Genomic DNA, 576,716 nt, shown 5'->3' on the forward strand with positions numbered 1-576,716 from the left:
CATAGCATGCATGTGGACATAGAGGATAAAGTTGTGAGAGTTAGTGCTCTCTTCCTACCATGTGGATTTCAGGATCCAACTCAGGCCTTCAGGCTTGGCACAACGTATCTTTACCTGGGGAGCCATCTTTCTGGCCCCTGTAATTATTTTTAAGTGCTAGGGTTGAACCAAGGCCTTATGTCTACTAGATAATCAATCACTCTACCACTGAGCTGTACCTTCAGTTTCCTAAATAATAATCTTTTTTCCCTGGTGCTCAGGATGGAACCTAGGGCCTTGAGTAAGCTAGGCAATAACTGTGACACTGAGCTGTAGTATTAACACCATTAGTTAAGACATTGACTGCATTTGTGTATTTACTCACCCAAACCAGCACACTTGGATTCACTCCCAAACCTGTTGATTTATGTATGCATTTGCCATTTTCTCATTTACTCCCTCAGATATTCCATTTATCTCTTCACTTTCATACTTACTCATGCCCTGTTTTATTTTCCTTTCTACATTTGGGTATGGTGTGATGTGCATGCGAATGTATGTTATTTTTGAATGAGTGGGGGGAAGTATGTGTGTGGTGGCCCAAGGGCATGTTGGGTATCATTTTCCATAGCTCTTATACCATGGCAACTCTTATAAAGGAAAAAATTTAATTAGGGCTGGTTTCCATAGCTCTTATTCATTAAGGAAGGATCCCTCAGTCAAATCTGGAGCTCAAGGAAGTGGCTCATCTTGCTAGCCAAATTGACCTGACTCCCCTTCTGAGGCTGGGTTGGCCTAGCCTATCAAGCATTACATAGGTTTTGGAGGGTCTACACTCTGGTCCTCATGCTTACATGATAAGTGTTTTAACCACTACTCCATCTTCCAACACCCATGTCCCCTTTTCACATTAATTTTTTTCAAAATTATTTCACTCTTCACTAGCTCATTCGTCTAGCAGACAGTTTCCCAGGCTTGAGACACAGTGATACACTGAAGTCATACTTTATCTTGAAGAAGTTTGTAAAATCCATGGGGAGACAGATGTAGACCACTATGTGTAACACAAAGCCATAGGTGCCATAGCAAAGCTCCAGCAGTGGTGGATGGACCCATATACAGTGGATGCTCCCTGGGAAGATGAGGAGTGAGCCATACATCTGGGCTTGAAAGGAGAGTAAGAACCTAACTAGATGTGAAGAGGAGAGAGGTACATCACCAACAAGGGAGAGAACAGGCAAAGCCTGAGAAACGCCGAGTGACTGGACAAGAAGGACTCTAGTTTCATTTTGGTTGCTGTGATAAAATTCTGACATAAAGAGCAAATGATTATTTATAGCCTCACATTTCTAGGTTACAGTCCATTATTATAGAGAAGACAAAACAGGAACTTCAAACATCACATCACAGTGAAGAGTAGAGAGAATCAACACATGAATCCCTGCTTGCTTGCTTGCTTGCTTAGTTTCAGCCAGCTTCTTCTATTATTACGCAGTCCAGGGCCAAGCCCATTAAATAGTGCTGCCCACAGTGGACTATCTCTTTCTACAACAATTTGCAATTAAGAGAGTCTCCCAAGCACATTCCCATAAGCCAACCTACTCTAGATAATTCCTCATTGAAACTGTCTTCTCAGGTGATTTTAGGTTGTGTCAAGTTGAAACTTCAAACTAACTAGCACAAAAAGCAATTTGTGGAAATTTAGAAGGCCAGAGATAGGGGATGTTTTAGTGTCTTGGTTAGGGTTTCTATAGCTATGAAGAGACACCATGAGCATGGCAACTCTTATAAAGGAAAACATTTAATTAGGGCTGTTTTACAGTTCAGTGATTTAGTTCATTAATTTCATGGTAGGAAGTGTGGTGGCATGCAAGCAGGCATGGTGCTAGAGAAGGAGCAAAGAGTTCTACATCTGGACCTGCAGGCAGCCGAAAGAGAGAAACACACTGGGCCTGGCTCGAGCATCTGAAACATCAAAGCCTGCCCCCAATAACACACTTCCTCCAACAATACCACATGTAGTCCAATGAGGCCATACCTCCCAAAAGTGCCACTCCTTATGAGCCTAGGGGTACCATTTTCATTCAAACTGCCATACTTAGTAATTAATGCCTAAGGACCGAATTCTGAAGGGAATAGTCATCTGGAGTTGAGCTGAAAGGGGCTTGAATGAGAGAATGAGATAAAGATTCCAGAAGGCTCAATGCTGATGTTGTAGGAACTTTTCTGCTTATCAGATGAGCAGTGAGTAACCAATGTGAGGTGGTACATTCATAGAATCCAATTGCATTAATTAGCTTTTCTGTTGCTATGACAAAATGCCCGGGAAAACCAATTTAAAGAGGGAAGGTTTATTTTTGCCTCACAGGTTTGCAGGAAACAGTGCATGGTTGGCTGGCTCCATTGCGTTTGGGCCATGATGGTGAATGGATATAGCCAATGCAGCTGCTAACTTCACTGCATCTAGGAAAAAGAGAGGGAGAGAGGGAGAGACTGCGGAGAAGACATGTCCTTCAAGGGTATACCCCCAATGATCTACTGCCTTTTACGAGGCCTTTCCTATAGTTTGCTCCCAATAGCTCATTCAGCTATGATTCCATCAATTGATAACCCATAGCAGAGATTGGAACTCTCATGAACAGTTAGCTTCTACAGGTCCCACCTCAGAGCACTGGCCTTCAACATATGAGCCTCTGGGGAAATATTTTGGGAGAAAACCCTAACAACAATGCTATTAAAATATTTTATTTTATATATGTGTGTGGATGTGTAAGTGGGTGTGCAGGTGTTTCTGTGGGTACCCATAGAGACCAGAAAGTGGTGCCATATCCCTTGAGCTGGAGTTAGAAGTGTTTTTGAGCTGTCCAGTGTGGATGATGTGTCTAAAATGAGAATTTCATCATTGAACAGCAAGTACTCCTAACCACAGGGCCATTTCCCCTGTGTCCCAGTGCTGGCTTTGATACTCAGGAAAGGTTGGGGTGGAGTTGTGGTTTCATGGTAGGTACTGTCTGGCTCCTTGAATCTATTTGGGCAAAGTTTGGGGAATGCCAGCTCCAGACCTGTGAGGAAGATCATCCTAATACATATGTGCCTTGCCCAGGTATGCACCTGTGGGCATCCTGTTCCTGATTGCTGGGAAGATTCTGGAAATGAAAGACATGGCTGCCCTTGGAGGTCAGCTGGGCATGTATACTCTGACTGTCATCATTGGATTGTTCCTCCGTGCTGGTGGTGTTTTGCCCCTCATCTGCCTTCTTGTCACCCATCAGAACCCCCTCCCATTCATTGGGGGCCCGCTACAGGCCCTCATCACAGCCATAGGTACCTCTTCCAGGTATGGCCTTTCCCGGAACTCTCCCTGAGTCCATTCTTCATCTTTCATAGGTTCTTTTAGGTACTCTCCTCTCCACCTCTCCAAACACCTCTTCTGGTTATACAATAGTATTGGGTAACTCTTGAAGCTTTCTACCGGTGGCCTATACTTGGGGATATAGTCTTTGTCTTGTGATGACTCTCATAACCTCCTTGTCTCTTTTGTTTCTCTAGGTTATAAGGAGGAGAGACAGATGCCAGTTCTTTGTTTAAGGTGGTACTGGGGGTGAAACACAAGCTCAGAGAGTCTTGGCTTCTTAGGCTTTCCTCTCCTGTTTGTGCTTTTAGGGGCTTAAAAAAGTGATCCTTATCTCTCACCATCCAAATTTAAAACAGCTTGACAAAGTATCCCAAGATCCAAACAGATAGGAGAAAATATTTTTTATTGTCCTCATGATGATTGGAGAATGTGCCTTTTGATCTTTGATCTGGGGCTAAATAGGATTGATACTATTGTACATAGAATTAAACCAATCAGATCAGTATGGAGCTAATCAGCCCCTGCTCCCACCTCCAGTGCTGTTTCTGATGCTTGGCAAAGGTTGAAATTGAATTGGGTGCTTTGCAGTAGGCAATGTCTTGTTCTAGGGCCAAAGACTTGAGTCCAAGCTTTAAGTTTCATAGCATAAAGCTGACCACACAGGGGTCAGTTCTTGCAGACAACCTGACCCCAAATGAGCTGCCTACTCTTTCTACTAAGTTGCCAGTCAAATGAAAGTATACTCTGTGAAGTAGTTGGGGAGAGCCCTAGCTGCTGTAGATTGGGTTGTTTCTTGTGCAGAAAAACACTCTGTCTTTTACTGTTCTACTTTCATTTCTGTTGCTGTGACAAAATACCCTGATGAAGGGTAGTTTAGTGTGTGAGGAAGAAATTTATTTGGCTTACAATTACAGGTTATAGCCCATTTCTGTGGGGAAATCTAAACAGGAACTTGAGGCAGCTAGTCACATCACACTCAGGCACAGAGAATAAATGCATGTTTGCTGCTTTCTTGCATATGCTCAGCTTGGTTTCTCCACTGTTAAATAGTTCAGGACCCCCTGCCTAGGGAATAGCACCACTCATCGTTGGCTGGGTTTTCTCATATGAATTAGTTAAGACAATCCCACATAGATGATTCCCATAGGATGACCAAACATAGTGACCCATGGAGACTCTCTTCTTAGGTAGTTCCTGGTTCAGTTCTTGATAATTGAAGTTAGCCATCATCTTTAGGCTTCGGTGTGGAAGTCAGCAATCTGGAATAGACTGTCATAAAATCTTGGTGTGAATGGGTCAAGAGACATTCCTCTGGGAATGTCTACCTCTGAGTTCTCTCTGCATTAGGAGTCCCACTCCCCCATGCACAACTGTAATTCCCACTTTCTACTCCTTGCTCACATTCCAACCTGTTCTCCATGTGCTAGAGGGGAGCCCTCCTTTGGCCCTTTGCTGCTACTGCCCTCTCCCCATCCTTCAACTCCCTATTCTCAGCCTCCAGAGCTCTCTTCCCCCAGCTCTGCAACCCTGCCTATCACTTTCTGATGCCTGGAGGAGGGTCTGGGTGTGGACTGACCCATCACCAGGTTCCTGCTGCCTGTGGATCCACTGTCAACATGGATGGCACTGTACTCTATGAGGCCTTGGCAGCCATCTTTTTTGCTCAAGTCAACAACTATGAGCTCAACCTGGGCCAGATTACCACAATCAGGTGAGACGATGAATATCAACTGAATAGGACAGGCTGGGTGAACAAGGTCTACTGACAAATTTCCTGTTTATAGTTGCATCTCATTCCTAACTAAGATATAAAATTATGTATATGCAAATATCAAAAAATCTGAAAAACAACAAAGCAACATGTGCAATATTTCTGATTTCCAGTATTTTGGATGAAGGATGTAGGATGCTCCACAGCATTTGTATCCATGGGGGATTTTTTACTCATCCATGTTACTTATTGTCTGCCTATCATACAAGAATGAAAATGTAAACACTGTGAAGGAAAGTATTTTCTTCGTTGGAAATTTCTTCCATAGACACATCCTGACTTAAGATGGTTTGACTTATGATCTTTCTTTCCCTCCCTCCCTCCCTCCCTCCCTCTCTCCCTCCCTCCCTCTCTCCCTCTCTCCCTCTCTCCCTTTCTCCCTCCTCCTCTCTCTCTGACCTGGCTAATTGGGACTGTAGGCATGTGCCATCATTCCTGGTAATGGAATAATATTTTGGCTTATAAGGATGTGAGTGTTATACATGGTCAGTAGAAACTACACTTCACATTTTTTTCTATTTTGTATGTGTCTCCCTGAGTCTGTGTTCACCTCTTGTGTGAAGGTGTTTTCTAAGATGAGAAGAGGGCTTCAAGTTCCCTGGAACTGGAGTTATAGGCAGCTGCCTGATACGGGTTCCAGGAATAGAGCTTGGGTCCTCTGCAAGAGCTGTAAGTGCTCCTAGCTGCTGAACTATCTCCAGCCACTTGGTTTAAAAGAGCTTAAAAATTACATTTGTGCCTGTGCACCTGCACGTGTGTGTGCTCTTGTGTGTGTGTGTGTGTGTGTGTGTGTGTGTGTGTGTGTGTGTGTGTGTCACAGTGCACATGTGGAGGTCCGAGGACCACTCACAGGATTCAGTTTTCCTCTTCTGCTATGCGGGTCCTGGGGACTGAACTCAGTTTGTCAGAACTGGCAGCACAGCATCTTTACCCACTGAGCCATCTCTCAGGGCCCTACACTTCTTTTTCTAATGGAATCTTTTCCTCCACTAGTGATGTGGTGGTTTGTTTTAATTGTACATTTGGCAGAATCTGGAATCACCTGAGGAGATAATCTCAAGAAGGGCCCATTGTCCTTTGGGTATGTTTGTTGGAGATCAACGTGGGAAGGTTCAGCCTAAAAGTGGGCAGTACTTCTTCCCTTGATTTGGTTCCTGAGTTGTTTAAAAGTTGAGAGAGACCAGACCCATAGGTATGCACACATTTTCTCTGCTCTTGACTGCGGATGTGTTGTGGCTAACGGCTTCAAGTTCCTTCCTTGACTTCTCTACAATGATGGACTATAACCTGGAATTGTGAGCTAAAATAAAACCCTTTCTCCCCAAGTTTCTTCTGGGCACATTTTTTTAAATCTGAGTAACAGAGGAGAAGCCTAGACAGGCACTGTCCTTGGCTCTTTTCTGTCACAATGAGAAGATAGGCATGTGTCTGCCATTCTCCTGATGAGGCAGGATAGGCTCTGAGTTCATGTCAAGGTATAAAGCTCATGAATGGAGTCTTCTCCCTTGAAGTCCCATTCTTCAATACCAGTCTGAGTATTTGCTCAACCACCATTCTGATAGAGTTGTCCTCTGTGCTAATCATCTCCCCTTGTTCTGTGTGTATGGCTATAGAAGCTAGAAAGGGGTTTCCTCAACTACTGAGGAGAGAGCTGGCATCTCGAGGGCACTACTGCCTTTGCTGGGAAACTCAGGGGCCTTCACAATACATATTACATTTTTTGGGGGGGGTAATTGGAGTTAATTCTGGAGTTTTAACATAGGCCACCTGTGACCCCATAGATCCTACTTTCAATTTCATATTAATTTGCGGGACTAGAAGTGGAAACAAGGATTTATACCTGCTAGACAAGTATTCTACCACTGACATAGATCGTTAGCTTTTTAATTTTTAAAAAAGATTACCTGAGCAAGAAATGGTCTTCCGTGGGCCAGAGAGATGGCTCAGGAGTTAAGAGAACTTGCTGCTCTTACAGAGGACCTAGTTTTGTTCCCACTACTTACATAACTGATGTTTATCACCCCAATTCCAGGAGACCCAATGTTCTTTTATGGACTCCATGACCACCAGGCACACATGCAGTATACAACATACATGCAGGTAAACATTTATACATATGAGAATAAAAAAACAAAACAAACAACTTAAATCAAGAAAGAAATAGGCTTCAAACCCAAGAGGGGCCGGAATGTCCTGGCCTTCAACGTAGTGAGCTCTATGTGCCTTTTTTTCCCTTTTATTTTATTTTACAATACAATTCAGTTCTACATATCAGCCACGGATTCTCTTGTTCTCCCCCCTCCTGCATCCCTCTCCTTCCCCCCAGCCCATCCCCTATTCCCACCTCCTCCAGGGCAAATCCTCCCCAGAGCCCCCAGGACTGAGATCAACCTGGTAGACTCAGTCCAGACAGGTCCAGTCCCCTCCTCCCAGACTGAGCCAAGTGTCCCTGCATAAGCCCTAGGTTTCAAACAGCCAACTCATGCAATGAGCACAGGACCCAGTACCACTGCCTGGATGCCTGCCAAACAGACCAAGCTAATCAACTGTCTCACCTATTCAGAGGGCCTGATCCAGTTGGGGGCCCCTCAGCCTTTGGTTCATAGTTCATGTGTTTCCATTCATTTGGCTATTTGTCCCTGTGCTTTATCCAACCTTGGTTTCAACAATTCTCACTCATATAAACCCTCCTCTTTCTCACTAATTAGAATCCCGGAACTCCACGCGGGGCCTAGCCATGGATCTCTGCATCCAGATCCGTCAGTCGTTGGATGGGGTTTCTGGCACGACTATTAGGGTATTTGGCCATCCCATCACCAGAGTAGGTCAGTTCCGGCTGTCTCTCAACCATTGCCAGCAGTCTATTGTGGGGGTATCTTTGTGGATTTCTTTGGGCCTCTCTAGCACTTTGTTTCTTCCTATTCTCATGTGGTCTTCATTTACCATGGTCTCTTACTCCTTGTTTTCCCTCTCTGTTCTTGATTCAGGTGGGATCTCCCATTCCCACAGGCTCTCTTTCCCTTGACCCTTTCCCTTCATCACTCACACTCATGTCCAGGTTGTTCATTTAGATCTCAGCCATTTCTCTGTAATTGGGTGATTCTCGTGTCTTTCTTAGGGCCCTGTTTTCCAGGTAGCCTCCCTGGTGATGTAAGCAGCAGTCCAGTCATCCTTGTTCCACATTTAGGATCCTCCTATGAGTGAGTACATACCATATTTGTCTTTCTGAGTCTGGGTTACCTCACTCAGGATGATTTTTTCTAGATCCATCAATTTGCCTGCAAACCTCAGGATGTCATTGTTTTTCTCTGCTGAGTAGTATTCCATTGTGTATATGTGCCACAATTTATTTATCCATTCTTTAGTTGAAGTACACCTAGGTTATGTCCAGGTTCTGGCTATTACAAACAATGCTGATATGAAAATAGATGAGCAGGTGCTCTTTTGGTATGATTGAGCATTTCTTGGGTATATGCCCAAGAGTGGTATAGCTGGATCTTGGGGGAGATTGATTCCCAATTTTCTAAGAAAGTGCCATATTGATTTCCAAAGTGGTTGTACAAGCTTGCATTCCCACCCGCAGTGTAGGAGAGTTCCACTGGTTCCACATCCTCTCCAACATAAGGTGTCTTCAGTGTTTTTGATCTTAGCCATTCTGACAGGCGTAAGGTGGTATCTCAGAGTTGTTTTGATTTGCATTTCTCTGATGATTAGGGATGTTGAGCATTTCTTTAAATGTCTTTCAGCCATTTGAGATTCCTCTGTTGAGAATTCTCTGTTTAGTTCTATAGACCATTTCTTAATTGGACTGTTGGTTGTTTGGATGCCTAATTTCTTGAGTTCCTTATATATTCTGGATATCAGTGCTCTGTCAGATGTGGGGTTGGTTAAGACCTTTTCCCATTCTGTAGGCTGTTGCTTTGCTTTGTTGACCGTATCCTTTGCTCTACAAAAGCTTCTCAGTTTCATGAGGTCCCATTGATTGCTTGTTTCTTTCATTGTCTGTTCTACTGGTGTTATATTTAGGAAGTGATCTCCTATGCCAATGTGTTCAAGACTACTTCCTACTTTCTCTTCTAGCAGGTTCAGAGCAGCTGGATTTATGTTGAGGTCCTTGATCCACTTGGACTTAAGTTTTGTGCACAGTGACAGATATGGATCTATTTGCAGCCTTCTACACGTTGATATCCTGTTATGCCAGCACCATTTGTTGAAGATGCTTTCTTTGTTCCATTGTATACTTTTGGCTTCTTTGTCAAAAATTATATGTTCATAGGTGTGCGGATTAATGTCAGGGTCTTCAATTCGATTCCATTGGTCCACATGTAGGTTTTTGTGCCAATACCAAGCTGATTTTATTACTGTAGCTCTATAGTAGAGCTCGACGTCAGGGATCGTGATGCCTCCAGAGGTTGTTTTATTGTACAGGATTATGTTGGCTATCCTGGGTTTTTTGTTTTTCCATATGAAGTTGAGTATTATTTTTTCCAGGTCTGTGAAGAATTGTGTTGATATTTTCATTGGGATTGCATTGAATCTGTAGATTTCTTTTGGTAAAATTGCCATTTTTACTATGTTGGTCCTGCCTATCCATGAGCATGGGAGATCTTTCCCTTTTCTGAGATCTTCTTCAATTTCTTTTTTCAGGGACTTAAAGTTCTTGTCATATAGGTCCTTCACTTGCTTGGTTAGTGTTACCCCAAGGTATTTTATGTCATTTGTGGCTATTGTAAAGGGTGATGTTTCCCTGATTTCCTTCTCAGCTTCTTTGTCCATTGTTTATAGGAGGGATATTGATGTTTTTGAGTTGATCTTGTATCTTGCTATGTTGCTGAAGGTGTTTATAAGCTGTATCAGTTCCTTGGTGGAATTTTTGGCGTCACCTAAGTATAGTATCATGTCATCTGCAAATAGGGAAAGCTTGAGTTCTTCCTTTCCAATTTGTATCCCCTTAATCTCCTTATGTTGTCTTATTGCTCTGGCTAGAACTTCAAGAATTATATTGAATAAGTATGGGGAAAGCGGACAGACATGACTCGTTCCTGAATTTAGTGGAATTGCGTTGAGTTTCTCTCCATTTGCCTATGGTCATACCACCCTGAATGCACCGTATCTCATCTGTATTTGCCTTCTTAATAAACAACTCTCCTTTTCCAGCCGCAGCTTTCTTGAATGACAGCTGACAAAAGTTGTGTGTATTTGAAGATGTGTTTCATGATGATTTGCTACCTGTGCACTCTGCAGATGATCAAAACAGTCAGGCTGATTATTTCATTTGTCTCCTATGGTTTCCTTCCTTCCCCCACACCCTCTTCTGCTGCCTGTGTCTCCTCTCTCCTCTTATTTTCTCATCTCCTCCTTATTTTCCCCTCCCTTCCTCTCTCCTTTCTTCCCTTCCTTCTCTTTTTCTCTCTCTGTCAGTCCTCCTCTTCTCCTCTCCCTTTCTCGGTTCTCTTTCTCTTTGCTGATAGTGAGAAGAGACTTCAGGTTTATTCTCTTTGAAATACAAACACGGCATCATTAGCCACACCCTCCACACCATACATTAGATTTCTGGAAGCCATTCATGTGGTATCTAGACATCTTGTACCCTTTGAGAGACATTTCCCCAACTCCCAGCCCATCTGCCCAGCATCACAGTTTCTTCTTTTTGCTTCTGTGACTTCAACTTTTTAAATTTAGTTTCACATCCAAAGAGAGCTCATGGAATATTTTTCTTTCTGTGTTGGCTTGGGAATTTAACTTAAGGTGCCCTTCCCTTCCCGATCTTCCAATCTTCTGTTCTCTCTTTCCTCCTGAATTCCCGCAACATCACAGCCACAACTGCTAGTGTAGGAGCACCTGGCATCCCCCAGGCAGGACTGGTCACCATGGTGATTGTGTTCACATCCATCAGCCTGCCCACAGACGACATCATGCTGATCATAGCTGTGGATTGGTTCCTGTGAGTGTGACTTGGCTTTGACCCTGGGCTCTTCTCATAACTTTTATGAAGGATTCTGCAAGGACATGGTTGTAGGATTTGAGGGGTTTAGGGAGGCATTGGGATGGTATGTTAGTGATGGCTTTGGACTCCAAGCCCATAGATTTATTATCTTTGGGACACAGGGTGAGGAGAATTCTGAAAAGGTGGTCTCCATCTATCAGCCCCTCCCCCACTCCTTGTCAGACCATTTCATACAAAAATCATACAAAAGTGTTCAAATATTTTTTAACTCAAAAATTTTAAACGGTTTTTTCCTTAGTGAAATCTTACTTCTGAAGAATTTTAGAAGTGAAAAGAAAACACAAGTTACCTGCTGCGTTAAATAGTGAAGAATTTTGACTTATACGATCACCTGTGATGATGGACAAAAGAATTTTGGTGGATTTTTGCACTGAACCCTATGAATGCATATGTTCTCTCTCTTCTCTCCTTCCTGTCTTTCCTCTGTTCTTTTTCACTAATTAAATTTGTTCTTTGACAGGTCAGGCATGTATGCAATGCTTTCTGGTTACTTTGCACTCTCTCTAACTCCTTCCCACCCGGTCAGCTTTCCTCCCTACAACTCTGCTCCCCACATTCATGTCTTCTGTTTGTGATCCACTGAGCACAGCAGAGCCATTTGTGTGTCTTGCTGTGAGACTGTGCCATGGAGCTTAGTAGGCTTGTGGGAGGGCGCACACCTGAAGACAGTGACTCCTAATCTATAAGCAGGGAGGAGCCACCCCTACCCTGTTCCTCCCCCTCCTCTCTTGCTTTCTTTCCTTCCTCCCTTTGTTTCCTTCCTTCTCCTCCCTCTGTCCTTTTCTTCTCTTCCATTCTCCCTCCCTTTTCTCCACCTGTCTCATTCCCTCCCTTCTTTTCTCCCTCCCTGCCTCCCTCCCTCTCTTCTTTCCTGCCTTCCTTCCTTCCTTCACTCCCTCCCTCCTCCCTCCTCCCCCTCTCCCTCTTTCTTTTTTCCTTCTTTCTTTCTCTCCTCTCTCTTTCTTCCTCTTTATACTTCCTACATCACTACCCCCTTTCACCATTTTTCCCTCTCTCATTTCTTTTCTTATAACATGGAATTTACATAAAATGCTAATTTTCATTCCAATGTAGGTACTGTGAGCAAGACTAAGTCCCATTTGTACAGAAGGACTAAAGTTCCATTTGAACAATCCCAGCCTGCTCCACACCTACATAGATTCATGTCAAACAGTCTGTATCAAACAGTCATATCTAATAGTCTGCACCAGACACTTGTACCTAATAAGCCTACACCAGATGCTCATGTTAAATACTCTGCATCAGATGCTCATGTTTAATACACTGCATCAGATGCTCATGTTTAATAATCAGTGTCAGATGCTCATGTTTAATAATCTGCAAGAGATGCTTATGGTGATATTTTATTTGTACTGAAATGTGATTTTATTTGTATGTTAATAAATAAAGTTGCCCAAGAGTCAGAGCTATTAGAGCCATAGCAAAAGCCGGGCAGTAGTGGCACACACCTTTAATCCTAGCACTTGGTAGGCAGAGCTAGGTAGATCTCTGTGTGTTCAAGGATACATCCAGCATTGGAGACACACGCCTTTCATCTCAATACCAACCATAGAAGACCTGGAGTTCTGTACAGACAGGCAGTGACTAGGAGGTCATGTGGTTGTGTTTACAACCAATGAGAAGGCAGAACAAAAACTCTATAAAAAAAGACAGACATAGGAAGTAGGTCTCTTTTGGAGAGGTAGGACCACTGCGAGAGGAAGGGTAAGGTTTTTAGCTCTTAGCTCTGACCTCTTGACTTTCTTCTTTGCATTGGTTCTGTGTTTCTTATTTAATAAGACTGTTGGTTACATCTACAGATGCTCATGTTTAATACTTTACATTAGATGCACATGTATAACAGTCTGAATCAGATCCGAATGTCTAACACTCTAGATCAGATTCTAATCTCTAACCATCTACATCAGGCTCTCATATCTAATCATTTTTAGGTTAGTCATATTTAGAAACACGAGTCACAAATTAAAGAAGAGTTCTGAGGATATAAGGAATGATGTTGTTAGGAAGGAAATCTGAGGAAGAGCAGGGCCTGTTCTAGATCATGTGGTTGTGAATTAGCCTAGAAGCCCTTCTAGTCTACTCTGGGTTCTTGAAGGAGCCTTTCACCCCCTCCCATTAATCTATTTTTCCTCCACCAGTGACTGGCTGCATACTATGACCAATGTACTAGGAGACTCAATTGAAGTGGCCGTCATTGAGCATTTGTACCAACAGGAGCTGGAGCTGAACAAGGCTGAGCTGACCCTTCCCAGCCTGGGGAAGCCCTACAAGTCACTCATGGCACAAGAAAAGGGGGCATCAAGGGGTCGGGGAGGTAATGAGAGTGTCATGTGAGAAGCTTCCAGCTCCGCCCAGGGAGGAGAGAAGGGACTGGGAGGGGGGTCCTGGGGACAATTTGTTGCCTAACTGACTGTGGGATGAACATACATGTTCTGTGTGGTTTCTCGAGGGGCTGCTGAGATAAAAGAGAAGGAATGAAAGGTCTCCAAGGTGTACTCATCACTGTTGCATTTGTGTGCTTCAAATGCAAGAACAACCTAAGGGAGGGAAGAATTACTTGGGATATGGTTCTAAAGGGCTTTAGTTCTCTATAGTGGGAAGGCATGGAAGAGCAGAGCAGCTCACTTCATGGTGGTCAGTAAACAGAGTCATGAGAAATGGGAAGTTACTAGGACGGGACACAGCTCTCCAAGACACACTACTTGTGACTACTTCCTTCAACTATCCCCTGCCTCCTCCTTTTGACCACTTTCCAATACAGCCGTCATAGTAGGAACCGTCAAGGGACTGATGCATTCATTAGGTTAGGGTCCTCATGATGGAATTATCTCTGAAAATGTGCTCACAGACACACAGAGGTGTGCTGTATACATTTTCTAGGCACTTGTTTCAGTCCAGTCAAGTTGACAAAGACAGTCTGTTATCACAAAGGTCTCTCTCTGTCCATTTCTGAGTATGGTGAGAACTTGAAGGATGGTGTGAGGATTTGGAATTAGGGGAAGGGAAATCTTCAAATTCAATAAGAAAGATCAACTGACATTCTTTTGTTGTGTGTTCAAGACAGGGTTTCTCCATGTAGTTCTGGTGCCTGTCCTGGATCTCGCTCTGTGGACCAGGCTTGCCCCGAACTCACAGAGATCTGTCTGGCTCTGCCTCCAGAGTGTTGGGAGTAAAGGCGTGAACCACCACCACCTGGCTCAACTCACATTCTTTGTGTTCTCCAGGAGAGGTTGAACTGACAAGAAAAATACCTATTATTTCTTGTGATTAAGTGATCTGTGGCTTTTGTGTTGAGGTCCCAAAGACCACCTTCAGATTTAATGATTCTTATTAAGACACACAAAACTCCAGAAAGCCATTCTCCTCTCAGATATGGTTCATTACGTGAAGGGCACTGATTGAAATGAACAAAGGCAAACTCGTTGGGACTGGGCTGTGCCAGACCAGATGTGCTCTCAGCTTTTGAGCCCTCGCTCCAGCTACTATTTTTTTTAAAGATTTAAAAAATTTCATTCTTCAAGAATTTTGTATATTTATTCAATGTATCTTGAACATAACCACTCTCTACTCCCCTTCCAATCCTTCTTAGAACTACCCCTACAAAACCCCTTCTCAAGTTCTTGTCCTCTTTTCGCATCCCACTCTGTCCAATCAATGCTTTCTTGGGTGCATTGATTTGGGATGTTCCACTGGATCATAGTCAACGTACCAGGTGCCAATTTCCTGAAAAACACTGACCTCCCATGTCAGCAGCCTTCAGATGCTAGGCTTTTCAGCTAGGGATGAGGCCACGAGTCTCTCTTCCATATATGCTGGAATTTGACTGGATTGATGTTGTACAGGTATTGTGCAAACAACCACAATGCCTTTCAGCCATTTGAAATACTTCTATTGAGAATTTCTGTTTAGCTCTATAGCCCATGTTTAAATTAGATTATTTGATATTTTGCAGGCTAGTTTCTTGAGTTCTGTATATATTTTGGAGATCAGCCCTCTGTCAGATGTGGGGTTGGTATAGATCTTTTCCCATTCTGTAGGTGCCTTTTATCTTATTGTCTATGTCCTTTGCCTTACAGAAGCTTCTCAGTTTCAGGAAGTCCTATTTATTAATTGTTGCTCTCAGTGTCTGTGCTACTGGTGTTATATTTAGGAAGTTGTCTGTAGCAGAATCTTAAAGGGTCTTATTAATAAAAAACAAACTTGAGGCCAGTTATTGGGTGAATGCTGGATGCCAGAGAAGCAGAACAAGTCACAGCTACCTCACTTCACCAATTTCTCAGCTGATCCTGTTTCCTCAGACTGGAAGCCTGTCAGTCCTCATCCCAAATGAATCTCAGCTGAACTGCTGCTAGAAGCCTAAAAGCTAAACCAGCCAAATGTGTATAGTTTCTGGTCCTCGAGCCTTATATATCTTTCTGTTTTCTGCCATCACTCCCTGGAATAAAGATGTGTGTCACCATGCCTGGCTGTGTCCAATGTGGCCTTGAACTCACAGAAATCCAGAGGGATTTCTGCCTCTGGAATGTTAGGGTTAAAGGCGTGTGCTACCATTGCCTATCCTCTATGTTTGATATTGTTGCTGTCCTGTTCTCTGACCACAGATAAGTTTATTAGCGTGCACAATATTTTGGGGAATACAGTACCACCACATTTGTCTCCGGTGCCAATGCATTCCCACTTTCTCTTCTATCAGGTTCAGAGTAAATGGATTTATGTTGAGGTCTTTGATCTACTTGGACTTGAATTTTGTGTATGGTGACAGATATGGATCTATTTATAATCTTCTGTATGTTGACATCCAGTTTTGGGTGGGATTTGATTGTGTGTGTGGGGGGGTTAGTCACTTTTCATCTGATTGGATTTTTTTGTTTGTTTTGATTACTGGTTTTTTGATGTAGGGATTTTAAAGTTTTAAAAAGAAACAGAAAAAAAAGACTATGAATGGATAGGGAGGTGGAGATGGCCAAAGAAAAGTAAGAGGATGTGCAAAACATTTCATATGAAAAAGTAATTAATAAAAATTTTTAGGTTGTGATTATGTTCTCTCATGATTCACCTTTAAATTTTCCTCCAAATAAACTTCCTCTTCCACTTCATAATGTTAATTTTTTATATATTGTACTAATCTGGCAATTTTTTATTCTCTATATTTCCACTGAGATTCAGTTGTAATGCAATATATTAATTCTTTGAGAATGCCATCTAGTATATTTTCATCATAACCACTCCCAGACCCTACCAAATCCAGCTTCTACCTCTTCTGTCTTCTCCACAAGTCTGTGTCCTCTGTTTCTTAAATAGGATACAAGGCAACAATTGTACTACCCTTACACTCATAGTTGTAGGGTGTGATGGTTTGAATGAGAATAGCCCCAATTGGCTCATGTATTTACATTCTTGCTCATCAGGAAGTATAACTCTTCAAGAAGGATTAGAAGGCATAGCCATGTTGACATAGTATTGACCTTATTGGAAGAAGTGTGTTATTTCTGGTAGGTCTTGAGAGGTCAAATGCCATGCCAGGGCCAGTATTTCTGTCTCTCTGTTTGTCTGTCTCTCTCTGTCTCTGTTTGTTTTTCTTTCTCTCTCCTCTTTCTCTCTCTGTCTCTCTCCCCACCCTCCCACACATATCTCTATCTCTCTCATCCTCCCCAACGCCCAATGCCTGTGGATCTGGATGTAAATCTATCCACTACAGTTCCAATGCCATGTCTGTCTGCTTTCTGCCATGATGAACATGGACTAACCCTCTAAAACTCTAAGCAATCTCCTAATTAAATGATTTCTTTTATAAGAATTGCCTTAGTTATAGTGTCTCTTTATTGCAATAGAATAGTAACTAAGGCAGAAGTTGGTACCAGGAGAGGGTATTGCTATGTTAAGTCTCATCATGCTGTGAGGGGATCCTGCAAGCATCATGGCAGACAGAGAAAAGAACTGCAGAGAGATGAGAATGAAAACTTGGCTCAGGTTGACTTAATCAGTTTTGATCAAACTTTGGAGTCTAATGTCAGGTGGTTTATTGCCTGCATGTTTAAACAGCACAATTTGGGGACAAAATATTTGCCCAATGTAATACTATCCCTGGTGTATAATGAGGCATAATTACATTGAAACTCAACTTAAAGTAAATGTCATTTCATCCAAGAAGACGAGTTCCAGAGATAGGCTACCTGTATTAGCTTAAGGTCTAGGGAAGGATCTGGCCTGTTCTTGGTCATAAAGGTAATGTTGAAGTCATTTGCGCTATTAGGTATCTCAGGTCCTGGTTGTAGAAGCTTGATATGGATTGGACCAATAGATAATGCAGACCACTAGGCTGTTAATTGCCTCCAATTCCCAGATTTCTGGATGGAAGAACTGGAATCAATCCTGTCTTTTGAGAGGACAATCTTGTGGGCTTAACGTTCCTGGTTACCCTAGAGATCTGTGGGTGCAAAAACCTTCAATGTTACTTGTTGGAAGAATATGAAAGACTTTGGGATTTCAGAGTACAAAAACAGTTCAGTTCTTTAAATGGGGCTTAATGGGCCATTCTAGTAAGAGCATGGAAGACAGAAGTGCTAAGGGCAATTTTGACTGTGGTGTCCAAGCTCCAAAGTTTAGGAGGAAAATATTATAGGCTATCCTAGAGACCATTCTTGGGATACTTTGCTAAAGAATGTGGCTGCTTTTTGTCCTTGTCCTAAGTAACAGATTTTCTGCCCCCTCCCCATAATAGGTTTCTCTGCCAACATAGAAAGTCAGATCAAGCCAAATTGAAAAATTATAAGATGTTTTCTTGAGCAAAGCAACATCTGGGCAAGTTCTCCAGTTCCAGACATTGAGGCCAGAGGAAGCACATCTACATACAAAAGCAGGGAAACTTTATAGGTTGTAGGCAAGGGGTGATGACATGTCTGCCACAAATGGAATTTGTGCCTAAATGTGGCAGGGACTTTGGCAGCTGGCAGAAATAAGGGAGGAAGTTGCAGTAGTCACTAAGAAAGCAGAACTGGGCTTTTTGGGCACTTTATTTGTTAGAGACTCAATGAGGGGGTAGAGTTTGAAGGGAGAGAGAGAGACAGAGAGAGGAGGGACAGAGAGAGAGACAGAGAGAGACACAGAGAGAGACACAGAGAGAGATAGATAGGGAACTTTCCAGATCATATGGTTATTAGTTATCATTCTAATGTAGATCCACAATTAAAAAGTAGCAAACAGGATAAGGAGAAATACAAAATGTACCATTTGAGGAGAAAAGAAGTACCAGAAAAATGTAATGTTGGGGCCAAGTCTTGTGCTCAAGGAGATTAAATGTTAAAAGTAAAGCACAGTGTTAAATGGAAGAAAGGGAGTGGTAACCTCAGGGCAAGACGTTATTCAGCTAATCCTGAAACCTGTGAAAGGAAAAGGACTGAGGGCTTTCCTAGACCTAAACAAGAGAAAGCTTATGCAAATTGAATTCAAGGAAAAGGCAATATTTCAGCCCCAGCAAGCAGAAGAACCTGGAAGCGTTAGCCATGAGGATTTGGCTTTCAACTCGAGAAGGATACAAAAAGGGGGTTATAGCCTCTTCTTCTGTGGTTAAGTGATGGGCCAACCTGACTTCATCTTAAGATTAAAAGCTATCTTGTAGCAAGGTCAAAATAAGCTCATTCTTGTTTTGTGGGGTGGTCTTTCTATATGTTGTGAATATGTGTTGCTACCATTGGTTAACAAAGAAGCTGCTATGTCTTATGGCAAGGCAGCATAGTGCTGTGGATATCCCTCTGTATAAATAAACACTGATTGGTGAGTAGCTAGACAGAAAGTATAGGCAGGACTAACAGAGAGGAGAATTGAAGAAACAAGAAGGGAAGGGAGAGACTGCCTGGAGCCCCCTCCATGACAAGAAAAATATATGGTACTAATAAGCCATGAGCCACGTGGCAAAGGATAGATTAATAGAAATGGCTAAATATAAGAGTAAGAATGATAGGCCTAAGCTAATGGCCAAGCAGTTTAAATAATGTAAGAGTCTGTGTGTATATTTTATAAGTGGGCTCTGGAACTGGCTGGATTTGGTGGGAGCTGGAGAGAAATTCTCAAGCTACAAATGGTGCCCAATGGGTTGGCAAGAGTTTCCACCTAAAACCTGAGTAAAAAGATTCCAAAACAGAGCTAAAAACTGTTTCTAGTTGTCTCTTTCAAGGTAGAGGCAACCTGCGTGTTTGAGCTACTATCTACTATGTCGGGTTCCTGGTGTGCACTCTCCACCTGCAGTATGGTGGGAATGAGGCCTCTGCAAGTGGCACATTAAGCTGCGTGGCAGATTTAGCCTTTGCTAGTACAAAACAAAAAGAGGTTTCTGGGCTACACACTGCTTTGATAGAAGCATAGACCCACTATTTCTGAGAGTTGATGGCTCTCAGAGCTGGTGGAAAATGTACCACCCCCATGTTGGGAAGCTGAATTGGGCAGAGCAAGCAGCAATAATGCTGTTTCAGTCTTGGAATGCTGCAGTTTCAAGCAATAGGTTCACCATAAGACTGATGTAGGTAGGCTTGAAAGAGTGAGAAAAAGGATTATACAGAGTTACATAAACAAACAGTTTAAAAAATAGTCTTTAAAGAAACAGAAAAGGTAATAAGCCACATAAAGCTGACTATCACACAGAGAATCTGGATTATGTTGTCTTTGATATTGGTAACTAAAGAAAAACATTTTATTGTAAAAGCTGTTGATTTATGCCAAAATGTATACTTTAATGGTACCTTGAATTCAAAATTTGGATGTAAGGATATGTTGCATTGGAAAGGAGTATCTGCTTTTGTTTCCACAGAAAGCCAGAGGCTATGAATTTGTTTCAGATTAAGATATAACAGGTTTGACCAGCCAAGATTACCTGAATTTTCTCTGATGACACCATGGCCCAGATGATCCAACATCCAGAACCATTTCAAGGCAACTGGCTCAGATGACACACCCTCATGGACTACCCATAATCCTAAAATTTTCTGCTGTGGGATGTTCTGTATGGCAAATGTGTTGCTCTGATTGGTTAGTAAATAAAACACTGATTGTCCTGTAGTCAGGCAGGAGGAAGTATAAGTGGGACAAGGAGGAGAAGAATTCTGGGAAGTGGAAGGCTGAGTCAGAGACACTGCCAGCCGCCACCATGACAAGCCGCATGTGAAGATGCTGGTAAGCCACGAACCATGTAGCAAGCATAGATTTATAGAAATGGGTTAAGATATAAGAACAGTTAGCAAGAAGCCTGCCACGGCCATACAGTTTGTAAGCAATATAAGTCTCTGTGTTTACTTGGTTGGGTCTGAGTGGCTGTGGGACTGGCGGGTGAGAGAGATTTGTCCTGACTGTGGGCCAGGCAGGAAAACTCTAGCTACAATTTACTACAACTCTAGCAGGAAGTAGTAAGAGAAGCAACGTCCCCAAATTCTCAAATATACCATGACCCCTTTGGAGATGGAATTGGCTCATTCCTTCTCTAAACCCAAACATATTTCTAAAATAAAAGGTTAAAAGATTCTTTTGTCCCATATCAGAAGAGCCCTCTGGTGTGGGACAGGAAAAAATCAATATTTTTATTTAAATCAGGTTTATTATAAATGTGATCTCTTTCTAAAGAAGAAAAGGAGATATGATATAGATATGATAGGATGAAAGGGTAGATTAATGAACCTAATTTTAAAGAGCAACTTGTTTGAAATGTTTTACATTGGTATAGATTTTAGCTCATTGATAAAATTTTAAAGTTAATTTTGTTATACTGTATATATATATTTCTATTCTCGTTTGAGGTATTATGTTTATGTAACTCATTTAGGTAGTAATGGATAGTTTAGACAAACAGATTAATAGTTAGTCATCTATGATAATCATACTTATAGCCATGTTAGCTAAGTCTTCTAGGTATACATAGATATATTTCAGAGAGACAGGTAATCTTCAAATACGTCAAAGACCTACAGAATATGGCATTTAAATTTTTTTTTAAAATGTGAACTTTCTGGACAGTGAGACATGTCTGCTCCTGACAGCACCAGATTTACTTCAGAGAGGAGGATGGGATTTGAAAACACTCCATATGGAATTTATATTCACCTTGGCAAAAATAGCCATTTGGGCAAGAAACTGTTCTTGCCTGGACTGCTTGATCGACTGGACCTACAGGACCCATAGAAAGATGACCACTGAACTTTGCTTGACAAAATGGTCCTTCAGGTGCCTGCTTCACAGAGAAAACTCCTAGAAATTTTACAGGACACTGAAAAAAATGACCAAGAGACTCCAGGCCTGTGGACTAAATACAGATGCCCAAACTTAACAAAGGAACATGAAGTGACTGTCTAGGCTGTCAGCTGTCTCTGTCTACACTGCAAGACTCCTGAAAGTTGCTTGCATCCTCCCATCTCTCAGGTAATATTATATCCTTCTGAGGTCTTTGATATAGTTGAAGCTAGAGAGTTACACATTTCCTTAGTTATGATAAAAGATAAGTTAGATATAAAACCTTAACCTCACAAATATATGGTAGGTAGAATATTTTCTTTAATATTGTAACTGCAATTCTTGCTTGATAATTGTTTTGTTATTTGCAATTTTACTATGTTAATGTCAAAAACTTCCTTTTTGAAAATGAAGAAAAGGGGAAGTGTGGTGGATATCACTCTGTATAAATAAAAAGTGATTGGCCGGTAGCCAGACAGAAAGTATAGGCAGGACTAACAGAGAGGAGAATTGAGGAAACAGGAAGGGAAGGAAGAGACTGCCTGGAGCCCCCTCCAGGACCAGAAAAATATATGGTACTAATAAGCCACAAAGCACGCGGCAAAGTATAGATTAATAGAAATGGGCTAAATATAAGAATAAGAGCTAGACAATGATAGGCCTGAGCTAATGGCCAAGCAGTTCAAATAATGTAAGAGTCTGTGTGTTTATTTTATAAGTGGGCTCAGGGACTGACGGGACTTGCTGGGAGCTGGAGAGAAATTCTCCATCTACAGCATGGAGCCAGATGGGGAATCCAAGCAGAAAGACAAGGAGAAGAAAAGTGGAGTCAGAGGGATGATGAGCACTGCCAGGGGAGCAAGATGTAATGGAACACAGGTAATGCCACAAAGACACATGGCAAACAGCTTAATTTGAATGGGTTGAGTTAAGTTGTAAGAGTTAGCTAGCAAGAAGCCTGAGCCATAGGCCATTTGATTTGTAATTAATATTAAGCCTCTGACTGGTTATTTGGGTATTGAGGGGCAGGAAAGATTATTCTGTTTACGAATGGCACCTACTATCTGTCGTGAATTCACACAGACCTGAGAAAGCTTAAAATAGATTCTGAATACACAAAAACAAAGCCACACTGGGCTTCCTAGTCTTACAATCTAATGCCATCAGCAGCTCAGAAATGGACCTGTCCACCAGCTGCCATAGGCTAAGCAGCATGGTGGATTTTTACAGTCTCTCCCACAGGTCATGATAGAGAGAGGATTCTCCTAGCCTCTCCCTGTGGGCTTGAGAGCACAGCTGCAGACTTAAGGACACAGCTCTACACATACTGCTTCCCAGAATTGGGGAGGTAAGCTTAACTCATTGTCGTGCCTTGTTGAAAAGATGAATGGGGCAGAACCAGCAGTCAAAGATGTGCAGCTTAGCAATTTAAAAACTCTTCCAGTAAGGAAAGAATTAAAGGTGCAAAATAAAACAGATTCAGATGGGAAAATCCTCTAAGTAGGTAACAGTGTGTTTAAAAATATAGGTAAGCTTGGGAGAGAAAAAAAAACGGTAGAAAAAGTCCTTTGAAACATTTTTTAAAAAAGCCATGTAAAGATGGAAATTATACAGAGAGTCTGCATACTGTATAATATTGCATTGTCTTTGGGATTTTTTTTAACTGCAAAGAGTCATTTGATTGTAGAGGTTACAAAGTTAAACCAATATGTGTACTTTAAAGGTATCTTGACTTAAAAATTTGGGTCTAAGGATATGTTGCTTTGGAAAAGAGCTCTGCTTTTGTTTCCACAGAAGATGAGGAGCTGTGAATTTTTTCCAAGTTAATATGGTTCCATAAGGGAAGACCCCTTGAGAGGTCTTCAGATGATTCAATATCCAGAACAGCTTCAAGGCAACTGGCTGAGATGATGAAGACTCACAGACTATTCCACTCAGGACTTGACTATAATTCTAAATTGTCTCAGGAGCCACATAAGGTTACCAGTGGCCCCAATCAGCAGGATGTAGTATAGAAAACTATGGCCAAATTACAAAACTATGCCCAAATATTACAAAAATTGTAAATATTTATTTTCATTTAAGGGGAGTTGGTTACAAACTGTTATTGGTCATAGGTAAAAAAAAGACTAAACAAAGGAGTTAAATTGAGAGATCTCTTTCTAAAAGGAGAAGAGAGGATATGATAGAGAAATGATAAAAGAGTAGATTATTGAATCTACTTTAATACAAAAAACCCAGAACTATTCTTAGATATTTTTCATTAGTATGAATTTTGGCTTATTGATGTAAATTTAATGTTAGTTTTGTTATATTATATGTATATTTCTACTCTTGCTTAAGGTTATGATTTTAGAGTTCATTTAAAAATATAATGTATAGTTAAGAAATATAAATTAATAGTCATTTATAATAATCAAACTTATATTCATGTTAGTTAGGTTTGATAGATATGCAAACATATTTCAATCACATAGGTAATCTTCAAACACTTCAAAACTTACAAAACATGGCATTTAAAATATTTTAAGAACTTAGACTTTTGAGGACAGTGAGACATGTCTGTTCTTGGCAGCATCAATTACTTCAAAGAGGATGATGGGCATTGTTAAGAAACTCATTATGGAGTTTGCTTATAATATGGAAAAGATTGGGGCAAGAAACTGCTCTTGCCTGAAGTGCTTGAGAGTATATTGTATAAACTGCACATGCAGGACCCATAGGAATGTGACCACTGAACTTTGCCAAAACAAGGAGGGATGATCCTCCAGGACCATGCTTTGCAGAAGAAACTGTGAGACATTCTGCAGAACACAGGAAAGTGACTGATGAACTTTGCAATTAGGCAGACAAGTCCTTGAAATTTCCTGCTTCACTGAAAAATATGCCAGAGACTCTTAGGCCTGTGGGCTGAAGATACATTCCCCAATGATACAGAGGAACTTTGGGTGACTGTCCAGACAGCCAGATGTCTCTGTTATTTCTAGAATTTTGGAACTTGCTTACAATATACTTCCCATTTACTCAGATAATATTATATTCTTCTGAGGTCTTTGAGGGAGTTTTTAAAGACTAGATAGTTATAATAACAGTTTTCCTTGTTTAGGATAAAAGGAAAATTAGATATGAAACTTTACACTCACAAATATAGGATAAATGATGCCAGGGTAGCAAGATGTAACGGAAGACAGGTAATGCCACAATGACACATGGCAAACAGCTCAATTAGAATGGGTTGAGTTAAGTTGTAAGAGTTAGCTAGCAAGAAGCCTGAGCCATAGGCCATTTGGTTTGTAATTAATATAAGCCTCTGTGTGTTTACTTAGGACCTAGTGGATGCAAGACTGGGCAGAATACAGGAAAACTTCAGGCTACATTCCCTTCTTCTTTAAAACTTGAAATTGACCAGGTTTTGACACATTTTCTGAAATGTATCATTTTCCACACCTTGTACCCTGTTCCAGTCAATCCTGGTATACTCCCCCCACTGCCTCTCAGACATTATGAGGCACCCCTCTCTCATTCTCTTTGGACAATCACAGGTCCAAATCTTTCACTTACTGTTTCTAGACCCCCCCAGTTATATTGACCTTCATCCTTGCCCTAAACGCTGCAAGCCTCCTTTCTGTTGCTTCTTCCTTTGGTACTTCCTCTCACTCCTGCTCAGAGGCTGTAGAGGTCTTATGTTTATCCTGGCCTGGTCTCTTACACCAACCCCTTGCAAACACCCAACTTACCATCTTTGTTGAGGGAAGCTCTCTTATAGACAGATCAAGAAACCACCAGTCAGCATATGCAGTGATCACTTCCACTAAAACATTTGAAGTGACCCACCAAGGGTCAATGGGCTAACATATATACTGACTCTAAATATGCCTTTTTAATAGCCCATGCCCATCTGTCCTTTGGAGGGAAAGTGACTTCCTCACTACCAAGGGCACTCCCATAGTTAATGGTCCCCTTATTGCCAAGCTAACTGGAGAAGTAGCCATAATTCACTGCAGGGGAAACCAGTCCTCTAAGGACCCAGTGGCCTTAGTCAATGCCAAGGCAAACTCATTAGCCCACCGACAGGCCTCCAGCACCTCTGGATCAACAGAATATATTTTGTTTTTGGTACTCTCCTACCAGCCCTGTTATCAACCAGAGGAGAATGACAAACTCCTGAAAATTGGGGTCATGCAGACAAAGGATGGATGGTTTTACTTCAATAACTGCCTCATCCTCCCTCAGGTGCTGGCATTGTCCATCATTTCAGACATTCACCAGACTTTATATGTAGGCCCAAAACACTGTTCCATTTCTTAGAGCCCCTCTTTGACCCCACCCATCTTTAAGCTTGTATTTCACAGATTCATTCCTCCTGCCAGACTTTTGGCACGGCCAACCTGCAGGGGTCTTCCAGACATATCATTGTCTACAGCAACTTTGAGGACACCAATGAAGTGACAACTGGCAGATTGATTTCAGCCAAACGCCATTATCTCCTAACTCTCGTTGAGACCTTCACAGGATGGATAGAAGCCTTCTTCACATCCAGGGAAACAGCAGATGTGGTAGCTCAAGTACTCCTGGAACACATCATCCCTTGAATTGGCGTGCCAAGACCATACAAATGGACAATAGGCCAGCCTTCTCTTCCAGGGTCATGGAGCTCATGTTGTAAGCTCTCAACATTTCCTGGAACATCCGCATCCCCTATTATCCAAAATCCTCATGAAATGTGGAGGGGGCCCATGGATTCACCAAATAACCCCTCACCAAGCTCTCCAATGAACTCAGGTTATCTTGGCTTTGACAAGGGCATCTCCTCATTGCCTTTACCTTCCTCTGAGCCACCCCATGCTCTCCTACAGGTCTAAGCCCTTCTGAGCTCCTTTTATGGAAGATCCATCCTCCCCAATCACCGACCTTCCAGCCCAAACTCCTTCACTGGCTGGGTACCTCCCTTACCTTGTCCTTCTAAGGTCCCTTCCCATTCACATGCTGGTAGCTATCTCCTTGCCCCCATACCAATAGATCTAACTGCCCCTGAGCCTGCCCCATGCACCCTGGGGGAACCAAGTACTCCTCAAACTCCTAGCACTTAAGTCTCTTGAGACCAGGTGGACAAAATCCTACACTGTGATCCTCAGCATCCCTTTGATTGCCAGGCTCCTAGGACAACAAAGCTGGTACCATCTCTTCAGGCTCAAGCAGCCACCTATGCAGGATACATGATCTGTTCAGCAGTGGGGACTCTCCACCCTCCAGTTTCCCAAGATGTCCAATTGAAGGGTGTATCTGTTCTTCTGCCTTGTGCATTCTACTTTGTCAGTACAACCAAGATTTTTTCTGGCAGTCACAGTGCAGGTGTTAATAATCTATTTTTTCCTTGCAACTTGCCTTCTCTGCTCCCTCAAGAAACAGATGCCTGGGGGCTCCAGAATGGCAGTAAACCAGATGCTTCTTTCCCCACACCTCCCACTGACTGTGAGCCCTACTGTGTACACAAACTGATCGCTAAACCCACTTTTAAGAGAACGATGTAACAATCACCTTTACTTTCCTTGGACTTCCCACATAATCAACTTTTACAACCTAAACTAATACTTAACTGCAATCCTATTATGTTCTCTTCTATGGCCCAATCCAGAACAATTCATGTGTGTCATTTGCGGGATATAGCAAACATAGAGGTTGAAAACACTCTTCTTCAATGAATATCCACCCAAACTATTGAACACAGCAGCATTGCTGGTTAAACATTGGAGTTTAAAATACTGCTTGTTGTCTGGGTGAGTTGCTGTCAGTTGAAGTTATTGGCTTAATCCCTTGTAAGACTCCATGATTTCTGTAAAGTATCCCACTCCTTCCCAATGTGATTCTTCCTGGGAAGTCAATAAAAGAGAGCACAACAAAAGGGGCACTCACATTCACACACAGGGACAGCCACAGGGACAGATGGACACAGACATAGGGCAGGCACAGACTCAGATTAAAAAAAAAAAACAGAGACAGCAACAGACAGATTTCTTCACACAGGCACAGACTGAGAGTCATGCACCAGACAGATGGGAGAAGATAGGGAGCATGAAGTAGAAAATCCAAACCTGGACTTGCTCTTGGTTGAAGGACTCCAAGTAGAAGTGCTTTTATTTCTTTCCTTAATGCAGCCCTGATACAGTATTGTGACTCTGAGTTAATGGCTGATGTGTTGATTCCACACAATAGGCTCCATTGTTTTGTCAAAACTACATGGCATCAAGCTGCCTTCTAAATATTCAGGCTTGTACCTGTCCATTAGGACAACTATCATCCCTCATCAGAGACATTTATTTATGCAATGGGCTGTGGTGAATGCGCAGACTCACACCTGGCCAAACTTTAGAGAATGCATAACTATGAATTGCTCAGACCTCAACAGGATGTCTGAATCACTCCCTCCAAGGCTCAGGGCCTACTTTGGAAGACAGAGGCAGAGGTTGTAGATGATTACTGTAAAAATGTGTCCAGGACACCTTCATACACAGTGAGGAACTCATAAGCCCCACCCCTCAGTGAGGGATTTTGTGCAGTTAATGTGTGCTGGGGATGGGATGTCATAAAATTTCTTGTATAACATTAGAGGGACCAGCCTTAATATTATATACCCCAGGGGCTCAGGAGAGAGAACTATGAATGGCAAGGGTTATTTTTGAAAACAGAATCGTAGCACACAGAGCTCTTAGTCCAGTCTTTTATTCTTCCATATCTTCTCCTTGGTCTTCCTGTGCCCTGGGAGTCCCAGTATATATACACTTACAGGCAGTAATCTTTTGGCACTGCAAAGCCAGGCTTCCAGGGTCAAATGGAGGGGTGATAAGAATCACATAGAGGGGCAGTAATTGTTAATAATCATTTGCAACCCAAAAAGAAAGTGACTAATGGGGAACTTAATTAACTAAGGGCTTAATTCAGGTAATGTCTAAGAAGAGGGATTTAATGTGCTCAATTATAATCTTAAACATGATTGGTAGAAAATATAAAGAATCTATAAGTTGCTAGGTCAATGGGAGAAAATAAAACTGTCTTCTTTTTTCCTGTAGCTCCTATCTGTCCAAGCTATCTGCTGTTTTATTTTTTTTCTGCAGGGCGGGGGAAAGTATGCTTGGTTGCTAGGCAACCTGTGATTCCTCTGGTGATAGTTAAAGGGAGATCTGGAATTAGAAGTAAGTTTTGGGAAAGGAGGAAGTTAAGCTTAATTGGCACATCTGCCAGGCCTTCACATATGGGCAGTCTGGATGCTTAAGTCTGTTCTTAGAGAGTACAGAGGTATCTCTGATAAGGTACTTTCCTCCATCTGTGGATGGACCTGGCCAGATGTTGCCAGTGATGATAATTACAGACAGGCTTAAACTGGGGTTCTGGCTGTGCATAGCTGTCAGTGCATGAGGTTATCTAAATATTCCTTTAGGAGAGGGGAAATGGTGTGCAATAAATGATGGAAAAGCTACAATAGCACACAAGAAACTCATAGCAGGAAAAGGCTGATAAGCAAAAGCCAAATATTACCATGGCTCCTTGAGCCTCTCGAAGGCCCTTGGCTTCTTCCATGTATTAGCTTTGTCATCATCAGCTGAAATCCTCCTTTGTATATTTTTGCAGCTTGTAGCATCAAATTAAAGGAAAAGGAAATGCAGGTAAGCAACCACACATGAACTCTATGGATGTTAAGGACAATATGGCATTTTGGTGGTGTTTACTTGTGTTTGAGCAGTTTGAGTATGTAAACCTCAACAAGGCTGATTTGTGACTTGCAAAATCCACTAAAATTCATTGATGCCTGTTATGTCCAAAGAAAACTGCAATTCCCAAAACTCCAACGGCAGGCCCAGATATCCGGAAATGGGCTCAACCTGGACTTTAGGAGGATTTCTGGAAGGTAGATAGAAGTCAACATTCCTCAAAAACTTGTGAATCTCTACCCAAAGGTGTCATTTCCCTTATGACTGGCAGTAGAGAAAATGGCTGCCTGTGGTGCATATTACCATAATGAGGCCCATGCTAGCCTCCAGGCTGCTTCAGGGTCACAAGTACTTGTTATGCATTTCAAAGTCTATGCTAGTGTCCTAGGTCCTCTCCCCTCCTCCCCTACCCTAAACTCCCTCTAGTTCAGAAGCATCCCTTCTCACACCTTCTCAATCTCTTTATAAATCTCTCTCTTTGTGTCTCTCTCTCCTCCTGTCTCCATGTTCCTCTCCCTCTCTCTGTCTCCTCCTCTGTCTCATTCTCTCTCTCTCTCTGCCTCTCTGGCTGTTTCTGCTTCTATCATTAGCCAGGTCCAGTTGGCTGACTATGTTCAGCCAACATCTCCTTCTGCTTTGAACATTCCAGATCACTCTATCTGTTCAAACTCTGGTATCTATAATAAAAATCCTTCCCCTTAAACATATCACTGAGTGGTCAGGTGATCAGTTTGTACAATACCAAGAAACAACTTAAAATATTTGCATAATGCATTTTAATGGGAAAATATTTCAAACATATACAGAATTCAATATATACTATGTCTTCTGCCAGAAAATAGTTAACCACGTCTATTTTTTATAAAATCTTCCTGACAGATTGTCATTTGTTGTGTTCTTTCAGAGAATTATCAGCTTCGGTAGCAACTAAAAAGAAAAGAAAGAACTATCAGTTGCATCATCAAGAACATCACTGGTGACATACATCTCAGGATCAGGAGTAGCAGTGGCATCATCAGTAGAATCTTATGGAGTGACATTAGTATCATTGTGTTTGAAAAGGTGTGAGAATGTGGAGCCTCATTTTGTTGGTTCTATTCTCAGATGTTGCTTCTTCTGAAATATTTGTTTCTAAGAAGATGCTATACTCATAAGTCACAATGTATGCACACAGAAAAATAGAAACTAATATTTAACAGTTATATATCTCTGCTTAGCCATTCAGAAAAACACAAGGTTCACATTAGGAGTGAAAGAAATTCCGTTGTTCCAGAATAGGAGACAACTGTGAACCTACCAGCTTTACTTGGGCACTTTCGTTGGACTAAACTGTTATTTTTATGTGATATATTTTTAATATTATTGGGAAAAAAAGAATCAAATTTTTTCTGGTGCTAGGAAATGCCCAAAAGTTCTATATAAAGCATGAAATTTATTAATCTTACATACTAGTGCCCAAAAAATTAGATTTCTACTACAAAAATCTTCATCTATTTTAAACCATTTCTGTGGTCTCACCTTGTCCAACGTTTTGGTTCCTGTAATCTCTCAAATTACTTCGTCTGCGGAATATTATATTGCTTATGTATCTTATCATCATCATAATCGAAACCAGGAACCACATTGCTGGAGTTATAAGGAGTAGCAGCATGTCTTCTGCCAGAGGAGGAATAGATTTAATAGAGGTGTTCATTGTATAGCTGGTGTGGTCAGCTGTATTTACAGAACCAAAAATTTTGTTGCTACCCTGTGTAGGTTCTGGAGTGTCACATGGCACATGAACAAGAGAAGATTCCCGATCAGTAGTGAATCTACTACACTTGTGTTCTGCTCTAAGACACGCTTCAAGAACTGGGTCAGTGTTTGAAAAGGGTCCAAGGTGTCATTAGTGTGGTGACCAAGAGCAGGCTCAGGGTCAGTATATGGTCTCCCCCTTGCATGCCCAGTGCAAATACCTAAATAATTGTGGGATCCAGAACAGTGTCCTGGGCTGAATGCGCACCTTTTTTATTATCAACCGGGTCAACTCCTTCTCCATCCCATGTAGGTGGTAAATGGACCAAATTGTGCCGAACGGTAATATGGGGATCACAAGGTGCCTTCTTTTCAACCTTTAAGGAAAATGTGAGACGTTAGTTTTCATTAACATTTTCACTGATTTTATTCATTTTAAGACTTATCTGTTATGTCAGGGTCTTGATTTATAGCCCCCAAATGTCTCTTTTCTCAGTCTAATTTTATCACAACAGCCATTGATATTCAGTACTTTCTGCTTCCTTTCTGTTTGAGTAAAAGGCCCAGAGTTTTGAGAAATTTAAAAGGGGACCTGCTCAGCTTTATGCCTTCTTTCCTTCTTTTCTTTACTACCTGACACTGTCATTCTCTGTATAATGGGAAGTTGTAAAAGGAAAAGGACAAAATGTGTCCTTTCCTGTCTGTATGACTGGGATTTTGCATTCTGGCCAGATTAAGAAAATGTGACAATGAGGAGCTTTTGGAACAAAAGGAACCTCTCTCCTCTGCACTGCATTAATGCTTTCCCCACAACCTTTCACAATTGCCATTAAGTTCCTTGGATAGTAGAACAGTGAGGGTGATTTTGATATGCATGAGCAGAGGGGAGCTGTGGAGCTGCAAGTTAGGATTCTGGGAGATGCCTTCCAAGTTCTTACTACTTAACTATGACTATTGTCATACATGGAGGATAGCTATAATGGCCTGCCCCAGCACCTCTCTGGAGACTTGAGTGAGAACAGCCCCCATGGGCTCATATATTTGAATGCTTGGCCACCAGTTGGTGGAACTATCTAGGGGAGGATTAGGAGGTGTGGCCTTTTCAGAGGAGTTGTGTCATTATTGGTTCACCTTGAGGTTTCAGAAGACTTGTGCTATTTTCAGAGAGCTCTCCGTTTCTTGTGTGAGTCAGTGTAGCTCTAAGCTGCTGCTTCAGTGCCATGCCTGCCTGCCTGAATTATGATGGTGATGGAAGTGTATGCATCCCATTGGAACCATAAAACCCACTCCAAACAAACCCTTCCTTCTAGAAGTTGCCTTGGGCATGGCAATAGAAAGTAATAGAACTAACATCTAAATACAGTACAAGTGACATGAACAAAGCCTGAAGGATATATTGGAGTCACTGAAGGGGTGTTACCAAGAGTAATATGGCAAAAACAGATGAAGTAATTCTATAATGTTGGCTTAGATAGCATACAAAGAAGACCAGATTATTTAATAAGGTACATTTATGAAATATGAGTTTTGAAAATGTATTTGATGATGCTTGGCAGATGAAAAACCTCACTGAATTTTATTCCACAACAAATAATGACTCCAGGTCTTTGTCATTCAAGACATGTCAGTGACATGCCTAACTTAGCAGTCTCATTGTTTATACTAAGGACATATTGATCTTTGCTTATGAACAGGTGCATAAGAAACATATTGATTCTGGGGTCTGGAAAGATGACTCAGCAGGGTTTACCACTTTTTGCTGGGGCAGAGGCTCTGGCTTTGATTCACAGAACCAACATCTTGACTGAGAACCTTCTGGAACTGCAGTGCCAGGGGATCCAAAGTGCCCCTGGATGTCAGTGGGCAGACCACAAACAGAGTGCACAGAAAGAATGCATTCAAAACATTTCCACCCCTAAAATAAATCCACTGAAGTCATACAAGAGTGTTTGGTAGGTTCCTGTTGACATTATCTACTGCATGATTCTCTAACGTTTACTCACTTTATTTGTGTGTGGTTGTAACTTTCTGATTCAAAGAGCTCCCTTTCTGATTTTTGTCTCCATAGTCTAATTTACTATCACATACCCATGAAAAGAGTGGTTCTCAACAGGTGGTTAGTGACCCATTTGGAAAACCTAAGACTGTCTTTCACAGGGTTCACCTAACACCTTCTGAAAACATAGATATAGACATGATAATTCATAAGACGTGAAAAATGACAGTTATTAAATAGCAAGGGAAAAAATTTTCCTGTGAAGGATCACCACATCATGAGATAGGTCATCAGATGGCCACAGCCCTAGGAAGGTTGAGAACTAGTGCCTTACAGGGTGATTAGATTGTGGGCTCCCAGAAGGGAGGATATGAAGGAGGAGAAGAAATGGGCCAGGCTGGCTTCCTCTTCTCTGACACTATTTGAAATACTGCAGACATAGGAACACAGAGACATCGTTCCTCTCACAAACAAATATATTACATGTCAAATTAGTGAGAATTAAAGGTAAATATATTTCTTTTTCTTTGCAGCTATCAGTTATTACCTCATCTAGCGGAGACAGTTCAAGGTCCCCCAAGATGGTATTGACACTGGAGGACCTTATTCCAGAGCCAATATGTTCCTCGCTCTTCTGCAAAGGAAAGGTAGAGGATGAACCTTCTCAGTTAAGGAAATTAAGTCTTTTGTTTGGTGTGTAAGTGAAGTCTGTGTGAGACCAAAAACTGTTATTGGCTTCATTTTCAAATAAAGCCGTCTTCTGACACAAAAGAGGCTTGCTGGGTACCTTTAAATTATGAACATCAAAATTCAAAACAGAACAGGAGAAAAGTGTTTCACTCTCTTTTGCTCAGTTTCATTGAGGTCGCCTGAGTTCTGGCATGTGATAGGTGGATCTGAGTTTCATTGCTGGAGGTAAAATGGGAACCATGTCTAATGATCTTTAACGGAGTATTTTCCACACATGGTTGGTAGTCAAGCAGTTTGCGGTAATTGTGTTTTCTGGGATGGATCCCGTGTAATAATGCCTGCATGCAGAGTGATATGATGGCATTGGTGTGCTAGTGTATTGTATCAATTTCTTTTGTATTTTGTGGAGTGTGTGTGTGTGTGAGTGTGTGTGTGTGTGTGTGTGTGTGTGTGTGTATATATTAATGCTGATATATTTACATTCAAAGCATATATATTAAGGCCACCAAATGGCTAATGTCATAAAGGCACTTGCCAGCATGTCTGACACTTCCAATTGAACCCTGAGATTGAAATGGTGAGAGGATAGAAACAACTCCTAAAAATTATCCTTGCACCTGCACACTTCTGCTGTGGCAAACAGTTTCTTGCCTTTTCCCATTCACCAAATAAATTGAGAACAGGTAATCCTTGAACTCAAATAGACCAGTGTCCTCTGAATTATGAGTACACAGATAAGAGGAGTGTACCAACAAGACCACCTCCTATTCATGTTCTTCCTGCCTATAAGTTCTCTGCATTTCAATGTTTCATACCAGCAGGCTGATGAGGCCTAGGGTATAAAATTTTGGCAACCACCCTGAAAGCTGACTCATCGTTTATACAAAGGACATATTGGTCTTTGCTTATGAACAGGTGCATGAGAAACATATTGATTCTGGGGTCTGGAAAGATGACTCAGCAGGGTTTACCACTTTTTGCTGGGGCAGAGGCTCTGGCTTTGATTCACAGAACCAACATCTTGGCTGAGAACCTTCTGGAACTGCAGTGCCAGGGGATCCAAAGCGCCCCTGGATGTCAGTGGGCAGACCACAAACAGAGTGCACAGAAAGAATGCATTCAAAACATTTCCACCCCTAAAATAAATCCACTGAAGTCATACAAGAGTGTTTTGTAGGTTCCTGTTGACATTATCTACTGCATGATTCTCTAACGTTTACTCTCTTTATTTGTGTGTGGTTTCTTTTCTGATTCAAAGAGCTCCCTTTCTGATTTTTGTCTCCATAGTCTCATTTACTATCACATACCCATGAAATTAGTGGTTCTCAACAGGCTGTTAGTGACCCATTTGGAAAACCTAAGACTGTCTTTCACGGTGTTCACCTAACACCTTCTGAAAACATAGATATAGACATGATAATTCATAAGACGTGAAAAATGACAGTTATCAAATAGCAAGGGAAAAAATTTCCTGTGCAGGTTCACCACAACATGAGATAGGTCATCAGATGGCCACACCCTTACGAAGGTTGAGAACTAGTGCCTTACAGGGTGATTAGATTGTGGGCTCCCAGAAGGGAGGATATGAAGGAGGTGAAGAAATGGGCCAGGCTGGCTTCCTCTTCTCTGACACGATTTGAAATACTGCAGACATAGGAACACAGAGACATCGTTCCTTACACAAACAAATATATTACATGTCAAATTAGTGGGAATTAAAGGTAAATATATTTCTTTTTCTTTGCAGCTATCAGTTATTACCTCATCTAGCGGAGACAGTTCCGGGTCCCCCGAGATGGTCTCAACGCTGGAGGACCTTATTGCACAGCCAATATGTTCCTCGCTCTTCTGCAAAGGAAAGGTAGAGGATGAACCTTCTCAGTTAAGGAAATCAATTCTTTTGTTTGGTCTGTATGTGAAGTGTGTGTGAGACCCAAAACCGTTATTTGCTTCGTTTTCAAATGAAGCCGTCTTCTGACACAAAAGAGGCTGTGCTGGGTTCCTTTTAATTATATATACCAAAATTCAAAACAGAACAGGGGAAAAGTGTTTCACTCTCTTTTGCTCAGTTTCTTTGAGGTCGCCGGAGTTCTGGCATGTGATAGGTGGATCTGAGTTTCATTGCTGGAAGTAAAATGCGAAAAATGTCTAATGATCTTTAACCGAGTATTTTCAACACATGGTTCGTAGTCAAGCAGTTTGCTGGTAATTGTGTTTTCTGGGATGGATCCCGGGTCATTATGCCTGCATGCAGAGTGATCTGCTGGCATTGGTGTGCTAGTGTATTGTATCAATTTCTTTTGTATTTTGTGGAGTGTGTATTAATGCTGATATATTTACATTCAAAGCATATATATTAAGGCCACCAAATGGCTAATGTCATAAAGGCACTTGCCAGCATGACTGACACTTCCAATTGAACCCTGAGATTGAAATGGTGAGAGGATAGAAACAACTCCTAAAAATTATCCTTGCACCTGCACACTTCTGCTGTGGCAAACAGTTTCTTGCCTTTTCCCATTCACCAAATAAATTGAGAACAGGTAATCCTTGAACTCAAAGAGACCAGTGTCCTCTGCATTATGAGTGCACAGATTAGAGCAGTGTACCAACAAGACCACCTCCTATTCATGTTCTTCCTGCCTATAAGTTCTCTGCATTTCAATGTTTCATACCAGCAGGCTGATGAGGCCTAGGGTATAAAATTTTGGCAACCACCCTGAAAGCTGACTCATCGTTTATACAAAGGACATATTGGTCTTTGCTTATGAACAGGTTCATAAGAAACATATTGATTCTGGGGTCTGGAAAGATGACTCAGCAGGGTTTACCACTTTTTGCTGGGGCAGAGGCTCTGGCTTTGATTCACAGAACCAACATCTTGGCTGAGAACCTTCTGGAACTGCAGTGCCAGGGGATCCAAAGCGCCCCTGGATGTCAGTGGGCAGACCACAAACAGAGTGCACAGAAAGAATGCATTCAAAACATTTCCACCCCTAAAATAAATCCACTGAAGTCATACAAGAGTGTTTGGTAGGTTCCTGTTGACATTATCTACTGCATGATTCTCTAACATATACTCTCTTTATTTGTGTGTGGTTTCTTTTCTGATTCAAAGAGCTCCCTTTCTGATTTTTGTCTCCATAGTCTAATTTACTATCACATACCCATGAAAATAGTGGTTCTCAACAGGTGGTTAGTGACCCATTTGGAAAACCTAAGACTGTCTTTCACGGGGTTCACCTAACACCTTCTGAAAACATAGATATAGACATGATAATTCATAAGACGTGAAAAATGACAGTTATCAAATAGCAAGGGAAATAATTTCCTGTGCAGGTTCACCACAACATGAGATAGGTCATCAGATGGCCACACCCTTAGGAAGGTTGAGAACTAGTGCCTTACAGGGTGATTAGATTGTGGGCTCCCAGAAGGGAGGATATGAAGGAGGTGAAGAAATGGGCCAGGCTGGCTTCCTCTTCTCTGACACTCTTTGAAATACTGCAGACATAGGAACACAGAGACATCGTTCCTTACACAAACAAATATATTACATGTCAAATTAGTGGGGATTAAAGGTAAATATATTTCTTTTTCTTTGCAGCTATCAGTTATTACCTCAACTAGCGGAGACAGCTCCGGGTCCCCAGAGATGGTCTCAAAGCTGGAGGACCTTATTGCAGAGCCAATATGTTCCTCGCTCTTCTGCAAAGGAAAGGTAGAGGAAATCAATTCTTTTGTTTGGTCTGTATGTGAAGTGTGTGTGAGACCCAAAACCGTTATTTGCTTCGTTTTCAAATGAAGCCGTCTTCTGACACAAAAGAGGCTGTGCTGGGTTCCTTTAAATTATGAATACCAAAATTCAAAACAGAACAGAAGAAAAGTGTTTCACTCTCTTTTGCTCAGTTTCTTTGAGGTCGCCGGAGTTCTGGCATGTGATAGGTGGATCTGAGTTTCATTGCTGGAAGTAAAATGCGAAAAATGTCTAATGATCTTTTACCGTGTATTTTCAACACATCGTTCGTAGTCAAGCAATTTGCTGGTAATTGTGTTTTCTGGGATGGATCCCGGGTCATTATGCCTGCATGCAGAGTGATCTGCTGGCATTGGTGTGCTCGTGTATTGTATCAATTTCTTTTGTATTTTGTGGAGTGTGTATTAATGCTGATATATTTACATTCAAAGCATATATATTAAGGCCACCAAATGGCTAATGTCATAAAGGCACTTGCCAGCATGACTGACACTTCCAATTGAACCCTGAGATTGAAATGGTGAGAGGATAGAAACAACTCCTAAAAATTATCCTTGCACCTGCACACTTCTGCTGTGGCAAACAGTTTCTTGCCTTTTCCCATTCACCAAATAAATTGAGAACAGGTAATCCTTGAACTCAAAGAGACCAGTGTCCTCTGCGTTATGAGTGCACAGATTAGAGGAGTGTACCAACAAGACCACCTCCTATTCATGTTCTTCCTGCCTATAAGTTCTCTGCATTTCAATGTTTCATACCAGCAGGCTGATGAGGCCTAGGGTATAAAATTTTGGCAACCACCCTGAAAGCTGACTCATCGTTTATACAAAGGACATATTGGTCTTTGCTTATGAACAGGTGCATAAGAAACATATTGATTCTGGGGTCTGGAAAGATGACTCAGCAGGGTTTACCACTTTTTGCTGGGGCAGAGGCTCTGGCTTTGATTCACAGAACCAACATCTTGGCTGAGAACCTTCTGGAACTGCAGTGCCAGGGGATCCAAAGCGCCCCTGGATGTCAGTGGGCAGACCACAAACAGAGTGCACAGAAAGAATGCATTCAAAACATTTCCACCCCTAAAATAAATCCACTGAAGTCATACAAGAGTGTTTGGTAGGTTTCTGTTGACATTATCTACTGCATGATTCTCTAACATATACTCTCTTTATTTGTGTGTGGTTTCTTTTCTGATTCAAAGAGCTCCCTTTCTGATTTTTGTCTCCATAGTCTAATTTACTATCACATACCCATGAAAATAGTGGTTCTCAACAGGTGGTTAGTGACCCATTTGGAAAACCTAAGACTGTCTTTCACGGGGTTCACCTAACACCTTCTGAAAACATAGATATAGACATGATAATTCATAAGACGTGAAAAATGACAGTTATCAAATAGCAAGGGAAATAATTTCCTGTGCAGGTTCACCACAACATGAGATAGGTCATCAGATGGCCACACCCTTACGAAGGTTGAGAACTAGTGCCTTACAGGGTGAATAGATTGTGGGCTCCCAGAAGGGAGGATATGAAGGAGGTGAAGAAATGGGCCAGGCTGGCTTCCTCTTCTCTGACACTCTTTGAAATACTGCAGACATAGGAACACAGAGACATCGTTCCTTACACAAACAAATATATTACATGTCAAATTAGTGGGGATTAAAGGTAAATATATTTCTTTTTCTTTGCAGCTATCAGTTATTACCTCATCTAGCAGAGACAGCTCCCGGTCCCCAGAGATGGTCTCAAAGCTGGAGGACCTTATTGCAGAGCCAATATGTTCCTCGCTCTTCTGCAAAGGAAAGGTAGAGGATGAACCTTCTCAGTTAAGGAAATCAATTCTTTTGTTTGGTCTGTATGTGAAGTGTGTGTGAGACCCAAAACCGTTATTTGCTTCGTTTTCAAATGAAGCCGTCTTCTGACACAAAAGAGGCTGTGCTGGGTTCCTTTAAATTATGAATACCAAAATTCAAAACAGAACAGAAGAAAAGTGTTTCACTCTCTTTTGCTCAGTTTCTTTGAGGTCGCCGGAGTTCTAGCATGTGATAGGTGGATCTGAGTTTCATTGCTGGAAGTAAAATGGGAACCATGTCTAATGATCTTTAACCGTGTATTTTCAACACATCGTTCGTAGTCAAGCAATTTGCTGGTAATTGTGTTTTCTGGGATGGATCCCGGGTCATTATGCCTGCATGCAGAGTGATCTGCTGGCATTGGTGTGCTAGTGTATTGTATCAATTTCTTTTGTATTTTGTGGAGTGTGTATTAATGCTGATATATTTACATTCAAAGCATATATATTAAGGCCACCAAATGGCTAATGTCATAAAGGCACTTGCCAGCATGACTGACACTTCCAATTGAACCCTGAGATTGAAATGGTGAGAGGATAGAAACAACTCCTAAAAATTATCCTTGCACCTGCACACTTCTGCTGTGGCAAACAGTTTCTTGCCTTTTCCCATTCACCAAATAAAATGAGAACAGGTAATCCTTGAACTCAAAGAGACCAGTGTCCTCTGCGTTATGAGTGCACAGATTAGAGGAGTGTACCAACAAGACCACCTCCTATTCATGTTCTTCCTGCCTATAAGTTCTCTGCATTTCAATGTTTCATACCAGCAGGCTGATGAGGCCTAGGGTATAAAATTTTGGCAACCACCCTGAAAGCTGACTCATCGTTTATACAAAGGACATATTGGTCTTTGCTTATGAACAGGTTCATAAGAAACATATTGATTCTGGGGTCTGGAAAGATGACTCAGCAGGGTTTACCACTTTTTGCTGGGGCAGAGGCTCTGGCTTTGATTCACAGAACCAACATCTTGGCTGAGAACCTTCTGGAACTGCAGTGCCAGGGGATCCAAAGCGCCCCTGGATGTCAGTGGGCAGACCACAAACAGAGTGCACAGAAAGAATGCATTCAAAACATTTCCACCCCTAAAATAAATCCACTGAAGTCATACAAGAGTGTTTGGTAGGTTTCTGTTGACATTATCTACTGCATGATTCTCTAACATATACTCTCTTTATTTGTGTGTGGTTTCTTTTCTGATTCAAAGAGCTCCCTTTCTGATTTTTGTCTCCATAGTCTAATTTACTATCACATACCCATGAAAATAGTGGTTCTCAACAGGTGGTTAGTGACCCATTTGGAAAACCTAAGACTGTCTTTCACGGGGTTCACCTAACACCTTCTGAAAACATAGATATAGACATGATAATTCATAAGACGTGAAAAATGACAGTTATCAAATAGCAAGGGAAATAATTTCCTGTGCAGGTTCACCACAACATGAGATAGGTCATCAGATGGCCACACCCTTAGGAAGGTTGAGAACTAGTGCCTTACAGGGTGATTAGATTGTGGGCTCCCAGAAGGGAGGATATGAAGGAGGTGAAGAAATGGGCCAGGCTGGCTTCCTCTTCTCTGACACTATTTGAAATACTGCAGACATAGGAACACAGAGACATCGTTCCTTACACAAACAAATATATTACATGTCAAATTAGTGGGGATTAAAGGTAAATATATTTCTTTTTCTTTGCAGCTATCAGTTATTACCTCATCTAGCGGAGACAGCTCCGGGTCCCCAGAGATGGTCTCAAAGCTGGAGGACCTTATTGCAGAGCCAATATGTTCCTCGCTCTTCTGCAAAGGAAAGGTAGAGGATGAACCTTCTCAGTTAAGGAAATCAATTCTTTTGTTTGGTCTGTTTGTGAAGTGTGTGTGAGACCAAAACCGTTATTTGCTTCGTTTTCAAATGAAGCCGTCTTCTGACACAAAAGAGGCTGTGCCTGGTTCCTTTAAATTATGAATACCAAAATTCAAAAGAGAACAGGAGAAAAGCGTTTCACTCTCTTTTGCTCAGTTTATTTGAGGTCGCTTTTGTTCTGGCATATGATAGGTGGATCTGAGTTTCATTGCTGGAAGTAAAATGGGAACCATGTCTAATGATCTTTAACCGAGTATTTTCAACACATGGTTTGTAGTCAAGCAGTTTGCTGGTAATTGTGTTTTCTGGGATGGATGCCGGGTCATTATGCCTGCATGCAGAGTGATCTGCTGGCATTGGTGTGCTAGTGTATTGTATCAATTTCTTTTGTATTTTGTGGAGTGTGTGTGAGTGTGTATTAATGCTGATATATTTACATTCAAAGGATATATATTAAGGCCACCAAATGGCTAATGTCATAAAGGCACTTGCCAGCATGACTGACACTTCCAATTGAACCCTGATTTGAAATGGTGAGAGGATAGAAACAACTCCTAAAAATTATCCTTGCACCTGCACACTTCTGCTGTGGCAAACAGTTTCTTGCCTTTTCCCATTCAACAAATAAATTGAGAACAGGTTATCCTTGAACTCAAAGAGACCAGTGTCCTCTGCATTATGAGTGCACAGATTAGAGGAGTGTACCAACAAGACCACCTCCTATTCATGTTCTTCCTGCCTATAAGTTCTCTGCATTTCAATGTTTCATACCAGCAGGCTGATGAGGCCTAGGGTATAAAATTTTGGCAACCACCCGAAAGTAGACTCATCGTTTATACAAAGGACATATTGGTCTTTGCTTATGAACAGGTGCATGAGAAACATATTGATTCTGGGGTCTGGAAAGATGACTCAGCAGGGTTTACCACTTTTTGCTGGGGCAGAGGCTCTGGCTTTGATTCACAGAACCAACATCTTGCCTGAGAACCTTCTGGAACTGCAGTGCCAGGGGATCCAAAGCGCCCCTGGATGTCAGTGGGCAGACCACAAACAGAGTGCACAGAAAGAATGCATTCAAAACATTTCCACCCCTAAAATAAATCCACTGAAGTCATACAAGAGTGTTTGGTAGGTTCCTGTTGACATTATCTACTGCATGATTCTCTAACATATACTCTCTTTATTTGTGTGTGGTTTCTTTTCTGATTCAAAGAGCTCCCTTTCTGATTTTTGTCTCCATAGTCTAATTTACTATCACATACCCATGAAAATAGTGGTTCTCAACAGGCTGTTAGTGACCCATTTGGAAAACCTAAGACTGTCTTTCACGGGGTTCACCTAACACCTTCTGAAAACATAGATATAGACATGATAATTCATAAGACGTGAAAAATGACAGTTATCAAATAGCAAGGGAAAAAATTTCCTGTGCAGGTTCACCACAACATGAGATAGGTCATCAGATGGCCACACCCTTAGGAAGGTTGAGAACTAGTGCCTTACCGGGTGATTATATTGTGGGCTCCCAGAAGGGAGGATATGAAGGAGGTGAAGAAATGGGCCAGGCTGGCTTCCTCTTCTCTGACACTCTTTGAAATACTGCAGACATAGGAACACAGAGACATCGTTCCTTACACAAACAAATATATTACATGTCAAATTAGTGAGAATTAAAGGTAAATATATTTCTTTTTCTTTGCAGCTATCAGTTATTACCTCATCTAGCAGAGACACCTCCGGGTCCCCAGAGATGGTCTCAAAGCTGGAGGACCTTATTGCAGAGCCAATATGTTCCTCGCTCTTCTGCAAAGGAAAGGTAGAGGATGAACCTTCTCAGTTAAGGAAATCAATTCTTTTGTTTGGTCTGTATGTGAAGTGTGTGTGAGACCCAAAACCGTTATTTGCTTCGTTTTCAAATGAAGCCGTCTTCTGACACAAAAGAGGCTGTGCTGGGTTCTTTAAATTATGAATACCAAAATTCAAAACAGAACAGGAGAAAAGTGTTTCACTCTCTTTTGCTCAGTTTATTTGAGGTCGCCTGAGGTCTGGCATGTGATAGGTGGATCTGAGTTTCATTGCTGGAAGTAAAATGGGAACCATGTCTAATGATCTTTAACCGAGTATTTTCAACACATGGTTTGTAGTCAAGCAGTTTCCTGGTAATTGTGTTTTCTTGGATGGATCCCGGGTCATTATGCCTGCATGCAGAGTGATCTGCTGGCATTGGTGTGCTAGTGTATTGTATCAATTTCTTTTGTATTTTGTGGAGTGTGTGTGAGTGTGTATTAATGCTGATATATTTACATTCAAAGCATATATATTAAGGCCACCAAATGGCTAATGTCATAAAGGCACTTGCCAGCATGACTGACACTTCCAATTGAACCCTGAGATTGAAATGGTGAGAGGATAGAAACAACTCCTAAAAATTATCCTTGCACCTGCACACTTCTGCTGTGGCAAACAGTTTCTTGCCTTTTCCCATTCAACAAACAAATTGAGAACAGGTTATCCTTGAACTCAAAGAGACCAGTGTCCTCTGCATTATGAGTGCACAGATTAGAGGAGTGTACCAACAAGACCACCTCCTATTCATGTTCTTCCTGCCTATAAGTTCTCTGCATTTCAATGTTTCATACCAGCAGGCTGATGAGGCCTAGGGTATAAAATTTTGGCAACCACCCTGAAAGCTGACTCATCGTTTATACAAAGGACATATTGGTCTTTGCTTATGAACAGGTGCATAAGAAACATATTGATTCTGGGGTCTGGAAAGATGACTCAGCAGGGTTTACCACTTTTTGCTGGGGCAGAGGCTCTGGCTTTGATTCACAGAACCAATATCTTGGCTGAGGACCTTCTGGAACTCCAGTGCCAGGGGATCCAAAGCGCCCCTGGATGTCAGTGGGCAGACCACAAACATAGTGCACAGAAAGAATGCATTCAAAACATTTCCACCCCTAAAATAAATCCACTGAAGTCATACAAGAGTGTTTGGTAGGTTCCTGTTGACATTATCTACTGCATGATTCTCTAAAGTTTACTCTCTTTATTTGTGTGTGGTTTCTTTTCTGATTCAAAGAGCTCCCTTTCTGATTTTTGTCTCCATAGTCTAATTTACTATCTCATACCCATGAAAATAGTGGATCTCAACAGGTGGTTAGTGACCCATTTGGAAAACCTAAGACTGTCCTTCATGGGATTCACCTAACACCTTCTGAAAACATAGATATAGACATGATAATTCATAAGACGTGAAAAATGACAGTTATCAAATAGCAAGGGAAAAAATGTCCTGTGCAGGTTCACCACAACATGAGATAGGTCATCAGATGGCCACACCCTTAGGAAGGTTGAGAACTAGTGCCTTACAGGGTGATTAGATTGTGGGCTCCCAGAAGGGAGGATATGAAGGAGGTGAAGAAATGGGCCAGGCTGGCTTCCTCTTCTCTGACACTCTTTGAAATACTGCAGACATAGGAACACAGAAACATCGTTCCTTACACAAACAAATATATTACATGTCAAATTAGTGGGAATTAAAGGTAAATATATTTCTTTTTCTTTGCAGCTATCAGTTATTACCTCATCTAGCGGAGACAGTTCCGGGTCCTCCGAGATGGTCTCAACGCTGGACGACCTTATTGCACAGCCAATATGTTCCTCGCTCTTCTGCAAAGGAAAGGTAGAGGATGAACCTTCTCAGTTAAGGAAATCAATTCTTTTGTTTGGTCTGTATGTGAAGTGTGTGTGAGAACCAAAACCGTTATTTGCTTTTTTTTCAAATGAAGCCGTCTTCTGACACAAAAGAGGCTGTGCTGGGTTCCTTTAAATTATGAATACCAAAATTCAAAACAGAACAGAAGAAAAGTGTTTCACTCTCTTTTGCTCAGTTTCTTTGAGGTCGCTTTTGTTCTGGCATGTGATAGGTGGATCTGAGTTTCATTGCTGGAAGTAAAATGCGAAAAATGTCTAATGATCTTTTACCGTGTATTTTCAACACATCGTTCGTAGTCAAGCAATTTGCTGGTAATTGTGTTTTCTGGGATGGATCCCGGGTCATTATGCCTGCATGCAGAGTGATCTGCTGGCATTGGTGTGCTAGTGTATTGTATCAATTTCTTTTGTATTTTGTGGAGTGTGTATTAATGCTGATATATTTACATTCAAAGCATATATATTAAGGCCACCAAATGGCTAATGTCATAAAGGCACTTGCCAGCATGACTGACACTTCCAATTGAACCCTGATTTGAAATGGTGAGAGGATAGAAACAACTCCTAAAAATTATCCTTGCACCTGCACACTTCTGCTGTGGCAAACAGTTTCTTGCCTTTTCCCATTCAACAAATAAATTGAGAACAGGTTATCCTTGAACTCAAAGAGACCAGTGTCCTCTGCATTATGAGTGCACAGATTAGAGGAGTGTACCAACAAGACCACCTCCTATTCATGTTCTTCCTGCCTATAAGTTCTCTGCATTTCAATGTTTCATACCAGCAGGCTGATGAGGCCTAGGGTATAAAATTTTGGCAACCACCCTGAAAGCAGACTCATCGTTTATACAAAGGACATATTGGTCTTTGCTTATGAACAGGTGCATGAGAAACATATTGATTCTGGGGTCTGGAAAGATGACTCAGCAGGGTTTACCACTTTTTGCTGGGGCAGAGGCTCTGGCTTTGATTCACAGAACCAACATCTTGGCTGAGAACCTTCTGGAACTGCAGTGCCAGGGGATCCAAAGCGCCCCTGGATGTCAGTGGGCAGACCACAAACAGAGTGCACAGAAAGAATGCATTCAAAACATTTCCACCCCTAAAATAAATCCACTGAAGTCATACAAGAGTGTTTGGTAGGTTCCTGTTGACATTATCTACTGCATGATTCTCTAACATATACTCTCTTTATTTGTGTGTGGTTTCTTTTCTGATTCAAAGAGCTCCCTTTCTGATTTTTGTCTCCATAGTCTAATTTACTATCACATACCCATGAAAATAGTGGTTCTCAACAGGCTGTTAGTGACCCATTTGGAAAACCTAAGACTGTCTTTCACGGGGTTCACCTAACACCTTCTGAAAACATAGATATAGACATGATAATTCATAAGACGTGAAAAATGACAGTTATCAAATAGCAAGGGAAAAAATTTCCTGTGCAGGTTCACCACAACATGAGATAGGTCATCAGATGGCCACACCCTTAGGAAGGTTGAGAACTAGTGCCTTACCGGGTGATTATATTGTGGGCTCCCAGAAGGGAGGATATGAAGGAGGTGAAGAAATGGGCCAGGCTGGCTTCCTCTTCTCTGACACTCTTTGAAATACTGCAGACATAGGAACACAGAGACATCGTTCCTTACACAAACAAATATATTACATGTCAAATTAGTGAGAATTAAAGGTAAATATATTTCTTTTTCTTTGCAGCTATCAGTTATTACCTCATCTAGCAGAGACACCTCCGGGTCCCCAGAGATGGTCTCAAAGCTGGAGGACCTTATTGCAGAGCCAATATGTTCCTCGCTCTTCTGCAAAGGAAAGGTAGAGGATGAACCTTCTCAGTTAAGGAAATCAATTCTTTTGTTTGGTCTGTATGTGAAGTGTGTGTGAGACCCAAAACCGTTATTTGCTTCGTTTTCAAATGAAGCCGTCTTCTGACACAAAAGAGGCTGTGCTGGGTTCTTTAAATTATGAATACCAAAATTCAAAACAGAACAGGAGAAAAGTGTTTCACTCTCTTTTGCTCAGTTTATTTGAGGTCGCCTGAGGTCTGGCATGTGATAGGTGGATCTGAGTTTCATTGCTGGAAGTAAAATGGGAACCATGTCTAATGATCTTTAACCGAGTATTTTCAACACATGGTTTGTAGTCAAGCAGTTTCCTGGTAATTGTGTTTTCTTGGATGGATCCCGGGTCATTATGCCTGCATGCAGAGTGATCTGCTGGCATTGGTGTGCTAGTGTATTGTATCAATTTCTTTTGTATTTTGTGGAGTGTGTGTGAGTGTGTATTAATGCTGATATATTTACATTCAAAGCATATATATTAAGGCGACCAAATGGCTAATGTCATAAAGGCACTTGCCAGCATGACTGACACTTCCAATTGAACCCTGAGATTGAAATGGTGAGAGGATAGAAACAACTCCTAAAAATTATCCTTGCACCTGCACACTTCTGCTGTGGCAAACAGTTTCTTGCCTTTTCCCATTCAACAAACAAATTGAGAACAGGTTATCCTTGAACTCAAAGAGACCAGTGTCCTCTGCATTATGAGTGCACAGATTAGAGGAGTGTACCAACAAGACCACCTCCTATTCATGTTCTTCCTGCCTATAAGTTCTCTGCATTTCAATGTTTCATACCAGCAGGCTGATGAGGCCTAGGGTACAAAATTTTGGCAACCACCCTGAAAGCTGACTCATCGTTTATACAAAGGACATATTGGTCTTTGCTTATGAACAGGTGCATAAGAAACATATTGATTCTGGGGTCTGGAAAGATGACTCAGCAGGGTTTACCACTTTTTGCTGGGGCAGAGGCTCTGGCTTTGATTCACAGAACCAATATCTTGGCTGAGGACCTTCTGGAACTCCAGTGCCAGGGGATCAAAAGCGCCCCTGGATGTCAGTGGGCAGACCACAAACATAGTGCACAGAAAGAATGCATTCAAAACATTTCCACCCCTAAAATAAATCCACTGAAGTCATACAAGAGTGTTTGGTAGGTTCCTGTTGACATTATCTACTGCATGATTCTCTAAAGTTTACTCTCTTTATTTGTGTGTGGTTTCTTTTCTGATTCAAAGAGCTCCCTTTCTGATTTTTGTCTCCATAGTCTAATTTACTATCTCATACCCATGAAAATAGTGGATCTCAACAGGTGGTTAGTGACCCATTTGGAAAACCTAAGACTGTCCTTCATGGGATTCACCTAACACCTTCTGAAAACATAGATATAGACATGATAATTCATAAGACGTGAAAAATGACAGTTATCAAATAGCAAGGGAAAAAATGTCCTGTGCAGGTTCACCACAACATGAGATAGGTCATCAGATGGCCACACCCTTAGGAAGGTTGAGAACTAGTGCCTTACAGGGTGATTAGTTTGTGGGCTCCCAGAAGGGAGGATATGAAGGAGGTGAAGAAATGGGCCAGGCTGGCTTCCTCTTCTCTGACACTCTTTGAAATACTGCAGACATAGGAACACAGAGACATCGTTCCTTACACAAACAAATATATTACATGTCAAATTAGTGGGAATTAAAGGTAAATATATTTCTTTTTCTTTGCAGCTATCAGTTATTACCTCATCTAGCAGAGACAGCTCCGGGTCCCCAGAGATGGTCTCAAAGCTGGAGGACCTTATTGCAGAGCCAATATCTTCCTCGCTCTTCTGCAAAGGAAAGGTAGAGGATGAACCTTCTCAGTTAAGGAAATCAATTCTTTTGTTTGGTCTGTATGTGAAGTGTGTGTGAGAACCAAAACCGTTATTTGCTTTTTTTTTCAAATGAAGCCGTCTTCTGACACAAAAGAGGCTGTGCTGGGTTCCTTTAAATTATGAATACCAAAATTCAAAACAGAACATAAGAAAAGTGTTTCACTCTCTTTTGCTCAGTTTCTTTGAGGTCGCTTTTGTTCTGGCATGTGATAGGTGGATCTGAGTTTCATTGCTGGAAGTAAAATGCGAAAAATGTCTAATGATCTTTTACCGTGTATTTTCAACACATCGTTCGTAGCCAAGCAATTTGCTGGTAATTGTGTTTTCTGGGATGGATCCCGGGTCATTATGCCTGCATGCAGAGTGATCTGCTGGCATTGGTGTGCTAGTGTATTGTATCAATTTCTTTTGTATTTTGTGGAGTGTGTATTAATGCTGATATATTTACATTCAAAGCATATATATTAAGGCCACCAAATGGCTAATGTCATAAAGGCACTTGCCAGCATGACTGACACTTCCAATTGAACCCTGATTTGAAATGGTGAGAGGATAGAAACAACTCCTAAAAATTATCCTTGCACCTGCACACTTCTGCTGTGGCAAACAGTTTCTTGCCTTTTCCCATTCAACAAATAAATTGAGAACAGGTTATCCTTGAACTCAAAGAGACCAGTGTCCTCTGCATTATGAGTGCACAGATTAGAGGAGTGTACCAACAAGACCACCTCCTATTCATGTTCTTCCTGCCTATAAGTTCTCTGCATTTCAATGTTTCATACCAGCAGGCTGATGAGGCCTAGGGTATAAAATTTTGGCAACCACCCTGAAAGCAGACTCATCGTTTATACAAAGGACATATTGGTCTTTGCTTATGAACAGGTGCATGAGAAACATATTGATTCTGGGGTCTGGAAAGATGACTCAGCAGGGTTTACCACTTTTTGCTGGGGCAGAGGCTCTGGCTTTGATTCACAGAACCAACATCTTGGCTGAGAACCTTCTGGAACTGCAGTGCCAGGGGATCCAAAGCGCCCCTGGATGTCAGTGGGCAGACCACAAACAGAGTGCACAGAAAGAATGCATTCAAAACATTTCCACCCCTAAAATAAATCCACTGAAGTCATACAAGAGTGTTTGGTAGGTTCCTGTTGACATTATCTACTGCATGATTCTCTAACATATACTCTCTTTATTTGTGTGTGGTTTCTTTTCTGATTCAAAGAGCTCCCTTTCTGATTTTTGTCTCCATAGTCTAATTTACTATCACATACCCATGAAAATAGTGGTTCTCAACAGGCTGTTAGTGACCCATTTGGAAAACCTAAGACTGTCTTTCACGGGGTTCACCTAACACCTTCTGAAAACATAGATATAGACATGATAATTCATAAGACGTGAAAAATGACAGTTATCAAATAGCAAGGGAAAAAATGTCCTGTGCAGGTTCACCACAACATGAGATAGGTCATCAGATGGCCACACCCTTAGGAAGGTTGAGAACTAGTGCCTTACAGGGTGATTAGATTGTGGGCTCCCAGAAGGGAGGATATGAAGGAGGTGAAGAAATGGGCCAGGCTGGCTTCCTCTTCTCTGACACTCTTTGAAATACTGCAGACATAGGAACACAGAAACATCGTTCCTTACACAAACAAATATATTACATGTCAAATTAGTGGGAATTAAAGGTAAATATATTTTTTTTTCTTTGCAGCTCTCAGTTATTACCTCATCTAGCGGAGACAGTTCCGGGTCCCCAGAGATGGTCTCAACGCTGGAGGACCTTATTGCACAGCCAATATGTTCCTCGCTCTTCTGCAAAGGAAAGGTAGAGGATGAACCTTCTCAGTTAAGGAAATCAATTCTTTTGTTTGGTCTGTATGTGAAGTGTGTGTGAGAACCAAAACCGTTATTTGCTTTTTTTTCAAATGAAGCCGTCTTCTGACACAAAAGAGGCTGTGCTGTGTTCCTTTAAATTATGAATACCAAAATTCAAAACAGAACAGAAGAAAAGTGTTTCACTCTCTTTTGCTCAGTTTCTTTGAGGTCGCTTTTGTTCTGGCATGTGATAGGTGGATCTGAGTTTCATTGCTGGAAGTAAAATGCGAAAAATGTCTAATGATCTTTTACCGTGTATTTTCAACACATCGTTCGTAGTCAAGCAGTTTGCTGGTAATTGTGTTTTCTGGGATGGATCCCGGGTCATTTTGCCTGCATGCAGAGTGATCTGCTGGCATTGGTGTGCTAGTGTATTGTATCAATTTCTTTTGTATTTTGTGGAGTGTGTGTGAGTGTGTATTAATGCTGATATATTTACATTCAAAGCATATATATTAAGGCCACCAAATGGCTAATGTCATAAAGGCACTTGCCAGCATGACTGACACTTCCAATTGAACCCTGATTTGAAATGGTGAGAGGATAGAAACAACTCCTAAAAATTATCCTTGCACCCGCACACTTCTGCTGTGGCAAACAGTTTCTTGCCTTTTCCCATTCAACAAATAAATTGAGAACAGGTTATCCTTGAACTCAAAGAGACCAGTGTCCTCTGCATTATGAGTGCACAGATTAGAGGAGTGTACCAACAAGACCACCTCCTATTCATGTTCTTCCTGCCTATAAGTTCTCTGCATTTCAATGTTTCATACCAGCAGGCTGATGAGGCCTAGGGTATAAAATTTTGGCAACCACCCTGAAAGCTGACTCATCGTTTATACAAAGGACATATTGGTCTTTGCTTATGAACAGGTGCATAAGAAACATATTGATTCTGGGGTCTGGAAAGATGACTCAGCAGGGTTTACCACTTTTTGCTGGGGCAGAGGCTCTGGCTTTGATTCACAGAACCAACATCTTGGCTGAGAACCTTCTGGAACTGCAGTGCCAGGGGATCCAAAGCGCCCCTGTATGTCAGTGGGCAGTCCACAAACAGAGTGCACAGAAAGAATGCATTCAAAACATTTCCACCCCTAAAATAAATCCACTGAAGTCATACAAGAGTGTTTGGTAGGTTCCTGTTGACATTATCTACTGCATGATTCTCTAACATATACTCTCTTTATTTGTGTGTGGTTTCTTTTCTGATTCAAAGAGCTCCCTTTCTGATTTTTGTCTCCATAGTCTAATTTACTATCACATACCCATGAAAATAGTGGTTCTCAACAGGCTGTTAGTGACCCATTTGGAAAACCTAAGACTGTCTTTCACGGGGTTCACCTAACACCTTCTGAAAACATAGATATAGACATGATAATTCATAAGACGTGAAAAATGACAGTTATCAAATAGCAAGGGAAAAAATGTCCTGTGCAGGTTCACCACAACATGAGATAGGTCATCAGATGGCCACACCCTTAGGAAGGTTGAGAACTAGTGCCTTACAGGGTGATTAGATTGTGGGCTCCCAGAAGGGAGGATATGAAGGAGGTGAAGAAATGGGCCAGGCTGGCTTCCTCTTCTCTGACACTCTTTGAAATACTGCAGACATAGGAACACAGAAACATCGTTCCTTACACAAACAAATATATTACATGTCAAATTAGTGGGAATTAAAGGTAAATATATTTCTTTTTCTTTGCAGCTATCAGTTATTACCTCATCTAGCGGAGACAGTTCCGGGTCCTCCGAGATGGTCTCAACGCTGGACGACCTTATTGCACAGCCAATATGTTCCTCGCTCTTCTGCAAAGGAAAGGTAGAGGATGAACCTTCTCAGTTAAGGAAATCAATTCTTTTGTTTGGTCTGTATGTGAAGTGTGTGTGAGAACCAAAACCGTTATTTGCTTTTTTTTCAAATGAAGCCGTCTTCTGACACAAAAGAGGCTGTGCTGGGTTCCTTTAAATTATGAATACCAAAATTCAAAACAGAACAGAAGAAAAGTGTTTCACTCTCTTTTGCTCAGTTTCTTTGAGGTCGCTTTTGTTCTGGCATGTGATAGGTGGATCTGAGTTTCATTGCTGGAAGTAAAATGCGAAAAATGTCTAATGATCTTTTACCGTGTATTTTCAACACATCGTTCGTAGTCAAGCAATTTGCTGGTAATTGTGTTTTCTGGGATGGATCCCGGGTCATTATGCCTGCATGCAGAGTGATCTGCTGGCATTGGTGTGCTAGTGTATTGTATCAATTTCTTTTGTATTTTGTGGAGTGTGTGTGAGTGTGTATTAATGCTGATATATTTACATTCAAAGCATATATATTAAGGCCACCAAATGGCTAATGTCATAAAGGCACTTGCCAGCATGACTGACACTTCCAATTGAACCCTGATTTGAAATGGTGAGAGGATAGAAACAACTCCTAAAAATTATCCTTGCACCTGCACACTTCTGCTGTGGCAAACAGTTTCTTGCCTTTTCCCATTCAACAAATAAATTGAGAACAGGTTATCCTTGAACTCAAAGAGACCAGTGTCCTCTGCATTATGAGTGCACAGATTAGAGGAGTGTACCAACAAGACCACCTCCTATTCATGTTCTTCCTGCCTATAAGTTCTCTGCATTTCAATGTTTCATACCAGCAGGCTGATGAGGCCTAGGGTATAAAATTTTGGCAACCACCCTGAAAGCAGACTCATCGTTTATACAAAGGACATATTGGTCTTTGCTTATGAACAGGTGCATGAGAAACATATTGATTCTGGGGTCTGGAAAGATGACTCAGCAGGGTTTACCACTTTTTGCTGGGGCAGAGGCTCTGGCTTTGATTCACAGAACCAACATCTTGGCTGAGAACCTTCTGGAACTGCAGTGCCAGGGGATCCAAAGCGCCCCTGGATGTCAGTGGGCAGACCACAAACAGAGTGCACAGAAAGAATGCATTCAAAACATTTCCACCCCTAAAATAAATCCACTGAAGTCATACAAGAGTGTTTGGTAGGTTCCTGTTGACATTATCTACTGCATGATTCTCTAACATATACTCTCTTTATTTGTGTGTGGTTTCTTTTCTGATTCAAAGAGCTCCCTTTCTGATTTTTGTCTCCATAGTCTAATTTACTATCACATACCCATGAAAATAGTGGTTCTCAACAGGCTGTTAGTGACCCATTTGGAAAACCTAAGACTGTCTTTCACGGGGTTCACCTAACACCTTCTGAAAACATAGATATAGACATGATAATTCATAAGACGTGAAAAATGACAGTTATCAAATAGCAAGGGAAAAAATGTCCTGTGCAGGTTCACCACAACATGAGATAGGTCATCAGATGGCCACACCCTTAGGAAGGTTGAGAACTAGTGCCTTACAGGGTGATTAGATTGTGGGCTCCCAGAAGGGAGGATATGAAGGAGGTGAAGAAATGGGCCAGGCTGGCTTCCTCTTCTCTGACACTCTTTGAAATACTGCAGACATAGGAACACAGAAACATCGTTCCTTACACAAACAAATATATTACATGTCAAATTAGTGGGAATTAAAGGTAAATATATTTTTTTTTCTTTGCAGCTATCAGTTATTACCTCATCTAGCGGAGACAGTTCCGGGTCCCCCGAGATGGTCTCAACGCTGGAGGACCTTATTGCACAGCCAATATGTTCCTCGCTCTTCTGCAAAGGAAAGGTAGAGGATGAACCTTCTCAGTTAAGGAAATCAATTCTTTTGTTTGGTCTGTATGTGAAGTGTGTGTGAGAACCAAAACCGTTATTTGCTTTTTTTTCAAATGAAGCCGTCTTCTGACACAAAAGAGGCTGTGCTGTGTTCCTTTAAATTATGAATACCAAAATTCAAAACAGAACAGAAGAAAAGTGTTTCACTCTCTTTTGCTCAGTTTCTTTGAGGTCGCTTTTGTTCTGGCATGTGATAGGTGGATCTGAGTTTCATTGCTGGAAGTAATATGCGAAAAATTTCTAATGATCTTTTACCGTGTATTTTCAACACATCGTTCGTAGTCAAGCAATTTGCTGGTAATTGTGTCTTCTGGGATGGATCCCGGGTCATTATGCCTGCATGCAGAGTGATCTGCTGGCATTGGTGTGCTAGTGTATTGTATCAATTTCTTTTGTATTTTGTGGAGTGTGTATTAATGCTGATATATTTACATTCAAAGCATATATATTAAGGCCACCAAATGGCTAATGTCATAAAGGCACTTGCCAGCATGACTGACACTTCCAATTGAACCCTGAGATTGAAATGGTGAGAGGATAGAAACAACTCCTAAAAATTATCCTTGCACCTGCACACTTCTGCTGTGGCAAACAGTTTCTTGCCTTTTCCCATTCACCAAATAAATTGAGAACAGGTTATCCTTGAACTCAAAGAGACCAGTGTCCTCTGTGTTATGAGTGCACAGATTAGAGGAGTGTACCAACAAGACCACCTCCTATTCATGTTCTTCCTGCCTATAAGTTCTCTGCATTTCAATGTTTCATACCAGCAGGCTGATGAGGCCTAGGGTATAAAATTTTGGCAACCACCCTGAAAGCTGACTCATCGTTTATACAAAGGACATATTGGTCTTTGCTTATGAACAGGTGCATAAGAAACATATTGATTCTGGGGTCTGGAAAGATGACTCAGCAGGGTTTACCACTTTTTGCTGGGGCAGAGGCTCTGGCTTTGATTCACAGAACCAACATCTTGGCTGAGAACCTTCTGGAACTGCAGTGCCAGGGGATCCAAAGCGCCCCTGGATGTCAGTGGGCAGACCACAAACAGAGTGCACAGAAAGAATGCATTCAAAACATTTCCACCCCTAAAATAAATCCACTGAAGTCATACAAGAGTGTTTGGTAGGTTCCTGTTGACATTATCTACTGCATGATTCTCTAACGTTTACTCTCTTTATTTGTGTGTGGTTTCTTTTCTGATTCAAAGAGCTCCCTTTCTGATTTTTGTCTCCAGAGTCTAATTTACTATCACATACCCATGAAAATAGTGGTTCTCAACAGGTGGTTAGTGACCCATTTGGAAAACCTAAGACTGTCTTTCACGGGGTTCACCTAACACCTTCTGAAAACATAGATATAGACATGATAATTCATAAGACGTGAAAAATGACAGTTATCAAATAGCAAGGGAAAAAATGTCCTGTGCAGGTTCACCACAACATGAGATAGGTCATCAGATGGCCACACCCTTAGGAAGGTTGAGAACTAGTGCCTTACAGGGTGATTAGATTGTGGGCTCCCAGAAGGGAGGATATGAAGGAGGTGAAGAAATGGGCCAGGCTGGCTTCCTCTTCTCTGACACTCTTTGAAATACTGCAGACATAGGAACACAGAAACATCGTTCCTTACACAAACAAATATATTACATGTCAAATTAGTGGGAATTAAAGGTAAATATATTTCTTTTTCTTTGCAGCTATCAGTTATTACCTCATCTAGCGGAGACAGTTCCGGGTCCTCCGAGATGGTCTCAACGCTGGACGACCTTATTGCACAGCCAATATGTTCCTCGCTCTTCTGCAAAGGAAAGGTAGAGGATGAACCTTCTCAGTTAAGGAAATCAATTCTTTTGTTTGGTCTGTATGTGAAGTGTGTGTGAGAACCAAAACCGTTATTTGCTTTTTTTTCAAATGAAGCCGTCTTCTGACACAAAAGAGGCTGTGCTGTGTTCCTTTAAATTATGAATACCAAAATTCAAAACAGAACAGAAGAAAAGTGTTTCACTCTCTTTTGCTCAGTTTCTTTGAGGTCGCTTTTGTTCTGGCATGTGATAGGTGGATCTGAGTTTCATTGCTGGAAGTAATATGCGAAAAATTTCTAATGATCTTTTACCGTGTATTTTCAACACATCGTTCGTAGTCAAGCAATTTGCTGGTAATTGTGTCTTCTGGGATGGATCCCGGGTCATTATGCCTGCATGCAGAGTGATCTGCTGGCATTGGTGTGCTAGTGTATTGTATCAATTTCTTTTGTATTTTGTGGAGTGTGTATTAATGCTGATATATTTACATTCAAAGCATATATATTAAGGCCACCAAATGGCTAATGTCATAAAGGCACTTGCCAGCATGACTGACACTTCCAATTGAACCCTGAGATTGAAATGGTGAGAGGATAGAAACAACTCCTAAAAATTATCCTTGCACCTGCACACTTCTGCTGTGGCAAACAGTTTCTTGCCTTTTCCCATTCACCAAATAAATTGAGAACAGGTTATCCTTGAACTCAAAGAGACCAGTGTCCTCTGTGTTATGAGTGCACAGATTAGAGGAGTGTACCAACAAGACCACCTCCTATTCATGTTCTTCCTGCCTATAAGTTCTCTGCATTTCAATGTTTCATACCAGCAGGCTGATGAGGCCTAGGGTATAAAATTTTGGCAACCACCCTGAAAGCTGACTCATCGTTTATACAAAGGACATATTGGTCTTTGCTTATGAACAGGTGCATAAGAAACATATTGATTCTGGGGTCTGGAAAGATGACTCAGCAGGGTTTACCACTTTTTGCTGGGGCAGAGGCTCTGGCTTTGATTCACAGAACCAACATCTTGGCTGAGAACCTTCTGGAACTGCAGTGCCAGGGGATCCAAAGCGCCCCTGGATGTCAGTGGGCAGACCACAAACAGAGTGCACAGAAAGAATGCATTCAAAACATTTCCACCCCTAAAATAAATCCACTGAAGTCATACAAGAGTGTTTGGTAGGTTCCTGTTGACATTATCTACTGCATGATTCTCTAACGTTTACTCTCTTTATTTGTGTGTGGTTTCTTTTCTGATTCAAAGAGCTCCCTTTCTGATTTTTGTCTCCAGAGTCTAATTTACTATCACATACCCATGAAAATAGTGGTTCTCAACAGGTGGTTAGTGACCCATTTGGAAAACCTAAGACTGTCTTTCACGGGGTTCACCTAACACCTTCTGAAAACATAGATATAGACATGATAATTCATAAGACGTGAAAAATGACAGTTATCAAATAGCAAGGGAAAAAATGTCCTGTGCAGGTTCACCACAACATGAGATAGGTCATCAGATGGCCACACCCTTAGGAAGGTTGAGAACTAGTGCCTTACAGGGTGATTAGATTGTGGGCTCCCAGAAGGGAGGATATGAAGGAGGTGAAGAAATGGGCCAGGCTGGCTTCCTCTTCTCTGACACGCTTTGAAATACTGCAGACATAGGAACACAGAGACATCGTTCCTTACACAAACAAATATATTACATGTCAAATTAGTGGGAATTAAAGGTAAATATATTTCTTTTTCTTTGCAGCTATCAGTTATTACCTCATCTAGCAGAGACAGCTCCGGGTCCCCAGAGATGGTCTCAAAGCTGGAGGACCTTATTGCAGAGCCAATATCTTCCTCGCTCTTCTGCAAAGGAAAGGTAGAGGATGAACCTTCTCAGTTAAGGAAATCAATTCTTTTGTTTGGTCTGTATGTGAAATGTGTGTGAGAACCAAAACCGTTATTTGCTTTTTTTTCAAATGAAGCCGTCTTCTGACACAAAAGAGGCTGTGCTGGGTTCCTTTAAATTATGAATACCAAAATTCAAAACAGAACAGAAGAAAAGTGTTTCACTCTCTTTTGCTCAGTTTCTTTGAGGTCGCTTTTGTTCTGGCATGTGTTAGGTGGATCTGAGTTTCATTGCTGGAAGTATAATGCGAAAAATGTCTAATGATCTTTTACCGTGTATTTTCAACACATCGTTCGTAGTCAAGCAATTTGTTGGTAATTGTGTTTTCTGGGATGGATCCCGGGTCATTATGCCTGCATGCAGAGTGATCTGCTGGCATTGGTGTGCTAGTGTATTGTATCAATTTCTTTTGTATTTTGTGGAGTGTGTATTAATGCTGATATATTTACATTCAAAGCATATATATTAAGGCCACCAAATGGCTAATGTCATAAAGGCACTTGCCAGCATGACTGACACTTCCAATTGAACCCCGAGATTGAAATGGTGAGAGGATAGAAACAACTCCTAAAAATTATCCTTGCACCTGCACACTTCTGCTGTGGCAAACAGTTTCTTGCCTTTTCCCATTCACCAAATAAATTGAGAACAGGTTATCCTTGAACTCAAAGAGACCAGTGTCCTCTGCGTTATGAGTGCACAGATTAGAGGAGTGTACCAACAAGACCACCTCCTATTCATGTTCTTCCTGCCTATAAGTTCTCTGCATTTCAATGTTTCATACCAGCAGGCTGATGAGGCCTAGGGTATAAAATTTTGGCAACCACCCTGAAAGCTGACTCATCGTTTATACAAAGGACATATTGGTCTTTGCTTATGAACAGGTGCATAAGAAACATATTGATTCTGGGGTCTGGAAAGATGACTCAGCAGGGTTTACCACTTTTTGCTGGGGCAGAGGCTCTGGCTTTGATTCACAGAACCAACATCTTGGCTGAGAACCTTCTGGAACTGCAGTGCCAGGGGATCCAAAGCGCCCCTGGATGTCAGTGGGCAGACCACAAACAGAGTGCACAGAAAGAATGCATTCAAAACATTTCCACCCCTAAAATAAATCCACTGAAGTCATACAAGAGTGTTTGGTAGGTTCCTGTTGACATTATCTACTGCATGATTCTCTTACGTTTACTCTCTTTATTTGTGTGTGGTTTCTTTTCTGATTCAAAGAGCTCCCTTTCTGATTTTTGTCTCCATAGTCTAATTTACTATCACATACCCATGAAAATAGTGGTTCTCAACAGGTGGTTAGTGACCCATTTGGAAAACCTAAGACTGTCTTTCACGGGGTTCACCTAACACCTTCTGAAAACATAGATATAGACATGATAATTCATAAGACGTGAAAAATGACAGTTATCAAATAGCAAGGGAAAAAATGTCCTGTGCAGGTTCACCACAACATGAGATAGGTCATCAGATGGCCACACCCTTAGGAAGGTTGAGAACTAGTGCCTTACAGGGTGATTAGATTGTGGGCTCCCAGAAGGGAGGATATGAAGGAGGTGAAGAAATGGGCCAGGCTGGCTTCCTCTTCTCTGACACTCTTTGAAATACTGCAGACATAGGAACACAGAGACATCGTTCCTTACACAAACAAATATATTACATGTCAAATTAGTGGGAATTAAAGGTAAATATATTTCTTTTTCTTTGCAGCTATCAGTTATTACCTCATCTAGCAGAGACAGCTCCGGGTCCCCAGAGATGGTCTCAAAGCTGGAGGACCTTATTGCAGAGCCAATATCTTCCTCGCTCTTCTGCAAAGGAAAGGTAGAGGATGAACCTTCTCAGTTAAGGAAATCAATTTTTTTGTTTGGTCTGTATGTGAAGTGTGTGTGAGAACCAAAACCGTTATTTGCTTTTTTTTTCAAATGAAGCCGTCTTCTGACACAAAAGAGGCTGTGCTGGGTTCCTTTAAATTATGAATACCAAAATTCAAAACAGAACAGAAGAAAAGTGTTTCACTCTCTTTTGCTCAGTTTCTTTGAGGTCGCTTTTGTTCTGGCATGTGATAGGTGGATCTGAGTTTCATTGCTGGAAGTAAAATGCGAAAAATGTCTAATGATCTTTTACCGTGTATTTTCAACACATCGTTCGTAGTCAAGCAGTTTGCTGGTAATTGTGTTTTCTGGGATGGATCCCGGGTCATTATGCCTGCATGCAGAGTGATCTGCTGGCATTGGTGTGCTAGTGTATTGTATCAATTTCTTTTGTATTTTGTGGAGTGTGTGTGAGTGTGTATTAATGCTGATATATTTACATTCAGAGCATATATATTAAGGCCACCAAATGGCTAATGTCATAAAGGCACTTGCCAGCATGACTGACACTTCCAATTGAACCCTGAGATTGAAATGGTGAGAGGATAGAAACAACTCCTAAAAATTATCCTTGCACCTACACACTTCAGCTGTGGCAAACAGTTTCTTGCCTTTTCCCATTCACCATATAAATTGAGAACAGGTTATCCTTGAACTCAAAGAGACCAGTGTCCTCTGCATTATGAGTGCACAGATTAGAGGAGTGTACCAACAAGACCACCTCCTATTCATGTTCTTCCTGCCTATTAGTTCTCTGCATTTCAATGTTTCATACCAGCAGTCTGATGAGGCCTAGGGTATAAAATTTTGGCAACCACCCTGAAAGCTGACTCATCGTTTATACTAAGGACATATTGGTCTTTGCTTATGAACAGGTGCATAAGAAACATATTGATTCTGGGGTCTGGAAAGATGACTCAGCAGGGTTTACCACTTTTTTCTGGGGCAGAGGCTCTGGCTTTGATTCACAGAACCAACATCTTGCCTGAGAACCTTCTGGAACTGCAGTGCCAGGGGATCCAAAGCGCCCCTGGATGTCAGTGGGCAGACCACAAACAGAGTGCACAGAAAGAATGCATTCAAAACATTTCCACCCCTAAAATAAATCCACTGAAGTCATACAAGAGTGTTTGGTAGGTTCCTGTTGACATTATCTACTGCATGATTCTCTAACGTTTACTCTCTTTATTTGTGTGTGGTTTCTTTTCTGATTCAAAGAGATCCCTTTCTGATTTTTGTCTCCATAGTCTAATTTACTATCACATACCCATGAAAATAGTGGTTCTCAACAGGTGGTTAGTGACCCATTTGGAAAACCTAAGACTGTCTTTCACGGGGTTCACCTAACACCTTCTGAAAACATAGATATAGACATGATAATTCATAAGACGTGAAAAATGACAGTTATCAAATAGCAAGGGAAAAAATTTCCTGTGCAGGTTCACCACAACATGAGATAGGTCATCAGATGGACACACCCTTAGGTAGGTTGAGAACTAGAGGGTGAAATGCTTGTGTGTTTCCAGAAATGAGGGTATCAAGGTGGTGAAGAACATTTTATTTATTTGTTTGTTTGTTTGTTTGTTTTTATGTTTTGGTTTTTTCGAGACAGGGTTTCTTTGTGTAGCTTTGTGACCTTTCCTGGAAATCGCTTGCTAGTCCAGGCTGTCCTCGAACTCACAGAGATCTGCCTGGCTCTTCATTCCGAGTGCTGGGATTAAAGGCTTGGGCCACCACTGCCCGGTGGTGAAGGACATTTTAAAATCTTGGTTTCTCTCTCTGACACTATTTGCAATACTGCAGACATGGCGATGCAGCGGCATCATTCCTCTCACAAGCAAATATGTTACTTTTCATATTAGGTGCAATTATCAGTTAATAAATATTTTTCTTTGTAATTGTCAGTTATTACCTTTTCCAGTGATGACAGGTTTATTTCAGTCTTCATCTTTTTCAAATTACAGATGTTAGTAAAGTAAAATAGTTGTTTTTTGCTTTTCTGTAATAGAAATTTAGAGGTTTCACTTTCTTTGTTTTTTTCTGAATTTAATTCTTTTTTTTGTGTGTGTGTCCTCACAAATTAAAACTACTTTATTCCTGAAAGGTTCAGTGTATTGAATCATAAAATGTAGAAACTCTTACTTAAACCTGAAATATCTCAAAATATGCTCATCTATTTACAAATTACTACTTTGTCATCAAGTACTAACCTGTATTTATGCTAGCCAAGTATAAGAGAACATCATGAACTGAGAAACTTGACCTTGCCCTGTGGCTGAGACTACACTGAATTCCCAGTGTTTCAAAATTTCTGATCTTATATGAGATGATTATTAATTTTAATTGACCTCCTTTCATCAGTGTTTCTCTATCCTGGTGGGGATTCCAAGGTGTGTATTATTTTTCATTTGTAAATAAACACTGATTTAATCACTAATGTGTGTTCTCCATATCATAGTACCCATGAAACAGCTTTTGTCCATTGATTCACATTCAGAAGTCATTAATATGCAACTTATGATTCACTCTAAGGCTCCAGGATACAATTAAACCAGTTTCCTTACCTCCAGCAGCTCACAGTGATAAAGTCGCTTTAATATGAATAGATCAATATCTAATTAAAACCCACCACTATTTTAAATGTTCAAATGTGGCACAGAGAATGTAAGGGTCTATTATTTTAAAACACAAAACAAAAATTCCAGACATTAAAATGTTACTATATGGTAATTGAATCTTCGCTTCTAGAACTGCTGGCTAATTGGGGAATACAAACCTATTATGTAACTAAAGGAAGACTTTTCCACATACTCCTAGGGAATCAAAGAAAAAAACATGCTATAATCTCTTCATAATGAACAATTTGGATGAACAGATTACAAGTGGCTAAATTTCCACAAGTTCCTGCTAGTGTAAATAAGAAGCAAAGATAGAAAAGAGGAGATGCTCTCACATGTGATCCTGAAGTAGGAGTGTCCATAGGAAGATAAAAGCTGCCTGCACTTATGCCAAAGGTAAAGGCACCTGGGCAATTCCTAGAAACTGAAATCACTGGACCTATTAAAATGTATTCAGGTGTATTAACACAGACATGTTTTAAAATCACTCTAAGGTGTATTTGTATCTGCAAACCATCCTTGGTCAAACATGAAGCATGTATTATGTGAGGACTGTTCTCAATCTTCCACTCACTGTGTTTCCAGTCCATTCCTTTATTGGGCCACCACTATCTGCAAGGACTTATTACTCACTTACAATTTATAGAAATGACAATTCACACCAACAGAATGTTTTTCTCTGGCCAAATTTCCATGCAAAACTGTGATAGGTAAACTATTGCTGCATTTTAACAAAATTCATATGAAAATGAATTTCACAAAGGATCACTTTACCGTAATAACATACGTAGTGTCTTCTTTCCCTGGTGTGGATGCAGGGCCATCAGGTTTTTCAGAGACCCTTCAGAATAAAAACATGCTATAATGAGTTGGTTTGGTCCTTTGATCAACTCTGTTGAAAGATTGGTTACCTGTATATTAAGTGACATTTTTGCATTTATGTAATGCAACCTTGACCTGTGTTTTATGGAGTTTTTTTTCTGGTTGCTTTTGGGAGTTTCAACTTAATCTATAAAACATTCAGTTAAGACTTACTTCTATTTGCCCCGACGACTTCCCTTCTGGACCAGAGGTGAGTGCCTGGGTCCAGCCCGGACCCCATCCCTGGCCACCAACCACTCCTGAGAGGCCTGCCCAACTTGGCACCAGGTTCTGGCCACCGGGCAGCTCCCCTTCTAGCCCCACCGGGAGGGATCCCCATTTCCAAGCCCCCGGCAGCCCCTGCAGTCTCCACGCCCTGCCCCCACGCCCATCTGCCCAAGACCCCACCCACTTCCTGAGACTTAGAGACCGGCCCCCAGCTCCCAGCCTGCCCCCGAAGACTTCCCTTCTGGACCAGAGGTGAGTACCCGGGTCCAACCCGGACCCCATCCCTGGCCACCATTCACCCCGGGAGGACCTGCCCAGCTTGGCGCCGGGTTCTGGCCACCGGGCAGCTCCCCTTCTAGCCCCACCGGGAGGGATCCCCATTTCCAAGCCCCCGGCAGCCCCTGCAGTCTCCGCGCCCTGCCCCCACGCCCATCTGCCCAAGACCCCACCCACTTCCTGAGACTTAGAGACGGGCCCCCAGCTCCCAGCCTGCCCCCGACGACTTCCCTTCTGGACCAGAGGTGAGTGCCTGGGTCCAGCCCGGACCCCATCCCTGGCCACCAACCACTCCTGAGAGGCCTGCCCAACTTGGCACCAGGTTCTGGCCACCGGGCAGCTCCCCTTCTAGCCCCACCGGGAGGGATCCCCATTTCCAAGCCCCCGGCAGCCCCTGCAGTCTCCGCGCCCTGCCCCCACGCCCATCTGCCCAAGACCCCACCCACTTCCTGAGACTTAGAGACCGGCCCCCAGCTCCCAGCCTGCCCCCGAAGACTTCCCTTCTGGACCAGAGGTGAGTACCCGGGTCCAACCCGGACCCCATCCTTGGCCAACATTCACCCCGGGAGGACCTGCCCAGCTTGGCGCCGGGTTCTGGCCACCGGGCAGCTCCCCTTCTAGCCCCACCGGGAGGGATCCCCATTTCCAAGCCCCCGGCAGCCCCTGCAGTCTCCGCGCCCTGCCCCCACGCCCATCTGCCCAAGACCCCACCCACTTCCTGAGACTTAGAGACCGGCCCCCAGCTCCCAGCCTGCCCCCGACGACTTCCCTTCTGGACCAGAGGTGAGTGCCTGGGTCCAGCCCGGACCCCATCCCTGGCCACCAACCACTCCTGAGAGGCCTGCCCAACTTGGCACCAGGTTCTGGCCACCGGGCAGCTCCCCTTCTAGCCCCACCGGGAGGGATCCCCATTTCCAAGCCCCCGGCAGCCCCTGCAGTCTCCTCGCCCTGCCCCCACGCCCATCTGCCCAAGACCCCACCCACTTCCTGAGACTTAGAGACCGGCCCCCAGCTCCCAGCCTGCCCCCGACGACTTCCCTTCTGGACCAGAGGTGAGTGCCTGGGTCCAGCCCGGACCCCATCCCTGGCCACCAACCACTCCTGAGAGGCCTGCCCAACTTGGCACCAGGTTCTGGCCACCGGGCAGCTCCCCTTCTAGCCCCACCGGGAGGGATCCCCATTTCCAAGCCCCTGGCAGCCCCTGCAGTCTCCGCGCCCTGCCCCCACACCCATCTGCCCAAGACCCCACCTACTTCCTGAGACTTAGAGACCGGCCCCCAGCTCCCAGCCTGTCCCCGACTGCCATTCTGGACCAGAGCTTGCCCCTGACTTCCCTTCTGGACCAAAGAGTTGGACAAGAGAACTCCCTTTTGGACAAGAGAGAGAGTCTTCCTGAGTCTGTCAGATCTTTGTGAAACAAGTCCACTGATAAGACCAAGAAGGAATCACAAGGAGATGGGCAGACGTCAAAGCAGAAGTACATACAACAAAATGAAGAGCAATACAGCATCACCAGAACCTAGCTCGCCTCCAACATCTAGACCTGAACACCAAAAATTGGAAGAAGCAGAAGAAAGTAGCCTTATGAGTAACTTCATGAAGAAGGTAGAGGCTTGTGTAGAGGAAAAGACAAGAAAATTGGAAGAACGCTGTAAACAACTAGAGGAAAGGGCAAACAAATTAGAAGAAAACAATAAAGCCCTCCAAGAAAACAATAAAGTCCTGGAAGAAAACATTAAAATCCTGGAAGAAAACAATAAAGCACTGAAAGAAAATCATGAAAAAGCAATGAAACAAACAAAGGAAACAGTCCAAGATCTGAAAAGGGAAATTGAAAAAATGAAAAAGACACAAACAGAGGGAATGCTGGAAATAGAAAACCTGAGTAAAAGATCAGGAACTTCAGATGCAAGTATAACCAACAGAATGCAAGAGATGGAAGAGAGGATTTCTGGCATTGAAGATACAGTAGAAGAAATAGTTCCATCAGTCGAAGGAAACACTAAAGCCAACAAAGTCATGAACCAAAATGTCCAAGAAATCTGGGACACCATAAAAAGACCAAACTTACGAATTATAGGGATAGAAGAAGGTGAAGAATACCAACTCAAAGGCACAGAAAATATATTCAACAAAATTATAGAAGAAAACTTTCCCAACTTAAAGAAGGAAATGCCTATGAAGATACAAGAAGCCTATAGAACACCAAACAGACTAGACCCCCAAAAAAAGTCCCCTCGACACATAATAATTAAACAACTAAATGTACAGAATAAAGAAAGAATATTAAGAGCAGCCAAGGAAAAAGGCCAAGTGACTTATAAAGGTAAGCCCATCAGAATAACACCCGATTTCTCAATGGAGACTTTGAAAGCCAGAAGGACCTGGACAGATGTAATGCAGACACTAAGAGACCATGGATGTCAGCCCAGACTAATATACCCAGCAAAACTTTCAATCATCATAGACGGAAGGAACAAGACATTCGAAGACAAAGCCAGATTTAAACAATACCTATCCACAAACCCAGCCCTACAGAAAGCACTAGAAGGAAAATTCCAACCGAGGGAAGTCAGATACACACTTGAAAACACAGGCAGTAGATAAAGCCACAACAGTAAACCCCAAAGAAGAGAAGTACACACACACTACCACCAAAAATAACAGAGATGAAGAATCACTGGTCATTAATATCCCTTAATATCAACGGACTTAATTCACCTATAAAAAGACATAGACTTACAGAATGGATATGAAAGCAGGACCCATCCTTCTGCTGCATACAAGAAACACATCTCAAATTCAAAGATAGACACTACCTAAGAATAAAAGGCTGGGAAAAGACTTTTCAATCAAATGGTCTTAAGAAACAAGCAGGGGTAGCCATCCTGATATCCAACAAAATAGACTTCAAACTAAAATCAATCAAAAGAGATCAAGAAGGACATTACATCCTCGTCACAGGAAAGATCGACCAAGATGAAGTTTCAATTCTGAACATATATGCCCCAAACATAAGGGCACCCACATATGTAAAAGAAACATTACTAAAGCTTAAACCACATATAAAACCCCACACATTAATAGTGGGAGATCTCAACACCCCACTTTCACCACTGGACAGATCTCCCAAATCGAAACTTAACAGAGAAATAAAGGACTTAACCGATGTCATGACCCAATTGGACCTAATAGATATCTACAGAACATTCCATCCTAACAAGAAAGAATATACTTTCTTCTCAGCACCCCATGGAACTTTCTCTAAAATCGACCACATACTTGGCCACAAAGCAAATCTCAACAGATACAAAACAATCAGAATAACCTCCTGTGTTCTATCAGATCACCATGGTTTAAAGCTAGATTTCAACAACAACAAAAACTACAGAAAACCTACAACCTCATGGAAACTGAATAATGCTCAACTGAATCACCAATGGGTTAAGGAAGAAATAAAGAAAGAAATTAAAGACTTCCTAGAGATCAATGAAAATGAAGACACCACATACCCAAACTTATGGGACACTATGAAAGCAGTGCTAAGAGGGAAATTCATAGCACTAAATGCCCACATAAAGAAGTTGGAGAAATCGCACACTAGTGAATTAACAGCACATCTGAAAGCTCTAGAACAAGAAGAAGCAAAGTCTCCCAGGAAGAATAGACGCCAGGAAATTATCAAAGTGAGAGGTGAAATTAATAAATTAGAAACTAAGAGAATAATACAAAAAATTAATGAAACAAAGAGTTGGTTCTTTGAGAAAATCAACAAGATAGACAAGCCCTTATCCAAACTAACCAAAAGACAGAGAGAGAGAATCCAATTCAACAAAATCAGAAATGAAAAGGGGGACATAACAACAGACATTGAGGAAATCCAGAGAATTATAAGGTCATATTTCAAAAACCTCTACTCCACAAAACTGGAAAACCTAAAAGAAATGGACATTTTTCTGGATAGATACCACATACCTAAGTTTAATCAAGACCAGATAAACTATTTAAATAGTCCAATAACCCCTAAGGAAATAGAAACAGTCATTAAAGGTCTCCCAACCAAAAAAAGCCCAGGACCAGATGGTTTCAGCGCAGAATTCTACCAGATCTTCAAAGAAGAGTTAATACCAATACTCTCTAAATTGTTCCACATAATAGAAACAGAAGGAACATTACCAAACTCCTTCTACGAGGCTACAATTACCCTGATTCCTAAACCAAACAAGGATGCAACAAAGAAAGAGAACTACAGACCGATCTCCCTCATGAACATTGATGCAAAAATACTCAATAAAATACTGGCAAACAGACTCCAAGAACACATCAGAACAATTATCCACCATGATCAAGTAGGCTTCATCCCAGGGATGCAAGGGTGGTTCAACATACGAAAGTCCATTAATGTAATACACCATATAAACAAACTCAAAGAAAAAAACCACATGATCATCTCACTAGATGCAGAAAAGGCATTTGACAAAATCCAACACCCCTTCATGATAAAAGTCTTGGAGCGATCAGGAATACAGGGAACATACCTAAACATAATAAAGGCAATATATAGCAAACCAACAGCCAACATCAAATTAAATGGAGAGAAACTCAAAGCAATTCCACTAAAATCAGGAACAAGACAAGGCTGTCCACTCTCCCCATACTTATTCAATATAGTACTTGAAGTTCTAGCCAGAGCAATAAGACAACATAAGGAGATTAAGGGGATTCAAATTGGAAAGGAAGAAGTCAAGCTTTCCCTATTTGCAGACGACATGATAGTATACTTGAGTGACCCCAAAGATTCCACCCAGGAATTGATAAAGCTTATAAACACCTTCAGCAACATAGCAGGATACAAAATCAACTCAAAAAAATCAGTAGCCCTCCTATATACAATGGACAAAGAAGCTGAGAAGGCAATTAGAGATACATCACCCTTTACAATAGCCAAAAATGACATAAAATACCTTGGGGTAACACTAACCAAGCAAGTGAAGGACCTATATGACAAGAACTTTAAGTCCCTGAAAAAAGAAATTGAAGAAGATCTCAGAAAATGGAAAGATCTTCCATGCTCATGGATAGGCAGGACCAACATAGTAAAAATGGCAATCTTACCAAAAGCAATTTACAGATTCAATGCAATCCCCATCAAAATACCAACACAATTCTTCACAGATCTGGAAAGAACAATACTCAACTTCATATGGAAAAACAAAAAACCCAGGATAGCTAAAAGAAACCTGTACAATAAAACAACTTCTGGAGGCATCACAATCCCCGACTTCAAGCTCTACTATAGAGCTACAGTAATAAAAACAGCCTGGTATTGGCATAAAAACCGACATGTGGACCAATGGAATCGAATTGAAGACCCTGACATTAACCCACACACCTATGGACATATAATTTTTGACAAAGAAGCCAAAAGTGTACAATGGAAAAAAGAAAGCATCTTCAACAAATGGTGCTGGCATAACTGGATATCAGCGTGTAGAAGGCTGCAAATAGATCCATATCTGTCACCGTGCACAAAACTTAAGTCCAAGTGGATCAAAGACCTCAACATAAATCCAGCTACTCTGAACCTGCTAGAAGAGAAAGTAGGAAATAGTCTTGAACGCCTTGGCATAGTAGATCACTTCCTAAATATAACACCAGTAGCGCAGACACTGAGACAAACAATCAATCAATGGGACCTCTTGAAACTGAGAAGCTTTTGTAGAGCAAAGGATACGGTCAACAAGGCAAAGCGACAGCCTACAGAATGGGAAAAGATCTTCACCAACCCCACATCTGACAGAGGACTGATATCCAGAATATATAAGGAACTCAAGAAATTAGACATCAAAAGGACCAACAGTCCAATTGAGAAATGGGCTTTAGAACTAAACAGAGAATTCTCAACAGAGGAATCCCAAATGGCTGAAAGACATTTAAGGAATTGCTCAACCTCCCTAATCATCAGGGAAATGCAAATCAAGACAACTCTGAGATACCACCTTACGCCTGTCAGAGTGGCTAAGATCAAAAACACTGAAGACACTTTATGCTGGAGAGGATGTGGAACTAGGGGAACTCTCCTCCACTGCTGGTGGGAATGCAAGCTTGTACAACCACTTTTGAAATCAATATGGCGCTTTCTTAGAAAATTGGGAATCAATCTCCCCCAAGATCCAGCTATACCACTCCTGGGCATATACCCAAGAAATGCTCAATCATACCACAAGAGCACTTGCTCAGCTATGTTCATATCAGCATTGTTTGTAATAGCCAAAACCTGGAAACAACCTAGATGCCCTTCAACTGAAGAATGGATAAATAAATTGTGGCACATATACACAATGGAATACTACTCAGCAGAGAAAAACAACGACATCACACGGTTTGCAGGCAAATGGATGGATCTAGAAAAAATCATCCTGAGTGAGGTAACCCAGACTCAGAAAGACAAATATGGTATGTACTCACTCATAGGAAGATGCTAGATGTGGAACAAGGATGACTAGACTGCTACTCACATCACCAGTGAGGCTACCTGGAAAACGGGACCCCAAAAAAAGACACGGAGAAATGGACAAGATCTACATGAATAGCCTGGTCATGAGTGGGAACAATGAAGGGCGACAGTCGAGGGAAAGAGTGGGAGATCCTAGCTGGATCAAGAAAAGAGAGGGAGAACAAGGAATAGGAGACCATGGTAAATGAAGACCACATGAGAAAGTGAGAAGGGGAGGAAGCAGAGAGCTAGGGAGGCCCACGGAGATCCACAAAGATACCCCCTCAAAAGACTGCTGGCAATGGTCGCGAGACGGCAGGAACTGACCTACTCTGGTGATGGGATGGCCAGACACCCAAATAGTGGTGCCATAAACCCCATCCAAGGACTGAGGAATCTGAAGGCAGACATCCACGGCTGGCCCCTGGTAGAGCACTGGGAGTCTAATTAGTGAGTAAGAAGAGGATTTATATGAGCGAGAATTGTTGAAGCCAAGGTTGGATAAAGCACCGGGACAAATAACCAAATGAATGGAAGCACAGGATCTATGAACCAAAGGCTGAGGGGCCCCCAACTGGATCAGGCCACCTGAACGGGTGAGACAGTCAGTTGGCTTGATCTGTTTGGGAGGCAGCTGTGCATTGGTGCCAGGTCCTGGACTCGTTGCATGAGTTGGCTGTTTGAATCCTGGGACTTATGCAGGGACACTTGGCTCGGTCTGGGAGGGGGGAATGGACCTGCCTGGACTGAGTCTACCAGGTCAACCCCGGTCCTCGGGGGAGACCTTGATCTGGAGGAGGTGGGAATGGGGGGTGGGCTGGGGGGAGGGGTGGGCGAGAGGGGGAGAACAGGGGATTCTGTGGCTATTATGTTGAACTGAATGGTGTTGTAAAATAATAATAATAATAATAATAATAAAACCAAAAAAAAAAAAAAAAGACTTACTTCTATTTAAAAATAAAAGTTAAAACAGTCGATGGCTTGGGAGATAGCTCAGTCAATAAGAGTGTTTGCTGCCCACACACAACAGCCGGAGTTTGAATCTTCAGCAACCACATAAAAGTCTTGGCATGGACGTATGCACTTGTAACCCCAGTACTGTGGGTGGGATTTACAGGGTATCATTTGGGCTTGGTGGCTGCTAGCTGCTCCAGGTTAAGTCACAGACCTTATGTCAAGTAGATAAGCTAGAGAATGACACAAAACACTGATATCCTCCTCTTCCCTTCATGACTGCACAGACACATGCATCACATGCAACATCCACATATTCAGACACACTAGAGGGAGGATGGTGGTTTTTGCACACACTTTGTTCTGATGGTTGCAGTAACTGATGGCTTTGTGTTTGTGTGCTCAAAGCACCTAGTGCTCCTATTTCATTCTTCTTCCTCTACCCCTAAGGCACCATGACCCCTTTCTTGTCAAGAAAATTTTTAGGCAGCTCCTTGAGTCTCATGCTCTCTCCCAAGAAGTGGGTTTGGTAGAACACGAAATATACCCTATCTCTAAGCATCAAGCTGCCAACAATCGCAGAAGTCACTGCATTTGGGGTGCTTTGAAGTTGTTTTTTCACCACCACCACCACCACCACCACCACCACCACCACACAGGCATGCACACAGGGACAAGGAAGAGGGCTTCTTCCACATCCTTTGCTTTAATGGCTGCTGTAAGTATATTTTACAGTTGCACATGTATATGACCAGTTCAATTATTACTCCTGGTTCATCCCTCCTCTCCTGAACCTCTAGCACACAGTCTCTTCTCTGTTCTCCCAAGAGATGGACATGGTGGAACAGGAAAGCAACCCTTGTCTTTACTCTCTCCAGCCAACATATTTTTGACAGTCTATAGATGGCATTGTATTTGTTGTTGTTGTAGTTACCTGTTTTCTAGTAGACACCAAACCATCACCAAATATTGCCTTGTAATGTTAAGTCACAGCCTGTTCTAAAACTCATGGGAGGCGAGCACCGTCTCTCCATCTCCTTTCTTTACTGGCTATGGCTAAGCTCTAGGTGCCTGGGGTTTGTAGTTGGTGAATGCTGATGCAATAGCTGTGTTTTTCTTGCTTCTATGTTGGGCTTCATTCAGTTGTGGGAAACTTCTCTACAGAACCATGTTCAAAGGCTACTGCTGATAGGAACCCAGCAAAGCCCAAAAACTTGAGTCTCAGTTCTTTATACTCATTGTGGATAACTGTCTCTAACAATGATAGCTGTTTCAGGAGTGTGGGTGAACAGACTCACATCTGACCAACACAGCATGAAGACATTTCAGACAGGACAGGAAAAAAAAATAAAAGAATAGGGCCGGGCCTTGGTGGCGCACGCCTTTAATCCCAGCACTCGGGAGGCAGAGCCAGGCGGATCTCTGTGAGTTCGAGGCCAGCCTGGGCTACCAAGTGAGCTCCAGGAAAGGCGCAAAGCTACACAGAGAAACCCTGTCTCAAAAAATCAAAAAAAAAAAAAAAGAATAGGATCTGGTAATAGAATTTCATTGTCATGATTTCCCAAAAGCCATTTAAAGCAGAATGAGTGATCAAAGAGTCAACATGATTTTCAAAAACTATGCTGAACATAGCATTTTAAAGGAAAACATATAAGAAACAATAAAAATACTGGAATGTTTACCAATTTCACACAGAATTCTACCTACTCTGAAGACACAATTTTTTATTCAAATATGTTTACAATATTTTAAAACTATATTCCCCAAGATGGGCTTGAACTTGGTAATCCTCCCAGTAGGCAGGATTGCAGGTCAGTGTCACTGCCTACCTTACTCTTTATTTCACATTTTAGCATTGCTAAAATCTCTGCCATGATATTTTATGACTATAATAGGCAATATTTTTAACTTTGCCACTATACAAAATAAAAGGTTATCATGCAGTCCACTGTGCCTTACATAAAATGATATATGATACAATCCACAGGCCCATGGCAATTCTACAGGTCACATGTATCTATGTAAATTTTAGCTCTTAAAACTATGAAAGGCAAACAAGATGAAAATAGCAGTAACAAAAATCTAAATCCTCAGTCATTGATACTTTGATTTTTTTCACTTCTCAATGCCCAAAAGTAATATTTCTATATTTGCTGCCAACAGGCACACAGCCTAGTCCTCAGACAATAGACATAGTGTCCCTGATAATCCAGACACCAAATGGTAGCAAAGCAAGCCATAGTGCTTTGCCTTGAACCCCCAATGTGTCCAACACATCAAAATTGAGCAAATATCTCTATAAGGAGATAACCCACTGTATCATAGCTCCCTTGCTTTGATTTTCATAAAGCTTTAAGCCAAAAGAAAAGCAGGATTCAAATGAGCATGGGTCTTTGTATTCACTATTTAAATGTATAGAATGTAAGGAAAGCTGACTGGGCAGATAAACATAAACATTTTAAGAATGAGAGGGTCTTGAGAGATAGTAGAATGTGTATGCTGTATAGGAGATGTCTAAGTTCCATGTGGGGAATAAATGGATTGACAGAATGGATAAATACAGTTGGAAAGTTCAGTGTTTTAAAAGAATGTGTTTGTTAAGCAAAGCATATTTTGAAAATATAATTTATTGTTCTATTATTTGTATAAAGCTCACATTTTGAAGACTAAGTAACCACTCAGAACTACAGAGATTACCAAGAAGCATACGGGCTATGGAAAAATATACTGTTGAGTGTCCCTGGTTCCCCTTTAGAACATAGTGTGAAATAAGAAATAGAAAACAAGGGCTGGGGATGATTGGAAGAGCTCAGTTGGTAAAGTACTTGCCAGGCAAGCCTGAGGGCTTGAGTTCAGAACTCCCAACAGCTTGAAAATCTAGTGCTGGGGATGTGGATACAGGAGGATCCCCAAAGCTTGTTTGCCTGCAAGTTAAGCTGAATCAGTATACTGCAAGACAATAAATCACACCTAGTAGGGATTTGAGTGAGAGAACCTGCCTCAAAAAATGAGGAGTAGGGACCACAAGGTGGTTCATCAGGTGGTGGGACCTGCCAGCAGACCTGATGGCCTGAGTGCAACCCCCAGAACCCACAATATGGCAGAATACAACTCTCAAATATAGCTTTCTTCTGACCTTCACATACTTAACTGCAGGTGTATGGGATATATGTGCACACACACATACCACTCTGTTAATGAGATGAAAAGCAACTGAGGAAGATAATGTCAACCTATAGCCTTCACATATGTACCAACACACATACAACATGTACTCAAAGGAGTGGGGGTCAGAGTCATAGTTCCAACTGAAAATTTCCTTATATGATCCCTCAGCAAACAGGGATCCCACTAATGTACGATTTCTTAGTGATTCTTTGGGGGGGGGGCTTAAAGTTGACATTTTATGTAAAAATTTATCTCATGTTACAGTTTTTTGTGTTGTATATAACATAGTATTAAAAAATATCCGTTATGGGCTGGAGAGACGGCTTTGTGTTTACAAACTCTAGTTTTGCTTGTAGAGGACCTGGGTTTGATTTCTAGCACTGACAACTGTCCGTAACTCCCGTTCCAGGGAATCCAACACGTTCTTTTGCACGTGGTGCATTGGAAATACATGCAGGCAAAACACTCATATACATAAATCTAAAAAAAATTAAGTATACACATAAAAATAAAATGTATGTAGTTTCATTAGCTAAATCACTTTAAAGCACCCAATAAAGTGCTCTAAAAGAGACAATGTAAAAGGATTTGTAAACTAACTGAAGTTCTTTGTTTTGCTTCTCTTAAAAAAGGCCTAGGAGCTGCCCTTCCAAGTTGGGCAGGTCCCAGATGCCTGGAAGGCTAAAGCAGGCACAAACCCCACTGGGCTCAGTGAAAGAAGAGCCTAAGCATGACCTCTCCCCTCCCTCAGGTTACAGTCCTGGAAGGTGTGTTTCTCCTTAGTTGCCTTGACTGTCACCAACAGTTCCTGTCCCTCCTGTCCCTCTCCCCTCCCCAGGTCCCATTACCTGCTCCTTGTGTCCTGGCCATTCACGAGGGGAAATTTGCTTCGTCGTTTGCGACAACAGCACCCATGACCCAGGCATGAGGGCCACAGGCAGGTGTACCAGCGAGCCCGCTTTGGGGCTTGAATACTAAGGGCATCTGGGTCAATGTCTTCCTGCATGTTCAGCCCTAAGGCTGTGCAGGCCCTCCCTGCCTCCCCCCCCCCCGCCCCGCCCTTTTACCCACCCGCACCCTCACAAACCCTACAGTAAAAAATAGAACACTGGTAGAATACAAATTTAAAACACTGGTAAATTTTCGCCACTGACACACGGGACCGTCCTGCAAGCGCAGATCCTTGGTTCAGTGTGAGCCAAACTCGGCTTTACCCTTAGCAACACAGCTACCCTGGCATTGTGATGCGCTGTGAGCACACAATGGTGCTCAGCAGTTGTGAACCCCGTGCACGTGCTCTGCGCATGCCCATGTCAGACTCCAGTGACGAAAGCCTACCATGCTCAGAGCATGTGCAAAGCACTGTCAATTGGAATTTTGGAGTAGAGCTACCTGCAGAGCTTCCAAGGCAAAACACTGGGGGAGTTGGTTGGTGGGTCAGGTCCTTATAGTCCTGCAGCCATGAGAAAATACTTCCCTAAGACTGGCCTGATGGAGATAGAAAAAAATCCATCAGGATTGGGCCAAACCAGATCCAAAAAGACAAATACTGGTTTTGATTTTTTTTTCTTTTAAAAGTTCTGATATGAGAACTACAATCTGAATAACCACAGAGGTTTGGTACTTGGTAAGGGAGAAGAAGGGAGGAGAGTATCTCTCAAGGAAGGGAATAGTCTATAGTGTTATGAAAATATAAGTGAACACTAGATTAGGAAGGTTTAATTAGAGGAAGATGGGAGAGAAGGATAAAGGAGGGAATATGAGCAGGGACAATCAACACTGCAGACCCTTTGAAAAACTATATGGGAACTGACTACCCCAGAAGCTTCCTATACATAAGTGAAAGGAATCTAAACGGGCTCAAAACATAATAGGTTTGACAAGGCTCCAATTAGACATCTTATGCCGCTATCTTAAACCTCCTGTGCCAGGAACAATGTACAGCCTGTTGAGTCCTTAACCAAAGCGACCCACAGAACCCTCCAAATAGCACAGGGTATTTCCAAGTCTGTTGGTGTCTCTGCACAACCTGATGTTAAGGTCTTGTTTCTGAAGGTAACACTTCTGTCATTGAACATGGAGAAATTCAGCTGACGTCTAACTAGATTCTTCACCTACTAACCAGAGTTCCTGGTACTGGAAGGCAGTCTGTACTGGAGAGAAAGGTAATCCTCAATATCTCTCAGCTACAAACCCTGGGACCCACAACAGCACCCACATGGAGCTCACAACCATCTGTAAATGCAGTTCTAGGGAATCCACCATCCTCTTGTATCTTCACAGGCAGCAGACATACATACAATGTACAATATGCATGCAGGCAAACATAGTACACATGAAATAAATATAATCTTTAAATAATAATGTAATGCACTTATCTAGTAAGTTCACTCTATTAAAGTATACAATCCAGTAGGGTTTTCTTAGTATGTTCTTAAAAGTATGCATTCATCACCCTGTTTGATTTTAAAATATTTTTGTCATTGGAGAAGAAACCATTTATTCACTAGTAGTTACTCTTCACTCCTCCAGACTCTACCCCCTATCAGCTACCAATCTAACTTTCTGCTTCAGGTTTCTCACTCTGGGTGTTTAATAGAAATCAAACCAGCTAATAGGGAACTATCCCATTCTTCTGTCATTTTGCTTCTTTCACTGAGTTTAATGTCTGTGATGTTTATTCATGTTATAGGATGTAGCAGTACTCTACCCCTTTTCAGGGCTAGATACTTGACCATTGTATTAACACAGCACCCTTTGTTTACCCATTCATCAAGCAGTAGTTATCTGGGGTTTCTACCTTTTCTCTATTATAAATGCTGTGCATACTCTGGTGCTAGTGGCTGCATCATTGTATAGCTATACTTCCAGCAGTTATGTAGCAGGTTCCTGTACCTTGGTTCCTCCACTCTCTCTTATGAGCCCCAGCACCTGTACATGCTAGACAAGTGCACTACCCCTAACCTCGATCCTCAGCATGCAACATGTACACTTCAAAGTTTCCTTTTTTCCCATTATTTTACAGTGATTACATGTTGAAGAGACAAATTAAATGAAAGCAAAATGCTAGCAAAATTAATTTCACTTGCTTAGTTTTACATTTAAGGTAATTTGTAAAGGTATTCAAAATTCAGAATATGCAGCCAGAAGTGGTGATACATTTCCTATAATCCTAGCATTCAGTGGGTGGATGCAGGAGCATCTGTCCAAGGCCATCTTCACTTAAATGAGACCAGCCAGGGACACATGAGATCCTGCCCTAAAAAACAAAATAATAACAAAAAAAACAAACAAACAAAAAAAAACCCACAAATTAACCCACCAATGAGCATATAGTTGACTTTGTATCTCTAATAATTAGAGGTGGCATGCAGTTTTGTAGTATAGAGAATGCTTAAGATTCCAGCTTAGAGAGATGTTGAGACCATGGTTGGAGGAAGCACAGAAACAAATAGCCAAACTAGAGGAAATGCATGAACGGAGAACCAATGTTGGAGGAACCCCCATGGAACTGGACCAGGCCCTCTGGATAAGTGAGACAGTTGATTAGCTTGATCTGTTTGGGAGGGCCCCAGGCAGTAGAGCCAGGACCTGTCCTTGGTGCATGGGTTGACTTTTTGGAGCCTGGGGCCTATGCTGAGGCACTTTGCTCAGCCTTGGTGTAAGGGGAGGAGGGGACTGGACCTGCCTTGGCTGAGTCTGCCAGGCTGGGCTGACTCACCAGGGGAGACCTTGCCTTGGAGGAGGTGGGAGTGTGGAGTCAATTGGGAGGGGAGGACTGAGAGGTGGGAGGAGGGAAGATGGGGGAATCCGTGGCTGATATGTGAAATTAAGTTAATTATAAAATAAAAATACTATAAAAAAGATTCACGCTTACTCTGAGTCACAACAGAACCCACCCTACTTTTAACCACCCCCTGGCATTTATCTATCCAGAGGCTGCTTTTTGCCTCTGCTTGGCTTCAAACTGGGGGTGAGAGTATAATGAGATGTCTGAAAGGCCCACCCTATGCAAAAAGTAAATCAGGCAAAGAATTTGTATGTGTGGCAAGCCTATTTTCTGAGGCCCTCACACTGTCTCCCCACCCACTCACAACCCTTTCCAGGAAAAGATCAAACATCACCATGTATAGCTTCTCAGTGAGTATTTAGTTTGGCGATCTGTATTATCTTGGACATTTTTGATGGATTCACCACAACAATCCCCCATGGTTGGGCATGTTTACACAAACCTGGCAGACCTAGACACTTCTGCCTAGCCAGTTCCAGGTCAAAATAGCCATTTCCGGGTCAAGGCGTCTCCCGTGACCAGGATCCTGTGACTTTTCATGGTTGCATAAGAGCACACAATGCCCATGCATGGAGTAGTTACATTGACCTGAGTACGCACATGAGCCACCCAGCCTTTATGAGCCTACGCCATATTCCCAGCTCCTCCTCCTCCTCCTCCTCCTCCTCCTCCTCCTCCTCCTCCTCTTCTTCTTTTCTCCATACAGGTGTCTCTTCCACAAGCCTGAGCACTTGTCTGTCCCTTTTATCTTAATAAAAGTCTTGTTAGTGGATTCTGTCGTGTTTAGTGACATTTCCTCGCAGGGTAGGAGCACTGCAAAATAACTAACATCTGGTGCTGAAACCCGGGACTGCTTCACACAAACCAGGGACTCTGCTCTGTTCATGACAGACCACTCTCTATTTTGCCTGGCCGCACTAAACTACATCCAACACTGCTTCTCTGATTGGAGAGCCCCCCTCTTTTTGGCCAGTGTAAATGGTTTCCTGAATCTGTAAGAATGACTGTTGAGCATCCAGCAGCTCACTAAGTATTCTTGAAACCGGGTGAACCCCTGGCCATGGTCTTTATTGGCTACAGTGGGCCCCCTATCACAGGCCTAAATTTCTAGCCATCTCCCATGTCTGCAGCCTGAGATATTCCTCACAGTGGGACCACCGCCACTGGGTGCGTCCTGGGGACCGCATGAAGGAGACATGTTCTTCCGGCTTGATGAAGCGGTAGATGCTGTCCAGATTCCTGGGGAATCCTTGCCTCACGTGGTGGTACCCCACTTCTCTGGCTGACCAGCCAATTAGCGGCCTGTGCCTGGTATCCGTCCTTGGCTTTGGGGACACCTGGGGCCTTGGCTCTGGATCACGTTTGTTTTTTTTTATTTTATTTTTTTTTATTTTCCTGGCTCTCTGCTGCAGACATGGCAAACAAGGCTTTCAACCCTATAAGTCCTTCCTCTCCATTAGGCTGTCTTCTTGAAGCTTTAAAACCTCTCAGGTTAATGCCTTACACAAAGATTCCTAAGCTGATCCGTCTCTGTACTAAGAAATGGCCCAAATATACTTTAAAAAACAAGAAAAAGTGGCCGCCGAGCAGCTCCTTAGATCCTGATATTTTGTTTGTTTGTTTGTTTTTGTTTTTTCGAGACAGGGTTTCTCTGTGTAGCTTTGTGCCTTTTCCTGGAACTCACTTGGTAGTCCAGGCTGACCTCGAACTCACAGAGATCCGCCTGCCTCTGCCTCCCGAGTGCTGGGATTAAAGGCGTGCGCCACCACCGCCCAGCTAGATCCTGATATTTTAAGGGAGTTATCTAATTTCTGTCAGGAAGCAGACAAATGGAAAGAGTTGCTTTCTTCTTTCTCAATGCTAAACCGTCTTTTCTGGATTCCTTCTCTCCTGCTCATATATTCCTAGCTATGCCTAAAACGGTAAGAGCACCACAAAATAACTAACAATTTTTGTTCTCTATTTAATTTCAAGGGCCACAATGAAAAATGGAGAGTGGCGCCCCGGAAGGAGGCAAAAGGCCATATAGGAATTCAAGTTTACAACCCAGACCCAACACCCTGGTTCCATCCCAGATTTTCCCACAAGCCCTGTTTCTGTTTCTGGAAGAACTGACACTGTGGTCCTTTTCCATCTTCTACTTGCCTTTGGGTGGAAAAGGTGACCTGGGTGTGATGGGCTTGGCGAGGTCAAGAGGACCAATGGGCACTGAGTTCAGTGTGTGGTCCAGAGGGACATTCCCAGGCCCTCTCACTAAGACTGGGGAGCAGCAGTTGTCCACAAAGATGGGGAGGGCAGGACTGGAGGACTGTCACCCTGTGCTGGGGAGTCAGGCCTTTGGGGGACATCATGCCCTGGGCTACAGGGACACAGGGATCATGTTCCTGTTGTTCTCTTTGGCTATCAGGGTTTTGCCTCTGGATTAGGCTTTTGAGGGCTGAGAAAAGCTACATTGTTTTTAAGCCTTGTATAAACACAAACCCCCAGGACATCTTCCTGTTTACTACTGCATGCCCCTTAAAACTCACAGTAGAGTCCAGAGACCTAAGCAGCACATTCAGGAGTCCTTCCATTCTTACTGCACACCCAGCTGTCTTGGAGGCTGATTATAAGCAGTCTGATTTCTTTTAGGGCTTCCCAGGATCCAGAGTAGAAAAGGTCAATCCTTGTCTCTCCTGCCAGACCAGATCCTAGAGTTGGTGGTGGGTAGCATCCCAGATTTTGGTCTGGGTACATTACTGGAGTTGGAGGTGAGTAGAAGACAGGCCCAGCTCTCTCTTGAGATATCAACTGCAGCCATCATTCCTGGCTACTCCTCTGTCTTTCCAGAGACTGATTTTTGGGCTGAGAGAGAAGAGCAGGTCTCCTGAGGCAGGGCAATTCTGGTATAAAGGACCTCCCAGTGAGGTTCCTGTTCCTCACAGGGAGTAGGGAAACAAATGAGAGCCAGGTAGGGAGTCATCCTCAGTCATCATAGGGGTGCAGGAAGAGAGGACTTAGGCTAAGGCCAGGTTTCTATCACACAGCCTTCTCTTCTACCAAAATAAAACAAACACCAACAAGCACCTGCAGACACATGCCCTGTGTGATGAGGGGATCTGAGAGTCAGGACTTTCTTTGTTTCCTTTTACTACCTAACTTGAAGAGATCTTAGGGGTGCCAGGCAGTGGTGGTGTACACCTTTAATCCCAGCACAAGGGAGGCAGAGCCAGTCAGATTTCTGTGAGTTCCAGGCCAGCCTGGACTACACAGCAAAAGTCAGGACAGGCACCAAAACTACATGGAGAAACCCTGTCTTGAAAAACAAAACAAACAAACAAACAAAACAACAACAAAAATCAAAAGAAAAAAAAAGACTTAGTGGGTCTAACCAGAAAGCAAGCTACATAATATCTGAGCCTGGAGCTTTGCAAAAATGAGGGAGTTGGCCTAGGATATATCAGTTTGACATGCTCCTCCCTAACTACCCCTCACCACACACACAGAGAAGTACAATATTAGTGCATTGACCCTCTCTGTTGGTTTTCTCCTAGGGATCCAGAGGTGAAAGGGGTGACTAGGATCACAAAGGAGAAAAGTTAATGGCAAATCTGTACAAGTGATGTGCTGCAATAGAAGTGGGAGCTCCCCCACCTGTGGATTGAGGGATAGTCATCATAAAAATGGCTGACCAAATGTATCCACAGCCAGTTCCAAGTGGCATTTCAAAACAGTCACAGTATTTGTTGTTCTTTCACAGGGTTTCCCTGGATTTCCTGGAATGCTGGGGCAGAAAGTAAGTGTCTAGAAGTAGAGATGACAGACTTAGGTCCACCAAACAGCAAATGGAGCCTCCTTTTGGTCCTTCAGGCAGAATCATTGATTTTAACTAGAAATTAAAGTTTAAGTGGAAACTATTTAATGCTATCCATTTCAAATCCATAGGAGGAAAAATATTCTAATGAAAGTGATTTTTTGAATAATATTAAGATTGTCTTACCTTTGAGGCCACCATTAATGAACAAGAAATTTAAGGAATATCATGTGATAACATATCCATTTTGAAATTGACAAAATTTTTTTTAGAAGTAATATCAGGAACAAATTTATTTTTTCTTTTTATTTATTATTCTTTCATACAACTCATACCAACATAATTTTCCCTCCCTCCATTCCCACTCTCATGCTCCTATACCTCTGTTCTTCCCACTTCCTCACCACATCCCCCTTTTCTCCCAGATCTGTTACTCCTCTGTTTCCCTTCAGAAAATAGAAGGCTACTCAGGTATATCAACCAAACATTTCATAACAAATGCAATAAGACTAGGCGCAAGCCCTAAAGTTCAGGCTAGACAAGGCAACTGAGTAGGAGGAAAGGGGGCCCCAAAACAGTTGAAAGAATCAGGCACACTAACATGCACACTGTTAGGAGTTCCACAAAAGTGCCCAAGCCAAAAACTCATAGCATATATGCAGAGGACTTAGCAGAGATCCATGCAGGCTTTGCGATTGCTGCTTCAGTTTCTGTGAACCACTATGACTCCTCCTTAGTTGATTTTGTGGGCCATGTTCTCCTGGTGTCCTTGACCCTCTCGTTCCTGGGATCCTTTCTCTACCTGTTCTTCAGGGTTCCATGAGCTCTGCCTAATGATTTGGCATGGAAATCTGCATCTGCATCCATCAGCTGAGTGGGATAGGCACTGACCTATGAGTATAGCAGAATGTTGTGAGGAAGAATTTCACATTTTTGTTCTATTCTAGGTCTCTGAGTGACCCAGCTTCTGGTTCCAGGTCATGCCTGCCTGAAGACCAGACAAACACCCCCTGTCCAACCCTAGGCCATACCTGCCAGAAGACCAGGTGGGCCAGCTGCCTGTGGATCTCCCTCTGTAATTAATTTTGAACTCTAATTTGATAATCTCTTATATAAATTGCTACAATACTACAAAAGGTACAGCGCATATTCCAGTAGAAACACAATAAAAACATAAAATATTTTATTATATGCCAGGAAAAGCAAAGGAAACAATGGTGGCTGTGTCCTGACTGTTTTTTTTTTAAATCAACTTGACACAAGTTAGAGATACATATGACCGGGGAATCCATGACTGAGAAAATCCCTCCCAAGTCTGGCCTGTAGTAAAGCATATAAGACATTTCTTTAATTAGTGATTAATGTGCACAAGGTTATGCAGGTTTCTGTGAATGTTTGAAGCTGACTATGCTAAGAGCATGTCCAACAGGAGAGCTTCCTCCTCCTATTAGTTCAACACCACATTGGTTTGTTTTCTCTAGCCTTTTATGAATGCTTGAGGAAAAGAACAGGAACCTTCTTACCTTCCTTCAACCTGTAGGATATCTGAGAACAATTTCAACTTAGCTTTAACCTTTGCCTCTCTGTTTGTTTACAATTGAGACATTTTTTCTCTGTGGGACAATCCTGGCTGTTCTGGAATTTGTTTTGTAGACCAGGCTGGCCTTGAACACACAGACATCCACCTGCCTCTGCCTCCCAAGTGCTAGATTGAAGGTGTGTGACACTAAGGCTTCATGCACCTTAGCCTCTTTAGGACTTTCTGTAACAGAATAAAGAAAAGATCCCCTCTCCTAAGCTTCATGAGCGTGCTTTGAATTGAGAGTAAGATTTTGAGAGGGAGCTGCCTCGTCCCTGGTAGAGAATTCCTCATTCTATTTAGCCTTGTGGGCAGTGAGGAAGTAATTAATCATATCCTCATCTAATACTCTATTTTTTATTTTCTATTCTTTTGAACTTTTGTTGATTCTTTGTGGATTTCATTTCATACATTCAGAGCCTACATTTTTCCACATCTCCTCACATCTGCCCTCTGCTTTTGCAAACTCCCTCACAAATCATAACCAAATTTAAAATTAAAAAACAAAACAAAACAAAACAAAAAACCCAAACAAACAAAACAAAGAAACAAGACAAAACAAAAGCAAAATCAGCCAAAAAAGAAAAATCTGGTGGAAGTTGTAGTGTGGTCCTTTGAGGCACAGTTTACCCTTTAGTCCATTTATGTTTACTTGCAAGTGTTCATTGCCATGAGTCATTGTTCTAGCTCCAGGCCAATGGTTTCTGCTACACCATGGATAATGAGGCTCAGTGGGGCTCCTCATGTATATACTGTTATCCTGTGTCGTGGAGATCCTGCTATTTTGGGTCTCTATGTTCATCCTCTTCACATGCTCCAACAGTTCATAAATGATTTGGATGTCGGGTTGGGTTAACTCATAGCCCTGATTCTGGGCCTGGATGGTAGCTGGGTTAATCAGTTCTCTAGCTTTCCCTCATCATCTCTACCTGGAAGAGCTACCCAGCACTGTCTTGCCTAGCTCACCAAAGGCACCTGTAGCAAGGAGCAGGGCCAGTTCTCCTGTTCAAGGCCCTGACACTGAAGTCTCCCTCATTCATTTTGCCAGGGCCAGCTCTATTTTTTTTTTTGGCCAGGGCAAGGTGCAGGGCCCTGTTTCCTGATTGCTGTAGGGGGCATGAAAAGGGGTGCTGGGTCCACACTCATGCTCTTATGCACTCAGGACTGGGTTACCTGTGACCTCAATAACATGGTCATCTCTAGTGTGCTGCCCAAGTGGAGTGGAGGTCCCACTCCCCTGTGTGCTATTTCTGGTGTAGGGAAGGGCTAGTTTTCTCACTCTTGCATTCCCAGGGCCAGCTCTCTCACTTGCCATTGGTAGCAAGGGACAAAGGGGAAGGACATCTTTCCCTTCCCCATGCCAACACATGGAAGATGGGGGTGGGGAAGGGGCCAGCTCTGTTGCTCTCATATCTTAGGCCTGACTCACCTGCATCTACAACAGAGGCAGCTCTATTGTGCTTCACAGATGGGAAGCAGAAGCTGCTTTGTCAAATTCCACATCTGGTGAGGGTTTAGCCAAGCTATCGTACACTTGTGATCTCAGTGCCATTACACTCACCTGTCACAGGTAGTAATGGATGAAGGAGGGAGGACATCTTTCCCTCACCATGGCTGATCGGGGAGCAAGGTGGAGTCTCCTGTTCTCATGCCTTCAGTGTCAGCCTACCTGACAACTGAGTCAGCTGTAGTCTGCTTCTCAGGTGAGGTATATGCCTAGAGTGAGTTGTGGGGCCATCTTTCCCAAGTCTAGCAGCAAGCTCTCCCTTTCATAAGGCCAGCTTACCTGCTACAGTATTCAGCAAGGGGCAGGGCCAGCCATCCCAGTGCCAGTGAAAAGTGGGACTGACTCGGTACAAACTATTTCCAATGACCCCCTTGCTAACACAGGCCATAGACATCACCGCAGATCCCAGCTGTAATAGTACTATGAACCCAGACATGATCCTTGGCAGCAGCTTGGGCCCAGGCACCATCACAACTCCAGTGGCAGAACAGGCCACTCAAATTGGTGGCTGACTCGGTCACAGCAATGGCTCCTGGGCACTACCATCTACAGAGCCCTTTGTGGCAACTAGATTCACAGACACCACTACAGACCCCAGCCTGAACATGGACATGGACTTAGACATGACCCTACACAGAGGTCCATGCTAGGACATGTCCTTGGATCTAGGTAGCAGCACCAACCACCCAGATCAGCATGGCCTGGGCATACCATGGTCCTCAGACACCAACATGTTCTGAGGTAGCAGATCATACCCTATGGCACTCAGTGATAATTATACTTTCATTGATTTGTGAGCTATCATGTTGACTTTATTTTCAGTTTGACTATTCTTTACTGGTTTTGTTTAGTTAAATTCTGTAATTATTATTTCATTCAACTGTTTCTTTTGTTCTGTCTTTAATAAATCATTTATTTGTATCTCTAATGTCCTTGATCATATCTCTACCTAATATTAGGAACTCCTTGGCTTATGTTTCATCTAAATTGCCTTTCTTGGGGCATATTACAATACAGTTTCTCGCTTCAAGAGGAGGCATATTGTCTTAGTTTTTCATGTTTGTGTATGTTCCCAGTGGTCTGGACAACTAGGGTTTTGAATTGTTTATTAGATGAGATATCTGTTCTCATCTTTGATGTATGGTATTCCTATCATGAGTTACTCTTGCCCCAGTCTGGTGGCAGACACTGGTTCTCTGAGAGGAAAAAGTTCTGTGGAACAATGGATAGCCCCATGGAATAGAGATGGATTTGAATCCTTACCTGGGACCAAACTGTATTTGGTGACACTAGGTCCCTAGTACACAGTGGTTCTATGGATCAGTGGGAAGTAATAAATATATGGATATTGGATAGAAGGAATGGGATAAAAGTGGGGGAAAGAGTGTGATGTTCATTTGTTTCCTGCTTTGAGGTAAGGTCTTCTTCAGTGGTACCAGCTGGCCAAGAACTCACTTTGTAGACCAGCCTAGCCTTGAACTCAGAGATCTGCCTCACTCTGCCTTGAAGTGCAGGGATGAAATGAAGTTTAAATGTCTATGACACAACGTTTGGCTCTCTTTTTGAGTTTTTACTTAGTTTAGTTTTTATATTTGGGATAATAATGCTCTGTCAGATGTACGTCTGGCAAGGATCTTCCCCTACTCTGTCATATTACTTTCCATGGGTTTGATCATTTCCTTATGTATACGACAGCTTAGTAGTTTCATAAGGGCACAATTATTAGTTGTTGGTCTTGATTTCTGAAAAATTAGAGTCATGTTAGCCATACTTCCATACACCTACACAATACAGGATAGTCTGTTTCCTTCCAGCAGAGTCATAATTTAAGGTTTTATATTAAGGAATTTTATCTATTTGGATTTTACTTATGCAGAGTAATAGAGATGAGTTTAACTTATTTCCTCTGCATTAGAATAACCACTTTCACACACTATCTTGTGAATAGAGTATCTATTCTCAAGTGTTTGTTCTGGCATCTCATCTTTGTTCAATATGAGATGTCTTTACTTGTGGTATCCATCATTGGTTCTATTTCCTGGGGTGTGTCATACTAGGCTAACCATTCCTTTCCTATTTCACAGATTCTTGGTGTACCTTATTATTTCTTGGCAAGATCACTAATTTCAATGACAACAATTAGAGGTACAATATTTCCCCATATCACTGCTATTCAAGTGTCCCTGTGGTTTCTGTAGGCTGTGTTCTCATTCATGTAAGGAAACTTTATTTTCCTCTCTAATTTCTCAAATTCCCTTCTGCTTGTTAGAAAAACACACTGAGGGCATGAAGTGAGGTCTTAACTTTTCAGATTGCATAAATTTCTGGCAGAGGACTTCAGTTCCATTTTCAGTATTAACTTTCAGTAACTCATTTTCAATTGTAACTTCAGTGCTGTGGCATCCAATGCTCTCCTCTTCCCGAAACGGGCATGGCATGCATAAATATAAACTCACACAAACACAGACACATAATTTTTAAAAATGGATTTTGAGATATTTTTACATATTTACTCAGTTCCTGATGTTTTACTTATCATTAATTTGTATTTTAATATAATTTTAAATTATGTATGTTGGTGTGTGTGTAGAGCATGTTTTTGTTGGAGTATATTATTATGAACATAGATGCCCTTGGAGGAAAAACAGGCCTGATCTTTATATAATTAGAGTTGCTGGGTTTGGGAGACACAGGACATTGGAAAGGTACTAGGCTTTTTCTCAGCCTGTTCTATGCTTCTCAGCTTGTCTGAAAGTGTCTGTCAGATATTTTTAGAATAATGAATGTGCTCAGGTTCAAGAATTCCTGAAACTAATATGAGTGTTTCCTTACTGAGTGAGCTTAAAGAAGTTCTCTGGGTGATAGGATGTTTCCTTTCCCTTTAGAACAAATTGTTTATCTTTCTTTAAACATTCTGTGTCTTAATGGGTCCCATTTACATAGAAGGGTTTAACCTCAGAGGAAATAATTAAATAAAGAATGTTTGAAGATGACATAAACAGATCTACTGCTCTGAAAACGAATTGAAATGTACATAAATTTAGAAAATGTGTGTGAGTGGAGTTTTCCCTATTTCCAATCATTTGAGTATGTGAGCTGAGGGATAAAGTAATAGGTTCATAAATGGAATCATCTCACATTGTTAGTACATGACTAAACACCATATTTTCACCCTTATATATTCATATTGAATACATATATTATTTTGTCAAAAACAAATAAACTGAATTAAAATAAATAAAGCCTTAAAAAATAAAAGATCATGCAAATGTTCAGTAAACCTGTGAGACTAAGGTGGGATCACATTCTGGCTCCATCACAGGAACAAACTGAACTGTCCCAATTCTACTTCCCCAGTTCCACTACATCTGGGTTTACAATTTCTATGAACCACACTATGGATGTTGTGTGTTTCGTTTATGTATTAAAATGATGATACCTGCAGAATTTCTGGCTGAGAGGTATTCAGTTTTTAATCAAAATTAGTATAAAATTTATTCTGAAAGTCTAATAGTTTCATGTATTTCTATGGTTTCATATATTTATTGCCAATTCTAGTAACCAAGGCCCAGTACTGAGCTGTAATGATGCAAGCCCAGTGGTACAGTAGTGTTCAAGGGTAAAATAAATATCTGGCTAAAAGCATCTCTCTTACTTCAACAGACAGTGATTCCTGTAAGTCAGGACAACCTCAGGTTCACTAAGTGACTAATGATATTCTTAAATTGATCATCATTTTATGTGCATTTCCACATCTAGTGTAGCACAGTTTATGCAATGATGGGAAAAAACTCATGCCTTGAATATACCAGGCAGGTGCCCTACTATCTTAGCTATAATCTCACTCATGTCACTATCACCATAAAGGAAATCAACCACATAATATGAGTGTACTACGTAATTTATAGAATAGATTTTAATAACAACTGTAGTGGCCACCTGGAAAACTAGAATCATATAAAAAAACCATATTTGAACTGAACAAGAGCAAATTCAATGGACCTGTGAACGTGGACAGGAAAAATCCCATGAAGCATAAATCCTACACAATGAAGTATAGAGAACTGAAGAAAATGGGTGCAGGAGAGGTCTTCCTCACCAAGGAAGAGCACATCAATTGGTTTCCCAATGTTAAATGATAAGGAACAAAAGCATACATACAGGTATTAGTAGACAGAGTGAATATGTTATACTCGTGAATATATATGTATTTACATATGTAAATGCAATAACAATTAGTGAAAAAGAGGTCACAAATATGAAGGAAAGCAGGGAGGGTTTAAGGAAAGTTTAGAGAAAACTGAACAGAGGAAGAAATGTTTTAATTGTATTAAAATCTCAGAAATAAAAATAAAAGCATCAAAAAGTGTTATACCATGTATATATGCATATTTGTCATTTTGATTGCAAGATTAATATAACTTAAATGATTTCCATGATTTCCCATAGTATTTAGAAATTCAGTACAAATGAAAGAAAATATCAAGGCACTTTAAAGAGATAGAAGCTGAATATTCAATCATTAGATCATGAAGCATTCAAAAAATCATATAATTTCTTTACTTTTAAATTTAGTGCTGGGCAATGAAAGAGATACCATGATAGAGGGAGACTTCATGTGGATAGGGAGAAACCTGGTGCTAGGGAAGTTCCCAGGAATCTACAGGTTGACCCCAGCTTAGACTACTAGCAATAGTGGAGAGGGCACCTGAACTGAACTGGCTTACCCAAGTAATCAGATTGGTGAATACCCTAACTGTCGTCATAGAACCTTTCTTCAGTAATTGATGGAGGAAGATGCAGAGATCCACAACCAAACACCAGGCTGAGCTCTAGGAGTTCAGTCAGAGAGAGAGAGAGAGAGAGAGAGGAGAGAGAGAGAGAGAGAGAGAGAGAGAGAGAGAAGAAAGATTCAATGAGCAAAGAGCATCAAGATCATGATGAGCAACCCTACAGACAACCAAACCAAACTAGTGGGAACTCATGACATTTAGACCAACACCTGTGGAGCCTCCATGGTACTGAGCTAGGCCCTCTGCATAATTCAGACAGTTGTATAGCTTGATTTGCTTAAGGGGACCCCTGGCAGTAGGATCAAGATCCATCGCTGGTAAATGAACTGGCTTTTTGGAGCCCACTCCTTATGGTGGGACACTTTGCACAACCTTTAGCCAGGGAGAAGGGCTTGGACCTGCCTCTACTGAATGCAACCAGGCTCTGCTGACTCTACATGGGGGGCCTTACCTTATTGTAGGAGGGAATGGAGGGGGAAGGAGGAGGGAAGAGAGAGATCTCTAATTGGTATGTAAAATGAATAAAACATTTCTTAAGAAAAGAAAGTAAATAAAAAATAAATTTGGTGCTGTGTAAATGTACCAAAACATTTGCAAATATAATTAGCAATTTATGAAAATAAAGGAATGCTTGAAACACTAAAAATAAATCTACTATATGACCCAGCTGCACCCCAACTGGCATATGTTCAAATGAATCAACATCCTACTTCAGAGATACTGGTTCCAAAGTCTTCATAGACTCCCTTTTCACAAGAACTAGGATATTGAAATAACCTAAATATCCATTGAAAATATTATAGCTCTGAGTTCAGAGGCTTCAGCAAAGTGTTATAAATCTGAAAATCAAGGAATGCTGGCAGTCAGGAGGCAGGGAATACCAGAAAATCGTACTATGCAATGCTCATACAAGAGATTTATTTGAAGGGAAAAATCTAGAAGGGTGTCTGCCTCTGCTCTTATGAGAAGCAGCAGAGAACTTTGCAGAATATAGGGCTTACATAGTGTTTCCTGCGAGTCAGAGTGTCCCATAGTAGGGACTGGTGGGAATTCATGTTCAGATCTTGGGGTGAACTCAGAGATTGGTGGTATTTCAAGTTCTGAGCATTGGCACTTTATTCTTTAGAGCAGAGATTGGATCCAACCTTCAGAGCACTTAGAGTGTTCTGTGTGTGGACCCTGGTGGTTAGAGGTCCTCAGGGGAGGGGCCTGACCACTCATTTGCCTCAAGGGGCTTGCATCATTGAGCAGATCAATGTACCAATGATAATGTGGCACATAAACATTATACAACACTATCAAGCTATAAAGAGTAATGAAATATTATAGCAGGCAACTGGATGGGTATTTTTTTAGAAAAAAAATCATATTAAGTGGAAAAACCCAGGCACAGAGAATGCAAACATTGAATGTTCTCTTACACCTGACCCTCTGATTCAAAATCTTCTTTAATGATTACATATCCAGAAGTAACTGCAGAAACCAATAAAGTGAAAAAGGGTTTGGTGTGTATACCACTGTGAAAACACTGTGAAAATGATCTATTCAGGGAAATAACTCTGTAAACTTCACTCTACTGGTTGGTTTAATTGTGTCCCTTAGGTTTGATTATCCTGGTTTCATCTTCAATAAATTCTAGAAGTTTTACAATATCCTTTTCATTTCTTCCTTCACTCAATTTTGTTTGAATTGTATGCTATTTAGCTTCTATGAATTTGAGTATTTTGATATGGTATATACTTTTAATAAATAGTGGTCATATATAATGCAGAATGTAATTTCATTATTTCTGTCTTTGTTGGCATTTGCTTTGTCATAATAAGAATTCACGTTTCAAGAATGCCCCATGTGCTGTCGAGAAAAGTCATGTATTCTTTAATGTTTTATTGGAATATTCTGTACATTTCTGTAAAATCCATTTGTTTGGACAGAATTTAAAAAAAACACATATCATAAAATAGTCATAACTGTTAATAGTAAATATACATAAACAAGAAATTATATGCAAATTTTCAAAAGAGATATTCAAATGCTTTTCAATGGGAGGCTCCTCTAAATAAGAGAACAACTTCAATGAAAATTATGAAAACTAGAAAGGATTTGAGTGATGTTCTACAAGTTGTGAAAGAGAATAGATAGTACCCCCAACCTCAAAAAGTTACCATTCTTACTTGTAGGGAAAAGGGGCTGGTTAGAGAAATCGACCCAGAACCTAGAGCGTAGAATTAGGGAAGGATGGCTCAAATAAAGCCAGTGAGAGAAACACAGTTTAGCTCAAATCAGAACCATTTCTGCCGCTGTCCAACTGACTTGTGAAATCAACCAATCACAGAGCAGGAGAGTAGAATCCTGGCCCTAGGGCCCAGGACCAGGGAAAGAAACACAGCCTGTGTTTGGGACCTGAGCCAGAGAAATGAACACTTTATCCCCAAACCCAGAACCCAGGAAATATGTCCTGACTCTGAGACCAGTACCAAAATAACACTCTTGGACCCTAGAATCAGAGTAAATGAAAGAAATGTGCCCTGGCCTTAGAGGTAGTGTCAAAAAGCCAAGAAAGGACAGTGAAAGAAATACAGTTTAGCCTTGAAATCAGGGCCATCTCTGCCCCTTTCTCACAAAACTGGCCAATCCCTGGGCAGAAAATAAACTAACCAATCACAGTTGACTCTGAGCCCTAGACATCCTATATAAACTGCCCTGCCTGGTCAGTTGCCAGCTGTTCACTCCATCCTGGTAGAGGCAGCTACTCTCCTGGACTCCTCCTTCCCAAATAAACCTCTTTCTCAAAAGAGTATTGGGTGAAGACCTTCATTGACTGGTGAACAGAAGAGCCTTACTGGGACGTCCCATGGTGGACTGAGCAAGGGGGAGCTGAACAGAAGAACCTTGCTGGGAAGTCCCTTACTGGACTAAGCGAGAAAGAGCTGGTAACACTGAGCCAGACATTGTGGCTCTCCAGGAGAGGAGCAGGATTGCTGTTTCCTGTGGGGAAACCATCCCCCATCATACCATCATACCAGGTAAATCCTGACCTTCCCGAAGAGTCAGGATACCCTGACTTTCCCGAAGAGTCAGGGTACCCTTCCTTGCTGAAGCAGTTCCAGTCCTGACTCTCCCGAGAAGTCAGAAAACCTTCCTCTCCAAGGTTGGACTGTTTCTTTGCAGTCCAAGCCATCAGACTGTGCAAAACAGCTCCAGGTGTCCGGGCCACCTTCAGGGCAGAACTCTTGTTCTGAGTAGCTCGAGGTGTCTGGGATACCTCGCCTTCCAGGGCTGAATTGTCTCCTTGCAGTTTCAGCCATCAATTTACTAATATTTTGGTGCCAAAACCCTGGTCACCAAACCCAGAGTTTTTGCACTTTACTTACATTTGGTGCTGAAACCTGGGACACCAAACCCAGAGTTTCTGTGGTTTACTAACATTTGGTGCCAAAACCTGGGTCACCAAACCCAGAGTTTCTGTGGTTTACGGACATTTGGTGCCAAAACCCAGGACACCAAACCCAGAGTTTTTGCGGTTTACTTACATTTGGTGTCGAAACCCGGGATAGACTCCCTTGGTGCCTGTGCTCTCCCCTTATGGTCTGAGCCACACTAAGACTCTATCCCTCATCTCCTGTCCATCTGCAACAGACCAAACTTCCAGCTCACCGATCGCTCAGCATTCCATCCAACAGCGGCAATTAGGTGAGTTCCCCTTTTGGTTGGTGTAAACCTTTTCCTGGGTCTGAGGAAGTGACCTTTGAATGTCCAGCACCCCTCTAGTACTCTTGGAAGTGGAGGTATCCCCAGACAGTGTCTTTAAGGCTAAGGCTGGCCCTCTTCACCTGACCACACCCCCATCCTAAGAGATGCAATCAGGCAGTTATAAGCATCCCTTCCTGTGCTCTCCCATCTTCTCACAAAAGGAGCCACAAAAGTCTACCATTTCAGCCTTTCCTCTGGATGATTCCTTCCCCCTAGAGCTCGGTTTTCTCTCGCCCTCTGGCTTCTACTAAAGCCCTGCTACCAGGCACCTGAGTCTCTCTGTTGGCTTAGCCGGGCTAAGCAGGACCCCAGTTGAGTTGGGTGATGACCCTCTGAATGGCTTGGTCCCTGGCCGGTCCTCCCTGAGTCAGGAGATGCCCATGACTACAGGCTGCAGTGAATGATTCCCTCCCCTCTCATCCATGGGAGCCCTGCACTCCATACCTTCTCACACCCCCTTGGGATGCCTCCTAGAAAATCTCAAGCCTTCACACCTGGCTCCTGATTTGAAAGGCCCTAAACTTGTTCGCTTGTGCAATAAAGTTTGGCCTCATTATCCTTTAGATAATCAATCTAAATGGCCACATAATGGCACACTAGATCCCAATATTATATGGGACCTTTACAACTATTGTGAGTGATCGGGGAAATGGATAGAGACCCTATATGTCAAAGCCTTCTCTTACCTTCTCTCTAAGCCTTCTCTCTGTTCCCCCTGTTCCCCCACCCAGCTATTACTAGCTATGAAGTCAGAACAGGATGAAACATTTTCTTTTGAGCCAGCTAATGAGCAACCACTCTATAAACCAAAGCCAAAGTCCACATCTTCCTCTCTTGCCACACCAACTCCAGTGTCGTCTGTGTGACATGAACAATTATGTCAATTATAGCGTACGGGAGATACGTGTCCCATGGGACTAAGCTCCCTGGAGGTCCCTGCCAGAGTGCCTGTGTTATGTCTCCTTCTCGAAGGACACATACTTCACAGATCATGAGTTCTCAGGGCTATGTGTTCTGTATAACTGCTTTTCTGATAATGTTCTAATTAATCGATAAAACACAGCCAAAATTAATGAATGCTTGGGTTGTGAACTGTGGAGGAAAGGGGAAGCTGGACATGGACCTTAATTAGATATAGCAGAATGAACTATTCCTTAAAAACCTCAAGCCTCAAGCTGCTAGATAATAGAAAGTATAATAGTTCAGGCACTTCTAGGGAATGAACACTCACCCACTAGGAATCCTTTAGGAATCCCAACTAAAGTGATTTATGGCAGAAAACATTATCTCATAGGAGGCAGATGGTGGGCCCCTCTGTTGAGAAAGTTCAGCATGGAAAACTTAAGGACTACAGCAGAACTCCTTCCCCTTACAGGTGTAAAAGTACAAGAGTCCATATTCCAGCAGGTTAAAAGGTTTTATATTAGAAGAGATATGTGGTAAAGAACTGAAGAAAGACTTAGGGAGGATCTGCAGCATCCAAATTGGCTAAATGGGTCATGAGAACCAGAAAAGTAGAAGTACATAATAAACTAGCAAGCGGCTGAGATAAAGATGAAGGACACAGCTGCAAGAAGCCTACACAAGTCTAGGAACTGTACTAAGTTTAAAAAACACAGACTGCTCTTTGGGTCATAAAGTTCTTGTGAGTGAAGGCATATGTCTAGCACCAATTAGTAACTGTGTGCTTGATTTTTTTAAAGATGATGTAATTGAATTATTGCCAAGCTCTTGTTCCTTGTATGACTTGATAGTTTTCTTTTCTGTATATAAACTACTGATTTGCAGAAGTAAAATTGCAGCAGATTCAAACCGCTTTTGAGTGTGTTGTCTGTCTGTCAGTCGCCGAATCCTCGCCTTCCTGACTACCCAAGCCCTGATTCTCCTACGGTCGTGGTACTCCCAGTGGGGCAGTCCGTGGCACTCTCTTCCAGTCCCCTCAGTTTCCCTTTCTCCATCCTCAGAAACAGGTCATCCACCAGGTCAACCCTCCCTGGCATCCACTTTTAATACACAAACAGCCCCTAGTCCTCCTGTTCATTGTTCCTGCTCTACCTTGGGACCTCCTATACCTCCTCAATCTAGACCAGCCCCAGTTCTTCGTTTGTGAGTGGTTGCTGGGGTGGATGGTCTAGTCAGGGTAAATGTCCCCTTTTCATTATCTGAGCTCTCCCAAATATAAAATAGGTTGGGGTCCTATACGGTCAATTCTTCCACTTTTTTATTAAATAATTCCAGTACATTACCCAATCCTATGATCTTACCTTTCATGATGTCTATATGATTGTTTGTACAAACAATCTTGCCCCAGAGGAGCTTAGGTGAGTCTGGGATCAGGCTAGGGTCCATGCAGGCAAACTCCATCCAACAGATAACACCTACCCAGTGGGGGCTAGGGCAGTCCCAGACCAGGAGCCTGGATGGGATTACAATAACCCAGGGGACATTCTAGCTAGAAATAGGTTTGAACCTGCCTCCTAGTTGGCTTCTGCAAGACTGTCCTTAAGTCAATAAATCATGAAAAAGTCCAAGAGGTCATGCAGGGGAAAAATGAAAACTCATCTGAATTCCTTAACTGCTTTACAAAGGCCCTCTCACAATGTATCAACCTGGATCCTGAGACTCCAGATGGAAAGCACCTCCTTATGAAGCCAACCTTTGAGTCACCCATTACTGTCCTTTCTCTTCACCCTCTGTCACACCTTTTAACATATAAGGGCCTTCTAACATTACCTCCCTCTCAAGTTCTCTCCCTTCAGGTGGCACTGGTTGAGAACACAGCACTGACTTTTCAACCATGTCCACCTCTTTACATCTCAAATCTTCTCTCCCAACCAGTCCTGGAATACTCCCCATCACACTCACACATTGAGACCCTAAGAGAGTTACCACCCCATCTGATACATATGCAGAAATGAGCATTACTTCAGGCCACTTATACATGGTATACAGATGGCAGCATCTTCCTATATAAAGGAGTACATGGAGTGGAATATGCAATTGTCTCAGATACCATAGTGGTCAAAACGCAAGCTCTTCCAGCCCATACCACAAATCAGCAGGCTGAACTGGTAGTTCTAACCCATGCTTCTCAAATAGCAGACAACCCTCAAAACTATATACAGACGACCTTAAATAATAACTAAAAGTGTTAATGGTCTTAACTGCCTAAGGAAGAGATAGAGACAAGTAGAATGGGTAAGAAAAGCAGGTCGATGTTTTTTTTGTTTGTTTGTTTGTTTTGCTTCTGTGAAACAGATTTGACTACCAGTGAGAGACATAAACTAAGGGTGACAAGTTGGAAAAATATTTTCCATATAGATGTAAGTAAAAATAAGAAAGCATGGCTATTCTAATATCTCATCATTTTGATTTCAAACCAGACCTAGTCTGAAGAGACTGGAAGAAAATGCTATACTCCTAAAAGAGATACTACAATCCTAACTATATATTCACTCAACACAGAGACACCAGATTTCATAAAATAGTTTTAGTTTAAAACTACAGAACAATGTCAACAAAGTGATATTGTACCTCATTCTCACTGATAGGCAAGTCATCTGGAAAAAGACTAAATAAAGAAATTGTAAAGTAAAATTATGTAGAATGTTAATTCTACTTCTATATTTAGCAAAATTGAGCATGTCTGAATTTCTAGATAGATTACATGTTTACATTAAGGAGAGGTGGTTCAGTATGAAAAAAGCAACTTTCAGTAAACTGTGCTCATATAAAAATAACTTTAAGAGCCGGGCGGTGGTGGCACACGCCTTTAATCCCAGCACTCGGGAGGCAGAGCCAGGAGGATCTCTGTGAGTTCGAGGCCAGCCTGGGCTACCAAGTGAGTCCCAGGAAAGGCGCAAAGCTACACAGAGAAACCCTGTCTCGAAAAACCAAAAAAAAAAAAAATAACTTTAAAATTTCTTCAAAATATGAGCATCATGGTCAAGAATTCATTTGTTTCCTAACAACTAGTGGCCTATAATGCTCAAAACTTTGACAAGACAATCATTTTTATGAATTTTAATACAAAATATACAAAAACTAGAACAATTCTGGTAATTCTTTTGTCACACACTGACAAGACCTTCCATGTCTATGGAGACAAGGTGATGTAACTTAAGACTCATTTGTCCTCAAAATGCAAAGTCCATACAGCAATGAAAAACAACATTGGATATTGGTCTTCTTCAAAACTCTGAGCACATAGACTTACAGCCTGCATTTCCTTCTCTGAGAATCAGGACATAAAAAATTATGGGGACATCATAGAGGGTCTAGCTATCCTCCAAAACTGATACTTCATTTGAATTTTGGAAAAAGTTAATGACACAGTATGCTAATTTACTAATTCTACTTATTAAGCCCATTGTAACTTTAGAATATCTGGAAAGTCTAGACGTCTCTACCAATGAATGTAGTCTCACTATGTATATCTGTGTAGAGTAGAACTGTCTTTGTAGACCAGGCTGGCCTTGAACTGAGACATATCTGACAGCTTCTGCCTCCCAAGTGCTGGGATTGTATCTGTGCCTGTTCTACACATGTGCCAAAATACCTGTTTTCAGAAAAAAGTCAAATCACTGTAAGAACTAATTTTTGCTAAAGGAGGGTTCTAAAGTATGGTGGTATTTTATTTGTACTGAAATGTGATTTTATTTGTATGTTAATAAATAAAGTTGCCCGAGGGACAGAGCTAATAGCAAGCCATAGCAGAGCTAGGCATTCGTGGTGCACGCCTTTAATCCCAGCACTTGGTAGAAGAGCTAGGCAGATCTCCGTGTGGTCAAGGATACAGTCAGTGTTGGAGACACATGCCTGTAATCTCAATACCATAGAAGACCTGGAGGGCTGTACATACAGGCAGTGATGAGGCAGTCATGTGTTTGGGTTTACAACCAATGAGAAGGCAGAACAGAAAGACTATATAAAGACAGACACACAGGAAGTAGGTCTCTTTCAGAGAGGTAGGACCACCACAGGAGGAAGGGTAAGGTTTTAGCTCTGAGCTCTGACCTCTTGGCTTTCTTCTTTACATTGGTTCTGTGTTTCTTATTTAATAAGATGGTTGGTTACATCTACACTAAAGTATTAAGTATAAGTATATTTTCTATAATTTAAATTGATGACACATGGAAAGAAGGAAGAATAAATAAAACTTCACAGATTTGAACAAGCCAAAGTTCATGTTATATTATACCTTCAACATGAACTATCAAAATCATCTAAGGTACACAAACATGTATCACATAGTATCATGTTTTCAAACTACTGTGAGAAATATTTTGTCATTTAATGTGAAAGATACTAATTAAAAGGAAAATATGTACATTTGGGCAGTAGTAGTATCAGAAGTAGCACAGAAAACTCTCATGACCCTATGGCTGGCTGGCAAGGAATTATCGGATCTGGTTGATACAGGTGCAGATGTTACCATTATTAGAAAGGAGGAATGGCCCATAACTTGGTCATTAGATGCTACCTTGACCCCTTTGAAGGGAATAGGACAAAGTCAAAACCATGAAAGGAGTTCAAAAATTTTAAATTGGAAAGATCAGGACAGTTATCAAGGTATCATACAACCTTGTGTTATAGCCAGATTACCAATCATCTTCTTGGGTAGAGACTTATCTCAACTTGGAATAATCATGTGCAGTACTAATGATGTTATTACCACTCAAATGTTGAAAAATGGGTACTTACCAGGTAAAAACTTAGGAAAACATGGAACAGGAATACTAAAACCTCTAGAGGCCACCCCTAGTCAAAAAGAGCAGGATTAGACCATTTTTTCCATGGGGGTCATTGATACTCCTGTGACTCATGCAGAAAAAATCAGCCTGTGTGGGTCAATCAATGGCCTGTTACCCATGAAAAATTATTGACTGCACAGCAGCTGGTACAGAAGTAGCTTGAAGCTGGCCATATCACCCCTAGTAATTCTCATTAGAATACTCCTATCTTTGTTATTAAGGAAAAAATCAGGTAAATAGCGGCTATTACAAGTTTTAAGGGCAGTGAATAAAATGATGGTATTGATGGGAGACTTTCAACCTGGCCTCCCTTCACCCATCACCATACCTTTGGGACATTTCAAAGTTATCATAGACTTGAAAGATTGCTTTTTTTTACCATCCCCTTTCACCCAGAGGGTCAAAAATGCTTTGCCATTCAGCCTACCTGCCATCAATTTTAAAGCACCAGTGAGGAGATGTCAATGGCATGTCCTCCCACAGGACATGGCTAATAATCCCACTTTATATAAATCTTATGTTGCTCTTGCAATGTAATCAGTAAGAAATCATTGGCCAGTCATGCTGCACACTAATTTCATTTCCATCATTTTCCTTTTGTTTCTATCTCCCCCACTTCTAAAAGCAAGCAAACAAACAAACAAAGAAACAAACACCACAGTTACAGCTTTGGTCAGATGGCTTAGTGGGTGAAGGTGCTTCCTGCCAAAGCTCATCATATGAGTTAAATTCCTGGGACCCACGTGGAGAAAGGGGTGACCTGACTCTAGCAAGTTCTCATCTGACCCTCACACACGTACCATGGCGTGTCTGTGTATACACGCACATCCCTGCACATACATACATACATACATACATACATACATACATGCAATAGATTGTGCTGAGTGTGAGGACTCCTCAGAAACTTACCTTCAACAACCCAAAAGCTTGACTAAGCACACAAGTATTATAATTCACTATGCAACAGTCTCTAGTTTTATATACATTTAAAGCATTTTGTTAAGAATGTAAAATGAGCAGTTTTTAAAACCATGTTTAGATATAGGCTTGGTAGTGCAGGCCTCTAAGCTTAATTACTTAGGAAACTGGGGCAGAAGAATGCTGAGTTCAAGGCCATCCTGCTATAGAGTGAGTTCAAAACCATCCTGGGCAACTGAATGAGACTCTGTCTCAAAATGAATAAAAATTTAAAAGGTGCTTGAGACCCAGGTGGGTGGTAGAGTACATGCACAGCAGTGGTGAAACCTCAGTCCAGTATCAGTCCAGTCAAACAAACAAACAAACAAACCAGCCAAGGCTTAATAAATCAAATAAATTTATAAATCATTTCCATTCAGATAAAAATTTTAAGTCACAGTAATTCTAAAGCTAGGGAACATTATTTTATTCAAATTGAGGTATTTTATGAAATATCCAACATCTTCAGGAAGTTTTCTTCTAATATGGAAGCTACCTGAAATAATGACAAGGTTAATTAATACCTTAATTTTTACTTATGCCACATTCTGAATGCAGGATATTTAGAAAAGATTATTTTTACCAAACTATTACCTACTGTCTTTTTCCAGTTTATGTAACTCATAATAACTCTGGATTTAGTCACATCCCAAGTGGATTTTGAACAAACTTCTTGTCATCAATTGTCATATGTATCCTGATATGTTCAACAACTGGTAAATGTAGTTTGTTTCATGAAATAAAATTTAGTGAGTCCTTGGTTCAAAATAAATATTTGCGCCGGGCGTGGTGGCACACGCCTTTAATCCCAGCACTCGGGAGGCAGAGCCAGGCGGATTTCTGTGAGTTCAAGGCCAGCCTGGGCTACCAAGTGAGCTCCAGGAAAGGTGCAAAGCTACACAGAGAAACCCTGTCTCGAAAAAACAAAAAAAAAAATTGCTCATATTCTTTAGAAAGTATTATATTGGAGTGGAGAGGCAGGAATGATATAGATGCAGTGGTCATATATAAAGTTCTCAAAAAAAATTTAAAATAAAAAACTACTATCTTGCACTGATGAGGCAACATTTTGCCCTTTGTATAGATTCTCACATATCTTAGTAAAACTATTTGTTAACCTTGTAATACAGTTGTGCTGTGGGATGGTCTGTATGTCAAATCTGTTGCTCTGATTGGTCAATAAAGAAAACACTGATTGTCCAGTGGCCAGGCAGGAGGAAGTATAGGCAGGACAAGGAGGAGAAGAATTCTGGGAAGTGGAAGGCTGAGTCAGAGAAACTGCCAGCCACCACCATGACAAACCGCATGTGAAGACACTGGTAAGCCACAAGCCACGTGGCAAGGTATAGAGTTATAGAAATGGATTAATTTAAGCTATAAGAACAGTTGGCAAGAAGCCTGCCACAGCCATACAGTTTGTAAGTAAAAAAAAAAAAGAAGAAAGAAATCATTGGCCAGAAATGTATATAATCCACTATATGGATGATATTTTGATAGCTGGAAAAGATGGTGGCAAGGTTTTAAAATGTTATGATGAACCTAATAATGCCTTGCAAAGTAAGGGACTGGAGATAGCACTTGATAAAGTTCAGCTAAAGGTTCTATATACTTATCATGGATTCCAAATGATGGCGTCTAAAATTTCCTCTCAGAAATTAGAGTTAAGATTAGGTAAATTTAAAACCTTAAATGATTTTTAAAAACTTCTTGGAGATATTAATTGACTTATCCCATATTTGAATCTCAGTAAGAGTGATGTAAAAACTCTTTATGATATATTACCTGGAAATGCTAGTGCCATGTCTCCCTGTGAGCTTACTCTGGCAGGGAGAAAAGCATTTCAAATCATAGAACAAGCCATACGATCACAAGCTGCCACATTTATGGATTATGATAAACCTTTGAAATTTATTATATGTAGAACAGTTCTTTCATCAACTGCTGTTTTTTGGCAGACTGCACCTTTAATGTGGATGCATCTCCCGGCCACACATAAAAGGGACATTGGACCATATTATGAGGCTGTATCTCATCTTATAATTTTAGGGAGAGAACAAGGAAGGTGCTATTTTGGTAGAGAACCAGATGTTATTATACATACTTATACCAAAGAACAAATTGATTGGCTTATGCAAACTACTGAATTCTGGCTTATTGCTTTGGCCTCATATTTGGGAATCTTAGATAATCATTACCCTCCAGATAAACTTATTGATTTTGCCAATAAGCATGAATTTGTATTTTCTATGTGACATCATTTGTTCCCTTGAGGTATGCCCTATTGATATTCACTGATGGCTCCTCAACAGGCACCAATGCTTTTGCTTATAATTATGAAGTAGTACAATTTACTACAAATGGCTCCTTTGCATAAATAACAGAGCTACATGCTGTCATTGCAGTTTTTCAGCATTTTCTGATCAATTTCTTAATATCCATACAGATAGTGCTTACATTACACACTCTGTGACTTTGCTGGAAACTACCAGTCAAAATAAAAATGTTGCCAACACTGGGGATTTGTTTAGGAAATTACAAACACTTATTCAAAGGAGAACTTGTCCTTTCTTCATAAGGCACTTATGTGCTTATTCTGGACACCCAGGGCCTTTGGCTGAGGGAAATCAGAAAGCTCAACCAGCTGCTTGCCCATGATCCTCTAATGCACCAAAATTGGAAAGTTTTTAAAGATTTATTTGTGTGTGTGTGTGTGTGTGTGTGTGTGTGTGTGTGTGTGTGTATGCCTTTTTCTGATTGTTTAATTGGAACGATTTGGACATTTCACCATATATATGTATTTCATATATATTTATGTATTTTGCATTTATACATGAAATATATGCATTTATCATACATAATGAATCATATATGAATATATATACATGTTTCATATGTGTTTTATATATCATATTTATATGACATATCTGCATGTATATATTTCAAAGTTCCATAAAGACTTATAGCATATTGTCCTGTTGTACAGCAGCTTCCTCTAAATTGAAAAATTCACTCATGTAGGGAGCTGGAAAATTCATGAAATTCAGGAAGTAAACATACTTCCCATTTGAGAAATCTGAAGCTTACAAGATTTGTGAAGTCCCTTCCCTGTCTTTATAAAAACATTAGATAAATGGAGGAGACTCTGACCTGCCAAACTGCCTAGAGGAGATTTTGGACCTGGTGAGCTGCTTGCAAATTGCACAGAGAGCTCATCCAGGAATACAGCTTTCAACACTTGCCACCCACGCTGGGATGGACTTTTCTGGTGATGCAACTGCTTTTGAGTCACGCCTGCTCCTGTAAGTAACCCCTCACCTACACTCCAATTAAAAAGCCTGCCAAGAAGTCATTAGCTCACCAAATTGGTGCAATCATGACTTTGGTCTCTCATTGGGTGACAGACCTGTGTGTTTTATCTTCCCAGAAAAAGTTTAGATACAACTCCTCAACATGTATAAATTCCATGTCCATAGATACAAGCAACCATGGATTGAAAATGCTGGAAAAAACCATTTGTGTAGTGAACACATGCAGACCTTTGGTTGTCATTAGTTTCTAAACCAGCAGTTCTCAACCTGTTGGTCATGGCTGTCAGAAAACACGTATTTCGTATCATCTTAGGAACTGTGACACCACTCAGTGACAAAATTACAGTTACGAAGTAGCAACAATAATACTGTTATAGTTGTGGCTCACCACAACATGAGGAACTGCATTGCAGAGCCACAGCGTTAGGAAGGTTGAGAACCACTGCTCTAAATGGTTCTAATTCAGAACAGCTGTCTGCAGATCATTTACGTGTGTTAGCTGTCCTTCATCACCTAGACGTGATCTAGAGGTCATCTGCAAATTCTACCCTAGATAGAAGAGACTTGAGCAGCAAAGATTTTGTGTACAATCTTTGTTAATGCCAAAGAATAGTACAATTTTTTGTATCTCTATTTTAAATTTCTTAATAAAACTTATAACTAAAGAAATGAATAATTGTGCCAGCAAGACAGCTCACAGCAGGTCAAAGAATTTCCTGAGCACAGGCCTGATGATCTGAGTTAGATCTTCAGACCCATAGTGAGAGGAGAGAACCAAGCCCCAAAAGTTGTCATGTGAGCTCCACACCCACACCTGACATGCATTCACACACACACACACACACACACACACACACACACACACATATACACACACACACATACACACACACACACACACTGAAAATAATATCGATAATGATAATAATAATAATAATAATAATAATAATAATAATAATAATAAAAGAAATTAGTAACTGACATTTGCCTAATATAAACAAGTCCTGGGGTTCATCCTCTTCACCAAAGAAAAGAAATGAGTAACCGAATAGTGAGGCTGTTAAAAACCAAGCATAGAAAATGGATATATAGTCTGCATCTTTATGTCTAGCCATCAATAAAGGGGTTGCTATGCACCCCCTGCTGGCCAAAATCATTCCACTACTTGCTTCTGTAAATACAGTTTTATAGGAAAGTGTAAGTCCTCTTCACATGTTGCCTGTGGCTGCTTTTCTACTATGAACCCCAAGCTGATGCTCAGACAGATTTTTAGCACATCTGTGATCAGAAGTCTCAGAACCTCTACCCCAGCATCCTAGCCTCCATGAGTTCCATAACCTGGCCACCCTTTGCATCACCATCATAGCCATGGGCAGTACACATATTCTCCAAGAATCCTCTCCAAGGTCCCCCGACTCAGGCCCTTCTTCCCACCCTTCTCCTTGGGAAGTAAGCTCCCTCCACCCTCCACCCTCCACCCCTCCTTCATTAAACCATGGGCTTCCTCCTAACCTGTTTGAAGCAGCTCTCCACAAGGTTAGGTGGAAACATATTTCTGCACAAAAACATCAGAGAAGGGAAAGTGGTTAGAGTTTGGGAGTGAGCCAAAGGTCATTCCTGCACTGATAGCCATGGAAACAGTAGCAGCAGGCAATGTAGAAATGCATGGTGTGGGCCCAGTGTTGAGCAAAGTACCTGCCCTCCATCATCTGACATAAATCCTGCAATGACCCTAGAAGTAAACACTGTAAACATCTCTAGCTTCCACAGGAGGTAACCGAAGGCCAGAGGAGATCGCCCAGACCCATAGAGCTGCTCAGAGGTGCAGATATACTTACCATGGATTGATTATAGTTAGGCCGCTCCCAAAGTCATGGAATCTGATTGCCATAACAGTGATGGTGGAGCCTTGGACTAAAGAAGTTTACAGAGTAATAGGAAGTGGCCTTGTTTTTGATATGCTTACTCTGGATAACCATCATGTGCTCTTTGCCTGTTAGGATGCAGCTAGAAGGTCCTCACTAGATGCTTGTGCAAAGATTCTTTTGGGCCCTGTATAACCTTTGTAAATGACTCAGTTTTCTTTCCTGATTCCTCAACTCTGTTCCTTGCATTCAAGGCTGCCATTTGACATAGAATTAAGGGTTGGATATCATATAAACATTGTATTTGTACTACAGCATATTGGCCTTCTCCAACAAGCTGATCCTGGAAGACTTGTATTCCTTTATCCCTCCATTGTTTTTCTATGTTTTTAGCCTCTTCCGTGAACCACATTTGCCACTGGAGCTGTTGACCATGTTCCAGAACAGCCTGTGCCATCTCCTGCCAGTCCTGTGGTATAATCCTATTATATGTTCACCAGGAGTTTAACATTTGCTTTACATATGGGGAATGCATGCCATAAGATACTATTGCTTCCTTAAACCTTCATAAATCTAACATTTCCATTGGAGTCCAAATATTTTGTGTATTCACTTGATCAGGTAACTGCTGTACAGTTACTGTATAAATTAAGGTTGATTGTGTGAAAACAGGCATTCTTTCTGTAACCTTATGATCCAATCTTGAAACAACTTCACTGTTACTTTCTTCTCGCTGAATTTGAATTTCTCTATAATTCATTTTAACAGGTTTAACAGGTTTTTCTAAAACTTTTATCCTGGCACTTAAATTGACTATCTTTTTAAATATTAAAATAGCATAAGAAAAGCAATAAAGTGCATCATTCGATCAATATTAATCTTCTTGTATAGTTGTTCCATTGTCAGACTGCCTAAAATTTCAAACAATGCCCAATTTTCTTCCAGTGTACACATAAAACCCATTTTTTTTTGTGTGTGGAAAAATTGTATAAAGGATTAGAAGACAGGGGTTCAATATTCCAGGCTAATGGGGATGAAAGTGCTAAGAAACTTGATCTGGCATCATGGTTTGCCTTCTTGTTCTGAAAGGTTTCACTGTACTCTGTGAGTGCGAGCAGTTATCACATGTCCAGTGAGACAAAAGGAAAGAATTAACATAGTGAAAATCACAGCTGTATACATTTACAGTGATCTAGGCAGGCATGGTGAAGGTGTGGTACATAGACTTGCATTTGAGTTCAACCCTGTACCTTTTGGATTTCTGCTTATTTATTGAATTGTTTTTAATGGTTAATTACTCCCTGCTGGACCTTCTCTCCCTCTAGTTCTAGGATGGGACTCAGGGCCTCTTGTACACTTGATGAAAGCTCTACTCCTGAGCCATGCCCTCTTACTCCATCACTCATGTATGCTTTTACTAGCCTACAGTCAGCCTTTAAAAAAATCACATTTATTCAGTGTGTGTATGTGTGTGTGTGTGAGAGAGAGAGAGTGTGTGTGTGTGTGAGTGTGTACAAAGCAGTCAGAGGACAGTCTGTGGGAGTTAGTTCTCTCCTTTCACCGTGTGGGACCAGGACTGAACTCAGGCCATCCAGCTTGGCAGCAATCCTCTTTACCCATCAAACCACCTTGTCCTCCCCACCCCCACTTCTGCAAATAGTTTGTTTTGTGAACTCTATTCCAGCAACTCACCTTTGCCACCGCAGCTTGAAAGCACCTGCAGAACTACACAGTGAATAAATGCAGCTGTGTTTTAACACCATGATTAAAAAATGCCAACAACACAGATATCAGGCCATATTTGATTCACAGACTAAAATGTCAACTCCCACACAATCTTGTTGTTTCTGGGTCTTAGAGAATTTGTTCCAGACACACCCTCCATCCTAGGTAGACTCCAAACCCCTTGTATTTCTAAAGTCTTTTACATAAAATGGCATCATATTTGCACAGAACACATTCCTGTCTTCTTTCATTTTTAACTCATCTCTATATTACGTTTAACACCTAGCACAGTGGGTAAAGGAGCTTGTCACCAAACTTGAAGTCCTGTGTTCAATCTCTGGGACTTACATGGTAGAGGAGAGAATGGACGCCAAAAAAGTTGTCCTCTGACCACACACATGCAGTAATAAATACAAGAATAACTCCACCTAGCACAACTTCAATACTCTGCATATACTTGCAATGCTATATTGTTTAGGGAATAAGAAGAAAAGTCTGTTTGTGCCCAGTACAGATGCAAATTGAACAACTTTTTATCAATTGATTGATCGATTTTTGGTGCTGAGAATTAAATCCAATCCTTTGCACATTCTAAACTCACACTACCACTGATTTTTTAAAAAAGATTTATTTTGAGGATGGAGAGATGGCTCAACATTTAAGAGTGCCTGTTGCTCTCACAGAGAACCCAGATTCTGCTCCCAGCACCCACAGGGCTGCTCACAACTCCCTGTAGCTCTTGTTCCAGAGGATCCAAGGCCTCTTTCTGGACTCCATGGTCACAGCACACACAGTGCACATATATACATGGAGTCAAACACTCACACACATAAAATAGAAATTATTTTTATCTTTTTAATTATGTGTATTCACATGTGGCTATGTGCACTTGAGTTCAGGTGACTGCAGAGACAGAAGAAAGAGTTGGACCCTCTGGTTCTGAGCCACCTGACCTGGTCCTTTCAAAGAACAGCAAGCATTGTTAACCTCTGAACCATCTCTCCAGCCTTACCATAGAGTTTTAAAAAGTATTCCTTGGTAGTTTCATATATGAGCACATGTATATTTAGATCATGTCTAACTCTCTTCTTTTTCCTCTTCAACTCTTCTTGACTCCTCCTAACTCCTTTTAACTTCATGTTGCTACCTCCTCCTCTTTATCCACGGAGTCCATTTAGTGCTGCCCACCAACCACTGGAGCATGGGCAACCTATCATGGGCCACACTACTGAAGAAAACTGCCCTTTCTTCCTCCAGAACCCATCAACTGTCAAGAGCTCTTGAAGCTAGATGTGAGCTGATTGATTGACTTTCTGATACGGGGTGTTTCTACTCAACTCAGGCTGGCCTTGAACTCCTGCTTCTTCTGTCTCAGCCTCCTAAATGCTGAGATAATTGGAGTGCAGCTCTAGGCTTGACTAACTGAACACTTTATATCCAGTGTTGGTTTTATTGAGGAGGTTGATTTGTGGATCTGCAGAGCCAGCTGCTGGACTGTAGGAAAGAGACAAATGTTCAGGATCCTGACTGGTTTGGACTCTGTTGAATGCTCTTGGGATTTTAGGTGATTTCAAGTTATCATTTAGTAACTAGGAACTTGATGTCCCAGAGAAGAGAGAGAGACTGCTCATCTTCTGTGCTGTCCTGTGTCTGTGAGTGTTCAGAGCAAAGTGAGAAGCAACACTGAGGCTTCAGAGGACCAGTTCATTTGGAGCAAAATCCTGAAAGGGGCTTCGTTCGCACTGAGAAGGAGTTGCAGGATGCAGGGCATGGAAAGCCTAGTCAGGCAACTTGTCTTTTGGAAGCAGGTGGAGAACTCAGACAGATACAGAGGGCAGCCATCTTAGAAGACAGCCACGTGGGTAGTGGCATCCAAACAATGCTGGAACAGTTCAACATGGTGGTGCATGCCTGCAATCCCAGCTACTTGGGAAGCTGAGGGGATCAGTACTGAGAACTGAACTTGGAGCCTTGAACATAGTAGGCAAGTACTCTACCACTGAGCTATATAGTCTGTCCCTCTTTAAATGAGAATTTTATTTTCGGTTTTGGTGTGTGTGTGTGTGTGTGTGTGTGTGTGTGTGTGTGTGTGTGTGTGTGTGTTTGTACATGTGAGTGCAGGTGCCAATGAGGCCAGCAGGGGGCATAGCAGTTCTGAGCTGCCTGATGTGGGTGCTGGGAATGGAACTCTGGTCCTCTACAGAAGCAATATGCACCCTCAATCACTGAGCCATCTCCCACCCCTTGCCCAGTAGCTCTCTTTTTAACTTTTTATTTTAAGACAGGGTTCTACTAAGTTGCAGGTGCTGGACTTGATCTTGTAAACAGCCTTCCACCACCATCCTCTAGAGTAGCTGATATTACAGGGCTGTCAACGGCTGGGTCAAAAGCCACGGTTTCTAAGCTGTTTGGTAACTTCCAAATGTTTGGCTGCTAAACAGATTGGCAGGTTTTATATTTATGAGCATTTTATTTAATTCATGAAAAACACATCATCCCGTTTTGGTTATCTTAGCAAATAAAGTAAGTTAATAAGAAAAAATAAATACGGACACAGGTAAAAAAAAGGGGGGGGCACAAAGTCTGAGGTCTCACCCCAAAAGAGGGTCATGAACCTCCAGCTGGGACTAGAAGTGTCATCATTTCTTTCCCAGTGACCCCTCCCTTACAGCATTACTGTCCTGGTCACGCACACTGGGCAGCCATATTAGTTGCTTACCACTGTTTCCCAGGCACCTGCTGATTTTGTCCTTGTGAAAAGTCGACTATGGGCGTCTTAGGGCTGGACACCCAACTACTGTGGATAGGGGGACTAGCCTAAAGTGCCCTTTCAAGAGCTCTTATGCAATGGGTATTCAGCAAAGGCCTGGCACTTTAGTTTGAGAGCTGCAGCAGCTCCCAGTTGCTTGAGATGATCTCAGTGAAGGAGGCTGGAGGCAGAAAACCTGAAAGGTGTGCAGTATTTTGTGTGTTTTGTTTGTGTGTGTGTGTTTGTTTGTTTGTTTTTCTACCCTGTCTCTAACCACCCTCTCTAGTGTTTGGGTCCGAAGACCTTAACCTTTTGCTGCTGGGATTAAAAACTGTATCTCATCCAGGGCAGGCTCTCAGTAGTCTCCACATGGGCATCGCCCCTCCCCTGACTTCTGAGCTGCAAGTGCCTGCCCCTCCACCTTACCCTCTCCTTTCCTGGAATCCTCCCTCACCAGACCTGGTCTCCTCTGTCCCCAGAGAGAGGTGATGAGCAGCCATGGCAACAGTCTGTTCCTGAGGCAGAGCAGCCAGCACCTGGGTGGTGTGGGCTCTCCTGGTGACCTCAGGACAGTTGGCAGCAGAGAGCACTGCGCATGCGCATGCGCCTGCAGTCCATGATCAGAGAGCATGTGTGGCGCTTTCTGTGCAGAAATGCCTTCATCTTGCTCACAGTCAGCGCTGTGATCATTGGTGAGCTCTGCTTCTGGGAGGCGGGACTTCTATTAACTACCCACCCTCTCTGGTGCACTCATCGCACAATCCCTTAGCCCATCAGAGGACTCAGGTAGAGAGGGCACATACATGCACAAAAACAGCTGTATGAACACGATGTGATGTCACATGTGTGGGTATGGGCATCCGCAAGTACACTCAACAGACATGCACTTTACGACTACACACAGAGAAGGATAAATATATCTTACATATGAATATATCTTACATATCTTAATTGAGAAGTGCAGTCACATAAACTGTGCTAACGTTCATAAAAATATGCAGCTATCCATCATACCCTTAAGAGATTGGTTCTGCAAACACTACCCCATTTTATTTAAGGAACTTGATTGTCTATTGGTTTGGATGTCCACAAGCATTTGTTATCTGTGGATGCTCAAGTCCCTTAAATAAAATGGGGTAGTGTTTGCCAGATCTGTGGCTATCTTGGTCTCTAGGTTATTTGTAACACCCAAAGCAATGTAACTGCTAGGTAAATAGTTGTTATACTGTATTGTCTAGGAAATATTGATAAGAGAAAAAAATCTCTACACGTTCAACAGACACAACTTAAGGAATTATGAGGTTGTATAAAATAATGGGTTCCTCATGACATCTTCATATCTGTATACAATGTGCTTTGATCATATTCTTTTTCCTTTACCCCCTCTTACCTAGTCACCCTCTGCTGGTTCCTTTTCTCTCCCCAAATAGCCCCTTTTCTGCTTTCCACAGATAATTTCCCCTTAAAAATTTCCATGTGTACTTGATTATTTAGACAGTGTGGATTCCAAGGGTACCACAGCCAGCTGTCTTGGACTTTGTGAATACTTTCACACACTCATCTATGCATTTACATCTACATGCTTAGAAGCCCAATTTCATATGCACTTCCATATTTGAAAGTGGTAGCATAGAGCTGGAGTGATGATTCAGTGGTTAAGAGCACTGGTTGTTCTTCCAGAGGTACTGAGTTCAATTCCCACATAGTGGCTCACAACCATCTGTAATGAGGTCCGGTACCTTCTTCTGGCCCACAGGAGAACACTGTATGCATAATCTGAAAAAAAAAAAGAAAATGATAACACAGACAAAAGAGTCATACTTATAGACACACCCAAGAAATGCATGTGCATATCTTTATATATGATCCAATGTACATATGAATGTGCACACACACCTATGCACACACAAATGCATAAAATGCACACACACATATATATATATATATATCCATGTGCACACAACTACATGCACACATTCATTCACACAAATCCTCATCATGCACACACATATATATGCCCATGCTCACACAAATGTACACATACTTACACACATGCACATACATACCCATATATACATCTTTTTATACATGCCCATTCATTCACAAACACCCACATTTGTCTATAACACAAGCACACACACACACATACACATACCCATGCACAAATGTATCCATGCACACACAAATCCATGTAATACCCATGTACACAAATGCACCTCCTAGAATAGTCACTGCTCACCTTACTATACTCTTTTAGAGATGGATGGACAGTGCTTGGGGTTGAGATTCATAGTTCATTCCATGAACTTTTCCTGGCATTGCCTTGTGCCCACACCAGCTCTTCTACCACCAGATCAAGTACTTCTCTTTTCCTGGTGAGCTGCTCATGAGGATGCTGCAGATGCTGGTGCTCCCCCTCATCGTCTCCAGCCTTGTCCCAGGTGAGACCCCAAGCCACTGTGCATCTACAGGACCCATTCCAAGCCCACACTTGAGAAAAGAGCCAGGGCTTCCTCACCAGTGGGGGCCCTTTCCAAACACATCAACTCAAGCTGTGCCCAGCTCTTGCTTCAGTCTTGCTGTCACAGGATCCTTGTGTCCCAATAACTTCCTTGTACTTGTTGTTGAAGGTAAAATCCCATCCTGCCAGAGCTCTGGTCTCTCCAGGGGGGGAAGAAAGGCTTTGGAGGGTCAGGGGAGTTAGCTTGGATATGGGGTAGATGATAAATGGAATGTGGTTGAACATGGAGGAAGTGAGTGGGATGGAGGTGCCAGGATGGAGGGTGGAGGAAGGAAAGGAGCTTTGATGTGTTATGTAGCACCTTTTCTTCTGGATAGTAGTTGTTTTTGCTTCAGGGCCATCGGATCTTCATTTTATGGTTCACCTTTGATGCTGGAGTAGAAGAGCATGTATAGGCAATATGTCGGCAAGTGTGCATGGCTGTTGCCCTGGTTTCATTTATGTTGTTACAATAAAATATTTGACACAAAACAACTTAGGGGAGAAAGGGTTTATTTTAGCTCACAGTTCCAGGTTAGAGTCTATCACTCAGGGAAGACAACATAGGAACTTGAAGCAGTTCATCATAACCCATCCACAACCAAGAGCAGAGAGAAAATAAATGGACACATGCTTATTTGTATCAAGTTACATCTCTACATGTATACAGTCCAGAATCCCTTTCCTAGGGAATGGTGCTACACACAATGATTGTCCTTCCTCCTTCAATGTAATCTGGACCCCCCAGTCATGCCACAGGTCCACCTGATTTATAAAATTCCCCATTGAGCCTCTCTTCCTAGTGGTACTTGCTCGTGTTGAGTTAACAACTAAAACTACTCACCAGAGTTGTGTTTCAATACAACTTTACAAAAGTAAATAGTGCACCAGATTTAGGCCATAGGTGATGTTTAGTAAGCCTTGGGTTTAGGGACAGAAATAATGATCAAGGCTGGTTTCTTAGGTTGGGCTTCTTTGAAGCCAAGCCTGACATGTAGATCTGGTCACCAGAAACTCACCAAGGGAGAAACACATGAAGAAGTGAAGATAGAAGGACAGGATGGGAAAGGAAGCTAAGCAAAGGCATGTTTTCAGAAGAAGGCTGGTGTCTCAGTGTGCTCCCACTGGGCAGGGGCTCTGAAGTGTGAGCAACATCATGGAGGTGTCTCTCACCACCAATTCTGTCTTCATCTGAATCCCTGCACCAGCAATCATTGACTGTTGCAGAACAATGGGACCTTTCTGGAGGAGGAAGCTCCCATTCTGCTGAGGATCACTCTCAGGAGAAAAGTGCAGATTGTTAGTATCTCAAACTCATAGCAACTGGATGGTTGCATGGCCTGGTAAGAGACATATAGGTACAGCATGAACAGTATCCAGGCTAAATGTAGAAAGGGGTGGGTTCAAGTGAAGTGGGAGTTGTGATGGACCCTGGGATGAAGACTTCAATGATTGTGATATTTATGGTGCAGGATAAGGAGAGGGTTGGGTGGAAGTTGAAAGGTTAACTTAGAGTAAAGGGGAGGTACTGTGATTGGTGCAGTTATTTGTAGTAATAAAATGGAGTGGTATGTGTCCATTTGTTTTTAGCCTAAGAATCAAAAACTGAATCATCCCTGGGTTGAACCACCAGTGGATTGGTTTCAAGATCCGTATAAACACCAATACCTGAGGATGCTGAAGCCCTTTCTGTAAATTGATGTAGTGTTTGCAGATGACCTATGCCTCTCCTCTCGTGTTCTTTCAGATCATCTCTAGGTGGTGGGTATACACTGTACACTGTAAAACTTTATTTCAAAGTGACACAAAACTTTTATTTACTTTTATATACTTATTTTGTTATTATTATTTAATCATGTGTCTATGTGGGTATGTACACATGAATGCATGTGCCCATGGAGGTCAGAAATGGGCATCAGATACCCTGGAGCTGGAATTACAAGTGGTAGTGAGCCACAGAATATTTGTGTTGATACTGGAATTTGGGTTCCCTGTAAGAGCAGTATGTGTTCTTAATACCGAGTAATCTTACCAGCTCCCTTTATTAACTTAATAAACTATAATCAAATTATATTTTGCCTGATAATATATTTATTTGTGATAGCATAAAATTTGTTGTGTAGATAACTCTCAGCATTAGAAGGTGAACCATGTTTTTTGTGGACATCTTCAGTTAAGGGATGTGCAATGAGTTTGAGCTGATGGTATGGAATGGGTGGACCAGATGGAGGCTAAAAGGAATGGGTGCTGTTGCACGAACTGCATTATCTCTTTTCTAGGTATGGCATCCCTGGACAACAAGGCAACAGGGAGGATGGGAATGCGGGCAGCTGTGCACTACATGGTGACCACAGTCATTGTGGTTTTCACTGGGATCCTAATGGTCACCATCATCCATCTTGGGAAAGGCTCCAAGGAGGGGCTGCACCATGAGAGTCAAATTCAGACTGTCCCAACAGCTCATGCATTCATGGACCTGGTCAGGTGACATTCACATTTTGTTGGGACTTCCAGATATGCATGCAGCAATTCTTTTCTATGAGAGACTACAGGAAAAGGTAGATCTAGTTTGGAAAAGGAAGCAACTATTGGTTGCCATTTCTGCCCTGGATCCTTGCATATCCTTAAGAAAGCTAAGTCTAGGTCTGATCTTTGAGCTCTGAGGCTGGAGAGGACACTGTTGTAGTATCCCAGGACGGAGTAAGAGGAGCTGCTGCTGTTCAATAGGTGTTCATAACCTCTTTGGTGAGCAAATGATTCTCTTTTTTTTTCTGGAGCTGAGGACTGAACCCAGGGTCTTTCACTTGCTAGGCAAGTGATCTACCACTGAGCTAAAACCCCAACCCGTGCAAATGATTCTCTTAGTCCAATAAGATTTTGCCTGTCAGAAGTAATGTCAAATCCAGTCATACTGTTCCTATGGTACTGACTTGGCACCGGAAGAGTTTAGGAACTCTTACGGTGTTCTCTGCTGCTATTATACACTAGCTGAGGTCCAATGAGATGGCTTAGTGAATAAAGGTATTTGCTGCCAAGCCTGACCACCCGAGTTCAATCCTCTGGACCATCCTCATGGTGGAAGGAGAGAACAGAGTCCTGTAAGTTGTCCTCCCAACTCCATGTACATGCTGTGGCATATGTGTACACACACACACACACACACACACACACACACACACACACACACACACACACACACACACACACACACACACACACACACACACGCCTAAATAAATAAAAGTTAGGGCCAGTGAAATGATTTAGTGGGTAAAGACACTTATCACCATGCCTGACAACCTGACAGGATCCACATGGTGGAATGAGAGAACCGACTCCTACAAGTTGTCTACCTTTTATCTGTATACCATGGCACTGTGCCTCTGAATAAGTGTATTAAAATTTAAATGAAAAGTATACTTGAAACTGAGTTAGTTGTAAAATGAAAACAAAAGCAAAGAACCAAAAGACAAAGGTTTATTTAGCTCATGTTCAGGGATCTAGGATGCCCAACAACTTTGCACCAGCATCTAGTGAGGATCTTCTAGCTGCATCATAACACGGCAGAGAGCACAAGATGGTTATCAAGAGCAAGCATATCAAAAACAAGGCCACTTCCTATTACTCTGTAAACTTCTTTAGTCCAAGGCTCCACCATCAACTTTATGGCACTCAGATTCCATGACTTTGGGTGGGGCCTAATTATAATCAATCCATGGTAAGTTACATCTGCAACTCTGAGCAGCTCTATGGGTCTGGGCGATCTCCTCTGGCCTTTGGTTACCTCCTGTGGAAGCTAGAGATGTTTACAGTGTTTACTTCTAGGGTCATTGCAGGGTTTATGTCAGATGATGAAGGGCAGGTACTTTGCTCAACCCTGGGCCCACACCATGCATTTCTATATTGTCTGCTGCTACGGTTGCCATGGTTATCAGTGCAGGAATGCCCTTTGGCTCACTCCCAAACTCTAACCACTTTCCCTTCTCTGATGTTTTTGTGCAGAAATATGTTTCCACCTAACTTGTGGAGGCCTGCTTCAAACAGGTTAGGAGAAGCACATGGTTTAATGAAGGAGGGATGGAGGGTGGAGGGAGCTTACTTCCCAAGGAGAAGGGTGGGAAGAAGGGCCTGAGTGGGGGGACCTTGGGGACGATTCTGGGAGAATATGTGTACCACACATGGCTATGTTGGTGATGCAAAGGGTGGCCAGGTTATGGAATTCATGGAGGCTAGGATGCTGGGGTCGAGGTTCTGAGACTTCTGATCACAGATGTGCTAAAATCTGTCTGAGCATGAGCTTGGGGTTCATAGTAGAAAAGCAGCCACAGGCAACATGTGAAGAGGACTTACACTTTCCTGTAAAACTATATTTACAGAAGCAAGTAGTGGACTGAATTTGGCCAGCAGGGGGCGCATAGCAACCCCTTCACTGAAGGCTAGACATAAAGATGTAGACTATATATCCATTTTCTATGCTTGGTTTTTAACATCCTCACTATTTGGTTACTCATTTCTTTTCTTTGGTGAAGAGGATGAAAGCCAGGACTTGTTTATATTAGGCAAATGCCAGTTACTAATTTCTTTTTTTATTATCATTATCGTTATATTTTCAGTGTGTGTGTGTGTGTGTGTGTGTGTGTGTGTGTGTGTGTGTGTGTTCGTGCAAATGAGATGTATGGAACACAGGGCCTCACAGGCCTAACTCCAGTTTTTTTATATTTTTTTTTGTGATATTTATGAAAGAGCTAACCACCATACTGAATCTGGTATCAATTTCTCTGCATTTCAGTTTAAGATGCAGTACAGCACACGAGTGGTAACCAGGATGACTGTAAGGACAGAGAATGGGTCAGAACTGGGGGCCTCCATGTCTCCCCCATCCTCAGTGGAGAATGAAACCAGCATCCTGGAAAATGTCACCCAAGCCTTGGGCACCCTGCAGGAGGTGATAAACTTTGAGGAGACTGTGCCTGTGCCTGGTTCAGCCAGTGGCATCAATACCTTGGGCCTTGTGGTCTTCTCTTGGCCTTCGGGTTGGTCATTGGTGGCATGAAGCACAAAGGCCATGTCCTGAGGGACTTCTTTGACAGCCTCAATGAGGCTATTATGAGGCTGGTGGGCATCAGCATCTGGTGAGTAGTTGGTGGGTGCATGTGCCTGGGTGAGGCAGTGGTGGTGGTTCCTGGGGGTGACGGTGACCAGGCTGATGGGACTGTTGGAGACATTTGGCCCCTCATTCATCTGTGTGTTAGTTAATTTAATCATCAAATCATCAGTTCATTCATATCTTTCTGTAGTGAGTTATTCAGCAGTTCATAACTCCATTAATCTATTTACTCACTCACTCATTTGTGCATTCACTCTGTGATTCATTCACTCATTCATCTATGTTCATCCTCCCACACATTGGGTCACCCACTTTCCTCCCATTTTTGTGTAATAAAAATATGTTCTTAGATAATTTCATACATGTATAAAAAGTGTCTTGATAATACCCATATTCCCATTCTCCCTCGACTTCTCTCAGACTCTCATGTTCCCCTTCCAACTCTATATCATCATATGCATGTATTTGTATATATCTCCCATTGATTCCAATGAGAACTGTCTGTGTGAACATGGATGAGGGCATGGCCACTGATTTGGGCAACCTACAGGATGCCTCATCCAGGAAAAATTTTGGCTTTCCATTCCCCAGAAGCCATTAACTCTCAAAATAGTTTCTCAGCTAGGAGCAGGGCTTGTGAGTCTCTCCTCAGTCCATGTTGGAATATTGACTGGCTTGATCCTGTGTCAATTTGTGCAGACAACTACAGTTGCTGTGAGGTCATTGTGCTGTTTTTGAGACAGGTCTTACTATGTAGCCCGGGATTGTCTGGAACCTGCCAACCTTTTCTGTCAGCCTCCTGATTAGTGGGATTACAGGCATGCACCACCACATTTCTGCATTTGTTAATTCAATCATCAACTCACTGATTCACTTCCTCATTCTTTTCTGCAGTGATTCAATTCAGTAACTTTTTCTTTCATTCATTCCCTCATCTATTTCTTGTATTCACTCATTCATTCTCATTTTTCTAGCACTGGCCCACTCACTTATCTTCTTTTAAAGTCTTTTTCTATTTATCAGTTAAATAATTTCTTCATGTATCTATTCACTGATAAATATGTTCATTAGTTAAATTACTTCACAATTATCACTCTATTACATTTATCTATCTATCTATCTATCTATCTATCTATCTATCTATCTATCTATCTATTGTGTCAGAGTACATGTGTATGGATATGCAAACCATAGCATGCATGTGGACATAGAGGATAAAGTTGTGAGAGTTAGTGCTCTCTTCCTACCATGTGGATTTCAGGATCCAACTCAGGCCTTCAGGCTTGGCACAACGTATCTTTACCTGGGGAGCCATCTTTCTGGCCCCTGTAATTATTTTTAAGTGCTAGGGTTGAACCAAGGCCTTATGTCTACTAGATAATCAATCACTCTACCACTGAGCTGTACCTTCAGTTTCCTAAATAATAATCTTTTTTCCCTGGTGCTCAGGATGGAACCTAGGGCCTTGAGTAAGCTAGGCAATAACTGTGACACTGAGCTGTAGTATTAACACCATTAGTTAAGACATTGACTGCATTTGTGTATTTACTCACCCAAACCAGCACACTTGGATTCACTCCCAAACCTGTTGATTTATGTATGCATTTGCCATTTTCTCATTTACTCCCTCAGATATTCCATTTATCTCTTCACTTTCATACTTACTCATGCCCTGTTTTATTTTCCTTTCTACATTTGGGTATGGTGTGATGTGCATGCGAATGTATGTTATTTTTGAATGAGTGGGGGGAAGTATGTGTGTGGTGGCCCAAGGGCATGTTGGGTATCATTTTCCATAGCTCTTATACCATGGCAACTCTTATAAAGGAAAAAATTTAATTAGGGCTGGTTTCCATAGCTCTTATTCATTAAGGAAGGATCCCTCAGTCAAATCTGGAGCTCAAGGAAGTGGCTCATCTTGCTAGCCAAATTGACCTGACTCCCCTTCTGAGGCTGGGTTGGCCTAGCCTATCAAGCATTACATAGGTTTTGGAGGGTCTACACTCTGGTCCTCATGCTTACATGATAAGTGTTTTAACCACTACTCCATCTTCCAACACCCATGTCCCCTTTTCACATTAATTTTTTTCAAAATTATTTCACTCTTCACTAGCTCATTCGTCTAGCAGACAGTTTCCCAGGCTTGAGACACAGTGATACACTGAAGTCATACTTTATCTTGAAGAAGTTTGTAAAATCCATGGGGAGACAGATGTAGACCACTATGTGTAACACAAAGCCATAGGTGCCATAGCAAAGCTCCAGCAGTGGTGGATGGACCCATATACAGTGGATGCTCCCTGGGAAGATGAGGAGTGAGCCATACATCTGGGCTTGAAAGGAGAGTAAGAACCTAACTAGATGTGAAGAGGAGAGAGGTACATCACCAACAAGGGAGAGAACAGGCAAAGCCTGAGAAACGCCGAGTGACTGGACAAGAAGGACTCTAGTTTCATTTTGGTTGCTGTGATAAAATTCTGACATAAAGAGCAAATGATTATTTATAGCCTCACATTTCTAGGTTACAGTCCATTATTATAGAGAAGACAAAACAGGAACTTCAAACATCACATCACAGTGAAGAGTAGAGAGAATCAACACATGAATCCCTGCTTGCTTGCTTGCTTGCTTAGTTTCAGCCAGCTTCTTCTATTATTACGCAGTCCAGGGCCAAGCCCATTAAATAGTGCTGCCCACAGTGGACTATCTCTTTCTACAACAATTTGCAATTAAGAGAGTCTCCCAAGCACATTCCCATAAGCCAACCTACTCTAGATAATTCCTCATTGAAACTGTCTTCTCAGGTGATTTTAGGTTGTGTCAAGTTGAAACTTCAAACTAACTAGCACAAAAAGCAATTTGTGGAAATTTAGAAGGCCAGAGATAGGGGATGTTTTAGTGTCTTGGTTAGGGTTTCTATAGCTATGAAGAGACACCATGAGCATGGCAACTCTTATAAAGGAAAACATTTAATTAGGGCTGTTTTACAGTTCAGTGATTTAGTTCATTAATTTCATGGTAGGAAGTGTGGTGGCATGCAAGCAGGCATGGTGCTAGAGAAGGAGCAAAGAGTTCTACATCTGGACCTGCAGGCAGCCGAAAGAGAGAAACACACTGGGCCTGGCTCGAGCATCTGAAACATCAAAGCCTGCCCCCAATAACACACTTCCTCCAACAATACCACATGTAGTCCAATGAGGCCATACCTCCCAAAAGTGCCACTCCTTATGAGCCTAGGGGTACCATTTTCATTCAAACTGCCATACTTAGTAATTAATGCCTAAGGACCGAATTCTGAAGGGAATAGTCATCTGGAGTTGAGCTGAAAGGGGCTTGAATGAGAGAATGAGATAAAGATTCCAGAAGGCTCAATGCTGATGTTGTAGGAACTTTTCTGCTTATCAGATGAGCAGTGAGTAACCAATGTGAGGTGGTACATTCATAGAATCCAATTGCATTAATTAGCTTTTCTGTTGCTATGACAAAATGCCCGGGAAAACCAATTTAAAGAGGGAAGGTTTATTTTTGCCTCACAGGTTTGCAGGAAACAGTGCATGGTTGGCTGGCTCCATTGCGTTTGGGCCATGATGGTGAATGGATATAGCCAATGCAGCTGCTAACTTCACTGCATCTAGGAAAAAGAGAGGGAGAGAGGGAGAGACTGCGGAGAAGACATGTCCTTCAAGGGTATACCCCCAATGATCTACTGCCTTTTACGAGGCCTTTCCTATAGTTTGCTCCCAATAGCTCATTCAGCTATGATTCCATCAATTGATAACCCATAGCAGAGATTGGAACTCTCATGAACAGTTAGCTTCTACAGGTCCCACCTCAGAGCACTGGCCTTCAACATATGAGCCTCTGGGGAAATATTTTGGGAGAAAACCCTAACAACAATGCTATTAAAATATTTTATTTTATATATGTGTGTGGATGTGTAAGTGGGTGTGCAGGTGTTTCTGTGGGTACCCATAGAGACCAGAAAGTGGTGCCATATCCCTTGAGCTGGAGTTAGAAGTGTTTTTGAGCTGTCCAGTGTGGATGATGTGTCTAAAATGAGAATTTCATCATTGAACAGCAAGTACTCCTAACCACAGGGCCATTTCCCCTGTGTCCCAGTGCTGGCTTTGATACTCAGGAAAGGTTGGGGTGGAGTTGTGGTTTCATGGTAGGTACTGTCTGGCTCCTTGAATCTATTTGGGCAAAGTTTGGGGAATGCCAGCTCCAGACCTGTGAGGAAGATCATCCTAATACATATGTGCCTTGCCCAGGTATGCACCTGTGGGCATCCTGTTCCTGATTGCTGGGAAGATTCTGGAAATGAAAGACATGGCTGCCCTTGGAGGTCAGCTGGGCATGTATACTCTGACTGTCATCATTGGATTGTTCCTCCGTGCTGGTGGTGTTTTGCCCCTCATCTGCCTTCTTGTCACCCATCAGAACCCCCTCCCATTCATTGGGGGCCCGCTACAGGCCCTCATCACAGCCATAGGTACCTCTTCCAGGTATGGCCTTTCCCGGAACTCTCCCTGAGTCCATTCTTCATCTTTCATAGGTTCTTTTAGGTACTCTCCTCTCCACCTCTCCAAACACCTCTTCTGGTTATACAATAGTATTGGGTAACTCTTGAAGCTTTCTACCGGTGGCCTATACTTGGGGATATAGTCTTTGTCTTGTGATGACTCTCATAACCTCCTTGTCTCTTTTGTTTCTCTAGGTTATAAGGAGGAGAGACAGATGCCAGTTCTTTGTTTAAGGTGGTACTGGGGGTGAAACACAAGCTCAGAGAGTCTTGGCTTCTTAGGCTTTCCTCTCCTGTTTGTGCTTTTAGGGGCTTAAAAAAGTGATCCTTATCTCTCACCATCCAAATTTAAAACAGCTTGACAAAGTATCCCAAGATCCAAACAGATAGGAGAAAATATTTTTTATTGTCCTCATGATGATTGGAGAATGTGCCTTTTGATCTTTGATCTGGGGCTAAATAGGATTGATACTATTGTACATAGAATTAAACCAATCAGATCAGTATGGAGCTAATCAGCCCCTGCTCCCACCTCCAGTGCTGTTTCTGATGCTTGGCAAAGGTTGAAATTGAATTGGGTGCTTTGCAGTAGGCAATGTCTTGTTCTAGGGCCAAAGACTTGAGTCCAAGCTTTAAGTTTCATAGCATAAAGCTGACCGCACAGGGGTCAGTTCTTGCAGACAACCTGACCCCAAATGAGATGCCTACTCTTTCTACTAAGTTGCCAGTCAAATGAAAGTATACTCTGTGAAGTAGTTGGGGAGAGCCCTAGCTGCTGTAGATTGGGTTGTTTCTTGTGCAGAAAAACACTCTGTCTTTTACTGTTCTACTTTCATTTCTGTTGCTGTGACAAAATACCCTGATGAAGGGTAGTTTAGTGTGTGAGGAAGAAATTTATTTGGCTTACAATTACAGGTTATAGCCCATTTCTGTGGGGAAATCTAAACAGGAACTTGAGGCAGCTAGTCACATCACACTCAGGCACAGAGAATAAATGCATGTTTGCTGCTTTCTTGCATATGCTCAGCTTGGTTTCTCCACTGTTAAATAGTTCAGGACCCCCTGCCTAGGGAATAGCACCACTCATCGTTGGCTGGGTTTTCTCATATGAATTAGTTAAGACAATCCCACATAGATGATTCCCATAGGATGACCAAACATAGTGACCCATGGAGACTCTCTTCTTAGGTAGTTCCTGGTTCAGTTCTTGATAATTGAAGTTAGCCATCATCTTTAGGCTTCGGTGTGGAAGTCAGCAATCTGGAATAGACTGTCATAAAATCTTGGTGTGAATGGGTCAAGAGACATTCCTCTGGGAATGTCTACCTCTGAGTTCTCTCTGCATTAGGAGTCCCACTCCCCCATGCACAACTGTAATTCCCACTTTCTACTCCTTGCTCACATTCCAACCTGTTCTCCATGTGCTAGAGGGGAGCCCTCCTTTGGCCCTTTGCTGCTACTGCCCTCTCCCCATCCTTCAACTCCCTATTCTCAGCCTCCAGAGCTCTCTTCCCCCAGCTCTGCAACCCTGCCTATCACTTTCTGATGCCTGGAGGAGGGTCTGGGTGTGGACTGACCCATCACCAGGTTCCTGCTGCCTGTGGATCCACTGTCAACATGGATGGCACTGTACTCTATGAGGCCTTGGCAGCCATCTTTTTTGCTCAAGTCAACAACTATGAGCTCAACCTGGGCCAGATTACCACAATCAGGTGAGACGATGAATATCAACTGAATAGGACAGGCTGGGTGAACAAGGTCTACTGACAAATTTCCTGTTTATAGTTGCATCTCATTCCTAACTAAGATATAAAATTATGTATATGCAAATATCAAAAAATCTGAAAAACAACAAAGCAACATGTGCAATATTTCTGATTTCCAGTATTTTGGATGAAGGATGTAGGATGCTCCACAGCATTTGTATCCATGGGGGATTTTTTACTCATCCATGTTACTTATTGTCTGCCTATCATACAAGAATGAAAATGTAAACACTGTGAAGGAAAGTATTTTCTTCGTTGGAAATTTCTTCCATAGACACATCCTGACTTAAGATGGTTTGACTTATGATCTTTCTTTCCCTCCCTCCCTCCCTCCCTCCCTCCCTCCCTCCCTCCCTCCCTCCCTCTCTCCCTCTCTCCCTCTCTCCCTTTCTCCCTCCTCCTCTCTCTCTGACCTGGCTAATTGGGACTGTAGGCATGTGCCATCATTCCTGGTAATGGAATAATATTTTGGCTTATAAGGATGTGAGTGTTATACATGGTCAGTAGAAACTACACTTCACATTTTTTTCTATTTTGTATGTGTCTCCCTGAGTCTGTGTTCACCTCTTGTGTGAAGGTGTTTTCTAAGATGAGAAGAGGGCTTCAAGTTCCCTGGAACTGGAGTTATAGGCAGCTGCCTGATACGGGTTCCAGGAATAGAGCTTGGGTCCTCTGCAAGAGCTGTAAGTGCTCCTAGCTGCTGAACTATCTCCAGCCACTTGGTTTAAAAGAGCTTAAAAATTACATTTGTGCCTGTGCACCTGCACGTGTGTGTGCTCTTGTGTGTGTGTGTGTGTGTGTGTGTGTGTGTGTGTGTGTGTGTGTGTGTCACAGTGCACATGTGGAGGTCCGAGGACCACTCACAGGATTCAGTTTTCCTCTTCTGCTATGCGGGTCCTGGGGACTGAACTCAGTTTGTCAGAACTGGCAGCACAGCATCTTTACCCACTGAGCCATCTCTCAGGGCCCTACACTTCTTTTTCTAATGGAATCTTTTCCTCCACTAGTGATGTGGTGGTTTGTTTTAATTGTACATTTGGCAGAATCTGGAATCACCTGAGGAGATAATCTCAAGAAGGGCCCATTGTCCTTTGGGTATGTTTGTTGGAGATCAACGTGGGAAGGTTCAGCCTAAAAGTGGGCAGTACTTCTTCCCTTGATTTGGTTCCTGAGTTGTTTAAAAGTTGAGAGAGACCAGACCCATAGGTATGCACACATTTTCTCTGCTCTTGACTGCGGATGTGTTGTGGCTAACGGCTTCAAGTTCCTTCCTTGACTTCTCTACAATGATGGACTATAACCTGGAATTGTGAGCTAAAATAAAACCCTTTCTCCCCAAGTTTCTTCTGGGCACATTTTTTTAAATCTGAGTAACAGAGGAGAAGCCTAGACAGGCACTGTCCTTGGCTCTTTTCTGTCACAATGAGAAGATAGGCATGTGTCTGCCATTCTCCTGATGAGGCAGGATAGGCTCTGAGTTCATGTCAAGGTATAAAGCTCATGAATGGAGTCTTCTCCCTTGAAGTCCCATTCTTCAATACCAGTCTGAGTATTTGCTCAACCACCATTCTGATAGAGTTGTCCTCTGTGCTAATCATCTCCCCTTGTTCTGTGTGTATGGCTATAGAAGCTAGAAAGGGGTTTCCTCAACTACTGAGGAGAGAGCTGGCATCTCGAGGGCACTACTGCCTTTGCTGGGAAACTCAGGGGCCTTCACAATACATATTACATTTTTTGGGGGGGGTAATTGGAGTTAATTCTGGAGTTTTAACATAGGCCACCTGTGACCCCATAGATCCTACTTTCAATTTCATATTAATTTGCGGGACTAGAAGTGGAAACAAGGATTTATACCTGCTAGACAAGTATTCTACCACTGACATAGATCGTTAGCTTTTTAATTTTTAAAAAAGATTACCTGAGCAAGAAATGGTCTTCCGTGGGCCAGAGAGATGGCTCAGGAGTTAAGAGAACTTGCTGCTCTTACAGAGGACCTAGTTTTGTTCCCACTACTTACATAACTGATGTTTATCACCCCAATTCCAGGAGACCCAATGTTCTTTTATGGACTCCATGACCACCAGGCACACATGCAGTATACAACATACATGCAGGTAAACATTTATACATATGAGAATAAAAAAACAAAACAAACAACTTAAATCAAGAAAGAAATAGGCTTCAAACCCAAGAGGGGCCGGAATGTCCTGGCCTTCAACGTAGTGAGCTCTATGTGCCTTTTTTTCCCTTTTATTTTATTTTACAATACAATTCAGTTCTACATATCAGCCACGGATTCTCTTGTTCTCCCCCCTCCTGCATCCCTCTCCTTCCCCCCAGCCCATCCCCTATTCCCACCTCCTCCAGGGCAAATCCTCCCCAGAGCCCCCAGGACTGAGATCAACCTGGTAGACTCAGTCCAGACAGGTCCAGTCCCCTCCTCCCAGACTGAGCCAAGTGTCCCTGCATAAGCCCTAGGTTTCAAACAGCCAACTCATGCAATGAGCACAGGACCCAGTACCACTGCCTGGATGCCTGCCAAACAGACCAAGCTAATCAACTGTCTCACCTATTCAGAGGGCCTGATCCAGTTGGGGGCCCCTCAGCCTTTGGTTCATAGTTCATGTGTTTCCATTCATTTGGCTATTTGTCCCTGTGCTTTATCCAACCTTGGTTTCAACAATTCTCACTCATATAAACCCTCCTCTTTCTCACTAATTAGAATCCCGGAACTCCACGCGGGGCCTAGCCATGGATCTCTGCATCCAGATCCGTCAGTCGTTGGATGGGGTTTCTGGCACGACTATTAGGGTATTTGGCCATCCCATCACCAGAGTAGGTCAGTTCCGGCTGTCTCTCAACCATTGCCAGCAGTCTATTGTGGGGGTATCTTTGTGGATTTCTTTGGGCCTCTCTAGCACTTTGTTTCTTCCTATTCTCATGTGGTCTTCATTTACCATGGTCTCTTACTCCTTGTTTTCCCTCTCTGTTCTTGATTCAGGTGGGATCTCCCATTCCCACAGGCTCTCTTTCCCTTGACCCTTTCCCTTCATCACTCACACTCATGTCCAGGTTGTTCATTTAGATCTCAGCCATTTCTCTGTAATTGGGTGATTCTCGTGTCTTTCTTAGGGCCCTGTTTTCCAGGTAGCCTCCCTGGTGATGTAAGCAGCAGTCCAGTCATCCTTGTTCCACATTTAGGATCCTCCTATGAGTGAGTACATACCATATTTGTCTTTCTGAGTCTGGGTTACCTCACTCAGGATGATTTTTTCTAGATCCATCAATTTGCCTGCAAACCTCAGGATGTCATTGTTTTTCTCTGCTGAGTAGTATTCCATTGTGTATATGTGCCACAATTTATTTATCCATTCTTTAGTTGAAGTACACCTAGGTTATGTCCAGGTTCTGGCTATTACAAACAATGCTGATATGAAAATAGATGAGCAGGTGCTCTTTTGGTATGATTGAGCATTTCTTGGGTATATGCCCAAGAGTGGTATAGCTGGATCTTGGGGGAGATTGATTCCCAATTTTCTAAGAAAGTGCCATATTGATTTCCAAAGTGGTTGTACAAGCTTGCATTCCCACCCGCAGTGTAGGAGAGTTCCACTGGTTCCACATCCTCTCCAACATAAGGTGTCTTCAGTGTTTTTGATCTTAGCCATTCTGACAGGCGTAAGGTGGTATCTCAGAGTTGTTTTGATTTGCATTTCTCTGATGATTAGGGATGTTGAGCATTTCTTTAAATGTCTTTCAGCCATTTGAGATTCCTCTGTTGAGAATTCTCTGTTTAGTTCTATAGACCATTTCTTAATTGGACTGTTGGTTGTTTGGATGCCTAATTTCTTGAGTTCCTTATATATTCTGGATATCAGTGCTCTGTCAGATGTGGGGTTGGTTAAGACCTTTTCCCATTCTGTAGGCTGTTGCTTTGCTTTGTTGACCGTATCCTTTGCTCTACAAAAGCTTCTCAGTTTCATGAGGTCCCATTGATTGCTTGTTTCTTTCATTGTCTGTTCTACTGGTGTTATATTTAGGAAGTGATCTCCTATGCCAATGTGTTCAAGACTACTTCCTACTTTCTCTTCTAGCAGGTTCAGAGCAGCTGGATTTATGTTGAGGTCCTTGATCCACTTGGACTTAAGTTTTGTGCACAGTGACAGATATGGATCTATTTGCAGCCTTCTACACGTTGATATCCTGTTATGCCAGCACCATTTGTTGAAGATGCTTTCTTTGTTCCATTGTATACTTTTGGCTTCTTTGTCAAAAATTATATGTTCATAGGTGTGCGGATTAATGTCAGGGTCTTCAATTCGATTCCATTGGTCCACATGTAGGTTTTTGTGCCAATACCAAGCTGATTTTATTACTGTAGCTCTATAGTAGAGCTCGACGTCAGGGATCGTGATGCCTCCAGAGGTTGTTTTATTGTACAGGATTATGTTGGCTATCCTGGGTTTTTTGTTTTTCCATATGAAGTTGAGTATTATTTTTTCCAGGTCTGTGAAGAATTGTGTTGATATTTTCATTGGGATTGCATTGAATCTGTAGATTTCTTTTGGTAAAATTGCCATTTTTACTATGTTGGTCCTGCCTATCCATGAGCATGGGAGATCTTTCCCTTTTCTGAGATCTTCTTCAATTTCTTTTTTCAGGGACTTAAAGTTCTTGTCATATAGGTCCTTCACTTGCTTGGTTAGTGTTACCCCAAGGTATTTTATGTCATTTGTGGCTATTGTAAAGGGTGATGTTTCCCTGATTTCCTTCTCAGCTTCTTTGTCCATTGTTTATAGGAGGGATATTGATGTTTTTGAGTTGATCTTGTATCTTGCTATGTTGCTGAAGGTGTTTATAAGCTGTATCAGTTCCTTGGTGGAATTTTTGGCGTCACCTAAGTATAGTATCATGTCATCTGCAAATAGGGAAAGCTTGAGTTCTTCCTTTCCAATTTGTATCCCCTTAATCTCCTTATGTTGTCTTATTGCTCTGGCTAGAACTTCAAGAATTATATTGAATAAGTATGGGGAAAGCGGACAGACATGACTCGTTCCTGAATTTAGTGGAATTGCGTTGAGTTTCTCTCCATTTGCCTATGGTCATACCACCCTGAATGCACCGTATCTCATCTGTATTTGCCTTCTTAATAAACAACTCTCCTTTTCCAGCCGCAGCTTTCTTGAATGACAGCTGACAAAAGTTGTGTGTATTTGAAGATGTGTTTCATGATGATTTGCTACCTGTGCACTCTGCAGATGATCAAAACAGTCAGGCTGATTATTTCATTTGTCTCCTATGGTTTCCTTCCTTCCCCCACACCCTCTTCTGCTGCCTGTGTCTCCTCTCTCCTCTTATTTTCTCATCTCCTCCTTATTTTCCCCTCCCTTCCTCTCTCCTTTCTTCCCTTCCTTCTCTTTTTCTCTCTCTGTCAGTCCTCCTCTTCTCCTCTCCCTTTCTCGGTTCTCTTTCTCTTTGCTGATAGTGAGAAGAGACTTCAGGTTTATTCTCTTTGAAATACAAACACGGCATCATTAGCCACACCCTCCACACCATACATTAGATTTCTGGAAGCCATTCATGTGGTATCTAGACATCTTGTACCCTTTGAGAGACATTTCCCCAACTCCCAGCCCATCTGCCCAGCATCACAGTTTCTTCTTTTTGCTTCTGTGACTTCAACTTTTTAAATTTAGTTTCACATCCAAAGAGAGCTCATGGAATATTTTTCTTTCTGTGTTGGCTTGGGAATTTAACTTAAGGTGCCCTTCCCTTCCCGATCTTCCAATCTTCTGTTCTCTCTTTCCTCCTGAATTCCCGCAACATCACAGCCACAACTGCTAGTGTAGGAGCACCTGGCATCCCCCAGGCAGGACTGGTCACCATGGTGATTGTGTTCACATCCATCAGCCTGCCCACAGACGACATCATGCTGATCATAGCTGTGGATTGGTTCCTGTGAGTGTGACTTGGCTTTGACCCTGGGCTCTTCTCATAACTTTTATGAAGGATTCTGCAAGGACATGGTTGTAGGATTTGAGGGGTTTAGGGAGGCATTGGGATGGTATGTTAGTGATGGCTTTGGACTCCAAGCCCATAGATTTATTATCTTTGGGACACAGGGTGAGGAGAATTCTGAAAAGGTGGTCTCCATCTATCAGCCCCTCCCCCACTCCTTGTCAGACCATTTCATACAAAAATCATACAAAAGTGTTCAAATATTTTTTAACTCAAAAATTTTAAACGGTTTTTTCCTTAGTGAAATCTTACTTCTGAAGAATTTTAGAAGTGAAAAGAAAACACAAGTTACCTGCTGCGTTAAATAGTGAAGAATTTTGACTTATACGATCACCTGTGATGATGGACAAAAGAATTTTGGTGGATTTTTGCACTGAACCCTATGAATGCATATGTTCTCTCTCTTCTCTCCTTCCTGTCTTTCCTCTGTTCTTTTTCACTAATTAAATTTGTTCTTTGACAGGTCAGGCATGTATGCAATGCTTTCTGGTTACTTTGCACTCTCTCTAACTCCTTCCCACCCGGTCAGCTTTCCTCCCTACAACTCTGCTCCCCACATTCATGTCTTCTGTTTGTGATCCACTGAGCACAGCAGAGCCATTTGTGTGTCTTGCTGTGAGACTGTGCCATGGAGCTTAGTAGGCTTGTGGGAGGGCGCACACCTGAAGACAGTGACTCCTAATCTATAAGCAGGGAGGAGCCACCCCTACCCTGTTCCTCCCCCTCCTCTCTTGCTTTCTTTCCTTCCTCCCTTTGTTTCCTTCCTTCTCCTCCCTCTGTCCTTTTCTTCTCTTCCATTCTCCCTCCCTTTTCTCCACCTGTCTCATTCCCTCCCTTCTTTTCTCCCTCCCTGCCTCCCTCCCTCTCTTCTTTCCTGCCTTCCTTCCTTCCTTCACTCCCTCCCTCCTCCCTCCTCCCCCTCTCCCTCTTTCTTTTTTCCTTCTTTCTTTCTCTCCTCTCTCTTTCTTCCTCTTTATACTTCCTACATCACTACCCCCTTTCACCATTTTTCCCTCTCTCATTTCTTTTCTTATAACATGGAATTTACATAAAATGCTAATTTTCATTCCAATGTAGGTACTGTGAGCAAGACTAAGTCCCATTTGTACAGAAGGACTAAAGTTCCATTTGAACAATCCCAGCCTGCTCCACACCTACATAGATTCATGTCAAACAGTCTGTATCAAACAGTCATATCTAATAGTCTGCACCAGACACTTGTACCTAATAAGCCTACACCAGATGCTCATGTTAAATACTCTGCATCAGATGCTCATGTTTAATACACTGCATCAGATGCTCATGTTTAATAATCAGTGTCAGATGCTCATGTTTAATAATCTGCAAGAGATGCTTATGGTGATATTTTATTTGTACTGAAATGTGATTTTATTTGTATGTTAATAAATAAAGTTGCCCAAGAGTCAGAGCTATTAGAGCCATAGCAAAAGCCGGGCAGTAGTGGCACACACCTTTAATCCTAGCACTTGGTAGGCAGAGCTAGGTAGATCTCTGTGTGTTCAAGGATACATCCAGCATTGGAGACACACGCCTTTCATCTCAATACCAACCATAGAAGACCTGGAGTTCTGTACAGACAGGCAGTGACTAGGAGGTCATGTGGTTGTGTTTACAACCAATGAGAAGGCAGAACAAAAACTCTATAAAAAAAGACAGACATAGGAAGTAGGTCTCTTTTGGAGAGGTAGGACCACTGCGAGAGGAAGGGTAAGGTTTTTAGCTCTTAGCTCTGACCTCTTGACTTTCTTCTTTGCATTGGTTCTGTGTTTCTTATTTAATAAGACTGTTGGTTACATCTACAGATGCTCATGTTTAATACTTTACATTAGATGCACATGTATAACAGTCTGAATCAGATCCGAATGTCTAACACTCTAGATCAGATTCTAATCTCTAACCATCTACATCAGGCTCTCATATCTAATCATTTTTAGGTTAGTCATATTTAGAAACACGAGTCACAAATTAAAGAAGAGTTCTGAGGATATAAGGAATGATGTTGTTAGGAAGGAAATCTGAGGAAGAGCAGGGCCTGTTCTAGATCATGTGGTTGTGAATTAGCCTAGAAGCCCTTCTAGTCTACTCTGGGTTCTTGAAGGAGCCTTTCACCCCCTCCCATTAATCTATTTTTCCTCCACCAGTGACTGGCTGCATACTATGACCAATGTACTAGGAGACTCAATTGAAGTGGCCGTCATTGAGCATTTGTACCAACAGGAGCTGGAGCTGAACAAGGCTGAGCTGACCCTTCCCAGCCTGGGGAAGCCCTACAAGTCACTCATGGCACAAGAAAAGGGGGCATCAAGGGGTTGGGGAGGTAATGAGAGTGTCATGTGAGAAGCTTCCAGCTCCGCCCAGGGAGGAGAGAAGGGACTGGGAGGGGGGTCCTGGGGACAATTTGTTGCCTAACTGACTGTGGGATGAACATACATGTTCTGTGTGGTTTCTCGAGGGGCTGCTGAGATAAAAGAGAAGGAATGAAAGGTCTCCAAGGTGTACTCATCACTGTTGCATTTGTGTGCTTCAAATGCAAGAACAACCTAAGGGAGGGAAGAATTACTTGGGATATGGTTCTAAAGGGCTTTAGTTCTCTATAGTGGGAAGGCATGGAAGAGCAGAGCAGCTCACTTCATGGTGGTCAGTAAACAGAGTCATGAGAAATGGGAAGTTACTAGGACGGGACACAGCTCTCCAAGACACACTACTTGTGACTACTTCCTTCAACTATCCCCTGCCTCCTCCTTTTGACCACTTTCCAATACAGCCGTCATAGTAGGAACCGTCAAGGGACTGATGCATTCATTAGGTTAGGGTCCTCATGATGGAATTATCTCTGAAAATGTGCTCACAGACACACAGAGGTGTGCTGTATACATTTTCTAGGCACTTGTTTCAGTCCAGTCAAGTTGACAAAGACAGTCTGTTATCACAAAGGTCTCTCTCTGTCCATTTCTGAGTATGGTGAGAACTTGAAGGATGGTGTGAGGATTTGGAATTAGGGGAAGGGAAATCTTCAAATTCAATAAGAAAGATCAACTGACATTCTTTTGTTGTGTGTTCAAGACAGGGTTTCTCCATGTAGTTCTGGTGCCTGTCCTGGATCTCGCTCTGTGGACCAGGCTTGCCCCGAACTCACAGAGATCTGTCTGGCTCTGCCTCCAGAGTGTTGGGAGTAAAGGCGTGAACCACCACCACCTGGCTCAACTCACATTCTTTGTGTTCTCCAGGAGAGGTTGAACTGACAAGAAAAATACCTATTATTTCTTGTGATTAAGTGATCTGTGGCTTTTGTGTTGAGGTCCCAAAGACCACCTTCAGATTTAATGATTCTTATTAAGACACACAAAACTCCAGAAAGCCATTCTCCTCTCAGATATGGTTCATTATGTGAAGGGCACTGATTGAAATGAACAAAGGCAAACTCGTTGGGACTGGGCTGTGCCAGACCAGATGTGCTCTCAGCTTTTGAGCCCTCGCTCCAGCTACTATTTTTTTTAAAGATTTAAAAAATTTCATTCTTCAAGAATTTTGTATATTTATTCAATGTATCTTGAACATAACCACTCTCTACTCCCCTTCCAATCCTTCTTAGAACTACCCCTACAAAACCCCTTCTCAAGTTCTTGTCCTCTTTTCGCATCCCACTCTGTCCAATCAATGCTTTCTTGGGTGCATTGATTTGGGATGTTCCACTGGATCATAGTCAACGTACCAGGTGCCAATTTCCTGAAAAACACTGACCTCCCATGTCAGCAGCCTTCAGATGCTAGGCTTTTCAGCTAGGGATGAGGCCACGAGTCTCTCTTCCATATATGCTGGAATTTGACTGGATTGATGTTGTACAGGTATTGTGCAAACAACCACAATGCCTTTCAGCCATTTGAAATACTTCTATTGAGAATTTCTGTTTAGCTCTGTAGCCCATGTTTAAATTAGATTATTTGATATTTTGCAGGCTAGTTTCTTGAGTTCTGTATATATTTTGGAGATCAGCCCTCTGTCAGATGTGGGGTTGGTATAGATCTTTTCCCATTCTGTAGGTGCCTTTTATCTTATTGTCTATGTCCTTTGCCTTACAGAAGCTTCTCAGTTTCAGGAAGTCCTATTTATTAATTGTTGCTCTCAGTGTCTGTGCTACTGGTGTTATATTTAGGAAGTTGTCTGTAGCAGAATCTTAAAGGGTCTTATTAATAAAAAACAAACTTGAGGCCAGTTATTGGGTGAATGCTGGATGCCAGAGAAGCAGAACAAGTCACAGCTACCTCACTTCACCAATTTCTCAGCTGATCCTGTTTCCTCAGACTGGAAGCCTGTCAGTCCTCATCCCAAATGAATCTCAGCTGAACTGCTGCTAGAAGCCTAAAAGCTAAACCAGCCAAATGTGTATAGTTTCTGGTCCTCGAGCCTTATATATCTTTCTGTTTTCTGCCATCACTCCCTGGAATAAAGATGTGTGTCACCATGCCTGGCTGTGTCCAATGTGGCCTTGAACTCACAGAAATCCAGAGGGATTTCTGCCTCTGGAATGTTAGGGTTAAAGGCGTGTGCTACCATTGCCTATCCTCTATGTTTGATATTGTTGCTGTCCTGTTCTCTGACCACAGATAAGTTTATTAGCGTGCACAATATTTTGGGGAATACAGTACCACCACATTTGTCTCCGGTGCCAATGCATTCCCACTTTCTCTTCTATCAGGTTCAGAGTAAATGGATTTATGTTGAGGTCTTTGATCTACTTGGACTTGAATTTTGTGTATGGTGACAGATATGGATCTATTTATAATCTTCTGTATGTTGACATCCAGTTTTGGGTGGGATTTGATTGTGTGTGTGGGGGGGTTAGTCACTTTTCATCTGATTGGATTTTTTTGTTTGTTTTGATTACTGGTTTTTTGATGTAGGGATTTTAAAGTTTTAAAAAGAAACAGAAAAAAAAGACTATGAATGGATAGGGAGGTGGAGATGGCCAAAGAAAAGTAAGAGGATGTGCAAAACATTTCATATGAAAAAGTAATTAATAAAAATTTTTAGGTTGTGATTATGTTCTCTCATGATTCACCTTTAAATTTTCCTCCAAATAAACTTCCTCTTCCACTTCATAATGTTAATTTTTTATATATTGTACTAATCTGGCAATTTTTTATTCTCTATATTTCCACTGAGATTCAGTTGTAATGCAATATATTAATTCTTTGAGAATGCCATCTAGTATATTTTCATCATAACCACTCCCAGACCCTACCAAATCCAGCTTCTACCTCTTCTGTCTTCTCCACAAGTCTGTGTCCTCTGTTTCTTAAATAGGATACAAGGCAACAATTGTACTACCCTTACACTCATAGTTGTAGGGTGTGATGGTTTGAATGAGAATAGCCCCAATTGGCTCATGTATTTACATTCTTGCTCATCAGGAAGTATAACTCTTCAAGAAGGATTAGAAGGCATAGCCATGTTGACATAGTATTGACCTTATTGGAAGAAGTGTGTTATTTCTGGTAGGTCTTGAGAGGTCAAATGCCATGCCAGGGCCAGTATTTCTGTCTCTCTGTTTGTCTGTCTCTCTCTGTCTCTGTTTGTTTTTCTTTCTCTCTCCTCTTTCTCTCTCTGTCTCTCTCCCCACCCTCCCACACATATCTCTATCTCTCTCATCCTCCCCAACGCCCAATGCCTGTGGATCTGGATGTAAATCTATCCACTACAGTTCCAATGCCATGTCTGTCTGCTTTCTGCCATGATGAACATGGACTAACCCTCTAAAACTCTAAGCAATCTCCTAATTAAATGATTTCTTTTATAAGAATTGCCTTAGTTATAGTGTCTCTTTATTGCAATAGAATAGTAACTAAGGCAGAAGTTGGTACCAGGAGAGGGTATTGCTATGTTAAGTCTCATCATGCTGTGAGGGGATCCTGCAAGCATCATGGCAGACAGAGAAAAGAACTGCAGAGAGATGAGAATGAAAACTTGGCTCAGGTTGACTTAATCAGTTTTGATCAAACTTTGGAGTCTAATGTCAGGTGGTTTATTGCCTGCATGTTTAAACAGCACAATTTGGGGACAAAATATTTGCCCAATGTAATACTATCCCTGGTGTATAATGAGGCATAATTACATTGAAACTCAACTTAAAGTAAATGTCATTTCATCCAAGAAGACGAGTTCCAGAGATAGGCTACCTGTATTAGCTTAAGGTCTAGGGAAGGATCTGGCCTGTTCTTGGTCATAAAGGTAATGTTGAAGTCATTTGCGCTATTAGGTATCTCAGGTCCTGGTTGTAGAAGCTTGATATGGATTGGACCAATAGATAATGCAGACCACTAGGCTGTTAATTGCCTCCAATTCCCAGATTTCTGGATGGAAGAACTGGAATCAATCCTGTCTTTTGAGAGGACAATCTTGTGGGCTTAACGTTCCTGGTTACCCTAGAGATCTGTGGGTGCAAAAACCTTCAATGTTACTTGTTGGAAGAATATGAAAGACTTTGGGATTTCAGAGTACAAAAACAGTTCAGTTCTTTAAATGGGGCTTAATGGGCCATTCTAGTAAGAGCATGGAAGACAGAAGTGCTAAGGGCAATTTTGACTGTGGTGTCCAAGCTCCAAAGTTTAGGAGGAAAATATTATAGGCTATCCTAGAGACCATTCTTGGGATACTTTGCTAAAGAATGTGGCTGCTTTTTGTCCTTGTCCTAAGTAACAGATTTTCTGCCCCCTCCCCATAATAGGTTTCTCTGCCAACATAGAAAGTCAGATCAAGCCAAATTGAAAAATTATAACATGTTTTCTTGAGCAAAGCAACATCTGGGCAAGTTCTCCAGTTCCAGACATTGAGGCCAGAGGAAGCACATCTACATACAAAAGCAGGGAAACTTTATAGGTTGTAGGCAAGGGGTGATGACATGTCTGCCACAAATGGAATTTGTGCCTAAATGTGGCAGGGACTTTGGCAGCTGGCAGAAATAAGGGAGGAAGTTGCAGTAGTCACTAAGAAAGCAGAACTGGGCTTTTTGGGCACTTTATTTGTTAGAGACTCAATGAGGGGGTAGAGTTTGAAGGGAGAGAGAGAGACAGAGAGAGGAGGGACAGAGAGAGAGACAGAGAGAGACACAGAGAGAGACACAGAGAGAGATAGATAGGGAACTTTCCAGATCATATGGTTATTAGTTATCATTCTAATGTAGATCCACAATTAAAAAGTAGCAAACAGGATAAGGAGAAATACAAAATGTACCATTTGAGGAGAAAAGAAGTACCAGAAAAATGTAATGTTGGGGCCAAGTCTTGTGCTCAAGGAGATTAAATGTTAAAAGTAAAGCACAGTGTTAAATGGAAGAAAGGGAGTGGTAACCTCAGGGCAAGACGTTATTCAGCTAATCCTGAAACCTGTGAAAGGAAAAGGACTGAGGGCTTTCCTAGACCTAAACAAGAGAAAGCTTATGCAAATTGAATTCAAGGAAAAGGCAATATTTCAGCCCCAGCAAGCAGAAGAACCTGGAAGCGTTAGCCATGAGGATTTGGCTTTCAACTCGAGAAGGATACAAAAAGGGGGTTATAGCCTCTTCTTCTGTGGTTAAGTGATGGGCCAACCTGACTTCATCTTAAGATTAAAAGCTATCTTGTAGCAAGGTCAAAATAAGCTCATTCTTGTTTTGTGGGGTGGTCTTTCTATATGTTGTGAATATGTGTTGCTACCATTGGTTAACAAAGAAGCTGCTATGTCTTATGGCAAGGCAGCATAGTGCTGTGGATATCCCTCTGTATAAATAAACACTGATTGGTGAGTAGCTAGACAGAAAGTATAGGCAGGACTAACAGAGAGGAGAATTGAAGAAACAAGAAGGGAAGGGAGAGACTGCCTGGAGCCCCCTCCATGACAAGAAAAATATATGGTACTAATAAGCCATGAGCCACGTGGCAAAGGATAGATTAATAGAAATGGCTAAATATAAGAGTAAGAATGATAGGCCTAAGCTAATGGCCAAGCAGTTTAAATAATGTAAGAGTCTGTGTGTATATTTTATAAGTGGGCTCTGGAACTGGCTGGATTTGGTGGGAGCTGGAGAGAAATTCTCAAGCTACAAATGGTGCCCAATGGGTTGGCAAGAGTTTCCACCTAAAACCTGAGTAAAAAGATTCCAAAACAGAGCTAAAAACTGTTTCTAGTTGTCTCTTTCAAGGTAGAGGCAACCTGCGTGTTTGAGCTACTATCTACTATGTCGGGTTCCTGGTGTGCACTCTCCACCTGCAGTATGGTGGGAATGAGGCCTCTGCAAGTGGCACATTAAGCTGCGTGGCAGATTTAGCCTTTGCTAGTACAAAACAAAAAGAGGTTTCTGGGCTACACACTGCTTTGATAGAAGCATAGACCCACTATTTCTGAGAGTTGATGGCTCTCAGAGCTGGTGGAAAATGTACCACCCCCATGTTGGGAAGCTGAATTGGGCAGAGCAAGCAGCAATAATGCTGTTTCAGTCTTGGAATGCTGCAGTTTCAAGCAATAGGTTCACCATAAGACTGATGTAGGTAGGCTTGAAAGAGTGAGAAAAAGGATTATACAGAGTTACATAAACAAACAGTTTAAAAAATAGTCTTTAAAGAAACAGAAAAGGTAATAAGCCACATAAAGCTGACTATCACACAGAGAATCTGGATTATGTTGTCTTTGATATTGGTAACTAAAGAAAAACATTTTATTGTAAAAGCTGTTGATTTATGCCAAAATGTATACTTTAATGGTACCTTGAATTCAAAATTTGGATGTAAGGATATGTTGCATTGGAAAGGAGTATCTGCTTTTGTTTCCACAGAAAGCCAGAGGCTATGAATTTGTTTCAGATTAAGATATAACAGGTTTGACCAGCCAAGATTACCTGAATTTTCTCTGATGACACCATGGCCCAGATGATCCAACATCCAGAACCATTTCAAGGCAACTGGCTCAGATGACACACCCTCATGGACTACCCATAATCCTAAAATTTTCTGCTGTGGGATGTTCTGTATGGCAAATGTGTTGCTCTGATTGGTTAGTAAATAAAACACTGATTGTCCTGTAGTCAGGCAGGAGGAAGTATAAGTGGGACAAGGAGGAGAAGAATTCTGGGAAGTGGAAGGCTGAGTCAGAGACACTGCCAGCCGCCACCATGACAAGCCGCATGTGAAGATGCTGGTAAGCCACGAACCATGTAGCAAGCATAGATTTATAGAAATGGGTTAAGATATAAGAACAGTTAGCAAGAAGCCTGCCACGGCCATACAGTTTGTAAGCAATATAAGTCTCTGTGTTTACTTGGTTGGGTCTGAGTGGCTGTGGGACTGGCGGGTGAGAGAGATTTGTCCTGACTGTGGGCCAGGCAGGAAAACTCTAGCTACAATTTACTACAACTCTAGCAGGAAGTAGTAAGAGAAGCAACGTCCCCAAATTCTCAAATATACCATGACCCCTTTGGAGATGGAATTGGCTCATTCCTTCTCTAAACCCAAACATATTTCTAAAATAAAAGGTTAAAAGATTCTTTTGTCCCATATCAGAAGAGCCCTCTGGTGTGGGACAGGAAAAAATCAATATTTTTATTTAAATCAGGTTTATTATAAATGTGATCTCTTTCTAAAGAAGAAAAGGAGATATGATATAGATATGATAGGATGAAAGGGTAGATTAATGAACCTAATTTTAAAGAGCAACTTGTTTGAAATGTTTTACATTGGTATAGATTTTAGCTCATTGATAAAATTTTAAAGTTAATTTTGTTATACTGTATATATATATTTCTATTCTCGTTTGAGGTATTATGTTTATGTAACTCATTTAGGTAGTAATGGATAGTTTAGACAAACAGATTAATAGTTAGTCATCTATGATAATCATACTTATAGCCATGTTAGCTAAGTCTTCTAGGTATACATAGATATATTTCAGAGAGACAGGTAATCTTCAAATACGTCAAAGACCTACAGAATATGGCATTTAAATTTTTTTTTAAAATGTGAACTTTCTGGACAGTGAGACATGTCTGCTCCTGACAGCACCAGATTTACTTCAGAGAGGAGGATGGGATTTGAAAACACTCCATATGGAATTTATATTCACCTTGGCAAAAATAGCCATTTGGGCAAGAAACTGTTCTTGCCTGGACTGCTTGATCGACTGGACCTACAGGACCCATAGAAAGATGACCACTGAACTTTGCTTGACAAAATGGTCCTTCAGGTGCCTGCTTCACAGAGAAAACTCCTAGAAATTTTACAGGACACTGAAAAAAATGACCAAGAGACTCCAGGCCTGTGGACTAAATACAGATGCCCAAACTTAACAAAGGAACATGAAGTGACTGTCTAGGCTGTCAGCTGTCTCTGTCTACACTGCAAGACTCCTGAAAGTTGCTTGCATCCTCCCATCTCTCAGGTAATATTATATCCTTCTGAGGTCTTTGATATAGTTGAAGCTAGAGAGTTACACATTTCCTTAGTTATGATAAAAGATAAGTTAGATATAAAACCTTAACCTCACAAATATATGGTAGGTAGAATATTTTCTTTAATATTGTAACTGCAATTCTTGCTTGATAATTGTTTTGTTATTTGCAATTTTACTATGTTAATGTCAAAAACTTCCTTTTTGAAAATGAAGAAAAGGGGAAGTGTGGTGGATATCACTCTGTATAAATAAAAAGTGATTGGCCGGTAGCCAGACAGAAAGTATAGGCAGGACTAACAGAGAGGAGAATTGAGGAAACAGGAAGGGAAGGAAGAGACTGCCTGGAGCCCCCTCCAGGACCAGAAAAATATATGGTACTAATAAGCCACAAAGCACGCGGCAAAGTATAGATTAATAGAAATGGGCTAAATATAAGAATAAGAGCTAGACAATGATAGGCCTGAGCTAATGGCCAAGCAGTTCAAATAATGTAAGAGTCTGTGTGTTTATTTTATAAGTGGGCTCAGGGACTGACGGGACTTGCTGGGAGCTGGAGAGAAATTCTCCATCTACAGCATGGAGCCAGATGGGGAATCCAAGCAGAAAGACAAGGAGAAGAAAAGTGGAGTCAGAGGGATGATGAGCACTGCCAGGGGAGCAAGATGTAATGGAACACAGGTAATGCCACAAAGACACATGGCAAACAGCTTAATTTGAATGGGTTGAGTTAAGTTGTAAGAGTTAGCTAGCAAGAAGCCTGAGCCATAGGCCATTTGATTTGTAATTAATATTAAGCCTCTGACTGGTTATTTGGGTATTGAGGGGCAGGAAAGATTATTCTGTTTACGAATGGCACCTACTATCTGTCGTGAATTCACACAGACCTGAGAAAGCTTAAAATAGATTCTGAATACACAAAAACAAAGCCACACTGGGCTTCCTAGTCTTACAATCTAATGCCATCAGCAGCTCAGAAATGGACCTGTCCACCAGCTGCCATAGGCTAAGCAGCATGGTGGATTTTTACAGTCTCTCCCACAGGTCATGATAGAGAGAGGATTCTCCTAGCCTCTCCCTGTGGGCTTGAGAGCACAGCTGCAGACTTAAGGACACAGCTCTACACATACTGCTTCCCAGAATTGGGGAGGTAAGCTTAACTCATTGTCGTGCCTTGTTGAAAAGATGAATGGGGCAGAACCAGCAGTCAAAGATGTGCAGCTTAGCAATTTAAAAACTCTTCCAGTAAGGAAAGAATTAAAGGTGCAAAATAAAACAGATTCAGATGGGAAAATCCTCTAAGTAGGTAACAGTGTGTTTAAAAATATAGGTAAGCTTGGGAGAGAAAAAAAAACGGTAGAAAAAGTCCTTTGAAACATTTTTTAAAAAAGCCATGTAAAGATGGAAATTATACAGAGAGTCTGCATACTGTATAATATTGCATTGTCTTTGGGATTTTTTTTAACTGCAAAGAGTCATTTGATTGTAGAGGTTACAAAGTTAAACCAATATGTGTACTTTAAAGGTATCTTGACTTAAAAATTTGGGTCTAAGGATATGTTGCTTTGGAAAAGAGCTCTGCTTTTGTTTCCACAGAAGATGAGGAGCTGTGAATTTTTTCCAAGTTAATATGGTTCCATAAGGGAAGACCCCTTGAGAGGTCTTCAGATGATTCAATATCCAGAACAGCTTCAAGGCAACTGGCTGAGATGATGAAGACTCACAGACTATTCCACTCAGGACTTGACTATAATTCTAAATTGTCTCAGGAGCCACATAAGGTTACCAGTGGCCCCAATCAGCAGGATGTAGTATAGAAAACTATGGCCAAATTACAAAACTATGCCCAAATATTACAAAAATTGTAAATATTTATTTTCATTTAAGGGGAGTTGGTTACAAACTGTTATTGGTCATAGGTAAAAAAAAGACTAAACAAAGGAGTTAAATTGAGAGATCTCTTTCTAAAAGGAGAAGAGAGGATATGATAGAGAAATGATAAAAGAGTAGATTATTGAATCTACTTTAATACAAAAAACCCAGAACTATTCTTAGATATTTTTCATTAGTATGAATTTTGGCTTATTGATGTAAATTTAATGTTAGTTTTGTTATATTATATGTATATTTCTACTCTTGCTTAAGGTTATGATTTTAGAGTTCATTTAAAAATATAATGTATAGTTAAGAAATATAAATTAATAGTCATTTATAATAATCAAACTTATATTCATGTTAGTTAGGTTTGATAGATATGCAAACATATTTCAATCACATAGGTAATCTTCAAACACTTCAAAACTTACAAAACATGGCATTTAAAATATTTTAAGAACTTAGACTTTTGAGGACAGTGAGACATGTCTGTTCTTGGCAGCATCAATTACTTCAAAGAGGATGATGGGCATTGTTAAGAAACTCATTATGGAGTTTGCTTATAATATGGAAAAGATTGGGGCAAGAAACTGCTCTTGCCTGAAGTGCTTGAGAGTATATTGTATAAACTGCACATGCAGGACCCATAGGAATGTGACCACTGAACTTTGCCAAAACAAGGAGGGATGATCCTCCAGGACCATGCTTTGCAGAAGAAACTGTGAGACATTCTGCAGAACACAGGAAAGTGACTGATGAACTTTGCAATTAGGCAGACAAGTCCTTGAAATTTCCTGCTTCACTGAAAAATATGCCAGAGACTCTTAGGCCTGTGGGCTGAAGATACATTCCCCAATGATACAGAGGAACTTTGGGTGACTGTCCAGACAGCCAGATGTCTCTGTTATTTCTAGAATTTTGGAACTTGCTTACAATATACTTCCCATTTACTCAGATAATATTATATTCTTCTGAGGTCTTTGAGGGAGTTTTTAAAGACTAGATAGTTATAATAACAGTTTTCCTTGTTTAGGATAAAAGGAAAATTAGATATGAAACTTTACACTCACAAATATAGGATAAATGATGCCAGGGTAGCAAGATGTAACGGAAGACAGGTAATGCCACAATGACACATGGCAAACAGCTCAATTAGAATGGGTTGAGTTAAGTTGTAAGAGTTAGCTAGCAAGAAGCCTGAGCCATAGGCCATTTGGTTTGTAATTAATATAAGCCTCTGTGTGTTTACTTAGGACCTAGTGGATGCAAGACTGGGCAGAATACAGGAAAACTTCAGGCTACATTCCCTTCTTCTTTAAAACTTGAAATTGACCAGGTTTTGACACATTTTCTGAAATGTATCATTTTCCACACCTTGTACCCTGTTCCAGTCAATCCTGGTATACTCCCCCCACTGCCTCTCAGACATTATGAGGCACCCCTCTCTCATTCTCTTTGGACAATCACAGGTCCAAATCTTTCACTTACTGTTTCTAGACCCCCCCAGTTATATTGACCTTCATCCTTGCCCTAAACGCTGCAAGCCTCCTTTCTGTTGCTTCTTCCTTTGGTACTTCCTCTCACTCCTGCTCAGAGGCTGTAGAGGTCTTATGTTTATCCTGGCCTGGTCTCTTACACCAACCCCTTGCAAACACCCAACTTACCATCTTTGTTGAGGGAAGCTCTCTTATAGACAGATCAAGAAACCACCAGTCAGCATATGCAGTGATCACTTCCACTAAAACATTTGAAGTGACCCACCAAGGGTCAATGGGCTAACATATATACTGACTCTAAATATGCCTTTTTAATAGCCCATGCCCATCTGTCCTTTGGAGGGAAAGTGACTTCCTCACTACCAAGGGCACTCCCATAGTTAATGGTCCCCTTATTGCCAAGCTAACTGGAGAAGTAGCCATAATTCACTGCAGGGGAAACCAGTCCTCTAAGGACCCAGTGGCCTTAGTCAATGCCAAGGCAAACTCATTAGCCCACCGACAGGCCTCCAGCACCTCTGGATCAACAGAATATATTTTGTTTTTGGTACTCTCCTACCAGCCCTGTTATCAACCAGAGGAGAATGACAAACTCCTGAAAATTGGGGTCATGCAGACAAAGGATGGATGGTTTTACTTCAATAACTGCCTCATCCTCCCTCAGGTGCTGGCATTGTCCATCATTTCAGACATTCACCAGACTTTATATGTAGGCCCAAAACACTGTTCCATTTCTTAGAGCCCCTCTTTGACCCCACCCATCTTTAAGCTTGTATTTCACAGATTCATTCCTCCTGCCAGACTTTTGGCACGGCCAACCTGCAGGGGTCTTCCAGACACATCATTGTCTACAGCAACTTTGAGGACACCAATGAAGTGACAACTGGCAGATTGATTTCAGCCAAACGCCATTATCTCCTAACTCTCGTTGAGACCTTCACAGGATGGATAGAAGCCTTCTTCACATCCAGGGAAACAGCAGATGTGGTAGCTCAAGTACTCCTGGAACACATCATCCCTTGAATTGGCGTGCCAAGACCATACAAATGGACAATAGGCCAGCCTTCTCTTCCAGGGTCATGGAGCTCATGTTGTAAGCTCTCAACATTTCCTGGAACATCCGCATCCCCTATTATCCAAAATCCTCATGAAATGTGGAGGGGGCCCATGGATTCACCAAATAACCCCTCACCAAGCTCTCCAATGAACTCAGGTTATCTTGGCTTTGACAAGGGCATCTCCTCATTGCCTTTACCTTCCTCTGAGCCACCCCATGCTCTCCTACAGGTCTAAGCCCTTCTGAGCTCCTTTTATGGAAGATCCATCCTCCCCAATCACCGACCTTCCAGCCCAAACTCCTTCACTGGCTGGGTACCTCCCTTACCTTGTCCTTCTAAGGTCCCTTCCCATTCACATGCTGGTAGCTATCTCCTTGCCCCCATACCAATAGATCTAACTGCCCCTGAGCCTGCCCCATGCACCCTGGGGGAACCAAGTACTCCTCAAACTCCTAGCACTTAAGTCTCTTGAGACCAGGTGGACAAAATCCTACACTGTGATCCTCAGCATCCCTTTGATTGCCAGGCTCCTAGGACAACAAAGCTGGTACCATCTCTTCAGGCTCAAGCAGCCACCTATGCAGGATACATGATCTGTTCAGCAGTGGGGACTCTCCACCCTCCAGTTTCCCAAGATGTCCAATTGAAGGGTGTATCTGTTCTTCTGCCTTGTGCATTCTACTTTGTCAGTACAACCAAGATTTTTTCTGGCAGTCACAGTGCAGGTGTTAATAATCTATTTTTTCCTTGCAACTTGCCTTCTCTGCTCCCTCAAGAAACAGATGCCTGGGGGCTCCAGAATGGCAGTAAACCAGATGCTTCTTTCCCCACACCTCCCACTGACTGTGAGCCCTACTGTGTACACAAACTGATCGCTAAACCCACTTTTAAGAGAACGATGTAACAATCACCTTTACTTTCCTTGGACTTCCCACATAATCAACTTTTACAACCTAAACTAATACTTAACTGCAATCCTATTATGTTCTCTTCTATGGCCCAATCCAGAACAATTCATGTGTGTCATTTGCGGGATATAGCAAACATAGAGGTTGAAAACACTCTTCTTCAATGAATATCCACCCAAACTATTGAACACAGCAGCATTGCTGGTTAAACATTGGAGTTTAAAATACTGCTTGTTGTCTGGGTGAGTTGCTGTCAGTTGAAGTTATTGGCTTAATCCCTTGTAAGACTCCATGATTTCTGTAAAGTATCCCACTCCTTCCCAATGTGATTCTTCCTGGGAAGTCAATAAAAGAGAGCACAACAAAAGGGGCACTCACATTCACACACAGGGACAGCCACAGGGACAGATGGACACAGACATAGGGCAGGCACAGACTCAGATTAAAAAAAAAAAACAGAGACAGCAACAGACAGATTTCTTCACACAGGCACAGACTGAGAGTCATGCACCAGACAGATGGGAGAAGATAGGGAGCATGAAGTAGAAAATCCAAACCTGGACTTGCTCTTGGTTGAAGGACTCCAAGTAGAAGTGCTTTTATTTCTTTCCTTAATGCAGCCCTGATACAGTATTGTGACTCTGAGTTAATGGCTGATGTGTTGATTCCACACAATAGGCTCCATTGTTTTGTCAAAACTACATGGCATCAAGCTGCCTTCTAAATATTCAGGCTTGTACCTGTCCATTAGGACAACTATCATCCCTCATCAGAGACATTTATTTATGCAATGGGCTGTGGTGAATGCGCAGACTCACACCTGGCCAAACTTTAGAGAATGCATAACTATGAATTGCTCAGACCTCAACAGGATGTCTGAATCACTCCCTCCAAGGCTCAGGGCCTACTTTGGAAGACAGAGGCAGAGGTTGTAGATGATTACTGTAAAAATGTGTCCAGGACACCTTCATACACAGTGAGGAACTCATAAGCCCCACCCCTCAGTGAGGGATTTTGTGCAGTTAATGTGTGCTGGGGATGGGATGTCATAAAATTTCTTGTATAACATTAGAGGGACCAGCCTTAATATTATATACCCCAGGGGCTCAGGAGAGAGAACTATGAATGGCAAGGGTTATTTTTGAAAACAGAATCGTAGCACACAGAGCTCTTAGTCCAGTCTTTTATTCTTCCATATCTTCTCCTTGGTCTTCCTGTGCCCTGGGAGTCCCAGTATATATACACTTACAGGCAGTAATCTTTTGGCACTGCAAAGCCAGGCTTCCAGGGTCAAATGGAGGGGTGATAAGAATCACATAGAGGGGCAGTAATTGTTAATAATCATTTGCAACCCAAAAAGAAAGTGACTAATGGGGAACTTAATTAACTAAGGGCTTAATTCAGGTAATGTCTAAGAAGAGGGATTTAATGTGCTCAATTATAATCTTAAACATGATTGGTAGAAAATATAAAGAATCTATAAGTTGCTAGGTCAATGGGAGAAAATAAAACTGTCTTCTTTTTTCCTGTAGCTCCTATCTGTCCAAGCTATCTGCTGTTTTATTTTTTTTCTGCAGGGCGGGGGAAAGTATGCTTGGTTGCTAGGCAACCTGTGATTCCTCTGGTGATAGTTAAAGGGAGATCTGGAATTAGAAGTAAGTTTTGGGAAAGGAGGAAGTTAAGCTTAATTGGCACATCTGCCAGGCCTTCACATATGGGCAGTCTGGATGCTTAAGTCTGTTCTTAGAGAGTACAGAGGTATCTCTGATAAGGTACTTTCCTCCATCTGTGGATGGACCTGGCCAGATGTTGCCAGTGATGATAATTACAGACAGGCTTAAACTGGGGTTCTGGCTGTGCATAGCTGTCAGTGCATGAGGTTATCTAAATATTCCTTTAGGAGAGGGGAAATGGTGTGCAATAAATGATGGAAAAGCTACAATAGCACACAAGAAACTCATAGCAGGAAAAGGCTGATAAGCAAAAGCCAAATATTACCATGGCTCCTTGAGCCTCTCGAAGGCCCTTGGCTTCTTCCATGTATTAGCTTTGTCATCATCAGCTGAAATCCTCCTTTGTATATTTTTGCAGCTTGTAGCATCAAATTAAAGGAAAAGGAAATGCAGGTAAGCAACCACACATGAACTCTATGGATGTTAAGGACAATATGGCATTTTGGTGGTGTTTACTTGTGTTTGAGCAGTTTGAGTATGTAAACCTCAACAAGGCTGATTTGTGACTTGCAAAATCCACTAAAATTCATTGATGCCTGTTATGTCCAAAGAAAACTGCAATTCCCAAAACTCCAACGGCAGGCCCAGATATCCGGAAATGGGCTCAACCTGGACTTTAGGAGGATTTCTGGAAGGTAGATAGAAGTCAACATTCCTCAAAAACTTGTGAATCTCTACCCAAAGGTGTCATTTCCCTTATGACTGGCAGTAGAGAAAATGGCTGCCTGTGGTGCATATTACCATAATGAGGCCCATGCTAGCCTCCAGGCTGCTTCAGGGTCACAAGTACTTGTTATGCATTTCAAAGTCTATGCTAGTGTCCTAGGTCCTCTCCCCTCCTCCCCTACCCTAAACTCCCTCTAGTTCAGAAGCATCCCTTCTCACACCTTCTCAGTCTCTTTATAAATCTCTCTCTTTGTGTCTCTCTCTCCTCCTGTCTCCATGTTCCTCTCCCTCTCTCTGTCTCCTCCTCTGTCTCATTCTCTCTCTCTCTCTGCCTCTCTGGCTGTTTCTGCTTCTATCATTAGCCAGGTCCAGTTGGCTGACTATGTTCAGCCAACATCTCCTTCTGCTTTGAACATTCCAGATCACTCTATCTGTTCAAACTCTGGTATCTATAATAAAAATCCTTCCCCTTAAACATATCACTGAGTGGTCAGGTGATCAGTTTGTACAATACCAAGAAACAACTTAAAATATTTGCATAATGCATTTTAATGGGAAAATATTTCAAACATATACAGAATTCAATATATACTATGTCTTCTGCCAGAAAATAGTTAACCACGTCTATTTTTTATAAAATCTTCCTGACAGATTGTCATTTGTTGTGTTCTTTCAGAGAATTATCAGCTTCGGTAGCAACTAAAAAGAAAAGAAAGAACTATCAGTTGCATCATCAAGAACATCACTGGTGACATACATCTCAGGATCAGGAGTAGCAGTGGCATCATCAGTAGAATCTTATGGAGTGACATTAGTATCATTGTGTTTGAAAAGGTGTGAGAATGTGGAGCCTCATTTTGTTGGTTCTATTCTCAGATGTTGCTTCTTCTGAAATATTTGTTTCTAAGAAGATGCTATACTCATAAGTCACAATGTATGCACACAGAAAAATAGAAACTAATATTTAACAGTTATATATCTCTGCTTAGCCATTCAGAAAAACACAAGGTTCACATTAGGAGTGAAAGAAATTCCGTTGTTCCAGAATAGGAGACAACTGTGAACCTACCAGCTTTACTTGGGCACTTTCGTTGGACTAAACTGTTATTTTTATGTGATATATTTTTAATATTATTGGGAAAAAAAGAATCAAATTTTTTCTGGTGCTAGGAAATGCCCAAAAGTTCTATATAAAGCATGAAATTTATTAATCTTACATACTAGTGCCCAAAAAATTAGATTTCTACTACAAAAATCTTCATCTATTTTAAACCATTTCTGTGGTCTCACCTTGTCCAACGTTTTGGTTCCTGTAATCTCTCAAATTACTTCGTCTGCGGAATATTATATTGCTTATGTATCTTATCATCATCATAATCGAAACCAGGAACCACATTGCTGGAGTTATAAGGAGTAGCAGCATGTCTTCTGCCAGAGGAGGAATAGATTTAATAGAGGTGTTCATTGTATAGCTGGTGTGGTCAGCTGTATTTACAGAACCAAAAATTTTGTTGCTACCCTGTGTAGGTTCTGGAGTGTCACATGGCACATGAACAAGAGAAGATTCCCGATCAGTAGTGAATCTACTACACTTGTGTTCTGCTCTAAGACACGCTTCAAGAACTGGGTCAGTGTTTGAAAAGGGTCCATGGTGTCATTAGTGTGGTGACCAAGAGCAGGCTCAGGGTCAGTATATGGTCTCCCCCTTGCATGCCCAGTGCAAATACCTAAATAATTGTGGGATCCAGAACAGTGTCCTGGGCTGAATGCGCACCTTTTTTATTATCAACCGGGTCAACTCCTTCTCCATCCCATGTAGGTGGTAAATGGACCAAATTGTGCCGAACGGTAATATGGGGATCACAAGGTGCCTTCTTTTCAACCTTTAAGGAAAATGTGAGACGTTAGTTTTCATTAACATTTTCACTGATTTTATTCATTTTAAGACTTATCTGTTATGTCAGGGTCTTGATTTATAGCCCCCAAATGTCTCTTTTCTCAGTCTAATTTTATCACAACAGCCATTGATATTCAGTACTTTCTGCTTCCTTTCTGTTTGAGTAAAAGGCCCAGAGTTTTGAGAAATTTAAAAGGGGACCTGCTCAGCTTTATGCCTTCTTTCCTTCTTTTCTTTACTACCTGACACTGTCATTCTCTGTATAATGGGAAGTTGTAAAAGGAAAAGGACAAAATGTGTCCTTTCCTGTCTGTATGACTGGGATTTTGCATTCTGGCCAGATTAAGAAAATGTGACAATGAGGAGCTTTTGGAACAAAAGGAACCTCTCTCCTCTGCACTGCATTAATGCTTTCCCCACAACCTTTCACAATTGCCATTAAGTTCCTTGGATAGTAGAACAGTGAGGGTGATTTTGATATGCATGAGCAGAGGGGAGCTGTGGAGCTGCAAGTTAGGATTCTGGGAGATGCCTTCCAAGTTCTTACTACTTAACTATGACTATTGTCATACATGGAGGATAGCTATAATGGCCTGCCCCAGCACCTCTCTGGAGACTTGAGTGAGAACAGCCCCCATGGGCTCATATATTTGAATGCTTGGCCACCAGTTGGTGGAACTATCTAGGGGAGGATTAGGAGGTGTGGCCTTTTCAGAGGAGTTGTGTCATTATTGGTTCACCTTGAGGTTTCAGAAGACTTGTGCTATTTTCAGAGAGCTCTCCGTTTCTTGTGTGAGTCAGTGTAGCTCTAAGCTGCTGCTTCAGTGCCATGCCTGCCTGCCTGAATTATGATGGTGATGGAAGTGTATGCATCCCATTGGAACCATAAAACCCACTCCAAACAAACCCTTCCTTCTAGAAGTTGCCTTGGGCATGGCAATAGAAAGTAATAGAACTAACATCTAAATACAGTACAAGTGACATGAACAAAGCCTGAAGGATATATTGGAGTCACTGAAGGGGTGTTACCAAGAGTAATATGGCAAAAACAGATGAAGTAATTCTATAATGTTGGCTTAGATAGCATACAAAGAAGACCAGATTATTTAATAAGGTACATTTATGAAATATGAGTTTTGAAAATGTATTTGATGATGCTTGGCAGATGAAAAACCTCACTGAATTTTATTCCACAACAAATAATGACTCCAGGTCTTTGTCATTCAAGACATGTCAGTGACATGCCTAACTTAGCAGTCTCATTGTTTATACTAAGGACATATTGATCTTTGCTTATGAACAGGTGCATAAGAAACATATTGATTCTGGGGTCTGGAAAGATGACTCAGCAGGGTTTACCACTTTTTGCTGGGGCAGAGGCTCTGGCTTTGATTCACAGAACCAACATCTTGACTGAGAACCTTCTGGAACTGCAGTGCCAGGGGATCCAAAGTGCCCCTGGATGTCAGTGGGCAGACCACAAACAGAGTGCACAGAAAGAATGCATTCAAAACATTTCCACCCCTAAAATAAATCCACTGAAGTCATACAAGAGTGTTTGGTAGGTTCCTGTTGACATTATCTACTGCATGATTCTCTAACGTTTACTCACTTTATTTGTGTGTGGTTGTAACTTTCTGATTCAAAGAGCTCCCTTTCTGATTTTTGTCTCCATAGTCTAATTTACTATCACATACCCATGAAAAGAGTGGTTCTCAACAGGTGGTTAGTGACCCATTTGGAAAACCTAAGACTGTCTTTCACAGGGTTCACCTAACACCTTCTGAAAACATAGATATAGACATGATAATTCATAAGACGTGAAAAATGACAGTTATTAAATAGCAAGGGAAAAAATTTTCCTGTGAAGGATCACCACATCATGAGATAGGTCATCAGATGGCCACAGCCCTAGGAAGGTTGAGAACTAGTGCCTTACAGGGTGATTAGATTGTGGGCTCCCAGAAGGGAGGATATGAAGGAGGAGAAGAAATGGGCCAGGCTGGCTTCCTCTTCTCTGACACTATTTGAAATACTGCAGACATAGGAACACAGAGACATCGTTCCTCTCACAAACAAATATATTACATGTCAAATTAGTGAGAATTAAAGGTAAATATATTTCTTTTTCTTTGCAGCTATCAGTTATTACCTCATCTAGCGGAGACAGTTCAAGGTCCCCCAAGATGGTATTGACACTGGAGGACCTTATTCCAGAGCCAATATGTTCCTCGCTCTTCTGCAAAGGAAAGGTAGAGGATGAACCTTCTCAGTTAAGGAAATTAAGTCTTTTGTTTGGTGTGTAAGTGAAGTCTGTGTGAGACCAAAAACTGTTATTGGCTTCATTTTCAAATAAAGCCGTCTTCTGACACAAAAGAGGCTTGCTGGGTACCTTTAAATTATGAACATCAAAATTCAAAACAGAACAGGAGAAACGTGTTTCACTCTCTTTTGCTCAGTTTCATTGAGGTCGCCTGAGTTCTGGCATGTGATAGGTGGATCTGAGTTTCATTGCTGGAGGTAAAATGGGAACCATGTCTAATGATCTTTAACGGAGTATTTTCCACACATGGTTGGTAGTCAAGCAGTTTGCGGTAATTGTGTTTTCTGGGATGGATCCCGTGTAATAATGCCTGCATGCAGAGTGATATGATGGCATTGGTGTGCTAGTGTATTGTATCAATTTCTTTTGTATTTTGTGGAGTGTGTGTGTGTGTGAGTGTGTGTGTGTGTGTGTGTGTGTGTGTGTATATATTAATGCTGATATATTTACATTCAAAGCATATATATTAAGGCCACCAAATGGCTAATGTCATAAAGGCACTTGCCAGCATGTCTGACACTTCCAATTGAACCCTGAGATTGAAATGGTGAGAGGATAGAAACAACTCCTAAAAATTATCCTTGCACCTGCACACTTCTGCTGTGGCAAACAGTTTCTTGCCTTTTCCCATTCACCAAATAAATTGAGAACAGGTAATCCTTGAACTCAAATAGACCAGTGTCCTCTGAATTATGAGTACACAGATAAGAGGAGTGTACCAACAAGACCACCTCCTATTCATGTTCTTCCTGCCTATAAGTTCTCTGCATTTCAATGTTTCATACCAGCAGGCTGATGAGGCCTAGGGTATAAAATTTTGGCAACCACCCTGAAAGCTGACTCATCGTTTATACAAAGGACATATTGGTCTTTGCTTATGAACAGGTGCATGAGAAACATATTGATTCTGGGGTCTGGAAAGATGACTCAGCAGGGTTTACCACTTTTTGCTGGGGCAGAGGCTCTGGCTTTGATTCACAGAACCAACATCTTGGCTGAGAACCTTCTGGAACTGCAGTGCCAGGGGATCCAAAGCGCCCCTGGATGTCAGTGGGCAGACCACAAACAGAGTGCACAGAAAGAATGCATTCAAAACATTTCCACCCCTAAAATAAATCCACTGAAGTCATACAAGAGTGTTTGGTAGGTTCCTGTTGACATTATCTACTGCATGATTCTCTAACGTTTACTCTCTTTATTTGTGTGTGGTTTCTTTTCTGATTCAAAGAGCTCCCTTTCTGATTTTTGTCTCCATAGTCTCATTTACTATCACATACCCATGAAATTAGTGGTTCTCAACAGGCTGTTAGTGACCCATTTGGAAAACCTAAGACTGTCTTTCACGGTGTTCACCTAACACCTTCTGAAAACATAGATATAGACATGATAATTCATAAGACGTGAAAAATGACAGTTATCAAATAGCAAGGGAAAAAATTTCCTGTGCAGGTTCACCACAACATGAGATAGGTCATCAGATGGCCACACCCTTACGAAGGTTGAGAACTAGTGCCTTACAGGGTGATTAGATTGTGGGCTCCCAGAAGGGAGGATATGAAGGAGGTGAAGAAATGGGCCAGGCTGGCTTCCTCTTCTCTGACACGATTTGAAATACTGCAGACATAGGAACACAGAGACATCGTTCCTTACACAAACAAATATATTACATGTCAAATTAGTGGGAATTAAAGGTAAATATATTTCTTTTTCTTTGCAGCTATCAGTTATTACCTCATCTAGCGGAGACAGTTCCGGGTCCCCCGAGATGGTCTCAACGCTGGAGGACCTTATTGCACAGCCAATATGATCCTCGCTCTTCTGCAAAGGAAAGGTAGAGGATGAACCTTCTCAGTTAAGGAAATCAATTCTTTTGTTTGGTCTGTATGTGAAGTGTGTGTGAGACCCAAAACCGTTATTTGCTTCGTTTTCAAATGAAGCCGTCTTCTGACACAAAAGAGGCTGTGCTGGGTTCCTTTTAATTATATATACCAAAATTCAAAACAGAACAGGGGAAAAGTGTTTCACTCTCTTTTGCTCAGTTTCTTTGAGGTCGCCGGAGTTCTGGCATGTGATAGGTGGATCTGAGTTTCATTGCTGGAAGTAAAATGCGAAAAATGTCTAATGATCTTTAACCGAGTATTTTCAACACATGGTTCGTAGTCAAGCAGTTTGCTGGTAATTGTGTTTTCTGGGATGGATCCCGGGTCATTATGCCTGCATGCAGAGTGATCTGCTGGCATTGGTGTGCTAGTGTATTGTATCAATTTCTTTTGTATTTTGTGGAGTGTGTATTAATGCTGATATATTTACATTCAAAGCATATATATTAAGGCCACCAAATGGCTAATGTCATAAAGGCACTTGCCAGCATGACTGACACTTCCAATTGAACCCTGAGATTGAAATGGTGAGAGGATAGAAACAACTCCTAAAAATTATCCTTGCACCTGCACACTTCTGCTGTGGCAAACAGTTTCTTGCCTTTTCCCATTCACCAAATAAATTGAGAACAGGTAATCCTTGAACTCAAAGAGACCAGTGTCCTCTGCATTATGAGTGCACAGATTAGAGCAGTGTACCAACAAGACCACCTCCTATTCATGTTCTTCCTGCCTATAAGTTCTCTGCATTTCAATGTTTCATACCAGCAGGCTGATGAGGCCTAGGGTATAAAATTTTGGCAACCACCCTGAAAGCTGACTCATCGTTTATACAAAGGACATATTGGTCTTTGCTTATGAACAGGTTCATAAGAAACATATTGATTCTGGGGTCTGGAAAGATGACTCAGCAGGGTTTACCACTTTTTGCTGGGGCAGAGGCTCTGGCTTTGATTCACAGAACCAACATCTTGGCTGAGAACCTTCTGGAACTGCAGTGCCAGGGGATCCAAAGCGCCCCTGGATGTCAGTGGGCAGACCACAAACAGAGTGCACAGAAAGAATGCATTCAAAACATTTCCACCCCTAAAATAAATCCACTGAAGTCATACAAGAGTGTTTGGTAGGTTCCTGTTGACATTATCTACTGCATGATTCTCTAACATATACTCTCTTTATTTGTGTGTGGTTTCTTTTCTGATTCAAAGAGCTCCCTTTCTGATTTTTGTCTCCATAGTCTAATTTACTATCACATACCCATGAAAATAGTGGTTCTCAACAGGTGGTTAGTGACCCATTTGGAAAACCTAAGACTGTCTTTCACGGGGTTCACCTAACACCTTCTGAAAACATAGATATAGACATGATAATTCATAAGACGTGAAAAATGACAGTTATCAAATAGCAAGGGAAATAATTTCCTGTGCAGGTTCACCACAACATGAGATAGGTCATCAGATGGCCACACCCTTAGGAAGGTTGAGAACTAGTGCCTTACAGGGTGATTAGATTGTGGGCTCCCAGAAGGGAGGATATGAAGGAGGTGAAGAAATGGGCCAGGCTGGCTTCCTCTTCTCTGACACTCTTTGAAATACTGCAGACATAGGAACACAGAGACATCGTTCCTTACACAAACAAATATATTACATGTCAAATTAGTGGGGATTAAAGGTAAATATATTTCTTTTTCTTTGCAGCTATCAGTTATTACCTCAACTAGCGGAGACAGCTCCGGGTCCCCAGAGATGGTCTCAAAGCTGGAGGACCTTATTGCAGAGCCAATATGTTCCTCGCTCTTCTGCAAAGGAAAGGTAGAGGAAATCAATTCTTTTGTTTGGTCTGTATGTGAAGTGTGTGTGAGACCCAAAACCGTTATTTGCTTCGTTTTCAAATGAAGCCGTCTTCTGACACAAAAGAGGCTGTGCTGGGTTCCTTTAAATTATGAATACCAAAATTCAAAACAGAACAGAAGAAAAGTGTTTCACTCTCTTTTGCTCAGTTTCTTTGAGGTCGCCGGAGTTCTGGCATGTGATAGGTGGATCTGAGTTTCATTGCTGGAAGTAAAATGCGAAAAATGTCTAATGATCTTTTACCGTGTATTTTCAACACATCGTTCGTAGTCAAGCAATTTGCTGGTAATTTTGTTTTCTGGGATGGATCCCGGGTCATTATGCCTGCATGCAGAGTGATCTGCTGGCATTGGTGTGCTAGTGTATTGTATCAATTTCTTTTGTATTTTGTGGAGTGTGTATTAATGCTGATATATTTACATTCAAAGCATATATATTAAGGCCACCAAATGGCTAATGTCATAAAGGCACTTGCCAGCATGACTGACACTTCCAATTGAACCCTGAGATTGAAATGGTGAGAGGATAGAAACAACTCCTAAAAATTATCCTTGCACCTGCACACTTCTGCTGTGGCAAACAGTTTCTTGCCTTTTCCCATTCACCAAATAAATTGAGAACAGGTAATCCTTGAACTCAAAGAGACCAGTGTCCTCTGCGTTATGAGTGCACAGATTAGAGGAGTGTACCAACAAGACCACCTCCTATTCATGTTCTTCCTGCCTATAAGTTCTCTGCATTTCAATGTTTCATACCAGCAGGCTGATGAGGCCTAGGGTATAAAATTTTGGCAACCACCCTGAAAGCTGACTCATCGTTTATACAAAGGACATATTGGTCTTTGCTTATGAACAGGTGCATAAGAAACATATTGATTCTGGGGTCTGGAAAGATGACTCAGCAGGGTTTACCACTTTTTGCTGGGGCAGAGGCTCTGGCTTTGATTCACAGAACCAACATCTTGGCTGAGAACCTTCTGGAACTGCAGTGCCAGGGGATCCAAAGCGCCCCTGGATGTCAGTGGGCAGACCACAAACAGAGTGCACAGAAAGAATGCATTCAAAACATTTCCACCCCTAAAATAAATCCACTGAAGTCATACAAGAGTGTTTGGTAGGTTTCTGTTGACATTATCTACTGCATGATTCTCTAACATATACTCTCTTTATTTGTGTGTGGTTTCTTTTCTGATTCAAAGAGCTCCCTTTCTGATTTTTGTCTCCATAGTCTAATTTACTATCACATACCCATGAAAATAGTGGTTCTCAACAGGTGGTTAGTGACCCATTTGGAAAACCTAAGACTGTCTTTCACGGGGTTCACCTAACACCTTCTGAAAACATAGATATAGACATGATAATTCATAAGACGTGAAAAATGACAGTTATCAAATAGCAAGGGAAATAATTTCCTGTGCAGGTTCACCACAACATGAGATAGGTCATCAGATGGCCACACCCTTACGAAGGTTGAGAACTAGTGCCTTACAGGGTGAATAGATTGTGGGCTCCCAGAAGGGAGGATATGAAGGAGGTGAAGAAATGGGCCAGGCTGGCTTCCTCTTCTCTGACACTCTTTGAAATACTGCAGACATAGGAACACAGAGACATCGTTCCTTACACAAACAAATATATTACATGTCAAATTAGTGGGGATTAAAGGTAAATATATTTCTTTTTCTTTGCAGCTATCAGTTATTACCTCATCTAGCAGAGACAGCTCCCGGTCCCCAGAGATGGTCTCAAAGCTGGAGGACCTTATTGCAGAGCCAATATGTTCCTCGCTCTTCTGCAAAGGAAAGGTAGAGGATGAACCTTCTCAGTTAAGGAAATCAATTCTTTTGTTTGGTCTGTATGTGAAGTGTGTGTGAGACCCAAAACCGTTATTTGCTTCGTTTTCAAATGAAGCCGTCTTCTGACACAAAAGAGGCTGTGCTGGGTTCCTTTAAATTATGAATACCAAAATTCAAAACAGAACAGAAGAAAAGTGTTTCACTCTCTTTTGCTCAGTTTCTTTGAGGTCGCCGGAGTTCTGGCATGTGATAGGTGGATCTGAGTTTCATTGCTGGAAGTAAAATGGGAACCATGTCTAATGATCTTTAACCGTGTATTTTCAACACATCGTTCGTAGTCAAGCAATTTGCTGGTAATTGTGTTTTCTGGGATGGATCCCGGGTCATTATGCCTGCATGCAGAGTGATCTGCTGGCATTGGTGTGCTAGTGTATTGTATCAATTTCTTTTGTATTTTGTGGAGTGTGTATTAATGCTGATATATTTACATTCAAAGCATATATATTAAGGCCACCAAATGGCTAATGTCATAAAGGCACTTGCCAGCATGACTGACACTTCCAATTGAACCCTGATTTGAAATGGTGAGAGGATAGAAACAACTCCTAAAAATTATCCTTGCACCTGCACACTTCTGCTGTGGCAAACAGTTTCTTGCCTTTTCCCATTCAACAAATAAATTGAGAACAGGTTATCCTTGAACTCAAAGAGACCAGTGTCCTCTGCATTATGAGTGCACAGATTAGAGGAGTGTACCAACAAGACCACCTCCTATTCATGTTCTTCCTGCCTATAAGTTCTCTGCATTTCAATGTTTCATACCAGCAGGCTGATGAGGCCTAGGGTATAAAATTTTGGCAACCACCCGAAAGTAGACTCATCGTTTATACAAAGGACATATTGGTCTTTGCTTATGAACAGGTGCATGAGAAACATATTGATTCTGGGGTCTGGAAAGATGACTCAGCAGGGTTTACCACTTTTTGCTGGGGCAGAGGCTCTGGCTTTGATTCACAGAACCAACATCTTGCCTGAGAACCTTCTGGAACTGCAGTGCCAGGGGATCCAAAGCGCCCCTGGATGTCAGTGGGCAGACCACAAACAGAGTGCACAGAAAGAATGCATTCAAAACATTTCCACCCCTAAAATAAATCCACTGAAGTCATACAAGAGTGTTTGGTAGGTTCCTGTTGACATTATCTACTGCATGATTCTCTAACATATACTCTCTTTATTTGTGTGTGGTTTCTTTTCTGATTCAAAGAGCTCCCTTTCTGATTTTTGTCTCCATAGTCTAATTTACTATCACATACCCATGAAAATAGTGGTTCTCAACAGGCTGTTAGTGACCCATTTGGAAAACCTAAGACTGTCTTTCACGGGGTTCACCTAACACCTTCTGAAAACATAGATATAGACATGATAATTCATAAGACGTGAAAAATGACAGTTATCAAATAGCAAGGGAAAAAATTTCCTGTGCAGGTTCACCACAACATGAGATAGGTCATCAGATGGCCACACCCTTAGGAAGGTTGAGAACTAGTGCCTTACCGGGTGATTATATTGTGGGCTCCCAGAAGGGAGGATATGAAGGAGGTGAAGAAATGGGCCAGGCTGGCTTCCTCTTCTCTGACACTCTTTGAAATACTGCAGACATAGGAACACAGAGACATCGTTCCTTACACAAACAAATATATTACATGTCAAATTAGTGAGAATTAAAGGTAAATATATTTCTTTTTCTTTGCAGCTATCAGTTATTACCTCATCTAGCAGAGACACCTCCGGGTCCCCAGAGATGGTCTCAAAGCTGGAGGACCTTATTGCAGAGCCAATATGTTCCTCGCTCTTCTGCAAAGGAAAGGTAGAGGATGAACCTTCTCAGTTAAGGAAATCAATTCTTTTGTTTGGTCTGTATGTGAAGTGTGTGTGAGACCCAAAACCGTTATTTGCTTCGTTTTCAAATGAAGCCGTCTTCTGACACAAAAGAGGCTGTGCTGGGTTCTTTAAATTATGAATACCAAAATTCAAAACAGAACAGGAGAAAAGTGTTTCACTCTCTTTTGCTCAGTTTATTTGAGGTCGCCTGAGGTCTGGCATGTGATAGGTGGATCTGAGTTTCATTGCTGGAAGTAAAATGGGAACCATGTCTAATGATCTTTAACCGAGTATTTTCAACACATGGTTTGTAGTCAAGCAGTTTCCTGGTAATTGTGTTTTCTTGGATGGATCCCGGGTCATTATGCCTGCATGCAGAGTGATCTGCTGGCATTGGTGTGCTAGTGTATTGTATCAATTTCTTTTGTATTTTGTGGAGTGTGTGTGAGTGTGTATTAATGCTGATATATTTACATTCAAAGCATATATATTAAGGCCACCAAATGGCTAATGTCATAAAGGCACTTGCCAGCATGACTGACACTTCCAATTGAACCCTGAGATTGAAATGGTGAGAGGATAGAAACAACTCCTAAAAATTATCCTTGCACCTGCACACTTCTGCTGTGGCAAACAGTTTCTTGCCTTTTCCCATTCAACAAACAAATTGAGAACAGGTTATCCTTGAACTCAAAGAGACCAGTGTCCTCTGCATTATGAGTGCACAGATTAGAGGAGTGTACCAACAAGACCACCTCCTATTCATGTTCTTCCTGCCTATAAGTTCTCTGCATTTCAATGTTTCATACCAGCAGGCTGATGAGGCCTAGGGTATAAAATTTTGGCAACCACCCTGAAAGCTGACTCATCGTTTATACAAAGGACATATTGGTCTTTGCTTATGAACAGGTGCATAAGAAACATATTGATTCTGGGGTCTGGAAAGATGACTCAGCAGGGTTTACCACTTTTTGCTGGGGCAGAGGCTCTGGCTTTGATTCACAGAACCAATATCTTGGCTGAGGACCTTCTGGAACTCCAGTGCCAGGGGATCCAAAGCGCCCCTGGATGTCAGTGGGCAGACCACAAACATAGTGCACAGAAAGAATGCATTCAAAACATTTCCACCCCTAAAATAAATCCACTGAAGTCATACAAGAGTGTTTGGTAGGTTCCTGTTGACATTATCTACTGCATGATTCTCTAAAGTTTACTCTCTTTATTTGTGTGTGGTTTCTTTTCTGATTCAAAGAGCTCCCTTTCTGATTTTTGTCTCCATAGTCTAATTTACTATCTCATACCCATGAAAATAGTGGATCTCAACAGGTGGTTAGTGACCCATTTGGAAAACCTAAGACTGTCCTTCATGGGATTCACCTAACACCTTCTGAAAACATAGATATAGACATGATAATTCATAAGACGTGAAAAATGACAGTTATCAAATAGCAAGGGAAAAAATGTCCTGTGCAGGTTCACCACAACATGAGATAGGTCATCAGATGGCCACACCCTTAGGAAGGTTGAGAACTAGTGCCTTACAGGGTGATTAGTTTGTGGGCTCCCAGAAGGGAGGATATGAAGGAGGTGAAGAAATGGGCCAGGCTGGCTTCCTCTTCTCTGACACTCTTTGAAATACTGCAGACATAGGAACACAGAGACATCGTTCCTTACACAAACAAATATATTACATGTCAAATTAGTGGGAATTAAAGGTAAATATATTTCTTTTTCTTTGCAGCTATCAGTTATTACCTCATCTAGCAGAGACAGCTCCGGGTCCCCCGAGATGGTCTCAAAGCTGGAGGACCTTATTGCAGAGCCAATATCTTCCTCGCTCTTCTGCAAAGGAAAGGTAGAGGATGAACCTTCTCAGTTAAGGAAATCAATTCTTTTGTTTGGTCTGTATGTGAAGTGTGTGTGAGAACCAAAACCGTTATTTGCTTTTTTTTTCAAATGAAGCCGTCTTCTGACACAAAAGAGGCTGTGCTGGGTTCCTTTAAATTATGAATACCAAAATTCAAAACAGAACATAAGAAAAGTGTTTCACTCTCTTTTGCTCAGTTTCTTTGAGGTCGCTTTTGTTCTGGCATGTGATAGGTGGATCTGAGTTTCATTGCTGGAAGTAAAATGCGAAAAATGTCTAATGATCTTTTACCGTGTATTTTCAACACATCGTTCGTAGCCAAGCAATTTGCTGGTAATTGTGTTTTCTGGGATGGATCCCGGGTCATTATGCCTGCATGCAGAGTGATCTGCTGGCATTGGTGTGCTAGTGTATTGTATCAATTTCTTTTGTATTTTGTGGAGTGTGTATTAATGCTGATATATTTACATTCAAAGCATATATATTAAGGCCACCAAATGGCTAATGTCATAAAGGCACTTGCCAGCATGACTGACACTTCCAATTGAACCCTGATTTGAAAGGGTGAGAGGATAGAAACAACTCCTAAAAATTATCCTTGCACCTGCACACTTCTGCTGTGGCAAACAGTTTCTTGCCTTTTCCCATTCAACAAATAAATTGAGAACAGGTTATCCTTGAACTCAAAGAGACCAGTGTCCTCTGCATTATGAGTGCACAGATTAGAGGAGTGTACCAACAAGACCACCTCCTATTCATGTTCTTCCTGCCTATAAGTTCTCTGCATTTCAATGTTTCATACCAGCAGGCTGATGAGGCCTAGGGTATAAAATTTTGGCAACCACCCTGAAAGCAGACTCATCGTTTATACAAAGGACATATTGGTCTTTGCTTATGAACAGGTGCATGAGAAACATATTGATTCTGGGGTCTGGAAAGATGACTCAGCAGGGTTTACCACTTTTTGCTGGGGCAGAGGCTCTGGCTTTGATTCACAGAACCAACATCTTGGCTGAGAACCTTCTGGAACTGCAGTGCCAGGGGATCCAAAGCGCCCCTGGATGTCAGTGGGCAGACCACAAACAGAGTGCACAGAAAGAATGCATTCAAAACATTTCCACCCCTAAAATAAATCCACTGAAGTCATACAAGAGTGTTTGGTAGGTTCCTGTTGACATTATCTACTGCATGATTCTCTAACATATACTCTCTTTATTTGTGTGTGGTTTCTTTTCTGATTCAAAGAGCTCCCTTTCTGATTTTTGTCTCCATAGTCTAATTTACTATCACATACCCATGAAAATAGTGGTTCTCAACAGGCTGTTAGTGACCCATTTGGAAAACCTAAGACTGTCTTTCACGGGGTTCACCTAACACCTTCTGAAAACATAGATATAGACATGATAATTCATAAGACGTGAAAAATGACAGTTATCAAATAGCAAGGGAAAAAATTTCCTGTGCAGGTTCACCACAACATGAGATAGGTCATCAGATGGCCACACCCTTAGGAAGGTTGAGAACTAGTGCCTTACAGGGTGATTAGATTGTGGGCTCCCAGAAGGGAGGATATGAAGGAGGTGAAGAAATGGGCCAGGCTGGCTTCCTCTTCTCTGACACTCTTTGAAATACTGCAGACATAGGAACACAGAGACATCGTTCCTTACACAAACAAATATATTACATGTCAAATTAGTGAGAATTAAAGGTAAATATATTTCTTTTTCTTTGCAGCTATCAGTTATTACCTCATCTAGCAGAGACACCTCCGGGTCCCCAGAGATGGTCTCAAAGCTGGAGGACCTTATTGCAGAGCCAATATGTTCCTCGCTCTTCTGCAAAGGAAAGGTAGAGGATGAACCTTCTCAGTTAAGGAAATCAATTCTTTTGTTTGGTCTGTATGTGAAGTGTGTGTGAGACCCAAAACCGTTATTTGCTTCGTTTTCAAATGAAGCCGTCTTCTGACACAAAAGAGGCTGTGCTGGGTTCTTTAAATTATGAATACCAAAATTCAAAACAGAACAGGAGAAAAGTGTTTCACTCTCTTTTGCTCAGTTTATTTGAGGTCGCCTGAGGTCTGGCATGTGATAGGTGGATCTGAGTTTCATTGCTGGAAGTAAAATGGGAACCATGTCTAATGATCTTTAACCGAGTATTTTCAACACATGGTTTGTAGTCAAGCAGTTTCCTGGTAATTGTGTTTTCTTGGATGGATCCCGGGTCATTATGCCTGCATGCAGAGTGATCTGCTGGCATTGGTGTGCTAGTGTATTGTATCAATTTCTTTTGTATTTTGTGGAGTGTGTGTGAGTGTGTATTAATGCTGATATATTTACATTCAAAGCATATATATTAAGGCCACCAAATGGCTAATGTCATAAAGGCACTTGCCAGCATGACTGACACTTCCAATTGAACCCTGAGATTGAAATGGTGAGAGGATAGAAACAACTCCTAAAAATTATCCTTGCACCTGCACACTTCTGCTGTGGCAAACAGTTTCTTGCCTTTTCCCATTCAACAAACAAATTGAGAACAGGTTATCCTTGAACTCAAAGAGACCAGTGTCCTCTGCATTATGAGTGCACAGATTAGAGGAGTGTACCAACAAGACCACCTCCTATTCATGTTCTTCCTGCCTATAAGTTCTCTGCATTTCAATGTTTCATACCAGCAGGCTGATGAGGCCTAGGGTACAAAATTTTGGCAACCACCCTGAAAGCTGACTCATCGTTTATACAAAGGACATATTGGTCTTTGCTTATGAACAGGTGCATAAGAAACATATTGATTCTGGGGTCTGGAAAGATGACTCAGCAGGGTTTACCACTTTTTGCTGGGGCAGAGGCTCTGGCTTTGATTCACAGAACCAATATCTTGGCTGAGGACCTTCTGGAACTCCAGTGCCAGGGGATCCAAAGCGCCCCTGGATGTCAGTGGGCAGACCACAAACATAGTGCACAGAAAGAATGCATTCAAAACATTTCCACCCCTAAAATAAATCCACTGAAGTCATACAAGAGTGTTTGGTAGGTTCCTGTTGACATTATCTACTGCATGATTCTCTAAAGTTTACTCTCTTTATTTGTGTGTGGTTTCTTTTCTGATTCAAAGAGCTCCCTTTCTGATTTTTGTCTCCATAGTCTAATTTACTATCTCATACCCATGAAAATAGTGGATCTCAACAGGTGGTTAGTGACCCATTTGGAAAACCTAAGACTGTCCTTCATGGGATTCACCTAACACCTTCTGAAAACATAGATATAGACATGATAATTCATAAGACGTGAAAAATGACAGTTATCAAATAGCAAGGGAAAAAATGTCCTGTGCAGGTTCACCACAACATGAGATAGGTCATCAGATGGCCACACCCTTAGGAAGGTTGAGAACTAGTGCCTTACAGGGTGATTAGTTTGTGGGCTCCCAGAAGGGAGGATATGAAGGAGGTGAAGAAATGGGCCAGGCTGGCTTCCTCTTCTCTGACACTCTTTGAAATACTGCAGACATAGGAACACAGAGACATCGTTCCTTACACAAACAAATATATTACATGTCAAATTAGTGGGAATTAAAGGTAAATATATTTCTTTTTCTTTGCAGCTATCAGTTATTACCTCATCTAGCAGAGACAGCTCCGGGTCCCCCGAGATGGTCTCAAAGCTGGAGGACCTTATTGCAGAGCCAATATCTTCCTCGCTCTTCTGCAAAGGAAAGGTAGAGGATGAACCTTCTCAGTTAAGGAAATCAATTCTTTTGTTTGGTCTGTATGTGAAGTGTGTGTGAGAACCAAAACCGTTATTTGCTTTTTTTTTCAAATGAAGCCGTCTTCTGACACAAAAGAGGCTGTGCTGGGTTCCTTTAAATTATGAATACCAAAATTCAAAACAGAACATAAGAAAAGTGTTTCACTCTCTTTTGCTCAGTTTCTTTGAGGTCGCTTTTGTTCTGGCATGTGATAGGTGGATCTGAGTTTCATTGCTGGAAGTAAAATGCGAAAAATGTCTAATGATCTTTTACCGTGTATTTTCAACACATCGTTCGTAGCCAAGCAATTTGCTGGTAATTGTGTTTTCTGGGATGGATCCCGGGTCATTATGCCTGCATGCAGAGTGATCTGCTGGCATTGGTGTGCTAGTGTATTGTATCAATTTCTTTTGTATTTTGTGGAGTGTGTATTAATGCTGATATATTTACATTCAAAGCATATATATTAAGGCCACCAAATGGCTAATGTCATAAAGGCACTTGCCAGCATGACTGACACTTCCAATTGAACCCTGATTTGAAATGGTGAGAGGATAGAAACAACTCCTAAAAATTATCCTTGCACCTGCACACTTCTGCTGTGGCAAACAGTTTCTTGCCTTTTCCCATTCAACAAATAAATTGAGAACAGGTTATCCTTGAACTCAAAGAGACCAGTGTCCTCTGCATTATGAGTGCACAGATTAGAGGAGTGTACCAACAAGACCACCTCCTATTCATGTTCTTCCTGCCTATAAGTTCTCTGCATTTCAATGTTTCATACCAGCAGGCTGATGAGGCCTAGGGTATAAAATTTTGGCAACCACCCTGAAAGCAGACTCATCGTTTATACAAAGGACATATTGGTCTTTGCTTATGAACAGGTGCATGAGAAACATATTGATTCTGGGGTCTGGAAAGATGACTCAGCAGGGTTTACCACTTTTTGCTGGGGCAGAGGCTCTGGCTTTGATTCACAGAACCAACATCTTGGCTGAGAACCTTCTGGAACTGCAGTGCCAGGGGATCCAAAGCGCCCCTGGATGTCAGTGGGCAGACCACAAACAGAGTGCACAGAAAGAATGCATTCAAAACATTTCCACCCCTAAAATAAATCCACTGAAGTCATACAAGAGTGTTTGGTAGGTTCCTGTTGACATTATCTACTGCATGATTCTCTAACATATACTCTCTTTATTTGTGTGTGGTTTCTTTTCTGATTCAAAGAGCTCCCTTTCTGATTTTTGTCTCCATAGTCTAATTTACTATCACATACCCATGAAAATAGTGGTTCTCAACAGGCTGTTAGTGACCCATTTGGAAAACCTAAGACTGTCTTTCACGGGGTTCACCTAACACCTTCTGAAAACATAGATATAGACATGATAATTCATAAGACGTGAAAAATGACAGTTATCAAATAGCAAGGGAAAAAATGTCCTGTGCAGGTTCACCACAACATGAGATAGGTCATCAGATGGCCACACCCTTAGGAAGGTTGAGAACTAGTGCCTTACAGGGTGATTAGATTGTGGGCTCCCAGAAGGGAGGATATGAAGGAGGTGAAGAAATGGGCCAGGCTGGCTTCCTCTTCTCTGACACTCTTTGAAATACTGCAGACATAGGAACACAGAAACATCGTTCCTTACACAAACAAATATATTACATGTCAAATTAGTGGGAATTAAAGGTAAATATATTTTTTTTTCTTTGCAGCTCTCAGTTATTACCTCATCTAGCGGAGACAGTTCCGGGTCCCCAGAGATGGTCTCAACGCTGGAGGACCTTATTGCACAGCCAATATGTTCCTCGCTCTTCTGCAAAGGAAAGGTAGAGGATGAACCTTCTCAGTTAAGGAAATCAATTCTTTTGTTTGGTCTGTATGTGAAGTGTGTGTGAGAACCAAAACCGTTATTTGCTTTTTTTTCAAATGAAGCCGTCTTCTGACACAAAAGAGGCTGTGCTGTGTTCCTTTAAATTATGAATACCAAAATTCAAAACAGAACAGAAGAAAAGTGTTTCACTCTCTTTTGCTCAGTTTCTTTGAGGTCGCTTTTGTTCTGGCATGTGATAGGTGGATCTGAGTTTCATTGCTGGAAGTAAAATGCGAAAAATGTCTAATGATCTTTTACCGTGTATTTTCAACACATCGTTCGTAGTCAAGCAGTTTGCTGGTAATTGTGTTTTCTGGGATGGATCCCGGGTCATTATGCCTGCATGCAGAGTGATCTGCTGGCATTGGTGTGCTAGTGTATTGTATCAATTTCTTTTGTATTTTGTGGAGTGTGTGTGAGTGTGTATTAATGCTGATATATTTACATTCAAAGCATATATATTAAGGCCACCAAATGGCTAATGTCATAAAGGCACTTGCCAGCATGACTGACACTTCCAATTGAACCCTGATTTGAAATGGTGAGAGGATAGAAACAACTCCTAAAAATTATCCTTGCACCCGCACACTTCTGCTGTGGCAAACAGTTTCTTGCCTTTTCCCATTCAACAAATAAATTGAGAACAGGTTATCCTTGAACTCAAAGAGACCAGTGTCCTCTGCATTATGAGTGCACAGATTAGAGGAGTGTACCAACAAGACCACCTCCTATTCATGTTCTTCCTGCCTATAAGTTCTCTGCATTTCAATGTTTCATACCAGCAGGCTGATGAGGCCTAGGGTATAAAATTTTGGCAACCACCCTGAAAGCTGACTCATCGTTTATACAAAGGACATATTCGTCTTTGCTTATGAACAGGTGCATAAGAAACATATTGATTCTGGGGTCTGGAAAGATGACTCAGCAGGGTTTACCACTTTTTGCTGGGGCAGAGGCTCTGGCTTTGATTCACAGAACCAACATCTTGGCTGAGAACCTTCTGGAACTGCAGTGCCAGGGGATCCAAAGCGCCCCTGTATGTCAGTGGGCAGTCCACAAACAGAGTGCACAGAAAGAATGCATTCAAAACATTTCCACCCCTAAAATAAATCCACTGAAGTCATACAAGAGTGTTTGGTAGGTTCCTGTTGACATTATCTACTGCATGATTCTCTAACATATACTCTCTTTATTTGTGTGTGGTTTCTTTTCTGATTCAAAGAGCTCCCTTTCTGATTTTTGTCTCCAGAGTCTAATTTACTATCACATACCCATGAAAATAGTGGTTCTCAACAGGCTGTTAGTGACCCATTTGGAAAACCTAAGACTGTCTTTCACGGGGTTCACCTAACACCTTCTGAAAACATAGATATAGACATGATAATTCATAAGACGTGAAAAATGACAGTTATCAAATAGCAAGGGAAAAAATGTCCTGTGCAGGTTCACCACAACATGAGATAGGTCATCAGATGGCCACACCCTTAGGAAGGTTGAGAACTAGTGCCTTACAGGGTGATTAGATTGTGGGCTCCCAGAAGGGAGGATATGAAGGAGGTGAAGAAATGGGCCAGGCTGGCTTCCTCTTCTCTGACACTCTTTGAAATACTGCAGACATAGGAACACAGAAACATCGTTCCTTACACAAACAAATATATTACATGTCAAATTAGTGGGAATTAAAGGTAAATATATTTCTTTTTCTTTGCAGCTATCAGTTATTACCTCATCTAGCGGAGACAGTTCCGGGTCCTCCGAGATGGTCTCAACGCTGGACGACCTTATTGCACAGCCAATATGTTCCTCGCTCTTCTGCAAAGGAAAGGTAGAGGATGAACCTTCTCAGTTAAGGAAATCAATTCTTTTGTTTGGTCTGTATGTGAAGTGTGTGTGAGAACCAAAACCGTTATTTGCTTTTTTTTCAAATGAAGCCGTCTTCTGACACAAAAGAGGCTGTGCTGGGTTCCTTTAAATTATGAATACCAAAATTCAAAACAGAACAGAAGAAAAGTGTTTCACTCTCTTTTGCTCAGTTTCTTTGAGGTCGCTTTTGTTCTGGCATGTGATAGGTGGATCTGAGTTTCATTGCTGGAAGTAAAATGCGAAAAATGTCTAATGATCTTTTACCGTGTATTTTCAACACATCGTTCGTAGTCAAGCAATTTGCTGGTAATTGTGTTTTCTGGGATGGATCCCGGGTCATTATGCCTGCATGCAGAGTGATCTGCTGGCATTGGTGTGCTAGTGTATTGTATCAATTTCTTTTGTATTTTGTGGAGTGTGTGTGAGTGTGTATTAATGCTGATATATTTACATTCAAAGCATATATATTAAGGCCACCAAATGGCTAATGTCATAAAGGCACTTGCCAGCATGACTGACACTTCCAATTGAACCCTGATTTGAAATGGTGAGAGGATAGAAACAACTCCTAAAAATTATCCTTGCACCTGCACACTTCTGCTGTGGCAAACAGTTTCTTGCCTTTTCCCATTCAACAAATAAATTGAGAACAGGTTATCCTTGAACTCAAAGAGACCAGTGTCCTCTGCATTATGAGTGCACAGATTAGAGGAGTGTACCAACAAGACCACCTCCTATTCATGTTCTTCCTGCCTATAAGTTCTCTGCATTTCAATGTTTCATACCAGCAGGCTGATGAGGCCTAGGGTATAAAATTTTGGCAACCACCCTGAAAGCAGACTCATCGTTTATACAAAGGACATATTGGTCTTTGCTTATGAACAGGTGCATGAGAAACATATTGATTCTGGGGTCTGGAAAGATGACTCAGCAGGGTTTACCACTTTTTGCTGGGGCAGAGGCTCTGGCTTTGATTCACAGAACCAACATCTTGGCTGAGAACCTTCTGGAACTGCAGTGCCAGGGGATCCAAAGCGCCCCTGGATGTCAGTGGGCAGACCACAAACAGAGTGCACAGAAAGAATGCATTCAAAACATTTCCACCCCTAAAATAAATCCACTGAAGTCATACAAGAGTGTTTGGTAGGTTCCTGTTGACATTATCTACTGCATGATTCTCTAACATATACTCTCTTTATTTGTGTGTGGTTTCTTTTCTGATTCAAAGAGCTCCCTTTCTGATTTTTGTCTCCATAGTCTAATTTACTATCACATACCCATGAAAATAGTGGTTCTCAACAGGCTGTTAGTGACCCATTTGGAAAACCTAAGACTGTCTTTCACGGGGTTCACCTAACACCTTCTGAAAACATAGATATAGACATGATAATTCATAAGACGTGAAAAATGACAGTTATCAAATAGCAAGGGAAAAAATGTCCTGTGCAGGTTCACCACAACATGAGATAGGTCATCAGATGGCCACACCCTTAGGAAGGTTGAGAACTAGTGCCTTACAGGGTGATTAGATTGTGGGCTCCCAGAAGGGAGGATATGAAGGAGGTGAAGAAATGGGCCAGGCTGGCTTCCTCTTCTCTGACACTCTTTGAAATACTGCAGACATAGGAACACAGAAACATCGTTCCTTACACAAACAAATATATTACATGTCAAATTAGTGGGAATTAAAGGTAAATATATTTTTTTTTCTTTGCAGCTATCAGTTATTACCTCATCTAGCGGAGACAGTTCCGGGTCCCCCGAGATGGTCTCAACGCTGGAGGACCTTATTGCACAGCCAATATGTTCCTCGCTCTTCTGCAAAGGAAAGGTAGAGGATGAACCTTCTCAGTTAAGGAAATCAATTCTTTTGTTTGGTCTGTATGTGAAGTGTGTGTGAGAACCAAAACCGTTATTTGCTTTTTTTTCAAATGAAGCCGTCTTCTGACACAAAAGAGGCTGTGCTGTGTTCCTTTAAATTATGAATACCAAAATTCAAAACAGAACAGAAGAAAAGTGTTTCACTCTCTTTTGCTCAGTTTCTTTGAGGTCGCTTTTGTTCTGGCATGTGATAGGTGGATCTGAGTTTCATTGCTGGAAGTAATATGCGAAAAATTTCTAATGATCTTTTACCGTGTATTTTCAACACATCGTTCGTAGTCAAGCAATTTGCTGGTAATTGTGTCTTCTGGGATGGATCCCGGGTCATTATGCCTGCATGCAGAGTGATCTGCTGGCATTGGTGTGCTAGTGTATTGTATCAATTTCTTTTGTATTTTGTGGAGTGTGTATTAATGCTGATATATTTACATTCAAAGCATATATATTAAGGCCACCAAATGGCTAATGTCATAAAGGCACTTGCCAGCATGACTGACACTTCCAATTGAACCCTGAGATTGAAATGGTGAGAGGATAGAAACAACTCCTAAAAATTATCCTTGCACCTGCACACTTCTGCTGTGGCAAACAGTTTCTTGCCTTTTCCCATTCACCAAATAAATTGAGAACAGGTTATCCTTGAACTCAAAGAGACCAGTGTCCTCTGTGTTATGAGTGCACAGATTAGAGGAGTGTACCAACAAGACCACCTCCTATTCATGTTCTTCCTGCCTATAAGTTCTCTGCATTTCAATGTTTCATACCAGCAGGCTGATGAGGCCTAGGGTATAAAATTTTGGCAACCACCCTGAAAGCTGACTCATCGTTTATACAAAGGACATATTGGTCTTTGCTTATGAACAGGTGCATAAGAAACATATTGATTCTGGGGTCTGGAAAGATGACTCAGCAGGGTTTACCACTTTTTGCTGGGGCAGAGGCTCTGGCTTTGATTCACAGAACCAACATCTTGGCTGAGAACCTTCTGGAACTGCAGTGCCAGGGGATCCAAAGCGCCCCTGGATGTCAGTGGGCAGACCACAAACAGAGTGCACAGAAAGAATGCATTCAAAACATTTCCACCCCTAAAATAAATCCACTGAAGTCATACAAGAGTGTTTGGTAGGTTCCTGTTGACATTATCTACTGCATGATTCTCTAACGTTTACTCTCTTTATTTGTGTGTGGTTTCTTTTCTGATTCAAAGAGCTCCCTTTCTGATTTTTGTCTCCAGAGTCTAATTTACTATCACATACCCATGAAAATAGTGGTTCTCAACAGGTGGTTAGTGACCCATTTGGAAAACCTAAGACTGTCTTTCACGGGGTTCACCTAACACCTTCTGAAAACATAGATATAGACATGATAATTCATAAGACGTGAAAAATGACAGTTATCAAATAGCAAGGGAAAAAATGTCCTGTGCAGGTTCACCACAACATGAGATAGGTCATCAGATGGCCACACCCTTAGGAAGGTTGAGAACTAGTGCCTTACAGGGTGATTAGATTGTGGGCTCCCAGAAGGGAGGATATGAAGGAGGTGAAGAAATGGGCCAGGCTGGCTTCCTCTTCTCTGACACTCTTTGAAATACTGCAGACATAGGAACACAGAAACATCGTTCCTTACACAAACAAATATATTACATGTCAAATTAGTGGGAATTAAAGGTAAATATATTTCTTTTTCTTTGCAGCTATCAGTTATTACCTCATCTAGCGGAGACAGTTCCGGGTCCTCCGAGATGGTCTCAACGCTGGACGACCTTATTGCACAGCCAATATGTTCCTCGCTCTTCTGCAAAGGAAAGGTAGAGGATGAACCTTCTCAGTTAAGGAAATCAATTCTTTTGTTTGGTCTGTATGTGAAGTGTGTGTGAGAACCAAAACCGTTATTTGCTTTTTTTTCAAATGAAGCCGTCTTCTGACACAAAAGAGGCTGTGCTGGGTTCCTTTAAATTATGAATACCAAAATTCAAAACAGAACAGAAGAAAAGTGTTTCACTCTCTTTTGCTCAGTTTCTTTGAGGTCGCTTTTGTTCTGGCATGTGATAGGTGGATCTGAGTTTCATTGCTGGAAGTAAAATGCGAAAAATGTCTAATGATCTTTTACCGTGTATTTTCAACACATCGTTCGTAGTCAAGCAATTTGCTGGTAATTGTGTTTTCTGGGATGGATCCCGGGTCATTATGCCTGCATGCAGAGTGATCTGCTGGCATTGGTGTGCTAGTGTATTGTATCAATTTCTTTTGTATTTTGTGGAGTGTGTGTGAGTGTGTATTAATGCTGATATATTTACATTCAAAGCATATATATTAAGGCCACCAAATGGCTAATGTCATAAAGGCACTTGCCAGCATGACTGACACTTCCAATTGAACCCTGATTTGAAATGGTGAGAGGATAGAAACAACTCCTAAAAATTATCCTTGCACCTGCACACTTCTGCTGTGGCAAACAGTTTCTTGCCTTTTCCCATTCAACAAATAAATTGAGAACAGGTTATCCTTGAACTCAAAGAGACCAGTGTCCTCTGCATTATGAGTGCACAGATTAGAGGAGTGTACCAACAAGACCACCTCCTATTCATGTTCTTCCTGCCTATAAGTTCTCTGCATTTCAATGTTTCATACCAGCAGGCTGATGAGGCCTAGGGTATAAAATTTTGGCAACCACCCTGAAAGCAGACTCATCGTTTATACAAAGGACATATTGGTCTTTGCTTATGAACAGGTGCATGAGAAACATATTGATTCTGGGGTCTGGAAAGATGACTCAGCAGGGTTTACCACTTTTTGCTGGGGCAGAGGCTCTGGCTTTGATTCACAGAACCAACATCTTGGCTGAGAACCTTCTGGAACTGCAGTGCCAGGGGATCCAAAGCGCCCCTGGATGTCAGTGGGCAGACCACAAACAGAGTGCACAGAAAGAATGCATTCAAAACATTTCCACCCCTAAAATAAATCCACTGAAGTCATACAAGAGTGTTTGGTAGGTTCCTGTTGACATTATCTACTGCATGATTCTCTAACATATACTCTCTTTATTTGTGTGTGGTTTCTTTTCTGATTCAAAGAGCTCCCTTTCTGATTTTTGTCTCCATAGTCTAATTTACTATCACATACCCATGAAAATAGTGGTTCTCAACAGGCTGTTAGTGACCCATTTGGAAAACCTAAGACTGTCTTTCACGGGGTTCACCTAACACCTTCTGAAAACATAGATATAGACATGATAATTCATAAGACGTGAAAAATGACAGTTATCAAATAGCAAGGGAAAAAATGTCCTGTGCAGGTTCACCACAACATGAGATAGGTCATCAGATGGCCACACCCTTAGGAAGGTTGAGAACTAGTGCCTTACAGGGTGATTAGATTGTGGGCTCCCAGAAGGGAGGATATGAAGGAGGTGAAGAAATGAGCCAGGCTGGCTTCCTCTTCTCTGACACTCTTTGAAATACTGCAGACATAGGAACACAGAAACATCGTTCCTTACACAAACAAATATATTACATGTCAAATTAGTGGGAATTAAAGGTAAATATATTTTTTTTTCTTTGCAGCTATCAGTTATTACCTCATCTAGCGGAGACAGTTCCGGGTCCCCCGAGATGGTCTCAACGCTGGAGGACCTTATTGCACAGCCAATATGTTCCTCGCTCTTCTGCAAAGGAAAGGTAGAGGATGAACCTTCTCAGTTAAGGAAATCAATTCTTTTGTTTGGTCTGTATGTGAAGTGTGTGTGAGAACCAAAACCGTTATTTGCTTTTTTTTCAAATGAAGCCGTCTTCTGACACAAAAGAGGCTGTGCTGTGTTCCTTTAAATTATGAATACCAAAATTCAAAACAGAACAGAAGAAAAGTGTTTCACTCTCTTTTGCTCAGTTTCTTTGAGGTCGCTTTTGTTCTGGCATGTGATAGGTGGATCTGAGTTTCATTGCTGGAAGTAATATGCGAAAAATTTCTAATGATCTTTTACCGTGTATTTTCAACACATCGTTCGTAGTCAAGCAATTTGCTGGTAATTGTGTCTTCTGGGATGGATCCCGGGTCATTATGCCTGCATGCAGAGTGATCTGCTGGCATTGGTGTGCTAGTGTATTGTATCAATTTCTTTTGTATTTTGTGGAGTGTGTATTAATGCTGATATATTTACATTCAAAGCATATATATTAAGGCCACCAAATGGCTAATGTCATAAAGGCACTTGCCAGCATGACTGACACTTCCAATTGAACCCTGAGATTGAAATGGTGAGAGGATAGAAACAACTCCTAAAAATTATCCTTGCACCTGCACACTTCTGCTGTGGCAAACAGTTTCTTGCCTTTTCCCATTCACCAAATAAATTGAGAACAGGTTATCCTTGAACTCAAAGAGACCAGTGTCCTCTGTGTTATGAGTGCACAGATTAGAGGAGTGTACCAACAAGACCACCTCCTATTCATGTTCTTCCTGCCTATAAGTTCTCTGCATTTCAATGTTTCATACCAGCAGGCTGATGAGGCCTAGGGTATAAAATTTTGGCAACCACCCTGAAAGCTGACTCATCGTTTATACAAAGGACATATTGGTCTTTGCTTATGAACAGGTGCATAAGAAACATATTGATTCTGGGGTCTGGAAAGATGACTCAGCAGGGTTTACCACTTTTTGCTGGGGCAGAGGCTCTGGCTTTGATTCACAGAACCAACATCTTGGCTGAGAACCTTCTGGAACTGCAGTGCCAGGGGATCCAAAGCGCCCCTGGATGTCAGTGGGCAGACCACAAACAGAGTGCACAGAAAGAATGCATTCAAAACATTTCCACCCCTAAAATAAATCCACTGAAGTCATACAAGAGTGTTTGGTAGGTTCCTGTTGACATTATCTACTGCATGATTCTCTAACGTTTACTCTCTTTATTTGTGTGTGGTTTCTTTTCTGATTCAAAGAGCTCCCTTTCTGATTTTTGTCTCCAGAGTCTAATTTACTATCACATACCCATGAAAATAGTGGTTCTCAACAGGTGGTTAGTGACCCATTTGGAAAACCTAAGACTGTCTTTCACGGGGTTCACCTAACACCTTCTGAAAACATAGATATAGACATGATAATTCATAAGACGTGAAAAATGACAGTTATCAAATAGCAAGGGAAAAAATGTCCTGTGCAGGTTCACCACAACATGAGATAGGTCATCAGATGGCCACACCCTTAGGAAGGTTGAGAACTAGTGCCTTACAGGGTGATTAGATTGTGGGCTCCCAGAAGGGAGGATATGAAGGAGGTGAAGAAATGGGCCAGGCTGGCTTCCTCTTCTCTGACACTCTTTGAAATACTGCAGACATAGGAACACAGAAACATCGTTCCTTACACAAACAAATATATTACATGTCAAATTAGTGGGAATTAAAGGTAAATATATTTTTTTTTCTTTGCAGCTATCAGTTATTACCTCATCTAGCGGAGACAGTTCCGGGTCCCCCGAGATGGTCTCAAAGCTGGAGGACCTTATTGCAGAGCCAATATCTTCCTCGCTCTTCTGCAAAGGAAAGGTAGAGGATGAACCTTCTCAGTTAAGGAAATCAATTCTTTTGTTTGGTCTGTATGTGAAATGTGTGTGAGAACCAAAACCGTTATTTGCTTTTTTTTCAAATGAAGCCGTCTTCTGACACAAAAGAGGCTGTGCTGGGTTCCTTTAAATTATGAATACCAAAATTCAAAACAGAACAGAAGAAAAGTGTTTCACTCTCTTTTGCTCAGTTTCTTTGAGGTCGCTTTTGTTCTGGCATGTGTTAGGTGGATCTGAGTTTCATTGCTGGAAGTATAATGCGAAAAATGTCTAATGATCTTTTACCGTGTATTTTCAACACATCGTTCGTAGTCAAGCAATTTGTTGGTAATTGTGTTTTCTGGGATGGATCCCGGGTCATTATGCCTGCATGCAGAGTGATCTGCTGGCATTGGTGTGCTAGTGTATTGTATCAATTTCTTTTGTATTTTGTGGAGTGTGTATTAATGCTGATATATTTACATTCAAAGCATATATATTAAGGCCACCAAATGGCTAATGTCATAAAGGCACTTGCCAGCATGACTGACACTTCCAATTGAACCCCGAGATTGAAATGGTGAGAGGATAGAAACAACTCCTAAAAATTATCCTTGCACCTGCACACTTCTGCTGTGGCAAACAGTTTCTTGCCTTTTCCCATTCACCAAATAAATTGAGAACAGGTTATCCTTGAACTCAAAGAGACCAGTGTCCTCTGCGTTATGAGTGCACAGATTAGAGGAGTGTACCAACAAGACCACCTCCTATTCATGTTCTTCCTGCCTATAAGTTCTCTGCATTTCAATGTTTCATACCAGCAGGCTGATGAGGCCTAGGGTATAAAATTTTGGCAACCACCCTGAAAGCTGACTCATCGTTTATACAAAGGACATATTGGTCTTTGCTTATGAACAGGTGCATAAGAAACATATTGATTCTGGGGTCTGGAAAGATGACTCAGCAGGGTTTACCACTTTTTGCTGGGGCAGAGGCTCTGGCTTTGATTCACAGAACCAACATCTTGGCTGAGAACCTTCTGGAACTGCAGTGCCAGGGGATCCAAAGCGCCCCTGGATGTCAGTGGGCAGACCACAAACAGAGTGCACAGAAAGAATGCATTCAAAACATTTCCACCCCTAAAATAAATCCACTGAAGTCATACAAGAGTGTTTGGTAGGTTCCTGTTGACATTATCTACTGCATGATTCTCTTACGTTTACTCTCTTTATTTGTGTGTGGTTTCTTTTCTGATTCAAAGAGCTCCCTTTCTGATTTTTGTCTCCATAGTCTAATTTACTATCACATACCCATGAAAATAGTGGTGCTCAACAGGTGGTTAGTGACCCATTTGGAAAACCTAAGACTGTCTTTCACGGGGTTCACCTAACACCTTCTGAAAACATAGATATAGACATGATAATTCATAAGACGTGAAAAATGACAGTTATCAAATAGCAAGGGAAAAAATGTCCTGTGCAGGTTCACCACAACATGAGATAGGTCATCAGATGGCCACACCCTTAGGAAGGTTGAGAACTAGTGCCTTACAGGGTGATTAGATTGTGGGCTCCCAGAAGGGAGGATATGAAGGAGGTGAAGAAATGGGCCAGGCTGGCTTCCTCTTCTCTGACACTCTTTGAAATACTGCAGACATAGGAACACAGAGACATCGTTCCTTACACAAACAAATATATTACATGTCAAATTAGTGGGAATTAAAGGTAAATATATTTCTTTTTCTTTGCAGCTATCAGTTATTACCTCATCTAGCAGAGACAGCTCCGGGTCCCCAGAGATGGTCTCAAAGCTGGAGGACCTTATTGCAGAGCCAATATCTTCCTCGCTCTTCTGCAAAGGAAAGGTAGAGGATGAACCTTCTCAGTTAAGGAAATCAATTTTTTTGTTTGGTCTGTATGTGAAGTGTGTGTGAGAACCAAAACCGTTATTTGCTTTTTTTTTCAAATGAAGCCGTCTTCTGACACAAAAGAGGCTGTGCTGGGTTCCTTTAAATTATGAATACCAAAATTCAAAACAGAACAGAAGAAAAGTGTTTCACTCTCTTTTGCTCAGTTTCTTTGAGGTCGCTTTTGTTCTGGCATGTGATAGGTGGATCTGAGTTTCATTGCTGGAAGTAAAATGCGAAAAATGTCTAATGATCTTTTACCGTGTATTTTCAACACATCGTTCGTAGTCAAGCAGTTTGCTGGTAATTGTGTTTTCTGGGATGGATCCCGGGTCATTATGCCTGCATGCAGAGTGATCTGCTGGCATTGGTGTGCTAGTGTATTGTATCAATTTCTTTTGTATTTTGTGGAGTGTGTGTGAGTGTGTATTAATGCTGATATATTTACATTCAGAGCATATATATTAAGGCCACCAAATGGCTAATGTCATAAAGGCACTTGCCAGCATGACTGACACTTCCAATTGAACCCTGAGATTGAAATGGTGAGAGGATAGAAACAACTCCTAAAAATTATCCTTGCACCTACACACTTCAGCTGTGGCAAACAGTTTCTTGCCTTTTCCCATTCACCATATAAATTGAGAACAGGTTATCCTTGAACTCAAAGAGACCAGTGTCCTCTGCATTATGAGTGCACAGATTAGAGGAGTGTACCAACAAGACCACCTCCTATTCATGTTCTTCCTGCCTATTAGTTCTCTGCATTTCAATGTTTCATACCAGCAGTCTGATGAGGCCTAGGGTATAAAATTTTGGCAACCACCCTGAAAGCTGACTCATCGTTTATACTAAGGACATATTGGTCTTTGCTTATGAACAGGTGCATAAGAAACATATTGATTCTGGGGTCTGGAAAGATGACTCAGCAGGGTTTACCACTTTTTGCTGGGGCAGAGGCTCTGGCTTTGATTCACAGAACCAACATCTTGGTTGAGAACCTTCTGGAACTGCAGTGCCAGGGGATCCAAAGCGCCCCTGGATGTCAGTGGGCAGACCACAAACAGAGTGCACAGAAAGAATGCATTCAAAACATTTCCACCCCTAAAATAAATCCACTGAAGTCATACAAGAGTGTTTGGTAGGTTCCTGTTGACATTATCTACTGCATGATTCTCTAACGTTTACTCTCTTTATTTGTGTGTGGTTTCTTTTCTGATTCAAAGAGATCCCTTTCTGATTTTTGTCTCCATAGTCTAATTTACTATCACATACCCATGAAAATAGTGGTTCTCAACAGGTGGTTAGTGACCCATTTGGAAAACCTAAGACTGTCTTTCACGGGGTTCACCTAACACCTTCTGAAAACATAGATATAGACATGATAATTCATAAGACGTGAAAAATGACAGTTATCAAATAGCAAGGGAAAAAATTTCCTGTGCAGGTTCACCACAACATGAGATAGGTCATCAGATGGACACACCCTTAGGTAGGTTGAGAACTAGAGGGTGAAATGCTTGTGTGTTTCCAGAAATGAGGGTATCAAGGTGGTGAAGAACATTTTATTTATTTGTTTGTTTGTTTGTTTGTTTTTATGTTTTGGTTTTTTCGAGACAGGGTTTCTTTGTGTAGCTTTGTGACCTTTCCTGGAAATCGCTTGCTAGTCCAGGCTGTCCTCGAACTCACAGAGATCTGCCTGGCTCTTCATTCCGAGTGCTGGGATTAAAGGCTTGGGCCACCACTGCCCGGTGGTGAAGGACATTTTAAAATCTTGGTTTCTCTCTCTGACACTATTTGCAATACTGCAGACATGGCGATGCAGCGGCATCATTCCTCTCACAAGCAAATATGTTACTTTTCATATTAGGTGCAATTATCAGTTAATAAATATTTTTCTTTGTAATTGTCAGTTATTACCTTTTCCAGTGATGACAGGTTTATTTCAGTCTTCATCTTTTTCAAATTACAGATGTTAGTAAAGTAAAATAGTTGTTTTTTGCTTTTCTGTAATAGAAATTTAGAGGTTTCACTTTCTTTGTTTTTTTCTGAATTTAATTCTTTTTTTTGTGTGTGTGTCCTCACAAATTAAAACTACTTTATTCCTGAAAGGTTCAGTGTATTGAATCATAAAATGTAGAAACTCTTACTTAAACCTGAAATATCTCAAAATATGCTCATCTATTTACAAATTACTACTTTGTCATCAAGTACTAACCTGTATTTATGCTAGCCAAGTATAAGAGAACATCATGAACTGAGAAACTTGACCTTGCCCTGTGGCTGAGACTACACTGAATTCCCAGTGTTTCAAAATTTCTGATCTTATATGAGATGATTATTAATTTTAATTGACCTCCTTTCATCAGTGTTTCTCTATCCTGGTGGGGATTCCAAGGTGTGTATTATTTTTCATTTGTAAATAAACACTGATTTAATCACTAATGTGTGTTCTCCATATCATAGTACCCATGAAACAGCTTTTGTCCATTGATTCACATTCAGAAGTCATTAATATGCAACTTATGATTCACTCTAAGGCTCCAGGATACAATTAAACCAGTTTCCTTACCTCCAGCAGCTCACAGTGATAAAGTCGCTTTAATATGAATAGATCAATATCTAATTAAAACCCACCACTATTTTAAATGTTCAAATGTGGCACAGAGAATGTAAGGGTCTATTATTTTAAAACACAAAACAAAAATTCCAGACATTAAAATGTTACTATATGGTAATTGAATCTTCGCTTCTAGAACTGCTGGCTAATTGGGGAATACAAACCTATTATGTAACTAAAGGAAGACTTTTCCACATACTCCTAGGGAATCAAAGAAAAAAACATGCTATAATCTCTTCATAATGAACAATTTGGATGAACAGATTACAAGTGGCTAAATTTCCACAAGTTCCTGCTAGTGTAAATAAGAAGCAAAGATAGAAAAGAGGAGATGCTCTCACATGTGATCCTGAAGTAGGAGTGTCCATAGGAAGATAAAAGCTGCCTGCACTTATGCCAAAGGTAAAGGCACCTGGGCAATTCCTAGAAACTGAAATCACTGGACCTATTAAAATGTATTCAGGTGTATTAACACAGACATGTTTTAAAATCACTCTAAGGTGTATTTGTATCTGCAAACCATCCTTGGTCAAACATGAAGCATGTATTATGTGAGGACTGTTCTCAATCTTCCACTCACTGTGTTTCCAGTCCATTCCTTTATTGGGCCACCACTATCTGCAAGGACTTATTACTCACTTACAATTTATAGAAATGACAATTCACACCAACAGAATGTTTTTCTCTGGCCAAATTTCCATGCAAAACTGTGATAGGTAAACTATTGCTGCATTTTAACAAAATTCATATGAAAATGAATTTCACAAAGGATCACTTTACCGTAATAACATACGTAGTGTCTTCTTTCCCTGGTGTGGATGCAGGGCCATCAGGTTTTTCAGAGACCCTTCAGAATAAAAACATGCTATAATGAGTTGGTTTGGTCCTTTGATCAACTCTGTTGAAAGATTGGTTACCTGTATATTAAGTGACATTTTTGCATTTATGTAATGCAACCTTGACCTGTGTTTTATGGAGTTTTTTTTCTGGTTGCTTTTGGGAGTTTCAACTTAATCTATAAAACATTCAGTTAAGACTTACTTCTATTTGCCCCGACGACTTCCCTTCTGGACCAGAGGTGAGTGCCTGGGTCCAGCCCGGACCCCATCCCTGGCCACCAACCACTCCTGAGAGGCCTGCCCAACTTGGCACCAGGTTCTGGCCACCGGGCAGCTCCCCTTCTAGCCCCACCGGGAGGGATCCCCATTTCCAAGCCCCCGGCAGCCCCTGCAGTCTCCACGCCCTGCCCCCACGCCCATCTGCCCAAGACCCCACCCACTTCCTGAGACTTAGAGACCGGCCCCCAGCTCCCAGCCTGCCCCCGAAGACTTCCCTTCTGGACCAGAGGTGAGTACCCGGGTCCAACCCGGACCCCATCCCTGGCCACCATTCACCCCGGGAGGACCTGCCCAGCTTGGCGCCGGGTTCTGGCCACCGGGCAGCTCCCCTTCTAGCCCCACCGGGAGGGATCCCCATTTCCAAGCCCCCGGCAGCCCCTGCAGTCTCCGCGCCCTGCCCCCACGCCCATCTGCCCAAGACCCCACCCACTTCCTGAGACTTAGAGACCGGCCCCCAGCTCCCAGCCTGCCCCCGACGACTTCCCTTCTGGACCAGAGGTGAGTGCCTGGGTCCAGCCCGGACCCCATCCCTGGCCACCAACCACTCCTGAGAGGCCTGCCCAACTTGGCACCAGGTTCTGGCCACCGGGCAGCTCCCCTTCTAGCCCCACCGGGAGGGATCCCCATTTCCAAGCCCCCGGCAGCCCCTGCAGTCTCCGCGCCCTGCCCCCACGCCCATCTGCCCAAGACCCCACCCACTTCCTGAGACTTAGAGACCGGCCCCCAGCTCCCAGCCTGCCCCCGAAGACTTCCCTTCTGGACCAGAGGTGAGTACCCGGGTCCAACCCGGACCCCATCCTTGGCCAACATTCACCCCGGGAGGACCTGCCCAGCTTGGCGCCGGGTTCTGGCCACCGGGCAGCTCCCCTTCTAGCCCCACCGGGAGGGATCCCCATTTCCAAGCCCCCGGCAGCCCCTGCAGTCTCCGCGCCCTGCCCCCACGCCCATCTGCCCAAGACCCCACCCACTTCCTGAGACTTAGAGACCGGCCCCCAGCTCCCAGCCTGCCCCCGACGACTTCCCTTCTGGACCAGAGGTGAGTGCCTGGGTCCAGCCCGGACCCCATCCCTGGCCACCAACCACTCCTGAGAGGCCTGCCCAACTTGGCACCAGGTTCTGGCCACCGGGCAGCTCCCCTTCTAGCCCCACCGGGAGGGATCCCCATTTCCAAGCCCCCGGCAGCCCCTGCAGTCTCCTCGCCCTGCCCCCACGCCCATCTGCCCAAGACCCCACCCACTTCCTGAGACTTAGAGACCGGCCCCCAGCTCCCAGCCTGCCCCCGACGACTTCCCTTCTGGACCAGAGGTGAGTGCCTGGGTCCAGCCCGGACCCCATCCCTGGCCACCAACCACTCCTGAGAGGCCTGCCCAACTTGGCACCAGGTTCTGGCCACCGGGCAGCTCCCCTTCTAGCCCCACCGGGAGGGATCCCCATTTCCAAGCCCCTGGCAGCCCCTGCAGTCTCCGCGCCCTGCCCCCACACCCATCTGCCCAAGACCCCACCTACTTCCTGAGACTTAGAGACCGGCCCCCAGCTCCCAGCCTGTCCCCGACTGCCATTCTGGACCAGAGCTTGCCCCTGACTTCCCTTCTGGACCAAAGAGTTGGACAAGAGAACTCCCTTTTGGACAAGAGAGAGAGTCTTCCTGAGTCTGTCAGATCTTTGTGAAACAAGTCCACTGATAAGACCAAGAAGGAATCACAAGGAGATGGGCAGACGTCAAAGCAGAAGTACATACAACAAAATGAAGAGCAATACAGCATCACCAGAACCTAGCTCGCCTCCAACATCTAGACCTGAACACCAAAAATTGGAAGAAGCAGAAGAAAGTAGCCTTATGAGTAACTTCATGAAGAAGGTAGAGGCTTGTGTAGAGGAAAAGACAAGAAAATTGGAAGAACGCTGTAAACAACTAGAGGAAAGGGCAAACAAATTAGAAGAAAACAATAAAGCCCTCCAAGAAAACAATAAAGTCCTGGAAGAAAACATTAAAATCCTGGAAGAAAACAATAAAGCACTGAAAGAAAATCATGAAAAAGCAATGAAACAAACAAAGGAAACAGTCCAAGATCTGAAAAGGGAAATTGAAAAAATGAAAAAGACACAAACAGAGGGAATGCTGGAAATAGAAAACCTGAGTAAAAGATCAGGAACTTCAGATGCAAGTATAACCAACAGAATGCAAGAGATGGAAGAGAGGATTTCTGGCATTGAAGATACAGTAGAAGAAATAGTTCCATCAGTCGAAGGAAACACTAAAGCCAACAAAGTCATGAACCAAAATGTCCAAGAAATCTGGGACACCATAAAAAGACCAAACTTACGAATTATAGGGATAGAAGAAGGTGAAGAATACCAACTCAAAGGCACAGAAAATATATTCAACAAAATTATAGAAGAAAACTTTCCCAACTTAAAGAAGGAAATGCCTATGAAGATACAAGAAGCCTATAGAACACCAAACAGACTAGACCCCCAAAAAAAGTCCCCTCGACACATAATAATTAAACAACTAAATGTACAGAATAAAGAAAGAATATTAAGAGCAGCCAAGGAAAAAGGCCAAGTGACTTATAAAGGTAAGCCCATCAGAATAACACCCGATTTCTCAATGGAGACTTTGAAAGCCAGAAGGACCTGGACAGATGTAATGCAGACACTAAGAGACCATGGATGTCAGCCCAGACTAATATACCCAGCAAAACTTTCAATCATCATAGACGGAAGGAACAAGACATTCGAAGACAAAGCCAGATTTAAACAATACCTATCCACAAACCCAGCCCTACAGAAAGCACTAGAAGGAAAATTCCAACCGAGGGAAGTCAGATACACACTTGAAAACACAGGCAGTAGATAAAGCCACAACAGTAAACCCCAAAGAAGAGAAGTACACACACACTACCACCAAAAATAACAGAGATGAAGAATCACTGGTCATTAATATCCCTTAATATCAACGGACTTAATTCACCTATAAAAAGACATAGACTTACAGAATGGATATGAAAGCAGGACCCATCCTTCTGCTGCATACAAGAAACACATCTCAAATTCAAAGATAGACACTACCTAAGAATAAAAGGCTGGGAAAAGACTTTTCAATCAAATGGTCTTAAGAAACAAGCAGGGGTAGCCATCCTGATATCCAACAAAATAGACTTCAAACTAAAATCAATCAAAAGAGATCAAGAAGGACATTACATCCTCGTCACAGGAAAGATCGACCAAGATGAAGTTTCAATTCTGAACATATATGCCCCAAACATAAGGGCACCCACATATGTAAAAGAAACATTACTAAAGCTTAAACCACATATAAAACCCCACACATTAATAGTGGGAGATCTCAACACCCCACTTTCACCACTGGACAGATCTCCCAAATCGAAACTTAACAGAGAAATAAAGGACTTAACCGATGTCATGACCCAATTGGACCTAATAGATATCTACAGAACATTCCATCCTAACAAGAAAGAATATACTTTCTTCTCAGCACCCCATGGAACTTTCTCTAAAATCGACCACATACTTGGCCACAAAGCAAATCTCAACAGATACAAAACAATCAGAATAACCTCCTGTGTTCTATCAGATCACCATGGTTTAAAGCTAGATTTCAACAACAACAAAAACTACAGAAAACCTACAACCTCATGGAAACTGAATAATGCTCAACTGAATCACCAATGGGTTAAGGAAGAAATAAAGAAAGAAATTAAAGACTTCCTAGAGATCAATGAAAATGAAGACACCACATACCCAAACTTATGGGACACTATGAAAGCAGTGCTAAGAGGGAAATTCATAGCACTAAATGCCCACATAAAGAAGTTGGAGAAATCGCACACTAGTGAATTAACAGCACATCTGAAAGCTCTAGAACAAGAAGAAGCAAAGTCTCCCAGGAAGAATAGACGCCAGGAAATTATCAAAGTGAGAGGTGAAATTAATAAATTAGAAACTAAGAGAATAATACAAAAAATTAATAAAACAAAGAGTTGGTTCTTTGAGAAAATCAACAAGATAGACAAGCCCTTATCCAAACTAACCAAAAGACAGAGAGAGAGAATCCAATTCAACAAAATCAGAAATGAAAAGGGGGACATAACAACAGACATTGAGGAAATCCAGAGAATTATAAGGTCATATTTCAAAAACCTCTACTCCACAAAACTGGAAAACCTAAAAGAAATGGACATTTTTCTGGATAGATACCACATACCTAAGTTTAATCAAGACCAGATAAACTATTTAAATAGTCCAATAACCCCTAAGGAAATAGAAACAGTCATTAAAGGTCTCCCAACCAAAAAAAGCCCAGGACCAGATGGTTTCAGCGCAGAATTCTACCAGATCTTCAAAGAAGAGTTAATACCAATACTCTCTAAATTGTTCCACATAATAGAAACAGAAGGAACATTACCAAACTCCTTCTACGAGGCTACAATTACCCTGATTCCTAAACCAAACAAGGATGCAACAAAGAAAGAGAACTACAGACCGATCTCCCTCATGAACATTGATGCAAAAATACTCAATAAAATACTGGCAAACAGACTCCAAGAACACATCAGAACAATTATCCACCATGATCAAGTAGGCTTCATCCCAGGGATGCAAGGGTGGTTCAACATACGAAAGTCCATTAATGTAATACACCATATAAACAAACTCAAAGAAAAAAACCACATGATCATCTCACTAGATGCAGAAAAGGCATTTGACAAAATCCAACACCCCTTCATGATAAAAGTCTTGGAGCGATCAGGAATACAGGGAACATACCTAAACATAATAAAGGCAATATATAGCAAACCAACAGCCAACATCAAATTAAATGGAGAGAAACTCAAAGCAATTCCACTAAAATCAGGAACAAGACAAGGCTGTCCACTCTCCCCATACTTATTCAATATAGTACTTGAAGTTCTAGCCAGAGCAATAAGACAACATAAGGAGATTAAGGGGATTCAAATTGGAAAGGAAGAAGTCAAGCTTTCCCTATTTGCAGACGACATGATAGTATACTTGAGTGACCCCAAAGATTCCACCCAGGAATTGATAAAGCTTATAAACACCTTCAGCAACATAGCAGGATACAAAATCAACTCAAAAAAATCAGTAGCCCTCCTATATACAATGGACAAAGAAGCTGAGAAGGCAATTAGAGATACATCACCCTTTACAATAGCCAAAAATGACATAAAATACCTTGGGGTAACACTAACCAAGCAAGTGAAGGACCTATATGACAAGAACTTTAAGTCCCTGAAAAAAGAAATTGAAGAAGATCTCAGAAAATGGAAAGATCTTCCATGCTCATGGATAGGCAGGACCAACATAGTAAAAATGGCAATCTTACCAAAAGCAATTTACAGATTCAATGCAATCCCCATCAAAATACCAACACAATTCTTCACAGATCTGGAAAGAACAATACTCAACTTCATATGGAAAAACAAAAAACCCAGGATAGCTAAAAGAAACCTGTACAATAAAACAACTTCTGGAGGCATCACAATCCCCGACTTCAAGCTCTACTATAGAGCTACAGTAATAAAAACAGCCTGGTATTGGCATAAAAACCGACATGTGGACCAATGGAATCGAATTGAAGACCCTGACATTAACCCACACACCTATGGACATATAATTTTTGACAAAGAAGCCAAAAGTGTACAATGGAAAAAAGAAAGCATCTTCAACAAATGGTGCTGGCATAACTGGATATCAGCGTGTAGAAGGCTGCAAATAGATCCATATCTGTCACCGTGCACAAAACTTAAGTCCAAGTGGATCAAAGACCTCAACATAAATCCAGCTACTCTGAACCTGCTAGAAGAAAAAGTAGGAAATAGTCTTGAACGCCTTGGCATAGTAGATCACTTCCTAAATATAACACCAGTAGCGCAGACACTGAGACAAACAATCAATCAATGGGACCTCTTGAAACTGAGAAGCTTTTGTAGAGCAAAGGATACGGTCAACAAGGCAAAGCGACAGCCTACAGAATGGGAAAAGATCTTCACCAACCCCACATCTGACAGAGGACTGATATCCAGAATATATAAGGAACTCAAGAAATTAGACATCAAAAGGACCAACAGTCCAATTGAGAAATGGGCTTTAGAACTAAACAGAGAATTCTCAACAGAGGAATCCCAAATGGCTGAAAGACATTTAAGGAATTGCTCAACCTCCCTAATCATCAGGGAAATGCAAATCAAGACAACTCTGAGATACCACCTTACGCCTGTCAGAGTGGCTAAGATCAAAAACACTGAAGACACTTTATGCTGGAGAGGATGTGGAACTAGGGGAACTCTCCTCCACTGCTGGTGGGAATGCAAGCTTGTACAACCACTTTTGAAATCAATATGGCGCTTTCTTAGAAAATTGGGAATCAATCTCCCCCAAGATCCAGCTATACCACTCCTGGGCATATACCCAAGAAATGCTCAATCATACCACAAGAGCACTTGCTCAGCTATGTTCATATCAGCATTGTTTGTAATAGCCAAAACCTGGAAACAACCTAGATGCCCTTCAACTGAAGAATGGATAAATAAATTGTGGCACATATACACAATGGAATACTACTCAGCAGAGAAAAACAACGACATCACACGGTTTGCAGGCAAATGGATGGATCTAGAAAAAATCATCCTGAGTGAGGTAACCCAGACTCAGAAAGACAAATATGGTATGTACTCACTCATAGGAAGATGCTAGATGTGGAACAAGGATGACTAGACTGCTACTCACATCACCAGTGAGGCTACCTGGAAAACGGGACCCCAAAAAAAGACACGGAGAAATGGACAAGATCTACATGAATAGCCTGGTCATGAGTGGGAACAATGAAGGGCGACAGTCGAGGGAAAGAGTGGGAGATCCTAGCTGGATCAAGAAAAGAGAGGGAGAACAAGGAATAGGAGACCATGGTAAATGAAGACCACATGAGAAAGTGAGAAGGGGAGGAAGCAGAGAGCTAGGGAGGCCCACGGAGATCCACAAAGATACCCCCTCAAAAGACTGCTGGCAATGGTCGCGAGACGGCAGGAACTGACCTACTCTGGTGATGGGATGGCCAGACACCCAAATAGTGGTGCCATAAACCCCATCCAAGGACTGAGGAATCTGAAGGCAGACATCCACGGCTGGCCCCTGGTAGAGCACTGGGAGTCTAATTAGTGAGTAAGAAGAGGATTTATATGAGCGAGAATTGTTGAAGCCAAGGTTGGATAAAGCACCGGGACAAATAACCAAATGAATGGAAGCACAGGATCTATGAACCAAAGGCTGAGGGGCCCCCAACTGGATCAGGCCACCTGAACGGGTGAGACAGTCAGTTGGCTTGATCTGTTTGGGAGGCAGCTGTGCATTGGTGCCAGGTCCTGGACTCGTTGCATGAGTTGGCTGTTTGAATCCTGGGACTTATGCAGGGACACTTGGCTCGGTCTGGGAGGGGGGAATGGACCTGCCTGGACTGAGTCTACCAGGTCAACCCCGGTCCTCGGGGGAGACCTTGATCTGGAGGAGGTGGGAATGGGGGGTGGGCTGGGGGGAGGGGTGGGCGAGAGGGGGAGAACAGGGGATTCTGTGGCTATTATGTTGAACTGAATGGTGTTGTAAAATAATAATAATAATAATAATAATAAAACCAAAAAAAAAAAAAAGACTTACTTCTATTTAAAAATAAAAGTTAAAACAGTCGATGGCTTGGGAGATAGCTCAGTCAATAAGAGTGTTTGCTGCCCACACACAACAGCCGGAGTTTGAATCTTCAGCAACCACATAAAAGTCTTGGCATGGACGTATGCACTTGTAACCCCAGTACTGTGGGTGGGATTTACAGGGTATCATTTGGGCTTGGTGGCTGCTAGCTGCTCCAGGTTAAGTCACAGACCTTATGTCAAGTAGATAAGCTAGAGAATGACACAAAACACTGATATCCTCCTCTTCCCTTCATGACTGCACAGACACATGCATCACATGCAACATCCACATATTCAGACACACTAGAGGGAGGATGGTGGTTTTTGCACACACTTTGTTCTGATGGTTGCAGTAACTGATGGCTTTGTGTTTGTGTGCTCAAAGCACCTAGTGCTCCTATTTCATTCTTCTTCCTCTACCCCTAAGGCACCATGACCCCTTTCTTGTCAAGAAAATTTTTAGGCAGCTCCTTGAGTCTCATGCTCTCTCCCAAGAAGTGGGTTTGGTAGAACACGAAATATACCCTATCTCTAAGCATCAAGCTGCCAACAATCGCAGAAGTCACTGCATTTGGGGTGCTTTGAAGTTGTTTTTTCACCACCACCACCACCACCACCACCACCACCACCACACAGGCATGCACACAGGGACAAGGAAGAGGGCTTCTTCCACATCCTTTGCTTTAATGGCTGCTGTAAGTATATTTTACAGTTGCACATGTATATGACCAGTTCAATTATTACTCCTGGTTCATCCCTCCTCTCCTGAACCTCTAGCACACAGTCTCTTCTCTGTTCTCCCAAGAGATGGACATGGTGGAACAGGAAAGCAACCCTTGTCTTTACTCTCTCCAGCCAACATATTTTTGACAGTCTATAGATGGCATTGTATTTGTTGTTGTTGTAGTTACCTGTTTTCTAGTAGACACCAAACCATCACCAAATATTGCCTTGTAATGTTAAGTCACAGCCTGTTCTAAAACTCATGGGAGGCGAGCACCGTCTCTCCATCTCCTTTCTTTACTGGCTATGGCTAAGCTCTAGGTGCCTGGGGTTTGTAGTTGGTGAATGCTGATGCAATAGCTGTGTTTTTCTTGCTTCTATGTTGGGCTTCATTCAGTTGTGGGAAACTTCTCTACAGAACCATGTTCAAAGGCTACTGCTGATAGGAACCCAGCAAAGCCCAAAAACTTGAGTCTCAGTTCTTTATACTCATTGTGGATAACTGTCTCTAACAATGATAGCTGTTTCAGGAGTGTGGGTGAACAGACTCACATCTGACCAACACAGCATGAAGACATTTCAGACAGGACAGGAAAAAAAAATAAAAGAATAGGGCCGGGCCTTGGTGGCGCACGCCTTTAATCCCAGCACTCGGGAGGCAGAGCCAGGCGGATCTCTGTGAGTTCGAGGCCAGCCTGGGCTACCAAGTGAGCTCCAGGAAAGGCGCAAAGCTACACAGAGAAACCCTGTCTCAAAAAATCAAAAAAAAAAAAAAGAATAGGATCTGGTAATAGAATTTCATTGTCATGATTTCCCAAAAGCCATTTAAAGCAGAATGAGTGATCAAAGAGTCAACATGATTTTCAAAAACTATGCTGAACATAGCATTTTAAAGGAAAACATATAAGAAACAATAAAAATACTGGAATGTTTACCAATTTCACACAGAATTCTACCTACTCTGAAGACACAATTTTTTATTCAAATATGTTTACAATATTTTAAAACTATATTCCCCAAGATGGGCTTGAACTTGGTAATCCTCCCAGTAGGCAGGATTGCAGGTCAGTGTCACTGCCTACCTTACTCTTTATTTCACATTTTAGCATTGCTAAAATCTCTGCCATGATATTTTATGACTATAATAGGCAATATTTTTAACTTTGCCACTATACAAAATAAAAGGTTATCATGCAGTCCACTGTGCCTTACATAAAATGATATATGATACAATCCACAGGCCCATGGCAATTCTACAGGTCACATGTATCTATGTAAATTTTAGCTCTTAAAACTATGAAAGGCAAACAAGATGAAAATAGCAGTAACAAAAATCTAAATCCTCAGTCATTGATACTTTGATTTTTTTCACTTCTCAATGCCCAAAAGTAATATTTCTATATTTGCTGCCAACAGGCACACAGCCTAGTCCTCAGACAATAGACATAGTGTCCCTGATAATCCAGACACCAAATGGTAGCAAAGCAAGCCATAGTGCTTTGCCTTGAACCCCCAATGTGTCCAACACATCAAAATTGAGCAAATATCTCTATAAGGAGATAACCCACTGTATCATAGCTCCCTTGCTTTGATTTTCATAAAGCTTTAAGCCAAAAGAAAAGCAGGATTCAAATGAGCATGGGTCTTTGTATTCACTATTTAAATGTATAGAATGTAAGGAAAGCTGACTGGGCAGATAAACAAACATTTTAAGAATGAGAGGGTCTTGAGAGATAGTAGAATGTGTATGCTGTATAGGAGATGTCTAAGTTCCATGTGGGGAATAAATGGATTGACAGAATGGATAAATACAGTTGGAAAGTTCAGTGTTTTAAAAGAATGTGTTTGTTAAGCAAAGCATATTTTGAAAATATAATTTATTGTTCTATTATTTGTATAAAGCTCACATTTTGAAGACTAAGTAACCACTCAGAACTACAGAGATTACCAAGAAGCATACGGGCTATGGAAAAATATACTGTTGAGTGTCCCTGGTTCCCCTTTAGAACATAGTGTGAAATAAGAAATAGAAAACAAGGGCTGGGGATGATTGGAAGAGCTCAGTTGGTAAAGTACTTGCCAGGCAAGCCTGAGGGCTTGAGTTCAGAACTCCCAACAGCTTGAAAATCTAGTGCTGGGGATGTGGATACAGGAGGATCCCCAAAGCTTGTTTGCCTGCAAGTTAAGCTGAATCAGTATACTGCAAGACAATAAATCACACCTAGTAGGGATTTGAGTGAGAGAACCTGCCTCAAAAAATGAGGAGTAGGGACCACAAGGTGGTTCATCAGGTGGTGGGACCTGCCAGCAGACCTGATGGCCTGAGTGCAACCCCCAGAACCCACAATATGGCAGAATACAACTCTCAAATATAGCTTTCTTCTGACCTTCACATACTTAACTGCAGGTGTATGGGATATATGTGCACACACACATACCACTCTGTTAATGAGATGAAAAGCAACTGAGGAAGATAATGTCAACCTATAGCCTTCACATATGTACCAACACACATACAACATGTACTCAAAGGAGTGGGGGTCAGAGTCATAGTTCCAACTGAAAATTTCCTTATATGATCCCTCAGCAAACAGGGATCCCACTAATGTACGATTTCTTAGTGATTCTTTGGGGGGGGGGCTTAAAGTTGACATTTTATGTAAAAATTTATCTCATGTTACAGTTTTTTGTGTTGTATATAACATAGTATTAAAAAATATCCGTTATGGGCTGGAGAGACGGCTTTGTGTTTACAAACTCTAGTTTTGCTTGTAGAGGACCTGGGTTTGATTTCTAGCACTGACAACTGTCCGTAACTCCCGTTCCAGGGAATCCAACACGTTCTTTTGCACGTGGTGCATTGGAAATACATGCAGGCAAAACACTCATATACATAAATCTAAAAAAAAATTAAGTATACACATAAAAATAAAATGTATGTAGTTTCATTAGCTAAATCACTTTAAAGCACCCAATAAAGTGCTCTAAAAGAGACAATGTAAAAGGATTTGTAAACTAACTGAAGTTCTTTGTTTTGCTTCTCTTAAAAAAGGCCTAGGAGCTGCCCTTCCAAGTTGGGCAGGTCCCAGATGCCTGGAAGCCTAAAGCAGGCACAAACCCCACTGGGCTCAGTGAATGAAGAGCCTAAGCATGACCTCTCCCCTCCCTCAGGTTACAGTCCTGGAAGGTGTGTTTCTCCTTAGTTGCCTTGACTGTCACCAACAGTTCCTGTCCCTCCTGTCCCTCTCCCCTCTCCAGGTCCCATTACCTGCTCCTTGTGTCCTGGCCATTCACGAGGGGAAATTTGCTTCGTCGTTTGCGACAACAGCACCCATGACCCAGGCATGAGGGCCACAGGCAGGTGTACCAGCGAGCCCGCTTTGGGGCTTGAATACTAAGGGCATCTGGGTCAATGTCTTCCTGCATGTTCAGCCCTAAGGCTGTGCAGGCCCTCCCTGCCTCCCCCCCCCCGCCCTGCCCTTTTACCCACCCGCACCCTCACAAACCCTACAGTAAAAAATAGAACACTGGTAGAATACAAATTTAAAACACTGGTAAATTTTCGCCACTGACACACGGGACCGTCCTGCAAGCGCAGATCCTTGGTTCAGTTTGAGCCAAACTCGGCTTTACCCTTAGCAACACAGCTACCCTGGCATTGTGATGCGCTGTGAGCACACAATGGTGCTCAACAGTTGTGAACCCCGTGCACGTGCTCTGCGCATGCCCATGTCAGACTCCAGTGACGAAAGCCTACCATGCTCAGAGCATGTGCAAAGCACTGTCAATTGGAATTTTGGAGTAGAGCTACCTGCAGAGCTTCCAAGGCAAAACACTGGGGGAGTTGGTTGGTGGGTCAGGTCGTTAGAGTCCTGCAGCCATGAGAAAATACTTCCCTAAGACTGGCCTGATGGAGATAGAAAAAAATCCATCAGGATTGGGCCAAACCAGATCCAAAAAGACAAATACTGGTTTTGATTTTTTTTTCTTTTAAAAGTTCTGATATGAGAACTACAATCTGAATAACCACAGAGGTTTGGTACTTGGTAAGGGAGAAGAAGGGAGGAGAGTATCTCTCAAGGAAGGGAATAGTCTATAGTGTTATGAAAATATAAGTGAACACTAGATTAGGAAGGTTTAATTAGAGGAAGATGGGAGAGAAGGATAAAGGAGGGAATATGAGCAGGGACAATCAACACTGCAGACCCTTTGAAAAACTATATGGGAACTGACTACCCCAGAAGCTTCCTATACATAAGTGAAAGGAATCTAAACGGGCTCAAAACATAATAGGTTTGACAAGGCTCCAATTAGACATCTTATGCCGCTATCTTAAACCTCCTGTGCCAGGAACAATGTACAGCCTGTTGAGTCCTTAACCAAAGCGACCCACAGAACCCTCCAAATAGCACAGGGTATTTCCAAGTCTGTTGGTGTCTCTGCACAACCTGATGTTAAGGTCTTGTTTCTGAAGGTAACACTTCTGTCATTGAACATGGAGAAATTCAGCTGACGTCTAACTAGATTCTTCACCTACTAACCAGAGTTCCTGGTACTGGAAGGCAGTCTGTACTGGAGAGAAAGGTAATCCTCAATATCTCTCAGCTACAAACCCTGTGACCCACAACAGCACCCACATGGAGCTCACAACCATCTGTAAATGCAGTTCTAGGGAATCCACCATCCTCTTGTATCTTCACAGGCAGCAGACATACATACAATGTACAATATGCATGCAGGCAAACATAGTACACATGAAATAAATATAATCTTTAAATAATAATGTATTGCACTTATCTAGTAAGTTCACTCTATTAAAGTATACAATCCAGTAGGGTTTTCTTAGTATGTTCTTAAAAGTATGCATTCATCACCCTGTTTGATTTTAAAATATTTTTGTCATTGGAGAAGAAACCATTTATTCACTAGTAGTTACTCTTCACTCCTCCAGACTCTACCCCCTATCAGCTACCAATCTAACTTTCTGCTTCAGGTTTCTCACTCTGGGTGTTTAATAGAAATCAAACCAGCTAATAGGGAACTATCCCATTCTTCTGTCATTTTGCTTCTTTCACTGAGTTTAATGTCTGTGATGTTTATTCATGTTATAGGATGTAGCAGTACTCTACCCCTTTTCAGGGCTAGATACTTGACCATTGTATTAACACAGCACCCTTTGTTTACCCATTCATCAAGCAGTAGTTATCTGGGGTTTCTACCTTTTCTCTATTATAAATGCTGTGCATACTCTGGTGCTAGTGGCTGCATCATTGTATAGCTATACTTCCAGCAGTTATGTAGCAGGTTCCTGTACCTTGGTTCCTCCACTCTCTCTTATGAGCCCCAGCACCTGTACATGCTAGACAAGTGCACTACCCCTAACCTCGATCCTCAGCATGCAACATGTACACTTCAAAGTTTCCTTTTTTCCCATTATTTTACAGTGATTACATGTTGAAGAGACAAATTAAATGAAAGCAAAATGCTAGCAAAATTAATTTCACTTGCTTAGTTTTACATTTAAGGTAATTTGTAAAGGTATTCAAAATTCAGAATATGCAGCCAGAAGTGGTGATACATTTCCTATAATCCTAGCATTCAGTGGGTGGATGCAGGAGCATCTGTCCAAGGCCATCTTCACTTAAATGAGACCAGCCAGGGACACATGAGATCCTGCCCTAAAAAACAAAATAATAACAAAAAAAAACAAAAACAAACAAAAAAAAACAAAAAACCCACAAATTAACCCACCAATGAGCATATAGTTGACTTTGTATCTCTAATAATTAGAGGTGGCATGCAGTTTTGTAGTATAGAGAATGCTTAAGATTCCAGCTTAGAGAGATGTTGAGACCATGGTTGGAGGAAGCACAGAAACAAATAGCCAAACTAGTGGAAATGCATGAACGGAGAACCAATGTTGGAGGAACCCCCATGGAACTGGACCAGGCCCTCTGGATAAGTGAGACAGTTGATTAGCTTGATCTGTTTGGGAGGGCCCCAGGCAGTAGAGCCAGGACCTGTCCTTGGTGCATGGGTTGACTTTTTGGAGCCTGGGGCCTATGCTGAGGCACTTTGCTCAGCCTTGGTGTAAGGGGAGGAGGGGACTGGACCTGCCTTGGCTGAGTCTGCCAGGCTGGGCTGACTCACCAGGGGAGACCTTGCCTTGGAGGAGGTGGGAGTGTGGAGTCAATTGGGAGGGGAGGACTGAGAGGTGGGAGGAGGGAAGATGGGGGAATCCGTGGCTGATATGTGAAATTAAGTTAATTATAAAATAAAAATACTATAAAAAAGATTCACGCTTACTCTGAGTCACAACAGAACCCACCCTACTTGTTAACCACCCCCTGCCATTTATCTATTCAGAGGCTGCTTTTTGCCTCTGCTTGGCTTCAAACTGGGGGTGAGAGTATAATGAGATGTCTGAAAGGCCCACCCTATGCAAAAAGTAAATCAGGCAAAGAATTTGTATGTGTGGCAAGCCTATTTTCTGAGGCCCTCACACTGTCTCCCCACCCTCTCACAACCCTTTCCAGGAAAAGATCAAACATCACCATGTATAGCTTCTCAGTGAGTATTTAGTTTGGCGATCTGTATTATCTTGGACATTTTTGATGGATTCACCACAACAATCCCCCATGGTTGGGCATGTTTACACAAACCTGGCAGACCTAGACACTTCTGCCTAGCCAGTTCCAGGTCAAAATAGCCATTTCCGGGTCAAGGCGTCTCCCGTGACCAGGATCCTGTGACTTTTCATGGTTGCATAAGAGCACACAATGCCCATGCATGGAGTAGTTACATTGACCTGAGTACGAACATGAGCCACCCAGCCTTTATGAGCCTACGCCATATTCCCAGCTCCTCCTCCTCCTCCTCCTCCTCCTCCTCCTCCTCCTCCTCCTCTTCTTCTTTTCTCCACACAGGTGTCTCTTCCACAAGCCTGAGCACTTGTCTGTCCCTTTTATCTTAATAAAAGTCTTGTTAGTGGATTCTGTCGTGTTTAGTGACATTTCCTCGCAGGGTAGGAGCGCTGCAAAATAACTAACATCTGGTGCTGAAACCTGGGACTGCTTCACACAAACCAGGGACTCTGCTCTGTTCATGACAGACCACTCTCTATTTTGCCTGGCCGCACTAAACTACATCCAACACTGCTTCTCTGATTGGAGAGCCCCCCTCTTTTTGGCCAGCGTAAATGGTTTCCTGAATCTGTAAGAATGACTGTTGAGCATCCAGCAGCTCACTAAGTATTCTTGAAACCGGGTGAACCCCTGGCCATGGTCTTTATTGGCTAGAGTGGGCCCCTATCACAGGCCTAAATTTCTAGCCATCTCCCATGTCTGCAGCCTGAGATATTCCTCACAGTGGGACCACCGCCACTGGGTGCGTCCTGGGGACCGCATGAAGGAGACATGTTCTTCCGGCTTGATGAAGCGGTAGATGCTGTCCAGATTCCTGGGGAATCCTTGCCTCACGTGGTGGTACCCCACTTCTCTGGCTGACCAGCCAATTAGCGGCCTGTGCCTGGTATCCGTCCTTGGCTTTGGGGACACCTGGGGCCTTGGCTCTGGATCACGTTTGTTTTTTTTATTTTATTTTTTTTTATTTTCCTGGCTCTCTGCTGCAGACATGGCAAACAAGGCTTTCAACCCTATAAGTCCTTCCTCTCCATTAGGCTGTCTTCTTGAAGCTTTAAAACCTCTCAGGTTAATGCCTTACACAAAGATTCCTAAGCTGATCCGTCTCTGTACTAAGAAATGGCCCAAATATACTTTAAAAAACAAGAAAAAGTGGCCGCCGAGCAGCTCCTTAGATCCTGATATTTTAAGGGAGTTATCTAATTTCTGTCAGGAAGCAGACAAATGGAAAGAGTTGCTTTCTTCTTGCTCAATGCTAAACCGTCTTTTCTGGATTCCTTCTCTCCTGCTCATATATTCCTAGCTATGCCTAAAACGGTAAGAGCACCACAAAATAACTAACAATTTTTGTTCTCTATTTAATCTCAAGGGCCACAATGAAAAATGGAGAGTGGAGCCCCGGAAGGAGGCAAAAGGCCATATAGGAATTCAAGTTTACAACCCAGACCCAACACCCTGGTTCCATCCCAGATTTTCCCACAAGCCCTGTTTCTGTTTCTGGAAGAACTGACACTGTGGTCCTTTTCCATCTTCTACTTGCCTTAGGGTGGAAAAGGTGACCTGGGTGTGATGGGCTTGGCGGGGTCAAGAGGACCAATGGGCACTGAGTTCAGTGTGTGGTCCAGAGGGACATTCCCAGGCCCTCTCACTAAGACTGGGGAGCAGCAGTTGTCCACAAAGATGGGGAGGGCAGGACTGGAGGACTGTCACCCTGTGCTGGGGAGTCAGGCCTTTGGGGGACATCATGCCCTGGGCTACAGGGACACAGGGATCATGTTCCTGTTGTTCTCTTTGGCTATCAGGGTTTTGCCTCTGGATTAGGCTTTTGAGGGCTGAGAAAAGCTACATTGTTTTTAAGCCTTGTATAAACACAAACCCCCAGGACATCTTCCTGTTTACTACTGCATGCCCCTTAAAACTCACAGTAGAGTCCAGAGACCTAAGCAGCACATTCAGGAGTCCTTCCATTCTTACTGCACACCCAGCTGTCTTGGAGGCTGATTATAAGCAGTCTGATTTCTTTTAGGGCTTCCCAGGATCCAGAGTAGAAAAGGTCAATCCTTGTCTCTCCTGCCAGACCAGATCCTAGAGTTGGTGGTGGGTAGCATCCCAGATTTTGGTCTGGGTACATTACTGGAGTTGGAGGTGAGTAGAAGACAGGCCCAGCTCTCTCTTGAGATATCAACTGCAGCCATCATTCCTGGCTACTCCTCTGTCTTTCCAGAGACTGATTTTTGGGCTGAGAGAGAAGAGCAGGTCTCCTGAGGCAGGGCAATTCTGGTATAAAGGACCTCCCAGTGAGGTTCCTGTTCCTCACAGGGAGTAGGGAAACAAATGAGAGCCAGGTAGGGAGTCATCCTCAGTCATCATAGGGGTGCAGGAAGAGAGGACTTAGCCTAAGGCCAGGTTTCTATCACACAGCCTTCTCTTCTACCAAAATAAAACAAACACCAACAAGCACCTGCAGACACATGCCCTGTGTGATGAGGGGATCTGAGAGTCAGGACTTTCTTTGTTTCCTTTTACTACCTAACTTGAAGAGATCTTAGGGGTGCCAGGCAGTGGTGGTGTACACCTTTAATCCCAGCACAAGGGAGGCAGAGCCAGTCAGATTTCTGTGAGTTCCAGGCCAGCCTGGACTACACAGCAAAAGTCAGGACAGGCACCAAAACTACATGGAGAAACCCTGTCTTGAAAAACAAAACAAACAAACAAACAAAACAACAACAAAAATCAAAAGAAAAAAAAAGACTTAGTGGGTCTAACCAGAAAGCAAGCTACATAATATCTGAGCCTGGAGCTTTGCAAAAATGAGGGAGTTGGCCTAGGATATATCAGTTTGACATGCTCCTCCCTAACTACCCCTCACCACACACACAGAGAAGTACAATATTAGTGCATTGACCCTCTCTTTTGGTTTTCTCCTAGGGATCCAGAGGTGAAAGGGGTGACTAGGATCACAAAGGAGAAAAGTTAATGGCAAATCTGTACAAGTGATGTGCTGCAATAGAAGTGGGAGCTCCCCCACCTGTGGATTGAGGGATAGTCATCATAAAAATGGCTGACCAAATGTATCCACAGCCAGTTCCAAGTGGCATTTCAAAACAGTCACAGTATTTGTTGTTCTTTCACAGGGTTTCCCTGGATTTCCTGGAATGCTGGGGCAGAAAGTAAGTGTCTAGAAGTAGAGATGACAGACTTAGGTCCACCAAACAGCAAATGGAGCCTCCTTTTGGTCCTTCAGGCAGAATCATTGATTTTAACTAGAAATTAAAGTTTAAGTGGAAACTATTTAATGCTATCCATTTCAAATCCATAGGAGGAAAAATATTCTAATGAAAGTGATTTTTTGAATAATATTAAGATTGTCTTACCTTTGAGGCCACCATTAATGAACAAGAAATTTAAGGAATATCATGTGATAACATATCCATTTTGAAATTGACAAAATTTTTTTTAGAAGTAATATCAGGAACAAATTTATTTTTTCTTTTTATTTATTATTCTTTCATACAACTCATCCCAACATAATTTTCCCTCCCTCCATTCCCACTCTCATGCTCCTATACCTCTGTTCTTCCCACTTCCTCACCACATCCCCCTTTTCTCCCAGATCTGTTACTCCTCTGTTTCCCTTCAGAAAATAGAAGGCTACTCAGGTATATCAACCAAACATTTCATAACAAATGCAATAAGACTAGGCGGAAGCCCTAAAGTTCAGGCTGGACAAGGCAACTGAGTAGGAGGAAAGGGGGCCCCAAAACAGTTGAAAGAATCAGGCACACTAACATGCACACTGTTAGGAGTTCCACAAAAGTGCCCAAGCCAAAAACTCATAGCATATATGCAGAGGACTTAGCAGAGATCCATGCAGGCTTTGCGATTGCTGCTTCAGTTTCTGTGAACCACTATGACTCCTCCTTAGTTGATTTTGTGGGCCATGTTCTCCTGGTGTCCTTGACCCTCTCGTTCCTTGGATCCTTTCTCTACCTGTTCTTCAGGTTTCCATGAGCTCTGCCTAATGATTTGGCATGGAAATCTGCATCTGCATCCATCAGCTGCTGGAAAAAGCCACTCCGATGATGAGTGGGATAGGCACTGACCTATGAGTATAGCAGAATGTTGTGAGGAAGAGTTTCACATTTTTGTTCTATTCTAGGTCTCTGAGTGACCCAGCTTCTGGTTCCAGGTCATGCCTGCCTGAAGACCAGACAAACACCCCCTGTCCAACCCTAGGCCATACCTGCCAGAAGACCAGGTGGGCCAGCTGCCTGTGGATCTCCCTCTGTAATTAATTTTGAACTCTAATTTGATAATCTCTTATATAAATTGCTACAATACTACAAAAGGTACAGCACATATTCCAGTAGAAACACAATAAAAACATAAAATATTTTATTATATGCCAGGAAAAGCAATGGAAACAATGGTGGCTGTGTCCTGACTGTTTTTTTTTTAAATCAACTTGACACAAGTTAGAGATACATATGACCGGGGAATCCATGACTGAGAAAATCCCTCCCAAGTCTGGCCTGTGGTAAAGCATATAAGACATTTCTTTAATTAGTGATTAATGTGCACAAGGTTATGCAGGTTTCTGTGAATGTTTGAAGCTGACTATGCTAAGAGCATGTCCAACAGGAGAGCTTCCTCCTCCTATTAGTTCAACACCACAATGGTTTGTTTTTTCTAGCCTTTTATGAATGCTTGAGGAAAAGAACAGGAACCTTCTTACCTTCCTTCAACCTGTAGGATATCTGAGAACAATTTCAACTTAGCTTTAACCTTTGCCTCTCTGTTTGTTTACAATTGAGACATTTTTTCTCTGTGGGACAATCCTGGCTGTTCTGGAATTTGTTTTGTAGACCAGGCTGGCCTTGAACACACAGACATCCACCTGCCTCTGCCTCCCAAGTGCTGAGATTGAAGGTGTGTGACACTAAGGCTTCATGCACCTTAGCCTCTTTAGGACTTTCTATAACAGAATAAAGAAAAGATCCCCTCTCCTAAGCTTCACGAGCGTGCTTTGAATTGAGAGTAAGATTTTGAGAGGGAGCTGCCTCGTCCCTGGTAGAGAATTCCTCATTCTATTTAGCCTTGTGGGCAGTGAGGAAGTAATTAATCATATCCTCATCTAATACTCTATTTTTTATTTTCTATTCTTTTGAACTTTTGTTGATTCTTTGTGGATTTCATTTCATACATTCAGAGCCTACATTTTTCCACATCTCCTCACATCTGCCCTCTGCTTTTGCAACCTCCCTCACAAATCATAACCAAATTTAAAATTAAAAAACAAAACAAAACAAAAAAAAAACCCAAACAAACAAAACAAAGAAACAAGACAAAACAAAAGCAAAATCAGCCAAAAAAGAAAAATCTGGTGGAAGTTGTAGTGTGGTCCTTTGAGGCACAGTTTACCCTTTAGTCCATTCATGTTTACTTGCAAGTGTTCATTGCTATGAGTCATTGTTCTAGATCCAGGCCAATGGTTTCTGCTACACCATGGATAATGAGGCTCAGTGGGGCTCCTCATGTATATACTGTTATCCTGTGTCGTGGAGATCCTGCTATTTTGGATCTCTATGTTCATCCTCTTCAAATGCTCCAACAGTTCATAAATGATTTGGATGTCGGGTTGGGTTAACTCATAGCCCTGATTCTGGGCCTGGATGGTAGCTGGGCTAATCAGTTCTCTAGCTTTCCCTCATCATCTCTACCTGGAAGAGCTACCCAGCACTGTCTTGCCTAGCTCACCAAAGGCACCTGTAGCAAGGAGCAGGGCCAGTTCTCCTGTTCAAGGCCCTGACACTGAAGTCTCCCTCATTCATTTTGCCAGGGCCAGCTCTATTTTTTTTTTGCCAGGGCAAGGTGCAGGGCCCTGTTTCCTGATTGCTGTAGGGGGCATGAAAAGGGGTGCTGGGTCCACACTCATGCTCTTATGCACTCAGGACTGGGTCACCTGTGACCTCAATAACATGGTCATCTCTAGTGTGCTGCCCAAGAGGAGTGTAGGTCCCACTCCCCTGTGTGCTATTTCTGGTGTAGGGAAGGGCTAGTTTTCTCACTCTTGCATTCCCAGGGCCAGCTCTCTCACCTGCCATTGGTAGCAAGGGACAAAGGGGAAGGACATCTTTCCCTTCCCCATGCCAACACATGGAAGATGGGGGTGGGGAAGGGGCCAGCTCTGTTGCTCCCATATCTTAGGCCTGACTCACCTGCATCTACAACAGAGGCAGCTCTATTGTGCTTCACAGATGGGAAGCAGAAGCTGCTTTGTCAAATTCCACATCTGGTGAGGGTTAGGGCAAGCTATCGTACACTTGTGATCTCAGTGCCATTACACTCACCTGTCACAGGTAGTAATGGATGAAGGAGGGAGGACATCTTTCCCTCACCATGGCTGATCGGGGAGCAAGGTGGAGTCTCCTGTTCTCATGCCTTCAGTGTCAGCTTACCTGACAACTGAGTCAGCTGTAGTCTGCTTCTCAGGTGAGGTATATGCCTAGAGTGAGTTGTGGGGCCATCTTTCCCAAGTCTAGCAGCAAGCTCTCCCTTTCATAAGGCCAGCTTACCTGCTACAGTATTCAGCAAGGGGCAGGGCCAGCCATCCCAGTGCCAGTGAAAAGTGGGACTGACTCGGTACAAACTATTTCCAATGACCCCCTTGCTAACACAGGCCATAGACATCACCGCAGATCCCAGCTGTAACAGTACTATGAACCCAGACATGATCCTTGGCAGCAGCTTGGGCCCAGGCACCATCACAACTCCAGTGGCAGAACAGGCCACTCAAATTGGTGGCTGACTCGGTCACAGCAATGGCTCCTGGGCACTACCATCTACAGAGCCCTTTGTGGCAACTAGATTCACAGACACCACTACAGACCCCAGCCTGAACATGGACATGGACTTAGACATGACCCTACACAGAGGTCCATGCTAGGACATGTCCTTGGATCTAGGTAGCAGCACCAACCACCCAGATCAGCATGGCCTGGGCATACCATGGTCCTCAGACACCAACATGTTCTGAGGTAGCAGATCATACCCTATGGCACTCAGTGATAATTATACTTTCATTGATTTGTGAGCTATCATGTTGACTTTATTTTCAGTTTGACTATTCTTTACTGGTTTTGTTTAGTTAAATTCTGTAATTATTATTTCATTCAACTGTTTCTTTTGTTCTGTCTTTAATAAATCATTTATTTGTATCTCTAATGTCCTTGATCATATCTCTACCTAATATTAGGAACTCCTTGGCTTATGTTTCATCTAAATTGCCTTTCTTGGGGCATATTACAATACAGTTTCTCGCTTCAAGAGGAGGCATATTGTCTTAGTTTTTCATGTTTGTGTATGTTCCCAGTGGTCTGGACAACTAGGGTTTTGAATTGTTTATTAGATGAGATATCTGTTCTCATCTTTGATGTATGGTATTCCTATCATGAGTTACTCTTGCCCCAGTCTGGTGGCAGACACTGGTTCTCTGAGAGGAAAAAGTTCTGTGGAACAATGGATAGCCCCATGGAATAGAGATGGATTTGAATCCTTACCTGGGACCAAACTGTATTTGGTGACACTAGGTCCCTAGTACACAGTGGTTCTATGGATCAGTGGGAAGTAATAAATATATGGATATTGGATAGAAGGAATGGGATAAAAGTGGGGGAAAGAGTGTGATGTTCATTTGTTTCCTGCTTTGAGGTAAGGTCTTCTTCAGTGGTACCAGCTGGCCAAGAACTCACTTTGTAGACCAGCCTAGCCTTGAACTCAGAGATCTGCCTCACTCTGCCTTGAAGTGCAGGGATGAAATGAAGTTTAAATGTCTATGACACAACGTTTGGCTCTCTTTTTGAGTTTTTACTTAGTTTAGTTTTTATATTTGGGATAATAATGCTCTGTCAGATGTACGTCTGGCAAGGATCTTCCCCTACTCTGTCATATTACTTTCCATGGGTTTGATCATTTCCTTATGTATACGACAGCTTAGTAGCTTCATAAGGGCACAATTATTAGTTGTTGGTCTTGATTTCTGAAAAATTAGAGTCATGTTAGCCATACTTCCATACACCTACACAATACAGGATAGTCTGTTTCCTTCCAGCAGAGTCATAATTTAAGGTTTTATATTAAGGAATTTTATCTATTTGGATTTTACTTATGCAGAGTAATAGAGATGAGTTTAACTTATTTCCTCTGCATTAGAATAACCACTTTCACACACTATCTTGTGAATAGAGTATCTATTCTCAAGTGTTTGTTCTGGCATCTCATCTTTGTTCAATATGAGATGTCTTTACTTGTGGTATCCATCATTGGTTCTATTTCCTGGGGTGTGTCATACTAGGCTAACCATTCCTTTCCTATTTCACAGATTCTTGGTGTACCTTATTATTTCTTGGCAAGATCACTAATTTCAATGACAACAATTAGAGGTACAATATTTCCCCATATCACTGCTATTCAAGTGTCCCTGTGGTTTCTGTAGGCTGTGTTCTCATTCATGTAAGGAAACTTTATTTTCCTCTCTAATTTCTCAAATTCCCTTCTGCTTGTTAGAAAAACACACTGAGGGCATGAAGTGAGGTCTTAACTTTTCAGATTGCATAAATTTCTGGCAGAGGACTTCAGTTCCATTTTCAGTATTCACTTTCAGTAACTCATTTTCCATTGTAACTTCAGTGCTGTGGCATCCAATGCTCTCCTCTTCCCGAAACGGGCATGGCATGCATAAATATAAACTCACACAAACACAGACACATAATTTTTAAAAATGGATTTTGAGATATTTTTACATATTTACTCAGTTTCTGATGTTTTACTTATCATTAATTTGTATTTTAATATAATTTTAAATTATGTATGTTGGTGTGTGTGTAGAGCATGTTTTTGTTGGCGTATATTATTATGAACATAGATGCCCTTGGAGGAAAAACAGGCCTGATCTTTATATAATTAGAGTTGCTGTGTTTGGGAGACACAGGACATTGGAAAGGTACTAGGCTTTTTCTCAGCCTGTTCTATGCTTCTCAGCTTGTCTGAAAGTGTCTGTCAGATATTTTTAGAATAATGAATGTGCTCAGGTTCAAGAATTCCTGAAACTAATATGAGTGTTTCCTTACTGAGTGAGCTTAAAGAAGTTCTCTGGGTGATAGGATGTTTCCTTTCCCTTTAGAACAAATTGTTTATCTTTCTTTAAACATTCTGTGTCTTAATGGGTCCCATTTACATAGAAGGGTTTAACCTCAGAGGAAATAATTAAATAAAGAATGTTTGAAGATGACATAAACAGATCTACTGCTCTGAAAACGAATTGAAATGTACATAAATTTAGAAAATGTGTGTGAGTGGAGTTTTCCCTAATTCCAATCATTTGAGTATGTGAGCTGAGGGATAAAGTAATAGGTTCATAAATGGAATCATCTCACATTGTTAGTACATGACTAAACACCATATTTTCACCCTTATATATTCATATTGAATACATATATTATTTTGTCAAAAACAAATAAACTGAATTAAAATAAATACAGCCTTAAAAAAAATAAAAGATCATGCAAATGTTCAGTAAACCTGTGAGACTAAGGTGGGATCACATTCTGGCTCCATCACAGGAACAAACTGAACTGTCCCAATTCTACTTCCCCAGTTCCACTACATCTGGGTTCACAATTTCTGTGAACCACACTATGGATGTTGTGTGTTTCGTTTATGTATTAAAATGATGATAACTACAGAATTTCTGGCTGAGAGGTATTCAGTTTTTAATCAAAATTAGTATAAAATTTATTCTGAAAGTCTAATAGTTTCATGTATTTCTATGGTTTCATATATTTACTGCCAATTCTAGTAACCAAGGCCCAGTACTGAGCTGTAATGATGCAAGCCCAGTGGTATAGTAGTGTTCAAGGGTAAAATCAATATCTGGCTAAAAGTATCTTTCTTAATTCAACAGACAGTGATTCCTGTAAGTCAGGACAACCTCAGGTTCACTAAGTGACTAATGATATTCTTAAATTGATCATCATTTTATGTGCATTTCCACATCTAGTGTAGCACAGTTTATGCAATGATGGGAAAAAAAGCTCATGCCTTGAATATGCCAGGCAGGTGCCCTACTATCTTAGCTATAATCTCACTCATGTCACTATCACCATAAAGGAAATCAACCACATAATATGAGTGTACTATGTAATTTATAGAATAGATTTTAATAACAACTGTAGTGGCCACCTGGAAAACTACAATCATATAAAAAAAACCATATTTGAACTGAACAAGAGCAAATTCAATGGACCTGTGAAAGTGGACAGGAAAAATCCCATGAAGCATAAATCCTACACAATGAAGTATAGAGAACTGAAGAAAATGGGTGCAGAAGAGGTCTTCCTCACCAGGGAAGAGCACATCAATTGGTTTCCCAATGTCAAATGATAAGGAACAAAAGCATACATACAGGTATTAGTAGACAGAGGGAATATGTTATATTCGTGAATATATATATGTATTTACATATGTAAATGCAATAACAATTAGTGAAAAAGAGGTCACAGATATGAAGGAAAGCAGGGAGGGTTTAAGGAAAGTTTAGAGAAAACTGAACAGAGGAAGAAATGTTTTAATTGTATTAAAATCTCAGAAATAAAAATAAAAGCATCAAAATATGTTATACCATGTATATATGCATATTTGCCATTTTGATTGCAAGATTAATATAACTTAAATGATTTCCATGATTTCCCATAGTATTTAGAAATTCAGTACAAATGAAAGAAAATATCAAGGCACTTTAAAGAGATAGAAGCTGAATATTCAATCATTAGATCATGAAGCATTCAAAAAATCATATAATTTCTTTACTTTTAAATTTGGTGCTGGGCAATGAAAGAGATACCATGATAGAGGGAGACTTCATGTGGATAGGGAGAAACCTGGTGCTAGGGAAGTTCCCAGGAATCTACAGGTTGACCCCAGCTTAGACTACTAGCAATAGTGGAGAGGGCACCTGAACTGAACTGGCTTACCCAAGTAATCAGATTGGTGAATACCCTAACTGTCGTCATAGAACCTTTCTTCAGTAATTGATGGAGGAAGATGCAGAGATCCACAGCCAAACACCAGGCTGAGCTCCAGGAGTTCAGTCTGAGAGAGAGAGAGAGAGAGAGAGAGAGAGAGAGAGAGAGAGAGAGAGAGAGAGAGATAGAGGGAGAGGGAGAGAAGAGAGATTCAATGAGCAAAGAGCATCAAGATCATGATGAACAAGCCTACAGACAACCAAACAAAACTAGTGGGAACTCATGACATTTAGACCAACACCTGTGGAGCCTCCATGGTACTGAGCTAGGCCCTCTGCATAATTCAGACAGTTGTATAGCTTGATTTGCGTAAGGGGACCCCTGGCAGTAGGATCAAGATCCATCGCTGGTAAATGAACTGGCTTTTTGGAGCCCACTCCTTATGGTTGGACACTTTGCACAACCTTTAGGCAGGGAGAAGGGCTTGGACCTGCCTCTACTGAATGCACCAGGCTCTGCTGACTCTACATTGGGGGTCTTACCTTATTGTAGAAGGGAATGGAGGGGGAAGGAGGAGGGAAGAGAGAGATCTGTAATTGGTATGTAAAATGAATAAAACATTTCTTAAGAAAAGAAAGTAAATACAAAACAAATTTGGTGCTGTGTAAATGTACCAAAACATTTGTAAATATAATTAGTAATTTATGAAAATAAAGTAATGCTTGAAACACTAAAAATAAATCTACTATATGACCCAGCTGCACCCCAACTGGCATATGTTCAAATGAATCAACATCCTACTTCAGAGATACTGGTTCCAAAGTCTTCATAGACTCCTTTTTCACAAGAACTAGGATATTGAAATAACCTAAATATCCATTGAAAATATTATAGCTCTGAGTCCAGAGGCTTCAGCAAAGTGTTATAAATCTGAAAATCAAGGAATGCTGGCAGTCAGGATGCAGGGAATACCAGAAAATCGTACTATGCAATGCTCATACAAGAGATTTATTTGAAGGGAAAAATCTAGAAGGGTGTCTGCCTCTGCTCTTATGAGAAGCAGCAGAGAACTTCGCAGAATATAGGGCTTACATAGTGTTTCCTGCGAGTCAGAGTGTCCCATAGTAGGGACTGGTGGGAATTCATGTTCAGATCTTGGGGTGAACTCAGGGATTGGTGGTATTTCAAGTTATGAGCATTGGCACTTTATTCTTTAGAGCAGAGACTGGACCCAACCTTCAGAGCACTTAGAGTGTTCTGTGTGTGGACCCTGGTGGTTAGAGGTCCTCAGGGGAGGGGCCTGACTACTCATTTGCCTCGAGGGGCTTGCATCATTGAGCAGATTAATGTACCAATGATAATGTGGCACATAAACGTTATACAACACTATCAAGCTATAAAGAGTAATGAAACATTATAGCAGGCAACTGGATGGGTATTTTTTTTAGAAAAAAAATCATATTAAGTGGAACAACCCAGGCACAGAGAATGCAAACATTGAATGTTCTCTTACACCTGACCCTCTGATTCAAAATCTTCTTTTATGATTACATATCCAGAAGTAACTGCAGAAACCAATAACGTAAAAAAGGTTTTGGTGTGTATACCACTGTGAAAATGATCTAATCAGGGAAATAACTCTGTAAACTTCACACTATTGGTTGCTTTAATTGTGTCTCTTAGGTTTGATTATACTGGTTTTCATTTTCAATAAATTCTAGAAGTTTTACAATATCCTTTTCATTTCTTCCTTCACTCAATTTTGTTTGAATTGTATGCTATTTAACTTCTATGAATTTAAGTATTTTGATATGGTATATACATTTAATAAATAGTGGTCATATATAATGCAGAATGTAATTTCATTATTTCTGTCTTTGTTGGCATTTGCTTTGTCATAATAAGAATTCACGTTTCAAGAATGCCCCATGTGCTGTCGAGAAAAGTCATGTATTCTTTAATGTTTTCTTGGAATATTTTGTACATTTCTGTAAAATCCATTTGTTTGGACAGAATTTAAAAAAAAAACACATGTCATAAAATAATCATAACTGTTAATAGTAAATATACATAAACAAGAAACTATGTGCAAAATTTCAAAAGAGATATTCAAATCCCTTTCAATGGGAGGCTCCTCTAAATAAGAGAACCACTTCAATGAAAATTCTGAAAACTAGAAAGGATTTGAGTGATATTCTACAAGTTGTGAAAGAGAATAGATAGTACCCCCAACCTCAAAAAGTTACCATTCTTACTTGTAGGGAAAAGGGGCTGGTTCGAGAAATCCACCCAGAACCTAGATTGCAGAATTAGGGAAGGATGGCTCAGATAAAGCCAGTGAGAGAAACACAGTTTAGCTCAAATCAGAACCATTTCTGCCACTGTCCAACTGATTTGTGAAATCAACCAATCACAGAGCAGGACAGTAGAATCCTGGCCCTAGGGAACAGGACCAGGGAAAGAAACACAGCCTGTGTTTGGGACCTGAGCCAGAGACGTGAACACTTTATCCCCAAACCCAGAACCCAGGAAATATGTCCTGACTCTGAGACCAGTACCAAAATAACACTCTTGGCCCCTAGAATCAGAGTAAATGAAAGAAATGTGCCCTGGCCTTAGAGGTAGTGTCAAAAAGCCAAGAAAGGACAGTGAAAGAAATACAGTTTAGCCTTGAAATCGGGGCCATCTCTGCCCCTTGCTCACAAAACTGGCCAATCCCTGGGCAGAAAATAAACTAACCAATCACAGTTGACTCTGAGCCCTAGACATCCTAAATAAACTGCCCTGCCTGGTCAGTTGTGAGCTGTTCACTCCATCCTGGTAGAGGCAGATACTCTCCTGGACTCCTCCTTCCCAAATAAACCTCTTTCTCAAAAGAGTATTGTGTGAAGACCTTCATTGACTGGTGAACAGAAGAGCCTTACTGGGACGTCCCATGGTGGACTGAGCAAGGGGGAGCTGAACAGAAGAACCTTGCTGGGAAGTCCCTTATTGGACTAAGCGAGAAAGAGCTGGTAACACTGAGCCAGACATTGTGGCTCTCCAGGAGAGGAGCAGGATTGCTGTTTCCTGTGGGGAAACCATCCCCCATCATACCATCATACCAGGTAAATCCTGACCTTCCCGAAGAGTCAGGATACCCTGACTTTCCCGAAGAGTCAGGGTACCCTTCCTTGCTGAAGCAGTTCCAGTCCTGACTCTCCCGAGAAGTCAGAAAACCTTCCTCTCCAAGGTTGGACTGTTTCTTTGCAGTCCAAGCCATCAGACTGTGCAAAACAGCTCCAGGTGTCCGGGCCACCTTCAGGGCAGAACTCTTGTTCTGAGTAGCTCGAGGTGTCTGGGATACCTCACCTTCCAGGGCTGAATTGTCTCCTTGCAGTTTCAGCCATCAATTTACTAATATTTTGGTGCCAAAACCCTGGTCACCAAACCCAGAGTTTTTGCACTTTACTTACATTTGGTGCTGAAACCTGGGACACCAAACCCAGAGTTTCTGTGGTTTACTAACATTTGGTGCCAAAACCCAGGACACCAAACCCAGAGTTTTTGCGGTTTACTTACATTTGGTGTCGAAACCCGGGATAGACTCCCTTGGTGCCTGTGCTCTCCCCTTATGGTCTGAGCCACACTAAGACTCTATCCCTCATCTCCTGTCCATCTGCAACAGACCAAACTTCCAGCTCACCGATCGCTCAGCATTCCATCCAACAGCGGCAATTAGGTGAGTTCCCCTTTTGGTTGGTGTAAACCTTTTCCTGGGTCTGAGGAAGTGACCTTTGAATGTCCAGCACCCCTCTAGTACTCTTGGAAGTGGAGGTATCCCCAGACAGTGTCTTTAAGGCTAAGGCTGGCCCTCTTCACCTGACCACACCCCCATCCTAAGAGATGCAATCAGGCAGTTATAAGCATCCCTTCCTGTGCTCTCCCATCTTCTCACAAAAGGAGCCACAAAAGTCTACCATTTCAGCCTTTCCTCTGGATGATTCCTTCCCCCTAGAGCTCGGTTTTCTCTCGCCCTCTGGCTTCTACTAAAGCCCTGCTACCAGGCACCTGAGTCTCTCTGTTGGCTTAGCCGGGCTAAGCAGGACCCCAGTTGAGTTGGGTGATGACCCTCTGAATGGCTTGGTCCCTGGCCGGTCCTCCCTGAGTCAGGAGATGCCCATGACTACAGGCTGCAGTGAATGATTCCCTCCCCTCTCATCCATGGGAGCCCTGCACTCCATACCTTCTCACACCCCCTTGTGATGCCTCCTAGAAAATCTCAAGCCTTCACACCTGGCTCCTGATTTGAAAGGCCCTAAACTTGTTCGCTTGTGCAATACAGTTTGGCCTCATTATCCTTTAGATAATCAATCTAAATGGCCACATAATGGCACACTAGATCCCAATATTATATGGGACCTTTACAACTATTGTGAGTGATCGGGGAAATGGAAAGAGACCCTATATGTCAAAGCCTTCTCTTACCTTCTCTCTAAGCCTTCTCTCTGTTCCCCCACCCAGCTATTACTAGCTATGAAGTCAGAACAGGATGAAACATTTTCTTTTGAGCCAGCTAATGAGCAACCACTCTATAAACCAAAGCCAAAGTCCACATCTTCTTCTCTTGCCACACCAACTCCAGTGTCATCCGTGTGACATGAACAATTATGTCAATTATAGCATACGGGAGATACGTGTCCCATGGGACTAAGCTCCCTGGAGGTCCCTGCCAGAGTGCCTGTGTTATGTCTCCTTCTCAAAGGACACATACTTCACAGATCATGAGTTCTCAGGGCTATGGGTTCTGTATAACTGCTTTTCTGATAATGTTCTAATTAATCGATAAAACACAGCCAAAATTAATGAATGCTTGGGTTGTGAACTGTGGAGGAAAGGGGAAGCTGGACATGGACCTTAATTAGATATAGCAGAATGAACTATTCCTTAAAAACCTCAAGCCTCGAGGCCTGCGGCAGGGGCCCGTGGAGGTAGACGGGCGCAGTGGCAGCCCGCTGAGGTAGACGTGCCCGGCGGCAGTGGCCGACAGGGACATTCAGGCCCGGTGGCGGCCCCCAGAGGCAGACAGACCCAGCGGCAGCTGACAGGGACATACAGGCCCGGCTGCAGACCGCAGAGGTAAACAGGCCCAGGGACGGAGATAAGCAGCTTGGAACAGGGACGCCCCTAACCCCAACATCTGGGGAAGAAGCTATCTCCGTGGGTCAGAACCAGAACGAATCTGAACACTCCGTCTGAGGACAACCCAGGGCCCAGCTGCTGATCCTGTGAAACCCAACAACTTGGAGGTGTTGGTGACACTACCCTGCTCAGCTGAAACCCATCTGGGAGAGGATTCAGATGCCTACAGTTTAAAGTCTGAAGAAACAAGATCAGCTGAGGAGTTGACAAATGAACAAAAAGTGACCTGAGAACACAGAAGAAGGCGCTACCCAGACACCAAACCAGATCACCAGAATCATAAGTATATAATTCACCGATCGAAATCAGCTGCCCCTGAAGAAATAGCCCAATAGCACCAATTTAACCAAGAACCACGACTAAACCAAGACTAAAAATTAGAACAAGAGAGGCACTCTCAGACACAGACACCACCTGCACCTCACAGAGGAAGAGATGAGTAGACGCCAGTGCAAAAATACAGGCAACAACATAAAGACCTATATGGCAACATCAGAACCTAGTGATTCTACACCTGCAAGACCTAAACATACCATGACAGAAGAAACAGAAGAAATCAACCCTAAAAATGACATTAAGAAGATGATAGAGGCCCTTAAAGAAGAAATAAAACATTCCCTCAATGAGGAAATAAAAACTTTCCTTAAAGAGGAATTGAAAAACTACCTTAAAGAGGAAATAAAAACTTTCCTTAAAGAGGAAATAAAAAACACCCTTAAAGAGGAAATAAAAACTTCCCTTAAAGAGGAAATGAAAACTCCATTAAAGAGGAAATAAAAAACTCCCTTAAAGAAATGGAAGAAAAAACGAACAAAAATGGGAAGAAATCAAAGAAAGCCAAGAAAAAGCAATTAAACAGATGAAAGAAACATTCCAAGATCTGAAAAATGAATTTGAGACAATAAAGAAAACACATGCTGAGGGAATGCTGGAAATAGAAATCCTGACAAAACGAACAGGAACTACAGAAACAAGCATAACCAACCGATTGCAAGAGATGGAACAGAGAATCTCTGACACTGAAGACACGATAGAGAAAATAGATTCGTCAGTCAAAGAAAACAATAAAGACAAAAAAGTCCTAACACAAAACGTCCAGGAAATTTGGGACACCATGAAAAGACCAAACCTAAGAATAATAGGGATAGAAGAAGGAGAAGAATACCAACTCAAAGGCACAGAAAATATATTCAACAAAATCATAGAAGAAAACTTTCCTAACCTAAAGAAAGAAATACCTATGAAGATACAAGAAGCTTACAGAACACCGAATAGGCTGGATCCAAAAAAAAAGTCCCCTCGCCACATAATAATCAAAACACTAAACACACAGAATAAAGAAAAAATATTGAGAGCTGCAAAGGAAAAGGACCAAGTAACATATAAAGGCAAACCCATCAGAATAACACCAGACTACTCAATAGAGACTATGAAAGATAGAAGATCATGGACAAACCTCATGCAGACACTAAGAGACCATGGATGCCAACCCAGACTATTATACCCAGCAAAACTCTTAATCACCATAGGCAGAGTAAACAAAATATTCCAGGATAAAACCAGATTTAATCAATACCTGTCCACAAACCCAGCCCTACAGAAAGCACTAGAAGGGAAAATTCAACCCAAAGAAGCTAAACACATCCATGAAAAATCAAGCAATAGATAATCCTACACCAACATACACCACAGAAGGACAACACAACACAACCAAAAAATAACAGGAATTAACAATCACTGGTCATTAATATCCATCAATATCAATGGTCTCAACTCACCTATAAAAAGACACTGGCTAACAGAATGGATTAGAAAACAGGACCCATCCATATGCTGCATACAAGAAACACACCTTAACTCCAAAGACAGACACTACCTCCGAGTAAAGGGCTGGGAAAAGGTTTTCCAAGCAAATGGACCTAAGAAACAAGCTGGTGTAGCTATCCTAATATCTAATAAAATAGACTTCAAACTAAAATCAATCAAAAGACACCAGGATGGACATTACATATTCATCACAGGAAAAATCCACCAAGATGAAGTCTCGATTCTAAACATTTATGCTCCAAATACAAAAGCACCCACATTCATAAAAGAAACACTACTAAAGTTTAAAACGCACATCAAACCCCACACATTAGTAGTGGGAGATTTTAACACACCACTCTCACCAAAAGATAGATCTACCAGACTGAAACTTAACAAAGAAATAAAGGACCTAACAGATGTTATGACTCAAATGGACCTAACAGATATCTACAGAATATTCCATCCTAACACAAAAGAATATACCTTCTTCTCAGCACCCCATGGAACCTTCTCAAAAATTGACCACATGCTTGGACACAAAACAAATCTCAACAGATACAAAAAAATTGGAATAACCTCCTGTATTTTATCAGACCACCATGCCTTAAAGTTAGAACTCAATAACAACAAAAATTATAGAAAACCCACAAACTCATGGAAACTGAATTATACCCACCTGAAACATCAATGGGTCAAGGAAGAAATAAAGACAGAAATTAAAGAGTTCCTAGAATTCAATGAAAATGAAAGTACAACATACCCAAACTTATGGGACACTATGAAAGCAGTGCTAAGAGGAAAATTCATAGCTCTAAATGCACACATAAAGAAGATGGAGCAATCCCATACCAATGAATTAACAGCACAACTGAAAGCTCTAGAACAAAAAGAAACAAACTCACCCAGGAGAAATAGACGCCAGGAAATAATCAAATTGAGGGCTGAAATAAACGAAATAGAAAACAAGAGAACAATACAAAAAATCAATGAAACAAAGAGTTGGTTCTTTGAAAAAATCAACAAGATAGACAAACCACTAGCCAAATTAACCAAAAGGCAAAGAGAGAACACCCAAATTCACAAAATCAGAAATGAAAAGGGAGACATAACAACAGACAATGAGGAAATCCAGAGAATCATCAGATCATACTTCAAAAACCTGTACTCCACAAAAATGGAAAACCAGGAAGAAATGGACAATTTTCTGGATAAATACCAAATACCAAAATTAAATCAAGACCAGATAAACCATTTAAACAGACCAATAACCCCTAAAGAAATAGAAACAGTCATCAAAAGTCTCCCAACTAAAAAAAGCCCAGGACCAGATGGTTTCAGTGCAGAATTCTACCAGACCTTCAAAGAAGAACTAATACCAATCCTCTTCAAAGTGTTCCACACAATAGAAACAGAAGGAACACTACCAAACTCTTTTTATGAGGCTACAATTACCCTGATACCCAAACCACACAAAGATGCAACAAAGAAAGAGAACTACAGACCAATCTCCCTCATGAACATTGATGCAAAAATACTCAACAAAATATTGGCAAACCGAATCCAAGAATACATCAAAACAATCATCCATCACGACCAAGTAGGATTCATCCCAGGGATGCAAGGATGGTTCAACATACGGAAATCAGTCAATGTAATACACCATATAAACGAACTGAAAGAAAAAAACCACATGATCATCTCCCTAGATGCTGAAAAAGCCTTTGACAAAATCCAACACCCCTTCATGATAAAGGTATTAGAAAGAATAGGAATACAAGGAACATTTCTAAACATAATAAAAGCAATTTATAGCAAGCCAACAGCAAACATCAAATTAAATGGAGAGAAACTCAAAGCGATACCACTAAAGTCAGGAACAAGACAAGGCTGTCCACTCTCCCCATATTTATTCAATATAGTACTAGAAGTTCTAGCTAGAGCAATAAGACAACAAAAGGAGATCAAAGGGATACAAATTGGCAAAGAAGAAGTCAAACTTTCACTATTTGCAGATGATATGATAGTATACATAAGTGACCCCAAAAACTCTACCAGGGAACTTCTACGGCTGATAAACTCCTTCAGTAAAGTGGCAGGATACAAGATCAACTCAAAAAAATCAGTAGCCCTCCTATACACAAATGATAAAAGGGCTGAGAAAGAAGTCAGAGAAACATCACCCTTTACAATAGCCACAAATAATATAAAATACCTTGGGATAACACTAACTAAACAAGTGAAAGACCTTTTTGATAAGAACTTTAAATCTCTAAAGAAAGAAATTGAAGAAGATATCAGAAAATGGAAGGATCTCCCATGCTCATGGATAGGTAGGATTAACATAGTAAAAATGGCAATCTTACCAAAAGCAATCTACAGATTCAATGCAATCCCCATCAAAATCCCAACACAATTCTTCACAGACTTGGAAAGAAAAATACTCAACTTTATATGGAAAAACAAAAGACCCAGGATAGCTAAAAGAATCCTATACGATAAAGCAACCCTTGGAGGCATCACCATCCCGGACCTCAAACTCTACTATAGAGCTATAGTAATAAAAACAGCTTGGTACTGGTATAAAAACCGACATATGGACCAATGGAATCGAATTGAAGACCCTGACATTAATCCATGCACATATGAACACCTGGTTTTTGACAAAGGAGCCAAAACTATACAATGGAACAAAGAAAGTATCTTCAACAAATGGTGCTGGCATAACTGGATGTCAATATGTAAAAGATTACAAATAGATCCATATCTGTCACCATGCACAAAACTCAAGTCCAAGTGGATCAAAGACCTAAACATAAATCCAGTTACACTAAACTTAATAGAAAAGAAGATAGGAAGCACTCTTGAACGCATTGGCACTGGAGACCATTTCCTAAATAAAACACCGACAGCACAGACCCTGAGCACAACCATTAATAAATGGGACCTCTCAAAACTGAGAAGCTTTTGCAGGGCAAAAGACACAGTCAATAAGACAAAAAGACACCCAACAGATTGGGAAAAGATCTTCACCAACCCCACATCTGACAGAGGATTGATCTCCACAATATATAAAGAACTCAAGAAACTAGACATCAAAGCACTGAACAGTCCAATTAAAAAGTGGGCTAAAGAGCTAAACAGAGAATTCACAAAACAAGAACTACAAATGGCTGAAAGACATTTAAAGAAATGCTCAACATCCTTAATCATCAGAGAAATGCAAATCAAAACGACTCTGAGATACCACCTTACACCTGTTAGAATGGCTAAGATCAAAAACACCAATGACAACCAATGTTGGAGAGGATGTGGAGCAAAGGGAACACTCCTCCACTGTTGGTGGGAATGTAAACTTGTACAACCACTATGGAAATCAGTATGGCGGTTTCTCAGAAAATTAGGAATCAAACTACCTCAAGACCCAGCCATCCCACTCTTGGGCATATACCCAAAGAATGCTGATACATACCATAAAGATACATGCTCAGCTATGTTCATAGCAGCACTATTTGTAATAGCCAGAACCTGGAAACAACCTAGATGCCCATCAACGGAAGAATGGATGAAAAAAATGTGGTACATATACACAATGGAGTACTACTCAGCAGAGAAAAACAATGAAAGCATGAAATTTGCAGGCAAATGGATGGAACTAGAAAAAATCATCCTGAGTGAGGTAACCCAAACCCAGAAAGACAGTTATGGTATGTACTCACTCATTGGTGGATTCTAGATATAAAATGAACAATTAGACAACAACCCATAGAACCATAGAGGCTATATATATAGCATGGAGGTCCCTAGGACGACTGTGGCATATAATAAATTTCAGTTTTACTCAATTATTGAAAAAAAATAGGCAAATGAATGGAAACACATGAACTGTAAACCAAAGGCTGAGGGGCTCCCAGCTGGATCAGGCCCTCTGAATAGGTGAGACAGTTGATTGGCTTGATCAGTTTGGGAGGCATCTAGGCAGTGGGACCAAGTCCTGTGCTCATTCCATGAGTTGGCTGTTTGAAACCAGGAACTTATGCAGGGACACTTGGCTTAGTCTGGGAGGAAGGGACTGGACCTCCCTGGACTGAGTCTACCAAGTTGATCACAGTCCTCGGGGGAGGACTTGTCCTGGAGGAGGAGGGAATGGAGGGTGGGCTGGGGGTAAGGGGAGGGCGTGGGAGGGGGGAGAATAGGGGAACCCATGGCTGATATGTAGAACTGAATGGTATTGTAAAGTAAAAAATATATATCACAAAATAAAAGAATAAACGATGTTGTCTTGCCCATCAAAAAAAAAAAAAAAAAAAAAACCTCAAGCCTCAAGCCGCTAGATAATAGAAAGTATAATAGTTCAGGCACTTCTAGGGAATGAACACTCACCCACTAGGAATCCTTTAGGAATCCCAACTAAAGTGATTTATGGCAGAAAACATTATCTCATAGGAGGCAGATGGTGGGCCCCTCTGTTGAGAAAGTTCAGCATGGAAAACTTAAGGACTACAGCAGAACTCCTTCCCCTTACAGGTGTAAAAGTACAAGAGTCCATATTCCAGCAGGTAAAAAGGTTTTATATTAGAAGAGATATGTGGTAAAGAACTGAAGAAAGACTTAGGGAGGATCTGCAGCATCCAAATTGGCTAAATGGGTCATGAGAACCAGAAAAGTAGAAGTACATAATAAACTAGCAAGTGGCTGAGATAAAGATGAAGGACACAGCTGCAAGAAGCCTACACAAGTCTAGGAACTGTACTAAGTTTAAAAAACACAGACTGCTCTTTGGGTCATCAAGTTCTTGTGAGTGAAGGCATACGTCTAGCACCAATTAGTAACTGTGTGCTTGATTTTTTTAAAGATGATGTAATTGAATTATTGCCAAGCTCTTGTTCCTTGTATGACTTGAAGGTTTTCTTTTCTGTATATAAACTACTGATTTGCAGAAGTAAAATTGCAGCAGATTCAAACTGCTTTTGAGTGTGTTGTCTGTCTGTCAGTCGCCGAATCCTTGCCTTCCTGACTACCCAAGCCCTGATTCTCCTACGGTCGTGGTACTCCCAGTGGGGCAGTCCGTGGCACTCTCTTCCAGTCCCCTCAGTTTCCCTTTCTCCATCCTCAGAAACAGGTCATCCACCAGGTCAACCCTCCCTGGCATCCACTTTTAATACACAAACAGCCCCTAGTCCTCCTGTTCATTGTTCCTGCTCTACCTTGGGACCTCCTATACCTCCTCAATCTAGACCAGCCCCAGTTCTTCGTTTGCGAGTGGTTGCTGGGGTGGATGGTCTAGTCAGGGTAAATGTCCCCTTTTCATTATCTGAGCTCTCCCAAATATAAAATAGGTTGGGGTCCTATACGGTCAATTCTTCCACTTTTTTATTAAATAATTCCAGTACATTACCCAATCCTATGATCTTACCTTTCATGATGTCTATATGATTGTTTGTACAAACAATCTTGCCCCAGAGGAGCTTAGGTGAGTCTGGTGATCAGGCTAGGTTCCATGCAGGCAAACTCCATCCAACAGATAACACCTACCCAGTGAGGGCTAGGGCAGTCCCAGACCAGGAGCCGGGATGGGATTACAATAACCCAGGGGACATTCTAGCTAGAAATAGGTTTGAACCTGCCTCCTAGCTGGCTTCTGCAAGACTGTCCTTAAGTCAATAAATCATGAAAAAGTCCAAGAGGTCATACAGGGGAAAAATGAAAACTCATCTGAATTCCTCAACTGCTTTACAAAGGCCCTCTCACAATGTATCAACCTGGATCCTGAGACTCCAGATGGAAAGCACCTCCTTATGAAGCCAACCTTTGAGTCACCCATTACTGTCCTTTCTCTTCACCATCTGTCACACCTTTTAACATATAAGGGCCTTCTAACATTACCTCCCTCTCAAGTTCTCTCCCTTCAGGTGGCACTGGTTGAGAACACAGCACTGACTTTTCAACCATGTCCACCTCTTTACATCTCAAATCTTCTCTCCCAACCAGTCCTGGAATACTCCCCATCACACTCACACGTTGAGACCCTAAGAGAGTTACCACCCCATCTGATACATATGCAGAAATGAGCATTACTTCAGGCCACTTATACATGGTATACAGATGGCAGCATCTTCCTATATAAAGGAGTACATGGAGTGGAATATGCAATTGTCTCAGATACCATAGTGGTCAAAACGCAAGCTCTTCCAGCCCATACCACAAATCAGCAGGCTGAACTGGTAGTTCTAACCCATGCTTCTCAAATAGCAGACAACCCTCAAAACTATATACAGACCACCTTAAATAATAACTAAAAGTGTTAATGGTCTTAACTGCCTAAGGAAGAGATAGAGACAAGTAGAATGGGTAAGAAAAGCAGGTCGATTTTTTTTTGTTTGTTTGTTTGTTTTGCTTCTGTGAAACAGATTTGACTACCAGTGAGAGACATAAACTAAGGTTGACAAGTTGGTTTTTTATGCTTCTGTGAAACAGATTTGACTACCAGTGAGAGACATAAACTAAGGTTGACAAGTTGGAAAAATATTTTCCATATAGATGTAAGTAAAAATAAGAAAGCATGGCTATTCTAATATCTCATCATTTTGATTTCAAACCAGACCTAGTCTGAAGAGACTGGAAGAAAATGCTATACTCCTAAAAGAGATACTACAATCCTAACTATATATTCACTCAACACAGAGACACCAGATTTCATAAAATAGTTTTAGTTTAAAACTACAGAACAATGTCAACAAAGTGATATTGTACCTCATTCTCACTGATAGGCAAGTCATCTGGAAAAAGACTAAATAAAGAAATTGTAAAGTAAAATTATGTAGATTGTTAATTCTACTTCTATATTTAGCAAAATTGAGCATGTCTGAATTTCTAGATAGATTACATGTTTACATTAAGGAGAGGTGGTTCAGTATGAAAAAAGCAACTTTCAGTAAACTGTGCTCATATAAAAATAACTTTAAAATTTCTTCAAAATATGAGCATCATGGTCAAGAATTCATTTGTTTCCTAACAACTAGTGGCCTATAATGCTCAAAACTTTGACAAGACAATCATTTTTATGAATTTTAATACAAAATATACAAAAACTAGAACAATTCTGGTAATTCTTTTGTCACACACTGACAAGACCTTCCATGTCTATGGAGACAAGGTGATGTAACTTAAGACTCATTTGTCCTCTAAATGCAAAGTCCATACAGCAATGAAAAACAACATTGGATATTGGTCTTCTTCAAAACTCTGAGCACATAGACTTACAGCCTGCATTTCCTTCTCTGAGAATCAGGACATAAAAGATTATGGGGACATCATAGAGGGTCTAGCTATCCTCCAAAACTGATATTTCATTTGAATTTTGGAAAAAGTTAATGACACAGTATGCTAATTTACTAATTCTACCTATTAAGCCCATTGTAACTTTAGAATATCTGGAAAGTCTAGATGTCTCTACCAATGAATGTAGTCTCACTATGTATATCTGTGTAGAGTAGAACTGTCTTTGTAGACCAGGCTGGCCTTGAACTGAGACATATCTGACAGCTTCTGCCTCCCAAGTGCTGGGATTGTATCTGTGCCTGTTCTACACATGTGCCAAAATACATGTTTTCAGAAAAAAGTCAAATCACTGTAAGAACTAATTTTTGCTAAAGGAGGGTTCTAAAGTATGGTGGTATTTTATTTGTACTGAAATGTGATTTTATTTGTATGTTAATAAATAAAGTTGCCCGAGGGACAGAGCTAATAGCAAGCCATAGCAGAGCTAGGCATTCGTGGTGCACGCGTTTAATCCCAGCACTTGGTAGAAGAGCTAGGCAGATCTCCGTGTGGTCAAGGATACAGTCAGTGTTGGAGACACATGCCTGTAATCTCAATACCATAGAAGACCTGGAGGGCTGTACATACAGGCAGTGATGAGGCAGTCATGTGTTTAGGTTTACAACCAATGAGAAGGCAGAACAGAAAGACTATATAAAGACAGACACACAGGAAGTAGGTCTCTTTCAGAGAGGTAGGACCACCACAGGAGGAAGGGTAAGGTTTTAGCTCTGAGCTCTGACCTCTTGGCTTTCTTCTTTACATTGGTTCTGTGTTTCTTATTTAATAAGATGGTTGGTTACATCTACACTAAAGTATTAAGTGTAAGTGTATTTTCTATAATTTAAATTGATGACACATGGAAAGAAGGAAGAATAAATAAAACTTCACAAATTTGAACAAGCCAAAGTTCATGTTATATTATACCTTCAACATGAACTATCAAAATCATCTAAGGTACACAAACATGTATCACATAGTATCATGTTTTCAAACTACTGTGAGAAATATTTTGTCATTTAATGTGAAAAATACTAATTAAAAGGAAAATATGTACATTTGGGCAGTAGTAGTATCAGAAGTAGCACAAAAAACTCTCATGACCCTATGGCTGGCTGGCAAGGAATTATCGGATCTGGTTGACACAGGTGCAGATGTTACCATTATTAGAAAGGAGGAATGGCCCATAACTTGGTCATTAGATGCTACCTTGACCCCTTTGAAGGGAATAGGACAAAGTCAAAACCATGAAAGGAGTTCAAAAATTTTAAATTGGAAAGATCAGGACAGTTATCAAGGTATCATACAACCTTGTGTTATAGCCAGATTACCAATCATCTTCTTGGGTAGAGACTTATCTCAACTTGGAATAATCATGTGCAGTACTAATGATGTTATTACCACTCAAATGTTGAAAAATGGGTACTTACCAGGTAAAAACTTAGGAAAACATGGAACAGGAATACTAAAACCTCTAGAGGCCACCCCTAGTCAAAAAGAGCAGGATTAGACCATTTTTTCCATGGGGGTCATTGATACTCCTGTGACTCATGCAGAAAAAATCAGCCTGTGTGGGTCAATCAATGGCCTGTTACCCATGAAAAATTATTGACTGCACAGCAGCTGGTACAGAAGTAGCTTGAAGCTGGCCATATCACCCCTAGTAATTCTCATTAGAATACTCCTATCTTTGTTATTAAGGAAAAAATCAGGTAAATAGCGGCTATTACAAGTTTTAAGGGCAGTGAATAAAATGATGGTATTGATGGGAGACTTTCAACCTGGCCTCCCTTCACCCATCACCATACCTTTGGGACATTTCAAAGTTATCATAGACTTGAAAGATTGCTTTTTTTTACCATCCCCTTTCACCCAGAGGATCAAAAATGCTTTGCCATTCAGCCTACCTGCCATCAATTTTAAAGCACCAGTGAGGAGATGTCAATGGCATGTCCTCCCACAGGACATGGCTAATAATCCCACTTTATATAAATCTTATGTTGCTCTTGCAATGTAATCAGTAAGAAATCATTGGCCAGTCATGCTGCACACTAATTTCATTTCCATCATTTTCCTTTTGTTTCTATCTCCCCCACTTCTAAAAGCAAGCAAACAAACAAACAAAGAAACAAACACCACAGTTACAGCTTTGGTCAGATGGCTTAGTGGGTGAAGGTGCTTCCTGCCAAAGCTCATCATATGAGTTAAATTCCTGGGACCCACGTGGAGAAAGGGGTGACCTGACTCTAGCAAATTCTCATCTGACCCTCACACACGTACCATGGCGTGTCTGTGTATACACGCACATCCCTGCACATATATACATACATACATACATACATACATACATACATGCAATAGATTATGCTGAGTGTGAGGACTCCTCAGAAGCTTACCTTCAACAACCCAAAAGCTTGACTAAGCACACAAGTATTATAATTCACTATGCAACAGTCTCTAGTTTTATATACATTTAAAGCATTTTGTTAAGAATGTAAAATGAGCAGTTTTTAAAACCATGTTTAGATATAGGCTTGGTAGTGCAGGCCTCTAAGCTTAATTACTTAGGAAACTGGGGCAGAAGAATGCTGAGTTCAAGGCCATCCTGCTATAGAGTGAGTTCAAAACCAGCCTGGGCAACTGAATGAGACTCTGTCTCAAAATGAATAAAAACTTAAAAGGTGCTTGAGACCCAGGTGGGTGGTAGAGTACATGCACAGCAGTGGTGAAACCTCAGTCCAGTATCAGTCCAGTCAAACAAACAAACAAACAAACCAGCCAACGCTTAATAAATACAAATAAATTTATAAATCATTTCCATTCAGATAAAAATTTTAAGTCACAGTAATTCTAAAGCTAGGGAACATTATTTTATTCAAATTGAGGTATTTTATGAAATATCCAACATCTTCAGGAAGTTTTCTTCTAATATGGAAGCTACCTGAAATAATGACAAGGTTAATTAATACCTTAATTTTTACTTATGCCACATTCTGAATGCAGGATATTTAGAAAAGATTATTTTTACCAAACTATTACCTACTTTCTTTTTCCAGTTTATGTAACTCACAATAACTCTGGATTTAGTCACATCCCAAGTGGATTTTAAACAAACTTCTTGTCATCAATTGTCATATGTATCCTGATATGTTCAACAACTGGTAAATGTAGTTTGTTTCATGAAATAAAATTTAGTGAGTCCATGGTTCAAAATAAATATTTGCACCGGGCGTGGTGGCACACCCCTTTAATCCCAGCACTCGGGAGGCAGAGCCAGGCAGATTTCTATGAGTTCAAGGCCAGCCTGGGCTACCAAGTGAGCTCCAGGAAAGGTGCAAAGCTACACAGAGAAACCCTGTCTCGAAAAAACCAAAAAAAAAAAAATTTGCTCATATTCTTAAAAAGTATTATATTGGAGTGGAGAGGCAGGAATGGTATAGATGCAGTGGTCATATATGAAGTTCTCAAAAAAATTTAAAATAAAAAACTACTATCTTGCACTGATGAGGCAACATTTTGTCCTTTGTATAGATTCTCACATATCTTAGTAAAACTATATGTTACCTTGTAATACAGTTGTGCTGTGGGATGGTCTGTATGTCAAATCTGTTGCTCTGATTGGTCAATAAATAAAACACTGATTGGCCAGTGGCCAGGCAGGAGGAAGTATAGGCAGGACAAGGAGGAGAAGAATTCTGGGAAGTGGAAGACTGAGTCAGAGAAACTGCCAGCCACCACCATGACAAACCGCATGTGAAGACACTGGTAAGCCACAAGCCACGTGGCAAGGTATAGAGTTATAGAAATGGATTAATTTAAGCTATAAGAACAGTTAGCAAGAAGCCTGCCACAGCCATACAGTTTGTAAGCAAAAAAAAAAAAAAGAAAAGAAATCATTGGCCAGAAATGTAAATAATCCACTATATGGATGATATTTTGATAGCTGGAAAAGATGGTGGCAAGGTTTTAAAATGTTATGATGAACTTAATAATGCCTTGCAAAGTAAGGGACTGGAGGTAGCACTTGATAAAGTTCAGCTAAAGGTTCTATATACTTATCATGGATTCCAAATGATGGCATCTAAAATTTCCTCTCAGAAATTAGAGTTAAGATTAGGTAAATTTAAAACCTTAAATGATTTTTAAAAACTTCTTGGAGATATTAATTGACTTATCCCATATTTGAATCTCAGTAAGAGTGATGTAAAAACTCTTTATGATATATTACCTGGAAATGCTAATGCCATGTCTCCCTGTGAGCTTACTCTGGCAGGGAGAAAAGCATTTCAAATCATAGAACAAGCCATACGATCACAAGCTGCCACATTTATGGATTATGATAAACTTTTGAAATTTATTATATGTAGAACAGTTCTTTCATCAACTGCTGTTTTTTGGCAGACTGCACCTTTAATGTGGATGCATCTCCCGGCCACACATAAAAGGGACATTGGACCATATTATGAGGCTGTATCTCATCTTATAATTTTAGGGAGAGAACAAGGAAGGTGCTATTTTGGTAGAGAACCAGATGTTATTATACAACCTTATACCAAAGAACAAATTGATTGGCTTATGCAAACTACTGAATTCTGGCCTATTGCCTTGGCCTCATATTTGGGAATCTTAGATAATCATTACCCTCCAGATAAACTTATTGATTTTGCCAATAAGCATGAATTTGTATTTTCTATGTGACATCATTTGTTCCCTTGAGGTATGCCCTATTGATATTCACTGATGGCTCCTCAACAGGCACCAATGCTTTTGCTTATAATTATGAAGTAGTACAATTTACTACAAATGGCTCCTTTGCATAAATAACAGAGCTACATGCTGTCATTGCTGTTTTTCAGCATTTTCTGATCAATTTCTTAATATCCATACAGATAGTGCTTACATTACACACTCTGTGACTTTGCTGGAAACTGCCAGTCAAAATAAAAATGTTGCCAACACTGGGGATTTGTTTAGGAAATTACAAACACTTATTGAAAGGAGAACTTGTCCTTTCTTCATAAGGCACTTATGTGCTTATTCTGGACACCCAGGGCCTTTGGCTGAGGGAAATCAGAAAGCTCAACCAGCTGCTTGCCCATGATCCTCTAATGCACCAAAATTGGAAAGTTTTTAAAGATTTATTTGTGTGTGTGTGTGTGTGTGTGTGTGTGTGTGTGTGTGTATGCCTTTTTCTGATTGTTTAATTGGAATGATTTGGACATTTCACCATATATATGTATTTCATATATATTTATGTATTTTGCATTTATACATGAAATATATGCATTTATCGTATATAATGAATCATATATGAATATATATACATGTTTCATATGTGTTTTATATATCATATTTATATGACATATCTGCATGTATATATTTCAAATTTCCATAAAGACTTATAGCATATTGTCCTGTTGTACAGCAGCTTCCTCTAAATTGAAAAATTCACTCATGTAGGGAGCTGGAAAATTCATGAAATTCAGGAAGTAAACATACTTCCCATTTGAGAAATCTGAAGCTTACAAGATTTGTGAAGTCCCTTCCCTGTCTTTATAAAAACATTAGATAAATGGAGGAGACTCTGACCTGCCAAACTGCCTAGAGGAGATTTTGGACCTGGTGAGCTGCTTGCAAATTGCACAGAGAGCTCATCCAGGAATACAGCTTTCAACACTTGCCACCCACGCTGGGATGGACTTTTCTGGTGATGCAACTGCTTTTGAGTCACGCCTGCTCCTGTAAGTAACCCCTCACCTACACTCCAATTAAAAAGCCTGCCAAGAAGTCATTAGCTCACCAAATTGGTGCAATCATGACTTTGGTCTCTCATTGGGTGACAGACCTGTGTGTTTTATCTTCCCAGAAAAAGTTTAGATACAACTCCTCAACATGTATAAATTCCATGTCCATAGATACAAGCAACCATGGATTGAAAATGCTGGAAAAAACCATTTGTGTAGTGAACACATGCAGATCTTTGGTTGTCATTAGTTTCTAAACCAGCAGTTCTCAATCTGTTGGTCATGGCTGTCAGAAAACACGTATTTCGTATCATCTTAGGAACTGTGACACCACTCAGTGGCAAAATTACAGTTACGAAGTAGCAACAATAATACTGTTATAGTTGTGGCTCACCACAACATGAGGAACTGCATTGCAGAGCCACAGCGTTAGGAAGGTTGAGAACCACTGCTCTAAATGGTTCTAATGCAGAACAGCTGTCTGCAGATCATTTACGTGTGTTAGCTGTCCTGCATCACCTAGACGTGATCTAGAGGTCATCTGCAAATTCTACCCTAGATAGAAGAGACTTGAGCAGCAAAGATTTTGTGTACAATCTTTGTTAATGCCAAAGAATAGTACAATTTTTTTGTATCTCTATTTTAAATTTCTTAATAAAACTTATAACTAAAGAAATGAATAATTGTGCCAGCAAGACAGCTCACAGCAGGTCAAAGAATTTCCTGAGCATAGGCCTGATGATCTGAGTTAGATCTTCAGACCCATAGTGGGAGGAGAGAACCAAGCCCCAAAAGTTGTCAAAAGTTGAGCTCCACACCCACACCTGACATGCATTCACACACACACACACACACACACACACACACACACACACATATACACACACACACATATACACACACACACATACACACATACACACACACACTGAAAATAATATCGATAATGATAATAATAATAATAATAAAAGAAATTAGTAACTGACATTTGCCTAATATAAACAAGTCCTGGGGTTCATCCTCTTCACCAAAGAAAAGAAATGAGTAACCGAATAGTGAGGATGTTAAAAACCAAGCATAGAAAATGGATATATAGTCTGCATCTTTATGTCTAGCCATCAATAAAGGGGTTGCTATGCACCTCCTGCTGGCCAAAATCATTCCACTACTTGCTTCTGTAAATACAGTTTTATAGGAAAGTATAAGTCCTCTTCACATGTTGCCTGTGGCTGCTTTTCTACTATGAACCCCAAGCTGATGCTCAGACAGATTTTTAGCACATCTGTGATCAGAAGTCTCAGAACCTCTACCCCAGCATCCTAGCCTCCATGAGTTCCATAACCTGGCCACCCTTTGCATCACCATCATAGCCATGGGCAGTACACATATTCTCCCAGAATCCTCTCCAAGGTCCCCTGACTCAGGCCCTTCTTCCCACCCTTCTCCTTGGGAAGTAAGCTCCCTCCACCCTCCACCCTCCACCCCTCCTTCATTAAACCATGGGCTTCCTCCTAACCTGTTTGAAGCAGCTCTCCACAAGGTTAGGTGGAAACATATTTCTGCACAAAAACATCAGAGAAGGGAAAGTGGTTAGAGTTTGGGAGTGAGCCAAAGGTCATTCCTGCACTGATAGCCATGGAAACAGTAGCAGCAGGCAATGTAGAAATGCATGGTGTGGGCCCAGTGTTGAGCAAAGTACCTGCCCTCCATCATCTGACATAAATCCTGCAATGACCCTAGAAGTAAACACTGTAAACATCTCTAGCTTCCACAGGAGGTAACCGAAGGCCAGAGGAGATCGCCCAGACCCATAGAGCTGCTCAGAGGTGCAGATGTACTTACCATGGATTGATTATAGTTAGGCGGCTCCCAAAGTCATGGAATCTGATTGCCATAACGGTGATGGTGGAGCCTTGGACTAAAGAAGTTTACAGAGTAATAGGAAGTGGCCTTGTTTTTGATATGCTTACTCTGGATAACCATCATGTGCTCTTTGCCTGTTAGGATGCAGCTAGAAGGTCCTCACTAGATGCTTGTGCAAAGATTCTTTTGGGCCCTGTATAACCTTTGTAAATGACTCAGTTTTCTTTCCTGATTCCTCAACTCTGTCCCATGCATTCAAGGCTACCATTTGACATAGAATTAAGGGTTAGATATCATATAAACATTGTGTTTGTACTACAGCATATTGGCCTTCTCCAACAAGCTGATCCTGGAAGACTTGTATTCCTTTATCCCTCCATTGTTTTTCTATGTTTTTAGCCTCTTCCGTGAACCACATTTGCCACTGGAGCCATTGACCAGGTTCCAGAACAGCCTGTGCCATTTCCTGCCAGTCCTGTGGTTTAATCCTATTATATGTTCACCAGGAGTTTAACATTTGCTTTACATATGGGGAATGCATGCCATAAGATACTATTGCTTCCTTAAACCTTCATAAATCTAACATTTCCATTGGAGTCCAAATATTTTGTGTATTCACTTGATCAGGTAACTGCTGTACAGTTACTGTATAAATTAAGGTTGATTGTGTGAAAACAGGCATTCTTTCTGTAACCTTATGATCCAATCTTGAAACAACTTCACTGTTACTTTCTTCTCGCTGAATTTGAATTTCTCTATAATTCATTTTAACAGGTTTAACAGGTTTTTCTAAAACTTTTATCCTGGCACTTAAATTGACTATCTTTTTAAATATTAAAATAGCATAAGAAAAGCAATAAAGTGCATCATTCGATCAATATTAATCTTCTTGTATAGTTGTTCCATTGTCAGACTGCCTAAAATTTCAAACAATGCCCAATTTTCTTCCAGTGTACACATAAAACCCATTTTTTTGTGTGTGTGTGGAAAAATTGTATAAAGGATTAGAAGACAGGGGTTCAATATTCCAGGCTAATGGGGATGAAAGTGCTAAGAAACTTGATCTGGCATCATGGTTTGCCTTCTTGTTCTGAAAGGTTTCACTGTACTCTGTGAGTGTGAGCAGTTATCACATGTCCAGTGAGACAAAAGGAAAGAATTAACATAGTGAAAATCACAGCTGTATACATTTACAGTGATCTAGGCAGGCATGGTGAAGGTGTGGTACATAGACTTGCATTTGAGTTCAACCCTGTACCTTTTGGATTTCTGCTTATTTATTGAATTGTTTTTAATGGTTAATTACTCCCTGCTGGACCTTCTCTCCCTTTAGTTCTAGGATGGGACTCAGGGCCTCTTGTACACTTGATGAAAGCTCTACTCCTGAGCCATGCCCTCTTACTCCATCACTCATGTATGCTTTTACTAGCCTACAGTCAGCCTTTAAAAAAAATCACATTTATTCAGTGTGTGTATGTGTGTGTGTGAGAGAGAGAGTGTGTGTGTGTGTGTGTGAGTGTGTACAAAGTAGTCAGAGGACAATCTGTGGGAGTTAGTTCTCTCCTTTCATCGTGTGGGGCCAGGACTAAATTCAGGCCATCCAGCTTGGCAGCAATCCTCTTTACCCATCAAACCACCTTGTCCTCCCCACCCCCACTTCTGCAAATAGTTTGTTTTGTGAACTCCTTTCCAGCAACTCACCTTTGCCACCGCAGCTTGAAAGCACCTGCAGAACTACACAGTGAATAAATGCAGCTGTGTGCTAACACCATGATTAAAAAATGCCAACAACACAGATATCAGGCCATATTTGATTCACAGACTAAAATGTCAACTCCCACACAATCTTGTTGTTTCTGGGTCTTAGAGAATTTGTTCCAGACACACCCCCCATCCTAGGTAGACTCCAAACCCCTTGTATTTCTAAAGTCTTTTACATAAAATGGCATCATATTTGCACAAAACACATTCCTGTCTTCTTTCATTTTTAACTCATCTCTATATTACGTTTAACACCTAGCACAGTGGGTAAAGGAGCTTGTCACCAAACTTGAAGTCCTGTGTTCAATCTCTGGGACTTACATGGTAGAGGAGAGAATGGACGCCAAAAAAGTTGTCCTCTGACCACACACATGCAGTAATAAATACAAGAATAACTCCACCTACCACAACTCCAATACTCTGCATATACTTGCAATGCTATATTGTTTAGGGAATAAGAAGAAAAGTCTGTTTGTGCCCAGTACAGATGCAAATTGAACAACTTTTTATCAATTGATTGATCGATTTTTGGTGCTGAGAATTAAATCCAAGCCTTTGCACATTCTAAACTCACACTACCACTGATTTTTTTAAAAAAGATTTATTTTGAGGATGGAGAGATGGCTCAACATTTAAGAGTGCCTGTTGCTCTCACAGAGAACCCAGATTCTGCTCCCAGCACCCACAGGGCTGCTCACAACTCCCTGTAGCTCTTGTTCCAGAGGATCCAAGGCCCCTTTCTGGACTCCATGGTCACAGCACACACAGTGCACATATATACATGGAGTCAAACACTCACACACATAAAATAGAAATTATTTTTATCTTTTTAATTATGTGTATTCACATGTGGCTATGTGCACTTGAGTTCAGGTGACTGCAGAGACAGAAGAAAGAGTTGGACCCTCTGGTTCTGAGCCACCTGACCTGGTCCTTTCAAAGAACAGCAAGCATTGTTAACCTCTGAACCATCTCTCCAGCCTTACCATAGAGTTTTAAAAAGTATTCCTTGGTAGTTTCATATATGAGCACATGTATATTTAGATCATGTCTAACTCTCTTCTTTTTTCTCTTCAACTCTTCTTGACTCCTCCTAACTCCTTTTAACTTCATGTTGCTACCTCCTCCTCTTTATCCACGGAGTCCATTTAGTGCTGCCCACCAACCACTGGAGCATGGGCAACCTATCATGGGCCACACTACTGTCAAGAGCTCTTGAAGCTAGATGTGAGCTGATTGATTGACTTTCTGATACGGGGTGTTTCTACTCAACTCAGGCTGGCCTTGAACTCCTGCTTCTTCTGTCTCAGCCTCCTAAATGCCGAGATAATTGGAGTGCAGCTCTAGGCTTGACTAACTGAACACTTTATATCCAGTGTTGGTTTTATTGAGGAGGTTGATTTGTGGATCTGCAGAGCCAGCTGCTGGACTGTAGGAAAGAGACAAGTGTTCAGGATCCTGACTGGTTTGGACTCTGTTGAATGCTCTTGGGATTTTAGGTGATTTCAAGTTATCATTTAGTAACTAGGAACTTGATGTCCCAGAGAAGAGAGAGAGACTGCTCATCTTCTGTGCTGTCCTGTGTCTGTGAGTGTTCAGAGCAAAGTGAGAAGCAACACTGAGGCTTCAGAGGACCAGTTCATTTGGAGCAAAATCCTGAAAGGGGCTTCGCACTGAGAAGGAGTTGCAGGATGCAGGGCATGGAAAGCCTAGTCAGGCAACTTGTCTTTTGGAAGCAGGTGGAGAACTCAGACAGATACAGAGGGCAGCCATCTTAGAAGACAGCCACGTGGGTAGTAGCATCCAAACAATGCTGGAACAGTTCAACATGGTGGTGCATGCCTGCAATCCCAGCTACTTGGGAAGCTGAGGGGATCAGTACTGAGAACTGAACTTGGGGCCTTGAACATAGTAGGCAAGTACTCTACCACTGAGCTATATAGTCTGTCCCTCTTTACATGAGAATTTTATTTTCGGTTTTGGTGTGTGTGTGTGTGTGTGTGTGTGTGTGTGTGTGTGTGTGTGTGTGTGTGTGTTTGTACATGTGAGTGCAGGTGCCAATGAGGCCAGCAGGGCGCATAGCAGTTCTGAGCTGCCTGATGTGGGTGCTGGGAATGGAACTCTGGTCCTCTACAGAAGCAATATGCACCCTCAATCACTGAGCCATCTCCCACCCCTTGCCCAGTAGCTCTCTTTTTAACTTTTTATTTTAAGACAGGGTCCTACTAAGTTGCAGGTGCTGGTCCTGATCTTGTAAACAGCCTTCCACCACCATCCTCTAGAGTAGCTGATATTACAGGGCTGTCAACGGCTGGGTCAAAAGCCACGGTTTCTAAGCTGTTTGGTAACTTCCAAATGTTTGGCTGCTAAACAGATTGGCAGGTTTTATATTCACGAGCATTTTATTTAATTCATGGAAAACACATCATCCCGTTTTGGATATCTTAGCAAAAATAAGTAAGTTAATAAGAAAAAATAAATACGGACATAGGTTAAAAAAAAGGGGGGGGCACAAAGTCTGAGGTCTCACCCCAAAAGAGGGTCATGAACCTCAAGCTGGGACTAGAAGTGTCATCATTTCTTTCCCAGTGACCCCTCCCTTACAGCATTACTGTCCTGGTCACGCACACTGGGCAGCCACATTAGTTGCGTACCACTGTTTCCCAGGCACCTGCTGATTTTGTCCTTGTGAAAAGTCGACTATGGGCGTCTTAGGGCTGGACACCCAACTACTGTGGATAGGGGGACTAGCCTAAAGTGCCCTTTCAAGAGCTCTTATGCAATGGGTATTCAGCAAAGGCCTGGCACTTTAGTTTGAGAGCTGCAGCAGCTCCCAGTTGCTTGAGATGATCTCAGTGAAGGAGGCTGGAGGCAGAAAACCTGAAAGGTGTGCAGTATTTTGTGTGTTTTGTTTGTGTGTGTGTGTTTGTTTGTTTGTTTTTCTACCCTGTCTCTAACCACCCTCTCTAGTGTTTGGGTCCGAAGACCTTAACCTTTTGCTGCTGGGATTAAAAACTGTATCTCATCCAGGGCAGGCTCTCAGTAGTCTCCACATGGGCATCGCCCCTCCCCTGACTTCTGAGCTGCAAGTGCCTGCCCCTCCACCTTACCCACTCCTTTCCTGGAATCCTCCCTCACCAGACCTGGTCTCCTCTGTCCCCAGAGAGAGGTGATGAGCAGCCATGGCAACAGTCTGTTCCTGAGGCAGAGCAGCCAGCACCTGGGTGGTGTGGGCTCTCCTGGTGACCTCAGGACAGTTGGCAGCAGAGAGCACTGCGCATGCGCATGCGCCTGCAGTCCATGATCAGAGAGCATGTGTGGCGCTTTCTGCGCAGAAATGCCTTCATCTTGCTCACGGTCAGCGCTGTGATCATTGGTGAGCTCTGCTTCTGGGAGGCGGGACTTCTATTAACTACCCACCCTCTCTGGTGCACTCATCGCACAATCCCTTAGCCCATCAGAGGACTCAGGTAGAGAGGGCACATACATGCACAAAAACAGCTGTATGAACACGATGTGATGTCACATGTGTGGGTATGGGCATCCGCAAGTACACTGAACAGACATGCACTTTACGACTACACACAGAGAAGGATAAATATATCTTACATATGAATATATCTTACATATCTTAATTGAGAAGTGCAGTCACATAAACTGTGCTAACGTTCATAAAAAGATGCAGCTATCCATCATACTCTTAAGAGACTGGTTCTGCAAACACTACCCCATTTTATTTAAGGAACTTGATTGTCTATTGGTTTGGATGTCCACAAGCATTTGTTATCTGTGGATGCTCAAGTCCCTTAAATAAAATGGGGTAGTGTTTGCCAGATCTGTGGCTATCTTGGTCTCTAGGTTATTTGTAACACCCAAAGCAATGTAACTGCTAGGTAAATAGTTGTTATACTGTATTGTCTAGGAAATATTGATAAGAGAAAAAAATCTCTACACGTTCAACAGACACAACTTAAGGAATTATGAGGTTGTATAAAATAATGGGTTCCTCATGACATCTTCATATCTGTATACAATGTGCTTTGATCATATTCTTTTTCCTTTACCCCCTCTTACCTAGTCACCCTCTGCTGGTTCCTTTTCTCTCCCCAAATAGCCCCTTTTCTGCTTTCCACAGATAATTTCCCCCTAAAAATTTCCATGTGTACTTGATTATTTAGACAGTATGGATTCCAAGGATACCACAGCCAGCTGTCTTGGACTTTGTGAATACTTTCACACACTCATCTATGCATTTACATCTACATGCTTAGAAGCCCAATTTCATATGCACTTCCATATTTGAAAGTGGTAGCATAGAGCTGGAGTGATGATTCAGTGGTTAAGAGCACTGGTTGTTCTTCCAGAGGTACTGAGTTCAATTCCCACATAGTGGCTCACAACCATCTGTAATGAGGTCTGGTACCTTCTTCTGGCCCACAGGAGAACACTGTATGCATAATCTGAAAAAAAAAGAAAATGATAACACAGAAAAAAGAGTCATACTTATAGACACACCCAAGAAATGCATGTGCATATCTTTATATATGATCCTATGTACATATGAATGTGCACACACACCTATGCACACACAAATGCATACAATGCATATATATATATATATATATATATATATATATATATCCATGTGCACACAACTACATGCACACATTCATTCATACAAATTCTCATCATGCACACACATATATATGCCCATGCTCACACAAATGTACACATACTTACACACATGCACATACATACCCATATATACATCTTTTTATACATGCCCATTCATTCACAAACACCCACATTTGTATATAACACAAGCACACACACACACATACACATACCCATGCACAAATGTATCCATGCACACACAAATCCATGTAATACCCATGTACACAAATGCACCTCCTAGAATAGTCACTGCTCACCTTACTATACTCTTTTAGAGATGGATGGACAGTTCTTGGGGTTGAGATTCATAGTTCATTCCATGAACCTTTCCTGGCATTGCCTTGTGCCCACACCAGCTCTTCTACCACCAGATCAAGTACTTCTCTTTTCCTGGTGAGCTGCTCATGAGGATGCTGCAGATGCTGGTACTCCCCCTCATCGTCTCCAGCCTTGTCCCAGGTGAGACCCCAAGCCACTGTGCATCTACAGGACCCATTCCAAGCCCACACTTGAGAAAAGAGCCAGGGCTTCCCCACCAATGGGGGCCCTTTCCAAACACATCAACTCAAGCTGTGCCCAGATCTTGCTTCAGTCTTGCTGTCACAGGATCCTTGTGTCCCAATAACTTCCTTGTACTTGTTGTTGAAGGTAAAATCCCATCCTGCCAGAGCTCTGGTCTCTCCAGGGGGGGAAGAAAGGCTTTGGAGGGTCAGGGGAGTTAGCTTGGATATGGGGTAGATGATAAATGGAATGTGGTTGAACATGGAGGAAGTGAGTGGGATGGAGGTGCCAGGATGGAGGGTGGAGGAAGGAAAGGAGCTTTGATGTGTTATGTAGCACCTTTTCTTCTGGATAGTAGTTGTTTTCGCTTCAGGGCCATCGGATCTTCATTTTATGGTTCACCTTTGATGCTGGAGTAGAAGAGCATGTATAGGCATTATGTCAGCAAGTGTGCATGACTGTTGCCCTGGTTTCATTTATGTTGTTACAATAAAATATTTGACACAAAACAACTTAGGGGAGAAAGGGTTTATTTTAGCTCACAGTTCCAGGTTAGAGTCTATCACTCAGGGAAGACAACATAGGAACTTGAAGCAGTTCATCATAACCCATCCACAACCAAGAGCAGAGAGAAAATAAATGGACACATGCTTATTTGTATCAAGTTACATCTCTACATGTATACAGTCCAGAATCCCTTTCCTAGGGAATGGTGCTACACACAATGATTGTCCTTCCTCCTTCAATGTAATCTGGACCCCCCAGTCATGCCACAGGTCCACCTGATTTATAAAATTCCCCATTGAGCGTCTCTCCCTAGTGGTACTTGCTCGTGTTGAGTTAACAACTAAAACTACTCACCAGAGTTGTGTTTCAATACAACTTTACAAAAGTAAATAGTGCACCAGATTTAGGCCATAGGTGATGTTTAGTAAGCCTTGGGTTTAGGGACAGAAATAATGATCAAGGCTGGTTTCTTAGGTTGGGCTTCTTTGAAGCCAAGCCTGACATGTAGATCTGGTCACCAGAAACTCACCAAGGGAGAAACACATGAAGAAGTGAAGATAGAAGGACAGGATGGGAAAGGAAGCTAAGCAAAGGCATGTGTTCAGAAGAAGGCTGGTGTCTCAGTGTGCTCCCACTGGGCAGGGGCTCTGAAGTGTGAGCAACATCATGGAGGTGTCTCTCACCACCAATTCTGTCTTCATCTGAATCCCTGCACCAGCAATCATTGACTGTTGCAGAACAATGGGACCTTTCTGGAGGAGGAAGCTCCCATTCTGCTGAGGATCACTCTCAGGAGAAAAGTGCAGATTGTTAGTATCTCAAACTCATAGCAACTGGATGGTTGCATGGCCTGGTAAGAGACATATAGGTACAGCATGAACAGTATCCAGGCTAAATGTAGAAAGGGGTGGGTTCAAGTGAGGTGGGAGTTGTGATGGACCCTGGGATGAAGACTACAATGACTGTGATATTTATGGTGCAGGATAAGGAGAGGGTTGGGTGGAAGTTGAAAGGTTAACTTAGAGTAAAGGGGAGGTATTGTGATTGGTGCAGTTATTTGGAGTAATAAAATGGAGTGGTATGTGTCCATTTGTTTTTAGCTTGAGAATCAAAAACTGAATCATCCCTGGGTTGAAACACCAGTGGATTGGTTTCAAGATCCCTATAAACACCAATACCTGAGGATGCTGAAGCCCTTTCTGTAAATTGATGTAGTGTTTGCAGATGACCTATGCCTCTCCTCTCGTGTTCTTTCAGATCATCTCTAGGTGGTGGGTATACACTGTACACTGTAAAACTTTATTTCAAAGTGACACAAAACTTTTATTTACTTTTATATAGTTATTTTGTTATTATTATTTAATCATGTGTCTATGTGGGTATGTACACATGAATGCATGTGCCCATGGAGGTCAGAAATGGGCATCAGATACCCTGGAGCTGGAATTACAAGTGGTAGTGAGCCACAGAATATTTGTGTTGATACTGGAATTTGGGTTCCCTGTAAGAGCAGTATGTGTTCTTAACACTGAGTAATCTTACCAGCTCCCTTTATTAACTTAATAAACTATAATCAAATTATATTTTGCCTGATAATATATTTATTTGTGATAGCATAAAATTTGTTGTGTAGATAACTCTCAGCATTAGAAGGTGAACCATGTTTTTTGTGGACATCTTCAGTTAAGGGATGTGCAATGAGTTTGAGCTGATGGTATGGAATGGGTGGACCAGATGGAGGCTAAAAGGAATGGGTGCTGTTGCACGAAATGCATTATCTCTTTTCTAGGTATGGCATCCCTGGACAAAAAGGCAACAGGGAGGATGGGAATGCGGGCAGCTGTGCACTACATGGTGACCACAGTCATTGTGGTTTTCACTGGGATCCTAATGGTCACCATCATCCATCTTGGGAAAGGCTCCAAGGAGGGGCTGCACCATGAGAGCCAAATTCAGACTGTCCCAACAGCTCATGCATTCATGGACCTGGTCAGGTGACATTCTCATTTTGTTGGGACTTCCAGATATGCATGCAGCAATTCTTTTCTATGAGAGACTACAGGAAAAGGTGGATCTAGTTTGGAAAAGGAAGCAACTATCGGTTGCCATTTCTGCCCTGGATCCTTGCATATCCTTAAGAAAGCTAAGTCTAGGTCTGATCTTTGAGCTCTGAGGCTGGAGAGGACACTGTTGTAGTATCCCAGGACGGAGTAAGAAGAGCTGCTGCTGTTCAATAGTTGTTCATAACCTCTTTGGTGAGCAAATGATTCTCTTTTATTTTTCTGGAGCTGAGGACTGAACCTAGGGTCTTTCACTTGCTAGGCAAGTGATCTACCACTGAGCTAAAACCCCAACCCGTGCAAATGATTCTCTTAGTCCAATAAGATTTTGCCTGTCAGAAGTAATGTCAAATCCAGTCATACTGTTCCTATGGTACTGACTTGGCACCGGAAGAGTTTAGGAACTCTTACGGTGTTCTCTGCTGCTATTATACACTAGCTGAGGTCCAATGAGATGGCTTAGTGAATAAAGGTATTTGCTGCCAAGCCTGACCACCCGAGTTCAATCCTCTGGACCATCCTCGTGGTGGAAGGAGAGAACAGAGTCCTGTAAGTTGTCCTCCCAACTCCATGTACATGCTGTGGCATATGTGTACACACACACACACACACACACACACACACACACACACACACACACGCCTAAATAAATAAAAGTTAGGGCCAGTGAAATGATTTAGTTGGTAAAGACACTTATCACCATGCCTGACAACCTGACAGGATCCACATGGTGGAATGAGAGAACCGACTCCTACAAGTTGTCTACCTTTTATCTGTATACCATGGCACTGTGCCTCCAAATAAGTGTATTAAAATTTAAATGAAAAGTATACTTGAAACTGAGTTAGTTGTAAAATGCAAACAAAACCAAAGAACCAAAAGACAAAGGTTTATTTAGCTCATGTTCAGGGATCTAGGATGCCCAACAACTTTTCACCAGCATCTAGTGAGGATCTTCTAGCTGCATCATAACACGGCAGAGAGCACAAGATGGTTATCAAGAGCAAGCATATCAAAAACAAGGCCACTTCCTATTACTCTGTAAACTTCTTTAGTCCAAGGCTCCACCATCAACTTTATGGCACTCAGATTCCATGACTTTGGGTGGGGCCTAATTATAATCAATCCATGGTAAGTTACATCTGCAACTCTGAGCAGCTCTATGGGTCTGGGCGATCTCCTCTGGCCTTTGGTTACCTCCTGTGGAAGCTAGAGATGTTTACAGTGTTTACTTCTAGGGTCATTGCAGGGTTTATGTCAGATGATGAAGGGCAGGTACTTTGCTCAACCCTGGGCCCACACCATGCATTTCTATATTGTCTGCTGCTACGGTTGCCATGGTTATCAGTGCAGGAATGCCCTTTGGCTCACTCCCAAACTCTAACCACTTTCCCTTCTCTGATGTTTTTGTGCAGAAATATGTTTCCACCTAACTTGTGGAGGCCTGCTTCAAACAGGTTAGGAGAAGCACATGGTTTAATGAAGGAGGGATGGAGGGTGGAGGGAGCTTACTTCCCAAGGAGAAGGGTGGGAAGAAGGGCCTGAGTGGGGGGACCTTGGGGATGATTCTGGGAGAATATGTGTACCACACATGGCTATGTTGGTGATGCAAAGGGTGGCCAGGTTATGGAATTCATGAAGGCTAGGATGCTGGGGTCGAGGTTCTGAGACTTCTGATCACAGATGTGCTAAAATCTGTCTGAGCATGAGCTTGGGGTTCATAGTAGAAAAGCAGACACAGGCAACATGTGAAGAGGACTTACACTTTCCTGTAAAACTATATTTACAGAAGCAAGTAGTGGACTGAATTTGGCCAGCAGGAGGCGCATAGCAACCCCTTTACTGAAGGCTAGACATAAAGATGTAGACTATATATCCATTTTCTATGCTTGGTTTTTAACATCCTCACTATTTGGTTACTCATTTCTTTTCTTTGGTGAAGAGGATGAAAGCCAGGACTTGTTTATATTAGGCAAATGCCAGTTACTAATTTCTTTTTTTATTATCATTATCGTTATATTTTCAGTGTGTGTGTGTGTGTGTGTGTGTGTGTGTGTGTGTGTGTGTGTGTGTGTTCGTGCAAATGAGATGTATGGAACACAGGGCCTCACAGGCCTAACTCCAGTTTTTTTATATTTTTTTTGTGATATTTATGAAAGAGCTAACCACCATACTGAATCTGGTATCAATTTCTCTGCATTTCAGTTTAAGATGCAGTACAGCACACGAGTGGTAACCAGGATGATTGTAAGGACAGAGAATGGGTCAGAACTGAGGGCCTCCATGTCTCCCCCATCCTCAGTGGAGAATGAAACCAGCATCCTGGAAAATGTCACCCAAGCCTTGGGCACCCTGCAGGAGGTGATAAACTTTGAGGAGACTGTGCCTGTGCCTGGTTCAGCCAGTGGCATCAATTCCTTGGGCCTTGTGGTCTTCTCTTGGCCTTCGGGTTGGTCATTGGTGGCATGAAGCACAAAGGCCATGTCCTGAGGGACTTCTTTGACAGCCTCAATGAGGCTATTATGAGGCTGGTGGGCATCAGCATCTGGTGAGTAGTTGGTGGGTGCATGTGCCTGGGTGAGGCAGTGGTGGTGGTTCCTGGGGGTGACGGTGACCAGGCTGATGGGACTGTTGGAGACATTTGGCCCCTCATTCATCTGTGTGTTAGTTAATTTAATCATCAAATCATCAGTTCATTCATATCTTTCTGTAGTGAGTTATTCAGCAGTTCATAACTCCATTAATCTATTTACTCACTCACTCATTTGTGCATTCACTCTGTGATTCATTCACTCATTCATCTATGTTCATCCTCCCACACATTGGGTCACCCACTTTCCTCCCATTTTTGTGTAATAAAAATATGTTCTTAGATAATTTCATACATGTATAAAAAGTGTCTTGATAATACCCTTATTCCCATTCTCCCTCGACTTCTCTCAGACTCTCATGTTCCCCTTCCAACTCTATATCATCATATGCATGTGTTTGTATATATCTCCCATTGATTCCAATGAGAACTGTCTGTGTGAACATGGATGAGGGCATGGCCACTGATTTGGGCAACCTACAGGATGCCTCATCCAGGAAAAATTTTGGCTTTCCATTCCCCAGAAGCCATTAACTCTCAAAATAGTTTCTCAGCTAGGAGCAGGGCTTGTGAGTCTCTCCTCAGTCCATGTTGGAATATTGACTGGCTTGATCCTGTGTCAATTTGTGCAGACAACTACAGTTGCTGTGAGGTCATTGTGCTGTTTTTGAGAAAGGTCTTACTATGTAGCCCGGGATTGTCTGGAACCTGCCAACCTTTTCTGTCAGCCTCCTGATTAGTGGGATTACAGGCATGCACCACCACATTTCTGCATTTGTTAATTCAATCATCAACTCACTGATTCACTTCCTCATTCTTTTCTGCAGTGATTCAATTCAGTAACTTTTTCTTTCATTCATTCCCTCATCTATTTCTTGTATTCACTCATTCATTCTCATTTTTCTAGCACTGGCCCACTCACTTATCTTCTTTTAAAGTCTTTTTCTATTTATCAGTTAAATAATTTCTTCATGTATCTATTCACTGATAAATATGTTCATTAGTTAAATTACTTCACAATTATCACTCTATTACATTTATCTATCTATCTATCTATCTATCTATCTATCTATCTATCTATCTATCTATCTATTGTGTCAGAGTACATGTGTATGGATATGCAAACCACAGCATGCATGTGGACATAGAGGATAAAGTTGTAAGAGTTAGTGCTCTCTTCCTACCATGTGGATTTCAGGATCCAACTCAGGCCTTCAGGCTTGGCACAACGTATCTTCACCTGGGGAGCCATCTTTCTGGCCCCTGTAATTATTTTTAAGTGCTAGGGTTGAACCAAGGCCTTATGTCTACTAGATAATCAATCACTCTACCACTGAGCTGTACCTTCAGTTTCCTAAATAATAATCTTTTTTCCCTGGTGCTCAGGATGGAACCTAGGGCCTTGAGTAAGCTAGGCAATAACTGTGACACTGAGCTGTAGTATTAACACCATTAGTTAAGACATTGACTGCATTTGTGTATTTACTCACCCAAACCAGCACACTTGGATTCACTCCCAAACCTGTTGATTTATGTATGCATTTGCCATTTTCTCATTTATTCCCTCAGATATTCCATTTATCTCTTCACTTTCATACTTACTCATGCCCTGTTTTATTTTCCTTTCTACATTTGGGTATGGTGTGATGTGCATGCGAATGTATGTTATTTTTGAATGAGTGGGGGGAAGTATGTGTGTGGTGGCCCAAGGGCATGTTGGGTATCATTTTCCATAGCTCTTATACCATGGCAACTCTTATAAAGGAAAAAATTTAATTAGGGCTGGTTTCCATAGCTCTTATTCATTAAGGAAGGATCCCTCAGTCAAATCTGGAGCTCAAGGAAGTGGCTCATCTTGCTAGCCAAATTGACCTGACTTCCCTTCTGAGGCTGGGTTGGCCTAGCCTATCAAGCATTACATAGGTTTTGGAGGGTCTACACTCTGGTCCTCATGCTTACATGATAAGTGTTTTAACCACTACTCCATCTTCCAACACCCATGTCCCCTTTTCACATTAATTTTTTTCAAAATTATTTCACTCTTCACTAGCTCATTCGTCTAGCAGACAGTTTCCCAGGCTTGAGACACAGTGATACACTGAAGTCATACTTTATCTTGAAGAAGTTTGTAAAATCCAGGGGGAGACAGATGTAGACCACTATGTGTAACACAAAGCCATAGGTGCCATAGCAAAGCTCCAGCAGTGGTGGATGGACCCATATGCAGTGGATGCTCCCTGGGAAGATGAGGAGTGAGCCATACATCTGGGCTTGAAAGGAGAGTAAGAACCTAACTAGATATGAAGAGGAGATTGGTACATCACCAACAAGGGAGAGAACAGGCAAAGCCTTAAGAAACGCCGAGTGATTGGACAAGAAGGACTCTAGTTTCATTTTGGTTGCTGTGATAAAATTCTGACATAAAGAGCAAATGATTATTTATAGCCTCACATTTCTAGGTTACAGTCCATTATTGTAGAGAAGACAAAACAGGAACTTCAAACATCACATCACAGTGAAGAGTAGAGAGAATCAACACATGAATCCCTGCTTGCTTGCTTGCTTAGTTTCAGCCAGCTTCTTCTATTATTACACAGTCCAGGGCCAAGCCCATTAAATAGTGCTGCCCACAGTGGACTATCTCTTTCTACAACAATTTGCAATTAAGAGAGTCTCCCAAGCACATTCCCATAAGCCAACCTACTCTAGATAATTCCTCATTGAAACTGTCTTCTCAGGTGATTTTAGGTTGTGTCAAGTTGAAACTTCAAACTAACTAGCACAAAAAGCAATTTGTGGAAATTTAGAAGGCCAGAGATAGGGGATGTTTTAGTGTCTTGGTTAGGGTTTCTATAGCTGTGAAGAGACACCATGAGCATGGCAACTCTTATAAAGGAAAACATTTAATTAGGGCTGTTTTACAGTTCAGTGATTTAGTTCATTAATTTCATGGTAGGAAGTGTGGTGGCATGCAAGCAGGCATGGTGCTAGAGAAGGAGCAAAGAGTTCTACATCTGGACCTGCAGGCAGCCGAAAGAGAGAAACACACTGGGCCTGGCTCGAGCATCTGAAACATCAAAGCCTGCCCCCAATAACACACTTCCTCCAACAATACCACATGTAGTCCAATGAGGCCATACCTCCCAAAAGTGCCACTCCTTATGAGCCTAGGGGAACCATTTTCATTCAAACTGCCATACTTAGTAATTAATGCCTAAGGACCGAATTCTGAAGGGAATAGTCATCTGGAGTTGAGCTGAAAGGGGCTTGAATGAGAGAATGAGATAAAGATTCCAGAAGGCTCAATGCTGATGTTGTAGGAACTTTTCTGCTTATCAGATGAGCAGTGAGTAACCAATGTGAGGTGGGTACATTCATAGAATCCAATTGTATTAATTAGCTTTTCTGTTGCTATGACAAATTGCCCGGGAAAACCAATTTAAAGAGGGAAGGTTTATTTTTGCCTCACAGGTTTGCAGGAAACAGTGCGTGGTTGGCTGGCTCCATTGCGTTTGGGCCATGATGGTGAATGGATATAGCCAATGCAGCTGCTAACTTCACTGCATCTAGGAAAAAGAGAGGGAGAGAGGGAGACACTGCGGAGAAGACTTGTCCTTCAAGGGTATACCCCCAATGATCTACTGCCTTTTACGAGGCCTTTCCTCTAGTTTGCTCCCAATAGCTCATTCAGCTATGATTCCATCAATTGATAACCCATAGCAGAGATTGGAACTCTCATGAACAGTTAGCTTCTCTACAGGTCCCACCTCAGAGCACTGGCCTTCAACATATGAGCCTCTGGGGAAATATTTTGGGAGAAAGCCCTAACAACAATGCTATTAAAAATATTTTATTTTATATATGTGTGTGGATGTGTAAGTGGGTGTGCAGGTGTTTCTGTGGGTACCCATAGAGACCAGAAAGTGGTGCCATATCCCTTGAGCTGGAGTTAGAAGTGTTTTTGAGCTGTCCAGTGTGGATGATGTGTCCAAAATGAGAATTTCATCATTGAACAGCAAGTACTCCTAACCACAGGGCCATTTCCCCTGTGTCCCAATGCTGGCTTTGATACTCGGGAAAGGTTGGGGTGGAGTTGTGGTTTCGTGGTAGGTACTGTCTGGCTCCTTGAATCTATTTGGGCAAAGTTTGGGGAATGCCAGCTCCAGACCTGTGAGGAAGATCATCCTAATACATATGTGCCTTGCCCAGGTATGCACCTGTGGGCATCCTGTTCCTGATTGCTGGGAAGATTCTGGAAATGAAAGACATGGCTGCCCTTGGAGGTCAGCTGGGCATGTATACTCTGACTGTCATCATTGGATTGTTCCTCCGTGCTGGTGGTGTTTTGCCCCTCATCTGCCTTCTTGTCACCCATCAGAACCCCCTCCCATTCATTGGGGGCCCGCTACAGGCCCTCATCACAGCCATAGGTACCTCTTCCAGGTATGGCCTTTCCCGGAACTCTCCCTGAGTCCATTCTTCATCTTTCATAGGTTCTTTTAGGTACTCTCCTCTCCACCACTCCAAACACCTCTTCTGGTTATACAATAGTATTGGGTAACTCTTGAAGCTTTTTACCGGTGGCCTATACTTGGGGATATAGTCTTTGTCTTGTGATGACTCTCATAACCTCCTTGTCTCTTTTGTTTCTCTAGGTTATAAGGAGGAGAGACAGATGCCAGTTCTTTGTTTAAGGTGGTACTGGGGGTGAAACACAAGCTCAGAGTGTCTTGGCTTCTTAGGCTTTCCTCTCCTGTTTGTGCTTTTAGGGGCTTAAAAAAGTGATCCTTATCTCTCACCATCCAAATTTAAAACAGCTTGACAAAGTATCCCAAGATCCAAACAGATAGGAGAAAATATTTTTTATTGTCCTCATGATGATTGGAGAATGTGCCTTTTGATCTTTGATCTGGGGCTAAATAGGATTGATACTATTGTACATAGAATTAAACCAATCTGATCAGTATGGAGCTAATCAGCCCCTGCTCCCACCTCCAGTGCTGTTTCTGATCCTTGGCAAAGGTTGAAATTGAATTGGGTGCTTTGCAGTAGGCAATGTCTTGTTCTAGGGCCAAAGACTTGAGTCCAAGCTTTAAGTTTCATAGCATAAAGCTGACCACACAGGGGTCAGTTCTTGCAGACAACCTGACCCCAAATGAGCTGCCTACTCTTTCTACTAAGTTGCCAGTCAAATGAAAGTATACTCTGTGAAGTAGTTGGGGAGAGCCCTAGCTGCTGTAGATTGGGTTGTTTCTTGTGCAGAAAAACACTCTGTCTTTTACTGTTCTACTTTCATTTCTGTTGCTGTGACAAAATACCCTGATGAAGGGTAGTTTAGTGTGTGAGGAAGAAATTTATTTGGCTTACAATTACAGGTTATAGCCCATTACTGTGGGGAAATCTAAACAGGAACTTGAGGTAGCTAGTCACATCACACTCAGGCACAGAGAATAAATGCATGTTTACTGCTTTCTTGCATATGCTCAGCTTGGTTTCTCCACTGTTAAATAGTTCAGGACCCCCTGCCTAGGGAATAGCACCACTCATCGTTGGCTGGGTTTTCTCATATGAATTAGTTAAGACAATCCCACATAGATGATTCCCATAGGATGACCAAACATAGTGACCCATGGAGACTCTCTTCTTAGGTAGTTCCTGGTTCAGTTCTTGATAATTGAAGTTAGCCATCATCTTTAGGCTTCGGTGTGGAAGTCAGCAATCTGGAATAGACTGTCATAAAATCTTGGTGTGAATGGGTCAAGAGACATTCCTCTGGGAATGTCTACCTCTGAGTTCTCTCTGCATTAGGAGTCCCACTCCCCCATGCACAACTGTAATTCCCACTTTCTACTCCTTGCTCACATTCCAACCTGTTCTCCATGTGCTAGAGGGGAGCCCTCCTTTGGCCCTTTGCTGCTACTGCCCTCTCCCCATCCTTCAACTCCCTATTCTCAGCCTCCAGAGCTCTCTTCCCCCAGCTCTGCAACCCTGCCTATCACTTTCTGATGCCTGGAGGAGGGCCTGGGTGTGGACTGACCCATCACCAGGTTCCTGCTGCCTGTGGATCCACTGTCAACATGGATGGCACTGTACTCTATGAGGCCTTGGCAGCCATCTTTTTTGCTCAAGTCAACAACTATGAGCTCAAACTGGGCCAGATTACCACAATCAAGTGAGACGATGAATATCAACTGAATAGGAGAGGCTGGGTGTACAAGGTCTACTGACAAATTTCCTGTTTATAGTTGCATCTCATTCCTAACTAAGATATAAAATTATGTATATGCAAATATCAAAAAATTTGAAAAACAGCAAAGCAACATGTGCAATATTTCTGATTTCCAGTATTTTGGATGAAGGATGTAGGATGCTCCACAGCATTTGTATCCATGGGGGATTTTTTACTCATCCATGTTGCTTATTGTCTGCCTATCATACAAGAATGAAAATGTAAACTCTGTGAAGGAAAGTATTTTCTTCGTTGGAAATTTCTTCCATAGACACATCCTGACTTAAGATGGTTTGACTTATGATCTTTCTTTCCCTCCCTCCCTCCCTCCCTCCCTCCCTCCCTCCCTCCCTCCCTCCCTCCCTCTCTCCCTCTCTCCCTTTCTCCCTCCCCCTCTCTCTCTGACCTGGCTAATTGGGACTGTAGGCATGTGCCATCATTCCTGGTAATGGAATAATATTTTGGCTTATAAGGATGTGAGTGTGATACATGGTCAGTAGAAACTACACTTCACATTTTTTTCTATTTTGTATGTGTCTCCCTGAGTCTGTGTTCACCTCTTGTGTGAAGGTGTTTTCTAAGATGAGAAGAGGGCTTCAAGTTCCCTGGAACTGGAGTTATAGGCAGCTGCCTGATACGGGTTCCAGGAATAGAGCTTGGGTCCTCTGCAAGAGCTGTAAGTGCTCCTAGCTGCTGAACTATCTCCAGCCACTTGGTTTAAAAGAGCTTAAAAATTACATTTGTGCCTGTGCACCTGCACGTGTGTGTGCTCGTGTGTGTGTGTGTGTGTGTGTGTGTGTGTGTGTGTGTGTGTGTGTGTCACAGTGCACATGTGGAGGTCTGAGGACCACTCACAGGATTCAGTTTTCCTCTTCTGCTATGCGGGTCCTGGGGACTGAACTCAGTTTGTCAGACTTGGCAGCACAGCATCTTTACCCACTGAGCCATCTCTCAGGGCCCTACACTTCTTTTTCGAATGGAATCTTTTCCTCCACTAGTAATGTGGTGGTTTGTTTTAATTTTACATTTGGCAGAATCTGGAATCACCTGAGGAGATAATCTCAAGAAGGGCCCATTGTCCTTTGGGTATGTTTGTTGGAGATCAACGTGGGAAGGTTCAGCCTAAAAGTGGGCAGTACTTCTTCCCTTGATTTGGTTCCCGAGTTGTTTAAAAGTTGAGAGAGACCAGACCCATAGGTATGCACACATTTTCTCTGCTCTTGACTGTGGATGTGTTGTGGCTAACGGCTTCAAGTTCCTTCCTTGACTTCTCTACAATGATGGACTATAACCTGGAATTGTGAGCTAAAATAAAACCCTTTCTCCCAAAGTTTCTTCTGGGCACATTTTTTTAAATCTGAGTAACAGAGGAGAAGCCTAGACAGGCACTGTCCTTGGCTCTTTTCTGTCACAATGAGAAGATAGGCATGTGTCTGCCATTCTCCTGATGAGACAGGATAGGATCTGAGTTCATGTCAAGGTATAAAGCTCATGAATGGAGTCTTCTCCCTCGAAGTCCCATTCTTCAATACCAGTCTGAGTATTTGCTCAACCACCATTCTGATAGAGTTGTCCTCTGTGCTAATCATCTCCCCTTGTTCTGTGTGTATGGCTATAGAAGCTAGAAAGGGGTTTCCTCAACTACTGAGGAGAGAGCTGGCATCTCGAGGGCACTACTGCCTTTGCTGGGAAACTCAGGGGCCTTCACAATACATATTACATTTTTGGGGGGGTAATTGGAGTTAATTCTGGAGTTTTAACATAGGCCACCTGTGACCCGATAGATCCTACTTTCAATTTCATATTAATTTGCGGGACTAGAAGTGGAAACAAGGATTTATACCTGCTAGACAGGTATTCTACCACTGACATAGATCATTAGCTTTTTAATTTTTAAAAAAGATTACCTGAGCAAGAAATGGTCTTCCGTGGGCCAGAGAGATGGCTCAGGAGTTAAGAGAACTTGCTGCTCTTACAGAGGACCTAGTTTTGTTCCCACTACTTACATAACTGATGTTTATCACCCCAATTCCAGGAGACCCAATGTTCTTTTATGGACTCCATGACCACCAGGCACACATGCAGTATACAACATACATGCAGGTAAACATTTATACATATGAGAATAAAAAAACAAAACAAACAACTTAAATCAAGAAAGAAATAGGCTTCAAACCCAAGAGGGGCCGGAATGTCCTGGCCTTCAACGTAGTGAGCTCTATGTGCCTTTTTTTCCCTTTTATTTTATTTTACAATACAATTCAGTTCTACATATCAGCCACGGATTCTCTTGTTCTCCCCCCTCCTGCATCCCTCTCCTTCCCCCCAGCCCATCCCCTATTCCCACCTCCTCCAGGGCAAATCCTCCCCAGAGCCCCCAGGACTGAGATCAACCTGGTAGACTCAGTCCAGACAGGTCCAGTCCCCTCCTCCCAGACTGAGCCAAGTGTCCCTGCATAAGCCCTAGGTTTCAAACAGCCAACTCATGCAATGAGCACAGGACCCAGTACCACTGCCTGGATGCCTGCCAAACAGACCAAGCTAATCAACTGTCTCACCTATTCAGAGGGCCTGATCCAGTTGGGGGCCCCTCAGCCTTTGGTTCATAGTTCATGTGTTTCCATTCATTTGGCTATTTGTCCCTGTGCTTTATCCAACCTTGGTTTCAACAATTCTCACTCATATAAACCCTCCTCTTTCTCACTAATTAGAATCCCGGAACTCCACGCGGGGCCTAGCCATGGATCTCTGCATCCAGATCCGTCAGTCGTTGGATGGGGTTTCTGGCACGACTATTAGGGTATTTGGCCATCCCATCACCAGAGTAGGTCAGTTCCGGCTGTCTCTCAACCATTGCCAGCAGTCTATTGTGGGGGTATCTTTGTGGATTTCTTTGGGCCTCTCTAGCACTTTGTTTCTTCCTATTCTCATGTGGTCTTCATTTACCATGGTCTCTTACTCCTTGTTTTCCCTCTCTGTTCTTGATTCAGGTGGGATCTCCCATTCCCACAGGCTCTCTTTCCCTTGACCCTTTCCCTTCATCACTCCCACTCATGTCCAGGTTGTTCATTTAGATCTCAGCCATTTCTCTGTAATTGGGTGATTCTCGTGTCTTTCTTAGGGCCCTGTTTTCCAGGTAGCCTCCCTGGTGATGTAAGCAGCAGTCCAGTCATCCTTGTTCCACATTTAGGATCCTCCTATGAGTGAGTACATACCATATTTGTCTTTCTGAGTCTGGGTTACCTCATTTAGGATGATTTTTTCTAGATCCATCAATTTGCCTGCAAACCTCAGGATGTCATTGTTTTTCTCTGCTGAGTAGTATTCCATTGTGTATATGTGCCACAATTTATTTATCCATTCTTTAGTTGAAGTACACCTAGGTTATGTCCAGGTTCTGGCTATTACAAACAATGCTGATATGAAAATAGATGAGCAGGTGCTCTTGTGGTATGATTGAGCATTTCTTGGGTATATGCCCAAGAGTGGTATAGCTGGATCTTGGGGGAGATTGATTCCCAATTTTCTAAGAAAGTGCCATATTGATTTCCAAAGTGGTTGTACAAGCTTGCATTCCTACCAGCAGTGTAGGAGAGTTCCACTGGTTCCACATCCTCTCCAACATAAGGTGTCTTCAGTGTTTTTGATCTTAGCCATTCTGACAGGCGTAAGGTGGTATCTCAGAGTTGTTTTGATTTGCATTTCTCTGATGATTAGGGATGTTGAGCATTTCTTTAAATGTCTTTCAGCCATTTGAGATTCCTCTGTTGAGAATTCTCTGTTTAGTTCTATAGACCATTTCTTAATTGGACTGTTGGTTGTTTGGATGCCTAATTTCTTGAGTTCCTTATATATTCTGGATATCAGTGCTCTGTCAGATGTGAGGTTGGTTAAGACCTTTTCCCATTCTGTAGGCTGTTGCTTTGCTTTGTTGACCGTATCCTTTGCTCTACAAAAGCTTCTCAGTTTCATGAGGTCCCATTGATTGCTTGTTTCTTTCATTGTCTGTTCTACTGGTGTTATATTTAGGAAGTGATCTCCTATGCCAATGTGTTCAAGACTACTTCCTACTTTCTCTTCTAGCAGGTTCAGAGCAGCTGGATTTATGTTGAGGTCCTTGATCCACTTGGACTTAAGTTTTGTGCACGGTGACAGATATGAATCTATTTGCAGCCTTCTACACGTTGATATCCTGTTATGCCAGCACCATTTGTTGAAGATGCTTTCTTTGTTCCATTGTACACTTTTGGCTTCTTTGTCAAAAATTATATGTTCATAGGTGTGCGGATTAATGTCAGGGTCTTCAATTCGATTCCATTGGTCCACATGTAGGTTTTTGTGCCAATACCAAGCTGTTTTTAGTACTGTAGCTCTATAGTAGAGCTTGAAGTCAGGGATCGTGATGCCTCCAGAGGTTGTTTTATTGTACAGGATTATGTTGGCTATCCTGGGTTTTTTGTTTTTCCATATGAAGTTGAGTATTATTTTTTCCAGGTCTGTGAAGAATTGTGTTGATATTTTCATTGGGATTGCATTGAATCTGTAGATTTCTTTTGGTAAAATTGCCATTTTTACTATGTTGGTCCTGCCTATCCATGAGCATGGGAGATCTTTCCCTTTTCTGACATCTTCTTCAATTTCTTTTTTCAGGGACTTAAAGTTCTTGTCATATAGGTCCTTCACTTGCTTGGTTAGTGTTACCCCAAGGTATTTTATGTCATTTGTGGCTATTGTAAAGGGTGATGTTTCCCTGATTTCCTTCTCAGCTTCTCGGTCCATTGTTTATAGGAGGGATATTGATTTTTTTGAGTTGATCTTGTATCTTGCTATGTTGCTGAAGGTGTTTATAAGCTGTATCAGTTCCTTGGTGGAATTTTTGGCGTCACCTAAGTATAGTATCATGTCATCTGCAAATAGGGAAAGCTTGAGTTCTTCCTTTCCAATTTGTATCCCCTTAATCTCCTTATGTTGTCTTATTGCTCTGGCTAGAACTTCAAGAATTATATTGAATAAGTATGGGGAAAGCGGACAGACATGACTCGTTCCTGAATTTAGTGGAATTGCGTTGAGTTTCTCTCCATTTGCCTATGGTCATACCACCCTGAATGCACCCTATCTCATCTGTATTTGCCTTCTTAATAAACAACTCTCCTTTTCCAGCCGCAGCTTTCTTGAATGACAGCTGACAAAAGTTGTGTGTATTTGAAGATGTGTTTCATGATGATTTGCTACCTGTGCACTCTGTAGATGATCAAAACAGTCAGGCTGATTATTTCATTTGTCTCCTATGTTTTCCTTCCTTCCCCCACACCCTCTTCTGCTGCCTGTGTCTCCTCTCTCCTCTTATTTTCTCATGTCCTCCTTATTTTCCCCTCCCTTCCTCTCTCCTCTCTCCTTTCTTCCCTTCCTTCTCTTTTTCTCTCTCTGTCAGTCCTCCTCTTCTCCTCTCCCTTTCTCGGTTCTCTTTCTCTTTGCTGATAGTGAGAAGAGACTTCAGGTTTATTCTCTTTGAAATACAAACACAGCATCATTAGCCACACCCTCCACACCATACATTAGATTTCCGGAAGCCATTCATGTGGTATCTAGACATCTTGTACCCTTTGAGAGACATTTCCCCTACTCCCAGCCCATCTGCCCAGCATCACGGTTTCTTCTTTTTGCTTCTGTGACTTCAACTTTTTAAATTTAGTTTCACATCCAAAGAGAGTTCATGGAATATTTTTCTTTCTGTGTTGGCTTGGGAATTTAACTTAAGGTGCCCTTCCCTTCCTGATCTTCCAATCTTCTGTTCTCTCTTTCCTCCTGAATTCCCGCAACATCACAGCCACAACTGCTAGTGTAGGAGCACCTGGCATCCCCCAGGCAGGACTGGTCACCATGGTGATTGTGTTCACATCCATCAGCCTGCCCACAGACAACATCATGCTGATCATAGCTGTGGATTGGTTCCTGTGAGTGTGACTTGGCTTTGACCCTGGGCTCTTCTCATAACTTTTATGAAGGATTCTGCAAGGACATGGTTGTAGAATTTGAGGGGTTTAGGGAGGCATTGGGATGGTCTGTTAGTGATGGCTTTGGACTCCAAGCCCATAGATTTATTATCTTTGGGACACAGAGTGAGTAGAATTCTGAAAAGGGGGTCTCCATCTATCAGCCCCTCCCCCACTCCTTGTCAGACCATTTCATACAAAAATCATACAAAAGTGTTCAAATATTTTTTAACTCAAAAATTTTAAACGGTTTTTTCCTTAGTGAAATCTTACTTCTGAAGAATTTTAGAAGTGAAAAGAAAACACAAGTTACCTGCTGCGTTAAATAGTGAAGAATTTTGACTTATACGATCACCTGTGATGATGGACAAAAGAATTTTGGTGGATTTTTGCACTGAACCCTATGAATGCATATGTTCTCTCCTTCTTGTCTTTCCTCTGTTCTTTTTCACTAATTAAATTTGTTCTTTGACAGGTCAGGCATGTATGCAATGCTTTCTGGTTACTTTGCACACTCTCTAACTCCTTCCCACCAGGTCAGCTTTCCTCCCTACAACTCTGCTCCCCACATTCATGTCTTCTGTTTGTGATCCACTGAGCACAGCAGAGCCATTTGTGTGTCTTGCTGTGAGACTGTGCCATGGAGCTTAGTAGGCTTGTGGGAGGGCACACACCTGAAGACAGTGACTCCTAATCTATAGGCAGGGAGGAGCCACCCCTACCCTGTTCCTCCCCCTCCTCTCTTGCTTTCTTTCCTTCCTCCCTTTGTTTACTTCCTTCTCCTTCCTCTGTCCTTTTCTTCTCTTCCATTCTCCCTCCCTTTTCTCCACCTGTCTCATTCCCTCCCTTCTTTTCTCCCTCCCTGCCTCCCTCCCTCCCTTCTTTCCTGCCTTCCTTCCTTCCTTCACTCCCTCCCTCCTCCCTCCTCCCCCTCTCCCTCTTTCTTTTTTCCTTCTTTCTTTCTCTCCTCTCTCTTTCTTCCTCTTTATACTTCCTACATCACTACCTCCTTTCACCATTTTTCCCTCTCTCATTTCTTTTCTTATAACATGGAATTTACATAAAATGCTAATTTTCATTCCGATGTAGGTACTGTGAGCAAGACTAAGTCCCATTTGTACAGAAGGACTAAAGTTCCATTTGAACAATCCCAGCCTGCTCCACACCTACATAGATTCATGTCAAACAGTCTGTATCAAACAGTCATATCTAATAGTCTGCACCAGACACTTGTACCTAATAAGCCTACACCAGATGCTCATGTTAAGTACTCTGCATCAGATGCTCATGTTTAATACACTGCGTCAGATGCTCATGTTTAATAATCAGTGTCAGATGCTCATGTTTAATAATCTGCAACAGATGCTTATGGTGATATTTTATTTGTACTGAAATGTGATTTTATTTGTATGTTAATAAATAAAGTTGCCCAAGAGTCAGAGCTATTAGAGCCATAGCAAAAGCCGGGCAGTAGTGGCACACACCTTTAATCCCAGCACTTGGTAGGCAGAGCTAGGTAGATCTCTGTGTGTTCAAGGATACATCCAGCATTGGAGACACACGCCTTTCATCTCAATACCAACCATAGAAGGCCTGGAATTCTGTACAGACAGGCAGTGACTAGGAGGTCATGTGGTTGGGTTTACAACCAATGAGAAGGCAGAACAAAAACTCTATAAAAAAAGACAGACATAGGGAGTAGGTCTCTTTTGGAGAGGTAGGACCACTGCGAGAGGAAGGGTAAGGTTTTTAGCTCTTAGCTCTGACCTCTTGACTTTCTTCTTTGCATTGGTTCTGTGTTTCTTATTTAACAAGACTGTTGGTTACATCTACAGATGCTCATGTTTAATACTTTGCATTAGATGCACATGTATAACAGTCTGAATCAGATCCGAATGTCTAACACTCTAGATCAGATTCTAATCTCTAACCATCTACATCAGGCTCTCATATCTAATCATTTTTAGGTTAGTCATATTTAGAAACAAGAGTCACAAATTAAAGAAGAGTTCTGAGGATATAAGGAATGATGTTGTTAGGAAGGAAATCTGAGGAAGAGCAGGGCCTGTTCTAGATCATGTGGTTGTGAATTAGCCTGGAAGCCCTTCTAGTCTACTCTGGGTTCTTGAAGGAGCCTTTCACCCCCTCCCATTAATCTATTTTTCCTCCACCAGTGACTGGCTGCATACTCTGACCAATGTACTGGGAGACTCAATTGAAGTGGCCGTCATTGAGCATTTGTACCAACAGGAGCTGGAGCTGAACAAGGCTGAGCTGACCCTTCCCAGCCTGGGGAAGCCCTACAAGTCACTCATGGCACAAGAAAAGGGGGCATCAAGGGGTCGGGGAGGTAATGAGAGTGTCATGTGAGAAGCTTCCAGCTCCGCCCAGGGAGGAGAGAAGGGACTGGGAGGGGGTTCCTGGGGACAATTTGTTGCCTAACTGACTGTGGGATGAACATACATGTTCTGTGTGGTTTCTCGAGGGGCTGCTGAGATAAAAGAGAAGGAATGAAAGGTCTCCAAGGTGTACTCATCACTGTTGCATTTGTGTGCTTCAAATGCAAGAACAACCTAAGGGAGGGAAGAATTACTTGGGATATGGTTCTAAAGGGCTTTAGTTCTCTATAGTGGGAAGGCATGGAAGAGCAGAGCAGCTCACTTCATGGTGGTCAGTAAACAGAGACATGAGAAATGGGAAGTTACTAGGACGGGACACAGCTCTCCAAGACACACTACTTGTGACTACTTCCTTCAACTATCCCCTGCCTCCTCCTTTTGACCACTTTCCAATACAGCTGTCATAGTAGGAACTGTCAAGGGACTGATGCATTCATTAGGTTAGGGTCCTCATGATGGAATTATCTCTGAAAATGCGCTCACAGACACACAGAGGTGTGCTGTATACATTTTCTAGGCACTTGTTTCAGTCCAGTCAAGTTGACAAAGACAGTCTGTTATCACAAAGGTCTCTCTCTGTCCATTTCTGAGTATGGTGAGAACTTGAAGGATGGTGTGAGGATTTGGAATTAGGGGAAGTAAAATCTTCAAATTCAATAAGAAAGATCAACTGACATTCTTTTGTTGTGTGTTCAAGACAGGGTTTCTCCATGTAGTTCTAGTGCCTGTCCTGGATCTCGCTCTGTGGACCAGGCTTGCCCCGAACTCACAGAGATCTGTCTGGCTCTGTCTCCAGAGTGTTGGGATTAAAGGCGTGAACCACCACCACCTGGCTCAACTCACATTCTTTGTGTTCTCCAGGAGAGGTTGAACTGACAAGAAAAATACCTATTATTTCTTGTGATTAAGTGATCTGTGGCTTTTGTGTTGAGGTCCCAAAGACCACCTTCAGATTTAATGATTCTTAATAAGACACACAAAACTCCAGAAAGCCATTCTCCTCTCAGATATGGTTCATTATGTGAAGGGCACTGATTGAAATGAACAAAGGCAAACTCGTTGGGACTGGGCTGTGCCAGACCAGATGTGCTCTCAGCTTTTGAGCCCTCGCTCCAGCTACTATTTTTTTTAAAGATTTAAAAAATTTCATTCTTCAAGAATTTTGTATATTTATTCAATGTATCTTGAACATAACCACTCTCTACTCCCCTTCCAATCCTTCTTAGAACTACCCCTACAAAACCCCTTCTCAAGTTCTTGTCCTCTTTTCGCATCCCACTCTGTCCAATCAATGCTTTCTTGGGTGCATTGATTTGGGATGTTCCACTGGATCATAGTCAACGTACCAGGTGCCAATTTCCTGAAAAACACTGACCTCCCATGTCACCAGCCTTCAGATGCTAGGCTTTTCAGCTAGGGATGAGGCCACGAGTCTCTCTTCCATATATGCTGGAATTTGACTGGATTGATGTTGTACAGGTATTGTGCAAACAACCACAATGCCTTTCAGCCATTTGAAATACTTCTATTGAGAATTTCTGTTTAGCTCTGTAGCCCATTTTTAAATTAGATTATTTGATATTTTGCTGGCTAGTTTCTTGAGTTCTGTATATATTTTGGAGATCAGCCCTCTGTCAGATGTGGGGTTGGTATAGATCTTTTCCCATTCTGTAGGTGCCTTTTATCTTAGTGTCTATGTCCTTTGCCTTACAGAAGCTTCTCAGTTTCAGGAAGTCCTATTTATTAATTGTTGCTCTCAGTGTCTGTGCTACTGGTGTTATATTTAGGAAGTTGTCTGTAGCAGAATCTTAAAGGGTCTTATTAATAAAAAACAAACTTGAGGCCAGTTATTGGGTGAATGCTGGATGCCAGAGAAGCAGAACAAGTCACAGCTACCTCACTTCACCAATTTCTCAGCTGATCCTGTTTCCTCAGACTGGAAGCCTGTCAGTCCTCATCCCAAATGAATCTCAGCTGAACTGCTGCTAGAAGCCTAAAAGCTAAACCAGCCAAATGTGTATAGTTTCTGGTCCTCGAGCCTTATATATCTTTCTGTTTTCTGCCATCACTCCCTGGAATAAAGATGTGTGTCACCATGCCAGGCTGTGTCCAATGTGGCCTTGAACTCACAGAAATCCAGAGGGATTTCTGCCTCTGGAATGTTAGGGTTAAAGGCGTGTGCTACCATTGCCTATCCTCTATGTTTGATATTGTTGCTGTCCTGTTCTAAACAGATAAGTTTATTAGCGTGCACAATATTTTGGGGAATACAGTACCACCACATTTGTCTCCGGTGCCAATGCATTCCCACTTTCTCTTCTATCAGGTTCAGAGTAAATGGATTTATGTTGAGGTCTTTGATCTACTTGGACTTGAATTTTGTGTATGGTGACAGATATGAATCTATTTATAATCTTCTATATGTTGACATCCAGTTTTGGGTGGGATTTGATTGTGTGTGGGGGGGGTTAGTCACTTTTCATCTGATTGGATTTTTTTGTTTGTTTTGATTACTGGTTTTTTGATGTAGGGATTTTAAAGTTTTAAAAAGAAACAGAAAAACATGACTACGAATGGATAGGGAGGTGGAGATGGCCAAAGAAAAGTAAGAGGATGTGCAAAACATTTCATATGAAAAAGTAATTAATAAAAATATTTAGGTTGTGATTATGTTCTCTCATGATTCACCTTTAAATTTTCCTCCAAATAAACTTCCTCTTCCACTTCATAATGTTAATTTTTTATATATTGTACTAATCTGGCAATTTTTTATTCTCTATATTTCCACTGAGATTCAGTTGTAATGCAATATATTAATTCTTTGAGAATGCCATCTAGTATATTTTCATCATAACCACTCCCAGACCCTACCAAATCCAGCTTCTACCTCTTCTGTCTTCTCCACAAGTCTGTGTCCTCTGTTTCTTAAATAGGATACAAGGCAACAATTGTACTACCCTTACACTCATAGTTGTAGGGTGTGATGGTTTGAATGAGAATAGCCCCAATTGGCTCATGTATTTACATTCTTGCTCATCAGGAAGTATAACTCTTCAAGAAGGATTAGAAGGCATAGCCATGTTGACATAGTATTGACCTTATTGGAAGAAGTGTGTTATTTCTGGTAGGTCTTGAGAGGTCAAATGCTATGCCAGGGCCAGTATTTCTGTCTCTCTGTTTGTCTGTCTCTCTCTGTCTCTGTTTGTCTTTCTTTCTCTCTCCTCTTTCTCTCTCTGTCTCTCTCCCCACCCTCCCACACATATCTCTATCTCTCTCATCCTCCCCAACGCCCAATGCCTGTGGATCTGGATGTAAAGCTATCCACTACAGTTCCAATGCCATGTCTGTCTGCTTTCTGCCATGATGAACATGGACTAACCCTCAAAAACTCTAAGCAATCTCCTAATTAAATGATTTCTTTTATAAGAATTGCCTTAGTTATAGTGTCTCTTTATTGCAATAGAATAGTAACTAAGGCAGAAGTTGGTACCAGGAGAGGGTATTGCTATGTTAAGTCTCATCATGCTGTGAGGGGACCCTGCAAGCATCATGGCAGACAGAGAAAAGAACTGCAGAGAGATGAGAAATGAAAACTTGGCTAAGGTTGACTTAATCAGTTTTGATCAAACTTTGGAGTCTAATGTCAGGTGGTTTATTGCCTGCATGTTTAAACAGCGCAATTTGGGGACAAAATATTTTCCCAATGTAATACTATCCCTGGTGTATAATGAGGCATAATTACATTGAAACTCAACTTAAAGTAAATGTCATTTCATCCAAGAAGACGAGTTCCAGAGATAGGCTACCTGTATTAGCTTAAGGTCTAGGGAAGGATCTGGCCTGTTCTTGGTCATAAAGGTAATGTTGGAGTCATTTGCGCTATTAGGTATCTCAGGTCCTGGTTGTAGAAGCTTGATATGGATTGGACCAATAGATAATGCAGACCACTAGGCTGTTAATTGCCTCCAATTCCCAGATTTCTGGATGGAAGAACTGGAATCAATCCTGTCTTTTGAGAGGACAATCTTGTGGGCTTAACGTTCCTGGTTACCCTAGAGATCTGTGGGTGCAAAAACCTTCAATGTTACTTGTTGGAAGAATATGAAAGACTTTGGGATTTCAGAGTACAAAAACAGTTCAGTTCTTTAAATGGGGCTTAATGGGCCATTCTAGTAAGAGCATGGAAGACAGAAGTGCTAAGGGCAATTTTGACTGTGGTGTCCAAACTCCAAAGTTTAGAAGGAAAATATTATAGGCTATCCTAGAGACCATTCTTGGGGTACTTTGCTAAAGAATGTGGCTGCTTTTTGTCCTTGTCCTAAGTAACAGATTTTCTGCCCCCTCCCCATAATAGGTTTCTCTGCCAACATAGAAAGTCAGATCAAGCCAAATTGAAAAAGTATAACATGTTTACTTGAGCAAAGCAACATCTGTGCAAGTTCTCCAGTTCCAGACATTGAGGCCAGAGGAAGCACATCTACATACAAAAGCAGGGAAAGTTTATAGGTTGTAGGCAAGGGGTGATGACATGTCTGCCACAAATGGAATTTGTGCCTAAATGTGGCAGGGACTTTGGCAGCTGGCAGAAATAAGGGAAGAAGTTGCAGTAGTCACTAAGAAAGCATAACTGGGCTTTTTGGGCACTTTATTTGTTAGAGACTCAATGAGGGGGTAGAGTTTGAAGGGAGAGAGAGAGACAGAGAGAGGAGGGACAGAGAGAGAGACACAGAGAGACACAGAGAGACACAGAGAGAGATAGAGAGGGAACTTTCCAGATCATATGGTTATTAGTTATCATTCTAATGTAGATCCACAATTAAAAAGTAGCAAACAGGATAAGGAGAAATACAAAATGTACCATTTGAGGAGAAAAGAAGTACCAGAAAAATGTAATGTTGGGGCCAAGTCTTGTGCTCAAGGAGATTAAAAGTTAAAAGTAAAGCACAGTGTTAAATGGAAGAAAGGGAGTGGTAACCTCAGGGCAAGACGTTATTCAGCTAATCCTGAAACCTGTGAAAGGAAAAGGACTGAGGGCTTTCCTAGACCTAAACAAGAGAAAGCTTATGCAAATTGAATTCAAGGAAAAGGCAATATTTCAGCCCCAGCAAGCAGAAGAACCTGGAAGCGTTAGCCATGAGGATTTGGCTTTCAACTGGAGAAGGATACAAAAAGGGGGTTATAGACTCTTCTTCTGTGGTTAAGTGATGGGCCAACCTGACTTCATCTTAAGATTAAAAGCCATCTTGTAGCAAGGTCAAAATAAGCTCATTCTTGTGTTGTGGGGTGGTCTTTCTATAAGCTGTGAATATGTGTTGCTACCATTGGTTAACAAAGAAGCTGCTATGTCTTATGGCAAGGCAGCATAGTGCTGTGGATATCCCTCTGTATAAATAAACACTGATTGGCGAGCAGCTAGACAGAAAGTATAGGCAGGACTAACAGAGAGGAGAATTGAAGAAACAAGAAGCGAAGGGAGAGACTGCCTGGAGCCCCCTCCATGACAAGAAAAATATATGGTACTAATAAGCCATGAGCCACGTGGCGAAGGATAGATTAATAGAAATGGCTAAATATAAGAGTAAGGGCTAAAGAATGATAGGCCTAAGCTAATGGCCAAGCAGTTTAAATAATGTAAGAGTCTGTGTGTATATTTTATAAGTGGGCTCTGGAACTGGCTGGAATTGGTGGGAGCTGGAGAGAAATTCTCAAGCTACAAATGGTGCCCAATGGGTTGGCAAGAGTTTCCACCTAAAACCTGAGTAAAAAGATTCCAAAACAGAGCTAAAAACTGTTTCTAGTTGTCTCTTTCAAGGTAGAGGCAACCTGCGTGTTTGAGCTACTATCTACTATGTCGGGTTCCTGGTGTGCACTCTCCACCTGCAGTATGGTGGGAATGAGGCCTCTGCAAGTGGCACATTAAGCTGCGTGGCAGATTTAGCCTTTGCTAGTACAAAACAAAAAGAGGTTTCTGGGCTACACACTGCTTTGTTAGAAGCATAGACCCACTATTTCTGAGAGTTGATGGCTCTCAGAGCTGGTGGAAAATGTACCACCCCCATGTTGGGAAGCTGAATTGGGCAGAGCAAGCAGCAATAATGCTGTTTCAGTCTTAGAATGCCGTAGTTTCAAGCAATAGGTTCACCATAAGACTGATGTAGGTAGGCTTGAAAGAGTGAGAAAAAGGATTATACAGAGTTACATAAACAAATAGTTTAAAAAATAGTCTTTAAAGAAACAGAAAAGGTAATAAGCCACATAAAGCTGACTATCACACAGAGAATCTATATTATGTTGTCTTTGATATTGGTAACTAAAGAAAAACATTTGATTGTAAAAGCTGTTGATTTATGCCAAAATGTATACTTTAATGGTACCTTGAATTCAAAATTTGGATGTAAGGATATGTTGCATTGGAAAGGAGTATCTGCTTTTGTTTCCACAGAAAGCCAGAGGCTATGAATTTGTTTCAGATTAAGATATAACAGGTTTGACCAGCCAAGATTACCTGAATTTTCTCTGATGACACCATGGCCCAGATGATCCAACATCCAGAACCATTTCAAGGCAACTGGCTCAGATGACACACCCTCATGGACTACCCATAATCCTAAAATTTTCTGCTGTGGGATGTTCTGTATGGCAAATGTGTTGCTCTGATTGGTTAGTAAATAAAACACTGATTGTCCTGTAGTCAGGCAGGAGGAAGTATAAGTGGGACAAGGAGGAGAAGAATTCTGGGAAGTGGAAGGCTGAGTCAGAGACACTGCCAGCCGCCACCATGACAAGCCGCATGTGAAGATGCTGGTAAGCCACGAGCCATGTAGCAAGCATAGATTTATAGAAATGGGTTAAGATATAAGAACAGTTAGTAAGAAGCCTGCCACGGCCATACAGTTTGTAAGCAATATAAGTCTCTGTGTTTACTTGGTTGGGTCTGAGCGGCTGTGGGACTGCCGTGTGAGAGAGATTTGTCCTGACTGTGGGCCAGGCAGGAAAACTCTAGCTACAATTTACTACAACTCTAGCAGGAAGTAGTAAGAGAAGCAACGTCCCCAAATTCTCAAATATACCATGACCCCTTTGGAGATGGAATTGGCTCATTCCTTCTCTAAACCCAAACATATTTCTAAAATAAAAGGTTAAAAGATTCTTTTGTCCCATATCAGAAGAGCCCTCTGGTGTGGGACAGGAAAAAACCAATATTTTTATTTAAATCAGGTTTATTATAAATGTGATCTCTTTCTAAAGAAGAAAAGGAGATATGATATAGATATGATAGGATGAAAGGGTAGATTAATGAACCTAATTTTAAAGAGCAACTTGTTTGAAATGTTTTACATTGGTATAGATTTTAGTTCATTGATAAAATTTTAAAGTTAATTTTGTTATACTGTATATATATATTTCTATTCTCGTTTGAGGTATTATGTTTATGTAACTCATTTAGGTAGTAATGGATAGTTTAGACAAACAGATTAATAGTTAGTATTCTATGATAATCATACTTGTAGCCATGTTAGCTAAGTCTTCTAGGTATACAAAGATATATTTCAGAGAGACAGGTAATCTTCAAATACGTCAAAGACCTACAGAATATGGCATTTAAAATTTTTTTAAAAAATGTGAACTTTCTGGACAGTGAGACATGTCTGCTCCTGACAGCACCAGATTTACTTCAGAGAGGAGGATGGGATTTGAAAACACTCCATATGGAATTTGTATTCACCTTGGCAAAAATAGCCATTTGGGCAAGAAACTGTTCTTGCCTGGACTGCTTGATCGACTGGACCTACAGGACCCATAGAAAGATGACCACTGAACTTTGCTTGACAAAATGGTCCTTCAGGTGCCTGCTTCACAGAGAAAACTCCTAGAAATTTTACAGGACACTGAAAAAAATGACCAAGAGACTCTAGCCCTGTGGACTAAATACAGATGCCCCAACTTAACAAAGGAACATGAGGTGACTGTCCAGGCTGTCAGCTGTCTCTGTCTACACTGCAAGACTCCTGAAAGTTGCTTGCATCCTCCCATCTCTCAGGTAATATTATATCCTTCTGAGGTCTTTGATATAGTTGAAGCTAGAGAGTTACACATTTCCTTAGTTATGATAAAAGATAAGTTAGATATAAAACCTTAACCTCACAAATATATGATAGGTAGAATATTTTCTTTAATATTATAACTGCTATTCTTGCTTGATAATTGTTTTGTTATTTGCAATTTTACTATGTTAATGTCAAAAACTTCCTTTTTGAAAATGAAGAAAAGGGGAAGTGCGGTGGATATCACTCTGTATAAATAAAAAGTGATTGGCCGATAGCCAGACAGAAAGTATAGGCAGGACTAACAGAGAGGAGAATTGAGGAAACAGGAAGGGAAGGAAGAGACTGCCTGGAGCCCCCTCCAGGACCAGAAAAATATATGGTACTAATAAGCCACAAAGCACGCGGCAAAGTATAGATTAATAGAAATGGGCTAAATATAAGAATAAGAGCTAGACAATGATAGGCCTGAGCTAATGGCCAAGCAGTTCAAATAATGTAAGAGTCTGTGTGTTTATTTTATAAGTGGGCTCAGGGACTGACGGGACTTGCTGGGAGCTGGAGAGAAATTCTCCATCTACAGCATGGAGCCAGATGGGGAATCCAAGCAGAAAGACAAGGAGAAGAAAAGTGGAGTCAGAGGGATGATGAGCACTGCCAGGGGAGCAAGATGTAATGGAACACAGGTAATGCCACAAAGACACATGGCAAACAGCTTAATTTGAATGGGTTGAGCTAAGTTGTAAGAGTTAGCTAGCAAGAAGCCTGAGCCATAGGCCATTTGATTTGTAATTAATATTAAGCCTCTGACTGGTTATTTGGGTATTGAGGGGCAGGAAAGATTATTCTGTTTACAAATGACACCTACTATCTGTCGTGAATTCACACAGACCTGAGAAAGCTTAAAATAGATTCTGAATACACAAAAACAAAGCCACACTGGGCTTCCTAGTCTTACAATCTCATGCCATCAGCAGCTCAGAAATGGACCTGTCCACCAGCTGCCATAGTCTAAGCAGCATGGTGGATTTTTACAGTCTCTCCCACAGGTCATGATAGAGAGAGGATTCTCCTAGCCTCTCCCTGTGGGCTTGAGAGCACAGCTGCAGACTTAAGGACACAGCTCTACACATACTGCTTCCCAGAATTGGGGAGGTAAGCTTAACTCATTGTCGTGCCTTGTTGAAAAGATGAATGGGGCAGAACCAGCAGTCAAAGATGAGCAGCTTAGCAATTTAAAAACTCTTCCAGTAAGGAAAGAATTAAAGGTGCAAAATAAAACAGATTCAGATGGGAAAATCCTCTAAGTAGGTAACAGTGTGTTTAAAAATATAGGTAAGCTTGGGAGAGAAAAAAAAAACGGTAGAAAAAGTCTTTTGAAACATTTTTTAAAAAAGCCATGTAAAGATGGAAATTATACAGAGAGTCTGCATACTGTATAATATTGCATTGTCATTGGGATTTTTTTTAAGTGCAAAGAGTCATTTGATTGTAGAGGTTACAAAGTTAAACCAATATGTGTATTTTAAAGGTATCTTGACTTAAAAATTTGGGTCTAAGGATATGTTGCTTTGGAAAAGAGCTCTGCTTTTGTTTCCACAGAAGATGAGGAGCTGTGAATTTTTTCCAAGTTAATATAGTTCCATAAGGGAAGACCCCTTGAGAGGTCTTCAGATGATTCAATATCCAGAACAGCTTCAAGGCAACTGGCTGAGATGATGAAGACTCACAGACTATTCCACTCAGGACTTGACTATAATTCTAAATTGTCTCAGGAGCCACATAAGGTTACCAGTGGCCCCAATCAGCAGGATGTAGTATAGAAAACTATGGCCAAATTACAAAACTATGCCCAAATATTACAAAAATTGTAAATATTTATTTTCATTTAAGGGGAGTTGGTTACAAACTGTTATTAGTCATAGGTAAAAAAAAAGACTAAACAAAGGAGTTAAATTGAGAGATCTCTTTCTAAAAGGAGAAGAGAGGATATGATAGAGAAATAATAAAAGAGTAGATTATTGAATCTACTTTAATCCAAAAAACCCAGAACTATTCTTAGATATTTTTCATTAGTATGAATTTTGGCTTATTGATGTAAATTTAATGTTAGTTTTGTTATATTATATGTATATTTCTAGTCTTGCTTAAGGTTATGATTTTAGAGTTCATTTAAAAATATAATGTATAGTTAAGAAATATAAATTAATAGTCATTTATAATAATCAAACTTATATTCATGTTAGGTTTGATAGATATGCAAACATATTTCAATCACATAGGTAATCTTCAAACACTTCAAAACTTACAAAACATGGCATTTAAAATATTTTAAGAACTTAGACTTTTGAGGACAGTGAGACATGTCTGTTCTTGGCAGCATCAATTACTTCAAAGAGGATGATGGGCATTGTTAAGAAACTCATTATGGAGTTTGCTTATAATATGGAAAAGATTGGGGCAAGAAACTGCTCTTGCCTGAAGTGCTTGAGAGTATATTGTATAAACTGCACATGCAGGACCCATAGGAAAGTGACCACTGAACTTTGCCAAAACAAGGAGGGATGATCCTCCAGGACCATGCTTTGCAGAAGAAACTGTGAGACATTCTGCAGAACACAGGAAAGTGACTGATGAACTTTGCAATTAGGCAGACAAGTCCTTGAAATTTCCTGCTTCACTGAAAAATATGCCAGAGACTCTTAGGCCTGTGGGCTGAAGATACATTCCCCAATGATACAGAGGAACTTTGGGTGACTGTCCAGACAGCCAGATGTCTCTGTTATTTCTAGAATTTTGGAACTTGCTTACAATATACTTCCCATTTACTCAGATAATATTATATTCTTCTGAGGTCTTTGAGGGAGTTTTTAAAGACTAGATAGTTATAATAACAGTTTTCCTTGTTTAGGATAAAAGGAAAATTAGATATGAAACTTTACACTCACAAATATAGGATAAATGATGCCAGGGTAGCAAGATGTAATGGAAGACAGGTAATGCCAAAATGACACATGGCAAACAGCTCAATTAGAATGGGTTGAGTTAAGTTGTAAGAGTTAGCTAGCAAGAAGCCTGAGCCATAGGCCATTTGGTTTGTAATTAATATAAGCCTCTGTGTGTTTACTTAGGACCTAGTGGATGCAAGACTGGGCAGAACACAGGAAAACTTCAGGCTACATTCCCGTCTTCTGTAAAACTTGAAATTGACCAGGTTTTGACACATTTTCTGAAATGTATCATTTTCCACACCTTGTACCCTGTTCCAGTCAATCCTGGTATACTCCCCCCACTGCCTCTCAGACATTATGAGGCACCCCACTCTCATTCTCTTTGGACAATCACAGGTCCAAATCTTTCACTTACTGTTTCTAGACCCCCCCCCAGTTATATTGACCTTCATCCTTGCCCTAAACGCTGCAAGCCTCCTTTCTGTCACTTCTTCCTTTGGTACTTCCTCTCACTCCTGCTCAGAGGCTGTAGAGGTCTTATGTTTATCCTGGCCTGGTCTCTTACACCAACCCCTTGCAAACACCCAACTTACCATCTTTGTTGAGGGAAGCTCTCTTATAGACAGATCAAGAAACCACCAGTCAGCATATGCAGTGATCACTTCCACTAAAACATTTGAAGTGACCTACCAAGGGTCAATGGGCTAACATATATACTGACTCTAAATATGCCTTTTTAATAGCCCATGCCCATCTGTCCTTTGGAGGGAAAGTAACTTCCTCACTACCAAGGGCACTCCCATAGTTAATGGTCCCCTTATTGCCAAGCTAACTGGAGAAGTAGCCATAATTCACTGCAGGGGAAACCAGTCCTCTAAGGACCCAGTGGCCTTAGTCAATGCCAAGGCAAACTCATTAGCCCACCGACAGGCCTCCAGCACCTCTGGATCAACAGAATATATTTTGTTTTTGGTACTCTCCTACCAGCCCTGTTATCAACCAGAGGAGACTGACAAACTCCTGAAAATTGGGGTCATGCAGACAAAGGATGGATGGTTTTACTTCAATAACTGCCTCATCCTCCCTCAGGAGCTGGCATTGTCCATCATTTCAGACATTCACCAGACTTTATATGTAGGCCCAAAACTTTGTTCCATTTCTTAGAGCCCCTCTTTGACCCCACCCATCTTTAAGCTTGTATTTCACAGGTTCATTCCTCTTGCCAGACTTTTGGCACGGCCAACCTGCAGGGGTCTTTCAGACACATCATTGTCTACAGCAACTTTGAGGACACCAATGAAGTGACAACTGGCAGATTGATTTCAGCCAAACGCCATTATCTCCTAACTCTCGTTGAGACCTTCACAGGATGGATAGAAGCCTTCTTCACATCCAGGGAAACAGCAGATGTGGTAGCTCAAGTACTCCTGGAACACATCATCCCTTGAATTGGCGTGCCAAGACCATACAAATGGACAATAGGCCAGCCTTCTCTTCAAGGGTCATGGAGCTCATGTTGTAAGCTCTCAACATTTCCTGGAACATCCGTATCCCCTATTATCCACAATCCTCATGAAATGTGGAGGGGGCCCATGGATTCACCAAATAACCCCTCACCAAGCTCTCCAATGAACTCAGGTTATCTTGGCTTTGACAAGGGCATCTCCTCATTGCCTTTACCTTCCTCTGAGCCACCCCATGCTCTCCTACAGGTCTAAGCCCTTCTGAGCTCCTTTTATGGAAGATCCATCCTCCCCAATCACCGACCTTCCAGCCCAAACTCCTTCACTGGCTGGGTACCTCCCTTACCTTGTCCTTCTAAGGTCCCTTCCCATTCACATGCTGGTAGCTATCTCCTTGCCCCCATACCAATAGATCTAACTGCCCCTGAGCCTGCCCCATGCACCCTGGGGGAACCAAGTACTCCTCAAACTCCTAGCACTTAAGTCTCTTGAGACCAGGTGGACAAAATCCTACACTGTGATCTTCAGCATCCCTTTGATTGCCAGGCTCCTAGGACAACAAAGCTGGTACCATCTCTTCAGGCTCAAGCAGCCACCTATGCAGGATACATGATCTGTTCAGCTTTGGGGACTCTCCACCCTCCAGTTTCCCAAGATGTCCAATTGAAGGGTGTATCTGTTCTTCTGCCTTGTGCATTCTACTTTGTCAGTACAACCAAGATTTTTTCTGGCAGTCACAGTGCAGGTGTTAATAATCTATTTTTTCCTTGCAACTTGCCTTCTCTGCTCCCTCAAGAAACAGATGCCTGGGGACTCCAGAATGGCAGTAAACCAGATGCTTCTTTCCCCACACCTCCCACTGACTGTGAGCCCTACTGTGTACACAAACTGATCGCTAAACCCACTTTTAAGAGAACGATGTAACAATCACCTTTACTTTCCTTGGACTTCCCACATAATCAACTTTTACAACCTAAACTAATACTTAACTGCAATCCTATTATGTTCTCTTCTATGGCCCAATCCAGAACAATTCATGTGTGTCATTTGTGAGATATAGCAAGCATAGAGGTTGAAAACACTCTTCTTCAATGAATATCCACCCAAACTATTGAACACAGCAGCATTGCTGGGTAAACATTGGAGTTTAAAATACTGCTTGTTGTCTGGGTGAGTTGCTGTCAGTTGAAGTTATTGGCTTAATCCCTTGTAAGACTCCATGATTTCTGTAAAGTATCCCACTCCTTCCCAATGTGATTCTTCCTGGGAAGTCAATAAAAGAGAGCACAACAAAAGGGGCACTCACATTCACACACAGGGACAGCCACAGGGACAGATGGACACAGACATAGGGCAGGCACAGACTCAGATTAAAAAAAATAAACAGAGAGAGCAACAGACAGATTTCTTCACACAGGCACAGACTCAGAGTCATGCACCAGACAGATGGGAGAAGATAGGGAGCATGAAGTAGAAAATCCAAACCTGGACTTGCTCTTGGTTGAAGGACTCCAAGTAGAAGTGCTTTTATTTCTTTCCTTAATGCAGCCCTGATACAGTATTGTGACTCTGAGTTAATGGCTGATGTGTTGATTCCACACAATAGGCTCCATTGTTTTGTCAAAACTACATGGCATCAAGCTGCCTTCTAAATATTCAGGCTTGTACCTGTCCATTAGGACAACTATCATCCCTCATCAGAGACATTTATTTATGCAATGGGCTGTGGTGAATGCGCAGACTCACACCTGGCCAAACTTTAGAGAATGCATAACTATGAATTGCTCAGACCTCAACAGGATGTCTGAATCACTCCCTCCAAGGCTCAGGGACTACTTTGGAAGACAGAGGCAGAGGTTGTAGTTGATTACTGTAAAAGTGTGTCCAGGACACCTTCATACACAGTGAGGAACTCATAAGCCCCACCCCTCAGTGAGGGATTTTGTGCAGTTAATGTGTGCTGGGGATGGGATGTCATAAAATTTCTTGTATAACATTAGAGGGACCAGCCTTAATATTATATACCCCAGGGGCTCAGGAGAGAGAACTATGAATGGCAAGGGTTATTTTTGAAAACAGAATCGTAGCACACAGAGCTCTTAGTCCAGTCTTTTATTCTTCCATATCTTCTCCTTGGTCTTCCTGTGCCCTGGGAGTCCCAGTATATATACACTTACAGGCAGTAATCTTTTGGCACTGCAAAGCCAGGCTTCCAGGGTCAAATGGAGGGGTGATAAGAATCACATAGAGGGGCAGTAATTGTTAATAATCATTTGCAACCCAAAAAGAAAGTGACTAATGGGGAAATGAATTAACTAAGGGCTTAATTCAGGTAATGTCTAAGAAGAGGGATTCAATGTGCTCAATTATAATCTTAAACATGATTGGTAGAAAATATAAAGAATCTATAAGTTACTAGGTCAATGGGAGAAAATAAAACTGTCTTCTTTTTTCCTGTAGCTCCTATCTGTCCAAGCTATCTGCTGTTTTATTTTTTTTCTGCAGGGCGGGGGAAAGAATGCTTGGTTGCTAGGCAACCTGTGATTCCTCTGGTGATAGTTAAAGGGAGATCTGGAATTAGAGGTAAGTTTTGGGAAAGGAGGAAGTTAAGCTTAATTGGCACATCTGCCAGGCCTTCACATATGGGTAGTCTGGATGCTTAAGTCTGTTCTTAGAGAGTACAGAGGTATCTCTGATAAGGTACTTTCCTCCATCTGTGGATGGACCTGGCCAGATGTTGCCAGTGATGATAATTACAGACAGGCTTAAACTGGGGTTCTGGCTGTGCATAGCTGTCAGTGCATGAGGTTATCTAAATATTCCTTTAGGAGAGGGGAAATGGTGTGCAATAAGTGATGGAAAAGCTACAATAGCACACAAGAAACTCATAGCAGGAAAAGGCTGATAATCAAAAGCCAAATATTACCATGGCTCCTTGAGCCTCTCGAAGGCCCTTGGCTTCTTCCAGGTATTAGCTTTGTCATCATCAGCTGAAATCCTCCTTTGTATATTTTTGCAGCTTGTAGCATCAAATTAAAGGAAAAGGAAATGCAGGTAAGCAACCACACTTGAACTCTATGGATGTTAAGGACAATATGGCATTTTGGTGGTGTTTACTTGTGTTTGAGCAGTTTGAGTATGTAAACCTCAACAAGGCTGATTTGTGACTTGCAAAATCCACTAAAATTCATTGATGCCTGTTATGTCCAAAGAAAACTGCAATTCCCAAAACTCCAAGGGCAGGCTCAGATATCCGGAAATGGGCTCAACCTGGACTTTAGGAGGATTTCTGGAAGGTAGATAGAAGTCAACATTCCTCAAAAACTTGTGAATCTCTACCCAAAGGTGTCATTTCCCTTATGACTGGCAGTAGAGAAAATGGCTGCCTGTGGTGCATATTACCATAATGAGGCCCATGCTAGCCTCCAGGCTGCTTCAGGGTCACAAGTACTTGTTATGCATTTCAAAGTCTATGCTAGTGTCCTAGGTCCTCTCCCCTCCTCCCCTACCCTAAACTCCCTCTAGTTCAGAAGCATCCCTTCTCACACCTTCTCAGTCTCTTTATAAATCTCTCTCTTTGTGTCTCTCTCTCCTCCTGTCTCCATGTTCCTCTCCCTCTCTCTGTCTCCTCCTCTGTCTCATTCTCTCTCTCTCTCTGCCTCTCTGGCTGTTTCTGCTTCTATCATTAGCCAGGTCCAGTTGGCTGACTATGTTCAGCCAACATCTCCTTCTGCTTTGAACATTCCAGATCACTCTATCTGTTCAAACTCTGGTATCTATAATAAAAATCCTTCCCCTTAAACATATCACTGAGAGGTCAGGTGATCAGTTTGTACAATACCAAGAAACAGCTTAAAATATTTGCATAATGCATTTTAATGGGAAAATATTTCAAACATATACAGAATTCAATATATACTATGTCTTCTGCCAGAAAATAGTTAACCATGTCTATTTTTGATAAAATCTTCCTGACAGATTGTCATTTGTTGTGTTCTTTCAGAGAATTATCAGCTTCGGTAGCAACTAAAAAGAAAAGAAAGAACTATCAGTTGCATCATCAAGAACATCACTGGTGACATACATCTCAGGATCAGGAGTAGCAGTGGCATCATCAGTAGAATCTTATGGAGTGACATTAGTATCATTGTGTTTGAGAAGGTGTGAGAATGTGGAGCCTCATTTTGTTGGTTCTATTCTCAGATGTTGCTTCTTCTGAAATATTTGTTTCTAAGAAGATGCTATACTCATAAGTCACAATGTATGCACACAGAAAAATAGAAACTAATATTTAACAGTTATATAACTCTGCTTAGCCATTCAGAAAAACACAAGGTTCACATTAGGAGTGAAAGAAATTCCCTTGTTCCAGAATAGGAGACAACTGTGAACCTACCAGCTTTACTTGGGCACTTTCGTTGGACTAAACTGTTATTTTTATGTGATATATTTTTAATATTATTGGAAAAAAAGAATCAAATTTTTTCTGGTGCTAGGAAATGCCCAAAAGTTCTATATAAAGCATGAAATTTATTAATCTTACATACTAGTGCCCAAAAAATTAGATTTCTACTACAAAAATCTTCATCTATTTTAAACCATTTCTGTGGTCTCACCTTGTCCAACGTTTTGGTTCCTGTAATCTCTCAAATTACTTCGTCTGCGGAATATTATATTGCTTATGTGTCTTATCATCATCATAATCGAAACCAGGAACCACATTGCTGGAGTTATAAGGAGCAGCAGCATGTCTTCTGCCAGAGGAGGAATAGATTTAATAGAGGTGTTCATTGTATAGCTGGTGTGGTCAGCTGTATTTACAGAACCAAAAATTTTGTTGCTACCCTGTGTAGGTTCTGGAGTGTCACATGGCACATGAACAAGAGAAGATTCCCGATCAGTAGTGAATCTACTACACTTGTGTTCTGCTCTAAGACACGCTTCAAGAACTGGGTCAGTGTTTGAAAAGGGTCCATGGTGTCATTAGTGTGGTGACCAAGAGCAGGCTCAGGGTCAGTGTATGGTCTCCCCCTTGCATGCCCAGTGCAAATACCTAAATAATTGTGGGATCCAGAACAGTGTCCTGGGCTGAATGCGCACCTTTTTTATTATCAACCGGGTCAACTCCTTCTCCATCCCATGTAGGTGGTAAATGGACCAAATTGTGCCGAACGGTAATATGGGGATCACAAGGTGCCTTCTTTTCAACCTTTAAGGAAAATGTGAGACGTTAGTTTTCATTAACATTTTCACTGATTTTATTCATTTTAAGACTTACCTGTTATGTCAGGGTCTTGATTTATAGCCCCCAAATGTCTCTTTTCTCAGTCTAATTTTATCACAACAGCCATTGATATTCAGTACTTTCTGCTTCCTTTCTGTTTGAGTAAAAGGCCCAGAGTTTTGAGAAATTTAAAAGGGGACCTGCTCAGCTTTATGCCTTCTTTCCTTCTTTTCTTTACTACCTGACACTGTATAATGTATATTCTCTGTATAATGGGAAGTTGTAAAAGGAAAAGGACAAAATGTGTCCTTTCCTGTCTGTATGACTGGGATTTTGCATTCTGGCCAGATTAAGAAAATGTGACAATGAGGAGCTTTTGGAACAAAAGGAACCTCTCTCTTCTGCACTGCATTAATGCTTTCCCCACAACCTTTCACAATTGCCATTAGGTTCCTTGGACAGTAGAACAGTGAGGGTGATTTTGAAATGCATGAGCAGAGGGGAGCTGTGGAGCTGCAAGTTAGGATTCTGGGAGATGCCTTCCAAGTTCTTACTCCTTAACTATGACTATTGTCATACATGGAGGATAGCTATAATGGCCTGACCCAGCACTTCTCTGGAGACTTGAGTGAGAACAGCCCCAATGGGCTCATATATTTGAATGCTTGGCCACCAGTTGGTGGAACTATCTGGGGGAGGATTAGGAGGTGTGGCCTTTTCAGAGGAGTTGTGTCATTATTGGTTCACCTTGAGGTTTCAGAAGACTTGAGCTATTTTCAGGGAGCTCTCTGTTTCTTGTGTGAGTCAGTGTGGCTCTCAGCTGCTGCTTCAGCACCATGCCTGCCTTGTATGTATGTATGTGAAGTGTGTGTGAGACCCAAAACCGTTATTTGCTTCGTTTTCAAATGAAGCCGTCTTCTGACACAAAAGAGGCTGTGCTGGGTTCCTTTAAATTATGAATACCAAAATTCAAAACAGAACAGGAGAAAAGTGTTTCACTCTCTTTTGCTCAGTTTCTTTGAGGTCGCCTGAGTTCTGGCATGTGATAGGTGGATCTGAGTTTCATTGCTGGAAGTAAAATGGGAACCATGTCTAATGATCTTTAAGGGAGTATTTTCAACACATGGTTCGTAGTCAAGCAGTTTGCTGGTAATTGTGTTTTCTGGGATGGATCCCGGGTCATTATGCCTGCATGCAGAGTGATCTGCTGGCATTGGTGTGCTAGTGTATTGTATCAATTTCTTTTGTATTTTGTGGAGTGTGTGTGAGTGTGTATTAATGCTGATATATTTACATTCAAAGCATATATATTAAGGCCACCAAATGGCTAATGTCATAAAGGCACTTGCCAGCATGACTGACACTTCCAATTGAACCCTGAGATTGAAATGGTGAGAGGATAGAAACAACTCCTAAAAATTATCCTTGCACCTGCACACTTCTGCTGTGGCAAACAGTTTCTTGCCTTTTCCCATTCACCAAATAAATTGAGAACGGGTTATCCTTGAACTCAAAGAGACCAGTGTCCTCTGCATTATGAGTGCACAGATTAGAGGAGTGTACCAACAAGACCACCTCCTATTCATGTTCTTCCTGCCTATAAGTTCTCTGCATTTCAATGTTTCATACCAGCAGGCTGATGAGGCCTAGGGTATAAAATTTTGATAACCACCCTGAAAGCTGACTCATCGTTTATACTAAGGACATATTGGTCTTTGCTTATGAACAGGTGCATGAGAAACATATTGATTCTGGGGTCTGGAAAGATGACTCAGCAGGGTTTACCACTTTTTGCTGGGGCAGAGGCTCTGGCTTTGATTCACAGAACCAACATCTTGGCTGAGAACCTTCTGGAACTGCATTGCTAGGGGATCCAAAGGCCCCTGGATGTCAGTGGGCAGACCACAAACAGAGTGCACAGAAAGAATGCATTCAAAACATTTCCACCCCTAAAATAAATCCACTGAAGTCATACAAGAGTGTTTGGTAGGTTCCTGTTGACATTATCTACTGCATGATTCTCTAACGTTTACTCTCTTTATTTGTGTGTGGTTTCTTTTCTGATTCAAAGAGCTCCCTTTCTGATTTCTGTCTCCATAGTCTAATTTACTATCACGTACCAATGAAAAGAGTGGTTCTCAACAGGTGGTTAGTGACCCATTTGGAAAACCTAAGACTGTCTTTCACGGGGTTCACCTAACACCTTCTGAAAACATAGATATAGACATGATAATTCATAAGATGTGAATAATGACAGTTATCAAATAGCAAGGGAAAAAATTTCTTGTGCAGGTTCACCACAACATGCGATAGGTCATCAGATGGCCACACCCTTAGGAAGGTTGAGAACTAGTGCCTTACAGGGTGATTAGATTGTGGGCTCCCAGAAGGGAGGATATGAAGGAGGTGAAGAAATGGGCCAGGCTGGCTTCCTCTTCTCTGACACTATTTGAAATACTGCAGACATAGGAACACAGAGACATCGTTCCTTACACAAACAAATATATTACATGTCAAATTAGTGGGAATTAAAGGTAAATATATTTCTTTTTCTTTGCAGCTATCAGTTATTACCTCATCTAGCGGAGACAGATCCAGGTCCCACAAGATGGTCTTGACGCTGGAGGACCTTATTGCACAGCCAATGTGTTCCTCACTCTTCTGCAAAGGAAAGGTAGAGGATGAACCTTCGCAGTTAAGGAAATCAATTCTTTTGTTTGGTCTGTATGTGAAGTGTGTGTGAGACCCAAAACCGTTATTTGCTTCGTTTTCAAATGAAGCCATCTTCTGACACAAAAGAGGCTGGGCTGGGTTCCTTTAAATTATGAATACCAAAATTCAAACAGAACAGGAGAAAAGTGTTTCACTCTCTTTTGCTCAGTTTCTTTGAGGTCGCCTGAGTTCTGGCATGTGATAGGTGGATCTGAGTTTCATTGCTGGAAGTAAAATGGGAACCATGTCTAATGATCTTTAACCGAGTATTTTCAACACATGGTTCGTAGTCAAGCAGTTTGCTGGTAATTGTGTTTTCTGGGATGGATCCCGGGTCATTATGCCTGCATGCAGAGTGATCTGCTGGCATTGGTGTGCTAGTGTATTGTATCAATTTCTTTTGTATATTGTGGAGTGTGTGTGAGTGTGTATTAATGCTGATATATTTACATTCAAAGCATATATATTAAGGCCACCAAATGGCTAATGTCATAAAGGCACTTGCCAGCATGACTGACACTTCCAATTGAACCCTGAGATTGAAATGGTGAGAGGATAGAAACAACTCCTAAAAATTATCCTTGCACCTGAACACTTCTGCTGTGGCAAACAGTTTCTTGCCTTTTCCCATTCACCAAATAAATTGAAAACGGGTTATCCTTGAACTCAAAGAGACCAGTGTGCTCTGCATTATGAGTGCACAGATTAGAGGAGTGTACCAACAAGACCACCTCCTATTCATGTTCTTCCTGCCTACAAGTTCTCTGCATTTCAATGTTTCATACCAGCAGGCTGACGAGGCCTAGGGTATAAAATTTTGGCAACCACCCTGAAAGCTGACTCATCGTTTATACTAAGGACATATTGGTCTTTGCTTATGAACAGGTGCATGAGAAACATATTGATTCTGGGGTCTGGAAAGATGACTCAGCAGGGTTTACCACTTTTTGCTGGGGCAGAGGCTCTGGCTTTGATTCACAGAACCAACATCTTGGCTGAGAACCTTCTGGAACTGCAGTGCCAAGGGATCCAAAGCGCCCCTGGATGTCAGTGGGCAGACCACAAACAGAGTGCACAGAAAGAATGCATTCAAAACATTTCCACCCCTAAAATAAATCCACTGAAGTCATAATAGGGTGTTTGGTAGGTTCCTGTTGACATTATCTACTGCATGATTCTCTAACGTTTACTCTCTTTATTTGTGTGTGGTTTCTTTTCTGATTCAAAGAGCTCCCTTTCTGATTTTTGTCTCCATAGTCTAATTTACTATCACGTACCCATGAAAAGAGTGGTTCTCAACAGGTGGTTAGTGACCCATTTGGAAAACCTAAGACTGTCTTTCACGGGGTTCACCTAACACCTTCTGAAAACATAGATATAGACATGATAATTCATAAGACGTGAAAAATGACAGTTATCAAATAGCAAGGGAAAAAATTTCCTGTGCAGGTTCACCACAACATGGGATAGGTCATCAGATGGCCACACCCTTAGGAAGGTTGAGAACTAGTGCCTTACAGGGTGATTAGATTGTGGGCTCCCAGAAGGGAGGATATGAAGGAGGTGAAGAAATGGGCCAGGCTGGCTTCCTCTTCTCTGACACTATTTGAAATACTGCAGACATAGGAACACAGAGACATCGTTCCTTACACAAACAAATATATTACATGTCAAATTAGTGGGAAAATATATTTCTTTTTCTTTGCAGCTATGAGTTTTTACCTCATCTAGCGGAGACAGTTCCAGGTCCCCCAAGATGGTCTTGACGCTGGAGGACCTTATTGCACAGCCAATATGTTCCTCGCTCTTCTGCAAAGGAAAGGTAGAGGATGAACCTTCTCAGTTAAGGAAATCAATTCTTTTGTTTGGTCTGTATGTGAAGTGTGTGTGAGACCCAAAACCGTTATTTGCTTCGTTTTCAAATGAAGCCGTCTTCTGACACAAAAGAGGCTGTGCTGGGTTCCTTTAAATTATGAATACCAAAATTCAAAACAGAACAGGAGAAAAGTGTTTCACTCTCTTTTGCTCAGTTTCTTTGAGGTCGCCTGAGTTCTGGCATGTGATAGGTGGATCTGAGTTTCATTGCTGGAAGTAAAATGGGAACCATGTCTAATGATCTTTAACCGAGTATTTTCAACACATGGTTCGTAGTCAAGCAGTTTGCTGGTAATTGTGTTTTCTGGGATGGATCCCGGGTCATTATGCCTGCATGCAGAGTGATCTGCTGGCATTGGTGTGCTAGTGTATTGTATCAATTTCTTTTGTATTTTGTGGAGTGTGTGTGAGTGTGTATTAATGCTGATATATTTACATTCAAAGCATATATATTAAGGCCACCAAATGGCTAATGTCATAAATGCAATTGCCAGCATGACTGACACTTCCAATTGAACCCTGAGATTGAAATGGTGAGAGGATAGAAACAACTAATAAAATTATCCTTGCACCTGCACACTTCTGCTGTGGCAAAGAGTTTCTTGCCTTTTCCCATTCACCAAATAAATTGAGAATGGGTTATCCTTGAACTCAAAGAGACCAGTGTCCTCTGCATTATGAGTGCACAGATTAGAGGAGTGTACCAACAAGACCACCTCCTATTCATGTTCTTCCTGCCTATAAGTTCTCTGCATTTCAATGTTTCATACCAGCAGGCTGATGAGGCCTAGGGTATAAAATTTTGGCAACCACCCTGAAAGCTGACTCATCGTTTATACTAAGGACATATTGGTCTTTGCTTATGAACAGGTGCATGAGAAACATATTGATTCTGGGGTCTGGAAAGATGACTCAGCAGGGTTTACCACTTTTTGCTGGGGCAGAGGCTCTGGCTTTGATTCACAGAACCAACATCTTGGCTGAGAACCTTCTGGAACTGAAGTGCCAGGGGATCCAAAGCGCCCCTGGATGTCAGTGGGCAGACCACAAACAGAGTGCACAGAAAGAATGCATTCAAAACATTTCCACCCCTAAAATAAATCCACTGAAGTCATACAAGAGTGTTTGGTAGGTTCCTGTTGACATTATCTACTGCATGATTCTCTAACGTTTACTCTCTTTATTTGTGTGTGGTTTCTTTTCTGATTCAAAGAGCTCCCTTTCTGATTTTTGTCTCCATAGTCAAATTTACTATCACGTACTCATGAAAAGAGTGGTTCTCAACAGGTGGTTAGTGACCCATTTGGAAAACCTAAGACTGTCTTTCACGGGGTTCACCTAACACCTTCTGAAAACATAGATATAGACATGATAATTCATAAGAGGTGAAAAATGACAGTTACCAAATAGCAAGGGAAAAAATTTCCTGTGCAGGTTCACCACAACATGGGATAGGTCATCAGATGGCCACACTCTTAGGAAGGTTGAGAACTAGTGCCTTACAGGGTGATTAGATTGTGGGCTCCCAGAAGGCAGGATATGAAGGAGGTGAAGAAATGGGCCAGGCTGGCTTCCTCTTCTCTGACACTATTTGAAATACTGCAGACATAGGAACACAGAGACATCGTTCCTTACACAAACAAATATATTACATGTCAAATTAGTGGGACTTAAAGGTGAATATATTTCTTTTTCTTTGCAGCTATCAGTTGTTACCTCATCTAGCGGAGAAAGTTCCAGGTCCCCCAAGATGGTCTTGACGCTGGAGGACCTTATTGCACAGCCAATGTGTTCCTTGCTCTTCTGCAAAGGAAAGGTAGAGGATGAACATTCTCAGTTAAGGAAATCAATTCTTTTGTTTGGTCTGTATGTGAAGTGTGTGTGAGACCCAAAACCGTTATTTGCTTCGTTTTCAAATGAAGCCGTCTTCTGACACAAAAGAGGCTGTGCTGGGTTCCTTTAAATTATGAATACCAATATTCAAAACAGAACAGGAGAAAAGTGTTTCACTCTCTTTTGCTCAGTTTCTTTGAGGTCTCCTGAGTTCTGGCATGTGATAGGTGCATCTGAGTTTCATTGCTGGAAGTAAAATGGGAACCATGTCTAATGATTTTTAACCGAGTATTTTCAACACATGGTTCGTAGTCAAGCAGTTTGCTGGTAATTGTGTTTTCTGGGATGGATCCCGGGTCATTATGCCTGCATGAAGTGTGATCTGCTGGCATTGGTGTGCCAGTGTATTGTATCAATTTCTTTTGTATTTTGTGGAGTGTGTGAGTGTGTATTAATGCTGATATATTTACATTCAAAGCATATATATTAAGGCCACCAAATGGCTAATGTCATAAAGGCACTTGCCAGCATGACTGACACTTCCAATTGAACCCTGAGATTGAAATGGTGAGAGGATAGAAACAACTCCTAAAAATTATCCTTGCACCTGCACACTTCTGCTGTGGCAAACAGTTTCTTGCCTTTTCCCATTCACCAAATAAATTGAGAACGGGTTATCCTTGAACTCAAAGAGACCAGTGTCCTCTGCATTATGAGTGCACAGATTAGAGGAGTGTACCAACAAGACCACCTCCTATTCATGTTCTTCCTGCTTATAAGTTCTCTGCATTTCAATGTTTCATACCAGCAGGCTGATGAGGCCTAGGGTATAAAATTTTGGCAACCACCCTGAAAGCTGACTCATCGTTTATACTAAGGACATATTGGTCTTTGCTTATGGACAGGTGCATGAGAAACATATTGATTCTGGGGTCTGGAAAGATGACTCAGCAGGGTTTACCACTTTTTGCTGGGGCAGAGGCTCTGGCTTTGATTCACAGAACCAACATCTTGGCTGAGAACCTTCTGGAACTGCAGTGCCAGGGGATCCAAAGCGCCCATGGATGTCAGTGGGCAGACCACAAACAGAGTGCACAGAAAGAATGCATTCAAAACATTTCCATCCCTAAAATAAATCCACTGAAGTCATACAAGAGTGTTTGGTAGGTTCTTGTTGACATTATCTACTGCATGATTCTCTAACGTTTACTCTCTTTATTTGTGTGTGGTTTCTTTTCTGATTCAAAGAGCTCCCTTTCTGATTTTTGTCTCCATAGTCTAATTTACTATCACGTACCCATGAAAGTAGTGGTTCTCAACAGGTGGTTAGTGTCCCATTTGGAAAACCTAAGACTGTCTTTCACGGGGTTCACCTAACACCTTCTGAAAACATAGATATAGACATGATAATTAATAAGACGTGAAAAATGACAGTTATCAAATAGCAAGGGAAAAAATTTCCTGTGCAGGTTCACCACAACATGGGATAGGTCATCAGATGGCCACACCCTTAGGAAGGTTGAGAACTAGTGCCTTACAGGATGATTAGATTGTGGGCTCCCAGAAGGGAGGATATGAAGGATGTGAAGAAATGGGCCAGGCTGGCTTCCTCTTCTCTGACACTATTTGAAATACTGCAGACATAGGAACACAGAGACATCGTTCCTTACACAAACAAATATATTACATGTCAAATTAGTGGGACTTAAAGGTAAATGTATTTCTTTTTCTTTGCAGCTATCAGTTATTACCTCATCTAGCGGAGACAGTTCCAGGTCCCCCAAGATGGTCTTGACGCTGGAGGACCTTATTGCACAGCCAATGTGTTCCTCGCTCTTCTGCAAAGGAAAGGTAGAGGATGAACCTTCTCAGTTAAGGAAATCAATTCTTTTGTTTGGTCTGTATGTGAAGTGTGTGTGAGACCCAAAACCGTTATTTGCTTCGTTTTCAAATGAAGCCGTCTTCTGACACAAAAGAGGCTGTGCTGGGTTCCTTTAAATTATGAATACCAAAATTCAAAACAGAACAGGAGAAAAGTGTTTCACTCTCTTTTGCTCAGTTTCTTTGAGGTCGCTTGAGTTCTGGCATGTGATAGGTGGATCTGAGTTTTATTGCTGGAAGTAAAATGGGAACCATGTCTAATGATCTTTAACCGAGTATTTTCAACACATGGTTCGTAGTCAAGCAGTTTGCTGGTAATTGTGTTTTCTGGGATGGATCCCGGGTCATTATGCCTGCATGCAGAGTGATCTGCTGGCATTGGTGTGCTAGTGTATTGTATCAATTTCTTTTGTATTTTGTGGAGTGTGTGTGAGTGTGTATTAATGCTGATATATTTACATTCAAAGCATATATATTAAGGCCACCAAATGGCTAATGTCATAAAGGCACTTGCCAGCATGACTGACACTTCCAATTGAACCCTGAGATTGAAATGGTGAGAGGATAGAAACAACTCCTAAAAATTATCCTTGCACCTGCACACTTCTGCTGTGGCAAACAGTTTCTTGCCTTTTCCCATTCACCAAATAAATTGAGAACGGGTTATCCTTGAACTCAAAGAGACCAGTGTCCTCTGCATTATGAGTGCACAGATTAGAGGAGTGTACCAACAAGACCACCTCCTATTCATGTTCTTCCTGCCTATAAGTTCTCTGCATTTCAATGTTTCATACCAGCAGGCTGATGAGGCCTAGGGTATAAAATTTTGGCAACCACCCTGAAAGCTGACTCATCGTTTATACTAAGGACATATTGGTCTTTGCTTATGAACAGGTGCATGAGAAACATATTGATTCTGGGGTCTGGAAAGATGACTCAGCAGGGTTTACCACTTTTTGCTGGGGCAGAGGCTCTGGCTTTGATTCACAGAACCAACATCTTGGCTGAGAACCTTCTGGAACTGCAGTGCCAGGGGATCCAAAGAGCCCCTGGATGTCAGAGGGCAGACCACAAACAGAGTGCACAGAAAGAATGCATTCAAAACATTTCCACCCATAAAATAAATCCACTGAAGTCATACAAGAGTGTTTGGTAGGTTCCTGTTGACATTATCTACTGCATGATTCTCTAACGTTTACTCTCTTTATTTGTGTGTGGTTTCTTTTCTGATTCAAAGAGCTCCCTTTCTGATTTTTGTCTCCATAGTCTAATTTACTATCACGTACCCATGAAAATAGTGGTTCTCAACAGGTGGTTAGTGACCCATTTGGAAAACCTAAGACTGTCTTTCACGGGGTTCACCTAACACCTTCTGAAAACATAGATATAGACATGATAATTAATAAGACGTGAAAAATGACAGTTATCAAATAGCAAGGGAAAAAATTTCCTGTGCAGGTTCACCACAACATGGGATAGGTCATCAGATGGCCACACCCTTAGGAAGGTTGAGAACTAGTGCCTTACAGGATGACTAGATTGTGGGCTCCCAGAAGGGAGGATATGAAGGATGTGAAGAAATGGGCCAGGCTGGCTTCCTCTTCTCTGACACTATTTGAAATACTGCAGACATAGGAACACAGAGACATCGTTCCTTACACAAACAAATATATTACATGTCAAATTAGTGGGACTTAAAGGTAAATGTATTTCTTTTTCTTTGCAGCTATCAGTTATTACCTCATCTAGCGGAGACAGTTCCAGGTCCCCCAAGATGGTCTTGACGCTGGAGGACCTTATTGCACAGCCAATGTGTTCCTCGCTCTTCTGCAAAGGAAAGGTAGAGGATGAACCTTCTCAGTTAAGGAAATCAATTCTTTTGTTTGGTCTGTATGTGAAGTGTGTGTGAGACCCAAAACCGTTATTTGCTTCGTTTTCAAATGAAGCCGTCTTCTGACACAAAAGAGGCTGTGCTGGGTTCCTTTAAATTATGAATACCAAAATTCAAAACAGAACAGGAGAAAAGTGTTTCACTCTCTTTTGCTCAGTTTCTTTGAGGTCGCTTGAGTTCTGGCATGTGATAGGTGGATCTGAGTTTTATTGCTGGAAGTAAAATGGGAACCATGTCTAATGATCTTTAACCGAGTATTTTCAACACATGGTTCGTAGTCAAGCAGTTTGCTGGTAATTGTGTTTTCTGGGATGGATCCCGGGTCATTATGCCTGCATGCAGAGTGATCTGCTGGCATTGGTGTGCTAGTGTATTGTATCAATTTCTTTTGTATTTTGTGGAGTGTGTGTGAGTGTGTATTAATGCTGATATATTTACATTCAAAGCATATATATTAAGGCCACCAAATGGCTAATGTCATAAAGGCACTTGCCAGCATGACTGACACTTCCAATTGAACCCTGAGATTGAAATGGTGAGAGGATAGAAACAACTCCTAAAAATTATCCTTGCACCTGCACACTTCTGCTGTGGCAAACAGTTTCTTGCCTTTTCACATTCACCAAATAAATTGAGAACGGGTTATCCTTGAACTCAAAGAGACCAGTGTGCTCTGCATTATGAGTGCACAGATTAGAGGAGTGTACCAACAAGACCACCTCCTATTCATGTTCTTCCTGCCTATAAGTTCTCTGCATTTCAATGTTTCATACCAGCAGGCTGATGAGGCCTAGGGTATAAAATTTTGGCAACCACCCTGAAAGCTGACTCATCGTTTATACTAAGGACATATTGGTCTTTGCTTATGAACAGGTGCATGAGAAACATATTGATTCTGGGGTCTGGAAAGATGAATCAGCAGGGTTTACCATTTTTGCTGGGGCACAGGCTCTGGCTTTGATTCACAGAACCAACATCTTGGCTGAGAACCTTCTGGAACTGCAGTGCCAGGGGATCCAAAGCGCCCCTGGATGTCAGTGGGCAGACCACAAACAGAGTGCACAGAAAGAATGCATTCAAAACATTTCCACCCATAAAATAAATCCACTGAAGTCATACAAGAGTGTTTGGTAGGTTCCTGTTGACATTATCTACTGCATGATTCTCTAACGTTTACTCTCTTTATTTGTGTGTGGTTTCTTTTCTGATTCAAAGAGATCCCTTTCTGATTTTTGTCTCCATAGTCTAATTTACTATCACGTACCCATGAAAATAGTGGTTCTCAACAGGTGGTTAGTGACCCATTTGGAAAACCTAAGACTGTCTTTCACGGGGTTCACCTAACACCTTCTGAAAACATAGATATAGACATGATAATTCATAAGACGTGAAAAATGACAGTTATCAAATAGCAAGGGAAAAAATTTCCTGTGCAGGTTCACCACAACATGGGATAGGTCATCAGATGGCCACACCCTTAGGAAGGTTGAGAACTAGTGCCTTACAGGGTGATTAGATTGTGGGCTCCCAGAAGGGAGGATATGAAGGAGGTGAAGAAATGGGCCAGGCTGGCTTCCTCTTCTCTGACACTATTTGAAATACTGCAGACATAGGAACACAGAGACATCGTTCCTTACACAAACAAATATATTACATGTCAAATTAGTGGGAATTAAAGGTAAATATATTTCTTTTTCTTTGCAGCTATCAGTTGTTACCTCATCTAGCAGAGACAGTTCCAGGTCCCCCAAGATGGTCTTGACGCTGGAGGACCTTATTGCACAGCCAATGTGTTCCTCGCTCTTCTGCAAAGGAAAGGTAGAGGATGAACCTTCGCAGTTAAGGAAAGCAATTCTTTTGTTTGGTCTGTATGTGAAGTGTGTGTGAGACCCAAAACCGTTATTTGCTTCGTTTTCAAATGAAGCCGTCTTCTGACACAAAAGAGGCTGTGCTGGGTTCCTTTAAATTATGAATACCAAAATTCAAAACAGAACAGGAGAAAAGTGTTTCACTCTCTTTTGCTCAGTTTCTTTGAGGTCGCCTGAGTTCTGGCATGTGATAGGTGGATCTGAGTTTCATTGCTGGAAGTAAAATGGGAACCATGTCTAATGATCTTTAACCGAGTATTTTCAACACATGGTTCGTAGTCAAGCAGTTTGCTGGTAATTGTGTTTTCTGGGATGGATCCCGGGTCATTATGCCTGCATGCAGAGTGATCTGCTGGCATTGGTGTGCTAGTGTATTGTATCAATTTCTTTTGTATTTTGTGGAGTGTGTGTGAGTGTGTATTAATGCTGATATATTTACATTCAAAGCATATATATTAAGGCCACCAAATGGCTAATGTCATAAAGGCACTTGCCAGCATGACTGACACTTCCAATTGAACCCTGAGATTGAAATGGTGAGAGGATAGTAACAACTCCTAAAAATTATCCTTGCACCTGCACACTTCTGCTGTGGCAAACAGTTTCTTGCCTTTTCCCATTCACCAAATAAATTGAGAACGGGTTATCCTTGAACTCAAAGAGACCAGTGTCCTCTGCATTATGAGTGCACAGATTAGAGGAGTGTACCAACAAGACCACCTCCTATTCATGTTCTTCCTGCCTATAAGTTCTCTGCATTTCAATGTTTCATACCAGCAGGCTGATGAGGCCTAGGGTATAAAATTTTGGCAACCACCCAGAAAGCTGACTCATCGTTTATACTAAGGACATATTGGTCTTTGCTTATGAACAGGTGCATGAGAAACATATTGATTCTGGGGTCTGGAAAGATGACTCAGCAGGGTTTACCACTTTTTGCTGGGGCAGAGGCTCTGGCTTTGATTCACAGAACCAACATCTTGGCTGAGAACCTTCTGGAACTGCAGTGCCAGGGGGTCCAAAGCGCCCCTGGATGTCAGTGGGCAGACCACAAACAGAGTGCACAGAAAGAATGCATTCAAAACATTTCCACCCCTAAAATAAATCCACTGAAGTCATACAAGAGTGTTTGGTAGGTTCCTGTTGACATTATCTACTGCATGATTCTCTAACGTTTACTCTCTTTATTTGTGTGTGGTTTCTTTTCTGATTCAAAGAGCTCCCTTTCTGATTTTTGTCTCCATAGTCTAATTTACTATCACGTACCCATGAAAATAGTGGTTCTCAACAGGTGGTTAGTGACCCATTTGGAAAACCTAAGAGTGTCTTTCACGGGGTTCACCTAACACCTTCTGAAAACATAGATATAGACATGATAATTCATAAGACGTGAAAAATGACAGTTATCAAATAGCAAGGGAAAAAATTTCCTGTGCAGGTTCACCACAACATGGGATAGGTCATCAGATGGCCACACCCTTAGGAAGGTTGAGAACTAGTGCCTTACAGGGTGATTAGATTGTGGGCTCCCAGAAGGGAGGATAAGAAGGAGGTGAAGAAATGGGCCAGGCTGGCTTCCTCTTCTCTGACACTATTTGAAATACTGTAGACATAGGAACACAGAGACATCGTTCCTTACACAAACAAATATATTACATGTCAAATTAGTGGGACTTAAAGGTAAATATATTTCTTTTTCTTTGCAGCTATCAGTTATTACCTCATCTAGCGGAGACAGTTCCAGGTCCCCCAAGATGGTCTTGACGCTGGAGGACCTTATTGCACAGCCAATGTGTTCCTCGCTCTTCTGCAAAGGAAAGGTAGAGGATGAACCTTCGCAGTTAAGGAAATCAATTCTTTTGTTTGGTCTGTATGTGAAGTGTGTGTGAGACCCAAATCCGTTATTTGCTTCGTTTTCAAATGAAGCCGTCTTCTGACACAAAAGAGGCTGTGCTGGGTTCCTTTAAATTATGAATACCAAAATTCAAAACAGAACAGGAGAAAAGTGTTTCACTCTCTTTTGCTCAGTTTCTTTGAGGTCGCCTGAGTTCTGGCATGTGATAGGTGGATCTGAGATTCATTGCTGGAAGTAAAATGGGAACCATGTCTAATGATCTTTAAGGGAGTATTTTCAACACATGGTTCGTAGTCAAGCAGTTTGCTGGTAATTGTGCTTTCTGGGATGGATCCCGGGTCATTATGCCTGCATGCAGAGTGATCTGCTGGCATTGGTGTGCTAGTGTATTGTATCAATTTCTTTTGTATTTTGTGGAGTGTGTGTGAGTGTGTATTAATGCTGATATATTTACATTCAAAGCATATATATTAAGGCCACCAAATGGATAATGTCATAAAGGAACTTGCCAGCATGAATGACACTTCCAATTGAACCCTGAGATTGAAATGGTGAGAGGATAGAAAAAACTCCTAAAAATTATCCTTGCACCTGCACACTTCTGCTGTGGCAAACAGTTTCTTGCCTTTTCCCATTCACCAAATAAATTGAGAACGGGTTATCCTTGAACTCAAAGAGACCAGTGTCCTCTGCATTATGAGTGCACAGATTAGAGGAGTGTACCAACAAGACCACCTCCTATTCATGTTCTTCCTGCCTATAAGTTCTCTGCATTTCAATGTTTCATACCAGCAGGCTGATGAGGCCTAGGGTATAAAATTTTGGCAACCACCCTGAAAGCTGACTCATCGTTTATACTAAGGACATATTGGTCTTTGCTTATGAACAGGTGCATGAGAAACATATTGATTCTGGGGTCTGGAAAGATGACTCAGCAGGGTTTACCACTTTTTGCTGGGGCAGAGGCTCTGGCTTTGATTCACAGAACCAACATCTTGGCTGAGAACCTTCTGGAACTGCAGTGCCAGGGGATCCAAAGCGCCCATGGATGTCAGTGGGCAGACCACAAACAGAGTGCACAGAAAGAATGCATTCAAAACATTTCCACCCCTAAAATAAATCCAGTGAAGTCATACAAGAGTGTTTGGTAGGTTCCTGTTGACATTATCTACTGCATGATTCTCTAACGTTTACTCTCTTTATTTGTGTGTGGTTTCTTTTCTGATTCAAAGAGCTCCCTTTCTGATTTTTGTCTCCATAGTCTAATTTACTATCACGTACCCATGAAAATAGTGGTTCTCAACAGGTGGTTAGTGACCCATTTGGAAAACCTAAGACTGTCTTTCACGGGGTTCACCTAACACCTTCTGAAAACATAGATATAGACATGATAATTCATAAGACGTGAAAAATGACAGTTATCAAATAGCAAGGGAAAAAATTTCCTGTGCAGGTTCACCACAACATGGGATAGGTCATCAGATGGCCACACCCTTAGGAAGGTTGAGAACTAGTGCCTTACAGGGTGATTAGATTGTGGGCTCCCAGAAGGGAGGATATGAAGGAGGTGAAGAAATGGGCCAGGCTGGCTTCCTCTTCTCTGACACTCTTTGAAATACTGCAGACATAGGAACACAGAGACATCGTTCCTTACACAAACAAATATATTACATGTCAAATTAGTGGGAATTAAAGGTAAATATATTTCTTTTTCTTTGCAGCTATCAGTTGTTACCTCATCTAGCAGAGACAGTTCCAGGTCCCCCAAGATGTTCTTGACGCTGGAGGACCTTATTGCACAGCCAATGTGTTCCTCGCTCTTCTGCAAAGGAAAGGTAGAGGATGAACCTTCGCAGTTAAGGAAAGCAATTCTTTTGTTTGGTCTGTATGTGAAGTGTGTGTGAGACCCAAAACCGTTATTTGCTTCGTTTTCAAATGAAGCCGTCTTCTGACACAAAAGAGGCTGTGCTGGGTTCCTTTAAATTATGAATACCAAAATTCAAAACAGAACAGGAGAAAAGTGTTTCACTCTCTTTTGCTCAGTTTCTTTGAGGTCGCCTGAGTTCTGGCATGTGATAGGTGGATCTGAGTTTCATTGCTGGAAGTAAAATGGGAACCATGTCTAATGATCTTTAACCGAGTATTTTCAACACATGGTTCGTAGTCAAGCAGTTTGCTGGTAATTGTGTTTTCTGGGATGGATCCCGGGTCATTATGCCTGCATGCAGAGTGATCTGCTGGCATTGGTGTGCTAGTGTATTGTATCAATTTCTTTTGTATTTTGTGGAGTGTGTGTGAGTGTGTATTAATGCTGATATATTTACATTCAAAGCATATATATTAAGGCCACCAAATGGCTAATGTCATAAAGGCACTTGCCAGCATGACTGACACTTCCAATTGAACCCTGAGATTGAAATGGTGAGAGGATAGAAACAACTCCTAAAAATTATCCTTGCACCTGCACACTTCTGCTGTGGCAAACAGTTTCTTGCCTTTTCCCATTCACCAAATAAATTGAGAACGGGTTATCCTTGAACTCAAAGAGACCAGTGTCCTCTGCATTATGAGTGCACAGATTAGAGGAGTGTACCAACAAGACCACCTCCTATTCATGTTCTTCCTGCCTATAAGTTCTCTGCATTTCAATGTTTCATACCAGCAGGCTGATGAGGCCTAGGGTATAAAATTTTGGCAACCACCCAGAAAGCTGACTCATCGTTTATACTAAGGACATATTGGTCTTTGCTTATGAACAGGTGCATGAGAAACATATTGATTCTGGGGTCTGGAAAGATGACTCAGCAGGGTTTACCACTTTTTGCTGGGGCAGAGGCTCTGGCTTTGATTCACAGAACCAACATCTTGGCTGAGAACCTTCTGGAACTGCAGTGCCAGGGGGTCCAAAGCGCCCCTGGATGTCAGTGGGCAGACCACAAACAGAGTGCACAGAAAGAATGCATTCAAAACATTTCCACCCCTAAAATAAATCCACTGAAGTCATACAAGAGTGTTTGGTAGGTTCCTGTTGACATTATCTACTGCATGATTCTCTAACGTTTACTCTCTTTATTTGTGTGTGGTTTCTTTTCTGATTCAAAGAGCTCCCTTTCTGATTTTTGTCTCCATAGTCTAATTTACTATCACGTACCCATGAAAATAGTGGTTCTCAACAGGTGGTTAGTGACCCATTTGGAAAACCTAAGAGTGTCTTTCACGGGGTTCACCTAACACCTTCTGAAAACATAGATATAGACATGATAATTCATAAGACGTGAAAAATGACAGTTATCAAATAGCAAGGGAAAAAATTTCCTGTGCAGGTTCACCACAACATGGGATAGGTCATCAGATGGCCACACCCTTAGGAAGGTTGAGAACTAGTGCCTTACAGGGTGATTAGATTGTGGGCTCCCAGAAGGGAGGATAAGAAGGAGGTGAAGAAATGGGCCAGGCTGGCTTCCTCTTCTCTGACACTATTTGAAATACTGTAGACATAGGAACACAGAGACATCGTTCCTTACACAAACAAATATATTACATGTCAAATTAGTGGGACTTAAAGGTAAATATATTTCTTTTTCTTTGCAGCTATCAGTTATTACCTCATCTAGCGGAGACAGTTCCAGGTCCCCCAAGATGGTCTTGACGCTGGAGGACCTTATTGCACAGCCAATGTGTTCCTCGCTCTTCTGCAAAGGAAAGGTAGAGGATGAACCTTCGCAGTTAAGGAAATCAATTCTTTTGTTTGGTCTGTATGTGAAGTGTGTGTGAGACCCAAATCCGTTATTTGCTTCGTTTTCAAATGAAGCCGTCTTCTGACACAAAAGAGGCTGTGCTGGGTTCCTTTAAATTATGAATACCAAAATTCAAAACAGAACAGGAGAAAAGTGTTTCACTCTCTTTTGCTCAGTTTCTTTGAGGTCGCCTGAGTTCTGGCATGTGATAGGTGGATCTGAGATTCATTGCTGGAAGTAAAATGGGAACCATGTCTAATGATCTTTAAGGGAGTATTTTCAACACATGGTTCGTAGTCAAGCAGTTTGCTGGTAATTGTGCTTTCTGGGATGGATCCCGGGTCATTATGCCTGCATGCAGAGTGATCTGCTGGCATTGGTGTGCTAGTGTATTGTATCAATTTCTTTTGTATTTTGTGGAGTGTGTGTGAGTGTGTATTAATGCTGATATATTTACATTCAAAGCATATATATTAAGGCCACCAAATGGATAATGTCATAAAGGAACTTGCCAGCATGAATGACACTTCCAATTGAACCCTGAGATTGAAATGGTGAGAGGATAGAAAAAACTCCTAAAAATTATCCTTGCACCTGCACACTTCTGCTGTGGCAAACAGTTTCTTGCCTTTTCCCATTCACCAAATAAATTGAGAACGGGTTATCCTTGAACTCAAAGAGACCAGTGTCCTCTGCATTATGAGTGCACAGATTAGAGGAGTGTACCAACAAGACCACCTCCTATTCATGTTCTTCCTGCCTATAAGTTCTCTGCATTTCAATGTTTCATACCAGCAGGCTGATGAGGCCTAGGGTATAAAATTTTGGCAACCACCCTGAAAGCTGACTCATCGTTTATACTAAGGACATATTGGTCTTTGCTTATGAACAGGTGCATGAGAAACATATTGATTCTGGGGTCTGGAAAGATGACTCAGCAGGGTTTACCACTTTTTGCTGGGGCAGAGGCTCTGGCTTTGATTCACAGAACCAACATCTTGGCTGAGAACCTTCTGGAACTGCAGTGCCAGGGGATCCAAAGCGCCCATGGATGTCAGTGGGCAGACCACAAACAGAGTGCACAGAAAGAATGCATTCAAAACATTTCCACCCCTAAAATAAATCCAGTGAAGTCATACAAGAGTGTTTGGTAGGTTCCTGTTGACATTATCTACTGCATGATTCTCTAACGTTTACTCTCTTTATTTGTGTGTGGTTTCTTTTCTGATTCAAAGAGCTCCCTTTCTGATTTTTGTCTCCATAGTCTAATTTACTATCACGTACCCATGAAAATAGTGGTTCTCAACAGGTGGTTAGTGACCCATTTGGAAAACCTAAGACTGTCTTTCACGGGGTTCACCTAACACCTTCTGAAAACATAGATATAGACATGATAATTCATAAGACGTGAAAAATGACAGTTATCAAATAGCAAGGGAAAAAATTTCCTGTGCAGGTTCACCACAACATGGGATAGGTCATCAGATGGCCACACCCTTAGGAAGGTTGAGAACTAGTGCCTTACAGGGTGATTAGATTGTGGGCTCCCAGAAGGGAGGATATGAAGGAGGTGAAGAAATGGGCCAGGCTGGCTTCCTCTTCTCTGACACTATTTGAAATACTGCAGACATAGGAACACAGAGACATCGTTCCTTACACAAACAAATATATTACATGTCAAATTAGTGGGACTTAAAGGTAAATATATTTCTTTTTCTTTGCAGCTATCAGTTATTACCTCAACTAGCGGAGACAGTTCCAGGTCCCCCAAGATGGTCTTGACGCTGGAGGACCTTATTGCACAGCCAATGTGTTCCTCGCTCTTCTGCAAAGGAAAGGTAGAGGATGAACCTTCTCAGTTAAGGAAATCAATTCTTTTGTTTGGTCTGTATGTGAAGTGTGTGTGAGACCCAAAACCGTTATTTGCTTCGTTTTCAAATGAAGCCGTCTTCTGACACAAAAGAGGCTGTGCTGGGTTCCTTTAAATTATGAATACCAAAATTCAAAACAGAACAGGAGAAAAGTGTTTCACTCTCTTTTGCTCAGTTTCTTTGAGGTCGCCTGAGTTCTGGCATGTGATAGGTGGATCTGAGTTTCATTGCTGGAAGTAAAATGGGAACCATGTCTAATGATCTTTAACCGAGTATTTTCAACACATGGTTCGTAGTCAAGCAGTTTGCTGGTAATTGTGTTTTCTGGGATGGATCCCGGGTCATTATGCCTGCATGCAGAGTGATCTGCTGGCATTGGTGTGCTAGGGTATTGTATCAATTTCTTTTGTATTTTGTGGAGTGTGTGTGAGTGTGTATTAATGCTGATATATTTACATTCAAAGCATATATATTAAGGCCACCAAATGGCTAATGTCATAAAGGCACTTGCCAGCATGACTGACACTTCCAATTGAACCCTGAGATTGAAATGGTGAGAGGATAGAAACAACTCCTAAAAATTATCCTTGCACCTGCACACTTCTGCTGTGGCAAACAGTTTCTTGCCTTTTCCCATTCACCAAATAAATTGAGAACGGGTTATCCTTGAACTCAAAGAGACCAGTGTCCTCTGCATTATGAGTGCACAGATTAGAGGAGTGTACCAACAAGACCACCTCCTATTCATGTTCTTCCTGCCTATAAGTTCTCTGCATTTCAATGTTTCATACCAGCAGGCTGATGAGGCCTAGGGTATAAAATTTTGGCAACCACCCTGAAAGCTGACTCATCGTTTATACTAAGGACATATTGGTCTTTGCTTATGAACAGGTGCATGAGAAACATTGATTCTGGGGTCTGGAAAGATGACTCAGCAGGGTTTACCACTTTTTGCTGGGGCAGAGGCTCTGGCTTTGATTCACAGAACCAACATCTTGGCTGAGAACCTTCTGGAACTGCAGTGCCAGGGGATCCAAAGCGCCCCTGGATGTCAGTGGGCAGACCACAAACAGAGTGCACAGAAAGAATGCATTCAAAACATTTCCACCCCTAAAATAAATCCACTGAAGTCATACAAGAGTGTTTGGTAGGTTCCTGTTGACATTATCTACTGCATGATTCTCTAACGTTTACTCTCTTTATTTGTGTGTGGTTTCTTTTCTGATTCAAAGAGCTCCCTTTCTGATTTTTGTCTCCATAGTCTAATTTACTATCACGTACCCATGAAAATAGTGGTTCTCAACAGGTGGTTAGTGACCCATTTGGAAAACCTAAGACTGTCTTTCACGGGGTTCACCTAACACCTTCTGAAAACATAGATATAGACATGATAATTCATAAGACGTGAAAAATGACAGTTATCAAATAGCAAGGGAAAAAATTTCCTGTGCAGGTTCACCACAACATGGGATAGGTCATCAGATGGCCACACCCTTAGGAAGGTTGAGAACTAGTGCCTTACAGGGTGATTAGATTGTGGGCTCCCAGAAGGGAGGATATGAAGGAGGTGAAGAAATGGGCCAGGCTGGCTTCCTCTTCTCTGACACTATTTGAAATACTGCAGACATAGGAACACAGAGACATCGTTCCTTACACAAACAAATATATTACATGTCAAATTAGTGGGACTTAAAGGTAAATATATTTCTTTTTCTTTGCAGCTATCAGTTATTACCTCATCTAGCGGAGACAGTTCCAGGTCCCCCAAGATGGTCTTGACGCTGGAGGACCTTATTGCACAGCCAATGTGTTCCTCGCTCTTCTGCAAAGGAAAGGTAGAGGATGAACCTTCTCAGTTAAGGAAATCAATTCTTTTGTTTGGTCTGTATGTGAAGTGTGTGTGAGACCCAAAACCGTTATTTGCTTCGTTTTCAAATGAAGCCGTCTTCTGACACAAAAGAGGCTGTGCTGGGTTCCTTTAAATTATGAATACCAAAATTCAAAACAGAACAGGAGAAAAGTGTTTCACTCTCTTTTGCTCAGTTTCTTTGAGGTCGCCTGAGTTCTGGCATGTGATAGGTGGATCTGAGTTTCATTGCTGGAAGTAAAATGGGAACCATGTCTAATGATCTTTAACCGAGTATTTTCAACACATGGTTCGTAGTCAAGCAGTTTGCTGGTAATTGTGCTTTCTGGGATGGATCCCGGGTCATTATGCCTGCATGCAGAGTGATCTGCTGGCATTGGTGTGCTAGGGTATTGTATCAATTTCTTTTGTATTTTGTGGAGTGTGTGTGAGTGTGTATTAATGCTGATATATTTACATTCAAAGCATATATATTAAGGCCACCAAATGGCTAATGTCATAAAGGCACTTGCCAGCATGACTGACACTTCCAATTGAACCCTGAGATTGAAATGGTGAGAGGATAGAAACAACTCCTAAAAATTATCCTTGCACCTGCACACTTCTGCTGTGGCAAACAGTTTCTTGCCTTTTCCCATTCACCAAATAAATTGAGAACGGGTTATCCTTGAACTCAAAGAGACCAGTGTCCTCTGCATTATGAGTGCACAGATTAGAGGAGTGTACCAACAAGACCACCTCCTATTCATGTTCTTCCTGCCTATAAGTTCTCTGCATTTCAATGTTTCATACCAGCAGGCTGATGAGGCCTAGGGTATAAAATTTTGGCAACCACCCTGAAAGCTGACTCATCGTTTATACTAAGGACATATTGGTCTTTGCTTATGAACAGGTGCATGAGAAACATATTGATTCTGGGGTCTGGAAAGATGACTCAGCAGGATACCACTTTTTGCTGGGGCAGAGGCTCTGGCTTTGATTCACAGAACCAACATCTTGGCTGAGAACCTTCTGGAACTGCAGTGCCAGGGGATCCAAAGCGCCCCTGGATGTCAGTGGGCAGACCACAAACAGAGTGCACAGAAAGAATGCATTCAAAACATTTCCACCCCTAAAATAAATCCACTGAAGTCATACAAGAGTGTTTGGTAGTTTCCTGTTGACATTATCTACTGCATGATACTCTAACGTTTACTCTCTTTATTTGTGTGTGGTTTCTTTTCTGATTCAAAGAGCTCCCTTTCTGATTTTTGTCTCCATAGTCTAATTTACTATCATGTACCCATGAAAATAGTGGTTCTCAACAGGTGGTTAGTGACCCATTTGGAAAACCTAAGACTGTCTTTCACGGGGTTCACCTAACACCTTCTGAAAACATAGATATAGACATGATAATTCATAAGACGTGAAAAATGACAGTTATCAAATAGCAAGGGAAAAAATTTCCTGTGCAGGTTCACCACAACATGGGATAGGTCATCAGATGGCCACACCCTTAGGAAGGTTGAGAACTAGTGCCTTACAGGGTGATTAGATTGTGGGCTCCCAGAAGGGAGGATATGAAGGAGGTGAAGAAATGGGCCAGGCTGGCTTCCTCTTCTCTGACACTATTTGAAATACTGCAGACATAGGAACACAGAGACATCGTTCCTTACACAAACAAATATATTACATGTCAAATTAGTGGGACTTAAAGGTAAATATATTTCTTTTTCTTTGCAGCTATCAGTTATTACCTCAACTAGCGGAGACAGTTCCAGGTCCCCCAAGATGGTCTTGACGCTGGAGGACCTTATTGCACAGCCAATGTGTTCCTCGCTCTTCTGCAAAGGAAAGGTAGAGGATGAACCTTCTCAGTTAAGGAAATCAATTCTTTTGTTTGGTCTGTATGTGAAGTGTGTGTGAGACCCAAAACCGTTATTTGCTTCGTTTTCAAATGAAGCCGTCTTCTGACACAAAAGAGGCTGTGCTGGGTTCCTTTAAATTATGAATACCAAAATTCAAAACAGAACAGGAGAAAAGTGTTTCACTCTCTTTTGCTCAGTTTCTTTGAGGTCGCCTGAGTTCTGGCATGTGATAGGTGGATCTGAGTTTCATTGCTGGAAGTAAAATGGGAACCATGTCTAATGATCTTTAACCGAGTATTTTCAACACATGGTTCGTAGTCAAGCAGTTTGCTGGTAATTGTGTTTTCTGGGATGGATCCCGGGTCATTATGCCTGCATGCAGAGTGATCTGCTGGCATTGGTGTGCTAGTGTATTGTATCAATTTCTTTTGTATTTTGTGGAGTGTGTGTGAGTGTGTATTAATGCTGATATATTTACATTCAAAGCATATATATTAAGGCCACCAAATGGCTAATGTCATAAAGGCACTTGCCAGCATGACTGACACTTCCAATTGAACCCTGAGATTGAAATGGTGAGAGGATAGAAACAACTCCTAAAAATTATCCTTGCACCTGCACACTTCTGCTGTGGCAAACAGTTTCTTGCCTTTTCCCATTCACCAAATAAATTGAGAACGGGTTATCCTTGAACTCAAAGAGACCAGTGTCCTCTGCATTATGAGTGCACAGATTAGAGGAGTGTATCAACAAGACCACCTCCTATTCATGTTCTTCCTGCCTATAAGTTCTCTGCATTTCAATGTTTCATACCAGCAGGCTGATGAGGCCTAGGGTATAAAATTTTGGCAACCACCCTGAAAGCTGACTCATCGTTTATACTAAGGACATATTGGTCTTTGCTTATGAACAGGTGCATGAGAAACATATTGATTCTGGGGTCTGGAAAGATGACTCAGCAGTGTTTACCACTTTTTGCTGGGGCAGAGGCTCTGGCTTTGATTCACAGAACCAACATCTTGGCTGAGAACCTTCTGGAACTGCAGTGCCAGGGGATCCAAAGCGCCCATGGATGTCAGTGGGCAGACCACAAACAGAGTGCACAGAAAGAATGCATTCAAAACATTTCCACCCCTAAAATAAATCCACTGAAGTCATACAAGAGTGTTTGGTAGGTTCCTGTTGACATTATCTACTGCATGATTCTCTAACGTTTACTCTCTTTATTTGTGTGTGGTTTCTTTTCTGATTCAAAGAGCTCCCTTTCTGATTTTTGTCTCCATAGTCTAATTTACTATCACGTACCCATGAAAATAGTGGTTCTCAACAGGTGGTTAGTGACCCATTTGGAAAACCTAAGACTGTCTTTCACGGGGTTCACCTAACACCTTCTGAAAACATAGATATAGACATGATAATTCATAAGACGTGAAAAATGACAGTTATCAAATAGCAAGGGAAAAAATTTCCTGTGCAGGTTCACCACAACATGGGATAGGTCATCAGATGGCCACACCCTTAGGAAGGTTGAGAACTAGTGCCTTACAGGGTGATTAGATTGTGGGCTCCCAGAAGGGAGGATATGAAGGAGGTGAAGAAATGGGCCAGGCTGGCTTCCTCTTCTCTGACACTATTTGAAATACTGCAGACATAGGAACACAGAGACATCGTTCCTTACACAAACAAATATATTACATGTCAAATTAGTGGGACTTAAAGGTAAATATATTTCTTTTTCTTTGCAGCTATCAGTTATTACCTCAACTAGCGGAGACAGTTCCAGGTCCCCCAAGATGGTCTTGACGCTGGAGGACCTTATTGCACAGCCAATGTGTTCCTCGCTCTTCTGCAAAGGAAAGGTAGAGGATGAACCTTCTCAGTTAAGGAAATCAATTCTTTTGTTTGGTCTGTATGTGAAGTGTGTGTGAGACCCAAAACCGTTATTTGCTTCGTTTTCAAATGAAGCCGTCTTCTGACACAAAAGAGGCTGTGCTGGGTTCCTTTAAATTATGAATACCAAAATTCAAAACAGAACAGGAGAAAAGTGTTTCACTCTCTTTTGCTCAGTTTCTTTGAGGTCGCCTGAGTTCTGGCATGTGATAGGTGGATCTGAGTTTCATTGCTGGAAGTAAAATGGGAACCATGTCTAATGATCTTTAACCGAGTATTTTCAACACATGGTTCGTAGTCAAGCAGTTTGCTGGTAATTGTGTTTTCTGGGATGGATCCCGGGTCATTATGCCTGCATGCAGAGTGATCTGCTGGCATTGGTGTGCTAGGGTATTGTATCAATTTCTTTTGTATTTTGTGGAGTGTGTGTGAGTGTGTATTAATGCAGATATATTTACATTCAAAGCATATATATTAAGGCCACCAAATGGCTAATGTCATAAAGGCACTTGCCAGCATGACTGACACTTCCAATTGAACCCTGAGATTGAAATGGTGAGAGGATAGAAACAACTCCTAAAAATTATCCTTGCACCTGCACACTTCTGCTGTGGCAAACAGTTTCTTGCCTTTTCCCATTCACCAAATAAATTGAGAACGGGTTATCCTTGAACTCAAAGAGACCAGTGTCCTCTGCATTATGAGTGCACAGATTAGAGGAGTGTACCAACAAGACCACCTCCTATTCATGTTCTTCCTGCCTATAAGTTCTCTGCATTTCAATGTTTCATACCAGCAGGCTGATGAGGCCTAGGGTATAAAATTTTGGCAACCACCCTGAAAGCTGACTCATCGTTTATACTAAGGACATATTGGTCTTTGCTTATGAACAGGTGCATGAGAAACATTGATTCTGGGGTCTGGAAAGATGACTCAGCAGGGTTTACCACTTTTTGCTGGGGCAGAGGCTCTGGCTTTGATTCACAGAACCAACATCTTGGCTGAGAACCTTCTGGAACTGCAGTGCCAGGGGATCCAAAGCGCCCATGGATGTCAGTGGGCAGACCACAAACAGAGTGCACAGAAAGAATGCATTCAAAACATTTCCACCCCTAAAATAAATCCACTGAAGTCATACAAGAGTGTTTGGTAGGTTCCTGTTGACATTATCTACTGCATGATTCTCTAACGTTTACTCTCTTTATTTGTGTGTGGTTTCTTTTCTGATTCAAAGAGCTCCCTTTCTGATTTTTGTCTCCATAGTCTAATTTACTATCACGTACCCATGAAAATAGTGGTTCTCAACAGGTGGTTAGTGACCCATTTGGAAAACCTAAGACTGTCTTTCACGGGGTTCACCTAACACCTTCTGAAAACATAGATATAGACATGATAATTCATAAGACCTGAAAAATGACAGTTATCAAATAGCAAGGGAAAAAATTTCCTGTGCAGGTTCACCACAACATGGGATAGGTCATCAGATGGCCACACCCTTAGGAAGGTTGAGAACTAGTGCCTTACAGGGTGATTAGATTGTGGGCTCCCAGAAGGGAGGATATGAAGGAGGTGAAGAAATGGGCCAGGCTGGCTTCCTCTTCTCTGACACTATTTGAAATACTGCAGACATAGGAACACAGAGACATCGTTCCTTACACAAACAAATATATTACATGTCAAATTAGTGGGACTTAAAGGTAAATATATTTCTTTTTCTTTGCAGCTATCAGTTATTACCTCATCTAGCGGAGACAGTTCCAGGTCCCCCAAGATGGTCTTGACGCTGGAGGACCTTATTGCACAGCCAATGTGTTCCTCGCTCTTCTGCAAAGGAAAGGTAGAGGATGAACCTTCTCAGTTAAGGAAATCAATTCTTTTGTTTGGTCTGTATGTGAAGTGTGTGTGAGACCCAAAACCGTTATTTGCTTCGTTTTCAAATGAAGCCGTCTTCTGACACAAAAGAGGCTGTGCTGGGTTCCTTTAAATTATGAATACCAAAATTCAAAACAGAACAGGAGAAAAGTGTTTCACTCTCTTTTGCTCAGTTTCTTTGAGGTCGCCTGAGTTCTGGCATGTGATAGGTGGATCTGAGTTTCATTGCTGGAAGTAAAATGGGAACCATGTCTAATGATCTTTAACCGAGTATTTTCAACACATGGTTCGTAGTCAAGCAGTTTGCTGGTAATTGTGTTTTCTGGGATGGATCCCGGGTCATTATGCCTGCATGCAGAGTGATCTGCTGGCATTGGTGTGCTAGTGTATTGTATCAATTTCTTTTGTATTTTGTGGAGTGTGTGTGAGTGTGTATTAATGCTGATATATTTACATTCAAAGCATATATATTAAGGCCACCAAATGGCTAATGTCATAAAGGCACTTGCCAGCATGACTGACACTTCCAATTGAACCCTGAGATTGAAATGGTGAGAGGATAGAAACAACTCCTAAAAATTATCCTTGCACCTGCACACTTCTGCTGTGGCAAACAGTTTCTTGCCTTTTCCCATTCACCAAATAAATTGAGAACGGGTTATCCTTGAACTCAAAGAGACCAGTGTCCTCTGCATTATGAGTGCACAGATTAGAGGAGTGTACCAACAAGACCACCTCCTATTCATGTTCTTCCTGCCTATAAGTTCTCTGCATTTCAATGTTTCATACCAGCAGGCTGATGAGGCCTAGGGTATAAAATTTTGGCAACCACCCTGAAAGCTGACTCATCGTTTATACTAAGGACATATTGGTCTTTGCTTATGAACAGGTGCATGAGAAACATATTGATTCTGGGGTCTGGAAAGATGACTCAGCAGTGTTTACCACTTTTTGCTGGGGCAGAGGCTCTGGCTTTGATTCACAGAACCAACATCTTGGCTGAGAACCTTCTGGAACTGCAGTGCCAGGGGATCCAAAGCGCCCATGGATGTCAGTGGGCAGACCACAAACAGAGTGCACAGAAAGAATGCATTCAAAACATTTCCACCCCTAAAATAAATCCACTGAAGTCATACAAGAGTGTTTGGTAGGTTCCTGTTGACATTATCTACTGCATGATTCTCTAACGTTTACTCTCTTTATTTGTGTGTGGTTTCTTTTCTGATTCAAAGAGCTCCCTTTCTGATTTTTGTCTCCATAGTCTAATTTACTATCACGTACCCATGAAAATAGTGGTTCTCAACAGGTGGTTAGTGACCCATTTGGAAAACCTAAGACTGTCTTTCACGGGGTTCACCTAACACCTTCTGAAAACATAGATATAGACATGATAATTCATAAGACGTGAAAAATGACAGTTATCAAATAGCAAGGGAAAAAATTTCCTGTGCAGGTTCACCACAACATGGGATAGGTCATCAGATGGCCACACCCTTAGGAAGGTTGAGAACTAGTGCCTTACAGGGTGATTAGATTGTGGGCTCCCAGAAGGGAGGATATGAAGGAGGTGAAGAAATGGGCCAGGCTGGCTTCCTCTTCTCTGACACTATTTGAAATACTGCAGACATAGGAACACAGAGACATCGTTCCTTACACAAACAAATATATTACATGTCAAATTAGTGGGACTTAAAGGTAAATATATTTCTTTTTCTTTGCAGCTATCAGTTATTACCTCAACTAGCGGAGACAGTTCCAGGTCCCCCAAGATGGTCTTGACGCTGGAGGACCTTATTGCACAGCCAATGTGTTCCTCGCTCTTCTGCAAAGGAAAGGTAGAGGATGAACCTTCTCAGTTAAGGAAATCAATTCTTTTGTTTGGTCTGTATGTGAAGTGTGTGTGAGACCCAAAACCGTTATTTGCTTCGTTTTCAAATGAAGCCGTCTTCTGACACAAAAGAGGCTGTGCTGGGTTCCTTTAAATTATGAATACCAAAATTCAAAACAGAACAGGAGAAAAGTGTTTCACTCTCTTTTGCTCAGTTTCTTTGAGGTCGCCTGAGTTCTGGCATGTGATAGGTGGATCTGAGTTTCATTGCTGGAAGTAAAATGGGAACCATGTCTAATGATCTTTAACCGAGTATTTTCAACACATGGTTCGTAGTCAAGCAGTTTGCTGGTAATTGTGTTTTCTGGGATGGATCCCGGGTCATTATGCCTGCATGCAGAGTGATCTGCTGGCATTGGTGTGCTAGGGTATTGTATCAATTTCTTTTGTATTTTGTGGAGTGTGTGTGAGTGTGTATTAATGCTGATATATTTACATTCAAAGCATATATATTAAGGCCACCAAATGGCTAATGTCATAAAGGCACTTGCCAGCATGACTGACACTTCCAATTGAACCCTGAGATTGAAATGGTGAGAGGATAGAAACAACTCCTAAAAATTATCCTTGCACCTGCACACTTCTGCTGTGGCAAACAGTTTCTTGCCTTTTCCCATTCACCAAATAAATTGAGAACGGGTTATCCTTGAACTCAAAGAGACCAGTGTCCTCTGCATTATGAGTGCACAGATTAGAGGAGTGTACCAACAAGACCACCTCCTATTCATGTTCTTCCTGCCTATAAGTTCTCTGCATTTCAATGTTTCATACCAGCAGGCTGATGAGGCCTAGGGTATAAAATTTTGGCAACCACCCTGAAAGCTGACTCATCGTTTATACTAAGGACATATTGGTCTTTGCTTATGAACAGGTGCATGAGAAACATTGATTCTGGGGTCTGGAAAGATGACTCAGCAGGGTTTACCACTTTTTGCTGGGGCAGAGGCTCTGGCTTTGATTCACAGAACCAACATCTTGGCTGAGAACCTTCTGGAACTGCAGTGCCAGGGGATCCAAAGCGCCCATGGATGTCAGTGGGCAGACCACAAACAGAGTGCACAGAAAGAATGCATTCAAAACATTTCCACCCCTAAAATAAATCCACTGAAGTCATACAAGAGTGTTTGGTAGGTTCCTGTTGACATTATCTACTGCATGATTCTCTAACGTTTACTCTGTTTATTTGTGTGTGGTTTCTTTTCTGATTCAAAGAGCTCCCTTTCTGATTTTTGTCTCCATAGTCTAATTTACTATCACGTACCCATGAAAATAGTGGTTCTCAACAGGTGGTTAGTGACCCATTTGGAAAACCTAAGACTGTCTTTCACGGGGTTCACCTAACACCTTCTGAAAACATAGATATAGACATGATAATTCATAAGACGTGAAAAGTGACAGTTATCAAATAGCAAGGGAAAAAATTTCCTGTGCAGGTTCACCACAACATGGGATAGGTCATCAGATGGCCACACCCTTAGGAAGGTTGAGAACTAGTGCCTTACAGGGTGATTAGATTGTGGGCTCCCAGAAGGGAGGATATGAAGGAGGTGAAGAAATGGGCCAGGCTGGCTTCCTCTTCTCTGACACTATTTGAAATACTGCAGACATAGGAACACAGAGACATCGTTCCTTACACAAACAAATATATTACATGTCAAATTAGTGGGACTTAAAGGTAAATATATTTCTTTTTCTTTGCAGCTATCAGTTATTACCTCATCTAGCGGAGACAGTTCCAGGTCCCCCAAGATGGTCTTGACGCTGGAGGACCTTATTGCACAGCCAATGTGTTCCTCGCTCTTCTGCAAAGGAAAGGTAGAGGATGAACCTTCTCAGTTAAGGAAATCAATTCTTTTGTTTGGTCTGTATGTGAAGTGTGTGTGAGACCCAAAACCGTTATTTGCTTCGTTTTCAAATGAAGCCGTCTTCTGACACAAAAGAGGCTGTGCTGGGTTCCTTTAAATTATGAATACCAAAATTCAAAACAGAACAGGAGAAAAGTGTTTCACTCTCTTTTGCTCAGTTTCTTTGAGGTCGCCTGAGTTCTGGCATGTGATAGGTGGATCTGAGTTTCATTGCTGGAAGTAAAATGGGAACCATGTCTAATGATCTTTAACCGAGTATTTTCAACACATGGTTCGTAGTCAAGCAGTTTGCTGGTAATTGTGTTTTCTGGGATGGATCCCGGGTCATTATGCCTGCATGCAGAGTGATCTGCTGGCATTGGTGTGCTAGGGTATTGTATCAATTTCTTTTGTATTTTGTGGAGTGTGTGTGAGTGTGTATTAATGCTGATATATTTACATTCAAAGCATATATATTAAGGCCACCAAATGGCTAATGTCATAAAGGCACTTGCCAGCATGACTGACACTTCCAATTGAACCCTGAGATTGAAATGGTGAGAGGATAGAAACAACTCCTAAAAATTATCCTTGCACCTGCACACTTCTGCTGTGGCAAACAGTTTCTTGCCTTTTCCCATTCACCAAATAAATTGAGAACGGGTTATCCTTGAACTCAAAAAGACCAGTGTCCTCTGCGTTATGAGTGCACAGATTAGAGGAGAGTACCAACAAGACCACCTCCTATTCATGTTCTTCCTGCCTATAAGTTCTCTGCATTTCAATGTTTCATACCAGCAGGCTGATGAGGCCTAGGGTATAAAATTTTGGCAACCACCCTGAAAGCTGACTCATCGTTTATACTAAGGACATATTGGTCTTTGCTTATGAACAGGTGCATGAGAAACATATTGATTCTGGGGTCTGGAAAGATGACTCAGCCGTGTTTACCACTTTTTGCTGGGGCAGAGGCTCTGGCTTTGATTCACAGAACCAACATCTTGGCTGAGAACCTTCTGGAACTGCAGTGCCAGGGGATCCAAAGCGCCCCTGGATGTCAGTGGGCAGACCACAAACAGAGTGCACAGAAAGAATGCATTCAAAACATTTCAAACCCCTAAAATAAATCCACTGAAGTCATACAAGAGTGTTTGGTAGGTTCCTGTTGACATTATCTACTGCATGATTCTCTAACGTTTACTCTGTTTATTTGTGTGTGGTTTCTTTTCTGATTCAAAGAGCTCCCTTTCTGATTTTTGTCTCCATAGTCTAATTTACTATCACGTACCCATGAAAATAGTGGTTCTCAACAGGTGGTTAGTGACCCATTTGGAAAACCTAAGACTGTCTTTCACGGGGTTCACCTAACACCTTCTGAAAACATAGATATAGACATGATAATTCATAAGACGTGAAAAATGACAGTTATCAAATAGCAAGGGAAAAAATTTCCTGTGCAGGTTCACCACAACATGGGATAGGTCATCAGATGGCCACACCCTTAGGAAGGTTGAGAACTAGTGCCTTACAGGGTGATTAGATTGTGGGCTCCCAGAAGGGAGGATATGAAGGATGTGAAGAAATGGGCCAGGCTGGCTTCCTCTTCTCTGACACTATTTGAAATACTGCAGACATAGGAACACAGAGACATCGTTCCTTACAGAAACAAATATATTACATGTCAAATTAGTGGGAATTAAAGGAAAATATATTTCTTTTTCTTTGCAGCTATCAGTTATTACCTCATGGAGCGGAGACAGTTCCAGGTCCCCCAAGATGGTCTTGATGCTGGAGGACCTTATTGCACAGCCAATATATTCCTCGCTCTTCTGCAAAGGAAAGGTAGAGGATGAACCTTCTCAGTTAAGGAAATCAATTCTTTTGTTTGGTCTGTATGTGAAGTGTGTGTGAGACCCAAAACCGTTATTTGCTTCGTTTTCAAATGAAGCCGTCTTCTGACACAAAAGAGGCTGTGCTGGGTTCCTTTAAATTATGAATACCAAAATTCAAAACAGAACAGGAGAAAAGTGTTTCACTCTCTTTTGCTCAGTTTCTTTGAGGTCGCCTGAGTTCTGGCATGAGATAGGTGGATCTGAGTTTCATTGCTGGAAGTAAAATGGGAACCATGTCTAATGATCTTTAACCGAGTATTCTCAACACATGGTTTTAGTTAAGCAGTTTGCTGGTAATTGTGTTTTCTGGGATGGATCCCGGGTCATTATGCCTGCATGCAGAATGATCTGATGGCATTGGTGTGCTAGTGTATTGTATCAATTTCTTTTGTATTTTGTGGAGTGTGTGTGAGTGTGTATTAATGCTGATATATTTACATTCAAAGCATATGTATTAAGGCCTCCAAATGGCTAATGTCATAAAGGCACTTGCCAGCATGACTGACACTTCCAATTGAACCCTGAGATTGAAATGGTGAGAGGATAGAAACAACTCCTAAAAATTATCCTTGCACCTGCACACTTCTGCTGTGGCAAACAGTTTCTTGCCTTTTCCCATTCACCAAATAAATTGAGAACAGGTTATCCTTGAACTCAAAGAGACCAGTGTCCTCTGCATTATGAGTGCACAGATTAGAGGAGTGTACCAACAAGACCACCTCCTATTCATGTTCTTCCTTCCTATAAGTTCTCTGCATTTCAATGTTTCATACCAGCAGGCTGATGAGGCCTAGGGTATAAAATTTTGGCAACCACCCTGAAAGCTGACTCACCGTTTATACTAAGGACATATTGGTCTTTGCTTATGAACAGGTGCATAAGAAACATATTGATTCTGGGGTCTGGAAAGATGAATCAGCAGGGTTTCCACTTTTTGCTGGGGCAGAGGCTCTGGTTTTGATTCACAGAACCAACATCTTGGCTGAGAACCTTCTGGAACTGCAGTGCCAGGGGATCCAAAGCGCCCCTGGATGTCAGTGGGCAGACCACAATGAGAGTGCACAGAAAGAATGCATTCCAAACATTTAAACCCCTAAAATAAATCCACTGAAGTCATACAAGAGTGTTTGGTAGGTTCCTGTTGACATTATCTACTGCATGATTCTCTAACGTTTACTCTCTTTATTTGTGTGTGGCGTCTTTTCTGATTCAAAGAGCTCCCTTTCTGATTTTTGTCTCCATAGTCTAATTTACTATCACATACCCATGAAAATAGTGGTTCTCAACAGGTGGTTAGTGACCCATTTGGAAAACCTAAGACTGTCTTTCACGGGGTTCACCTAACACCTTCTGAAAACATTGATATAGACATGATAATTCATAAGACGTGAAAAATGACAGTTATCAAATAGCAAGGGAAAAAATTTCCTGTGCAGGTTCACCACAACATGAGATAGGTCATCAGATGGACACACCCTTAGGAAGGTTGAGAACTAGAGGGTGAAATGCTTGTGTGTTTCCAGAAATGAGGGTATCAAGGTGGTGAAGAACATTTTATTTATTTATTTATTTATTTATTTATTTATTTATTTATTTATTTGTTTGTTTGTTTTTTTGTTTTGGTTTTTCGAGACAGGGTTTCTTTGTGTAGCTTTGTGCCTTTTCCTGGAAATCACTTGCTAGTCCAGGCTGGCCTCTAACTCACAGAGATCTGCCTGGCTCTTCCTCCCGAGTGCTGGGATTAAAGGCTTGTGCCACCACTGCCCGGTGGTGAAGGACATTTTAAAAGCTTGGTTTCTCTCTCTGACACTATTTGCAATACTGCAGATATGGCGATGCAGAGGCATCATTCCTCTCACAAGCAAATATGTTACTTTTTATATTAGGTGCAATTATCAGTTAATAAATTTTTTTCTTTGTAATTGTCAGTTATTACCTTTTCCAGTGATGATAGGTTTATTTCAGTCTTCATCTTTTTCAAATTGCAGATGTTAGTAAAGTAAAATAGTTGTTTTTTGCTTTTCTGTAATAGAAATTTAGAGGTTTCACTTTCTTTGTTTTTTTTCTGAATTTAATTCTTTTTTTTGTGTGTGTGTCCACACAAATTAAAACTCCTTTATTCCTGAAAGGTTCAGTGTATTGAATCATAAAATGTAGAAACTCTTACTTAAACCTGAAATATCTCAAAATATGCTCATCTATTTACAAATTACTACTTTGTCATCAAGTACTAACCTGTATTTATGCTAGCCAAGTATAAGAGAACATCATGAACTTAGAAACTTGACCTTGCCCTGTGGCTGAGACTACACTGAATTCCCAGTGTTTCAAAATTTCTGATCTTATATGAGATGATTATTAATTTTAATTGACCTCCTTTCATCAGTGTTTCTCTATCCTCGTGGGGAGTCCAAGGTGTGTATTATTTTTCATTTGTAAATAAACACTGATTTAATCACTAATGTGTGTTCTCCATATCATAGTACCCATGAAACAGCTTTTGTCCATTGATTCACATTCAGAAGTCATTAATATGCAACTTATGATTCACTCTAAGGCTCCAGGATACAATTAAACCAGTTTCCTTACCTCCAGCAGCTCACAGTGATAAAGTCGCTTTAATATGAATAGATCAATATCTAATTAAAACCCACCACTATTTTAAATGTTCAAATGTGGCACAGAGAATGTAAGGGTCTATTATTTTAAAACACAAAACAAAAATTCCAGACATTAAAATGTTACTATATGGTAATTGAATCTTCGCTTCTAGAACTGCTGGCTATTTGAGGAATACAAACCTATTATGTAAGTAAAGGAAGACTTTTCCACATACTCCTAGGGAATCAAAGAAAAAAACATGCTATAATCTCTTCATAATGAACAATTTGGATGAACAGATTACAAGTGGCTAAATTTCCACAAGTTCCTGCTAGTGTAAATAAGAAGCAAAGACAGAAAAGAGGAGATGCTCTCACATGTGATCCTGAAGTAGGAGTGTCCATAGGAAGATAAAAGCTGCCTGCACTTATGCCAAAGGTAAAGGCACCTGGGCAATTCCTAGAAACTGAAATCACTGGACCTATTAAAATGTATTCAGGTGTATTAACACAGTCATGTTTTAAAATCACTCTAAGGTGTATTTGTATCTGCAAACCATCCTTGGTCAAACATGAAGCATGTATTATGTGAGGACTGTTCTCAATCTTCCACTCACTGTGTTTCCAGTCCATTCCTTTATTGGGCCACCACTATCTGCAAGGACTTATTACTCACTTACAATTTATAGAAATGACAATTCACACCAACAGAATGTTTTTCTCTGGCCAAATTTCCATGCAAAACTGTGATAGGTAAACTATTGCTGCATTTTAACAAAATTCATATGAAAATGAATTTCACAAAGGATCACTTTACCGTAACAACATACGTAGTGTCTTCTTTCCCTGGTGTGGATGCAGGGCTGTCAGGTTTTTCAGAGAGCCTTCAGAATAAAAACATGCTATAATGAGTTGGTTTGGTCCTTTGATCAACTCTGTTGAAAGATTGGTTACCTGTATATTGAGTGACATTTTTGCATTTATGTAATGCAACCTTGACCTGTGTTTTATGGAGTTTTTTTTCTGGTTGCTTTTGGGAGTTTCAACTTAATCTATAAAACATTCAGTTAAGACTTACTTCTATTTAAAAATAAAAGTTAAAACAGTCGATGGCTTGGGAGATAGCTCAGTCAATAAGAGTGTTTGCTGCCCACACACAACAGCCGGAGTTTGAATCTTCAGCAACCACATAAAAATCTTGGCATGGACGTATGCACTTGTAACCCCAGTACTGTGGGTGGGATTTACAGGGTATCATTTGGGCTTGGTGGCTGATAGCTGCTCCAGGTTAAGTCACAGACCTTATGTCAAGTAGATAAGCTAGAGAATGACACAAAACACTGATATCCTCCTCTTCCCTTCATGACTGCACAGACACATGCATCACATGCAACATCCACATATTCAGACACACTAGAGGGAGGATGGTGGTTTTTGCACACACTTTGTTCTGATGGTTGCAGTAACTGATGGCTTTGTGTTTGTGTGCTCAAAGCACCTAGTGCTCCTATTTCATTCTTCTTCCTCTACCCCTAAGGCACCATGACCCCTTTCTTGTCAAGAAACTTTTTAGGCAGTTCCTTGAGTCTCATGCTCTCTCCCAAGAAGTTGGTTTGGTAGAACACGAAATATACCCTATCTCTAAGCATCAAGCTGCCAACAATCGCAGAAGTCACTGCATTTGGGGTGCTTTGAAGTTGTTTTTTTCACCACCACCACCACCACCACACAGGCATGCACACAGGGACAAGGAAGAGGGGTTCTTCCACATCCTTTGCTTTAATGGCTGCTGTAAGTATATTTTACAGTTGCACATGTATAAGACCAGTTCAATTATTACTCCTGGTTCATCCCTCCTCTCCTGAACCTATAGCACACAGTCTCTTCTCTGTTCTCCCAAGAGATGGACATGGTGGAACAGGAAAGCAACCCTTGTCTTTACTCTCTCCAGCCAATATATTTTTGACAGTCTATAGATGGCATTGTATTTGTTGTTGTTGTAGTTACCTGTTTGCTAGTAGACACCAAACCATCACCAAATATTGCCTTGTAATGTTAAGTCACAGCCTGTTCTAAAACTCATGGGAGGGGAGCACCGTCTCTCCATCTCCTTTCTTTACTGGCTATGGCTAAGCTCTAGGTGCCTGGGGTTTGTAGTTGGTGAATGCTGGTGCAATAGCTGTGTTTTTCTTGCTTCTATGTTGGGCTTCATTCAGTTGTGGGAAAGTTCTCTACAGAACCATGTTCAAAGGCTACTGCTGATGGGAACCCAGCAAAGCCCAAAAACTTGAGTCTCAGTTCTTTATACTCATTGTGGATAACTGTCTCTAACCATGATAGCTGTTTCAGGAATGTGGGTGAACAGACTCACATCTGACCAACACAGCATGAAGACATTTCAGACAGGACAGGAAAAAAAAAATAAAAGAATAGGGCCGGGCGTTGGTGGCACACGCCTTTAATCCCAGCACTCGGGAGGCAGAGCCAGGCGGATCTCTGTGAGTTCGAGGCCAGCCTGGGCTACCAAGTGAGCTCCAGGAAAGGCGCAAAGCTACACAGAGAAACCCTGTCTCAAAAAATCAAAAAAAAAAAAGAATAGGATCTGGTAATAGAATTTCATTGTCATGATTTCCCAAAAGCCATTTAAAGCAGAATGAGTGATCAAAGAGTCAACATGATTTTCAAAAACTATGCTGAACATAGCATTTTAAAGGAAAACATATAAGAAACAATAAAAATACTGGAATGTTTACCAATTTCACACAGAATTCTACCTACTCCGAAGACACAATTTTTTATTCAAATATGTTTACAATATTTTAAAACTATATTCCCCAAGATGGGCTTGAACTTGGTAATCCTCCCAGTAGGCAGGATTGCAGGTCAGTGTCACTGCCTACCTTACTCTTTATTTCACATTTTAGCATTGCTAAAATCTCTGCCATGATATTTTATGACTATAATAGGCAATATTTTTAACTTTGCCACTATACAAAATAAAAGGTTATCATGCAGTCCACTGTGCCTTACATAAAATGATATATGATACAATCCACAGGCCCATGGCAATTCTACAGGTCACATGTATCTATGTAAATTTTAGCTCTTAAAACTATGAAAGGCAAACAAGATGAAAATAGCAGTAACAAAAATCTAAATCCTCAGTCATTGATACTTTGATTTTTTTCACTTCTCAATGCCCAAAAGTAATATTTCTATATTTGCTGCCAACAGGCACACAGCCTAGTCCTCAGACAATAGACATAGTGTCCCTGATAATCCAGACACCAAATGGTAGCAAAGCAAGCCATAGTGCTTTGCCTTGAACCCCCAATGTGTCCAACACATCAAAATTGAGCAAATATCTCTATAAGGAGATAACCCACTGTATCATAGCTCCCTTGCTTTGATTTTCATAAAGCTTTAAGCCAAAAGAAAAGCAGGATTCAAATGAGCATGGGTCTTTGTATTCACTATTTAAATGTATAGAATGTAAGGAAAGCTGACTGGGCAGATAAACATAAACATTTTAAGAATGAGAGGGTCTTGAGAGATAGTAGAATGTGTATGCTGTATAGGAGATGTCTAAGTTCCATGTGGGGAATAAATGGATTGACAGAATGGATAAATACAGTTGGAAAGTTCAGTGTTTTAAAAGAATGTGTTTGTTAAGCAAAGCATATTTTGAAAATATAATTTATTGTTCTATTATTTGTATAAAGTTCACATTTTGAAGACTAAGTAACCACTCAGAACTACAGAGATTACCAAGAAGCATACGGGCTATGGAAAAATATACTGTTGAGTGTCCCTGGTTCCCCTTTAGAACATAGTGTGAAATAAGAAATAGAAAACAAGGGCTGGGGATGATTGGAAGAGCTCAGTTGGTAAAGTTCTTGCCAGGCAAGCCTGAGGGCCTGAGTTCAGAACTCCCAACACCTTGAAAATCTAGTGCTGGGGATGTGGATACAGGAGGATCCCCAAAGCTTGTTTGCCTGCAAGTTAAGCTGAATCAGTATACTGCAAGACAATAAATCACACCTAGTAGGGATTTGAGTGAGAGAACCTGCCTCAAAAAATGAGGAGTAGGGACCACAAGGTGGTTCATCAGGTGGTGGGACCTGCCAGCAGACCTGATGGCCTGAGTTCAACCCCCAGAACCCACAATATGGCAGAATACAACTCTCAAATATAGCTTTCTTCTGACCTTCACATACTTAACTGCAGGTGTATGGGATATATGTGTACACACACATACCACTCTGTTAATGAGATGAAAAGCAACTGAGGAAGATAATGTCAACCTATAGCCTTCACATATGTACCAACACACATACAACATATACTCAAAGGAGTGGGGGTCAGAGTCATAGTTCCAACTGAAAATTTCCTTATATGATCCCTCAGCAAACAGGGATCCCACTAATGTAAGATTTCTTAGTGATTCTTTGGGGGGGGCTTAAAGTTGACATTTTATGTAAAAATTTATCTCATGTTACAGTTTTCTGTGTTGTATATAACATAGTATTAAAAAATATCCGTTATGGGCTGGAGAGACGGCTTTGTGTTTACAAACTCTAGTTTTGCTTGGAGAGGACCTGGGTTTGATTTCTAGCACTGACAACTGTCCGTAACTCCCGTTCCAGGGGATCCAACACGTTCTTTTGCACGTGGTGCATTGGAAATACATGCAGGCAAAACACTCATATACATAAATCTAAAAAAAAATTAAGTATACACATAAAAATAAAATGTATGTAGTTTCATTAGCTAAATCACTTTAAAGCACCCAATAAAGTGCTCTAAAAGAGACAATGTAAAAGGATTTGTAAACTAACTGAAGTTCTTTGTTTTACTTCTCTTAAAAAAGGCCTAGGAGCTGCCCTTCCAAGTTGGGCAGGTCCCAGATGCCTGGAAGCCTAAAGCAGGCACAAACCCCACTGGGCTCAGTGAAAGAAGAGCCTAAGCATGACCTCTCCCCTCCCTCAGGTTACAGTCCTGGAAGGTGTGTTTCTCCTTAGTTGCCTTGACTGTCACCAACAGTTCCTGTCCCTCCTGTCCCTCTCCCCTCCCCAGGTCCCATTACCTGCTCCTTGTGTCCTGGCCATTCACGAGGGGAAATTTGCTTCGTCGTTTGCGACAACAGCACCCATGACCCAGGCATGAGGGCCACAGGCAGGTGTACCAGCGAGCCCGCTTTGGGGCTTGAATACTAAGGGCATCTGGGTCAATGTCTTCCTGCATGTTCAGCCCTAAGGCTGTGCAGACCCTCCCTGCCTCCCCCCCCCCCCGCCCCGCCCTTTTACCCACCCGCACCCTCACAAACCCTACAGTAAAAAATAGAACACTGGTAGAATACAAATTTAAAACACTGGTAAATTTTCGCCACTGACACACGGGACCGTCCTGCAAGCGCAGATCCTTGGTTCAGTGTGAGCCAAACTCGGCTTTACCCTTAGCAACACAGCTACCCTGGCATTGTGATGCGCTGTGAGCACACAATGGTGCTCAGCAGTTGTGAACCCCGTGCACGTGCTCTGCGCATGCCCATGTCAGACTCCAGTGACGAAAGCCTACCATGCTCAGAGCATGTGCAAAACACTGTCAATTGGAATTTTGGAGTAGAGCTACCTGCAGAGCTTCCAAGGCAAAACACTGGGGGAGTTGGTTGGTGGGTCAGGTCCTTATAGTCCTGCAGCCATGAGAAAATACCTCCCTAAGACTGGCCTGATGGAGATAGAAAAAAATCCATCCGGATTGGGCCAAACCAGATCCAAAAAGACAAATACTGGTTTTGATTTTTTTTTCTTTTAAAAGTTCTGATATGAGAACTACAATCTGAACAACCACAGAGGTTTGGTACTTGGTAAGGGAGAAGAAGGGAGGAGAGTATCTCTCAAGGAAGGGAATAGTCTATAGTGTTAAGAAAATATAAGTGAACACTAGATTAGGAAGGTTTAATTAGAGGAAGATGGGAGAGAAGGATAAAGGAGGGAATATGAGCAGGGACAATCAACACTGCAGACCCTTTGAAAAACTATATGGGAACTGACTACCCCAGAAGCTTCCTATACATAAGTGAAAGGAATCTAAACGGGCTCAAAACATAATAGGTTTGACAAGGCTCCAATTAGACATCTTATGCCGCTATCTTAAACCTCCTGTGCCAGGAACAATGTACAGCCTGTTGAGTCCTTAACCAAAGGGACCCACAGAACCCTCCAAATAGCACAGGGTATTTCCAAGTCTGTTGGTGTCTCTGCACAACCTGATGTTAAGGTCTTGTTTCTGAAGGTAACACTTCTGTCATTGAACATGGAGAAATTCAGCTGAAGTCTAACTAGATTCTTCACCTACTAACCAGAGTTCCTGGTACTGGAAGGCAGTCTGTACTGGAGAGAAAGGTAATCCTCAATATCTCTCAGCTACAAACCCTGGGACCCACAACAGCACCCACATGGAGCTCACAACCATCTGTAAATGCAGTTCTAGGGAATCCACCATCCTCTTGTATCTTCACAGGCAGCAGACATACATACAATGTACAATATGCATGCAGGCAAACATAGTACACATGAAATAAATATAATCTTTAAATAATAATGTAATGCACTTATCTAGTAAGTTCACTCTATTAAAGTATACAATCCAGTAGGGTTTTCTTAGTATGTTCTTAAAAGTATGCATTCATCACCCTGTTTGATTTTAAAATATTTTTGTCATTGGAGAAGAAACCCTTTATTCACTAGTAGTTACTCTTCACTCCTCCAGACTCTACCCCCTATCAGCTACCAATCTAACTTTCTGCTTCAGGTTTCTCACTCTGGGTGTTTAATAGAAATCAAACCAGCTAATAGGGAACTATCCCATTCTTCTGTCATTTTGCTTCTTTCACTGAGTTTAATGTCTGTGATGTTTATTCATGTTATAGGATGTAGCAGTACTCTACCCCTTTTCAGGGCTAGATACTTGACCATTGTATTAACACAGCACCCTTTGTTTACCCATTCATCAAGCAGTAGTTATCTGGGGTTTCTACCTTTTCTCGATTATAAATGCTGTGCATACTCTGGTGCTAGTGGCTGCATCATTGTATAGCTATACTTCCAGCAGTTATGTAGCAGGTTCCTGTACCTTGGTTCCTCCACTCTCTCTTATGAGCCCCAGCACCTGTACATGCTAGACAAGTGCACTACCCCTAACCTCGATCCTCAGCATGCAACATGTACACTTCAAAGTTTCCTTTTTTCCCATAATTTTACAGTGATTACATGTTGAAGAGACAAATTAAATGAAAGCAAAATGCTAGCAAAATTAATTTCACTTGCTTAGTTTTACATTTAAGGTAATTTGTAAAGGTATTCAAAATTCAGAATATGCAGCCAGAAGTGGTGATACATTTCCTATAATCCTAGCATTCAGTGGGTGGATGCAGGAGCATCTGTCCAAGGCCATCTTCACTTAAATGAGACCAGCCAGGGACACATGAGATCCTGCCCTAAAAAACAAAATAATAACAAAAAAAACCAAAACCAAACAAACAAAAACAAAAAACCCACAAATTAACCCACCAATGAGCATATAGTTGACTTTGTATCTCTAATAATTGGAGGTGGCATGCAGTTTTGTAGTATAGAGAATGCTTAAGATTCCAGCTTAGAGAGATGTTGAGACCATGGTTGGAGGAAGCACAGAAACAAATAGCCAAACTAGTGGAAATGCATGAACGGAGAACCAATGGTGGAGGAACCCCCATGGGACTGGACCAGGCCCTCTGGATAAGTGAGACAGTTGATTAGCTTGATCTGTTTGGGAGGGCCCCAGGCAGTAGAGCCAGGACCTGTCCTTGGTGCATGGGTTGACTTTTTGGAGCCTGGGGCCTATGCTGAGGCACTTTGCTCAGCCTTGGTGTAAGGGGAGGAGGGGACTGGACCTGCCTTGGCTGAGTCTGCCAGGCTGGACTGACTCACCAGGGGAGACCTTGCCTTGGAGGAGGTGGGAGTGTGGAGTCAATTGGGAGGGGAGGACTGAGAGGTGGGAGGAGGGAAGATGGGGGAATCCATGGCTGATATGTGAAATTAAGTTAATTATAAAATAAAAATACTATAAAAACAGATTCACGCTTACTCTGAGTCACAACAGAACCCACCCTACTTGTTAACCACCTCCTGCCATTTATCTATCCAGAGGCTGATTTTTGCCTCTGCTTGGCTTCAAACTGGGGGTGAGAGTATAATGAGATGTCTGAAAGGCCCACCCTATGCAAAAAGTAAATCAGGCAAAGAATTTGTATGTGTGGCAAGCCTATTTTCTGAGGCCCTCACACTGTCTCCCCACCCTCTCACAACCCTTTCCAGGAAACGATCAAACATTACCATGTATAGCTTCTTAGTGAGTATTTAGTTTGGTGATCTGTATTATCTTGGACATTTTTGATGGATTCACCACAACAATCCCCCATGGTTGGGCATGTTTACACAAACCTGGCAGACCTAGACACTTCTGCCTAGCCAGTTCCAGGTCAAAATAGCCATTTCCGGGTCAAGGCATCTCCCGTGACCAGGATCCTGTGACTTTTCATGGTTGCATAAGAGCACACAATGCCATGCATGGAGTAGTTACATTGACCTGAGTACGCACATGAGCCACCCAGCCTTTATGAGCCTACGCCATATTCCCGGCTCCTCCTCCTCCTCCTCCTCCTCCTCCTCCTCCTCCTCTTCTTCTTCTTTTCTCCACACAGGTGTCTCTTCCACAAGCCTGAGCACTTGTCTGTCCCTTTTATCTTAATAAAAGTCTTGTTAGTGGATTCTGTCGTGTTTAGTGACATTTCCTCGAAGGGTAAGAGCGCTGCAAAATAACTAACATCTGGTGCTGAAACCCGGGACTGCTTCACACAAACCAGGGACTCTGCTCTGTTCATGACAGACCACTATCTATTTTGCCTGGCCGCACTAAACTACATCCAACACTGCTTCTCTGATTGGAGAGTCCCCCTCTTTTTGGCCAGCGTAAATGGTTTCCTGAATCTGTAAGAATGACTGTTGAGCATCCAGCAGCTCACTAAGTATTCTTGAAACCGGGTGAACCCCTGGCCATGGTCTTTATTGGCTACAGTCGGCCCCTATCACAGGCCTAAATTTCTAGCCATCTCCCACGTCTGCAGCCTGAGATATTCCTCACAGTGGGACCACCGCCATTGGGTGCGTCCTGGGGACCGCATGAAGGCGACATGTTCTTCCGGCTTGATGAAGCAGTAGATGCTGTCCAGATTCCTGGGGAATCCTTGCCTCACGTGGTGGTACCCCACTTCTCTGGCTGACCAGCCAATTAGCGGCCTATGCCTGGTATCCGTCCTTGGCTTTGGGGACACCTGGGGCTTTGGCTCTGGATCACGTTTGTTTTTTTATTTTTTTTTTATTTTCCTGGCTCTCTGCTGCAGACATGGGAAACAAGGCTTTCAACCCTGTAAGTCCTTCCTCTCCATTAGGCTGTCTTCTTGAAGCTTTAAAACCTCTCAGGTTAATGCCTTACACAAAGATTCCTAAGCTGATCCGTCTCTGTACTAAGAAATGGCCCAAATATACTTTAAAAAACAAGAAAAAGTGGCCGCCGAGCAGCTCCTTAGATCCTGATATTTTAAGGGAGTTATCTAATTTCTGTCAGGAAGCAGACAAATGGAAAGAGTTGCTTTCTTCTTTCTCAATGCTAAACCGTCTTTTCTGGATTCCTTCTCTCCTGCTCATATATTCCTAGCTATGCTTAAAACGGTAAGAGCACCACAAAATAACTAACAATTTTTGTTCTCTATTTAATCTCAAGGGCCACAATGAAAAATGGAGAGTGGAGCCCCGGAAGGAGGCAAAAGGCCATATAGGAATTCAAGTTTACAACCCAGACCCAACACCCTGGTTCCATCCCAGATTTTCCCACAAGCCCTGTTTCTGTTTCTGGAAGAACTGACACTGTGGTCCTTTTCCATCTTCTACTTGCCTTAGGGTGGAAAAGGTGACCTGGGTGTGATGGGCTTGGCGGGGTCAAGAGGACCAATGGGCACTGAGTTCAGTGTGTGGTCCAGAGGGACATTCCCAGGCCCTCTCACTAAGACTGGGGAGCAGCAGTTGTCCACAAAGATGGGGAGGGCAGGACTGGAGGACTGTCACCCTGTGCTGGTGAGTCAGGCCTTTGGGGGACATCATGCCTTGGGCTACAGGGACACAGGGATCATGTTCCTGTTGTTCTCTTTGGCTATCAGGGTTTTGCCTCTGGATTAGGCTTTTGAGGGCTGAGAAAAGCTACATTGTTTTTAAGCCTTGTATAAACACAAACCCCCAGGACATCTTCCTGTTTACTACTGCATGCCCCTTAAAACTCACAGTCGAGTCCAGAGACCTAAGCAGCACATTCAGGAGTCCTTCCATTCTTACTGCACACCCAGCTGTCTTGGAGGCTGATGATAAGCAGTCTGCTTTCTTTTAGGGCTTCCCAGGATCCAGAGTAGAAAAGGTCAATCCTTGTCTCTCCTGCCAGACCAGATCCTAGAGTTGGTGGTGGGTAGCATCCCAGATTTTGGTCTGGGTACATTACTGGAGTTGGAGGTGAGTAGAAGACAGGCCCAGCTCTCTCTTGAGATATCAACTGCAGCCATCATTCCTGGCTACTCCTCTGTCTTTCCAGAGACTGATTTTTGGGCTGAGAGAGAAGAGCAGGTCTCCTGAGGCAGGGCAATTCTGGTATAAAGGACCTCCCAGTGAGGTTCCTGTTCCTCACAGGGAGTAGGGAAACAAATGAGAACCAGGTAGGGAGTCATCCTCAGTCATCATAGGGGTGCAGGAAGAGAGGACTTAGCCTAAGGCCAGGTTTCTATCACACAGCCTTCTCTTCTACCAAAATAAAACAAACACCAACAAGCACCTGTAGACACATGCCCTGTGTGATGAGGGGATCTGAGAGTCAGGACTTTCTTTGTTTCCTTTTACTACCTAACTTGAAGAGATCTTAGGGGTGCCAGGCAGTGGTGGTGTATACCTTTAATCCCAGCACAAGGGAGGCAGAGCCAGTCAGATTTCTGTGAGTTCCAGCCAGCCTGGACTACACAGCAAAAGTCAGGACAGGCACCAAAACTACATGGAGAAACCCTGTCTTGAAAAACAAAACAAACAAACAAACAAAACAACAACAAAAATCAAAAGAAAAAAAAAAGACTTAGTGGGTCTAACCAGAAAGCAAACTACATATTATCTGAGCCTGGAGCTTTGCAAAAATGAGGGAGTTGGCCTAGGATATATCAGTTTGACATGCTCCTATCCCTAACTACCCCTCACCACACACACAGAGAAGTACAATATTAGTGCATTGACCCTCTCTTTTGGTTTTCTCCTAGGGATCCAGAGGTGAAAGTGGTGACTAGGGTCACAAAGGAGAAAAGGTAATGGCAAATCTGTACAAGTGATGTGCTGCAATAGAAGTGGGAGCTCCCCCACCTGTGGATTGAGGGATAGTCATCATAAAAATGGCTGACCAAATGTATCCACAACCAGTTCCAAGTGGCATTTCAAAACAGTCACAGTATTTGTTGTTCTTTCACAGGGTTTCCCTGGATTTCCTGGAATGCTGGGGCAGAAAGTAAGTGTCTAGAAGTAGAGATGACAGACTTAGGTCCACCAAACAGCAAATGGAGCCTCCTTTTGGTCCTTCAGGCAGAATCATTGATTTTAACTAGAAATTAAAGTTTAAGTGGAAACTATTTAATGCTATCCATTTCAAATCCATAAGAGGAAAAATATTCTAATGAAAGTGATTTTTTGAATAATATTAAGATTGTCTTACCTTTGAGGCCACCATTAATGAACAAGAAATTTAAGGAATATCATGTGATAATATATCCATTTTGAAATTGACAAAATTTTTTTTAGAAGTAACATTAGGAACAAATTTATTTTTTCTTTTTATTTATTATTCTTTCATACAACTCATCCCAACATAATTTTCCCTCCCTCCATTCCCACTCTCATGCTCCTATACCTCTGTTCTTCCCACTTCCTCACCACATCCCCCTTTTCTCCCAGATCTGTTACTCCTCTGTTTCCCTTCAGAAAATAGAAGGCTACTCAGGTATATCAACCAAACATTTCATAACAAATGCAATAAGACTAGGCGCAAGCCCTAAAGTTCAGGCTGGACAAGGCAACTGAGTAGGAGGAAAGGGGGCCCCAAAGCAGTTGAAAGAATCAGGCACACTAACATGCACACTGTTAGGAGTTCCACAAAAGTGTCCAAGCCAAAAACTCATAGCATATATGCAGAGGACTTAGCAGAGATCCATGCAGGCTTTGAGATTGCTGCTTCAGTTTCTGTGAACCACTATGAGTCCTCCTTAGTTGATTTTGTGGGCCATGTTCTCCTGGTGTCCTTGACCCCTCTGATTCCTGGGATCCTTTCTCTACCTGTTCTTCAGGGTTCCATGAGCTCTGCCTAATGATTTGGCATGGAAATCTGCATCTGCATCCATCAGCTGCTGGAAAAAGCCACTCCGATGATGAGTGGGATAGGCACTGACCTATGAGTATAGCAGAATGTTCTAGGTCTCTGAGTGACCCAGCTTCTGGTTCCAGGTCATGCCTGCCTGAAGACCAGACAAACACCCCCTGTCCAACCCTAGGCCATACCTGCCAGAAGACCAGGTGGGCCAGCTGCCTGTGGATCTCCCTCTGTAATTAATTTTGAACTCTAATTTGATAATCTCTTATATAAATTGCTACAATACTACAAAAGGTACAGCACATATTCCAGTAGAAACACAATAAAAACATAAAATATTTTATTATATGCCAGGAAAAGCAATGGAAACAATGATGGTTGTGTCCTGACTGGTTTTTTTTTAAATCAACTTGACACAAGTTAGAGATACATATGACCGGGGAATCCATGACTGAGAAACCCCCCCCCCAAGTCTGGCCTGTGGTAAAGCATATAAGACATTTCTTTAATTAGTGATTAATGTGCACAAGGTTATGCAGGTTTCTGTGAATGTTTGAAGCTGACTATGCTAAGAGCATGTCCAACAGGAGAGCTTCCTCCTCCTATTAGTTCAATACCACATTGGTTTGTTTTCTCTAGCCTTTTATGAATGCTTGAGGAAAAGAACAGGAACCTTCTTACCTTCCTTCAACCTGTAGGATATCTGAGAACAATTTCAACTTAGCTTTAACCTTTGCCTCTCTGTTTGTTTACAATTGAGACATTTTTTCTCTGTGGGACAATCCTGGCTGTTCTGGAATTTGTTTTGTAGACCAGGCTGGCCTTGAACACACAGAAATCCACCTGCCTCTGCCTCCCAAGTGCTGAGATTGAAGGTGTGTGACACTAAGGCTTCATGCACCTTAGCCTCTTTAGGACTTTCTATAACAGAATAAAGAAAAGATCCCCTCTCCTAAGCTTCAAGAGCGTGCTTTTAATTGAGAGTAAGATTTTGAGAGGGAGCTGCCTCATCCCTGGTAGAGAATTCCTCATTCTATTTAGCCTTGTGGGCAGTGAGGAAGTAATTAATCATATCCTCATCTAATACTCTATTTTTTATTTTCTATTCTTTTTAACTTTTGTTGATTCTTTGTGGATTTCATTTCATACATTCAGAGCCTACATTTTTCCACATCTCCTCACATCTGCCCTCTGCTTTTGCAACCTCCCTCACAAATCATAACCAAATTTAAAATTAAAAAACAAAACAAAACAAAACAAAAAACCCAAACAAACAAAACAAAGAAACAAGACAAAACAAAAGCAAAATCAGCCAAAAAAGAAAAATCTGGTGGAAGTTGTAGTGTGGTCCTTTGAGGCACAGTTTACCCTTTAGTCCATCCATGTTTACTTGCAAGTGTTCATTGCCATGAGTCATTGTTCTAGCTCCAGGCCAATGGTTTCTGCTACACCATGGATAATGAGGCTCAGTGGGGCTCCTCATGTATATACTGTTATCCTGTGTCGTGGAGATCCTGCTATTTTGGATCTCTATGTTCATCCTCTTCACATGCTCCAACAGTTCATAAATGATTTGGATGTCGGGTTGGGTTAACTCATAGCCCTGATTCTGGGCCTGGATGGTAGCTGGGCTAATCAGTTCTCTAGCTTTCCCTCATCATCTCTACCTGGAAGAGCTACCCAGCACTGTCTTGCCTAGCTCACCAAAGGCACCTGTAGCAAGGAGCAGGGCCAGTTCTCCTGTTCAAGGCCCTGACACTGAAGTCTCCCTCATTCATTTTGCCAGGGCCAGCTCTATTTTTTTTTTGCCAGGGCAAGGTGCAGGGCCCTGTTTCCTGATTGCTGTAGGGGGCATGAAAAGGGGTGCTGGGTCCACACTCATGCTCTTATGCACTCAGGACTGGGTCACCTGTGACCTCAATAACATGGTCATCCATCTCTAGTGTGCTGCCCAAGTGGAGTGTAGGTCCCACTCCCCTGTGTGCTATTTCTGGTGTAGGGAAGGGCTAGTTTTCTCACTCTTGCATTCCCAGGGCCAGCTCTCTCACCTGCCATTGGTAGCAAGGGACAGAGGGGAAGGACATCTTTCCCTTCCCCATGCCAACACATGGAAGATGGGGGTGGGGAAGGGGCCAGCTCTGTTGCTCCCATATCTTAGGCCTGACTCACCTGCATCTACAACAGAGGCAGCTCTAGTGTGCTTCACAGATGGGAAGCAGAAGCTGCTTTGTCAAATTCCACATCTGGTGAGGGTTAGGGCAAGCTATCGTACACTTGTGATCTCAGTGCCATTACACTCACCTGTCACAGGTAGTAATGGATGAAGGAGGGAGGACATCTTTCCCTCACCATGGCTGATCGGGGAGCAAGGTGGAGTCTCCTGTTCTCATGCCTTCAGTGTCAGCTTACCTGACAACTGAGTCAGCTGTAGTCTGCTTCTCAGGTGAGGTATATGCCTAGAGTGAGTTGTGGGGCCATCTTTCCCAAGTCTAGCAGCAAGCTCTCCCTTTCATAAGGCCAGCTTACCTGCTACAGTATTCAGCAAGGGGCAGGGCCAGCCATCCCAGTGCCAGTGAAAAGTGGGACTGACTCGGTACAAACTATTTCCAATGACCCCCTTGCTAACACAGGCCATAGACATCACCGCAGATCCCAGCTGTAACAGTACTATGAACCCAGACATGATCCTTGGCAGCAGCTTGGGCCCAGGCACCATCACAACTCCAGTGGCAGAACAGGCCACTCAAATTGGTGGCTGACTCGGTCACAGCAATGGCTCCTGGGCACTACCATCTACAGAGCCCTTTGTGGCAACCAGATTCACAGACACCACTACAGACCCCAGCCTGAACATGGACATGGACTTAGACATGATCCTACACCGAGGTCCATGCTAGGACATGTCCTTGGATCTAGGTAGCAGCACCAACCACCCAGATCAGCATGGCCTGGGCATACCATGGTCCTCAGACACCAACATGTTCTGAGGTAGCAGATCATACCCTATGGCACTCAGTGATACTTATACTTTCATTGATTTGTGAGCTATCATGTTGACTTTATTTTCAGTTTGACTATTCTTTACTGGTTTTGTTTAGTTAAATTCTGTAATTATTATTTCATTCAACTGTTTCTTTTGTTCTGTCTTTAATAAATCATTTATTTGTATCTCTAATGTCCTTGATCATATCTCTACCTAATATTAGGAACTCCTTGGCTTATGTTTCATCTAAATTGCCTTTCTTGGGGCATATTACAATACAGTTTCTCGCTTCAAGAGGAGGCATATTGTCTTAGTTTTTCATGTTTGTGTATGTTCCCAGTGGTCTGGACAACTAGGGTTTTGAATTGTTTATTAGATGAGATATCTGTTCTCATCTTTGATGTATGGTATTCCTATCATGAGTTACTCTTGCCCCAGTCTGGTGGCAGATACTGGTTCTCTGAGAGGAAAAAGTTCTGTGGAACAATGGATAGCCCCATGGAATAGAGATGGATTTGAATCCTTACCTGGGACCAAACTGTATTTGGTGACACTAGGTCCCTAGTACACAGTGGTTCTGTGGATCAGTGGGAAGTAATAAATATATGGATATTGGATAGAAGGAATGGGATAAAAGTGGGGGAAAGAGTGTGATGTTCATTTATTTCCTGGTTTGAGGTAAGGTCTTCTTCAGTTGTACCAGCTGGCCAAGAACTTACTTTGTAGACCAGCCTAGCCTTGAACTCAGAGATCTGCCTCACTCTGCCTTGAAGTGCAGGGATGAAATGAAGTTTAAATGTCTATGACACAACGTTTGGCTCTCTTTTTGAGTTTTTACTTAGTTTAGTTTTTATATTTGGGATAATAATGCTCTGTCAGATGTACGTCTGGCAAGGATCTTCCCCTACTCTGTCATATTACTCTCCATTGGTTTGATCATTTCCTTATGTATACGACAGCTTAGTAGTTTCATAAGGGCACAATTATTAGTTGTTGGTCTTGATTTCTGAAAAATTAGAGTCATGTTAGCCATACTTCCATACACCTACACAATACAGGATAGTCTGTTTCCTTCCAGCAGAGTCATAATTTAAGGTTTTATATTAAGGAATTTTATCTATTTGGATTTTACTTTATGCAGAGTAATAGAGATGAGTTTAACTTATTTCCTCTGCATTAGAATAACCACTTTCACACACTATCTTGTGAATAGAGTATCTATTCTCAAGTGTTTGTTCTGGCATCTTTGTTCAATATGAGATGTCTTTACTTGTGGTATCCATAATTGGTTCTATTTCCTGGGGTGTGTCATACTAGGCTTACCATTCCTTTCCTATTTCACAGATTCTTGGTGTACCTTATTATTTCTTGGCAAGAAAACTAATTTCAATGACAACAATTAGAGGTACAATATTTCCTCATATCACTGCTATTCAAGTGTCCCTGTGGTTTCTGTAGGCTGTGTTCTCATTCATGTAAGGAAACTTTATTTTCCTCTCTAATTTCTCAAATTCCCTTCTGCTTGTTAGAAAAACACACTGAGGGCATGAAGTGAGGTCTTAACTTTTCAGATTGCATAAATTTCTGGCAGAGGACTTCAGTTCCATTTTCAGTATTAACTTTCAGTAACTGATTTTCAATTGTAACTTCAGTGCTGTGGCATCCAATGCTCTCCTCTTCCCAAAACGGGCATGGCATGCATAAATATAAACTCACACAAACACAGACACATAATTTTTAAAAATGGATTTTGAGATATTTTTACACATTTACTCAGTTTCTGATGTTTTACTTATCATTAATTTGTATTTTAATATAATTTTAAATTATGTATGTTGGTGTGTGTGTAGAGCATGTTTTTGTTGGAGTATATTATTATGAACATAGATGCCCTTGGAGGAAAAACAGGCCTGATCTTTATATAATTGGAGTTGCTGGGTTTGGGAGACACAGGACATTGGAAAGGTACTAGGCTTTTTCTCAGCCTGTTCTATGCTTCTCAGCTTGTCTGAAAGTGTCTGTCAGATATTTTTAGAATAATGAATGTGCTCAGGTTCAAGAATTCCTGAAACTAATATGAGTGTTTCCTTACTGAGTGAGCTTAAAGAAGTTCTCTGGGTGATAGGATGTTCCCTTTCCCTTTAGAACAAATTGTTTATCTTTCTTTAAACATTCTGTGTCTTAATGGGTCCCATTTACATAGAAGGGTTTAACCTCAGAGGAAATAATTAAATAAAGAATGTTTGAAGATGACATAAACAGATCTACTGCTCTGAAAACGAATTGAAATGTACATAAATTTAGAAAATGTGTGTGCGTGGAGTTTTCCCTAATTCCAATCATTTGAGTATGTGAGCTGAGGGATAAAGTAATAGGTTCATAAATGGAATCATCTCACATTGTTAGTACATGACTAAACACCATATTTTCACCCTTATATATTCATATTGAATACATATATTATTTTGTCAAAAACAAATAAACTGAATTAAAATAAATAAAGCCTTAAAAAAAATAAAAGATCATGCAAATGTTCAGTAAACCTGTGAGACTAAGGTGGGATCACATTCTGGCTCCATCACAGGTACAAACTGAACTGTCCCAATTCTACTTCCCCAGTTCCACTACATCTGGGTTTACAATTTCTATGAACCACACTATGGATGTTGTGTGTTTCGTTTATGTATTAAAATGATGATACCCGCAGAATTTCTGGCTGAGAGGTATTCAGTTTTTAATCAAAATTAGTATAAAATTTGTTCTGAAGTCTAATAGTTTCATGTATTTCTATGGTTTCATATATTTACTGCCAATTCTAGTAACCAAGGCCCAGTACTGAGCTGTAATGATGCAAGCCCAGTGGTATAGTAGTGTTCAAGGGTAAAATAAATATCTGGCTAAAAGCATCTCTCTTACTTCAACAGACAGTGATACCTGTAAGTCAGGACACCTCAGGTTCACTAAGTGACTAATGATATTCTTAAATTGATCATCATTTTATGTGCATTTCCACATCTAGTGTAGCACAGTTTATGCAATGATGGGAAAAAAACTCATGCCTTGAATATACCAGGCAGGTGCCCTACTATCTTAGCTATAATCTCACTCATGTCACTATCACCATAAAGGAAATCAACCACATAATATGAGTGTACTATGTAATTTATAGAATAGATTTTAATAACAACTGTAGTGGCCACCTGGAAAACTAGAATCATATAAAAAAAAAACCCATATTTGAACTGAACAAGAGCAAATTCAATGGACCTGTGAACGTGGACAGGAAAAGTCCCATGAAGCATAAATCCTACACAATGAAGTATAGAGAACTGAAGAAAATGGGTGCAGGAGAGGTCTTCCTCACCAAGGAAGAGCACATCAATTGGATTCCCAATGTTAAATGATAAGGAACAAAAGCATACATACAGGTATTAGTAGACAGAGTGAATATGTTATACTCGTGAATATATATGTATTTACATATGTAAATGCAATAACAATTAGTGAAAAAGAGGTCACAGATATGAAGGAAAGCAGGGAGGGTTTAAGGAAAGTTTAGAGAAAACTGAACAGAGGAAGAAATGTTTTAATTGTATTAAAATCTCAGAAATAAAAATAAAAGCATCAAAAAGTGTTATACCATGTATATATGCATATTTGCCATTTTGATTGCAAGATTAATATAACTTAAATGATTTCCGTGATTTCCCATAGTATTTAGAAATTCAGTACAAATGAAAGAAAATATCAAGGCACTTTAAAGAGATAGAAGCTGAATATTCAATCATTAGATCATGAAGCATTCAAAAAATCATATAATTTCTTTACTTTTAAATTTGGTGCTGGGCAATGAAAGAGATACCATGATAGAGGGAGACTTCATGTGGATAGGGAGAAACCTGGTGCTAGGGAAGTTCCCAGGAATCTACAGGTTGACCCCAGCTTAGACTACTAGCAATAGTGGAGAGGGCACCTGAACTGAACTGGCTTACCCAAGTAATCAGATTGGTGAATACCCTAACTGTCGTCATAGAACCTTTCTTCAGTAATTGATGGAGGAAGATGCAGAGATCCACAACCAAACACCAGGCTGAGCTCCAGGAGTTCAGTCTGAGAGAGAGAGAGAGAGAGAGAGAGAGAGAGAGAGAGAGAGAGAGAGAGAGAGAAGAAAGATTCAATGAGCAAAGAGCATCAAGATCATGATGAGCAACCCTACAGACAACCAAACCAAACTAGTGGGAACTCATGACATTTAGACCAACACCTGTGGAGCCTCCATGGTACTGAGCTAGGCCCTCTGCATAATTCAGACAGTTGTATAGCTTGATTTGCTTAAGGGGACCCCTGGCAGTAGGATCAAGATCCATCGCTGGTAAATGAACTGGCTTTTTGGAGCCCACTCCTTATGGTTGGACACTTTGCACAACCTTTAGGCAGGGCGAAGGGCTTGGACCTGCCTCTACTGAATGCACCAGGCTCTGCTGACTCTACATGGGGGGTCTTACCTTATTGTAGGAGGGAAAGGAGGGGGAAGGAGGAGGCAAGAGAGAGATCTGTAATTGGTATGTAAAATGAATAAAACATTTCTTAAGAAAAGAAAGTAAATACAAAACAAATTTGGTGCTGTGTAAATGTACCAAAACATTTGCAAATATAATTAGTAATTTATGAAAATAAAGTAATGCTTGAAACACTAAAAATAAATCTACTATATGATCCAGCTGCACCCCAACTGGCATATGTTGAAATGAATCAACATCCTACTTCAGAGATACTGGTTCCAAAGTCTTCATAGACTCCCTTTTCACAAGAACTAGGATATTGAAATAACCTAAATATCCATTGAAAATATTATAGCTCTGAGTCCAGAGGCTTCAGCAAAGTGTTATACATCTGAAAATCAAGGAATGCTGGCAGTCAGGAGGCAGGGAATACCAGAAAATCGTACTATGCAATGCTCATACAAGAGATTTATTTGAAGGGAAAAATCTAGAAGGGTGTCTGCCTCTGCTCTTATGAGAAGCAGCAGAGAACTTAGCAGAATATAGGGCTTACATAGTGTTTCCTGTGAGTCAGAGTGTCCCATAGTAGGGACTGGTGGGAATTCATGTTCAGACCTTGGGGTGAACTCAGAGATTGGTGGTATTTCAAGTTCTGAGCATTGGCACTTTATTCTTTAGAGCAGAGATTGGATCCAACCTTCAGAGCACTTAGAGTGTTCTGTGTGTGGACCCTGGTGGTTAGAGGTCCTCAGGGGAGGGGCCTGACCACTCATTGCCTCGAGGGGCTTGCATCATTGAGCAAATCAATGTACCAATGATAATGTGGCACATAAACATTATAGAACACTATCAAGCTATAAAGAGTAATGAAATATTATAGCAGGCAACTGGATGGGTATTATTTTAGAAAAAAATCATATTAAGTGGAACAACCCAGGCACAGAGAATGCAAACATTGAATGTTATCTTACACCTGACCCTCTGATTCAAAATCTTCTTTAATGATTACATATCCAAAAGTAACTGCAGAAACCAATAAAGTGAAAAAGGGTTTGGTGTGTATACCACTGTGAAAATGATCTAATCAGGGAAATAACTCTGTAAACTTCACTCTACTGGTTGGTTTAATTGTGTCTCTTAGGTTTGATTATCCTGGTTTCATCTTAAATAAATTCTAGAAGTTTTACAATATCCTTTTCATTTCTTCCTTCACTCAATTTTGTTTGAATTGTATGCTATTTAGCTTCTATGAATTTGAGTATTTTGATATGGTATATACTTTTAATAAATAGTGGTCATATATAATGCAGAATGTAATTTCATTATTTCTGTCTTTGTTGGCATTTGCTTTGTCATAATAAAAATTCACGTTTCAAGAATGCCCCATGTGCTGTCGAGAAAAGTCATGTATTCTTTAATGTTTTATTGGAATATTCTGTACATTTCTGTAAAATCCATTTGTTTGGACAGAATTTAAAAAAAAACACATGTCATAAAATAGTCATAACTGTTAATAGTAAATATACATAAACATGAAAGTATATGCAAATTTTCAAATGAGATATTCAAATGCCTTTCAATGGGAGGCTCCTCTAAATAAGAGAACAACTTCAATAAAAATTATGAAAACTAGAAAGGATTTGAGTGATGTTCTACAAGTTGTGAAAGAGAATAGATAGTACCCCCAACCTCAAAAAGTTACCATTCTTACTTGTAGGAAAAAGAGGCTGGTTAGAGAAATCCACCCAGAACCTAGAGCGCAGAATTAGGGAAGGATGGCTCAGATAAAGCCAGTGAGAGAAACACAGTTTAGCTCAAATCAGAACCATTTCTGCCACTGTCCAACTGACTTGTGAAATCAACCAATCACAGAGCAGGACAGTAGAATCCTGGCCCTAGGGCCCAGGACCAGGGAAAGAAACACAGCCTGTGTTTGGGACCTGAGCCAGAGAAGTGAACACTTTATCCCCAAACCCAGAACCCAGGAAATATGTCCTGACTCTGAGACCAGTACCAAAATAACACTCTTGGCCCCTAGAATCAGAGTAAATGAAAGAAATGTGCCCTGGCCTTAGAGGTAGTGTCAAAAAACCAAGAAAGGGCAGTGAAAGAAATACAGTTTAGCCTTGAAATCAGGGCCATCTCTGCCCCTTTCTCATAAAACTGGCCAATCCCTGGGCAGAAAATAAACTAACCAATCACAGTTGAATCTGAGCCCTAGACATCCTATATAAACCGCCCTGCCTGTCAGTTGCCAGCTGTTCACTCCATCCTGGTAGAGGCAGCTACTCTCCTGGACTCCTCCTTCCCAAATAAACCTCTTTCTCAAAAGAGTATTGGGTGAAGACTTTCAATGACTGGTGAACAGAAGAGCCTTACTGGGACGTCCCATGGTGGACTGAGCAAGGGGGAGCTGAACAGAAGAACCTTGCTGGGAAGTCCCTTACTGGACTAAGCGAGAAAGACCTGGTAACACTGAGCCAGACATTGTGGCTCTCCAGGAGAGGAGCAGGATTGCTATTTCCTGTGGGGAAACCATCCCCCATCATACCATCATACCAGGTAAATCCTGACCTTCCCGAAGAGTCAGGATACCCTGACTTTCCCGAAGAGTCAGGGTACCCTTCCTTGCTGAAGCAGTTCCAGTCCTGACTCTCCCGAGAAGTCAGAAAACCTTCCTTTCCAAGGTTGGACTGTTTCTTTGCAGTCCAAGCCATCAGACTGTGCAAAACAGCTCCAGGTGTCCGGGCCACCTTCAGGGCAGAACTCTTATTCTGAGTAGCTCGAGGTGTCTGGGATACCTCGCCTTCCAGGGCTGAATTGTCTCCTTGCAGTTTCAGCCATCAATTTACTAATATTTTGGTGCCAAAACCCTGGTCACCAAACCCAGAGTTTTTGCACTTTACTAACATTTGGTGCCGAAACCCGGGTCACCAAACCCAGAGTTTCTGTGGTTTACTAACATTTGGTGCCAAAACCCAGGACACCAAACCCAGAGTTTTTGCGGTTTACTTACATTTGGTGTCGAAACCCGGGATAGACTCCCTTGGTGCCTGTGCTCTCCCCTTATGGTCTGAGCCACACTAAGACTCTATCCCTCATCTCCTGTCCATCTGCAACAGACCAAACTTCCAGCTCACCGATCGCTCAGCATTCCATCCAACAGCGGCAATTAGGTGAGTTCCCCTTTTGGTTGGTGTAAACCTTTTCCTGGGTCTGAGGAAGTGACCTTTGAATGTCCAGCACCCCTCTAGTACTCTTGGAAGTGGAGGTATCCCCAGACAGTGTCTTTAAGGCTAAGGCTGGCCCTCTTCACCTGACCACACCCCCATCCTCAGAGATGCAATCAGGCAGTTATAAGCATCCCTTCCTGTGCTCTCCCATCTTCTCACAAAAGGAGCCACAAAAGTCTACCATTTCAGCCTTTCCTCTGGATGACTCCTTCCCCCTAGAGCTCGGTTTTCTCTCGCCCTCTGGCTTCTACTAAAGCCCTGCTACCAGGCACCTGAGTCTCTCTGTTGGCTTAGCTGGGCTAAGCAGGACCCCAGTTGAGTTGGGTGATGACCCTCTGAATGGCTTGGTCCCTGGCCGGTCCTCCCTGAGTCAGGGGATGCCCATGACTACAGGCTGCAGTGAAGGATTCCCTCCCCTCTCATCCATGGGAGCCCTGCACTCCATACCTTCTCACACCCCCTTGAGATGCCTCCTAGAAAATCTCAAACCTTCACACCTGGCTCCTGATTTGAAAGGCCCTAAACTTGTTCGCTTAAGCAATAAAGTTTGGCCTCATTATCCTTTAGATAATCAATCTAAATGTCAGCATAGTGACACAGTAGATTCCAATATTATATGGGACCTTTACAACTATTGTGAGTGATCGGGGAAATGGAAAGAGACCCTATATGTCAAAGCCTTCTCTTACCTTCTCTCTAAGCCTTCTCTCTGTTCCCCCTGTTCCCCCACCCAGCTATTACTAGCTATGAAGTCAGAACAGGATGAAACATTTTCTTTTGAGCCAGCTAATGAGCAACCACTCTATAAACCAAAGCCAAAGTCCACATCTTCCTCTCTTGCCACACCAACTCCAGTGTCGTCCATGTGACATGAACAATTATGTCAATTATAGCATACGGGAGATACGTGTCCCATGGGACTAAGCTCCCTGGAGGTCCCTGCCAGAGTGCCTGTGTTATGTCTCCTTCTCGAAGGACACATACTTCACAGATCATGAGTTCTCAGGGCTATGGGTTCTGTATAACAGCTTTTCTGATAATGTTCTAATTAATCGATAAAACACAGCCAAAATTAATGAATGCTTGGGTTGTGAACTGTGGAGGACAGGGGAAGCTGGACATGGACCTTAATTAGATATAGCAGAATGAACTATTCCTTAAAAACCTCAAGCCTCAAGCCGCTAGATAATAGAAAGTATAATAGTTCAGGCACTTCTAGGGAATGAACACTCACCCACTAGGAATCCTTTAGGAATCCCAACTAAAGTGATTTATGGCGAAAACATTATCTCATAGGAGGCAGATGGTGGGCCCCTCTGTTGAGAAAGTTCAGCATGGAAAACTTAAGGACTACAGCAGAACTCCTTCCCCTTACAGGTGTAAAAGTACAAGAGTCCATATTCCAGCAGGTAAAAAGGTTTTATATTAGAAGAGATATGTGGTAAAGAACTGAAGAAAGACTTAGGGAGGATCTGCAGCATCCAAATTGGCTAAATGGGTCATGAGAACCAGAAAAGTAGAAGTACATAATAAACTAGCAAGCGGCTGAGATAAAGATGAAGGACACAGCTGCAAGAAGCCTACACAAGTCTAGGAACTGTACTAAGTTTAAAAAACACAGACTGCTCTTTGGGTTATAAAGTTCTTGTGAGTGAAGGCATACGTCTAGCACCAATTAGTAACTGTGTGCTTGATTTTTTTAAAGATGATGTAATTGAATTATTGCCAAGCTCTTGTTCCTTGTATGACTTGATAGTTTTCTTTTCTGTATATAAACTACTGATTTGCAGAAGTAAAATTGCAGCAGATTCAAACCGGTTTTGAGTGTGTTGTCTGTCTGTCAGTCGCCGAATCCTTGCCTTCCTGACTACCCAAGCCCTGATTCTCCTACGGTCGTGGTACTCCCAGTGGGGCAGTCCGTGGCACTCTCTTCCAGTCCCCTCAGTTTCCCTTTCTCCATCCTCAGAAACAGGTCATCCACCAGGTCAACCCTCCCTGGCATCCACTTTTAATACACAAACAGCCGCTAGTCCTCCTGTTCATTGTTCCTGCTCTACCTTGGGACCTCCTATACCTCCTCAATCTAGACCAGCCCCAGTTCTTCGTTTGCGAGTGGTTGCTGGGGTGGATGGTCTAGTCAGGGTAAATGTCCCCTTTTCATTATCTGAGCTCTCCCAAATATAAAATAGGTTGGGGTCCTATACGGTCAATTCTTCCACTTTTTTATTAAATAATTCCAGTACATTACCCAATCCTATGATTTTACCTTTCATGATGTCTATATGATTGTTTGTACAAACAATCTTGCCCCAGAGGAGCTTAGGTGAGTCTGGGATCAGGCCAGGCAGGTCCATGCAGGCAAACTCCATCCAACAGATAACACCTACCCAGTGAGGGCTAGGGCAGTCCCAGACCAGGAGCCTGGATGGGATTACAATAACCCAGGGGACATTCTAGCTAGAAATAGGTTTGAACCTGCCTCCTAGCTGGCTTCTGCAAGACTGTCCTTAAGTCAGTAAATCATGAAAAAGTCCAAGAGGTCATACAGGGGAAAAATGAAAACTCATCTGAATTCCTCAACTGCTTTACAAAGGCCCTCTCACAATGTATCAACCTGGATCCTGAGACTCCAGATGGAAAGCACCTCCTTATGAAGCCAACCTTTGAGTCACCCATTACTGTCCTTTCTCTTCACCATCTGTCACACCTTTTAACATATAAGGGCCTTCTAACATTACCTCCCTCTCAAGTTCTCTCCCTTCAGGTGGCACTGGTTGAGAACACAGCACTGACTTTTCAACCATGTCCACCTCTTTATATCTCAAATCTTCTCTCCCAACCAGTCCTGGAATACTCCCCATCACACTCACACGTTGAGACCCTAAGAGAGTTACCACCCCATCTGATACATATGCAGAAATGAGCATTACTTCAGGCTACTTATACATGGTATACAGATGGCAGCATCTTCCTATATAAAGGAGTACATGGAGTGGAATATGCAATTGTCTCAGATACCATAGTGGTCAAAACGCAAGCTCTTCCAGCCCATACCACAAATCAGCAGGCTGAACTGGTAGTTCTAACCCATGCTTCTCAAATAGCAGACAACCCTCAAAACTATATACAGACCACCTTAAATAATAACTAAAAGTGTTAATGGTCTTAACTGCCTAAGGAAGAGATAGAGACAAGTAGAATGGGTAAGAAAAGCAGGTCGATGTTTTTTTTTGTTTGTTTGTTTGTTTTGCTTTTGTGAAACAGATTTGACTACCAGTGAGAGACATAAACTAAGGTTGACAAGTTGGAAAAATATTTTCCATATAGATGTAAGTAAAAATAAGAAAGCATGGCTATTCTAATATCTCATCATTTTGATTTCAAACCAGACCTAGTCTGAAGAGACTGGAAGAAAATGCTATACTCCTAAAAGAGATACTACAATCCTAACTATATATTCACTCAACACAGAGACACCAGATTTCAAAAAATAGTTTTAGTTTAAAACTACAGAACAATGTCAACAAAGTGATATTGTACCTCATTCTCACTGATAGGCAAGTCATCTGGAAAAAGACTAAATAAAGAAATTGTAAAGTAAAATTATGTAGAATGTTAATTCTACTTCTATATTTAGCAAAATTGAGCATGTCTGAATTTCTAGATAGATTACATGTTTACATTAAGGAGAGGTGGTTCAGTATGAAAAAAGCAACTTTCAGTAAACTGTGCTCATATAAAAATAACTTTAAAATTTCTTCAAAATATGAGCATCATGGTCAAGAATTCATTTGTTTCCTAACAACTAGTGGCCTATAATGCTCAAAACTTTGACAAGACAATCATTTTTATGAATTTTAATACAAAATATACAAAAACTAGAACAATTCTGGTAATTCTTTTGTCACACACTGACAAGACCTTCCATGTCGATGGAGACAAGGTGATGTAACTTAAGACTCATTTGTCCTCTAAATGCAAAGTCCATACAGCAATGAAAAACACTCTGAGCACATAGACTTACAGCCTGCATTTCCTTCTCTGAGAATCAGGACATAAAAAATTATGGGGACATCATAGAGGGTCTAGCTATCCTCCAAAACTGATATTTCATTTGAATTTTGGAAAAAGTTAATGACACAGTATGCTAATTTACTAATTCTACCTATTAAGCCCATTGTAACTTTAGAATATCTGGAAAGTCTAGATGTCTCTACCAATGAATGTAGTCTCACTATGTATATCTGTGTAGAGTAGAACTGTCTTTGTAGACCAGGCTGGCCTTGAACTGAGACATATCTGACAGCTTCTGCCTCCCAAGTGCTGGGATTGTATCTGTGCCTGTTCTACACATGTGCCAAAATACCTGTTTTCAGAAAAAAGTCAAATCACTGTAAGAACTAATTTTTGCTAAAGGAGGGTTCTAAAGTATGGTGGTATTTTATTTGTACTGAAATGTGATTTTATTTGTATGTTAATAAATAAAGTTGCCCGAGGGACAGAGCTAATAGCAAGCCATAGCAGAGCTAGGCATTCGTGGTGCACGCGTTTAATCCCAGCACTTGGTAGAAGAGCTAGGCAGATCTCCGTGTGGTCAAGGATACAGTCAGTGTTGGAGACACATGCCTGTAATCTCAATACCATAGAAGACCTGGAGGGCTGTACATACAGGCAGTGATGAGGCAGTCATGTGTTTAGGTTTACAACCAATGAGAAGGCAGAACAGAAAGACTATATAAAGACAGACACACAGGAAGTAGGTCTCTTTCAGAGAGGTAGGACCACCACAGGAGGAAGGGTAAGGTTTTAGCTCTGAGCTCTGACCTCTTGGCTTTCTTCTTTACATTGGTTCTGTGTTTCTTATTTAATAAGATGGTTGGTTACATCTACACTAAAGTATTAAGTGTAAGTGTATTTTCTATAATTTAAATTGATGACACATGGAAAGAAGGAAGAATAAATAAAACTTCACAGATTTGAACAAGCCAAAGTTCATGTTATATTATACCTTCAACATGAACTATCAAAATCATCTAAGTTACACAAACATGTATCACATAGTATCATGTTTTCAAACTACTGTGAAAAATATTTTGTCATTTAATGTGAAAAATACTAATTAAAAGGAAAATATGTACATTTGGGCAGTAATAGTATCAGAAGTAGCACAGAAAACTCTCATGACCCTATGGCTGCCTGGCAAGGAATTATCGGATCTGGTTGATGCAAGTGCAGATGTTACCATTATTAGAAAGGAGGAATGGCCCATAACTTGGTCATTAGATGCTACCTTGACCCCTTTGAAGGGAATAGGACAAAGTCAAAACCATGAAAGGAGTTCAAAAATTTTAAATTGGAAAGATCAGGACAGTTATCAAGGTATCATACAACCTTGTGTTATAGCCAGATTACCAATCATCTTCTTGGGTAGAGACTTATCTCAACTTGGAATAATCATGTGCAGTACTAATGATGTTATTACCACTCAAATGTTGAAAAATGGGTACTTACCAGGTAAAAACTTAGGAAAACATGGAACAGGAATACTAAAACCTCTAGAGGCCACCCCTAGTCAAAAAGAGCAGGATTAGACCATTTTTTCCATGGGGGTCAATGATACTCCTGTGACTCATGCAGAAAAATCAGCCTGTGTGGGTCAATCAATGGCCTGTTACCCATGAAAAATTATTGACTGCACAGCAGCTGGTACAGAAGTAGCTTGAAGCTGGCCATATCACCCCTAGTAATTCTCATTAGAATACTCCTATCTTTGTTATTAAGGGAAAAAAATCAGGTAAATAGCGGCTATTACAAGTTTTAAGGGCAGTGAATAAAATGATGGTATTGATGGGAGACTTTCAACCTGGCCTCCCTTCACCCATCACCATACCTTTGGGACATTTCAAAGTTATCATAGACTTGAAAGATTGCTTTTTTTACCATCCCCTTTCACACAGAGGATCAAAACTGTTTTGCCATTCAGCCTACCTGCCATCAATTTTAAAGCCCCAGTGAGGAGATGTCAATGGCATGTCCTCCCACAGGACATGGCTAATAGTCCCACTTTATATAAATCTTATGTTGCTCTTGCAATGTAATCAGTAAGAAATCATTGGCCAGTCATGCTGCACACTAATTTCATTTCCATCATTTTCCTTTTGTTTCTATCTCCCCCACTGCTAAAAGCAAGCAAGCAAACAAACAAACAAACAATCAAACACCACAGTTACAGGGTTGGTCAGATGGCTTAGTGGGTGAAGGTGCTTCCTGCCTAAGCTCATCATATGAGTTAAATTCCTGGGACCCACGTGGAGAAAGGGGTGACCTGACACTAGCAAGTTCTCATCTAACCCTCACACACGTACCATGGCGTGTCTGTGTATACACGCACATCCCTGCACATACATACATACATACATACATACATACATACATGCAATAGACTATGCTGAGTGTGAGGACTCCTCAGAAGCTTACCTTCAACAACCCAAAAGCTTGACTAAGCACACAAGTATTATAATTCACTATGCAACAGTCTCTAGTTTTATATACATTTAAAGCATTTTGTTAAGAATGTAAAATGAGCAGTTTTTAAAACCATGTTTAGATATAGGCTTGGTAGTGCAGGCCTCTAAGCTTAATTACTTAGGAAACTGGGGCAGAAGAATGCTGAGTTCAAGGCCATCCTGCTATAGAGTGAGTTCAAAACCAGCCTGGGCAACTGAATGAGACTCTGTCTCAAAATGAATAAAAATTTAAAAGGTGCTTGAGACCCAGGTGGGTGGTAGAGTACATGCACAGCAGTGGTGAAACCTCAGTCCAGTATCAGTCCAGTCAAACAAACAAACAAACAAACCATCCAAGGCTTAATAAATACAAATAAATTTATAAATCATTTCCATTCAGATAAAAATTTTAAGTCACAGTAATTCTAAAGCTAGGGAACATTATTTTATTCAAATTGAGGTATTTTATGAAATATCCAACATCTTCAGGAAGTTTTCTTCTAATATGGAAGCTACCTGAAATAATGACAAGGTTAATTAATACCTTAATTTTTACTTATGCCACATTCTGAATGCAGGATATTTAGAAAAGATTATTTTTACCAAACTATTACCTACTTTCTTTTTCCAGTTTATGTAACTCATAATAACTCTGGATTTAGTCACATCCCAAGTGGATTTTAAACAAACTTCTTGTCATCAATTGTCATATGTATCCTGATATGTTCAACAACTGGTAAATGTAGTTTGTTTCATGAAATAAAATTTAGTGAGTCCATGGTTCAAAATAAATATTTGCACCGGGCGTGGTGGCACACGCCTTTAATCCCAGCACTCGGGAGGCAGAGCCAGGCGGATTTCTGTGAGTTCAAGGCCAGCCTGGGCTACCAAGTGAGCTCCAGGAAAGGCACAAAGCTACACAGAGAAACCCTGTCTCGAAAAAACCAAAAAAAAAAAAGTTGCTCATATTCTTTAGAAAGTGTTATATTGGAGTGGAGAGGCAGGAATGATATAGATGCAGTGGTCATATATGAAGTTCTCAAAAAAAAATTTAAAATAAAAAACTACTATCTTGCACTGATGAGGCAACATTTTGCCCTTTGTATAGATTCTCACATATCTTAGTAAAACTATATGTTACCTTGTAATACAGTTGTGCTGTGGGATGGTCTGTATGTCAAATCTGTTGCTCTGATTGGTCAATAAATAAAACACTGATTGGCCAGTGGCCAGGCAGGAGGAAGTATAGGCAGGACAAGGAGGAGAAGAATTCTGGGAAGTGGAAGGCTGAGTCAGAGAAACTGCCAGCCACCACCATGACAAACCGCATGTGAAGACACTGGTAAGCCACAAGCCACGTGGCAAGGTATAGAGTTATAGAAATGGATTAATTTAAGCTATAAGAACAGTTAGCAAGAAGCCTGCCACAGCCATACAGTTTGTAAGCAAAAAAAAAAAGAAATCATTGGCCAGAAATGTAAATAATCCACTATATGGATGATATTTTGATAGCTGGAAAAGATGGTGGCAAGGTTTTAAAATGTTATGATGAACTTAATAATGCCTTGCAAAGTAAGGGACTGGAGGTAGCACTTGATAAAGTTCAGCTAAAGGTTCTATATACTTATCATGGATTCCAAATGATGGCATCTAAAATTTCCTCTCAGAAATTAGAGTTAAGATTAGGTAAATTTAAAACCTTAAATGATTTTTAAAAACTTCTTGGAGATATTAATTGACTTATCCCATATTTGAATCTCAGTAAGAGTGATGTAAAAACTCTTTATGATATATTACCTGGAAATGCTAATGCCATGTCTCCCTGTGAGCTTACTCTGGCAGGGAGAAAAGCATTTCAAATCATAGAACAAGCCATACGATCACAAGCTGCCACATTTATGGATTATGATAAACTTTTGAAATTTATTATATGTAGAACAGTTCTTTCATCAACTGCTGTTTTTGGCAGACTGCACCTTTAATGTGGATGCATCTCCTGGCCACACATAAAAGGGACATTCGACCATATTATGAGGCTGTATCTCATCTTATAATTTTAGGGAGAGAACAAGGAAGGTGCTATTTTGGTAGAGAACCAGATGTTATTATACAACCTTATACCAAAGAACAAATTGATTGGTTTATGCAAACTGCTGAATTCTGGCCTATTGCTTTGGCCTCATATTTGGGAATCTTAGATAATCATTACCCTCCAGATAAACTTATTGATTTTGCCAATAAGCATGAATTTGTATTTTCTATGTGACATCATTTGTTCCCTTGAGGTATGCCCTATTGATATTCACTGATGGCTCCTCAACAGGCACCAATGCTTTTGCTTATAATTATGAAGTAGTACAATTTACTACAAATGGCTCCTTTGCATAAATAACAGAGCTACATGCTGTCATTGCAGTTTTTCAGGATTTTCTGATCAATTTCTTAATATCAATACAGATAGTGCTTACATTACACACTCTGTGACTTTGCTGGAAACTACCAGTCAAAATAAAAATGTTGCCAACACTGGGGATTTGTTTAGGAAATTACAAACACTTATTCAAAGGAGAACTTGTCCTTTCTTCATAAGGCACTTATGTGCTTATTCTGGACACTCAGGGCCTTTGGCTGAGGGAAATCAGAAAGCTCAACCAGCTGCTTGCCCATGATCCTCTAATGCACCAAAATTGGAAAGTTTTTAAAGATTTATTTGTGTGTGTGTGTGTGTATGCCTTTTTCTGATTGTTTAATTGGAACGATTTGGACATTTCACCATATATATGTATTTCATATATATTTATGTATTTTGCATTTATACATGAAATATATGCATTTATCATATATAATGAATCATATATGAATATATATACATGTTTCATATGTGTTTTATATATCATATTTATATGACATATCTGCATGTATATATTTCAAAGTTCCATAAAGACTTATAGCATATTGTCCTGTTGTACAGCAGCTTCCTCTAAATTGAAAAATTCACTCATGTAGGGAGCTGGAAAATTCATGAAATTCAGGAAGTAAACATACTTCCCATTTGAGAAATCTGAAGCTTACAAGATTTGTGAAGTCCCTTCCCTGTCTTTATAAAAACATTAGATAAATGGAGGAGACTCTGACCTGCCAAACTGCCGAGAGGAGATTTTGGACCTGGTGAGCTGCTTGCAAATTGCACAGAGAGCTCATCCAGGAATACAGCTTTCAACAGTTGCCACCCACGCTGGGATGGACTTTTCTGGTGATGCAACTGCTTTTGAGTCATGCCTGCTCCTGTAAGTAACCCCTCACCTACACTCCAATTAAAAAGCCTGCCAAGAAGTCATTAGCTCACCAAATTGGTGCAATCATGACTTTAGTCTCTCATTGGGTGACAGACCTGTGTGTTTTATCTTCCCAGAAAAAGTTTAGATACAACTCCTCAACATGTATAAATTCCATGTCCATAGATACAAGCAACCATGGATTGAAAATGCTGGAAAAACCATTTGTGTAGTGAACACATGCAGACCTTTGGTTGTCATTAGTTTCTAAACCAGCAGTTCTCAACCTGTTGGTCATGGCTGTCAGAAAACATGTATTTCGTATCATCTTAGGAACTGTGACACCACTCAGTGGCAAAATTACAGTTACGAAGTAGCAACAATAATACTGTTATAGTTGTGGCTCACCACAACATGAGGAACTGCATTGCAGAGCCACAGCGTCAGGAAGGTTGAGAACCACTGCTCTAAATGGTTCTAATGCAGAACAGCTGTCTGCAGATCATTTACGTGTGTTAGCTGTCCCGCATCACCTAGACGTGATCTAGAGGTCATCTGCAAATTCTACCCTAGATAGAAGAGACTTGAGCAGCAAAGATTTTGTGTACAATCTTTGTTAATGCCAAAGAATAGTACAATTTTTTGTATCTCTATTTTAAATTTCTTAATAAAACTTATAACTAAAGAAATGAATAATTGTGCCAGCAAGACAGCTCACAGCAGGTCAAAGAATTTCCTGAGCACAGGCCTGATGATCTGAGTTAGATCTTCAGACCCATAGTGGGAGGAGAGAACCAAGCCCCAAAAGTTGTCATGTGAGCTCCACACCCACACCTGACATGCATTCACACACACACACACACACACACACACACACACACACACACACACACACACATATACACACACACATACACACATACACACACACATACACACACACACTGAAAATAATATCGATAATGATAATAATAATAATAATAACAAAAGAAATTAGTAACTGACATTTGCCTAATATAAACAAGTCCTGGGGTTCATCCTCTTCACCAAAGAAAAGAAATGAGTAACCGAATAGTGAGGATGTTAAAAACCAAGCATAGAAAATGGATATATAGTCTGCATCTTTATGTCTAGCCTTCAATAAAGGGGTTGCTATGCACCCCCTGCTGGCCAAAATCATTCTACTACTTGCTTCTGTAAATACAGTTTTATAGGAAAGTGTAAGTCCTCTTCACATGTTGCCTGTGGCTGCTTTTCTACTATGAACCCCAAGCTGATGCTCAGACAGATTTTTAGCACATCTGTGATCAGAAGTCTCAGAACCTCGACCCCATCATCCTAGCCTCCATGACTTCCATAACCTGGCCACCCTTTGCATCACCATCATAGCCATGGGCAGTACACATATTCTCCCAGAATCCTCTCCAAGGTCCCCCCACTCAGGCCCTTCTTCCCACCCTTCTCCTTGGGAAGTAAGCTCCCTCCACCCTCCATCCTCCACCCCTCCTTCATTAAACCATGGGCTTCCTCCAAACCTGTTTGAAGCAGCTCTCCACAAGGTTAGGTGGAAACATATTTCTGCACAAAAACATCAGAGAAGGGAAAGTGGTTAGAGTTTGGGAGTGAGCCAAAGGTCATTCCTGCACTGATAGCCATGGAAACAGTAGCAGCAGGCAATGTAGAAATGCATGGTGTGGGCCCAGTGTTGAGCAAAGTACCTGCCCTCCATCATCTGACATAAATCCTGTAATGACCCTAGAAGTAAACACTGTAAACATCTCTAGCTTCCACAGGAGGTAACCGAAGGCCAGAGGAGATCGCCCAGACCCATAGAGCTGCTCAGAGGTGCAGATGTACTTACCATGGATTGATTATAGTTAGGCCGCTCCCAAAGTCATGGAATCTGATTGCCATAACGGTGATGGTGGAGCCTTGGACTAAAGAAGTTTACAGAGTAATAGGAAGTGGCCTTGTTTTTGATATGCTTACTCTGGATAACCATCATGTGCTCTTTGCCATGTTAGGATGCAGCTAGAAGGTCCTCACTAGATGCTTGTGCAAAGATTCTTTTGGGCCCTGTATAACCTTTGTAAATGACTCAGTTTTCTTTCCTGATTCCTCAACTCTGTCCCATGCATTCAAGGCTGCCATTTGACATAGAATTAAGGGTTGGATATCATATAAACATTGTGTTTGTACTACAGCATATTGGCCTTCTCCAACAAGCTGATCCTGGAAGACTTGTATTCCTTTATCCCTCCATTGTTTTTCTATGTTTTTAGCCTCTTCCGTGAACCACATTTGCCACTGGAGCCGTTGACCAGGTTCCAGAACAGCCTGTGCCATCTCCTGCCAGTCCTGTGGTATAATCCTATTATATGTTCACCAGGAGTTTAACATTTGCTTTACATATGGGGAATGCATGCCATAAGATACTATTGCTTCCTTAAACCTTCATAAATCTAACATTTCCATTGGAGTCCAAATATTTTGTGTATTCACTTGATCAGGTAACTGCTGTACAGTTACTGTATAAATTAAGGTTGATTGTGTGAAAACAGGCATTCTTTCTGTAACCTTATGATCCAATCTTGAAACAACTTCACTGTTACTTTCTTCTCGCTGAATTTGAATTTCTCTATAATCCATTTTAACAGGTTTAACAGGTTTTTCTAAAACTTTTATCCTGTCACTTAAATTGACTATCTTTTTAAATAGTAAAATGAGGATAAGAAAAGTAATAAAGTGCATAATTCGATCAATATTAATCTTCTCGTATAGTTGTTCCATTGTCAGACTGCCTAAAATTTCAAACAAAGCCCAATTTTCTTCCAGTGTACACATAAAATCCATTTTTTTAGTGTGGAAAAAATTGTACAAAGGATTAGAAGACAGGGGTTCAATGTTCCAGGCTAATGGGAATGAAAGTGCTAAGAAACTTGATCTGGCATCATGGTTTGCCTTCTTGTTCTGAAAGGTTTCACTGTGCTCTGTGAGTGGGAGCAATTATCACATGTCCAGTGAGACAAAGGGGAAGAATTAACATAGTGAAAATCACAGCTGTATGCGTTTACAGTGATCTAGGCAGGCATGGTGAAGGTGTGGGACATAGCCTTGCATTTGAGTTCAACCCTGTACCTTTTGGATTTCTGCTTATTTATTGAATTGTTTTTAATGGTTAATTACTCCCTGCTGGCCCTTCTCTCCCTCTAGTTCTAGGATGGGACTCAGGGCCTCCTGTACACTTGATGAAAGCTCTACTCCTGAGCCATGCCCTATTAATCCATCACTCATGTATGCTTTTACTAGCCTACAGTCAGCCTTTAAAAAAAATCACAATTAGTCAGCGTGTGTGTGTGTGTGTGTGTGTGTGTGTGTGTGTGTGTGTGTACAAAGCAGTCAGAGGACAGTCTGTGGGAGTTAGTTCTCTCCTTTCACCGTGTGGGGCCAGGACTAAACTCAGGCCATCCAGCTTGGCAGCAATCCTCTTTACCCATCAAACCACCTTGTCCTCCCCACCCCCACTTCTGCAAATAGTTTGCTTTGTGAACTCTATTCCAGCAACTCACCTTTGCCACCACAGCTTGAAAGCACCTGCAGAAATATACAGTGAATAAATGCAGCTGTGTGCCAATACCATGATTAAAAAATGCCAACAACACAGATATCAGGCCATATTTGATTCACAGACTATGATGTCAACTCCCACACTATCTTGTTGTTTGTGGGTCTCAGAGAATTTGTTCCAGACACACCCTCCATCCAAGGTAGACTTCAAACACCTTGTATTTCAAAAGTCTTTTACATAAAATGGCATCATATTTGCACAGAACACATTCCTGTCTTCTTTCATTTTTAACTCATCTCTATATTACGTTTAACACCTAGCACAGTGGGTGAAGGAGCTTGTCACCAAACCTGAAGTCCTGTGTTCAATCTCTGGGACTTACATGGTAGAGGAGAGAATGGATGCCAAAAAAGTTATCCTCTGACCACACACATGCAGTAATAAATATAAGAATAACTCCACCTAGCACAACTTCACTACTCTGCATATACTTGCTATGCTATATTGTTTAGGGAATAAGAGGAAAAGTCTGTTTGTGCCCAGTACAGATGCAAATTGAACAACTTTTTATCAATTGAGAAGTCAGACAGATACAGAGGGCAGCCATCTTAGAAGACAGCCACGTGGGTAGTGGCATCCAAACAATGCTGGAACAGTTCAACATGGTGGTGCATGCCTGCAATCCCAGCTACTTGGGAAGCTGAGGGGATCAGTACTGAGAACTAAACTTGGAGCCTTGAACATAGCAGACAAGCAATATACCACTGAGCTATATAGTCTGGCCCTCTTTAAATGAGAATTTTATTTTCGGTTTTGGTGTGTGTGTGTGTGTGTGTGTGTGTGTGTGTGTGTGTGTGTGTGTGTGTGTGTGTTTGTACGTGTGAGTGCAGGTGCCAATGAGGTCAGCAGGGGGCATAGCAGTTCTGAGCTGCCTGATGTGGGTGCTGGGAATGGAACTCTGGTCCTCTACAGAAGCAATGTGCACCCCGAAATCACTGAGCCATCTCCTACCCCTTGCCCAGTAGCTCTCTTTTTAACTTTTTATTTTAAGACAGGGTCCTACTAAGTTGCAGGTGCTGGTCCTGATCTTGTAAACAGCCTTCCACCACCATCCTCTAGAGTAGCTGATATTACAGGGCTGTCAACGGCTGGGTCAAAAGCCACAGTTTCTACTCTTTTTGGTAACTTCCAAATGTTTGGCTGCTAAACAGATTGGCAGGTTTTATATTTATGTGCATATTATTCTATTCATGAAAAACACATCATCCCGTTTTGGTTATCTTAGAAAAAAAGTAAGTCAATAAGAATAAATAAATATGGACACATGTAAAAATAAAGGGACACAAAGTCTGAGGTTTCACTCCAAAAGAGGGTCATGAACCTCAAGCTGGGACTAGAAGTGTCATCATTTCTTTCCCAGTGACCACTCCCTTATAGCATTACTGTCCTGGTCACGCACACAGAGCAGCCACATTAGTTGGGTGCCACTGTTTCCCAGGCACTGGCTGATTTTGTCCTTCTGAAAAGTCGACTATGTGTGGTGGTATTGTGTTCCCCAAAATATTGTGTACTCTAATAAATTTATCTGGGGTCATAGAACAGACAGCCACTAGATACAAAGGCTAGAAAATGGTGGCACTCACACCTTTAATCCTAGCATTCCAGAGATAGAAATCCCTCTGGATCTCTGTGAGTTCAAGGCCACATTGGAAATAGCCAAGCATGGTGACACATGCCTTTAATCCCAGAAAGCCAGCGTTTAATCCCAAGGAGTGGTGGTAGAAAGCAAAAAGATATATAAGGCATGAGGACCAGAAACTAGAAGATTCAGGCTTTTGAGCAGCAGTTCAGCTGAGAGCCATTGGAATGAGGACACAAGCTTCCAGTCTGTGGAAACAGGACCAGCTGAGGAATTGGCAAGGTGAGATAGCTGTGGCTTGTTCTGTCTCTCTGATCTATCAGCATTGACCCCAATAACTGGCCTCGGATTTGATCTTATTAATAAGAACCTTTAAGATTCATGCTACAACTATGGGCATCTTTGGTCTGGACACCCAACTACTGTGGATAGGGGGACTAGCCTAAAGTGTCCTTTCAAGAGCTCTTATGTAATGGGCATTCAGCAAAAACCTAGCACTTTGGTTTGAGTGTTGCAGCAGCTCCCAGTTGCTTGAGATGATCTCAGTGAAGGAGGCTGGAGGCAGAAAACCTGAAAGGTGTGCAGTATTTTGTGTTTTTTTGTTTGTGTGTATGTTTGTTTGTTTTTCTACCCTGTTTCCAACCACCCTCTCTTGTGTTTGGGTCTGAAGACCTTAACCTTTTGCTGCTGGGATTAAAAACTGTATCCCATCCAGGGCAGGCTCTCAGTAGTCTCCACATGGGCATCACCCCTCCCCTGAATTCTGAGCTACAATTGCCTGGCCCTCCACCTTACCCTCTCCTTTCCCGGATTCCTCCCTCATCAGACCTGGTCTCCTCTGTCCCCAGAGAGAGGCTATGAGCAGCCATGGCAACCTTCTGTTCCTGAGGGAGACCAGCCAGCACCTGGGTGGTGTGGGCTCTCTGCAGGGACCTCAGGACAGTTGGCAGCAGAGAGCACTGCGCATGCGCATGCGCCTGCAGTCCATGATCAGAGAGCATGTGTGGCGCTTTCTGTGCAGAAATGCCTTCATCTTGCTCACAGTCAGCGCTGTGATCATTGGTGAGCTCTGCTTCTGGGAGGCGGGACTTCTATTAACTACCCACCCTCTCTGGTGCACTCATCGCACAATCCCTTAGCCCATCAGAGGACTCAGGTAGAGAGGGCACATACATGCACAAACACAGCTGTATGAACACGATGTGATGTCACATGTGTGGGTATGGGCATCCGCAAGTACACTGAACAGACATGCACTTTACGACTACACACAGAGAAGGATAAATATATCTTACATATGAATATATCTTACATATCTTAATTGAGAAGTGCAGTCACATAAACTGTGCTAACGTTCATAAAAATATGCAGCTATCCATCATACCCTTAAGAGATTGGTTCTGCAAACACTACCCCATTTTATTTAAGAAACTTGATTGTCTATTGATTTGGGTATCCACAAGCATTTGTTATCTGTGGATGCTCAAGTCCCTTAAATAAAGTGGGGTAGTGTTTGCCAGATCTGTGGCTATCTTGCTCTCTAGGTTACTTGTAACAAACAAAGCAATATAACTGCAAGGTAAATAGTTGTTATACTGCATTGTGTAGGAAATATTAATAAGAGAAAAAAATCTCTACACGTTCAACAGACACAACTTAAGGAATTATGAGGTTGTATAAAATAATGGGTTCCTCATGACATCTTCATATCTATATAGAATGGGCTTTGATCATATTCTTTTTCCTTTACCCCCTCTTACCTAGTCACCCTCTGCTGGTTCCTTTTCTCTCCCCAAATAGCCCCTTTTTTGCTTTCCACAGATAATTTCACCCTAAAAATTTTCATGTGTACTTGATTTTTTAGACAGTGTGGATTCCAAGGATACCACAGCCAGCTGTGTTGGACTTTGTGAATACTTTCACACACTCATCTATGCATTTACATCTACATGCTTAGAAGCCCAATTTCATATGCACTTCCATATTTGAAAGTGGTAACATAGAGCTGGAGTGATGACTCAGTGGTTAAGAGCACTGGTTGTTCTTCCAGAGGTACTGAGTTCAGTTCCCACATAGTGGCTCACAACCATCTGTAATGAGGTCTGGTACCTTCTTCTGGCCCACAGGAGAACACTGTATGCATAATCTGAAAAAAAATAAAAAGAAAATGATAACACAGACAAAAGAGTCACACTTATAGACACACCCAAGAAATGCATGTGCATATCTTTGTATGTGATCCTATGTGCATATGAATGTTCACACACTTATGCACACACAAATGCATACAATGCACATAAATATCCATGTGCACACAACTCCATGCACACATTCATTCACACAAATCCTCATCATGCACACATACACATATATACCCATGCTCACACAAATGTACACATACTTACACACATACACACATGCACATACATACCCATGTATACATCTTTTTATACATGCCCATTCATTCACAAACACCCACATCTGTATATACACAAGCACACACACACATACCCATGCAAACACAAATCCACGTAATACCCATGTACACAAATGCAACTCCTAGAATAGTCACTGCTCACCTTACTTTACTCTTTTAGAGATGGATGGACAGTTCTTGGGGTTGAGATTTATAGTTCATTCCATGAACCTTTCCGGGCATTTGCCTTGCGCCCATACCAGCTCTCCTACCACCAGATCAAGTACTTCTCTTTTCCTGGTGAGCTGCTCATAAGGATGCTGCAGATGCTGGTGCTCCCCCTCATCGTCTCCAGCCTTGTCACAGGTGAGACCCCAAGCCCCTGTGCATCACCAGGACCCATTCCGAGCCCACACTTGAGAAAAGAGCCAGGGCTTCCCCACCAATTGGGGCCCTTTCCAAACACATCATCTCAAGCTGTGCCCAGGTCTTGCTTCAGTCTTACTGTCACAGGATCCTTGTGTGCCAATAACTTCCTAGTACTTGTTCTTGAATGTAAAATCCCATCCTGCCAGACCTCTGGGCTATTCAGGGGGAAAGAAATGCTTTGGAGGGTCAGGGGAGGTAGCTTGGATATGGGGTAGATGGTAGATGGAATGTGGTTGAACATGTAGGAGGTGAGTGGGATGGAGGTGACAGGATGGAGGGTGGAGGAAGGAAAGGAGCTTTGATGTGTTATGTAGCACCTTTTCTTCTGAATAGTAGTTGTTTTCCCTTCAGGGCCATCGGATCTTCATTTTATGGTTCACCTCTGATGCTGGAGGAGAAGAGCATGTATAGGCAATATGTCAGCAAGTGTGCATGGCTGTTGCCCTGGTTTCATTTATGTTGTTACAATAAAATATTTGACAAAAAACAACTTAGGTTTATTTTAGCTCACAGTCCAGGTTAGAGTCTATCATTCAGGGAAGTCAACATAGGAACTTGAAGTAGTTCATCATAACCCACCCACAACCAGGAGCAGAGAGAAAATAAATGGACACATGCTTATTTGTATCAAGTTACATCTCTACACGTATACAGTCCAAAATCCCTTGCCTAGGGAATGGTGCTACACACAATGATTGTCCTTTCTCCTTCAATCAATGTAATCTGGACCCCCCCTTCCCCAGTCATGCCACAGGTCCACCTGATCTATAAAATACCCCACTGAGCCTCTCTTCCTAGTGGTACTAGATCGTGTTGAGTTAACAACTAAAACTACTCACCAGAATTGTGTTTCAATACAACTTTACAAAAGTAACTAGTGCACCAGATTTAGGCCATAGGTGATGTTTAGTAACCCTTGGGTTTAGGGACAGAAATAATGATCAAGGCTGGTTTCTTAGGTTGGGCTTCTTTGAAGCCAAGCCTGACATGTAGATCTGGTCACCAGAAACTCACCGAGGGAGAAACACACGACCAAGTGAAGATAGAAGGACAGGATGGGGAAGGAAGCTAAGCAAAGGCATGTGTTCAGAAGAAGGCTGGTGTCTCAGTGTGCTCCCACTGGGCAGGGGCTCTGAAGTGTGAGCAACATCATGGAAGTGTCTCTCACCACCAACTCTGTCTTCATCTGAATCCCTGCACCAGCAATCATTGACTGCTGCTGAACACTGGGGCCTTTCTGGAGGAGGAAGCTCCCATTCTATGGAGGATCACTCTCTGGAGATAAGTGCACATTGTTAGAATCTAAAAATCATAGCAACTGGATGGTTGCATGGCCTGGTAGGAGACATAGAGGTACAGCATGAACAGTATCCAGGCTAAATGTAGAAAGGGGTGGGTTCAAGGGAGGTGGAAGTTGTGGGGAACCCTGGGATGAAGACTTCAATGATTGTGAAATTTATGGTGCAAGATAGGGGGAGTGTTGGGTGGAAGTTGAAATGTTGACTTGGAGTAAAGGGGAGGTACTGTGATTGGTAGAGTTACTTGGAATAATAAAATGGAGTGGTATGTATTCATGTGTGTGTGCTTCCCCACAACAAATCTATGGTAGTGAGCGAACTGGTTTTGAGTCAGTTCCAGGGTGCTGGCCCAGTGCATTCAAGACTACTTCCTACTTTCTCTTCTATCAGGTTCAGAGTATCTGGATTTATGTTGAGGTCCTTGATTCACTTGGACTTAAGTTTTGTGCATGGTGACAGATATGGATCTATTCACAGCCTTCTACACATTGATATCCAGTTATTCCAGCACCATTTGTTGAAGATGCTTTGTTTTCTCCATTGTACACTTTTGGCTTCTTTGTCAAAAATATTATGTTCATAGGTGTGCAGATTAATGTCAGGGCCTTCAATTCGATTCCATTGGTCCACATGTCGATTTCTTTTGGTAAAATTGCCATTTTTACTATGTTGGTCCTGCCTATCCATGAGCATGGGAGATCTTTCCCTTTTCTGACATCTTCATTTTCTTTTTTCAGGGACTTGAAGTTCTTGTCATATAGGTCTTTCACTTGCTTCTTTAGTGTTACCCCAAGGTATTTTATGTCATTTGTGGCTATTGTACAGGGTGATGTATCCCTGATTTCCTTCTCAGCTTCTTTGTCCATTGTATATAGGAGGGATACTGATTTTTTTGAGTTGATCTTGTATTTTGCTGTGTTGCTGAAGGTGTTTATAAGCTGTATCAGTTCTTTGGTGGAATCTTTGGGGTCACTCAAATATACTATCATGTCATCTGCAAATAGGGAAAGCTTGACTTTTTCCTTTCCAATTTGTATCCCCTTAATCTCTTTATGTTATCTTCCTACTTTTTCTTTCTTTTTTTTTTTTTTTTGGTTTATTGAGACAGGGTTTCTCTGTGCAGCTTTTTGCCTTTGCTAGATCTTGCTCTGTAGACCAGGCTGGTCTCGAACTCACAGAGATCCGCCTGCCTCTGCCTCCCGAGTGCTGGGATTAAAGGTGTGCGCCACCACCGCCTGGCCTCTTTATGTTGTCTTATTGCTCTGGCTAGAACTTCAAGTACTATATTGAATAAGTATGGGGAGAGTGGACAGCCTTGCCTCGTTCCTGATTTTAGTGGAATTGCTTTAAGTTTCTCTCCATTTGTCTACTGCCATACCACCCTGAATGCGCCGGATCTCATCTGTATTTGTCTTCTTAATAAACAACTCTCCTTTTCCGGCTGCAGCTTTCTTGAATGATAGATGACAGAAGTTGTGCGTATTTGAACAAATGTTTCATGATGAATTGCTACCTGTGCAATCTGCAGATGATCAACACAGTCAGGCTGATTATTTTATTTGTCTCCTATGGTTTCATTCCTTCCCCCACACCCTCTTCTGCTGCCTGTGTCTCCTCTCTCCTCTCATTTTCTCAGCTCCTCCTTATTTTCCCCTCCCTTCCTCTCTCCTCTCTTCTTTCTTCCCTTCCTTCTCTTTTCCTCTCTCTGTCAGTCCTTCTCTTCTTCTCTCCCTCTCTCCCTTCTCTTTCTCTTTGCTGATAGTGAGAAGAGACTTCAGGTTTATTCTCTTTGAAATACAAACACAGCATCAATAGCCACACCCTCCACACCATACATTAGATTTCCGGAAACCAGTCATCTGGTATCTAGACATCTTGTACCCTTTGAGAGACATTTCCCCAACTCCCAGCCCATCTGCCCAGCATCACGGTTTCTTCTTATTGCTTCTGTGACTTCAACTTTTTAAATTTAGTTTCACATCCAAAGTGAGTTCATGGAATATTTTTCTTTCTGTGTTGGCTTGGGAATTTAACTTAAGGTGCCCTTCCCTTCCTGATCTTCCAATCTTCTGTTCTCTCTTTCCTCCTGAATTCCCACAACATCACAGCCACAACTGCCAGTGTAGGAGCAGCTGGCATCCCCCAGGCAGGACTGGTCACCATGGTGATTGTGCTCACGTCCATCAGCCTGCCCACAGAGGACATCTTGCTGATCATAGCTGTGGATTGGTTCCTGTGAGTGTGACTTGGCTTTGACCCTGGGCTCTTCTCATAACTTTTCCTGAAGGATTCTGCAAGGACATGGTTGTAGGAATTGAGGGGTTTAGGGAGGCATTGGGATGGTCTGTTAGTGATGGCTGTGGACTCCAAGCCCATAGATTTATCATCTTTGGGACACAGAGTGAGGAGAATTCTGAAATGAGGTCTCTATCTATCAGCCCCTCCCCCACTCCTTGTCAGACCATTTCATACAAAAATCATACAAAAGTGTTCAAATATTTTTAACTCAAATATTTTAAACAGTTTTTCCCTTAGTGAAATCTTAGTTCTGAAGAATTTTACAAGTGAAAAGAAAACACAACTTACCTGCTGCATAAAATAGTGAAGAATTTTGACTTATACGATCACCTGTGATGATGGACAAAAGAATTTTGGTGGATTTTTGCACTGGACCCTATGAATGCATATGTTCTCTCTCTTCTCTCCTTCCTTTTCTTCCTCTGTACTTTTTCAGTAATTAAATTTGTTCTTTGACAGGTCAGGCATGTATGCAATGCTTTCTGACTTTGCGCACTCTCTAACTCCTTCCCACCCGGTCAGCTTTCCTCCCTACAACTCTGCTCCCCACATTCATGTCTTCTGTTTGTGATCCACTGAGCATAGCAGAGCCATTTGTGTATCTTGCTGGGAGACTGTGCCATGGAGCTTAGTAGGCTTGTGGGAAGGCACACACCTGAATACAGTGACTCCTAATCTATCAGCAGGGAGGAGCCACCCATACCCTGTTCCTCCCCCTCCTCTGTTGCTCTCTTTCCCTCCTCCCTTTGTTTCCTTCCTTCTGTTCCCTCTGTCCTTTTCTTCTCTTCTATTCTCCCTACCTTTTCTCCACCTGTCTCATTCCCTCCCTTCTTCACTTCCCTCCCTCCCTCCCTCCCTCCCTCCCTTCCTTCCTTCCTTCCTTCACTCCCTCCCTCCTCCCTCCTCCCCCTCTCCCTCTTTCTTTTTTCTTCTTTCTTTCACTCCTCTCTCTTTCTTCCTCTGTATACTTCCTACATCACTACCTCCTTTCACCATTTTTCCCTCTCTCATTTCTTTTCATATAACATGGAATTTACATAAAATGCTAATTTTCATTCCAATGTAGGTGCTGTGAGCAAGACCAAGTCCCATTTGTACAGAAGGACTAAAGTTCCATTTGAACAATACCCAGCCTGCCCCACACCTACATAGACTCATGTCAAACAATCTGTATCAAACATTCATATCTAATAGTCGGAACCAGACACTTGTACCTAACAAGCCTACACCAGATGCTCATGTTTAATACTCTGCATCAGATGCGCATATTTAATACTCTGGATCAGATGCTCATGTTTAATAATCAGTGTCAGATGCTCATGTTTAATAATCTGCATCAGATGCTTATGTTGATATTTTATTTGTACTAAATTGTGATTTTATTGGTATGTTAATAAATAAAGTTGCCCAAGAGTCAGAGCTATTAGAGCCATAGCAAAAGCTGGGCAGTAGTGGCACACACCTTTAATCCCAGCACTTGGTAGGCAGAGCTAGGTAGATCTCTGTGTGTTCAAGGATACAGCCAGCATTGGAGACACACGCCTTTCATCTCAATACCAACCATAGAAGACCTGGAGGTCTGTACAGACAGGCAGTGACTAGGAGGTCATGTGGTTGGGTTTACAACCAATGAGAAGGCAGAACAGAAACTCTATAAAAAAAAAAGACAGACATAGGAAGTAGGTCTCTTTTGGAGAGGTAGGACCACTGCGAGAGGAAGGGTAAGGTTTTTAGCTCTTAGCGCTGACCTCTTGACTTTCTTCTTTGCATTGGTTCTGTGTTTCTTATTTAATAAGACTGTTGGTTACATCTACAGATGCTCATGTTTAATACTTTGTATCAGATGCACATGTATAACAGTCTGAATCAGATCCAAATGTCTAACATTCTATATCAGATCCTAATCTCTAACCATCTGCATCAGGCTCTCATATCTAATCATTTTTAGGTTAGTCATATTTAAGAACAAGAGTCACAAATTAAAGAAGAGATCTGAGGATATAAGGGATAATGTTGTTAGAAAGGAAATCTGAGGAAGAGCAGGGCCTGTTCTAGGTCATGTGGTTGTGAATTAGCCTGGAAGCCCTTCTAGTCTACCCTGGGTTCTTGAAGGAGCCTTTCACCCCCTTCCATTAATCTATTTATCCGACACCAGTGACTGGCTGCATATGATGACCAATGTACTCGGAGCCTCAATTGAAGTGGCCGTCATTGAGAATTTGTACCAACAGGAGCTGGAGCTGGAGAAGGTTGAACTGACCCTTGCCAGCCTGGGGAAGCCCTACAAGTCACTCATGGCACAAGAAAAGGGGGCATCAAGGGGTCAGGGAGGTAATGAGAGTGTCATGAGAGAAGCTTCCAGCTCCGCCCAGGGAGGAGGGAAGGGACTGGGAGGGGGGTCTTGGGGACAATTTGTTGCCTAACTGACTGTGGGATGAACATACATGTTCTGTGTGGTTTCTCGAGGGGCTGCTGAGATAAAAGAGAAGGAATGAAAGGTCTTCAAGGTGTACTCATCACTGTTGCATTTGTGTGCTTCAAATGCAAGAACAACCTAAGGGAGGGAAGAATTATTTGGGATATGGTTCTAAAGGGCTTTAGTTCTCTATAGTGGGAAGGCATGGAAGAGCAGATCAGCTCACTTCATGGTGGTCAGTAAACAGAGACATGAGAAATGGGAAGTTACCAGGATGGGACACAGCTCTCCAAGACACACTACTTGTGAATACTTCCTTCAACTATCCCCTGCCTCCTCCTTTTGACCATTTTCCAATACAGCCGTCATAGTAGGAACCGTCAAGGGACTGATGCATTCATTAGGTCAGGGTCCTCATGATAGAATTATCTCTGAAAAGGCCCTCACAGACACATAGAGGTGCGCTGTATAAATTTTCTAGGCACTTGTTTCAGTCCAGTCAAGTTGACAACGACAGTCTGTCATCACAAAGGGCTGTCTCTGTCCATTTCTGAGTATGGTGAGAACTTGAAGGATGGTGTGAGGATTTGGAATTAGGGGAAGGGAAATCTTCAAATTCAATAAGAAAGATCAACTGACATTCTTTTGTTGTGTGTTCAAGACAGGGCTTCTCCATGTAGTTCTGGTGCCTGTCCTGGATCTCGCTCTGGAGACCAGGCTTGCCCTGAACTCACAGAGATCTGCCTGGCTCTGCCTCTAGAGTGTTGGGATTAAAGGCGTAAACCACCGCCACCTGGCTCAACTCACATTCTTTGTGTTCTCCAGGAGAGGTTGAACTGACAAGAAAAATACCTATTATTTCTTGTGATTAAGTGATCTGTGGCTTTTGTGTTGAGGTCCCAAAGACCACCTTCAGATTTAATGATTCTTAATAAGACACACAAAACTCCAGAAAGCCATTCTCCTCTCAGATATGGTTCATTATGTGAAGGGCACTGATTGAAATGAACAAAGGCAAACTCGTTGGGACTGGGCTGTGCTAGACCAGATGTGCTCTCGGCTGTTGAGCCCTCTCTCCAGCTACTACTTTTTTAAAGATTTAAAAAATTTCATTCTTCAAGAATTTTGTATATTTATTCAGTGTATCTTGAACATAACCACTCTCTACCCCCCTTCCAATCCTTCTTAGAACTACCCCTACAAAACCCCTTCTCAAGTTCATGTCCTCTTTTCGCATCCCACTCTGTCCAATCAATTCTTTCTTGGGTGCATTGATTTGGGATGTTCCACTGGATCATAGTCAACCTACCAGGTGCCAATTTCCTGAAAAACACTGACCTCCCATGTCAGCAGCCTTCAGATGCTAGGCTTTTCAGCTAGGGATGAAGCCACGAGTCTCTCTTCCATATATGCTGGAATTTTGACTGGATTGATGTTGTACAGGTATTGTGTAAACAACCACAATGCCTTTCAGCCATTTGAAATACTTCTATTGAGAATTTCTATTTAGCTCTTTAGCCCATTTTTAAATTAGATTATTTGATATTTTGCTGGCTAGTTTCTTGAGTTCTCTATATATTTTGGAGATCAGCCCTCTGTCAGATGTGGGGTTGGTATAGATCTTTTCCCATTCTGTAGGTGCCTTTTATCTTATTGTCTATGTCCTTTGCCTTACAGAAGCTTCTCAGTTTCAGGAAGTCCTATTTATTAATTGTTGCTCTCAGTGTCTGTGCTACTGGTATTATATTTAGGAAGTTGTCTGTAGCAGAATCTTAAAGGGTCTTATTAATAAAAAACAAACTTGAGGCCAGTTATTGGGTGAATGCTGGATGCCAGAGAAGCAGAACAAGTCACAGCTACCTCACTTCACCAATTTCTCAGCTGATCCTGTTTCCTCAGACTGGAAGCCTCTCAGTCCTCATCCCAAATGAATCTCAGCTGAACTGCTGCTAGAAGCCTAAAAGCTAAACCAGCCAAATGTGTATAGTTTCTGGTCCTTGCGCCTTATATATCTTTCTGTTTTCTGCCATCACTCCCTGGAATAAAGGTGTGTGTCACCATGCCTGGCTGTTTCCAATGTGGCCTTATACTCACAGAAATCTAGAGGGATTTCTGCCTCTGGAATGTTAGGATTAAAGGCGTGTGCTACCATTGCCTATCCTCTATGTTTAATATTGTGGCTGTCCTGTACTCTGACCACAGATAAGTTAATTAGCGTGCTCAATATTTTGAGGAACACAGTACCACCACATTTGTCTCCAGGGCCAATGCATTCCCACTTTCTCTTCTATCAGGTTCAGAGTTGATTTATGTTGAGGTCTTTGATCTACTTGGACTTGAATTTTGTGTATGGTGACAGATATGGATCTATTTATAATCTTCTATATGTTGACATCCAGTTTTGGGTGGGATTTGATTGTGTGGGGGGGTTAGTCACTTTTCATCTAATTGTTTTTTTGTTTGTTTTGATTACTGGTTTTTTGATGTAGGGATTTTAAAGTTTTAAAAAGAAAGAGAAAAACATGACTATGAATGGATAGGGAGGTGGAGATGGCCAAAGAAAAGTAAGAGGATGTGCAAAACATTTCATATGAAAAAGTAATTAAGCCGGGCGTGGTTGCGCTCACCTTTAATCCCAGCACTTGGGAGGTAGAGGCAGGCGGATCTCTGTGAGTTCGAGGCCAGCCTGGGCTACCAAGTGAGCTCCAGGAAAAGGGCAAAGCTACACAGAGAAACCCTGTCTCAGAAAGAAAAAAAAAGAAAGAAAAAGTAATTAATAAAAATATTTAAGTTGTGATTATGTCCTCTCATGATTCACCTTTAAATTTTCCTCCAAATAAACTTCCTCTTCCACTTCATAATGTTAATTTTTTATATATTGTACTAATCTGGCAACTTTTTGTTCTCTATATTTCCACTGAGTTTTAGTTGTAATACAATATATTAATTATTTGAGAATGCCATCTAATACATTTTCATCATAACCACTCCCAGCCCCTACCAAATCCAGCTTCTACCTCTCCTGTCTTCTCCCCAAGTCTGTGTCCTCTGTTTCCTAAATAGCATACAAGCAAGGCAACATTTGTACTACCTTTGCACTCATAGTTGTAGGGTGTGATGGTTTGAATGAGAATAGCCCCAATTGGCTCATGTATTTACATTCTTGCTCATCAGGAAGTATAACTCTTCAAGAAGGATTAGAAGGCATAGCCATGTTGACATAGTATTGACCTTATTGGAAGAAGTGTGTTATTTCTGGTAGGTCTTGAGACTTCAAATGCTATGCCAGGGCCAGTATTTCTGTCTCTCTGTTTGTCTGTCTCTCTCTGTCTCTGTCTCTCTGTCTGTCTTTCTTTCTCTCTCCTCTTTCTCTCTCTCTCGGTCTCTCCACTCCACCATGCCACACATATCTCTATCTCTCTCATCCTCCCCAACTCCCAATGCCTGTGGATCTGGATGTAAATCTATCCACTACAGTTCCAATGCCATGTCTGTCTGCTTTCTGCCATGAGGAACATGAACTAACCCTCTAAAACTCTAAGCAATCCCTAATTAAATGATTTCTTTTATAAGAATTGCCTTAGTTATAGTGTCTCTTTATTGCAATAGAATAGTAACTAAGGCAGAAGTTGGTACCAGGAGAGGGTATTGCTATGTAAAGTCTGACCATGCTGTAAGGGGACCCTGCAAGCATCATGGCAGACAGAGAAAAGAACTGCAGAGAGATGAGAATGAAAACTTGGCTCAGGTTGACTTAATCAGTTTTGATCAAACTTTGGAGTCTAATGCCAGGTGGTTTATTGCCTGCATATTTAAACAGCACAATTTGGGGACAAAATATTTTCCCAATGTAATACTATCCCTGGTGTACAATGAGGCATAATTACATTGAAACTCAACTTAGAGTAAATGTCATTTCATCCAAGAAGATGAGTTCCAGAGATAGGCTACCTGTATTAGCTTAAGGTCTAGGGAAGGATCTGGCCTGTTCTTGGTAATAAAGATAATGTTGAAGTCATTTGACCTATTAGGTATCTCAGGTCCTGGTTGTAGAAGCTTGATATGGATTGGACCAATAGATAATGCAGACCACTAGGCTGTTAATTGCCTCCAATTCCCAGATTGCTGGATGGAAGAACTGGAATCAATCCTGTCTTTTGAGAGGACAATCCTGTGGGCTTAACGTTCCTGGTTACCCTAGAGATCTATGGGTGCAAAAACCTTCAGTGTTACTTGTTGGAAGAATATGAAAGACTTTGGGATTTCAGAGTACAAAAACAGCTCAGTTCTTTAAATGGGGCTTAATGGGCCATTCTAGTAAGAGCATGGAAGACAGAAGTGCTGAGGGCAATTTTGACTGTGGTGCCCAAACTCCAAAGTTTAGGAGGAAAATATTATAGGCTATGCTAGAGACCATTCTTGGGATACTTTGCTAAAGAATGTGGTTGCTTTTTGTCCTTGTCCTAAGTAATAGATTTTCTGCCCCCTCCCCATAATAGGTTTCTCTGCCAACATAGAAAGTCAGATCAAGCCAAATTGAAAAAGTATAACATGTTTACTTGAGCAAAGCAACATCTGGGCAAGTTCTCCAGTTCCAGAGATTGAGGCCAGAGGAAGCACACCTACATACAAAAGCAGGGAAACTTTATAGGTTGTAGGCAAGGGGTGATGACATGTCTGCCACAAATGGAATTTGTGCCCAAGTGTGTCAGGGACTTTGGCATCTGGCAGAAATAAGGGAGGAAGTTGCAGTAGTCATTAAGAAAGCAGAACTGGGCTTTCTGGGCACCTTTATTTGTTAGAGACTCCATGAGGGAGTGGAGTTTGGAGGGAGAGAGAGAGAGACAGAGAGAGGAGACACAGAGAGAGAGAGACAGAGAAAGACAGAAAGAGACACAGAGAGAGACACAGAGAGAGATAGAGAGGGAACTTTCCAGATCATATGGTTATTAGTTATCATTCTAATGTAGATCCACAATTAAAAAGTAGCAAACAGGATAAGGAGAAATACAAAATGTACCATTTGAGGAGAAAAGAAGTACCAGAAAAATGTAATGTTGGGGCCAATTCTTGTGCTCATGGAGATTAAAAGTTAAAAGTAAAGCACAGTGTTAAATGGAAGAAAGGGAGTGGTGACCTCAGCGCAAGATGTTATTCAGCTAATCCTGAAACCTGTGAAATGAAAAGGACTGAGGGCTTTCCTAGACCTAAACAAGAGAAAGCTTATGCAAATTGAATTCAAGGAAAAGGCAATATTTCAGCCCCAGCAAGCAGAAGAACCTGGAAGCATTAGCCATGAGGATTTGTCTTTCAACTCGAGAAAGATACAAAAAGGGGGTAATAGACTCTTCATCTGTGGTTAAGTGATGGGCCAACCTGACTTCATCTTAAGATTAAAAGCCATCTTGTAGCAAGGTCAAAATAAGCTCATTCTCGTGTTGTGGGGTTGTCTTTCTGTATGCTGTGAATATGTGTTGCTACCATTGGTTAACAAAGAAGCTGCTATGTCTTATGGCAAGGCAGCATAGTGCTGTGGATATCGCTCTGTATAAATAAACACTGATTGGCCAGTAGCTAGACAGGAAGTATAGGCAGGACTAAGAGAGCAGAATTGAAGAAACAAGAAGGGAAGGGAGAGACTGCCTGGAGCCCCCTTCAGGACAAGAAAAATATATGGTACTAATAAGCCATGAGCCATGTGGCAAGGGATAGATTAATAGAAATGGCTAAATATACGAGTAAGAGCTAGACAATGATAGGCCTGACCTAATGGCCAAGCAGTTTAAATAATGTAAGAGTCTGTGCGTATATTTTATAAGTGGGCTCTGGAACTGGCTGGATTTGGTGGGAGCTGGAGAGAAATTCTCAAGCTACAAATGGTGCCCAACATGTTGGCAAGAGTTTCCACCTAAAACCTGAGTAAAAAGATTCTAAAACAGAGCTAAAAACTGTTCCTACTTGTCTCTTTCAAGTTAGAGGCAACCTGAGTGTTTGAGCTACTATCTACTAAGTCGGGTTCCTGGTGTGTGCTCTCCACCTGCAGTTTGGTGGGAATGAGGCCTCTTCAGTGGCACATCAAGTTGCGTGGTAGATTTAGCCTTTGCTAGTACAAAACAAAAAGAGGTTTCTAGGCTACACACTGCTTTGATAAAAGCATAGACCCACTATTTCTGAGAGTTGATGGCTCCCAGAGCTGGTGGAAAATGTACCACCCCCATATTGGGAAGCTGAATTGGGCAGAGCAAGCAGCAATAATGCCATTTCTGTCTTAGAATGCTGCAGTTTCAAGCAATAGGTTCACCATAAGACTGATGTAGGTAGGCTTGAAAGAGTGAGAAAAAGGATTATACAGAGTTACATAAACAAATAGTTTAAAATATAAAGTTTTTAATGAAATAGTAACGGTAATAAGCCACATAAAGCTGACTATCACACAGAGAATCTGGATTATGTTGTCGTTGATATTGGTAACTAAAGAAAAACATTTGATTGTAAAAGCTGTTGAGTTATGCAAAAATGTATACTTTAAAGGTACCTTGACTTCAAAATTTGGATGTAAGAATATGTTGCATTGGAAAGGAGGATCTGCTTTTGTTTCCACAGAAAGCCAGAGGCTATGAATTTCTTTCAGATTAAGATATAACAGGTTTGACCAGCCAAGACCACCTGAAAAGTCTCTGATGATGCCATGGCCCAGATGATCCAACATCCAGAACCATTTCAAGGCAACTGGCTCAGATGATACACCCTCATGGACTACCCATAATCCTAAAATTTTCTGCTGTGGGATGTTCTGTATGGCAAATGTGTTGCTCTGATTGGTTAGTAAATAAAACACTGATTGTCCAGTAGTCAGTCAGGAGGAAGTATAGGTGGGACAAGGAGGAGAAGAATTCTGGGAAGTGGATGGCTGAGTCAGAGACACTGCCAGCTGCCACCATGACAAGCCGCATGTGAAGATACCGGTAAGCCATGAGCCATGTAGCAAAGTATAGATTTATAGAAATGGGTTAATTTAAGATATAAGAACAGTTAGCAAGAAGCCTGCCATGGCCATACAATTTGTAAGCAATATAAGTCTCTGTGTTTACTTGGTTGGGTCTGATCGGCTGTGGGACTGGTGGGTGGGAGAGATTTGTCCTGACTGTGGGCCAGGCAGGAAAACTCTAGCTACAATTTACTACAACTCTAGCAGGAAGTAGTAAGAGAACCTATGCCCCCAAATTCTCAAATATACCATGACTACTTTGGAGATGGAATTGGCTCATTCCTTCTCTAAACCCAAACATATTCCTAAAATAAAAGGTTAAAAGATTCTTTTGTCCTATTTCAGAAGAGCCCTCTGGTGTGGGACAGGAGAAAACCAATATTTTTATTTAAATCAGGTTCATTATAAATGTGATCTCTTTCTAAAGAAGAAAAGGAGATATGATATAGATATGATAGGATGAAAGGGTAAATTAATGAACCTAATTTTAAAGAGCAACTTGTTTGAAATATTTTACATTGGTATAGATTTTAGTTCATTGATACAAATTTAAAGTTAATTTTGTTATACTGTATATATATATTTCTATTTTTGTTTGAGGTATTATGTTTATGTAACTCATTTAGGTTGTAATGGATAGTTTAGACAAACAAATTAATAGTCATCTATGATAATCATACTTGTAGCCATGTTAGCTAAGTCTTCTAGGTATACATAGATATATTTCACATAGATAGGTAATCTTCAAATATGTCAAAGACCTACAGAATATGGCGTTTAAAATATTTTTAAAACTGTACACTTTCTGGACAGTGAGACATGTCTGCTCCTGACAGTACTGGATTTACTTCAGAGAGGAGGATGGGCATTGAAAACACTCCATATGGAATTTATCTTCTCCTTGGCAAAAATAGCCATTTGGGCAAGAAACTGTTCTTGCCTGGACTCCTTGATCAACTGGACATAAAGGACCCATAGAAAGATGACCACTGAACTTTGCTTGACAAAATGGTCCTTCAGGTGCCTGCTTCACAGAGAAAACTCCTAGAAATTTTACAGGACACTGAAAAAAATGACCAAGAGATTCTAGCCTGTGGACTAAAGACAGATGCCCCAACTTAACAAAGGAACATGACGTGATTGTCCAGGCTGTCAGCTGTCTCTGTCTACCCTGCAAGATTCCCGATAGTTTCTTCCATCCTCCCATCTCTCAGGTAATATTATATCCTTCTGAGGTCTTTGATGTAGTTGAAGCTAGAGAGTTACAATTTTCCTTAGTTATGATAAAAAATAAGTTAGATATAAAACCTTAACCTCACAAATATAAGATAGGTAGAATATCTTCTTTAATATTGTAACTGTAATTCTTGCTTGATAATTCTTTTGTTATATGCAATTTTACTATGTTAATGTCAAAAACTTCCTTTTTGAAAATGAAGTAAAGGGGAAGTGCTGTGGATATCACTCTGTATAAATAAAAAGTGATTGGCCAGTAGCCAGACAGGAAGTATAGGCAGGACTAACAGAGAGGAGAATTGAGAAAACAGGAAGGGAAGGGAGAGACTGCTTGGAGCTGCCACAAACACAAGAAAAATGTAAGGTACCAATAAGCCACGAGCCACGTGGCAAAGTATAGATTAATAGAAATGGGCTAAATATAAGAATAAGATCTAGACAATGATAGGCCTGAGCTAATGGCCAAGCAGTTCAAATAATGTAAGAGTCTATGTGTTTATTTTATAAGCAGGCTCAGGGACTGACGGGACTTGTTGGGAGCTGGAGAGAAATTCTCCATCTACAGCATGGAGCCAGATGGGGAATCCAAGCAGAAAGACAAGGAGAAGAAAAGTGGAGTCAGAGGGATGATGAGCACTGCCAGGGGAGCAAGATGTAATGGAAGACAGGTAATGCCACAAAGACACATGGCAAACAGCTTAATTTGAATGGGTTGAGTTAAGTTGTAAGAGTTAGCTAGCAAGAAGCCTGAGCCATAGCCCATTTGATTTGTAATTAATATTAAGCCTCTGACTGATTATTTGGGTTTTGGTGGGCAGGAAAGATTATTCTGTTTACAAATGGCACCTACTATCTGTCGTGAATTCACACAGACTTGAGAAAGCTTAAAATAGATTCTGAACACACAAAAACAAAGGCACACTGGGCTTCCTAGTCTTACAATCTCATGCCATCAGCAGCTCAGAAATGGACCTGTCCACCATGCTGCCATAGCATGGTGGATTTCCACAGTCTCTCCCACAGGTCATGATAGAGTGAGGATTCTCCTAGCCCCTCCCTGTGGGCTTGAGAGCACAGCTGCAGACTTAAGGACACAGCTCTACACATACTGCTTCCCGGAATTGGGGAGGTAAGCTTAACTCATTGTCGTGCCTTGTTGAAAAGCTGAATGGGGCAGAACCAGCAGTTAAAGATGTGCAGCTTAGCGATTTAAAAATTCTTCCAGTAAGGAAAGAATTAAAAGTACAAAATAAAACAGATTCAGATGGGAAAATCCTCCAAGTAGGTAACAGTGTGTTTAAAAATATAGGTAAACTTGGGAGAGAAAAAAAAAACGGTAGAAAAAGTCCTTTAAAAAAATTTTAAGCCGGGCAGTGGTGGCGCATGCCTTTAATCCCAGGACTTGGGAGGCAGAGGCAGGCGGATCTCTGTGAGTTCGAGGCCAGCCTGGGCTACCAAGTGACTTCCAGGAAAGGCGCAAAGCTACACAGAGAAACCCTGTCTCGAAAAACCGAAAAAAAAAAATTAAAAAAAAAGCCATGTAAAGATGGAAATTATACAGAGTCTGCATACTGTATAATATTGCATTGTCTTTGGGATGTTTTTTAACTGCAAAGAGTCATTTGATTGTAGAGGTTACAAAGTTAAACCAATATGTGTATTTTAAAGGTATCTTAACTTAAAAATTTGGGTCTAAGGATATGTTGCTTTGGAAAAGAGCTCTGCTTTTGTTTCCACAGAAGATGAGGAGCTGTGAATTCCTTCCAAGTTAATATGGTTCCATAAGGGAAGACCCCTTGAGAGGTCTTCAGATGATTCAATATCCAGAACAGCTTCAAGGCAACTGGCTGAGATGATGAAGACTCACAGACTATTCCACTCAGGACTTGACTATAATTCTAAATTGACTCATGATCCACATAAAGTTACCAGTGGCCCCAATCAGCAGGAAATAGTATAGAAAACTATGCCCAAATTTCAAAACTATGCCCAAATATTACAAAAATTGTAAATATTTATTTTCATTTAAGGGGAGTTGCTTACAAACTGTTATTGGTCATAGTTTAAAAAAAGGCTAAACAAAAGAGTTAAATTGAGAGATCTCTTTCTAAAAGGAGAAGAGAAGATATGATAGAGAAATGATAAGATAAAAGAGTAGATTATAGAATCTACTTTAATCCAAAAAACCAAGAACTAGTCTTAGATATTTTACATTAGTATGAATTTGGGCTTATTGATGTAAATTTAATGTTAATTTTGTTATACTATATGTATATTTCTACTCTTGTTTAAGGTATTATGATTTTAGAGTTCATTTAAAAATATAATGTATTGTTAAGAAATATAAATTAATAGTCATTTATAATAATCAAACTTATATTCATGTTAGGTTTGATAGGTATGCAAACATATTTCAATCACATAGGCAATCTTCAAACACTTCAAAACTTACAAAACATGGCATTTAAAATATTTTAAGAACTTAGACTTTTGAGGACAGTGAGACATGTCTGTTCTTGGCAGCATCAATTACTTCAAAGAGGATGATGGGCATTTTTATGAAACTCATTATGGAATTTGCTTATAATATGGAAAAGACTGGGGCAAGAAACTGCTCTTGCCTGAAGTGCTTGAGAGTATGTTGTATAAATTGCACATGCAGGACCCATAGGAAAGTGACCACTGAACTTTGCCAAAACAAGGAGGGATGATCCTCCAGGATCATGCTTTGCAGAAGAAACTGTGAGACATTCTGCAGAACACAGGAAAGTGAATGATGAACTTTGCAATTAGGCAGACAAGTCCTTGAAATTTCCTGCTTCACTGAAAAGTATGCCAGAGTTTCTTAGGCCTGTGGGCTGAAGACACATTCCCCAATGATACAGAGGAACTTTGGGTGACTGTCCAGACAGCCAGATGTCTCTGTTATTTCTAGAATTTTGGAAGTTGCTTACAATGCACTTCCCATTTACTCAAGATAATATTATATTCTTCTGAGGTCTTTGAGGGAGTTTTTAAAGACTAGATAGTTATAATAACAGTTTTCCTTGTTTAGGATAAAAGGTAAATTAGATATGAAACTTTAAACTCACAAATATAGGATAAATGATAGAATATTTTCTTTAATTTTGCCAAATAGACTAGATATTGTAACTGTAATTCTTGCTTGATAACTGTTTTCTTATATGTAATTTTACTAAGATAAAATGAAAAAAATTTTCCTTTTGATTAGACAGAAAAGGGAAAGGTCTGTGGGGCGGTCTTTCTGTATGCCGTGAATACATGTTGCTGCCATTGGTTAATAAAGAATCCACTATGCCCTATGGCAAAGAAGAATAGACCCAGGTAGGGAATCCAAGCAAAGAAACAAAAAGAAGAAAGGTGGAGTCAGAGGGATGATGAGCATTGCCAGGGGAGCAAGATATAATGGAACACAGGTAATGCCACAAAGACACATGGCAAACAGCTTAATTTGAATGGGTTGAGTTAAGTTGTAAGAGTTAGCTAGCAAGAAGCCTGAGCCATAGGCCATTTGGTTTGTAATTAATATAAGCCTCTGCGTGTTTACTTAGGACCTAGTGGCTGCAAGACTGGGCAGAACACAGGAAAATTTCTGGCTACATTACCGTTTTCTGTAAAACTTGAAATTGACCAGGTTTTGACACATTTTCTGAAATTTGTCATTTTCCACACCCTGTACCCTGTACCAGTCAATCCTGGTATACTCCACCCACTGCCTCTCAGACATTATGAGGCACACCTCTCTCATCCTCTTTGGGCAATCACAGGTCCAAGTCTTTCACTTACTGTTTCTAGAAAGCCCCCTAATTATCTTGACCTTCATCCTTGCCCTAAACGCTGCAAGCCTCCTCTCTGTCCCTTCTTCCTCTGGTAATTCCTCTCACTCCTGCTCAGAGGCTGTAGAGGTCTTATGTTTATCCTGGCCTGATCTCTTACATCAACCCCTTGCAAACACCCAACTTATCATCTTTGTTGAGAGAAGCTCTCTTATAGACAGATCAAGAAACCACCAGTCAGCATATGCAGTGATCACTTCCACTAAAACATTTGAAGTGACCCACCTGCCAAAGGGGACATCTTCACAAAAAGCCAAATTAAGGACTTTCAATAGAGCACTCCAAGAAGCCAAGGGTCAATGAGCTAACATATATGCTGACTCTAAATATGCCTTTTTAATATCCCATACCTGCTGTGGGATGGACTTTTGTGGGGCATTTACCCACCACCCCCACATCTTCCCAGAGTTTTCTTGAGTGCAATCAGCAGGAAATATTAGATAGAAGGATTTATAGCAGAGAATCTTGCGGAGATAAACTGATAGAAAATAAAGGATAGCCTCGAGAGGGCCTGGAACCTATTCCAACAGGCCCCGAATGTCTCTGGCCCAGTGTTTTTATAGAGACGCCAAGGGGTGGAGCAAAAGACCCTCTACCCCAGCACAGCCAAGTGCAGACCATCTCAGACACCTGCACTCAGGCCCGTGGTCCTGATCATCCTCTATTTGGCCCTGCTGGGTAAAGCCACGAGGAACCTGAGAAGGGGCTCCCACAGACTGTATGTCAAATTGCTCTGATTGGTCAATAAGTAAAACACTGATGGCCAGTGGCCAGGCAGGAAGTAGGTGGAACAAGGAGAGAGGAGAATTCTGGGAAGCGGGAGGCTGAGGCAGGGAGACACTGCCAGCCTCCGCCATGACCAGCAGCATGTGAAGACACCGGTAAGCCACCAGGCACGTGGCAAGGTATAGATTTATGGAAATGGATTAATTTAAGCTATAAGAACAGTTAGCAAGAAGCCTGCCATGCCCATACAGTTTGTATGCAATATAAGTCTCTGTGTTTACTTGGTTGGGTCTGAGTGGCTGTGGGACTAGAGGGTGACAAAGATTTGTCCTGACTGTGGGCAAGGCAGGAAAACTCTAGCTACACATTCCCATTTGTCCTTTGGAGGGAAAGGGACTTCCTCACTACCAAGGGCACTCCCATAGTTAATGGTCCCCTTATCGCCAAGCTATCGGAGGCCCTCCAGCTCACTGGAGAAGTAGCCGTAATTCACTGCAGGGGAAACCAGTCCTCTAAGGACCCAGTGGACTTAGTCAATGCTAAGGCAAACTCAGTAGCCCACCGACAGGCCTCCAGCACCTCTGGATCAACAGAATATATTTTGTTTTTGGTACTCTCCTACCAGCCCTGTTATCAACCAGAGGAGACTGACAAGCTCCTGAAAATTGGGGTCATGCAGACAAAGGATGGATGGTTTTACTTCAATAACTGCCTCATCCTCCCTCAGGAGCTGGCACTGTCCATCATTTCAGACATTCACCAGACTTTATATGTAGGCCCAAACTTTGTTCCATGTCTTATAACCCCAGAGGTTGTAGATGATATCTGTAAAAGGGTGTCCAGGACACCTTCATACACAGTGAGGAACTCATAAGCCCCACCCCTCAGTGAGGGATTTTGTGCAGTTAATGTGTGCTGGGGATGGGATGTCATAAAATTTCTTGTATAGTATTAGAGGGACCAGCCTTAATATTATATACCCCAGGGGCTCAGGAGAGAGAAATATTAATGGCAAGGATTATTTGTGAAATAGAATCTCAGCACACAGAGCTCTTAGTCCAGTCATTTATTCTTCCAAATCTTCTCCTTGGTCCTCCTGTGCCCTGGGAGTCCCAGTATATATACACTTACAAGCAGTAATCTTTTGGCACTGCAAAGCCAGGCTTCCTGGGTCAAATGGAGGGGTGATAAGAATCATATAGAGGGGCAGTAATTGTTAATGATCATTTGCAACCCAAAAGGAAAGTGACTAATGGGGAAATGAATTAACTAAGGGCTAAATTCAGGTAACATCTAAGAAGAGGGATTTAATGTGCTCAACTATAATCTTAAACATGATTGGCAGAAAATGTTAAGAATCTATAAGTTGCTAGGTCAATGGGAGAAAATAAAACTGTCTTCTTTTTTCCTGTGGCTCTTATCTGTCCAAGCTATCTCCTGTTTTTTCTGCAGGGTGGGGGAAAGTGTGCTTGGTTACTAGGCAACCTGTGATTCCTCTGGTGATAGTTAAAGGGAGATGTGGAATTAGAGGTAAGTTTTGGGAAAGGAGGAAGTTAAGCTTAATTGGCACATCTGCCAGGCCTTCTCAAAGGGGTAGTCTGGATGCTTAAGTCTGTTCTTAGAGAGTACAGAGGTATCTCTGATAAGGTACTTTCCTCCATCTGGTGATGGACCTGGCCAGATGCTGCCAGTGATGATAATTACAGGGAGACTTGAACTGGGGTTCTGGCTGTGCATAGCTGTCAGTGCATGAGGTTATCTAAATATTTCTTTAGTAGAGGGGAAATGGTGCCCAATAAATGATGGAAAAGCTACAATAGCACACAAGAAACTCATAGCAGGAAAAGGCTGATAATCAAAAGCCAAATATTAGCATGGCTCCTTGAACCTCAGCTTGACCTCTGGAAGGCCCTTGGCTTTTTCCAGGTATTAGCTTTGTCATCATCAGCTGAAATCCTACTTTGTATATTTTTGCAGCTTGTAGCATCAAATTAAAGGAAAAGGAAATGCAAGTAAGCAACCACACTTGACCCCTATGGATGTTAAGGACAATATGACATTTTGTGGGTGTTTTTACTTGTGTTTGAGCAGTTTGAATATGTAAACCTCAACAAGGCTGATTTGTGACTTGGAAAATCCAGTAAAATTCATTGATGCCTGTTATGTCCAAAGAAAACTGCAATTCCCAAAACTCCAAGGCCAGGCCCAGATATCTGGAAATGGGCTCAACCTGGACTTTAAGAGGATTACTGGGAAGGTAGATAGAAGTCCACATTCCTCAAAAACTTGTGAATCTCTACCCAAAGGTGTCATTTCCCTTATGAATGGCTGCCTGTGGTGCATATTACCATAATGCCGCCCATGCTAGCCTCCAGGCTCCTTCAGTGTCACAAATACTTGTTATGCATTTCAAAGTCTATGCTAGTATTTTAGGTCCTCTCCCCTCCTCCCCTACCCTAAACTCCCTCTAGTTCAGAAGCATCCCTTCTCACACCTTCTCAGTCTCTTTATAAATCTCTCTCTTTGTGTCTCTCTCTCCTCCTATCTCCATGTTCCTCTCCCTCTCTCTGTCTCCTCCTCTGTCTCATTCTCTCTCTCTGCCTCTCTGGCTGCTTCTGCTTCTAACATTAGCCAGGTCCAGTTGGCTGACTATGGACTACGGACTATGGACTATGTTCAGCCAACATCTGCTTCTGCTTTGGACATTCCAGATCACTCTGTTCAAACTCTGGTATCTATAATAAAAATCTTTCCCCTTAAACATATCACTGAGAGGTCAGGTGATTAGTTTGTACAATACCAAGAAACAGCTTAAAATATTTGCATAATGCATTTTAATGGGAAAATATTTCAAACATATACAGAATTCAATATATACTATGTCTTCTGTCAGAAAATAGTTAATCATGTCTATTTTATATAAAATCTTCCTGACAGATTGTCATTTGTTGTATTCTTTCAGAGAATTATCAGCTTCCGTAGCAACTAAAAAGAAAAGAAAGAACTATCAGTTGCATCATCAAGAACATCACTGGTGACATCGTCGGGATCAGCAGTAGCAGTGGCATCATCAGTAGAATCTTATGTAGTGACATTAGTATTGTGTTTGAGAAGGTGTGAGAAGGTGGAGCCTCATTTTGTTGGTTCTATTCTCAGATATTGCTTCTTCTGAAATATTTGTTTCTAAGAAGATGCTATACTCATAAGTCAAAATGTATGCACACAGAAAAATAGAAACTAATATTTAACAGTTATATATCTCTGCTTAGCCATTCAGAAAAACACAACGTTCACATTAGGAGTGAAAGAAATTCCCTCGTTCCAGAATAGGAGACAACTGTGAACCTACCAGCTTTACTTGGGCACTTTCGTTGGACTAAACTGTTATTTTTATGTGATATATTTTTAATATTATTGGGAAAAAAAGAATCAATTTTTTTCTGGTGCTAGAAAATGCCTAAAAGTTCTATATAAAGCATGCAATTTATTAATCTTACATACTAGTGCCCAAAAAATTAGATTTCTACTACAAAAATCTTCATCTATTTTAAACCATTTCTGTGGTCTCACCTTGTCCAATGTTTTGGTTCCTATAATCTCTTGAATGACTTTGTCTGCGGAATGCTATATTGCTTATGTGTCTTATCATCATCATAATTGATACCAGGAACCACATTACTGATGTTATCAGGAGCAGCAGCATGTCTTCTGCCAGAGGAGGAATAGATTTAATAGAGGTGTTCATTGTATAGCTGGTGTGGTCAGCTGTATTTACAGAACCAAAAATTTTGTTGCCACCCTGTGTAGGTTCTGGAGTGTCACATGGCACATGAACAAGAGAAGATTCCCGATCAGTAGTGAATCTACTACACTTGTGTTCTGCTCTAAGACACGCTTCAAGAACTGGGTCAGTGTTTGAAAAGGGTCCATGGTGTCACTAGTGTGGTGACCAAGAGCAGGCTCAGGGTCAGCATATCGTCTCCCCTTGCATGCCCAGTGCAAATACCTAAATAATTGTGGGATCCAGAACAGTGTCCTGGGCTGAATGCGCACCTTTTTTATTATCAACCGGGTCAACTCCTTCTCCATCCCATGTAGGTGGTAAATGGACCAAATTGTGCCAAACGGTCATATGGGGATCACAAGGTGCCTTCTTTTCAACCTTTAAGGAAAATGTGAGACGTTAGTTTTCATTAACATTTTCACTGATTTTATTCATTTTAAGACTTATCTGTTAATGTCAGGGTCTTGATTTATAGCCCCCAAATGTTTCTTTTCTCAGTCTAATTTTATCACAACAGCCATTGATATTCAGTACCTTCTGCTTCCTTTCTGTTTGAGTAAAAGGCCCAGAGTTTTGGGAAATTTAAAAGGGGACCTGCTCAGCTTTATGCCTTCTTTCCCTCTTGTCTTTACTACCTGACACTGTCATTCTCTGTATAATGGGAAGTTGTAAAAAGAAAGGACAAAATGTGTCCTTTCCTGTCTGTATGACTGGGATTTTGCATTCTGGCCAGATTAAGAAGATGTGACAATGAGGAGCTTTGGGAACAAAAGGAACCTCTCTCTTCTGCACTGCATTAATGCTTTCCCCACAACCTTTCACAATTGCTCATTAGGTTCCTGGGACAGCAGAACAGTGAGGGTGATTTTGAAATGCATGAGCAAAATGTGTCACTACCCAGAGCAGAGGGGAGCTGTGGAGCTGCAAGTAAGGATTCTGGGAGATGCCTTCCAAGTTCTTACTCCTTAACTATGGCTATTGTTATACATGGAGGATAGCTATAATGGCCTGCCCCAGCACCTCTCTGGAGGCTTGAGTGAGAACAGCCCCCATGGGCTCATATATTTGAATGCTTGGCCACCAGTTGGTGGAACTATCTGGGGGAGGATTAGGAGGTGTGGCCTTTTCAGAGGAGTTGTGTCATTGTTCGTTCACCTTGAGGTTTCAGAAGACTTGTGCTATTTCCAGGGAGCTCTCTGTTTCTTGTGTGAGTCAGCTGTAGCTCTCAGCTGCTGCTCCAGCACCATGCCTGCCTGCCTGAACTATGATGGTGATGGAACTGTATGCATCCCATTGGAACCATAAGCCCCACTCCAAACAAACCCTTCCTTCTAGAAGTTGCCTTGGGCATGGCAATAGAAAGTAATAGAACCATCATCTAATTACAGTATGAGTGACATGAACAAAGCCTGAAGGATACATTAGAAGCACTGAAGGGGTGTTACCCAGAGGATTATGCCAAAAACAGGCGAGGCAATTCCATAGTGTTGGCTTAGATAGTATACAAAGAAGACCAGTTGATTTAATCAGGTACATTTATGAAGTATGAGTTTTGAAAATGTATTTGATGCTGCTTGACAGATGGAAACCCTCACTGACTTTTATTCCACAACAAATAATGACTCCAGGTCTTTGTCATTCATGACATCTCAGTGACATACCTAATTTAGCAGTCTACTTTTACCTTTTGGTATCAGGGTTGAGGAGGTATTTGCTACTTATGTGAAAAACTCACACATTCGAAAACTTACCCAGCATCGTCAACATAACACAGAGACGATTAAAGCTTCAGAAGCATTATTGGTCTAAACATTATATGTCTCAACACTTCAAATGAATCATGTGAAAATTTTTGGTTCAGTGGTTTCATTGAGAATTGGACCCATCAAAGCATGTAATACTTATCAGACTTAGACACATCTTCTTTTTCTTTCTTTTGTTATAATTTATTTATTTATATTTTATTTGCATTGGTGCTTTTGCCTGCATGTATGTCTATGTAAAGGTTCAGATCTTAGAGTTACAGACAGTTGTGAGCTGCCATGTGGGTGCTGGGAATTGAACCCATGTCCTCTGGAAGAGCAGTCAGTGCCCTTTACCACTGAGCCATCTTTCCAGCCCCCAGGACACATTTTCATATGTCACATGTTTCATTCATTGCTTCTTCCTCATTAACTAAGTATGCTTAAGTCAGTTATAAAAAGGGAATGCATAGGCCACATGGTACAAGGATAGTTTTCCGGGACACATGCCACAAGAAAAACAGAAACACTGAAAATGAGTGAGAAGACCCTAAAGGTATTTTCCTGAACTGTTTTACAACAGGAGTACTAATGAGTTTATACAGACCATTTATTTACCAGAGTAGATAATTTCACATGATTCTAAAAATTATTTACCAATAGGGTGTGTGCAGGCTTGTGTGCATGCAGTTCTATGCTTGTTTGTACAATACTAGTGTGTGTATGTGTGTGTGAATGTGTTGTGTGTGTGTGTGTGTGTGTGTGTGTGTGTGTGTGTGTGTGTGTGTGTGTGTTTGTGCATGTGTACATATGTGAAGGCCAAAGTATAACCCCACAGGAGGGATTCTCCCTGTTATTCGGTGAGACAGGGTCTTTTACTGTTTCTGCTGATTTGTGTGTTCTACTCTGGCTGGCTTATAGGATTCACAGTTGTTCTACTCTCAGCCTCCTATATGGATAAAGGTCTGCTGGGATTGTGTACGTGAGATGCTTGCCGTTAGTTATGGATGGGAACCAAGGTACTTAGGCTAGCAAGGGAAGTACTCAGCATGTGATGAAGTGAGTGTGCAGTTTTTTTCTTGTGTGTATTAGTGTAAAAATATTTTTTGTCAAAATATAAGTGAGAGGGCTAAGCTGATAAAGGCCTAATATAATATCACATACACATTAAGACAGTGGTTGTCAACCGGAGGGTAGTGATCCATTAGGCAATCATAAGACTCTCATTCAGAAAGGTCACCTAAGAACTTTGGAGTACATACATACTGACATTATAATTCATAACACTAGGATAATAACAGTTATGAAGTAGAAAGGAAAATAATTTCCTGTTCAGGTTCACCACAACATGAGGAAGGTCATCAGATGGTCACAGCCCTAGGAAGGTTGAGAACTAGTGCCTTAGAGGGTGATTAGCTTGTGGGCTCCCAGAAGGGGGATATGAAGGAGATGAAGAAATGGGCCGGGCTGGCTTCCTCTTCTCTGACACTATTTGAAATACTGCAGACATAGGAACACAGAGACATCATTCCTCTCACAAGCAAATAGGTTACATGTCAAATTAGTGGGAATTACCAGTAAATATTTCTTTTTCTTTGCAGCTATCAGTTATTACCTCAAAAGTAGACAGGTTCATTGCACTTTTGATGTTCTTTAAAGTGGAGATCTCACTATCTGAGAAAAGCTGTTTCTTGCTTTTCTGCAAGAGGAAGAACTTTCTCGGATTTGAAACTTAACTCTTTTGTTTGGTTGTGTATGTGAAGTGTGTGTGAGCACCATACGTACATTTTTTTTTTCAAATGAAGCCGACTTCTGAAACAAAATACCCTGTGCTGTGTTCCTTTAAACTATGTATACCAACATTAAAAACAGACTAGTCTGAAGTATTTATAATTGGTGTTCCAAATGGAAAGAATAGTCATATGGGGGAGGGGAATGTGTGAAAGATATACTAAGACAATATTCCAGAACCCAGGGAAGACATAAATCTCTAGACTGCAAAAAATAAGTAAATACATAAAATTATTCAGTGTACTGACGCTTTGGCAGTGAAAAGTTTCACCAAAATTGTTTTTTTTAATTAACCAAAGCTTAGAAAAACATACCACAATCTCAAAAAGAAATCTTCATTTATTCATTTAAAAAATGTTCTAAGAGTTCAGTATATTGTGTTACTTGTAAAGGAGTTTGTTTATAACCTAATAAGAATTCGGAGAAGGTTCTGGCTTGTCAGAGTGCAGAGAAAGGAGAGGCTGGAAGAGGGCCTCTCTGAAATGAAATGATTGACACATATAAAAAGATGCTAATATTGAACACCAATTATAAATACTTCAGTTGAGAGCTTCTTGCTTGTGCCTCTCCAACTTCATTTCTGTATTCCATACATTCATTTGTCTCATTGCATTCAGGGTGATTTCTCTATATGTTCAAGATAAGCTGTGCTGTAAAAACAAATAAGCCCGGAGAGAACAAGCAAAGTTTACGTTTTGTCTATATCATAGTTTGCTCCAGGTTTTGGAGCTCTGGGCAGAGGACTCCAGACCCTTTGCTCTCTTGTTGCTGCTGCTATGTGGGGACCACAACCTTCAAGGAGGAAGATGGAAACCCAGGGTGTGTAGTGTCCAGGACTAAACATGACTTCTACTCACAGCCTAGTCTGATTTCCCTCAATCTCAGTGCAAAGACATCTAGGAAACAGAGTTTTCTGGTGTGCTCTGGAGAGGAAGATGAAGTGATGAGTGTGTAACCAGATTTTATAATATTTGCTTTATTTGCTTTTCCAATAAACATATTCTCTTTTACCTAACTGAAAAAAAAACAGACTAGGAGAAAAGTGTTTTACTCTGTTTTGCTCAGTTTCATTGGGTCTGCTTGAGTTTTGTCATGTGATCAGTGGATCTGAGTGTCATTGCTGGAAGTACAAAGGGGATGATGTTCAATGATCTTTCCCTGAGTTTTGCTTCAACACATGGGTTGTAGTCAAGCAGTTTACTGGCAGTTGTATTTTCTGGGATGGATCTCGGGTCATTATGCCTGCATGCAGAGTGATCTGCTGGCACTGGTGTGCTTCTGTATGGTTTCAATTTCATTTGTTTGTTTTCTTTCTTTCTTTTTTTTTTTTGGTGTGTGGGCATGTATGTGTTTATATTAATGCTAATATATTTACAGTCAAAGCATACATCTAAGGGCCACTGAGAGGACTAATCTGATAAAGGCACTTGCCAGCATGACTGACAAGTCCAATTGAACCCTGAGATTGAAATGGTGGGAGGATAGAAACAACTCCTATAAATTATCCTTGGACCTCCACACTTCTGCTGTGGCAACCAGTTTCTTGCCTTTCCCCATGCACCAAATAAATTGAGACCAGATTGTCCTTGAACTCACAGAGAGCAGCTGGCCTCTGTGTCATGAGTGCAGGGATTAGAGGAGTGTACCATCATGCCCAGCCTCCTATTCATGTTCTTCCTGCCTATAAGTTCTCTGCATTTCAGTGTGTCAAACTGGCAGTCCAATGAGGCCTAGGGTCCAAGAAGTTAGCAAACACCCTGAGGCTGGCTAATTATTTCTACTAATGATATCTTGGCCTAGGCTTATGGTCATGTGCATAACAAACATATTCTTTCTATGGTTTGAAAAGATGACTCAGCAGTGTATACCACTTTTTCCTCTGGCAGAGAACCTGGGTTCACAGAACCCAATGTATGGAAAAGGGGCTGGCTAGAGAAACCCACCCTGACCCTGGAGCCTAGTATTAGGGAAGGATGGCTCAGATAAAGCCAGTGAGTGAAACCCAGTTTATCTCATATCAGAGCCATCTCTGCCCCTGTCCAACTGACTTGTGAAATCAACCAATCACAGAACAGGACAACAGAATCCTGGCCCTAGGGCCTAGACCAGGGAAAGAAACACAACTTGTGTTTGGGACCTGAGCCAGAGAAATGAACCAAGGAAATATGCCCTGACTCTGAAACCAGTACCAAAGAAACCCTCTTGGTGCCTAGAATCAGAGTCAGTGAATGAAAGGTGCCCTGGCCTTAGAGGTAGTGTCAAAAAGCTAAGTAAGGTCAGTGAGAGAAACACAGTTTAGCTCAGATCAGAGCCATCTCTGCCCCTGTCCAACTGACTTGTGAAATCAACCAATCACAGAGCAGGACATTAGAATCCTGGCTCTAGGGCCCAGGACCAGGGAAAGAAACACAAACTGTGTTTGGGGCCTGAGACAGAGAAATGAACACTTTATCTCCAAACCCAGAACCCATGAAACACGCCCTGACTCTGAAACTAGTACCAAAATAGCACTCTTGGCCCCTAGAATCATAGTCAGTGAAAGAAATGTGCCCTGGCCTTAGAGGTAGTGTCAAAAAGCCAAGAAAGGACAGTGAAAGAAACACAGTTTGGCCTTGAAATCAGGGCCATCTCTGCTCCTTGCTCATACTGGCCAATCCCTGGGCAGAAAATAAACTAACCAATCACAGTTGACTCTGCCCCCTAGACATTCTATATCAACCGCCCTTCCCAGTCAGTTGTGAGCTGTTCTCTCCACTCTGGTAGAGGCAGCTACTCTCCTCAACTCCTCCTTCCCAAATAAACCTCTTTCTCAAAAGAGATTTGGGTGAAGACCTTCAATGACTGGTGAACAGAAGAACCTTGCTGGGGATGTCATATAGTGGAACAGGCAAGTGGGAGCTGAAGAGAAGAACCTTGCAGGGACTTCCAGTAGTGGACTGACAAAGAAAGAGCTGGTAACACTGATCCTGAGATTGTGGCCATCCAGGATAGGAGCAGGATTGCTGTGTCCTGTGGGAAGATTATACCCCATCACACCAGGTATATCCTGACATTCCTGAAGAGACAGGATACCCTTCCTTGCTGAAGTAGTTCCAGGCCAGACTCTCCAGAGAGGTCGGAAAAAATTCCTTTCCAAGGTTGTGTTGTTTCTTTGCAGTCCCAGCCGTTAGAGCTGTGCTATACAGCTTCAGGTGTCTAGGACACCTACAGGGCAGAGCTCTTGTTCAGAGTAGCTCCAGTTATCCTTGATACCTCACCCTCTAGGTCTAAACTGTTTCCTTGCAGTTAAATCCATCGATTTACTAACATTCTGGTGTTAAAACCTGGAACACCAAACCCACAGTTTTTGCAGTTTACTTACACCCACATCTTGGCTCACAACGATCTGGAACTGCAATTCCAGGGGATCCAAAGGCCTCTTGGGAGTCTGTGGCCAGCCTCCACACAAGGTACACAGAAAGAATTCATGCAAAATATTTAAACATCTAAAATAATTAATTGAAGACATGTTGGGTACATTCCTGTTGACATTAGCTACTTCACGATTCTCTACTATTTATTCTCTTGATTTGTTTGTGTTGTTGTCTCTCTGATGCAAGTAGCTCACTTTCTGATTTTTGTCTCCATAGTCTAATTTACTATCACATACACATGAAAACAGTGTTTTTCAACCTGTGGGTAGTGACCCATTTGGTAATCCTAGGACTCTCTTTCACAGAGGTCACCTAAAAAGTTCTGAAAATATAGTTATTGACAGTATAATTTATAACACTCACAAAATGACAGTTATGAAGTAGCAAGGAAAATAATTTTCTGTGCAGGGTCACAACAAGATGAGGAAGTGCACCACATGGTCACAGCCTGAGGAAGGTTGAGAACTAGTGACTTAGAAGGTGATTATCTTGTGTGTTCCCAGACATGAGGGTATGAAGGAGGTGAAGGAATGGGCCAGGCTGGGTTCCACTTCTCTGAAACTATGTAAAATACTGCAGACACAGGAACACAGAGACATTGTTCCTCTCACAAGCAAATATGTTACATGTCAAATTAGTGGGAATTAAAGGTAAATATATTTCTTTTTCTTTGCAGCTATCAGTTATTACGTCAAGAGAATACAGGTCCTTTGCATTTTTGATCTTCTTAAGTAGAGATCTCATTACCAGGAGAAAAGCTGTTTTTCACTTTGCTGCAATGGAAAGGTAGAAGATGAACTTCCAGGTTTGGAAATGAATTCTTTTCTTTGGTGTGTATGTGAAGTGTGTGTGAGCCCCCAAACCTCTACTTGTTTGATTTTCAAATGAAGCTGACTTCTGAAACAAAATAGGCTGTGCTGTGTTCCTTTAAACTATGTATACCAAGATTAACAACAGACTTGGACAAAAGTGTTTTACTCTGAACAGTTTCATTGAGACTGCTTGAGCTTTGATTTGTGATAGGGGGATCTGAGTGTCATTGGTGGAAGTACAATGGGACGATGTTCAATGATCTTTCCCTGGGTTTTGCTTCAACATGTGTGTTGTAGTCAAGATGCTTGCTAGTAATTGTGTTTTCTGCGATGGATCCAAGGTCATTATGCCTGCAAGCAGAGTGATCTGCTGGCACTGAAGTGCTTGGGTATGCTTTCATTTTCATTTGTATTTTGGTGTGTGTGTGTGTGTGGTGTGTGTGTGTGTGTGTGTGTGTGTGTGTGTGTGTGTGTGTATTAATGGTGAAACATTTATAGTCAAAACATAAATAGCAGGACCTACATACTGAGAGGGCTAATGTCGTAAAGGCACTTGCCAGCATGACTGACAACTCCAATTTGATCCCTGAGACTGAAATGGTGAGAGGAGAGAACCAACTCCTATAAAATATCCTTGAACCTCCACTCTTCTGCTTGGCACATATATTTATTGCCTTCCCAGAGACCAGGCTGTCCTTGAACTCACAGAGACCAGCCTGCCTCTTCTTCATGAGTACAGGGAGTAGAGGAGTGTACCAACATGCCCAGCCTCCTATTCATGTTCTTCCTGCCTATAAGCTCTCTGCATTTCAATGTGTCAAACTGGCAGACTGATGAGGCCTAGGGTCCAGGAAGTTAGCAAATACCCTGGTGCTTGCTAATTATCTCTACTAATGATATCTTGGCATGTGCTTATGATCAGGTGCATAACAAAGATATCATTTTGGGGTCAGAAAAGATGACTCAGCAGTGTATACCACTTTTTGCTCTGTCAGAAGACCTGGGATTGAGGCCGGGCGTTGGTGGCGCACGCCTTTAATCCCAGCACTCGGGAGGCGGAGGCAGGCGGATCTCTATGAGTTCGAGGCCAGCCTGGGCTACCAAGTGAGCTCCAGGAAAGGCGCAAAGCTACACAGAGAAACCCTGTCTTGAAAAACCAAAAAAAAAAAAAAAAAAAAAAAAAAAAAAAAAAAAAAAAAAAGAAGACCTGGGATTGACTCACAGCACCCACATCTTAGCTGACATCAATCTGGAACTCCAATCTAGGTTATCAAATGCCCTCTTGAAAGTCTGTGGGCAGGCCACACACAAGGTACACAGAAAGAATTCATGCAAAACATTTAAACACCTAAAATAAATCAATTGAAAACACACAAGCATGTTGGGCACATTCCTGTTAACATTAGCTACTACAGGATTATCTAATATTTATTATCTTCATTTGTATGTGTTCATGTTTTCTGAGGCAAGTAGCTCACTCTCTGATTTTTGTCTCCATAGTCTAATTTACTATCACATACCCAAGAAAACAGTGGTTCTCAACTCTGTGGGTAGTGACCCATTTGGAAACCCTAGGACTCTTTTACAGAAGTCACTTAACACCTTCTGAAAATATAGATATTGACATTATAATTCATAACACTCGCAAAATGACAGTTATGAAGTAGCAAGGAAAATAATTTTATGTGGAGAGTCACCACAACATAAGGAAGTGCATGAGATGGTCACAGCCTGAAGAAGTTGGAGAACTAGTGCCTTAGAAGGTGATTAGCTTGTGGGCTCCCAGATGTGAGGGTATGAAGGAGGTGAAGGAATGTTCCAGGCAGGCTTCCTCTTCTCTGACACTATTTGCAATCCTGCAGACATAGGAACGCAGAGACATTGTTCCTCTCACAAGCAAATATGTTACAATTCATATTAGTTGGCATTACCAGTGAATATATGTTTTTCTTTGCAGCCATCAGTTACTACCTCATCTAGGGAAGACAGGTCCATCTCACATTTGATGTTCTTTAAAGTGGAGACCTCAGTACTGGAGAAAATCAGTTTCTCGCTTTTCTGCAATGGAAAGGTAGAGGATGAACTTTCTTGGTTTAGGAAAATAATTCTTAGGTTTGGTGTGTTTGTCAAGTGTGAGTGGGCCCAAAACCTTTATTTGTTTGATTTTCAAATGAAGCCATCTTCTGAAACACAGGAGGCTGTGCTGTGTCCCTTTAAATTGTGTATGCCATATTAAAAACAGACTTAGAGAAAAGTGTTTCACTGTGAACACTTTCATGGAGATGCTTGAGCTTTGGCATGTGATAGGTGGATCTCAGTCTCACTGCTGGAAATACAATGGGGACGATGGTCAAGGATCTTTCCCTGGGTTTTGCTTCAACATGTCTGTTGTAGTCAAGCAGTTTGCTGGCAATTGTGTTTTCTGGGGTGGATCCCAGGTCATTATGCCTGCAAGCAGAGTGATCTGCTAGCATGGGAGTGTTTTTGTATGGTTTCAATTTCATTTGTGTGTTTTTTACTTTGGTGTGTGTGTGTGTGTGTGTGTGTGTGTGTGTGTGTTAATGCTAATATATTCTCAGTCAAAGCATACATCAGAGGGCCACTGAGAGGGCTAATCTATAAAGGCACTTGCCAGCATGACTGACAACTCCAATTTGATCCCTGAGACCTAAATGGTGAGAAGAGAGAACCGACTCCTATAAATTATCCTTGGACCTCCACACTTCTGCTGTGGCACACATGTTTCTTGCCTTCCCCCATGCACCAAATAATTGAGATCAGAGCCCAGCCTGCCTCTGCTTCATGAGTGCCGGGAGTATAGAAGTGTACCAACATGCCCAGTCTCTCATTCATGTTTTTCTTGCCTATAAGTTCTTTGTGTTTCAACATGTCAGACTGGGAGCCTGATGAGGCCTAGGGTCTAGGAATTTAGCAAACATCCTGAGGCTGGCTAATTATTTCTACTAATGATATCTTGTCCCATGCTTATGGTCATGTGCATAACAAACATATTCATTCTGGGGTATGGAAAGATGATTCAGCAGTATATACCACTTTTTGCCCTGACAGAGGACCTTGGTTTGATTCACAGCATGCAACGAGGGAAAACGGGCTGGCTAGAGAAACCCACCTTGACCCTGGAGCCTAGAATTAGGGAAGGATTGCTCATATAAGGCCAGTGAGAAAAACACAGTTTATCTCAGATCAGAGCCATCCCTGCCCCTGTCCAACTGACATGTGAAATCGACCAATCACAGAGCAGGACATTAGAATTCTGGCCCTATGACCCAGGACCAGGGAAAGAAACAGCCTGTGTTTGGGACCTGAGCCAGAGAAATGAACATTTTATCTCCAAACCCAGAACCCAGGAAATATGTCCTGACTAGGAAACTAGTACCAAAATAACACTCTTGGCCCCTAGAATCATAGTCAGTGAAAGAAATGTGCCCTGGCCTTGGAGGTAGTGTCAAAAAGCCAAGAAAGGACAGTGAAAGAAACACAGTTTGAGCCGGGCAGTGGTGGCGCACGTCTTTAATCCCAGCACTTGGGAGGCAGAGCCAGGAGGATCGCTGTGTGTTCAAGGCCAGCCTGGGCTACCAAGTGAGCTCCAGGAAAGGCGAAAAACTATGCAGAGAAACCCTGTCTCGAAAAAACCAAAAAAAAAAAAAAAAAAAAAAAGCGGTGGTGGCACACGCCTTTAATCCCAGCACTCGGGAGGCAGAGCCAGGCAGATGGATCTCTGTGAGTTTGAGGCCAGCCTGGTCTCCAAAGCGAGTTCCAGGAAAGGCGCAAAGCTACACAGAGAAACCCTGTCTCGAAAAAACCAAAAAAAAAAAGAAAGAAAGAAAGAAAGAAAGAAAGAAAGAAAGAAAGAAAGAAAGAAAGAAAGAAAGAAAGAAAGAAAGAAAGAAAAAGAAACACAGTTTGGCCCTGAAATCAGGGCCATCTCTGCCCCTTACTCACAATACTGGCCAATCCCAGGGCAGAAAATAAACTAACCAATCACAGTTGACTCCTCCCCTTGACATCTTATATAAACAACCCTGCCTGGTCAGTTGTGAGCTGTTCACTCCACCCTGGTGGAGGCAGCTACTCTCCTGAACTCCTCCTTCCCAAATAAACCTCTTTCTCAAAAGAGTTTTGGGTGAAGACCTTCACTGACTGGTGAACAGAAGAACCTTGCTGGTGACCCGTCCAGCAGGTCAGGTTATTAGGTAGGACCCGAGGAGGCACCTCCTGAAAGACCAATGGGGGCGAGAGAGAAAGGAGACCAGGCACATAAAAAGGACAGAGTCAGTCTGAGTCGCATCAAGGTCTCGTTTATTGCAAGGCAAGGCAGGCTTATATGTACTGGGGGATAGGAGAAGTGAATAGGGGAAGGGGGAGTGATGGAAAATGTCTGAAGAATAGGATCAGGGTGAGGTCTCTTTGGTCCAAAGCTTGTGCAACTGACCAACCTGAACATGTTTCAGGAAGTTATTGTAAAAGTACATTTTGTGGTTTTTCCAGGAACAAGTGTTTTTGTAAGTTAGTGATGAACGGGTGTTTTTGTAAGTTAGTGACGATTATCAAGGGTGTAGTCATGCCAGATCATCCATATTTTGGTTCCCAACATGCTGGGACATCCCATGGTGGACTGAGCAAAAGAGAGCTGTTAACACTTAACCTCAGATTGTAGCTCTTCAGGATAGGAGCAGAATTGCTGTGTCCTGTGGGGAGACCATCCCCCATCACACCAGGTATATCCTGACATTCCTGAAGAGTCAGGATACCCTTTCTTGCTAAAGCCGTTTTAGGCCTGACTCTCCGGAGAGATCAGAAAAATTTCCTTTCCAAGGTTAGTCTGTTTCTTTGCAGTCCCAGCCATCACAGCTGTGTTAAACAGCTCCAGGTGTCCGGGACACCTTCAGGGCAGACTTCTTGTTATGAGTAGCTCGAGGCGTCAGAGATCCCTCCCCGTCTAGGGCTGAACTGTCTCCTTGCAGTTTCAGCCATCAGTTTGCTAACATTTTAGTGCTGAAACCTGGGACACCAAACCGAGAGTTTTTGAAGTTTACTTACACCAACATCTTGACTGACAACCATCTGAAACAGCAGTTCCTGGGGATCCAAAGCCTTCTTGGATGTCTGTGGACAGGCCACACACAAAGAACACAGAAAGAAAACATGAAAAACATTTAAACACATAAAATAATCAGTTGAAGACATACAAGTAAGTTGGGTACATTCCTGTTGACGTGAGCTACTGCATGATTCTCTAACATTTATTCTCTTCATTTGTTTGTGTTTGTGTCTCTCTGATTCAAGTAGCTCACTTTCTGATTTTTATCTCCATAGTCTAATTTACTATCACATACCCATGAAAGCAGTGGTTCTCTTCAGGTATGTAGTGACCCATTTGGGAATCCCAGGACTGTCTTTCACAGAGGTCACCTAATACCTTCTGAAAATATAGATATAGACATTATAATTCATAACACTCACAAAATGACAGTTATGAAGTAGCAAGGAAAATAATTTTCTGTGCACTGTCACCACAAGATGAGGAAGTACATCAGATGGGCACAGCCTGAGGAAGGTTGAGAACTAGTGCCTTAGAAGGTGATTATCTTATGTGTTCCCAGATGTGAGGGTATGAAGGAGATGAAGGAATGGGCCAGGCTAGGTTCCACTTCTCTGAAACTATATAAAATACTGCAGACATAGGAACACAGAGACATCGTTCCTCTCACAAACAAATATGTTACATGTCAAATTAGTGGGAATTAAAGGTAAATATATTTCTTTTTCTTTGCAGCTATCAGTTATTACCTCATCTAGGGAAGACAGGTCCATGACACACGGGATGGTCTTGACAGTGGAGAACCTACTTCCAGAGACAATCTGTTCCTCACGCTTCTGCAAAGGAAAGGTAGAGGATGAACTTTCTCGGGTAAGGAAATCAATTCTTTTGTTTGATGTGTATGTGAAGTGTGTGTGAACCCCAAACCTTTATTTGCTTGATTTTCAAATGAAGCCGTCTTCTGACACAAAATAGGCTGTGCTGGGTTCCTTTAAATTATGCAAACCAAGATTTAAAACAGACCAGGAGAAAAGTGTTTCACTCTCTTTTGCTCAGTTTCATTGAGTCCACCTGAGTTCTGGCATATGATAGGTGGATCTGAGTTTCATTGCTGGAAGTAAAATGGGAACCATGTCTAATGATCTTTAACTGAGTATTTTCAACACATGGTTCGTAGTCAAGCAGTTTCCTGGCAATTGTGTTTTCTGGGATGGATCCCGGGTCATTATGCCTGCATGCAGAGGGATCTGCTGGCACTGGAGTGCTGGGGTATGCTTTCATTTTCATTTGTATTTTGTGGAGTGTGTGTGTGTGTGTATTAATGCTGATATATTTACATTCAAAGCATATATATTAAGGCCACCAAATGGCTAATGTCATAAAGGCACTTGCCAGCATGACTGACAAGTCCAATTGAACCCTGAGATTGAAATGGTGAGAGGATAGAAACAACTCCTAAAAATTATCCTTGGATCTCCACACTTCTGCTGTGGCAAACATGTTTCTTGCCTTTTCCCATTCACCAAATAAATTGAGACCAGATTATCCTTGAACTCAAAGAGACCAGCAGGCCTCTACATCATAAGTGCAGCGATTAGAGGAGTGTACCAACATGCCCAGCCTCCTATTCATGTTCTTCCTGCCTATAAGTTCTCTGCATTTCAATGTGCCAAACTGGCAGGCTGATGAGGCCTAGGGTCCAAAATCTTAGCAAACACCCTGAGGCTGACTCATTGTTTCTACTAAGGACATCTTTGCCTTTGCTTATGATCATGTGAATAAGAAACATATTCATTCTGGGGTCTGGAAAGATGACTCAGCTGTGCATAACATTTTTTGCTCTGGCAGAGGCTCTGGGTTTGATTCACAGCACCCACATCTTGGCTGAGAACCATCTGGAACCTCAGTGCCAGGGGATCCAAAGTACACCTAGGTGTCTATGGGTAGGCCACACACAGAGTGCACAGAAAGAATGCATTCAAAACATTTCCACCCCTAAAATAAATCCACTAAAGTCATACAAGTATGTTGGGTAGGTTCCTGTTGACATTAGCTACTGCATGATTCTCTAACATTTATTCTCTTCATTTGTTTGTGTTTGTGTCTCTCTGATTCAAGTAGCTCCTTTTCTGATTTTTGTCTCCATAGTCTAATTTACTATCACATACCCATGAAAACAGTGGTTCTCAACAAGTGGGTAGTGACCCATTTGGGAATCCTAGGACTTTCTTTCACAGGGTTCACCTAACACCTTCTCAAAACATAGATATAAACATTATAGTTCATAAGACACAAAAAATGACAGTTATGAAGTAGCAAGGGAAATAATTTCCTGTGCAGGTTCACCACAACATGAGATAGGTCATCAGATGGTCACTGGCTGAGGAAGGTTGAGAACTAGTGCCTTAGAGGATGATTAGCTTGTGTGTTCCCAGAAGTGAGGATATGAAGGAGGTGAAGTAATGGGCCAGGCTGGGATCCTCTTTTCTGACACTATTTGCAATACTGCAGACATAGGAACACAGAGACATCGTTCCTCTCACAAGCAAATATGTTACATGTCAAATTAGTGGGAATTATCAGTAAATATATTTCTTTTTCTTGGCAGCTATCAGTTATTACCTCATCATGAGAAGACAGGTCCATCTCACTTTTGATGTTCTTTAAAGTGGAGATCTCACTACCAGGAGAAATGCTGTTTTTTACTTTTTTGTTGATATGAGTGTCATTGTTAGAAGTATGATGGAGATGATGTTGAATGATCTTTCCCTGAGTTTTGCTTCAACACGTGGGTTGTAGTCAAGGAGTTTGCTGGAAATTGTGTTTCCTGGGATGGATCCCAGATCATTATGGAAGCAGAGTGATCTGCTGGCACTGGAGTGCTTGCGTACGCTTTCATTTTCATTTGTTTGTTTTCTTTTATTCGTGTGCTGTCAAGTGTGTGTGTGTGCGTATGTTTGTGTATATTAATGCTAATAGATTTTCAGTCAAAACATACATCAGTGGGCCACTGAGAGGGCTAAACTGATAAATATTCTTGCCAGCATGACTGACAACTCCAATTTGATCCCTCAGACTGAAATGGTGAGAGGAGAGAACCGATGTCTATAAATTATCGTTGGTCTTGTCTCCTTTGCCCCAACCCTATCACATGACATCACAGTCAAATTTGATCAAAGCTTGAGCTTTGGCATGTGATAGGTGGATCTGAGCGTCCTATCCTGGAAGTACATTGGGGATGAGGTTGAATGATGTTTACCTCAGTTTTTGCTTCTATGTCAGACTTATATTCTAGCAGTTTGCTGGCAATTTTTGTGTTGTCCCTGGAAACGGTACAGTGCAGGACTGTATTTCCACTTAAATCACTCAGGTGGGAATTAGCACCCTGAATCAGTAATATAGTTATGCATTCTACATTGCCCCTCTGTGTGGCCTGTTGGTATTGTATAAAGAAAGAGACATTCAATTCAAGAAAGTCAAGATAAATATTTCTAAAATTGCATTGAATAGTTACACTTAGATCAGAGAAATTGCTCAGCTTATGCATATTTCCCTCTCTTTTTAAGACAGGGTCTTCTTAAGTACCCTAGTCTTGCCTAAATTCATAATCTCCCCACCAAAGCTTTCCAAGTGACAGAATTTCAGGAGTGTGCCAATACACCTAGATATTAAAGCATCTCATCAGCACTAGTTGGTTGCTGTTATAGTGAGGGAGGTTGCTTGTTCATTTGTTTTGCTAACTTGACACAGGCTGAAGATCCCTGGAAAGAGGGATCCTCACTTGAGGAATTGCCTCTATCAGACTGGGCTGTGGGAAAGTCTGTGGAGCATTTTCTTGATTGAGGTTGATGTGGGAGGGCACCTCTTCCAAGAGGTGGTTGCACAGCTTGGCAGGTAGTCCAGAGTATTCTAAGAAAGCTGCAAGCCTTGGAAAAAGCCATGGAAAAGCAGCATTGCCCCCATGATCTCTGCTTCAGTTCCTGCCTCTGGTTCCTGACTTGAGCTCCTGCCCTGGTTTCCCTTCATGATGGACTGTGATGTGGAATTGTGCACCAAATAAACATTTTCTTTCCCAAGTTGGTTTTGGTCAGGTTTATCATAGCAACATAAAAACAAACAAGGACAAGATCTAATGCAATTCATATTAAAACTGCTGTCTAAGAGCTACCTTAATCAAGGGTGTGTAGCCTTCATCATCCTGGATGTCAATAGAGGCCTTTTTGGATAATAACAATGTTACCATGTCTGGATGATTGTGTGCCCAGGCGTATTGGAGTGACATCCTACAAATTGAAAGGATATTTTAGGAAATTACAGATTATCATATAAAGGCACATTCAACTGTAAGTACTAGATAGCAAACTTCATTTCCTTCTGATGTAAGAGAAGTAACTGGAGTTTTATTATTTACTTATTTCTCTACTCAAGTGTTCATTTGCTGTGCTAGGGATATAGTGCATGGCCATCCCATTTAAGGTAAGTGTTCTATCACAAGTTTCAGTCTTCCTTAGAGCAGCGCATCTGCATAACAGAACACCCAACAGACTGAATTCAGCTTGGATTTAAATCCTACTTTAATTGCTGTTATAAACTAGTTATATATTATATATAGTAGTATTCAATAGGTAGGATTGTAGACCAGAGCCACTGTGCCTACTTTTTCTTTATTTCACGTTTTAGCATCACTGACATCTCTGCCACTTATAATTCATGATATTTTATGACTATTATTGGCAATATTACATGTTATATATTAGGCTTTCTATGAGCTCCATAACTCAATTTTCCCATGCACAGGATGGGGATTCAACACTGTAGCTATCTTACATTGTCCTACTGTGATGCTTCAATTCACATCTTCAAGAGCATGGACAAGTGCTTCCAGCACCTGACATTCAGTGTTTGGTGGATACAATAATGATTAGTCTTCCTACTGACAACAAACACAATATTCCAATAAAGAGAAATAACAGAATTATACCTACTCTTAAGGAACATTTTTTTATTCAAATATGTTTACAATATTTTAAAACAATATTCCCCAAGATGACCTTGAACTTGGTAATCCTCCCAGTAGGCAGGATTGCAGGTCAGTGCCACTGTGCCTACCTTACTCTTTATTTCACATTTTAGCATTGCTAAAATCTCTGCCATGATATTTTATGACTATAATTGGCAATATTTTTAACTCTGCCACTATAAAAAATAAAAGGTTATCTTGCAGTCCACTGTGCCTTATATAAAATGAAATATGATATAGTACACAGGCCCATGGCAATTCTACAGGTCACTTGTATCTATGTAAATTTTAGCTCTTAAAACTATGAAAGGCAAACAAGATGAAAATAGCAGTAACAAAAATCTAAATCCTCAGTCATTGATACTTTGATTTTTTTCACTTCTCAATGCCCAAAAGTAATATTTCTATATTTGCTGCCAACAGGGACACAGCCTAGTCCTCAGACAATAGACAGAGTGTCCCTGATAATCCAGACACCAAATGGTAGCAAAGCAGGCCATAGTGCTTTGCCTTGCAACCTCCAATGAGTTCATAACTCCAAAAATGGCAAATATAAGGAGATAACCCACTGCATCATAGCTCCCTTGCTTTTATTTTCAAAAAGCTTTAAACCAAAAGAAAATTAGGATTCAAATGAGCATGAGTCTTTGTAGTCAATATTTAAATTTATGGAATGTAAGGAAAGCTGACTGGGCTTTATGTGTATGCTGTATAGGAGATACCTAAGTTCCATGTGGGGAATAAATGGATTGACAGAATGGATAAATACAGTTGAGAAATTTAGTATTTTTAAAGAATGTGTTTATTAAGCAAAGACAATTTTGAAAATATAATTTATTGTTCTATTATTTGTATAAAGCAAAGCACTGTCAATTGGAATTTTGGAATATAGGTACCTGCAGGGCCTCCAAAGCAAAACACTGGGGGAGTTGGGTGATGTGTCAGGTCCTTACAGTCCTGCAGCCATGAGAAAATACCTCCCTAAGACTGGCTTGATGGAGATAGAAAAAATCCATCCGGAGTGGGCCAATCCAGACCCAAAAAAGACAAATACTGTTTTTGATTTGTACTTTTTTTCCTTTAAAAGTCTGATATGGGAACTACAATCTAGTAACCACAGAGGTTTGGTACTTGGTAAAGGACCAGAAGGGAGGAGAGTATCTCTCAAGGAAGGGGAAAGTCTATAGTGTGTTGAAGATATACATGAGCACTAGATTAGGAGGGTTTAATTAGAGGAAGATGGGAGCGAAGGATAAAGGAGGGAATATGAGCAGGGACAATCAACACTGCAGACCCTTTGAAAAACTATATGGGAACTGACTACCCCAGAAGCTTCCTATACATAAGTGATAGGAATCTAAACGGGCTCAAAACATAATAGGTTTGACAAGGCTCCAATTAGACATCTTATGCCACTATCTTAAACCTCCTGTGCCAGGGGCAAGGTACAGCCTGTTGAGTCCTTAACCAAAGGGACCCTCAGAAACCCCCAAATAGCACAGGGTATTTCCAAGGCTGTTGGTGTCTCTGCACAACCTGATGTGAAGTCTTGTTTCTGAAAGTAACACTTCTGTCATTGAACATGGAGAAGTTCAGCTGACGTCTAACTAGATTCTTCACCTACTAACCAGAGTTCATGGTACTGGAAGGCAGTCTGTACTGGAGAGAAAGGTAATCCTCAATATCTCTCAGCTACAAACCCTGGGACCCACAACAGCACCCACATGGAGCTCACAACCATCTGTAAATGCAGTTCTAGGGAATCCAGCACCCTCTTTTATCTTCACAGGCACCAGACATGCACACAGTGTACCATATGCATGAAGGCAAAACATAATACACGTGAAATAAATGTAAACTTTAAATAATAATGTAATGCACTTATCTAGTAAGTTCACTCTATTAAAGTATACAATCCAGTATGATTTTCTTAGTATGTTCTTAAAAGTATGCAATCATCATCCTATTTGATTTTAAAATATTTTTGTCATTGGAGAAGAAACCATTTATTCACTAGTAGTTATTCTTCATCCTCCAGACCCCACCCCCTGTCAGCTACCAATCTAACTTTCTGCTTCAGGTTTATCACTCTGGGTGTTTAATAGAATTCAAACCAGCTAATAGGAAACTATCCCATTCTTCTGTCATTTTGCTTCTTTCACTGAGTTTAATGTCTGTGATGTTTATTCATGTTATAGGATGTAGCAGTACTCTACCCCTTTTCAGGGCTAGATACTTGACCATTGTATTAACACAGCACCCTTTGTTTACCCATTCATCAAGCAGTAGTTATCTGGGGTTTCTACCTTTTCTCTATTATAAATGCTGTGCATACTCTGGTGCTAGTGGCTGCATCATTGTATAGCTATACTTCCAGCAGTTATGTAGCAGGTTCCTGTACCTTGGTTCCTCCACTCTCTCTTATGAGCCCCAGCACCAGTACATGCTAGACAAGTGCACTACCCCTAACCTCGATCCTCAGCATGCAACATGTACACTTCAAAGTTTCCTTTTTTTTCATTATTTTATAGTGATTACATGTTGAAGAGACAAATAAAATGAAAGCAAAATGCTAGCAAAATTAATTTCACTTGCTTAGTTTTACATTTAAGGTAATTTATAAAGGTATTCAAAATTCAGAATATGCAGCCAGAAGTGGTGATACATTTCCTATAATCCTAGCATTCAGTGGGTGGATGCAGGAGCATCTTCACTTAAATGAGACCAGCCAGAGATACATGAGATCCTGCCTTAAAAAAAAAACAAAATAATAACAACAAAAAACAAAAACAAACAAAAATAAAAAACCCACAAATTAACCCCCCAATGAGCATATAGTTGACTTTGTATCTCTACAATTAGAGGTGGCATGCAGTTTTGTAGTATAGAGAATGCTTAAGATTCCAGCTTAGAGAGATGTTGAGACCATGGTTGGAGGAAGCACAGGGACAAATAGCCAAACTGGTGGAAATGCATGAACTGAGAACCAATGGTGGAGGAACCCCCATGGAACTGGACCAGGCCCTCTGGATAAGTGAGACAGTTGATTAGCTTGATCTGTTTGGGAGGGCCCCAGGCAGTGGAGCCAGGACCTGTCCTTGGTGCATGGGTTGACTTTTTGGAGCCTGGGGCCTATGCTGAGGCACTTTGCTCAGCCTTGGTGTAGGGAGGAGGGGACTGGACCTGCCTTGGCTGAGTCTTCCAGGCTGGGCTGACTCACCAGGGGAGACCTTGCCATGGAGGAGGTGGGAGTGGGGAGTCAATTGGGAGGGGAGGGCTGAGAGGTGGGAGGAGGGAAGATGGGGGAATCTGTGGCTGATATGTGAAATTAAGTTAATTATAAAATAAAAATATTATAAAAAAAAGATTCACGCTTACTCTGAGTCACAACAGAACCCACCCTACTTGTTAACCACTCCCTGCCATTTATCTATCCGGAGGCTGATTTTTCCCTCTGCTTGGCTTCAAACTGGGGGTGAGAGCATAATGAGATGTCTGAAAGGCCCACCCTATGCAAAAAGTAAATCAGGCAAAGAATTTGTATGTATGGCAAGCCTATTTTCTGAGTCCCTCACACTGTCTCCTCACCCTCTCACAACCCTTTCCAGGAAAAGATGAAACATCACCATTTATAGCTTCTTAGTGAGTATTTAGTTTGGCGATCTGAGTTATCTTGGGCATTTTTGTTCTCTATTTAATCTCAACAACCACCATGAAAGATGGAGAGTGGAGTCCCGGGAGGAGGTAAAGGAGCATATGGAACTCAAGTTTATAACCCAGACCCAACACCCCTGGTTCCATCCCAGTTTTTCCCACAAGCCCTGTTTCTGTTTCTGGAAGAACTGACACTGTGGTCCTTTTCCATCTTCTACTTGCCTTATGGTGGAAAAGGTGACCTGGGTGTGATGGGCTTGGCGGGGTCAAGAGGACCAATGGGCACTGAGTTCAGTGTGTGGTCCAGAGGGACATTCCCAGGCCCTCTCACTAAGACTGGGGAGCAGCAGTTGTCCACAAAGATGGGGAGGGCAGGACTGGAGGACTGTCACCCTGTGCTGGGGAGTCAGGCCTTTGGGGGACATCATGCCCTGGGCTACAGGGACACAGGGATCATGCTCCTGTTGTTCTCTTTGGCTATCAGGGTTTTGCCTCTGGATTAGGCTTTTGAGGGCTGAGAAAAGCTACATTGTTTTTAAGCCTTGTATAAACACAAACCCCCAGGACATCTTCCTGTTTACCTCTGCATGCCACTTAAAACTCACAGTAGACTGCAGAGACCTAAGCAGCACATTCAGGAGTCCTTCCATTCTTACTGTACACCCAGCTGTCTTGGAGGCTGATTATAAGCAGTCTGCTTTCTTTTAGGGCTTCCCAGGATCCAGAGTAGAAAAGGTCAATCCTTGTCTCTCCTGCCAGACCAGATCCTAGAGTTGGTGGTGGGTAGCCTCCCAGGTTTTGGTCTGGGCACATTACTGGAATTGGAGGTGAGTAGAAGACAGGCCCAGCTCTCTCTTTAGATGTCAACTGCAGCCATCATTCCTGGCTACTCCTCTGTCTTTCCAGAGGCTGATTTTTGGGCTGTGAGAGAAGAGCAGGCCTCCTGAGGCAGGGCAATTCTGGTAAAAAGGACCTCCTAGTGAGGTTCCTGATCCCCATGGGTAGTAGTGAAACAAATGAGAGCCAGGTAGGGAGTCATCCTCAGTCATCATAGGGGTGCAGGAAGAGAGGACTTAGCCTAAGGCCAGGTTTCTATCACACAGCCTTCTCTTCTACCAAAATAAAACAAACACCAACAGGCACCTGCGGACACATGCCCTGTGTGATGAGAGGATCTGAGACTCAGGACTTTCTTTGTTTCCTTTTATTACCTAACTTTAAGAGATCTTAGGGGCACCAGGCAGTGGTGGTGCACACCTTTAATCCCAGCACAAGGGATTAAATTAAATCCCAGCACAAGGCAGAGCCAGTTAGATTTCTGTGAGTTCCAGGCCAGCCTGGTCTACACAGCAAAAGTCAGGACAGGCACCAAAACTACATGGAGAAACCCTGGCTTGAAAAACAAAACAAACAAACAAACAAAACAACAACAAAAATCAAAAGAAAAAATAAGATTAGTGGGTCTAACCAGAAAGCAAGCTACATATTATCTGAGCCTGGAGCTTTGCAAAAATAAGGGAGTTGGCCTAGGACTATATCAGTTTGACATGCTCCTATCCCTAACTACCCCTCACCACACACACAGAGAAGTACAATATTAGTGCATTGACCCTCTCTTTTGGTTTTCTCCTAGGGATCCAGAGGTGAAAGGGGTGACTAGGGTCACAAAGGAGAAAAGGTAATGGCAAATCTGTACAAGTGATGTGCTGCAATAGAAGTGGGAGCTCCCCCACCTGTGGATTGAGGGATAGTCATCATAAAAATGGCTGACCAAATGTATCCACAGCCAGTTCCAAGTGGCATTTCAAAACAGTCACAGTATTTGTTGTTCTTTCACAGGGTTTTCCTGGATTTCCTGGAATGCTGGGGCAGAAAGTAAGTGTCTAGAAGTAGAGATGACAGACCTTAGGTCCTCCAAACAGCAAATGGAGCCTCCTTTTGGTCCTTCAGGCAGAATCATTGATTTTAACTAGAAATTAAAGTTTAAGTGGAAACTATTTAATGCTATCCATTTCAAATCCATAGGAGGAAAAATATTCTAATGAAAGTGATTTTTTGAATAATATTAAGATTGTCTTACCTTTGAGGCCACCATTAATGAACAAGAAATTTAAGGAATATCATGTGATAAATTCAACATATCCATTTGGAAATTGACAAAATTTTCTTTAGAAGTAATATCAGGAACAAATTTATTTTTTCTTTTTATTTATTATTCTGTCATACAACACATCCCAACTTAATTTTCCCTCCCTCCACTCCTCCTACTTCCCCCTCTCACTCTCCTATACCTCTGTTCTTCCCACTTCCTCACCACATTGCCCTTTTCTCCCAGATCTGTTACTCCTCTGTTTCCCTTCAGAAAATAGAAGGCCACTCAGGTATATCAACCAAACATGTCATAACAAATGCAATAAGACTAGGCGCAAGCCCTAAAGTTCAGGCTGGACAAGGCAACTGAGTAGGAGGAAAGGCGGCCCCAAAACAGATGAAAGAATCAGGCACACTAACATGCACACTGTTAGGAGTACCACAAAAGTGCCCAAGCCAAAAACTCATAGCATATATGCAGAGGACTTAGCAGAGATCCATGCAGGCTTTGAGATTGCTGCTTCAGTTTCTGTGAACCACTATGACTCCTCCTTAGTTGATTTTGTGGGCCATGTTCTCCTGGTGTCCTTGACCCCTCTGATTCCTGGGATCCTTTCTCTACCTGTTCTTCAGGGTTCCATGAGCTCTGCCTAATGATTGGGCATGAAAATCTGCATCTGCATCCATCAGCCGCTGAAAAAGCCACTACAATGATGAGTGGGATAGGCACTGACCTATGAGTATAGCAGAATGTTGTGAGGAAGAATTTCACATTTTTGTTCTATTCTAGGTCCCTGAGTGACCCAGCTTCTGGTTCCAGGTCATGCCTGCCTGAAGACCAGACAAACACCCCCTGTCGAACCCTAGGCCACACCTGCCAGAAGACCAGGTGGGCCAGCTGCCTGTGGGTCTCCCTCTGTAATTAATTTTGAACTCTAATTTGATAATCTCTTATATAAGTTGCTACAATACTACAAAAGGTACAGCACATATTCCAGTAGAAACACAACAAAAACATAAAATATTTTATTATATGCCAGGAAAAGCAATGGAAACAATGGTGGCTGTGTCCTGATTGTTTTTGTTTTTAATCAACTTGACACAAGTTAGAGATACATATGACAGGAGGAATCCATGACTGAGAACCCCCCCCCCAAGTCTGGCCTGTAGTAAAGCATATAAAACATTTCTTTAATTAGTGATTAATGTGCACAAGCCCAGTACACTGTGAGTGGTGCTGCCTATGGAGAGTTGGTCCTGAGATGTGTAAGGAAGCAAGCTGAGTAAATCAGTAGAGGCAGATCAGTAAGCATCACACATCTGTGGTCTCTGTTGCAGTTCATGTGTTGAAGTTCCTGCTCTGAGTCCTTGCCTGGATCACATCACTGTTGGATTTTGAGCTATAAGGTGAAATATACCCCTTCTTATCCAAGTAACTTTTGTTATTCATGTTTTATCAAGGCACAAAAAACATTAACTTGGAAAACTATTCTGTGTAGACTGCTAAATTATTTGTGCCTCAAATGACAAAGGATGTTATTTCAGACAACAATCCAGTGGTACTGATAACTGGTCTAGGATCAAGGGAAGACATGAGCATGAACTAATAATCATCTGCATTTTTACAAGTTATGGATAATTGTGTTCAGTGCCTAAAAACTCATTATGCAATTGCAGAGAAGAGTCACTGTCTCCAGAAAACTTGGACTTTTCTCTCCAACAATGATTGCTTGGGGAAGAAACTCACAGCCATGTCCCTGGGGATGTCTGGGCTCATAGCTCTTGCTATTGGGGTCTTTGTTGAGCACAGAGAAACTTCTACTGTCAAGGCCCCATATCAGGCTGTCAGTTACATTCTGCTTATTATGCTCACTTTTGCTTACTCTGTCACTTGCTATTCATTGGCTATCCCCACATAGCCCCCTGTATGCTGCTACAGAACACATTTTGATTTCTGTTTACTGTGGCTCTATTCACTGTGTTGTCCAGAATTTCATAAGCTTAAGAATTTCATAAAGGATGAGATCTACATGAACAGCCTGGACATGAGTGGGGGTAATGAAAGGGCAAGGGTCGGGGGAAAGAGAGCTTGGGGGAGCGGGAGATCCCAGCTGGATCAATAACAGAGAGGGAGAACAAGGAATAGGAGACCATGGTAAATGTAGACCACATGAGAATAGGAAGAAACCAAGTGCTAGAGAGGCCCACAGAAATCCACAAAGATACCCCCACAATAGATTGCTGGCAATGGTCGAGAGACAGCCCAAAATGACCTACTCTGGTGATGGGATGGCCAAACACCCTAATTGTTGTGCCAGAAACCCCATCCAATGACTGAGGGATCTGGATGCAGAGATCCACAGCTAGGCCCCGGGTGGAGCTCTGGGAGTCTAATTAGTTAGAAAGAGGAGGGTTTATATGAGCAAGAATTGTTGAAACCAAGGTTGGATAAAGCACAATGACAAATAGACAAAGAATGGAAACACATGAACTATGAACCAATGGCTGAGGGGCTCCCAACTGGATCAGGCCCTCTGAATGGGTGAGACAGTTGATTGGCTTGATCTGTTTGAGATGCATCCAGGCAGTGGTACTGGGTCCTGTGCTCATTGCATGAGTTGGCTGTTTGAAACCTGGGGCTTATGCAGAGTTGCTAGTCTTGGCCTGGGAGGAGGGGACTGGACCTGCTGGGACTGAGTCTACCAGGTTGATCTCAGTCCTCAGGGGAGGCTTCACCCTGGAGGAGGTGGGAATAGGGTATATCCTGGGGAGAAGGGGAGGGGGCAGGAGGGGGGAGAACAAGGGAATCCATGGCTGATATGTAGAAATGAATTGTATTATAAAATAAAGAATTTCATAAAAACACCATGTTAATAGCAAGGGTTTGAAAAATGTTTTTTTAAATTTTATTTATTTTATTTTACAATACCATTCAGTTCTATATATCAGCCACGGGTTCCCCTATTCTCCCCCCTCCCACCCCCTCCCTTTACCCCCAGTACACCCCCCATTCCTACCTCCTCCAGGGCAAATCCTCCCCCGAGGACTGTGATCAACCTGGTAGACTCAGTCCAGTCAGGTCCAGTCCCTTCCTCCCAGACTGAGCCAAGTGTCCCTGCATAAGCTCCAGGTTTCAAACAGCCAACTCATGCAATGAGCACAGGACTTGGTCCCACTGCCTAGTTGCCTCCCAAACTGATCAAGCCAATCAACTGTCACACCTATTCAGAGGGCCTGATCCAGCTGGGAGCCCCTCAGCCTTTGGTTCACAGTTCATGTGTTTCCACTCATTTGGCTAGAAAAATGTCTTTTTTATCACTAGACAACAAGCCCAGTAAATTATCAGGAGAAAAGCTACTTGTTCTTTGTATAACCAAACTCTACTACTTGCAGAAATTAACCCAAAGGGTTCTCAAAGAAATGAAATTCGTCAAATGAATGTGTTTCATTTTGCACAGTTTAAAAAATTAAAATAAGTACAACATACCATAGATTTACATATTAGCTTTTTAATGGGCAAACACTTTGAGTTCTGAAAAGTCTGATTCTCTAATTACACATTTATTAAAAGTTATGGCTCTCATGGGGATACCTGTACAAATTAAGGGTGACAATGCTCCAGCATGTGTCTCTAGTAGAATGAAACATTTTTTAGATATTACAGTGTAAAGCATATTGCAGGTATACAACACAATCCTCTAGGACTAGCAGTTATAGAAAGATCTCATCACACTTTAAAAGTAATATGCAATTAACAGAAAGGGTTTATAATGATCTCTAGAGATAGAATGCACAATGATTTATTAACTTTAAATTTTTTAAATGCTAATGAAATGGGAGCAACAGCTGCAAAGAGACATTGGATAATAGAAAAAATGCTGAACTAAATAAGACTATATACTTTAAAGATGTGTTGGCCTGAGAATGGAAAACATTTTATGTATTATGTTGAGGAAGAGGTTTTGATGTTGTTTCCACAGGAGATGAAAAGCTATGTATGCCATCAAAATTGATAAAAATTAGAATTGAACATGAGAGATTTCTTGATTAGGAGAACACACAGTTCATCAAACAATATGGCAATTCTACCTGGCCAAAAAAAAAAAAAGAACTCCCCAAAATTAGGGTCAGCAGGGTTTTGTTCATGATTTTCCAGGAAAATATAAAATCCAGCTGAGTGATGTAAAGATTTTGGACAAATGAAGCATCAAAAAAAGAAGGGAGACACATCTGGAAAACATATACCAAGAAAATGAGTAATTTAGCCTAATGGTATAAAATATATCCAACAGGGTAAAACTTTCAAGATGTCTGTTTATACTGGTTTCTTCCCCTCCTCCTCCTCCTCCTCCTCCTCCTCCTCCTCCTCCTCCTCCTCCTCCTCCTTCTCCTTGTTCTTCTTCTTCTCCTTCTGGACTTTTGAGACAGGGTTTCTCTGTGTAGCATTGTGCTTCTCCTGGAACCCACTCTGTAGCTCAGAGATCTTGAACTCACAGAGAGTTCTTGAACCCACTTGAACTCACAGAGATCTGCCTGGCTCTGCCTCCTGAGTGCTGGGATTAAAGGCCCATGCCACCACTGCCCGGCTTATGCTGGTTTCTACAGACATGTTAGGCAGGTGGTCTTTATGTAGTTCCAAGTCAATTAAAAACAACAGCTGGCTTTGGAGTTGGAGCAGTGCTCTCTTTGTCTCTAAACCCAAGCATGTCTGTTAAAATTCAGTCTCTGTCTCATATCAGAAGAGCCACGAGGTATGGGACAGAAGAAAAACAAAATTTAGGAACTATGATATTGCCACTAATCTCATATCTCTCAGTTTTATTTTGGCTCTTTAAAACTTTTCTTAATGTCTGAATACTATCTTAATTTTAAACTTTTCATTTTGATATTAATGGTCTCTCTGGTCAAAACTTTCTGTTTTGATACTCATCATTAGGACTAATTTTACACGTAGGTGTTATGTAACTTCCTGTATGTGATTTCAGGCTTGAGGCTGAAACAGGTATTTAGGAAATAAGCCTGTGTGTTCTGCATGTATTTTTATAGATTATGGTCCTTTAATCTGACCAAGATTTGCTGAATGTGACATTTAATATGTTTACACTTTCCATGTTGAATGTTGAACATTCCTAACAGCAACCTCTGAAGTCTCCAAAAGATGATAGGACACCAACAATGACTCCACCTGGATTGTGGGAATGCCACTAAGATGACAAATACCATCTAAAGATCAGCTTTGGATTACAAACTGCTCAGGACAATTTCAAAACAGATATGAAGATGATCTGATCTATTATAGACTACTCCAACCAGGACTTGAGGTAGCCTTACATTTTCCCATCACACCAAGACAGGACAACAGCTGAATTCCCCAGGACTTAACCATTATCTCTGTTTTCTCAGGGTTCCCTAAAGATGCCAGGACCCCATATCAACAGGAACTAGTCTAGAAAACACAACACCCACATTCTCAAGAAATGGGGTGGTGTAGATGTAACCAATCGTATTATTAAAATAAGAAACACAGAGCCAATGTAAAAGAGAAAGCCGAGAGGTCAGAGCTCAGAGATAAAATCTTACCTCCTGCAGTGCTCCTAGCTTCCCCGAGAGAGAGCTACTTCCTGTTTGTCCGTGTTTAAATATTCTTTCTGTTCTGCCTTCTCATTGGTTGTAAACCCAACCACATGACTGCCTCATCACTGCCTGTAAGTACCGCCCTCCAGGTCTTAAAGGCATATGTCTCCAATACTGGCTGTATCCCTGAACACACAGAAATCTACCTAGCTCTTCTAACCACCACGCTTTTGCTATGGCTCTAATAGCTCTGACCCCAGGGCAACTTTATTTATTAATATAAAATTAAAATCACATTTCAGTACAAATAAAATATCACCATATTTCCCCTTTTCTATTTTAATAAAAAGAAAAAAGGCAAAAGGTTATAACTAACAAAAGAAAAACTATATACAAAAGTACAATAACTATATACAAATATATACAAGTAACAAATACCTAAACGATGTCTAGTCCATTTGTATTTGACAAATCAGAGAAAATAATTCCCTTATCTATCCTATTTTAGTAAGTTCAAAATGTATCTAATTCACTTTCTATCCTAATTAATCTTCAACTATAACTAACTAATCTTCAACTCCCTCAGAGACCCAAGAAGGAAATAATATTAGCTAACAAAAATAAAAACAGGAAGTGCACAAAAGCAACTTCCAAAAATTTTGTGAGTTGACAGAAACAGCCAGCTGCCTGGACAGTCACCTGAGGTTTCTCTGCAGTGTTGGGGCATCATCTTCAGCCTATAGGCTTAGCGTATCTGACAGACTCATTTGTGAAGTAGGTTGTACACAAGGTCAACAGTTCAACCTCACATTGGGTGAGAGCAGTCCATGTACCAGAAACACCTGAATTCCACTAGTGTCATGTCATGATTCAGGATTTTAAATTCTGGAAATTGTTGATGGTTTTTGAATTCAGCTGTCCATTCTTCTTGGCTGTGTATATATGGCTTCATCTCAGCATCCTCTTCTTCTCCACATATCTATATTAAATGCCAGTCTACTATTAGGCGTGGGTTTTCAGTTGCTGTTCCATTGCACAACAGAAGCCATCGGCCCACTGCCTGTTCAGCTGCCTTCTAAGAAAAGGACACTGTACCTTTTCCGGATTGTGAAGGCCACTTCAGGGATGGTGCCATATTGTCCTGGCCTCAGAAGATGCCTTCTGATAAAGCCATAACCACACTTGTCTTGGCAGGAATTGGTAGTCCTTTGTTTCGTGTTCTGTCTGTCCATTTTGTCCTGTTGATTTGAGGATACTTTGTTGTCCAGTGGCTAACTTTTGCCACAATGAAAATTAACTCCATATGCAGTTTCTTCAATGCCCATATTTTCTCTGAAGTAGATTGGTACTGCCAGGAGCCGACATGTCTCAAAAAAGAAAAATTTCTAAGTTATTAAAACATTTTAAATGCCATATTCGGTAGATCTCTGAAGGGTTTGAAGATGACCTGTCTAAAACATATCTGCTCAATTTTTAAAATGTATCTAATATGACTACAATTTCTATTGTAATGTCTATACCTACTAACTTTCATTTCTTTATATCCTAATAGTTGATAATAATGTAAAGTATTTAAAACTAGTAACTATCTTTTTCTTTTCTTTTCTTTCTTTCTTTCTTTCTTTTTTTTTAAACAAGAACCTTAAATCTAATCTCCTTTGCTTAGCCTTTTTCCTAACCCTTGACAACAACTTGTAACCAACCCCCCTAAACAATGAAAATTATCCCAGACCCAAAACCCATTAAAAGAACCAAAAAACCACCCGCCCCACACCACTTCTTTGGCAATGTGGGTGTCATATTCTTAAAATTGCTTCCTGCTGGGTATGGGCGAAGTTATCTTTATCCTGAAAGAAAATTTTTTAGGTTAATTGTCAAATTCTAGGAAAGGTAACTATATCCTTCATTATTATCCAGTCTGTGTATAAAGCCAAAGTTCAGGGTTTATCTCAAGTCCTTATTCAAGTAGTCTTTGAGACTGGATCATCTCAGCTAGTCATCTCAAAATTGCTCTGAGCACCTTGTAGTTCAAAGCTGATCTATAGATGATGTTTGTCAGTTCAGTGATATTATTATTGTCCACTTGGAATTGTTGTTGTTGTGTTTGTTGTTGTGGGGCCCCATCTTCTTCCTGGAGATTTCAGTTGATGTTAGGCCTGGCCATGATTTCCTGCAGAAAACTGATAAGAGACTCGAACACAAAGACATATATATGCAGCTAATTGAAGCCTTTTTTCTAGAATTAGTTAGTACTCTATATGACCATTCATATCTTAACAAAGTTTAAAATGTGTATATATATATATATATATCAATCTTGTAAATTTTGATATAAAATTTATACTTTAAGAAAAGTTTAAAGAATCAGAATAGAATCAAAGAGTTGAGATTAGTAATAGAATAGTCCCTTAATTAATTTTGATTTTGTCCTGTCCCATAGCAGAAAATGGCTCTTTCTGGCATGATACAGGGAGTTTGCATTTTCCTTTTAACAACATGCTTGAGTTTAAAGAAGGAGAGAGCCATTCTCCAACTCCAAAGTCAGCTTTAAATTTTAATTGAACTGGGACTATTAGAAAACCAATAGTGTTAAATCTTTAGAGAAAAGCAGAAATGAACATTTAAGAAGACATAAAATTTTTTAGATAATATATACCCATATGCCATATACTCCCATATACTCTGTTTCCTGGGATAGATGATTTGTCCCTTTTCTTCAGTTGTCTCATTTGTCTTGTGTCCTTCAGATTCCTTAACCTTCATTCTCCTAAAAGACAAAAACAAAAACCTTCCCCCAAGACTAATTTTTGGGATGTTCCTTTTTGGCAAGTTAATGTCTGATTAAATGAAAAGACATGTGTTACAGGTACAAGTTAGTTTAAATTGGATGTTCATGCTGATTGATGAACTATCACCTCCTCTAATTAAGAGGTTTCTCTTGTTCAAATCGAACCTTTATCAATTTTGATGGTACCCACAGCTTATCTTCTCCTGTAGAAACAAAAGCAAAACCTCGTCCCCAACGTAATACATACCCTGGCTTCCATTCTGAGGTCAGCACATCCTTAAAGTATATAGGCTGATTTAATTCTGTAGTTTTTTCTATTATCCAATGTCTCTCTGCAGCTGTTGTTCCTTTCTCATTGGCATTCAGAAAATTCAAAGTTAATAGAGCATTATGCAGTCTATTTCTGGGGGTTTTTGTTACTCCTTTCTGTTTATTTAGCATATCCTTTAGAGTTCTGTTTGATCTTTCTATAACTGCTTGACCTGTAGGATTATGTGGTATACCTGTAATATGCTTTATTTTGTAATAAGCAAAAAACTGTTTCATTTTAACAGAGACATATGATGGAGCATTGTCAGTTTTGATTTGTGCAGGTATACCCATGATGGCCATAACTTCTAGCAAATGAGTGATTACAGAATCAGCTTTTTCAGAACTCAAAGCAGTTGCCCATTGAAATCCTGAATAAGTATCAATGGTGTGGTGTACATATTTCAATTTTCCAAATTCTGCAAAGTGAAACACGTCCATCTGCCAGATTTCATTCCTCTGAGTACCCTTTGGGTTACATCCTGCTGGTAATGGCGTTTGATTATAGAAGGAACAAGTAGGACATTTCTTTACTATTTCTTTGGCTTGTTGCCAGGTTATGGAAAAATCCTTTTTTAAACCTTTACTATTGACATGATGTTTTTTATGAAATTCTGAGGCCTCCAGCACATTCCCTATCAATAATTTATCAATCTCATCATTGCCTTGTGCTAAAGGACCTGGCAGACCAGTATGAGATTGGATGTGAGTTATATATAAAGGATGACTCCTTTTCCTGATTGTATCTTGTAATTGAATAAATAGTGAAGTTAATTCTGAAGCATCAGGGATAAATTCTGCAGTCTCAATATGTAATACCACTCTTTCAGCATACTGAGAGTCAGTTACTATGTTGAGAGGTTCTGAAAAATCCATTAATACCAACAGAATAGCATACAATTCTGATTTCTGCACTGAATTATAAGGACTTTGTACCACTTTACTTAAATTTTCTGATTTGTAACCTGCCTTTCCTTGTTTGTTGGCATCTGTATAAAATGTACAAACTCCAGATATGGGTTTTTGCCGTACAATTCGAGGCAAGATCCAATCAGCTCTCTTTATAAAATCAATTCTGTTGCTTTTGGGATATTTGCTGTTAATTTCTCCCAAAAAATTACTGCAAGCTCTTTGCCAAGGTTCACTTTCTGTCCATAATTTTTCAATGTCCTCCTTAGTTAAAGGTACGACAATTTCTGCTGGGTCTATTCCTGCTAATTGACGAAGTCTCAATTTTCCTTTCCAAATCAAGTCAGAGATATTTTCCCCATAAGTTTTTAATTCTTTATTTGGTTTATTTGGTAAAAATATCCATTCCAATATAATATCTTCCCTCTGCATTAATATTCCAGTAGGGGAATGCCTAGAAGGTAAAATAACCAAAATGCAATCCAGCTTTGGATCAATACGATCCACGTGCCCTTCATGTACTTTCTTTTCTACCAAGGCCAATTCTTTCTCAGCTTCAGGTGATAATTCTCTTGGACTGTTTAAGTCCTTGTCACCTTCTAAGGTTTTGAACAAATTAGTCAGTTCATCATTTTTTACCCCAACAATAGTTCATAGATGAGAAATATCTCCAAATAATCTTTGAAAGTCATTAAGAGTCTGTAGTCTATCTCTCCTAATTTGCACCTTTTGTGGTCTAATTTTTTGTAGCTCTATTTTATATCCTAAATAATTAATAGAATCTCCTCTTTGTATTTTTTCAGGAGCAATTTGTAATCCCCAGCAAGGCAAAATTTTCTTTACTTCTTCAAACATTCTTTCTAAAGTATCTGCATTTGAGTCAGCTAGTAAAATATCATCCATATAATGATAAATTATAGATTTAGGAAATTTTTTACGTATCACTTCCAATGGCTGTTGTACAAAATATTGACACAGAGTTGGGCTATTTAACATTCCCTGTGGGAGGACCCTCCATTGAAATCTTTTAACCGGTTGAGAATTATTATAAGTAGGCACTGTGAAAGCAAATCTTTCTTTGTCTTTTTCTTGTAAGGGTATTGAAAAGAAACAGTCTTTTAAATCAATAACTATGAGAGGCCATCCTTTTGGTAACAGAGTAGGCAAAGGAATTCCAGATTGTAGAGAGCCCATCGGCTGAATTACTTTGTTAATTGCTCTAAGGTCTGTTACCATTCTCCATTTACCAGATTTCTTTTTAATAACAAATACAGGAGAATTCCAAGGGCTGGTTGACTGTTCAATATGCTGAGCATTTAGCTGTTCTTCTACCAGCTCTTCTAAAGCCTGGAGTTTCTCTGTTGTTAAAGGCCATTGCTGAACCCATACAGGCTTGTCTGTTAACCATTTTAAAGGTAGAGCTGTTGGTATTTTTGGAGGATTATCAGTTGTTGTGCCCTGTTCTTGTATAATATGGATGGCTGGTGACCACTCAAAATAATGCCTTCTAATATTTCTCTCAGAAACATGTGCTAGTTTATGATTTGTTTCTGAGATTGGAGGGATTTTAATCTGAGTATTCCATTGTTGCAACAAGTCTCGGCCCCACAGGTTCATAGCTATGTTAGCGACATATGGTTTTAATTTTCCTCTCTGTCCTTCTGGACCTATACATTCCAGCCATCTTGCACTCTGTTTCACTCCAGATAATGTCCCAATTCCTAACAGTTGAACGTTTACCTCCTGAAGAGGCCAAGCTGGATGCCAAAATTCTGGTGCAATTATGGTAATGTCCGCACCTGTTTCTTCCAGACCAGACAACAAAACACCATTTATTTTTATCATTAATTTTGGTCTCTGTTCATTAATAGAAGTTTGCCAAAAAATTTTCTTTATGTTTTCTCCTGAATTTTCTATTCTCTCTTTTTCATCATCCTGACCAGCATGATTTATTCCAATAGTCATTTGGTTATTTAATCGCTCAGAGCAGGGATTTCCTCTACAGCTGCAGGAAAGGTTTGAACTGGTTTTGCTATGGGGGCCTGCATGAGGCCCCTCCGGGAGTTTCCCGAAAACTGAGGCAAAGGATTACCCTGTCTGTCGTTTGTTGATCTACATTTGTTGGTCCAGTGTTTTCCCTTACCACACCTTCTGCATACTCCAGAAGGAAGGGGCATTCTGTTGCCATTGTTCCTTGAAGAAACATTGCTTCTAGGAATGACCTGTTTACAGTCCCTTTTAAAATGTCCTTGCTTTCCACACCCAAAACATCTAACACTCCTCAAACCTTTTGAAATTACTTCTCCTACCCACGTATCATCATGCTCATCAGCCTCAACATTAATTGTTTCTCTAATCCAATCTTCCAAAGGTGCAGATCTTGCCCTTAACGGCCTGATTATTCTTTTGCATGCTGCATTCGCATTCTCAAATGCCAAAGCTTCAATTATTGCCTTACTAGCTTCTGATCCTGAGACCATTCTGTTTACTGCTGAAGCCAGTCTTTCTAAAAAAATCTGTGAAAGATTCTTTTGGGCCTTGCATAACCTTTGTGAATGACTCAGGTTTTTTTCCTGGTTCCTCAACTCTGTCCCATGCATTCAAGGCTGCCATTCGACATAAAATTACGGTTTGAACATCATATAAACATTGTGTTTGTATTGAAGCATATTGGCCTTCTCCAATAAGCTGATCCTAACAAACTTGTATTCCTTTATCCGTCCATTGTTTTTCTACATTTCTAGCTTCATCCTTAAACCACGTTAGAAATTGAATTCTCTGGCTGGGTTCCAGAACAGCTTGTGCAAGGTCCCGCCAGTCCTGTGGTATAATCCTATTATATGTTGACCAAGAGTTTAACATTTGCTTTACATATGGGGAATGCATGCCATAAGATACTATTGCCTCCTTAAACCTTTTAAAATCCATCAGTTCAATTGGAGCCCAGATATTTTGTGTAGCCATTTGATCAGGCATCTGCTGTACGGTTACAGGATAAATTAAGGGTGACTGTGTGAAAACAGGCTTTCTTTCTGTAACCTTATGATCCAAACTTGAACCAACTTCACTGTTAAAATTAACAGGTTTTTCTAAAGCTGTTATCCTGGCACTTAAATCGACTATCTTTTTAAATAGTAAAATGAGAATAAGCATGGTGATAAACTGCATAATTCCCATAATACTAATCTTTTCATATAGTTGTTCCATTGTCAGACTGCCTAAAATTTCAAACAAAACCCAATTTTCTTCCAATGTACACAGGAAACCCATTTTTTTTAAATGTGGAAAAAATTTGTCTTTTAAATAGTTTCCTTTATGACTTACCAAATCTGCGTAGAACAGTAGAAATCCGAGCGAATTTCAAAAGAGCCACCTAGTGTCCTAGGTGTGAATCCAGAGAGAGAGAGAGAGAGAGAGAGAGAGAGAGAGAGAGAGAGAGAGAGAGACAGAAACAGAGAGACAGAGAGAAAGCAAGAGAGAAAGCAAAAGCGAAAGCGAAAGTGAAAGTGAAAGCGAAGGGGTAGCTGGCTAAAGCTTAAAGCCAGCCACTTGTTCCCTCTTGAGCCGAGTCAAGGCTTGGCTTTACAGGCAGGGGCCCTGTTTAGCAGGGCAGGCCTGAGCTGTTTGTAGCACTGGCTTTAAGCAAGCAGCTCACAGTCCAGCCTGAGCCCAAGCAGACCTGGGCCGGGGCTAGGGAGCCGGCTGCTCCGGCTAGGGAGCCGGCCCCAAGCAGTTTTTAATGGATTCTTGTCACATTGGGCGCCAGATGGATGGTTTTTAATTGTTCAGTGGATTATAGATGTTTGTTGTTGTTCAGAGGGGGAGGGTTGGTTAAAAATTGTTTCTGGTCATGGTCTAGAAAATACTTTTCAAAGCAGGTTAGATTTGCGGCCTGTCTTCCTAAAAAGAAAAAGAAAGGGGGATATAGGACTGATAAGACAGAAGAGTAAAAATCATTGAATTTACTTTAATTCAAAAAGCAATTATTAATCTCAATAAAATTTACATTTGTATGGATTTTTGTATAGTGATACAAATTTAAAGTTATTTTGTAACACTGGATTTAGGTTTCTATTTTTGTTTAAGATATTATATATTGATACAAATTTAATATTACTTTTGTTATACCATACATATATTTCTATTTTTGTTTAAGGTATTGTACCTATGCAGCTCATATGCAATGTGAAGTATTAGTCCTTGAAAGATATTCAGGATAGTAAAGAAATACAGGTTAATAGTCACCCATAACTATCAAACTTATAGTCAGATTAGTTATGTTTTTAAGGTGAAACAGAGATATATTTAAATAGATAGGTGATCTTCAAACACTTCAGAGACCTACAGAAGATGACATTTAAAATATTTTAATAACATAGGTTTTTCTTGACAATGAGACACATCTGTTCATGGCAGCACTGACTGATCTACTTCACAAAGGATGATGAGCTTTGAAGAAACTCCAAATGGAGTTTGCTTTCTTTTGACAAAAACCATTTGGGCAAGAAACTGCCTTTGCCTTGACTGCTGACAGTATGCTGTCCAAACTGGACAAGAAGGACACAAAGAAAAGTGACTGCTGAATTTTGCCAAGATAGGGTAGGATCACCACTCAAAATATTCTGCTTCACAAAAAAAAGTTTCTCAGATATTCTAGGCCTGTAGTCTGAAGATGGATGCTCCAATGTTGCAGAGGAACTTAGGTGACTGTCCAGGCAGCCAACTGCTTCTGTCATTTCTCTTGGATTTGGAACTCACTTGCTTTGCACTTTCTGCTTGTGCAGGTAATATATCCTTCTCAGCTCTTTGATGAGTTTGAAGACTAGATAGTTATAGTTGCAATCCTTCCAAATCATGATAGAAAGTAAATTGGGTGCTAAATTTTGTACTCTTCAGGAGAGGACAGCTAAAGGAACTACTTTCTCTAATTTTGCTAATTACTCGGAGACTGGACATTGTAAGTGTATTCCTTACTTGATAATTGTTTCTGTTGTATGCAATTTCATTTTTGTTAATGTTGTTACCTTTCTATCCTATCAGACATTACCTGATAATCATTCTAATTTTATATAGTTTTACAATGTTAGAGTTAGAAACTTTTCTTTTTAATTAGACAAAAGGGGGCAAATATTATGGAGATCTTACCTACATCATGTCCTGTTGTCCAATTAGAGTCAGGCATTGGTTCAAGGGGCAGGGTTTACACTTAGCTGGTTTGCATGGGTCATAGTTTCCCTAGACTTGGGAAAGAGCAACCCCCAGAAAAGATGAGGCAGGGCTGGAAGTTTGTATAAATCTTTTTGAGCCAGGAGCAGATGGAGACTGCATATGTAGTAGTCATTATGTTTGTCTCGGGTTCTTATCTATGTATTTTGTTGTCAAATTTTATTTTATAATAAATGGTGTAAGAAATCGCAATACTCTTGTAATATCTGTGAGGAGATGAGTTGTTTGTAGATTGAATGTAATAGAATAATCCAAGACATAGCTGAGACACTGAGTGAAAGGTTCCACCTGTAGTGTGAGGAGTAGAAAGATAATCATATGTATATATATATATATATATATATATATATATATATATATATATATATATATATATACATATATATAATTCACCTTCCATATTATATATTTGTATGTGTATATATATTTATATTTCAACTTAGATTATTCTCAAAATTTTTATCTTTAATTTTTTTAATTTTTAAGTTAACAATGTAATTCTTAATCATCTTTCTTCTTTTCAAATTGTCCCATGGATTCCTCTTTTCTCTCTTTCAAATTCATATCCTCTATATTAATTAATTGTTGGTACAAGCTTATATCTAACTGCATATGCTTATATATTTCTAAACTGTTCATGTTCTGTCTGTATAATGTTACTTGCATGTGTACATTCAGGGCTGGGAATTTGATTTTGGATAAACAATGGGCAAGCTATTCCCAGTGGAGGACTTCTGCTCTCAGCATTTCATGGTCTCCTGTAATTCTTTGTGTAGTGTTGAGGCCTCATATTCTTTTCCCATTCACTTTGCATGTCTATTGTTATTGTCCTCATTCAGTTTATATTTAAGATGCTATTGTGGTGAGCCTCTAATAGAGTAGCTTCTGATATTATTAGGAGACAGAATCTCACCTCAAACTTCTTGATTCTCTGGATCTTAACATTTCCCCATCTTTTCTCCCAGTAGGAACCCTGAAAATGTTCAAGTGTCCCCTAAACTTCCTGTTTTTTTTTCTTTCTAGAACTGATACTCTGTTTGAATCTGATCTGACTGTTTCTGAGGTAGCTGTTGTTGCTATTACAGGACAGGGCAATTTCTTTCCTGGATGATTAGACCCTGAATGCCATCTACACTGAAAGTTCACATTTAATGGTTTCATAATTACTTATCTATATTATCCAACCTATTTTTTATTCTTCTGGTTTTTAATCAACTGGCATGTACTTAATAAGGGTTAGAAAGAGACGTGTACCATTCATTCCTTTCTAGCTTTAAGCGTGGATGTGGTCCTTCACTGTTCATATGGTAGCTGGCAGGCATATACAGCCATATAAGATTCAGACTGCATTAAAATAAAATAAAGAGTATCCATCTCCTCATTCATACTTGCCATATTTGAAGTGCTCAACACTTACATATGGCTAATGTTTGCCGTACATCCAGCCACTGACCAGCCCATGCCTCAACATGTCCTTTGTAGCATGTTCAGGCTGTGGAGCTGAAGCCTGTTCCATGGGACCTTCTAGAAGTTCATTGTCCTTTTCCATCACTAAGCTAAGTTCCCTGTGTCTGAAGTGTTGGGCTTAATTTTATCAGTAAATCTTCAGAGCACTTGATAACCCCTGGCAGATATTTACCTTAGAACAAGGGTCTTGAGTCAGCCTCATGGCGTATTTCTTGGTGTTACCATGTAGGAGTCTGGTTCAGTTTTAAGTTCTTTGTCAGTTAAAGAATTAAAGAAAACAGGTGTGTAAGTGACAGGTAGCAGTAGAGAAATATCAAACGTCCAAAACTGGAGAAAGACTTTGCACCATAAGAAAAGTTTTCTTGGGGTGGAGAAATGTGTGTGTAGTAGAAACAGAGAAAAATGGAATCTGTTATATTCAGAGTTGGTGCTCAGGAAGCTGAGAATTCAATCTCTTATCCAGGGCTCTGTGTTTTGGTTTTTTTTTTTATGTCCATGAGGAGACATCATCACCTAATTTAGTGTTGGGCAGTTTGAGAAAAGATAAGATGTATAATTAGCTCACAATTGTTGTTTATACATGTCCTGATCTGGCCTTGAACCTGCTGAGCCAATCTACCAGTAGTGGCCCTACTGGCCAAAGTCAGACTTCTTAGAAGTTCATCAATTTTGTTATGTAGCCATGGCTCTTATTACTATTTGTTTTCCTACCAGGTAATCTGTCTAACTACTGGTCACTCATTCTTCCCTTTCTGAGGTTACCAAATCTTCTGTTAAATGTATGGGGACACCAACCACTTTTAACTGCTTTGATCTGGAAATTGAGATGATGATGGAGAATCAGTAGTCAAACTGACATAAGGGGGTGTTGTCAATCTAAAGGGCCAATATAAACTTAATTTGTGGTGAAGATTATTGTTACTCCAAGGACTGTCCTTACTAGTATGTTTAAATATTTGCAGGATGGGAAAACCCAAGATCAGCTGGATCCTTTCATATCCTAAGGCTCTGGACCCTGCTAACGGAACAAGTTCTAAGGAGGTAGCATTTATCTTCTAGAGCTGTACCAACTCTCTAGACACATTCCCTGCAAGCCAGAAAGTTGAAGATGAAATCTGTCCCTGAATAAAAACTTCTTTGGCTGGCCCACATAGAAGGAGGTCATCCATATATCAGATGTCTCTAAATATGATAATTATAGCAATGTCGTGGAAAGGCCCAAATCAGATAATTGAGGGTTGTCATGAAACCACTGATAGACAACTATCTATATGACTTATCTAATTTTTATAGCAAGATCCTCAAAAAAAAAGGTGAATTTGAGGTGGAGTGGAATACAAAAGAAAGTAAACTTAAGATTATGCATGGCATCGCTTCTCGGCCTTTTGGCTAAGATCGAGTGAAGATTATGCATGGACCTGCCTCCGGGATGCCTGCCCTGAGCAGGGAGGAGAAAGCACAACTCTGTCCAGGAACATTAGGATTGAGCAACAGAAGGACAATCACAACCACAGGCAAATCTGAAGAGGTAAAGGCAATGAGGAATGGACTGAGGTGGGTGGCTTGCTTGCCACCCAGAGACATAGTGTTTTCTGGGCCAAGACTACTTCCATGTCCCATGTGTCTGGGTCTGGGGCCCTGCTGCAGCTGAGGTCTGTGTTGGTGCCCATGCCTCCCATTGTCTCTGAGGGCAGAGAATGTAGGGCTACACAGAGTTGGTTTTATCCCCTCACTAGCTGCAACACTAGGGAGAACTGGCCCTGCCCCTCACCAGATGCAGCACTCAGGAGAGTGGGTCCTACACCTCACCTGGGCAGCACAACAGACTGAACCTGTTTGCAGAAGCATGTGAAAGCTGGCCCTGAGGGTATGATAATGGGAGAGCTGATTTCACCCCCCTCTTTTGCCATGTGGTGATGATGGGTGAGGTAAGGATGCTCTCTCCCCTTTTATCTCCAACACCTGTGGTAGGCAATGAAGCTGAACTACTCTATTACCAGCTGCAGAACTTGGGAACTCTGGACCTGCATGTCTCTTGAGCAGCACAGTAGAGCTGGCCCTGTGGATGTAGGCCTGAGTGAGCTGGAATTGAGAACGTAAGCATGGGAGATCGGGCCCCACCATTAATCGTCCATAAGGTATTGTGCACAAAGGAGAGATGTCTGCCTTCTCACTTTCTGTGGCAGTTGGGAGAGCTGACCCTGAGGTCATGAGAGATGGAGAACCGGCCCTTGCCCCCTTGCTCCTTGGTGCATAGGGTGAACTAACCAGGACAGTGTTGGAGAACTTACCCTAGTGGTGAGGATGGGGGACATCAGCTGGCCAACCCTGCCATCACCAAGGCCCAGAATCAGGGCAATAAGTTGGCCCACTGCAATATCCACGCCATTTATGATCTGATGGAGAATGTGAAGGAGCTTGTTTTACAGATCCAAAGCTGCAGGATCTCCATGACATGAGGCAAGATCAGGATTTCTAAGAGGAATCTCAGTGATGTTCTCAGTATCTACAGTGTAGCAGAAACCAGAGGCTTTAAACCAGACCAATGACTCCTTGCAGTAAACACTTGCAAGTAAAGATACATGGATAAAAGCTTATACTGCATGCCTCACTGTGTCACAGTACATCACCCATGAGATTTCCCTCTCTTTCTTTTCTTTTCTCCTAAATTTTATTTTAATTTGGAGGAGAAGTTGCAATGGCAGAGGGCTGGTATGAGGGGACTGTGAGATGAACGATATAGAGATGCATGTAAAAGACACAAAAAAATGAATAAATTTAAAAAAAAAATCACAGAGGGGCAAGTGAGGGGAAAGGAGCAAAGAAGGTAGGCTGGCCACCACTCACAAACTCTAACATTGTCAAAATAAAAATACTTTGTGTCTACAGAAAGACAAAGAGAACACAGACAGATAACACCAAGATGAGGAGTTTGTTTTCGGATTTATGTTGACCTTCTTTCAGTTCACACTGGCCTGAAAGAAGGTCACTAAGGAAGCTGCTTGAATTGTCTTAGGCCTGGATGTCAGAACAGTCAAAACCTTCCTGGATGACAAGCAAAACATCAAGATTGGAGACTCTGGGTTAGCCAGGATATTCAAAGATAATATAAGTTTTGAACAAACATCTGTTGGCATACCTTATTACAAGTCTTCTAAACAAATGAACCCTATAAAAATAAAAAGAAAGATTATGGATGGAATATTAATTATAATGGCAGATATCTATGTGAGACTACAAGGATGATGAAGAACCAGGCAAAGGGAGACTACTTCCTCCTTGATAAGATGAAGATCTTGAACTAACTTTTATTTGTTGGGGACGTTTCTAACAACAAGATTAGAGAATTAAATAGGCTACAACATTCAAATAGCAATTTTATTCTATTTGTTTGTTTTTAGGTTTTATTTAAATAATCCCTCTGCAACTTCAGGCCTGAGAGGATATTGTTTCAGATGGAGGAAATTAGTAGTGTCTTTAAGATGTATGACGACAGTAGGAGCTTCTGAGTTTATACTTCCTATCATATCATCATTTGTCCAGTCTGAGACATTTATATTGCTGTCTATGAGAGGCCAACAATGATAGTGACCTGGTAAGAGAAGTAGCTAAACAACTAGTCTAGATGAAAGAACTATTCCCCATAAGGGGTACAAGGTGTGAGGAACTGTGAAAAAAAAAATGACAGACATAAAAGTCTATCCTGCCTGGGACCCAGAACTGGCGAGGAATGTCGAGGTTAAGCAGCAATCAGGACACACTGTGGTTCGTCATTCAAAGAGAGCTCTTTATTGACTATCCATCAGCCTTATATACCCTGCTGCTTCTTACTCTCCATGGGGTCAGGGTACAGTCCTCAGGTTCCCATCCTCGTCCCAGCAGATCAGCCAAACAGGAAGACCCCAAGCAGAGAGCTGATTCTTGAAACAATGTTCCACGAATAGCTATATTGTAAACATCCTGTGACTTACTGGCCACAGGAAAAGAAGAACAAAAGTGCACCTTAGGGCAATATAGGGCAAGCAAACAGGCTATGCACAAGGTTTGTTCAGCGTCTGCTGCCAACACTACCTTATGAAGAGTTAAAGGGAACTATAAAAAGAAACTATATTCTTGCTAAAAAATGCTTCTGCTTGAGCAAAAACCACAGCTCTTGGAGGTGCAAAGCTTGCCCACAGCCCTACCGCCTTGCGCAAATAAGCTGTTCTGCAAAAACCACCCAGACCCCCAAGACTCAGCTAGCCGACTGAACCCTGAGTAACCCCTCTACCCCACCCGTATGAAACTGCCCTATAAAAAGCCTACAAGCTGGAGCTTCGGGGTCTTCAGTCCTCAGCTTGACTGTTGACCCGTGTGCACACGTACAATAAACTGCTTCTGAGTGACTCGATATCAGAGTGAAGCTTCTGTTGTCAGCGCCGACTCTAACATTTTGGAGGTTCCACCGAGATAATCTTCACGTCTGATGGTGAGTCGGCTTGGGAGGGTGAGCAGCTGTCTGGGCTGCCCTTGAGGACACCCGGACAGTGGGGGACAGACGTGTCCAGAACCCACAGGCTGCAACTCTGGAGGACGCTCTAGAGTGTGGGGATCCTGTAAAAGGGACCCCTTCGGATACCCTCTTGCCTAGGAGACTTTTTAAGAGGCCCGGGCCACTAGATCATCTTTTGGTTTCATTTTCTATACCATTTTGCCGGCTTGTCCTGTCTCTGTGTGTTGTGAGTTTGTTCGTGTCATTGGTGTTTTGTTTTGCCTGTTCGGTATGGGCCAGACTGCCTCTACACCCCTCTCTTACCCTCGCCCACTGGTCAGAAGTATCGGCCCGAGCCTCAAACCTGGCGGTTCTAGTGAAGAAAGGAAAGTGGCAGACTTTCTGTTCATCTCAGTGGCCCACCTTTGGTGTTGGATGGCCCGCTGATGGCACTTTTGATTTGAATGTTGTTAGGGCAGTTAAACAGAAGATCTTTGTTCCAGGCTCCCATGGACACCCGGACCAGCAAGCCTACATCTGGGTCTGGGAGGACTTGGTGCTGGACCCACCTGAGTGGGTGCGGTCGCTCCAGGCCAAGCCATCTGCACCACCTACTGACCAAGTCCCCCTCCTTCTAACCAAAACCCCTGAACCGCCTAAGTCTTCTCCGTTAACCCCGACACCTGCACCCCTGCCAGAGTCACAGGCTGACCTCATTTCTCTTGATCTAGATCCCCCGCCACCCTACAGACAGCCGCCACAGCCAGCAGGGGCAGACTCCGGACCGGCTCTGGTCTCCCCCTCGGGGCCGGCACAGGGCACCCAGCAAAGGAGGGCACGCCCTCATGATGAGGCCCCACCGGCAGTCACACTGCCCCTGCGCCCCATTGGAAGAACCATTGAGGATGGTGCTGGGGGAGACATGCCTGCCCTCCAATATTGGCCATTCTCTTCCTCAGATTTATATAATTGGAAAAATAATAATCCACCCTTTTGTGAAGATCCCACCCAACTAACCGGGCTCCTAGAGTCCATCATGTATTCCCACCAGCCTACGTGGGACGATTGCCAGCAACTTCTGGGGGTCCTTTTCACCACAGAAGAAAGGGAACGCATCCTCCTGGAGGCTAGGAAGTTAGTCCCTAGACCAGACGGACGGCCAACCCAGCTCCCCAACCTCATTGATGAGTGTTTCCCCCTGAGACGTCCGACCTGGGACCCGAACACTCCAGAAGGTAGGGAGCATCTGTCCCTCTCTCGCCAGACTCTAATGGCGGGTCTCTGTGCAGCAGCCAGAAGGCCCACTAATTTGGCTAAGGTAGGTGAGGTTCTTCAAGGGCCTGAAGAAACCCCCTCTGCCTTTCTTGAGAGACTCATGGAGGCATATAGAAGGTATACCCCCTTTGACCCACAGTCAGAGGAATTGAGGGGAGCAGTGAGTATGGCCTTTATAGGACAGTCTGCCACAGATATACGGCGGAAGTTGCAGAGATTAGATGGATTGCAAGGGCTGAGCCTGAGAGATCTGGTTAAAGAGGCAGAAAAGGTCTACTATAAACGAGAGACTGTGGAAGAAAAAGAGATTCGACTGGAAAAAGAAAGAGAAGAAAAAGAAAAACAATGACAAAAATGCCAAAATCGGGATTTGACATGGATTCTTGCAGCCGCGGTAAGAGACGGGCCGGGGCCACCAGGGCGAGGAGGAGGAGTAGGAGGCAGGGGAGGCCGCTCTCCTCTGGGACCAAACCAATGTGCCTACTGCAAAGAGGAAGGTCACTGGGCCAGAAAATGCCCAAAGAAGTTAAAAGGGCGAGGTCGACAGGTCCTTGCCCTCGAAGACTGAGGGAGTCAGGGTTCGGATCCCCTCCCCGAGCTCCGGGTAACATTTGAAGTGGAGGGGACGCCAGTGGACTTTGAGGTGGACACAGGGGCAGTCTACTCAGCCATCCAGCATCCGCTGGGGCCTCTATCTACCCAAAAGTCACTGGTACAAGGAGCTAATGGAAGCAGAGAGAGACCCTGGACCACCCAGAGAACAGTCAACTTGGGAAAAGGTACTGTACAGCATTCCTTCCTAGTCCTGCCTGACTGCCCAGCGCCGCTTTTGGGCAGAGACCTCCTGACAAAATTGGGGGCACAAATCTCCTTTACTGCTCGGGGCCCAGAATTAAAATTTGCACACCCGAAAGTGGGGGACCTCCATCTCCTCACATTAGAACTCCCAGCCACTGAGGAGTATCAGTTGTATGGAGCAGCAGTTAAAGCCTCTGTAGCTACTGTCTCCCCGAACAACGAGGAATGGATTCACAGGTTTCCTAATGCGTGGGCAGAGACAGGGGGCCTTGGGCTGGCTAAAGAACAACCTCCGGTGGAAGTCACCCTTAAGCCCACCGGGGTGCCCGTGTGTGTAAGACAATACCCGCTCAGTCGAGAAGCCCGGGAAGGCATAAAACCTCACATCAGGAGGTTTCTGGAACTGGGCATTCTGAAACCATGACAGTCAGAGTGGAACACTCTGCTCCTATCAGTAAAAAAGCCAGGAACAAATGACTGCAGACCGGTCCAGGATCTGAGAGAAGTAAACTCCTGGGTAATAGACATTCACCCTACAGTGCTCAACCCCTACAATCTCCTGAGTACCTTGCCTCCAGAGCGCAATTGGTACACTGTTCTGGATTTGAAAGATGCCTTCTTCTGCCTACCCTTCCACCCAGATTCCAAAAGCTCTTTGCTTTTGAATGGTCAGACCCTGAGGAAGGGAGGACAGGGCAGCTAACATGGACTAGACTTCCACAAGGATTTAAGAACTCCCCAACTATCTTTGATGAGGCCCTACACCGAGATCTTCAGAGGTATCAAGAGACCACCCCTGATGTCACTCTCCTCCAGTATGTAGATGATTTACTCCTGGCAGCTGAAACTCAGGATGCCTGCAAACTTGGGACTGAAAAACTTCTAGATACCCTGGCTAGGCTGGGGTACAGGGCATCTGCCAAAAAGGCGCAGATCTGTAAAAACAAAGTCACCTTCCTCGGTGACTCCTTGGAGGGAGGAAAGAGGTGGCTCACGGATGCCCGAAAGCAAACTGTGGCCAGCATACCAACTCCAACAGATCGACAGCAATTACGCGAATTCCTGGGTGCGGCTGGGTTCTGCAGACTCTGGATTCCAGGGTTCGCTGCCATAACAGAGCCTTTCTCCCCCCTGTTAATAGAAAAGACCCCTTTTGTCTGGCAGAAAGAGCACCAGCTCGCATTTGAGAAACTGAAGAAGACACTCCTGTCAGCCCCGGCACTTGCTCTCCCAGATGTGAGTAAACCCTTCACCCGGTACTTACATGAGAAGGGTGGGGTGGTGGTCGGTGTCCTAGTACAAGCCCTTGGTCCATGGAAAAGACCAACTGCTTATCTATCAAAGCAGCTTGATCCTGTAGCCAGGGGATGGCCGACCTGCCTCCGGGCAGTGGCAGCAGCCACCATGCTAGTGAGGGATGCAGATAAATTAACTCTAGGACAGCATCTGACTATTATAGCTCCCCATGCATTGGAGAGCATTGTCTGCCAGCCGCCGGACCGATGGCTCAGCAATGCTCAAGCCACATACTATCAGACAACTCTCCTGGACCGGGACCGCATCACTTTTGGGCCCCCATCCATCCTTAACCTGTCCACCCTCCTCCCAGTTGACCAACAAGAAGAGGAGGGAGAGCCAGTGCATGACTGTGGTGCCATCCTGGCGGAGGAAACTGGGGTCCGGACAGATTTAACGGACCAACCACTGGCCAACCCGGACCTGATATGGTATACAGATGGCAGCAGTTTCCTAAATGAGGGGCAGCGGAAGGCGGGAGCGGCAGTGGTGGACAAGAATAAGGTCATCTGGTCTAGCAGCCTCCCAGAGGGGACCTGGGCTCAAAAAGCCGAATTGATTGCGCTCACCCAAGCCCTCACCATGGCAGCGGGTAAGCCAGCCACCATCTACACAGATAGCCGGTTTTCATTTCCAATCACGCATGTGCATGGGGCCATATAGAGGGAGAGGGGACTATTAACATCGGCAGGAAAAGAAGTTACAAATAAAAAAGAAATCGAGGCGCTACTAGATGCCGTCATGCTGCCTCGTGAGCTGGCCATCGTACATTGCCCAGGACACCAGAAGGGCGACTCCCCAGTTGCGGTTGGGAACCGGAGGGCTGACCAGGAAGCAAGGGAAGCAGCTCTCCGAGGCATCAGACACCTGACAGTCCACCTGTCACCCCCTAAAAGCCCAGTCTCTGAAGAGCCTCTGGCCCCTGAGACTCTGAAGGACACTCTGGAACGAATCCACAAGTTGACCCATCTGGGTAGCCAGAAGTTAGTCCAACTCACTGCAGAGAATAAAACCCACTCCCCGTCTGAAAGGAAGTGGATGGCAGAGGAAGTGGTTGGCAGGCTGCCAAGACTGCCAGCAGGTTAATGCATACCCTGGTCGGTTGGCTCCTGGAAAGAGACTCTGAGGGAGTCGACCGGGCCAGCACTGGGAAGTGGACTTTACTGAAATATGGCCAGCCAAATACCCGCTCAGTCGAGAAGCCCGGGAAGGCATAAAACCTCACATCAGGAGGTTTCTGGAACTGGGCATTCTGAAACCATGACAGTCAGAGTGGAACACTCTGCTCCTATCAGTAAAAAAGCCAGGAACAAATGACTGCAGACCGGTCCAGGATCTGAGAGAAGTAAACTCCTGGGTAATAGACATTCACCCTACAGTGCTCAACCCCTACAATCTCCTGAGTACCTTGCCTCCAGAGCGCAATTGGTACACTGTTCTGGATTTGAAAGATGCCTTCTTCTGCCTACCCTTCCACCCAGATTCCAAAAGCTCTTTGCTTTTGAATGGTCAGACCCTGAGGAAGGGAGGACAGGGCAGCTAACATGGACTAGACTTCCACAAGGATTTAAGAACTCCCCAACTATCTTTGATGAGGCCCTACACCGAGATCTTCAGAGGTATCAAGAGACCACCCCTGATGTCACTCTCCTCCAGTATGTAGATGATTTACTCCTGGCAGCTGAAACTCAGGATGCCTGCAAACTTGGGACTGAAAAACTTCTAGATACCCTGGCTAGGCTGGGGTACAGGGCATCTGCCAAAAAGGCGCAGATCTGTAAAAACAAAGTCACCTTCCTCGGTGACTCCTTGGAGGGAGGAAAGAGGTGGCTCACGGATGCCCGAAAGCAAACTGTGGCCAGCATACCAACTCCAACAGATCGACAGCAATTACGCGAATTCCTGGGTGCGGCTGGGTTCTGCAGACTCTGGATTCCAGGGTTCGCTGCCATAACAGAGCCTTTCTCCCCCCTGTTAATAGAAAAGACCCCTTTTGTCTGGCAGAAAGAGCACCAGCTCGCATTTGAGAAACTGAAGAAGACACTCCTGTCAGCCCCGGCACTTGCTCTCCCAGATGTGAGTAAACCCTTCACCCGGTACTTACATGAGAAGGGTGGGGTGGTGGTCGGTGTCCTAGTACAAGCCCTTGGTCCATGGAAAAGACCAACTGCTTATCTATCAAAGCAGCTTGATCCTGTAGCCAGGGGATGGCCGACCTGCCTCCGGGCAGTGGCAGCAGCCACCATGCTAGTGAGGGATGCAGATAAATTAACTCTAGGACAGCATCTGACTATTATAGCTCCCCATGCATTGGAGAGCATTGTCTGCCAGCCGCCGGACCGATGGCTCAGCAATGCTCAAGCCACGTACTATCAGACAACTCTCCTGGACCGGGACCGCATCACTTTTGGGCCCCCATCCATCCTTAACCTGTCCACCCTCCTCCCAGTTGACCAACAAGAAGAGGAGGGAGAGCCAGTGCATGACTGTGGTGCCATCCTGGCGGAGGAAACTGGGGTCCGGACAGATTTAACGGACCAACCACTGGCCAACCCGGACCTGATATGGTATACAGATGGCAGCAGTTTCCTAAATGAGGGGCAGCGGAAGGCGGGAGCGGCAGTGGTGGACAAGAATAAGGTCATCTGGTCTAGCAGCCTCCCAGAGGGGACCTGGGCTCAAAAAGCCGAATTGATTGCGCTCACCCAAGCCCTCACCATGGCAGCGGGTAAGCCAGCCACCATCTACACAGATAGCCGGTTTTCATTTCCAATCACGCATGTGCATGGGGCCATATAGAGGGAGAGGGGACTATTAACATCGGCAGGAAAAGAAGTTACAAATAAAAAAGAAATCGAGGCGCTACTAGATGCCGTCATGCTGCCTCGTGAGCTGGCCATCGTACATTGCCCAGGACACCAGAAGGGCGACTCCCCAGTTGCGGTTGGGAACCGGAGGGCTGACCAGGAAGCAAGGGAAGCAGCTCTCCGAGGCATCAGACACCTGACAGTCCACCTGTCACCCCCTAAAAGCCCAGTCTCTGAAGAGCCTCTGGCCCCTGAGACTCTGAAGGACACTCTGGAACGAATCCACAAGTTGACCCATCTGGGTAGCCAGAAGTTAGTCCAACTCACTGCAGAGAATAAAACCCACTCCCCGTCTGAAAGGAAGTGGATGGCAGAGGAAGTGGTTGGCAGGCTGCCAAGACTGCCAGCAGGTTAATGCATACCCTGGTCGGTTGGCTCCTGGAAAGAGACTCTGAGGGAGTCGACCGGGCCAGCACTGGGAAGTGGACTTTACTGAAATATGGCCAGCCAAATACCCGCTCAGTCGAGAAGCCCGGGAAGGCATAAAACCTCACATCAGGAGGTTTCTGGAACTGGGCATTCTGAAACCATGACAGTCAGAGTGGAACACTCTGCTCCTATCAGTAAAAAAGCCAGGAACAAATGACTGCAGACCGGTCCAGGATCTGAGAGAAGTAAACTCCTGGGTAATAGACATTCACCCTACAGTGCTCAACCCCTACAATCTCCTGAGTACCTTGCCTCCAGAGCGCAATTGGTACACTGTTCTGGATTTGAAAGATGCCTTCTTCTGCCTACCCTTCCACCCAGATTCCAAAAGCTCTTTGCTTTTGAATGGTCAGACCCTGAGGAAGGGAGGACAGGGCAGCTAACATGGACTAGACTTCCACAAGGATTTAAGAACTCCCCAACTATCTTTGATGAGGCCCTACACCGAGATCTTCAGAGGTATCAAGAGACCACCCCTGATGTCACTCTCCTCCAGTATGTAGATGATTTACTCCTGGCAGCTGAAACTCAGGATGCCTGCAAACTTGGGACTGAAAAACTTCTAGATACCCTGGCTAGGCTGGGGTACAGGGCATCTGCCAAAAAGGCGCAGATCTGTAAAAACAAAGTCACCTTCCTCGGTGACTCCTTGGAGGGAGGAAAGAGGTGGCTCACGGATGCCCGAAAGCAAACTGTGGCCAGCATACCAACTCCAACAGATCGACAGCAATTACGCGAATTCCTGGGTGCGGCTGGGTTCTGCAGACTCTGGATTCCAGGGTTCGCTGCCATAACAGAGCCTTTCTCCCCCCTGTTAATAGAAAAGACCCCTTTTGTCTGGCAGAAAGAGCACCAGCTCGCATTTGAGAAACTGAAGAAGACACTCCTGTCAGCCCCGGCACTTGCTCTCCCAGATGTGAGTAAACCCTTCACCCGGTACTTACATGAGAAGGGTGGGGTGGTGGTCGGTGTCCTAGTACAAGCCCTTGGTCCATGGAAAAGACCAACTGCTTATCTATCAAAGCAGCTTGATCCTGTAGCCAGGGGATGGCCGACCTGCCTCCGGGCAGTGGCAGCAGCCACCATGCTAGTGAGGGATGCAGATAAATTAACTCTAGGACAGCATCTGACTATTATAGCTCCCCATGCATTGGAGAGCATTGTCTGCCAGCCGCCGGACCGATGGCTCAGCAATGCTCAAGCCACGTACTATCAGACAACTCTCCTGGACCGGGACCGCATCACTTTTGGGCCCCCATCCATCCTTAACCTGTCCACCCTCCTCCCAGTTGACCAACAAGAAGAGGAGGGAGAGCCAGTGCATGACTGTGGTGCCATCCTGGCGGAGGAAACTGGGGTCCGGACAGATTTAACGGACCAACCACTGGCCAACCCGGACCTGATATGGTATACAGATGGCAGCAGTTTCCTAAATGAGGGGCAGCGGAAGGCGGGAGCGGCAGTGGTGGACAAGAATAAGGTCATCTGGTCTAGCAGCCTCCCAGAGGGGACCTGGGCTCAAAAAGCCGAATTGATTGCGCTCACCCAAGCCCTCACCATGGCAGCGGGTAAGCCAGCCACCATCTACACAGATAGCCGGTTTTCATTTCCAATCACGCATGTGCATGGGGCCATATAGAGGGAGAGGGGACTATTAACATCGGCAGGAAAAGAAGTTACAAATAAAAAAGAAATCGAGGCGCTACTAGATGCCGTCATGCTGCCTCGTGAGCTGGCCATCGTACATTGCCCAGGACACCAGAAGGGCGACTCCCCAGTTGCGGTTGGGAACCGGAGGGCTGACCAGGAAGCAAGGGAAGCAGCTCTCCGAGGCATCAGACACCTGACAGTCCACCTGTCACCCCCTAAAAGCCCAGTCTCTGAAGAGCCTCTGGCCCCTGAGACTCTGAAGGACACTCTGGAACGAATCCACAAGTTGACCCATCTGGGTAGCCAGAAGTTAGTCCAACTCACTGCAGAGAATAAAACCCACTCCCCGTCTGAAAGGAAGTGGATGGCAGAGGAAGTGGTTGGCAGGCTGCCAAGACTGCCAGCAGGTTAATGCATACCCTGGTCGGTTGGCTCCTGGAAAGAGACTCTGAGGGAGTCGACCGGGCCAGCACTGGGAAGTGGACTTTACTGAAATATGGCCAGCCAAATACCCGCTCAGTCGAGAAGCCCGGGAAGGCATAAAACCTCACATCAGGAGGTTTCTGGAACTGGGCATTCTGAAACCATGACAGTCAGAGTGGAACACTCTGCTCCTATCAGTAAAAAAGCCAGGAACAAATGACTGCAGACCGGTCCAGGATCTGAGAGAAGTAAACTCCTGGGTAATAGACATTCACCCTACAGTGCTCAACCCCTACAATCTCCTGAGTACCTTGCCTCCAGAGCGCAATTGGTACACTGTTCTGGATTTGAAAGATGCCTTCTTCTGCCTACCCTTCCACCCAGATTCCAAAAGCTCTTTGCTTTTGAATGGTCAGACCCTGAGGAAGGGAGGACAGGGCAGCTAACATGGACTAGACTTCCACAAGGATTTAAGAACTCCCCAACTATCTTTGATGAGGCCCTACACCGAGATCTTCAGAGGTATCAAGAGACCACCCCTGATGTCACTCTCCTCCAGTATGTAGATGATTTACTCCTGGCAGCTGAAACTCAGGATGCCTGCAAACTTGGGACTGAAAAACTTCTAGATACCCTGGCTAGGCTGGGGTACAGGGCATCTGCCAAAAAGGCGCAGATCTGTAAAAACAAAGTCACCTTCCTCGGTGACTCCTTGGAGGGAGGAAAGAGGTGGCTCACGGATGCCCGAAAGCAAACTGTGGCCAGCATACCAACTCCAACAGATCGACAGCAATTACGCGAATTCCTGGGTGCGGCTGGGTTCTGCAGACTCTGGATTCCAGGGTTCGCTGCCATAACAGAGCCTTTCTCCCCCCTGTTAATAGAAAAGACCCCTTTTGTCTGGCAGAAAGAGCACCAGCTCGCATTTGAGAAACTGAAGAAGACACTCCTGTCAGCCCCGGCACTTGCTCTCCCAGATGTGAGTAAACCCTTCACCCGGTACTTACATGAGAAGGGTGGGGTGGTGGTCGGTGTCCTAGTACAAGCCCTTGGTCCATGGAAAAGACCAACTGCTTATCTATCAAAGCAGCTTGATCCTGTAGCCAGGGGATGGCCGACCTGCCTCCGGGCAGTGGCAGCAGCCACCATGCTAGTGAGGGATGCAGATAAATTAACTCTAGGACAGCATCTGACTATTATAGCTCCCCATGCATTGGAGAGCATTGTCTGCCAGCCGCCGGACCGATGGCTCAGCAATGCTCAAGCCACGTACTATCAGACAACTCTCCTGGACCGGGACCGCATCACTTTTGGGCCCCCATCCATCCTTAACCTGTCCACCCTCCTCCCAGTTGACCAACAAGAAGAGGAGGGAGAGCCAGTGCATGACTGTGGTGCCATCCTGGCGGAGGAAACTGGGGTCCGGACAGATTTAACGGACCAACCACTGGCCAACCCGGACCTGATATGGTATACAGATGGCAGCAGTTTCCTAAATGAGGGGCAGCGGAAGGCGGGAGCGGCAGTGGTGGACAAGAATAAGGTCATCTGGTCTAGCAGCCTCCCAGAGGGGACCTGGGCTCAAAAAGCCGAATTGATTGCGCTCACCCAAGCCCTCACCATGGCAGCGGGTAAGCCAGCCACCATCTACACAGATAGCCGGTTTTCATTTCCAATCACGCATGTGCATGGGGCCATATAGAGGGAGAGGGGACTATTAACATCGGCAGGAAAAGAAGTTACAAATAAAAAAGAAATCGAGGCGCTACTAGATGCCGTCATGCTGCCTCGTGAGCTGGCCATCGTACATTGCCCAGGACACCAGAAGGGCGACTCCCCAGTTGCGGTTGGGAACCGGAGGGCTGACCAGGAAGCAAGGGAAGCAGCTCTCCGAGGCATCAGACACCTGACAGTCCACCTGTCACCCCCTAAAAGCCCAGTCTCTGAAGAGCCTCTGGCCCCTGAGACTCTGAAGGACACTCTGGAACGAATCCACAAGTTGACCCATCTGGGTAGCCAGAAGTTAGTCCAACTCACTGCAGAGAATAAAACCCACTCCCCGTCTGAAAGGAAGTGGATGGCAGAGGAAGTGGTTGGCAGGCTGCCAAGACTGCCAGCAGGTTAATGCATACCCTGGTCGGTTGGCTCCTGGAAAGAGACTCTGAGGGAGTCGACCGGGCCAGCACTGGGAAGTGGACTTTACTGAAATATGGCCAGCCAAATACCCGCTCAGTCGAGAAGCCCGGGAAGGCATAAAACCTCACATCAGGAGGTTTCTGGAACTGGGCATTCTGAAACCATGACAGTCAGAGTGGAACACTCTGCTCCTATCAGTAAAAAAGCCAGGAACAAATGACTGCAGACCGGTCCAGGATCTGAGAGAAGTAAACTCCTGGGTAATAGACATTCACCCTACAGTGCTCAACCCCTACAATCTCCTGAGTACCTTGCCTCCAGAGCGCAATTGGTACACTGTTCTGGATTTGAAAGATGCCTTCTTCTGCCTACCCTTCCACCCAGATTCCAAAAGCTCTTTGCTTTTGAATGGTCAGACCCTGAGGAAGGGAGGACAGGGCAGCTAACATGGACTAGACTTCCACAAGGATTTAAGAACTCCCCAACTATCTTTGATGAGGCCCTACACCGAGATCTTCAGAGGTATCAAGAGACCACCCCTGATGTCACTCTCCTCCAGTATGTAGATGATTTACTCCTGGCAGCTGAAACTCAGGATGCCTGCAAACTTGGGACTGAAAAACTTCTAGATACCCTGGCTAGGCTGGGGTACAGGGCATCTGCCAAAAAGGCGCAGATCTGTAAAAACAAAGTCACCTTCCTCGGTGACTCCTTGGAGGGAGGAAAGAGGTGGCTCACGGATGCCCGAAAGCAAACTGTGGCCAGCATACCAACTCCAACAGATCGACAGCAATTACGCGAATTCCTGGGTGCGGCTGGGTTCTGCAGACTCTGGATTCCAGGGTTCGCTGCCATAACAGAGCCTTTCTCCCCCCTGTTAATAGAAAAGACCCCTTTTGTCTGGCAGAAAGAGCACCAGCTCGCATTTGAGAAACTGAAGAAGACACTCCTGTCAGCCCCGGCACTTGCTCTCCCAGATGTGAGTAAACCCTTCACCCGGTACTTACATGAGAAGGGTGGGGTGGTGGTCGGTGTCCTAGTACAAGCCCTTGGTCCATGGAAAAGACCAACTGCTTATCTATCAAAGCAGCTTGATCCTGTAGCCAGGGGATGGCCGACCTGCCTCCGGGCAGTGGCAGCAGCCACCATGCTAGTGAGGGATGCAGATAAATTAACTCTAGGACAGCATCTGACTATTATAGCTCCCCATGCATTGGAGAGCATTGTCTGCCAGCCGCCGGACCGATGGCTCAGCAATGCTCAAGCCACGTACTATCAGACAACTCTCCTGGACCGGGACCGCATCACTTTTGGGCCCCCATCCATCCTTAACCTGTCCACCCTCCTCCCAGTTGACCAACAAGAAGAGGAGGGAGAGCCAGTGCATGACTGTGGTGCCATCCTGGCGGAGGAAACTGGGGTCCGGACAGATTTAACGGACCAACCACTGGCCAACCCGGACCTGATATGGTATACAGATGGCAGCAGTTTCCTAAATGAGGGGCAGCGGAAGGCGGGAGCGGCAGTGGTGGACAAGAATAAGGTCATCTGGTCTAGCAGCCTCCCAGAGGGGACCTGGGCTCAAAAAGCCGAATTGATTGCGCTCACCCAAGCCCTCACCATGGCAGCGGGTAAGCCAGCCACCATCTACACAGATAGCCGGTTTTCATTTCCAATCACGCATGTGCATGGGGCCATATAGAGGGAGAGGGGACTATTAACATCGGCAGGAAAAGAAGTTACAAATAAAAAAGAAATCGAGGCGCTACTAGATGCCGTCATGCTGCCTCGTGAGCTGGCCATCGTACATTGCCCAGGACACCAGAAGGGCGACTCCCCAGTTGCGGTTGGGAACCGGAGGGCTGACCAGGAAGCAAGGGAAGCAGCTCTCCGAGGCATCAGACACCTGACAGTCCACCTGTCACCCCCTAAAAGCCCAGTCTCTGAAGAGCCTCTGGCCCCTGAGACTCTGAAGGACACTCTGGAACGAATCCACAAGTTGACCCATCTGGGTAGCCAGAAGTTAGTCCAACTCACTGCAGAGAATAAAACCCACTCCCCGTCTGAAAGGAAGTGGATGGCAGAGGAAGTGGTTGGCAGGCTGCCAAGACTGCCAGCAGGTTAATGCATACCCTGGTCGGTTGGCTCCTGGAAAGAGACTCTGAGGGAGTCGACCGGGCCAGCACTGGGAAGTGGACTTTACTGAAATATGGCCAGCCAAATACCCGCTCAGTCGAGAAGCCCGGGAAGGCATAAAACCTCACATCAGGAGGTTTCTGGAACTGGGCATTCTGAAACCATGACAGTCAGAGTGGAACACTCTGCTCCTATCAGTAAAAAAGCCAGGAACAAATGACTGCAGACCGGTCCAGGATCTGAGAGAAGTAAACTCCTGGGTAATAGACATTCACCCTACAGTGCTCAACCCCTACAATCTCCTGAGTACCTTGCCTCCAGAGCGCAATTGGTACACTGTTCTGGATTTGAAAGATGCCTTCTTCTGCCTACCCTTCCACCCAGATTCCAAAAGCTCTTTGCTTTTGAATGGTCAGACCCTGAGGAAGGGAGGACAGGGCAGCTAACATGGACTAGACTTCCACAAGGATTTAAGAACTCCCCAACTATCTTTGATGAGGCCCTACACCGAGATCTTCAGAGGTATCAAGAGACCACCCCTGATGTCACTCTCCTCCAGTATGTAGATGATTTACTCCTGGCAGCTGAAACTCAGGATGCCTGCAAACTTGGGACTGAAAAACTTCTAGATACCCTGGCTAGGCTGGGGTACAGGGCATCTGCCAAAAAGGCGCAGATCTGTAAAAACAAAGTCACCTTCCTCGGTGACTCCTTGGAGGGAGGAAAGAGGTGGCTCACGGATGCCCGAAAGCAAACTGTGGCCAGCATACCAACTCCAACAGATCGACAGCAATTACGCGAATTCCTGGGTGCGGCTGGGTTCTGCAGACTCTGGATTCCAGGGTTCGCTGCCATAACAGAGCCTTTCTCCCCCCTGTTAATAGAAAAGACCCCTTTTGTCTGGCAGAAAGAGCACCAGCTCGCATTTGAGAAACTGAAGAAGACACTCCTGTCAGCCCCGGCACTTGCTCTCCCAGATGTGAGTAAACCCTTCACCCGGTACTTACATGAGAAGGGTGGGGTGGTGGTCGGTGTCCTAGTACAAGCCCTTGGTCCATGGAAAAGACCAACTGCTTATCTATCAAAGCAGCTTGATCCTGTAGCCAGGGGATGGCCGACCTGCCTCCGGGCAGTGGCAGCAGCCACCATGCTAGTGAGGGATGCAGATAAATTAACTCTAGGACAGCATCTGACTATTATAGCTCCCCATGCATTGGAGAGCATTGTCTGCCAGCCGCCGGACCGATGGCTCAGCAATGCTCAAGCCACGTACTATCAGACAACTCTCCTGGACCGGGACCGCATCACTTTTGGGCCCCCATCCATCCTTAACCTGTCCACCCTCCTCCCAGTTGACCAACAAGAAGAGGAGGGAGAGCCAGTGCATGACTGTGGTGCCATCCTGGCGGAGGAAACTGGGGTCCGGACAGATTTAACGGACCAACCACTGGCCAACCCGGACCTGATATGGTATACAGATGGCAGCAGTTTCCTAAATGAGGGGCAGCGGAAGGCGGGAGCGGCAGTGGTGGACAAGAATAAGGTCATCTGGTCTAGCAGCCTCCCAGAGGGAACCTGGGCTCAAAAAGCCGAATTGATTGCGCTCACCCAAGCCCTCACCATGGCAGCGGGTAAGCCAGCCACCATCTACACAGATAGCCGGTTTTCATTTCCAATCACGCATGTGCATGGGGCCATATAGAGGGAGAGGGGACTATTAACATCGGCAGGAAAAGAAGTTACAAATAAAAAAGAAATCGAGGCGCTACTAGATGCCGTCATGCTGCCTCGTGAGCTGGCCATCGTACATTGCCCAGGACACCAGAAGGGCGACTCCCCAGTTGCGGTTGGGAACCGGAGGGCTGACCAGGAAGCAAGGGAAGCAGCTCTCCGAGGCATCAGACACCTGACAGTCCACCTGTCACCCCCTAAAAGCCCAGTCTCTGAAGAGCCTCTGGCCCCTGAGACTCTGAAGGACACTCTGGAACGAATCCACAAGTTGACCCATCTGGGTAGCCAGAAGTTAGTCCAACTCACTGCAGAGAATAAAACCCACTCCCCGTCTGAAAGGAAGTGGATGGCAGAGGAAGTGGTTGGCAGGCTGCCAAGACTGCCAGCAGGTTAATGCATACCCTGGTCGGTTGGCTCCTGGAAAGAGACTCTGAGGGAGTCGACCGGGCCAGCACTGGGAAGTGGACTTTACTGAAATATGGCCAGCCAAATACCCGCTCAGTCGAGAAGCCCGGGAAGGCATAAAACCTCACATCAGGAGGTTTCTGGAACTGGGCATTCTGAAACCATGACAGTCAGAGTGGAACACTCTGCTCCTATCAGTAAAAAAGCCAGGAACAAATGACTGCAGACCGGTCCAGGATCTGAGAGAAGTAAACTCCTGGGTAATAGACATTCACCCTACAGTGCTCAACCCCTACAATCTCCTGAGTACCTTGCCTCCAGAGCGCAATTGGTACACTGTTCTGGATTTGAAAGATGCCTTCTTCTGCCTACCCTTCCACCCAGATTCCAAAAGCTCTTTGCTTTTGAATGGTCAGACCCTGAGGAAGGGAGGACAGGGCAGCTAACATGGACTAGACTTCCACAAGGATTTAAGAACTCCCCAACTATCTTTGATGAGGCCCTACACCGAGATCTTCAGAGGTATCAAGAGACCACCCCTGATGTCACTCTCCTCCAGTATGTAGATGATTTACTCCTGGCAGCTGAAACTCAGGATGCCTGCAAACTTGGGACTGAAAAACTTCTAGATACCCTGGCTAGGCTGGGGTACAGGGCATCTGCCAAAAAGGCGCAGATCTGTAAAAACAAAGTCACCTTCCTCGGTGACTCCTTGGAGGGAGGAAAGAGGTGGCTCACGGATGCCCGAAAGCAAACTGTGGCCAGCATACCAACTCCAACAGATCGACAGCAATTACGCGAATTCCTGGGTGCGGCTGGGTTCTGCAGACTCTGGATTCCAGGGTTCGCTGCCATAACAGAGCCTTTCTCCCCCCTGTTAATAGAAAAGACCCCTTTTGTCTGGCAGAAAGAGCACCAGCTCGCATTTGAGAAACTGAAGAAGACACTCCTGTCAGCCCCGGCACTTGCTCTCCCAGATGTGAGTAAACCCTTCACCCGGTACTTACATGAGAAGGGTGGGGTGGTGGTCGGTGTCCTAGTACAAGCCCTTGGTCCATGGAAAAGACCAACTGCTTATCTATCAAAGCAGCTTGATCCTGTAGCCAGGGGATGGCCGACCTGCCTCCGGGCAGTGGCAGCAGCCACCATGCTAGTGAGGGATGCAGATAAATTAACTCTAGGACAGCATCTGACTATTATAGCTCCCCATGCATTGGAGAGCATTGTCTGCCAGCCGCCGGACCGATGGCTCAGCAATGCTCAAGCCACATACTATCAGACAACTCTCCTGGACCGGGACCGCATCACTTTTGGGCCCCCATCCATCCTTAACCTGTCCACCCTCCTCCCAGTTGACCAACAAGAAGAGGAGGGAGAGCCAGTGCATGACTGTGGTGCCATCCTGGCGGAGGAAACTGGGGTCCGGACAGATTTAACGGACCAACCACTGGCCAACCCGGACCTGATATGGTATACAGATGGCAGCAGTTTCCTAAATGAGGGGCAGCGGAAGGCGGGAGCGGCAGTGGTGGACAAGAATAAGGTCATCTGGTCTAGCAGCCTCCCAGAGGGGACCTGGGCTCAAAAAGCCGAATTGATTGCGCTCACCCAAGCCCTCACCATGGCAGCGGGTAAGCCAGCCACCATCTACACAGATAGCCGGTTTTCATTTCCAATCACGCATGTGCATGGGGCCATATAGAGGGAGAGGGGACTATTAACATCGGCAGGAAAAGAAGTTACAAATAAAAAAGAAATCGAGGCGCTACTAGATGCCGTCATGCTGCCTCGTGAGCTGGCCATCGTACATTGCCCAGGACACCAGAAGGGCGACTCCCCAGTTGCGGTTGGGAACCGGAGGGCTGACCAGGAAGCAAGGGAAGCAGCTCTCCGAGGCATCAGACACCTGACAGTCCACCTGTCACCCCCTAAAAGCCCAGTCTCTGAAGAGCCTCTGGCCCCTGAGACTCTGAAGGACACTCTGGAACGAATCCACAAGTTGACCCATCTGGGTAGCCAGAAGTTAGTCCAACTCACTGCAGAGAATAAAACCCACTCCCCGTCTGAAAGGAAGTGGATGGCAGAGGAAGTGGTTGGCAGGCTGCCAAGACTGCCAGCAGGTTAATGCATACCCTGGTCGGTTGGCTCCTGGAAAGAGACTCTGAGGGAGTCGACCGGGCCAGCACTGGGAAGTGGACTTTACTGAAATATGGCCAGCCAAATACCCGCTCAGTCGAGAAGCCCGGGAAGGCATAAAACCTCACATCAGGAGGTTTCTGGAACTGGGCATTCTGAAACCATGACAGTCAGAGTGGAACACTCTGCTCCTATCAGTAAAAAAGCCAGGAACAAATGACTGCAGACCGGTCCAGGATCTGAGAGAAGTAAACTCCTGGGTAATAGACATTCACCCTACAGTGCTCAACCCCTACAATCTCCTGAGTACCTTGCCTCCAGAGCGCAATTGGTACACTGTTCTGGATTTGAAAGATGCCTTCTTCTGCCTACCCTTCCACCCAGATTCCAAAAGCTCTTTGCTTTTGAATGGTCAGACCCTGAGGAAGGGAGGACAGGGCAGCTAACATGGACTAGACTTCCACAAGGATTTAAGAACTCCCCAACTATCTTTGATGAGGCCCTACACCGAGATCTTCAGAGGTATCAAGAGACCACCCCTGATGTCACTCTCCTCCAGTATGTAGATGATTTACTCCTGGCAGCTGAAACTCAGGATGCCTGCAAACTTGGGACTGAAAAACTTCTAGATACCCTGGCTAGGCTGGGGTACAGGGCATCTGCCAAAAAGGCACAGATCTGTAAAAACAAAGTCACCTTCCTCGGTGACTCCTTGGAGGGAGGAAAGAGGTGGCTCACGGATGCCCGAAAGCAAACTGTGGCCAGCATACCAACTCCAACAGATCGACAGCAATTACGCGAATTCCTGGGTGCGGCTGGGTTCTGCAGACTCTGGATTCCAGGGTTCGCTGCCATAACAGAGCCTTTCTCCCCCCTGTTAATAGAAAAGACCCCTTTTGTCTGGCAGAAAGAGCACCAGCTCGCATTTGAGAAACTGAAGAAGACACTCCTGTCAGCCCCGGCACTTGCTCTCCCAGATGTGAGTAAACCCTTCACCCGGTACTTACATGAGAAGGGTGGGGTGGTGGTCGGTGTCCTAGTACAAGCCCTTGGTCCATGGAAAAGACCAACTGCTTATCTATCAAAGCAGCTTGATCCTGTAGCCAGGGGATGGCCGACCTGCCTCCGGGCAGTGGCAGCAGCCACCATGCTAGTGAGGGATGCAGATAAATTAACTCTAGGACAGCATCTGACTATTATAGCTCCCCATGCATTGGAGAGCATTGTCTGCCAGCCGCCGGACCGATGGCTCAGCAATGCTCAAGCCACATACTATCAGACAACTCTCCTGGACCGGGACCGCATCACTTTTGGGCCCCCATCCATCCTTAACCTGTCCACCCTCCTCCCAGTTGACCAACAAGAAGAGGAGGGAGAGCCAGTGCATGACTGTGGTGCCATCCTGGCGGAGGAAACTGGGGTCCGGACAGATTTAACGGACCAACCACTGGCCAACCCGGACCTGATATGGTATACAGATGGCAGCAGTTTCCTAAATGAGGGGCAGCGGAAGGCGGGAGCGGCAGTGGTGGACAAGAATAAGGTCATCTGGTCTAGCAGCCTCCCAGAGGGAACCTGGGCTCAAAAAGCCGAATTGATTGCGCTCACCCAAGCCCTCACCATGGCAGCGGGTAAGCCAGCCACCATCTACACAGATAGCCGGTTTTCATTTCCAATCACGCATGTGCATGGGGCCATATAGAGGGAGAGGGGACTATTAACATCGGCAGGAAAAGAAGTTACAAATAAAAAAGAAATCGAGGCGCTACTAGATGCCGTCATGCTGCCTCGTGAGCTGGCCATCGTACATTGCCCAGGACACCAGAAGGGCGACTCCCCAGTTGCGGTTGGGAACCGGAGGGCTGACCAGGAAGCAAGGGAAGCAGCTCTCCGAGGCATCAGACACCTGACAGTCCACCTGTCACCCCCTAAAAGCCCAGTCTCTGAAGAGCCTCTGGCCCCTGAGACTCTGAAGGACACTCTGGAACGAATCCACAAGTTGACCCATCTGGGTAGCCAGAAGTTAGTCCAACTCACTGCAGAGAATAAAACCCACTCCCCGTCTGAAAGGAAGTGGATGGCAGAGGAAGTGGTTGGCAGGCTGCCAAGACTGCCAGCAGGTTAATGCATACCCTGGTCGGTTGGCTCCTGGAAAGAGACTCTGAGGGAGTCGACCGGGCCAGCACTGGGAAGTGGACTTTACTGAAATATGGCCAGCCAAATACCCGCTCAGTCGAGAAGCCCGGGAAGGCATAAAACCTCACATCAGGAGGTTTCTGGAACTGGGCATTCTGAAACCATGACAGTCAGAGTGGAACACTCTGCTCCTATCAGTAAAAAAGCCAGGAACAAATGACTGCAGACCGGTCCAGGATCTGAGAGAAGTAAACTCCTGGGTAATAGACATTCACCCTACAGTGCTCAACCCCTACAATCTCCTGAGTACCTTGCCTCCAGAGCGCAATTGGTACACTGTTCTGGATTTGAAAGATGCCTTCTTCTGCCTACCCTTCCACCCAGATTCCAAAAGCTCTTTGCTTTTGAATGGTCAGACCCTGAGGAAGGGAGGACAGGGCAGCTAACATGGACTAGACTTCCACAAGGATTTAAGAACTCCCCAACTATCTTTGATGAGGCCCTACACCGAGATCTTCAGAGGTATCAAGAGACCACCCCTGATGTCACTCTCCTCCAGTATGTAGATGATTTACTCCTGGCAGCTGAAACTCAGGATGCCTGCAAACTTGGGACTGAAAAACTTCTAGATACCCTGGCTAGGCTGGGGTACAGGGCATCTGCCAAAAAGGCGCAGATCTGTAAAAACAAAGTCACCTTCCTCGGTGACTCCTTGGAGGGAGGAAAGAGGTGGCTCACGGATGCCCGAAAGCAAACTGTGGCCAGCATACCAACTCCAACAGATCGACAGCAATTACGCGAATTCCTGGGTGCGGCTGGGTTCTGCAGACTCTGGATTCCAGGGTTCGCTGCCATAACAGAGCCTTTCTCCCCCCTGTTAATAGAAAAGACCCCTTTTGTCTGGCAGAAAGAGCACCAGCTCGCATTTGAGAAACTGAAGAAGACACTCCTGTCAGCCCCGGCACTTGCTCTCCCAGATGTTTGTAAACCCTTCACCCGGTACTTACATGAGAAGGGTGGGGTGGTGGTCGGTGTCCTAGTACAAGCCCTTGGTCCATGGAAAAGACCAACTGCTTATCTATCAAAGCAGCTTGATCCTGTAGCCAGGGGATGGCCGACCTGCCTCCGGGCAGTGGCAGCAGCCACCATGCTAGTGAGGGATGCAGATAAATTAACTCTAGGACAGCATCTGACTATTATAGCTCCCCATGCATTGGAGAGCATTGTCTGCCAGCCGCCGGACCGATGGCTCAGCAATGCTCAAGCCACATACTATCAGACAACTCTCCTGGACCGGGACCGCATCACTTTTGGGCCCCCATCCATCCTTAACCTGTCCACCCTCCTCCCAGTTGACCAACAAGAAGAGGAGGGAGAGCCAGTGCATGACTGTGGTGCCATCCTGGCGGAGGAAACTGGGGTCCGGACAGATTTAACGGACCAACCACTGGCCAACCCGGACCTGATATGGTATACAGATGGCAGCAGTTTCCTAAATGAGGGGCAGCGGAAGGCGGGAGCGGCAGTGGTGGACAAGAATAAGGTCATCTGGTCTAGCAGCCTCCCAGAGGGGACCTGGGCTCAAAAAGCCGAATTGATTGCGCTCACCCAAGCCCTCACCATGGCAGCGGGTAAGCCAGCCACCATCTACACAGATAGCCGGTTTTCATTTCCAATCACGCATGTGCATGGGGCCATATAGAGGGAGAGGGGACTATTAACATCGGCAGGAAAAGAAGTTACAAATAAAAAAGAAATCGAGGCGCTACTAGATGCCGTCATGCTGCCTCGTGAGCTGGCCATCGTACATTGCCCAGGACACCAGAAGGGCGACTCCCCAGTTGCGGTTGGGAACCGGAGGGCTGACCAGGAAGCAAGGGAAGCAGCTCTCCGAGGCATCAGACACCTGACAGTCCACCTGTCACCCCCTAAAAGCCCAGTCTCTGAAGAGCCTCTGGCCCCTGAGACTCTGAAGGACACTCTGGAACGAATCCACAAGTTGACCCATCTGGGTAGCCAGAAGTTAGTCCAACTCACTGCAGAGAATAAAACCCACTCCCCGTCTGAAAGGAAGTGGATGGCAGAGGAAGTGGTTGGCAGGCTGCCAAGACTGCCAGCAGGTTAATGCATACCCTGGTCGGTTGGCTCCTGGAAAGAGACTCTGAGGGAGTCGACCGGGCCAGCACTGGGAAGTGGACTTTACTGAAATATGGCCAGCCAAATACCCGCTCAGTCGAGAAGCCCGGGAAGGCATAAAACCTCACATCAGGAGGTTTCTGGAACTGGGCATTCTGAAACCATGACAGTCAGAGTGGAACACTCTGCTCCTATCAGTAAAAAAGCCAGGAACAAATGACTGCAGACCGGTCCAGGATCTGAGAGAAGTAAACTCCTGGGTAATAGACATTCACCCTACAGTGCTCAACCCCTACAATCTCCTGAGTACCTTGCCTCCAGAGCGCAATTGGTACACTGTTCTGGATTTGAAAGATGCCTTCTTCTGCCTACCCTTCCACCCAGATTCCAAAAGCTCTTTGCTTTTGAATGGTCAGACCCTGAGGAAGGGAGGACAGGGCAGCTAACATGGACTAGACTTCCACAAGGATTTAAGAACTCCCCAACTATCTTTGATGAGGCCCTACACCGAGATCTTCAGAGGTATCAAGAGACCACCCCTGATGTCACTCTCCTCCAGTATGTAGATGATTTACTCCTGGCAGCTGAAACTCAGGATGCCTGCAAACTTGGGACTGAAAAACTTCTAGATACCCTGGCTAGGCTGGGGTACAGGGCATCTGCCAAAAAGGCGCAGATCTGTAAAAACAAAGTCACCTTCCTCGGTGACTCCTTGGAGGGAGGAAAGAGGTGGCTCACGGATGCCCGAAAGCAAACTGTGGCCAGCATACCAACTCCAACAGATCGACAGCAATTACGCGAATTCCTGGGTGCGGCTGGGTTCTGCAGACTCTGGATTCCAGGGTTCGCTGCCATAACAGAGCCTTTCTCCCCCCTGTTAATAGAAAAGACCCCTTTTGTCTGGCAGAAAGAGCACCAGCTCGCATTTGAGAAACTGAAGAAGACACTCCTGTCAGCCCCGGCACTTGCTCTCCCAGATGTGAGTAAACCCTTCACCCGGTACTTACATGAGAAGGGTGGGGTGGTGGTCGGTGTCCTAGTACAAGCCCTTGGTCCATGGAAAAGACCAACTGCTTATCTATCAAAGCAGCTTGATCCTGTAGCCAGGGGATGGCCGACCTGCCTCCGGGCAGTGGCAGCAGCCACCATGCTAGTGAGGGATGCAGATAAATTAACTCTAGGACAGCATCTGACTATTATAGCTCCCCATGCATTGGAGAGCATTGTCTGCCAGCCGCCGGACCGATGGCTCAGCAATGCTCAAGCCACATACTATCAGACAACTCTCCTGGACCGGGACCGCATCACTTTTGGGCCCCCATCCATCCTTAACCTGTCCACCCTCCTCCCAGTTGACCAACAAGAAGAGGAGGGAGAGCCAGTGCATGACTGTGGTGCCATCCTGGCGGAGGAAACTGGGGTCCGGACAGATTTAACGGACCAACCACTGGCCAACCCGGACCTGATATGGTATACAGATGGCAGCAGTTTCCTAAATGAGGGGCAGCGGAAGGCGGGAGCGGCAGTGGTGGACAAGAATAAGGTCATCTGGTCTAGCAGCCTCCCAGAGGGGACCTGGGCTCAAAAAGCCGAATTGATTGCGCTCACCCAAGCCCTCACCATGGCAGCGGGTAAGCCAGCCACCATCTACACAGATAGCCGGTTTTCATTTCCAATCACGCATGTGCATGGGGCCATATAGAGGGAGAGGGGACTATTAACATCGGCAGGAAAAGAAGTTACAAATAAAAAAGAAATCGAGGCGCTACTAGATGCCGTCATGCTGCCTCGTGAGCTGGCCATCGTACATTGCCCAGGACACCAGAAGGGCGACTCCCCAGTTGCGGTTGGGAACCGGAGGGCTGACCAGGAAGCAAGGGAAGCAGCTCTCCGAGGCATCAGACACCTGACAGTCCACCTGTCACCCCCTAAAAGCCCAGTCTCTGAAGAGCCTCTGGCCCCTGAGACTCTGAAGGACACTCTGGAACGAATCCACAAGTTGACCCATCTGGGTAGCCAGAAGTTAGTCCAACTCACTGCAGAGAATAAAACCCACTCCCCGTCTGAAAGGAAGTGGATGGCAGAGGAAGTGGTTGGCAGGCTGCCAAGACTGCCAGCAGGTTAATGCATACCCTGGTCGGTTGGCTCCTGGAAAGAGACTCTGAGGGAGTCGACCGGGCCAGCACTGGGAAGTGGACTTTACTGAAATATGGCCAGCCAAATACCCGCTCAGTCGAGAAGCCCGGGAAGGCATAAAACCTCACATCAGGAGGTTTCTGGAACTGGGCATTCTGAAACCATGACAGTCAGAGTGGAACACTCTGCTCCTATCAGTAAAAAAGCCAGGAACAAATGACTGCAGACCGGTCCAGGATCTGAGAGAAGTAAACTCCTGGGTAATAGACATTCACCCTACAGTGCTCAACCCCTACAATCTCCTGAGTACCTTGCCTCCAGAGCGCAATTGGTACACTGTTCTGGATTTGAAAGATGCCTTCTTCTGCCTACCCTTCCACCCAGATTCCAAAAGCTCTTTGCTTTTGAATGGTCAGACCCTGAGGAAGGGAGGACAGGGCAGCTAACATGGACTAGACTTCCACAAGGATTTAAGAACTCCCCAACTATCTTTGATGAGGCCCTACACCGAGATCTTCAGAGGTATCAAGAGACCACCCCTGATGTCACTCTCCTCCAGTATGTAGATGATTTACTCCTGGCAGCTGAAACTCAGGATGCCTGCAAACTTGGGACTGAAAAACTTCTAGATACCCTGGCTAGGCTGGGGTACAGGGCATCTGCCAAAAAGGCGCAGATCTGTAAAAACAAAGTCACCTTCCTCGGTGACTCCTTGGAGGGAGGAAAGAGGTGGCTCACGGATGCCCGAAAGCAAACTGTGGCCAGCATACCAACTCCAACAGATCGACAGCAATTACGCGAATTCCTGGGTGCGGCTGGGTTCTGCAGACTCTGGATTCCAGGGTTCGCTGCCATAACAGAGCCTTTCTCCCCCCTGTTAATAGAAAAGACCCCTTTTGTCTGGCAGAAAGAGCACCAGCTCGCATTTGAGAAACTGAAGAAGACACTCCTGTCAGCCCCGGCACTTGCTCTCCCAGATGTGAGTAAACCCTTCACCCGGTACTTACATGAGAAGGGTGGGGTGGTGGTCGGTGTCCTAGTACAAGCCCTTGGTCCATGGAAAAGACCAACTGCTTATCTATCAAAGCAGCTTGATCCTGTAGCCAGGGGATGGCCGACCTGCCTCCGGGCAGTGGCAGCAGCCACCATGCTAGTGAGGGATGCAGATAAATTAACTCTAGGACAGCATCTGACTATTATAGCTCCCCATGCATTGGAGAGCATTGTCTGCCAGCCGCCGGACCGATGGCTCAGCAATGCTCAAGCCACATACTATCAGACAACTCTCCTGGACCGGGACCGCATCACTTTTGGGCCCCCATCCATCCTTAACCTGTCCACCCTCCTCCCAGTTGACCAACAAGAAGAGGAGGGAGAGCCAGTGCATGACTGTGGTGCCATCCTGGCGGAGGAAACTGGGGTCCGGACAGATTTAACGGACCAACCACTGGCCAACCCGGACCTGATATGGTATACAGATGGCAGCAGTTTCCTAAATGAGGGGCAGCGGAAGGCGGGAGCGGCAGTGGTGGACAAGAATAAGGTCATCTGGTCTAGCAGCCTCCCAGAGGGGACCTGGGCTCAAAAAGCCGAATTGATTGCGCTCACCCAAGCCCTCACCATGGCAGCGGGTAAGCCAGCCACCATCTACACAGATAGCCGGTTTTCATTTCCAATCACGCATGTGCATGGGGCCATATAGAGGGAGAGGGGACTATTAACATCGGCAGGAAAAGAAGTTACAAATAAAAAAGAAATCGAGGCGCTACTAGATGCCGTCATGCTGCCTCGTGAGCTGGCCATCGTACATTGCCCAGGACACCAGAAGGGCGACTCCCCAGTTGCGGTTGGGAACCGGAGGGCTGACCAGGAAGCAAGGGAAGCAGCTCTCCGAGGCATCAGACACCTGACAGTCCACCTGTCACCCCCTAAAAGCCCAGTCTCTGAAGAGCCTCTGGCCCCTGAGACTCTGAAGGACACTCTGGAACGAATCCACAAGTTGACCCATCTGGGTAGCCAGAAGTTAGTCCAACTCACTGCAGAGAATAAAACCCACTCCCCGTCTGAAAGGAAGTGGATGGCAGAGGAAGTGGTTGGCAGGCTGCCAAGACTGCCAGCAGGTTAATGCATACCCTGGTCGGTTGGCTCCTGGAAAGAGACTCTGAGGGAGTCGACCGGGCCAGCACTGGGAAGTGGACTTTACTGAAATATGGCCAGCCAAATACCCGCTCAGTCGAGAAGCCCGGGAAGGCATAAAACCTCACATCAGGAGGTTTCTGGAACTGGGCATTCTGAAACCATGACAGTCAGAGTGGAACACTCTGCTCCTATCAGTAAAAAAGCCAGGAACAAATGACTGCAGACCGGTCCAGGATCTGAGAGAAGTAAACTCCTGGGTAATAGACATTCACCCTACAGTGCTCAACCCCTACAATCTCCTGAGTACCTTGCCTCCAGAGCGCAATTGGTACACTGTTCTGGATTTGAAAGATGCCTTCTTCTGCCTACCCTTCCACCCAGATTCCAAAAGCTCTTTGCTTTTGAATGGTCAGACCCTGAGGAAGGGAGGACAGGGCAGCTAACATGGACTAGACTTCCACAAGGATTTAAGAACTCCCCAACTATCTTTGATGAGGCCCTACACCGAGATCTTCAGAGGTATCAAGAGACCACCCCTGATGTCACTCTCCTCCAGTATGTAGATGATTTACTCCTGGCAGCTGAAACTCAGGATGCCTGCAAACTTGGGACTGAAAAACTTCTAGATACCCTGGCTAGGCTGGGGTACAGGGCATCTGCCAAAAAGGCGCAGATCTGTAAAAACAAAGTCACCTTCCTCGGTGACTCCTTGGAGGGAGGAAAGAGGTGGCTCACGGATGCCCGAAAGCAAACTGTGGCCAGCATACCAACTCCAACAGATCGACAGCAATTACGCGAATTCCTGGGTGCGGCTGGGTTCTGCAGACTCTGGATTCCAGGGTTCGCTGCCATAACAGAGCCTTTCTCCCCCCTGTTAATAGAAAAGACCCCTTTTGTCTGGCAGAAAGAGCACCAGCTCGCATTTGAGAAACTGAAGAAGACACTCCTGTCAGCCCCGGCACTTGCTCTCCCAGATGTGAGTAAACCCTTCACCCGGTACTTACATGAGAAGGGTGGGGTGGTGGTCGGTGTCCTAGTACAAGCCCTTGGTCCATGGAAAAGACCAACTGCTTATCTATCAAAGCAGCTTGATCCTGTAGCCAGGGGATGGCCGACCTGCCTCCGGGCAGTGGCAGCAGCCACCATGCTGAGTGAGGGATGCAGATAAATTAACTCTAGGACAGCATCTGACTATTATAGCTCCCCATGCATTGGAGAGCATTGTCTGCCAGCCGCCGGACCGATGGCTCAGCAATGCTCAAGCCACGTACTATCAGACAACTCTCCTGGACCGGGACCGCATCACTTTTGGGCCCCCATCCATCCTTAACCTGTCCACCCTCCTCCCAGTTGACCAACAAGAAGAGGAGGGAGAGCCAGTGCATGACTGTGGTGCCATCCTGGCGGAGGAAACTGGGGTCCGGACAGATTTAACGGACCAACCACTGGCCAACCCGGACCTGATATGGTATACAGATGGCAGCAGTTTCCTAAATGAGGGGCAGCGGAAGGCGGGAGCGGCAGTGGTGGACAAGAATAAGGTCATCTGGTCTAGCAGCCTCCCAGAGGGGACCTGGGCTCAAAAAGCCGAATTGATTGCGCTCACCCAAGCCCTCACCATGGCAGCGGGTAAGCCAGCCACCATCTACACAGATAGCCGGTTTTCATTTCCAATCACGCATGTGCATGGGGCCATATAGAGGGAGAGGGGACTATTAACATCGGCAGGAAAAGAAGTTACAAATAAAAAAGAAATCGAGGCGCTACTAGATGCCGTCATGCTGCCTCGTGAGCTGGCCATCGTACATTGCCCAGGACACCAGAAGGGCGACTCCCCAGTTGCGGTTGGGAACCGGAGGGCTGACCAGGAAGCAAGGGAAGCAGCTCTCCGAGGCATCAGACACCTGACAGTCCACCTGTCACCCCCTAAAAGCCCAGTCTCTGAAGAGCCTCTGGCCCCTGAGACTCTGAAGGACACTCTGGAACGAATCCACAAGTTGACCCATCTGGGTAGCCAGAAGTTAGTCCAACTCACTGCAGAGAATAAAACCCACTCCCCGTCTGAAAGGAAGTGGATGGCAGAGGAAGTGGTTGGCAGGCTGCCAAGACTGCCAGCAGGTTAATGCATACCCTGGTCGGTTGGCTCCTGGAAAGAGACTCTGAGGGAGTCGACCGGGCCAGCACTGGGAAGTGGACTTTACTGAAATATGGCCAGCCAAATACCCGCTCAGTCGAGAAGCCCGGGAAGGCATAAAACCTCACATCAGGAGGTTTCTGGAACTGGGCATTCTGAAACCATGACAGTCAGAGTGGAACACTCTGCTCCTATCAGTAAAAAAGCCAGGAACAAATGACTGCAGACCGGTCCAGGATCTGAGAGAAGTAAACTCCTGGGTAATAGACATTCACCCTACAGTGCTCAACCCCTACAATCTCCTGAGTACCTTGCCTCCAGAGCGCAATTGGTACACTGTTCTGGATTTGAAAGATGCCTTCTTCTGCCTACCCTTCCACCCAGATTCCAAAAGCTCTTTGCTTTTGAATGGTCAGACCCTGAGGAAGGGAGGACAGGGCAGCTAACATGGACTAGACTTCCACAAGGATTTAAGAACTCCCCAACTATCTTTGATGAGGCCCTACACCGAGATCTTCAGAGGTATCAAGAGACCACCCCTGATGTCACTCTCCTCCAGTATGTAGATGATTTACTCCTGGCAGCTGAAACTCAGGATGCCTGCAAACTTGGGACTGAAAAACTTCTAGATACCCTGGCTAGGCTGGGGTACAGGGCATCTGCCAAAAAGGCGCAGATCTGTAAAAACAAAGTCACCTTCCTCGGTGACTCCTTGGAGGGAGGAAAGAGGTGGCTCACGGATGCCCGAAAGCAAACTGTGGCCAGCATACCAACTCCAACAGATCGACAGCAATTACGCGAATTCCTGGGTGCGGCTGGGTTCTGCAGACTCTGGATTCCAGGGTTCGCTGCCATAACAGAGCCTTTCTCCCCCCTGTTAATAGAAAAGACCCCTTTTGTCTGGCAGAAAGAGCACCAGCTCGCATTTGAGAAACTGAAGAAGACACTCCTGTCAGCCCCGGCACTTGCTCTCCCAGATGTGAGTAAACCCTTCACCCGGTACTTACATGAGAAGGGTGGGGTGGTGGTCGGTGTCCTAGTACAAGCCCTTGGTCCATGGAAAAGACCAACTGCTTATCTATCAAAGCAGCTTGATCCTGTAGCCAGGGGATGGCCGACCTGCCTCCGGGCAGTGGCAGCAGCCACCATGCTAGTGAGGGATGCAGATAAATTAACTCTAGGACAGCATCTGACTATTATAGCTCCCCATGCATTGGAGAGCATTGTCTGCCAGCCGCCGGACCGATGGCTCAGCAATGCTCAAGCCACGTACTATCAGACAACTCTCCTGGACCGGGACCGCATCACTTTTGGGCCCCCATCCATCCTTAACCTGTCCACCCTCCTCCCAGTTGACCAACAAGAAGAGGAGGGAGAGCCAGTGCATGACTGTGGTGCCATCCTGGCGGAGGAAACTGGGGTCCGGACAGATTTAACGGACCAACCACTGGCCAACCCGGACCTGATATGGTATACAGATGGCAGCAGTTTCCTAAATGAGGGGCAGCGGAAGGCGGGAGCGGCAGTGGTGGACAAGAATAAGGTCATCTGGTCTAGCAGCCTCCCAGAGGGGACCTGGGCTCAAAAAGCCGAATTGATTGCGCTCACCCAAGCCCTCACCATGGCAGCGGGTAAGCCAGCCACCATCTACACAGATAGCCGGTTTTCATTTCCAATCACGCATGTGCATGGGGCCATATAGAGGGAGAGGGGACTATTAACATCGGCAGGAAAAGAAGTTACAAATAAAAAAGAAATCGAGGCGCTACTAGATGCCGTCATGCTGCCTCGTGAGCTGGCCATCGTACATTGCCCAGGACACCAGAAGGGCGACTCCCCAGTTGCGGTTGGGAACCGGAGGGCTGACCAGGAAGCAAGGGAAGCAGCTCTCCGAGGCATCAGACACCTGACAGTCCACCTGTCACCCCCTAAAAGCCCAGTCTCTGAAGAGCCTCTGGCCCCTGAGACTCTGAAGGACACTCTGGAACGAATCCACAAGTTGACCCATCTGGGTAGCCAGAAGTTAGTCCAACTCACTGCAGAGAATAAAACCCACTCCCCGTCTGAAAGGAAGTGGATGGCAGAGGAAGTGGTTGGCAGGCTGCCAAGACTGCCAGCAGGTTAATGCATACCCTGGTCGGTTGGCTCCTGGAAAGAGACTCTGAGGGAGTCGACCGGGCCAGCACTGGGAAGTGGACTTTACTGAAATATGGCCAGCCAAATACCCGCTCAGTCGAGAAGCCCGGGAAGGCATAAAACCTCACATCAGGAGGTTTCTGGAACTGGGCATTCTGAAACCATGACAGTCAGAGTGGAACACTCTGCTCCTATCAGTAAAAAAGCCAGGAACAAATGACTGCAGACCGGTCCAGGATCTGAGAGAAGTAAACTCCTGGGTAATAGACATTCACCCTACAGTGCTCAACCCCTACAATCTCCTGAGTACCTTGCCTCCAGAGCGCAATTGGTACACTGTTCTGGATTTGAAAGATGCCTTCTTCTGCCTACCCTTCCACCCAGATTCCAAAAGCTCTTTGCTTTTGAATGGTCAGACCCTGAGGAAGGGAGGACAGGGCAGCTAACATGGACTAGACTTCCACAAGGATTTAAGAACTCCCCAACTATCTTTGATGAGGCCCTACACCGAGATCTTCAGAGGTATCAAGAGACCACCCCTGATGTCACTCTCCTCCAGTATGTAGATGATTTACTCCTGGCAGCTGAAACTCAGGATGCCTGCAAACTTGGGACTGAAAAACTTCTAGATACCCTGGCTAGGCTGGGGTACAGGGCATCTGCCAAAAAGGCGCAGATCTGTAAAAACAAAGTCACCTTCCTCGGTGACTCCTTGGAGGGAGGAAAGAGGTGGCTCACGGATGCCCGAAAGCAAACTGTGGCCAGCATACCAACTCCAACAGATCGACAGCAATTACGCGAATTCCTGGGTGCGGCTGGGTTCTGCAGACTCTGGATTCCAGGGTTCGCTGCCATAACAGAGCCTTTCTCCCCCCTGTTAATAGAAAAGACCCCTTTTGTCTGGCAGAAAGAGCACCAGCTCGCATTTGAGAAACTGAAGAAGACACTCCTGTCAGCCCCGGCACTTGCTCTCCCAGATGTGAGTAAACCCTTCACCCGGTACTTACATGAGAAGGGTGGGGTGGTGGTCGGTGTCCTAGTACAAGCCCTTGGTCCATGGAAAAGACCAACTGCTTATCTATCAAAGCAGCTTGATCCTGTAGCCAGGGGATGGCCGACCTGCCTCCGGGCAGTGGCAGCAGCCACCATGCTAGTGAGGGATGCAGATAAATTAACTCTAGGACAGCATCTGACTATTATAGCTCCCCATGCATTGGAGAGCATTGTCTGCCAGCCGCCGGACCGATGGCTCAGCAATGCTCAAGCCACATACTATCAGACAACTCTCCTGGACCGGGACCGCATCACTTTTGGGCCCCCATCCATCCTTAACCTGTCCACCCTCCTCCCAGTTGACCAACAAGAAGAGGAGGGAGAGCCAGTGCATGACTGTGGTGCCATCCTGGCGGAGGAAACTGGGGTCCGGACAGATTTAACGGACCAACCACTGGCCAACCCGGACCTGATATGGTATACAGATGGCAGCAGTTTCCTAAATGAGGGGCAGCGGAAGGCGGGAGCGGCAGTGGTGGACAAGAATAAGGTCATCTGGTCTAGCAGCCTCCCAGAGGGGACCTGGGCTCAAAAAGCCGAATTGATTGCGCTCACCCAAGCCCTCACCATGGCAGCGGGTAAGCCAGCCACCATCTACACAGATAGCCGGTTTTCATTTCCAATCACGCATGTGCATGGGGCCATATAGAGGGAGAGGGGACTATTAACATCGGCAGGAAAAGAAGTTACAAATAAAAAAGAAATCGAGGCGCTACTAGATGCCGTCATGCTGCCTCGTGAGCTGGCCATCGTACATTGCCCAGGACACCAGAAGGGCGACTCCCCAGTTGCGGTTGGGAACCGGAGGGCTGACCAGGAAGCAAGGGAAGCAGCTCTCCGAGGCATCAGACACCTGACAGTCCACCTGTCACCCCCTAAAAGCCCAGTCTCTGAAGAGCCTCTGGCCCCTGAGACTCTGAAGGACACTCTGGAACGAATCCACAAGTTGACCCATCTGGGTAGCCAGAAGTTAGTCCAACTCACTGCAGAGAATAAAACCCACTCCCCGTCTGAAAGGAAGTGGATGGCAGAGGAAGTGGTTGGCAGGCTGCCAAGACTGCCAGCAGGTTAATGCATACCCTGGTCGGTTGGCTCCTGGAAAGAGACTCTGAGGGAGTCGACCGGGCCAGCACTGGGAAGTGGACTTTACTGAAATATGGCCAGCCAAATACCCGCTCAGTCGAGAAGCCCGGGAAGGCATAAAACCTCACATCAGGAGGTTTCTGGAACTGGGCATTCTGAAACCATGACAGTCAGAGTGGAACACTCTGCTCCTATCAGTAAAAAAGCCAGGAACAAATGACTGCAGACCGGTCCAGGATCTGAGAGAAGTAAACTCCTGGGTAATAGACATTCACCCTACAGTGCTCAACCCCTACAATCTCCTGAGTACCTTGCCTCCAGAGCGCAATTGGTACACTGTTCTGGATTTGAAAGATGCCTTCTTCTGCCTACCCTTCCACCCAGATTCCAAAAGCTCTTTGCTTTTGAATGGTCAGACCCTGAGGAAGGGAGGACAGGGCAGCTAACATGGACTAGACTTCCACAAGGATTTAAGAACTCCCCAACTATCTTTGATGAGGCCCTACACCGAGATCTTCAGAGGTATCAAGAGACCACCCCTGATGTCACTCTCCTCCAGTATGTAGATGATTTACTCCTGGCAGCTGAAACTCAGGATGCCTGCAAACTTGGGACTGAAAAACTTCTAGATACCCTGGCTAGGCTGGGGTACAGGGCATCTGCCAAAAAGGCACAGATCTGTAAAAACAAAGTCACCTTCCTCGGTGACTCCTTGGAGGGAGGAAAGAGGTGGCTCACGGATGCCCGAAAGCAAACTGTGGCCAGCATACCAACTCCAACAGATCGACAGCAATTACGCGAATTCCTGGGTGCGGCTGGGTTCTGCAGACTCTGGATTCCAGGGTTCGCTGCCATAACAGAGCCTTTTTCCCCCCTGTTAATAGAAAAGACCCCTTTTGTCTGGCAGAAAGAGCACCAGCTCGCATTTGAGAAACTGAAGAAGACACTCCTGTCAGTCCCGGCACTTGCTCTCCCAGATGTGAGTAAACCCTTCACCCGGTACTTACATGAGAAGGGTGGGGTGGTGGTCGGTGTCCTAGTACAAGCCCTTGGTCCATGGAAAAGACCAACTGCTTATCTATCAAAGCAGCTTGATCCTGTAGCCAGGGGATGGCCGACCTGCCTCCGGGCAGTGGCAGCAGCCACCATGCTAGTGAGGGATGCAGATAAATTAACTCTAGGACAGCATCTGACTATTATAGCTCCCCATGCATTGGAGAGCATTGTCTGCCAGCCGCCGGACCGATGGCTCAGCAATGCTCAAGCCACATACTATCAGACAACTCTCCTGGACCGGGACCGCATCACTTTTGGGCCCCCATCCATCCTTAACCTGTCCACCCTCCTCCCAGTTGACCAACAAGAAGAGGAGGGAGAGCCAGTGCATGACTGTGGTGCCATCCTGGCGGAGGAAACTGGGGTCCGGACAGATTTAACGGACCAACCACTGGCCAACCCGGACCTGATATGGTATACAGATGGCAGCAGTTTCCTAAATGAGGGGCAGCGGAAGGCGGGAGCGGCAGTGGTGGACAAGAATAAGGTCATCTGGTCTAGCAGCCTCCCAGAGGGAACCTGGGCTCAAAAAGCCGAATTGATTGCGCTCACCCAAGCCCTCACCATGGCAGCGGGTAAGCCAGCCACCATCTACACAGATAGCCGGTTTTCATTTCCAATCACGCATGTGCATGGGGCCATATAGAGGGAGAGGGGACTATTAACATCGGCAGGAAAAGAAGTTACAAATAAAAAAGAAATCGAGGCGCTACTAGATGCCGTCATGCTGCCTCGTGAGCTGGCCATCGTACATTGCCCAGGACACCAGAAGGGCGACTCCCCAGTTGCGGTTGGGAACCGGAGGGCTGACCAGGAAGCAAGGGAAGCAGCTCTCCGAGGCATCAGACACCTGACAGTCCACCTGTCACCCCCTAAAAGCCCAGTCTCTGAAGAGCCTCTGGCCCCTGAGACTCTGAAGGACACTCTGGAACGAATCCACAAGTTGACCCATCTGGGTAGCCAGAAGTTAGTCCAACTCACTGCAGAGAATAAAACCCACTCCCCGTCTGAAAGGAAGTGGATGGCAGAGGAAGTGGTTGGCAGGCTGCCAAGACTGCCAGCAGGTTAATGCATACCCTGGTCGGTTGGCTCCTGGAAAGAGACTCTGAGGGAGTCGACCGGGCCAGCACTGGGAAGTGGACTTTACTGAAATATGGCCAGCCAAATACCCGCTCAGTCGAGAAGCCCGGGAAGGCATAAAACCTCACATCAGGAGGTTTCTGGAACTGGGCATTCTGAAACCATGACAGTCAGAGTGGAACACTCTGCTCCTATCAGTAAAAAAGCCAGGAACAAATGACTGCAGACCGGTCCAGGATCTGAGAGAAGTAAACTCCTGGGTAATAGACATTCACCCTACAGTGCTCAACCCCTACAATCTCCTGAGTACCTTGCCTCCAGAGCGCAATTGGTACACTGTTCTGGATTTGAAAGATGCCTTCTTCTGCCTACCCTTCCACCCAGATTCCAAAAGCTCTTTGCTTTTGAATGGTCAGACCCTGAGGAAGGGAGGACAGGGCAGCTAACATGGACTAGACTTCCACAAGGATTTAAGAACTCCCCAACTATCTTTGATGAGGCCCTACACCGAGATCTTCAGAGGTATCAAGAGACCACCCCTGATGTCACTCTCCTCCAGTATGTAGATGATTTACTCCTGGCAGCTGAAACTCAGGATGCCTGCAAACTTGGGACTGAAAAACTTCTAGATACCCTGGCTAGGCTGGGGTACAGGGCATCTGCCAAAAAGGCGCAGATCTGTAAAAACAAAGTCACCTTCCTCGGTGACTCCTTGGAGGGAGGAAAGAGGTGGCTCACGGATGCCCGAAAGCAAACTGTGGCCAGCATACCAACTCCAACAGATCGACAGCAATTACGCGAATTCCTGGGTGCGGCTGGGTTCTGCAGACTCTGGATTCCAGGGTTCGCTGCCATAACAGAGCCTTTCTCCCCCCTGTTAATAGAAAAGACCCCTTTTGTCTGGCAGAAAGAGCACCAGCTCGCATTTGAGAAACTGAAGAAGACACTCCTGTCAGCCCCGGCACTTGCTCTCCCAGATGTTTGTAAACCCTTCACCCGGTACTTACATGAGAAGGGTGGGGTGGTGGTCGGTGTCCTAGTACAAGCCCTTGGTCCATGGAAAAGACCAACTGCTTATCTATCAAAGCAGCTTGATCCTGTAGCCAGGGGATGGCCGACCTGCCTCCGGGCAGTGGCAGCAGCCACCATGCTAGTGAGGGATGCAGATAAATTAACTCTAGGACAGCATCTGACTATTATAGCTCCCCATGCATTGGAGAGCATTGTCTGCCAGCCGCCGGACCGATGGCTCAGCAATGCTCAAGCCACATACTATCAGACAACTCTCCTGGACCGGGACCGCATCACTTTTGGGCCCCCATCCATCCTTAACCTGTCCACCCTCCTCCCAGTTGACCAACAAGAAGAGGAGGGAGAGCCAGTGCATGACTGTGGTGCCATCCTGGCGGAGGAAACTGGGGTCCGGACAGATTTAACGGACCAACCACTGGCCAACCCGGACCTGATATGGTATACAGATGGCAGCAGTTTCCTAAATGAGGGGCAGCGGAAGGCGGGAGCGGCAGTGGTGGACAAGAATAAGGTCATCTGGTCTAGCAGCCTCCCAGAGGGGACCTGGGCTCAAAAAGCCGAATTGATTGCGCTCACCCAAGCCCTCACCATGGCAGCGGGTAAGCCAGCCACCATCTACACAGATAGCCGGTTTTCATTTCCAATCACGCATGTGCATGGGGCCATATAGAGGGAGAGGGGACTATTAACATCGGCAGGAAAAGAAGTTACAAATAAAAAAGAAATCGAGGCGCTACTAGATGCCGTCATGCTGCCTCGTGAGCTGGCCATCGTACATTGCCCAGGACACCAGAAGGGCGACTCCCCAGTTGCGGTTGGGAACCGGAGGGCTGACCAGGAAGCAAGGGAAGCAGCTCTCCGAGGCATCAGACACCTGACAGTCCACCTGTCACCCCCTAAAAGCCCAGTCTCTGAAGAGCCTCTGGCCCCTGAGACTCTGAAGGACACTCTGGAACGAATCCACAAGTTGACCCATCTGGGTAGCCAGAAGTTAGTCCAACTCACTGCAGAGAATAAAACCCACTCCCCGTCTGAAAGGAAGTGGATGGCAGAGGAAGTGGTTGGCAGGCTGCCAAGACTGCCAGCAGGTTAATGCATACCCTGGTCGGTTGGCTCCTGGAAAGAGACTCTGAGGGAGTCGACCGGGCCAGCACTGGGAAGTGGACTTTACTGAAATATGGCCAGCCAAATACCCGCTCAGTCGAGAAGCCCGGGAAGGCATAAAACCTCACATCAGGAGGTTTCTGGAACTGGGCATTCTGAAACCATGACAGTCAGAGTGGAACACTCTGCTCCTATCAGTAAAAAAGCCAGGAACAAATGACTGCAGACCGGTCCAGGATCTGAGAGAAGTAAACTCCTGGGTAATAGACATTCACCCTACAGTGCTCAACCCCTACAATCTCCTGAGTACCTTGCCTCCAGAGCGCAATTGGTACACTGTTCTGGATTTGAAAGATGCCTTCTTCTGCCTACCCTTCCACCCAGATTCCAAAAGCTCTTTGCTTTTGAATGGTCAGACCCTGAGGAAGGGAGGACAGGGCAGCTAACATGGACTAGACTTCCACAAGGATTTAAGAACTCCCCAACTATCTTTGATGAGGCCCTACACCGAGATCTTCAGAGGTATCAAGAGACCACCCCTGATGTCACTCTCCTCCAGTATGTAGATGATTTACTCCTGGCAGCTGAAACTCAGGATGCCTGCAAACTTGGGACTGAAAAACTTCTAGATACCCTGGCTAGGCTGGGGTACAGGGCATCTGCCAAAAAGGCGCAGATCTGTAAAAACAAAGTCACCTTCCTCGGTGACTCCTTGGAGGGAGGAAAGAGGTGGCTCACGGATGCCCGAAAGCAAACTGTGGCCAGCATACCAACTCCAACAGATCGACAGCAATTACGCGAATTCCTGGGTGCGGCTGGGTTCTGCAGACTCTGGATTCCAGGGTTCGCTGCCATAACAGAGCCTTTCTCCCCCCTGTTAATAGAAAAGACCCCTTTTGTCTGGCAGAAAGAGCACCAGCTCGCATTTGAGAAACTGAAGAAGACACTCCTGTCAGCCCCGGCACTTGCTCTCCCAGATGTGAGTAAACCCTTCACCCGGTACTTACATGAGAAGGGTGGGGTGGTGGTCGGTGTCCTAGTACAAGCCCTTGGTCCATGGAAAAGACCAACTGCTTATCTATCAAAGCAGCTTGATCCTGTAGCCAGGGGATGGCCGACCTGCCTCCGGGCAGTGGCAGCAGCCACCATGCTAGTGAGGGATGCAGATAAATTAACTCTAGGACAGCATCTGACTATTATAGCTCCCCATGCATTGGAGAGCATTGTCTGCCAGCCGCCGGACCGATGGCTCAGCAATGCTCAAGCCACGTACTATCAGACAACTCTCCTGGACCGGGACCGCATCACTTTTGGGCCCCCATCCATCCTTAACCTGTCCACCCTCCTCCCAGTTGACCAACAAGAAGAGGAGGGAGAGCCAGTGCATGACTGTGGTGCCATCCTGGCGGAGGAAACTGGGGTCCGGACAGATTTAACGGACCAACCACTGGCCAACCCGGACCTGATATGGTATACAGATGGCAGCAGTTTCCTAAATGAGGGGCAGCGGAAGGCGGGAGCGGCAGTGGTGGACAAGAATAAGGTCATCTGGTCTAGCAGCCTCCCAGAGGGGACCTGGGCTCAAAAAGCCGAATTGATTGCGCTCACCCAAGCCCTCACCATGGCAGCGGGTAAGCCAGCCACCATCTACACAGATAGCCGGTTTTCATTTCCAATCACGCATGTGCATGGGGCCATATAGAGGGAGAGGGGACTATTAACATCGGCAGGAAAAGAAGTTACAAATAAAAAAGAAATCGAGGCGCTACTAGATGCCGTCATGCTGCCTCGTGAGCTGGCCATCGTACATTGCCCAGGACACCAGAAGGGCGACTCCCCAGTTGCGGTTGGGAACCGGAGGGCTGACCAGGAAGCAAGGGAAGCAGCTCTCCGAGGCATCAGACACCTGACAGTCCACCTGTCACCCCCTAAAAGCCCAGTCTCTGAAGAGCCTCTGGCCCCTGAGACTCTGAAGGACACTCTGGAACGAATCCACAAGTTGACCCATCTGGGTAGCCAGAAGTTAGTCCAACTCACTGCAGAGAATAAAACCCACTCCCCGTCTGAAAGGAAGTGGATGGCAGAGGAAGTGGTTGGCAGGCTGCCAAGACTGCCAGCAGGTTAATGCATACCCTGGTCGGTTGGCTCCTGGAAAGAGACTCTGAGGGAGTCGACCGGGCCAGCACTGGGAAGTGGACTTTACTGAAATATGGCCAGCCAAATACCCGCTCAGTCGAGAAGCCCGGGAAGGCATAAAACCTCACATCAGGAGGTTTCTGGAACTGGGCATTCTGAAACCATGACAGTCAGAGTGGAACACTCTGCTCCTATCAGTAAAAAAGCCAGGAACAAATGACTGCAGACCGGTCCAGGATCTGAGAGAAGTAAACTCCTGGGTAATAGACATTCACCCTACAGTGCTCAACCCCTACAATCTCCTGAGTACCTTGCCTCCAGAGCGCAATTGGTACACTGTTCTGGATTTGAAAGATGCCTTCTTCTGCCTACCCTTCCACCCAGATTCCAAAAGCTCTTTGCTTTTGAATGGTCAGACCCTGAGGAAGGGAGGACAGGGCAGCTAACATGGACTAGACTTCCACAAGGATTTAAGAACTCCCCAACTATCTTTGATGAGGCCCTACACCGAGATCTTCAGAGGTATCAAGAGACCACCCCTGATGTCACTCTCCTCCAGTATGTAGATGATTTACTCCTGGCAGCTGAAACTCAGGATGCCTGCAAACTTGGGACTGAAAAACTTCTAGATACCCTGGCTAGGCTGGGGTACAGGGCATCTGCCAAAAAGGCGCAGATCTGTAAAAACAAAGTCACCTTCCTCGGTGACTCCTTGGAGGGAGGAAAGAGGTGGCTCACGGATGCCCGAAAGCAAACTGTGGCCAGCATACCAACTCCAACAGATCGACAGCAATTACGCGAATTCCTGGGTGCGGCTGGGTTCTGCAGACTCTGGATTCCAGGGTTCGCTGCCATAACAGAGCCTTTCTCCCCCCTGTTAATAGAAAAGACCCCTTTTGTCTGGCAGAAAGAGCACCAGCTCGCATTTGAGAAACTGAAGAAGACACTCCTGTCAGCCCCGGCACTTGCTCTCCCAGATGTGAGTAAACCCTTCACCCGGTACTTACATGAGAAGGGTGGGGTGGTGGTCGGTGTCCTAGTACAAGCCCTTGGTCCATGGAAAAGACCAACTGCTTATCTATCAAAGCAGCTTGATCCTGTAGCCAGGGGATGGCCGACCTGCCTCCGGGCAGTGGCAGCAGCCACCATGCTAGTGAGGGATGCAGATAAATTAACTCTAGGACAGCATCTGACTATTATAGCTCCCCATGCATTGGAGAGCATTGTCTGCCAGCCGCCGGACCGATGGCTCAGCAATGCTCAAGCCACGTACTATCAGACAACTCTCCTGGACCGGGACCGCATCACTTTTGGGCCCCCATCCATCCTTAACCTGTCCACCCTCCTCCCAGTTGACCAACAAGAAGAGGAGGGAGAGCCAGTGCATGACTGTGGTGCCATCCTGGCGGAGGAAACTGGGGTCCGGACAGATTTAACGGACCAACCACTGGCCAACCCGGACCTGATATGGTATACAGATGGCAGCAGTTTCCTAAATGAGGGGCAGCGGAAGGCGGGAGCGGCAGTGGTGGACAAGAATAAGGTCATCTGGTCTAGCAGCCTCCCAGAGGGGACCTGGGCTCAAAAAGCCGAATTGATTGCGCTCACCCAAGCCCTCACCATGGCAGCGGGTAAGCCAGCCACCATCTACACAGATAGCCGGTTTTCATTTCCAATCACGCATGTGCATGGGGCCATATAGAGGGAGAGGGGACTATTAACATCGGCAGGAAAAGAAGTTACAAATAAAAAAGAAATCGAGGCGCTACTAGATGCCGTCATGCTGCCTCGTGAGCTGGCCATCGTACATTGCCCAGGACACCAGAAGGGCGACTCCCCAGTTGCGGTTGGGAACCAGAGGGCTGACCAGGAAGCAAGGGAAGCAGCTCTCCGAGGCATCAGACACCTGACAGTCCACCTGTCACCCCCTAAAAGCCCAGTCTCTGAAGAGCCTCTGGCCCCTGAGACTCTGAAGGACACTCTGGAACGAATCCACAAGTTGACCCATCTGGGTAGCCAGAAGTTAGTCCAACTCACTGCAGAGAATAAAACCCACTCCCCGTCTGAAAGGAAGTGGATGGCAGAGGAAGTGGTTGGCAGGCTGCCAAGACTGCCAGCAGGTTAATGCATACCCTGGTCGGTTGGCTCCTGGAAAGAGACTCTGAGGGAGTCGACCGGGCCAGCACTGGGAAGTGGACTTTACTGAAATATGGCCAGCCAAATACCCGCTCAGTCGAGAAGCCCGGGAAGGCATAAAACCTCACATCAGGAGGTTTCTGGAACTGGGCATTCTGAAACCATGACAGTCAGAGTGGAACACTCTGCTCCTATCAGTAAAAAAGCCAGGAACAAATGACTGCAGACCGGTCCAGGATCTGAGAGAAGTAAACTCCTGGGTAATAGACATTCACCCTACAGTGCTCAACCCCTACAATCTCCTGAGTACCTTGCCTCCAGAGCGCAATTGGTACACTGTTCTGGATTTGAAAGATGCCTTCTTCTGCCTACCCTTCCACCCAGATTCCAAAAGCTCTTTGCTTTTGAATGGTCAGACCCTGAGGAAGGGAGGACAGGGCAGCTAACATGGACTAGACTTCCACAAGGATTTAAGAACTCCCCAACTATCTTTGATGAGGCCCTACACCGAGATCTTCAGAGGTATCAAGAGACCACCCCTGATGTCACTCTCCTCCAGTATGTAGATGATTTACTCCTGGCAGCTGAAACTCAGGATGCCTGCAAACTTGGGACTGAAAAACTTCTAGATACCCTGGCTAGGCTGGGGTACAGGGCATCTGCCAAAAAGGCGCAGATCTGTAAAAACAAAGTCACCTTCCTCGGTGACTCCTTGGAGGGAGGAAAGAGGTGGCTCACGGATGCCCGAAAGCAAACTGTGGCCAGCATACCAACTCCAACAGATCGACAGCAATTACGCGAATTCCTGGGTGCGGCTGGGTTCTGCAGACTCTGGATTCCAGGGTTCGCTGCCATAACAGAGCCTTTCTCCCCCCTGTTAATAGAAAAGACCCCTTTTGTCTGGCAGAAAGAGCACCAGCTCGCATTTGAGAAACTGAAGAAGACACTCCTGTCAGCCCCGGCACTTGCTCTCCCAGATGTGAGTAAACCCTTCACCCGGTACTTACATGAGAAGGGTGGGGTGGTGGTCGGTGTCCTAGTACAAGCCCTTGGTCCATGGAAAAGACCAACTGCTTATCTATCAAAGCAGCTTGATCCTGTAGCCAGGGGATGGCCGACCTGCCTCCGGGCAGTGGCAGCAGCCACCATGCTAGTGAGGGATGCAGATAAATTAACTCTAGGACAGCATCTGACTATTATAGCTCCCCATGCATTGGAGAGCATTGTCTGCCAGCCGCCGGACCGATGGCTCAGCAATGCTCAAGCCACATACTATCAGACAACTCTCCTGGACCGGGACCGCATCACTTTTGGGCCCCCATCCATCCTTAACCTGTCCACCCTCCTCCCAGTTGACCAACAAGAAGAGGAGGGAGAGCCAGTGCATGACTGTGGTGCCATCCTGGCGGAGGAAACTGGGGTCCGGACAGATTTAACGGACCAACCACTGGCCAACCCGGACCTGATATGGTATACAGATGGCAGCAGTTTCCTAAATGAGGGGCAGCGGAAGGCGGGAGCGGCAGTGGTGGACAAGAATAAGGTCATCTGGTCTAGCAGCCTCCCAGAGGGGACCTGGGCTCAAAAAGCCGAATTGATTGCGCTCACCCAAGCCCTCACCATGGCAGCGGGTAAGCCAGCCACCATCTACACAGATAGCCGGTTTTCATTTCCAATCACGCATGTGCATGGGGCCATATAGAGGGAGAGGGGACTATTAACATCGGCAGGAAAAGAAGTTACAAATAAAAAAGAAATCGAGGCGCTACTAGATGCCGTCATGCTGCCTCGTGAGCTGGCCATCGTACATTGCCCAGGACACCAGAAGGGCGACTCCCCAGTTGCGGTTGGGAACCGGAGGGCTGACCAGGAAGCAAGGGAAGCAGCTCTCCGAGGCATCAGACACCTGACAGTCCACCTGTCACCCCCTAAAAGCCCAGTCTCTGAAGAGCCTCTGGCCCCTGAGACTCTGAAGGACACTCTGGAACGAATCCACAAGTTGACCCATCTGGGTAGCCAGAAGTTAGTCCAACTCACTGCAGAGAATAAAACCCACTCCCCGTCTGAAAGGAAGTGGATGGCAGAGGAAGTGGTTGGCAGGCTGCCAAGACTGCCAGCAGGTTAATGCATACCCTGGTCGGTTGGCTCCTGGAAAGAGACTCTGAGGGAGTCGACCGGGCCAGCACTGGGAAGTGGACTTTACTGAAATATGGCCAGCCAAATACCCGCTCAGTCGAGAAGCCCGGGAAGGCATAAAACCTCACATCAGGAGGTTTCTGGAACTGGGCATTCTGAAACCATGACAGTCAGAGTGGAACACTCTGCTCCTATCAGTAAAAAAGCCAGGAACAAATGACTGCAGACCGGTCCAGGATCTGAGAGAAGTAAACTCCTGGGTAATAGACATTCACCCTACAGTGCTCAACCCCTACAATCTCCTGAGTACCTTGCCTCCAGAGCGCAATTGGTACACTGTTCTGGATTTGAAAGATGCCTTCTTCTGCCTACCCTTCCACCCAGATTCCAAAAGCTCTTTGCTTTTGAATGGTCAGACCCTGAGGAAGGGAGGACAGGGCAGCTAACATGGACTAGACTTCCACAAGGATTTAAGAACTCCCCAACTATCTTTGATGAGGCCCTACACCGAGATCTTCAGAGGTATCAAGAGACCACCCCTGATGTCACTCTCCTCCAGTATGTAGATGATTTACTCCTGGCAGCTGAAACTCAGGATGCCTGCAAACTTGGGACTGAAAAACTTCTAGATACCCTGGCTAGGCTGGGGTACAGGGCATCTGCCAAAAAGGCGCAGATCTGTAAAAACAAAGTCACCTTCCTCGGTGACTCCTTGGAGGGAGGAAAGAGGTGGCTCACGGATGCCCGAAAGCAAACTGTGGCCAGCATACCAACTCCAACAGATCGACAGCAATTACGCGAATTCCTGGGTGCGGCTGGGTTCTGCAGACTCTGGATTCCAGGGTTCGCTGCCATAACAGAGCCTTTCTCCCCCCTGTTAATAGAAAAGACCCCTTTTGTCTGGCAGAAAGAGCACCAGCTCGCATTTGAGAAACTGAAGAAGACACTCCTGTCAGCCCCGGCACTTGCTCTCCCAGATGTGAGTAAACCCTTCACCCGGTACTTACATGAGAAGGGTGGGGTGGTGGTCGGTGTCCTAGTACAAGCCCTTGGTCCATGGAAAAGACCAACTGCTTATCTATCAAAGCAGCTTGATCCTGTAGCCAGGGGATGGCCGACCTGCCTCCGGGCAGTGGCAGCAGCCACCATGCTAGTGAGGGATGCAGATAAATTAACTCTAGGACAGCATCTGACTATTATAGCTCCCCATGCATTGGAGAGCATTGTCTGCCAGCCGCCGGACCGATGGCTCAGCAATGCTCAAGCCACATACTATCAGACAACTCTCCTGGACCGGGACCGCATCACTTTTGGGCCCCCATCCATCCTTAACCTGTCCACCCTCCTCCCAGTTGACCAACAAGAAGAGGAGGGAGAGCCAGTGCATGACTGTGGTGCCATCCTGGCGGAGGAAACTGGGGTCCGGACAGATTTAACGGACCAACCACTGGCCAACCCGGACCTGATATGGTATACAGATGGCAGCAGTTTCCTAAATGAGGGGCAGCGGAAGGCGGGAGCGGCAGTGGTGGACAAGAATAAGGTCATCTGGTCTAGCAGCCTCCCAGAGGGGACCTGGGCTCAAAAAGCCGAATTGATTGCGCTCACCCAAGCCCTCACCATGGCAGCGGGTAAGCCAGCCACCATCTACACAGATAGCCGGTTTTCATTTCCAATCACGCATGTGCATGGGGCCATATAGAGGGAGAGGGGACTATTAACATCGGCAGGAAAAGAAGTTACAAATAAAAAAGAAATCGAGGCGCTACTAGATGCCGTCATGCTGCCTCGTGAGCTGGCCATCGTACATTGCCCAGGACACCAGAAGGGCGACTCCCCAGTTGCGGTTGGGAACCGGAGGGCTGACCAGGAAGCAAGGGAAGCAGCTCTCCGAGGCATCAGACACCTGACAGTCCACCTGTCACCCCCTAAAAGCCCAGTCTCTGAAGAGCCTCTGGCCCCTGAGACTCTGAAGGACACTCTGGAACGAATCCACAAGTTGACCCATCTGGGTAGCCAGAAGTTAGTCCAACTCACTGCAGAGAATAAAACCCACTCCCCGTCTGAAAGGAAGTGGATGGCAGAGGAAGTGGTTGGCAGGCTGCCAAGACTGCCAGCAGGTTAATGCATACCCTGGTCGGTTGGCTCCTGGAAAGAGACTCTGAGGGAGTCGACCGGGCCAGCACTGGGAAGTGGACTTTACTGAAATATGGCCAGCCAAATACCCGCTCAGTCGAGAAGCCCGGGAAGGCATAAAACCTCACATCAGGAGGTTTCTGGAACTGGGCATTCTGAAACCATGACAGTCAGAGTGGAACACTCTGCTCCTATCAGTAAAAAAGCCAGGAACAAATGACTGCAGACCGGTCCAGGATCTGAGAGAAGTAAACTCCTGGGTAATAGACATTCACCCTACAGTGCTCAACCCCTACAATCTCCTGAGTACCTTGCCTCCAGAGCGCAATTGGTACACTGTTCTGGATTTGAAAGATGCCTTCTTCTGCCTACCCTTCCACCCAGATTCCAAAAGCTCTTTGCTTTTGAATGGTCAGACCCTGAGGAAGGGAGGACAGGGCAGCTAACATGGACTAGACTTCCACAAGGATTTAAGAACTCCCCAACTATCTTTGATGAGGCCCTACACCGAGATCTTCAGAGGTATCAAGAGACCACCCCTGATGTCACTCTCCTCCAGTATGTAGATGATTTACTCCTGGCAGCTGAAACTCAGGATGCCTGCAAACTTGGGACTGAAAAACTTCTAGATACCCTGGCTAGGCTGGGGTACAGGGCATCTGCCAAAAAGGCGCAGATCTGTAAAAACAAAGTCACCTTCCTCGGTGACTCCTTGGAGGGAGGAAAGAGGTGGCTCACGGATGCCCGAAAGCAAACTGTGGCCAGCATACCAACTCCAACAGATCGACAGCAATTACGCGAATTCCTGGGTGCGGCTGGGTTCTGCAGACTCTGGATTCCAGGGTTCGCTGCCATAACAGAGCCTTTCTCCCCCCTGTTAATAGAAAAGACCCCTTTTGTCTGGCAGAAAGAGCACCAGCTCGCATTTGAGAAACTGAAGAAGACACTCCTGTCAGCCCCGGCACTTGCTCTCCCAGATGTGAGTAAACCCTTCACCCGGTACTTACATGAGAAGGGTGGGGTGGTGGTCGGTGTCCTAGTACAAGCCCTTGGTCCATGGAAAAGACCAACTGCTTATCTATCAAAGCAGCTTGATCCTGTAGCCAGGGGATGGCCGACCTGCCTCCGGGCAGTGGCAGCAGCCACCATGCTAGTGAGGGATGCAGATAAATTAACTCTAGGACAGCATCTGACTATTATAGCTCCCCATGCATTGGAGAGCATTGTCTGCCAGCCGCCGGACCGATGGCTCAGCAATGCTCAAGCCACGTACTATCAGACAACTCTCCTGGACCGGGACCGCATCACTTTTGGGCCCCCATCCATCCTTAACCTGTCCACCCTCCTCCCAGTTGACCAACAAGAAGAGGAGGGAGAGCCAGTGCATGACTGTGGTGCCATCCTGGCGGAGGAAACTGGGGTCCGGACAGATTTAACGGACCAACCACTGGCCAACCCGGACCTGATATGGTATACAGATGGCAGCAGTTTCCTAAATGAGGGGCAGCGGAAGGCGGGAGCGGCAGTGGTGGACAAGAATAAGGTCATCTGGTCTAGCAGCCTCCCAGAGGGGACCTGGGCTCAAAAAGCCGAATTGATTGCGCTCACCCAAGCCCTCACCATGGCAGCGGGTAAGCCAGCCACCATCTACACAGATAGCCGGTTTTCATTTCCAATCACGCATGTGCATGGGGCCATATAGAGGGAGAGGGGACTATTAACATCGGCAGGAAAAGAAGTTACAAATAAAAAAGAAATCGAGGCGCTACTAGATGCCGTCATGCTGCCTCGTGAGCTGGCCATCGTACATTGCCCAGGACACCAGAAGGGCGACTCCCCAGTTGCGGTTGGGAACCGGAGGGCTGACCAGGAAGCAAGGGAAGCAGCTCTCCGAGGCATCAGACACCTGACAGTCCACCTGTCACCCCCTAAAAGCCCAGTCTCTGAAGAGCCTCTGGCCCCTGAGACTCTGAAGGACACTCTGGAACGAATCCACAAGTTGACCCATCTGGGTAGCCAGAAGTTAGTCCAACTCACTGCAGAGAATAAAACCCACTCCCCGTCTGAAAGGAAGTGGATGGCAGAGGAAGTGGTTGGCAGGCTGCCAAGACTGCCAGCAGGTTAATGCATACCCTGGTCGGTTGGCTCCTGGAAAGAGACTCTGAGGGAGTCGACCGGGCCAGCACTGGGAAGTGGACTTTACTGAAATATGGCCAGCCAAATACCCGCTCAGTCGAGAAGCCCGGGAAGGCATAAAACCTCACATCAGGAGGTTTCTGGAACTGGGCATTCTGAAACCATGACAGTCAGAGTGGAACACTCTGCTCCTATCAGTAAAAAAGCCAGGAACAAATGACTGCAGACCGGTCCAGGATCTGAGAGAAGTAAACTCCTGGGTAATAGACATTCACCCTACAGTGCTCAACCCCTACAATCTCCTGAGTACCTTGCCTCCAGAGCGCAATTGGTACACTGTTCTGGATTTGAAAGATGCCTTCTTCTGCCTACCCTTCCACCCAGATTCCAAAAGCTCTTTGCTTTTGAATGGTCAGACCCTGAGGAAGGGAGGACAGGGCAGCTAACATGGACTAGACTTCCACAAGGATTTAAGAACTCCCCAACTATCTTTGATGAGGCCCTACACCGAGATCTTCAGAGGTATCAAGAGACCACCCCTGATGTCACTCTCCTCCAGTATGTAGATGATTTACTCCTGGCAGCTGAAACTCAGGATGCCTGCAAACTTGGGACTGAAAAACTTCTAGATACCCTGGCTAGGCTGGGGTACAGGGCATCTGCCAAAAAGGCGCAGATCTGTAAAAACAAAGTCACCTTCCTCGGTGACTCCTTGGAGGGAGGAAAGAGGTGGCTCACGGATGCCCGAAAGCAAACTGTGGCCAGCATACCAACTCCAACAGATCGACAGCAATTACGCGAATTCCTGGGTGCGGCTGGGTTCTGCAGACTCTGGATTCCAGGGTTCGCTGCCATAACAGAGCCTTTCTCCCCCCTGTTAATAGAAAAGACCCCTTTTGTCTGGCAGAAAGAGCACCAGCTCGCATTTGAGAAACTGAAGAAGACACTCCTGTCAGCCCCGGCACTTGCTCTCCCAGATGTGAGTAAACCCTTCACCCGGTACTTACATGAGAAGGGTGGGGTGGTGGTCGGTGTCCTAGTACAAGCCCTTGGTCCATGGAAAAGACCAACTGCTTATCTATCAAAGCAGCTTGATCCTGTAGCCAGGGGATGGCCGACCTGCCTCCGGGCAGTGGCAGCAGCCACCATGCTAGTGAGGGATGCAGATAAATTAACTCTAGGACAGCATCTGACTATTATAGCTCCCCATGCATTGGAGAGCATTGTCTGCCAGCCGCCGGACCGATGGCTCAGCAATGCTCAAGCCACGTACTATCAGACAACTCTCCTGGACCGGGACCGCATCACTTTTGGGCCCCCATCCATCCTTAACCTGTCCACCCTCCTCCCAGTTGACCAACAAGAAGAGGAGGGAGAGCCAGTGCATGACTGTGGTGCCATCCTGGCGGAGGAAACTGGGGTCCGGACAGATTTAACGGACCAACCACTGGCCAACCCGGACCTGATATGGTATACAGATGGCAGCAGTTTCCTAAATGAGGGGCAGCGGAAGGCGGGAGCGGCAGTGGTGGACAAGAATAAGGTCATCTGGTCTAGCAGCCTCCCAGAGGGGACCTGGGCTCAAAAAGCCGAATTGATTGCGCTCACCCAAGCCCTCACCATGGCAGCGGGTAAGCCAGCCACCATCTACACAGATAGCCGGTTTTCATTTCCAATCACGCATGTGCATGGGGCCATATAGAGGGAGAGGGGACTATTAACATCGGCAGGAAAAGAAGTTACAAATAAAAAAGAAATCGAGGCGCTACTAGATGCCGTCATGCTGCCTCGTGAGCTGGCCATCGTACATTGCCCAGGACACCAGAAGGGCGACTCCCCAGTTGCGGTTGGGAACCGGAGGGCTGACCAGGAAGCAAGGGAAGCAGCTCTCCGAGGCATCAGACACCTGACAGTCCACCTGTCACCCCCTAAAAGCCCAGTCTCTGAAGAGCCTCTGGCCCCTGAGACTCTGAAGGACACTCTGGAACGAATCCACAAGTTGACCCATCTGGGTAGCCAGAAGTTAGTCCAACTCACTGCAGAGAATAAAACCCACTCCCCGTCTGAAAGGAAGTGGATGGCAGAGGAAGTGGTTGGCAGGCTGCCAAGACTGCCAGCAGGTTAATGCATACCCTGGTCGGTTGGCTCCTGGAAAGAGACTCTGAGGGAGTCGACCGGGCCAGCACTGGGAAGTGGACTTTACTGAAATATGGCCAGCCAAATACCCGCTCAGTCGAGAAGCCCGGGAAGGCATAAAACCTCACATCAGGAGGTTTCTGGAACTGGGCATTCTGAAACCATGACAGTCAGAGTGGAACACTCTGCTCCTATCAGTAAAAAAGCCAGGAACAAATGACTGCAGACCGGTCCAGGATCTGAGAGAAGTAAACTCCTGGGTAATAGACATTCACCCTACAGTGCTCAACCCCTACAATCTCCTGAGTACCTTGCCTCCAGAGCGCAATTGGTACACTGTTCTGGATTTGAAAGATGCCTTCTTCTGCCTACCCTTCCACCCAGATTCCAAAAGCTCTTTGCTTTTGAATGGTCAGACCCTGAGGAAGGGAGGACAGGGCAGCTAACATGGACTAGACTTCCACAAGGATTTAAGAACTCCCCAACTATCTTTGATGAGGCCCTACACCGAGATCTTCAGAGGTATCAAGAGACCACCCCTGATGTCACTCTCCTCCAGTATGTAGATGATTTACTCCTGGCAGCTGAAACTCAGGATGCCTGCAAACTTGGGACTGAAAAACTTCTAGATACCCTGGCTAGGCTGGGGTACAGGGCATCTGCCAAAAAGGCGCAGATCTGTAAAAACAAAGTCACCTTCCTCGGTGACTCCTTGGAGGGAGGAAAGAGGTGGCTCACGGATGCCCGAAAGCAAACTGTGGCCAGCATACCAACTCCAACAGATCGACAGCAATTACGCGAATTCCTGGGTGCGGCTGGGTTCTGCAGACTCTGGATTCCAGGGTTCGCTGCCATAACAGAGCCTTTCTCCCCCCTGTTAATAGAAAAGACCCCTTTTGTCTGGCAGAAAGAGCACCAGCTCGCATTTGAGAAACTGAAGAAGACACTCCTGTCAGCCCCGGCACTTGCTCTCCCAGATGTGAGTAAACCCTTCACCCGGTACTTACATGAGAAGGGTGGGGTGGTGGTCGGTGTCCTAGTACAAGCCCTTGGTCCATGGAAAAGACCAACTGCTTATCTATCAAAGCAGCTTGATCCTGTAGCCAGGGGATGGCCGACCTGCCTCCGGGCAGTGGCAGCAGCCACCATGCTAGTGAGGGATGCAGATAAATTAACTCTAGGACAGCATCTGACTATTATAGCTCCCCATGCATTGGAGAGCATTGTCTGCCAGCCGCCGGACCGATGGCTCAGCAATGCTCAAGCCACGTACTATCAGACAACTCTCCTGGACCGGGACCGCATCACTTTTGGGCCCCCATCCATCCTTAACCTGTCCACCCTCCTCCCAGTTGACCAACAAGAAGAGGAGGGAGAGCCAGTGCATGACTGTGGTGCCATCCTGGCGGAGGAAACTGGGGTCCGGACAGATTTAACGGACCAACCACTGGCCAACCCGGACCTGATATGGTATACAGATGGCAGCAGTTTCCTAAATGAGGGGCAGCGGAAGGCGGGAGCGGCAGTGGTGGACAAGAATAAGGTCATCTGGTCTAGCAGCCTCCCAGAGGGGACCTGGGCTCAAAAAGCCGAATTGATTGCGCTCACCCAAGCCCTCACCATGGCAGCGGGTAAGCCAGCCACCATCTACACAGATAGCCGGTTTTCATTTCCAATCACGCATGTGCATGGGGCCATATAGAGGGAGAGGGGACTATTAACATCGGCAGGAAAAGAAGTTACAAATAAAAAAGAAATCGAGGCGCTACTAGATGCCGTCATGCTGCCTCGTGAGCTGGCCATCGTACATTGCCCAGGACACCAGAAGGGCGACTCCCCAGTTGCGGTTGGGAACCGGAGGGCTGACCAGGAAGCAAGGGAAGCAGCTCTCCGAGGCATCAGACACCTGACAGTCCACCTGTCACCCCCTAAAAGCCCAGTCTCTGAAGAGCCTCTGGCCCCTGAGACTCTGAAGGACACTCTGGAACGAATCCACAAGTTGACCCATCTGGGTAGCCAGAAGTTAGTCCAACTCACTGCAGAGAATAAAACCCACTCCCCGTCTGAAAGGAAGTGGATGGCAGAGGAAGTGGTTGGCAGGCTGCCAAGACTGCCAGCAGGTTAATGCATACCCTGGTCGGTTGGCTCCTGGAAAGAGACTCTGAGGGAGTCGACCGGGCCAGCACTGGGAAGTGGACTTTACTGAAATATGGCCAGCCAAATACCCGCTCAGTCGAGAAGCCCGGGAAGGCATAAAACCTCACATCAGGAGGTTTCTGGAACTGGGCATTCTGAAACCATGACAGTCAGAGTGGAACACTCTGCTCCTATCAGTAAAAAAGCCAGGAACAAATGACTGCAGACCGGTCCAGGATCTGAGAGAAGTAAACTCCTGGGTAATAGACATTCACCCTACAGTGCTCAACCCCTACAATCTCCTGAGTACCTTGCCTCCAGAGCGCAATTGGTACACTGTTCTGGATTTGAAAGATGCCTTCTTCTGCCTACCCTTCCACCCAGATTCCAAAAGCTCTTTGCTTTTGAATGGTCAGACCCTGAGGAAGGGAGGACAGGGCAGCTAACATGGACTAGACTTCCACAAGGATTTAAGAACTCCCCAACTATCTTTGATGAGGCCCTACACCGAGATCTTCAGAGGTATCAAGAGACCACCCCTGATGTCACTCTCCTCCAGTATGTAGATGATTTACTCCTGGCAGCTGAAACTCAGGATGCCTGCAAACTTGGGACTGAAAAACTTCTAGATACCCTGGCTAGGCTGGGGTACAGGGCATCTGCCAAAAAGGCGCAGATCTGTAAAAACAAAGTCACCTTCCTCGGTGACTCCTTGGAGGGAGGAAAGAGGTGGCTCACGGATGCCCGAAAGCAAACTGTGGCCAGCATACCAACTCCAACAGATCGACAGCAATTACGCGAATTCCTGGGTGCGGCTGGGTTCTGCAGACTCTGGATTCCAGGGTTCGCTGCCATAACAGAGCCTTTCTCCCCCCTGTTAATAGAAAAGACCCCTTTTGTCTGGCAGAAAGAGCACCAGCTCGCATTTGAGAAACTGAAGAAGACACTCCTGTCAGCCCCGGCACTTGCTCTCCCAGATGTGAGTAAACCCTTCACCCGGTACTTACATGAGAAGGGTGGGGTGGTGGTCAGTGTCCTAGTACAAGCCCTTGGTCCATGGAAAAGACCAACTGCTTATCTATCAAAGCAGCTTGATCCTGTAGCCAGGGGATGGCCGACCTGCCTCCGGGCAGTGGCAGCAGCCACCATGCTAGTGAGGGATGCAGATAAATTAACTCTAGGACAGCATCTGACTATTATAGCTCCCCATGCATTGGAGAGCATTGTCTGCCAGCCGCCGGACCGATGGCTCAGCAATGCTCAAGCCACATACTATCAGACAACTCTCCTGGACCGGGACCGCATCACTTTTGGGCCCCCATCCATCCTTAACCTGTCCACCCTCCTCCCAGTTGACCAACAAGAAGAGGAGGGAGAGCCAGTGCATGACTGTGGTGCCATCCTGGCGGAGGAAACTGGGGTCCGGACAGATTTAACGGACCAACCACTGGCCAACCCGGACCTGATATGGTATACAGATGGCAGCAGTTTCCTAAATGAGGGGCAGCGGAAGGCGGGAGCGGCAGTGGTGGACAAGAATAAGGTCATCTGGTCTAGCAGCCTCCCAGAGGGGACCTGGGCTCAAAAAGCCGAATTGATTGCGCTCACCCAAGCCCTCACCATGGCAGCGGGTAAGCCAGCCACCATCTACACAGATAGCCGGTTTTCATTTCCAATCACGCATGTGCATGGGGCCATATAGAGGGAGAGGGGACTATTAACATCGGCAGGAAAAGAAGTTACAAATAAAAAAGAAATCGAGGCGCTACTAGATGCCGTCATGCTGCCTCGTGAGCTGGCCATCGTACATTGCCCAGGACACCAGAAGGGCGACTCCCCAGTTGCGGTTGGGAACCGGAGGGCTGACCAGGAAGCAAGGGAAGCAGCTCTCCGAGGCATCAGACACCTGACAGTCCACCTGTCACCCCCTAAAAGCCCAGTCTCTGAAGAGCCTCTGGCCCCTGAGACTCTGAAGGACACTCTGGAACGAATCCACAAGTTGACCCATCTGGGTAGCCAGAAGTTAGTCCAACTCACTGCAGAGAATAAAACCCACTCCCCGTCTGAAAGGAAGTGGATGGCAGAGGAAGTGGTTGGCAGGCTGCCAAGACTGCCAGCAGGTTAATGCATACCCTGGTCGGTTGGCTCCTGGAAAGAGACTCTGAGGGAGTCGACCGGGCCAGCACTGGGAAGTGGACTTTACTGAAATATGGCCAGCCAAATACCCGCTCAGTCGAGAAGCCCGGGAAGGCATAAAACCTCACATCAGGAGGTTTCTGGAACTGGGCATTCTGAAACCATGACAGTCAGAGTGGAACACTCTGCTCCTATCAGTAAAAAAGCCAGGAACAAATGACTGCAGACCGGTCCAGGATCTGAGAGAAGTAAACTCCTGGGTAATAGACATTCACCCTACAGTGCTCAACCCCTACAATCTCCTGAGTACCTTGCCTCCAGAGCGCAATTGGTACACTGTTCTGGATTTGAAAGATGCCTTCTTCTGCCTACCCTTCCACCCAGATTCCAAAAGCTCTTTGCTTTTGAATGGTCAGACCCTGAGGAAGGGAGGACAGGGCAGCTAACATGGACTAGACTTCCACAAGGATTTAAGAACTCCCCAACTATCTTTGATGAGGCCCTACACCGAGATCTTCAGAGGTATCAAGAGACCACCCCTGATGTCACTCTCCTCCAGTATGTAGATGATTTACTCCTGGCAGCTGAAACTCAGGATGCCTGCAAACTTGGGACTGAAAAACTTCTAGATACCCTGGCTAGGCTGGGGTACAGGGCATCTGCCAAAAAGGCGCAGATCTGTAAAAACAAAGTCACCTTCCTCGGTGACTCCTTGGAGGGAGGAAAGAGGTGGCTCACGGATGCCCGAAAGCAAACTGTGGCCAGCATACCAACTCCAACAGATCGACAGCAATTACGCGAATTCCTGGGTGCGGCTGGGTTCTGCAGACTCTGGATTCCAGGGTTCGCTGCCATAACAGAGCCTTTCTCCCCCCTGTTAATAGAAAAGACCCCTTTTGTCTGGCAGAAAGAGCACCAGCTCGCATTTGAGAAACTGAAGAAGACACTCCTGTCAGCCCCGGCACTTGCTCTCCCAGATGTGAGTAAACCCTTCACCCGGTACTTACATGAGAAGGGTGGGGTGGTGGTCAGTGTCCTAGTACAAGCCCTTGGTCCATGGAAAAGACCAACTGCTTATCTATCAAAGCAGCTTGATCCTGTAGCCAGGGGATGGCCGACCTGCCTCCGGGCAGTGGCAGCAGCCACCATGCTAGTGAGGGATGCAGATAAATTAACTCTAGGACAGCATCTGACTATTATAGCTCCCCATGCATTGGAGAGCATTGTCTGCCAGCCGCCGGACCGATGGCTCAGCAATGCTCAAGCCACATACTATCAGACAACTCTCCTGGACCGGGACCGCATCACTTTTGGGCCCCCATCCATCCTTAACCTGTCCACCCTCCTCCCAGTTGACCAACAAGAAGAGGAGGGAGAGCCAGTGCATGACTGTGGTGCCATCCTGGCGGAGGAAACTGGGGTCCGGACAGATTTAACGGACCAACCACTGGCCAACCCGGACCTGATATGGTATACAGATGGCAGCAGTTTCCTAAATGAGGGGCAGCGGAAGGCGGGAGCGGCAGTGGTGGACAAGAATAAGGTCATCTGGTCTAGCAGCCTCCCAGAGGGAACCTGGGCTCAAAAAGCCGAATTGATTGCGCTCACCCAAGCCCTCACCATGGCAGCGGGTAAGCCAGCCACCATCTACACAGATAGCCGGTTTTCATTTCCAATCACGCATGTGCATGGGGCCATATAGAGGGAGAGGGGACTATTAACATCGGCAGGAAAAGAAGTTACAAATAAAAAAGAAATCGAGGCGCTACTAGATGCCGTCATGCTGCCTCGTGAGCTGGCCATCGTACATTGCCCAGGACACCAGAAGGGCGACTCCCCAGTTGCGGTTGGGAACCGGAGGGCTGACCAGGAAGCAAGGGAAGCAGCTCTCCGAGGCATCAGACACCTGACAGTCCACCTGTCACCCCCTAAAAGCCCAGTCTCTGAAGAGCCTCTGGCCCCTGAGACTCTGAAGGACACTCTGGAACGAATCCACAAGTTGACCCATCTGGGTAGCCAGAAGTTAGTCCAACTCACTGCAGAGAATAAAACCCACTCCCCGTCTGAAAGGAAGTGGATGGCAGAGGAAGTGGTTGGCAGGCTGCCAAGACTGCCAGCAGGTTAATGCATACCCTGGTCGGTTGGCTCCTGGAAAGAGACTCTGAGGGAGTCGACCGGGCCAGCACTGGGAAGTGGACTTTACTGAAATATGGCCAGCCAAATACCCGCTCAGTCGAGAAGCCCGGGAAGGCATAAAACCTCACATCAGGAGGTTTCTGGAACTGGGCATTCTGAAACCATGACAGTCAGAGTGGAACACTCTGCTCCTATCAGTAAAAAAGCCAGGAACAAATGACTGCAGACCGGTCCAGGATCTGAGAGAAGTAAACTCCTGGGTAATAGACATTCACCCTACAGTGCTCAACCCCTACAATCTCCTGAGTACCTTGCCTCCAGAGCGCAATTGGTACACTGTTCTGGATTTGAAAGATGCCTTCTTCTGCCTACCCTTCCACCCAGATTCCAAAAGCTCTTTGCTTTTGAATGGTCAGACCCTGAGGAAGGGAGGACAGGGCAGCTAACATGGACTAGACTTCCACAAGGATTTAAGAACTCCCCAACTATCTTTGATGAGGCCCTACACCGAGATCTTCAGAGGTATCAAGAGACCACCCCTGATGTCACTCTCCTCCAGTATGTAGATGATTTACTCCTGGCAGCTGAAACTCAGGATGCCTGCAAACTTGGGACTGAAAAACTTCTAGATACCCTGGCTAGGCTGGGGTACAGGGCATCTGCCAAAAAGGCGCAGATCTGTAAAAACAAAGTCACCTTCCTCGGTGACTCCTTGGAGGGAGGAAAGAGGTGGCTCACGGATGCCCGAAAGCAAACTGTGGCCAGCATACCAACTCCAACAGATCGACAGCAATTACGCGAATTCCTGGGTGCGGCTGGGTTCTGCAGACTCTGGATTCCAGGGTTCGCTGCCATAACAGAGCCTTTCTCCCCCCTGTTAATAGAAAAGACCCCTTTTGTCTGGCAGAAAGAGCACCAGCTCGCATTTGAGAAACTGAAGAAGACACTCCTGTCAGCCCCGGCACTTGCTCTCCCAGATGTGAGTAAACCCTTCACCCGGTACTTACATGAGAAGGGTGGGGTGGTGGTCGGTGTCCTAGTACAAGCCCTTGGTCCATGGAAAAGACCAACTGCTTATCTATCAAAGCAGCTTGATCCTGTAGCCAGGGGATGGCCGACCTGCCTCCGGGCAGTGGCAGCAGCCACCATGCTAGTGAGGGATGCAGATAAATTAACTCTAGGACAGCATCTGACTATTATAGCTCCCCATGCATTGGAGAGCATTGTCTGCCAGCCGCCGGACCGATGGCTCAGCAATGCTCAAGCCACATACTATCAGACAACTCTCCTGGACCGGGACCGCATCACTTTTGGGCCCCCATCCATCCTTAACCTGTCCACCCTCCTCCCAGTTGACCAACAAGAAGAGGAGGGAGAGCCAGTGCATGACTGTGGTGCCATCCTGGCGGAGGAAACTGGGGTCCGGACAGATTTAACGGACCAACCACTGGCCAACCCGGACCTGATATGGTATACAGATGGCAGCAGTTTCCTAAATGAGGGGCAGCGGAAGGCGGGAGCGGCAGTGGTGGACAAGAATAAGGTCATCTGGTCTAGCAGCCTCCCAGAGGGGACCTGGGCTCAAAAAGCCGAATTGATTGCGCTCACCCAAGCCCTCACCATGGCAGCGGGTAAGCCAGCCACCATCTACACAGATAGCCGGTTTTCATTTCCAATCACGCATGTGCATGGGGCCATATAGAGGGAGAGGGGACTATTAACATCGGCAGGAAAAGAAGTTACAAATAAAAAAGAAATCGAGGCGCTACTAGATGCCGTCATGCTGCCTCGTGAGCTGGCCATCGTACATTGCCCAGGACACCAGAAGGGCGACTCCCCAGTTGCGGTTGGGAACCGGAGGGCTGACCAGGAAGCAAGGGAAGCAGCTCTCCGAGGCATCAGACACCTGACAGTCCACCTGTCACCCCCTAAAAGCCCAGTCTCTGAAGAGCCTCTGGCCCCTGAGACTCTGAAGGACACTCTGGAACGAATCCACAAGTTGACCCATCTGGGTAGCCAGAAGTTAGTCCAACTCACTGCAGAGAATAAAACCCACTCCCCGTCTGAAAGGAAGTGGATGGCAGAGGAAGTGGTTGGCAGGCTGCCAAGACTGCCAGCAGGTTAATGCATACCCTGGTCGGTTGGCTCCTGGAAAGAGACTCTGAGGGAGTCGACCGGGCCAGCACTGGGAAGTGGACTTTACTGAAATATGGCCAGCCAAATACCCGCTCAGTCGAGAAGCCCGGGAAGGCATAAAACCTCACATCAGGAGGTTTCTGGAACTGGGCATTCTGAAACCATGACAGTCAGAGTGGAACACTCTGCTCCTATCAGTAAAAAAGCCAGGAACAAATGACTGCAGACCGGTCCAGGATCTGAGAGAAGTAAACTCCTGGGTAATAGACATTCACCCTACAGTGCTCAACCCCTACAATCTCCTGAGTACCTTGCCTCCAGAGCGCAATTGGTACACTGTTCTGGATTTGAAAGATGCCTTCTTCTGCCTACCCTTCCACCCAGATTCCAAAAGCTCTTTGCTTTTGAATGGTCAGACCCTGAGGAAGGGAGGACAGGGCAGCTAACATGGACTAGACTTCCACAAGGATTTAAGAACTCCCCAACTATCTTTGATGAGGCCCTACACCGAGATCTTCAGAGGTATCAAGAGACCACCCCTGATGTCACTCTCCTCCAGTATGTAGATGATTTACTCCTGGCAGCTGAAACTCAGGATGCCTGCAAACTTGGGACTGAAAAACTTCTAGATACCCTGGCTAGGCTGGGGTACAGGGCATCTGCCAAAAAGGCGCAGATCTGTAAAAACAAAGTCACCTTCCTCGGTGACTCCTTGGAGGGAGGAAAGAGGTGGCTCACGGATGCCCGAAAGCAAACTGTGGCCAGCATACCAACTCCAACAGATCGACAGCAATTACGCGAATTCCTGGGTGCGGCTGGGTTCTGCAGACTCTGGATTCCAGGGTTCGCTGCCATAACAGAGCCTTTCTCCCCCCTGTTAATAGAAAAGACCCCTTTTGTCTGGCAGAAAGAGCACCAGCTCGCATTTGAGAAACTGAAGAAGACACTCCTGTCAGCCCCGGCACTTGCTCTCCCAGATGTGAGTAAACCCTTCACCCGGTACTTACATGAGAAGGGTGGGGTGGTGGTCGGTGTCCTAGTACAAGCCCTTGGTCCATGGAAAAGACCAACTGCTTATCTATCAAAGCAGCTTGATCCTGTAGCCAGGGGATGGCCGACCTGCCTCCGGGCAGTGGCAGCAGCCACCATGCTAGTGAGGGATGCAGATAAATTAACTCTAGGACAGCATCTGACTATTATAGCTCCCCATGCATTGGAGAGCATTGTCTGCCAGCCGCCGGACCGATGGCTCAGCAATGCTCAAGCCACATACTATCAGACAACTCTCCTGGACCGGGACCGCATCACTTTTGGGCCCCCATCCATCCTTAACCTGTCCACCCTCCTCCCAGTTGACCAACAAGAAGAGGAGGGAGAGCCAGTGCATGACTGTGGTGCCATCCTGGCGGAGGAAACTGGGGTCCGGACAGATTTAACGGACCAACCACTGGCCAACCCGGACCTGATATGGTATACAGATGGCAGCAGTTTCCTAAATGAGGGGCAGCGGAAGGCGGGAGCGGCAGTGGTGGACAAGAATAAGGTCATCTGGTCTAGCAGCCTCCCAGAGGGGACCTGGGCTCAAAAAGCCGAATTGATTGCGCTCACCCAAGCCCTCACCATGGCAGCGGGTAAGCCAGCCACCATCTACACAGATAGCCGGTTTTCATTTCCAATCACGCATGTGCATGGGGCCATATAGAGGGAGAGGGGACTATTAACATCGGCAGGAAAAGAAGTTACAAATAAAAAAGAAATCGAGGCGCTACTAGATGCCGTCATGCTGCCTCGTGAGCTGGCCATCGTACATTGCCCAGGACACCAGAAGGGCGACTCCCCAGTTGCGGTTGGGAACCGGAGGGCTGACCAGGAAGCAAGGGAAGCAGCTCTCCGAGGCATCAGACACCTGACAGTCCACCTGTCACCCCCTAAAAGCCCAGTCTCTGAAGAGCCTCTGGCCCCTGAGACTCTGAAGGACACTCTGGAACGAATCCACAAGTTGACCCATCTGGGTAGCCAGAAGTTAGTCCAACTCACTGCAGAGAATAAAACCCACTCCCCGTCTGAAAGGAAGTGGATGGCAGAGGAAGTGGTTGGCAGGCTGCCAAGACTGCCAGCAGGTTAATGCATACCCTGGTCGGTTGGCTCCTGGAAAGAGACTCTGAGGGAGTCGACCGGGCCAGCACTGGGAAGTGGACTTTACTGAAATATGGCCAGCCAAATACCCGCTCAGTCGAGAAGCCCGGGAAGGCATAAAACCTCACATCAGGAGGTTTCTGGAACTGGGCATTCTGAAACCATGACAGTCAGAGTGGAACACTCTGCTCCTATCAGTAAAAAAGCCAGGAACAAATGACTGCAGACCGGTCCAGGATCTGAGAGAAGTAAACTCCTGGGTAATAGACATTCACCCTACAGTGCTCAACCCCTACAATCTCCTGAGTACCTTGCCTCCAGAGCGCAATTGGTACACTGTTCTGGATTTGAAAGATGCCTTCTTCTGCCTACCCTTCCACCCAGATTCCAAAAGCTCTTTGCTTTTGAATGGTCAGACCCTGAGGAAGGGAGGACAGGGCAGCTAACATGGACTAGACTTCCACAAGGATTTAAGAACTCCCCAACTATCTTTGATGAGGCCCTACACCGAGATCTTCAGAGGTATCAAGAGACCACCCCTGATGTCACTCTCCTCCAGTATGTAGATGATTTACTCCTGGCAGCTGAAACTCAGGATGCCTGCAAACTTGGGACTGAAAAACTTCTAGATACCCTGGCTAGGCTGGGGTACAGGGCATCTGCCAAAAAGGCGCAGATCTGTAAAAACAAAGTCACCTTCCTCGGTGACTCCTTGGAGGGAGGAAAGAGGTGGCTCACGGATGCCCGAAAGCAAACTGTGGCCAGCATACCAACTCCAACAGATCGACAGCAATTACGCGAATTCCTGGGTGCGGCTGGGTTCTGCAGACTCTGGATTCCAGGGTTCGCTGCCATAACAGAGCCTTTCTCCCCCCTGTTAATAGAAAAGACCCCTTTTGTCTGGCAGAAAGAGCACCAGCTCGCATTTGAGAAACTGAAGAAGACACTCCTGTCAGCCCCGGCACTTGCTCTCCCAGATGTGAGTAAACCCTTCACCCGGTACTTACATGAGAAGGGTGGGGTGGTGGTCGGTGTCCTAGTACAAGCCCTTGGTCCATGGAAAAGACCAACTGCTTATCTATCAAAGCAGCTTGATCCTGTAGCCAGGGGATGGCCGACCTGCCTCCGGGCAGTGGCAGCAGCCACCATGCTAGTGAGGGATGCAGATAAATTAACTCTAGGACAGCATCTGACTATTATAGCTCCCCATGCATTGGAGAGCATTGTCTGCCAGCCGCCGGACCGATGGCTCAGCAATGCTCAAGCCACGTACTATCAGACAACTCTCCTGGACCGGGACCGCATCACTTTTGGGCCCCCATCCATCCTTAACCTGTCCACCCTCCTCCCAGTTGACCAACAAGAAGAGGAGGGAGAGCCAGTGCATGACTGTGGTGCCATCCTGGCGGAGGAAACTGGGGTCCGGACAGATTTAACGGACCAACCACTGGCCAACCCGGACCTGATATGGTATACAGATGGCAGCAGTTTCCTAAATGAGGGGCAGCGGAAGGCGGGAGCGGCAGTGGTGGACAAGAATAAGGTCATCTGGTCTAGCAGCCTCCCAGAGGGAACCTGGGCTCAAAAAGCCGAATTGATTGCGCTCACCCAAGCCCTCACCATGGCAGCGGGTAAGCCAGCCACCATCTACACAGATAGCCGGTTTTCATTTCCAATCACGCATGTGCATGGGGCCATATAGAGGGAGAGGGGACTATTAACATCGGCAGGAAAAGAAGTTACAAATAAAAAAGAAATCGAGGCGCTACTAGATGCCGTCATGCTGCCTCGTGAGCTGGCCATCGTACATTGCCCAGGACACCAGAAGGGCGACTCCCCAGTTGCGGTTGGGAACCGGAGGGCTGACCAGGAAGCAAGGGAAGCAGCTCTCCGAGGCATCAGACACCTGACAGTCCACCTGTCACCCCCTAAAAGCCCAGTCTCTGAAGAGCCTCTGGCCCCTGAGACTCTGAAGGACACTCTGGAACGAATCCACAAGTTGACCCATCTGGGTAGCCAGAAGTTAGTCCAACTCACTGCAGAGAATAAAACCCACTCCCCGTCTGAAAGGAAGTGGATGGCAGAGGAAGTGGTTGGCAGGCTGCCAAGACTGCCAGCAGGTTAATGCATACCCTGGTCGGTTGGCTCCTGGAAAGAGACTCTGAGGGAGTCGACCGGGCCAGCACTGGGAAGTGGACTTTACTGAAATATGGCCAGCCAAATACCCGCTCAGTCGAGAAGCCCGGGAAGGCATAAAACCTCACATCAGGAGGTTTCTGGAACTGGGCATTCTGAAACCATGACAGTCAGAGTGGAACACTCTGCTCCTATCAGTAAAAAAGCCAGGAACAAATGACTGCAGACCGGTCCAGGATCTGAGAGAAGTAAACTCCTGGGTAATAGACATTCACCCTACAGTGCTCAACCCCTACAATCTCCTGAGTACCTTGCCTCCAGAGCGCAATTGGTACACTGTTCTGGATTTGAAAGATGCCTTCTTCTGCCTACCCTTCCACCCAGATTCCAAAAGCTCTTTGCTTTTGAATGGTCAGACCCTGAGGAAGGGAGGACAGGGCAGCTAACATGGACTAGACTTCCACAAGGATTTAAGAACTCCCCAACTATCTTTGATGAGGCCCTACACCGAGATCTTCAGAGGTATCAAGAGACCACCCCTGATGTCACTCTCCTCCAGTATGTAGATGATTTACTCCTGGCAGCTGAAACTCAGGATGCCTGCAAACTTGGGACTGAAAAACTTCTAGATACCCTGGCTAGGCTGGGGTACAGGGCATCTATCTGCCAAAAAGGCGCAGATCTGTAAAAACAAAGTCACCTTCCTCGGTGACTCCTTGGAGGGAGGAAAGAGGTGGCTCACGGATGCCCGAAAGCAAACTGTGGCCAGCATACCAACTCCAACAGATCGACAGCAATTACGCGAATTCCTGGGTGCGGCTGGGTTCTGCAGACTCTGGATTCCAGGGTTCGCTGCCATAACAGAGCCTTTCTCCCCCCTGTTAATAGAAAAGACCCCTTTTGTCTGGCAGAAAGAGCACCAGCTCGCATTTGAGAAACTGAAGAAGACACTCCTGTCAGCCCCGGCACTTGCTCTCCCAGATGTGAGTAAACCCTTCACCCGGTACTTACATGAGAAGGGTGGGGTGGTGGTCGGTGTCCTAGTACAAGCCCTTGGTCCATGGAAAAGACCAACTGCTTATCTATCAAAGCAGCTTGATCCTGTAGCCAGGGGATGGCCGACCTGCCTCCGGGCAGTGGCAGCAGCCACCATGCTAGTGAGGGATGCAGATAAATTAACTCTAGGACAGCATCTGACTATTATAGCTCCCCATGCATTGGAGAGCATTGTCTGCCAGCCGCCGGACCGATGGCTCAGCAATGCTCAAGCCACATACTATCAGACAACTCTCCTGGACCGGGACCGCATCACTTTTGGGCCCCCATCCATCCTTAACCTGTCCACCCTCCTCCCAGTTGACCAACAAGAAGAGGAGGGAGAGCCAGTGCATGACTGTGGTGCCATCCTGGCGGAGGAAACTGGGGTCCGGACAGATTTAACGGACCAACCACTGGCCAACCCGGACCTGATATGGTATACAGATGGCAGCAGTTTCCTAAATGAGGGGCAGCGGAAGGCGGGAGCGGCAGTGGTGGACAAGAATAAGGTCATCTGGTCTAGCAGCCTCCCAGAGGGGACCTGGGCTCAAAAAGCCGAATTGATTGCGCTCACCCAAGCCCTCACCATGGCAGCGGGTAAGCCAGCCACCATCTACACAGATAGCCGGTTTTCATTTCCAATCACGCATGTGCATGGGGCCATATAGAGGGAGAGGGGACTATTAACATCGGCAGGAAAAGAAGTTACAAATAAAAAAGAAATCGAGGCGCTACTAGATGCCGTCATGCTGCCTCGTGAGCTGGCCATCGTACATTGCCCAGGACACCAGAAGGGCGACTCCCCAGTTGCGGTTGGGAACCGGAGGGCTGACCAGGAAGCAAGGGAAGCAGCTCTCCGAGGCATCAGACACCTGACAGTCCACCTGTCACCCCCTAAAAGCCCAGTCTCTGAAGAGCCTCTGGCCCCTGAGACTCTGAAGGACACTCTGGAACGAATCCACAAGTTGACCCATCTGGGTAGCCAGAAGTTAGTCCAACTCACTGCAGAGAATAAAACCCACTCCCCGTCTGAAAGGAAGTGGATGGCAGAGGAAGTGGTTGGCAGGCTGCCAAGACTGCCAGCAGGTTAATGCATACCCTGGTCGGTTGGCTCCTGGAAAGAGACTCTGAGGGAGTCGACCGGGCCAGCACTGGGAAGTGGACTTTACTGAAATATGGCCAGCCAAATACCCGCTCAGTCGAGAAGCCCGGGAAGGCATAAAACCTCACATCAGGAGGTTTCTGGAACTGGGCATTCTGAAACCATGACAGTCAGAGTGGAACACTCTGCTCCTATCAGTAAAAAAGCCAGGAACAAATGACTGCAGACCGGTCCAGGATCTGAGAGAAGTAAACTCCTGGGTAATAGACATTCACCCTACAGTGCTCAACCCCTACAATCTCCTGAGTACCTTGCCTCCAGAGCGCAATTGGTACACTGTTCTGGATTTGAAAGATGCCTTCTTCTGCCTACCCTTCCACCCAGATTCCAAAAGCTCTTTGCTTTTGAATGGTCAGACCCTGAGGAAGGGAGGACAGGGCAGCTAACATGGACTAGACTTCCACAAGGATTTAAGAACTCCCCAACTATCTTTGATGAGGCCCTACACCGAGATCTTCAGAGGTATCAAGAGACCACCCCTGATGTCACTCTCCTCCAGTATGTAGATGATTTACTCCTGGCAGCTGAAACTCAGGATGCCTGCAAACTTGGGACTGAAAAACTTCTAGATACCCTGGCTAGGCTGGGGTACAGGGCATCTGCCAAAAAGGCGCAGATCTGTAAAAACAAAGTCACCTTCCTCGGTGACTCCTTGGAGGGAGGAAAGAGGTGGCTCACGGATGCCCGAAAGCAAACTGTGGCCAGCATACCAACTCCAACAGATCGACAGCAATTACGCGAATTCCTGGGTGCGGCTGGGTTCTGCAGACTCTGGATTCCAGGGTTCGCTGCCATAACAGAGCCTTTCTCCCCCCTGTTAATAGAAAAGACCCCTTTTGTCTGGCAGAAAGAGCACCAGCTCGCATTTGAGAAACTGAAGAAGACACTCCTGTCAGCCCCGGCACTTGCTCTCCCAGATGTGAGTAAACCCTTCACCCGGTACTTACATGAGAAGGGTGGGGTGGTGGTCGGTGTCCTAGTACAAGCCCTTGGTCCATGGAAAAGACCAACTGCTTATCTATCAAAGCAGCTTGATCCTGTAGCCAGGGGATGGCCGACCTGCCTCCGGGCAGTGGCAGCAGCCACCATGCTAGTGAGGGATGCAGATAAATTAACTCTAGGACAGCATCTGACTATTATAGCTCCCCATGCATTGGAGAGCATTGTCTGCCAGCCGCCGGACCGATGGCTCAGCAATGCTCAAGCCACGTACTATCAGACAACTCTCCTGGACCGGGACCGCATCACTTTTGGGCCCCCATCCATCCTTAACCTGTCCACCCTCCTCCCAGTTGACCAACAAGAAGAGGAGGGAGAGCCAGTGCATGACTGTGGTGCCATCCTGGCGGAGGAAACTGGGGTCCGGACAGATTTAACGGACCAACCACTGGCCAACCCGGACCTGATATGGTATACAGATGGCAGCAGTTTCCTAAATGAGGGGCAGCGGAAGGCGGGAGCGGCAGTGGTGGACAAGAATAAGGTCATCTGGTCTAGCAGCCTCCCAGAGGGAACCTGGGCTCAAAAAGCCGAATTGATTGCGCTCACCCAAGCCCTCACCATGGCAGCGGGTAAGCCAGCCACCATCTACACAGATAGCCGGTTTTCATTTCCAATCACGCATGTGCATGGGGCCATATAGAGGGAGAGGGGACTATTAACATCGGCAGGAAAAGAAGTTACAAATAAAAAAGAAATCGAGGCGCTACTAGATGCCGTCATGCTGCCTCGTGAGCTGGCCATCGTACATTGCCCAGGACACCAGAAGGGCGACTCCCCAGTTGCGGTTGGGAACCGGAGGGCTGACCAGGAAGCAAGGGAAGCAGCTCTCCGAGGCATCAGACACCTGACAGTCCACCTGTCACCCCCTAAAAGCCCAGTCTCTGAAGAGCCTCTGGCCCCTGAGACTCTGAAGGACACTCTGGAACGAATCCACAAGTTGACCCATCTGGGTAGCCAGAAGTTAGTCCAACTCACTGCAGAGAATAAAACCCACTCCCCGTCTGAAAGGAAGTGGATGGCAGAGGAAGTGGTTGGCAGGCTGCCAAGACTGCCAGCAGGTTAATGCATACCCTGGTCGGTTGGCTCCTGGAAAGAGACTCTGAGGGAGTCGACCGGGCCAGCACTGGGAAGTGGACTTTACTGAAATATGGCCAGCCAAATACCCGCTCAGTCGAGAAGCCCGGGAAGGCATAAAACCTCACATCAGGAGGTTTCTGGAACTGGGCATTCTGAAACCATGACAGTCAGAGTGGAACACTCTGCTCCTATCAGTAAAAAAGCCAGGAACAAATGACTGCAGACCGGTCCAGGATCTGAGAGAAGTAAACTCCTGGGTAATAGACATTCACCCTACAGTGCTCAACCCCTACAATCTCCTGAGTACCTTGCCTCCAGAGCGCAATTGGTACACTGTTCTGGATTTGAAAGATGCCTTCTTCTGCCTACCCTTCCACCCAGATTCCAAAAGCTCTTTGCTTTTGAATGGTCAGACCCTGAGGAAGGGAGGACAGGGCAGCTAACATGGACTAGACTTCCACAAGGATTTAAGAACTCCCCAACTATCTTTGATGAGGCCCTACACCGAGATCTTCAGAGGTATCAAGAGACCACCCCTGATGTCACTCTCCTCCAGTATGTAGATGATTTACTCCTGGCAGCTGAAACTCAGGATGCCTGCAAACTTGGGACTGAAAAACTTCTAGATACCCTGGCTAGGCTGGGGTACAGGGCATCTGCCAAAAAGGCGCAGATCTGTAAAAACAAAGTCACCTTCCTCGGTGACTCCTTGGAGGGAGGAAAGAGGTGGCTCACGGATGCCCGAAAGCAAACTGTGGCCAGCATACCAACTCCAACAGATCGACAGCAATTACGCGAATTCCTGGGTGCGGCTGGGTTCTGCAGACTCTGGATTCCAGGGTTCGCTGCCATAACAGAGCCTTTCTCCCCCCTGTTAATAGAAAAGACCCCTTTTGTCTGGCAGAAAGAGCACCAGCTCGCATTTGAGAAACTGAAGAAGACACTCCTGTCAGCCCCGGCACTTGCTCTCCCAGATGTGAGTAAACCCTTCACCCGGTACTTACATGAGAAGGGTGGGGTGGTGGTCGGTGTCCTAGTACAAGCCCTTGGTCCATGGAAAAGACCAACTGCTTATCTATCAAAGCAGCTTGATCCTGTAGCCAGGGGATGGCCGACCTGCCTCCGGGCAGTGGCAGCAGCCACCATGCTAGTGAGGGATGCAGATAAATTAACTCTAGGACAGCATCTGACTATTATAGCTCCCCATGCATTGGAGAGCATTGTCTGCCAGCCGCCGGACCGATGGCTCAGCAATGCTCAAGCCACGTACTATCAGACAACTCTCCTGGACCGGGACCGCATCACTTTTGGGCCCCCATCCATCCTTAACCTGTCCACCCTCCTCCCAGTTGACCAACAAGAAGAGGAGGGAGAGCCAGTGCATGACTGTGGTGCCATCCTGGCGGAGGAAACTGGGGTCCGGACAGATTTAACGGACCAACCACTGGCCAACCCGGACCTGATATGGTATACAGATGGCAGCAGTTTCCTAAATGAGGGGCAGCGGAAGGCGGGAGCGGCAGTGGTGGACAAGAATAAGGTCATCTGGTCTAGCAGCCTCCCAGAGGGAACCTGGGCTCAAAAAGCCGAATTGATTGCGCTCACCCAAGCCCTCACCATGGCAGCGGGTAAGCCAGCCACCATCTACACAGATAGCCGGTTTTCATTTCCAATCACGCATGTGCATGGGGCCATATAGAGGGAGAGGGGACTATTAACATCGGCAGGAAAAGAAGTTACAAATAAAAAAGAAATCGAGGCGCTACTAGATGCCGTCATGCTGCCTCGTGAGCTGGCCATCGTACATTGCCCAGGACACCAGAAGGGCGACTCCCCAGTTGCGGTTGGGAACCGGAGGGCTGACCAGGAAGCAAGGGAAGCAGCTCTCCGAGGCATCAGACACCTGACAGTCCACCTGTCACCCCCTAAAAGCCCAGTCTCTGAAGAGCCTCTGGCCCCTGAGACTCTGAAGGACACTCTGGAACGAATCCACAAGTTGACCCATCTGGGTAGCCAGAAGTTAGTCCAACTCACTGCAGAGAATAAAACCCACTCCCCGTCTGAAAGGAAGTGGATGGCAGAGGAAGTGGTTGGCAGGCTGCCAAGACTGCCAGCAGGTTAATGCATACCCTGGTCGGTTGGCTCCTGGAAAGAGACTCTGAGGGAGTCGACCGGGCCAGCACTGGGAAGTGGACTTTACTGAAATATGGCCAGCCAAATATGGCCTAAGGTATTTACTAGTGTTTGTAGACATCTTTACAGGATGGGTGGAAGCCTACCCCTCCAAAAAGGAGACTGCAGCTGTGGTTGCCAAGAAAATTTTGGAAGAAATCTTCTCACAATTTGGACTGCCTCAGGTAATCGGGTCAGATAATGGCCCAGCATTCGTGGCCCAGGTGAGTCAGGGACTGGCCAAGGTACTGGGGATTGATTGGAAACTGCATTGTGCTTACAGACCCCAGAGTTCAGGACAGGTAGAAAGAATGAATAGAACAATTAAGGAGACCCTAACCAAATTGACCATGGAGACTGGCTCTAGAGATTGGACGATGCTCCTACCATATGCCCTCTTTAGAGCTAGGAATACCCCTTCCCTTAAAGGCCTAACCCCATTCGAATTGCTCTTTGGTTGTGCACCCTCAGTTAAGGACCTAACCTTCCAGCAGGGGGAAATCATGCCTTCCTTCCTATCTGACAGAGTGCAAGCTTTGGCAGTCATCCAGCACACCCTGTGGAGACAGTTGTCTGCCGTGTACCAGCCCAGTGGAGATGGTCCTGCCCACCGGTTCCATGTAGGGGACTTCGTATATGTCTGCCGGCACCAGCATTAGACCCCAGAACCCCAGTGGAAGGGTCCCTATCAAGTCCTGTTGACCACCCCGATGGCGGTTAAGGTGGACGGAATCGCTGCGTGGATTCATGGCTCCCATCTCAAGCCTGCTCCCGCTCCGGACATGGATTCAGACTGGACTGTGGAGCAGACTGATAATCCTCTCAAGCTTCGGATCCGACATAGAGAGCGGCCGAACTAACCCACACCAACCTGTGAGCCAGACGTGGCAAGTACAGTCAGGGGAAGGGGATGTGATTTGGGAAAAAAACGGTAGGCACCTACTTTGGACTTGGTGGCCTGCCCTAGACCCTGACCTTTGCCACATGTTGGCCGGGACAGAAGACTTTGACATTCCCACCACCGATCCGGCCACCCCAGGTGAACCAGAAGTGTGCACCCAAAGTGGACGCTGCCCCTGTTCACGTTACCCAGCAGGGTGCAGAGACCCAAGGGCCTGAGCAGCCCTACGAAAGAGACTGTTCTATGTATGTCCAAGGGACGGGAGGAGCAGGGCACAGGCGTGCACTTGTGGGCAACATGAAAGTTATTATTGTAAAGCCTGGGGATGTGAAACCACGGGGGATGCTTGGTGGAAGCTGAGCTCATCCTGGGATCTGATACAAGTAAAGAGGGAGGCAAGTGGGGATGAACCTCCACTGTCACAAGATTACTGCCAGAGCAAACCTAAGATGGTCACGACCCTATGGTACGGGTCGGGACCGTGTACAGCATTTGCCTGCAACCCCTTGAACATCACATTCACCCAGACCGGAAAAGCATCAAGGGATTGGATAAAGGGTAGACTATGGGGCCTGAGGGTATATCACCAAACGGCCTATGATCCAGGAGTTCTGTTCAAAATCAGGTTAGTGATAAATGTAGACCCCCAACCAGTAGGCCCTAATAAAGTGTTGTAGGACCAGAGAGCCTCCCTCCCAAGAAAAACAAACGGGTGCCCCTAAGACAGGTCCCCCCACCTAATCCGACCTATCAAAACCCTTCCACTTTCCCACTGACCACTCCGGCTGTTGCAGATCCCACACTACCTGGGTCAAGGGAACGATTGATAGACCTGGTTGAAGGGGGGTATCAAGCCCTTAACTCTACTCAGCCCAATCTCACTGAATCCTGTTGGATTTGTCTCCAAGCAAGCCCCCATACTATGAAGGTATAGCGGTTAATGGAAGTTTTACCTATACCACCTCTGATAGCTGCAACTGGGGCACAAGGCACATGCTAACTCTGCCCGAGGTGACTGGGTCAGGAACATGCCTGGGGCACTCCCCTGAGCTGGAGAGCCAGCTCTGTGCACACAAGGTGACAGTGTCTTCGTCTGACACTTCCAAATACATAGTCCCATCATCAGGTCTATATTGGGCATGCAATAGTGGGATCACACCGTGTGTTTCAGTTGCTAGTTTCAGCAGTTCTAAAGATTTTTGTGTACTAGTTCAGATTTACCCAAGATTGGTCTATTATTCAACAGAAGAATTTGAGGGACATTTTCTGGGCAGAGCTCGGTTCAAACGAGAGCCTGTCATCATCACCCTGGCAGTCCTATTAGGGGCTGGTATATTGGCAGGAGTTGGGACTGGAACTGCAGCTCTGGTGGAGGGTCCTAGACAGCTGGGGATCTTGGAAGCTGCAATACAACAAGATCTGAGGGCAACAGAAACGTCTATAACTGCCTTGGAAAAATCCTTAACCTCCCTGTCAGAGGTAGCCTTGCAGAATAGACACGGACTAGACTTACTATTTTTAAAAGAAGGAGGACTTTGTGCTGCTCTAAAGGAGAATTGTTGCTTCTATACTGACCACACAGGGGTGGTAAGAGAGTCTATGACAAAACTCAGGGAAAGGCTAGATGCAAGAGATAAGGCCCTACGAGGCTCCCAGAGCTGGTTCGAGGACTGGTATGAAAAAGCACCCTGGATGACCACCTTGCTCTCAGCCCTAACAGGGCCTCTAATTATCCTGCTCCTAGTATTAATGATTGGGCCATGCGTCCTGAATTGGATTTCAGGCTTTGTTCGGTCCCAGGTAAACGGGGTTAAAATGATGGTCCTGAGACAAAGATACCAGTCTGTACCAGAAACCAACCTTTAGGATTAAAGATCAGTACAAGAAGAGGAGGGAATGAAGAGTTAAAGGGAACTATAAAAAGGAACTATATTCTTGGTAAAAAAAAATGCTTCAGCTTGAGCAAAAACCACAGCTCTTGCAGGTGCAAAGCTTGCCCACAGCCCTACCGCCTTGCGCAAATAAGCTGTTCTGCAAAAACCACCCAGACCCCCAAGACTCAGCTAGCCAACTGAACCCTGAGTAACCCCTCTACTCCACCCGTATGAAACTGCCCTATAAAAAGCCTACAATCTGGAGCTTCGGGGTCTTCAGTCTTCAGCTTGACTGTTGACCCGTGTGCACACGTACAACAAACTGCTTCTGAGTGACTCGATATCAGAGTGAAGCTTCTGTTGTCAGCGCCGACTCTAACACTTAGGACAAGCAAGTGTTGAGTTTCATAAGATTTGAGGGTCTGGCCAGTGGGAGCCCAGCTGGGAGAACGGCTCCCACATTTTATGACAGGGTACTCTTAAGGAATGAGGGAGAAGAGATATTAGATAGAAGGATAGAGGGGAAAGAAACAGAATCACAAATAAAAGAAATTTTTTTTGGCCCTGACATAGTTGTCCAGATTTCTCTGGTTCAGCTGCTAGGTTATGCAGGTTTCTGTGAATGTCTGTAGCTGACTATGATAACAGCATGTCCAAGAGGAGAGCTTCCTCCTCCTATTAGTTCAACACCACGTTGGTTTGTTTTCTCTTGCCTTTTATGAATGCTTGAGGAAAAGAACAGGAACCTACTTATCTTCCTTCAACCTGTGGGATATCTGGGGACAAGTTAACCTTAGCTTTAACCTTTGCCTCTCTGTTTGTTTACAATTGAGACATTGTTTATCTGTGGAACAATCCTGGCTGTTCTGGAATTTGTTTTGTAGACCAGGCTGGCCTTGAACACACAGACATCCACCTGCCTCTGCCTCCCAAGTGCTGAGATTGAAGGTGTGTGACACTAAGGCTTCATGCACCTTAGCTTCTTTAGGACTTTCTATAACAGAATACAGAAAAGGTCCCCTCTCCTAAGCTTCATGAGCATCCTTTGAATTGAGAGTAAGATTTTAAGAGGGAGCTATCTCTTCCCAGGTAGAGAATTCCTCATTCTATTTAGCCTTGTGTGCAGTGAGGAAGTAATTAATCATATCCTCATCTAATACTCTATTTTTATTTTCTATTCTTTTTAACTTTTGTTGATTCTTTGTGGATTTCATTTCATACATTCAGAGCCTACTTTTTTCCACATCTCCTCACATCTGCCCTCTGCCTTTGCAACCTCCCTCACAAATCATAACCAAATTTAAAATAAAAAACAACCAAAAAACCCAAACAAACAAAACAGAGAAACAAGACAAAACAAAAGCAAAAGCAGCCAAAAAAGAAAAATCTGGTGGAAGTTGTAGTGTGGTCCTTTGAGGCACAGTTTACCCTTTAGTCCATTCATGTTTACTTGAAGTGTTCATTGCCATGAGTCATTGTTCTGGCTCCAGGCCGATGGTTTCTGCTACACTATGGATAATGAGGCTCAGTGGGGCTCCTCATGTATATACTGTTATCCTGTGTCGTGGAGATCCTGCTATTTTGGATCTCTATGTTCATCCTCTTCACATGATCCAACAGTTCATAAATGATTTGGATGTCAGGTTGGATTAACTCATAGCCCTGATTCTGGGCCTGGTTGGTAGCTGGGCTAATCACTTCCCTAGCTTTCCCTCGTCATCTCTACCTGGAAGAGCTACCCAGCACTGTCTTGCCTAGCTCACCAAAGGCACCTGTAGCAAGGAGCAGGGCCAGTTCTCCTGTTCAAGGCCCTGACATTGAAGTTACCCTCATTCATTTTGCCAGGGCAAGCTCTATATTTTTTTCCAGGGAAAGGTGCAGGGCCATTTCCTGATTGCTATAGGAGGCATGAAAAGGGGTGCTGGTTCCACACTCATGCTCTTATGCTCTCAGGACTGGGTACCTGTGACATCAATAACATGGTCACCTCTAGTGTGCTGCCCAAGTGGAGTGTAGGGCCCACTCCCCTGTGTGCTATTTCTGGTGTAGGGCAGGGCTATTTTTCTCACTCTTGCATTCCCAGGGCCAGCTCTCTCACCTGCCATTGGTAGCAAAGGACAGAGGGGAAGGACATCTTTCCCTTCCCCATGCCAACACATAGAAGATGGGGGTGGGGAAGGGGCCAGCTCTGTTGCTCCCATATCTTAGGCCTGACTCACCTGCATCTACAACAGAGGCAGCTCTAGTGTGCTTCACAGATGGGAAACAGAAGCTGCTTTGTCAAATTCCACATCTGGTGAGGGTTAGGGCAAACTATCCTACACTTGTGATCACAGTGCCATTACACTCACCTGTCACACGTAGTAATGGATGGAGGAGGGAGGACATCTTTCCCTCACCATGGCTGATCGGGGAGCAAGGTGGAGTCTCCTGTTCTCATGCCTTCAGTGTCAGCTTACCTGACAACTGAGTCAGCTGTAGTCTGCTTCTCAGGTGAGGTATATGCCTAGAGTGAGTTGTGGAGCCATCTTTCCTAAGTCTGGTGGCAAGCTCTCCCTTTCGTAAGGCCAGCTTATGTGCTACAGTATTCAGCAAGGGGCAGGGGCAGCCATCCCAATGCCAGTGAAAAGTGGGACTGACTCAGTACAAACTATTTCCAATGACCCCCTTGATAACACAGGCCATGGACATCACCACACCCCAGCAGTAGCAGTACTATGAACCCAGACATGATCCTTGGCAGCAGCTTGGGCCCAGGCACCATCACAACTCCAGTGGCAGAACAGGCCACTCAAATTGGTGGCTGACTCGGTCACAGCAATGGCTCCTGGGCACTACCATCTACAGAGCCCTTGGTGGCAACTAGAGACACAGACACCACTACACACCCCAGCCTGAACATGGACATGGACTTAGACATGACCCTACACAGAGGTCCATGCTAGGTTCTAGGTAGCAGCACCAACCACCCAGATCATCATGGCCTGGGCATAGCATGGTCCTCAGACACCAACATGTTCTGAGGTAGCAGATCATACCCCATGGCACTCAGTGATACTTATACTTTCATTGGCTTGTGAGCTATCATGTTGATTTTAATTTCAGTTTGAGTATTCTTTACTGGTTTTGTTTAGTTAAATTCTGTAATTATTATTTCATTCAACTGTTTCTTTTGTTCTGTCTTTAATAAATCATTTATTTGTATCTCTAATGTCCTTGATCATATCTCTACCTAGTATTAGGAACTCCTTGGCTTATGTTTCATCTAAATTGCCTTTCTTGGGGCATATTACAATACAGTTTCTGGCTTCAAGAGGAGGCATATTGTCTTAGTTTTTCATGTTTGTGTATGTTCCCAGTGGTCTGGACAACTAGGGTTTTGAATTGTTTATTAGATGAGATATCTGTTCTCATCTTTGATGTGTGGTATTCCTATCATGAGTTACTCTTGCCCCAGTCTGGTGGCAGACACTGGTTCTCTGAGAGGAAAAAGTTCTGTGGAACAATGAATAGCCCCATGGAATAGAGATGGATTTGAATCCTTACCTGGGACCAAACTGTATTTGGTGACACTAGGTCCCTAGTACACAGTGGTTCTATGGATCAGTGGGAAGTAATAAATATATGGATATTGGATAGAAGGAATGGGATAAAAGTGGGGGAAAGAGTGTGATGTTCATTTGTTTCCTGGTTTGAGGTAATGTCTTCTTCAGTGGTACCAGCTGGCCATGAACTCACTTTGTAGACCAGCCTAGCCTTGAACTCACAGAGATCTGCCTCACTCTGCTTTGAAGTGCTGGGATTAAATGAAGTTTAAATGACTATGACACAACATTTGGCTCTCTTTTTGAGTTTTTACTTAGTTTAGTTTTTATATTTGGGATAATAATGCTCTGTCAGATGTACGTCTGGCAAGGATCTTCCCCTACTCTGTCATATTGCTCTCCATGGGTTTGATCATTTCCTTATGTATATGACAGCTTAGTAGTTTCATAAGGACACAATTATTAGTTGTTGGTCTTGATTTCTGAAAAATTGGAGTCATGTTAGCCACCCTTCCATACACCTACACAATACAGGATAGTGTAGCTTGAGTTTTCCTGCTTTGCCCACAGTCAGGACAAATCTTTGTCACCCGCCAGTCCCACAGCCACTCAGACCCAAACAAGTAAACACAGAGACTTATATTGCTTACAAACTGTATGGCCGTGGCAGGCTTCTTGCTAACTGTTCTTTTATCTTAAATTAATCATTTCCATAAATCTATACCTTGCCACATGGCTGGTGGCTTACCGGCATCTTCACATGCTGCTGGTCATGGCGGCAGCTGCAGTGTCCCTCCGCCTCAGCCTTCCGCTTCCCAGAATTCTCCTCTCCTTGTCCCACCTACTTCCTGCCTGGCCACTGGCCGATCAGTGTTTTATTTATTGACCAATCGGAGCAATTTGACATACAGACTGTCCCACAGCACTTCCCCTTTCTTTTTTTTAAAAGGAAGGTTTTAACTTTTACACATCTCCAAAGTCAGCTTGGTATATTTGGGAATTTGGGCGTAGGTTCTCTTACTACTTCCTGCTGGAGGGGGGCGCTGTATCTTATGGGGACACAAAGAAAATTTTAGGATCATGGAGTAGTCCGTGAGACCGTATCGTCTGAGCCAGTTGCCTTGAAACAATTCTGGATGTTGGATCATCTGGGCCATGGTGTCATCGGAGACCTTTCAGGTGGTCTTGGCTGGTCAAACCTGATGTATCTTAATCTGGAACAAATCCATAGCCTCTGGCTTTCTGTGGAAACAAAAGCAGAGCCTCCTTTCCAAAGCAACATATCCTTACATCCAAATTTTGAAGTTAAGGTACCTTTAAAACACACATTTTGGCATAACTCAACAGCTTTTGCAATCAAATGTTTCTCTTCAGTTACGAATATCAAAGAGAACATAATCCAGAGTCTCTGTGTGGTAGCCATCTTTATGTGGCTTATGTTTTATATTACCTTGAGCCTATTGCTTTAAACTGCAGCCTTCTAAGCCTGAAACGGCGCTGTGGCTGCTGGCTCCACCCACTTCAGCTTCCCAACATGGCGGTGGTACGTTTTCCGCCAGCTCTGGGAGCCATCGTGGGTCTGTGCTTTTATCCAAGCAGCGTGTAGCCCAGAAACCTCTTTTTGTTTTGTACTAGTAAAGGCTAAATCCACCACGCAGCTTAATGTGCCACTTGCAGAGGCCTCATTCCCGCCATACTGCAGATCAAGCTTGCATGCTAGGAACCCGCCAGTAGCTCAAACCGGCAGGCTGCCGCTCATTTGAGAGAGACAATTAGGAAGCTGTTTTTAGTTCCGTTTTAGAATCTTTTCTCAGGTTTTAGGTGGAAACTCTTGCCAACACGTTGGGCGCCATTTGTAGCTTGAGTTTTCCTGCTTTGCCCACAGTCAGGACAAATCTTTGTCACCCGCCAGTCCCACAGCCACTCAGACCCAACCAAGTAAACACAGAGACTTATATTGCTTACAAACTGTATGGCCGTGGCAGGCTTCTTGCTAACTGTTCTTTTATCTTAAATTAATCATTTCCATAAATCTATACCTTGCCACATGGCTGGTGGCTTACCGGCATCTTCACATGCTGCTGGTCATGGCGGCAGCTGCAGTGTCTCTCCGCCTCAGCCTTCCGCTTCCCAGAATTCTCCTCTCCTTGTCCCACCTACTTCCTGCCTGGCCACTGGCCAATCAGTGTTTTATTTATTGACCAATCGGAGCAATTTGACATACAGACTGTCCCACAGCAGGATAGTCTGTTTCCTTCCAGCAGAGTCATAATTTAAGGTTTTATATTAAGGAATTTTATCAGTTTGGATTTTACTTTATGCAGAGTAATAGAGATGAGTTTAACTTATTTCCTCTGCATTAGAATAACCACTTTCAAACACTATTTTGTGAATAGAGTATCTATTCTCAAGTGTTTCTTCTGGCATCTTTGTTCAATATGAGATGGCTTTACTTGTGGTATCCATCATTGGTTCTATTTCCTGGGGTGTGTCATACTAGGCTTACCATTCCTTTCCTATTTCACAGATTCTTGGTGTACCTTATTATTTCTTGGCAAGATCACTAATTTCAATGACAACAATTAGAGGTACAATATTTCCCCATATCACTGCTATTCAAGTGTCCCTGTGGTTTCTGTAGGCTGTGTTCTCATTCGTGTAAGGAAACTTTATTTTCCTCTCTAATTTCTCAAATTCCCTTCTGCTTGTTAGAAAAACACACTGAGGGCATGAAGTGAGGTCTTAACTTTTCAGATTGCATAAATTTCTGGCAGAGGACTTCAGTTCCATTTTCAGTATTAACTTTCAGTAACTCATTTTCAATTGTAACTTCAGTGCTGTGGCATCCAATGCTCTCCTCTTCCCGAAACGGGCATGGCATGCATAAATATAAACTCACACAAACACAGACACTTAATTTTTAAAAATGTATTTTGAGATATTTTTACATATTTACTCAGTTTCTGATGTTTTACTTATCATTAATTTGTATTTTAATATAATTTTAAATTATGTATGTTGGTGTGTGTGTAGAGCATGTTTTTGTTGAAGTATATTATTATGAACATAGATGCCCTTGGAGGAAAAACAGGCCTGATCTTTATATAATTGGAGTTGCTGGGTTTGGGAGACACAGGACATTGGAAAGGTACTAGGCTTTTTCTCAGCCTGTTCTATGCTTCTCAGCTTGTCTGAAAGTGTCTGTCAGATATTTTTAGAATAATGAATGTGCTCAGGTTCAAGAATTCCTGAAACTAATATGAGTGTTTCCTTACTGAGTGAGCTTAAAGAAGTTCTCTGGGTGATAGGATGTTCCCTTTCCCTTTAGAACAAATTGTTTATCTTTCTTTAAATATTCTGTGTCTTAATGGGTCCCATTTACATAGAAGGGTTTAACCTCAGAGGAAATAATTAAATAAAGAATGTTTGAAGATGACATAAACAAATCTACTGCTCTGAAAACGAATTGAAATGTACATAAATTTAGAAAATGTGTGTGAGTGGAGTTTTCCCTAATTCCAATCATTTGAGTATGTGAGCTGAGGGATTAAGTAATAGGTTCATAAATGGAATCATCTCACATTGTTAGTACATGACTAAACACCATATTTTCACCCTTATATATTCATATTGAATACATATATTATTTTGTCAAAAACAAATAAACTGAATTAAAATAAATAAAGCCTTAAAAAAATAAAAGATCATGCAAATGTTCATTAAACCTGTGAGACTAAGGTGGGATCACATTCTGGCTCCATCACAGGAACAAACTGAACTGTCCCAATTCTACTTCCCCAGTTCCACTACATCTGGGTTCACAATTTCTGTGAACCACACTATGGATGTTGTGTGTTTCGTTTATGTATTAAAATGATGATACCTACAGAATTTCTGGCTGAGAGGTATTCAGTTTTTAATCAAAATTAGTATAAAATTTATTCTGAAAGTCTAATAGTTTCATGTTTTCTATGGTTTCATATGTTTACTGCCAATTCTAGTAACCAAGGCCCAGTACTGAGCTGTAATGTTGCAAGCCCAGTGGTACAGTAGTGTTCAAGGGTAAAATAAATATCTGGCTAAAAGTATCTTTCTTAATTCAAAAGACAGTGAGTCCTGTAAGTCAGGACAAACTCAGGTTCACTAAGTGACTAATGATATTCTTAAATTGATCATCATTTTATGTGCATTTCCACATCTAGTGTAGCACAGTTTATGCAATGATGGGAAAAAAAGCTCATGTCTTGAATATGCCAGGCAGGTGCCCTACTATCTTAGCTATAATCTCACTCATGTCACTATCACCATAAAGGAAATCAACCACATAATATGAGTGTACTATGTAATTTATAGAATAGATTTTAATAACAACTCTAGTGGCCACCTGGAAAACTAGAATCATATAAAAAAACCCATATTTGAACTGAACAAGAGCAAATTCAATGGACCTGTGAATGTGGACAGGAAAAATCCCATGAAGCATAAATCCTACACAATGAAGTATAGAGAACTGAAGAAAATGGGTGCAGAAGAGGTCTTCCTCACCAGGGAAGAGCACATCAATTGGTTTCCCAATGTCAAATGATAAGGAACAAAAGCATACATACAGGTATTAGTAGACAGAGGGAATATGTTATACTCGTGAATATATATATGTATTTACATATGTAAATGCAATAACAATTAGTGAAAAAGAGGTCACAGATATGAAGGAAAGCAGGGAGGGTTTAAGGAAAGTTTAGAGAAAACTGAACAGAGGAAGAAATGTTTTAATTGTATTAAAATCTCAGAAATAAAAATAAAAGCATCAAAATGTGTTATACCATGTATATATGCATATTTGCCATTTTGATTGCAAGATTAATATAACTTAAATGATTTCCATGATTTCCCATAGTATTTAGAAATTCAGTACAAATGAAAGAAAATATCAAGGCACTTTAAAGAGATAGAAGCTGAATATTCAATCATTAGATCATGAAGCATTCAAAAAATCATATAATTTCTTTACTTTTAAATTTGGTGCTGGGCAATGAAAGAGATACCATGATAGAGGGAGACTTCATGTGGATAGGGAGAAACCTGGTGCCAGGGAAGTTCCTAGGAATCTACAGGTTGACCCCAGCTTAGACTACTAGCAATAGTGGAGAGGGCACCTGAACTGAACTGGCTTACCCAAGTAATCAGATTGGTGAATACCCTAACTGTTGTCATAGAACCTTTCTTCAGTAATTGATGGAGGAAGATGCAGAGATCCACAGCCAAACACCAGGCTGAGCTCCAGGAGTTCAGTGAGAGAGAGAGAGAGAGAGAGAGAGAGAGAGAGAGAGAGAGAGAGAGAAGAGAGATTCAATGAGCAAAGAGCATCAAGATCATGATGAACAAGCCTACAGACAACCAAACAAAACTAGTGGGAACTCATGACATTTAGACCAACACCTGTGGAGCCTCCATGGTACTGAGCTAGGCCCCCTGCATAATTCAGACAGTTGTATAGCTTGTTTTGCTTAAGGGGACCCCTGGCAGTAGGATCAAGATCCATCGCTGGTAAATGAACTGGCTTTTTGGAGCCCACTCCTTATGGTTGGACACTTTGCACAACCTTTAGGCAGGGAGAAGGGCTTGGACCTGCCTCTACTGAATGCACCAGGCTCTGCTGACTCTACATGGGGGGTCTTAACTTATTGTAGGAGGGAATGGAGGGGGAAGGAGGAGGCAAGAGAGAGATCTGTAATTGGTATGTAAAATGAATAAAACATTTCTTAAGAAAAGAAAGTAAATACAAAACAAATTTGGTGCTGTGTAAATGTACCAAAACATTTGCAAATATAATTAGTAATTTATGAAAATAAAGGAATGCTTGAAACACTAAAGATAAATCTACTATATGATCCAGCTGCACCCCAACTGGCATATGTTGAAATGAATCAACATCCTACTTCAGAGATACTGGTTCCAAAGTCTTCATAGACTCCCTTTTCACAAGAACTAGGATATTGAAATAACCTAAATATCCATTGAAAATATTATAGCTCTGAGTCCAGAGGCTTCAGCAAAGTGTTATACATCTGAAAATCAAGGAATGCTGGCAGTCAGGAGGCAGGGAATACCAGAAAATCGTACTATGCAATGCTCATACAAGAGATTTATTTGAAGGGAAAAATCTAGAAGGGTGTCTGCCTCTGCTCTTATGAGAAGCAGCAGAGAACTTAGCAGAATATGGGGCTTACATAGTGTTTCCTGCGAGTCAGAGTGTCCCATAGTAGGGAATGGTGGGAATTCATGTTCAGATCTTGGGGTGAACTCAGGGATTGGTGGTATTTCAAGTTATGAGCATTGGCACTTTATTCTTTAGAGCAGAGACTGGACCCAACCTTCAGAGCACTTAGAGTGTTCTGTGTGTGGACCCTGGTGGTTAGAGGTCCTCAGGGGAGGGGCCTGACTACTCATTTGCCTCGAGGGGCTTGCATCATTGAGCAGATTAATGTACCAATGATAATGTGGCACATAAACATTATACAACACTATCAAGCTATAAAGAGTAATGAAACATTATAGCAGGCAACTGGATGGGTATATTTTTAGAAAAAAAATCATATTAAGTGGAACAACCCAGGCACAGAGAATGCAAACATTGAATGTTCTCTTGCACCTGACCCTCTGATTCAAAATCTTCTTTTATGATTACATATCCAGAAGTAACTGCAGAAACCAATAACGTAAAAAAGGTTTTGGTGTGTATACCACTGTGAAAATGATCTAATCAGGGAAATAACTCTGTAAACTTCACACTATTGGTTGCTTTAATTGTGTCTCTTAGGTTTGATTATACTGGTTTTCATTTTCGATAAATTCTAGAAGTTTTACAATATCCTTTCCATTTCTTCCTTCACTCAATTTCGTTTGAATTATATGCTATTTAACTTCTATGAATTTAAGTATTTTGATATGGTATATACATTTAATAAATAGTGGTCATATATAATGCAAAATGTAATTTCATTATTTCTGTCTTTGTTGGCATTTGCTTTGTCATAATAAGAATTCACATTTCAAGAATGCCCCATGTGCTGTCGAGAAAAGTCATGTATTCTTTAATGTTTTCTTGGAATATTTTGTCCATTTCTGTAAAATCCATTTGTTTGGACAGAATTTAAAAAAAAACACATGTCATAAAATAATCATAACTGTTAATAGTAAATATACATGAACAAGAAAGTATGTGCAAATTTTCAAAAGAGATATTCAAATCCCTTTCAATGGGAGGCTCCTCTAAGTAAGAGAACCACTTCAATGAAAATTCTGAAAACTAGAAAGGATTTGAGTGATATTCTACAAGTTGTGAAAGAGAATAGATATTAACCCCAACCTCAAAAAGTTACCATTCTTACTTGTAGGGAAAAGGGGCTGGTTCGAGAAATCCACCCAGAACCTAGATTGCAGAATTAGGGAAGGATGGCTCAGATAAAGCCAGTGAGAGAAACACAGTTTAGCTCAAATCAGAACCATTTCTGCCACTGTCCAACTGATTTGTGAAATCAACCAATCACAGAGCAGGACAGTAGAATCCTGGCCCTAGGGACCAGGACCAGGGAAAGAAACACATCCTGTGTTTGGGACCTGAGCCAGAGAAGTGAACACTTTATCCCCAAACCCAGAACCCAGGAAATATGTCCTGACTCTGAGACCAGTACCAAAATAACACTCTTGGCCCCTAGAATCAGAGTAAATGAAAGAAATGTGCCCTGGCCTTAGAGGTAGTGTCAAAAAGCCAAGAAAGGACAGTGAAAGAAATACAGTTTAGCCTTGAAATCGGGGCCATCTCTGCCCCTTGCTCACAAAACTGGCCAATCCCTGGGCAGAAAATAAACTAACCAATCACAGTTGACTCTGACCCCTAGACATCCTAAATAAACCGCCCTGCCTGGTCAGTTGTGAGCTGTTCACTCCATCCTGGTAGAGGCAGATACTCTCCTGGACTCCTCCTTCCCAAATAAACCTCTTTCTAAAAAGAGTATTGGGTGAAGACCTTCATTGACTGGTGAACAGAAGAGCCTTGCTGGGACGTCCCATTGTGGACTGAGCAAGGGGGAGCTGAACAGAAGAACCTTGCTGGGAAGTCCCTTACTGGACTGAGCAAGAAAGAGCTGGTAACACTGAGCCAGAGATTGTGGCTTTCCAGGAGAGGAGCAGGATTGCTGTTTCCTGTGGGGAAAACATCCCCCATCATACCATCATACCAGGTAAATCCTGACCTTCCTGAAGAGTCAGGATACCCTGATTTCCCGAAGAGTCAGGGTACCCTGACTTTCCCGAAGAGTCAGGGTACCCTTCCTTGCTGAAGCAGTTCCAGTCCTGACTCTCCTGAGAAGTCAGAAAACCTTCCTTTCCAAGGTTGGACTGTTTCTTTGCAGTCCAAGCCATCAGAGCTGTGCAAAACAGCTCCAGGTGTCCGGGACACCTTCAGGGTAGAAAACTTGTTCTGAGTAGCTCCAGGTGTCTGGGATACCTTGCCCTCCAGTGCTGAATTGTCTCCTTGCAGTTTCAGCCATCAATTTATTAACATTTTGGTGCCCAAACCCAGGTCACCAAACCTAGAGTTTTTGCAGTTTACTTACATTTGGTGCTGAAACCCGGGACTCCAAACCCAGAGTTTCTGTGGTTTACTAACATTTGGTGCCAAAACCCGGGACACCAAACCCAGAGTTTCTGTGGTTTACTAACATTTGGTGCCAAAACCCAGGACACCAAACCCAGAGTTTTTGCGGTTTACTTACATTTGGTGCCGAAACCCGGGATAGACTACCCTGGTGCCTGTGCTCTCCCCTTATGGTCTGAGCCACACTAAGACTCTATCCCTCTTCTCCTGTCCATCTGCAACAGACCAAACTTCCAGCTCACCGATCGCTCAGCATTCCATCCAACAGCGGCAATTAGGTGAGTTCCCCTTTTGGTTGGTGTAAACCTTTTCCTGGGTCTGAGGAAGTGACCGTTGAGTATCCGGCACCCCTCTAGTACTCATGGAAGTGGAGGTATCCCCAGACACGGTCTTTAAGGCTAAGGCTGGCCCTCTTCACCTGACCACACCCCCATCCTCAGAGATGCAATCAGGCAGTCATAAGCATCCCTTCCTGTGCTCTCCCATCTTCTCACAAAAGGAGCCACAAAAGTCAACCATTTCAGCCTTTCCTCTGGATGATTCCTTTCCCCTAGAGCTTGGTTTTCTCTCGCCCTCTCGCTTCTACTGAAGCCCTGGTACCAGGCTCCTGAGTCTCTCTGTTGGCTTAGCCGGGCTAAGCAGGACTCCAGTTGAGTTGGGTGATGACCCTCTGCCTGGCTTGGTCCCTGACTGGTCAGGGGATGCCTGTGACTACAGGCTGCAGAGACTCAATCCCTCCCCTCTCATCCATGGGAGCCCTGCACTCCATACCTTCTCACACCCCCTTGGGATGCCTCCTAGAAAATCTCAAGCCTTCACACCTGGCTCCTGATTTGAAAGGCCCTAAACTTGTTCGCTTGTACAATAAAGTTTGGCCTCATTATCCTTTAGATAATCAATCTAAATGGCAGCATAGTGACACACTAGATCCCAATATTAGATGGGACCTTTACAACTATTGTGAACGATCATGGAAATGGAAAGAGACCCTATATGTAAAAGCCTTCTCTTACCTTCTCTCTAAGCCTTCTCTCTGTGCCCCCTGTTCCCCACCCAGCTATTACTAGCTATGAAGTCAGAACAGGATGAAACATTTTCTTTTGAGCCAGCTAATGAGCAACCATTCTATAAACCAAAGCCAAAGTCCACATCTTCCTCTCTTGCCACACCAACTCCAGTGTCGTCCGTGTGACATGAACAATTATGTCAATAATAGTGGATGGGAGATACGTGTCCCACAGGACTAAGCTACCTGGAGGTCCCTGGCAGAGTGCCCGTGTTATGCCTCCTTCTCGAAGGAGACATGCTTCACAGATCTGGGCTATAGGTTCTGTAAAACTGCTTTTCTGATAATGTACTAATTAATCTATAAAACACAGCCAAAATTAATGAATGCTTGGGTTGTGAACTGTGGGGGAATGGGGAAGCTGGATATGGAACTTATTTAGATATAGCAGAATGAACTATTCCTTAAAGACCTCAAGCCTCAAACCGCTAGATAATAGAAATTATAATAGTTCAGGCCCTTCTGGGAATGAACACTCACTCACTAGGAATCCTTTAGGAATCCCAGCTAAAGTGATTTATGGCAGAAAACATTATCTCATAGGAGGCAGTTGGTGGGCCCTTCTGTTGAGGAAGTTCAGCATGGAAAACTCATGCAGAAAAAATCAGCCTGTGTGGGCCGATCAATGGCCTGTTACCCATGAAAAATTATTGACTGCACAGCATCTGGTACTGAAGTAGCTTGAAGCTGGCCATATCACCCCTAGTAATTCTCATTAGAATACTCCTATCTTTGTTATTAAGGGAAAAAATCAGGTAAATAGCAGCTATTACAAGTTTTAAGGGCAGTGAATAAAATGATGGTATTGATGGGAGACTTTCAACCTGGCCTCCCTTCACCCATCACCATACCTTTGGGACATTTCAAAGTTATCATAGACTTGAAAGATTGCTTTTTTACCATCCCCTTTCAACCAGAGGATCAAAACTGCTTTGCCATTCAGCCTACCTGCCATCAATTTTAAAGCCCCAGTGAGGAGATGTCAATGGCATGTCCTCCCACAGGACATGGCTAATAGTCCCACTTTATATAAATCTTATGTTGCTCTCGCAATGTAATCAGTAAGAAATCATTGGCCAGAAATGTGTATAATCCACTATATGGATGATATTTTGATAGCTGGAAAAGATGGTGGCAAGGTTTTAAAATGTTATGATGAACTTAATAATGCCTTGCAAAGTAAGGGACTGGAGGTAGCACTTGATAAAGTTCAGCTAAAGGTTCCATATACTTATCTTGGATTCCAAATGATGGCATCTAAAATTTCCTCTCAGAAATTAGAGTTAAGATTAGGTAAATTTAAAACCCTAAATGATTTCTAAAAACTTCTTGGAGATATTAATTGGCTTATCCCATATTTGAATCTCAGTAAGTGATGTAAAAACTCTTTATGATATATTACCTGGAAATGGTAGTGCCATGTCTCCCTGTGAGCTTACTCTGGCAGGGAAAAAAGCATTTCAAATCATAGAACAAGCCACACAATCACAAGCTGCCACATTTATGGATTATGATAAACCTATGAAATTTATTATATATAGAACAGTTCTTTCATCAACTGCTGTTTTTTGACAGACTGCACCTTTAATGTGGACCTATCTCCTGGCCACACCTAAAAGGGACATTGGACCATATTATGAGGCTGTATCTCATCTTATAATTTTAGGGAGAGAACAAGGAAGGTGCTATTTTGGTAGAGAACCAGATGTTATTATACAACCTTATACCAAAGAACAAATTGATTGGCTTATGCAAACTACTGAATTCTGGCCTATTGCCTTGGCCTCATATTTGGGAATCTTAGATAATTATTACCCTCCAGATAAAATTGATTTTGCCAATAAGCATGAATTTATATTCTCTATGTGACATCATTTGTTCCCTTGAGGGATGCCCTATTGGTATTCACTGATGGCTCCTCAACAGGCACCAATGCTTTTGCTTATAATTATGAAGTAGTGTAATTTACTACAAATGGCTCCTTTGCTTAAATAACAGAGCTACATGCTGTCATTGCAGTTTTTCAGCATTTTCTGATCAATTTCTTAATATCCATACAGATCGTGCTTACATTGCACACTCTGCGCCTTTGCTGGAAACTACCAGTCAAAATACAAATGTTTCCAACCCTGGGGATTTGTTTAGGCAATTGCAAACACTTATTCAAAGGAGAACGTGCCCTTTCTTCATAAGGCACTTATGTGCTCATTCTGGACTCCCAGGGCCTTTGGCTGAGGGAAATCAGAAAGCTCAACCAGCTGCTTGCCCATGATCCTCTAATGCACCAAAAGTGGAAACCTTTAAAGATTAATTTGTGTGTGTGTGTGTGTGTGTGTGTGTGTGTGTGTGTGTGTGTGTGCGTGCCTTTGTCTGATTGTTTAATTGGAACTATTTGGACATTTCACCACATATATTTATTTCATATATATTTATGTATTTTGCATTTATACATATATAACGAATTATATATGAATATTTATGCATGTTTCATATCTGTTTTATATATCATATTTATATGACATATATGTATGTATATGTTTCAAAGCCCCATAAAGACTTATAGCATATCACCCTGTTGTACAGCAGCTTCCTCTAAATTGAAAAATTCACTCATGTAGGGAGCTGGAAAATTCATGAAATTCAGGAAGTAAACAAACTTCCCATTTGAGAAATCCGAAGCTTACAAGATTCGTGAAGTCCCTTCCCTGTCTTTATAAAACCATTAGATAAATGTAGGAGACTCTGACCTGCCAAGCTGTCAAGAGGAGATTCCGGACCTGGTGAGCTGCTTGCAAATTACACAGAGAGCTCCTCCAGGAATACAGCTTTCAACAGTTGCCACCCACGCTGGGATGGACTTTTCTGGTGATGCAACTGCTTTTGAGTCATGCCTGCTCCTGTAAGTAACCCCTCACCTACACTCCAATTAAAAAGCCTGCCAAGAAATCATTGGCTCACTAAATTGGTGCAATCATGACTTTGGTCTCTCATGGGGTGACAGACCTGCGTGTTTTATCTCCCCAGAAAAAGTTTCAGACACAACTCCTCAACATGTATAAATTCCATGTCCACAGACACAAGCAACAGTGGACTGAAAATGCTGAAAAAACCATTTATGTAGTGAACACATGCAGACCTTTGTGTGTCATTAGTTTCTAAACCAGCAGTTCTCACCTGTGGGTCATGGCCTTCAGAAAACATGTATTTTGTATCATCTTAGGAACTGTGACACCACTCAGTGGCAAAATTAAAGTTATGAAGTAGCAACAAAAAAAATGTTATGCTTGTGGGTCACCACAACATGAGGAACGGAACTGCAGTACAGAGCCACAGCGTCAGGAAGTTTGAGAACCACTGCTCTAAATGGTTCTAATGCAGAACAGCTGTCTGCATATCATTGACGTGTGTTAGCTGTCCTGCATCACCTAGATGTGATCTAGAGGTCATCTGCAATTTCTACCCTAGATAGAAGAGCCTTGAGCAGCGAAGATTTTGTGTACAATCTTTGTTAATGCCAAGGGAAAGTATAATTTTTTATCTGTATTTTAAATTTCTTAATAAAACTTATGACTAAAGAAATGAATAACTGTGCCAGCAAGACAGCTCACAGCAGGGCAAAGTGTTTCCTGAGCACAGGCCTGATGATCTCAGTTAGATCTTCAGACCTATAGTGGGAGGAGAGAAACAACCTCCAAAAGTTGTCATGTGAGCTCCACACCAACACCTGACATGCATTCACACACACACACACACACACACACACACACACACACACACACACATGAACACACACGCACTCACGCACACACACAAACACACTGAAAATAATAATGATAATGATAATAATAATAATAATAAAAGAAATTAGTAACTGACATTTGCCTAATATAAACAAGTCCTGGGTTTTATCCTCTTCACCAAAGAAAAGAAATGAGTAACCAAATAGTGAGGATGTTAAAAACCAAGCATAGAAAATGGATATATAGTCTGCATCTTTATGTCTAGCCTTCAATAAAGGGGTTGCTATGCGCCCCCTGCTGGCCAAATTCAGTCCACTGCTTGCTTCTGTAAATAAAGTTTTACATGAAAGTGTAAGTCCTCTTCACATGTTGCCTGTGGCTGCTTTTCTACTATGAACCCCAAACTGATGCTCAGACAGATTTTAGGACATCTGTGATCAGAAGTCTCAGAACCCCGACTCCAGCTTCCTAGCCTCAATGAGTTCCATAACCTGGCCACCCTTTGCATCACCATCATAGCCATGGGCAGTACACATATTCTCCCAGAATCCTCCCCAAGGTCCCCCCACTCAGGCCCTTCTTCCCACCCTTCTCCTTGGGAAGTAAGCTCCCTCCACCATCCACCCTCCACCCCTCCTTCATTAAACCATGGGCTTCCTCCTAACCTGTTTGAAGCAGCTCTCCACAAGGTTAGGTGGAAACATATTTCTGCACAAAAACATCAGAGTAGGGAAAGTGGTTAGAGTTTGGGAGTGAGCCAAAGGGCATTCCTGCACTGATAGCCATGGCAACAGTAGCAGCAGGCAATATAGAAATGCGTGGTGTGGGCCCAGTGTTGAGTAAAGTATCTGCCCTACATCATCTGACATAATCCCTGCAATGACCCTAGAATTAAACACTGTAAACATCTCTAGCTTCCACAGGAGGTAACCAAAGGCCAGAGGAGATAACCTAGACCCATAGAGCTGCTCAGAGTTGCAGATGTAACTTACCATGGATTGATTATAGTTAGGCCCCTCCCAAATTCATGGAATCTGATTGCCATAAAGGTGATGGTGGAGCCTTGGACTAAAGAAGTTTACAGAGTAATAGGAAGTGGCTTTGTTTTTGACATGCTTGCTCTGGATAACCATCATGTACTCTTTGCCATGTTAGGATGCAGCTAGAAGGTCCTCACTAGATGCTGGTGCAAAGATTCTTTTGGGCCCTGTATAACCTTTGTAAATGACTCAGTTTTCTTTCCTGATTCCTCAACTCTGTCCCATGCATTCAAGGCTGCCATTCGACATAGAATTAAGTTTTGGATATCATATAAACATTGTGTTTGTACTGCAGCATATTGGCCTTCTCCAACAAGGTGATCCTGGAAGACTTGTATTCCTTTATCCCTCCATTGTTTTCCTATGTTTTTAGCCTCTTCCTTGAACCACATTTGCCACTGGAACCGTTGACCAGGTTCTAGAACAGCCTGTGCCAGCTCCTGCCAGTCCTGTGGTATAATCCTATTGTATGTTGACCAGGAGTTTAACATTTTCTTTATATATGGGGAATGCATGCCATAAGATACTATTGCTTCCTTAAAACTTTGTAAATCTAACATTTCCATTGGAGTCCAAATATTTTGTGTATTCACTTCATCAGGTAACTGCTGTACAGTTACTGGATAAATTAAGGTTGACTGTGTGAAAACAGGCTTTTTTCTGTACCCTTATGATCCAATCTTGAAACAACTTCACTGTTAATTTCTTTTCTTTAACAGATTTTCTAAAACTTTTATCCTGTCACTTTTATTGACTATCTTTTTAAGTAGTAAAATGAGGATAAGAAAAGTAATAAAGTGCATAATTTGATCAATATTAATCTTCTCGTACAGTCAAACTGCCTAAAATTTCAAACAAAGCCCAATTTTCTTCCAGTGTACACATAAAACCCATTTTTTTAGTGTGGAAAAAAATTGTATGAAGGATTAGAAGACAGAGGTTCAGTCTTCCAGGCTAATGGGGATGAAAGTGCTAAGAAACTTGATCTGGCATCGTGGTTTGCCTTCTTGTTCTGAAAGGTTTCACTGTGCTCTGTGAGTGGGAGCAGTTATCACATGTCCACTGAGACAAAAGAGAAGAATTAACATAGTGAAAAATCACAGCTGTATACGTTTACAGTGATCTAGGCAGGCATGGTGAAGGTGTGGAACATAGCCTTGCATTTGAGTTCAACCCTGTACCTTTTGGATTTCTGCTTATTTATTGAATTGTTTTTAATTGTTAATTACTCCCTGCTGGCCCTTCTCTCCCTCTAGTTCTAGGGTAGGACTCAGGGCCTCCTGTACACTTGATGAATGCTCTACTCCTAAGCCATGCCCTATTAATCATCACTCATGTATGCTTTTACTAGCCTACAGTCAGCCTTTTAAAAAAATCACATTTATTCAGTGTGTGTGTGTGTGTGTGTGTGTGTGTGTGTGTGTGTGTGTGTGTACATGTGAGTGCAGGTGCCAATGAGGCTAGCAGGGGGCAAAGCAGTACTGAGCTGTCTGATGTGGGTGCTGGGAATGGAACTCTGGTCCTCTACAGAAGCAATATGCACCCTCAATCACTGAGCCATCTCCCACCCCTTGCCCAGTAGCTCTCTTTTTAACTTTTTATTTTAAGACAGGGTCCTACTAAGTTGCAGGTGCTGGTCCTGATCTTGTAAACAGCCTTCCACCACCATCCTCTAGAGTAGCTGATATTACAGGGCTGTCAACGGCTGGGTCAAAAGCCACGGTTTCTAAGCTGTTTGGTAACTTCCAAATGTTTGGCTGCTAAACAGATTGGCAGGTTTTATATTTACGTGCATTTTATTTAATTCATGAAAAACACATCATCCCGTTTTGGTTATCTTAGAAAAAAGTAAGTCAATAAGAATAAATAAATACGGACACATGTAAAAAAAAGGGCCACAAAGTCTGAGGTTTCACCCCAAAGAGGGTCATGAACCTCAAGCTGGGACTAGAAATGTCATCATTTTTTTCCCAGTGACCCCTCCCTTACAACATAGCTGTCCTGGTCACGCACACAGGGCAGCCACATTAGTTGGGTACCACTGTTTCCCAGGCACCGGCTGATTTTGTCCTTGTGAAAAGTCGGCTATGGGCGTCTTAGGGCTGGACACCCAGCTACTGTGGATAGGGGGACTAGCCTAAAGTGCCCTTTCAAGAGCTCTTATGCAATGGGCATTCAGCAAAGGCCTAGCACTTTAGTTTGAGTGCTGCAGCAGCTCCCAGTTGCTTGAGATGATCTCAGTGAAGGAGGCTGGAGGCAGAAAACCTGAAAGGTGTGCAGTATTTTGTGTGTTTTGTTTGTGTGTGTGTGTGTTTGTTTGTTTTTCTACCCTGTCTCTAACCACCCTCTCTAGTGTTTGGGTCCGAAGACCTTAACCTTTTGCTGCTGGGATTAAAAACTGTATCTCATCCAGGGCAGGCTCTCAGTAGTCTCCACATGGGCATCGCCCCTCCCCTGACTTCTGAGCTGCAAGTGCCTGCCCCTCCACCTTACCCACTCCTTTCCTGAAATCCTCCCTCACCAGACCTGGTCTCCTCTGTCCCCAGAGAGAGGCTATGAGCAGTCATGGCAACAGTCTGTTCCTGAGGCAGAGCAGCCAGCACCTGGGTGGTGTGGGCTCTCCCGGTGACCTCAGGACAGTTGGCAGCAGAGAGCACTGCGCATGCGCATGCGCCTGCAGTCCATGATCAGAGAGCATGTGTGGCACTTTCTGCGCAGAAATGCCTTCATCTTGCTCACAGTCAGCGCTGTGATCATTGGTGAGCTCTGCTTCTGGGAGGCGGGACTTCTATTAACTACCCACCCTCTCTGGTGCACTCATCGCACAATCCCTTAGCCCATCAGAGGACTCAGGTAGAGAGGGCACATACATGCACAAACACAGCTGTATGAACACGATGTGATGTCACATGTGTGGGTATGGGCATCTGCAAGTACACTGAACAGACATGCACTTTACGGCTACACACAGAGAAGGATAAATATATCTTACATATGAATATATCTTACATATCTTAATTGAGAAGTGCAGTCACATAAACTGTGCTAACGTTCATAAAAATATGCAACTATCCATCATACCCTTAAGGGATTGGTTCTGCAAACACTACCCCATTTTATTTAAGGAACTTGATTGTCTATTGGTTTGGATGTCCACAAGCATTTGTTATCTGTGGATGCTCAAGTCCCTTAAATAAAATGGGGTAGTGTTGCCAGATCTGTGGCTATCTTGGTCTCTAGGTTATTTGTAACACCCAAAGCAATGTAACTGCTAGGTAAATAGTTGTTATACTGTATTGTCTAGGAAATATTGATAAGAGAAAAAATCTCTACACGTTCAACAGACACAACTTAAGGAATTATGAGGTTGTATAAAATAATGGGTTCCTCATGACATCTCCATATTTGTATACAATGTGTTTTGATTATATTCTTTTTCCTTTACCCCCTCTTACCTAGTCACCCTCTGCTGGTTCCTTTTCTCTCCCCAAATAGCCCCTTTTTTGCATTCCACAGATAATTTCCCCCTAAAAATTTCCATGTGTACTTGATTATTTAGACAGTGTGGATTCCAAGGATACCACAGCCAGCTGTCTTGGACTTTGTGAATACTTTCACACACTCATCTATGCATTTACATCTACATGCTTAGAAGCCCAATTTCATATGCACTTCCATATTTGAAAGTGGTAGCATAGAGCTGGAGTGAAGACTCAGTGGTTAAGAGCACTGGTTGTTCTTCCAGAGGTACTGAGTTCAGTTCCCACATAGTGGCTCACAACCATCTGTAATGAGGTCTGGTACCTTCTTCTGGCCCACAGGAGAACACTGTATGCATAATCTGAAAAAAAAAGAAAATAATAACACAGACAAAAGAGTCATACCTATAGACACACCCAAGAAATGCATGTGCATACCTTTGTATATGATCCTATGTACATATGAATGTGCACACACACCTATGCACACACAAATGCATACAATGCACATATATATCCATGTGCACACAACTCCATGCACACATTCATTCACATAAATCCTCATCATGCACACACACATATATACCCATGCTCACACAAATGTACACATACTTACACACATACACACATGCACATACATACCCATATATACATCTTTTTATACATGCCCATTCATTCACAAACACCCACATTTGTATATAACACAAGCACACACACACACACACATACATATACCCATGCACAAATGTATCCATGCACACACAAATCCATGTAATACCCTGTACACAAATGCACCTCCTAGAATAGTCACTGCTCACCTTACTATACTCTTTTAGAGATGGATGGACAGTGCTTGGGGTTGAGATTCATAGTTCATTCCATGAACCTTTCCTGGCATTGCCTTGCGCCCACACCAGCTCTTCTACCACCAGATCAAGTACTTCTCTTTTCCTGGTGAGCTGCTCATGAGGATGCTGCAGATGCTGGTGCTCCCCCTCATCGTCTCCAGCCTTGTCCCAGGTGAGACCCCAAGCCACTGTGCATCTACAGGACCCATTCCAAGCCCACACTTGAGAAAAGAGCCAGGGCTTCCCCACCAATGGGGGCCCTTTCCAAACACATCAACTCAAGCTGTTCCCAGATCTTGCTTCAGTCTTGCTGTCACAGGATCCTTGTGTCCCAATAACTTCCTTGTACTTGTTGTTGAAAGTAAAATCCCATCCTGCCAGAGCTCTGGTCTCTCCAGGGGGGAAAGAAAGGCTTTGGAGGGTCAGGGGAGTTAGCTTGGATATGGGGTAGATGATAAATGGAATGTGGTTGATCATGGAGGAAGTGAGTGGGATGGAGGTGCCAGGATGGAGGGTGGAGGAAGGAAAGGAGCTTTGATGTGTTATGCAGCATCTTTTCTTCTGGATAGTAGTTGTTTTCGCTTCAGGGCCATCGGATCTTCATTTTATGGTTCACCTTTGATGCTGGAGTAGAAGAGCATGTATAGGCAATATGTCAGCAAGTGTGCATGGCTGTTGCCCTGGTTTCATTTATGTTGTTACAATAAAATATTTGACACAAAACAACTTAGGGGAGAAAGGGTTTATTTTAGCTCACAGTTCCAGGTTAGAGTCTATCACTCAGGGAAGACAACATAGGAACTTGAAGCAGTTCATCATAACCCACCCACAACCAAGAGCAGAGAGAAAATAAATGGACACATGCTTATTTGTATCAAGTTACATCTCTACATGTATACAGTCCAGAATCCCTTTCCAAGGGAATGGTGCTACACACAATGATTGTCCTTCCTCCTTCAATGTAATCTGGACCCCCCAGTCATGCCACAGGTCCACCTGATTTATAAAATTCCCCATTGAGCCTCTCTTCCTAGTGGTACTTGCTCATGTTAAGTTAACAACTAAAACTACTCACCAGAGTTGTGTTTCAATACAACTTTACAAAAGTAAATAGTGCACCAGATTTAGGCCATAGGTGATGTTTAGTAAGCCTTGGGTTTAGGGACAGAAATAATGATCAAGGCTGGTTTCTTAGGTTGGGCTTCTTTGAAGCCGAGCCTGACATGTAGATCTGGTCACCAGAAACTCACCAAGGGAGAAACACATGAAGAAGTGAAGATAGAAGGACAGGATGGGGAAGGAAGCTAAGCAAAGGCATGTGTTCAGAAGAAGGCTGGTGTCTCAGTGTGCTCCCACTGGGCAGGGGCTCTGAAGTGTGAGCAACATCATGGAGGTGTCTCTCACTACCAATTCTGTCTTCATCTGAATCCCTGCACCAGCAATCATTGACTGTTGCTGAACAATGGGACCTTTCTGGAGGAGGAAGCTCCCATTCTGCTGAGGATCACTCTCAGGAGAAAAGTACAGATTGTTAGTATCTCAAACTCATAGCAACTGGATGGTTGCATGGCCTGGTAGGAGACATATAGGTACAGCATGAACAGTATCCAGGCTAAATGTAGAAAGGGGTGGGTTCAAGTGAGGTGGGAGTTGTGGTGGACCCTGGGATGAAGACTTCAATGATTGTGATATTTATGGTGCAGGATAAGGAGAGGGTTGGATGGAAGTTGAAAGGTTAACTTAGAGTAAAGGGGAGGTATTGTGATTGGTGCAGTTATTTGGAGTAATAAAATGGAGTGGTATGTGTCCATTTGTTTTTAGCTTGAGAATCAAAAACTGAATCATCCCTGGGTTGAACCACCAGTGGATTGGTTTCAAGATCCCTATAAACACCAATACCTGAGGATGCTGAAGCCCTTTCTGTAAATTGATGTAGTGTTTGCAGATGACCTATGCCTCTCCTCTCGTGTTCTTTCAGATCATCTCTAGGTGGTGGGTATACACTGTACACTGTAAAACTTTATTTCAAAGTGACACAAAACTTTTATTTACTTTTATATACTTATTTTGTTATTATTATTTAATCATGTGTCTATGTGGGTATATACACATGAATGCATGTGCCCATGGAGGTCAGAAATGGGCATCAGATACCCTGGAGCTGGAATTACAAGTGGTAGTGAGCCACAGAATATTTGTGTTGATACTGGAATTTGGGTTCCCTGTAAGAGCAGTATGTGTTCTTAACACTGAGTAATCTTACAGCTCCCTTTATTAACTTAATAAACTATAATCAAATTACATTTTGCCTGATAATATATTTATTTGTGATAGCATAAAATTTGTTGTGTAGATAACTCTCAGCATTAGAAGGTGAACCATGTTTTTTGTGGACATCTTCAGTTAAGGGATGTGCAATGAGTTTGAGCTGATGGTATGGAATGGGTGGACCAGATGGAGGCTAAAAGGAATGGGTGCTGTTGCACGAACTGCATTATCTCTTTTCTAGGTATGGCATCCCTGGACAACAAGGCAACAGGGAGGATGGGAATGCGGGCAGCTGTGCACTACATGGTAACCATAGTCATTGTGGTTTTCACTGGGATCCTAATGGTCACCATCATCCATCTTGGGAAAGGCTCCAAGGAGGGGCTGCACCATGAGAGCCAAATTCAGACTGTCCCAACAGCTCATGCATTCATGGACCTGGTCAGGTGACATTCTCATTTTGTTGGGACTTCCAGATATGCATGCAGCAATTCTTTTCTATGAGAGACTACAGGAAAAGGTGGATCTAGTTTGGAAAAGGAAGCAACTATTGGTTGCCATTTCTGCCCTGGATCCTTGCATATCCTTAAGAAAGCTAAGTCTAGGTCTGATCTTTGAGCTCTGAGGCTGGAGAGGACACTGTTGTAGTATCCCAGGACGGAGTAAGAAGAGCTGCTGCTGTTCAATAGTTGTTCATAACCTCTTTGGTGAGCAAATGATTCTCTTTTATTTTTCTGGAGCTGAGGACTGAACCTAGGGTCTTTCACTTGCTAGGCAAGTGATCTACCACTGAGCTAAAACCCCAACCCGTGCAAATGATTCTCTTAGTCCAATAAGATTTTGCCTGTCAGAAGTAATGTCAAATCCAGTCATACTGTTCCTATGGTACTGACTTGGCACCGGAAGAGTTTAGGAACTCTTACGGTGTTCTCTGCTGCTATTATACACTAGCTGAGGTCCAATGAGATGGCTTCGTGAATAAAGGTATTTGCTGCCAAGCCTGACCACCCGAGTTCAATCCTCTGGACCATCCTCGTGGTGGAAGGAGAGAACAGAGTCCTGTAAGTTGTCCTCCCAACTCCATGTACATGCTGTGGCATATGTGTACGTACACACACACACACACAGACACACACACACACACACACACACACACACACACACACACACACACACGCCTAAATAAATAAAAGTTAGGGCCAGTGAAATGATTTAGTGGATAAAGACACATATCACCATGCCTGACAACCTGACAGGATCCACATGGTGGAATGAGAGAACCGACTCCTACAAGTTGTCTACCATTTATCTGTATACCATGGCACTGTGCCTCTGAATAAGTGTATTAAAATTGAAATGAAAAGTATACTTGAAACTGAGTTAGTTGTAAAATGAAAACAAAACCAAAGAACCAAAAGACAAAGGTTTATTTAGTTCATGTTCAGGGATCTAGGATGTCCAACAACTTTGCACCAGCATCTAGTGAGGATCTTCTAGCTGCATCATAATAAGGCAGAGAGCACAAGATGGTTATCAAGAGCAAGCATATCAAAAACAAGGCCACTTCCTATTACTCTGTAAACTTCTTTAGTCCAAGGCTCCACCATCACCTTTATGGCACTCAGATTCCATGACTTTGGGTGGGGCCTAATTATAATCAATCCATGGTAAGTTACATCTGCAACTCTGAGCAGCTCTATGGGTCTGGGCGATCTCCTCTGGCCTTTGGTTACCTCCTGTGGAAGCTAGAGATGTTTACAGTGTTTAATTCTAGGGTCATTGCAGGGTTTATGTCAGATGATGAAGGGCAGGTACTTTGCTCAACCCTGGGCCCACACCATGCATTTCTATATTGTCTGCTGCTACAGTTGCCATGGTTATCAGTGCAGGAATGCCCTTTGGCTCACTCCCAAACTCTAACCACTTTCCCTTCTCTGATGTTTTTGTGCAGAAATATGTTTCCACCTAACCTTGTGGAGGCCTGCTTCAAACAGGTTAGGAGAAGCACATGGTTTAATGAAGGAGGGATGGAGGGTGGAGGGAGCTTACTTCCCAAGGAGAAGGGTAGGAAGAAGGGCCTGAGTGGGGGGACCTTGGGGACGATTCTGGGAGAATATGTGTACCACACATGGCTATGTTGGTGATGCAAAGGGTGGCCAGGTTATGGAATTCATGGAGGCTAGGATGCTGGGGTCGAGGTTCTGAGACTTCTGATCACAGATGTCATAAAATCTGTCTGAGCATGAGCTTGGGGTTCATAGTAGAAAAGCAGACACAGGCAGCATGTGAAGAGGACTTACACTTTCCTGTAAAACTATATTTACAGAAGCAAGTAGTGGACTGAATTTGGCCAGCAGGGGGCGCATAGCAACCCCTTTACTGAAGGCTAGACATAAAGATGTAGACTATATATCCATTTTCTATGCTTGGTTTTTAACATCCTCACTATTTGGTTACTCATTTCTTTTCTTTGGTGAAGAGGATGAAACCCAGGACTTGTTTATATTAGGCAAATGCCAGTTACTAATTTCTTTTTATATTATCATTATCGTTACATTTTCAGTGTGTTTGTGTGGGGTGTGTGTGTGTGTTCGTGCAAATGAGAAGTATGGAACACAGGGCCTCACAGGCCTAACTCCAGTTTTTTATATTTGTTTTTTTGTGATATTTATGAAAGAGCTAACCACCATACTGAATCTGGTATCAATTTCTCTGCATTTCAGTTTAAGATGCTGTACAGCACACGAGTGGTAACCAGGATGATTGTAAGGACAGAGAATGGGTCAGAACTGGGGGCCTCCATGTCTCCCCCACCCTCAGTGGAGAATGAAACCAGCATCCTGGAAAATGTCACCCTTGGGCACCCTGCAGGAGGTGATAAACTTTGAGGAGACTGTGCCTGTGCCTGGTTCAGCCAGTGGCATCAATACCTTGGGCCTTGTGGTCTTCTCTTGGCCTTCGGGTTGGTCATTGTTGGCATGAAGCACAAAGGCCATGTCCTGAGGGACTTCTTTGACAGCCTCAATGAGGCTATTATGAGGCCGGTGGGCATCAGCATCTGGTGAGTAGTTGGTGGGTGCATGTGCCTGGGTGAGGCAGTGGTGGTGGTTCCTGGGGGTGACGGTGACCAGGCTGATGGGACTGTTGGAGACATTTGGCCCCTCATTCATCTGTGTGTTAGTTAATTTAATCATCAAATCATCAGTTCATTCATATCTTTCTGTAGTGAGTTATTCAGCAGTTCATAACTCCATTAATCTATTTACTCACTCACTCACTTGTGCATTCACTCTGTGATTCATTCACTCATTCATCTATGTTCATCGTCCCACACATTGGGTCACCCACTTTCCTCCCATTTTTGTGTAATAAAAATATGTTCTTAGATAATTTCATACATGTATAAAAAGTGTCTTGATAATACCCATATTCCCATTCTCCCTCGACTTCTCTCAGACTCTCATGTTCCCCTTCCAACTCTATATCATCATATGCATGTGTTTGTATATATCTCCCATTGATTCCAATGAGAACTGTCTGTATGAACATGGATGAGGGCATAGCCACTGATTTGGGCAACCTACAGGATGCCTCATCAAGGAAAAAATTTGGCTTTCCATTCCCCAGAAGCCATTAACTCTCAAAATAGTTTCTCAGCTAAGAGCAGGGCTTGTGAGTCTCTCCTCAGTCCATGTTGGAATATTGACTGGCTTGATCCTGTGTCAATTTGTGCAGACAACTACAGTTGCTGTGAGGTCATTGTGCTGTTTTTGAGACAGGTCTTACTATGTAGCCTGGGATTGTCTGGAACCTGCCAACCTTTTCTGTCAGCCTCCTGATTAGTGGGATTACAGGCATGCACCACCACATTTCTGCATTTGTTAATTCAATCATCAACTCACTGATTCACTTCCTCATTCTTTTCTGCAGTGATTCAATTCAGTAACTTTTTCTTTCATTCATTCCCTCATCAATTTCTTGTATTCACTCATTCATTCTCATTTTTCTAGCATTGGCCCACTCACTTATCTTCTTTTAAAGTCTTTTTCTATTTATCAGTTAAATAATTTCTTCATGTATCTATTCACTGATAAATATGTTCATTAGTTAAATTACTTCACAATTATCACTCTATTACATTTAACAATCTATCTATCTATCTGTCTATTGTGTCAGAGTACATGTGTATGGATATGCAAACCACAGCATGCATGTGGACATAGAGGATAAAGTTGTGAGAGTTAGTGCTCTCTTTCTACCATGTGGATCAGGATCCAACTCAGGCCTTCAGGCTTGGCACAACATGTCTTTACCTGGGGAGCCATCTTTCTGGCCCCTGTAATTATTTTTAAGTGCTAGGGTTGAACCAAGGCCTTATGTCTACTAGATAATCAATCACTCTAACACTGAGCTGTACCTTCAGTTTCCTAAATAATAATCTTTTTTCCCTGGTGCTCAGGATGGAACCTAGGGCCTTGAGTAAGCTAGGCAATAACTGTGACACTGAGCTGTAGTATTAACACCATTAGTTAAGACATTGACTGCATTTGTGTATTTACTCACCCAAACCAGTACACTTGGATTCACTCCCAAACCTGTTGATTTATGTATGCATTTGCCATTTTCTCATTTACTCCCTCAGATATTCCATTTATCTCTTCACTTTCATACTTACTCATGCCCTGTTTTATTTTCCTTTCTACATTTGGGTATGGTGTGATGTGCATGCGAATGTATGTTAGTTTTGAATGAGTAGGGGGAAGTATGTGTGTGGTGGCCCAAGGGCATGTTGGGTATCATTTTCCATAGCTCTTATACCATGGCAATTCTTATAAAGGAAAAAATTTAATTAGGGCTGGTTTCCATAGCTCTTATTCATTAAGGAAGGATCCCTCAGTCAAATCTGGAGCTCAAGGAAGTGGCTCATCTTGCTAGCCAAATTGACCTGACTTCCCTTCTGAGGCTGGGTTGGCCTAGCCTATCAAGCATTACATAGGTTTTGGAGGGTCTACACTCTGGTCCTCATGCTTACATGATAAGTGTTTCAACCACTACTCCATCTTCCAACACCCATGTCCCCTTTTCACATTAATTTTTTTCAAAATTATTTCACTCTTCACTAGCTCATTCGTCTAGCAGACAGTTTCCCAGGCTTGAGACACAGTGATACACTGAAGTCATACTTTATCTTGAAGAAGTTTGTAAAATCCAGGGGGAGACAGATGTAGACCACTATGTGTAACACAAAGCCATAGGTGCCATAGCAAAGCTCCAGCAGTGGTGGATGGACCCATATGCAGTGGATGCTCCCTGGGAAGATGAGGAGTGCGCCATACATCTGGGCTTGAAAGGAAAGTAAGAACCTAACTAGATGTGAAGAGGAGAGAGGTACATCACCAACAAGGAAGAGAACAGGCAAAGCCTGAGAAACGCCGAGTGACTGGACAAAAAGGACTCTAGTTTCATTTTGGTTGCTGTGATAAAATTCTGACATAAAGAGCAAATGATTATTTATAGCCTCACATTTCTAGGTTACAGTCCATTATTGTAGAGAAGACAAAACAGGAACTTCAAACATCACATCACAGTGAAGAGTAGAGAGAATCAACACATGAATCCCTGCTTGCTTGCTTGCTTAGTTTCAGCCAGCTTCTTCTATTATTACACAGTCCAGGGCCAAGCCCATTAAATAGTGCTGCCCACAGTGGACTATCTCTTTCTACAACAATTTGCACTTAAGAGAGTCTCCCAAGCACATTCCCATAAGCCAACCTACTCTAGATAATTCCTCATTGAAACTGTCTTCTCAGGTGATTTTAGGTTGTGTCAAGTTGAAACTTCAAACTAACTAGCACAAAAAGCAATTTGTGGAAATTTAGAAGGCCAGAGATAGGGGATGTTTTAGTGTCTTGGTTAGAGTTTCTATAGCTGTGAAGAGACACCATGAGCATGGCAACTCTTATAAAGGAAAACATTTAATTAGGGCTGTTTTACAGTTCAGTGATTTAGTTCATTAATTTCATGGTAGGAAGTGTGGTGGCATGCAAGCAGGCATGGTGCTAGAGAAGGAGCAAAGAGTTCTACATCTGGACCTGCAGGCAGCCGAAAGAGAGAAACACACTGGGCCTGGCTCGAGCATCTGAAACATCAAAGCCTGCCCCCAATAACACACTTCCTCCAACAATACCACATGTAGTCCAATGAGGCCATACCTCCCAAAAGTGCCACTCCTTATGAGCCTAGGGGTACCATTTTCATTCAAACTGCCATACTTAGTAATTAATGCCTAAGGACCGAATTCTGAAGGGAATAGTCATCTGGAGTTGAGCTGAAAGGGGCTTGAATGAGAGAATGAGATAAAGATTCCAGAAGGCTCAATGCTGATGTTGTAGGAACTTTTCTGCTTATCAGATGAGCAGTGAGTAACCAATGTGAGGTGGGTACATTCATAGAATCCAGTTGTATTAATTAGCTTTTCTGTTGCTATGACAAAATGCCCGGGAAAACCAATTTAAAGAGGGAAGGTTTATTTTTGCCTCACAGGTTTGCAGGAAACAGTGCATGGTTGGCTGGCTCCATTGCGTTTGGGCCATGATGGTGAATGGATATAGCCAATGCAGCTGCTAACTTCACTGCATCTAGGAAAAAGAGAGGGAGAGAGGGAGAGACTGCGGAGAAGACATGTCCTTCAAGGGTATACCCCCAATGATCTACTGCCTTTTACGAGGCCTTTCCTATAGTTTGCTCCCAATAGCTCATTCAGCTATGATTCCATCAATTGATAACCCATAGCAGAGATTGGAACTCTCATGAACAGTTAGCTTCTACAGGTCCCACCTCAGAGCACTGGCCTTCAACATATGAGCCTTTGGGGAAATATTTTGGGAGAAAACCCTAACAACAATGCTATTAAAAATATTTTATTTTATATATGTGTGTGGATGTGTAAGTGGGTGTGCAGGTCTTTCTGTGGGTACCCATAGAGACCAGAAAGTGGTGCTATATCCCTTGAGCTGGAGTTAGAAGTGTTTTTGAGCTGTCCAGTGTGGATGGTGTGTCCAAAATGAGAATTTCATCATTGAACAGCAAGTACTCCTAACCACAGGGCCATTTCCCCTGTGTCCCAGTGCTGGCTTTGATACTCGGGAAAGGTTGGAGTGGAGTTGTGGTTTCATGGTAGGTATTGTCTGGCTCCTTGAATCTATTTGGGCAAAGTTTGGGGAATGCCAGCTCCAGACCTGTGAGGAAGATCATCCTAATACATATGTGCCTTGCCCAGGTATGCACCTGTGGGCATCCTGTTCCTGATTGCTGGGAAGATTCTGGAAATGGAAGACATGGCTATCCTTGGAGGTCAGCTGGGCATGTATACTCTGACTGTCATCATTGGATTGTTCCTCCGTGCTGGTGGTGTTTTGCCCCTCATCTGCCTTCTTGTCACCCATCAGAACCCCCTCCCATTCATTGGGGGCCTGCTACAGGCCCTCATCACAGCCATAGGTACCTCTTCCAGGTATGGCCTTTCCCGGAACTCTCCCTGAGTCCATTCTTCATCTTTCATAGGTTCTTTTAGGTACTCTCCTCTTCACCTCTCCAAACACCTCTTCTGGTTATACAATAGTATTGGGTAACTCTTGAAGCTTTCTACCGGTGGCCTATACTTGGGGATATAGTCATTGTCTTGTGATGACTCTCATAACCTCCTTGTCTCTTTTGTTTCTCTAGGTTATAAGGAGGAGAGACAGATGCCAGTTCTTTGTTTAAGGTGGTACTGGGGGTGAAACACAAGCTCAGAGAGTCTTGGCTTCTTAGGCTTTCCTTTCCTGTTTGTGCTTTCAGGGGCTTAAAAAAGTGATCCTTATCTCTCACCATCCAAATTTAAAACAGATTGACAAAGTATCCCAAGATCCAAACAGATAGGAGAAAATATTTTTTATTGTCCTCATGATGATTGGAGAATGTGCCTTTTGATCTTTGATCTGGGGCTAAATAAGATTGATACTATTGTACATAGAATTAAACCAATCTGATCAGTATGGAGCTAATCAGCCCCTGCTCCCACCTCCAGTGCTGTTTCTGATGCTTGGCAAAGGTTGAAATTGAATTGGGTGCTTTGCAGTAGGCAATGTCTTGTTCTAGGGCCAAAGACTTGAGTCCAAGTTTTAAGTTTCATAGCATAAAGCTGACCACACAGGGGTCAGTTCTTGCAGACAACCTGACCCCAAATGAGATGCCTACTCTTTCTACTAAGTTGCCAGTCAAATGAAAGTATACTCTGTGAAGTAGTTGGGGAGAGCCCTAGCTGCTGTAGATTGGGTTGTTTCTTGTGCAGAAAAACACTCTGTCTTTTACTGTTCTACTTTCATTTCTGTTGCTGTGACAAAATACCCTGATGAAGGGTAGTTTAGTGTGTGAGGAAGAAATTTATTTGGCTTACAATTACAGGTTCTAGCCCATTACTGTGGGGAAATCTAAACAGGAACTTGAGGCAGCTAGTCACATCACACTCAGGCACAGAGAATAAATGCATGTTTGCTGCTTTCTTGCATATGCTCAGCTTGGTTTCTCCACTGTTAAATAGTTCAGGACCCCCTGCCTAGGGAATAGCACCACTCATCATTGGCTGGGTTTTCTCATATGAATTAGTTAAGACAATCCCACATAGATGATTCCCATAGGATGACCAAACATAGTGACCCATGGAGACTCTCTTCTTAGGTAGTTCCTGGTTCAGTTCTTGATAATTGAAGTTAGCCATCATCTTTAGGCTTCGGTGTGGAAGTCAGCAATCTGGAATAGACTGTCATAAAATCTTGGTGTGAATGGGTCAAGAGACATTCCTCTGGGAATGTCTACCTCTGAGTTCTCTCTGCATTAGGAGTCCCACTCCCCCATGCACAAATGTAATTCCCACTTTCTACTCCTTGCTCACATTCCAACCTGTTCTCCATGTGCTAGAGGGGAGCCCTCCTTTGGCCCTTTGCTGCTACTGCCCTCTCCCCATCCTTCAACTCCCTATTCTCAGCCTCCAGAGCTCTCTTCCTCCAGCTCTGCAACCCTGCCTATCACTTTCTGATGCCTGGAGGAGGGCCTGGGTGTGGACTGACCCATCACCAGGTTCCTGCTGCCTGTGGATCCACTGTCAACATGGATGGCACTGTACTCTATGAGGCCTTGGCAGCCATCTTTTTTGCTCAAGTCAACAACTATGAGCTCAACCTGGGCCAGATTACCACAATCAGGTGAGACGATGAATATCAACTGAATAGGACAGGCTGGGTGAACAAGGTCTACTGACAAATTTCCTGTTTATAGTTGCATCTCATTCCTAACTAAGATATAAAATTATGTATATGCAAATATCAAAAAATCTGAAAAACAGCAAAGCAACATGTGCAATATTTCTGATTTCCAGTATTTTGGATGAAGGATGTAGGATGCTCCACAGCATTTGTATCCATGGGGGATGTTTTACTCATCCATGTTGCTTATTGTCTGCCTATCATACAAGAATGAAAATGTAAACTCTGTGAAGGAAAGTATTTTCTTCGTTGGAAATTTCTTCCATAGACACATCCTGACATAAGATGGTTTGACTTATGATCTTTCTTTCCCTCCCTCCCTCCCTCCCTCCCTCCCTCCCTCCCTCCCTCCCTCCCTCCCTATCCCCTCTCTCCCTTTCTCCCTCCCCCTCTCTCTGACCTGGCTAATTGGGACTGTAGGCATGTGCCATCATTCCTGGTAATGGAATAATATTTTGGCTTATAAGAATGTGAGTGTGATACATGGTCAGTAGAAACTACACTTCACATTTTTTTCTATTTTGTATGTGTCTCCCTGAGTCTGTGTTCACCTCTTGTGTGAAGGTGTTTTCTAAGATGAGAAGAGGGCTTCAAGTTCCCTGGAACTGGAGTTATAGGCAGCTGCCTGATACGGGTTCCAGGAATAGAGCTTGGGTCCTCTGCAAGAGCTGTAAGTGCTCCTAACTGCTGAACTATCTCCAGCCACTTGGTTTAAAAGAGCTTAAAAATTACATTTGTGCCTGTGCACCTGCACGTGTGTGTGCTCATGTGTGTGTGTGTGTGTGTGTGTGTGTGTGTGTGTGTGTGTGTGTGTGTGTCACAGTGCACATGTGGAGGTCTGAGGACCACTCACAGGATTCAGTTTTCCTCTTCTGCTATGCGGGTCCTGGGGACTGAACTCAGTTTGTCAGACTTGGCAGCACAGCATCTTTACCCACTGAGCCATCTCTCAGGGCCCGACACTTCTTTTTCGAATGGAATCTTTTCCTCCACTAGTGATGTGGTGGTTTGTTTTAATTGTACATTTGGCAGAATCTGGAATCACCTGAGGAGATAATCTCAAGAAGGACCCATTGTCCTTTGGGTATGTTTGTTGGAGATCAACGTGGGAAGATTCAGCCTAAAAGTGGGCAGTACTTCTTCCCTTGATTTGGTTCCAGAGTTGTTTAAAAGTTGAGAGAGACCAGACCCATAGGTATGCACACATTTTCTCTGCTCTTGACTGTGGATGTGTTGTGGCTAACGGCTTCAAGTTCCTTCCTTGACTTCTCTACAATGATGGACTATAACCTGGAATTGTGAGCTAAAATAAAACCCTTTCTCCCAAAGTTTCTTCTGGGCACATTTTTTTAAATCTGAGTAACAGAGAAGAAGCCTAGACAGGCACTGTCCTTGGCTCTTTTCTGTCACAATGAAAAGATAGGCATGTGTCTGCCATTCTCCTGATGAGACAGGATAGGCTCTGAGTTCATGTCAAGGTATAAAGCTCATGAATGGAGTCTTCTCCCTCGAAGTCCCATTCTTCAATACCAGTCTGAGTATTTGCTCAACCACCATTCTGATAGAGTTGTCCTCTGTGCTAATCATCTCCCCTTGTTCTGTGTGTATGGCTATAGAAGCTAGAAAGGGGTTTCCTCAACTACTGAGGAGAGAGCTGGCATCTCGAGGGCACTACTGCCTTTGCTGGGAAACTCAGGGGCCTTCACAATACATATTACATTTTTTGGGGGGTAATTGGAGTTAATTCTGGAGTTTTAACATAGGCCACCTGTGACCCGATAGATCCTACTTTCAATTTCATATTAATTTGCGGGACTAGAAGTGGAAACAAGGATTTATACCTGCTAGACAGGTATTCTACCACTGACATAGATCGTTAGCTTTTTAATTTTTAAAAAAGATTACCTGAGCAAGAAATGGTCTTCCGTGGGCCAGAGAGATGGCTCAGGAGTTAAGAGAACTTGCTGCTCTTACAGAGGACCTAGTTTTGTTCCCACTACTTACATAACTGATGTTTATCACCCCAATTCCAGGAGACCCAATGCTCTTTTATGGACTCCATGACCACCAGGCACACATGCAGTATACAACATACATGCAGGTAAACATTTATACATATGAGAATAAAAAAACAAAACAAACAACTTAAATCAAGAAAGAAATAGGCTTCAAAACCAAGAGGGGCCGGAATGTCCTGGCCTTCAACGTAGTGAGCTCTATGTGCCTTTTTTTCCTTTTAATTTATTTTACAATACAATTCAGTTCTACATATCAGCCACGGATTCTCTTGTTCTCCCCCCTCCTGCATCCCTCTCCTTCCCCCCAGCCCATCCCCTATTCCCACCTCCTCCAGGGCAAATCCTCCCCAGAGCCCCCAGGACTGAGATCAACCTGGTAGACTCAGTCCAGACAGGTCCAGTCCCCTCCTCCCAGACTGAGCCAAGTGTCCCTGCATAAGCCCTAGGTTTCAAACAGCCAACTCATGCAATGAGCACAGGACCCAGTACCACTGCCTGGATGCCTGCCAAACAGACCAAGCTAATCAACTGTCTCACCTATTCAGAGGGCCTGATCCAGTTGGGGGCCCCTCAGCCTTTGGTTCATAGGTCATATGTTTCCATTCATTTGGCTATTTGTCCCTGTGCTTTATCCAACCTTGGTTTCAACAATTCTCACTCATATAAACCCTCCTCTTTCTCACTAATTAGAATCCCGGAACTCCACGCGGGGCCTAGCCATGGATCTCTGCATCCAGATCCGTCAGTCGTTGGATGGGGTTTCTGGCACGACTATTAGGGTATTTGGCCATCCCATCACCAGAGTAGGTCAGTTCCGGCTGTCTCTCAACCATTGCCAGCAGTCTATTGTGGGGGTATCTTTGTGGATTTCTTTGGGCCTCTCTAGCACTTTGTTTCTTCCTATTCTCATGTGGTCTTCATTTACCATGGTCTCTTACTCCTTGTTTTCCCACTCTGTTCTTGATTCAGGTGGGATCTCCCATTCCCACAGGCTCTCTTTCCCTTGACCCTTTCCCTTCATCACTCCCACTCATGTCCAGGTTGTTCATTTAGATCTCAGCCATTTCTCTGTAATTGGGTGATTCTCGTGTCTTTCTTAGGGCCCTGTTTTCCAGGTAGCCTCCCTGGTGATGTAAGCAGCAGTCCAGCCATCCTTGTTCCACATTTAGGATCCTCCTATGAGTGAGTACATACCATATTTGTCTTTCTGAGTCTGGGTTACCTCACTCAGGATGATTTTTTCTAGATCCATCAATTTGCCTGCAAACCTCAGGATGTCATTGTTTTTCTCTGCTGAGTAGTATTCCATTGTGTATATGTGCCACAATTTATTTATTCATTCTTTAGTTGAAGTACACCTAGGTTATGTCCAGGTTCTGGCTATTACAAACAATGCTGATATGAAAGTAGATGAGCAGGTACTCTTGTGGTATGATTGAGCATTTCTTGGGTATATGCCCAAGAGTGGTATAGCTGGATCTTGGGGGAGATTGATTCCCAATTTTCTAAGAAAGTGCCATATTGATTTCCAAAGTGGTTGTACAAGCTTGCATTCCCACCAGCAGTGTAGGAGAGTTCCACTAGTTCCACATCCTCTCCAACATAAGGTGTCTTCAGTGTTTTTGATCTTAGCCATTCTGACAGGCGTAAGGTGGTATCTCAGAGTTGTTTTGATTTGCATTTCTCTGATGATTAGGGATGTTGAGCATTTCTTTAAATGTCTTTCAGCCATTTGAGATTCCTCTGTGGAGAATTCTCTGTTTAGTTCTGTAGACCATTTCTTAATTGGACTGTTGGTTGTTTGGATGCCTAATTTCTTGAGTTCCTTATATATTCTGGATATCAGTGCTCTGTCAGATGTGGGGTTGGTTAAGACCTTTTCCCATTCTGTAGGCTGTTGCTTTGCTTTGTTGACCGTATCCTTTGCTCTACAAAAGCGTCTCAGTTTCATGAGGTCCCATTGATTGCTTGTTTCTTTCATTGTCTGTTCTACTGGTGTTATATTTAGGAAGTGATCTCCTATGCCAATGTGTTCAAGACTACTTCCTACTTTCTCTTCTAGCAGGTTCAGAGCAGCTGGATTTATGTTGAGGTCCTTGATCCACTTGGACTTAAGTTTTGTGCACGGTGACAGATATGGATCTATTTGCAGCCTTCTACACACTGATATCCTGTTATGCCAGCACCATTTGTTGAAGATGCTTTCTTTGTTCCATTGTACACTTTTGGCTTCTTTGTCAAAAATTATATGTTCATAGGTGTGCGGATTAATGTCGGGGTCTTCAGTTCAATTCCATTGGTCCACATGTAGGATTTTGTGCCAATACCAAGCTGTTTTTATTACTGTAGCTCTATAGTAGAGCTCAAAGTCAGGGATCATGATGCCTCCAGAGGTTGTTTTATTGTACAGGATTATTTTGGCTATCCTGGGTTTTTTGTTTTTCCATATGAAGTTGAGTATTATTTTTTCCAGGTCTGTGAAGAATTGTGTTGATATTTTCATTGGGATTGCATTGAATCTGTAGATTTCTTTTGGTAAAATTGCCATTTTTACTATGTTGGTCCTGCCTATCCATGAGCATGGGAGATCTTTCCCTTTTCTGACATCTTCTTCAATTTCTTTTTTCAGGGACTTAAAGTTCTTGTCATATAGGTCCTTCACTTGCTTGGTTAGTGTTACCCCAAGGTATTTTATGTCATTTGTGGCTATTGTAAAGGGTGATATTTCCCTGATTTCCTTCTCAGCTTCTTTGTCCATTGTTTATAGGAGGGATATTGATTTTTTTGAGTTGATCTTGTATCTTGCTATGTTGCTGAAGGTGTTTATAAGCTTTATCAGTTCCTTGGTGGAATTTTTGGCATCACCTAAGTATACTATCATGTCATCTGCAAATAGGGAAAGCTTGACTTCTTCCTTTCCAATTTGTATCCCCTTAATCTCCTTATGTTGTCTTATTGCTCTGGCTAGAACTTCAAGAATTATATTGAATAAGTATGGGGAAAGCGGACAGACATGACTCGTTCCTGAATTTAGTGGAATTGCGTTGAGTTTCTCTCCATTTGCCTATGGTCATACCACCCTGAATGCACCCTATCTCATCTGTATTTGCCTTCTTAATAAACAACTCTCCTTTTCCAGCCGCAGCTTTCTTGAATGACAGCTGACAAAAGTTGTGTGTATTTGAAGATGTGTTTCATGATGATTTGCTACCAGTGCACTCTGCAGATGATCAATACAGTCAGGCTGATTATTATATTTGTCTCCTATGGTTTCCTTCCTTCCCCCACACCCTCTTCTGCTGCCTGTGTCTCCTCTCTCCTCTTATTTTCTCATCTCCTCCTTATTTTCCCCTCCCTTCCTCTCTCCTCTCTCCTTTCTTCCCTTCCTTCTCTTTTTCTCTCTCTGTCAGTCCTCCTCTTCTCCTCTCACTTTCTCAGTTCTCTTTCTCTTTGCTGATAGTGAGAAGAGACTTCAGGTTTATTCTCTTTGAAATACAAACACAGCATCATTATCCACACCCTCCACACCATACATTAGATTTCCGGAAGCCATTCATGTGGTATCTGGACATCTTGTACCCTTTGAGAGACATTTCCCCAACTCCCAGGCCATCTGCCCAGCATCACGGTTTCTTCTTTTTGCTTCTGTGACTTCAACTTTTTTAAATTTAGTTTCACATCCAAAGAGAGTTCATGGAATATTTTTCTTTCTGTGTTGGCTTGGGAATTTAACTTAAGGTGCCCTTCCCTTCCTGATCTTCCAATCTTCTGTTCTCTCTTTCCTCCTGAATTCCCGCAACATCACAGCCACAACTGCTAGTGTAGGAGCACCTGGCATCCCCGAGGTAGGACTGGTCACCATGGTGATTGTGTTCACATCCATCAGCCTGCCCACAGATGACATCATGCTGATCATAGCTGTGGATTGGTTCCTGTGAGTGTGACTTGGCTTTGACCCTGGGCTCTTCTCATAACTTTTATGAAGGATTCTGCAAGGACATGGTTGTAGAATTTGAGGGGTTTAGGGAGGCATTGGGATGGTCTGTTAGTGATGGCTTTGGACTCCAAGCCCATAGATTTATTATCTTTGGGACACAGAGTGAGTAGAATTCTGAAAAGGTGGTCTCCATCTATCAGCCCCTCCCCCACTCCTTGTCAGACCATTTCATACAAAAATCATACAAAAGTGTTCAAATATTTTTTAACTCAAAAATTTTAAACGGTTTTTTCCTTAGTGAAATCTCACTTCTGAAGAATTTTAGAAGTGAAAAGAAAACACAAGTTACCTGCTGCGTTAAATAGTGAAGAATTTTGACTTATACGATCACCTGTGATGATGGACAAAAGAATTTTGGTGGATTTTTGCACTGAACCCTATGAATGCATATGTTCTCTCTCTTCTCTCCTTCCTGTCTTTCCTCTGTTCTTTTTCACTAATTAAATTTGTTCTTTGACAGGTCAGGCATGTATGCAATGCTTTCTGGTTACTTTGCACACTCTCTAACTCCTTCCCACCCGGTCAGCTTTCCTCCCTACAACTCTGCTCCCCACATTCATGTCTTCTGTTTGTGATCCACTGAGCACAGCAGAGCCATTTGTTTGTCTTGCTGTGAGACTGTGCCATGGAGCTTAGTAGGCTTGTGGGAGGGCGCACTCCTGAAGACAGTGACTCCTAATCTATAAGCAGGGAGGAGCCACCCCTACCCTGTTCCTCCCCCTCCAGTCTTGCTTTCTTTCCTTCCTCCCTTTGTTTCCTTCCTTCTCCTCCCTCTGTCCTTTTCTTCTCTTCCATTCTCCCTCCCTTTTCTCCACCTGTCTCATTCCCTCCCTTCTTTTCTCCCTCCCTGCCTCCCTCCCTCCCTTCTTTCCTGCCTTCCTTCCTTCCTTCACTCCCTCCCTCCTCCCTCCTCCCCCTCTCCCTCTTTCTTTTTTCCTTCCTTCTTTCTCTCCTCTCTCTTTCTTCCTCTTTATACTTCCTACATCACTACCTCCTTTCACCATTTTTCCCTCTCTCATTTCTTTTCTTATAACATGGAATTTACATAAAATGCTAATTTTCATTCCAATGTAGGTACTGTGAGCAAGACTAAGTCCCATTTGTACAGAAGGACTAAAGTTCCATTTGAACAATCCCAGCCTGCTCCACACCTACATAGATTCATGTCAAACAGTCTGTATCAAACATTCATATCTAATAGTCTGCACCAGACACTTGTACCTAATAAGCCTACACCAGATGCTCATGTTAAATACTCTGCATCAGATGCTCATGTTTAATACACTGCGTCAGATGCTCATGTTTAATAATCAGTGTCAGATGCTCATGTTTAATAATCTGCAACAGATGATTATGGTGATATTTTATTTGTACTGAAATGTGATTTTATTTGTATGTTAATAAATAAAGTTGCCCAAGAGTCAGAGCTATTAGAGCCATAGCAAAAGCCAGGCAGTAGTGGCACACACCTTTAATCCCAGCACTTGGTAGGCAGAGCTAGGTAGATCTCTGTGTGTTCAAGGATACATCCAGCATTGGAGACACATGCCTTTCATCTCAATACCAACCATAGAAGACCTGGAGGTCTGTACAGACAGGCAGTGACTAGGAGGTCATGTGGTTGGGTTTACAACCAATGAGAAGGCAGAACAAAAACTCTATAAAAAAAGACAGACATAGGAAGTAGGTCTCTTTTGGAGAGGTAGGACCACTGCGAGAGGAAGGGTAAGGTTTTTAGCTCTTAGCTCTGACCTCTTGACTTTCTTCTTTGCATTGGTTCTGTGTTTCTTATTTAATAAGACTGTTGGTTACATCTACAGATGCTCATGATTAATACTTTGCATTAGATGCACATGTATAACAGTCTGAATCAGATCCGAATGTCTAACACTCTAGATCAGATTCTAATCTCTAACCATCTACATCAGGCTCTCATATCTAATCATTTTTAGGTTAGTCATATTTAGAAACAAGAGTCACAAATTAAAGAAGAGTTCTGAGGATATAAGGAATGATGTAGTTAGGAAGGAAATCTGAGGAAGAGCAGGGCCTGTTCTAGATCATGTGGTTGTGAATTAGCCTGGAAGCCCTTCTAGTCTACTCTGGGTTCTTGAAGGAGCCTTTCACCCCCTCCCATTAATCTATTTTTCCTCCACCAGTGACTGGCTGCATACTATGACCAATGTACTGGGAGACTCAATTGAAGTGGCCGTCATTGAGCATTTGTACCAACAGGAGCTGGAGCTGAACAAGGCTGAGCTGACCCTTCCCAGCCTGGGGAAGCCCTACAAGTCACTCATGGCACAAGAAAAGGGGGCATCAAGGGGTCGGGGAGGTAATGAGAGTGTCATGTGAGAAGCTTCCAGCTCCGCCCAGGGAGGAGGGAAGGGACTGGGAGGGGGGTCCTGGGGATAATTTGTTGCCTAACTGACTGTGGGATGAACATACATGTTCTGTGTGGTTTCTCGAGGGGCTGCTGAGATAAAAGAGAAGGAATGAAAGGTCTCCAAGGTGTACTCATCACTGTTGCATTTGTGTGCTTCAAATGCAAGAACAACCTAAGGGAGGGAAGAATTACTTGGGATATGGTTCTAAAGGGCTTTAGTTCTCTATAGTGGGAAGGCATGGAAGAGCAGAGCAGCTCACTTCATGGTGGTCAGTAAACAGAGACATGAGAAATGGGAAGTTACTAGGACGGGACACAGCTCTCCAAAACACACTACTTGTGACTACTTCCTTCAACTATCCCCTGCCTCCTCCTTTTGACCACTTTCCAATACAGCCATCATAGTAGGAACCGTCAAGGGACTGATGCATTCATTAGGTTAGGGTCCTCATGATGGAATTATCTCTGAAAATGCGCTCACAGACACACAGAGGTGTGCTGTATACATTTTCTAGGCACTTGTTTCAGTCCAGTCAAGTTGACAAAGACAGTCTGTTATCACAAAGGTCTCTCTCTGTCCATTTCTGAGTATGGTGAGAACTTGAAGGATGGTGTGAGGATTTGGAATTAGGGGAAGGGAAATCTTCAAATTCAATAAGAAAGATCAACTGACATTCTTTTGTTGTGTGTTCAAGACAGGGTTTCTCCATGTAGTTCTAATGCCTGTCCTGGATCTTGCTCTGTGGACCAGGCTTGCCCCGAACTCACAGAGATCTGTCTGGCTCTGCCTCCAGAGTGTTGGGATTAAAGGCGTGAACCACCACCACCTGGCTCAACTCACATTCTTTGTGTTCTCCAGGACAGGTTGAACTGACAAGAAAAATACCTATTATTTCTTGTGATTAAGTGATCTGTGGCTTTTGTGTTGAGGTCCCAAAGACCACCTTCAGATTTAATGATTCTTAATAAGACACACAAAACTCCAGAAAGCCATTCTCCTCTCAGATATGGTTCATTATGTGAAGGGCACTGATTGAAATGAACAAAGGCAAACTCGTTGGGACTGGGCTGTGCCAGACCAGATGTGCTCTCAGCTTTTGAGCCCTCACTCCAGCTACTATTTTTTTTAAAGATTTAAAAAATTTCATTCTTCAAGAATTTTGTATATTTATTCAATGTATCTTGAACATAACCACTCTCTACTCCCCTTCCAATCCTTCTTAGAACTACCCCTACAAAACCCCTTCTCAAGTTCATGTCCTCTTTTCGCATCCCACTCTGTCCAATCAATGCTTTCTTGGGTGCATTGATTTGGGATGTTCCACTGGATCATAGTCAACGTACCAGGTGCCAATTTCCTGAAAAACACTGACCTCCCATGTCAGCAGCCTTCAGATGCTAGGCTTTTCAGCTAGGGATGAGGCCACGAGTCTCTCTTCCATATATGCTGGAATTTGACTGGATTGATGTTGTACAGGTATTGTGCAAACAACCACAATGCCTTTCAGCCATTTGAAATACTTCTATTGAGAATTTCTGTTTAGCTCTGTAGCCCATTTTTAAATTAGATTATTTGATATTTTGCTGGCTAGTTTCTTGAGTTCTCTATATATTTTGGACATCAGCCCTCTGTCAGATGTGGGGTTGGTATAGATCTTTTCCCATTCTGTAGGTGCCTTTTATCTTATTGTCTATGTCCTTTGCCTTACAGAAGCTTCTCAGTTTCAGGAAGTCCTATTTATTAATTGTTGCTCTCAGTGTCTGTGCTACTGGTGTTATATTTAGGAAGTTGTCTGTAGCAGAATCTTAAAGGGTCTTATTAATAAAAAACAAACTTGAGGCCAGTTATTGGGTGAATGCTGGATGCCAGAGAAGCAGAACAAGTCACAGCTACCTCACTTCACCAATTTCTCAGCTGATCCTGTTTCCTCAGACTGGAAGCCTGTCAGTCCTCATCCCAAATGAATCTCAGCTGAACTGCTGCTAGAAGCCTAAAAGCTAAACCAGCCAAATGTGTATAGTTTCTGGTCCTCGAGCCTTATATATCTTTCTGGTTTCTGCCCTCACTCCCTGGAATAAAGATGTGTGTCACCATGCCTGGCTGTGTCCAATGTGGCCTTGAACTCACAGAAATCCAGAGGGATTTCTGCCTCTGGAATGTTAGGATTAAAGGCGTGTGCTACCATTGCCTATCCTCTATGTTTGATATTGTTGCTGTCCTGTTCTCTGACCACAGATAAGTTTATTAGCGTGCACAATATTTTGGGGAATACAGTACCACCACATTTGTCTCCGGTGCCAATGCATTCCCACTTTCTCTTCTATCAGGTTCAGAGTAAATGGATTTATGTTGAGGTCTTTGATCTACTTGGACTTGAATTTTGTGTATGGTGACAGATATGGATCTATTTATAATCTTCTATATGTTGACATCCAGTTTTGGGTGGGATTTGATTGTGTGGGGGGGGGGCTAGTCACTTTTCATCTGATTGGATTTTTTTGTTTGTTTTGATTACTGGTTTTTTGATGTATGGATTTTAAAGTTTTAAAAAGAAACAGAAAAACATGACTATGAATGGATAGGGAGGTGGAGATGGCCAAAGAAAAGTAAGAGGATGTGCAAAACATTTCATATGAAAAAGTAATTAATAAATTTTTTTTTTTTTTTTTTTTGGTTTTTCGAGACAGGGTTTCTCTGTGTAGCTTTGCGCCTTTCCTGGAACTCACTTTGGAGACCAGGCTGGCCTCGAACTCACAGAGATCCGCCTGGCTCTGCCTCCCAAGTGCTGGGATTAAAGGCGTGCGCCACCACCGCCCGGCAATAAAAATTTTTAAGTTGTGATTATGTTCTCTCATGATTCACCTTTAAATTTTCCTCCAAATAAACTTCCTCTTCCACTTCATAATGTTAATTTTTTATATATTGTACTAATCTGGCAATTTTTTATTCTCTATATTTCCACTGAGATTCAGTTGTAATGCAATATATTAATTCTTTGAGAATGCCATCTAGTATATTTTCATCATAACCACTCCCAGACCCTACCAAATCCAGCTTCTACCTCTTCTGTCTTCTCCACAAGTCTGTGTCCTCTGTTTCTTAAATAGGATACAAGGCAACAATTGTACTACCCTTACACTCATATTTGTAGGGTGTGATGGTTTGAATGAGAATAGCCCCAATTGGCTCATGTATTTACATTCTTGCTCATCAGGAAGTATAACTCTTCAAGAAGGATTAGAAGGCATAGCCATGTTGGCATAGTATTGACCTTATTGGAAGAAGTGTGTTATTTCTGGTAGGTCTTGAGAGGTCAAATGCTATGCCAGGGCCAGTATTTCTGTCTCTCTGTTTGTCTGTCTCTCTCTGTCTCTGTTTGTCTTTCTTTCTCTCTCCTCTTTCTCTCTCTGTCTCTCTCCCTACCCTCCCACACATATCTCTATCTCTCTCATCCTCCCCAACGCCCAATGCCTGTGGATCTGGATGTAAAACTATCCACTACAGTTCCAATGCCATGTCTGTCTGCTTTCTGCCATGATGAACATGGACTAACCCTCTAAAACTCTAAGCAATCTCCTAATTAAATGATTTCTTTTATAAGAATTGCCTTAGTTATAGTGTCTCTTTATTGCAATAGAATAGTAACTAAGGCAGAAGTTGGTACCAGGAGAGGGTATTGCTATGTTAAGTCTCATCATGCTGTGAGGGGACCCTGCAAGCATCATGGCAGACAGAGAAAAGAACTGCAGAGAGATGAGAATGAAAACTTGGCTCAGGTTGACTTAATCAGTTTTGATCAAACTTTGGAGTCTAATGCCAGGTGGTTTATTGCCTGCATGTTTAAACAGCACAATTTGGGGACAAAATATTTTCCCAATGTAATACTATCCCTGGTGTATAATGAGGCATAATTACATTGAAACTCAACTTAAAGTAAATGTCATTTCATCCAAGAAGACGAGTTCCAGAGATAGGCTACCTGTATTAGCTTAAGGTCTAGGGAAGGATCTGGCCTGTTCCTGGTCATAAAGGTAATGTTGGAGTCATTTGCGCTATTAGGTATCTCAGGTCCTGGTTGTAGAAGCTTGATATGGATTGGACCAATAGATAATGCAGACCACTAGGCTGTTAATTGCCTCCAATTCCCAGATTTCTGGATGGAAGAACTGGAATCAATCCTGTCTTTTGAGAGGACAATCTTGTGGGCTTAACGTTCCTGGTTACCCTAGAGATCTGTGGGTGCAAAAAACTTCAATGTTACTTGTTGGAAGAATATGAAAGACTTTGGGATTTCAGAGTACAAAAACAGTTCAGTTCTTTAAATGGGGCTTAATGGGCCATTCTAGTAAGAGCATGGAAGACAGAAGTGCTAAGGGCAATTTTGACTGTGGTGTCCAAACTCCAAAGTTTAGGAGGAAAATATTATAGGCTATCCTAGAGACCATTCTTGGGATACTTTGCTAAAGAATGTGGCTGCTTTTTGTCCTTGTCCTAAGTAACAGATTTTCTGCCCCCTCCCCATAATAGGTTTCTCTGCCAACATAGAAAGTCAGATCAAGCCAAATTGAAAAAGTATAACATGTTTACTTGAGCAAAGCAACATCTGGGCAAGTTCTCCAGTTCCAGACATTGAGGCCAGAGGAACCACATCTACATACAAAAGCAGGGAAACTTTATAGGTTGTAGGCAAGGGGTGATGACATGTCTGCCACAAATGGAATTTGTGCCTAAATGTGGCAGGGACTTTGGCAGCTGGCAGAAATAAGGGAGGAAGTTGCAGTAGTCACTAAGAAAGCAAAACTGGGCTTTTTGGGCACTTTATTTGTTAGAGACTCAATGAGGGGGTAGAGTTTGAAGGGAGAGAGAGAGACAGAGAGAGGAGGGACAGAGAGAGAGACAGAGAGAGACACAGAGAGAGATAGAGAGGGAACTTTCCAGATCATATGGTTATTAGTTATCATTCTAATGTAGATCCACAATTAAAAAGTAGCAAACAGGATAAGGAGAAATACAAAATGTACCATTTGAGGAGAAAAGAAGTACCAGAAAAATGTAATGTTGGGGCCAAGTCTTGTGCTCAAGGAGATTAAAAGTTAAAAGTAAAGCACAGTGTTAAATGGAAGAAAGGGAGTGGTAACCTCAGGGCAAGACATTATTCAGCTAATCCTGAAACCTGTGAAAGGAAAAGGACTGAGGGCTTTCCTAGACCTAAACAAGAGAAAGCTTATGCAAATTGAATTCAAGGAAAAGGCAATATTTCAGCCCCAGCAAGCAGAAGAACCTGGAAGCGTTAGCCATGAGGATTTGGCTTTCAACTGGAGAAGGATACAAAAAGGGGGTTATAGACTCTTCTTCTGTGGTTAAGTGATGGGCCAACCTGACTTCATCTTAAGATTAAAAGCCATCTTGTAGCAAGGTCAAAATAAGCTCATTCTTGTGTTGTGGGGGTGGTCTTTCTATATGCTGTGAATATGTGTTGCTACCATTGGTTAACAAAGAAGCTGCTATGTCTTATGGCAAGGCAGCATAGTGCTGTGGATATCCCTCTGTATAAATAAACACTGATTGGCGAGTAGCTAGACAGAAAGTATAGGCAGGACTAACAGAGAGGAGAATTGAAGAAACAAGAAGGGAAGGGAGAGACTGCCTGGAGCCCCCTCCATGACAAGAAAAATATATGGTACTAATAAGCCATGAGCCACGTGGCAAAGGATAGATTAATAGAAATGGCTAAATATAAGAGTAAGGGCTAAAGAATGATAGGCCTAAGCTAATGGCCAAGCAGTTTAAATAATGTAAGAGTCTGTGTGTATATTTTATAAGTGGGCTCTGGAACTGGCTGGATTTGTTGGGAGCTGGAGAGAAATTCTCAAGCTACAAATAGTGCCCAATGGGTTGGCAAGAGTTTCCACCTAAAACCTGAGTAAAAAGATTCCAAAACAGAGCTAAAAACTGTTTCTAGTTGTCTCTTTCAAGGTAGAGGCAACCTGCGTGTTTGAGCTACTATCTACTATGTCGGGTTCCTGGTGTGCACTCTCCACCTGCAGTATGGTGGGAATGAGGCCTCTGCAAGTGGCACATTAAGCTGCGTGGCAGATTTAGCCTTTGCTAGTACAAAACAAAAAGAGGTTTCTGGGCTACACACTGCTTTGATAGAAGCATAGACCCACAATTTCTGAGAGTTGATGGCTCTCAGAGCTGGTGGAAAATGTACCACCCCCATGTTGGGAAGCTGAATTGGGCAGAGCAAGCAGCAATAATGCTGTTTCAGTCTTAGAATGCTGCAGTTTCAAGCAATAGGTTCACCATAAGACTGATGTAGGTAGGCTTGAAAGAGTGAGAAAAAGGATTATACAGAGTTACATAAACAAATAGTTTAAAAAATAGTCTTTAAAGAAACAGAAAAGGTTTTCTTCCAGGACTTTATTGTTTTCTTGGAGGGCTTTATTGTTTTCTTCTAATTTGTTTGCCCTTTCCTCTAGTTGTTTACAGCGTTCTTCCAATTTTCTTGTCTTTTCCTCTACACAAGCCTCTACCTTCTTCATGAAGTTACTCATAAGGCTACTTTCTTCTGCTTCTTCCAATTTTTGGTGTTCAGGTCTAAATGTTGGAGGCGAGCTAGGTTCTGGTGATGCTGTATTGCTCTTCATTTTGCTGTATGTACTTCTGCCTTGACGTCTGCCCATCTCCTTGTGGTTCCTTCTTGGTCTTATCAGTGTACTTGTTTCACAAAGAGCTGACAGACTCAGGAAGACTCTCTTGTCCAAAAGGGAGTTCTCTTGTCCAACTCTTTGGTCCAGAAGGGAAGTCAGGGGCAAGCTCTGGTCCAGAATGGCAGTCGGGGACAGGCTGGGAGCTGGGGGCCAGTCTCTAAGTCTCAGGAAGTGGCTGGGGTCTTGGGCAGATGGGCGTGGGAGCAGGGCGCGGAGATTGCAGGGGCTTCCGGGGGGGCTGGAGAAGGGGATCCCTCCCGGTGGGGCTAGAAGGGGAGCTGCCCAGTGGCCAGAACCCGGCGCCAAGCTGTGCAGGCCTCCCCGGAGTGGCTGGTGCCCAGGGATGGGGTCCGGGCTGGACCCGGGTACTCACCTCTGGTCCAGAAGGGAAGTCCGGGGCAGGCTGGGAGTTGGGGGCCGGTCTCTAAGTCTCAGGAAGTGGCTGGGGTCTCGGGCAGATGGGCGTGGGGGCAGGGCGCGGAGACTGCAGGGGCTGCTGGGGGCTTGGAAAAGGGGATCCCTCCCGGTGGGGCTAGAAGGGGAGCTGCCCGGTGGCCAGAACCCGGCGCCAAGCTGTGCAGGCCTCCCCGCAGTGGCTGGTGCCCAGGGATGGGGTCCGGGCTGGACCCGGGGACTCACCTCTGGTCCAGAAGGGAAGTCGGGGGCAGGCTGGGAGCTGGGGGCCGGTCTCTAAGTCTCAGGAAGTGGCCGGAGTCTCGGGCTGATGGGCGTGGGGGCAGGGCGCGGAGACTGCAGGGGCTGTCGGGGGGCTTGGAAAAGGGGATCCCTCCCGGTGGGGCTAGAAGGGGAGCTGTCCGGTGGCCAGAACCCAGCGCCAAGCTGTGCAGGCCTCCCCGCGGTGGCTGGTGATTCACAGAACCAACATCTTGGCCGAGAACCTTCTGGAACTGCAGTGCCAGGGGATCCAAATTGCCCCTGGATGTCAGTGGGCAGACCACAAACAGAGTGCACAGAAAGAATGCATTCAAAACATTTCCACCCCTAAAATAAATCCACTGAAGTCATACAAGAGTGTTTGGTAGGTTCCTGTTGACATTATCTACTGCATGATTCTCTAACGTTTACTCTCTTTATTTGTGTGTGGTTTCTTTTCTGATTCAAAGAGCTCCCTTTCTGATTTTTGTCTCCATAGTCTAATTTACTATCACATACCCATGAAAAGAGTGGTTCTCAACAGGTGGTTAGTGACCCATTTGGAAAACCTAAGACTGTCTTTCTCGGGGTTCACCTAACACCTTCTGAAAACATAGATATAGACATGATAATTCATAAGACGTGAAAAATGACAGTTATCAAATAGCAAGGGAAAAAATTTCCTGTGCAGGTTCACCACAACATGAGATAGGTCATCAGATGGCCACACCCTTAGGAAGGTTGAGAACTAGTGCCTTACAGGGTGATTAGATTGTGGGCTCCCAGAAGGGAGGATATGAAGGAGGTGAAGAAATGGGCCAGGCTGGCTTCCTCTTCTCTGACACTATTTGAAATACTGCAGACATAGGAACACAGAGACATCGTTCCTTACACAAACAAATATATTACATGTCAAATGAGTGGGAAGTAAAGGTAAATATATTTCTTTTTCTTTGCAGCTATCAGTTATTACCTAATCTAGCGGAGACAGTACCAGGTCCCCCAAGATGGTCTTGACGCTGGAGGACCTTATTGCAGAACCAATATGTTCCTCGCTCTTCTGCAAAGGAAAGGTAGAGGATGAACCTTCTCAGTTAAGGAAATCAATTCTTTTGTTTGGTCTGTATGTGAAGTGTGTGTGAGACCCAAAACCGTTATTTGCTTCATTTTCAAATGAAGCCGTCTTCTGACACAAAGAGGCAGTGTTGGGTTCCTTTAAATTTTGAATACCAAAATTCAAAACAGAACAGGAGAAAAGTGTTTCACTCTCTTTTGCTCAGTTTCTTTGAGGTCGCCTGAGTTCTGGCATGTGATAGGTGGATCTGAGTTTCATTGCTGGAAGTAAAATGGGAACCATGTCTAATGATCTTTAACCGAGTATTTTCAACACATGGTTCGTAGTCAAGCAGTTTGCTGGTAATTGTGTTTTCTGGGATGGATCCCGGGTCATTATGCCTGCATGCAGAGTGATCTGCTGGCATTGGTGTGCAAGTGTATTCTATCAATTTCTTTTGTATTTTGTGGAGTGTGTGTGAGTGTGTATTAATGCTGATATATTTACATTCAAAGCATATATATTAAGGCCACCAAATGGCTAATGTCATAAAGGCACTTGCCAGCATGACTCACACTTCCAATTGAACCCTGAGATTGAAATGGTGAGAGGATAGAAACAACTCCTAAAAATTATCCTTGCACCCGCACACTTCTGCTGTGGCAAACAGTTTCTTGCCTTTTCCCATTCACCAAATAAATTGAGAACAGGTTATCCTTGAACTCAAAGAGACCAGTTTCCTCTGCATTATGAGTGCACAGATTAGAGGAGTGTACCAACAAGACCACCTCCTATTCATGTTCTTCCTGCCTATAAGTTCTCTGCATTTCAATGTTTCATACCAGCAGGCAGATGAGGCCTAGGGTATAAAATTTTGGCAACCACGCTGAAAGCTGACTCATCCTTTATACTAAGGAAATATTGGTCTTTGCTTATGAACAGGTGCATAAGAAACATATTGATCCTGGGGTCTGGAAAGATGCCTCAGCAGGGTTTACCACTTTTTGCTGGGGCAGAGGCTCTGGCTTTGATTCACAGAACCAACATCTTGGCTGAGAACGTTCTGGAACTGCAGTGCCAGGGGATCCAAAGCGCCCCTGGATGTCAGTGGGCAGACCACAAACAGAGTGCACAGAAAGAATGCATTCATAACATTTCCACCCCTAAAATAAATCCACTGAAGTCATACAAGAGTGTTTGGTAGGTTCCTGTTGACATTATCTACTGCATGATTCTCTAACGTTTACTCTCTTTATTTGTGTGTGGTTTCTTTTCTGATTCAAAGAGCTCCCTTTCTGATTTTTGTCTCCATAATCTAATTTACTATCACATACCCATGAAAAGAGTGGTTCTCAACAGGTGGTTAGTGACCCATTTGGAAAACCTAAGACTGTCTTTCACGGGGTTCACGTAACAACTTCTGAAAACATATATATAGACATGATAATTCATAAGACGTGAAAAATGACAGTTATCAAATAGCAAGGGAAAAAATTTCCTGTGCAGGTTCACCACAACATGAGATAGGTCATCAGATGGCCACACCCTTAGGAAGGTTGAGAACTAGTGCCTTACAGGGTGATTAGATTGTGGGCTCCCAGAAGGGAGGATATGAAGGAGGTGAAGAAATGGGCCAGGCTGGCTTCCTCTTCTCTGACACTATTTGAAATACTGCAGACATAGGAACACAGAGACATCGTTCCTTACACAAACAAATATATTACATGTCAAATTAGTGGGAATTAAAGGTAAATATATTTCTTTTTCTTTGCAGCTATCAGTTATTACCTCATCTAGCGGAGACAGTTCCAGGTCCCCCAAGATGGTCTTGACGCTGGAGGACCTTATTGCAGAGCCAATATGTTCCTCGCTCTTCTGCAAAGGAAAGGTAGAGGATGAACCTTCTCAGTTAAGGAAATCAATTCTTTTGTTTGGTCTGTATGTGAAGTGTGTGTGAGACCCAAAACCGTTATTTGCTTCATTTTCAAATGAAGCCGTCTTCTGACACAAAAGAGGCTGTGCTGGGTTCCTTTAAATTATGAATACCAAATTTCAAAACAGAACAGGAGAAAAGTGTTTCACTCTCTTTTGCTCAGTTTCTTTGAGGTCGCCTGAGTTCTGGCATGTGATAGGTGGATTTGAGTTTCATTGCTGGAAGTAAAATTGGAACCAAGTCTAATGATCTTTCCCTGAGTATGCTTCAACACGTGGGTTGTAGTTAAGCAGTTTGCTGGCAATCGTGTTTTCTGAAATGGATACCCAGTCATAATCCTGCATGCAGAGTGATCTGCTGGCATTGTTGTGCTTCTGTATGGTTTCAATTTCATTTATTTGGTGTGTGTGTGATTGTTTGTGTATTTGTGTGTGTTTGTGTGTGTATGTGTGTGTGTGTGTTTTGTGTGTAGTTTGGTAGGTTCGTGTTGACATTAGCTACTGCATGATTCTCTAAAATTCATTCTCTTCAGTTGTGTGTGTTTGTGTTTTTTTGACTCAAATAGCTCTTTTTCTGATTTTTGTCTCCATAGTCTAATTTACTATCACATACCCATGAAAACAGTGCTTCTCAACAGGGGTGTAGTGACCCATCTGGGAATCCTAGGAATGTCTTTCACCGGGTTCACCTAACACCTTCTGAAAACATAGATGTAATCATTATAATTCACAAACCGTGAAAAATGACAGTTATCACTTAGCAAGGGAAAAACTTTCCTGTGCATGTTCTCCACAACCTGAGGAAGTGCATCAGATGGTCACAACCTGCCGAAGGTTGAGAACTAGAGGGTGAAATGCTTGTGTGTTTCCAGAAATGAGGGTATCAAGGTGGTGAAGAACATTTTATTTATTTATTTATTTATTTATTTATTTATTTATTTATTTATTTGTTTGTTTGGTTGGTTGGTTGGTTGGTTTCGTTTTTCGAGACAGGGTTTCTTTGTGTAGCTTTGTGCCTTTTCCTGGAAATCACTTGCTAGTCCAGGCTGGCCTCGAACTCACAGAGATCTGCCTGGCTCTTCCTCCCGAGTGCTGGGATTAAAGGCTTGGGCCACCACTGCCCGGTGGTGAAGGACATTTTAAAATCTTGGTTTCTCTCTCTGACACTATTTGCAATACTGCAGATATGGCGATGCAGAGGCATCATTCCTCTCACAAGCAAATATGTTACTTTTCATATTAGGTGCAATTATCAGTTAATAAATTTTTTTCTTTGTAATTGTCAGTTATTACCTTTTCCAGTGATGACAGGTTTATTTCAGTCTTCATCTTTTTCAAAGTGCAGATGTTAGTAAAGTAAAATAGTTGTTTTTTGCTTTTCTGTAATAGAAATTTAGAGGTTTCACTTTCTTTGTTTTTTTCTGAATTTAATTCTTTTTGTGTGTGTGTGTGTCCACACAAATTAAAACTCCTTTATTCCTGAAAGGTTCAGTGTATTGAATCATAAAATGTAGAAACTCTTACTTAAACCTGAAATATCTCAAAATATGCTCATCTATTTACAAATTACTACTTTGTCATCAAGTACTAACCTGTATTTATGCTAGCCAAGTATAAGAGAACATCATGAACTGAGAAACTTGACCTTGCCCTGTGGCTGAGACTACACTGAATTCCCAGTGTTTTAAAATTTCTGATCTTATATGAGATGATTATTAATTTTAATTGACCTCCTTTCATCAGTGTTTCTCTATCCTCGTGGGGAGTCCAAGGTGTGTATTATTTTTCATTTGTAAATAAACACTGATTTAATCACTAATGTGTGTTCTCCATATCATAGTACCCATGAAACAGCTTTTGTCCATTGATTCACATTCAGAAGTCATTAATATGCAACTTATGATTCACTCTAAGGCTCCAGGATACAATTAAACCAGTTTCCTTACCTCCAGCAGCTCACAGTGATAAAGTCGCTTTAATATGAATAGATCAATATCTAATTAAAACCCACCACTATTTTAAATGTTCAAATGTGGCACAGAGAATGTAAGGGTCTATTATTTTAAAACACAAAACAAAAATTCCAGACATTAAAATGTTACTATATGGTAATTGAACCTTCGCTTCTAGAACTGCTGGCTATTTGGGGAATACAAACCTATTATGTAACTAAAGGAAGACTTTTCCACATACTCCTAGGGAATCAAAGAAAAAAACATGCTATAATCTCTTCATAATGAACAATTTGGATGAACAGATTACAAGTGGCTAAATTTCCACAAGTTCCTGCTAGTGTAAATAAGAAGCAAAGACAGAAAAGAGGAGATGCTCTCACATGTGATCCTGAAGTAGGAGTGTCCATAGGAAGATAAAAGCTGCCTGCACTTATGCCAAAGGTAAAGGCACCTGGGCAATTCCTAGAAACTGAAATCACTGGACCTATTAAAATGTATTCAGGTGTATTAACACAGTCATGTTTTAAAATCACTCTAAGGTGTATTTGTATCTGCAAACCATCCTTGGTCAAACATGAAGCATGTATTATGTGAGGACTGTTCTCAATCTTCCACTCACTGTGTTTCCAGTCCATTCCTTTATTGGGCCACCACTATCTGCAAGGACTTATTACTCACTTACAATTTATAGAAATGACAATTCACACCAACAGAATGTTTTTCTCTGGCCAAATTTCCATGCAAAACTGTGATAGGTAAACTATTGCTGCATTTTAACAAAATTCATATGAAAATGAATTTCACAAAGGATCACTTTACCGTAACAACATACGTAGTGTCTTCTTTCCCTGGTGTGGATGCAGGGCCGTCAGGTTTTTCAGAGAGCCTTCAGAATAAAAACATGCTATAATGAGTTGGTTTGGTCCTTTGATCAACTCTGTTGAAAGATTGGTTACCTGTATATTAAGTGACATTTTTGCATTTATGTAATGCAACCTTGACCTGTGTTTTATGGAGTTTTTTTTCTGGTTGCTTTTGGGAGTTTCAACTTAATCTATAAAACATTCAGTTAAGACTTACTTCTGTTTAAAAATAAAAGTTAAAACAGTCGATGGCTTCGGAGATAGCTCAGTCAATAAGAGTGTTTGCTGCCCACACACAACAGCCGGAGTTTGAATCTTCAGCAACCACATAAAAGTCTTGGCATGGACGTATGCACTTGTAACCCCAGTACTGTGGGTGGGATTTACAGGGTATCATTTGGGCTTGGTGGCTGCTAGCTGCTCCAGGTTAAGTCACAGACCTTATGTCAAGTAGATAAGCTAGAGAATGACACAAAACACTGATATCCTCCTCTTCCCTTCATGACTGCACAGACACATGCATCACATGCAACATCCACATATTCAGACACACTAGAGGGAGGATGGTGGTTTTTGCACACACTTTGTTCTGATGGTTGCAGTAACTGATGGCTTTGTGTTTGTGTGCTCAAAGCACCTAGTGCTCCTATTTCATTCTTCTTCCTCTACCCCTAAGGCACCATGACCCCTTTCTTGTCAAGAAACTTTTTAGGCAGTTCCTTGAGTCTCATGCTCTCTCCCAAGAAGTTGGTTTGGTAGAACATGAAATATACCCTATCTCTAAGCATCAAGCTGCCAACAATCGCAGAAGTCACTGCATTTGGGGTGCTTTGAAGTTGTTTTTTCACCACCACCACCACCACCACACAGGCATGCACACAGGGACAAGGAAGAGGGGTTCTTCCACATCCTTTGCTTTAATGGCTGCTGTAAGTATATTTTACAGTTGCACATGTATAAGACCACTTCAATTATTACTCCTGGTTCATCCCTCCTCTCCTGAACCTATAGCACACAGTCTCTTCTCTGTTCTCCCAAGAGATGGACATGGTGGAACAGGAAAGCAACCCTTGTCTTTACTCTCTCCAGCCAACATATTTTTGACAGTCTATAGATGGCATTGTGTTTGTTGTTGTTGTAGTTACCTGTTTGCTAGTAGACACCAAACCATCACCAAATATTGCCTTGTAATGTTAAGTCACAGCCTGTTCTAAAACTCATGGGAGGGGAGCACCGTCTCTCCATCTCCTTTCTTTACTGGCTATGGCTAAGCTCTAGGTGCCTGGGGTTTGTAGTTGGTGAATGCTGGTGCAATAGCTGTATTTTTCTTGCTTCTATGTTGGGCTTCATTCAGTTGTGGGAAAGTTCTCTACAGAACCATGTTCAAAGGCTACTGCTGATGGGAACCCAGCAAAGCCCAAAAACTTGAGTCTCAGTTCTTTATACTCATTGTGGATAAATGTCTCTAACCATGATAGCTGTTTAAGGAATGTGGGTGAACAGACTCACATCTGACCAACACAGCATGAAGACATTTCAGACAGGACAGGAAAAAAAAATAAAAGAATAGGGCCGGGCGTTGGTGGCGCACGCCTTTAATCCCAGCACTCGGGAGGCAGAGCCAGGCGGATCTCTGTGAGTTCGAGGCCAGCCTGGGCTACCAAGTGAGCTCCAGGAAAGGCGCAAAGCTACACAGAGAAACCCTGTCTCAAAAAATCAAAAAAAAAAAGAATAGGATCTGGTAATAGAATTTCATTGTCATGATTTCCCAAAAGCCATTTAAAGCAGAATGAGTGATCAAAGAGTCAACATGATTTTCAAAAACTATGCTGAACATAGCATTTTAAAGGAAAACATATAAGAAACAATAAAAATACTGGAATGTTTACCAATTTCACACAGAATTCTACCTACTCCGAAGACACAATTTTTTATTCAAATATGTTTACAATATTTTAAAACTATATTCCCCAAGATGGGCTTGAACTTGGTAATCCTCCCAGTAGGCAGGATTGCAGGTCAGTGTCACTGCCTACCTTACTCTTTATTTCACATTTTAGCATTGCTAAAATCTCTGCCATGATATTTTATGACTATAATAGGCAATATTTTTAACTTTGCCACTATACAAAATAAAATGTTATCATGCAGTCCACTGTGCCTTACATAAAATAATATATGATACAATCCACAGGCCCATGGCAATTCTACAGGTCACATGTATCTATGTAAATTTTAGCTCTTAAAACTATGAAAGGCAAACAAGATGAAAATAGCAGTAACAAAAATCTAAATCCTCAGTCATTGATACTTTGATTTTTTTCACTTCTCAATGCCCAAAAGTAATATTTCTATATTTGCTGCCAACAGGCACACAGCCTAGTCCTCAGACAATAGACATAGTGTCCCTGATAATCCAGACACCAAATGGTAGCAAAGCAAGCCATAGTGCTTTGCCTTGAACCCCCAATGTGTCCAACACATCAAAATTGAGCAAATATCTCTATAAGGAGATAACCCACTGTATCATAGCTCCCTTGCTTTGATTTTCATAAAGCTTTAAGCCAAAAGAAAATCAGGATTCAAATGAGCATGGGTCTTTGTATTCACTATTTAAATGTATAGAATGTAAGGAAAGCTGACTGGGCAGATAAACATAAACATTTTAAGAATGAGAGGGTCTTGAGAGATAGTAGAATGTGTATGCTGTATAGGAGATGTCTAAGTTCCATGTGGGGAATAAATGGATTGACAGAATGGATAAATACAGTTGGAAAGTTCAGTGTTTTAAAAGAATGTGTTTGTTAAGCAAAGCATATTTTGAAAATATAATTTATTGTTCTATTATTTGTATAAAGTTCACATTTTGAAGACTAAGTAACCACTCAGAACTACAGAGATTACCAAGAAGCATACGGGCTATGGAAAAATCTACTGTTGAGTGTCCCTGGTTCCCCTTTAGAACATAGTGTGAAATAAGAAATAGAAAACAAGGGCTGGGGATGATTGGAAGAGCTCAGTTGGTAAAGTTCTTGCCAGGCAAGCCTGAGGGCCTGAGTTCAGAACTCCCAACACCTTGAAAATCTAGTGCTGGGGATGTGGATACAGGAGGATCCCCAAAGCTTGTTTGCCTGCAAGTTAAGCTGAATCAGTATACTGCAAGACAATAAATCACACCTAGTAGGGATTTGAGTGAGAGAACCTGCCTCAAAAAATGAGGAGTAGGGACCACAAGGTGGTTCATCAGGTGGTGGGACCTGCCAGCACACCTGATGGCCTGAGTTCAACCCCCAGAACCCACAATATGGCAGAATACAACTCTCAAATATAGCTTTCTTCTGACCTTCACATACTTAACTGCAGGTGTATGGGATATATGTGCACACACACATACCACTCTGTTAATGAGATGAAAAGCAACTGAGGAAGATAATGTCAACCTATAGCCTTCACATATGTACCAACACACATACAACATGTACTCAAAGGAGTGGGGGTCAGAGTCATAGTTCAAACTGAAAATTTCCTTATATGATCCCTCAGCAAACAGGGATCCCACTAATGTAAGATTTCTTAGTGATTCTTTGGGGGGGGGGGCTTAAAGTTGACATTTTATGTAAAAATTTATCTCATGTTACAGTTTTCTGTGTTGTATATAACATAGTATTAAAAAATATCCGTTATGGGCTGGAGAGACGGCTTTGTGTTTACAAACTCTAGTTTTGCTTGTAGAGGACCTGGGTTTGATTTCTAGCACTGACAACTGTCCGTAACTCCCGTTCCAGGGGATCCAACACGTTCTTTTGCACGTGGTGCATTGGAAATACATGCAGGCAAAACACTCATATACATAAATCTAAAAAAAAATTAAGTATACACATAAAAATAAAATGTATGTAGTTTCATTAGCTAAATCACTTTAAAGCACCCAATAAAGTGCTCTAAAAGAGACAATGTAAAAGGATTTGTAAACTAACTGAAGTTCTTTGTTTTGCTTCTCTTAAAAAAGGCCTAGGAGCTGCCCTTCCAAGTTGGGCAGGTCCCAGATGCCTGGAAGCCTAAAGCAGGCACAAACCCCACTGGGCTCAGTGAAAGAAGAGCCTAAGCATGACCTCTCCCCTCCCTCAGGTTACAGTCCTGGAAGGTGTGTTTCTCCTTAGTTGCCTTGACTGTCACCAACAGTTCCTGTCCCTCCTGTCCCTCTCCCCTCCCCAGGTCCCATTACCTGCTCCTTGTGTCCTGGCCATTCACGAGGGGAAATTTGCTTCGTCGTTTGCGACAACAGCACCCATGACCCAGGCATGAGGGCCACAGGCAGGTGTACCAGCGAGCCCGCTTTGGGGCTTGAATACTAAGGGCATCTGGGTCAGTGTCTTCCTGCATGTTCAGCCCTAAGGCTGTGCAGGCCCTCCCTGCCTCGCCCCCCCCCCCCCGCCCCGCCCTGTTACCCACCCGCACCCTCACAAACCCTACAGTAAAAAATAGAACACTGGTAGAATACAAATTTAAAACACTGGTAAATTTTCGCCACTGACACACGGGACCGTCCTGCAAGCGCAGATCCTTGGTTCAGTGTGAGCCAAACTCGGCTTTACCCTTAGCAACACAGCTACCCTGGCATTGTGATGCGCTGTGAGCACACAATGGTGCTCAGCAGTTGTGAACCCCGTGCACGTGCTCTGCGCATGCCCATGTCAGACTCCAGTGACGAAAGCCTACCATGCTCAGAGCATGTGCAAAGCACTGTCAATTGGAATTTTGGAGTAGAGCTACCTGCAGAGCTTCCAAGGCAAAACACTGGGGGAGTTGGTTGGTGGGTCAGGTCCTTATAGTCCTGCAGCCATGAGAAAATACCTCCCTAAGACTGGCCTGATGGAGATAGAAAAAAATCCATCCGGATTGGGCCAAACCAGATCCAAAAAGACAAATACTGGTTTTGATTTTTTTTTCTTTTAAAAGTTCTGATATGAGAACTACAATCTGAATAACCACAGAGGTTTGGTACTTGGTAAGGGAGAAGAAGGGAGGAGAGTATCTCTCAAGGAAGGGAATAGTCTACAGTGTTATGAAAATATAAGTGAACACTAGATTAGGAAGGTTTAATTAGAGGAAGATGGGAGAGAAGGATAAAGGAGGGAATATGAGCAGGGACAATCAACACTGCAGACCCTTTGAAAAACTATATGGGAACTGACTACCCCAGAAGCTTCCTATACATAAGTGAAAGGAATCTAAACGGGCTCAAAACATAATAGGTTTGACAAGGCTCCAATTAGACATCTTATGCTGCTATCTTAAACCTCCTGTGCCAGGAACAATGTACAGCCTGTTGAGTCCTTAACCAAAGGGACCCACAGAACCCTCCAAATAGCACAGGGTATTTCCAAGTCTGTTGGTGTCTCTGCACAACCTGATGTTAAGGTCTTGTTTCTGAAGGTAACACTTCTGTCATTGAACATGGAGAAATTCAGCTGACGTCTAACTAGATTCTTCACCTACTAACCAGAGTTCATGGTACTGGAAGGCAGTTTATACTGGAGAGAAAGGTAATCCTCAATATCTCTCAGCTACAAACCCTGGGACCCACAACAGCACCCACATGGAGCTCACAACCATCTGTAAATGCAGTTCTAGGGAATCCACCATCCTCTTGTATCTTCACAGGCAGCAGACATACATACAATGTACAATATGCATGCAGGCAAACATAGTACACATGAAATAAATATAATCTTTAAATAATAATGTAATGCACTTATCTAGTAAGTTCACTCTATTAAAGTATACAATCCAGTAGGGTTTTCTTAGTATGTTCTTAAAAGTATGCATTCATCACCCTGTTTGATTTTAAAATATTTTTGTCATTGGAGAAGAAACCATTTATTCACTAGTAGTTACTCTTCACTCCTCCAGACTCTACCCCCTATCAGCTACCAATCTAACTTTCTGCTTCAGGTTTCTCACTCTGGGTGTTTAATAGAAATCAAACCAGCTAATAGGGAACTATCCCATTCTTCTGTCATTTTGCTTCTTTCACTGAGTTTAATGTCTGTGATGTTTATTCATGTTATAGGATGTAGCAGTACTCTACCCCTTTTCAGGGCTAGATACTTGACCATTGTATTAACACAGCACCCTTTGTTTACCCATTCATCAAGCAGTAGTTATCTGGGGTTTCTACCTTTTCTCTATTATAAATGCTGTGCATACTCTGGTGCTAGTGGCTGCATCATTGTATAGCTATACTTCCAGCAGTTATGTAGCAGGTTCCTGTACCTTGGTTCCTCCACTCTCTCTTATGAGCCCAGCACCTGTACATGCTAGACAAGTGCACTACCCCTAACCTTGATCCTCAGCATGCAACATGTACACTTCAAAGTTTCCTTTTTTCCCATTATTTTACAGTGATTACATGTTGAAGAGACAAATTAAATGAAAGCAAAATGCTAGCAAAATTAATTTCACTTGCTTAGTTTTACATTTAAGGTAATTTGTAAAGGTATTCAAAATTCAGAATATGCAGCCAGAAGTGGTGATACATTTCCTATAATCCTAGCATTCAGTGGGTGGATGCAGGAGCATCTGTCCAAGGCCATCTTCACTTAAATGAGACCATCCAGGGACACATGAGATCCTGCCCTAAAAAACAAAATAATAACAAAAAAAAACAAAAACAAACAAACAAAAACAAAAAACCCACAAATTAACCCACCAATGAGCATATAGTTGACTTTGTATCTCTAATAATTAGAGGTGGCATGCAGTTTTGTAGTATAGAGAATGCTTAAGATTCCAGCTTGGAGAGATGTTGAGACCATGGTTGGAGGAAGCACAGAAACAAATAGCCAAACTAGTGGAAATGCATGAATGGAGAACCAATGGTGGAGGAACCCCCATGGAACTGGACCAGGCCCTCTGGATAAGTGAGACAGTTGATTAGCTTGATCTGTTTGGGAGGGCCCCAGGCAGTAGAGCCAGGACCTGTCCTTGGTGCATGGGTTGACTTTTTGGAGCCTGGGGCCTATGCTGAGGCACTTTGCTCAGCCTTCGTGTAAGGGGAGGAGGGGACTGGACCTGCCTTGGCTGAGTCTGCCAGGCTGGGCTGACTCACCAGGGGAGACCTTGCCTTGGAGGAGGTGGGAGTGTGGAGTCAATTGGGAGGGGAGGACTGAGAGGTGGGAGGAGGGAAGATGGGGGAATCCGTGGCTGATATGTGAAATTAAGTTAATTATAAAATAAAAATACTATAAAAAAAGATTCACGCTTACTCTGAGTCACAACAGAACCCACCCTACTTGTTAACCACCCCCTGCCATTTATCTATCCAGAGGCTGATTTTTGCCTCTGCTTGGCTTCAAACTGGGGGTGAGAGTATAATGAGATGTCTGAAAGGCCCACCCTATGCAAAAAGTAAATCAGGCAAAGAATTTGTATGTGTGGCAAGCCTATTTTCTGAGGCCCTCACACTGTCTCCCCACCCTCTCACAACCCTTTCCAGAAAAAGATCAAACATCACCATGTATAGCTTCTCAGTGAGTATTTAGTTTGGCGATCTGTATTATCTTGGACATTTTTGATGGATTCACCACAACAATCCCCCATGGTTGGGCATGTTTACACAAACCTGGCAGACCTAGACACTTCTGCCTAGCCAGTTCCAGGTCAAAATAGCCATTTCCGGGTCAAGGTGTCTCCCGTGACCAGGATCCTGTGACTTTTCATGGTTGCATAAGAGCACACAATGCCCATGCATGGAGTAGTTACATTGACCTGAGTACGCACATGAGCCACCCAGCCTTTATGAGCCTACGCCATATTCCCGGCTCCTCCTCCTCCTCCTCCTCCTCCTCCTCCTCCTCCTCTTCTTCTTTTCTCCACACAGGTGTCTCTTCCACAAGCCTGAGCACTTGTCTGTCCCTTTTATCTTAATAAAAGTCTTGTTAGTGGATTCTGTCGTGTTTAGTGACATTTCCTCGCAGGGTAGGAGTGCTGCAAAATAACTAACATCTGGTGCTGAAACCCGGGACTGCTTCACACAAACCAGGGACTCTGCTCTGTTCATGACAGACCACTCTCTATTTTGCCTGGCCGCACTAAACTACATCCAACAATGCTTCTCTGATTGGAGAGTCCCCCTCTTTTTGGCCAGCGTAAATGGTTTCCTGAATCTGTAAGAATGACTGTTGAGCATCCAGCAGCTCACTAAGTATTCTTGAAACCGGGTGAACCCCTGGCCATGGTCTTTATTGGCTACAGTGGGCCCCTATCACAGGCCTAAATTTCTAGCCATCTCCCATGTCTGCAGCCTGAGATATTCCTCACAGTGGGACCACCGCCATTGGGTGCATCCTGGGGACCGCATGAAGGCGACATGTTCTTCCGGCTTGATAAAGCGGTAGATGCTGTCCAGATTCCTGGGGAATCCTTGCCTCACGTGGTGGTACCCCACTTCTCTGGCTGACCAGCCAATTAGCGGCCTGTGCCTGGTATCCTTCCTTGGCTTTGGGGACAGCTGGGGCCTTGGCTCTGGATCACGTTTGTTTTTTTTATTTTATTTTTTTTTATTTTCCTGGCTCTCTGCTGCAGACATGGGAAACAAGGCTTTCAACCCTATAAGTCCTTCCTCTCCATTAGGCTGTCTTCTTGAAGGTTTAAAACCTCTCAGGTTAATGCCTTACACAAAGATTCCTAAGCTGATCCGTCTCTGTACTAAGAAATGGCCCAAATATACTTTAAAAAACAAGAAAAAGTGGCCGCCGAGCAGCTCCTTAGATCCTGATATTTTAAGGGAGTTATCTAATTTCTGTCAGGAAGCAGACAAATGGAAAGAGTTGCTTTCTTCTTTCTCAATGCTAAACCGTCTTTTCTGGATTCCTTCTCTCCTGCTCATATATTCCTAGCTATGCCTAAAACGGTAAGAGCACCACAAAATAACTAACAATTTTTGTTCTCTATTTAATCTCAAGGGCCACAATGAAAAATGGAGAGTGGAGCCCCGGAAGGAGGCAAAAGGCCATATAGGAATTCAAGTTTACAACCCAGACCCAACACCCTGGTTCCATCCCAGATTTTCCCACAAGCCCTGTTTCTGTTTCTGGAAGAACTGACTCTGTGGTCCTTTTCCATCTTCTACTTGCCTTAGGGTGGAAAAGGTGACCTGGGTGTGATGGGCTTGGCGGGGTCAAGAGGACCAATGGGCACTGAGTTCAGTGTGTGGTCCAGAGGGACATTCCCAGGCCCTCTCACTAAGACTGGGGAGCAGCAGTTGTCCACAAAGATGGGGAGGGCAGGACTGGAGGACTGTCACCCTGTGCTGGAGAGTCAGGCCTTTGGGGGACATCATGCCCTGGGCTACAGGGACACAGGGATCATGTTCCTGTTGTTCTCTTTGGCTATCAGGGTTTTGCCTCTGGATTAGGCTTTTGAGGGCTGAGAAAAGCTACATTGTTTTTAAGCCTTGTATAAACACAAACCCCCAGGACATCTTCCTGTTTACTACTGCATGCCCCTTAAAACTCACAGTAGAGTCCAGAGACCTAAGCAGCACATTCAGGAGTCCTTCCATTCTTACTGCACACCCAGCTGTCTTGGAGGCTGATTATAAGCAGTCTGCTTTCTTTTAGGGCTTCCCAGGATCCAGAGTAGAAAAGGTCAATCCTTGTCTCTCCTGCCAGACCAGATCCTAGAGTTGGTGGTGGGTAGCATCCCAGATTTTGGTCTGGGTACATTACTGGAGTTGGAGGTGAGTAGAAGACAGGCCCAGCTCTCTCTTGAGATATCAACTGCAGCCATCATTCCTGGCTACTCCTCTGTCTTTCCAGAGACTGATTTTTGGGCTGAGAGAGAAGAGCAGGTCTCCTGAGGCAGGGCAATTCTGGTATAAAGGACCTCCCAGTGAGGTTCCTGTTCCTCACAGGGAGTAGGGAAACAAATGAGAGCCAGGTAGGGAGTCATCCTCAGTCATCATAGGGGTGCAGGAAGAGAGGACTTAGCCTAAGGCCAGGTTTCTATCACACAGCCTTCTCTTCTACCAAAATAAAACAAACACCAACAAGCACCTGCAGACACATGCCCTGTGTGATGAGGGGATCTGAGAGTCAGGACTTTCTTTGTTTCCTTTTACTATCTAACTTGAAGAGATCTTAGGGGTGCCAGGCAGTGGTGGTGTACACCTTTAATCCCAGCACAAGGGAGGCAGAGCCAGTCAGATTTCTGTGAGTTCCAGGCCAGCCTGGACTACACAGCAAAAGTCAGGACAGGCACCAAAACTACATGGAGAAACCCTGTCTTGAAAAACAAAACAAACAAACAAACAAAACAACAACAAAAATCAAAAGAAAAAAAAAGACTTAGTGGGTCTAACCAGAAAGCAAGCTACATATTATCTGAGCCTGGAGCTTTGCAAAAATGAGGGAGTTGGCCTAGGATATATCAGTTTGACATGCTCCTCCCTAACTACCCCTCACCACACACACAGAGAAGTACAATATTAGTGCATTGACCCTCTCTTTTGGTTTTCTCCTAGGGATCCAGAGGTGAAAGGGGTGACTAGGGTCACAAAGGAGAAAAGTTAATGGCAAATCTGTACAAGTGATGTGCTGCAATAGAAGTGGGAGCTCCCCCACCTGTGGATTGAGGGATAGTCATCATAAAAATGGCTGACCAAATGTATCCACAGCCAGTTCCAAGTGGCATTTCAAAACAGTCACAGTATTTGTTGTTCTTTCACAGGGTTTCCCTGGATTTCCTGGAATGCTGGGGCAGAAAGTAAGTGTCTAGAAGTAGAGATGACAGACTTAGGTCCACCAAAAAGCAAATGGAGCCTCCTTTTGGTCCTTCAGGCAGAATCATTGATTTTAACTAGAAATTAAAGTTTAAGTGGAAACTATTTAATGCTATCCATTTCAAATCCATAGGAGGAAAAATATTCTAATGAAAGTGATTTTTTGAATAATATTAAGATTGTCTTACCTTTGAGCCCACCATTAATGAACAAGAAAATTAAGGAATATCATGTGATAACATATCCATTTTGAAATTGACAAAATTTTTTTTAGAAGTAATATCAGGAACAAATTTATTTTTTCTTTTTATTTATTATTCTTTCATACAACTCATCCCAACATAATTTTCCCTCCCTCCATCCCCACTCTCATGCTCCTATACCTCTGTTCTTCCCACTTCCTCACCACATCCCCCTTTTCTCCCAGATCTGTTACTCCTCTGTTTCCCTTCAGAAAATAAAAGGCTACTCAGGTATATCAACCAAACATTTCATAACAAATGCAATAAGACTAGGCGCAAGCCCTAAAGTTCAGGCTGGACAAGGCAACTGAGGAAAGGGGGCCCCAAAACAGTTGAAAGAATCAGGCACACTAACATGCACACTGTTAGGAGTTCCACAAAAGTGCCCAAGCCAAAAACCCATAGCATATATGCAGAGGACTTAGCAGAGATCCATGCAGGCTTTGCGATTGCTGCTTCAGTTTCTGTGAACCACTATGACTCCTCCTTAGTTGATTTTGTGGGCCATGTTCTCCTGGTGTCCTTGACCCTCTCGTTCCTGGGATCCTTTCTCTACCTGTTCTTCAGGGTTCCATGAGCTCTGCCTAATGATTGGGCATGGAAATCTGCATCTGCATCCATCAGCTGCTGGAAAAAGCCACTCCGATGATGAGTGGGATAGGTACTGACCTATGAGTATAGCAGAATGTTGTGAGGAAGAATTTCACATTTTTGTTCTATTCTAGGTCTCTGAGTGACCCAGCTTCTGGTTCCAGGTCATGCGTGCCTGAAGACCAGACAAACACCCCCTGTCCAACCCTAGGCCACACCTGCCAGAAGACGAGGTGGGCCAGCTGCCTGTGGGTCTCCCTCTGTAATTAATTTTGAACTCTAATTTGATAATCTCTTATATAAGTTGCTACAATACTACAAAAGGTACAGCACATTTTCCAGTAGAAACACAATAAAAACATAAAATATTTTATTATATGCCAGGAAAAGCAATGGAAATAATGGTGGCTGTGTCCTGATTTTTTTAATCAACTTGACACAAGTTAGAGATACATATGACCGGGGAATCCATGACTGAGAAAATCCCTCCCAAGTCTGGCCTGTAGTAAAGCATATAAGACATTTCTTTAATTAGTGATTAATGTGCACAAGGTTATGCAGGTTTCTGTGAATGTTTGAAGCTGACTGTGCTAAGAGCATGTCCAACAGGAGAGCTTCCTCCTCCTATTAGTTCAACACCACATTGGTTTGTTTTCTCTTGCTTTGTATGAATGCTTAAGGAAAATAACAGGAACCTTCTTATCTTCCTTCAACCTGTGGGATATCTGGGAACAAGTTAACCTTAGCTTTAACATTTGCCTCTCTGTTTGTTTACAATTGAGACATTGTTTCTCTGTGGGACAATCCTGGCTGTTCTGGAATTTGTTTTGTAGACCAGGCTCGCCTTAAACACACAGCCATCCACCTGATTCTGCCTTCTAAGTGCTGAGATTGAAGGTGTGTGACACTACGGCTTCATGCACCTTAGCCTCTTTAGGACTTTCTATAACAGAATACAGAAAAGATCCCTCTCCTAAGCTTCCTGAGCATCCTTTGAATTGAGAGTAAGATTTTGAGAGGGAGCTGCCTCATCCCTGGTAGAGAATTCCTCATTCTATTTAGCCTTGTGTGCAGTGAGGAAGTAATTAATCATATCCTCATCTAATACTCTATTTTTTATTTTCTATTCTTTTTAACTTTTGTTGATTCTTTGTGGATTTCATTTCATACATTCAGAGCCTACTTTTTTCCACATCTCCTCACATCTGCCCTCTGCTTTTGCAACCTCCCTCACAAATCATAACCAAATTTAAAATTAAAACAAACAAACAAACAAAACAAAGAAACAAGACAAAACAAAAGCAAAACCAGCCGAAAAAGAAAAATCTGGTGGAAGTTGTAGTGTGGTCCTTTGAGGCACACTTTACCCTTTAGTCCATTCATGTTTACTTGCAAGTGTTCATTGCCATGAGTCATTGTTCTAGCTCCAGGCCAATGGTTTCTGCTACACCATGGATAATGAGGCTCATTGGGGCTCCTCATGTATATACTGTTATCCTGTGTCACAGAGATCCTGCTGTTTTGGATCTCTATGTTCATCCTCTTCACATGCTCCAACAGTTCATAAATGATTTGGATGTCGGGTTGGGTTAACTCATAGGCCTGATTTTGGGCCTGGATGGTAGCTGGGCTAATCAGTTCTCTAGCTTTCCTCATCATCTCTATCTGGAAGAGCTACCCAGCAATGTCTTGCCTAGCTCACCAAATGCACCTGTAGCAAGGAGCAGGGCCAGTTCTCCTGTTCAAGGCCCTGAAATTGAAGTCTCTCTCCCTCATTCATTTTGCCAGGGCCAGCTCTATTTTTTTTTTTCAGGGCAAGGTGCAGGGCCCTGTTTCCTGATTGCTGTAGGGGGCATGAAGAGAGGTGCTGGGTCCACACTCATGCTCTTATGCTCTCAGGACTGGGTCACCTGTGACCTCAATAACATGGTCACCTCTAGTGTGCTGCCCAAGTGGAGTGTAGGGCCCACTCCCCTGTGTGCTATTTCTGGTGTAGGGAAGGGCTAGTTTTCTCACTCTTGCATTCCCTGGGCCAGCTCTCTCACCTGTCATTGGTAACAAGGGACAGAGGAGAAGGACATCTTTCCCTTCCCCATGCCAACACATGGAAGATGGGGGTGGGGAAGGGGCCGGCTCGGTTGCTCTCATATCTTCAGGCCTGACTCACCTGCATCTACAACAACAGAGGCAGCTCTAGTGTGCTTCACAGATGAGAAGCAGAAGCTGCTTTGTCATATTCCACAACTGGTGAGGGTCAGGGCTAGCTATCCTACACTTGTGATCCCAGTGCCATTACACTCACCTGTCACAGGTAGTAATGGATGAAGGAGGTAGGACATCTTTCCCTCACCATGGCAGATCGGGGAGCAAGGTGGGGTCTCCTGTTCTCATGCCTTCAGTGTCAGCTTACCTGACAACTGAGTCAGCTGTAGTCTGCTTCTCAGATTAGGTATATGCCTAGGGTGAGTTGTGGGGCCATCTTTCCCAAGTCTGGTGGCAAACTCTCCCTTTCATAAGGCCAGCTTACCTGCTACAGTATTCAGCAAGGGGCAGGGCCAGCCATCCCATTGCCAGTGAAAAGTGGGACTGACTCGGTACAAACTATTTCCAATGACCCCCTTGCTAACACAGGCCATGGACATCACCACAGACCCCAGATGTAGCAGTACTATGAACCCAGACATGATCCTTGGCAGCAGCTTGGGCCCAGGCACCATCACAACTCCAGTGGCAGAACAGGCCACTCAAATTTGTGCTGACTCAATCACAGCAATGGCCCCTGGGCACTACCATCTACAGAACCCTTGGTGGCAACTAGAGTCACAGACACTACTACAGACCCCAGCCTGAACATGGACATGGACTTAGACACGACCCTACACAGAGGTCCATGCTAGGACATGTCCTTGGATCTAGGTAGCAGCACCAACCACACAGATCAGCATGGCCTGGGCATGGCATGGTCCTCAGACACCAACATGTTCTGAGGTAGCAGATCATACCCCATGGCACTCAGTGATAATTATACTTTCATTGACTTGTGAGCTATCATGTTGACTTTAATTTCAGTTTGACTATTCTTTACTGGTTTTGCTTAGTTAAATTCTGTAATTATTATTTCATTCAACTGTTTCTTTTGTTCTGTCTTTAATAAATCATTTATATGCATCTCTAATGTCCTTGATCATATCTCTACCTAGTATTAGGAACTCCTTGGCTTATGTTTCATCTAAATTGCCTTTCTTGGGGCATATTACAATACAGTTTCTCGCTTCAAGAGGAGGCATATTGTCTTAGTTTTTCATGTTTGTGTATGTTCCCAGTGGTCTGGACAACTAGGGTTTTGAATTGTTTATTAGATGAGATATCTGTTCTCATCTTTGATGTGTGGTATTCCTATCATTAGTTACTCTTGCCCCAGTCTGGTGGCAGACACTGGTTCTCTGAGAGGAAAAAGTTCTGTGGAACAATGGATAGCCCCATGGAATAGAGATGGATTTGAATCCTTACCTGGGACCAAACTGTATTTGGTGACACTAGGTCCCTAGTACACAGTGGTTCTATGGATCAGTGGGAAGTAATAAATATATGGATATTGGATAGAAGGAATGGGATAAAAGTGGGGGAAAGAGTGTGATGTTCATTTGTTTCCTGGTTTGAGGTAAGGTCTTCTTCAGTGGTACCAGCTGGCCATGAACTCACTTTGTAGACCAGCCTAGCCTTGAACTCACAGAGATCTGCCTCACTCTGCTCTGAAGTGCTGGGATTAAATGAAGTTTAAATGACTATGACACAACATTTGGCTCTCTTTTTGAGTTTTTACTTAGTTTAGTTTTTATATTTGGGATAATAATGCTCTGTCAGATGTACGTCTGGCAAAGATCTTCTCCTACTCTGTCATATTGCTCTCCATGGGTTTGATCATTTCCTTATGTATACAACAGCTTTGTAGTTTCATAAGGGCACAATTATTAGTTGTTGGTCTTAATTTCTAAAAAATTGGAGTCATGTTAGCCATCCTTCCATACACCTACACAATACAGGATACCCTGTTTCCTTCCAGCAGAGTCATAATTTAAGGTTTTATATTAAGGAATTTTATCTATTTGGATTTTACTTTTTGCAGAGTATGATGAGTACTGAATACAGAATAGAGATGAGTTTAACTTATTTCCTCTGCATTAGAATAACCAGTTTCAAACACTATTTTGTGAATAGAGTATCCATTCTCAAGTGTTTCTTCTGCCATCTTTGTTCAATATGAGATGGCTTTACTTGTGGTATCCATCATTGGTTCTATTTCCTTGGGTGTGTCATACTAGGCTTACCATTCCTTTCCTATTTCACAGATTCTTGGTGTACCTTATTATTTGTTGGCAAGATCACTAATTTCAATGACAACAATTAGAGGTACAATATTTCCCCATATCACTGCTATTCAAGTGTCCCTGCAGTTTCTGTAGGCTGTGTTCTCATTCAAGTAAGGAAACATTATTTTCCTCTCTAATTTCTCATATTCCCTTCTGCTTGTTAGAAAAACACACTGAGGGCATGAAGTGAGGTCTTAACTTTTCAGATTGCATAAATTTCTGGCAAAGGACTTCAGTTCCATTTTCAGTATTAACTTTCAGTAACTCATTTTCAATTGTAACTTCAGTGCTGTGGAATCCAATGCTCTCCTCTTGCCTAAACAGGCATGGCATGCATAAATATAAACTCACACAAACATAGATACATAATTTTTAAAAATGGATTTTGAGATATTTTTACATATTTACTCAGTTTCTGATGTTTTACTTATCATTAATTTGTATTTTAATATAATTTTAAATTGTGTATGTTGGTGTGTGTGTAGAGCATGTTTTTGTTGGAGTATATTATTATGAACATAGATGCCCTTGGAGGAAAAACAGGCCTGATCTTTATATAATTACCGTTGCTGGGTTTGGAAGAAACAGGACATTGGAAAGGTACTAGGCTTTTTCTCAGCCTGTTCTATGCTTCTCAGCTTGTCTGAAAGTGTCTGTCAGATATTTTTAGAAGTTATATATGCTTGTGGGTAAAGGGGAATAATGAATCTGCTCAGGTTCAAGAATTCCTGAAACTAATATGAGTTGTTTCCTTCCTGAGCTTAAAGAAGTTCTCTGGGTGATAGGATGTTTCCTTTCCCTTTAGAACAAATCGTTTATCTTTCTTTAAACATTCTGTGTCTTTATGGGTCCCATTTACATAGAAGGGTTTAACCTCAGAGGAAATAATTAAATAAAGAATGTTTAAAGATGGCATAAACAAATCTACTGCTCTGAAAACGAATTGAAATGTACATAAATTTAGAAAATGTGTGTGAGTGGAATTTTCCCTAATTCCAATCATTTGAGTATGTGAGCTGAGGGATAAAGTAATAGGTTCATAAATGGAATCATCTCACATTGTTAGTACATGACTAAACACCATATTTTCACCCTTATATATTCATATTGAATGCATATATTATTTTGTCAAAAACAAATAAACTGAATTAAAATAAATAACGCCTTAAAAAAATAAAAGATCATGCAAATGTTCAGTAAACCTGTGAGACTAAGGTGGGATCACATTCTGGCTCCATCACAGGAACAAACTGAACTGTCCCAATTCTACTTCCCCAGTTCCACTACATCTGGGTTCACAATTTCTATGAACCACCCTATGGATGTTGTGTGTTTTGTTTATGTATTAAAATGATGATACCTACAGAATTTCTGGCTGAGAGGTATTCAGTTTTTAATCAAAATTAGTATAAAATTTATTCTGAAGGTCTAATAGCTTCATGTATTTCTATAGTTTCATATATTTACTGCCAATTCTAGTAACCAAGGCCCAGTACTGAGCTGTAATGATGAAAGCCCAGTGGTACAGTAGTGTTCAAGGATAAAATAAATATCTGGCTGAAAGTATATCTCTTAATTCAATAGACAGTGATTCCTGTATGTCAGGACAACCTCAGGCTCACTAAGTGACTAATGATATTCTTAAATTGATCATCATTTTATGTGCATTTCCACATCTAGTGTAGCACAGTTTATGCAATGATGGGAAAAAAGCTCATGCCTTGAATATGCCAGGCAGGTGCCCTACTATCTTAGCTATAATCCCACTCATGTCACTATGACTATAAAGGAAATCAACCACATAATATGAGTGTACTATGTAATTTATAGAATAGATTTTAATAACAACTGTAGTGGCCACCTGGAAAACTAGAATCATATAAAAAAGCCCATATTTGAACTGAACAAGAGCAAATTCAATGGACCTGTGAAAGTGGACAGGAAAAATCCCATGAAGCATAAATCCTACACAATGAAGTATAGAGAACTGAAGAAAATGGGTGCAGGAGAGGTCTTCCTCACCAGAGAAGAGCACATCAATTGGTTTCCCAATGTTAAATGATAAGGAACAAAAACATACATACAGGTATTAGTAGACAGAGTGAATATGTTATATTCGTGAATATATATGTATTTACATATGGAAATGCAATAACAATTAGTGAAAAAGAGGTCACAAATATGAAGGAGAGCAGGGACGGCTTTATGGAAAGTTTAGAGAAAACTGAACAGAGGAATAAATGTTTTAATTGTATTAAAATCTCAGAAATAAAAAATAAAAGCATCAAAATGTGTTATACCATGTATATATGCATATTTGCCATTTTGATTGCCAGATTAATATAACTTAAATGATTTCCATGATTTCCCATAGTATTTAGGAATTCAGTACAAATGAAAGAAAATATCAAGGCATTTTAAAGAGATAGAAGCTGAATATTCAATCATTAGATCATGAAGCATTCAAAAAATCATATAATTACTTTACTTTTAATTTTGGTGCTGGGCAATGAAAGAGATACCATGATAGAGGGAGACTTCATGTGGATAGGGAGAAACCTGGTGCTAGGGAAGTTCCCAGGAATCTACAGAATGACCCCAGCTTAGACTACCAGCAATAGTGGAGAGGGCACCTGAGGGCTTACCCAAGTAATCAGATTGGTGAATACCCTAACTGTTGTCATAGAACATTTCTTCAGTAATTGATGGAGGCAGATGCAGATATCCACAGCCAAACACCAGGCTGAGCTCCAGGAGTTCAGTCTGAGAAAGAGGGGGGGGAGGGAGGGAGGGAGGGAGGAAGGGAGGGAGGGAGGGAGGGACGAAAAAGAGCATCAAGATCATGATGAGCAACCCTACAGACAAACAAACCAAACTAGTGGGAACTCATGACACTTAGATCAACACCTGTGGAGCCTCAATGGTACTGAGCTAGGCCCTTTGCATAATTCAGACAGTTGTATAGTTTGATATGCTTAAGGGGATCCCTGGCAGTAGAATCAAGATCCATCGCTGGTAAATGAACTGGCTTTTTGGAGCCCACTCCTTAGGGTGGGACACTCTGCACAACCTTTAGGCAGGGAGAAGGGCTTGGACCTGCCTCTACTGAATGCACCAGGCTCTGCTGACTCTATATGGGGGGTCTTACCTTATTGATGGAGGGAATGGAGGGGGAAGGAGGAGGGAAGAGAGAGATCTGTAATTGGTATGTAAAATGAATAAAACATTTCTTAAGAAAACAAAAGAAGCCCTTCTGGACCAGAGGTGAGTACCCGGGTCCAGCCCGAACCCCATCCCTGGGCACCAGCCACTCCGGGGAGGCCTGCACAGCTTGGCACCGGGTTCTGGCCACCGGGCAGCTCCCCTTCTAGCCCCACCGGGAGGGATCCCCTTTTCCAAGCCCCCCGACAGCCCCTGCAGTCTCCGCGCCCTACCCCCACGCCCATCTGCCCGAGACCCCAGCCACTTCCTGAGACTTAGAGACCGGCCCCCAGCTCCCAGCCTGCCCCCGACTTCCCTTCTGGACCAGAGGTGAGTACCGGGGTCCAACCCGGACCCCATCCCTGGGCACCAGCCACTCCGGGGAGGCCTGCACAGCTTGGCGCCGGGTTCTGGCCACCGGGCAGCTCCCCTTCTAGCCCCACCGGGAGGGATCCCCTTTTCCAAGCCCCCAGCAGCCCCTGCAGTCTCCGCGCCCTGCCCCCACACCCATCTGCCCGAGACCCCAGCCACTTCCTGAGACTTAGAGACCGGCCCCCTGCTCCCAGCCTGCCCCCGACTTCCCTTCTGGACCAGAGGTGAGTGCCTGGGTCCAGCCCGTACCCCATCCCTGGGCACCAGCCACTCCGGGAGGACCTGCCCAACTTGGCACCAGGTTCTGGCCACCGGACAGCTCCCCTTCTAGCCCCACCGGGAGGGATCCCCTTTTCCAGCCCCCCCGGAAGCCCCTGCAATCTCCGCGCCCTGCTCCCACGCCCATCTGCCCAAGACCCCAGCCACTTCCTGAGACTTAGAGACCGGCCCCCAGCTCCCAGCCTGTCCCTGACTGCCATTCTGGACCAGAGCTTGCCCCTGACTTCCCTTCTGGACCAAAGAGTTGGACAAGAGAACTCCCTTTTGGACAAGAGAGAGAGTCTTCCTGAGTCTGTCAGCTCTTTGTGAAACAAGTACACTGATAAGACCAAGAAGGAACCATAAGGAGATGGGCAGACGTCAAGGCAGAAGTACATACAGCAAAATGAAGAGCAATACAGCATCACCAGAACCTAGCTCGCCTCCATCATCTAGACCTGAACACCAAAAATTGGAAGAAGCAGAAGAAAGTAGCCTTATGAGTAACTTCATGAAGAAGGTAGAGGCTTGTGTAGAGGAAAAGACAAGAAAATTGGAAGAACGCTGTAAACAACTAGAGGAAAGGGCAAACAAATTAGAAGAAAACAATAAAGCCCTCCAAGAAAACAATAAAGTCCTGGAAGAAAACATTAAAGTCCTGGAAGAAAACAATAAAGCACTGAAAGAAAATCATGAAAAAGCAATGAAACAAACAAAGGAAACAGTCCAAGAACTGAAAAGGGAAATTGAAAAAATAAAAAAGACACAAACAGAGGGAATGCTGGAAATAGAAAACCTGAGTAAAAGATCAGGAACTTCGGATGCAAGTATAACCAACAGAATGCAAGAGATGGAAGAGAGGATTTCTGGCATTGAAGATACAGTAGAAGAAATAGTTCCATCAGTCGAAGGAAACACTAAAGCCAACAAAGTCATGAACCAAAATGTCCAAGAAATCTGGGACACCATAAAAAGACCAAACCTACGAATTATAGGGATAGAAGAAGGTGAAGAATACCAACTCAAAGGCACAGAAAATATATTCAACAAAATTATAGAAGAAAACTTTCCCAACTTAAAGAAGGAAATGCCTATGAAGATACAAGAAGCCTATAGAACACCAAACAGACTAGACCCCCAAAAAAGTCCCCTCGACACATAATAATTAAACAACTAAATGTACAGAATAAAGAAAGAATATTAAGAGCAGCCAAGGAAAGAGGCCAAGTGACCTATAAAGGTAAACCCATCAGAATAACACCCGATTTCTCAATGGAGACTTTGAAAGCCAGAAGGACCTGGACAGATGTAATGCAGACACTAAGAGACCATGGATGTCAGCCCAGACTAATATACCCAGCAAAACTTTCAATCATCATAGACGGAAGGAACAAGACATTCGAAGACAAAGCCAGATTTACACAATACCTATCCACAAACCCAGCCCTACAGAAAGCACTAGAAGGAAAATTCCAACCGAGGGAAGTCAGATACACACTTGAAAACACAGGCAATAGATAAAGCCACAACAGTAAACCCCAAAGAAGAGAAGTACATACACACTACCACCAAAAATAACAGGGATGAAGAATCACTGGTCATTAATATCCCTTAATATCAACGGACTTAATTCACCTATAAAAAGACATAGACTTACAGAATGGATACGAAAGCAGGACCCATCTTTCTGCTGCATACAAGAAACACATCTCAAATTCAAAGACAGACACTACCTAAGAATAAAAGGCTGGGAAAAGACTTTTCAATCAAATGGTCTTAAGAAACAAGCAGGGGTAGCCATCCTGATATCCAACAAAATAGACTTCAAACTAAAATCAATCAAAAGAGATCAAGAAGGACATTACATCCTCGTCACAGGAAAGATCGACCAAGATGAAGTTTCAATTCTGAACATATATGCCCCAAACACAAGGGCACCCACATATGTAAAAGAAACATTACTAAAGCTTAAACCACATATAAAACCCCACACATTAATAGTGGGAGATCTCAACACCCCACTTTCACCACTGGACAGATCTCCCAAATCGAAACTTAACAGAGAAATAAAGGACTTAACCGATGTCATGACCCAATTGGACCTAATAGATATCTACAGAACATTCCATCCTAACAAGAAAGAATATACTTTCTTCTCGGCACCCCATGGAACTTTCTCTAAAATCGACCACATAATTGGCCACAAAGCAAATCTCAACAGATACAAAACAATCAGAATAACCTCCTGTGTTCTATCAGATCACCATGGTTTAAAGCTAGATTTCAACAACAACAAAAACTACAGAAAACCTACAACCTCATGGAAACTGAATAATGCTCAACTGAATCACCAATGGGTTAAGGAAGAAATAAAGAAAGAAATTAAAGACTTCCTAGAGATCAATGAAAATGAAGACACCACATACCCAAACTTATGGGACACTATGAAAGCAGTGTTAAGAGGGAAATTCATAGCACTAAATGCCCACATAAAGAAGTTGGAGAAATCGCACACTAGTGAATTAACAGCACATCTGAAAGCTCTAGAACAAGAAGAAGCAAAGTCTCCCAGGAAGAATAGACGCCAGGAAATTATCAAAGTGAGAGGTGAAATTAATAAATTAGAAACTAAGAGAATAATACAAAAAATTAATGAAACAAAGAGTTGGTTCTTTGAGAAAATCAACAAGATAGACAAGCCCTTATCCAAACTAACCAAAAGACAGAGAGAGAGAATCCAAATCAACAAAATCAGAAATGAAAAGGGGGACATAACAACAGACATTGAGGAAATCCAGAGAATTATAAGGTCATATTTCAAAAACCTCTACTCCACAAAACTGGAAAACATAAAAGAAATGGACATTTTTCTGGAGAGATACCACATACCTAAGTTTAATCAAGACCAGATAAACTATTTAAATAGTCCAATAACCCCTAAGGAAATAGAAACAGTCATTAAAGTTCTCCCAACCAAAAAAAGCCCAGGACCATATGGTTTCAGCGCAGAATTCTACCAGATCTTCAAAGAAGAGTTAATACCAATACTCTCTAAATTGTTCCACATAATAGAAACAGAAGGAACATTACCAAACTCCTTCTATGAGGCTACAATTACCCTGATTCCTAAACCAAACAAGGATGCAACAAAGAAAGAAAACTACAGACCGATCTCCCTCATGAACATTGATGCAAAAATACTCAATAAAATACTGGCAAACAGACTCCAAGAACACATCAGAACAATTATCCACCATGATCAAGTAGGCTTCATCCCAGGGATGCAAGGGTGGTTCAACATACGAAAGTCCATCAATGTAATACACCATATAAACAAACTCAAAGAAAAAAACCACATGATCATCTCACTAGATGCAGAAAAGGCATTTGACAAAATCCAACACCCCTTCATGATAAAAGTCTTGGAGCGATCAGGAATACAGGGAACATACCTAAACATAATAAAGGCAATATATAGCAAACCAACAGCCAACATCAAATTAAATGGAGAGAAACTCAAAGCAATTCCACTAAAATCAGGAACGAGACAAGGCTGTCCACTCTCCCCATACTTATTCAATATAGTACTTGAAGTTCTAGCCAGAGCAATAAGACAACATAAGGAGATTAAGGGGATTCAAATTGGAAAGGAAGAAGTCAAGCTTTCCCTATTTGCAGACGACATGATAGTATACTTGAGTGACCCCAAAGATTCCACCCAGGAATTGATAAAGCTTATAAACATAGCTTCAGCAACATAGCAGGATACAAGATCAACTCAAAAAAATCAGTAGCCCTCCTATATACAATGGACAAAGAAGCTGAGAAGGCAATTAGAGATACATCACCCTTTACAATAGCCAAAAATGACATAAAATACCTTGGGGTAACACTAACCAAGCAAGTGAAGGACCTATATGACAAGAACTTTAAGTCCCTGAAAAAAGAAATTGAAGAAGATCTCAGAAAATGGAAAGATCTCCCATGCTCATGGATAGGCAGGGTTAACATAGTAAAAATGGCAATCTTACCAAAAGCAATTTACAGATTCAATGCAATCCCCATCAAAATACCAACACAATTCTTCACAGATCTGGAAAGAACAATACTCAACTTCATATGGAAAAACAAAAAACCCAGGATAGCTAAAAGAAACCTGTACAATAAAACAACTTCTGGAGGCATCACAATCCCCGACTTCAAGCTCTACTATAGAGATACAGTAATAAAAACAGCCTGGTATTGGCATAAAAACCGACATGTGGACCAATGGAATCGAATTGAAGACCCTGACATTAACCCACACACCTATGGACATATAATTTTTGACAAAGAAGCCAAAAGTGTACAATGGAAAAAAGAAAGCATCTTCAACAAATGGTGCTGGCATAACTGGATATCAGCGTGTAGAAGGCTGCAAATAGATCCATATCTGTCACCGTGCACAAAACTTAAGTCCAAGTGGATCAAAGACCTCAACATAAATCCAGCTACTCTGAACCTGCTAGAAGAGAAAGTAGGAAATAGTCTTGAACGCCTTGGCATAGGAGATCACTTTCTAAATATAACACCAGTAGCGCAGACACTGAGACAAACAATCAATCAATGGGACCTCTTGAAACTGAGAAGCTTTTGTAGAGCAAAGGATACGGTCAACAAGGCAAAGCGACAGCCTACAGAATGGGAAAAGATCTTCACCAACCCCACATCTGACAGAGGACTGATATCCAGAATATATAAGGAACTCAAAAAATTAGACATCAAAAGGACCAACAGTCCAATTGAGAAATGGGCTTTAGAACTAAACAGAGAATTCTCAACAGAGGAATCCCAAATGGCTGAAAGACATTTAAGGAATTGCTCAACTTCCCTAATCATCAGGGAAATGCAAATCAAGACAACTCTGAGATACCACCTTACGCCTGTCAGAGTGGCTAAGATCAAAAACACTGAAGACACTTTATGCTGGAGAGGATGTGGAACTAGGGGAACTCTCCTCCACTGCTGGTGGGAATGCAAGCTTGTACAACCACTTTGGAAATCAATATGGTGCTTTCTTAGAAAATTGGGAATCAATCTCCCCCAAGATCCAGCTATACCACTCCTGGGCATATACCCAAGAAATGCTCAATCATACCACAAGAGCACTTGCTCAGCTATGTTCATATCAGCATTGTTTGTAATAGCCAAAACCTGGAAACAACCTAGATGCCCTTCAACTGAAGAATGGATAAATAAATTGTGGCACATATACACAATGGAATACTACTCAGCAGAGAAAAACAATAACATCACACGGTTTGCAGGCAAATGGATGGATCTAGAAAAAATCATCCTGAGTGAGGTAACCCAGACTCAGAAAGACAAATATGGTATGTACTCACTCATAGGAAGATGCTAGATGTGGAACAAGGATGACTGGACTGCTACTCACTTCACCAGTGAGGCTACCTGGAAAACGGGACCCCAAAAAAAGACACGGAGAAATGGACGAGATCTACATGAATAGCCTGGTCATGAGTGGGAACAATGAAGGGCGACAGTCGAGGGAAAGAGTGGGAGATCCTAGCTGGATCAAGAAAAGAGAGGGAGAACAAGAAATAGGAGACCATGGTAAATGAAGACCACATGAGAAGGTGAGAAGGGGAGGAAGCAGAGAGCTAGGGAGGCCCACGGAGATCCACAAAGATACCCCCTCAAAAGACTGCTGGCAATGGTCGCGAGTCGGCAGGAACTGACCTACTCTGGTGATGGGATGGCCAGACACCCAGATAGTGGTGCCATAAACCCCATCCAAGGACTGAGGAATCTGAAGGCAGACATCCACGGCTGGAGTCTAATTAGTGAGTAAGAAGAGGGTTTATATGAGCGAGAATTGTTGAAGCCAAGGTTGGATAAAGCACCGGGACAAATAACCAAATGAATGGAAGCACAGGATCTATGAACCAAAGGCTGAGGGGCCCCCAACTGGATCAGGCCCCCTGAATGGGTGAGACAGTCATTTGGCTTGATCTGTTTGGGAGGCAGCTGTGCATTGGTGCCAGGTCCTGGGCTCGTTGCATGAGTTGGCTGTTTGAATCCTGGGACTTATGCAGGGACACTTGGCTCGGTCTGGGAGGGGGGAATGGACCTGCCTGGACTGAGTCTACCAGGTCAACCCCGGTCCTCGGGGCAGACCTTGATCTGGAGGAGGTGGGAATGGGGGGTGGGCTGGGGGGAGGGGTGGGCGAGAGGGGGAGAACAGGGGATTCTGTGGCTATTATGTTGAACTGAATGGTGTTGTAAAATAATAATAATAATAATAATAATAATAATAATAAAAATTGGAAAAAAAAGAAAACAAGAGAAAAGAAAGTAAATAAAAAACAAATTTGGTGCTGTGTAAATGTACCAAAACATTTGCAAATATAATTAGTAATTTATGAAAATAAGGGAATGCTTGAAACACTAAAAATAAATCTACTATATGACCCAGCTGTACCCCAACTGGCATATGTTCAAATGAATCAACATCCTACTTCAGAGATACTGGTTCCAAAGTCTTCATAGACTCCCTTTTCACAAGAACTAGGATATTGAAATAACCTAAATATCCATTGAAAATATTATAGCTCTGAGTCCAGAGGCTTCAGCAAAGTGTTATAAATCTGAAAATCAAGAATGCTGGCAGTCAGGAGGCAGGGAATACCAGAAAATCATACTATGCAATGCTCATACAAGAGAATTATTTGAAGGGAAAAATCTAGAAGGGTGTCTGTCTCTGCTCCTATGAGAAGCAGCAGAGAACTGAGCAAAATATAGGGCTTACATAGTGTTTCCTGCGAGTCAGAGTGTTCCATAGTAGGGACTGGTGGGAATTCATGTTCAGATCTTGGGGTGAACTCAGGGATTGGTGGTATTTCAAGCTCTGAGCATTAGCACTTTATTCTTTAGAGCAGAGACTGTATCCAAACTTCAGAGCACTTAGAGTGTTCTGTGTGTGGACCCTGGTGGTTAGAGGTCCTCAGGGGAGGGGCCTGACTACTCATTTGCCTCGAGGGGCTTGCATCATTAAGCAGATCAATGTACCAATGATAATGTGGCACATAAACATTAAACAACACTATCAAGCTATAAAGAGCAATGAAACATTATAGCAGGCAACTGGATGGGAAATTTTTTTATAAAAAAAATATCATATTAAGTGGAAAAACCCAGGCACAGAGAATGCAAACATTGAATGTTCTCTTACACCTGACCCTCTGATTCAAAATCTTCTTTTATGATTACATATCCAGAAGTAACTGCAGAAACCAATAAAGTGAAAAAGGGTTTGGTGTGTATACCACTTTGAAAATGATCTAATCAGGGAAATAACTCTGTAAACTTCACTCTACTGGTTGGTTTAATTGTGTCTCTAAGGTTTGATTATCCTGGTTTTCATTTTCAATAAATTCTAGAAGTTTTACAATATCCTTTTCATTTCTTCCTTCACTCAATTTTGTTTGAATTGTGTGCTATTTAGCGTCCATGAATTTGAGTATTTTGATATGGTATATACATTTAATAAATAGTGGTCATATATAATGCAGAATGTAATTTCATTATTTCTGTCTTTGTTGGCATTTGCTTTGTCATAATAAGAATTCTCGTTTCAAGAATGCCCCATGTGCTGTCGAGAAAAATCATGTATTCTTTAATGTTTTATTGGAATATTCTGTACATTTCTGTAAAATTTATTTGTTTGGACAGAATTTAAAAAAACACATGTCATAAAATAATCATAACTGTTAATAGTAAATATATATAAACAAGAAAGTATATGCAAATTTTCAAGAGCGATATTCAAATGTCTTTCAATGGGAGGCTCATCTAAATAAGACAACAACTTCAATGAAAATTATGAAAACTAGAAAGGATTTGAGTAATGTTCTACAAGTTGTGAAAGAGAATAGATAGTACCCCCAACCTCAAAAAAGATACCATTCATACTTGTAGGGAAAAGGAGCTGGTTAGAGAAATCCACCCAGAACCTAGAGCGCAGAATTAGGGAAGGATGGCTCAGATAAAGCCAGGAAGAGAAACACAGTTTAGCTCTAATCAGAACCATTTCTGCCCCTGTCCACCTGCATTGTGAAATCAACCAATCACAGAACAGGACAGTAGAATCCTGGCCCTAGGGCCCAGGACCAGGGAAAGAAACACAGCCTGTGTTTGGGACCTGAGCCAGAGAAGTGAACACTTTATCCCCAAACCCAAAACCCAGGAAATATGTCCTGACTCCGAGACCAGTACCAAAATAACACTCTTGGCCCCTAGAATCAGAGTAAATGAAAGAAATGTGCCCTGGCCTTAGAGGTAGTGTCAAAAAGCCAAGAAAGGACAGTGAAAGAAACACAGTTTGGCCTTGAAATAAGGGCCATCTCTGCCCTTTGCTCACAAAACTGGCCAACCCCTGGGCAGAAAATAAACTAACCAATCACAGTTGACTCTGACCCCTAGACATCCTATATAAACAGCCCTGCCTGGGACGTCCCATAGTGGACTGAGCAAGGGGGAGCTGAACAGAAAAACCTTGCTGGGATGTCCCATAGTGGACTGAGCAAGGGGGAGCTGAACAGAAGAACCTTGCTGGGACGTCCCTTAGTAGACTGAGTGAGAAAGAGCTGGTAACACTGAGCCAGAGTTGTGGCTCTCCAGGAGAGGACCAAGATTGCTGTGTCCTGTGGGGAAACCATCCCCCATCATACCATCATACCAGGTAAATCCTGACCTTCCTGAAGAGTCAGGATACCCTGACTTTCCCGAAGGTCAGCACACCCTTCCTTGCTGAAGCAGTTCCAGGCCTGACTCGCCTGAGAAGTCAGAAAACCTGCCTTTGAAGGTTGGGCTGTTTCTTTGCAGTCCAAGCCATCAGAGCTGTGCAAAACAGCTCCAGGTGTCCGGGACAACTTCAGTGCAGAGCTCTTGTTCTGACTGGCTCAAGGTGTCTGCGATACCTCACCCTCTAGGGCTGAATTGTCTCCTTGCAGTTTCAGCCAACAATTTACTAACATTTTGGTGCCAAAACCCAGGTCACCAAACCCAGAGTTTTTGTGGTTTACTTACATTTGGTGCCAAAACCCGGGACACCAAACCCAGAGTTTCTGTGGTTTACTAACATTTTGGTGCCAAAACCCAGGACACCAAACCCAGAGTTTTTGCGGTTTACTTACATTTGGTGCCAAAACCCGGGATAGACTCCCTTGGTGCCTGTGCTCTCCCCTTATGGTCTGAGCCACACTAAGACTCTATCCCTCATCTGTCCATCTGCAATAGACCAAACTTCCAGCTCACCGATCGCTCAGCATTCCATCCAACAGCGGTAATTAGGTGAGTTCCCCTTTTGGTTGGTGTAAACGTTTTCCTGGGTCTGAGGAAGTGACCATTGAGTGTCCGGCACCCCTCTAGTACTCTTGGAAGTGGAGGTATCCCCAGACACGGTCTTTAAGGCTAAGGCTGGCCCTCTTCACCTGACCACACCCCCCATCCTCAGAGCTGCAATCAGGCAGTCATAAGCATCCCTTCCTGTGCTCTCCCATCTTCTCACAAAAGGGGCCACAAAAGTCTCCCTTTTTATCCCCTTCCTCTGGATGAGTTCTTCCCCCTAGAGCTCGGTTTTCTCTCGCCCTCTCACTTCTACTGAAGCCCTGGTACCAGGCACCTGAGTCTCTCTGTTGGCTTAGCCGGGCTAAGCAGGACCCCAGTTGAGTTGGGTGATGACCCTCTGAATTGCTTGGTCCCTGGCAGGTCCTCCCTGAGTCAGGGGATGCCTGTGACTACAGGCTGCAGAGACCCAATCCCTCCCATCTCATCCATGGGAACCCTGCACTCCATACCTTCTCACACCCCCTTGGGATGCCTCCTAGAAAATCTCAAGCCTTCACACCTGGCTCCTGATTTGAAAGGCTCTAAACTTGTTCACTTGTGCAATAAAGTTTGGCCTCATTATCCTTTAGATAATCAATCTAAATGGCCGCATAATGGCACACTAGATCCCAATATTATATGGGACCTTTACAACTATTGTGAGCGATCGGGGAAATGGAAAGAGACCCTATATGTAAAAGCCTTCTCTTACCTTCTCTCTAACCCTTCTCTCTGTGCCTCCTGTTCCCCCACCCAGCTATTACTAGCTATGAAGTCAGAACAGGATGAAACAATTTCTTTTGAGCCAGCTAATGAGCCTCCACTCTATAAACCAAAGCCAAAGTCTGCAACTTCCTCTCTTCCAGTCCCCTCAGTTTCCCTTTCTCCATCCCCAGAAACAGGTCATCCACCAGGTCAACCCTCCCTGGCACCCACTTTTAATACACCAACAGCCCCTAGTCCTCCTGCTCATTGTTCCTGCTCTACCTTGGGACCTCCTATACCTCCTCAATCTAGAGAAGCCCCAATTCTTCCTTTGCGAGTGGTTGCTGGGGTGGATGGTCTTGTCAGGGTAAATGTCCCCTTTTCATTATCTGAGCTCTCCCAAATAGAAAATCGGTTGGGGTCCTATACGGCCAAATCTTTCACTTTTTTATTAAAGAATTCCAGTACATTACCCAATTCTATGATATTACCTTTCACGATGTCTATATGATCCTTACACACAATCTTGTCCCAGAGGAACTTAGGCGAGTCTGGGATCAGGCTAGGGTCCATGAAGGCAAACTCCATCCAACAGATAACACCTACCCAGTGGGAGCTAGGGCAGTCCCAAACCAGGAGCCTGAATTGGATTACAATAACCCAGGGGACATTCTAGCTAGAAATAGGTTTGAACCTGCCTCCTAGCTGGCCTCCACAAGACTGCCCTTAAGGCAGTAAATCATTAAAAAAGTCCAAGAGGTCATACAGGGAAAAAATGAAAACTCATCTGAATTCCTCAACTGCTTTACCAAGGCCCTCTCACAATGTATCAACCTGGATCCTGAGACCCCAGATGGAAAGTACCTCCTTATGAAGCCAACCTTTGGGTCACCCATTACTGTCCTTTCTCTTCACCATCTGTCACACCTTTTAACATATAAGGGCCTTCTAACATTACCTCCCTCTCAAGTTCTCTCCCTTCAGGTGGCACTGGTAGAGAACACAGCACTGACTTTTCAACCATGTCCACCTCTTAACATCTCAAATCTTCTCTCTCAACCAGTCCTGGAATACTCCCCATCACACTCACACGTTGATACCCTAGGAGAGTTACCACCCTATCCGATACATACACAGAAAGGAGCATTACTTCAGGCCACTTATACATGGTATACAGATGGCAGCATCTTCCTATATAAAGGAGTACATGGAGTGGAATAGGCAATTGTCTCAGATACCATAGTGGTCAAAACGCAAGCTCTTCCAGCCCATACCACAAATCAGCAGGCTGAACTGGTAGTTCTAACCCATGCTTCGCAAATAGCAGACAACCCCCAAAACTATATACAGACCACCAGCCTGCCTCTTAAATAATAACTAAAAGTGTTAATGGTCTTAACTGCCTAAGGAAGAGATAGAGACAAATAGAATGGGTAAGAAAAGCAGGTCGATGTTTTGTTGCTTTTGTGAAACAGATTTGACTACCAATGAGAGAAATAACCTAAGGGTGACAAGATGGAAAATATTTTCCATATAGATGTAAGTAAAAATAAGAAACCATGGCTATTCTAATATCTGATCATTTTGATTTCAAACCAGACCTAGTCTGAAGAGATGGGGAGAAAATGCTATACTCCTAAAAGAGATACTACAATCCTAACTATATATTCACTCAGCACAGAGACACCAGATTTCATAAAGTAGTTTTAGTTTAAAACTACAGAACAATGTCAACAAAGTGATAATGGGTGATTTTGTACCTCATTCTCACTGATAGGCAAGTCATCTGGAAAAAGACTAAATAAAGAAATTGTGGAGTAAAATTATGTAGAATGTTAATTCTACTTCCATATTTAGCAAAATTGAGCATGTCTGAATGTCTAGATAGATTACATGTTTACATTAAGGAGTGGTTCAGTATGGAAACAGCAATTTTCAGTAAACTGTGCTCATATAAAAATAACTGTAAAATTTCTTCAAAATATGAGCATCATGGTCAAGAATTCATTTGTTTCCTAACAACTAGTGGCCTATAATGCTCAAAACTTTGACAAGTCAATCATTCTTATGGATTTTAATACAAAATATACAAAAACAAGAACAATTCTGGTAATTCTTTTGTCATACACTGACAAGCCCTTCCATGTCTATGGAGACAAGGTGATGTTACTTAAGACTCATTTGTCCTCTAAATGCAAAGTCCACACAGCAATGAAAAACAACATTGGATATTGGTCTTCTTCAAAACTCTGAGCACATAGACTTACAGCCTGCATTTCCTTCTCTGAGAATGAGGACATAAAAAATTATGGGGAACTCATAGAGGGTCTAGCTATCCTCCAAAACTGATATTTCATTTGAATTTTGGCAAAAAGTTAACTACACAATATGCTAATTTGCTAATTCTACTTATTAAGCACATTGTAACTTTAGAATATCTGG

The 576,716-nt window shown here is 43.1% G+C and overlaps 4 protein-coding genes, 6 long non-coding RNA genes and 2 pseudogenes across 46 annotated transcripts; 7 read left to right on the forward strand and 5 right to left on the reverse strand.

The window, feature by feature from the left end:
- Positions 1-29,810: 29,810 nt before the first annotated feature.
- Positions 29,811-314,996, reverse strand: LOC143270236 (uncharacterized). The gene is made up of 38 exons (XM_076559424.1): positions 314,604-314,996; positions 310,335-310,401; positions 308,854-308,940; positions 306,768-306,854; positions 304,897-304,983; positions 301,159-301,245; positions 299,291-299,377; positions 297,421-297,507; positions 284,336-284,422; positions 282,466-282,552; positions 280,598-280,684; positions 278,729-278,815; positions 177,995-178,081; positions 176,135-176,221; positions 174,275-174,361; positions 172,406-172,492; positions 170,546-170,632; positions 168,677-168,763; positions 166,808-166,894; positions 153,792-153,878; positions 59,435-59,521; positions 57,575-57,661; positions 53,855-53,941; positions 51,986-52,072; positions 50,117-50,203; positions 48,257-48,343; positions 46,388-46,474; positions 46,175-46,270; positions 44,529-44,615; positions 42,660-42,746; positions 42,447-42,542; positions 40,793-40,879; positions 38,933-39,019; positions 37,093-37,179; positions 35,233-35,319; positions 31,054-31,162; positions 30,570-30,707; positions 29,811-29,978 (listed from the first exon to the last, which is right to left on the reverse strand). The coding sequence occupies exons 1-38, from the start codon at positions 314,759-314,761 to the stop codon at positions 29,935-29,937; spliced, it is 3,405 nt and encodes a 1,134-aa protein (XP_076415539.1). The 5' UTR covers positions 314,762-314,996; the 3' UTR covers positions 29,811-29,934.
- Positions 75,466-82,983, forward strand: LOC143270239 (uncharacterized). Of its 4 annotated transcripts, XR_013047359.1 has the most exons (5): positions 75,466-75,593; positions 76,241-76,350; positions 80,607-80,725; positions 81,509-81,750; positions 82,716-82,983. It is a non-coding gene; the product is annotated as an uncharacterized LOC143270239 (long non-coding RNA). The 4 variants fall into 4 exon arrangements; XR_013047358.1 differs by having other exon boundaries at positions 80,607-81,750; XR_013047360.1 differs by lacking the exon at positions 80,607-80,725.
- LOC143270289 (excitatory amino acid transporter 4-like) lies at positions 109,734-117,310 on the forward strand (annotated as a pseudogene).
- LOC143270241 (uncharacterized) lies at positions 225,076-234,935 on the reverse strand. Its single transcript, XR_013047363.1, has 3 exons — positions 234,802-234,935; positions 229,551-229,593; positions 225,076-225,231 (listed from the first exon to the last, which is right to left on the reverse strand). It is a non-coding gene; the product is annotated as an uncharacterized LOC143270241 (long non-coding RNA).
- LOC143270237 (excitatory amino acid transporter 4-like) lies at positions 234,778-256,656 on the forward strand (annotated as a pseudogene).
- LOC143270243 (uncharacterized) lies at positions 290,043-295,999 on the reverse strand. Its single transcript, XR_013047365.1, has 3 exons — positions 295,553-295,999; positions 292,541-293,771; positions 290,043-290,670 (listed from the first exon to the last, which is right to left on the reverse strand). It is a non-coding gene; the product is annotated as an uncharacterized LOC143270243 (long non-coding RNA).
- Positions 314,997-315,023: 27 nt separating the features above from the next.
- On the forward strand, positions 315,024-319,990 carry LOC143270244 (uncharacterized). Its single transcript, XR_013047366.1, has 3 exons — positions 315,024-315,383; positions 315,812-315,921; positions 319,340-319,990. It is a non-coding gene; the product is annotated as an uncharacterized LOC143270244 (long non-coding RNA).
- A 966-nt stretch (positions 319,991-320,956) lies between these two features.
- On the forward strand, positions 320,957-322,369 carry LOC143270240 (uncharacterized). Its single transcript, XR_013047362.1, has 2 exons — positions 320,957-321,142; positions 322,102-322,369. It is a non-coding gene; the product is annotated as an uncharacterized LOC143270240 (long non-coding RNA).
- Positions 322,370-372,184: 49,815 nt separating this feature from the next.
- Positions 372,185-512,176, reverse strand: LOC143270238 (uncharacterized). Its single transcript, XM_076559436.1, has 7 exons — positions 506,521-512,176; positions 504,863-506,180; positions 390,140-390,254; positions 386,721-386,807; positions 385,971-386,036; positions 373,421-373,529; positions 372,185-372,352 (listed from the first exon to the last, which is right to left on the reverse strand). The coding sequence occupies exons 3-7, from the start codon at positions 390,251-390,253 to the stop codon at positions 372,309-372,311; spliced, it is 420 nt and encodes a 139-aa protein (XP_076415551.1). The 5' UTR covers position 390,254; positions 504,863-506,180; positions 506,521-512,176; the 3' UTR covers positions 372,185-372,308.
- LOC121826022 (uncharacterized) lies at positions 379,409-492,056 on the forward strand. Of its 32 annotated transcripts, none has more exons than XR_013047350.1 (12): positions 379,414-379,571; positions 380,774-380,902; positions 386,707-386,841; positions 395,354-395,472; positions 396,279-396,323; positions 396,485-396,520; positions 397,527-397,625; positions 398,075-398,143; positions 413,972-414,537; positions 414,981-415,105; positions 416,411-417,477; positions 417,984-418,100. XR_013047350.1 is itself a non-coding variant. In XM_076559428.1 (10 exons), the coding sequence occupies exons 4-10, from the start codon at positions 386,828-386,830 to the stop codon at positions 416,592-416,594; spliced, it is 582 nt and encodes a 193-aa protein (XP_076415543.1). In that variant the 5' UTR covers positions 379,409-379,571; positions 380,774-380,902; positions 382,867-382,980; positions 386,707-386,827; the 3' UTR covers positions 416,595-417,399. The 32 variants fall into 32 exon arrangements, 8 of the variants coding, with proteins under 8 accessions (XP_076415543.1, XP_076415544.1, XP_076415550.1 ...); XR_013047349.1 differs by having other exon boundaries at positions 379,416-379,571; positions 413,972-414,050; positions 414,303-414,537; positions 414,981-417,477; XR_013047348.1 differs by lacking the exon at positions 395,354-395,472 and adding an exon at positions 411,213-411,273 and having other exon boundaries at positions 379,415-379,571; positions 413,972-414,050; positions 414,303-417,477.
- A 25,426-nt stretch (positions 512,177-537,602) lies between the features above and the next one.
- LOC121826623 (uncharacterized) lies at positions 537,603-549,189 on the reverse strand. 3 transcript variants are annotated; one of them, XM_076559427.1, is made up of 6 exons: positions 548,591-549,189; positions 544,322-544,388; positions 542,841-542,927; positions 541,404-541,490; positions 539,535-539,621; positions 537,603-538,628 (listed from the first exon to the last, which is right to left on the reverse strand). In XM_076559427.1, exons 1-5 carry the CDS (start codon positions 548,746-548,748, stop codon positions 539,535-539,537), a joined length of 486 nt encoding a protein of 161 aa, XP_076415542.1. In that variant the 5' UTR covers positions 548,749-549,189; the 3' UTR covers positions 537,603-538,628. The 3 variants fall into 3 exon arrangements, with proteins under 3 accessions (XP_076415542.1, XP_076415541.1, XP_076415540.1); XM_076559426.1 differs by having other exon boundaries at positions 537,603-538,843; XM_076559425.1 differs by lacking the exons at positions 539,535-539,621; positions 541,404-541,490 and having other exon boundaries at positions 537,603-538,815; positions 548,591-548,786.
- LOC143270242 (uncharacterized) lies at positions 549,027-557,373 on the forward strand. Its single transcript, XR_013047364.1, has 4 exons — positions 549,027-549,154; positions 549,802-549,911; positions 555,097-555,132; positions 556,116-557,373. It is a non-coding gene; the product is annotated as an uncharacterized LOC143270242 (long non-coding RNA).
- The last annotated feature ends 19,343 nt before the right edge of the window (positions 557,374-576,716 follow it).

Source organism: Peromyscus maniculatus, chromosome 22, assembly GCF_049852395.1.
Source record: "Peromyscus maniculatus bairdii isolate BWxNUB_F1_BW_parent chromosome 22, HU_Pman_BW_mat_3.1, whole genome shotgun sequence".
Taxonomy (NCBI): domain Eukaryota; kingdom Metazoa; phylum Chordata; class Mammalia; order Rodentia; family Cricetidae; genus Peromyscus; species Peromyscus maniculatus.

Excerpts from the sequence above, each read along its gene's own strand:
- LOC143270236 (XM_076559424.1), bottom strand. The coding sequence starts at position 314,761 with ATGCAGGAAGACATTGACCCAGATGCCCTTAGTATTCAAGCCCCAAAG. Across the intron at positions 308,941-310,334 it reads ACACTACGTATGTTGTTACG|AAAAGCAAAAAACAACTATT; the intron begins GTAAAGTGATCC and ends TTTCTATTACAG. Across the intron at positions 170,633-172,405 it reads AACTGTCTCCGCTAGATGAG|AAGAGCGAGGAACATATTGG; the intron begins GTAATAACTGAT and ends TTTCCTTTGCAG.
- LOC121826022 (XM_076559428.1), top strand. Across the intron at positions 396,521-397,526 it reads CTGGAATGCTGGGGCAGAAA|GTCCCTGAGTGACCCAGCTT; the intron begins GTAAGTGTCTAG and ends GTTCTATTCTAG. Across the intron at positions 397,626-413,971 it reads CACACCTGCCAGAAGACCAG|GATGGGAAAACCCAAGATCA; the intron begins GTGGGCCAGCTG and ends AAATATTTGCAG.
- LOC143270238 (XM_076559436.1), bottom strand. The coding sequence starts at position 390,253 with ATGTCACTCCAATACGCCTGGGCACACAATCATCCAGACATGGTAACA. Across the intron at positions 386,808-390,139 it reads GCTACACACCCTTGATTAAG|AAGCGTGAGGAACAGATTGT; the intron begins GTAGCTCTTAGA and ends TTTCCTTTGCAG. Across the intron at positions 386,037-386,720 it reads ACCTGTCTTCCCTAGATGAG|ACATCCAAGAAGGCTTTGGA; the intron begins GTAATAACTGAT and ends GCCTGTCCACAG.
- LOC121826623 (XM_076559425.1), bottom strand. The coding sequence starts at position 548,748 with ATGCAGGAAGACACTGACCCAGATGCCCTTAGTATTCAAGCCCCAAAG. Across the intron at positions 542,928-544,321 it reads ACACTACGTATGTTGTTACG|AAAAGCAAAAAACAACTATT; the intron begins GTAAAGTGATCC and ends TTTCTATTACAG. Across the intron at positions 538,816-542,840 it reads ACCTGTCATCACTGGAAAAG|TTCCAGAAGGTTCTCGGCCA; the intron begins GTAATAACTGAC and ends CTGGCACTGCAG.